The 576,716-nt window shown below is 42.1% G+C and overlaps 1 protein-coding gene and 1 pseudogene across 3 annotated transcripts; both read left to right on the forward strand.

Moving 5' to 3' along the window:
- The first annotated feature begins 2,571 nt into the window (after nucleotides 1-2,571).
- Nucleotides 2,572-465,121, forward strand: LOC126191061 (centrosome-associated protein CEP250-like). 3 transcript variants are annotated; one of them, XM_049931777.1, is made up of 19 exons: nucleotides 2,572-2,756; nucleotides 141,231-141,380; nucleotides 260,031-260,127; nucleotides 286,130-286,185; nucleotides 312,419-312,586; nucleotides 319,324-319,491; nucleotides 325,529-326,485; nucleotides 334,982-335,134; nucleotides 337,085-337,273; nucleotides 338,057-338,196; nucleotides 338,290-340,540; nucleotides 358,028-358,285; nucleotides 366,555-366,760; nucleotides 376,785-376,854; nucleotides 378,018-378,395; nucleotides 417,895-418,055; nucleotides 439,149-439,296; nucleotides 450,834-450,983; nucleotides 461,967-465,121. In XM_049931777.1, the coding sequence occupies exons 2-19, from the start codon at nucleotides 141,240-141,242 to the stop codon at nucleotides 462,018-462,020; spliced, it is 5,745 nt and encodes a 1,914-aa protein (XP_049787734.1). In that variant the 5' UTR covers nucleotides 2,572-2,756; nucleotides 141,231-141,239; the 3' UTR covers nucleotides 462,021-465,121. The 3 variants fall into 3 exon arrangements, with proteins under 3 accessions (XP_049787734.1, XP_049787732.1, XP_049787735.1); XM_049931775.1 differs by lacking the exon at nucleotides 286,130-286,185 and adding an exon at nucleotides 287,906-288,039; XM_049931778.1 differs by lacking the exons at nucleotides 286,130-286,185; nucleotides 378,018-378,395; nucleotides 417,895-418,055; ... (1 more) ...; nucleotides 450,834-450,983; nucleotides 461,967-465,121 and adding exons at nucleotides 287,906-288,039; nucleotides 377,669-377,995.
- A 48,891-nt stretch (nucleotides 465,122-514,012) lies between these two features.
- Nucleotides 514,013-514,130, forward strand: LOC126089618 (5S ribosomal RNA; annotated as a pseudogene).
- The last annotated feature ends 62,586 nt before the right edge of the window (nucleotides 514,131-576,716 follow it).

Consider the following 576,716-nt stretch of genomic DNA (forward strand, 5'->3'; position numbering starts at 1 on the left):
TCAATTCAGGGTTATAAATACAACATCAAATAGGGTACTATGAACAGCATAGTGAACACATTATCGTAGCCAAGATAGACACGAAGCCAACGTCCACCACAGTAGTACAAATTAATATGCTTCAAAGAATGTGTGATGAGATAAAAGAAATAATTCTGATAGCTAAGGGCGAGGAAAATTATTTCGTGATGGCGGACTGAATTTCGGTAGTAGAAAAGGACTAGACGGAAAAATAGCAGCAGAATATGGACTGGTGTGGAGGAATTGATGAGGACCCCACTTGGTCGCCCGCATCTCGTGGTCGTGCGGTAGCGTTCTCGCTTCCCACGCCCGGGTTCCCGGATTCGATTCCCGGCGGGGTCAGGGATTTTCTCTGCCTCGTGATGGCTGGTTGTTGTGTGCTGTCCTTAGGTTAGTTAGGTTTAAGTAGTTCTAAGTTCTAGGGGACTGATGACCATAGTGCTCAGAGCCAGCCCCACTTGGTAGGATTTTGAACAGAGCCTAATTAAATGATTGTTAACACTTGGTTTAGGCCTCATGAAAGAAGGTTGTATACGTCGAAGAGACCTGGGGGTACTAGATGACTTCAGAGCGGCAATGTAATCGTGATACAGAGATACTGAAACCAGATCTTAAACTGTAAAACATTTCCAGGTGGAGATGTGGACATTGATAAAGAATTATTCGTTATGAACTGTCAGTTAAAACTTAAGAAATTGCCAACTAGTACGAAATGAAGGTCATGGGATCTAAATAATCCAAAAAACAGAGGTTATTGCGAGTTCTGGATGGGGCATTAGGCAACGTTCCACTGAAACAGGGGAAGAGAATGCATTAGAAAACTAATGGATAACCATGGTTAGTTGGTGGGTTTTGGAGGAGGGGACCAAGCAGCGAGGTCATCGGTCGCGTCAGATTAGAGAAGGATGGGGAAGGAAATCGGCCGTGCCCTTTTAAAGGAACTATCCCGGCATTTGCCTGGAGTGCTTTAGGGAAATAATGGAAAGCCTAAATCAGGATGGTCGGACGCGGGTTTGAACCGTCGTTCTTCCGAATGCGAGTCCAGTGTGCTAACCATTGCGCCACCTCGCTCGGTAATGGCAGCAGAGAATCAAATAGGTAATAAGGAAAGCCTAGTAGTACATAGACGTTATAAGGAAAGCCTAGTAGTACATAGACGTTATTGAACTTAACTAACGAAAGAAGAAATAATAAAAATGCAGCAAATGAAGGAACCGGAAGGCAATACAGTCGTCTAAAAAATGGGATAGGCATTGGCGAAGCAGGAATGGCGAGAACTAGAATCCACAGTTGTAGAAACGCGTGTAAGGGGCAGTCAGATAAAAGCGATACAGATGGAAAAAAATGGACTGTTTATTATTTTAAAAGTAATCGCCGTAATTGTTAAGACATTCCTCCCACTGTGGGACAAAACGGTCAATGCCTTCATGGAAAAATGTTTGCGGTTGTCTACGGAACCGTGATCGTACGCAGGCGGGCACCTCTTCGTCCAAAGCAAAACGACGGCCGCGAATGTCTTTCTTCAGGGCTCCAAAAATATAGAAGTCACGTGGTGAGAGTTCGGGACTTTGTGGAGGATGTATAATGGCTTCCCAGTGAAACTTCTGCAGCAAGGCGTTGGCGCCGACTTCGACCAGCACAGTGGTAACATGCGGCCATACTGGGCCTCCCAATAAGGTGATGTAAGGCCGTCGCACTGGACGAAGACTATGTTGAAGAATAGGGCTTTCTAGCCAAAAGAGTGGGGAATAATATGGTGTATTGGAATCCTTAATAAAATCAACGTGCATTATTTACTGAACGCCCCTCGTACAGTGTCCTCGGAATATGTCAGAGTTTTCATTTCTTCTCCATGAAATTTAAATCCGTTTCGAAATTTGCCTTTCGTTGCTTGTACTGCTTGCTCAGCGTGCAGATCGAATAGCGTGGGGTATAGGTTTCAACACTATCTCATTTCCTTCTGTTATAACTTCAGTCTGCCGGCCGGAGTGGCCGTGCGGTTCTAGGCGCTACAGTCTGGAACCGAGCGACCGCTACGGTCGCAGGTTCGAATCCTGCCTCGGGCATGGATGTGTGTGATGTCCTTAGGTTAGTTTGGTTTAATTAGTTCTAAGTTCTAGGCGACTGATGACCTTAGAAGTTAAGTCGGATAGTGCTCAGAGCCATTTGAACCATTTTTTTTATAACTTCAGTGTGATTAACGTACAAGTTGTGGATAAACCTCCTCCCCCCCCCCTTCCCCCCAGGTATTGCACCACTGTTACATTTAAATTTTCGTAGGATGTATTCCAGTCACCATTGACTGAAAATAGTGTGAAGGGAAGATTACCGGTGTACCTGAATACAAGAGGCAAATGCTGAATTAAAAGAAGCGAGAAGGGGTGTGGAGGTGCGGAGCAGCAGGAGCGCAGTCGCACAGAGGCTGTGAGGTCCCGTGGCGCTTCGGACACCGGATCTGCCCAGATTGCAACAGCGTCCGCGCCGGAAGGCTATGGTCGGCGGGCCTCGTATCTGTCGCCTGCAGTCTGCGGGCGTCGCGCAGCGCAGCGCGAGGCGACGCAGCTCTCTTAAGTGTGATTGCGGGAGCACGGCCGCCTTCTCTTCGGAACGGCGCCTCCGAGTTACGAGAAGAAGTGCCCGCGTTCTCGCTGCTTCGCCCCTCCTGCACCCTGCAAGGCACCCCTCATGAAACACTTCATTGGCAGGTCGAGGAGCGGCGTCACGCAGATGTAAAGGTGAGTGACGCTCATTACCTTTAAGTCGCGTTTATCTGGCTCCCTCTCTCAGCATTCAGTTTTAGATAACTAGAAGCAAGTTTCTCGTCAGACGTATCCGAAGTCATTGTAGCTCCTTCCCCGTTTGTGTAATGTGACGCTACATTCGTGGACCCACACTGTCGACGGTGGAAAGTCGGAAACGACATTGAGTCTCATGGGATACCTGTTCTTCCGTATCTTGCACGTGTTAGGTGGTGGTGGTGGTGGTGGTGGTGGTGGTGGTGGTGGGGTGGGGGTGGGGTGGGGATGGGGGGGCTGTTGGCCTCAATTTTAGCAGCAGTGCGTCGAGGGCTGCTGGAAAACAGAGAAGCTCACGTGGCAGGAAAACGACGCAGGGCGTTCCACTCTTTTTTGGGGCTGGCAGAACAGATGAGACTTTCGCGGGCTAACTAGCTCGTTTTATTGGACATAACATGTATTTCGCAAGCACTGATTATTTTAAACTCAGCCTGCCCTTTCGTTCATAAGCTCCAGAAAGCTGTAGTTAGTGGTGTTCAGACTTAAGCTGTGTTTCTTGACTTCCAGAATGCCTTGATATTACAGCTCCATATGGCTACTCGGATAGAAAATGCGTGTTTATTGACTATCAGAATAGATCTGCATGTGTACTTGAGACTCTCAAGCAACCAGAACCCAGTCAGTCCTTCTTAATGTAGAGACTTGGTCAGGAACGAAACTGGCGTCGGATGTACCACAAGCAAATATGGCAGGAGCGTTACTGTTCAGCTGCGATTTATTTCACCGCCGCAGTGTCGTAGAAGTAAGTTGACTAGTTAATTTTCATGTTCCTCCAATGTCATGTGTACTTGGTAACAGCATCGGCCATATAATCAATGCGCTTACTTCCTCTTGTATTTAAATTACTGCAGATATATGCTTCCAATTTACGTAAGACCAGTTGAAAATTTGATGGGATTGGTTCAAATGGCTCTGAGCACTATGCGACTTAACTTCTGAGGTCATCAGTCGCCTAGAACTTAGAACTAATTAAACCTAACTAACCTAAGGACATCACACACATCCATGCCCGAGGCAGGATTCGAACCTGCGACCGTAGCGGTCGCTCGGCTCCAGACTGTAGCGCCTAGAATCGCAGGGCCACTCCGGCCGGCGATGGGATTCCGAAACCAGGTCTGCAGTTAAAAATTAGTATATTATACGGCTGAAGTGGGTCTACTAATACAGTTATAAGCAGCCACGGCATTGAGAAATCACCAGAGCCATCGTGACTCAGCCTTCCTATTGTTTCCCTAAATTATTTCAGGCGAACTACAGAATGTTTCTCTCTAAAAGGACGCGGGCTAATTTTTACGACATCGTTAGCCAACATTGTCCATAGTGACCACAGCGTTGACGTCATGTTATTCCATAACCTTCGTTCCTCATTTCACGGTGTTAGGTAATAATTTCACATTTGTGATTGCACACAGAAGAACATAAACCTTTTTTTTTACGTTGCCATTGTACCAGGCCTAAAACCTGATAATGTGAGACTATGTCAGTGTCTACTCTCCTCGACACACGGTACAGTCTCTGGATGCGCCCGAGTTTCTCTTATTGCGCTACATATATCATGGTGGATGTAATATGTCCCTCACTCGTACAGGAACGTCGGTTCCCGGTATTATTGGGGCATGACTCTTCGCAGTGTATAGCAACTGTCATTCAACAACATACACCATTTGAATTTTTTTTGGCATTTCTTTAATACTTTCGCGCTATTTTCATTCCTGTAGATGATGTCACGAATCATACATCCAGATATGTGTCAGATCGGATTTTTTTTTTTTTTTTGGGGGGGGGGGGGTATTTATGGGCGCTCAACGGCGCATCGCCTTTACTAAATTGCATTCGTTCCTACTGATATTCGTAATGTAAAACAGGTAAGAGTAAGTCTTACACGACTGCACTTACTTCCTTCCCATCTCACTCATAGTCACCCTCACAACCATACTATCCTATGTTCTGTAACGTGATGTAAGAATTGTCAGATGTTCTAAAACTGGCAATGGGAATTCAAGAAATATAAGAGCAAAGCGAAAATAATTACACTGGGAAAAGTGACTGGCCGATCACTTATGAAAACGTGGATGAGCCAGCCGTCTTGATAACATATTAAAAGCTTCTCCCCAAAATCTTAGAGAAGAAGTTGGACATTTCATAAGATCTTTAAAGGCGTACCACATTCAGCTAGCCAAAATAGAGGTCAAATCTGTCGGTGAATCTGCTGCTTCGCTGTTGTCTGCAGATGAAACACAGTCTACTAAAATGTAGTACACCGTGATCCGTATGTCACAAGCGCCACACATTGGAGGGTCCTCTAGCCGGAGTAGGGAGCCATGCGTCATAGGGGTGTGTCCTTTGTTAAAACGATTAAGAAAGGCATCACCCCCAGTGCGTGGCTGGAAGGAGGTACGCCAGGCCGGGTTGTTGACTTTACAAGATGCAGCTTACTTCCTTATCACTTCCAGCCTTTCTTCGTCCCACCTACGCCTGACTCTGTACCTTAACTGTGATATGATAGTGAGTAGGGGCACGGCACACTGAACTATCTGGTTATCGTAGCATGTCCCCTTGGCACCTACACCCGCCATTTCATTTCACTTCATACCCATGTGTCCTGGCAACCAGCAGAAAGACACCTCCTTTCCCATTCTTCCCAGTCTTTGTAGGTCGAAAAGTGTATACTGCGTAGCCTGTACAACTTGCTGGGCGCAACTGTTCCAGAGAGTTAAGGGCACTCGCGAAGTCGGAACAGACGAGGCATTTAGCTGTCACAGCATATCTCATCTGCTCCAAAGTCCTCAAGTTCGCGTCTAATTCTGCAGCGAAGACCGTGAACTCTTAAAGCAAACGGATCTGAGGACGCGTTCGGGAGAAACAACAGAGCAACCATGGACTTCCCCCGTCTAGACCCATCCGCGGGAACAGCTATACAGTTGTGGTGCTCATTCGAAATGTAAAATATCTGTTTTTAGAAAAGATGCAGGAGTGCAGCCTTTCCTGCACTGCATTAAATCTAAAATTATTCCGGGCCTCTGAAGTAACCAGAGTTGCAGTTGATTCAAACACTGGGTTTGGGTTTGTACTTCCCTCGCTCCAAGTGACTCCAGCACATGCTTCACGCGGATTCCAAAAGGCCCTTTTCCTCGTCGACGATTGGAGGAAAGGTGTTCCACAGATCGACAAGCAACGTTTTGGCACGCTGGTGATTAGGGTGCAACGAGGATCTTAGATGCTTCATGCACCACCAGGAGTTGCTGCCGAATGATGAGTGGCGGCTCCCCAAGCCTCAGCACAGAGACTGTACGTGGAGCTGGTCCTGTAAGCACTCTTCGCTAGACTGATCCCCTCATGGTGTACAGCACCAGTGATCTTCATGGGAAGAAAGTATTGCTAATCCGTACACTGTGCACCCATACTCTAGCCGTGATCGCACGAAAGCCCTATAAAATTTTCCGCTACACAAGACCTGCGGCCAAGACACTTCAAGACGTTAAGTACTTTTTGGTCGTTGCCTTTAGGAGCTTTAGTCGTGGTAACCACGACAGTTTAGAGCCCCAAAAGCCTCACCGCGTCCTTAAAATCTAAAATGGTGTTCCTCATGCGCGAGTCAGGTAAATTAAAAATACGACGAGAACGATTAAAATTAACACACATACACTTATGTGCGGAAATGTAAAACCTGCCCACTCCTCCAACCTCTTCACTGCAAGTTGAAACTGGTGAGTCGCTATTGCAATGTTGGGGGAGGAACAGCAATCTACAAAATCGTCCATAAATAAGGAGCATTGCAAAGGGCTCCTTACAGTCGACGTTACACTGTTAATGGCTATGGAAACCAGAACAACACTGAAAAAACTTCCCTGGGGAACACAATTCTCCTGCTCAAAACTATCTGACAGCCCGTCACCAACTTGGTACTGAAAAAAGCATTGCAACTAGAAGACCCGAATTAATATGGGAAGATGCCACAAAAGACCCATTGTTGGAGTTCTCCGAGAATATTGTGCCTGCAAGTAATGTCGTACGCCTTATTGATGTAAAAAGCTATCCCTATACAATGCTATTTACGGGAAAACCTGTTGGATAGTAGCCTCTAGCAGGGCTTTGTTTCGACAATGGGCGGATATCCCATGAACCCTCATTGAGAGCACATAAGTAGGAGCCTGGTCTCTAACATGAAGACCAGTCGACGGTTGATCACTCACTCCTAGTTGTTTCCTACATAGCTCGTTAACACAATTTGGTCGTGACTGCGCGCAGTATCAGACAGTGTCGAATCCAAATCCAACATGGGGAAAAGGCAGTAGTATGATTCAGAATTGTTGGATCCGAAGTCCAACTCATTCGTCTCCAGGGTTGCACGGTAGTGGTGGAATGCTGGGTCCTGGACGACAGTGGCAGTAGCTGTCGCAAAATGCTGTCTGTTTGAGCCATGCCTGTGAGTGTTCTCTGCGTTTACAGAAATCCCCCTGATGGTTTCCCATGCCTTCGTAGGGAAAGTAGAGCGATGGACAGAGTCCAGGAACGCTTGGCATGACCTTTTATTGCTCTCTACGATTATGTGTCACTACTCGACAGGCTGCCTTCTAAGATGAGTTGAGGATTTCGGGATGGATAAGTCGGCAGCATAGTGGCTCGCTCGTGTGATATGATCCATCTATTCCTGGGCACTGTCTCTGTGTTCAAACAGCTGGCGGAACAGCGTCCAATTAGCTCTGCTAAGCATACACCCGGGCATCTTCCTTTCAAGGATTGCTCCGTCTGGTAGATAAATTCAGAGTTGGGAAGTGCTCACTAGAATGAAGGTCATCGGTAACTTTCCACTGAGCCGAAGCTGCCAAGGTTGGGGAGTAGAAAGAGAGATCGATGGCTGAGGATTACCCAGTAGCAGCGTTGAAATGAGTGGGGTTGCCCACGATGAGGATGCACGTCTCATGAGACATGATGAGGTTCCCTAACATTTGATCACTGGGACAAGCAGAGTGTGAGCTCTATAATACATGATGGGCACTGAAGTCTCCCAGTCGGAGAAGCAGTCAGGGAGTTGCTCTATAAGATATGTGACAGCCTCAGAATCTACCACTTCCTGTGGTGGTAAATAAAGTGCAGAAGATGAAGATGTACATGAAGGTCAACCGCAACTGCTTGCAGGTCAGTAACCAGCGAAAGAGCGGAGGAGTGCTGTGTGTTATTGACAGACACAGCTGCACTTCCCATAGCTGTTCCCCCAGTCAGGTCATCATTGCGGTGGAAGGTATAGCCCCATAGCACAGAAGACTTGTAAACACAAACACAGGAGGCGTCTTGCACAAGGAATTTCAGTTCCTCTACAAGTGCCGAGAACCCTTTGATGTTCCGCTGTCGTCTGGGTATTATTTATTGGAGCGGTTTTTCTTTCACCATGTCTTTCTGGCAGGGTGGGGATCCAGAACATATGGAGACTTAGTCTGAGGGCTAGATGGTTGTTCTAAGCATAGTTCATATACCGATTCGTTAGAACCGTCAGACATAATGAGGTGCACAAGGTCTGATGGTTTACGTCCAGTCTTCTTCCGTGGTTGATGCGTCCCATGTGATTTTGTTTGTGAGAGGAGGCTTTGTGGGAATGACCGCGATAGTGGTAATGGAAACGTTGAGCTATTTACTGGAGTCTGCCTTTTGAGGTGCCGGAAGCACTTCACTGTTGACTTCCATGGTCTTTTCTGAAGTTGGGGCTCTGGAATAACAGCACCTTTACAACTGCAATGACAAACGCAATTAGTAGTGCTGGCACTACCAACCTCAATTTATGTAGAGCCATTGGTTTTCGCAGTAGACTTTTTAAGAGCTGTGCTGGCACTACCAACCTCCATTTATGTAGAGCCATTGGTATTCGCAGTAGACTTTTTAAGAGCTGAAGCGAATGACGTGGCGAACGTGGAAGGCTGCATGCCGATATAGATCTTTTTGGCCTCTCTATGCAGGATACGCCTCTTTGTTTTGAGCTCCCTATATCTTAGTTTCTTCAAGGTAGACGCTGCAGCGTATACTCCAGACAGCGTGATCCCTAGAGCAATTAACACACCTCAGGGGAAATAAACAAATGATGCTTTCTTGGGCGGCTTTACCACAATTGCCACGAGCTTACACGCTAGAGTGGTGTGCTCCAAGCGTTGGCATTTAATACTGCCTCTTGAGATGGGGAGGTAAGGCCCCAAATTAAAGCAAAGGAAACCTGCTTTGATGTGCTCGGTATGTATTGTGATACTGAATATACGAATAAAGGAGTCTGATTTGATCAGTTCGCCATCTAACCGTTTCATTATATTTGTCATTTCAGTGACAGATTCTTGATGCCACTCATCTTTCAGTTCCTCTTTGGGAATCTCTACATGACACACCTCTGCTGTGGTACAAAGTGTTTCCGTTTCGACTGCGAACTCCTCGAGCCATTTAGCTGTCTGGAGTTTCGTTGCTTGCTGGGAAATTTCAACCAACGGTGTCCCTTTTCTAAGTCGTTTGACTGATTTCAAAGTGCCAGCAATAATCTCTAAATCTTTTTTTGAATGCAGATCGGTGTTACTTTCCCAAAGCTACCCTCCATCGTTTTAACTATTTAGCAAGCATACGTGCTATGACTATAAATGAAAGTACTTTGAATAATCCTTGTGTCAGAAAGACAGGCTACACGAGCCCTCTTGTTAGTTGGGCGTTGATATCCACCAGTGGTGGTTGATAGGATAAGTTCGTGGGTTCTATCTCGGTCCCTTGAGCAGCTTAGGGGAACAACGGTCAACCCAGAGCGCTCAGCATGCGCGAGTAAGCATTATACAGGGACAGAACATCTTGCATACTTACAAACTCAATTACAAAAAAACGTAAAGCAGATATGCATTTAATTCTAAGGACAGTATGAAGAACAACGATTAGATTTTATGTTTACATAGTTTTAAAAATATTGGGCAGAGGGCGTCCCTTATTCTCAATACACTCCGCTCATCGATCTCGGAAGTTTCGTTGAGCTCTTCCCAGCGTATCGACGGGAATGTTGGCGACAGCTTGACGAATGTCGTTCATCAGGTATGCGAGAGTCAAGGACGATCGTTGTAAACAAGTGATTTTCGACAGCCCCATAAACAATAGTGAGGGGGGAGGGGCTAAATAAGTGCAGACCGCCCTTAAACGAGATCCGTCCTGGTAAGTGATACCGTAAAACAGCCATTGACCCAAGCGCTGTGTATGCCGTCGCATCGTCCTGCTGAAACCGTACATCTCCCATGTCCATCTCATTGAGTGTTGGCAGGAAAAACTCCTGAAGCATGTTGGCATAACGGCAGTCAGGAGTCCTCGACACTACCCGTTCGTTTTCTTCAAGAACCATGGACCACTTATTCCAACTCGCGATAGTGCACACCAAACAGTTACGCGTTGGGAATGTAGCGGACGATGACGAAGCTGTCTGGTGGTATCATGGCTCCAATAGTTCATGATATGCTTATTTACAGATCCCGAAAGATGGAACTGAGTCTCATCACTGAAGAAAACAAATGGGTTGTGAGGCATGACAAGAAGCGCCTCACATGGAGTATGTCGAGAAACAAAACCGCGTGGATTAAGTTCCTGTACACCAACGACCTTGTCGCGTTGGTAACACCGATTCCCGCCCGATCACCGAAGTTATGCAACTCTCGGTGAATACTTGGATGGGTGAGCATCCCAGGAAATCCGGGTGCCGTTGGCTGACGGACACGCACTTCGCCGAAGTGGCGTCCACTTGAAAGATTTGCATCGCGCTGGTGTGCTACAATGACATTATTATTATTAGTTCCTGTACCACAGCTAATTTGCAGGGATGAAATTTTAGTACATCATGAAGGCTTTGCCTCACAGAACGAACAGACAACGCACCAGTAGGATCATGTTTGCAGATGAAGTGCTGAGTGAATCTCAGATCAGAAAGTCTTATCATGTCAGTGTTTTGTGTTACCTTGCTATTCGTGGAAACCCAGATTCTATTTTTTTCAGATCATCAAAGTTGTTTACCCATGAAACAATCGATTGCCGGCCAGGAACACGACCACGGGGAGTAATATTGAAATGGGTATACAATGTTCGTTACATGGCGGTGACTGAGCAACCGTTAGAAAAGTGTGTCCCGACAGAGAACATTGGCTTTACCTTCGTCCGCTGCGTGGTGCTAACTAAACAAATCGGAATTATGACTTTTCACTCCGCCCTGTCGCTCTAATGTGCCTACCTTATCCTCGGAGCAACCGTCGCTCCAGGGCCTGAAATTCAAATAAGCAAGTTGCTCTGCCCCAACCTGTGTAACTGAAGTGCGGCAGATTCCTCAGAGATTGCGCATATCGACTGTTCCGCCTCAGCAGCCATGCGTCTGACGAGAGCATACCTTGAGGTTGAGGGAGGGGATTTATGTAGAGGTTGTCACCGTCCTCATGATCTGGACGATTTAGCCAAAATCCCCGGTCCCATGAGACACAACGTTCCGCCACCGCATTGCACGGTGTTCACTGAAACATGCCCAGCGCTTACGGTGACAGTGGACTGGCGACGCTAACCAGCCCCCAGCTCAGGAAACCCGGGTTCGCCAAGCCCGTGGCATCCAAACGAAGGCTGAGCTTGCTGAGGTACTCGCCATTTAGAATGAGACAGGGGGGGCTTTATTGAAAATACCACGGACGCGGCGAGCATTACCATCTTCCCCCCGCACCCCTCCCATATATGAATTAATATGATGTAATAGATAGAGGTGTTTTATTGCATGCAGGGCTGTTTTTCGATAGTAACAAGCTTTCAGCGGATGTACAGTGCGACAGTGAGTCGCTCTTCGCTGCCACAACCTCCTTTCACGCTAATACTGTGCGCGACCCGCGTAAATCACAGCGCGCCGCAGTGCTGATTAATTTTCGTTGTTTTGTGGCGCCACTGTTTGCGCATCGCGACAATTTGTCATCTGACGCAACAGGAATGATAAACAAGCCCGCCTGATTTATCCCTCCGTCAGATTGTGATTTTTTTTTTTTTATCCGGGTAGGGCGAGCGACAGAGCACGGCGCTGGAGCTGCCAGCCGCGGCAGATAGGCAAGTGTCACAGCCGCTTAAGGCGGGCACGGCTCCGGAAATCGCGAACTAGCTTCCAGCTGATTGCTGCAAAAACCAGCGACAAGCCCTTTCCGGCTTTTTCTCCTTCTCTAGAGTGTACGAACAGGTATGAGTGACTGTAAGAGGATTGTGCTGTTTACTTAATATTAATTGAAAAACTAGCTGAAACACTTGAACGAATCGGAGTCATGCCATGGTACATCACCTGTGACTCATTGCCTTGAAGTTGTTGGGAATCGAATGGTTACAGCTTTTAACTGTTGCCAGAATTAAGGCCGGCCGGGATGGCGGAGCGGTTCTAGGCGCTACAGTCTGGAACCGCACGATCGCTACGGTCGTAGGTTCAAATCCTGCCTCGGTCATGGATGTGTGTGATGTCCTTAGGTTAGTTAGGTTTAAGTAGTTCTACGTTCTAGGGGACTGATGACCTGAGATGTTAAGTCCCATAGTGCTCAGAGCCATTTGAACCATCTTTTTTGTCCCAAATGTTAAAGTGGATGATGGTGGAGTATGTTTCACAGAGCAGCCTGCTCTATTGGCAAAGGGAGTTCTAAAGTTCATGCAAATGCTTTCCAAACCATATATGTAGGGGTCTTAGATAGTGAAACTTGGCATTTTCACTGGTACGGAAATATACACTGAGGAGCCAAAGAAACTGATTCACCTGCCTAATATCGTGTTGGGTCCCCGCGAGCACGCAGAAGTGCCGCAACGCGAAGTGGCATGGACTGGAATAATTTCTGAAGTAGTGCTGGAGGAAACAGACACCATGAACCCTGCAGGGCTGTCCATAAATTCGTAAGAGTACAAGAGGGTAGAGATCTCTTCCGAACAGCACGTTGCTGTGCTCAATGATGTTCATGTCTGGGGAGTTTGGTGGCCAGAGAAAGTGTTTAAGTTCAGAACAGTGTTCCTGGAGCCACTCTGAAGCAATTCTGGACTTGTGGTATGTTGCACTTTCCTGCTGGAATTACCCATGTCCGTCGGAATGCACAATGGGCATGAATGCATGCAGGTAATCAGACGGGATGCCTACGTACATGTCACCTGTCAAAGTCATATCTAGACGTATCACAGGTCCCATATCACTCCAACTACACCATTACAGAGCGTACACCAGCTTGAGAAGTCGCCTGCTGACATACAGGGTCGATGGATTCATGTGGTTGTTCCATACCTGAACACATGCATCTGCTAGATACAATTAGAAACGAGACTCGTCCGACCAGGCGGCATGTTTCCAGTCATCAACAGTCCAATGTCGGTGCTGACGTGCCCAGGCGAGGCTTAAAGCTTTGTGTCGTGCAGTGATCAAGGGTACACGAGTGGGCCTTCGGCTCCGAGAGCCCATATCGATGATGTTTCGTTGAATGGTTTACACACTGACACTTATTGATGACCCAGCATTTAAATATGCAGCAATTTGCGGAAGAGTTGGACTTCTGTCACGTTTAACGACTCTCTTCAGTCGTCGTTGGTCCCGTTCTTGTTGGATCTTTTTCCGGCTGCAGCGATGTCGGAGATTTGATGTTTTACCGTACTGATACTCGCGGTACACTCCTGAAATGGTCGTACTGTAAAATCCTCACTTCATCGCTACCTCGGAGATGCTGTGTCCCATCGCTCTTGCACCGACTGCAACACCACGTTCAAACCCACTTAAATCTTGATAACCTGCCATTGTATCAGCAGTAACCGATGTAACAACGGCGCCAGCCACTTGCTGTCTTATATAGGCCTTACCGACCGCAGCGCCATATTCTGCTTCTCTTTATTTGAATATGTATGCCTATACCAGTTTCTTTGGCACTTCATTGTATATGCTCCAGAGGAGCATAAAACCAAGGAGCTCTCGTAACTGTTAATAATAAATTTATTTTTTCTGACCTAATGCATTACCCGGTTTCCACTGTTCGTCAGCTTACCACTACACACTCTTCTGTGATTCTTTTGACTGATGTGACGTTCTGTATGATCGGATCTGTGTCCTGTGTGCAGTAATTAGTTGAGATAGCGCCCTAGCGTCACTTTAGCTCTGTTCGGAGTTCCATCCTGATTGATCACATTCCGAAGACAAGATCAGCACACATTACATTTGTTTCATTGTGGTCTCAATGATCACAATACTGCGCATTTGTCCTCAATTCTGCTGTCCTGCATGAACAACAGCCACGGGAGTCTCGGCCTTTACGTTCTAATTTACTCCCAGTCCTCCCATATATCTCAAGTTTTTGCACAAGACGTCCCGTTTTGAAAGCATTCAACTATGGGATACCCTCACTCGTCAAATGCTTTACAAGTTATCCAGTTTTTACAATGTTCTGAAACAATACACCCACTAATTGTATTAATTTCACGGAAATGGAAGGAATCGGTTCAGTGGGGGAGAGGGGGGGGTGAAATCAGTTAAATGCGATTAAATCTATTCAGTGATGAAAAACACTGAATGTAGGAATATTCTGTGACAGCGTTTTTGGACGTAGTTGTATTTACCAGATTTCATACCCATTGATTTTATTCATGTCATTTAACTTAACTTAAACTGATTCACTGGTCATATGTCCTGATGACAGGATAAGCTCCATGAAATTCGTTCCCCAAATTGTACTGTTCCCAAAGCCATGGGAGAACCTTTGGTTTTAATGATGACAATTAACACAGGCCAACGATCGAAAATGTTTTTGCTGAAAATACCTTATTCTTATTTTCTTAGGGTGGGAAATCCAAATATGTTACTTAAAAAACTGCATCACCTACCATTTCTTCACATTTTACTTTTAAATTTATTAAATTAAGCGATTTTTTGAAGAATTTAACAGCTTTTATGTAGTTAAAATAATTTAAATAGGAGGTGTAATGAATGTAGATGACGTTGGTAGGACTGCTGAAAAACATTTTCTGGCTAAAAAAAGTCGATTCTGTTTTTGTGTTAACAGATGGTGTTTTGTTTACTGTCAACCTAACCTCACTTTCCCGTTTCCTGTGCATGTGCTCAGCACAATGCCTAATCGTGGTTGTAAAAACTCTGCTGACAGTGTTTGCTTTATTTGTGGTGAATTTGTGATTAAAAAACACCAAAGAAACATTACAGATTTTGTGAAAAATGTTTATCTATCATCGTTTGGATTTAAACTTGTTGATCACGATAAATCTTGGGCGCTGCTTAAGATAGGTTATGTGTGTGTTGAAGATCTGAGAAAATGGTCCAGTAAGGAGAAAAAAGCCTTTAGATTTGCTGTTCCTATGATATGGGGGGAGCCAAGAAATCATTCCGATTATTGCTACTTTTGTAGTGTTGATATTACTGGTCATAATTCGAAAAACAAGAAGGTAATAAGCTACCCTAACCTTCCGTCCGTTATCCGACCAGTAGGGCATGGTGTAGATTTGCCGGTTCCTGAATTACCAGATGATTTAAATTCTGTTCCAACAGAAATATTTTCTGATGTACAATCTGATTTAGATGAACCGGATGATGATGAATTCCATTGCAATTCAGAAAGTCTAGAGCCGAAATTGTTTACTCCTACCGAGCTTAACGATTTGGTTAGGGATTTGGGCTTAACGAAAACAAAAGCTGAATTGCTTGGCTCTAGATTAAAAGAAAAGAACTTACGGGCAGTTGGAACCAACATATATATATATACATGTATAGAAAGAGAGAGCAGTAATTTACCAAGTTTTTTCAACAAGAAGGTGATTTAGTGTACTGCTCAGACATTCCCGGTTTGATGAATGAGTTTGGTATTGAATACAAAAAGGAAGATTGGAGGCGGTTTATTGATTCATCCAAAACTATAGTTCAATTCTATTATCTTGGCGGTTCGCGCATGCCCGCCCAGACGCGGGAGATTGCTGCGTTGCCAGTTGTACGCGCCAAGAGGAGCAGCGCCGTAGTATAGTTCGCAAACTTACGTTTAGAGGGGAGCGCGCAGTTTATGAAGTAAAGCCACCACGGCCGCATTAACCCTTTCGCTGCTACAGAGACGTGCTCCCCGCATTCCGCGATGTGCGCGATTTTGTCATCATTGCACTGTTCGCCTGTGCAGACACATGGTGTTTCGACTGCTTTGACACACTTTAACATTCGATTTCACAAAAACTATTTGGCCCAAACATTTTTTTTTACACACCATCTTTACTGATACCTTCCCCCCATAAATGACTTAATTTTGTTTCGATGTTCAACGCAGTTATTGTGCAGCATTAGATGTAGTAAACCATTGCACGAAATTTTGAAGAGTTTACAGAGGTAAAAGTCCATAGCGTATACTTTCCGTATGGTCGATTTTAGTTGCCACTAGAAACTTCAAAAAATTACATTTAAACGAATAAAATTCATGAAGTAAGACACTTCAATATTGTTTTTAAAATAAAGAAGGTATTAAGCACTGATCAAGGTTTGAACTCAGAACCTACCGCTTAGCAGCCATACACTTTAACCATTACGCTAACACAGCTCGTCATTCAATGAATCCCCCAGAGGACTTTAAAACATCACGCAAAATACCGACAAACACAGTTGGTATGGCCGGCCGGAGTGGCCGAGCGGTTAAAGGCGCTAAGTCTGGAACCGCACGACCGCTACGGTCGCAGGTTCGAATCCTGCCTCGGGCATGGATGTGTGTGATGTCCTTAGGTTAGTTAGGTTTAAGTAGTTCTAAGTTCTAGGGGACTTATGACCACAGCAGTTGAGTCCCATAGTGCTCAGAGCCATTTGAACAGTTGGTATGATTATGAATTACTCACGTTTCGTCGAAGTACAATAAGAAATAAACAATTACCGTTGATCTTTATTGCGAAAAAGCGGTTAGTGAGAATGATACAAACACCTTTCCTTGCTATCGCCTGAATTAGGGGGCTTATTAATTAATTAATAGAATATGGAGCAATTGCTATAAAGAATGCTTTTTTCCAAACTTTCTATAAAAGAAAGTCTGCTATCAAGACATTGCTTTTGTTCAATTACTTTATTTATGACTGAACGTTTCTAAAAGTGAAGACACTCGTCCGTGCTCTGCACTGCAATCGAGCTCTGGCAACATCGTTCTCTGTTCATTGGCTGACTGTGTTTTGTGACGTCAGATGCGCAGAACGAACCTAAACTCGGCCGCCGTCATAAATGACGCGCACTTTAGTGATGGAAAAACGCTATCAAGGCCGCTGGAACACCAACATGTTGGTCACTTCACCGAAAAGTTCAGTAAGCGACTCATCGTAGAAAAAGCTACACAAGAAGCTTCCAATTAAAAAAAAAGAAAGAAAATACAAATTCCAGCTGACAAGTGAAACCTCTATTAACACATATCATTGTTTTAAGTAGCTTACTGTAAATACAAACCATGCTGTAACAAAACGTTTCATTGATTTCCCCGTTTACCATATAGCGTAGGATTTTTATAGTATATAATAAAAAGCATATTGCTCGAAAACTATGGGTGATACAAAAAACCAAGGTTAGATTTGGATTCAGCTCATAAAATATATAAAAATCAGCTATCAAAGTAAAAACAGTTTGTCAAAAAAAATTTCCCATTGGCCTGTGTACTGGAAGCAAACATCAGTGACAATGACCTGTTGAGTCGGGTCGAATGGTTAAGACGACTGTTTGGAAAAGTGAGAGCTGAGTTCAGTCTCCATTTATCACGACATAATGTAGGTGCTGCCTAATAGCTGTTGCAGCTGGAGTGCCCGCCCTGCTGTCCCGGCCTCGCGCTGCGGGCAGGAGTGGTCAAGTTGCTCGCGCTTACGCAGAACGCGTGCCGTGGGCCTACATGACGGGTAGCCCAGCTGCACCTGCCAACGACCTGACGTGTTCTCCCCAACGACTACGCTCCATGGGGCAGAGTTGGAACAGGCTAAGCGACAATGAATGCAAGGAGTACGGTAAAAGATAAGAATAAAACACGTTTCGAACTGGTGTTTGGGTAAAAACACAAGACAAGAAACAGTAAATACTCTTATACCTACAAGTTAAGAGACCTTCAAGATTCCCAGAGACACTTGAGAGACGGAGATGATATTTCACAAAGTTCCTGATCGCCAGCCTTTGTGCCATTGTCCTGGTAAAAATTTCAAACCTCGATTCTGTTCTTTTCGTGTTTTCGCACGATCTCGATTCCCTTCCATACAATACTCTGTGTTCCTCTAACTGAGGGCTGTGCTTCATGCTAACAGTCTTTCCTTCGCAAGGAATGCTCTCTTTGGCTGCGTGAGACTTTGTCTTGTGCCTCCTTGCTTTGTCCGTTTACCGTTATTTAGTTTTAGGGGCATATGAATTCCTTTACCTCGTCTATTACGACGCCCCAATTCTGATGTTAAGTTCAGTTTATGCTCCACATTAATAATTTTGCCTTTCTTTCGTTTACTGTCAGTACATTTTCCGGACTCAGCAGCCTGTAATTCTTCCTAACTTTCACGGAGGATGTCTGTGTCGTTGGCTGATATCCTTTCATCTTGAATTTAAATCTCACGTTTGATCTTTCTTTTTGTTTATTTTATTGCTTATTCTAAATGCATGTTGAACTGTACCGAACAAAGAATGCATCCTTACCTTAGCCCTTTTTAATTTGAGCACTTCTATCTGCCTTTTGTGTTCTTTTTGTTATACTTCCATAAAAACTTTCGTCCCCTAACACATACATCTTTAGAAGTCAAATACCACTTTTCAGAGATTTACATTTTAAAGTGTTTTAATATAAAGAAACATTTTCATAAAAATTTTCATCCCCTAATTCTAATTCTAAGTCGTCCCCTTACGGGTTGAATTTCCATAAAACACTGAAACAAGTATTTTTTAATTTTATCCGAGAAGTCAAATAACAATTTTCATAGATGTAGCTGTAGAAATAACAGGAATCCGGTGAAACATCGAATCTCCGACATCGCTGCGGCCGGGAAAAGATCCTGCAAGAACGGGACCAACGACGACTGAAGAGAATTGTTCAACGTGACAATGTTGAACCCTTCCGCAAATTGTTGCAGATTTCAATACTGGGCCATCAACAAGTGTGAGCGTGCGAACCATTCAACGAAACGTCATCGATATGGGGTTTTGGAGCCGAAGGCCCATTCGTGTACCCTTGATGAGCGCACGACACGAAACTTTACGCCTCGCCTGGACCCGTCAGCACCTCGACATTGGACTGTTGATGACTGGAAACGTGTTGCCTCGTCGGACGAGTCTCGTTTTAAATTGTATCGAGTGGATGGACGTGTACGGGTACGGAGACAACCTCATGAATCCAACGGACCCTGCTTGTCAGTAGGGAACTTTTCAAGCTGGTGGAGGCTCTGGGCGTGTGCAGTTGGAGTGATATGGGAACCCTGATACGTCTAGATACGAGTCTGACAGGTGACTCGTACGTAAGCATCCAGTCTGATCACCTGCAACCATTCACGTCGATTGTGCATTCCGTCGGACTTGGACAATTCTAGCAGGACAGTGCGCCACCCCACACTTCCATAGTGACTCCACGAACACTCTTCTGAATTTAAACACTTCTGTTGGCCACCAAACTCCACAATACGAACATTATTGAGGATATCCGGGATGCCTTGCAACGCGCTGTTCCGAAGAGATCTTCTCTCCGTCGTACTCTTACGGATTTATGGACAGACCTGCAGAATCCATGGTGTCAGTTGCCTCCACAACTACTTCAGACATTAGTCCAGTCAATGCCATGTCGTGTTGCAGCACTTCCGCTTGCTCGCGGGGGCGCTACACGATATTAGGCGGGTGTACCATTTTCTTTGGCTCTTTAGTGTGTACGCAATCCTTATGCGGCAACACTGAAGTGTTGCTGTCCAGCGCCATCTGTCGGGCAGTTTTTGCACTCATTTTTCGTTTCAGTAAAACGCCATGCCATTTCAGGCATGTGTGTCAGTTTTTACCTCTCTACCTACATTATTCCGTGTATTTGCACATCTTCAAATGGTAACAGACTTCTGAGTCACCCTGTACAACATGAACAGCACGCTACCCTGGCGCACTCCTGAAGTTAATTCTACATCTATCGATGACTCTCCGTCCGAGACAACATGCCATGTCTTCTCTGGTTGGAAATGCTCAATCCAGTTACAAATTTCAGCCGAGACCCCACATCTATTATCTTCTCTATCCATTATAGCCCATATCTGTTTTAAGCGTGTGTCTGGTACTGAGTGAAGTGGTTTTCGGAAGCCAATATATACTGTGCTTACCTGACTGCCTTGCTCCATGGGTTTCAGTATGTCATGTGAGAAAATTGTCGATAATGAGACAGTACATTCATTAATGGAAGTGGTAAACTGCAATACCTTGTTATTTGAGTGGTCCATAACCATCACATTACATCTTCTACAGCAAGAGAATGTTTTTTCATATAATTTTTTTTCCTATATCAGCCAACTGTGGAAACGTCTTGATTTTTCGTAAGTCTTACTTTCACTAACAAGTAGCGCAATAAAGAAGACAGAACGAGATGAATACATTTCCAGTGAGTGACGGACATGTAAAACGCCCGCGGGCCTCTAGGCCTCCGAGGAACAGCACGAGGTGGGGAAAGTGCACAGTGCCGGGAGGTCGGCGGCCCCGACCAGCTGTGTTCGCACCGGCGCATTGATTCGGCGAACAGTGAAGACGCGACCGCGACCGCCGCCCCTGCCCCCTTCTTCCCTCGCACCCCTGCCCCCTTCTTCCTTCGCACCCCTGCCCCCAGCACGCAGCTTCCTCCGGCACAGGCCCCCGCGCCCCGCCCGCAATCGTCGGACAAAAGACGCGAATGGTTCTGTGACACTGGCGCCGTAAGACGGAGGAGGCGAAGTGTATCTGGCCGCCTCCGCGCTCACCACGGACAACAAACATGGCGCTCCCGTACCCCTCCCGCGACCAACTTCCATCCCCTCTTTCCCATTGTCTCTAAGAGGAACTGCAATCTCGGCGCATTTTGAGAACTGGCCGGAGAGAAATGTGTACTTTCAACCTTGAGTACTGGAAGAAAGTTCCGCAATCTCCAAGCGGGGAAGCGCAAAATTCATTTTATCAACTGAAGTTCGCCTTCAGTGAACCTGCGCCATCAATTCATTCTGTTTGAACGCACCACCCTTACCTTACGCGATCAATGAGACAGAGTCTTCATTAAGGGGCGTGGTAACTTGCAACGTGAATTGACCTTGGCCACCAGATTGTGGCTCCTACAAAAAGGGAATGTTTATTCTTTCTTTCTCATAATACTTTCACTAATTCTAGCTGAAGAAAGGATATGGATTTAAAAAGGCAAAGTTAACCATAGACTGTGTACTATCCTACAAGTAACAGAGCTTTAGATTTTAAATGGATCATATTCACAGTTGACTAAGCCATGGTAAAGCCATTGCATTTACATAGATCGTTTTACTGCTAAGACTTATTACTTCCTTTCTCGTTTCACACAGTATGTAACACGTGTTGTTACTTCTTCTGAGGGAGAGAGGTTTATATCTGTCGAAACCTAGGTAAAGGTTTGAATAAACATTTGACGTGCATCTGGTTGGCTGTATGATTCCCATTGTACCCATAAATAGTATATAGCCTAATAACAGTCAAAAAGGCCTGTTCAAAGACCAGAAGGCTATAATAAAAGCAGATAAAACAGATACTGGCGATACTATGATAAATGGACTCCACAGGAGTGACTATTATCACCTACACTTCTCTAATATCACTGTTAAACACATTATCAAAATGCAGTCTACACATACAGCTACGAAGGTATCCAAAGTAGTATTTTAAATATTTCACTTTATGCACAAGAAAGTATCGTCGTCGGATGATCGTGAAGAAATGCAGAACGACTGCGGTACCAGTTCCGTTTTCTGTACAGAATGCAGACTCTGTGCAGACGTGGGTAGCGGTAAGATTATTCCCGCAACGAAGAGAAAAAACTCGATTGTATCTGACTGCAAGAATAGCGATAAACTTCTGGATGCCGTCATGTTATTCATATGTTACGTGTAATAATAAGAAGCTAAAGGAAATGAAACGAACACGCAATACCGATTGTAATTAAGGCGAATGGAAGACACAGAGCGTTCCTGGAAAGTGTGTTGCACCCGTGTGGGAAACCGAGCATGGGATGGCATTCGTGTGCTTAGCGTTCAGGCTCCGTAATCGGTGGATCGTTGGATCGAGTCCCGCTCGTCTGTTTCTTTTAATTTAAGTTTTTTTTCAATACTAGTCATATTGTTTAACATTGTTACGTTTGAAAGGTAATATAATGAGGAGGCACGTGTATTTACACGAACTTTTATTGAATTTCCAACGTTATTTCACTGTTCACTAATTTTTATTATTACAACAAATATTATGCTACTTTTATTTATATAGGCAAGTTAAAAACTTTACCAAGTGCCTTCAACCTTGTTCGTATTTAATTGACAACGAACGGCAAATTACTTCTCTTGAAGATGCTATTAAAATACGTTGTACAAACAGTTTTCAGGACCGTTATTTACGAAAATGTTGCATTACGCATGGTGTGCATCGAAACTGTTGGAAGAAAGAGACATTTTTCAAAAATGGACGAGTTTTGTTTCTCCTTATGCATGCGGGGAAACATGCATTCATTCGATCTAGTCGATGCCATTTCAATTTATGTGCTCTGTGTCTGTGCGGAAAATATGCTGCAACTTGTAATGTCGAAAACACGTCCAACGATTAATCGTACATTCTGGCATATTGTAACTCATCGTATTATTGAATAGAATCATTTACACCTTATTTTATCGGTATTTGACTTGGGCTTTCGTAGCCTGTCCCTCGTCCTTGAAACCTGTGTCTGCAGATTGAAGCGTCCGGGTGCAAAGCAGTTTTCGGTACCCGATACGTTTGTACGTATAAGAGATTTCGGAAATCACGATAGACATACATTGTCACAAAAACTTAATTGGTCGTTTACTTGTCGACGATTATAAATAAAATATTTGTTGTTAAAATTATTCCATTCCATTATGGCAGGGTGTGCAGCAACCAGTTTCGAATTATTTCAAAATAAAAACAGTCTTGGTATCATCAAGCTGTCTATAAAAAACAAGAAACCAAATCAATTAGAAGGAATCAGAGGAAGGGGCAAGTTCCTGTCTTGCGCACTACGCATGTAAAATGCACTATAAGTAATAGAAATTTACGTAGAAATAGTTGGATATGTAACCCATCTGTCATAATGTGATATAAAATGGAAAATGGACGCAGCAGTAACTGGGTATGTAATCCACCTGTAACAAAGACATATAAAATGCCAGGTGGACCTAGTTGAAACAAAACAAGAGAAAACTGCCAGTATACCATCAAGAAGGTACAGGAAGCCGGCGGACAAATTTCAACGACTGTTGCATGTTACCTTAACTCAGTTACAGTTGCGTCCATTTTCCATTTCATATGGCTTTATGACGGATAGGTTACATATCCAACTACTTTTAGTTAAGTTTCTGTTGCTTCATTAGTTCATTTTACATGCGTAGCTGTGCAAGATAGGACCATGCCTATTTCTCTGTATGTTTCTAATTGATTGGTTTCGTGTTTTTTTATAGTTTGATGATGCCCCAAATGGGTGAGACGCGTCACTGATATTAAATAATTTCGCAACCGATATTGCTTTTATTCTGAAATATTTGTTGTGAAAATAAAAATTGGCAACCAACGAAATAACATTGGAAATTCAATAAAAGTTCATGCAACTACCATCTCTTTTCATCATATTAGCTTTCATATGTAACATATACGAAAATGTGTGAGAATTGTGACAAAAAATACACTCCTGGAAATTGAAATAAGAACACCGTGAATTCATTGTCCCAGGAAGGGGAAACTTTATTGACACATTCCTGGGGTCAGATACATCACATGATCACACTGACAGAACCACAGGCACATAGACACAGGCAACAGAGCATGCACAATGTCGGCACTAGTACAGTGTATATCCACCTTTCGCAGCAATGCAGGCTGCTATTCTCCCATGGAGACGATCGTAGAGATGCTGGATGTAGTCCTGTGGAACGGCTTGCCATGCCATTTCCACCTGGCGCCTCAGTTGGACCAGCGTTCGTGCTGGACGTGCAGACCGCGTGAGACGATGCTTCATCCAGTCCCAAACATGCTCAATTGGGGACAGATCCGGAGATCTTGCTGGCCAGGGTAGTTGACTTACACCTTCTAGAGCACGTTGGGTGGCACGGGATACATGCGGACGTACATTGTCCTGTTGTAACAGCAAGTTCCCTTGCCGGTCTAGGAATGGTAGAACGATGGGTTCGATGACGGTTTGGATGTACCGTGCACTATTCAGTGTCCCCTCGACGATCACCAATGGTGTACGGCCAGTGTAGGAGATCGCTCCCCACACCATGATGCCGGGTGTTGGCCCTGTGTGCCTCGGTCGTATGCAGTCCTGATTGTGGCGCTCACCTGCACGGCGCCAAACACGCATACGACCATCATTGGCACCAAGGCAGAAGCGACTCTCATCGCTGAAGACGACACGTCTCCATTCGTCCCTCCATTCACGCCTGTCGCGACACCACTGGAGGCGGGCTGCACGATGTTGGGGCGTGAGCGGAAGACGGCCTAACGGTGTGCGGGACCGTAGCCCAGCTTCATGGAGACGGTTGCGAATGGTCCTCGCCGATACCCCAGGAGCAACAGTGTCCCTAATTTGCTGGGAAGTGGCGGTGCAGTCCCCTACGGCACTGCGTAGGATCCTACGGTCTTGGCGAGCATCCGTGCGTCGCTGCGGTCCGGTCCCAGGTCGACGGGCACGTGCACCTTCCGCCGACCACTGGCGACAACATCGATGTACTGTGGAGACCTCACGCCCCACGTGTTGAGCAATTCGGCGGTACGTCCACCCGGCCTCCCGCATGCCCACTATACGCCCTCGCTCAAAGTCCGTCAACTGCACATATGGTTCACGCCCACGCTGTCGCGGCATGCTACCAGTGTTAAAGACTGCGATGGAGCTCCGTATGCCACGGCAAACTGGCTGACACTGACGGCGGCGGTGCACAAATGCTGCGCAGCTAGCGCCATTCGACGGCCAACACCGCGGTTCCTGGTGTGTCTGCTGTGCCGTGCGTGTGATCATTGCTTGTACAGCCCTCTCGCAGTGTCCGGAGCAAGTATGGTGGGTCTGACACACCGGTGTCAATGTGTTCTTTTTTCCATTTCCAGGAGTGTACAAATTAAAAAGGAAGAGGAGCGGGGCTCGAACCAGAGATCCACCAATTACGGATCTTGAACGCTAAGCACACGACCGCCGCCATCTCGTGCTCAGGGTCGTTACACACCGGTATATCATCGATGTGCAAAACTTATTTTGCGATTTTCTCGAAACCGCCTAAGTAATACGCCTAACTTACTCTTACTTACTCTCCTGATCCCACAAACTGCAGTCGTTCTCGGCCTCATCAAGTAGCTTCTTCCACAGTATTCTATCTCGGCATCTTCTTTGCTTACTCCCAGTACCTGGAGATCCTTGGCAACCTGGTCTCACCATCTCATTTTCGGCCTGCCTTCAGGTCTTCGTCCTTCCGGTTTATTCTCTGAGGCTTCTCTCAGCAAAAATCCCTGCTCTCTTTTACAGACGTGGCCGGCCCATCGTAGCCTTTTTGTCTTGGCTTCGAAACAACGTTTGGTTCATACAATGAAGGCTTTCACGACCGGATGGTACTGTTGTTGATAATTCTTCCGGGTTATATGGTGGAGGAGGTGGAGGAGATTAGTGTTTAACGTCCCGTCGACAACGAAGTCATTAGAGACGGAGCGCAAGCTCGGGTGAGGGAAGGATGGGGAAGGAAATCGGCCGTGCCCTTTCAAAGGAACCATCCCGGCATTTGCCTGAAGCGATTTAGGGAAATCACGGAAAACCTAAATCAGGATGGCCGGAGACGGGATTGAACCGTCGTCCTCCCGAATGCGAGTCCAGTGTGCTAACCACTGCGCCACCTCGCTCGGTATGGCCGTGGTCCATGGAATACTTCTATTCATAACGTTTCGTCCAATACTACGTTGGACATCCTCAGAGGTATGGCTGGTCCTGTTGAGTCCTGCCAATCTTGGTCTTTTTTCAGCCAATGCAAGTTTCAAACGATCCAACAATGCAGCGTAATAAGGTCCAGTTCTAGGTCTGCCTGTTTCCAATCTATGAGGATGAAGGAGCGCCTGATCCCCGGCACGAATCCGCCCTGGCGAGGTCCGGTGAGCCGGCCAGTCTGTGGATGGTTTTTAGGCGGCTTTCCATCTGCCTCGGCGAATGCGGGCTGGTTCCCCTTATACCGTCTCGGCTACACGATGTCGGCGATTTCTGCGTAAACAAGTTCTCCACGTAAGCGTACACCACCATTGCTCCACTACGAAAACTAAGGGTTACACTCAGCTGGTGTGAGACGTTCCCCGGCGGGATCCACCGGGGGCTGAACCGCACAATTACCCTGGAAGAGTGGTTCGGTGTTGGGCGTCGGAGGGGTGAAGTGGACTGCGGTAGTCGTCGTGGGGTTGTGGACCACTGCGGCTGCGGTGGGGACGGAGCCTCTCCGTCGTGTCTAGGTCCCCGGTTAACATGCAATACAATACAGTACATGAGGATTATTCCAAGAGAATTGCGAAAACTAGTGACTATTTCCTTATCAGCTGTCAAAATAGTCTTCTCCTTCTTCGGCTCACTTTCGCCAGCCTTAATCAGTTGTTTTGATCGCCGTTGTGGTTCTGGTGTGATGATGGAGCCAGGTTTCATCAACAGTCACAAATCGGCGGAAAATTTTTGCGGATTGCGCTTAGACATCGAGAGGCATTGTGATGGAATGTCGTGCCGGATGCGCTTTTGGTCGACTGTGGTCAGTCACGGTACCCACCTCGCACACAGCTTCTTCAAAGCCAATTCTCCGTGCTGCATATTAAACTCTTGCTCAATTGAGGCGCCTAAGTCTCACCAATCTCACGAATTTTTTATTTGATGGTCTTGCATTACCATATCATGGACTTTGTCAATGATCTCCTTTGTGGTGATCTCAATTGGACGGCCGGGGCATGCTTCGTCTTCGGTATCTGTCAGACCACGTTTAAATTCATGAATCCAAAAGTAAATGGTTTTCGATGATAGTGCAGAGTCCGCGTGAAATTCATCTAGTTCTGTTTTCATCTGTGTAGTCCAACACTTCAAATGAAAAAGTTTAACAACAGCACGGAATTCTGTTTTCTTAATTTTCAATCGCAGTAGACATATCGACCTATTCAGACGGCCGTTAGCAATGAATTGTACGCTGTACATTGTTGAAATGGTTTATACGATCCTTGAAACGATCAAGTTTACCAACCGTGAAGGCACAACGGAAAAGGTTCCATTCTTTCATGGAAATTTACCGGATTTATCAAAACACCCTCGTATCTTGTGAGCTACAGCCGCGAGGGTTTCTCCTTCGCCGACGCAGAGGGAAGGAATGTTGCGTCTCGTGTGAGAAGACCGTCTGGTGCCCCGGTATCAGTACAAACCGCAACTGCAGCGTGACGATACTGTGGGGGTGGGGTGGAAGGTTCCGGCGCGTGTGGACGCCGGCGTCGCCGCGATAAGGCGCCGCGCCTGATGAATGTGTCCGCACGCGCCGGTAATTACGCCGTGGCGGGGACAGATACGGCAAAGTGAAAACCGCCCGGCCTCCGCCATTAGCGAGCGGCCGTAATGAGCGTACAGCCGGCCCCCACCCCGGCTGCCTTACGTCTTGCGACGCGGGGCTGCTGCTGCTCGAGACACAAAGCTGTCTGCGGGCCGCGACGGCCTCGCTGCTGACTGGGTAGTCGGATGTCGGCTTTGTGAAGGGCGCACTGGTGCATGCTGCGAGGGTAAGGTGAATGGTGTTGACTCAGGCAATGTCTAAATTTCCTGTAAGCGATGCTCCGCAGTTGTTAAAAATTTAAATAAACGATCCAACTAATATATAGACACAAGACAGGATTACCTAGTCATAGAGTTGCACAACTACCGTAGGCTACTGTAGACTATCTTAAGTAAGTGTAGACGACGGTAATTTTCGTAGTAGCTTCGGTCAGTTGAGATTGTAACCGCGTTACCTGTACGTTAGGTGTGTTGCATACCTATTGGGTGTTACCTCATTCACATCGCTTCGTGTGCGTATGCGATCAGTCTCTTACTAAGTCCCCCTAGAAACCAGAAGAAGTGAACTGTTCAGAAACAGTTTTTTTTGTCCCTTCTCTGGTTGTATGATATATTTCATTAACTAGATAATCATGATAATCGATTGGTACGATGTTTTATCATTCCTTTATTGGAAACGCGTGTCGCAAGGTACGAGGGGCCCTGTGGTGCTTAAGTTCCTCTGACCACTTCTCTCCTATGTGGCATTCAGGTGGTCACATCAACAGACGACGCTGATTACTTACTACGTCTGTTTTCATTCATTTGTCTTCTTTCCCTATTTGTTTTATCATTTTTATATTTAGCTTATTCTTATTTATGTCATTACATTTTTGTCTAAAATTCACCACAAGAGTGTATCAGAATTATTGCCACTTAACTATTTCCTTTTTATTACACTTTGGTTCCGTTTTTAATTTATTGCATGTTATTACTGTAACGACCTACATACCTGATAAGGCCACTACAGACTTTACCAACTGGATTCTTCTTTTTATTGCATATCGTACAATAATATGATAGACGAATACTTCTACACCTACAGTAGCGACATCTAACGAGCTCACGGCACTAACATTTTGTGGCTACTGCACAGCAGTTTGTTATGAACAATAGCGCTGTAAACAAGATGACTCTAGTATTTACCATATTTTATACATGTGCGACGGTACTATAGTGACTTTGTATTTATGGCGATGCCGCTATGGCTCCATTATATTAAAACACGCTTTTAAAACATGGTTGCCTCGTCCTATTTAAACTGATCAATTGTCGCATGTATGTCAGTAACACATTTCATTATGATCTATTTTACTGTTTTAAGCTGCAGAAAATCCATTAGTTATACAGGGTGTTTATAAATGAATATCGGGGTTTTAACGCTTTATAATATTTATTACATTAAACTTACAGTTATAAATGATATGTCAAATGAAAGAGCAACTCAAAAAGTTGTGTTTGGCACCAGTGCGGATGCGCAGCGTGCAATGTTTCCACCACAATCCACTAGATTGGTTGAACTTCACTGTACCCAAGCGCTGGATAGGCTGCAAGGGGCCCTGTGGCGCTTGCTTTGCATGGCCTCCACGTTCACCCGACCTAACTCCATGCGGTTTTTTTCCTTTGGGGTTTCATCAAGGATCGTGTGTACGTGCCTCCACTCAGCAGACCTCCCTGAATTAAGAAACCGGATTGAAGCAACTGTTACTACAATCACTGAAGACACACTTAACGTTTGGGAAGAACTCGGCTATAGACTTGACGTGTGCCGTGTGACAAATGGTGCTTATATTGAACATTTATAAGGTTCTTGGTAAAACTGTTTGAGTTGCTCTTTCATTTGATATATCATTTGTAACTGTAACTTTAATATAATAAATATTATAAAGCGTTAAAACCCGATATTCATTTATAAACACCCCGTATTTATATTGTGCCCATGTTTTGTTGCAGATATGAATATGGTCACTGCTGACCGAAACAGGTAGTCTGAGGACATAACAAGTTTGTGCTCACACTTACTCTTACTCTCCTGGCCCCACAACCTGCAGTCGGTTTTTGGCCTAGTCAAGTAGCTTCTTCCACAGTGTTCTGTCTTCTGCATCTTCTTTCCTTGCTCCCAGTACCTGGAGATCCTTGGCCACCTGGTCTCTTCATCACATTTTCGGCCTGCCTAGAGGTCTACGTCCTTCCGGTTTATTCTCTAAGACTTCTCTCAGTAAAGATCCCTGCTCTCTTCTATAGACCTGGCCGGCCCCTCTTAGTGTTCTAGTCTTGGCTTCCGCAACTACATCTGGTCGGTTGTATAGCTCTCTGTTCTTTTTACTTCGCCATTTTCCTCCGTCGTAGATACCTCCAAATATCTTTTGCAGGATTTTATTTTCAAAAACTTTTATCTTTCTCTCCGTGTATTTATATAGTCTCCATATTTCTGCCCCATATAGTAATAATGGTCTGATTATGATTTTATATATTCTTACTTTGGTTCCTCTTGAATTAAAAAAAAAAAAAAGATGACACTAGTTTGTTGAGTGAGTGCGATGCTCTGGATGCAGCTTGATCCTCGCCTCTATTTCTTGCTTCTCATCGTTTTTATTGTTTACTACTACCCCCGTATATTTAAACTCATCTACTTCTTCAAATATGTGGTTATCTACCTGAAGAGTTTCCCGTCTTTGTGTTCAGTAATTTCTTTCTACCCTCACGAAGTTTGTTTTCTGATCATTTACTTCTAATCCAGCTTCATTTGCTTTTTGAAAGAGTCTTTTTGCCAGTATTTTAACGTCATCCGGATATTCAGCCTTTAATGCTACGTCGTCTCCAAAGGCCAGTACATTTATTTTTCTTGCTGTTTTAATTTACTCTTCTGCTTCATTTGCTGCGTCCAGTGCTTCTTGTATTACAGTGTTGAACAAGCGGGCTGATATTCCATGTCCGTGCCTGACTCCTGTATTTACGTCAAACGCCTTGGAATATTCTCCATCAATTTTCACTACTCCTTCCGAGCGTTTCAGTGTCACTTTCACTAGATTTATACACTTCTACGGTATTCTGAATCTCTGCATTTTCTCCCACAACTTATCGCTGTATATTATGTCATTGGCTTTCTTAATGTCAACAAATAGTATTGCCATTGTTTCGTCATATTCCCAATATTTGGATATGGCTTCTTTCAGTCTGGTCAGTAGTTGAACGATTCTTCATAAATCCCGCTTGTTTATCATTCATTATCTCTTTTAAATACGGTTCTAATTTTGTGTGGGGGATCTTGGAGAACGCTTTATAGACGGTGCTAATTAATGAGATGCCTCTGTAGTTCCTGTATCATTGTTTGTTGTCCTTTTTATGAATTGGTATTATTATCGCTTCTGTCCACTTCCCTGGCATTCTTTCTTCATTCCAGAAGATCATAACAAGTTTGTGTATTTGTTTCGCAATTTTTAATCCTCCCTTCTTAAAAAAATTCAGCTGTTATGCCATCTTTCACTGGAGCCTTGTGGTTTTTTTTAGCATTTTGATCGAGTCTGTTGTCTCTTTCATTGTCGGTGGTACCACGAAGCAATCTACACTCTGATAATCATGTTGTTGCTGCATTTCTGCAGTTGAGTCTTAACATTTAAAAGCTCCTCAAAATATACCCTCCAAATTTCCATACCTTCGGATATTTCCAGAACTGTATTGCCACTTTTATCTATAATGCCATTCATCCGTGGTATATATCTTTTTCTAAAAAATCTGACTGATCTGAAAAAATTTCTTGCATTCCCTGCACTTTTATCCTCCCCTGCTCTTTGTGATCACAGACACACAAAAAAAGAAAATTTATTCTATTAATCACCATGAGCCGTGCGCGTCAGATTTCTGTCGCACGCGTCGAATGTCGATAGCTGCGGCCCTGCTTCGCATGTGTTTGGCCATTGCGTAGGAATGAGACCACGGTGCCCCAGAGGTGGCGGACCGGTCGGCTGGCATGCTCCGATCTGAGGCTGTGTGCTGGCCCGTTTGTGGAGGCAGTTCAGTCAGCTGACTGGAGAGGCGCGCCGGTCGCCGCGTGCTTCCCCTGGCTGTGCACAGCTGAGTACAGGCCTCTTGTTCGCTGCAGACAGCCAATGATCTAGAGCTGGGTCGAACTCGTTCATTCCAGTGAACTACTTCATTCATTTCACTCTTTGCCGTGAAGCGTTCAAATGAAATAGTTCATTCGTGAAGTACGGAAGCCTGTTGAAGTTGCCCAGTTCACCGCTCAGCCGCTGCTACGCTCGCTTCGCCTCGCTCGTACAATGAAGCTTCGTCATACTTCATAATTTTACCAACAGATGGCCGAACTATGCAGTAACGTGCACGCAACGTTTTACGCTCTTACAGCGTCTGAGTTAACTTAAATAGAGCATGGTCGAAGGGGACAAAGGAAAGATAAACAGAGAAGCCTGTCACATATAAAGAAGGTATTACATTTAATCTGGCTCGAAATTTTCTCATGAAGCGTCCAAAAAAGTCTTTATCTGCCAAATGAAATATTATTTGTTGTATTCATGAACTGAAAAATAGGGCTACCAACGAAATGCAGTCCAGTTTTATGTTCCTTGTAAAATTTAATCCAAAATAGAATGAGTATGTTTACCACTGTCACAGTCTATATACCTACGTTAAGTAATTATTCACAAGTTTTCCTGTAGATTTTATTTTTGTTGGGAATAATAACCCTCCAGATTCAAAACGTAAACTGTCACCTGTAGTCATCGGTACGATTTCAAGTAAAATCCCTCTTTCAGTGTTATTAACAAACCTTTTATTTTCATGTTGGCTGTGCGTGCTCACACAGCCAGCCCCTTCGTTTATATCTTTAATATTCATTTGTCTGCAAGCGCTGCCAACGGTAGGCTACCCGTAGACGCGAAGTATAAATACACAAATAGTCACGAGTAATGTCAGCACTGCACTTAACAGCTGACGCTGCCTTCCCCTCACCCCTCACCTCACCAACCCCTCGTAAACCTATCTTTCCCCACAAACCCTGCGCGATTCGTCAACAGGCAGCAGAGGGAGGACTGAAGTGAAGGGAGAATGAGTGACGTAGCGCCGATGTAGTGGGAGAGGGAGAGGAGAAGAGAGTGAGTGAACTAGAAAAAAGTGTGGAGTGTGCTATCTGTGAAGAGTTTGAAGTACCAGTTCATTGAAATTGAGTGGTTAGTTCACACTTCACTGAAGTGAAGCGTTCATTTGAGCGACTCATTCACGAGCTCCCCATCACTACAATGATCTGCATTCATCCAGCCCAGCACCTTACGTCCTTGCGGCACTAACCGCAGCACGGGATTATCTTATTTTCTCAAAGCGGTGCAAATGTTAATGGTAAACGTCGATTTTGGTTTTATGTGAAGGCGTTTGCCTATTCCTCAAAGTTTCTTGCTTTCCGGCTTCTTGGTTACGTGTGGCTTGTGCTACCTGGCCATTTAGGTGTGAAGTGTTTTTCTATGTGAATTGAAGGGGGGGGGGGGGGGGGGAAGAAAGGAAAGGAAAGGGAAGGGAAGGGAAAGGATTACTGTTGCCCGAAAGAACAGACACCATGCATTCATATCAGTTCGTCGCCTAGGTGGGCAATGGATCCACCTTCTTCAGTGCGGACGTACAAGCACGCCCTACCTCTTGCGGGAATCTCAGAGTAGCGAGTGTGGAGCAAATGGACGGGAACTGTGGACAAGTGGCGCTCGGTGGGAATGTGGGTCGCCCGTGAGTGAGGTGTGCCGAGATAGTCCGCGCAGATGCGATAAAGACTGTATCCCAGGTGGCGCAGTGGTTAACGTACCTGCCTAGCAAGCCGGAATACCGCGTCCGAATCCCGGCATGGCACACATTTTCATTCGTCACCGCTGATTCCTCGTTATGTCCCGATGCAGCTGACATCAGTAATCCGTTCCCTGTTCTTTCTTTTCTCCCCCCTCCACCTTCAGTTTACATATAATGTATCACAACTGCGGATTCCGCGTGGTATACGCATTGTGAGTCGTGTGGCTGTGCAAAAAATTTAAGTGTCAGGTTAAGCACACCGTATGATTAGCTGTCGTGATACATGTAAGATCAGAAGACGTTTTTTATGTTTATTTGTGTGATGTGTCTACCGGCAGCAACTTGTATTTAATTTCCATGTTTAAATCTCTTGTACAGTGCACCATGCCCGCGATCGCCATCCCTTTTGGTATGTCTGTTGTTTGGCATACAGCAAGTGCTCTTCTTTCTCTTAGTGTGTTGTTCTGTTGTTTGAAGTCCGTCAGTAATACCTTAGTAGGAAAATGTCATTTCATATTTCAAAGCTGCCGCCAAGTTGGTACTAGCGCTGTTTGTGAGTTAAACATGATTAGGTTGTTTTTTCCGTTAATGCGGGTGCTATTTCCTAGTGGGCCCGTCGCCAACTTGGTAATCGCGCGTTTGGGCGTACGACGTACATTTCCCCTTCCTGCTTTGTGTTCAGATTCCTCTGTTCCGTTTAACGCTTCTACAGAGCAGTTGTTACGATCTGTGGCGAGTATGTCAGTCGCTGCTGCTTACTTATCAACATTTTAGAAGTAAACTCTACTTACTCCGTCTTCACCTGTTTTTGAATGAGCTCTTTAAGTTAGGTGATACGCAGACTTAGGTGAATTCGCAAGTGTGTTAATGAAGTTTGTTATGTTGCAGGCAACACTCTGAATCATTATTATGAGTGGATTGCAAAAATTGGAAATTTATAGTAAGAACTAAGGGACCAAACTGCTGAGATTCTACTGGCGGCCGAACCGCACGATAGCCCTGGGTTCGGTGAGGTGCGGCGGTGGGGTGGGGTGGGTAGACTGCTGTGGCCTGTTGTGGGGTTGTCAACCACTGAGGGCTACGGCGGGACGAAGCCTCTCCGTCGCTTCTAGGTCCCCGGTTTAAATAATACACAATGCACGATATTTGCACTTACACACAAGTTGAGATTATGTCGAGGATGTCATTAATTCCAGCCCCAGTACAAAATAAAAGAGCTGTAAAAACTCGTGTTTACGAAAAATAGCTAATTTTTTTGTGTTTCATAATGAAGCAGTAACAAGTTACGCGTACAGTCAACTTTCGTTTGGTTAGAAATACTCATATCGAGATTCATATTTCTAATACATATTTGACAAGAATCGTGAACATATTAGGACATATTACACATCCTTGCGAGAGAAGTTTCCTTTGTGTGGAGTGTGTCCTTTCTTTGTTCTGCAATCAAGTGAGATTCAGTTAGAAGTACCGCAAATTTGGGAAAAAATAAAAAGAGCTAGAGATGCTAGCACCGGCCAGAACTGTCATACTCAGTAACGACTTATCTTTACAATGGTCACTCCGAAGGTAATTTGTCATAAAATAAGCAGAGGGCCTATCCAAATCGATGGCACGATAATGTCGCAGTTTCGATATGTATGTTTCTAAAATGCCACCTTTCGCGTTTATTTATCCCCCGCAAGTTAAGGGGAGTATTTTCGACAAGCTAACTCAATTTCGAAACTAGTTTTCCTCGAGATGTCGCAGAATGTCCCGCTGAAAATGTTGTGTGCGAGAGTATTTTATGTTCGGTTAGCGACTGCATTCTGAATGCGAGTTATTCACCTTTTATGGTGGGATTACGTAAATAAACGACCTCGTAAATTTACCATTCCACCGTTCATTCCTCGGAACATATTGTGTGAATATACGCAATTCTACCGCAACTTTTGCCTGTCGTCGCATATTTCAACCAGGTAAATTCCATCTATTGTGAAAGCCGTTTTCTGAGGAATAGTTTAACGCAAATAGGACACACAAGGCCCAGTGGCCGTGTGTTGGTTATTGAAGGAAATGCATTACGGTAAATGCGGTTTTTTGTACCTAGAGAAAGACATTTTTATTGAAAAATATATCAGTGTGTTTTCTGCACTGTGGAAGAAAATATTATTATCTGTTTACCAACAAAAAAGACGCACAATTCAGAGTTTGCATTTGAATTTCTCTGATATCAAATTACCGGCGAACAGTAAAGAAGTGATGATACGAGACATAGTGCCTCTCGATATTCGCTGAGACTTCGTCATATTGCAGATGATTATCCAACATCAGTGGCAGATGGTAGAAGAGAGAGGCAGGCTTACTTTATACTATTATAAACCTGAGAATGAACGTTCCAAGAGTCAAGATACATTATTGCTCTCACATACACCTTTCCAAATAAACGTGATGGGAAATCGGAGACACCGGGACTAGTATGAAGGCTTAAGGACAAGGCTTACCCGTACCACTCTCGAATGGAATAGAAAAGCGGAAGAGTGAGAGAGGGGGGGGGGGGGGAGCTAGTAGTGATACCCGAATTATCCCCGTAACACACTCTGAGGCTGCTTGTGGAATACTGATGTAGATGTGACAGAAGATTGCAAAGTACTTCAAGAACTTGCACGTTTGAATTTAGCCACCATCCCCTTACTGTTGTCCGCCGCTCGTGGTCTCGTGGTAGCGTTCTCGCTTCCCGAGCACGGGGTCCCGGGTTCGATTCCCGGCGGGGTCAGGGATTTTCACCTGCCTCGAGATGACTGGGTGTTTGTGTTGTCCTCATCATTTCATCATCATCCAGGAAAGTGGCGAAATTGGACTGAGTACAGATTGGGAAATTGTACGGGCGCTGATAACCACGCAGTTGAGCGCCCCACAAACCAAACATCATCATCATCATCCCCTTACTGTTGAAAATGAAGCAGACGCTTACGAACTTCACCAGCTTGAATGAATTTCCGTTGGTGATAAACCGTGGGAAACAAATAATTTTATCTCTGCACAGTATTCCAGTTTATTCACTGTGAAACACTCGCGGCACGACTACAGAACTACTACGCAGATTTAGCTGTCGCTACATCTGCAGGGTGTCCCAGGAGGAATGGTCAGTATTCAGGGATATGAGAGGAACGATCAGTGGAAGCAGAAATCTTTTGCTTCCATATTTTGAGAGGGGTAGTGTCGACCAAAACAAGGAAAAAAGGCTAGTAAACATGCGCTCTAAAATGCGTACCTTAAGAGTATGAACACTTGTTCATCTTTGCTACTGTGAAATACACATCTTCTACTGAACAAATGCACTTAGCTCTCAAGATATGCATTTTAAAACCCATGTTTACTAGACACTTTTGCCGTCGTTTGGTCCATACTTTTTTGGGGGGTCATTAATCTTCTGACTGGTTTGATGCGGCCCGCCACGAATTCCTCTCCTGTGCCAGTCTCTTCCTCTCAGAGTAGCACTTGCATCCTACGCCGTCAATTATTTGCTGGATGTATTCCAGTCTCCCTCTTCCTCTACAGTTTTTGCCCTCTGCAGCTCCCTCTAGATCGAGGTCATTTCCTGGCGTCGTAACAGGTGTCCTATCATCCTGTTCCTTCTCCTTGTCAGGGTTTTCCACATACTCCTTTCCTCTCCGATTCTGCGCAGAACCTCTTCATTCCGTACAGTTATCAGTACACCTAATTTTCAACATTCACCTGTAGCACCACATCTCAAATGCTTCTATTCTTTTCTGTTCAGGTTTCCCCACATCACATGTTTCACTACCATACGATGCTGTTCTCCCGACGTACATTCTCAGAAATTTCTTCCTCAAATTAAGGGGTGTGGTTGATATTAGTAGACTTCTCTTGGCCAGGAATGCTCTTTTTGCCAGTGTTAATCCGCTTATGATGTCCTCCTTGCTCCGTCCATCATTGGTTATTTTGCTACCTAGGTAAAAGAATTCCTTAACTTCATCAACTTTGTGACCATCAATCCTAATGTTAAGTTTCTCGCTGTTCTCATTTCTGCTACTTCTCATTACTTTCGTCTTTCTTCGATTTACTCTTAATCCATATTCTGTACTCAATACATTGTTCATTCCATTCAGCAGATGGTGTAATTCGTCTTCAGTTTGACCGGGATACCAATGTCATCTGTGAACCTAATCATTGATATCCTTTCGCTTTGAATTTTATTTCCGAGCACTTCGTTCTTGGTCGTCCGCTCTTATTATTCCCTCTCTGCTCTTGTACATATTGTATATTACCCGTCTGCCCGTATAGGTTACCTGTACTTATCTCATAATTTCGATCATCTTGCACCATTTTACATTGTCGAAAGCTTTTTCCAGGCTCACAAATCCAAGTAACGTGTCTTGATTTCCCTTTAGTCTTCCTTCCATTATCAACCACAACGTCAGAATTCCCTTTCGGGTGCTTTTGCCTTTTATCAAGCCAAACTGATCGTCAATTAGCACATCCTCAATTTCCTTTTCCATTCTTCTGTATATTATCCTTGTTAGCAACTTGGATCCATGAGCTGTTAAGCTGATTGTGCGTTAATTCTTGCACTTGTCTGCTCTTGCAGTCTTCAGAATTGTGTGAATGATGTTTTTCCGATAGTCAGATGGTATTTCGCCAGACTCATACATTCTATACACCAACGTGAATAGTCGTTTTGTTGCCACTTCCCCCAATGGTTTTAGAAATACTGATGGAATGTTATCTACGCTTTCTGCCTTATATGATCTTAAGTCCTCCAAAGCTCTCTTAAATTCGGATTCTAATACTGGATCCCTATCTCTTCTAAATCGACTCCTGTTTCTTCTTCTATCACATCAGACAAATCTTCCCCCCTCATAGACTCCATACTATTTCTTCCAAAAATATGGAAATCAAAGAGCTTGCAGTAGAAGAGATTTGTTGTACAGTATCGAAGATGAAGAAGTGCTCAAGGTATGCATTTTAGAACCTATGTTCACGAGACTTTGTCATATCCGAGACTCTGTCATATCCGTGAACACTGACCACTTCTCCTGGAACACCCTCTATATGTGCCAACATAAAAAGAAATCAAAATTCCGCTGTCTTTACCGTCTTGTCTGGGCAGACCGGCAACTTGCAGCTCGTCGTCGTACACCTGTTGGACCAGTTGGGCGTAGGTATTGCCGGTACGCCAGTGTGAGAGGTGGGTAGTGGGTCAGTGCCCACGAATCAGCACTCGACTCCGTCTCGGGCCGCACAGTCCGCCTTTTAACCGTGTCGCAGAAGCTTTCGTGTCGTGCGGGTGGACGCGAGTTGGCCGGTGGGACGAGGCGAAGCGAAGCGAGGCGACGGCCTTCGTGCCTCGGTGCCATCCATCACCGGCGCCACGGGTCGCGCCATTATCTGACGCAGAGGGAACGAAAACATCTCGCGGGACGCGGCGGCCAGACGAGAAAGAGGAGACGGCAGCAGGCAGTGCCAGCTGGCTGCATTAGCGCTCGGCAATCCGACTCGCCGCCGGTGTCCGATTTGCGGAGTGCTCCGCCCTCGGTTAGAGGCTGTGTTTCAGGATACCGCGGTGCACCGGCATGCTGAGCGACGCGCGAGGAACTTCGTGGAGGTCAGCGCTGTCGGCTGAGCGGACGACACAAAACGGCCTTCGGCAAAACCGCACCTGATCCAACGGAGAGCAGCGCGCTTCGTTACAGGATCATTTAATAATCGCGAAAGCGTTACGGAGATGATAGATAAACTCCAGTGGAAGACTCTGCAGGAGAGACGCTCAGTAGCTCGGTACGGCCTTTTGTTAATGTTTCGAGAACATACCTTCACCGAAGAGTCAAGCAGTATATTGCTCCCTCCTACGTATATCTCGCGAAGAGACCATGAGGATAAAATCAGAGAGATTAGAGGCCACACAGAAGCATGCCAACAATCCTTCTTTCCACGAACAATACGAGACTGGAATAGAAGGGAGAATCGATAGAGGTACTCAGGGTACCCTCCGCCACACACCGTCAGGTGGCTTGCGGAGTATGGATGTAGATGTAGATGTAGACGATCGAACAGCAGAGCCCATTTGGACTAAATTCGGGTTCGCGAATTAAGACCAGATTATCTTTACGCATAGAACAAGAAAATCATATAGGTCTCTATCAAGAAGTAACGAAGATACGGAGCAGGCTCACATCTAAGAATCTCTAAACGATACACCATTTCACCACTCCATCTACTCTTATGGTACCTGCTGCGCCTCGCTGTTTTCCTTAGGGGCGGAACACAAGCTCGGTTACACAGAGGTGCACTGAAGCAATTTTAAAAAGTAAGTCCCTGTGGGTCTGTTGGCCATCCGGAGTGGCCGAGCGGTTCTAGGCGCTACAGTCTGGAACCGCGTGACCGCTACGGTCGCAGGTTCGAATCCTGTCTCGGGCTTGCATGTGTGTGATGTCCTTAGGTTAGTTAGGTTTAAGTAATTCTAAGTTCTAGGGGACTGATGACCTTAGCAGTTAAATCCCATAGCGCTCAGAGCCGTTTGAACCATTTTTTGGATCTGTTGACTGGGACCCCCCTAGTTGTGATTCAATCACCTTATTCCGAAGTATTTCCTTTGTCGTGGACAATAGCAACTTTCTTTCGTGAGTTTAGTCTTTTTTTGTGTGCGTGTCATTGTCCCGCATCGGCACAAGGCCGCAAGGTTATTAAAGGATTTTGCGTGGTTAGTTTACGAGGTAGCCCAATGCTTTCCTGTAGCCACCCCATTACTTCCTCTCACTTCCGGAATGGAATATGTGCACCAGAACTGTCTGCTTGTAGTGTTATTCATAAATAAATTCATAAATAAAATTTACAACGAGAAATCATTTATTAGAAAAAAATAAAACTACAAGATTCAATGTAAACAACAGGTGCTCCCGTCCATCGTCGTAGCAGTGTTACTTTGCTCTGTAGCTCTGCTCGGTACATATTGGCACAAGTCGGTGATCTTGGTGACTATGGCGTCATATTTCAATTGCTGCCAGATGCTCAGTGAATGTGTGACCAGTACATAGGTGTCCGCAAGGGGGGGGGGGGGGACAAGAGGGAGCATTTTCCCGCCTCCTGGAATCTGGGAACACGCTTTTTTAATTCAGTACAGAATTCTCTCTCTTTCTAACAGTCGTTATCAGCGACTCCACAGAACTGTAGGAAAATATTGCGATCTTAGCAATCACAATATATATAGGAATTTTTTGTTTGCGACTCTGTAAGATGAGAAAATTCGAGGGATTAGAGCTTATACAGAGGCTTACCTACAATCATTCTTCTCACGCGCCATTCGCAAGTGGAATAGGGAAGGCGGGATTAGTTAGTGGTACTACAAGTGGCTACCGCCACAGTCAGGTGGTGTCCGGAAATTATGACGTTTATTGGCGTCCTCAAGGTGGGGGGAGGGTGGCAGGAGAGAGCACTTGACCCCCGCCCCAGAATATAAATACAGAATTTTTGTTCAACAAAGAATTCTCATACACTTCTCAAAGTACGAGTGATTTCCGCGATTCCGCAAAACCTCTCATTTGTCAGTTGTAGCATTATGTGGCTGGTCGCAGCTAGATAATTATCTGGCATCTGTTTAGAGAATGTGACACCAGACATCCGATTGCGGAGCACTGGCGTAATTCGTTTGTAAATCGCTATGTCTTCCATATCAACAAGCACGGCACAGTTCCGCGCATCAAAGGAATGCGGAGAAAAGCCGCTCTTGCGTGTCGTGCCTGCTTCCGTTATCGTCTAGTTGGCTACGAGGCGTTTCCAAACTGTTGTGGAATCAATTTCCCCGTTGCAATCGTATTCAACAATATCTAAACGCAGTGTTTTCTGGAGCATTGTTTTGTTTCGCACAATGCCATGTACGTTACCGTGTGCACGCTGCTGGGCATTAAAATCTGTTCTGTGCTTTATGACTTTCGAGGAAGGTTAGTCAAAGGTTCTTTATAACTGTCTTTTGTTTGTTTGTAACCAGCAGTATTCGCACTTCTGATTATTCGTACTTAAGACTTCGACAGTCAGAATCAATAAACATTATTGGTATATGAATAAAAATATCTTTTGTAAATATTTTTCTGTCGTTTTTCGTAACTCATTGATTATTTTGTTGGGAACATGCCAGATATAAATGTAAAAGGATATAGTTTCAAATCTCAACTTCAAAAAATGTGTCGCATCTGTAATAATAATAATAATAATAATAATAATAATAATAATAATAAACCCCGTGGAGGCCCGGGAAAAGAATAGGCCTCCGGTATGTTCTGCCAGTCGTAAAAGGCGACGAAAAGAACAAACCACTAATAGGGCTAACCCCCCTTTTAGTGTGATTACTTGGTTCAGGACAGAACTAAAGAAGCCTCGGACAAGTGCCGTCATGGTCGGGGACGACGCTTGAACCCTATGCCCGCCCACAATGGTAACGACACTGCTAGCCAACTGGAAAAGGATTTAAATCCGAATAGAGGTGTTTTGCAGGATATGCTTCCTGCAACCACCCTAGAAGGAAAACAAAGACAGAGGATGAGATGGTCAGATGAAGTTAATAGACACCTCATGTTCTGTTATTACCAAGCAACAAACCTAGGAACCAACACAACTGGATACAGATCACAAGTATACACAACATTTATTACCAGATACCCGGAATTAAAATTTTTAACAGAACAACGACTAGCTGATCAGATTCGTGTAATAATCAAAAATAACAGGATACCCCAGTCAGAATTAGAAAACATCAAACAACAAGTACAACAAATACTGGAACAAAATAATGTGCAATCAGAAGAGGAAGAAAACACAGTAATGGACTCAAACATCCCAGAGCAAACAAACAAAGACCAACACGCATCAATTAAACAATCAGAGGAAAACGAAATCTTAAGACAGCCACCAGAACAAGCACAAATAGAACACGAAGAGAGACACGTGTTAGATATAGAAGAGAAATTTCAGCTGACATATATAGAATACAAAGACACAAATACAGACATTAGACCATTCTTGCATAGACCGCCAAATAACCCACAAGTCGAAACAACAATAAAAACTATCAACACAATCATACACAACAAAATAAATGAAAACACAACTATGGAAGAGTTACAACTACTGGTTTATATAGGAGCACTCACTACACTAAATATACACACTAGGCAGAGATCAGAACAAACCAACACACAGAAGAAACGCACAAAACCAGCATGGCAACACAGGTTACAGATCAGAATAGAAAAACTGAGAAAAGATATCGGACAGCTAACACAATTTATAAGAAATGAAATATCAGACAAAAAACGAAAAAGGTTAGGTAAAATCTCACAACAAGAAGCAATAGAGCAATTAGATGAAAAAAAGCAGAAATTGCAAGCATTGGCCAAACGACTTAGAAGATACAAAAAAAGTGAAAATAGAAGGAAACAAAACCAAACATTCAACACAAACCAAAAGAGATTTTACCAAACAATGGATAACACACACATTAAAATAGACAATCCACCAAATATAACAGACATGGAACACTTCTGGAGCAGCATATGGTCAAACCCGGTACAACATAAAAGGCATGCACGGTGGATACAAGCAGAAACAGACACATACAAGATGATACCACAAATGCCTGAAGTGATAATTTTGCAACATGAAGTCACCCGAGCAATTAATTCTACACACAATTGGAAAGCCCCTGGAAATGATAAAATAGCAAATTACTGGCTAAAGAAGTTCACCTCAACACATTCACATCTAACTAAATTATTTAACAGTTACATTGCAGACCCATACACATTCCCTGATACACTTGCACATGGAATAACCTATCTGAAACCTAAAGATCAAGCAGACACAGCAAACCCAGCTAAATATCGCCCCATAACATGCCTACCAACAATATACAAAATATTAACTTCAGTCATCACACAGAAATTAATGACACATACAACACAGAACAAAATTATAAATGAAGAACAAAAAGGCTGCTGCAAAGGAGCACGAGGATGTAAAGAGCAACTGATAATAGATACAGAGGTGACATATCAAGCAAAAACTAAACAAAGGTCCCTACACTATGCATACATTGATTACCAAAAAGCCTTTGATAGTGTACCCCACTCATGGTTACTACAGATATTGGAAATATACAAAGTAGATCCTAAATTGATACAGTTTCTAAACACAGTAATGAAAAACTGGAAAACCACACTTAATATCCAAACAAATTCAGATAACATCACATCACAGCCAATACAGATTAAGCGTGGAATATACCAAGGAGACTCATTAAGTCCTTTCTGGTTCTGTCTTGCTCTGAACCCACTATCCAACATGCTAAATAATACAAATTATGGATACAATATTACTGGAACATACCCACACAAAATCACACATTTGCTATACATGGATGATCTAAAACTACTGGCAGCAACAAATCAACAACTCAACCAATTACTAAAGATAACAGAAGTATTCAGCAATGATATAAATATGGCTTTTGGAACAGACAAATGTAAGAAAAATAGCATAGTCAAGGGCAAACACACTAAACAAGAAGATTACATATTGGATAACCACAGCGACTGCATAGAAGCGATGGGAAAAACAGATGCCTATAAATACCTAGGATACAGACAAAAAATAGGAATAGATAATACAAATATTAAAGAAGAACTAAAAGAAAAATATAGACAAAGACTAACAAAAATACTGAAAACAGAATTGACAGCAAGAAACAAGACAAAAGCTATAAATACTTATGCTATACCAGTATTGACCTACTCATTTGGAGTAGTGAAATGGAGTGACACAGACCTAGAAGCACTCAATACACTTACACGATCACAATGCCACAAATATAGAATACATCACATACATTCAGCAACAGAAAGATTCACATTAAGCAGAAAGGAAGGTGGAAGGGGATTTATAGATATAAAAAACCTACATTATGGACAGGTAGACAATTTAAGAAAATTCTTTCTAGAACGAGCAGAAACTAGCAAAATACACAAAACAATCACTCATATAAATACATCAGCTACACCATTGCAATTTCATAACCACTTCTACAACCCTTTAGATCACATAACATCAACAGATACAAAGAAAGTAAATTGGAAAAAGAAAACACTACACGGCAAGCACCCGTATCATCTAACACAGCCACACATAGATCAAGACGCATCCAACACATGGCTAAGAAACGGCAATATATACAGTGAGACGGAAGGATTCATGATCGCAATACAGGATCAAACAATAAACACCAGATATTACAGCAAGCATATTATTAAAGATCCCAATACCACAACAGATAAATGCAGACTTTGCAAACAACAAACAGAAACAGTAGATCACATCACAAGCGGATGTACAATACTAGCAAATACAGAATACCCCAGAAGACATGACAATGTAGCAAAAATAATACATCAACAACTTGCCATAAAACATAAACTAATAAAACAACACGTTCCCACATACAAGTACACACCACAAAATGTACTGGAGAATGATGAATACAAATTATACTGGAACAGAACCATTATAACAGATAAAACAACACCACATAACAAGCCTGACATCATACTCACCAATAAAAAGAAGAAATTAACACAACTAATTGAAATATCCATACCCAACACAACAAATATACAGAAGAAAACAGGAGAAAAAATTGAAAAATACATCCAACTGGCTGAGGAAGTCAAGGACATGTGGCATCAGGATAAAGTCGACATTATCCCAATTATACTATCAACTACAGGAGTCATACCTCACAATATCCACCAGTACATCAATGCAATACAGCTACATCCAAACATATATATACAGCTACAGAAATCTGTAATTATTGATACATGTTCAATGACCCGAAAGTTCCTAAATGCAATATAACATATACCATACAGTTACAAGGAAGTCGCGCTTGACCGAGGTCCGCGTCACGTTCCATTTTTAACCAGACTTAACAGTCTGAGAAAGTAAAGAAAATAATAATAATAATAATAATAATAATGGCGTGTGACGAGGGCCTCCCGTCGGGTAAACCGCTCGCCTGGTGCAAGTCTTTCGATCGGACGCCACTTCGGCGACTTGCGCGTCGATGGAGATGAAATGATGATGATTAGGAACATAACACCCAGTCCCTCAGCGGAGAAAATATCCGATCCAGCCGGGAGTCGAACCCTGGCCCTTAGGATTGACAGTCTGTCGCGCTCACCACTCAGCTACCGGGGGCGGACGCATCTGTAATAATTTTGATAATACAAAAGGTTTACTATGGAGGTAAGCGTGAGTTAAGCTTACCTTTAAGTATCATAGTAATCTGTTTATAAAAAGTATAAAGACTGAATGTATAACCATCAATCCTCTGGAATATAATAAATTTTTGTGTTACGTTCAAAATTCAGGACTTGCGGCATGACAAGTCTCGAGGCTGATCAAGTAATTTATCTCAAAAATGTCAATTTTAGAGTCATGCCCGACCCCGTCTGGAAAAATTTCTGCGGATGTCTGTGGTCCAGTATTATTACTAAAGCTTTTAGTGATGAATGACGATCAAGATATTCCTAGACCATCGGGGTCAATTCCGACTTCCCATTGAGTTAGGAAAGAAAAAGACATGACGTATGACACGGAGTTAGACGTTTAGTAAAAGCTTTAAATGTCATTTACGTTTTACTCATACAGTTGTATTAAAACGGAACTGATCTAAGTTCATATTCAGTACCTTAAATAAGCAACGCACTTGAACACGAACGCCGCTGTAATACATCACCCACTGTCAAATACACAGGTGCGACAGATTGTAGTTACGTTGCGATGTAATACACGTGTTACTATTTTAAATCTCCGGTGCCCAGTTGTTGCACTCAGTTCAAAAGAATTTCCCTGGGAGGTGCCGGAGCGCCGTTCCGGCCGAAATTAAGCCCTGGTGTGCATTGTGCATGGCAATCAGAATGTAAGAACTGGACAAGTTTGAAGGAAGACCATTTCGAAACAGAAAACTTAGCACACCAGTTAATCTCGCTCCTCTTTCTTTCGGAGTCCCTACTGCATATTCATGTCGCATCGGTTGGCGACCGCCGCCGTCGGCAGGTGGACGGAAATACCCGCAGCTCGCCTTAAACGTTACGCCGCTGCTGTGCGAGTTGACTCTTCTCTGTTTGCGCCTTCCGGCGCACCACGTCGCCAGCTCACTAATAGGGGCAGTAACGCAGCTCGAACGCAATTTCTGTACAGTCGGTTCACAGAAGCTCAAGTCGGTGAAAAAAACATTACCGTGTACCCAACAATTATGATCAGCAGATTGACGAGAGTCAGAAGTGAGGTATTTTTGGGCGGAAAACCCAAACTTCTGCTGGACACAATATACAGGGTGTCGAAAAAAGACTGTCCCAGCTGTAAATTTTAATAGTACCAACTGTAGCTGTTCTAAAGTGTTGGTTCAAGGTCACTTTAAAGAGTAACTGAAACAGTTTTAGGCAGGTACTGCGCAAGTACTTCTTTGTTGTTTTCCCGCTTGGAGCGCCCCATACGCAAAATGGCAGGTTGAACGCTGAAGTCCCTGCCCGTTGGTTTAGACGTAATGGTCAACTCCACGTTCACCTGATCTCACGCCGTGCGATTTTTTGCTGCGGGGCTTTATAGAAGATCGTGTCCACGTTCCGCCACTATCTGATGAGAGTAGAGACAGAGAATTGAAGAGGCAATTACTTCAATTGCTCCGGAGTGAATCGGATTTTAGTTTGGTTCTTTTCCGAATAAGTAAAAGATGCACATATTGAACATTTGTAAAAAAAGCTTGCTTAATTTACCTCATTTTGATGTATGATTTGTTGTAAATAGCCTATAAATTGAAACTGTTATAGAATACCTTTGAATCTGAGACATTCTTGTATGGACACCCTCTCTGTTGACACTTACAGTACTTGGTAGTTCAAATGGTTCAAATGGCTCTGAGCACTATGTGACCTAACTTCTACTTAAACCAGTGGTTCCCAACAGGTGGTCCGCGGACCCCCAGGGGTCCGCGAGCTATGCCAGAGGGGTCCGCAAGATGCTATTAGAATAAAAAATATATTAAATATATTTCGTATTACAGATTTTTTGTTTTGGGCGCTTCCTGCATGAGCAGAGCTTTAGCGAACGTTAACTTCTGCGTCTAGCGTCTACCTAGAGCCAACTGACACTAGCACACTCTAGCGCAAAACTAAAATTAGATAGAGGCAAATAGTTCTGCTCTATGCCGTTAGACTGCGCACGCTGCTTCTTTGCAGCTGACAACTGACAGTCACTTTACACCGAAACTCGCAAAATGGGTCAAATGGTTCTGAGCACTATGGGACTTAACATCTTAGGTCATCAGTCCCCTAGAACTTAGAACTACTTAAACCTAACTAACCTAAGGACATCACACACATCCATGCCCGAGGCAGGATTTGAATCTGAGACCGTAGCAGTCGCACGGTTCCGGACTGAGCGCCTAGAAGAAACTCGCATTTCAGACGACAATCGGCCATTGTTAATTTATTGCCAGTGCTTTCACAGACTATGTTGTTTACATATTCATTATTCTGTATTAAAACGCCGGCCGAAGTGGCCGTGCGGTTAAAGGCGCTGCAGTCTGGAACCGCAAGACCGCTACGGTCGCAGGTTCGAATCCTGCCTCGGGCATGGATGTTTGTGATGTCCTTAGGTTAGTTAGGTTTAACTAGTTCTAAGTTCTAGGGGACTAATGACCTTAGCAGTTGAGTCCCATAGTGCTCAGAGCCATTTTGTATTAAAACAGTAGTGTTTGTAAAATAAATACTAAACACCCAGATTTGGAGGCAGAGATTTTGAGCAATAATCAAACATTTAACAATAACAATGATGGCTACATTGTAAAAGTTCTAAGCTCAATATTTTTTTCAATAATGAATATCTCAATATTTTTTCTAAGTACCAAAAATAGAAAACGTATAAAAAGACTCTTAATTTGGCGTTTATAGGTACTTGATACTGTGGTATGACGAGGCAGGATTTGAATCTGAGACCGTAGCAGTTGCACGGTTCCGTACTGAGCGCCTAGAAGAAACTCGCATTTCAGACGACAATCATGCTCGATGGGGGGTCCTCGAGAAAATTTTGTTGGGAACCCCTGACTTAAACCTAACTAACCTAAGGACATCACATACATCCATGCCCGAGGCAGGATTCGAACCTGCGACCATAGCGGTCTCGCGGTTCCAGACTGTAGCTCCTAGAACCACTCGGTCACCTCTGGCGGCGTACTTGATAGTCATATGTCACTAAGCAGAAGGTGCTGCGTTATCATGCGTCCTTTTCTTAATCGTCATCGCAGTGCAACTGTGGAGAGCAATGAATTGATTAACACGCAGCGGAATGGAATAAACAGTAAGCACACTTGGGCAACGTGTGTGCGCACTACATCATTTTGCGTGGGTCCGTACTGCAGTTGACAAGTATCAAAAGCCACAATAACCACGTTATCCAGAACTTTGATACGGGCCATTCCATTCATCGTGTTTTAATCAGTTAACTGAAACTCCATATTTTCACGTCGATGACGAATAACGGAAGAACATACTTCTAAATGGCAACTGATACTTTAAATATAACTCTGTAAGTTCTGTATGTGTTAAGATATGTTGTTTCCAGCAAATTTTTACCTTGAGAGTTGTTAAGCTTTGAATATCGACAGTTCACAAATTCATATTTTTTTATAGGCAGGTCACTTTGATGGGTTGTACAACAGACATGTCCGCATTTGAAAGCAATTTTCCCTCGATTTTAGTCCTTCGATTTGCGGTACTTTCCTTGTCAGGGCTGAGGAAACGGGAAACATCACAACGTCGACTTTGCGTCTTAAAAGGCAAGTTTGGTATTAAACGTCTTACCATTCTGCAACAGCTTTTAGTTATTAAAAGCCGAATTTTCTGTTTACCTTTGTTTTTTTTATCTTTTTCATATATATTAGGTTATTCTTACAAAATACAGGCACACAAAGTTTGTCTACAACCTGTGTAAAAAGATGACTGACGTTCCAGGGGTCGAATATCACAAAAGAGAGGCAACAACTGCGAAGTGAGTGAGTCGGAGTTGTATCTTGTCTGCCGTTATATTCAGTCGGTACCTTGAGCACCGGATATGGAATCAAAATTCAGGTAGAAGATAAAAATTTTAAGATGCGGGGATACAATGCAATCCTCTTACACGACAGGGAACTTGGAAAATCAGTTAAACAAAATAGATAGTGTCTTAAAAACTGTATGATGAATATCAATAAAAGAAATACGAGGATAAATGAGTGGAGTGGAATTAAATTAAGTGATGCTGAGTGAATTATATTTGGAAATGAAACGCTGAAGATAGCAGAACTGTAACAGTTGTACACGGAAATTTGATGAGACACTTCGTTTCGACGTTATTTTAATGTGATTATGATGATGGCTTAAGCTGAAATTTGTAAAGGTGTGCAGTATAAATAAAATAAAAAAAAGGGATCAGGACGGCAAGTTGCACTACCAATTGACAAGAAATAGGGAATTCATCAGTCATGTATTGACTTCATTCGGAAAGACTTCTTTCTGCTGATAACGACGTCCTCCCGAGTAGTCTCCGCCCGGAGATCCATAAGCAGAAGTAAACTGTATGAACATGGCCAGTGAATTACGTTACTTCGTAACCCTGTGAAGTCGTGGAAGCGATGAAATCTTCAGGTGCATCAAATAACTTAGCAGTGCTATTTAACTCTTCGAGTAGAAAAACATGACAGTTGTTTCTGCCTGAAACCTCCGTTTCATTAATTTCTTTTAGTACCACTGCTTTTCGCATGAAATCACCGATGCTATTGCAAGACACAGACATCTAATGACACACTGAGGTGCTTCTACCAATGTAGTGCCTGTAGCAGTCAGTGACGTCGTTCAAAGCAACAGTCGGCGCGTAGATAGTGCTAAGTGATTGTAGGAGATCTTGACGTGTGTGTGTATGTGTTTTTTTCTGTAGCGAGCATGGTGAGGAGGTAACTGACAACGAAAGTAATTGTAAGGTAAATCTCAGTACTGCTTTTATGAGTGCTTTCGAAACGAAACCGCTATAGCAGTATGTACTTTTGATATAAATGTATTAAATTTTAGAGTGGGGTAGCCGTGTGGTCTTAGGCGTCTTTTCACGGTTCGCGCTGCTCCCCCGTCGGAGGTTCGAGTCCCTCCTCGGGCATGTGTGTGTGTGTGTGTGTGTGTGTGTGTGTGTGTGTGTGTGTGTGTTTTGTCCTTAGTGTAAGTTAGCCTAGGGACCGAAGACCTCAGCAGTTTGGTCCCATTTCCCTGTTATTTAGGACTGCTATTTGTTTTAGGCTCTACCGGTTCATGGAAGTTTCGAGACATGGGACTGTGTCTAGCAAAAATGCGAATCTGCTATAAAATATGTCTCATGAAGTGATAGGTGGTTGAAAACTGTATGTCCCAGAGGTTCCAAAGTGAAACCACCTGCTTAAAACAATTTATTGTTTACTTTTTGCCAATTTCACTTGTATTCGGTACATTGTATGGTAATAAAGGGTAATTTTGTGAATAATTTTAAATTGTATTCCTAAGTGAAACCATCTACATCTACATCTACATCTATACTCCGCGAGCCACCTTACGGTGTGTGGCGGAGGGTACTTATTGTACCACTATCTGATCCCCCCTTCCCTGTTCCATTCACGAATTGTGCGTGGGAAGAACGACTGCTTGTAAGTCTCCGTATTTGCTCTAATTTCTCGGATCTTTTCGTTGTGATCATTACGCGAGATATATGTGGGCGGTAGTAATATGTTGCCCATCTCTTCCCGGAATGTGCTCTCTCGTAATTTCGATAATAAACCTCTCCGTATTGCGTAACGCCTTTCTTGAAGTGTCCGCCGCTGGAGCTTGTTCAGCATCTCCGTAACGCTCTCGCGCTGACTAAATGTCCCCATGACGAATCGCGCTGCTTTTCGCTGGATCATGTCTATCTCTTCTATTAATCCAACCTGGTAAGGGTCCCATACTGATGAGCAATACTCAAGAATCGGACGAACAAGCGTTTTGTAAGCTACTTCTTTCGTCGATGAGTCACATTTTCTTAGAATTCTTCCTATGAATCTCAACCTGGCGCCTGCTTTTCCCACTATTTGTTTTATGTGATCATTCCACTTCAGATCGCTCCGGATAGTAACTCCTAAGTATTTTACGGTCGTTACCGCTTCCAATGATTTACCACCTATGGCATAATCGTACTGGAATGGATTTCTGCCCCTATGTATGCGCATTATATTACATTTATCTACGTTTAGGGAAAGCTGCCAGCTGTCGCACCATGCATTAATCCTCTGCAGGTCTTCCTGGAGTACGTACGAGTCTTCTGATGTTGCTACTTTCTTGTAGACAACCGTGTCATCTGCAAATAGCCTCACGGAGCTACCGATGTTGTCAACTAAGTCATTTATGTATATTGTAAACAATAAAGGTCCTATCACGCTTCCTTGCGGTACTCCCGAAATTACCTCTACATCTGCAGATTTTGAACCGTTAAGAATGACATGTTGTGTTCTTTCTTCTAGGAAATCCTGAATCCAATCACAAACCTGGTCCGATATTCCGTAAGCTCGTATTTTTTTCATTAAACGTAAGTGCGGAACCGTATCAAATGCCTTCCTGAAGTCCAGGAATACGGCATCAATCTGCTCGCCAGTGTCTACGGCACTGTGAATTTCTTGGGCAAATAGGGCGAGCTGAGTTTCACATGATCTCTGTTTGCGGAATCCATGTTGGTTATGATGAAGGAGATTTGTATTATCTAAGAACGTCATAATACGAGAACACAAAACATGTTCCATTATTCTACAACAGATTGACGTAAGCGAAATAGGCCTATAATTATTCGCATCTGATTTATGACCCTTCTTGAAAATGGGAACGACCTGCGCTTTCTTCCAGTCGCTAGGTACTTTACGTTCTTCCAGCGATCTACGATAAATTGCTGATAGAAAGGGGGCAAGTTCTTTAGCATAATCACTGTAGAATCTTAAGGGTATCTCGTCTGGTCCGGATGCTTTTCCGCTACTAAGTGATAGCAGTTGTTTTTCAATTCCGATATCGTTTATTTCAATATTTTCCATTTTGGCGTCCGTGCGACGGCTGAAGTCAGGGACCGTGTTACGATTTTCCGCAGTGAAACAGTTTCGGAACACTGAATTCAGTATTTCTGCCTTTCTTCGGTCGTCCTCTGTTTCGGTGCCATCGTGGTCAACGAGTGACTGAATAGGGGATTTAGATCCGCTTACCGATTTTACATATGACCAAAACTTTTTAGGGTTCTTGTTTAGATTGTTTGCCAATGTTTTATGTTCGAATTCGTTGAATGCTTCTCTCATTGCTCTCTTTACGCTCTTTTTCGCTTCGTTCAGCTTTTCCTTATCAGCTATGATTCGACTACTCTTAAACCTATGATGAAGCTTTCTTTGTTTCCGTAGTACCTTTCGTACATGATTGTTATACCACGGTGGATCTTTCCCCTCGCTTTGGACCTTAGTCGGTACGAACTTATCTAAGGCGTACTGGACGATGTTTCTGAATTTTTTCCATTTTTGTTCCACATCCTCTTCCTCAGAAATGAACGTTTGATGGTGGTCACTCAGATATTCTGCGATTTGTGCCCTATCACTCTTGTTAAGCAAATATCTTTTCCTTCCTTTCTTGGCATTTCTTATTACACTTATAGTCATTGATGCAACCACTGACTTATGATCACTGATACCCTCTTCTACATTCACGGAGTCGAAAAGTTCCGGTCTATTTGTTGCTATGAGGTCTAAAACGTTAGCTTCACGAGTTGGTTCTCTAACTATCTGCTCGAAGTAATTCTCGGACAAGGCAGTCAGGATAATGTCACAAGAGTCTCTGTCCCTGGCTCCAGTTCTGATTGTGTGACTATCCCATTCTATACCTGGTAGATTGAAGTCTCCCCCTATTACAATAGTATGATCACGAAACTTCTTCACGACGTTCTGCAGGTTCTCTCTGAGGCGCTCAACTACTACGGTTGCTGATGCAGGTGGTCTATAGAAGCATCCGACTATCATATCTGACCCACCTTTGATACTTAGCTTAACCCAGATTATTTCACATTCGCATTCGGTAATAACTTCACTGGATATTATTGAATTCTTTACTGCTATAAATACTCCTCCACCATTGGCGTTTATCCTATCCTTGCGGTATATATTCCATTCTGTGTCTAGGATTTCGTTACTGTTCACTTCCGGTTTTAACCAACTTTCCGTTCCTAATACTATATGCGCACTATTTCCTTCAATAAGAGATACTAATTCAGGAACCTTGCCCTGGATACTCCTGCAGTTTACCAATATTACGTTAACTTTTCCTGTTTTTGGTCTCTGAGGACGGACGTTCTTTATCAACGATGATAATGTCCTCTCTGGTAAGCCGTCAGGTATTTTATCGTTTCGCCCAAGGGGGGGTCCCTCTAACCTAAAAAACCCCCGTGTGCACGCCACACGTACTCTGCTACCCTAGTAGCTGCTTCCGGTGTGTAGTGCACGCCTGACCTGTCTAGGGGGGCCCTACAGTTCTCCACCCAACAACGGAGGTCGATGAATTTGCAACCATTATAGTCGCAGAGTCGTCTGAGCCTCTGGTTTAGACCCTCCACACGGCTCCAAACCAGAGGACCGCGATCGACTCTGGGCACTATGCTGCAGATATTAAGCTCCGCTTGCACTCCGCGTGCGATGCTGGTTGTCTTCACCAAATCAGCCAGCCGCCGGAAGGAACCAAGGATGGCCTCAGAACCCAAGCGGCAGGCGTCATTCGTTCCGACATGTGCTACTATCTGCAGCCGGTCACACCCAGTGCGTTCAATAGCTGCCGGAAGGGCCTCCTCCACATTACGGACGAGACCCCCCGGCAAGCACACCGAGTGCACACTGGCATTCTTCCCCGACCTACCCGCTATTTTCCTGAGGGGCTCCATAACCCGCCTAACGTTGGAGCTCCCTATAACTAATAGGCCCGCCCTCTGTGACTGTCGGGACTTTGCCGGAGAATCGGCCACTGGCCCAACAGGCGAGGCATCCTGTGGTGGCTCGGAAACGATGTCATCACCACTAGGAAGCACCCCGTACCTGTTGGAAAGGGGTAAGGCAGCTGCCACGCGGCCAGATCCCACCTTCGCCTTTCGGCCAGGCACGCGAGAGCCCACCACTGTCCGCCATTCACCCTGGAGTGATGGCTGACCGGTAAGATGCTCACTGCCGGAAGACGCAGCGACATCAGGGGTTCCATGTGATTCCAAGGCCACCGAAGTAGGCATAGGTCTCACCACAGTTGCCCCAACGCCACTACGAGCCGACGCCTGCGCCTCGAGCTCGATGAGCCTAACAGACAAAGCCTCCACCTGCCCCCGAAGAGTGGCCAATTCTCCTTGCGTCCGCTCACAACAACCACAGTCCCTACACATGACTGTTTACCCTACCCTATACGGTGACAAATTCCCAAGATAATCTTCTGATGAGCTACTCTGATAATCAAGAAACACTCACTGAAATACGAGACGCGAAAACTACGCTAGGTTTTCCCAGAAAAACTATTTAAAAGCTAAGCGCAGCAAATAAGTACAAAAACGCTTTATACAAACAGTACTCGCTGCTGCTGGTGCTCTCGCTGTCACAAGACAACTGCTGATTCAAGTGACTAGTGGCTAACGGCCGCGAAACAAACAAATGACGGTTTTAGGGCGCTTTCTGTTCTAAACGATCAAGAAAACACTAAGAAATCTAACACGAAAACTACGTAAAGTTTTATCAAGAACTGTTAGTTACTATGCAGAGCAGATAAACACAAATAGAATCCCTTCCTTAGTGGAAGGTCGTAAACAAAATGCAAAATAAACGCTTTATACAAACAGTACTGTGCTGCTGCTGGTGCTCTCGCTGTCACAAGACAACTGCTGATTCAAGTGACTAGTGGCTAACGGCCGCGAAACAAACAAATGACGGTTTTAGGGCGCTTTCTGTTCTAAAAGATCAAGAAAACACTAAGAAATCTAACACGAAAACTACGTAAAGTTTTATCAAGAACTGTTAGTTACTATGCAGAGCAGATAAACACAAATAGAATCCCTTCCTTAGTGGAAGGTCGTAAACAAAATGCAAAATAAACGCTTTATACAAACAGTACTGTGCTGCTGCTGGTGCTCTCGCTCTCGCTGTCACAAGACAACCACCTCCTTGAAACAATTGATTGTTAATTTTTTTCAATTTCTGCTTGCATTCGTTGCTTATTATGATGATAAAGCTCAACTCTATGAAAAATTTTAAAATTAATTTTTTAAATATAGGTATTTTTTGGTTTCAAAGGGTTATTGAAGAGCTGTTACGTGATTAGTACGTTTAAAAAGTACCAGTCAGGGTAAACTCCGCCAAAAGTTGTTGTGGAAGGTCCGAACGCTCTTGCCTATGAATCAGGCGCGACACAGTTTAGTCCCGCATTTTAGTGGAGCGGATCAATAGATATACATGTATCTGCTTCACTGTATACTACTATTTAGAAATAGGAACAAGTTTATGTTAGCTTTCAAGACTCTTTGAATTGATGTAAACGAATGATTGTGAAAGTTTCCAGAATGAGATTTTCACTCTGCAGTGGAGTGTGCGCTGATATGAAACTTCCTGGCAGATTAAAACTGTGTGCCCGACCGAGACTCGAACTCGGGACCTTTGCCTTTCGCGGGCAAGTGCTCTACCATCTGAGCTACCGAAGCACGACTCACGCCCGGTACTCACAGCTTTACTTCTGCCAGTACCTCGTCTCCTACCTTGCCCGCGAAAGGCAAAGGTCCCGAGTTCGAGTCTCGGTCGGGTACACAGTTTTAATCTGCCAGGAAGTTTCGATTGTGAAAGTGTTGTGATTTACTTGTTACTGTGTTCCGTGTACCAGCCGACGATATTACTAACAAAATGCAACTAAATGCACATACAAAATGATTAATAGGCTAGTGCTTATCACAAAATGTACACACTGTAACATATTACCTTCCTGAACAGGCCTCTTTTGCGACGCGTAACTCACTGCCACACACAGCAAAGGAAACTAATCTCACTTCATATTAAATACAATGTAAAAGTAACTGTAAATGCACCTGATGATGGCAGCATGCTGCCGAAACGCGTCGTGCTAATGAAATATTAGTAACAAGTGACTGGTTGTTGGGTGGGTGTGAGTTGTTTTTGACGTTTTCGCATAAGTCCCAAAAAATCACTGGTTTTCAGCGCACTCTGTCGCCGGTTCCGCTGTCAGGAAATCAAATAGGACTAGTGTATTTTGTAGGAAACTGTCTCCAGTTTAATTCTGTGTAGAGTGGTGTCTCGAGATCTAAGCTAAAAACTAAAAAAAGTGGGAAAATTTGACGTTTTTTTGTTTTTTCTTTGTGAGGTCGAGCACCTACAGGGCAGCGAACATGAAATTCGGATTCAGCCTCAAAAAAAAAAAAATATTGATTCCCTGAGAAAAAACTTCCGAAATTTTGTTACTAAAACGGCTGGTTTGAATGCGAATTGACGAGACTAACTACAATGTGGAGTTTATACAGAATGGTCAGAAAGAGTCTGAATAGCTTGTAATGGAGTTGCAGGATAATTTGTGTTGACTTATGGTGCTCCGTTTCCGAGTTACGTAGCGTTGAAGTTAGCCAATCAGGATATTGCGCGTGCAAATTCAAGCGACCCGCCAGAGACCATGTCGCTAAACGGGTGCTTCGTTCGGTTTCCTAAAACTGTAAAAAGAGGGCGATACGAAAATTGCAAATGGAACGCTAGTAAGGATCGAACGCGCACTAAGGGCTCAGCAGTCTCGTGCACCATCATCCACGCTACGAGAACAGCTGACACTAATTGTGTGTGGCAGGCCGATGTAATTCGCGCGCGCAATGGCCTGATCGGCTAATTTTAGTACTAATTAACTCGGAAACGGCGCTACGTATCGAATTTTTTTCTGGACAGTTATTTCTCAACACAAACTGCCCTGCAGCTCCTTTACAAGCTTTTCAGACTGTTACTGCCCACCCAGTATAATTTGTATACTCGCATTACGCCAATGTGCACCACAATCTTTAAGTTGACACTATAGTTACAGTGCTCTGTGTAACAAGATTAAATGCAACGAAATTGTCTGTTTGACACATTAGCATAATAGCAAAGCGCTGGTCTGTTGATGGAAATATTGTGAGGAATACACTTTCAACTTTTTTAAGCTCGCTGTTATTTTTTTCTAAGAAACAATTGTTCCCACAGTAATGCAGTCATAAAATTAATAGCTATTCCTTTGGTTTGTATCATACTTTTATCAGTGTTCTTTTATCACTGTGTCGTATTTTATCTCTACATCTGTGAACGTAAAAAACTGAGAATTTATATAAATAATTATTCCTTGGTTTTTGTTGTTAATCAGTGTGTTAGAATGCGATGAAGATTTATCGCAGCAAAAGGCGTACGGAACTGGAATCTGTGAATCGTTCTGCAGATCTTGTTGGCAACAAAGATTCGTCAAAAAAGTGATGTTTGTCATTCGACTATCCTTGATAAGCACCTACAATGAAATCCAGAAAACAAGACATTATCGACTGACTACAATGCAACAGCATTCCATTCCAGGCGACTGTAGAAAGGGTGAGTTAGTGTATCTTTTGGCTCAGAATAAACCACTTTTACCTTTGTATGTTGTAGATGAATTGGGAAAAAAATTATGTGTTGTGTGGAAAGGAACAACCAAAAATGCGCTCTGGCAGAAGATTGAGAAAGGATGCTACAAACCGAACTTTGTCGTCAGGTTGGCACAATGTTGTAAGACACACGCACGTTATAATTACGAAAGCAAGGGAAAATGAATGTGTCGTGGAAAATAACCTAGAACAACTTATTATCTCGTTCAATTGTGACAGCAGTTCTGATGACTATAATCCGTTTAAAATTACTTGATAGTTGACACTTCACGCGTTGGAGCTGGTTTCCTCGAATCAGGGCGCTGAACGTCACGCCCGAAGAGTTGGCCTTTGCCAAACGGTCACAGTAATTGGTCAGCGTACTTCCAGTTCCTTGTCCGATTTTCTTTCTTGATGTGTTTGGATCCAGAATCCCGGGCCTGCCTTTTTTATTGTGTCTCTCGCCACACATGATAACCATACCAAAAAACAACACACACACACACGCACAAAATGATGCTTACGAAATACACACGTTTCCTGTATAGCACTGACCAAACGCTACTGGACCCTTCCGCACAACATGTGATTCTGCATGACGTGAACAGTTATTATAATCGCAGTGATCGGCTTACATTAGATAAGCTTCGCGACACTGCGTGAAGCCGAGTTTTTGAAGGCTACGATTCAGCGTTGCGACTGGGCACGAGGATCATAAATATAATAACCGTAATGCAACATAGTGGCTTAGGTCAGTGGTTACCGTAGAAACTTGACTTGTAGAGTGCCGTAGGTTCGAGTCTCGTCAAAAGCAGCGTAATTTGTTTTATTTGTAAATCTAATCAAAAGACTTTGATAATTATTTTTATTAAATTAATTGGTTCAAATGTATTTTTATTACTAATTCTTTGCGCATCAGCGTACTGACTTTATTTGCTCTTATTATTGTATCATTCTTTTTTCGTTTAGAATATGTCTCTGTTGGCTATAATCTGTAACGAAGTGCCAACCAGGAATTTTTATTGGTTGGATACTTTCAGATAACCGAAAATTTCCCTTTTGCGCTGAAACGGGAATTTTTCTTTCTAGAGTTTGCTCCTAGAGGATAGCGATCATGAACAAAGCGATCGTGACTAATTCTGCCGCAGATTGTTGACTGACGTTTTCTCGAATACATTGCATACTACGAGGTTGTCGTTAGGTTAGGAAACGAATTTAAATTTAGATCTACAAAACGCTTCGTCTGACGCACAGTTCAGTCACAGGTCATTTGTAATCAGCTGTCGACAGAGCATCTGCCGGCCGCTGTGACCGAGCGGTTCTAGGCGCTTCAGTCCGGAACCGCGCTGCTGCTACGGTCGAAGGTTCGAACCCTGCCTCGGGCATGGATGTGTGTGATGTCCTTAGGTTAGTTAGGTTTAAGTAGTTCTAAGTCTAGGGGACTGATGACCTCAGATGTTAAGTCCCATAGTGCTTAGAGCCATTTGCATTTGCCCAGAGCATCTCGCATTTCCGCCATACCTTGTGGCGACTGCTTCCAACATTGTTGGGCATTGCGCATTAACAGCATTTGTGAAGTGACACGCCGTCTCCGGGCGGTGACCGGCAGGCGATGTGGGTACCCTGTGGATGCGGGTGACAGACACCAACTGTCAAGTAATTTTAATTGGAGTATACACTGAAGATATTTAACGAGATTCAGATGTAACTGGCGTTAATCCGTTAGTGTTTAGTGTCTTACCAAAAATTCTGTTATGTGCACCTCTTATAATTTTCTCCGCATATTTACGATTAGATAATTTGCTACTTTGAGGTGTGTGTGACTGCATGGTCGTCTTATTGCTACTCATCTAAAAGGTGTGACTTGCATCTTAACGCATCGCACTAACCATAGAAGCAGCGGCCCCACCACAGCCCTCCCCACCACCTACTAAGACGTCGCAGCTATATGACTTGTTTTGTTTTTGGTGCGCGTGCAACTATCTGTCGCATGAGGATGTGGCGGCAAACCGGCTCCCTCCCCCCTCCCCCCCACTGCCATCTGTCAATCACAAACTAATTTTAATAGCTACACAAATGCTGCAACGAATCTTAAATAGATCTGCGCCTCTCTTGTGAAAAAACGCGTAATACCGGACTATATTGTAAGCAGGCCCCCCGTGTGATAGGAGTCTCAGAGATTCCATGTTACGTCAGTGGCTGTGCTCCAGCGACGTGTGGCATCAAATCTGCTTTCCTTTGACAAGAGTGTGCGGTAGCTATTGACAACTGGCGGTGCCTGTCGGCACGGACAGCGGTAGATGATACCGTCAGTTAAACCCAAATAAACTTTAAACAGGGAGTCGGGGTCGCCGGCAGCGCGCATGCAAGCGCCATGAGAAGCCCACGTGGCACGTTGTGATTGGCTGCGGCATGCACTAGTAAAGCGGCCGCCGTGTCCGCCGCCTGCGGCGCATCAACTATTGAGCGCGCCCGCTGCTGTCCGGACACCCGAAATAGCCGCGCGCTTCGCAGAACCGATCCTGACGACGAAACCCGTCTGTGCGCACGAAACGTCGGGTGCCCCGCATTAATCCCGGAGTAGCTTCGCCTCAGACTGCATTAGCGCCACACACAGATTCGGCCATAGCCAAGGTTCCGGTGTCTACAGCTACGTGAATATACTCAGAATATCATTGTGCACAAAAGAGGGAAGTTAGCATCAACATTAGCCATTCCCTATCCTGTGCAGTTTGCGTGCGGACGAACAAATGTTAAAATGTTAGGCTGGTGCATAATTTCGTAGCTTTTTTGTTTAGCATGTTTGTATTCCGATTGCTGTGGGTTTATTTATCGATTGTCACTTTTTATTTGTAGTTCACTGTTGCTATTTGAGTTTACATATTGTCATTTGGAGATAGCGAATGGTCTTTGGACGCTAGAAAATGGAGTGCCGAGTGGAAAAATGGGAACATTTCCGACATATTCTTTTGTTTGAGTTCAGTAAAGGGGTGACAGCAGCGGAGGCAGCCAGATATGATGCGAATGATGCCCAGCAAGAAAATCGTTTTCTCGTTTTAACGAGGATCGTTTTAACATTAGTGTGTCTCCAAGTCCAGGAAAACTTTCAGGGTATGATGAAGATCGTTTAAAGGTATCAGTCCACAATGATGCACGTCAGAGTAATCGATATGTGGTGAACAGTGACCATTCCTCCATCGTGGGACGTTGGCATGCAGTGGTGAAGGTTCAAAAATCGGCTGTATGGGTACCGCACGCTCTAAGCCAAAGAAACAAAAATCAGCGGGTGTCCATGTATGCATCTCTGCTTATTCGTCATCAGTCGGCTCGTGAACAAAACCGACCACTGCTATCTGCTATTGCTATATTTACTGGTGGCGAGAAATGATGTTTTTATGGTAACGTGAGGAGGAACAAAAAGGAAATCAGCAGCTCCCCGTACTAAGACCTGCGCGCATCCAGAAAAGATAATGTTAAGCATCTGGTGGAACAGCGACGGTGTGCTGTACTGCGAATTGCTTCCCTGAGGTCTAACCATCACTGCCTACATTTATTGTGAACAACTGATACGTCCTTTAGACGCAATCCAAGAATGATGATCATGAGGTCCCATACTCTGAAGAGCGTAGGGGACGATGCGGGAGACCCGCACCGCCGTACTAGGCAAGGTCCTAGCGGAGGTGATTTGGCATTGCCTTTCTCCGACCGTAATGGGGATGAAGACGACACCCAGTCATCTCGAGGCAGGAAAAATCCCTCACCCCGCCCGGAATCGAACTCGAGACCCCGTACGCAGGAAGCGAGAACACTACCGCAAGACCACGAGCAAGAATAATGACCAGAAAGAATGCGTCAAATGATGCTACTCCACGACAAGGTTCAAATGGCTCTGAGCACTATGGGACTTAACTTCTTAGGTCATCAGTCGCCTAGAACTTAGAACTACTTAAACCTAACTAACCTAAGGACATCACACATATCCATGCCCAAGGCAGGATTCGAACCTGCGACCGTAGCTGTCGCGGGGTTCCAGACTGTAGCGCCTAGAACCGGTCGGCCACCCCGACCGGCCCCACGATAAGACCGCCCGCACTTTACAGGAGTTGGGTTGGGAAGTCATTCTGCATCCGCCTTTCTCATCTGATGTTGCGCCCGCAGATTTTCACCTTTTCCACTCTCTATAGAACGTTATTCAAGGAAGTTCCTTTCCGGATGAGAAAGCGCTCCGAACGTGGCTCGACGAGTTCTTCTGCTCAGAATCATGTGAGTTCTACAGTCGCGAAATTGAAAAGTCACCACAGCATTGGCTGCCTGTTGTAAATATTGATGGAGAATGTATTATTGATAACTAAAATCTCAGTTGTGTGTGTGTGTGTGTGTGTGTGTGTGTGTGTGTGTGTGTGTGTGTGTGTATGTGTGTGTTTATCAAACTACACTACGAAATTATGCAGCAACCGAATAATAGAGCCAAGTTTGAAAAAAGACTAAACATGCCCGATGCAACGAAAAACACTGGAAAAGAAAGCACTGGAAATTCACAATGGCTCAAAATGGCTCTGAGTACTATGGGACTCAACTGCTGAGGTTATTAGTCCCCTAGAACTTAGAACTAGTTAAACCTAACTAACCTAAGGACATCACAAACATCCATGCCCGAGGCAGGATTCGAACCTGCGACCGTAGCGGTCTTGCGGTTCCAGACTGCAGCGCCTTTAATCGCACGGCCACTTCGGCCGGCGAAATTCACAATGAAGTCGTTGAAGTAGTAGGTGAGTTTTCGTGTTCAGGACAACCCCAACGAGTGGACGAAGAACGAAAAGAAGAGTAAAAATTTCCTATATTGTTTTTGATATGCTAAATGCAGTCTTTAAAATGATAATTTAGATTTGTCTAAAACGGGGAAGTTTACAGTCAGTGGGTAGGGGCAGTTTTAACTTATGGCAGTGAGACATTGGCATTTAACGCAAAAGAAAATAAAAAAATCGAGGATGGTCGTGACGCGACAGAAAATAAGGAAACCTCAGCTGGCTTGCGGCTGCTAGTGTGGCGCGTTGCAGACCTGTCGCTTGCCAGAGCACGTGCGGGGTGCCAGCGGCTCAGCGCACGTGGAGCTGTGAAACTCGCTGAGGTTCGCGCGTGACGTCACGAGGCTGTAGCACCAGGGGGACTAGCCGCCAGTTGTACACGTTCCTGCCCAAGGAGAGGAAACTTACAGCTTAGCACAATGCAACGAACTTCAAGAGTTCAGCGAGACGATTCTTCTGGTACATATGAAATGTGTGAAAAAAGTAATGAGACTGATTTTATATCTACCAAAGTATGTATTTTTTTCAGACAACAATATTGTCCTCTTCAAAGTAATTCCATTCGGTAGCCGTACAACGGTGGAGTCGCCGTTCCCAGTCGTGGTAGCAGCGCTGAAAGGATTCAGTTGGTAGAACCTTTAACATGTCAGTCACATTCTTTTAAACGTTTTCCAGAGTATCAAGATGATGTCTTTTAAGAATTTTTTTTTCAATTTCGGGAAAAGATAAACGTCACAAGGACTCAGATCAGGTGAATAGGGGCCTGTTGAGCAACACGAATGCCTTTTGAGGTCAAAAATTCCCTGATGGAAGAGGCCGAATACCATGGGGCATTGTCATAATGCAGCATTCACTCCTTTACAATCTCTGGTCCCACTCGATTCAACCTTTTACTGAGCCTTTCAAGGACGTCTTTGTAAAACAATTGGTTGACAGTTTGTTCTGGAGGAACAAAGTCTTTATGCACGCTACCCCTACTATCCAAAAAGCAAATCAGCATTGTTTAGATCTTTGATTTGCTCATTCGAGCTTTTTTCGGTCGAGGAGATGTCTCAGTGTGCCACTCCTCACTTTGCCATAGGACAGTACTCAAAAATCCAGCATTTATCACTTGCGATCACAGGACTGAATCATTCTAAGTCATTGGAAATCTTCTCTAGACGATAAAAGCACACGTTTCTTCGATTGTCCTTCAGCTTCTTTGTGAAGTTTTTTGGCACAAACCTTTCGCATATGCAAAACTTCGGCCAAAATTTGATGTACCGTGAAAGTATTTCACTGGCCACTCATCATCCTTATTGTCAGCCACCATCATCATTGTTAAATGTCGGTCTGATCTCACAAGAGCACGCGTTCTTTCGACTTTTTCGTCGGGTTTTGAAGTTGATGGGGGGGGGGGGGGGTTCTGCGGAAGGAGAGGCAGAGAACACATCTAAGCGTTTCGTCAACAGTGAATACTGAGCGACGGTGGGAACATTTCCTTGACTAACACGACACACGTCCCATATTCTACTAACGTGCAGGTGATCCAGCAGCAACACACTGGGAAAAAGGCGAATTTCTCAGTAGCGAATCACTGCAGTCTGATGGTTCCCCACACCAAAGCAATCAGTAAACCTTCTTCACTGGCCTGTGACAGTCTGGACTCAAGCTGTATATGCTGTGGCTCCAGGGGTCCCTGGCCGTAGGGACGCAATAGGGTCTACATCGTCTCGCTGACGAGTCTTGATCACTGTAGAAATTAAGGCAAGAGCGTTCCGAAACAACATGGTACGACTGTTCTTGCTACCTGCTGTGTATCACATAAGTGTACAGTCCTAATAATGTACAAAATTATCATGACATAGAATCAAAGTTTTCGACAAGTGATGGTACCTACGATGTTAGTATTTTTCCGTGTGCTTTTTATCCACGAAAATTGTGAGTAGACTTATATTTCTTTAGTTAATCTGATTTACTATTTTACCTGTTGTCTGTAGCTCTTGAAAACAGAACTTCACTTATCTAACACTGATGAGTGTCCGGAGTGAACTTTTTCGCAGAAATATTCATGAGGTGTAACAAATATGAGGCCAGCTCCCGGTAAAGAGCAGTTCCACCTTACCACATTAACTTCGCATAACGAGACTGAAACTACTTTCGGTCATTTATTTAGACCCTAACACATTTAGGATATTCCTTGGCAATGTTTTGCAGTACGTGTCGCTATCTACATTAACAAGTCATTCTAATCTTCTTTTATAAAGCTATCGAATGCCGTTAAAGAAGGTGAACGTATTCACGTATCAGAGTGTAGCATTTGCGATCTGTTAAAAACACCAAGAAATCAGTCCTTAAATAAATGGACACTTCATTTTGAAAAATTAATCACGTAAACCCGCTTTAGTGACCTCGATGTTAATGGGACGAAAATAATGCGTTGGATGAGAATAAAAATGTAGTTGACAGTTATTTGTTTAGAACACAACTGCCGTAGCAACAATTGATCACAGGTTGAGCTTAGTAATGCCTTCTATTCTGAAGCTTCCTGGCAGATTAAAACTGTGTTCCGGACCGAGACTCGAAATCGGGCTTCCTGGCAGATTAAAACTGTGTTCCGGACCGAGACTCGAAATTTGCCTTTAGCGGGCAAACCGCTGAATAGTTCGAGTCTCGGTTCGGCACACAGTTTTAATCTGCCAGGAAGTTTCGTATCAGCGCACACTCCGCTGCAGAGTGAAAATTGCTAGCGTACGTCAGGTGCTGGGGACCACAGTCATATACGGACTTGGCTTTCTGTCGTTAACGTAACTGTTGAAATTTGCATTGTTCCTCTGTGCGGCAAGGCCTTACTGGACAGAGTGTCTGAAACAAGCTGCTGAAGTGCGCGGAAAAATGGTAAAGATTTTGCCACTCGTCCAAACAAACCGACTACCGCACGTTAATGCGGAGCGCCTATAAGTGAAACAGCCTCACCCCCGTCCATCGGTTCCCCCTCTCTTTTTCATGCTCGTCTGTCAGTCCCTTTGTTACTTTGATGGAGGTATAGTCTTTTGGTTTCACGTGAAGAACTTTGTGTAATGTATCTCCCTAGTTCCTTCCCTGGTCTCGTATTCTGTTTCCATTCGAGATAACAGCCAAGTTTTGCATACTGTATTATTCACGTTAGGACTATAACAAAAACAGATTCCTAACTGACATGAAATTACCTTTGTGTGGTTACTTCCTCCGTACAATTTTGTATAATTCTCGTCTCATCATGGCTAGGTGTTCCGTAATGCCAAGTCAGGCACAATTTATTCTCGGTTTTTAGTTGCATGAAATATCAGTCTGAATGGGCAATAGCTTGGGATTTATTTCACAACTTATCGCATGTGCGTGACGTGTAGATAATGCGTTTCTCATGAGGATATGTAGACTCAGAAAATCGACAGTTCGCCTGATCAGTTATGTGGGTTCTCGTTATAACTTAGAGATAAGGTGGTAAATAGACAATTTGGAGTAGATTTGGCAGTCATACAAGTTGGAAAACTTCTTTCCGGAATAATCTATAAGGAGTCATTTCCTTTTTGAAAACGTAGGTTACTTTTATCCCTTTCCTGTTTCTAAGGAAAAAACAGTCCGCGATGTCATAGTCTCTTGTCAGTGACTCGGATACACCACTAAAAATTTCCCCTATAGATATAGCAACAAATATGCTTCCTGTTTTCCGTGAAACGACATAATTTTAAGTAGGATTTACGTAATTGTTAAGTGTAGCATACAGACTAGTGTTTGAGTATATATACACAAAAGCATCCGATAATTGGAGACCGTTCCCGAAACATGTATCATTATTCTGTATTATTCCATTTCTAACTGCAGCTGAAAGTTGCAACTATTTGAAATTGTCATTTTTCTAAGACGAAATTTAAAGCGGATATTTGTTTCATTCACGTATATTACTCGTATTAACATTCATACTTCCAGCCATCATGAGGAAAACTAGTAAACCGTAATGCAGGCTGTGAAATGCAATTTGAATCCACTTTCTCCATTTCCTCGTCTCTTTCTCAGTACTCTTTCTGCGAGACATAAACTCACGAATATCGTATGTTACTCAGTCATAGAGTTATTTAGTATCGGAGCTTGGATCCTGAATGAAAACTTCTCCAGCTGCAGTATGTTTGCAACTTCCTTCCACTACGTTGCAGTATTAGCTTGGTTGCTGCCAGCTTTGTTACGAGAGTAATATCGCTACTGATGAAGGCCGCAGGGACTGCGAAGGCGCATTTCTTCCTAAACAGGCGGATGGTGTGGGGGGGGGGGGGGGAGGAGAGGGGAGAGAGAGAGAGAGAGAGCCCCCTGGGAGAGGATTAGACCGCTAGGCGAAACCAATACCCTGTAAGCAACGTCAGAGGGTCGCCAAATTAGGTCGCCGCCTGCATCCCACCCCCTTCTACCCCCTTCCCCTGCCCCACCAGCCAGCGAGCGCGTGCAGCCAATCGGGGGCCACTGCGATTCCTCTGCTGACGCGAAGCGTCTGTTCCGCCGCGCCGCGCGGCCCCGCTATCAATCAACGGCAACTCGGGGATTAACTGACGCAGTCGGCCGAGCTCCGAGAGCACGGATCACAGTGACGCGTGGTCCAGATAGTGGCAATGCAAAGGAAGTGGTTGTGTTGGCAGCTCTGCAGCGTAAAGGGTGCCGCAGGGAAACTAGAACATTTAAAACTGACGCCAGATGTACTAATATCGACAGTATTAACGAGCATTATAAATGAAATGTACTGTACGTTATATAACTTACTGTACACTGACGGAAAAAAACGCAACACCAAAAGCCGTAGGCTCTATTGACTGTAAGGAAATTCTCATTTATTGCTCAGTCTCGGTTGCATATTACATGTTTCGATCACTCAAGACCATCTTCAGTTGTAAATACACTGACGGAAAAAAATTCCTAACACCAAAGAGTAATTAACGTAGAATAATGAAATTTTGGGAATAAATTTGTCTAGGTAACATATTTAAATGATTAACATAGCAAGATCACAGGTTAATGCAAGCACGAGATAAGCCATTGCAAATGTGCAGTGCTGGTACATCAATGACTGGTGTAACCTCCAGGAACTTGAATGTTAGGATGCAAACGTGCATGCATTATGTTGTACAGGTGCAGGAAATTAGTATATGGGATGGAGTTCCATGCCTGTTCCACATGGTCGGTCAATACAGAGACTATTAATGCTCTATGTGCATGCTGCTGGAGTTGTCGTCCGATGATGTCCCATATGCGCTCGACTGGAGACAGATCACGCGATCGAAAGGCCAAAACAACACGTCGAAACTCCGTAGAGCATGTTGGGTTACAACAGCGGTATTTGGGCGAGCGTAACCCTCTGGAAAACACCCATTGGAATGCTGTTCATGGCAGCAAAGCAGGTCGAAGCAGGTGACGTACAGTGGGTTGTGTGGGGTAACCGCTAGAGTGCTCCTACTATCAAAGAATATCACACCGCAGACTATAATTGCAACTGTAGGTCCAGTGTGTCTGAGCCACAGACACTTTGGTTGCAGGTGCTCACCTGCCCTCCTCCTAACAAATGCACTGCCATCAGCCCTGCAAGGCGGAATCGGCCTTGACCAGAAAACAAAACAGACCTCCACGCCACCTTCTAATGAGGACTGGCCTGACACAAATGAAGTCACAAGCTGAGGATTTGGGTCAGTGGAATGCAGGTTACAGGGCGTCTGGCTCGCAGCTGTCCTCGAAGCAACCGATTTGTAACAGTTCGTTGTGTTGCTTAAATTGCTGCTGCACAATAGTGCGATGCGCCAGAGCCATACACCGAACTCGGTGGCCTTCCCTCTCGGTAGTACCACATCTCTGTCCGAAGTGCAGTCTTCTTCCGATATGACATTCCCGTGAACCCTGCCGCCAGCAGTCATGTACGGTGGCTACTTTGCTGCCAAATCTTTCTCGAATATTGCTGAAGGAACATCAGGCTTCTTGTTGTCCTTTACACGATCTCTTTCAAAATCGGTAAGGTGCTGAAACTAAAGTCTTTGTCCCGTTAAAGGCATTCTTCATTAATATCAGCTCACCGCATCCAATCTCAAGGGTAACAAACTCACGAGCGTTACAGCGCGTATTTAAAGCAAGCTCATTTGCATCCTTATAGTGGCGCTAATGGCATCTTTCTTGTGCGACTGGCGCGAAATTTGAATAGCTATCATCTTTCATACGTAGAAACACGCCTACCAATTTTCGTTTATGTCGCACAGTTCCTTCTTGGTGTTGCTGTTTTTTTGCAGTCAGTGTATAATGTGGTACTTCTGACATAGGGAAAACTCTGACATCATCCGTGCTCTGTCAAAGTAACCATCCCAGGGTATGTCTTAACCAGTTTAACGAAATCACAAAAAAAAAAACATTAATGTTGGGTGGCAGTATGGGTATTTGAACCGGTGTCTTACCAAAATTTCCGTCCGATGTCTTACTACTGCACCAGCTCTCTCTGTAAGAACCTGCAACAGAAACCTAATACAGCAGTATAAAACGAACAATCCGAGCGTACTGTCAACGGTACCTGTGGTCCTTATCAAGCGTATCTTACCGCAAAAAATGTTCAAATGTGTGTGAAATCTTATGGGACTTAACTGCTAAGATCATCAGTCCCTAAGCTTACACACTATTTAACCTAAACTATCCTAAGGACAAACACAGACACCCATGCCCGAGGGAGGACTCGAACCTCCGCCGGGACCAGCCGGCATCTTACCGCAGATGTCACAGAAATTCAGAGGAACGCAGCTAGATTATTTTGTAGCAGGCCGTCGTAGCTCACACAAAAACTGAACAGAGTTGCTTACGGAACGTAAGTGGAAATCATTGGGGAAGAGGCTATTTTGTTCTCGGATATTCTTTTGGCTAAATTAGAGAATCAGTGTTTACGGTAGGCTGAACAGTAATTCTATTGCTCTTGTCGTAAAACTCGCATAAATTAGTGCACTTACGTAGACATGCAGTCATTTTTCCCCGTTTCGTATGCAAATGCTGAAGGAAATGGAGTGAATGAAATTGATGTGAAATACCCTCCATCACGCATGGTACGAGAGGTTGCGAGGTTCATGTATCACAGGTACTCACAGATGATTCAGCTGCCAGTTTATTTCACTTGCAATATGAGTTACATACCGTCGTACACTTCCATACAGCTCATTGTCAAATCTTAGGAAGTATCTGACGTCAGTCAGAAAATGTAGCGATTTCTTGTACGCCCATCGATTCAAGTTTGCGGATGTTAGCAGGCATATTGTTTGAAGCGGCCACCACCGAAAAAGAAATCACTAAGGCTGATATTAGGGGCTCTCGGGGACCATCCGATTTGTTAACATTAATTGTATTACAAACAACAGGATAACTGTTTTGCCGTTTAAAACACCGCTGCTGAAACGCTGACGTTGGTAAATGAAGCTCTACATACACAAAAAGGACCTAGAGTGTGATAATATCTTGCGAGAGAGAAGGTTGAGCAGTCACGTTACAGCTACATATTCTCACGGCGTACTATTTGATCATTAAATTGAGGGGAATTCAGCCGTAACAAGACTTTGTCGTTTACTGATATCTCGATTGTAAACCGTTCAGCCATCTTCGGAGCGAGTCGCAAGGACTAAAAGTAAAGCTTTTCTTTATATTTTAAGTTTCAGTTCACGTAGTTGCTTTTCAGGCACATGTTAAAAATATATAAAGATTTTGATTTATTCATAACTTAATAGATTAAAATAACTGTTTTTAGAGACAGTTTTCTAAAAGAAAAAGTAAAGAACTCAGGTGGTGACGGTTACACATTCAGCACGTTCCTCGAAGTCAGCACTCACTGTCACTAGATTTTGTGGACGGTAAAGAACTCCCGCCCATCAGAAACAGTCTGAAAAACTTTTAAGGGTGTTCCAGGATAGGTTGTACTGAGATATAATTGTCAAGCAAAAAACTCCACACGTTGAGCCTATTCTGCGTTACTTAGCAGTGAGGTTAGCCAATCAGGCCGCTGCACGCGCTAATTCAAGCGGCCCCAGTTACTGTCAAATATTCTCACAGCGTTGATTACAGCGCACGAAACTGCTCAGCCTTTGGCACGGGTTCGATCCTTACCACCGTCCCGTGTCCAGTTTTTTAATCGTTCTCTTTTTCGGTTTTAAAAAACCAAACGAAGAATACGTTTGGCGGCACTGTTATCTGGCGGACCCGTTGCATTTGCATTTCGGTGTTTGTGGCGTCACATCTCCTGTACTATGAGTCGCACAGTGATATAATTTTGCAGGTACATTCTGTGCTATATGCAAACTGCGATGCGAATAGAGACGGTTGTGAAGAGGTAATAAATTAAAACGTCATGTCTGGTGCTAAAGTTTTACTGCACGTGCCGCGAGACTGTATTAAGCCCCTAACTTTTTTCCTTTCCTCATTTTGTGGAGAAGTGTCAGCGAGAAGAAGTTTCGTAAAGGTTGGAAATTATCTGTAAAGTTTGTTGGAGGTCGCGAAGTGCCTTCATTCTCAAATACTGGACGGGTGAAGTCGGGATATTTACGCGCCGTCAGTTACGCTGCTACAAGACAAACACATAACGTTTAAGTATAATACTTGCATTAGTGTGTTAAACTTTGAACGTAAGACCATACTTCTCAATGAGTAGATTATGATAGCATTTTAAGTTCGGTCCATAATAACGCGAAATATTATAACTTATAATCTCTTTGTTCCTGGAATGGCGCCGCGCGGGATTAGCCGAGCGGTCTTAGGCGCTGCAGTCATGGACTGTGCGGCTGGTCCCGGAGGGGGTTCGAGTCCTCCCTCGGGCATCGGTGTGTGTGTGTGTGTGTGTGTGTTTGTCCTTAGGATAATTTAGGTTAAGTAGTGTGTAAGCTTAGGGACTGATGACCTTAGCAGTTAAGTCCCATAAGATTTCACAAACATTTGAACATTTGTTCCTGGAAGCAGTTAAAGAGGCAACCTGCAACTGGTCTTGGATTTCGGGTTCCGGTATAGTCGTTTACAAGGAGAGGTCCCCACGGGTGGGATCAGTTTTTGAAATCATATATGTAGTAATGTTGATTAGCATACCAGGTGTATTACCCTGTATCCCTTCACCCTGATGGGCTCTCTTTTGCGTGAATGTTCTCGAGCTCTAAAATTGGTGGAAATAACCATATGCGCACTGTGGTGTAATGGTTAACACATGCTAGCCTGATGTGTAGCAGGTCGTGGATTTGATTCTTATCAGGTGCTTAAAAAGTTTATCATTTTTAAATATTTGTAGAAATGACTTATTTTTAGTCAGTTAATCGGTTTAGATGTATTTTTTACGCTTCTAATCCTATGTCATTTTAATCATCGTAATGACTTTTTCATTTGCTCTTTTTTCTCTTCCTATATTTTTCTTCTTTTGGAATCTTTTTACATGTGATTTTAATTATTTTTACTTATCTATCATAATATTTAAACATTTGAAAATGCCACTTTATCGGTTAAAAAACAAAACACGAAATTATTTATATTGATTGTTCAACGGTGTCAAAAATCTATTTTTCGTTAAAGACAGGATGTACATTTTTTGGATGGTAATCGTCATGCGAATAATTAATTCTTGTTGGACTATGGACAAAATAGCACAGGTAAATATGCAAACGAAAGAAGGCGTTATGAATAAAACGATATTCAAGCAAAGTCAGCAATGAAAATAATGAATGCAATAACATGGACGAAAATATAGGATGATCAAATGGAAGAACTGAAATCGAAGTTAATACAAAAAAATAATCACGTGAAAGTAAGAGCAAATGAAAAAGTTAATACGGTCATTAAAATTACGTGACAAAGGATTAGAAATAAAAAAATACGTTTAAACCAGTTAACTGAATAAAAATAACAGTGAAAGTCGTGTGAATAAAGAATTAAAAATAAAAAAAAATTATGTACCTTACAAGATTGGAACCGAAGCCCTTTCACCCGTAAGGCTCGTATGCTACACACCGAACCAGAATCGCTGTCTAATTATTGTTAATAATAAGCTCTACAATAGTCACAAAAAATTACGAAGTTTTTTTCGTCGGTATTCGCAAACGAAAGCCCACCAGGGCAAATGACTGCAGGTTGAGGAACTTTGGGCCCTAACTTACGTCACCGTTTAGATTCTTTCAAAAACTCGACCCCATCCATGGGGACCTCTTTTTAGTAATATACGGGGGGAGGGGGGGGGGGGCGTACAGTAAGTAATGCAACACTTTTTTTCTCGGCCAACTTAGGTTGAATAGATAGGGAATTTGTTGTGGGAATGTGGAATATTCGCGCTTCAGCCCCTATAGTATCATGAAGTTCCGAGAGCTGGCGTCGCAATACGTAACGTTCAAATTGGCGTCTGTAACGGAGGTATATACCAAGCATAGAGCTGCCATTGAGTTTCTATTGACGGAAAACCAGAGAATTGCAGATATTCATAGGAGCTTGCAGAACGTCTACGAGACCCGACAGTGAACAAAAGCACCGAAGCAGGGTGAGTCGTTGCGCGAGGCGTGTCATCATCGTAACAAGATCGCACACACCTATTGGATCTCTCGCGTGCCGGCCGGCCGCACGCAGCTGTGACTCCTGCAACGTTGGAACGTGTGGACACTCTCATTCGAGGTGACCGACAGATCACAGTCAGACACCTCGTTCCTCAACTGGACGTCTTTGTTGGTAGTGCTGACACACTCGTCCACCAGTTGGGGTACTCAAAGGTGTGTGTCCTTTGGGTTCAAATGGTTCAAATGGCTCTAAGCACTATGGGACTTAACATCTGAGGTGATCAGTCCCCTAGAACTTGGAACTACTTAAACCAAACTAACCTAAGGACATCACACACATCCGTGCCCGAGGCAGGAGTCGAACCTGCGACCGTAGCAGCAGCGCGGTTCCAGACTGAAGCGCCTAGAACCGCTCGGCCACAGCGGCCGGCTGCCCTATGGGTTCCTCGCCGCTTAACAGAAGCCTGTAAAGAGCAACGAAGTACCGTCTGTGGGGAATTGCTTGAGCGTTACGAAGCTGATCGTGACAATTTTTTTCTCGAAAATAGTCACAGGCTATGAAACAGGTTAAGCTTATCGAATCTGAAACAAAGCGGCAATCCATGGAGTGGCGCAACACCATAACCTCTCCTCCGAAGGAAAAGTCCAAAGCAGTACTCTCAGCCGATAAACTCTCGGCGACGGTCTTCTGGGACTCTGATGTCCCCTCTCATGGTGCGACCATCAGCTCGGATGTGTATTGTGCAACCCCTAAGAAATTAAGGAAACGACATGAGCATGTTCGTCGCTATAAAGTTGCAAACGATCTTCTCTTTCTCCATGACAACACAAGGCCTCACGAAAGTCTGCGCACCCGAGAGGACCTCACGAAACCGGATTGGACTCTTCACCCTCATCCACTCCACAGACCGGATCTCGCACCTTCCGACTTCCATCTGTTTGGCCCAATGAAGGATGCACTCCGCGGGAAGCAGTACTCGGATGATGGGGAGGTTACTGATGCGGCGAGATGTTGGCTCCGACTTCGGGCATAAAGGCCCTCTGTAGAAGGTGGGGTAAGGCCGTCCCATTGAACGTAGATTATGTTGAAAAATAGGGTTTTTTAGCCAAACGAGTGGGGAGTCCTGAATAAAACCAACCTGCTTTCAGAAAGAAAATATGTTGCATTATTTATAGGACGCCGCTCGTAGATGCTACGCGGTGCTAGGTTCGTGTCTCTACTTAAACTACTCATCAATACGAGATGCATTCAAGTTCTAAGGCCTCCGATTTCTTTCTAATTAACTACTCACCCGAAATCGATGAAACTGGCGTTACTTCTCGAAGTAATCGCCCTGCAGACGTACACATATTTCACAACGCTGACGCCATGATTCCATGGCAGCGGCGAAGGCTTCTTTAGGAGTCTGTTTTGACCACTGGAAAATCGCTGAGGCAATAGCAGCACAGCTGGTGAATGTGCGGCCATGGAGAGTGTCTTTCATTGTTGGAAAAAGCCAAAAGTCACTAGGAGCCTGGTCAGGTGAGTAGGGAGCATGAGGAATCACTTCAAAGTTATTATCACGAAGAAACTGTTGCGTAACGTTAGCTCGATGTGCGGGTGCGTTGGCTTGGTGAAACAGCACACGCGCAGCCCTTCCCGGACGTTTTTGTTGCAGTGCAGGAAGGAATTTGTTCTTCAAAACATTTTCGTAGGATGCACCTGTTACCGTAGTGCCCTTTGGAACGCAATGGGTAAGGATTACGCCCTCGCTGTCCCAGAACATGGACACCATCATTTTTTCAGCACTGGCGGTTACCCGAAATTTTTTTGGTGGCGGTGAATCTGTGTGCTTCCATTGAGCTGACTGGCGCTTTGTTTCTGGATTGAAAAATGGCATCCACGTCTCATCCATTGTCACAACCGACGAAAAGAAAGTCCCATTCATGCTGTCGTTGCGCGTCAACATTGCTTGGCAACATGCCACACGGGCAGACATGTGGTCGTCCGTCAGCATTCGTGGCACCCACCTGGATAACACTTTTCGCATTTTCAGGTCGTCATGCAGGATTGTGTGCACAGAACCCACAGAAATGCCAACTCTGGAGGCGATCTGTTCAACAGTCATTCGGCGATCCCCCAAAACAATTCTCTCCACTTTCTCGATCATGTCGTCAAACCGGCTTGTGCGAGCCTGAGGTTGTTTCGTTTTGTTTGTCACATGATGTTCTGCCTTCAGTAAACTGTCGCACCCATGAACGCACTTTCGACACATCCATAACTCCATCACCAAATGTCTCCTTCAATTGTCGATGAATTTCAGTTGGTTTCACACCACGCAAATTCAGAAAACGAATGATTGCACGCTGTTCAAGTAAGGAAAACGTCGCCATTTTAAGTATTTAAAACAGTTCTCATTCTCGCCGCTGGCGGTAAAATTCCATCTGCCGTACGGTACTGCCATCTCTGGGACGTATTGACAATGAACGCGGCCTCATTTTAAAACAATGCGTATGTTTCTATCTCTTTCTAGTCCAGAGAAAAAAAATCGGAGGCCTTAGAACTTGAATGCACCTCGTATATGGGATATAGGCATGTCCTCAGTATGGAACAGAAGCAAGGGGAATTTATAGAGCTAGTGAAGGACTGGTATTGCAGAGGATAAGAATTGGATGCGGAGCGCATAAGGTTCAAAAATTTGGGCAGAGTGACAATGTTACGGAGTAGAAATTAATATATTCATTTACAGATGATTGGTCAAACAACTCTTTGTGGGGGATGAGGATGGTAGATGGATTCATTCCCCGTTTGTGACCTTTTAGTAAGTTGTGGACTTTGTTTCGTAGGTAGTAGCTGGGGATTCAGTTATAACCTATGACAGAGGTTTAGTCTGAATTACTTTAGCGTCTGTTCAAAAAAGGTGCTGGAAATGGGTAGGTGTCAGTAGTAGGTACTAACATTGCGACTAGTCCATCCTAATTATTGTTCAGTTTGTGGAGCTGGAGTGTTTGTAGCCGAACATAGACTGAGAACACTTCTCGAGGGTAGCAGAAAGGCCGACGTCAATTAACTGCAGAATTGTGTAAAATATTTTGTACTCTCGTATGATGACGTCTTTGGGGACCGAACAAATCCTCTGTAGGAAGCGACACGCATTTCGCATGTACATCATGGTGTGAAACCAAGGTTGTTCTATTCGTCCACGATATCCAGAAGTCAGTAGCCCAGGATGGTGACGTGTTTTTTGCCTTTCGGAAAGCCTTCGATACAGTTCCGCACAACCGGCTAACACTCAAAATACGTGATTTCAGAATACTGGAAGACGTGTGGGATTGGATTAAAGACCTGTTAGCAATAAGAACTCGTTACGTCGCTCTTAATGGGAAGATAGGGTGAGAAGAGCGAGAGGCGCACTACCTGCGAAAGGCAAGGGTCAGGGCTCCGGCACCGGGCTTTAACCACTCACACAAGTTCGTAATGAAAACTGTTTAAATAATTACCACTGATCACTGTTCGTTGATCTACATCATCAAGGTGCTTCGAAAAACGGCTACGGTATGTAGCCCGAAAATGGTTGCAAGTAATACAACTTGTCAAGCAACTGTGCGGAGGATTCTGTGCTAAATACAGGCCTTGGAAACGTTTCGAGTTGTAGGCACAGGTACCTGTTGTTTATGAGTAGGATTACTGTGCACAAGTTCACTAAAACCATCACGAGATCTCACTCCATCAGTTTCCAGCCTTCACGTACTACATCAAATCATTCTTCATATTTGAACAGACAATACGTAATCACCACAGGAAATTCAGAGCGGTTAATAATTAATTTTTTAGTTTATTTTTCGAATCTTTTCCAATCGAAGCATGCAGGCGTATGAAGCGAGACTTGTTCATTCTAGATATGCGTAAGGTTATTTATCAGTATGATTCCTCAAGTAACCTTGTGTGAGTGGTTGAAGAAATATTCAAAATACTCATGTAAAAAGTAAAGGAGTGTGCACTTTTCAATACTATCCAGTCTCGAAACTAATTCCACTGTAATACCGAGGGAATGTGGTTTATTTAAATATCTATTTACACATTTTAAACGGCGTTCTGTATCCGTTGAAACGAAAAGTAGAGTGCTTTTGTTAATGTCTCAAGCGAAACGTTTATAAAAAGCTAGATGTGAAATGTGTCATATGGGCCTGTCTTTTAGCCCAGTTCTGAGAAGTAAATGTGGGAAAAATGGAATTGCGCTGCACGAGACTCTTATTTAGTACATTTACTGGTTGTTTTTGCGAAATGTTTTATTCTGGTAACGAATAAGGTTTATGTCACTGTACTCTGTTTGCAGGAACAATCAAGAGTTGTTAAAATAGTTGCCGGCCGCGGTGGTCTAGCGGTTCTAGGCGCTCAGTCCGGAACCGCGCGACTGCTACGGTCTCAGGTTCGAATCCTGCCTCGGGCATGGATGTGTGTGATGTCCTTAGGTTAGTTATGTTTAAGTAGTTCTAAGTTCTAGGGGACTGATGACCACAGATGTTAAGTCCCCTAGTGCTCAGAGCCATTTGAACCATTTTTTTTTTTTAAATAGTAATATGTTTGTTGTCCCTTTAGGACTTCAACAGATAAAAAGCTGCAATCTTACTGTGCTTGTCAGACGCTTCTTGGCAATCTAATGTCGCCCGTTACATGCGACCTGAAACCCTAGCTTTCTGTCTTGTGCTAGCGAAGACGTTAAAGCAAGAAATAAAAAGATCGCTGCACACTGGGCCGCTTCCCTTCTTTTGTGTATTTCCTCCGTTTATCATAGGACGCTGGGGCAGTGTTGGTTTCGCGACCTCACTGTAAGTAGTAAGAAGCCGACACTTGGCGGATGGGCCGCGGAGGTAGTTAGTTGTTGGGTGGACGGGAGAGCTGAGGCCGCTAACCGCATTACGTACGCCGCAGCGCCGCGCCTCGCGAATTGGATTACCGTGCTGGCTGGCTGTTCTGGCGAGACGTGGCCCTGGGTGTGCCGTGCCGCCGCCCCCCTCTCTCCCATCTTCCACGAAATTGAGCACGTGCCGCCGACTGGGAAAGAAAAATAAGGAGGCAGAAACAAAATTCGGCGGCGAGCTGCTGCGACAGCAATACCGCCCTCTCCGGTGCTCTGTCGGCAGCATTTCCTTTTGCCGTCCCGGGACGATACTCTGGTGGTTCGGGTAACAAACGACCAGCACTATGCGAACTAGCAGAAGGAACGCACAAAAAGACAGCGCAAGTCACAAACATTTGCGGTATTACACGCTGCTTTCTTGCGTTTCGCGTGACCATTGTTTTCGGACCCATGCTGATTGGAATTATGTCCGAGGTTCCTTGCAAGAACACCCCCCCCCCCTGCCATTCGTAATTAACGTCCGAAAATGTCTTAGTTTAGCCGGTGAGTCCGTAGGTGGTGGTGTAAGGGGCGTACCGGTCACGCTTTCCCAGCCGAGTTTTGCGATAATTAAGCCAGTCTGTCCTTGAAGTGAGTTAGTGAGCCGCCTCATAGGAATTCTTCCTACCTGTTATGTGGAGATGCTCTCGTAGCTTCATGCCCCCTTGCAGATCCCTAACAGCACCGTCCTATTCTGAAAATGCAATATTACTGTATGTGTTTATGTAATCAATCAGGAAGAATTTTTTTGTGCAAATAATTTTTGAACACGATGTCATTATGGTGAATTTACTTAAGAAACACTGTAAAATGAACTTGTTCACACGGTTTATGGCTAACTATTAACGGTACGAGAGCATGGTCTACCGCGTGACTGGATCGAAAGGCTTTCCGCAGACGACTGCCGACTATGGCGCACAGACTAACTTGAGCGTACGATCAGTATAGGTCGTGTAACATCTTTTGTCTTCAGTTATGGCAAAGTTATTTATTTATTTATTAGTATTAACGTTTCGTGGCATTGTAAAATGGCTGAAAGATAGTATTTATGACCTGTAGACTTGTGTCAAAGTCTTTATTGAAGAGCAACCTGTGGTATAATGAGCTGTTGCATAAAAACTAGTTTTCAATTAAAGCAACTTCGAAACGCACATTTGAAGAAGCCCATTTCTTATCTCAGTTTTTATCTCTTCGTACTCGTAGCCATGTTTTCACTCCCGCTGAGAAGATCGTATGTTTTCATGTCCGGGTGCTCCTCTTCCTGGAGTCGATGTCACTTCGTTCTGGGCTCACAGCTGTTTACAATTATTCTTTATGTTACCTTATTCTTTCTGTCGCTCCGCAAACGATATTGCAACCTTCTCTGATCTGATTGTAATTGCAAATAACATAGATTACAAACCGTCTTTTTCAATTATAATAAAATCTGAATTAGACTATACTCGTTTCGCTTTTTTCAAAGCATCTTCAGTGGTCACTGAAACAAAGCGGTTTTTCTTACGTGGTCGTAAAAATTTCTCGTGTTTTGAATTGCTATTGTCTTTTCGTTTTTATGTTGTTTAGGTCCACTTATATCTCATGTACTTTGCTATGATGTATACAAGATGAAAGTGGACCTACACAATGCGAAAACGTAAATATATTTCGTGTCAGTGCAGTGCAGTGCACAAAAATCGAGCACAAACGTGTAGAAAAACCTTAGGAATGAGGTAGGAGACAAAGAAAATCCATAAGTAATATCAATAATTCAATAGGAATTTAAAGCGAAACTGTCTGCGATCTTGGCAGACAGATTTGCATGAAAAACCGTATTGTTACAGTGACCGCTGAAGATGCTTTAAAATAAGATGAAACGCTAAGACTTATTATAGCCTCAAAAGACTGTGTATGACCTGTATTACTTGTATAACTGCGACTACAGAAAAAGAGACCGAAAAACAAAAAAAGAAAACAACTATAATTGATTTTGGGAAACTAGCGACCTCATCGTTACTACATTTGTCTTCCTTTTTGTTTATTTGGCCTTTGAGTGTGTACTCAATTTAGCCATCGGCAACACATAGTGACAATGTACACATAATTGAATAAACAAATACAGAAATGCATATTTACAAGAATAAAAACCTTAACTGTTACAGTTTTGTACATAATGTATTAAAAATTGAATTGAATTGCATTGGAAAATAATTAAAAGTGTCTTGGCTTACAATTCACACCAATTCTGAAATCTCTTCATCAGCAAGACATATTTATAATTTACGTACACCATTAAAACCTACAGATTGTAATCAGTACTCTTGATGAAGTTAACTATCACTTTATATAGACGAACGTCTTTAGTACACAAAAGAGAAGAAGCTGATTGAGGAAGATGGTAGCCCATACTCAGCAATGTCTTCAAAAAGACCAACCGTTCACGGTCAAATTTGGGGCACATAAATAAGATGTGGTTGATATCAGCTTCCGACTGAGGATCACACTCACACGCTGGTAACTGTAAACGTTGATCCGATGTAGATGTTGTGGGAAAGAGGCATGATTGAAGCGGAGTCCTGTAATGGTAGAAATCGTGGATCGGTCCAGATGTGTCCTCATGAACCACGGCTGTGAAGGAATCCGAGGTTGTAGCACTGCGTGATAACCGCCTTTTGTCTGTTGAGAAACGTTCCACATTTCCTGCCATTGTTGTCTTGCGTGATCCTTGACTTCACGTAAGTAGTCTGTATAAGGAAGGTGCAGATCCAGGACGGTGCCTAAGGTTGCCGCTTGTTTGGCTAATGCATCAACTTCATCATTATAGAGGCTTGGTACTCTGATATTATATTGTATAATTTATTAGAGCACCTATTGTTAAGTAATTCAGTACCAAAATCTCTCATATTGCTTCGTTTTCCTCGTAGCATTTCAGTATGAATTACTCTCGTTTTCTCGTATGAATTACTCTCGCTTTCTCGTGACAGTCTTCAAGTATAAAGACCACCTCCTCTCGCGTGGACACGCCTGGCCCACGAGAAATACGGGTCCCACAACGAACTTGTGACATCATACTATGCGCCTTGTCCTCCATACATCGCGAACGCTCGGCTCCGTGCAGCATGTCAATGAAAAGGTGCCCACTAAAAATATTAACTTCGCAGTGCGTTGTCGAGATATTTAAAAGCGCAGTGAAGAATTATTAGCCGCGCGGTCTGGGGGCCCCTTGTTACGGTCCGCGTGGCTCCCGCCGTCGGAGGTTCGATTCCTTCCTCTGGCATGAATGTGTGTGGTGTCCTTAGTGTAAGTTAGTTTAAGTTAGATTAAGTAGTGCGTAAGCTTAGGGACCGATGACCTCAGCAGTTTGGTCCCATAAGACCTTACCACAAATTTCCAAAAGAAATACTAAGCTGGACTGAAATAGTAACCCTCACCCAGCCGGAGACGGCCGCTGACACTCGCAAGACCTATAGTGTCACGTGCTGGACGTACGCGCCACGGCCTGTATTTCTCGCAGGCCTGGGGGCAGGAGTAGTGACGTTGTTTGTAACGTATGGGGGAGAGTGGGACGGAGGGAGATATTTACCTAGCCCGTAATATGCAAAACCATGGAATAATATTGCATCTGTCTTTCATATTTGGCCAGAAAAGTCGAGGACAGACAACTACGTAATCAACGTAATGCAAGTATCACCAGCGTGCTTGTCTTTGAGTGAGAGATGTGTGGTCAACGTTACGAAAGCGACGGCCAAAACGTCTATAGCGCAGCAGTTGCAGGTTCGTAATGCAGTGCCAGCGTCGCAGCAGAGACGATGCAAAGCTGATCGGATAATCTTATACTCCATCTTAGCACGTCGCCCAGTTATGTTTGCGACAGATCCACATTCAAAGTTTTGAAATCCATTGCAAAATTGTGCCATTTAATAGTGATTTGTGTTTTCGTAGTTTCCCCAATTCATTCCCGGTGAACTATCGAGCTGGTACGTACGACACCATGCCATTTAATCGCTCGTTATTACGATTTATTACATGGGGAAACTCCGTTTGCTTCGTCTTTCTGAAAGGCCTACTCGCGACCATGTTTTATTCCACTGTCTTCCTTTCATCTTTGCGGAGCGTTGGCAGCATTATCTCATTTTGACGCGCTAACGCGTCTCCCTTTCTTCTGACCAAAGAGTACCTTAAAACTATGGCCGTAATTCAGTGCCCATCTGACGGTCTCCTTGCAGATCAAGTATGTTGGCCCACTACCTTAATAGTTCGTGTTTCCGTCAGTCGTATCACTTTTTCGTCTTGCTACTAGATGAAAAAATGCTTGATAAATCTTAGTATTATTAGCTCCGTTTCGGTATTTTATACTTCAGCTTTTTAAGAGTTTCGTGTTTTTGCGTTTTAAATAATTCTGAAAACGTTGTCAGGGGTTGTATGATGTTCTCCCATTAACGGGGAGATCCAGTGGAATAAAAATAAACTAGTAAATTAAAAAGACACAAGTGCTTTAGGAGCTCATTAAGAACATTGGCCAAATATGATAAAATTGGAGGCATACTACTATTTATCGATACATTTTTTCGATATATTGAACAATTTATGGAACGTGAAGTACGCAGTGTCACGCTACGTAGGGCATATGTGCGCTATATACAGAAATTTGAGCGGTACTCTCCTGCGTCCCCAGGGACACATTTGTAGACGCAGCTGTGAATTAGACGTTTAAGAATGCTCGGAGCCGTATACTCGAAGTGATACAATGTTTGGTAACAGTTGATTGTGTAACTGCAAAACTTTTGGAATATCCATGCATCAGAAATCTTCTTCACGTTCGTCCAGTATTGTAATTTGTGTATGGAGGAAAGTGAGCCATGTTTTGTGTATGGGTAGCGTTTCCTAAATTCGTGTTAATATTTTAAGTGAAAGTGTTATTTGTAAAATATCTTAGTTATGTTCGAGCTCTGAATGTATTAGAGGATCCTGCAACAGCTAAACGTTAATAATTCGGGCATATAATTTTGCCCATGTCACTCATCCTAATGTAAGTTTTCCAAAACTGAATCGCAGAATGGTTACTAATAACTGACCATGGCCGCCATCACTTCCTGTTCTAAAGCATTATTACGATTTGTCAAATTCTTGTACCGAACATTTACTACTGTTAACCTCTCCGGACCTAAAATGAGTCATCCCTAGAGAACTCATTACAAGCATCATTTAACACCGTGTAATTCCGTCCCTGGACTTGATAACAGCCTGTATTCGGTTAGGAAGTGAGTCCACAAGGTTGTACAGGCGCGTCGCATTCTTGTTAAGCCACTCGTTGAGAATTTGATTACGTTATTCCACCAAATTGCGGGAGGGCTGATGCCGGCGTTTTACTTGCTGTTCCGTGTCCCACGGATTTTCTACGGGGTTCAAATCAGGTGATTTTGCAGGACGGTCGAAATGTAGTAGGGAGGGGAAGTGCTCGGAAGACCAGTCATATTTTCTTCCAGCCTAACTAACTATGCTGTTGTCGTCTTTATGAGCCTGCGTGAGCTAAGGCCTCTTACGAGTCGACCGACTCCAAATGTTCTCTGCACGTTGATCCCGTCGCAATGTTCTGTCGCTAACAGTTTGGGATGGATATTCATTCACTGCCTGCAGCAATTCCTGTAGGGTTTGGAAGCGATTTTGATGCAAAAGTCGTTAAAGGCGGCTTTGGGCCCTGTCAGTCATTATCTTTTTTCCGACCACAATTCTGACATCAACAAATCCAGCAATTCAAAACACCGGGTGGCCATGGGCAAGGCTTAACACGATTGCGCACTCTTTCACGCTCTTACGTTTACCCACATTTCTGTACAATGTTCGCTTAAAACATAAGTGTCTCACTGAACGCTACTGTCTTATACCCACGTAAAGGCAGTGCACACGCGGTTGAGTACGTGACTAGTTTGCCACATTAATTGCCGCCACCCTAGCTCACCTACGAAATTTGAACTCTTATAGAACGACCTGGTAGCCGGTTCACTGTGCACGGCGAAATTTTACGGCCTTTTAAATAGTGAGGCGCCCTATAGAAGTTCTCGTGAATACAAGTTGCGCTCCAGTCATGATTAATTTCCGTACCAAAGAATACTTGTTAGTTCAAAGTAAAACGATGTGTATAGTTTCTGTCATGAGTTGTGATGTACATCTTATTCCGCCGGTACCTTTATTTATAATCAGTGGAGAATAATGCAGGTCAAGATACTGCAGCATCTGACCTACGATGCAGTTAGTATTTTATCTAAATGTAGTGCTGTGCCACTATGTAGAATGACCAACAAAATCGTGTCGTACAATGAAGTAATGGAAGCCCTATGCTGCTTCTATCAACTTCTTATTGAGTGTGCGCTGAATGATGATATTCTTGTGAAAAATAACCGGAACACAGAGAAAAAATCGTACTACAACTTATATTCTAAAAAAACGCCCAAGTGTGTGGTGCAACGAAGCTCACCATTAAAAAACGTCGAACTAATCCGAGCTCTATCCTGTGGTACTAGTAACATCGGGAAGCAATTGATAGGTAAACAAAAAAAGTACTGCTAACACCTGAATGAGTTTTAAAATGCACGGAGTTTTAAAATGCCCAGATGAAGCAAGAACGTGCAATTGCCTGTATCCAGAAAGCATGATGAGGAATTGGGCATTTACTACGAGGCAGGTTCCTCATGGAGCGATGTTGATTGAAAGGAAATTGCCCACCATTTCTTTTGCAAGACAGAAGATTCACTTTGCCCATGCTGTCACAACCATGGATTAGTCCATGTCAGATAACGCAGCTGACGCGGGTGTAACGCGAAGTAGTAGTATCGTGTGCTCATTCTAAACTCTGGATATTAAAAGTAAGCACTGACATAGGTAAGGGTCAAATTACGGACGTTTTAAAATTCCATTATCGGTAGAGATTCCCATTCGCGCTATCTCTACCTCGGATCTGACGATCTGCTGCTAAACTGCTTCGCTTGTCCAACAAAACTGCATTAAGGTGAGTTATCTAGACTTCGTGTCTTTTTCCGATCGGCCATAAGCAGGCAAAGGTAATTCCTCGTTTGGCGTATCTCTACATTATTCGTTGCTGCATTAAATGTGCTTATACTATATAACAGAATACAATCAGAAATGCTAATTCCTTGTTTTTTTTCTATAGCCAGTTGGTATTTTCAGAAAGCTTTTATTACTTCCCGCTCGCATTGCTGGTACTTTCGAACATTATGAGGGGATTTTCTTGTTTTTCTTGACCCTTTGACTTGCAGCGGCACAGGGCGGCGTGGTTATTAATGAATTCGGCACGTTTAATTTAAGGGGTGGCGGGATGCCCTTCCTGTGTCACCCCGTTAGCCCCGGGACGGGATGTGTGTACCCCCAAACTGCCTGCGTATATTCGTGTGAAAGTGAGCGAGTTGTGTAACTGAGGCTGAGTTGGCCATCAGCCCGGTATTCACCTGGTGCGACGTGGGAAACCGCCTACTGGCTGGTCTGAACATCGACCCTCGTCGCTAACCCCCTGGGCGGATTCGATCCGAGGCCGGCTCACCTCCCCGTCCTGGAAGCGGCGTATTAACATGCATGCGTATCGGCTCGTGTGAATGTTACGAAGTAATAACGTATTAACTTACATTACCATTAACAGTTAATACTCTTTGGTAACTTCCCTTTTTCTGTATAACAAGTGTCAGAGCAAGTCTGTTTTGTGAATTACACGGCTATTAGGGTCTGTCTGTCACTACACTACTATTCTACACGGGAAAGTGTCTTCGGTCAGGGAATGTAGGAGGATACAGGATGAGTTGGACAGAATTTCTGTTTGGTGTGCTGGATTGCAGGTCGCTCTAAATGTGGAAAAATGCAAGTTCATGCAGTTGATGCAGAAAAACAATCCTGTAATGTTCGAATATAGTGTTAGTTGGGTGCCGCGTTATGCAATCACTTTGACAAAATTTCTAGCCGTAACGTTACAAAGTGACATGAAATGAACGAGCTCGAGATCGGTGGTAGGGAAGGTAAATAGCTGACTTCTGTTTATTTGGAGTTTTCCAGGAACGTGTATCTCATCTGTACAGGAGACCGCGAATGGAACACTAGTGCGACCCTTTCTTGAGTTCTGTTCGAGGAGGAGTAGGAGTGTTTGCCCCCCCCCCCCCCCCCCGTGATTGAGATTAAAGGAAGACACGAGACACGAAGCAATTCATAGGCATGATGCTTCATTTGTTATCGGGAGGTTCAATGAACACGTGGGTATTGCAGAGACGCTTTATGGACTCAAATGAGAATTACTGGAGGAAAGATGTTCTTTTTGCGAAACGCTATTGAGAAAATTTAGAGAAGCGGTGTTTTCCGCTTATCGTAGAACGGTTCTGCTATCGTCAATGTACATTTCAGGTACTGCGAAGACAAGGTAAGAGAAATTAGGGCTCGGAGAGCAGGGGAGGCGAAGATTTCGAGTGCTAAAGCTCTCAGTGTTGCTTCACGTTTCCTCCACCACCACGCCACGTTGTCTGAGCACAAAGAGGGGAAAAGGGAAAAACCGCGAGCGCACCGCATTTAAATGGCAGTACAGCCACTCTGCACACTACTTAGTTTTATATTTTTCATTTCACTATAACGTAGGTTCACAAACAAAAAATTTTTCACTATTATTTAATTATACTTGGTATGCTGAAGACAAAATATAATCGTTGTGTGCGACAAAAGTCGGCATACGGACAGACGCAGACAATTTCACAGAGTTTCGCACTCAAGTTGACACCTAATCGTGACTTATTTCATAACCGAAAAATGGTCTTTCACACAAATATGTCGATCGAAATATTGTAGCACTTTTGTAACCTCATTATGGAGACTTGGAAACTCTACCTGAGGAAGGTAATGTAGACAGTTTGGACGCGAAAAGAGTTGTCATTAAAACTGGAGTTACCTTTCAGGTCTATCAGTTACACCTAAAGATGCACAGTTGCGTTTTCAACTGAAACGGTCTCGATAACAGCTCGGGAACAAATGTATGATTGACAGTGTCCTCAGAATCTTTGTAAAACTATCCTTGTAATTCGTTGAAGGCCACGATGAATTCTTGAAACCTCGCATTTTCTTTAATGTCACTGAGCTTATTACACTGGACTGTATTTGTCAGAATGCATCCCTTCTACAGCGTGAACATATTTTTAAATAAGTCCCCGTCAAATCAGAAAGAAGTTACCTTGCAGTGTCGTATTGTGGACAGTGTACAGTCAAGTCCACTTAAAATGTGAAGTCTAAACTCCATTCTGAATTGTCTACTTTTCGTTCTTGCACTCCTTTGTCTTTCGTAAATTCGACAATAGCGAGTTTTAAATCGAAAAATCGTTCCAGGCATACTTACTTTGTAGTAGTACATAAAGTATCCACACTCTTCATTCACTTCCATTGAAACTGTTGCAGCTGACAGTGGAATGATGAGTGCGACTTCAGAATTCTACTATTCGTACCACCAATTTCTTCACATGCCCCAGGCCTGAAAACTTCGCTCAAAGTGATTTTTGATGTATAGAATAATGATTCCTGCTGTAATTGTTTCCTATTTTGTTGTCATTGCAGATATGTAGACCCGTCACTTTCGTGAATTGAGAATCCCTCTCTTCTGTCATTCCCCATTCATTTTAAAGGATTGCCTCTCTTTGTGCAAACAGCCACTGGATTTGTGAACGTCCTCACACCATGAACAAATACGGAAAGTTAAACAGCGCTGAAAGTGCAATTTTGCCGAAATCAGAGAGTTGTGCCGGCCGATAAATGCCGCACCGCCTCGGCCAGCCCGTGGCCCGCACGCACTGCACGCATGAAATTTGGCACGCCGTAGCCGGCGCTGGTGTAGGCGGTCGGTTTTCCCTCCCTCCTTTTGCGAGTGTAACGGGAAAGCGAATGATTAGCAGTGGTACGAGATACCCTCATTTGTACACCACATGGTGACTTGCGGAGTATGTGTGTAGATGTAGCTATCTTCTCACAGAAGCAACAGCAAACGCTATTTTATAGAAGTTATTAGTGATCTTTAATTAGTTTAGTAAAAACTACATGTAATCACATTTTCATGGCGCGAAGTATACAGTCACAATATATGAAAACAATAACACGTCCTTCGCAATATAATGACTGTAATAATAGTGAAGGTGAGATGGTTGAAGTAATAGATCGGATAAGCAAGCGACGCAGTGAATTGGTTAACACAAACAAAACAATGAGAAGTACGTCACGTGTCATAATTGCACCGATAGACATTTGTGACGCGAACCTGCATGTTGCTAAAATCTTCCACTCAATCACTAACCGGTTTGCTGACCATTCCGGTTGTCCTTTTGAGGTCTCTACACTTCGAGAGAAATCCATCTCGGTCAAACTTCAGTATACATATCTAACTTGCCAAGTCCCACTGTGACTTGGAATGCTCATTAAACTGTAGTTCGGCCCATAACCAGCTGTTTACATCTACTTCAAATGGTTCAAATGGCTCTGAGCACTATGGGACTCAACATCTTAGGTCATAAGTCCCCTAGAACTTAGAACTACTTAAACCTAACTAACCTAAGGACATCACACACACCCATGCCCGAGGCAGGATTCGAACCTGCGACCGTAGCAGTCCCGCGGTTCCGGACTGCAGCGCCAGAACCGCTAGACCACCGCGGCCGGCTTTACATCTACTTCTATATTCTGCAAGACACCTTACGGTGTCCCCCGGTCCCCCACCCCCGCTAGCCCACACGTTTTGCCACGTATGGTCTACGGGAAGAACGACTATGGTAAGCCACCACAATGCTCCAGTTTATTTGATTTTCCCGTCATGGTCGTTGCGCAAGACGTATGTGGGAAGAAGTAATACGTCCGCTCTTCATAATGCAACAGTAAATCTATCTGTAAAGTTGAACGCCACTTTTACAGCGTTTTACACTATTTACGTAACTCTCCCACAGCTACTGAATGATCCGTGACAAAATGCACTTCTCTTCTTTGGATATTGCCTACCTTCTTTCTGATAGAAAGATGGCCAAAACTCGAGACTCGCTCGAATGAGCGTGTTGTGAGCACACTTCTATCGTAGATAAATTACTTGTACTTCGGAGGGATGGCAGTTGTCACTGAATAACTGAGACTGAAAAACTCCATTTTTCGTGTTAATTTGTCCGTATTCAAGGGCTACAAGCAGATAAAGACATGTAAAGTAGACACAGACAACATATCAGCTACTTCCGATTTTTATAATAAACAATAAATTCGTTCTTGAGTTATAGATGTTGCATGTTTGTTGCCTGTTCTTCAAAGGAATGAAGCATTGTATTTCGTTCATACCGCACTTGGTAAAATACAGGGTGTATCAAAAAGAATCATCCGATTTAAAAAAAATTGTAACTATTACGTTATTTGATATAAGTGCATGAACAACGTACTGCTGCAATAAGGAAATTCTCCAGTTTCACATCGTTCCCGTTAGGTAGCAGCAGTGTGCGCCCACTTCAGTTCTAGTAAAAATGGTGTCTGCACAACAGAAAACGTTTTGTGTTCTATGTTTTGCGCAGTGTGGGTCAACAAAACTATTCAGCATAACTTTCGTACTACGAGGGTTGTTTTTTAAATAAGGGCCGTTTTTATTTTTTAAAAAAGATACAAATACTTTTGTAAAAAACTTTTATTTTCTGATTCTACACACTTTTACCTATTTTTCCACAGAGTTGCCGTGTTTATTTAAGCACTTGTGATACCGTTCAACTAAGTTTTTAATTCCCTCTTCAAAGAATTCGGCCGCCTGCTCCGACAGCCAAGGGTTCACGGCCGCTTTCACTTCATCGTCGTCATTGAAGCGCTGCCCGCCAAGATGGTGTTTCAGGTACCGGAAAAGGTGAAAATCGCTAGAGGCAAGGTCGGGGCTGTATGGTGCATGGTCCAAAACTTCCCAGCCAAAAGAATCAATCAAATCCCGAGTCTTTTGAGAGGCGTGAGGCCTAGCGTTCTCGTGCAGGAGCAAAACTCCTTTTGTCAGCATGGTCGCGCCTTTTGTTTTGAATTGTTCTGCGGAGCTTCTTTAGAGTTGCACAGTAGGCATCTGAGTTGATTGTCGTTCCTCGTAGCATAAAGTCCACTAGCAAAACACCGCGCCGGTCCCAGAACACAGTTGCCATAATCTTGCGCTTTGACAGCGTCTGTTTGGCTTTGACGTTGACGGGTGAGGTTGTGTGTCGCCATTCCATCTATTGTCGCTTGCTTTCGGGAGTGATATGGGATACCCATGTTTCATCTCCAGTGACATTTTGACTCAACATGTCATTCCCTTCTTCCTCGTAACGAATCAAAAAGTCCAATGAAGTGGCAAATCTCTTCCCTTTGTGGTCCTCTGTGAGGACTCTGGGTACCCACCGAGAACACAGTTTCTTAAAGTTTAGGTTTTCAGACACAATTTTGTACAAACTTGTGGAAATTCCAGAGAAAGAGTGGAAATTGTGAATCTTCTGTCCTCACGAATCTTTGTTTCGACTGCAGCCACCAAATCATCCGTGATCACCGTTCTTCGTCACGGACGTTTTGACGGCCATTTTTAAACTCTCTAACACATTGACGCACTTTACCTTCACTTATTGCATTCAAGCCATAAACTTCTGTTAACTGACGATGAATTTCTGCAGCTGATAGGCTTCTCGCGGTCAAAAAACGTATCACTGACCGTACTCACACGCGGCGGGCGATTCAATAATCGTAAACATTATAAAGTAGCACAGCGATGCGTACACGTCAGCTACAGAGCTGCAACTTGCATCAGTGTGAACGGGAAGGATGCCGGCAAGTGGCGCGGTGGCTTGTTGCGGCGTCCGCGCGAACTACGGGACTATACGCGCGAACGGCCCTTACTTAAAAAACAACCCTCGTAGGTATGGTGTGGAGAAACAGGTTGTTTGTGTGAAGGCAAATCGCCGGGCCGTCCCCAAGTGTCTGACACAGACGTCGCCACATCTGCTATAGTTTTCAAGGAGACAGCAGAAATCCGTTCGCCGTGCAGCTCGACAGCCCAACAAGCCCTCGAAGTCCGCATCGCGTGTGTTTTGTCGACGTTTACACATGAAACCATACAAAATTCGGCTACTGCAAGCTCTTCGTGAGGGTGACAAAACAACAACGTGTGGAGTTCTGTAATTTCGTTCTTGACAAGATGGAGGATGACAGTTTTCTTCCACGCTTAGTGTTTAGTGATGAGCGAACATGCCATTTAAATGGAAAGGTGAGCCGTCATCATGTGAAAATATGGGGTACTGAACAAGCAAATGAAGTTGTACAACATGAGAGGGACTCTCCGAAATTTAATGTGTTTTGTGCAGTTTCACGGGAAAAGGTGTATGGTCCAGTTTTCTTTGTCGAGAACACTGTTACAGGAAGCACCTATCTCGATATGTTTGAGAACTAACTCTGTTTTCCCACAGTTGTAAACTAATTCGAGCGACTTCATTCACCAACAGGATGGGCAACGCCGCCCTGTCATCTAGGAGTACGGGAATTTTTTTACTGAACGATGGATCGGCCACAATGGACCACATGATTCAACCGTACATTACTGGCTTCCGAGGTCACCGAGCCTTATTTCTTGTGGGAGTTTCTATGCCTCCGTTACCAACAACAATGAATGAACTGAGACATCGCATAACAGCACCTGTGGAAGCCATAATTCAAGACATGCTCGCTGCAGTGTGGGAACAATTTGATTACGGCATTGGCATATGCTGTGCATCTCAAGGGGGCCATATTGAACACCTATGAAAAGGTATGAAAAGAACTTTTTGAGTTTCCCGTTCAGCAAAAAACAAAATTCATTGTATATTTTTATTATTTTCAGAAATATAGACGTGCCAAATCGGGTGATTCTTTTTGACACACCTCGTACTTCCAGACTAGGAATGCTGCCATTTTGTAATACAATTGATGTCCGACGACGACAGTGTCAAACTGTATTACACAGCAGCTGGGGTAACTCTCGCACACTGCACGTACGCGCGTACCATGTAACAGGCCAAGCCACATGGTAACAGATACAATATTGTCTCAGAGATGCTGTACCAATTCTTACGCCATATGTTTGTTGCTCCTTTCTGTGGGCATTGTCATTAAAATAGTACTGATCTCTCTTCCCATTTTGTATAACAACGCAATATTCCAGAGCAGTGGAAATTTTACTAATAAAAATTACCCGTTTTTGTAAGGTGTATTGAACAACCAAAGTTATTAGCACTGCTGCTGCGGCTAGTCGATATTCCGTTTTTTACCCGGTCGATGGTTTAAAATAAGAAAAAGCTGTTATAACAGAGACCAAAAGACTACCGAAAAAAGCCGGTTATTCAGAACTAAAATACCGATCGGTTTTTCCATCCCTAGTCCTTAGAAATCTTCCAGTGAATCTCAATCGGGTCCCTGCTTTCCAATCATGCCGTCGTTCTGCTTTAGGTCTCTTACTCTTGAGTATGTTAGGATTTTTACCGTTTCCAGTGATTATTCGACTACTGATCAATCGAACAGTAATGATCCTTTGGTGTATTTAAGGAAATACTTTAGTTTCTTTGTGTTGGTGATCAGCAGCAACAATAGTATAGCTATTCTTACTGCTTTTAGTTCTATGTCACTACAGTTATTCCGAATAACGTTAGATATTTTCAAATATTGTTTCAAATCATTTTTAGCTCGAGCACACTAAAATTATTGTCGTTGTTTAAGTAACTGTGATATAAAAAGTATGCGTAAAACCCTGGTCGGATGAGAGTGTCTGAAGACCCTAATTCTGAGAGGACTACATTAAAAATACGGCTGCCAGTTCCAGCAGCGTGCGTCGAGCATTTGCAGGTCTTCCTGCATTCTGGTACAGTTTTCGGGTGTTGCGTGTTGCGATTTTTCTACATTCAAAGTATCGTCTGCCAACACCATATCGGACATTCCAACGTTATTCACCAGATCATGAACAGACACGGCGCTTAACACTCCCATAAGATACGCCTAGAATTACTTTTGCGTCTGACGTTTTCTTTCACTTGCGTTAAGTTGTCTTGAATTCAGTTGCGAAACTTCTCCGAAGCTTCGTACGATTGTCCTTTTTCCCGTCAGCTGAGGGTGCAGAACTGTAGTGAATGGCTTCTGCGAGGCAAGGAACACGGCATTAGACAATCCGCCGTTATTCCTTCTGCTCTCATGAACGAAACGAGAAAATTTTATGTCTTCATCAAGGTCATAATACGCAAGCATAAAATGATTTATATCATTTTACAACAGATTGACGTCAGATATATTGGCCTATACTTATACGCATTTGTCCGATGACTCCTTTCGAAAAGGGAAATGACCTCCGTTTGTGACGAAGCAAACTACGGTATTTTTACTTCCCCTCTTGTTTTGCCATCTGCCTCCTTAAATTCGTTTTTTTTTCACTTTTAACTAAATACCATTAACATACGTGAGTATAATCTGTATTTTCATGAAAGAGAAAGGTTGACCCTCAGTTTTAAAAAATACAACACTAGATCTAATTTTGTGCTTAGTTTTATGTATGTAATTGATTTTCTAATTTATTTTGACTATTACTTATTAGTATCTTTCATTATAGGGTGAAATCAGTAAGTATTTCGTAACTTAAATTCTGTTGTTGATTTGTAAACAAATATAAATTTGTACTAAATATAAACATTTGGAGGAACAACTAATAGTATTCTTAAAGGAACTATTTGGTTCTATTCGAAAACATGTTAGCAAAGCCAGCCCTTAATTAATTCCAAAGTAATTAACAGTTTTGTCAAAACTATTGTTTGCGTAAATATATATGTTAATTTATGCTTTAAACAAATAATTCGGCTTAACCATTGTAGTAGAAGAAACTATTAAAAAGAACCTATTTTTCTAAGGTCACACGTTTTCTCTGACCGCTTGAAATGCTCCGGTGATTCAGCGATTTATGATACACTGCCTCTAGAAGGACAAAAACATTTTTGGCATCTGCCTATCTGAGTTGGTCGTTGGGACGGGTGGAAGCAAGGGCATAACTCATTCAATAGACTTTACACGATTTATTCCTAGCTTCGGTTTCCCTTGACTCTGTGACCGGACGATCCTGAGCACACGAAACGGCCCAGTCTGTGGTTAACCAACAGATCTCTGCCGCACGACGGCCTCCCAATAGCTTGGATTACGCGAGTAAGCCACCGCTGCCAGTGCGACAGTACTCTCATCTGTGGTTCTCAGTAGGCGGGTTGCTGATGCAGTTTCACTGACGAAAAAGAAATCGCAACACCAAGAAGGAGCGGTGCAACGTGAAAGAAAGTTGGTATGTGTGTTTCTACATCTGAATGACAATGTCTTTTGAACTTTCGCGCCAGTCACATCAGAGTGGCGTTTGTAGCGTCACTGTGAGGATGCAAATCAGATTTGCTTTAAATACTCGCTGTAACGAGTCTAATAGTTAGGTTACTTTTGAGCTTGGACGTGGTGAGTTTGAGTTGATGTTAGTCGAGAATGGTTTTAAAACGACAAGGACGCCATTAGCAATATCTCACTGACTTTGAACGAGATCATGTTATAGGGCTACCAGAAGCTAGATGTTCCTTTTGCGATATTGCTGAAAGACTTGGCAGGAATGTGGCCTCTGTACGTGACTGCCGGCAGCGGTGGTCACGGGAATGTACGGTCGCAAGAAGACGGGGCTCCGGATGGCCTTGTGACACTACCGAGAGGGAAGACCAAGGTGTTCGGCATGTGGCTCTGGCGCACCGTAATACATCTGCATCAGCGGTCTGAGCAGCAGCTGACACCACAGTGACACAACGGACTGTTACAAATCGGCTACTTCAAGAAGAGCCGCGAAACTGACGGCCTGTTGCGTACATTCCACTGGCCTCAAACCACCGCCATTTGCAGCATCAGTGGTGTCAAGCGAGAGCTCATTGGAGGGCAGGGTGGAGGTCTACGGGGTTTCTGGTGAAAGCTGGTTCTGCCTCAGTGCCAATGATGGGCATGTCTTGGTTAGGATGAGACCAGTTGATGGCTTGCAACCAACCTGTCTGCGGCTTAGACGCATTGGACCTACAGCTGGAATTATGTACACTGACTACAAATCTGTACCTCAGTCTGGTTATACTACCTGTTGCGCTGCCGTTCATGAGGAGCCTTCCAAGGGGTGTTTTCCAACAGGTTAACGCTCGCCCAAATACCGCTGTTTTAAGCCAACATGCTCCACCGAGTGTCTACATGTTGTTTTGGCCTTTCGATCGCGTCTCCAGTCTCCAGTCGAGCGCATATGGGACATCATCGGACGACAACTCCAGCGTCATGCACAAAGAACATTAACCGTCAGAGTATTGGCCGACCAAGTGCAACAGGCATGGAACTTCATCCCACATACTGACTTCCTGCACCTGTGCAACACAATGCATGCACGTTTGCACTCAACATCCTGGTGGTTACACCGGTTATTAATGTACCAGCATTGCACATTTGCAATGACTTATCTCGCGATTATATTAACCTGTAATTTTGCCATATTAATCTCTTAAATATGTTACCTAGACAAATGTGAAATCCGCAATATCCTCTCTTCCAGGAGTGCTAGTTCTGCAAGGTCTGCAGGGGAGTTTCTGTGAAGTTTGGACGGTAGGAGACGAGGTATTGGCGGAACTGGAGCTGTGAGGAAGGTTCATGGGTCGCGCTTGGATAACTCAGTTAGTAGAGAACTTGCCCGCGAAAGGCAAAGGTTCCGAGTTCGAGTCACAGTGCGCATACAGTTTTAGTTTGCCAGGAAGTTTCATATCAGCGCACACTCCTCTACAGAGTGAAAATTTCATTCGGGTAGACAAATGCATTCTCGAAATTTCAGTACCCGAAGCTAATTATTCTTCGGGGTTGGGAATTGTTTTCCGTCAGTGTCTTTCAGCTGAAGATGATCCTGAGTGATCTAAACACGTAATCTGTTTAAAAATGTGCAACTGAGGCTGAGCAATAAATGAGAATGTTGTTACATTCAATAGAGCCTATAACTCGATTGAAATCAATTTGTGATTGACAGATTGCAGTGGCGGGGGCAGTGCTGCCGGCACGCTAGACAACGTTATGCATGCACCTCAGAAACAGGCAACACTGAGAGCATGTGGCACTCGAGAGAGAATTACGATTCGGCTGATGGTTGTCCCCTGACGATCACCTCGCTGAAACGTTGATGACAAAGTTATTTTAATTGAATATAGCAAAGGCGTGTGGCGAGCAATGCGTGTTTGGTTTAGTGGTTAACTTTTCTCAGACTAAGTTCGGCTTCATGTAGGTAAACTTTTCGTGAGAGAATAAACAAACCGATGGACTAGATCGGTGGGAGGGCGGCAGAACAGATGGGCGAAGGCAGGTGGGAGGTGAGGAGAGGTGCTTCGGCGGTCGTTAGCCGGCCGCGGCCCGCCGCTGTGCGTGGGCGTGGGCCCGCTTATCGACCACCTGCCACCGACCGCGGCCGCCGCGCCGGCACTTGTCGCGCCCCCAAATGCCTGCCCACCCACCCACTCTCCACCCACCCGCTCCTTCCACTCCGGAGACTCCTGCCGCCTACTGTACCGCCGCGCCCGACGCCTCCCTCTGCGAGACCGACCGAGGCACCGCAGTGGCGACTTGCACTGGGTCCCTGTGCTTGAGCACTGGCTTTCAAATTCGCATCTGGCTATTCGGATCGATAAATAAATAAAGCCGTTCTGGATTATTGGCCGAGAGGCGTCTTACGGATAACTGTAAGTCCATCTTTATACAGGGTAGTTGTGGGACCTCGGCTGTTCAGTATAAAATGTCAGATCATAAACACCTTCATCTGTCTAAATTTCCAATTTTATCTTAATTTTGCGTTACACTAGCCCATTTTCACACACCTTAACCGACGTACACGAACAGTTCTACCTCTTGTACAATCGAAATAGTGGCCAACATATAATTATTGGTATCCATAGACTTTCCAACAGGACGATCCCTTCGTTCATCTATTGTAGCTGACGAACGAAGAGATCGTGTTTGTTAAAAAGTCTGCAGATAACAGGGTCAATTGCAATTTGTGAACAAAGGGATTCCGTTGTTAAAAAGTCTAAAGATACCAGTGTCAGTTGCAATTGATGAACGAAAGGATAGCGTTGTTAAAATGTCGGTGGATACCAGGATCAAACTGCAATGGACGAAGAAAGGGATTGTGTTGTTAAAAAGTCTGCGGACACCAGTGACTGTCTCTAGTCCTTATTTCGATTGTACAAGAGACAGGATGCTTCCTACACTTCGGTGAGGGGGGTTGAAGATGGCGCAGTGTAACGCCGAAACTGGTAGCAAAAATGAAAATGAAATACGAAATATAGACGGATGAAGATGTTTTTAACTTGACATGTTTTTCTTAATGGCAGCTCAAGGACCCAGTTTCTTATCCGTAAAAGGAACACTTGTCTGCGCCTGCAAATACACTCGGCAGGCCGCCGTACAGGGCACGGCGGAGACTACTTCGTGCCAATATTGTTGTTCTCTTGTTCTGTTCCGTTCATGCATTTAGCGAGGGGAAATGGCTATACGGCGTGAACTAGCAGTAATGGCGAATGTTCAGCGATATGACAGGAACCATTATTCGAAGCAAAAAAGTCTAGGAAACATGAGCTCTGAAATACATACCTTATGAACTGCCGGCCGATGTGGCCATGCGGTTCTAGGCGCTTCAGTCCGGAACCGCGCGACCGCTACGGTCGCAGGTTCGAATCCTGCCTCGGGCATGGGTGTGTGTGATGTCCTTAGGTTAGTTAGGTTTAAGTAATTCTAAGTTCTAGGGGACTGATGACCTCAGATGTTAAGTCCCATAGTGCTCAGAGCCATTTGAACCATTTGAACCTTATGAACTGTGTGCACTCATCCGGTGTTTCACAGAATGAACAAGTGCTCATAGCTCTTAAGGTATGCATTTTAGGATTTACGTTTACTAGACTTTTTTGCTTCGAATAATCGCTCCTGTCATATCATTGAACATTCGCCATTTTTCCTGCACCAACACATATATATATATATATATATATATATATATATATATATATATATATATATATAGGGTGTTACAAAAAGGTACGGCCAAACTTTGGAAACATTCCTCACACAAAAAGAAAGAAAATATGTTATGTGAACATGTGTCCAGAAACGCTTACTTTCCATGTTAGAGCTCATTTTATTACTTCTCTTCAAATCACATTAATCATGGAATGGAAACACACAGCAACAGAACGTACCAGCGTGACTTCAAACACTTTGTTACAGGAAATGTTCAAAATGTCCTCCGTTAGCGAGGATACATACATCCACCCTCCGTCGCATGGAATCCCTGATGCGCTGGTGCAGCCCTGGAGAATGGCGTATTGTATCACAGCCGTTCACAATACGAGCACGAAGAGTCTCTACATTTGGTACAGGGGTTGCGTAGACAAGAGCTTTCAAATGCCCCCATAAATGTAAGTCAAGAGGGTTGAGGTCAGGAGAGCGTGGAGGCCATGGAATTGGTCCGCCTCTATCAATCCATCGGTCACCGAATCTGTTGTTGAGAAGCTTACGAACACTTCTACTGAAATGTGCAGGAGCTCCATCGTGCATGAACCACATGTTGTGTCGTACTTGTAAAGGCACATGTTCTAGCAGCACAGGTAGAGTATCCCGTATGAAATCATGATAACGTGCTCCATTGAGCGTAGGTGGAAGAACATGGGGCCCAATCAAGACATCACCAACAATGCCTGCCCAAACGTTCACAGAAAATCTGTGTTGATGACGTGATTGCACAATTGCGTGCCGATTCTCGTCAGCCCACACATGTTGATTGTGAAAATTTCCAATTTGATCACGTTGGAATGAAGCCTCACCCGTAAAGAGAACATTTGCACTGAAATGAGGATTGATACATTGTTGGATGAACCATTCGCAGAAGTGTACCCGTGGAGGCCAATCAGCTGCTGATAGTGCCTGCACGCGCTGTACATGGTACGGAAACAACTGGTTCTCCCGTAGCACTCTCCATACAGTGACGTGGCGATACAAACGTACCGCGCCACGGCTATTGTCCCGTGTTAATCCATACATCAAATGGGCATCTGCCAACTCCGCATTTGTAAACATTGCACTGACTGAAACTTCCTGGCAGATTAAAACTGTGTGCCGGACCGGGACGCGAACTCGGTACCTTTGCCTTCCGCGGGCAAGTGCTCTACCAACTGAGATACCCAAGCACGACTCACGCCCCGTCCTCACAGCTTTACTTCTGCCAGTATCCCGTCTCCTACCTTCCAAACTTTACAGAAGCTCTCCTGCAAACCTTGCAGAACTAGCACTCCTGAAAGAAAGGATATTGCGGAGACATGGCTTAGCCACAGCCTAGGGGATGTTTCCAGAATGAGATTTTCACTCTGCAGCGGAGTGTGAGCTGATATGAAACTTCCTGGCAGATTAAAACTGTGTTCGAGTCTCGGTCCGGCACACAGTTTTAATCTGCCAGGAAGTTTCATATCAGCGCACACTCCGCTGCAGAGTGAAAATCTCATTCATTGCACTGACTGCAAAACCACGTTCGTGATGAACACTAACCTGTTGATGCTACTATCAACCTGCAGCTTCTCTAATCAACTCTAAAGCTGCTAACCTAAGCTGCGCAGCGATTACATCCACATTAATATGTAACAAGCAAATTCTGCAACATCAACCATGCCAACAGCCACGTGGTAATCCGTGCAGCACTTAAAACCGACGAAAATTCAATCAGCCATTACAACAGCTCAAATGAACTCAACAGCTGCCCAGCTGATCTGAGTAGCTCCGCCGGCCGCTGTGGCCGAGCAATTCTAGGCGCTTCAGTCTGGAACCGCTCGACCGCTATGGTCACATGTTCGAATCCTGCCTCGGGCAAGCATGTGTGTGATGTCCTTAGGTTAGTTAGGTTTCAGTAGTTCTAAGTTCTAGGGGACTGATGACCTCAGATGTTAAGTCGCATTGTGCTCAGAGCCATTTGAGTAGCTCCTACAACCACTGGTAAATTTGACCATTAAATTGCTAGAAAGCTAACGAACGCAGTGGCTGCCCAGCTAATGTGTGCAGCATTAAAGCCGCATGGAAGTTTAATCAGCTACTGCAACAACTCAAATGAAATGAATAACTGCCCAACTGATCCTTGCAACACGTAAAACAGCATTAACATTTGAACACAATTCCAAAGCCACGCAAGACCCCTGTCAGAAAACTCCCTTCAAGAAATGGAAAAGCGAGCACAACCAAATCGAAATGGCCCACAGCACAATCCAGTCAAGCCCACTCGGCAACGATTTTCCACCTCCGTGACACCGCCAGAGCTCCACCCGTTTGCTGCCCTACGCTTGAGGGCATTGCCTGCCTACCCTGCGCGCGACAGATGGATCCAGCGAGTCTATCAAACTAAACCTCTAGCCAATCCGAGCCAAAAGGCGAGAGATAGGTTTGCGGTGAGCCGCGCGAACCGTGGTAAGGCGCCTTAGACCATGCCGCGCGGTTACCCCGCACGGATTTTTTTTTTTTTTTTTTCCCCTCTTGATTCCTGTACTTGACATTCCGAAGATGATCGGTACGGCACTGGAAACGGTTCGAACAGACTGTCCCAGTGTTACACCTCTGTGATACCGTTACTTCTTCGACAATCAGTTGCTTTCCTGACAAAGATAGTCGCCGTTAGTGTCGAAGCTCCCCGTTTCATAGAGAATTTACGGGGCATGTGCACAGAGTACAGTTTATATGAGCCAGTCACATACCTGCGAAAATACTTCACACGACCATATCTAGGTTAGTAGCCGCCGGTGTGGCACAGCGTAGAACGCCTTGCGGAACTCTAAAGAAAACGAAAGCTACATGTTCACTTCCATCCAATGCTTGCTTCGTGAAGCTGTATTTAAGCGAGTCTTTAAAGTGTAGGAGACTGCAGTGAATGCATGTGGGGTTTCAGTATTGTCTCTGTGATGATGATGATGACGAGGAGGAGGAGGAGGAGGAGGAGAGTGGCAGGTGGAAAAGGGTGGAGGCCCGTAGTATACTGCTCTCGCATATCTCCAATGGGGGCGCCGAGCTTAACGCTCCCATCCGATAGACGTACTGGCTTAAACAGTACCACATCCTTTATTTTCACGAAACACTTCTTCGGCGTTTGAATTTTACCCACTGTATTGCCACAGAATCTGGTGATCAGAATGTGAACGACGTGGCGCAATGGTAACACACTATACAAGCTGACCGACCTATTTTGATGCCTCATAAGTCTCGTGGAACTTCTTCTAATGCCATCCTCCTGATGAATCTTGTGAACTGTAAACAATTATTAAGCAATTCAGACACAGGAGGGACAAGTTTACTTTTTACTTTCCCAATACTGAACTGTTATTATCGCGTTCACGACGGTCAGCTTTATTTAACACATATAATAACAGAGGTCACCAGCTTACATAGGCTCTAAGTGGCGTGAGCCACAAGATGCCCGCCTGGTTAGCCGTGCGGTCTAACGTACTGCATTCCGGGCGGGAAGGCGTGCCGGTCCCCGGATTAGTGTCGAGGTCCGGTGTGCGGGCCAGTCTGTGGATGGTTTTTGAGGCGGTTTCCCATCTGCCTCGGCGAATGCGGGCTGGTTCTGGCTCCCCTTATTCTGCCTCACTTATACTATGTCGGCGACAGCTGTGCAAACACAATCTCCGCGTACACGTACACCATAACTACTCTACCACGCAAACATTAGCGTTACATTCGTCTGGTGTGAGACGTTACCGGTGAGGGGGGAGGGGGGCGGGGTCCCACTGGGGGCCGAACCGCACAATAACCCTGTGTTCGTTGTGGGGCAGTGGTGGGGTGATTGGACTACTGTAGCCTGTATTGGGGTTGTGGTACCACTGAGGGCTACGGCGGGGACGAAGCCTCTCTGTCGTTTCTAGGTCCCCAGTTCCATACAATGCAATACAAGCCACAAGATATAGTGGCGTATTGTATGAATATCCCGACTGACACAGAAGATTACACCATGACTGCTGATGGAAGATGGAAAAATTAGTGTTTGTACAGGTTGAAAACTCTCCACAGACTGACTGGATATGTGTGCGACGCCCGCACAAAGTGATTTCGTGATGATGTTACAAACGTTCAGGAATGATGGAGAAGCGTATATGTACCAATCTGAGGTAAGAAACCCTGGAACCCTGGTCCGGAAATGAATGAGTCGGAAGTTATAAGCGAAAATCGTTGTGATATCTCTGACTGTGGAATACATGTACGCGTAATGTTGCTGCTAAGGTTACAGGTTAGGCAACTTTCAGAGTTTCTGATGTAGACCCAAACAAAATGCATACCTTAAGAGATATGAGAACTTGTTCAGCAGAAAAGATGTGTTTCACATTAACGAAGATGAACAAGTGCTCGTAACTCTTAAAGTATGCGTTTTGGAGCCTGTGTCTACCGGCCATTTTCTTTTTCTTCTTTTGACAAATACCACATCTTATAGTTACATACCCGACAATCTTAGCAATAATAGTCCGGCAGGTGTATTCCACTGTCAGAGGTATCAAAGCTGTCTTCGATTATAACTTTCGACTCTGTCGTTTCCGGACCAGGGACCCTTCGTAAAATAGACATATTTACACTACTGGCCATTAGAATTGCTACACCACGAACATGACATGCTGCACACGCGAAATTTAACCGACAGGAAGAAGATGCTGTGATATGCAAATGATTAGCTTTTCAGAGCATTTACACAAGGTTGGCGCCGATGGCGACACCTACAACGTGCTGACATGAGGAAAGTTTCCAGCCGATTTCTCATACACAAACAGCAGTTGACCGGCATTGCCTGGTGAAACGTTGTTTGATGCCTCGTGTAAGGAGGGAAAATGCGTACCATCACGTTTCCGACTTTGATAAAGGTCGGATTCTAGCCTATCGCGTTGGTCGAGATCCAATGGCTGTTAGCAGAATATGGAATCGGTGGATTCAGGAGGGTAATACGGAACGCCGTGCTGGATCCCAACGGCCTCGTATCGCTAGCAGTCGAGATGACAGGCATCTTATCCGCATGGCTGTAACGGATCGTGCAGCCACGTCTCGATCCCTGAGTCAACACATGGGGACGTTTGCAAGACAACAACCATGTGCACGAACAGTTCGACGATGTTTGCAGCAGCATGGACTATCAGCTGGAGACCACGGCTTCGGTTACCCTTGACGCTGCATCACAGAAAGGAGCGCCTGCGATGGTGTACTCAACGACCAACCTGGGTGCACGAATGGCAAAACGTCATTTTTTCGGATGAATCCAGGTTCTGTTTACAGCGTCATGATGGTCGCGTCCGTGGTTGGCGACATCGCTGTGAAAGCACATTGGAAGCGTGTATTCGTCATCGCCATATGGGCGTATCACCCGGCGTGATGGTATGGTGTGCCATTGGTTACACGTCTCGGTCACCTCTTGTTCGCATTGACAGCACTTTGAACAGTGGACGTTACATTTCAGATGTGTTACGACCCGTGGCTCTATCCTTCATTCGATCCCTGCGAAACCATACATTTCAGCAGGATAATGCACGACCGCATGTTGCAGGTCCTGTACGGGCCTTTCTTGATACAGAGAATGTTCGAGTGCTGCCCTGGCCAGCACATTCTCCAGATCTCTAACCAATTGAAAACTTCTGGTCAATGGTGGCCGAGCAACTGTCTCGTCACAATACGCCAGTCACTAATCTTGATGAACAGTGGTATCGTGATGAAGCTGCATGGGCAGCTGTACCTGTACACGCCATCCATGCTCTGTTTGACTCAATGCCCAGGCGTATCAAGGCCGTTATTACGGCCAGAGGTGGTTGTTCTGGGTAACTGATTTCTCAGGATCTATGCACCCAAATTGCGTGAAAATGTAATCTCATGTCGGTTCTAGTATAATATATTTGTCCAATAAATACCCGTTTATCATCTGCCTTTCTTCTTGGTGTAGCAATTTTAATGGCCAGTAGTGTACACTTCTTCACATCCATGAAAATTTGTAACATCATCACGGAATCACCCTGTATAAAGGCAGAAAATACAAAAAGGTAAAATACTACAAAGTAATTACACCTTCAATAATAAGATAAATCACAGGAGAAGTAGGAAATACATGTACACAACAGACAATGAAGTAATTTGGTTTTACCTGTAAGCTGTACAGTCTAATAAAAAATCTTCGAAAAAAATGGTCAAATATTTTGTGAAGTGATTTGTCTAAAAGTAAGGAATAAAATACGATTAGAGTAAGCTTTGATACCCCTTTGAATGATGCTCGAAATCATGCACAGCAAATGAGGTGCCGATTAAGAATGTGCTTTGTCTTTCCTGACATTTTAAGAATTCTTTAATAAAAATATTACGACTGAAAGAGTGATGGCATTTTTTTTGCACGTTGAGGCATAGGCGACAAATGAATGTCAAGGCTACACAGCAGCGCACTGTCCGCTCTAGGTAATTTACCAGACAAATACTCTCTGATACTCTTTAAAATTCTGAGATTCTAAGTTAAACATTGAACTTTAAATACTAAATCGGTACCTCATTTGCTGTAGATAATTTCGAGGATCATTCAAAAGGGCATCAGATTTTTGTCTAATTTATTTAATTTCTTATTTCTGGACAAATGATTTCACAAAAGTTTGACAATTTTTTTCTAATTTTTTATTGTTTTCATGTTTTGATGAGAAAGCATGATCTTTTTGATACCTCATTTGGTTTTCTAGCGTCTTCTGAATTCGAACTGCCCTAAATTTTGTACTTAATTCGAAGGAAGTAATTTTGACAGTTAAATATCAGAGGAGTGCAACTGTTTATAGGCGAAACAGCTAGGGCTTGAATTCGAAGAGAGTAATTTTGACAGTTAAATATCAGAGCAGTGCAACTGTTTATGGGCGAAACAGCTAGGGCTTGAAGAGATAAACTTTTTGACATCTCGTTCGCCTTCCTAGTTCTGTTCCTCGAAATGTTCTAAATATAGAACTTGAACCAAAGGAAGCCTTTTGGACAGTTGAGACTCACCAATTCAAATTTTAATGCGGAATAATTGCTGTGCCTTAAAGATATCAACTTTTGACACTTCATTTAAATAGCTAGCAGTAGCTGCTCGTGAAATATTTCAGATTTCTCTCAGATCATTAATTAAGTTTTCGTTATTCCCCTGATCGCTCAAGCAGCACCACCATTTTTTTTTCGAAACTGGATCTCACGCTGGTCTGTTTGGTACACCATTTGTCCGTTTTCTGCACTTTATTTGGCTATGAAAACTAGGAAAAAATTCTTCCTCAGGTCACTAATTAACTTTTTGTTAATAACTCTCATTACTTTCAAGCAGTTAAATACTTTTTATGAAACTAGATCTCACGCACGTCAGTTTGATACCCCTTTTGCCCATTTTGCTCTCTTCAATTGGCTACTAAAATTCGGACGAAAACATATCGTGTAATTTATAGGGAGTCTTATTTTCACTCCGCTAAAAAATAAAAAAAACTGATCAAAAATGGCAAGATTGTAGCTACTAAATTTTATAAGATGGACATTTTATTGTGCATTGGAATTTGCACGGCCCGCCAAGAATTTTCGGGAGAGTTCAATTTTCTAGTATGAATATTGGACAAACTAACATGTTGCTTTAGGAACGTTATACTTTTTATGCAGAAATATTGGGGATACGAAACTACAACACTGAAATTTTGAAGGTATTATATTTTAAGATTCGTATATTGTGGAATACGATAATTTTGTATAGGAATAATCTTTGAAATCCTAAGTTGTCGAAAACAGTAAAATATTTGTTTGAAACAGGAGAATAAGGGCTTTTGAAGAAGGTATGTTCTAACTAAGCCCGCATCTCGTGGTCGTGCGGTAGCGTTCTCGCTTCCCACGCCCGGGTTCCCGGGTTCGATTCCCGGCGGGGTCAGGGATTTTCTCTGCCTCGTGATGGCTGGGTGTTGTGTGCTGTCCTTAGGTTAGTTAGGTTTAAGTAGTTCTAAGTTCTAGGGGACTTATGACCACAGCAGTTGAGTCCCATAGTGGTCAGAGCCATTTGAACCATTTTTTTTTTGTTCTAACTAAAACAAATGATTATTAACGGGATCGAATTTTGAAGTGCAAGTTATTTACATGAGCTGAAAATAAGTATTTCTTTAAGTAAAATGTTTCAGTACAAAGTAATTATACTAGTATGATCAGTAGTCAGAAAAGTGCACAGTGAATAATAAAGCGCCGGCCGGATTGGCCAAGCGATTCTAGGCGCTACAGTCTGGAACCGCGCGACCTCTACGGTCGCAGGTTTGAATCCTGCCTCGGGCATGGATGTGTGTGATGTCCTTAGGTTAGATAGGTTTAAGTAGTTCTAAGTTGTAGGGGACTTATGACCTCAGCAGTTGAGTCCCACTGTGCTCAGAGCCATTTGAACCATTTGAATAATATAGCTTAGTGAAATACAACATGGATAAGAATGTACGAGTAGCAGTTTTATGTATCCATGGTATATGCGTTACGATTGAAAAGAGGTGGAAAAATATGACATTTATGTTAAGAGTGATATCTATCACAGAGAGTGGAGGTATTCCAACTTGCTACGTTCCAACTAGACTCGTATTCAGGAAGGGGGAAAGGATCGGCCGGTCATATCCCCATCCGCCTCCCTCCCCCCCCCCCCTCCCTTCTCTTCCCTTCCTCTCTCTCCCAGACTTGGGTTTGATGTAATTTGTCCAGATCGCCGGGATGGTTCTTTTCAAAGTGCACGGCAGATTTCATTCCGCATCCTTCCCCACTGCGATCTTGTGTTCCACCCACAGTGACTTCGTCATCGCCGGGACGCTGAACCCTTATCTTCCTTCCTTATTTGTGATGATCAGAAATCTTACGCCACCGCCACTGCTCCGTTTACCAGCTAAATAACGACTGTAAAAAAATTGCCTCACCAACATATGAAACGGCTGCCTCCGAGTTAAGCACCGCTACACAACCGTACATCAGTTAGCCCTGCTACGCAGACAGAGATCGGTGGTACCCTTTTGCAAGAGTTTCTCGTGAAACGAGGTGTAGACAAAGTGGCTGTCGGTTCGAATCCTCGTCGGGCCACCCAAACCTAGGTTTCTCGCAACTGTCATAAAATCGCTTAAGGCGAATGTCGTAACGGTTGCTTTGAACAGGATACAGCCAACATCCTTCCCCATACTCGCCCGAATCCGAGCTTCTGTTCCAACTCTGATGACCTCGTCATCGACAGAATGTTAAAACCTATTTTCTTCCCTTTTTTTCTTTTTTATTTAGCTGTAGCAGCTCTCTTCCATGTAACTGGCCGAAAATGCGCATATGCAAACGTAACAACAGACGAACATCGGGTTGAACTTGTGATCTTCTGCTGATGACAACGACAAGGTACGATGCCGAAGCATCTCACTAATCCCGCTATTGGTTACGGCAGACACCCCGAGAACTTCTCAGACAGCTGTTCTACTAGAGAGCCTTAGATGATACGGGGCGGAGGGAGTTTAAAGGCAGCAGTGAATACGTGCGTGTGAATGTGTGCAACCGGAAGCTGTTATCTCGACAGCGGGAGGCAGGAAAAGCGAGTGATACGTGCTGTGCGCAGCTGTCGCGCTCTGAGTCTACATTGTAGCGAAAAGGAAGCCGGCGCAGGACAGAACATAGCAATAAGTTGAAGCACCGCTTACGACAGTTTTCAGAATATTGGCACTACTCTTGTCTGATTCTCAGCTGTCTGTCTCTGCAAATAAATTCCACAAGCCAGACTTAATCATCTGATTTAATTTGACTACTTAATGTTAGCACTGTTCATGTTACAGGGTCAAATTTTTAGACATTGTCCATTGCGCTCACCTGATCTTCGCCATGTAGGACATAATTACAGTGTCATCAGCAAATCTCGAAGTTTTTATTTCTTTTTATTGAACTTTAGTTCTTTTTCCAAATTTTTCATATGCTTCTTTTAATACTTGCTCGATGTATAGATTATATAACATTGGGAATATGTGATAAACCTCTGCCACTGCCCATTCAACTACTGAATCATTATCATGTCCGCGCACTGCAATAACTGCAGTCTGGTTCAAATGGATCTGAGCACTATGGGACTTAACAGCTGAGGCCATCAGTTCCCTAAAACTTAGAACTACTTAAACCTAAATAACCTAAGGACAGTACACACATCCATGCCCAAAGCAGCATTCGGACCTGCGACCGTAGCGGTCGCGCGGCTCCAGACGGAAGCGCCTAGAACCGCTCGGCCACACCGGCCGGCAACTGCAGTCTGGTTTCTGTGCTAGGTGCAGATAAGTTTTCGCTACTGTTGTTTACTCCTCACAGTCATATCTATATAACATCAGGCAAAACAGGGAAACAGTAGAGATTTAATGACGCAGTCGACAACTACAGTAGAAACATTTAATAAAAATGTTGAAATGTGTGTGAAATCTTATGGGACTTAACTGCTAAGGTCATCAGTCCCTAAGCTTACACACTACTTAACCTAAATTATCCTAAGGACAAACACACACGGCCGCGCGGGATTAGCCGAGTGGTCTAGGCGCTACAGTCATGGATTGTGCGGCTGGTCCCGGCGGAGGTTGAAGTCCTCCCTCGGGCATGGGTGTGTGTGTGTTTGTCCTTAGGATAATTTAGGTTAAGTAGTGTGCAAGCTTAGAGACTGATGGCCTTAGCAGTTAAGTCCTATAAGATTTCACACACATTTGAACATTTCAACAAACACACACCCATCTCGAACCTCCGCCGGGACCAGCCGCACTAACCATGACTGCATTGCCTTAGACCGCTCGTCTAATCCCGCGCGGCATCATTTAATAATTTGAATATTCCATCATATGGTATTTATTACTAATTGGTCTTTACAAACCGTGTATGCCTATGCGGAGGAGAGAGTAGGGGACTGAGTGAACTTCGAAGAAGGTGGCTGAGCAAAGGAAAAGATTAACATAAACCTTCAGACTTTCTTATACGTCGTGACCCCCACGATCCTCTTAGAAGTAATGGAAATGAAAGACTTTATGTGGAGGTCAGGGTCGGGGAGAGAAGAGACAGGAGGAGAGATGAACTCTGAGGAAGAATGTTAATGAAAATTCCAGGGGTTTCCCGCTTCGGAACGCTTTGGCGCCTTGGCGGCTGCCGGCTGTATCGGCCCCGCTGCTGCTTCTGGTTCAGGCTGCCGCCCCCAGGCCCAGCGTGTGCCGCGGCCTCACGTCTACATGACTGCTCTCCAGTTCATACTTAAGTACTTGGCAGAGGATTCGTCGAAACACGTTCACACTATTTCTGTACGGTTCCATTCTCGAACAGCGCGCGGGAAAAACGAACACTTAATCTCCACGCGACCTCTGATTCATTTTATTACGGTGATCATTTATCTCTATGGTCGTCACCAAAATATTTGCGCATTCGGTGGAGAGGGTTGGGGATTGAAATTTCGTGCACGTGTCTCACGGCATCGGAAAACGCTTTTGCTTTAATGATTGCCACCTCAGCTAGCGTGTGACAGCCGTGTCACTCTCTCTTATATTTCATGAGAGTACAAAACGAGCTGCCCTTCCCTGAAGATTTTCGATGTTTTCCGTAACTCCTGTATGGTAAGGATAGCAATATTCTAGCAGAGGACGAACAAGCGTAGTGTAGGCAGTCTCGTTAGTGGATTGGTTGCATTTTATGTGTCCTGCCAATAAAACGCAGTCTTTGGTTCACCTTCCTGACAACGTTATGTATGTCATAGTTCCACTTGAAGTTGTTCGTAATTGTTACCCCCAGGTATTCAGTTAAACTGACTGACTTTAGATTTGTTTGATTTGTCACGTAACCGAAATTTAACGGATTCCTTTCAAAACTGATGCGTATCATCTTACACTTTTCATTATTTAGAGTCAGTTGCCTCTTTTCACACCCTACAGATACCTTGTCTAAATCATTTTGCAGTTCGTTTCATCTTCTGATGACTTATCTAGACGGTAAATGGCAGCAAACAATCTAAGAAGGTCGCTCAGATCCTTTCCTAAATAAGGAACAGCAAAAGGCCTATGACACTTGCTTGGGGAACGCCAGATATCACTTCCATTCTACGCAACGCAAGTTGTGTTGCTCAGCGTGCCAGACCTAACCCTATGGGTTAACGACAGTTCCTCAGTTGTTCTGAGTAATTAAAATACACAAAATAGGAACAGTTTAAATACTAATTTAGTTACTTATGATGATGATCATCATCATCATTATCATCATCGTTAGCCTCATCTGTTTCATTTCAGGTAATAAGGTTACGCGTGTCTCGAGATCCACTGCGTTCTTAGTCTACCCAGATTTCTCTCCCTCCCGGCTTATAGTTTAATTTTCAGCCAGAGTCACGTTTTACGCTCAGATTTTATGGCAACAAGAAGAACGAAAATCTTCTCTTGAAAATAAATATTGAAGCCACAAGGAGAGATGCTGCGAAACTCAGCTCGAGGTGTTCGTGCACGAAATCTACAGCGCTATAGACAAAGGTGCCAACCTTGATGCTCCGTTCCTTGACTTCTGGAAAGCATTCGATACAGTTACGCAAAGTCGTTTAGTGAACAAAATACAACTTAACGAGTATTGGAACATTTGTGATTGGTTTCAGGACGTACTTGTAAACAGAACTCGGTATGTCGTTCTTAACAGAAGAAAATGGATAGACGTGAAGGTGATATGCACAGCACTACAATGTGAAACGTCCCCTTATGACAATTATACAGGACTGTGCTTAAACTGACACACAGTATTTTTTAGCGCAACGCAATCTGACTTTCAGAAATCCCTACAAAGGAATGGCCCTGACTAACATTAATCTGTACCTTTCACATATCACTTACCTCACAAAAATCTTCGTTACTCAAGCTACTGCAATATAGCGAGCGCCACTACTGCCAGCTAAATAAAAGATTCAAACTACTGAAGGCACTAACTACTGATAGGCATAGTTAGCAAATGAAAGAATTTAATAGAGAACAAACAATGTATTTACCTTAATAGTCATAATATATATATTAGTTCATGACATCCAGTCTAACAAATGTGCTGTTTCTGATGGACACACGTCCAGATTATCCATTCTCAAAAATCCGCCATCACACTTCCCCACATCCACCACTGCTGGCGGCTCGCCTCACAAAAATCTTCGTTACTCAAGCTACTGAAATATAGCGAGCGCCACTACTGCCAGCTAAATAAAAGATTCAAACTACTGAAGGCACTAACTACTGATAGGCATAGTTAGCAAATGAAAGAATTTAATAGAGAACAAACAATGTATTTACCTTAATAGTCATAATATATATATATATTAGTTCATGACATCCAGTCTAACAAATGTGCTGTTTCTGATGGACACACGTCCAGATTATCCATTCTCAAAAATCCGCCATCACACTTCCCCACATCCACCACTGCTGGCGGCTCCCCTCCAACTGCGCAACGGTACGCGCTGTTCACATCCAGCTGCCGCTGCCCAACACTACAATGGCAGACAACAATGCAAACTAGCCACAGACTGCACACAGCACAGCCAGTGATTTTCATACAGAGCGCTACGTAACGTTGCCAATAAGAAAACATAAACAGCCTACTTACAAATATAATATTATAGGGCCAAACTACAGTGTATATTAATTATATATAGTATAATGGTGGAAACTCCATGAGGCTGTTCACAGACGATAGTGCTGTCTGTAGGAAGGCTACAACGCCAGAATACGTGCAGAGGATGGAGCATTGGAGCAGCGAGTGGCACTGGATCGTGAAACGTACATACACTGAGGTGGCAAAAGTCATGGGGTACCTCCTGACGTCGTATCGGGCGTTCTCTTGCGCGGCATAGTACAGCAAACTCGACGTGGCATGGACTCAACAAGTCATCAGAAGTCCCGTGCAGAAATATTGAGCCATGCTGCCTCTATAGCCGTCCCTTATTGTGAAAGTGTTGCCGGAGCAGGATTTTGTCCACGAGCTGACGACTCGATTATGTCCCGTAAATGTCCGACAGCGTTAATGTTAGGCTATGTAGGGGCCAAGTCATTCGCTCTAATTGTCCAGAATGTTCTTCAAAGCAGTCGCGAACAGTTGTGGCCCGGTGACATGGCGAATTGTCATCCATAAAAATTTCTTCTTCTTTGGAAATATGAAGTCCTTTAATGGCTGCAAATGTTCTCCAAGTAGCCGAACATCGCCATTTCCAGACAATGGGCGGTTCAGTTGGACCAGACGACTCATTCCGTTCCATGTAAACACAGCCCACACCAGTGGCTTGTTGACAACTTGAATCCATGGCTTCGTGGGATCTGCGTCACACTCGAACCCTACCATCAGCTGTTACCAACTGAAATCGCGACTCGAGTGACCAGGCCACTGTTTTTCAGTCGTCTAGGGTCCAAACGATGTGGTCGCGAGCCCAGGAGAGGCGCTGCAGCCGATGTCGTGCTGTTAGCAGAGTCACTCGCGTCCATCGTGTGCTGTCTTAGCCAATTAACACCAAATTTCGCCGCACTGACCAGCTGACATGTTCGTCGTACGTCCCACATTGATTCCCGCCACTACTCTCGATCGTTACGTGAAGGCCGTCGGCCATTGCTTGCCTGAAGTCTGGTATTCTCGGCACGCTCTTGACACTGTGGATTTCGGATTATTGAATTCTCTAACGATTTCCGTAACGGAATGTCACATGCGTCTAGCTCCAACTACCATTCCGGGTTCAGAGTCTGTCAATTCCCGTCGGGCGGCCATAATCGCATCGGGGACCTTTCCACTTGAATCAAATGACGGCTCCAGCAATAGCTTGGGTACTCGATACTGCCGCCATGTGTATATATGCGTATCGCTCTCTCGTGACTTCTGTCACCTCATTATAAGTTTAACGTATTGTTTTTAAACAGGTGAAAAGATACACTACTGTTAAACTGAACTTTTGCGGATACACACAGGAAACAGCAACTACTAAAAAAAGGGCTAAACGCCCTGTGGGATGTACACTACAATTGCCACATAAAACAAGTTGTAGGAAAAGCAGATGCCAGGCTAAAATTCATCGGGAGAATCTTAAGGACATGAAATTCTACCACGAAAGAATTGCTTGCGAAATAGCTGTTCGACCTATTCTTGAGTACTTCAAGTGAGTCTAGGACCTTCACTAAGAACATCCAGTGAAAAGCCGCGTTTTGTCACGGGACCGTTTGGTAGGCGGGGAGATCGTTATGGATAAACTCAGCAAACTCCACTGAAAGACGGTACAACAGATCCGCTGACTATTTAGTTATTTATTTCTCAAGTAAAGACCTGCTGCCTGTTGCTATATAGCAGGTCGTGCATTGCGTGAGTTTTCATGTTATTTCCTACAGATACAGTTTCATTACTAGCACCATTTTTTGAGAATTTTACAAGAGGATAAAATAAAAGATAACAAATGAAAAATATGTAAAAGGTACAAATATAGATATAAAATTTTGTTTAAACTTGTTGCTAACTTAGGTATCTTATTTATTATCATTATCTGATGAGCTTTGGATGTATTTTAAATCAAAATTAAAATTGTATATACCTTATGCGTCTAGGAGACGTTTTCTCTTGAAATTCCGAGAGTGTACGTTCGAAGAAAAATCGAGCAACTTATTCCTTCGTCCATCATACGCCTCGCCATGTTACTTCGACGAGAAAATCTGAGAAATTATAGCTCACACAGAAGTTTAACGATAATAATTCTTTCCACACATCATTCACGAATGGAACAGGAAAGCGATGGAAAGATAATGCTACGAGCAGTATCCTTCGCCACACATGGTCAGATGGCTTACGGAATGTAGATGTGGATGCAGACTTTTCTGTCGTTACTTGTTATGGCAGTGTGCCCTTCCAAATTGTAATTTGTAGTTTTTATGAACAATTAGCCGAATAAGACCTGACAGACATTCCACTTGTGTATGAGTATTAACACTTTACAATTATCATATTACTTTCCAGACGAAGTGGATAATGTTTCACTAGATCTAACTGTGAAATGCAGCTACAATATCCAGCAAAGAGTAACACGTGATTTAGTAATACATTTCATACTTCACCCAATGAGTCATAAGAAACTGAAAGCAAAAGCTGTCACACATTCTAATTCAGATAGTAAAATCACATCTATATGAATACAATATCGTGCAGGAAGTGGTGTAACAAGTCCTGAATTGACTAAAGTGAAAGACTGATCTGATGTTTGATGGGAGCTCATCATGTAATATTCTCTGATTTTGCACCATTTTTCCCTCGCAAATTCCTACTTGTTGCATGATACAAGAGCTGGTTTGTATCACATTACCACAGTCTCAGGGTGGCGTGTCCTGTACGTTAATTATACTCAGAGTCGATGAGAAAATCATGCTACGTCTTAGATATACCGTTAGAACAGACAGTCATTTATAAAATTTCAGACGAATCTGTTTTAGCATTTAGTTTCTTGAGCTACTGTTAATATATTTAACGATGAAAAGCGCACAAGTCACTACTGCTATTTTAGTATTTGTTACTAAAACGTGTCTCACATTATAAATGTCTATTCCATTTCAGATTCTCTGTCGAAATATAAAAGCGACTGGGTAAAATCCTTGACTCCTGTGGTGGTTGTGACGAACTGTGACGACCTCATCTGAAAATAGTGACAGCAGTCTATTATTCAGAGGTTTTTCCGTAATTTTTCTATAAAAAGCAGTTTTTCAGTCATGTGTGGGCTAATCCTGCGGACCATCTGGAGTGCTTTCAGGCCCAGGATCTGGATTAATGAATGCAGTTTTAGAAACTCTGGACCTGAATGACTACTCTGGGCGCTCTTGCATCCTGCTGCTCTGAACGATAACTTCGTCGTGCTGTTTCTCGTCATATTAATTTTTACTAGCTGCAGTGATTCTTCAGGTGTTTCACTCACCACAGTAGAATCCTGACACCGTGGGATTAATTCAGCGCGTTGTTTCACGTACATTAGTAGTATAGGTGATTTAAAATGAAGGAATTAGTTTATTTTGCGTATTTTCATTCGTTAATGAATTACAATTTTTTGCGGTAAACTGAACGTATAGGAATAATATTTTCAAGTGTGGAAGTACATTTTAAGAATGGAATCTGGTGTTTGTTCCAGAACATTCTAGAGAGGCCACCTAAGAAGCAATCAATGTCCATTGTTTTCTCGTAAGTCCAAAGTATGAATTTTGATGTGGTAGTAGCTGTAGGAAACGGTAAGGTGCCGGGCTAACATTGATTCAGTGTTGATTTTAAAACAAATTTATTAACAACAATTTCCTACTCGACAATTGCAAAAGACACATGTTCCCCAACCCCCCCTTTTTTTAAACGGCAACCATTACAGTACCCTTGATTAAATATTAATCCTCATCCAATACTGATGGCAAATAGCAGTGATACAATGATGTCAAATTTAAGTTCAAGACAATTACAACGATATCAGTTAAACTATTTGACATTAAAATTTAAATCTGCAAACCTATCATAAAAATTCATATAGCAAACTCTTAAACAAAATTTATAATGATAAACTGACATTAATTCAAATTTTAAAACAATCTTAGGAAAAAATCGATTTAGCAGCAGAACTTAAAATACACTATAACAATTACATCGGGATTCCTACTGACAAGTTTTACGCACACCAGTTTCACTCGTGGCACTGTTTAAGATTTATTCAAGTCCAGTCAATTTTAAAACAAGATTAGGTTCAGAGCGCCTTCAGATGAAAACCAAATAAGAATATGCAAATCGTTCAATTACAGAAGATGGTTACTTAATTCAACGATTGATCTGCAGCATTATAGTTCATCCCTGGCTATCTTAGTAGGTTTACAGTGCCATAAGATTGCAATCATATTTTATTTGACACTTCGGTCCAGCTTACACTTTTTGGCGACACATTATACACATCGTTAAGTTAACATGATAAAGCCTGAAACAAATCAGTTATCACCGGTCTCACACATACATACTGAAACATCCTCTTAGAACAATTATACATGACTGTGCTTAAACTGACACACAGTATTTTTAGCGCAACGCAATCTGACTTTCAATAATCCCTACAAAATAATGGCCCTGACTAACATTAACCTATACCTTTCACAAATCACTTACCTCACCAAAAATCTTCGTTACTCGAACTACTGCAATACAGCGAGCGCCACTACTACCAGCTAAATAAAAGATTCAAACTACTGAAGGCACTAACTACTGATAGGCATAGTTAGCAAATGAAAGATTTTGATAGAGAACAAACAATGTATTTACCTTAATAGTCATAATATATATAGCAGTTCATGACATACATTCGTATAAATGTACCGTTTCTGCTGGACACACCTCCAGATTATCCATTCTCAAAAATCCGCCACTTCACTTCCCCACATCCACCACTGCTGGCGGCCCGCCTCCAACTGCGCAACGCTACGCGCTGTTAGCATCCAGCTGCCCAACACTACAATAGCCAACAACAATGCAAACCAGCCACAGACTGCACACAGCACAGCCAGAGATTTTCATACAGAGCGCTACGTGGCGTTACCAATATAAAAACCTAAACGGCCTACTTACATAGAAAAATGCAAATTGGCAAAGCAAGCAGCAGTAAATGTAATAACTTATATCTAAACATGACAAAGCTCAAGCAGAAAAAACATTACAGTAAAAATGGCCATGTTTAATACCTATGTCACAACTTAATACTAGAGTGATGCATCACAATAACTTACTCTACCAAAAAAATTACCAAGTAGTTGAAAAGAAAATTATGTATGCAGTTACTGTTATTAATCCCTTCTTATTGTTCTTTCCTTTCCAAGTGCTCCTTTTTTGAAGAATGTGTGTCATAAAATTATTATTTAATAGATCTGTTGACAGAAAGTGTTCACATTAGCAAATGCATTTAATTTTATTTTATAAAACCAATGCTGCAACACAGCTGGAAAACAGATATAAAATGAAATAACCAACTATGTAAAGCAAAGCATAACAATATCATTCAATAGTCATGTGGCATTTCATAAGTAGTAAAAAAGTCTCTCATCTAGAAAGACAGTAGTCATAATCAGGTGTGTAGACATAAACTATTTCTCGTCATTTCATTAGGCATTTCAGTAAATATCATTAAGTATGATATATTTCCAAGTATTTGCGATGCTTTCTACAAAGGAATGCCAGTAGCGAGGTTAATGGTCTCCTTTTTTCTCCACCTGTGCCTCTGAAAGGCATACACTAATGGCTTTTTTTCAGGCGACTGTCGTGCAGCTGGATGCCCATGACACATTACGTGAAGGTGGTCACTTAACTTTCTTACCGAAATATTTACGACAGCAGTTTGCACTCTCAGTGACAGTCTCATATAAAAAATTTCGCAGGTCGAGAATTTGCGTTGCAAATGTGTAGAAACAAAATCCTGTGAATATAACAGTGTCCAAAAAATTTTCTCCGGCATTGTGATACATTCACGCATTTACACACATTTCATAATTCTTAAAGTACGATTCTTGGTTTCCAACATCCTTTTTCACAAGTCAGAGTCCCTAACCACTATTCATTACTCCTTACCTTATTACACATATACATATTCGTCGACACGTCAATCTTGCGACGACACTTCAATATTTCATCATAATAAATACATAGCATAATCAAATTCCTCATATAGCATCAGCTTATTGATCATAAACATACCTCAACAGCATAATATACATCGTCGTCGTAAAAATAACATCATAACACCTCAGTCAAATCTCAAAATCGTCGTAGCTTCCTCCAATAGTATCAAAACCTAAAGAAAATTCTCCGCTCATTTCAATAGTGTCATCTACCTCAAACGTACTTTAAAAATCATGATCCCATACCAAATACATCATTCAGAGCTCTCATAGTATCACAATGGTTCCGAAAAAATATGAACAGTTCACAAAGTACAGACGAAATACAATTTCATAAGTGTGAAGTTATCCATCTGTGTAATTGCGTAAACATGTGTCACTGATGTAGTAAAAAAATGTTTGTTTCTCTGTTAAATAATCAGATAGCTGTGTAAATTATGTGTTAGAGAAATATGGTACCAATGTGTAAAGTTGTATAAGCAAATACCATATTAGCTAGGGCTCCTTGTGCTTGCCAAACACATGGTACACAAAGTAGGCGTGTACCCCCCTGAGGTTTATTGTAATTATACCCTCAGGTGTTACAGATTACAGCAATGGAATGAAATGTATCACAGAAAACCTTTGAATCATTGTACTTCATATATCTTTAAAAATAAATGTTTGAAGTACAAAATTAATCATTCAAATACGTGTACTGTAGCGCTAAATTGTGCGTCTTGTTGTAACATAATCTCTGTCATTACGTAAGGGTAAAAAATGTGCCAAGTGTCGTAATTATCGTCGTCCGTAAGCAAAAGTTCTGTGGAAGTCAATGTACTTACCTCATGATAAACAAAAGTGAAATGCTTTGCGTATAGATATCTTACTTATTACGCTTATTGCCGTGATGAACAAAGTACTGTGCTGTAACGTATTGTTGTGCTATGGAAAAGGCTGTCTCATTGTAGCTATGCCACAAAAGTTACTACTACAACATGTTTTCCTTTCCAGAAGAACTCAGAAAAACTGTGCAGATATAAAACAGATACACTGCAAAAGCAACATTGTAAATTGTCACTCATTAGTAGTGTCGCGATAAAATCGTGTAGCTGTCTCATAAACTAACCACTGTGTCATCTGGTATCTCACAGAAAGTACTTTAAATCCAGAATGTATTTTCAAGTAAACCAAAATGTTGCATTAAAATCTCATTAGTAGTGCCAGTATATGTTCTAAGTATGTAAGCCTGATAGTCGTTACGTAATCGTGCAACTAACAAGCAAGAATGTACAAATAACAACACTGTGTCGTCTGTTCACTATAACAATGCATTCGTAATTTCTGTTGAAATAAGTTCTCTTGGTTCTTGACTGGATATTTAACTTCAAACATTGTTGCATGTTAACAGGTTCTAAGTCTGACAAAGCATACTAGTAATGTAAAGTGAAAAGTTATATGGCAAAGACAAAGTTAAAAAGCAGATTATCTTTCAATAAACAGTTTTACATGTGAAATGTGGTGCAATCTTTTACTCTTCCTAGTACGCAGAGTTTCAGTTTCAACGCAATTATCATGTGGTTACGTCGGTAAGGAACACTGGAATTTTTCTCAAGGTTAGCTTATGTTATTTTTCTCAAGCCCAGCCGGCGCACGTGGCTGCCTGCCGGTGCGAGTTATTGACTGTTTCTTTGTTGGCGTGCGTCGTTATTGGGATTAGGAGACCAACTTCTACAAATTCACCTTGACGAGAAGGCCAGCCCTGTTTGAAGCTCGCCAGTTCTGATGGAATTCAGGTCTGTCGTTTTGTCGGGTAGATTCCATAGTTTCTTTCTTGTCGGGCACGTGGTGGAGAATTTCTACCTGAATCGGAACTGCGCGCTGGACCGTTGCGTCTAAAGTTATTCTGTCTCCCTTGATAATAATTGTTTTGGTTCCCATATTGTCTGTTTCTATGGTTATCTCTGTCATATTCATTACTACGGAAGTGCGATCTTTCTCTGTACCTATTATTCTGCCAACGGTTGTCATAAGGGTGGTGTCTGTTTTGGTCACGATTTGTGTTGTGAGAATAGCCTTGTCGTGTCCAGTTATTATTTCTTTCATCGCGGAATTGCGACGGATGTGACCTGTAATTGTTGTGTTCCTGTTTTTGCGTTTCGCAATTGTCAGTGTCAATTTCTGATTCTTGTAAGAGTCCCTGAAAAGCTTCAATATGGTCTTTGCAACGTCCTGCCAAAATAATATGTCGTAAATGTTCAGGTAATTTGATTAAGCAAATGCGAATGAGTTCTGAGGGGCTGTATGGGTTTGACAGGTACTGATTCTTGTGCAACATGTCTTCAAAATATTTCATAAGACTGGAAAATTCAGATTTTTCGAAATGTTTCATTATTATGATGCTATGTTTTACTCGGTGTTGTGTAGCTTGAGACCAATATGCTGAGAGGAAGGCATGATAAAATTCTCCTTCACTGTGACAATCGTGAATGACCGATCGCATTCTTACAGCTGGTTCATTCTCTAAGTAGGCACACATAAATTTTAATCTGTGCTGCAATGACCAGTTGCGAGGAAAACAATGAGAGAATTGATGAAGCCACGCTTGTGGATGAATGTCGTTGCCAGAATTCTTAAATGTTTTGAATTTGCGTGTAGTAATGAACAGCTTATAGTCAAAATCATCGTGTCGGCGAGTTGCATGTCGGTCATTGTTACGTCGATTCGGCGGTTCCATTTCAAAATTCGGTGCACCTTGCCAATTTCTTTCATAATTTCCGAAGTGTCCTGTGTTATTATTTTGTGGTTGTTCCGTATTTCTATGTCCCTCTTCCCGTACTGGAGTGCGAGTGTCCTCTGAAATATGTAATTCTTGTATTACTTTTGCCAACTGATCTTGTACTTCCCGGATTTCTCTTTTGTACTGTGTATTGATTTGATTCCGATTTTGTTTGAATTTCTTAATTTGTTCATTCTCTTCAGTGTCAGTGAAGGCTACAGGTCGTGTGTCATTCAGATCATCATCTACCTTTGTAGATAAGTTAGTGAACTGATCTGAAAGTTCGGCTACTTTATCCGATAGTGAAATTATTTCCTCTGTGTGTTTTTCTGAACCAAGTTTCAGAGTGTCCAGTTGTGTTGAAATCGTATCTACTGTGTCCTTTTAAGTTTTCCTGAGTTTTTGCAAGTTGCGTAACCGAATCGGTAGATGCAACTGAGTCAATTTTAGCTTGCAAGGTCTCATGATTTTCATGAACAATAGTTTGCAGTTCTTTTATGGCTGCTTCGTGATTCTGTAATGCATTTTCATGCCGCGAAAAAATGGGTTGAAAATGCTCACAAATTTGTGTTTTTACGTCATTACAGACTTTTTGACATTTCGATTCAATGTTATGTAACTCAGTAGTTAAATCTTCACGTGTTTGTTCAAGCGTGGTGTCTAACTTCCGAAGATTTTGTTCCATTGTGTCTAACTTTTGTAGATTTTGTTCCATTGCGTCTAGCTTTTGAAGCTTTTGCTGTGTTTGTCTCTGATTTTGTTCCATCGTGTCTAACTTTTGAAGATTTTGTTCCATTGTGTCTATCTTTTGAAGCTTTTGTCCCATTTGTTGCATTAATTGTAATAACAATGCACTGGTGTCTGAAACATGTTCCTCAGTGCTATTCGGCAATGCATTTGAACCGGCAATATTCGCATTTTGAAAAACAGAAAATGTGTCTTGACTTATTTGAGAAAACGGTGAGGACGCAAATGTGAATCTACAGTATTTGCAAGATTGTGCCCTGTCATTTCGGATTCTTGAGGGGAGCTGTTGCCGACCGATCGATCGATAATGCTTCCCTGTTCACTATTTGTTTCACTGTCTACGCCATTATTTGCAGCCCGCTCCATTTCCCTATGCACAATTACCAAATTACTACTTTGAACATTAGTTAATTCATTACTCGGCGGCGCTAACACACTGCTTTCGTCTTCACTGTCATTTCTCAGTTTACTTTGGAGCCTAGTATTACGTTTTTCACACGCCATTATTGTCACAATATTTCACACAACAACACAGAATAGCACAATTTGAAGAGCAAAAATAAGAGAACACATTAACATAGCACTGAAAATAATATCTCGTTAATTGCAAGCGTAGCTGCGAAATACTTGGTGCAAATCTACATGCATGCCACAACTGTTTTACTGTACAACAATGAAAGACTGCAACTACAAAGGAGATTCTCTCTACAATTACGCGCTAGCAATAAACAATAGCTACACTAATTACACAAACTACAAGAAAAAATCAGACGATTCCAGTGAGGTATCTTCGGCTAAGGGTCGACATATGAAACATCCCCTTAGAAAAATTATACATGACTGTGCTTAAACTGGCACACAATATTTTTAGCGCAACGCAATCTGACTTTCAATAATCCCTACAAAAGAATGGCCCTGTCTAACATTAACCTATACGTTTCACAAATCACTTACTTCACAAAAATCTTGGTTACTCGAACTACTGCAATACAGCGAGCGCCACTACTGTCGGCTAAATATAAGATTCAAACTACGGAAGGCACTAACTACTGCTAGGCATAGTTAGCAAATGAAAGATTTTAATAGAGAACAAACAATGTATTTACCTTAATAGTCATCAAAAGTCATAATATATATAGCAGTTCATGACATCCAGTCTTAAAAATTTCAAAATTCCGCCATTTCTCTCCCCACATCCACCACTGCTGGCGGCTCACCTCCAACTGCGCAACGCTACGCGCTGTTAACATCCAGCTGCCCAACACTACAATAGCCAACAACAATGCAAACCAGCCACAGACTCCACACAGCACAGCCAGTGATTTTCATACAGAGCGCTACGTGGCGTTACCAATATAAAAACCTAAACAGCCTACTTACAATACAACACAAATAGCACCCACAAGGGCAGACCCAATGCCAGCCTTTACAATCCGAACACACACAAAATAAGCAGATCACTAGCTACTGAATTGTAGAACTACTCAGCTTCGCACGGAGTGAACAAGTACTAGTCCATAAATGCAACCAGGGTTGCTGCGACAGTGTAGTGGAAACTATACAGACCTTCCAACTTTAGTTTGACCTGGAATCTCTTTCGGACGACGGATACAGGATACGCATGCGTAGACAGATTCACTGTCAACACACCTACGAACACCAGTAAAATGTGACCAGCGAACAGTTGAATCCAGAAGAGGTGTTTCGTTTCAGACAGACGGACCTCAGCCGCGACGAGGCCGCGCTGTCACTCCAGTACCAGACAAGACGTTTTCCGACACAAACACGGGTCCGTTTCCAGCAACGGCACAGCTCGCCACCACCCTCGTGGCGCTGGTTACCCGAAACCTCTTCGCTGAACCGCACGCGCTGCCTAGCGGACAACATTCGCACAAGTTACTATCTGGCAAAGAGAATCTATACCACCTGCGACTCCAGCAGAGGGGCACAAAGTTGGCAGAATAGAAAACAACTTTCGGCATTGTTCCGCGCAAGTCATAATATGAATCGAATATTAATATGAATCTAATATTAATATTTTAATAAAAGTCTTCGAGTTCTTAACGTTTAGCACTAAAAAATTAGAAACATGGGTACAATTTGATTAAAGAACCAACCAGAGCATATCAATACATATTGTAAATTAAAATCCCTGCCCGCCCTTTTTTGGTGTGTGTGTGTAAAAGCTGATCTCAGGAACTGTTGTAGGAATTCTGACACGGTTTTCACTAGTAGACAGAATGATTCACGGGGAAGGATTGTGTGTGTAACTCATTACAGCTACGCCAGACAAGTCGTCCTGCTGCAGGTACTGAGTGCTGACCGCGCAAGGCCGGTTGGTGTTACTATTTAAATACACTGTGGGTCGTGTTAAGGAGCTTAACACTAAATTGTAGAACGATATGTAGAAAAACGCCTCCTTCTTCTTTGAAGAGTATCACCAAACGCATTCTTAAAATTAATACAAAAGTGCGTTCCAGTAGTATAATCTTTTATGAAGTTCTGTGATTTCATTGTTGAGCATTTAGCGACATATTAAAGCCTTGACTTCTGTACATGACTAATGTAAGCGATGTAATGTCACGATGTGCAGAATTAGAGAAATCCATGATGTTCTCGAAATTGTAGATTTATCACTAGAATATGTTTGTTACGTACCACGGGAAAATTAGGTACCAGCTGGAAATGGAACCCTAGACCTTTATATCCATATATACCCTGTGTGTGTCATCGACCATTAATGGTAACTCACCTGAAACGTCCGGACTAATAGGCCGCGGTCGATGTATAAAACTTTCTCCTAACATTTCCTCTCCGACTGTGGGAGAAATCTTCAGAGGTAAAGTGGCTTTCTTCTAACGTTTCCTCTCCAACTGTGGGTGCCAGTTCGCCACTTTACCTCTGAAGATGTCGCCCGCAGTCGGAGAGGAAACGTTAGGAGAAAGTTTTGTACATAGATCACGGCCTATTAGTCTTGAAGTTGTAAGCGATGTCAGTATAAGCCGTGAAAGGTTACATTGTATGATTAATGATAAATGTTAGAACTTCCATGCCGCGTGGAGTGACCGCATGGTTTGAGGCGCCATGTCACGGTTTGCGCGACCCCTCCCGCCGGAGGTTGGAGTCCTCCCTCGGGATGTGTGTGTGTGTTGTTCTTAGCGTAAGTTAGTTTAAGTAGTGTGTAAGACTAGGGACCGATGGCCTCAGCAGTTTGGTCCCTTAGGTACTCACACACATTTGAACATTTTGAGAAATTTTATGTTTCCTGTAGTTTCCACCAGAGTTTGTAATTTTCTTGGTCAGATCGCGGAGAGTGGTCTCGATTGCTGAAGGCCGCTGACGCCTGTCCGGGCCTCCCGTTTGTACAGGAGCCCCCCCCCCCCCGTCTGGGATTTCCCTGACACCCCGTTTCGACAGCGGCGGCGGGCTGCGACGTGATGCCGTGCCGCGACACGAACCGCCGGGGCGCACAATTTGAGAGCATGTACTTTGTAGGAGGCTCGTAAGTCACTTTAAGGCAAATCAGGTCCCCAGAGCCCTCACTTACATCCACGGTCACGGAAAGGTCACAGTTCACGGCACTGCCGTCGCTGAACTGAGCCCGTAAAGAGGTCTGTGGAACACGAGAGAGACACGCTAGTCCAGACTACTAATGTGAAAACTATACAAGTTGCCTGTGCGCTGACGGAATTCCGGATAATTACAGGTTTATTACAAATGATTGAAGCGATTTCACAGCTCTACAATAACTTTATTATTTGAGATATTTTCACAATGCTTTGCACAAACATACAAAAACTCAAAAAGTTTTTTCAGGCATTCACAAATGTTCGATATGTGCCCCTTTAGTGATTCGGCAGACATCAAGCCGATAATCAAGTTCCTCCCACACTCGGCGCAGCATGTCCCCATCAATGAGTTCGAAAGCATCGTTGATGCGAGCTCGCAGTTCTGGCACGTTTCTTGGTAGAGGAGGTTTAAACACTGAATCTTTCACGTAACCCCACAGAAAGAAATCGCATGGGGTTAAGTCGGGTGAACGTGGAGGCCATGACATGAATTGCTGATCATGATCTCCACCACGACCGATACATCGGTTTTCCAATCTCCTGTTTAAGAAATGCCGAACATCATGATGGAAGTGCGGTGGAGCACCATCCTGTTGACCGTCGGCTGTGGTACGTTTAGCTCCCTGCTTGCTTTATTCGTCGACTTCCGCGGGCTACGCGTTTCCTCGCTCACTGCAGGCCGACCAGTTGATTTCCCCTTACAGAGGCACCCAGAAGCTTTAAACTGCGCATACCATCGCCGAATGGAGTTAGCAGTTGGTGGATCTTTGTTGAACTTCGTCCTGAAGTGTCGTTGCACTGTTATGACTGACTGATGTGAGTGCATTTCAAGCACGAAGGCTGCCAGTCTTGCTTGCGAGATTAAGGTGGAGCTCACTATGTGTAGCGTCGTCGACAGGACCGACCGCGGACATTTGCTTCAAAGCCGAGTGGAAGGTCGGGATCAGAGGCGTGTAAGCTGCAGATTCATCGACTTGCGCCATTTGGTGATGGGGTTTCTGGTTCCGCTTAATAGGTCAGGGATCCACTACACACTGGAAGCGGCTATAGCGGAGGCTGTGTGGAGGATCGCTGAACGGTTTTTTGGTCTATTGGGTCCCGGGAAACTACAGAAAGAAAACTGGCTAATAGGATACAGGGCAAATACAGGAGGAGAGTAGTCCTAGCAGCAATCGGTATTATAGTATTAAATAGTCGTATCTCTCTTGGGAAAGTGCCACAGCTCAAAGCGCTTAATAGTCGTATCTGTCTCGGGAAAGTGCCACAGCTCCAAGGGCTAATAGAAAGCACTGAAGCACAAATCGTTAAAAGTACTGAAAGCTGGATACGGAGATACGTTCAGCCGAAATTTTTAAAAAGAACCTAACTGTTTTCAGAAAGTATAGATGAAACACAGTTGGCGGTGTAGTGTTTATTGCAGTTAGAAGTAGTTAAACGAAGTAAATAGACTACACTTGACAACCGCAATAAATTAATAATTTGTTTCTTTTACCGACATCTTGACTCAGATCATACAGTTGCTGAAGAGTTCAAAGAAAACTTGAGTCTCAATTCAAACAGGTTCCACACTCATTCAATTATGGTTGATGGTGACTTTTATCGAGCCTCGATATGTCGGCAAAAAAAATATATTTAAAGTCGGTGATAGCCATAAAACGTGCGGATTTTCCCGTACGGCCATTTCACGAGTGTGAATATCGGGATTCCAGTAAAACATCAAATCGGCCGGAAAAGATCCTGCAAAAACGGGACCAACGACGACTGAAGAGAATCGTTCAGTGTGACAGAAGTGCAACCGTGTCGCAAATTGCAGCAGATTTCAATGCTGGGCCATCAACAGCTGCCAGTGTGCGAACCATTCAACGAAACAGCATCGATATCGGCTTTCGGAGTCGAAGGCCCGTCGTGTACCCTTGATGACTGCACGACGCAAAGCTTCGCGCCTCGCCTGCGCCCGTCAACACCGGTATTGGACTATTGATGGGAAACATGTTGCCTAATCGAACAACTCTCGTTTCAGATTGTATCAAGCGGATGGACTTGTACGGGTATGAGGACAGTCTCATGAATCCATGGACCCTGCATGTCAGCAGGGGACTGTTCAAGCAGGTAGAGACTCTGTAATGGTGTGGGGCGTGTGCAGTTGGAATGATATGAGACCCCTGATACGTCTAGATACGACCCTGACAGGTGGCACGTACGTAAGCAACCTGTCTGAACACCATTCATGTCCAATGTGCATTCCGACGGACGTGGGCAACTCCAGCAGGGCAATGAGACACCCCACACACCCAGAATTGCTAGAGAGTGGCTCCAGGAACACTCTTCTGGGGTTTAAGGCTCCCGCTGACCACTAAACTCCCCAGATATGAACATTATGGGGCACATCTGGGATGTCTTGCAACGTGCTGTTCAGAAGAGATGCCCACCCATTGTACTCACGGATTTATGGACAGCCCTGCAGGGTTCATGTTATCAGTTCCCTCCAACACTACTTCAGACACTAGTCGAATCCATGCCACGTCGTATTGCGACACTTCTGCGTGCTCGCGGGGGCCCTACACAATTTTAAGTAGGTGTACCAGTTTCTTTGGCTCTTCAGTGTATTTCAGGAGGTAGTAATTCGAATGAAACATTTCCCGTGACATGTGACCAGTTTTTCTTTGTTATATAGGTGCAGATGGTTAGAGATATTAATTTTCATTTAGTGTGTCGGTATTCAAGTTGTTCAAGAGCGTTCAGTCGTGTTTCCATTAAAGTGTATGGTGTTAGTGCAGGGCCTAGCAGTCATACTTCTGCTGAATGTGGGTGAAGTGGAGGACATGTAACAACAACGACTCTGTAATATTGTACATATAAGTAATTCATCCCATCTGATTTTTCGATAAACTTGTGTAATTGATGTTCTGATTTCAATTTTTTTTGTTTCATGCCATTGTGTTAAGAAAACTGTAAACAAGTTTCAATGTGAATATTAATGTTTATGTCAAATGTTAAGTAATATTGTAATAGAACTGAAATGTAACAAATGTTGAAACTGTTGTAAGATGTTTAAAATTGTAACTGTGCGTCTGGTCCATACGTAGGCAATGTGTTAGAATATGTAGAATGCAAAACATCGGGTGAATACCCGGTCTGTCAGGGAGCGGCAAAAGGTTGATGGCAGGCGAGTGAGGGAAAATGCGCGCGGGCACTGCACGGCACAACGGGCACAGTAGTAGTTGGAGTTTGGCATTGGTTTGAGCAACACCTTCTGGAGCGAGGAGGCTCTCCTGGAAGACATAGCTTCACTGAGCGTCGGGTATGCTGTTCCAACGCCCACATAGCATAGCAAAATTCCATAGGCACTAAATGGAAAAGTATTGCGACGCTAAGAAGTATTAAAGTGCCGATACATCAAGAGCCATAGCTGTGGTTGTGTGTGTGCTCTGTGCCTTGCCATCTCGCCGCCCGCCAACCGCCGCATCGATACTAGCAGGTTGAAAAAATGGCTCTGAGCACTATGCGACTTAACATCTGAGGTCATCAGTCGCCTAGAACTTAGAACTAATTAAACCTAACTAACCTAAGGACATCACACACATCCATGCCCGAGGCAGGATTCGAACCTGCGGCCGCAGCGGTCGCTCGGCTCCAGACTGTAGCGCCCAGAACCGCACGGCCACTCCGGACGGCTAGCAGGTTGAAACTTTTAGTACTATATTCGTGTGGATCAGAGAGTGAACTGTGTTTGTTTGGTGCAATAATAACCTAAATTTTACCAGAACTTTCCCATCATTTAATTATCCTCACAACTAACCTAGACAGGGTCCTTTCCAAAGGTTGTGCAATCCGAGTGTCCCGAAATGAAAATTAAAATTTGTGTTAATAATAATAATTATTTGCAGAACTAACTATGTTAGAATGGTGTTTAAAGAAATGTTTTGTTAATGAACCAGTAAATGAATAACGAAGGTCTAACGAAGTTGAAAGATAACTTTAGTATTGATATAGTAATGAAGTTTATTATTTAGAGACAGATGTAAAGGCATTTAAATGAGCAGTAAATAAGATGAAAAGAGTAGTAACTTATATACTGGAAATCTTGAACACATAATAAACTCAGTAATCAATTTTTTAAATGCAGCGATCATAACAGTTTCAGGGTCCCCCCTCATTCATTTAAATTCTGAAGTGTTCTAAATTGGCTTGACCAACAAAAGTTAAAGTCAATATAAAAGTCAAAATTTATCAGTGTTTTATCTTTATCAAAATTGACATTTTGTGTGTGGCACGAAAGTGCAATTTCTAGGGTAACCTATGCCCGATTTTAATCAGATAAATAGACAGTATAAAGTTTTGTAGTATACATTATAGTGTAGTGTTATGTATTCATCCATGTCAGTACAGAACGTGAAACTATCAGTTCAACAGATTTTCTGGTTCTAAAATTCGACAGTATTATGCAGTGTTACAACTTGTTGTTTTGCATGAATATATACAAACTTGTATAGGGAAGAAACTCAGTTAATGCCTAATTAGACTGGCGACCGTATTATTATCTAATTGGTAGCATCTTCTGGGTTGATTTTGATCCATCCTGACGTGTAATTGCATTTCGAACTTACTTGACGGATCATTGTTATTACAGAGTGGATGTAAGTCTGATTTGCCACCACTCAGGTACACGCGGTCGATAACTATACGAAAATCCTTTCTCATAAGGTGAATCCCGCTCACTTACCATAGCACAGGCTTTAACGAGTACTGTGTCGGGGATTACAATGTGCGTGGCAGACGTGCGGCGTGAACGTGAAGTGGATCACGGAGGCATCCTTCGGAAACGTCCGCGCCAAATCTGGCGAGAGCCGCGGAACCCCAGCCTGCTCCTCTAAAATGCAGCGGCGGCGAGCCCGGGCCAGTGGCGGCGAGCGAGGCTGCGAGCGCCCGCATTGAAGTTTTTAATTCCGCGCCGGCTAAATAATTGAGGCCGGCTGGTGGCTGGTGGCCGGTGTGGGCGCGCAGCTGCGGCTCTGCGTGTCCGGGCCGGGGTGCGATCGCGCGCGCCCCACACGCCGAGGCCTGCGCGCCTCCGGAATAAAACATGGCCGCGCCTCCTGGCCTGCGGGCGTCCGCTCGGGCGCTCTTAAGTGCTGCTCCCTCCACACACAGCACCGATATTGCGGCCTTCACGCCTACTGTAAACGCTGCGCCGTCTACACTCTCTGCCCTCTTGAAATATTCACCTAACACATCTGTAGAATACCTCATAGAATATGTCAGCATGTGGTTTACTGACTACGGCACCTCCCACTGTGTCGCAGGTAATAATTGTACACTGCCTGACACAAAGCTGAAGTACCCAGAAGGGGAGGAGGAAATGTACCCTGTATCACTACTTGTCATTTCCTTTTCCTGTTCCACTCGCAAATAGAGCGAGGGAGAAACGACTATCGATATGCCTCCCATTGTATGTTGGCGGCAGTAGAATCGTTCGGCAGTCAGCTTCAGATGGCTGTTCTCTGAATTTTCTCATTAGTGTTTCTCGAAAAGACAGTCGCCTTCTCCCAAGGGATTCCCATTCGAGTTCCCGAAGCATCTCCATAACACTTACGTATTACAAAATTGTTAAGGCTTTCGTGGCCACTTGTTGACAAACTGCCGATTGGCTTCTGTCTCGAGTTCTTCGGCCGACGTTCATCTAGTGATTTTACTGACGTTTCGCCAGCACGAGTGGCTGGCATTGTCAAAGCTTCACCCTCTATTGCCGGTGGTGAACTGGAGCCGAGCTCGCGGCCGCAGACTATATGTACCTGGCGCGCCAACGTCCGAGGGCTTCTCCTTGGTCATTTCCGGTGCGGTTCTCCTCTTGCTACCTGCGACGATCGTTCACTGGAGTAAGGGAAGCCAGGATCCGTTTACCTTAAGGCTTTCCTCTTTCTTGTTGAAACTGTTCGCATGTTTTTGTATTTCTACAGCTTCTCTGAACAAGCGCTTGTGATAGTGCTTCTCTACAGCCAGAACTTCCGTGTTATTCGCACCTACCGTAACAAATCTAGCAGCCCACCTCTGAATTGCTTCGAAGTCTTCCTTCAATCCGACCTGGTACGGATCCCAAATAATCGAGCAGTACTCAAGAATAGGTCGCAACAGGGTCCTATACGCGACCGTCTTTACATATGAACCACTCTTTCCTGAAATTCTCCCAATAAACCGAAGTCGACCATTCGCCTTTCCTACCTCAGTTCTCACATGCTCGTTCCACCTCATAACGCTTTTCTACGTTACGCCCAGATATGTAAACGACTTGACTGTGTCAAGCAGGACAGTAGTAATACTGTATCCGAACATTACAGGTTTGATCTTCTTAGTCATCCGCATTAACTTTCATTTTTCCACATTTAGAGATAGCTGCCATTCACCACACCAACTGGAAATTTTGTCTAAATCGACCTGTATCTTGCTAGTCACTCTACTTCAGCACCTTACCGTACACCACGGCATCATCAGCAAACAACCGCAGATTGCTGACCAACCTTCCGCCAAATCATTTATATGTGTAGAGAACAACAGTTGGTCGCTGTATGATGTTATTTCAGTGATTACAAAATAGAGTCAAATTTACAAAGAACTTGGAAACATAGCCCCACGTGTCAGTATGGCGTTGCACCCCATCTAGCCTGGATGCATATACTGATTCATTTGCGAAGGGTCTCATAAAGCCGTAGTATCCTGTCATGCGGCAAGCAGCGGCGTGGCTGTTGTAACTGGTCCTTGATATTCTGGATACATGCACTGGGACGGAGTAGACGTCTGACTGGTCCCACGTATTTCCTATCGGGAACAGATCTGGGAATCTTACTGGCTACGGGAGTACCTCAACATCACACAGATAGTTCACAGAGAACGTGGCATATGGAGACGAGCATTGTCCTGCTGAAAAACGGTACCACAATACCATCGCATGTGAGGTAACACATTAGGACGAACGGCGTCCGTATCTTACCGTGATGCTCTCTGTGTTCCCTCAGTTACTACCACCGTGTGTCATACCCGATGGCTTCACACACCATTTCGTCAGACTCTCACATACATTGAAAGAATGAGACATCTCCCCAGGTCTCTGTTACACTTGCAGACGATAGTAGCGGATAACGCGATTCATCGCTTAACGCAATGCGACGCAGTTCGTCAGCAATCCGTGCTTCCAAAGCCGGCGAGTTTATGTTGTGTTAACTGCAGCCTACGCGTGGGACGGTAAATCACCTAGTTCGACTGCTTCTAGTCTCCGAACAATGTTGCAGGATGACACGGAATGTTACGGGGAGGCCACAACTTGTCCTCTGGTGGCAGCCGCAGATGTGAAAGGATTTCGGTGCACACTACAGTGATTCTTCCTTGAGGTGATTCGACATGGTCGACCAGAACCTTAACAATTGTGCCTGTCGCCACATTCCCATACACTCGAACGTGGAAAGTGACAGTGTGAAATACGAATGCCTCACAAACCTGGATGTTGCACAATTCGACCAGCTGGCCAAATTGAGATATAGAATGAGCCTCGATCCAAATTTTGTCAGGTGCTGATAACGCTGTCTCAAACGAATACGTGGTACCTCTGTGTCCTTCACAGTGATCATTCAACACCTGACACTGTTCGTGTCCCTTATGTACCGTACTAGGTCTGATAACAACAGTAAACACAAACAACGCTAATGCACTGTCGTGGCCGTTCCACCTGTCGCAGAGAGCTGCAACGATCATCATTTACATATCCGACAATGGTGTGTATGTGTACGAGTTACATTTACGACTGACCGTGTCTTTTGGATGGTTCACTTTTGTCAGGCAATGTATTTAGTTTGTACCCATATAGTTTCATCGTGGGATAACCAGACAAACACTTCGTAATATTCTTGGCAGGTTTGCAGCGGGATGATACAATCATCGTGGCACAATATTTCAATGGTCCAGCTGGCCGTCATCTTCAGGTGAGAAAGCTATTAGCTATATCCCGCCGGAACGGATTTCTATCGTGAACGACGCACGTTTTAAACTCCGCGGAAATCAACAGCGTGTGCGCCAGACGTTAGCGCTGTTGCCAGCTACCGCAAAGTGAAGGCACGGTGCCACAGTGTTGAAAGTTGGCAGGGACGATGAATCACTACCAAGAATATTGTCAATACTTTCTGCTGACTGAGTCAAAGACTTGCGTCTTCTGTGAGGTAAAACAGGATTCCACGCGTTACTTAAAGGGTAGCCCCTGTCTGTGTTGGTGATATTATCGAACAGTCTAACTTTAGTTGTTTCCTTTAAGGCACTGTCCCAATAGTGAGACGCAGGAGCAAAATGTCTGTAAGTTTTCCTTTTTTCAGATGGAGTACCACAGCATGAATTTATTAAAAGATACTTGCTTTTTCCACCTCGACTGTATTAAGATCGAAGCTCAGCCCGGATGTTTATGTATTTATTGCATTCCTTAGTAACCTGTTATCGATAATTAAACACAGGTTGTATTGAATTCTCACAGAAATTATGCAGTATACATTAATTCTGTCCTTCACAATAATACACCTCCCATAATAATAACTACTTTTACTCTTAATAATAATAATAATAATAATGATGATAATAGCCGCGCGCGTTATAACGCCGCTTCTGGGACCCAGGGACGCGCGCCGGACCTGGGTCGAATTCACCCGTGGATTACCGACGAGGACCGCTGTGCTGGCCAGCTTGGGTGTGGTTTTCATATGGTTTTCCACATCCGACAAGGTCAATACGAGGGTGGTACCCACGATCCAGCTCAGTTGCGCGATTCGCAAACGTTTCGAAAACGTTCAAACACTTGCACATAGGATAACACTAGACACAGACAGTTGGGACACACAAATGCTGTCTCTGTGGGGAAGGGGTTCGACAGGAAGGGCATGCGGCCACCTTCTAGCGCTAACATAGCCAAATACAGATTAATATGCCGAATCTATCAAGACACGGGATAAGGCCGTGGAAAAGAAGACGAAGAGACGAAAAAAGAAGCTGCATTATGATCATAGTCAATTGTTTCACACGTTCAGGTGATTCCGGCGCTGTGCCATTCTCAAGTGTTTGCTATTATGCTCTCATGTTCGTGTAAAATAACGAGGGTAGGTGTAAGCACTTGAAAATTACAAGTTGTCGAAATTAGGTGATCGTTTGAAATAAATGTGATTATAAGCCGAAAAATAGAAATGTTTCTTAGCAACTACCTGTGTCTCAGACTACGTCATTCTGTGTTTCTCAGTTAGACAGAACTCCGTCAGCTCAGGTTTCTCTGGTTTTAGTATCTTCTTTGGCGATGGTCCTCAACACATCTGTCCAATATAGTAGGTCACTTGCTTACTGCCGGCCGCGGTGGTCTAGCGGTTCTAGGCGCGCAGTCCGGACCCGCGCGACTGCTACGGTCGCAGGTTCGAATGCTGCCTCGGGCATGGATGTGTGTGATGTCCTTAGGTTAGTTAGGTTTAATTAGTTCTAAGTTCTAGGCGACTGATGACCTCAGAAGTTAAGACGCATAGTGCTCAGATATTAAAAAAAAATTAAATTAAGCATCACCAGCAGTACTTAGAGTAGACAATAAGTGACTAAGCTCTACAAAAAAATGGTTCAAATGGCTCTGAGCACTATGGGACTTAACTTCTGAGGTCATCAGTCCCCTAGAACTTAGAACTACTTAAACCTAACTAAACTAAGGACATCACACACACCCATGCCCGAGGCAGAATTCGAACCTGCGACCGTAGCGGTCGCACGGTTCCGGACTCTAAGCTCTACAATTTGGGAAACCTTGATATTCGCTGCTGCCTATTGGCGCAAAACAGAAACGGTGCACATTAATATTTAGCTGTTATTACACTTTTTTAACCAAAGTCCGTTGAAACAATGCGGAATTTGTTGTGGGACATCACTGAACATCCCTGCAACAGACACTATAATTTCATAAATTTTCGATAGTTGGCGGCGTTATACGTAGTCTGCAAAGTGGCGTCTGTGCCGGAGGTGCGTTCCAAGCAGAGAGCTCTCGTTGAGTTTCTTATGGCGGAAAACCAGAGCATCGCAGTTATTCATAGGCGCTTGTAGAACGTGTACGGAGGCCTAACAGTGAACAAAAATACGGTGAGTCGTTGGGCGAGGCATCTGTCATCATTGCAACAATGTCGCGCGAACCTGTCCGATCTCCCGCGTGCTGGCCGGCAGCACGCAGCTGTGACTCCTGCACTGTTGGAACGTGCGGACACTCTCATTCTAATCGGCGAATCACAATCGTACACCTCGTTCCCCAACTGGACGTCTCTGTTGGTAGTGTTGACTCACTCGTCCATCAGTTGGAGTACTCGAAGGTGGGTTCCTCGCCACATAACAGAAGACCGTCAAGATCTGCGAAGGACCAACAGTCCGGAACTGCTTGCGTGTTACGAGGCTGATTGTGACTTTCTTTTTTCTAGCATCGTCATAAGCGATGAAGCTTCGAACCAGAAGCAAAACGACAATCCATAGAGTGGCGTCACACCAGCTCTCCTCCGAAGTAAACGTTCGAAGCTGCACGCTCAGCCGTTAAAGCCATTCTGGAACTTTGAAGGGGTTATGTCCCCCATCATGGTACAACGATCAACTCGGAAGTGTATTGTGCTATCCTCAGGAAACTGAATAAACGACTTCAGCGTGCTCGTACTCACAAAAATGCAGACGAACTTGCCTTTCTGTATGAGAACGCAAGGTCCCACACAAATCGGAATACCCGAGAGGTGCTCACAAAACTTCATTGGACTGTTCACCCTCGTCCACCCTACAGCCCTGGTCTCGCACCTTCCGACTTCGATCTGTTTTGGCCAATGAAAGATGCACTCCACGGGAAGCAGTCCGTTGATGACGGGAAGTTCTTGATGCAGTAAGACGTTGGCCGCAACGTCGACCAATAGAGTGGTACCACGCGGCCATGCAGGCCCTTCCAGTAAGGCGGCGTAAGGCCGTCGCATTGAACGGAGTTTATGGTGAAAAATAGCATTTTATAACCAAAAAAGTGGGGAATAATATAGTACACTACTGGCCATTAAAATTGCTACACCACGAACATGACGTGCTACAGACGCGAAATTTAACCGACAGGAAGAAGATGCTGTGATATGCAAATGATTAGCTTTTCAGAGCATTCACACAAGATTGGTGCCGGTGGCGACACCTACAACGTGCTGACATGAGGGAAGTTTCCAACCGATTTCTCATACACAAACAGCAATTGACCGGCGTTGCCTGGTGAAACGTTGTTGTCATGCCTCGTGTAAGGAGGAGAAATGCGTACCATCACGTTTCCGACTTTGATAACGGTCGGATTGTAGCCAATCGCGATTGCGGTTTATCGTATCGCGACATTGCTGCTCGCGTTGGTCGAGATTCACTGACTGTTAGCAGAATATGGAATCAGTGGGTTCAGGAAGGTAATACGGAACGCCGTGCTGGAAGCCAACGCCCTCGTATCACTAGCAGTCGAGATGACAGGCATCTTATCCGCATGGCTGTAACGGATCGTGCAGCCACGTCTCGACGCCTGAGTCAACAGATGGGGACGTCTGCAAGACAACAACCATCTGCACCAACAGTTCGACGACGTTTGGAGCAGCATGGACTATCAGCTCGGAGACCATGGCTGTGGTACCCTTGACGTTGCGTCACAGACAGGAGCGCCTGCGATGGAGTACTCAACGACGAACCTGGGTGCACGAATGGCAAAACGTCATTTTTTCGGACGAATCCAGGTTCTGTTTTCAGCATCATGATGGTCGCATCCGTGTTTGGCGACATCTCGGTGAACGCACATTGGAAGCGTGTATTCGTCATCGTCATACTGGCGTATCACCCGGCGTGATGGTATGGGCTGCCATTGGTTACACGTCTCGGTCACCTCTTGTTCGCATTGATGACACTTTGAACAGTGGACGTTACATTCCAGATGTGTTACGACCCGTGGCTCTACCCTTCATTCGATCCCTGCGAAACCCTACATTTCAGCAGGATTATGCACAACCGCATGTTGCAGGTCCTGTAAGGGCCTTTCTGGATAGAGAAAATGTTCGACTGCTGCCCTGGCCAGCACATTCTCCAGATCTCTCACCAACTGAAAACGTCTGGTCAATGGTGGCCGAGCAACTGGCTCGTCACAATACGCCAGTCACTACTCTTGATGAACTGTGGTATCGTGTTGAAGCTGCATGGGCAGCTGTACCTGTACACGCCATCCAAGCTCTGTTTGACTCAATGCCCAGGCGTATCAAGGCCGTTATTACAGCTAGAGGTGGTTGTTCTGGGTACTGATTTGTCAGGATCCATGCACCCAAATTGCATGAAAATGTAATCACATGTCAGTTCTAGTATAATATATTTGTCCAATGATAACCCGTTTATTATCTGCATTTCTTCTTGGTGTAGCAATTTTAATGGCTAGTAGTGTATATTGGAATCCTGAATGAAACCAATCTGCTTTTAGAAAAAAGATTTGTTACAATAATTATTGAACGCCCCTCGTAATTTGTGTTAATCACATTTGTATATAAGAATTAGTGCACCTAATTGTAGAAAGTTGTAGTAACTAAAATTGAAGATTATATACTCTGGCTGAGGTAATGTAACTACAGTACATCACAACTGCTTTTATTGCCGTTTGAGTTATCAGTGATGACAATGGTTAAATTGGCGATAGTTGTCCTTTACAAAATTACTTAATCACTTATTCTTTGAACACCTGACATGTTCCACCACGAGCTAATATCTAAAAACATTGATATACATATTCTATTAATGAACATCGTAGGGTAGTTTCCTCGAGTGTTACTTGTTAATTCTTTTAGTACAAACTGGACATCGCCAACCAGACTTGTTTAATGCATACAGTTACAAATCATTGTGTGGGAAGTATGTCAACGTTGTACTACTCGTAGCTTTCACGCTGCATGTGTAAGGCAGCGGCATCTCCAGGCGGCGGGTGTTCCTTGTGTTTGGCGAGGTTCTGGTTGGAGTGTATCACGCGTGCAGCAGAATGACTCTGATCATCATTGCTTACATTCAGGATCAAAGTCATAGTCTTCAGCACACATCAGAGCTTCACACATCAGACGTGGCAGCCAGGTGTTCCCAGTAGCAGCGTGTCTAAGTCTTGCTTCCCTGGCATTCCGAAAAATTCTCCCTTGATGTGCTCTTACTTTTGATTGCGCAGCCTGGGTTTTCAACCCCATCACTCTAATTATTTGCTAATAACTTTCATTGTTCCTGAGTTACGCCGTTTCATCTTCGCTGTCAAAACGTTCCTTCTGAAAGCATTTGCACAGTTTGCCTAATTTTCCGCTGTCCCTTCCAGGATTTTTAAACCTTCGTGACCTCACAACGTCATAAAGTCGTGGAGTTCGGGGACAGAGTTCTGTCTCAACACTATGGCCGACACCGCTCATCGACAGCAACGTGAGGCTCCTCTCACAACTTCAGTAGCGCTCGGGGAGGCTTGGGTGACTAGGATTCTGTCCAAATAACGGAACATAAGTGGAGCTCTAGGAGGAACATTAGGAATATAAACAACATGAGAAACAAGGTTAAAGTCTTACAACAAAATCACAGAATATGAGAGGAAACGGGAAACTTGTCTGAATAGAGACGGCGACAGCGACGAGTCCCCGCCTGATCAATCTGGTAACGTCAAAGAATTATTTGAGTAACTGTTCACTGGTTAGAAACTGGATTGTCTTGTACCAGAAAGAAAAATTTGAAATTACCTATACTTTAAACTTTCTGACAAATTAAATCTATTATTTACTTATTTATTCCTCATAATTTCAGCCTGTTATTTCGATAGCGAAAATAGGCCATAAGCACATATATTTGTATTTAATACGTTATGTTTTTTACTTCTTGCTACATAAGCCACAAAATACCAGAAAAGAAAGAAAAAGATGAGAAAGGAGTTCAGCACAAAACTACTACCAGTTATCCGACTATAGTACTGCTGTTTGTGTTACTTCTGTTATGACACTTCTCTCATTCGTTCTTTCTGTAGTGTCGCCATCTCCTTGCGGAACTAATAAACCGAACCTGTTGAAGATTGTTATGTGGAAATGGATCTGACCTGCAACTATCCCGGCCAGCAGCAATGCAGATTGTCTGCTGGGTTTCCCACAGTAGTAATAGAGCCTACTGTTCTATCTCAGAATGCATCTCTCTGTAATATCTGACACCAACGTGAAAGGCTGTCTCGACCGTTTCCTTCAACTGTTGCCGACTGAAGTCTCCACCTCTCCGTCTGCAAGGAATGTTGACTGGCATGTTAGATTGGATGGCGTTGTTTCACTGGATGTTTCGCGGAGTCTTCTCTTGCCTTTGCGGGTACGGTATTTCCAAAGAAGTGCCAGACCATCTCGTTTCTCAGTTCCTTAGTCTCGTGTTGTGTGTTTACAAGCCCGGTTGGCTCTTCGTTTGTTCTGGGCGCGGAACGGAGCATAACGCAACGGCGAGAACAATCTTCGTAAGCCTTTCCAGGGCTGGGCGCAGACTACCAACGGGTGGAGTTCCCTGAACGGGCCCTGGTGTTAACTGCGCTCCGGATGCGTGGCCGACTGACGAGAGAGTGTCACTTCGCCGTCATAGTATCATTCTGCAAACGTCAAAGCTGAACCCATTGACCTACGTAATAAATGATCAAATCAAGTAGTGCGCTTCTTGTGCCAAAATAAGTATTATGCAACGTAATTGAACGGGTCACCATTTAAATATGCAGTAATTCAAATTTGATACGTTCTCCATACAAACCAAGAACACCACGTAAACGAACTGGAAATTGCGCTGTGCTTTGATATGACACACTTGTTCAAATGTAAATATTTACTTATACTTTGCTCTTTTAATAGGTGTGCTTGACGGCACCATATCATGTTTCCATTATTATTTAGTTCAATATCTATGTAAGAGTGTTTTGTAAGGTCGGAAAGTGGCCAGTTTGGTGAGGGGCTCATTTCAATACGTTTAGTTTTAGAAAAAAAAAATGTATTGTCGATAATGATCATTTTAACGAAAATTTGTAAGAAATTATGAACATGTCGAACGTGATATGGTTTCCCTAAATGCTAAATAGTCTGCGCTGCTGCGTCTCATAGTCTTTGCCCATGGCCTTTAGCGGGCAGTTACTCGGTTAGTGTAGACAGAATCTGATGGGTCTAGATAGCTTTCGACACGAGTTGCACTTACTTTTTAGACGCTATCCAGCCTCACTGTTTTAGCACTATGAAATTTTACAGGTGATAGAATTGTGAGCAAGCCTTGGAGGCTTTTGACATTTTCACGCTGCTTTCAGGCGTTGTATATTTGCGCTACTGGAAGGATTTAATTTTGGACGAATGTTAGTCTGTATCGTGATGAACTTTAGCTCATGGTGAAGCAGCATAACTGATGTACTTTAATATTACCGAATAGTTGGGACTTGGACTTTGGCTTTGCTTCCAAGGTAGCTGATTTAACTGAGGTATCTGTTAAATGTTAATATTTTCTTTACTTCACGTCTATGGCCACAAATTTTCGTGTCATCAGATTACCGGTTTGGGTCTATAATGACCATCTCCAGATCTGTTCTATTAAAACATATCCTAATACACTGGCATCGTGACCATAGACGTGAAGTAAAGGAAATTCATTCTACTTTCGGGTCACTGTTCAATTCGCGACCATGTTGCAGCTTGGGTTAAATGTTATTCGATATCTTCACTGTTCTTAGCTAAAAGGTTAATTCATTAACTCGATTTGGAAACCAACCCGCATTTAATGACTTTATGTGAAGTTGGAGCTGTTAATAGAGCAGAGTGACGGCGTGGAGGAGCCTCCCGCATGATTCTAGAGCCACACTTTGCTGTGAGGTTCGTTCATTATCCCGGACTCTAATAAATCCTAAAACCAGTTTGACAACAATGACGCAACACGACGTGATAAATTTCTCAATTTGGAGAGAAGGTCGCCTTACAATGCGTAAATTTTAGCCCACAACTTTCTAGGTTATCGTTTTACTCTGTGAATACTCCGCTGAATCTCGGACGGCCGCTGAGTACTCATTCTGACGCAGCTGTTTGTGTCTGGTGTTGCAGAAACAAGCGATGCTGGTTCGCCAACTGGAGGAGGAGCTACGGATGCGAATGCGCAACCCGAGCATCGAGATGCAGCAGCAGATGGAGGTGCTGTACGCCGAGAACGAACACCTGACCCGCGAGATCGCCATCCTCAGGGAGACCATCAAGGTAAGAGCTCCCTGTTCATCCCCACTGCCCTGCCGGCCAGCTGTCTTCATTCTGTAAAATATAATGCCTGACTTAAAACCCATTTCCTTTTAAGTATTTTGACTGTGATAGTTTAACAGTAGAATGGATAGAATATTTTTGGTGTTGGGCATTGGTCAAATGAGAAATGTAGTACCTCTGAAAAAGGAACTGTTATTTGATGCGAACATCTTCAAAAAAAGCAAAATCATTGTACCCTCATGCCATTTGCGAAAGCGATTAAAGAACTACGTCATTATAAAATGGTAGCTAAAGTCTACAATTCTGGGGAGACAAGGGAGGAAATATAGCTGCAGGAGAGGTAATTTCTCAAAAACGTTGGGATTAACAAAACAAAGAGATGACATTGCGGTTTACAACATGTACGGAAGCGTGTGGTAAACAACCACATAGAAATAATAGAACATTATTCATAGCAGCATGCATGCTTTGATTGACCAAAGTTCCATTAATGACACAACTAGCAATCATTGTTACAGCAGCTACCATTCACAATTATGGCATTCAGTCACCATCTACATTCCATTACTATTCGACTTCTCGGCGGTTCTGCAGGTGTGGGTAGCTGAGGCTCTGAAGCTCTTCGTCCTTTTGTTCCCTTCGAGGACTGTTGTTAGAACTAACTCAGGAAGATTACACTAAAATGTAAACTTTCAGTTCTACTGGGCTACTACAAATTCATTCGTTTTCAGAGCTCTACATTTACTAAACTATTATATCTACAAGCATGACTGAGGCATGAACAGAACTGTAAACTCCAGTTTTGCGTTTTGGGTCTTACAAATATTCTATGAGCGCCTTCTGGTCACACGAAACACGTCGCAGCGGTAGTTCCATATCTTGTGTACCAACATCCTGTCAGTAGTCACCAGAGCAGCATTGATGCATTGTCTCAGCTGTTCCACTGTTCTTGGCATTGGGGTTACGTAAAGACAGTCCTTAATGTACCTTCAAACGAAAAAGTCACAAAGCTTTAGCAGGTGACCGGATGGCGAGGGAACCTCATCACCTTCACCACTAACCCTTGCAGAACTTCGTAGTTTAGGTAGTGACGACCACTCATGCTCCAATAAGGGTGTGACCCGTCTTGTTGGAAGACGAAATTCTGGGAATCAGCCGTCAGTTGTGGAAAAAAACCCCAACCGCAATACATCAAGGTAAGAAAAAAATGGTTCAAATGGCTCTGAGCACTATGTGACTTAACAGCTGAGGTCATCAGTACCCTAGAACTTAGAACTACTTAAACCTAACTAACCTAAGAACTTCACACACATCCATGCCCGAGGCAGGATTCGAACCTGCGACCGTAGCGGTCGCGCGGTTCCAAACTGAAGCGCCTAGAACCGCTCGGCCATCACGGCCGGCATCATCAAGGTAAGAGCTACCCGTCACATTCTTCTCACAGAAGAAAAACGGCCCTTACATCTTCGTCTGAGACATGGCACAGAAAACAACCAGTGTCCCTAAATTGTCGATGCCAACGCATATTGCTCCGTTTAGATGACGGTTCTATTCCATAAGTCCTTCTGAATGCACGCTGAAATATTGTAACAGATGAATATCTCGCATATTCGAACGCACAAAAACTCTTTGCTTGTTTTGTCGCCATTTTGCCACGGCACTGCACTCATAACGCCACCAGGTAGGCGCAATACAAACTCAGTGAGTTTATGGTTCTGTTCACGCATCGATTATATTTGAACTTATAAAACTTTGGAAAACAAAGAGCTTAGAAGAAGAATGAATCATTTATAGTAGCCCTGTCTTTTCCACTGAAAATATCGTTATTTTCGTTGTAACACTAATGTTATAGTTATCAGTAGCAGGGCCATGGGGGAATTTGGCCTATTTTATTTACATTTGTGACATCACGTGGGTTGGTCAATGCCCTACCTTATCGGTTACGTCAATCACAACCCAAGAAGCCACATATCATTTCTTAGAAGACTGGTTCCCACTATAACGAAACAGTCTATTACAGCCTAGTATTTAAGTGGCCATTAACAGGAAACAACTAAACACAGTGTAGATGCCACGTCCGAAAGTACCGGAATTTTATGCGCCATATTCAGACGAATTTATAAAAAAATTACATAAAGCGTGAAACCTGCAGTATTTTCACATCTGAAATGCGTTAACTTTGTCATCAGCAAATCACACACACACACTAACCAGCTCTTGTGAGCGTCCACAGTTTGATCTCTGTTCAAACCAAATGGCTCCAAGCACTATGGGACTTAACATCTGAGGTCTTCAGTCCCCTAACGTAGAACTACTTAAACCTAATTAACTTGTGGACATCACACACATCCATACCTGAGGCAGGATTCGAACCTGCGACCGTAGCAGCAGCGCGGTTCCGGACTGAAGCGCCTAGAACCGCTCGGTCACAGCGGCCGCCTTGATCTCTGTACCACACTTTACGTGAAACAGAATGGACCCTCATATTAAATATTTCCATGACTGAATTCTACGAAACACATAGTGCTTGCCAAGTGTTGCAATGTCAATTGTACATCTAAAATACCTGCTGAGTATTCATCAGCAACACAATATTTCTGTCAACGTTAGCCGGCCGTGGCGGTCTAGCGGTTCTAGGCGCGCAGTCTGGAACTGCGCGACTGCTACGGTCGCAGGTTCGAATCCATCCTCGGGCATGGATGTGTGTGATGTCCTTAGGTTAGTTAGGTTTAAGTAGTTCTAAGTTCTAGGGGACTGATGACCACAGATGTTAAGTCCCATAGTGCCCAGAGCCATTTGAACCAGTTTTTGTCAACGTTATTTCCACATATTATCAAAAAATGTTTATGTCAGTTGTTACAGTGGTATTTCCACATCTAAAATATCTGTCGAAATACGTAAAACGTTTTGGCATTTCGATCGTAGGCTTACTTGAGGCTACATTGCTTGTAGTACAAAGATTGAACTATGAGCACGTGACATTTTGACACGTATTTCAATAATGCATTGCCTCCCAAAGAATCATTTTAGAAGGCACTGTTCTACACTAGAAAAATGTAATTGATGATATGGAGTACCTAATATTATTTTTTATTTAGGTTTGACCTAGGCCTACTCGAGGTTGTGTGCAAAACGAAGTTTCGAGGAGGGCTGCGATATTTACCGAATGGAACTATGGTGCCACAGCCTTTATTTCTATAACAAACTACTAAACAGTAACAAAATATAATCGTAATGCTGCAAAATGCAAGATGTAAACGCAGAGTATAGCCAAAGACAAAGGAACTGACCGGCCATTTTTGGAGGGAAGAATGCGTGATGATGATGTCTTAATTGTATTGTATACTTAAACTACATATTTTTGTAATATGCAAGGAGACCTTCAGAATGCATGGTGTACAAATGTAAACATGACCAAAGATAATAGTGGAACAAGGTTACACACACGAGCTGTTTTTTTTATTGACCAATAAAATAATGCAATGTGACTGGCTGTTTCAATTCACGACCAGTTTAATGCTATCATGACGTAATGTATTCCACCAATGAAATGTGACATCATACAGTCAAGGTCAGTGAGCACATGACATCATGATGAAGTCATAGTACAGTGGGTGCAGTTTGTTACATCATGGATGAGGTACTGACCTGCAAATCTGACTTAACGAATCTCACTAAGCGTTTTGCTTGATAGTTACGATAATTCTCAACTTACCGACTAATCACTTTTGCTTGTTGAAATAAGTGACAATTAGCCATAACAAGTCTTAACTTGCTTAGTCGAAGACATAGAGGGCAGTTTATTATAATTTTGTTCGACCGTGATGATGTTTGGGGCAATTTTGTTGTAATATTACGATATGTCGGGATAGTTTCTTACACTGTTCAGCAGAGGTAATTTGGTTCATCTTCATGTAACAAGAGTGATGCATCGAAGAATTTGTTACACGAAAATTGTAACATGAGAGTGAGTAGTTGCAGTTTAGGTGTAAAAGTGGTCTTATTTAGTAGCTGATTGTTTGAAATATTGTTCTAGAGAGGCTTGGCACCATAGATCCGGTCAGTACCTCTTGCAGCATTACTTGTAAGTTCTTTTTGTACATAACGTTCAGTAGGCTTACTTCAAATGTAAATAAAAAGCAATATTAGGCTGTTAATAACATCAAGTATATTTTAAAGTGTAGAATATGATGCACTATCTTTGTGCTACCTAAAATAGTGCTTTCTAGGGTGAAACATGACTGAAAATTTTATAAAAATGACAAGTGATGACAGATTGTTATATGAAGTACCAATAATATAGCTTTGACAAATTTTAGATGTCAAGATACCATTGTAACTCCTCACAAGTATCATCTGCAGTTACAGGCTTGGGCACATTAGTTTTGCTATAGTATCATTTATGCCAAACCCTGTATGTCAACTGTCTCTTTAGCACGTTATCTTTTAGCCACATTTGTTTAGGGGTGAAAGTAGCGTTGGAGCACTTAATCTAAGTGTTCACGATCATGTTTTACGCATTAGTTGTGTGTGTGTGTGTGTGTGTGAAATACATTGTGAATCTGTATAAGGATCGTAGAACAAATTTGAAGTGGAAAATAAATAATGTGAGGGCCTGTTGCGACAGTTGCTTTTGAGCACAGCAATACTGGCGTTTCTGGGAGGACATAGTGATTGGCAGTTTCATTTTAATGGACTATAAAGTACTGAGATGTGACTGGAGGGAAGGGATGGAGAGGGGAGTGGAGTGGGAGACATTACAAAGCACAACTGAGCTAATTCTGCTGTCCTGGATTTTTGAACTTTTTAAATTGTTTGAGACTATTTAATTTCTTTTTTTATTTTTCAACCATCTTCCATTTTTAATTTTCCCCAACACCGTCTTGCATTTATAATTTTCCCATCAGCATCTCTTCGATATTTCTATTTCTCACCGTCCACCATCTTGGACTTTTGAATTTCTTGCTGCCACCAGCGACTGCAGTGTTGACTACCAGCACAAACTTGAACTGTGGACCCGAACATACAGATTAGATCAGATTATTACTTGTTCCACAGATCATGAATACGACACTTCGTAATGATGTGGAACGTGTCAGGTTAATAAAAGGTGTCAATACAAGATATTACATTACACAAAATATTACATGACACTTAATATTTCGTTTTTTGGCTGGGGGGTGGGGAAATTACCCACTTACTATATTCAAAAATTCATCTAATGAGTAGAAGGAGTTGCCATTCAGAAATTCTTTTAATTTCCTTTTAAATGCTATATGGCTATTTGTCAGACTTTTGATGCTATTAGGTAAGTGACCAAAGACTTTTGTAGGAGCATAATTTACGCCCTTCTGAGTCAAAGTTAGATTTAACCTTGAGTAGTGAAGATCATCCTCTCTCCTAGTGTTGTAGCCATGTACACTGCTATTACTTTTGAATTCGTCCGGATTGTTAATAACAAATTTCATAAGTGAATATATATATATATTCCTGGAAATGGAAAAAAGAACACATTGACACCGGTGTGTCAGACCCACCATACTTGCTCCGGACACTGCGAGAGGGCTGTACAAGCAATGATCACACGCACGGCACAGCGGACACACCAGGAACCGCGGTGTTGGCCGTCGAATGGCGCTAGCTGCGCAGCATTTGTGCACCGCCGCCGTCAGTGTCAGCCAGTTTCCCGTGGCATACGGAGCTCCATCGCAGTCTTTAACACTGGTAGCATGCCGCGACAGCGTGGACGTGAACCGTATGTGCAGTTGACGGACTTTGAGCGAGGGCGTATAGTGGGCATGCGGGAGGCCGGGTGGACGTACCGCCGAATTGCTCAACACGTGGGGCGTGAGGTCTCCACAGTACATCGATGCTGTCGCCAGTGGTCGGCGGAAGGTGCACGTGCCCGTCGACCTGGGACCGGACCGCAGCGACGCACGGATGCACGCCAAGACCATAGGATCCTACGCAGTGCCGTAGGGGACCGCACCGCCACTTCCCAGCAAATTAGGGACACTGTTGCTCCTGGGGTATCGGCGAGGACCATTCGCAACCGTCTCCATGAAGCTGGGCTACGGTCCCGCACACCGTTAGGCCGTCTTCCGCTCACGCCCCAACATCGTGCAGCCCGCCTCCAGTGGTGTCGCGACAGGCGTGAATGGAGGGACGAATGGAGACGTGTCGTCTTCAGCGATGAGAGTCGCTTCTGCCTTGGTGCCAATGATGGTCGTATGCGTGTTTGGCGCCGTGCAGGTGAGCGCCACAATCAGGACTGCATACGACCGAGGCACACAGGGCCAACACGCGGCATCATGGTGTGGGGAGCGATCTCCTACACTGGCCGTACACCACTGGTGATCGTCGAGGGGACACTGAATAGTGCACGGTACATCCAAACCGTCATCGAACCCATCGTTCTACCATTCCTAGACCGGCAAGGGAACTTGCTGTTCCAACAGGACAATGCACGTCCGCATGTATCCCGTGCCACCCAACGTGCTCTAGAAGGTGTAAGTCAACTACCCTGGCCAGCAAGATCTCCGGATCTGTCCCCGATTGAGCATGTTTGGGACTGGATGAAGCGTCGTCTCACGCGGTCTGCACGTCCAGCACGAACGCTGGTCCAACTGAGGTGCCAGGTGGAAATGGCATGGCAAGCCGTTCCACAGGACTACATCCAGCATCTCTACGATCGTCTCCATGGGAGAATAGCAGCCTGCATTGCTGCGAAAGGTGGATATACACTGTACTAGTGCCGAAATTGTGCATGCTCTGTTGCCTGTGTCTATGTGCCTGTGGTTCTGTCAGTGTGATCATGTGATGTATCTGACCCCAGGAATGTGTCAATAAAGTTTCCCCTTCCTGGGACAATGAATTCACGGTGTTCTTATTTCAATTTCCAGGAGTATATACAGTGAAGATTCCTAGCTCTTTAAATAAGTGTCTGTAGGATGATCTTGGATGAGCTCCAGCAATTATTCTGATTACACGCTTCTGTGCAATGAACACTCTTTTACTCAGTGATGAGTTATCCCAGAATATGATGCCATACGAAAGCAGAGAATGAAAATAGGCGTGATAAGCTAATTTACTGAGATGTATATCGCCAAAATTTGCAATGACACTAAAAACATAAGTAGCTGAACTCAAACGTTTCAGCAGATCCTCAGTGTGTTTTTTTTTTTTTTTTCAGTTCAAGCCATCATCAGTGCATGCACCTTGAAATTTTGAATATTCTACCTTAGCTACCAATTTCTGATCGAAGTCTATATTTATTAGTGGTGTCATTCCATTTACTGTGTGGAACTGTATATACTGTGCTTTGTCAAAGTTTAATGAGAGCCCATTTGCAGAGAACCACGTTATGATTTTCTGAAAAACATCGTTTACAATTTCATCAGTTAATTCTTGTCTGCTGGGTGTGATAGCTATACTTGTATCATCGGCAACAAGTACCAGCTTTGCATCTTCGTGAATATAGAAGGGCAAGTCATTAATATATATTAAGAACAGCAGAGGACCCAAGACCGAACCTTGCGGCACCCCGTTCTTGATTGTTCCCCAGTTTGAGAAATCACCGGTTTTTTTTGCATATTATGTGAACTGCTTATTTCAACTTTCTGCACTATTCCAGTTAGGTATGATTTAAACCATTTGAGCGCTGTCCCATTTATACCACCGTACTTGCGCTTATCTAGAAGTATTCCATGATTTACACAATCAAAAGCCTTTGAGAGATCACAAAAAATCCCAATGGGTGGCTTCCGGTCACTCAGAGCATGTAACATTTCAGTAGTGAAAGTATATATAGCATTTTCCGTTGAAAAATCTTTCTGAAAACCAAACTGACATTTTGTTAAAACTTTATTTTTACAAAGGTGTGAAGCTTCTGTACAATACATTACTTTTTCAAGAATTTTGGATAAGGCAGGCAGATGAGAGATTTGGCGATAGTTGTTGACATCAGGTGTATCCCCTTTTTGATGCAGTGATTTAACAATGGCATACTTCAGTCTGTATTGGAAAATACCCTGCTTCAGAGATTTATTACGTATGTGGCTAAGAATCCCATTTATCTCTTGGGAAAAAGCTTTCATTATCCTGCTGGAAATGCCATCAATTCCATGTGAGCTTTTATTCTTGAGAGAGTTTATGATCTTCCTAATTTCAGAAGGAGAGGTGGGAGGAATTTCAGTTGCATCAAATTGTGTAGGTTAGGCCTCTTCCATTAACTGCCTTGCTTCTTGTAATGAACATTTAGATCCTATTTTCTCTACAACATTTAAAAAATGATTATTCAAAATGTTTTCGTCTTCCGGCTTGTTTTTTTGTCAAGTTTCCTTTCTCTTTGATGGTAATGCCGTCATCCTGTACTCTTGGTTGCTCTGTCTCCCTTGTAATAACATTCCAAATTGGTTTGATTTTGTTATCAGTGGTATTAATCACAGACATGAGATATATGCTACTACCACCACGTCAAGAAATGAGTTGTACCTTCTTGGATTGCGAAGGGTAAGGGGAGGATGTGGCTTGTCATGTGATGACGACGAGGATGTCGATGATGAACGATGACAATCATGACATCATAGATAAGGGAGTGTGGCTTGTGACTCATGGGCAGGGACTTACCTCCTCACATGACGTTACAGATGTAAACAAAATGGGCCAAACCCCACTATAACGCCACTAATGTTATCTAAATTTAAGTTGCTGTCTTGCAGCGCATGTGGGAATAGCACTTTTTCATTCACGTAGTTTTGTAAGTGTGAGCTATGATGAGAATGTGAGTTCCTAACCGTAGAAGTGCGAGCTCCAAAGGCATAATATCGTCACTATTCACTTCACCTTCACTAATTCCCTGTTTTGCACACGTGGTACCTTGGGATGCCACTGTGACACCTTTCCTTACATTCTACTGGCAGTCTGGGACTTTGTTCGCTAGGCCGTCAGTTGTACATAATTTTTAGGGATCTCTTAAAGCCGTGTAAATATTGGGTGCAAACTGTCTATTCTGGCTAGATATGTTAAATAATGCACGGTGAAAGACAATGTGTTCTGGTGTTCCTTTGCTCCGTCATTCTGCCTGAGTGTGCGTAGCTCCAAGATGACTGGTACGCACGTAAACTGGGGCATTTCGTTGAACATTCCAAGACAATGGCAGACTGCACGATGTAAATTGTCGAATGATTTTCGTAAAGTTGGACCTGTCGGCCTTTTCCTATATTCCCGTGCAAGTGTGTAGCTGAACATGTGCAAGAGACTCTAATGGGGGGATTGCCTATCTGGGATTCCGGCAGCTTGTGCCATGAATATGATGTTTCCTAAGGAAAGGACAGGAACGCATCCAACACACTTATTCGATGGTAGGTTATCCGGAAGATACAATTACACTTTACGCTGCTTGTGGCGTTCTTCTCCAGGTCGTTATGTAGTCGCAGATGCATGTTAAGATAAATTTTACAGGACGCCTTAAATGCAGGAAAAAATCTATTTCTATGACTGTATTGAACAAATACCTTGTGTAAAATACACGCATTAATTACAATAAAGTGCGCTGCTCTTTTGTAGTCGACCCAACTAAACTTCAGTTACTGTTTTAAAATGCATAATCATAAGTAGTTAATAAATCTCAGTTAAATGAATATGAGCATTGTATTTCACTGTATTCGTAGTAGTTAACAGTTGCCTACTTGAGCTACAATGATGAATGAACTGTCATATAATATTAAAAAGAAACGAAAATGTTATTTATGTATGAGTTCCTCTTTCGCAACGTGTCAAGCGTGTTTTATGGCAAGTGTTCTCGTTGCTGCCTTCTGCCCCTGTCGGTTTGCAATGAAATAATATTTTTCAATGAGTGCTAGTAAACAAGGCAGTTCTTTTTATTAATTGAAAACAGTCATCTGTGAAATATGATATATTTCTAATTTCAGAGTTAAAAATCTCTATAATTTTCATTAAAGAATCCTGTGGTGAAAGTGGATGTGGTTTTCTTTTGGTTCACTTTCAGTGAAATTGTTTAGTTGATATCTTGGCAGATACTACAAGCAACATTTAAAAACGAGAGAATTGCGTGTTTTCTGTCAATACCAGATTGATTCTGTTTTCTCAGAATCGTTCCACCAAGATTCTGTAGAACTGTATGTTTCCTAAAATAAAAACTATGCCAAATGCTCCTCAAAATTGGTGATGTTTTTTTATGCAAAGACAGCGATGTAGTCTACTTACACGACATAAAGTAACATTTAAAAAAAATTAAAATACGAAACAGACAGATACACTTTACGCGGGTAACAGGTGCAGGGCGAATGTATCATTAATGGACAAGGGGACATTGTAGAGATGGGTTCACAGAAATAAATAACTCTGAAATCGACGGCAAGGCTTGCAGCGAATGGTGGATGGTGTCTGAAAGCAATTTACGAACTACAGCCTGTCTTGCTCCTGATCACTTCACTACGCCGGAATTTAGATAAGCTGGAATGAATGTAGGCATTAGTGTCATTATTACGAGCCCCGAGGAATCTGCTTTGTGGATTTGGAGTACTAATGAAACTGGGTGAGAGATACACTCAACAGTCGGATGTGCTAAATACGAAATTAAAATTTTTTTGTAGACGAGATTTGAAAAACCACCCAATGTGTTAAACTACCAGAAAGTTTGGACGCAGTCACACTCGTTTTTCTTTCATTTATACAAAAAAATTAAAAGTATTTGCCGATCTTAATTGGGTGCATCCCAAGGACAGATTTAATCATTAAATAGAAAGATTATCTTCTTTCTTGCACAGTGACGTCCTTGATTTGCGTCCTGCGAGATTTTTTTTTTTTTTTTTTAGTGTACCTGTCGAGTGCGCGCCTTGTTCGTTTTGATAGTGGTACAGAGACAGTGAGAGAGAAATGATAGGGCGAAATGAATGGCGGAGTCATAGTCTACTCTGCTCATCTCTCCTTAACTATGCAATGAGATGGCAAAAGTGTTGGGGTACCTCCTGATATCCTTTCGCCCGGAGTAGTGGAGCAACTAAACGAGACAAGGACTCAATAAGTCGTTGGAAGTCCCACGCAGAAATGTTGAGCCATGCTGCCTCTGTAACTGTCCACAATTACGAAAGCGTTGCCGGTGCAGGATTTTTTGTCCCATGAATGTTCGATGGGATTCATGTCGGCCTATTTGGCTGGCTAAATCATTCGCTCGAATTGTCCAGAATGTTACTCGAACCGGTGACATGGTGCATTGTCGTCCACAAATATTCCATCGTTGTTTCGGAACATGAAGTCCATGAAAGGCTGCAAATGATCTCGAAGTAGCCGGACGTAGCCATTTCCAGTCAATGATCGGTTCAATTGGAACAGGGAACCCAGTCGATTTCATGTAAACACAGCCCGCACCATTGGGTCCGTGGCTTCCTGGTGTCTGCGCCACACTCCATCCTTACTATCAGCTCGTACCAACTGAAATCGCGACTCATCTAACGAGGCCACGGGTTTCCAGTCGTGACCTATATGGTCACGAGCCCAGGAGAGGCGCTGCAGATGACGCCGCGCTGTTCGCAAAGGCACTTGCAGCGGTCATCTGCTGCGCAAAGGCACTTGCAGCGGTCATCTGCTGCCATAGCCCATTAACTCCAAATTTCGCCGCACTGTCCTAACGGATACGTTCGTAGTACGTCCCACATTGATTTCTGCGGTCATTTCACGCCGTGTTGCTTGTCTGCTAACACTGACAGTTCTACACAAAGGCCGCCGCTGTCGGTCGTTAAGTGAAGGCCGTCGGCCACAGCATTGTGCCTGATAGGAGGAAATGCCTGAAATTTTGCATTCTCGGCAAACGCTTTACAGTCACGGTCACGGAATATTGAATTCCGAAACGATTTCTGAAACGTAATGCCCCATACACGTCTAGCTCCAACTACCGTTCCACGTTCAGTCTGTTAATTGCCGTCGTGCGGCCATAGTCACCTCGCGATCCTCTTCACATAAATCACCTGAGAACAAATGACCACTCCGCCAGTGCACTGCCCTTTTATACCACCGCCATTTGTATATGTGCATACCGCTACCCCATGACTTTTGTCACCTCACTGTAAGTGCTTCAGCCAGACGGCTCAGCAAGCTCGTGATGGAGGTGGGGAGGGACTACGCTATATAATTTTAGCACGCAGCAGCATGGGAGGCTGCGAGGAGCAGCACGGCGGCCGTCTCTTTCCGGCCAGTTTCGCGCACGTCTCGGTGGCTGTTATATGGGCTGCATAATTTCGCTGGTAAATTTTAAGGAATGGTGGCGCGGCAGAGTGCCACCCGTAGCGGAGAGACGGCTGTCATTTCCGCTTCCCCCCTCGCCGCCTAACCGGTACTTATAGCGCGCAAAGGCGCTTACCGGAGATACAGCGACGAGAGCCAACTTGTGACGTCCGCCTCCCCCGACTGGGGGCCCCGCGCAGCAATATAAAGGGGATTACAAAGAGGGAAAAGGGGGCAGGGGAGGGGAGGCAAATCATTTCTGGCTCCGGTGACGCGGCCAAGGCCGCCGGCGGGCGAGACGGCGAGTCTGAGCCGCGGACAAAAACCGCCCGAGGGAAACAGACCAGCAACAGGCAGGCACGCCAGGGTCACCAGCAGTAGAAAATGCGGATCAGTATAAGACGAGGAAAACAGCAGATCCTCGGTGTTACAACCCCTCAGGGGAATGAAGGTCAGAATTCGTCGGGTTGTAACGTTACAGGCCGCAGGACGGACTGAATCTGAGAGGCCCGATGATGTTTGTTTGGCGGCCAGTTGTCAGGCAGACGGTGACAGGAGGGCAGAGCATCTGGCAAGCCACGAGGCCCACAGCGGTCATCGGAGTTTCCACAGGTAGAAAGAGGGGTGTTTTCTGGCGACGTGGGCAACGTACAAACGAATTCCAGGATTGCGTGGTGCCTGTTCTGTCCGAAAAGTCGGGACAAGTCAAGCTGAGAGATGTTACGCAGTTAAATAAACTGTAGGTGTGTGAAACCGATGCAGACAACGCTTTCCAAGTGTCTCACGTCACGCGCAGAAGAGCTGGGGTGCCTCCACGCAGCAGAGTGGCGCAGGGGAAGCGTCCTGGGTCCATAAGCCAGAGGTCCGTGGATCGAAACCACGCTCTGCTAAAATTATTCCTTTTCTTCAGTGTTTCGAGCCTGGGGTGCGCTGATGCAGAATCCGCAGCCGTGGTACATTAAAAGGGAGCAGATCACTGCTGTCAGTTGCATCGAGACGCGATACGGAATCAGCGGCGATGAGTGAAAATGTGTACCGGACCGAGATTCGAGCCCGGGTTCTGCTGCCTTTTTTTACAGTCGAAAGCTTTACTTCTTTTTTATTGTACATCTTTTCTTTTCATTCGAAAATTATGATTCAATGTTTCTTTATTATAATTTCCACGTGGCAAAACACATAGAATCTAAAAATAAGTAAAAAAAGGGAGATTTGGACCCAAGACTGTTATAATATGAATCTGCAATGCTATTTTTATTTATTTTTATACTGAGTACGGAAGAAATGAATAAACCCAAAGAAATACTTCTTGAACTCGCCACATGCGGCGTCGAAAGTCCACAAGCGCCGCAGCTAACCATTTTTTTTATTTATTTATGAAGGAGCAGAGGCAGTGGCAGGCTGAAGGAGGCAAGATGGGCAGGGGTCGAGTTCTGCGCCCTGGCCACTATGTCTCCCCTCTCCCACTACCGGGGTGCACCGTCACAATGTTCCTTTTAAATATGAATTAAAAATCAACAGTTTCAATAGCGCCATACGCCAAAAATTATATCATGCTCTGGGAACCTTATCGAAGCGGGCGGCCTGTAATAGGCGGTCGTCATTTCAACGGTCATTACCAGGCGTCAACCGTCAGAGTGTCCGGGGCCGCTGCACACCATCAGAGACTATTTCTGTAACCGTATGGGGATCGTGGAAACATCACGTCTGCAAATCAACTTCTTCTCACACCCGGCAGAATCCCAGCTAGGCGGTGGTTCCGTGAACGACGACCCGAAATAGTTAGCATAAAAGTTCCGATATCTGCGTTCTGTTTGTAAGGCCATTAACAACTGCCACAAATCGAGGACTTCCTTTTGGCCGTTGCGGTACATGTAATGTAACGCCATTCCCTTCACCCAGTTGACCGCATTCTTCCGGGTCATCGGGAAATACGCGGCGTCGGGATGAAAGAGGTCCAGGGGCAGAATCGAAGCAAAGGGGAGGCGCAGGATGAAAGTCAGTATCTGGGGAATCAGTTTCTAGGAATCGCGTGCGGGGCCACAGTTCAGTCTGTGTTCGTCCGTGTGTACCGTCGCGCAATGGGGGCGCATGGGATAGTCATGGAGCCTTCGTCGGGCTGGAAATTTCTCGTTAGTGACCACATATCAAGTAGACCGCACAAGAAAGGCACGTGCGTGGCTCACCAAACCCGCGTCCAGTCGACTGTGGGGTATCGTCATACATTTTCGTTAGCCGGATTCTGCGTTGGAAGACATTATAATAAATCGTTGCTGTCGAGTTCTGTATCTCTGGCATAACTCTCAACGTACAGAAGTGTTCCACGAAAAACGCCGTAATATGAGATATCGGGGGCGACAAATATCCAGAAGGTACCGGTGGGCATAACGTGTGTGGGTCCACCTCTGCTATCAGGGTGCCAGTAAGGTTGTCTGTTGGTGAAAGCCAGAGTCGCTGCACTGAGCGAAGATACAGCACCAGTGCCCTGTGCTTCGCTGGCGCATAAACGTGTTACTCTCAGTCTGTTTCTCTTTACAGTTACAGCAAGCTACTTTTTTTATCTTGAACGTCATTAATCCTACGCCTGCACTTACATAATAGTCATAAAATACCTCCACAAAGCTCTCAAAATAAAGTACACTATTTAAGCAGAGCGAAAAAGTGTTGCCTGTATTTTTGTTGGCGGTTGTTATAACTGAATTCTCGAAGAACTGCTTTTGTAAAGGCAAGGTTTCTCTTGCATGAACATTAGCGATTCATTTTATGTGTGGTGCTTTCAAAACTAGCCTTTAATTTTTTACTGTCACTTCCAACAGACTTGGATTGTCTCAGTACGTAGACACTGCTAAGATGTGCAATAGTTAAGTCCAGGAAACTGATGTAATAATTATTAAAAGGCAGTCTTGATCGCATATACAAATTTATTTAAAAATAGTGACCTGTTTCGATCTGTTTTAGATCATCATCAGAACATATTCAACAATAAGAGTAAAGTTAGAGACTTTGAGGAGTGTCCAAAAAGGAATTGCAACTTAAATCTAAACATAACAACGGTAATTAAATGAAAGTATAACGAAAGATGCCAGGCGAAGACTGTGACATGAATCAGTAACCGTATGTATAAGAGATGGATATCAGCTGCTGATCAGCGTAAGGAAAGTACAGGTTGAGTAGAGGAATCTCCGCAGTTGACGGACTTTGAGCGAGGGCGTATAGTGGGCATGCGGGAGGCCGGGTGGACGTACCGCCGAATTGCTCAATACGTGGGGCGTGAGGTCTCCACAGTACATCGATGTTGTCGCCAGTGGTCGGCGGAAGGTGCACGTGCCCGTCGACCTGGGACCGGACCGCAGCGACGCACGGATGCACGCCAAGACCGTAGGATCCTACGCAGTGCCGTAGGGGACCGCACCGCCACTTCCCAGCAAATTAGGGACACTGTTGCTCCTGGGGTATCGGCGAGGACCATTCGCAACCGTCTCCATGAAGCTGGGCTACGGTCCCGCACACCGTTAGGCCGTCTTCCGCTCACGCCCCAACATCGTGCAGCCCGCCTCCAGTGGTGTCGCGACAGGCGTGAATGGAGGGACGAATGGAGACGTGTCGTCTTCAGCGATGAGAGTCGCTTCTGCCTTGGTGCCAATGATGGTCGTATGCGTGTTTGGCGCCGTGCAGGTGAGCGCCACAATCAGGACTGCATACGACCGAGGCACACAGGGCCAACACCCGGCATCATGGTGTGGGGAGCGATCTCCTACACTGGCCGTACACCACTGGTGATCGTCGAGGGGACACTGAATAGTGCACGGTACATCCAAACCGTCATCGAACCCATCGTTCTACCATTCCTAGACCGGCAAGGGAACTTGCTGTTCCAACAGGACAATGCACGTCCGCATATATCCCGTGCCACCCAACGTGCTCTAGAATGTGTAAGTCAACTACCCTGGCCAGCAAGATCTCCGGATCTGTCCCCCATTGAGCATGTTTGGGACTGGATGAAGCGTCGTCTCACGCGGTCTGCACGTCCAGCACGAACGCTGGTCCAACTGAGGCGCCAGGTGGAAATGGCATGGCAAGCCGTTCCACAGGACTACATCCAGCATCTCTACGATCGTCTCCATGGGAGAATAGCAGCCTGCATTGCTGCGAAAGGTGGATATACACTGTACTAGTGCCGACATTGTGCATGCTCTGTTGCCTGTGTCTATGTGCCTGTGGTTCTGTCGGTGTGATCATGTGATGTATCTGACCCCAGGAATGTGTCAATAAAGTTTCCCCTTCCTGGGACAATGAATTCACGGTGTTCTTATTTCAATTTCCAGGAGTGTAAATCAAAAATATTTTTCCTAGAAATTGATCTGTTCATTCAGGAAGACTGAAGGTTTGTTTTTCTCATGTACGAAAATTTCTATTTCTTCTGAGATGTTCAACAGGAGTCCTTTAGGGCCACTCTGAAGAATTTTTACATTATTACCAGTGGATCCTGGAGAATTACTACTCTGGATTATTTGTTGACCAAATAGTGATTTGCTACATACTGTACCAGGTGTACGCCCCTCTGCTCAGTGTACTGGTTATCACAGATGTCACAGGGGGTTCTGTAAACCTAACAATTTAATTGTTGTCGCACTTGGTTCGTCGGTTGTGAAAGCCACAGTCAGGTCAGTTATTTTGTAATAATTTTTTTTTTCGGAAATGTTTGTCATTTTCATATACTTTCGAGAAGTGGTTTCGGTACTGCCGTGTGACGTCCCCCTATCACCTTTGGGTATATCTTCAGTTAATTACTGAAGTTAGATTTATGCTTTGTTTGGACATCATCTAAGTCTTCAGTTTTACTATTATTGCAGAGTATGGTCAGATGATGATCTAAAGCAGATGGAAAGCGGTCACCATTTTTCAATAAATGTGTGTATACGATCAAGAATGCCTTTTAATTTTTATTAAATATTGTTTGCATATCTCTGCTATTTCCAATTATGATTACAAAAATAATAGGAAGAAGAGGTTTCTACTTGTATCTGTTGACTTTGTACTGTTCATTGTTCTTTTTTTGATAAAGACAGTGGCTGAGAGAGGTGGAGAGAGCAACCATAGATGGGTACAGTGTCATTATCTGGTTTCATGTTGCGCTATGCACTAAATCACATTTAATTCTTGTTCGTGGATATTAAAAGTCAGTAAAATGGTTCAACATAGTTTCAATTTGAAACTACTCTGCTGCCTCATCAAATTTTCGGTATTCGTATGGAATGTCAGACAATTATGCAGAGCAGCAACAGTACCGAAGCAACTCTTAGAATTTATGATCTCAAGTGTGCATTAACAAAACCATGATAAAAGTAAGGTGTATAAGAGTATAAAAAACTGTTCACAAATATTACATATATCAACCAAGGAAAATATATGGTCAGATTAACACTGAAGTATATGATATTAAGCATGTCTGTGTGGTTTTCGGAATGCCATTGCTCTTTGAGTATTCTCTCATGTTTGGTTGTTTATGACAGCGTAATATCTGATCTGTTAATGCTGCCTGCACTAGAAGATGAAAATGTGCACTTGAAATTGAGTGAACAGTTGAAACTAGCCAATGGTGTGGAATGAAACACTTCGTTTCGAATAAACTGACTGGGAAAGAACAGATCATTTTAGATGATTAATAACAGCCAAATTTCTTTACCAAACCGACAAAAACGACTTCAATGTCCTGCAAGACGATAAATGTTGTGAACAGCTTGGAATAACATCAAATCACAAAACTGGAATAATAACGAATTATTTTAGTCTGCCGTGATTATCTATATATATTTCAATTCACTTGGTAGTTTCAGGTCACAGAAATCCGTTTTGTTTCCATTGGCGCGAGAGCTGAGCACAAAGTAAGAACAGAAAATACCAAAATAACTAAACGTAAACGTAGGTCACGTGGAGATGACTCCCACTCAAACTCAGAGAGCGATACGCGTGCGCGAATCTTGCAACTTGAGATCTCCAGAAAAAAATTCCTGTTATATTCTGGCTGCTTGCTTCTCACTGTTTAAACAGCTGTCGTGCACACTACAAATAAGCAGAAGCGGGAGAAGGCGCTGCTTAAATACAACTTCAGCTTTGCGCATGCGCGAGAGCCCGCTGGCAGCTGCTTAAACGAACCGTATTTTAAAATGTAGGCTTTTCGGCCAAATCAGCCTCCAGAGTAGAATGAAGGCACTTCCTTTGGCCATTTCCTGTTAACTCTCAGAATACTGTCGTAAGGTGCTGCTACCTGCTGGCACTCTCAGAAGCTTGTTTCCAAAGGGTGTTACGAAACACGAGCCTTCCGGTGGAGAATACTTGCCTTCGGAAACAGTCAGTCGGGCCAAACAACCATCATTTATGCTGCTGGGGGGGGGGGGGGGGGGGGCACTAGATTCAGCTTGTTAACACTTCTCCGTGACGCCAATATGACATGTACATACCCATTTTCTACTTTCGGGGGCGGCTATCGACTTTCGTGTCCGTGTCGTGTCCTGCGAAGTGGGAGAAGCCGTATTTGAGATGTTTTAAAAAATTATGTATGTCCCAAGAAAACAAGCAGCTTCTAAAATTGGGGACATCTCGAAACGCGTCGCCGTTGGTACGATTGGTTATTTCGTGAGGAAGAATTGCTACCACAGTCGCAACGATATTCTCCGTATTTGCAATCTTTTACCATTTCAGAAGAGTGTTTGGTCATAACACGTTTATTTTTCTGGTGTGCAGAACATGTATAATTTTGTGCATATGAGAAGACAAAATTATTTTACGTGTATGGTGCCCAAGTGAATAAAAAGACAGTTACAACGAAGTCAATAAACAGGTGACATCGAGTAAGATGACGGAAGATCTGACTTACTGGTCCGTAGCCAGTAAATCCGTTCCAGTTTTTTAATACTAAAGAGGTACAGAAAATGATTGGGCATTTGCAGAGTGCAGACCATTTCTGAAAAGAACTTAACTCTTTAATCCGTACATTGCTTTCGTACATAGAAATAATTAGGTATTGGAAACAGCAACCAGTACCAGATTGGTAAACTACTATTAAAAAACGTCCCCTAGGAGGTGGCGGTGCTAACTCCCAAGTGAAATCGTGAGTGTGTAGGCTCACCGCGGTGATACCTATCCGTAAACACAAGATGAATGACCGTTCCACGGGAGGCTCACCGCATACTGATTCGATACGACAACGAATGTCGGAAGGCGTCCCCGACGGTCGAAACTGCGCATGCTGTCGTCCTAAGCCGGCCGGTGTGGCCGAGCGGTTCTAGGCGCTTCAGTCTGGAACCGCGCGACTGCTACGGTCGCAGGTTCGAATCCTGCCTCGGACATTGATGTGTGTGATGTCCTTAGGTTAGTTAGGTTTAAGTAGTTCTAAGTTCTAGGGGACTGATGACCTCAGCTGTCAAGTCCCATAGTGCTCAGAGCCATTTGTCATCCTAATGACGTCACGGAGAAGTGTTTCGGAGGTAAATCTAGCGTCTTCTTGATAAAGGGAAGACAGGGCCTATAGCTTGACGTTAGAGACCAGCTCCCGCTCCACAGAAACCGGAAAACCGGCGCTGGCGTTCGCAGTAGCTACCAGTAGTTCCCGACGGGCGTGGCCTGGGAATGATATGTTACGACCCTGCCTGCAGCTGGAATGCAGGTGATAACACGGAAAGGAAGCAAATCCGTGCACGTTTTCATATAGACGACTTTCTTTGGCGTCTCCTATCCAATGGCGACGTAAGTCCCTCATATTATGAATCCCTTCATATTGATGCTGATTTGAAGAGGGGGTAGGGAATGTCACACACCCTCAGGGGTAGCTCCAAGTTTTTGACGGAACCCACGCAACTTTTAAGGAGGCAAGTACTGTCACTGCTGGTAATGAATACCTGCCGTTCTGATACCGAGCGAAACGGAACGAGCACCGCTGGCCTCGTTAAGAATTTGAAAGACAATCGTAATATAATTTAACTTCTCCTTCATAAACGAAACTGCTGTGTGAGATTTATCGCCAGGGTTTTCCAAAGCGAGCGTCAGATGAGAAGAGCATTATTGATACCTCCAAATTGAAACAGGAAGTTAGTGTACAATAGCGCTCTCCACTGACGGCCACAGCCAAACTCTTAATTAGGAGAGACGCGAAAACCGCAAAAAAGAGTAACATGTTGTGGCCTGTCTATTGTCTGATACTCCTTTACTGACTGTGACGGCTCCTCTCTCTCTCCCCTCTCAGGTATTTTTCCTTTAAGTCTCCCTCGAAGATGCCATAAACACCAATGGCGTTAGTTTCCGCGAAGAATGACGAAAACCTCCTGGAGACGTGCCATTCAAACGGACGCAACAACAAAACAAGAGCTCCATATTTTCTGTACACTTATTCGGTAATTCTTCCACAGCTGAAACTGTGTTGTGCAATCTACTATTCCGTCGCAAACAAAATAACGTACTATTAAACAATAAAGTTAACGCATTTATCTCGCTGATTAATGAAGTTGCAAAAACGCATTTGGCTTCATAACATGAGGTGAAAACAGCGTTTGTGGTGGAAAGGTTACGATTCCTCGCTTCTCACACCTTGACATCTTTTCTTCGCGACGTGCGAAGGTTCTGTCGTTAAGTGTATCTGTTTATTTTATATGACTGCGAAGAGCGCGTAGTGGATACGGTGTTGTATAGAGAGGAAGGCACGGCCTTAAAGGGGCGTGACAAGTTTAATGTCTGCCCTCACACACAATACAATAGTCACACCACACTCACACTCGCTACATCATCGGGCTCTTTCCCCTTCCCACTCAAATTAGCGAGGAACATTACTGCCACTTGAGCACTGCATGCAGGGACACATATATTTGCTGATTGTTATAGAGGTGAAAAGTTTTGAAATTAGGTGGACTGATAGAAATGAGGAGGTCCCCGCAGAATCGGCGAGGAGAGGAGCATGTGGAAAAGTTCGACAAGAACAAGGGACAGGATGATAAGACATGTGTTAAGGGATTAGGGAGTAACTTCCGTGGTACTAAAGGGAGCTGTAGAGGGTGAAAACTGTGAGGCAAGGCAGAGACGAATTTATTCAAAAAATAATTGAGGACCTTGCTTGCAAGTGCTGTTGTGACATGAACAGGTCGTTACAGGAGGGAACTTCGTAGCGGGTCGCGTCAAACTGGTCAGAAGACCGATGATTAAAACGATTAAAAAAAGGAATAATATGTCGCTCAGACAGAGAGAGTGCTTGCTAGATAACTGGGTCAGGACGAAAAAACATAGATATTATGGATCTACAGGCGTTCACATATTAGACATGAGTTAATGGATATACAGGACACTTTCATTTCTGCAGAAGCACTAAGTTTGAGCTGAAACTGAACGGAGGGAATTCTGTCACCTGGAAGCTTTGTGTCTGTCCATGAGCTGAGCTCACGTGACTCAAGCAGTAGAAGACTGACCACGAAAGGCAACTGGCCGGGCTGGGATCCCGGTGTGATGTCTTGAATATGAATGGAAAGTAAAACAATTCCCATAGCGTAAAGGTGCTATATAGACTGTTTTTCGCCGTAATAATTGTGGTGGCGATTGACATATTTGTCGTACGATTACCCTACTGAAAAATAATCTGCCGTCAGTTTGCTCTCTTTTGAGAAAGACACGGGACTTGATGCCGCTGAGGACACGTATCAGGACTGTTGCAACTTGTGAGAGACACTGAAAGAACTGTGCCAGTCCGTTCAAAACAAACGGAGAACTGTGCTGTTGCCGTGAGGTGTCTTCCCGCTGCACGACAGCGGCCGAACGCCTGATGCTGCGTCAACTCGACGGTTCATCCAACGGTTCGAATAGGTAGTGATGGATCAACCTGATATAGTTCACACCAGCTGAATCCCACCTTTTTTCCTAGATGAAGGAGTGATTGGGCCTTTCATCTAAAATTAGGAGCTGCAGGCCATTGTTACGCCACAACCTGGTAGACAGGCAGCCGCCTTTTCGCCGAAGACACAGGAAAGCTAAGTTCATGGTTATAACAGCTGTCTTAATCTGCACGGCCATTATGATGAAAATTAGTCATACCTATTTGTAATTTGTATAAATAAAATCTTTCTGACACACTGACCGTAATTTCAGACAGTATAGGAGGTTAAAAAAAGTTATCACATTTTAAAAAGAACTTTTTCAGAGCCAAACGGGCAATATCCTATATCGGTATCAAGTAATCTGTTCATAAATCTTACTGGTACTCACACTTGTTTAAATTTCAGGCGCTGTCTAAGGTTCTAACGGTTCAAATGGCTCTGAGCACAATGGGACTTAACTTCTGAGGTCATCAGTCCCCTAGAACTTAGAACTACTTAAACCTAACTAACCTAAGGACATCACACACATCCATGCCCAAGGCAGGATTCGAACCTGCGACCGTAGTGGTCGCGCGGTTCCAGACTGAAGCGCCTAGAACAGGTCGGCCACTCCGGCCGGCGCTGTCTAAGGCTGATACAAGTATTGTTCTCATATTTGGAAATAATTTTGTTTCAAACCACATTCCCGTTTTATTTTTTAAATGTTTCCTGTTGTTCCTTAGTTGCATCTATATTCCTGGCGGCGTGGTACGTCTTTGACACTAAATGGAAGACTGTTCGTTTTCTGCCATACGTGTTTTGCTTCCTTCTATTTGCGACACGTCTTCAGTGGTCTGCAAGATAAGTTTCTTTTATGTATATACACTGTCCGGTCACATTGATGTGACCACCTATCAAAAGTCTGAATAGCCATCTTTTGCAGCACGCACCGCTGCAGGAAGAGTGCCAACGAGGTTCTGTAGCCTGACGTATTTTCAGGGGTGTGGGGCCGTGCCGACTCCAGTGCCGTGCCGAGCTGCGCTTGGATGCTCGGTTGCGGGTGCATGGCACGGACAGCCCGATCGAGGTAGTCCCACAGATTCTCGACTGGGTTTTAAACGGGGGAGTTTGGTGGCCAGGGGAGTACGGTCACTGAGCCCGGTGCTCTTCGAACGACACACATACACTGCGAGCTGTGTGACACGTTGCACTGTCCTGCTGGTAGATGCCTTCGTGCCTGTTCGAATCCTGCCTCGCGCATGGATGTGTGTGATGTCCTTAGGTTAGTTAGGTTTAAGTAATTCTAAGTTCTAGGGGACTAATGACCTCAGATATTAAGTCCCATAGTGCTCAGAGCCATTTGAACCATTTTGCCTTCGTGCCGAAGAAAAACGAACAGCATGCAGGGGTGGCCATGCTCCCCAAGGATAGATACATACTTGTGTTGATCCGTTACACCTTCCAGAACGAGGAAATGACCCAGGGAATGCTAGACCATAATGCTTCCTTCTCCGGCCTGGGCCCCTCCGACTTTCAGAACTTTCACGCCGAACATACCAACGTCCATACCTCCTATGGAACATAAAACGTGATTCATCTGAAAACGCCATCTGTCGCCACTACGTGGATGTACAGTTTCAGTCCGGAAGTACAAATTCCATCCTTCGTCGCCAGTGAACGGCAGTCTCCATGGGTGCATGGAATCAGGCACCTGCGGCGGAGGCCCATACGCAGCAACGTTCACTGAACTGTCGTCGAGGAGGTACTGCCGGTGGTAGCTTCTTGGTTCATCTAGGCGGCCAGTTACTCAACAGTGGCACGTCTACTCGCCTGTCCGCATCTCCGCAGCCGTCGTCCGACCCTGTCATCTATGGCGTGTTGTGCACCGAAGTTGCCTCGATGCCGGCTTTGGATAGCGCCATTTTGTCATGCACGGTATACTTTAACTATGGCGGCACGCGAACAGTTTACAAACTTTGCCCTTTCGAAAATACAGTGAAATGACAAAAGCATGGGATAGCATATGTACAGGTGGCGGTTGTATCGAATACACAAGGTATGAAGGGGCAGTGAATTGGCGGAGCTGTCGTTTGTACTCACGTGATTCATGTGACAAGGTTACCAGCGTGATTTAGGCCGCACGACGCGAATTAACAGACTTTGAAAGCGGAATGATAGTTGGAAGTAGACACATGGGACATTCCATGTCGGAATCGTAAGGGAATTCAGCATTCTGAGATCCCCAGTGTTAAGACTCTGCCTAGAATACCAAATTCCAGGCTTTACCTCTCACCACGGACAACGCAGTGGCCGGCGTTCTTCACTTATCGACCGAGAGCAGCAGCATTTGCTTACAGTTGTCAGTTGTAACAGACAAGCAACACTACGTGAAATAAGCGCAGAAATCAATGTGGAAGGTACGACGAACGTATCCGTTAGGGCAGTGCGGCAAAACATGGCCTATGACAGCAGACGACCTACGGGAGTACCTTTGCTAACAGCACGACGTCCTCTGCAGCGCCTCTCCTGGGGTCGTGACCATATCGGTTGGACCCTAGACGACTGGGAAACAGTGGCCTGGTTAGATGAGTCCCTATTTCAAGTGGTAAATAGCTGATGGTAGGTTTCGAATGTGAAGCGGGTCCCATGAAGCTATGGACCCTAGTTATCAACAAGCCACTGTGCAAGATATGGCGTGGGCTGTATTTGCATGGAATGGACTGGGTCCTCTAGTTGAACTGAACCGATTACTGGTAGGAAATGACCGTTCTGCCACTCATGGACTCCACGTTCCCAAGCAACGATAGAATTTCTATGGACGACAATGCGCCATGTCAGGGGACACAGTTGTTCGCGATTGGTTCGAAGAACATTCAGGACAGTTCGAGCGAATGATGTGGTCACCCATCGAACATTTACGGGACACAGTGTCTGATCTAACTACACATATGTCGTCCTGGAGTTGTAGTTAGTTATCCTGTTTCCTTGAACACATAACTTTAACTGTATGTTGGTTGCGTGTGTTTACAGTTGTCAATACTACCTACAATGAACACACACAACCAACGCAGAGAGAAAGCGAATTGTTCAAATGGAATGTGTTCGGAAACGCCGAAAATCGGACATGCTGGTGTATGTAGGACTACTAAACACAGCTCCAATGACAATGTAACTTCGTACACGTCCGCTCCGTCAGCAGGTATGATAAATAATTAGGGAGGCGTGAACAGCATCAGATGTTGAGCGCTCACTGTGAAGGATACGGAGATGCAGCGTAATCGTGTGAGACAGCGTTGTCGGCACCTGACTTAGTTTGATTGGTGCCTCATTGTGGGTCTCCAGTTGGCCAGTTACTAGAATCATGCAGTATCAATATTTGTAGGGCATACGGATGTGACAGTGACCCGATACTGGACTGCATGGGAAAGTGAGGGCAGGCATCCTTGTCGTTAAGGCTGCCTTCACTTCTGCGCCTGCCATCGAAGAAGAAGTGATGGATTCCCTGCAACGTTCTGGATCATCCTGCACCGTTGGTCGGAGACTAGCAGCAGGTGGATTAGGGAGTTACAATTCCATGCGTAGGCTGCCGTTAACACAACACAAATAGCTGCGTTTGGAAGCGTGGACTGCTGATGAATGGCGTCGCATTGTGTTTAGCGATGAATCGCGGTTCTGCACTACACCATCGTCGATGAGTATGGTAGCGACCTGGGAAGAGGTCCAAATCTTCCAGTGTTACGGAGAGGCACTGCGGTGTTACTGCTGGTGTCATAGAGTGGGGAACTATCGGGTATGATTTCAGGCCGCAGCTGGTACTGACTGAGAGAACTCTTGTGGGCACAACAGTACGTCACGGACATCCTGTATCCTCATGTCTTAACTGGCATGCTACAGTGACATGAAGCCTTGACAATGCTCGCCCACAGATGGCCCGTGTCTCTATGAAGTGCCTGCGAGATGTTGAGGTATTCCCATGGGCCAGTTCTGTCGCGAAAAGGAAATGTGTAGGACCAGTTCAGACATTGACACTGTTCCTGTGCTACTATCCAGGATATTAAGGACCCGTTACAATTGCTGGAGACTCAGGAGAGGGTACAACGGCCATACGACAGCATCTCCAGGAGCATGTCTCCAGGCCAGAGGGGGTTCAATCTCATAGTGATGAGCAGACTGATAGTGCCAAGTTAGTTGTAAATTTGATTCTATTCTCTTATCACTTAAATAATATGACGTACCCTATCAACCCACGAAGTTTCATTTCGTTTGCTCCTTCCCTTCTTGGTACTTAACTTTTTCTGTCAGACTATGTGTATAACCTACCGGCAACATTTGAGTTTCCGATAAAAACGCTATTGACGATGTTGTCGATAGCTCTCTCTAATGCTTCCCTCCATAATTATAAGGGGCGTTCAAAAAGAAACGAGCCGGAGTCTGGAATGCGCAAACCGCTGATAGAAGGGTAATATCATGGCATGTGTAACGAGGTGTGGTTCCGACCAGAGCGTGGAAATTAGCAGCCTGTCGCTAGAGGCCACGTATGCACGTCACGTGACTATACAAAGCTAGCAGCAGCATGCCAATCGTCCATCGCTGCCAGCCAATCGTCCATCGCTGCCAGTCACATTGCAAACAGTGACATGGAGGCGTCAAAAGACGAGCAAGGAGGTGTTGTTCGTTTTCTGACAGCGGAAGAAGTAGGAGGAGCGGACATTCATCGAAGAATGTCACAAGTGTACGGCGAACACCGCATGTCCCTTGCAAGGGTCAAGGCGTGGCACAAGCGCTTCAGGGAAGGACGGGTGTCATTAGCCGATGATGCACGGTCTGGAGCACCACACTCCATTATCGATGATGTCGTCCAGCTGGTGGATGCATCCATTACCCAGGACCGCCGAGTGACAGTGAAAGCCACAGCCGCCGTGTCGGATTGAGCGTCGGAAGTGTTCATACCATCATGGAGGAACGACTGCAATGCGCAAAGTGTGTGCCCAGTGGGTGACCATCAGTCTTCAACCACGCCAGGAAGCATGTCGAATCGCCCACTGTCTTGCTCATCTGCAGCGCTGTGCTCGGGAAGGGAATGCGTTCCTGGCACGAGTGGTGGCTGGAGATGAGTCATGGCGTCATCACTTCTAACCAGAATCAAAACGACAAAGTGTCCAGTGTAAGTATCCAGGATCACCATCACAAAAAAAAGCCAAGGCCATCCACACGAGTACAGAAAAGGTTATGCTGACGTTCTTCTTTGACCAAGATGGCTCCTTTCTGATTCACTTCCTGCAGCACGGAACAACAGTGAATGCTCAGTGTTACTCGCAACCTTGACCACCCTTCGCCAAACGATCAAATCACAACGACCAGGCAATCTCACCCATGGGGTTATCCTGCTCCACGACAATGCAAAGCCTCATACCGCCAACACAGTCGCAGCACTCCTGAAGACATTCAAATGGGAAGTTCTCGGCCACCCTCCATACAGTCCGGACCTCTCTCCCTGTGGTTACGCCATTTTTGGTCCCCCTTAAAAAGGCTCTGAGGGGCAAATGATTCACCTTGGACGACGACGTCCAGCTGTACGTGCGGCACTGCTTAACATTGCAGCCCCAGGAATTTTATGAGACAGTCATTCACCGCCTTATGTCACAGATGGACAAGTGTCTCAACATCCAGGGTCAATACTTCTACCATACAGGTACTGGTTTCCGTAATTATACTTCCGGCTCGTTTCTTTTTGAACGCCCCTTATACATGTCTCTCTGTCGGCGCTGCTAGTGCGCCATTAGTGCCTCAACAGCTGAGATAAAAGAGAAGTGTTTAGGAAAGGCGAGGATGAGACTGGGGTACTTGTGCAGTCCTGGCGCGTCACATGCCCGCAGTGTGTGTAACATGACAGCACGCGGGCCACCGCCGTTCGTCCGCCAGTAGTGCCTCTGTCTTCAGCCCCTATTGTTGCCGAGCCTGCTGAGGACAGCACGTTACAGGAGCTCTAAATACATGTCGCCTGTTACGCTACTGGCCATTTATTTATCTCCTTCTGATGACCACACTCTCAAATGGTCTGACCCTGGCATCTGTTTCCTTCTGCTTGTATAAGTTGGATTCAAAAAGAAACGCGCCGAAGGCTGTAAAATGAAATTCGCTGATTGGATCGAAAAAAGAGAGAGAATACCTAGAGAGGCAATGCTGCGACTGTAGTGAAGCAAATTGAACAACGCTCCATCACGCTTCATGCCGTCAAAGTAAATGGACGTGTTATAGGATAGTGATAGATAATGTCTCAAATAACTGCGAAATAACATCCAATCGTTAATGATTAGCAGTGACAGCTAGAAGCGAAATGATTCCTGATTATGACGTATGAACGCTTGATATACATTGCCTCTCAGCAATGACTGTTACATACACACACAAATAATCCAGTCCCAGACGATCTATTGCGTGATATTCAGAACAAGAAGACGTCGTCCCGAATATTCAGTTTAGGACCAGTTTTCGTGTGGCTTAATGGTTCCTTTGCTATACATAAGTGCACCCATTACGGGATTATTTCAAAATCACTCAGAAATATGTGTAACCAACAAGTTTCTGAGAACAGAGTTAAGAAAAAAACGTTCTAGAAAAATTTTCTTTTATATCACAATGGCCCTTGGTTAGATCTGTATTTCAGTTTTAAGTAAATGAAACAAACTGTGTCTTACGAGGACCAAATACGGAAATTACGACTCATGGATCAAGTACATTACGATCTAATTCACACAGCCAGTCGACTACACAACTAAGTTGTTGGAGAGTCATATGTTTATGAAATTAATGCTTAAGTTACTGCCTAGCTAAATCACTTTCTTGTCGAACTGGTTTGTCATCTGGCCATTATATACAGGGTGTTTCACAAATGACCGGTATATTTGAAACGGCAATAAAAACTAAACGAGCAGCGATAGAAATACACCGTTTGTTGCAATATGCTTGGGACAACAGTACATTTTCAGGCAGACAAACTTTCGAAATTACAGTAGTTACAATTTTCAACAACAGATGGCGCTGCGGTCTGGGAAACTCTATAGTACGATATTTTCCACATATCCACCATGCGTAGCAATAATATGGCGTAGTCCCTGAATGAAATTACCCGAAACCTTTGACAACGTGTCTGGCGGAATGGCTTCACATGCAGATGAGATGTACTGTTTCAGGTGTTCAATTGTTTCTGAATTCTGGCGGTACACCTGGTCTTTCAAGTGTCTCCACAGAAAGAAGTCACAGGGGTTCATGTCTGGCGAATAGGGAGGCCAATCCACGCCGCCTCCTGTATGTTTCGGATAGCCCAAAGCAATCACATGATCATCGAAAGATTCATTCAGGAAATTAAAGACGTCGGCCGTGCGATGTGACCGGGCACCATCTTGCATAAACCACGAGGTGTTCGCAGTGTCGTCTAAGGCAGTTTGTACCGCCACAAATTCACGATGTCCAGATAGCGTGATGCAGTAATCGTTTCGGATCTGAAAAATGGGCCAATGATTCCTTTGGAAGAAATGGCGGCCCAGACCAGTACTTTTTGAGGATGCAGGGACGATGGGACTGCAACATGGGGCTTTTCGGTTCCCCATATGCGCCAGTTCTGTTTATTGACGAAGCCATCCAGGTAAAAATAAGCTTCGTCAGTAAACCAAATGCTGCCCACATTCATATCGCCGTCATCAATCCTGTGCACTATATCGTTAGCGAATGTCTCTCGTGCAGCAATGGTAGCGGCGCTGAGGGGTTGCCGCGTTTGAATTTTGTATGGATAGAGGTGTAAACTCTGGCGCATGAGACGATACGTGGACGTTGGCGTCATTTGGACCGCAGCTGCAACACGGCGAACGGAAACCCGAGTCTGCTGTTGGATCACCTGCTGCACTAGCTGCGCGTTGCCCTCTGTGGTTGCCGTACGCGGTCGCCCTACCTTTCCAGCACATTCATCCGTCACGTTCCCAGTCCGTTGAAATTTTTCAAACAGATCCTTTATTGTATCGCTTTTCGGTCCTTTGGTTACATTAAACCTCCGTTGAAAACTTCGTCTTGTTGTAACAACACTGTGTTCTAGGCGGTGGAATTCCAACACCAGAAAAATCCTCTGTTCTAAGGAATAAACCATGTTGTCTACAGCACACTTGCACGTTGTGAACAGCACACGCTTACAGCAGAAAGACGATGTACAGAATGGCGCACCCACAGACTGCGTTGTCTTCTATATCTTTCACATCACTTGCAGCGCCATCTGTTGTTGAAAATTGTAACTACTGTAATTTCGAAAGTTTGTCCGCCTGAAAATGTACTGTTGTCCCAAGAATATTGCAACAAACGCTGTATTTCTATCGCTGCTCGTTTAGTTTTTATTGCCGTTTCAAATATACCGGTCATTTTTGAAACACCCTGTAGATGCATACTATGCAAAATGATTACCCATGTACAAACGGATACCAAGACTGTTTCATGGAGTAATCTGCACTTTCAGCTTTGCATACAGAGGTTACTATTATAATGTGGAATTATAATTTAAAACAAATAGCTATCTGGTCATAGGAAATAGCAGATTTTTCTGCCTATAATGCATATGTTCTAATCTGAAAGCATACTTCATTTAAAACTTCCAGAGAGAAATAAAAACAAACGCCTGTTTCAAACGCAAGAAGCTGAATTACTTTATAATACTGATACAGAAAAGACTTAATCCAATACACCTTCCATCCAACTGTTAAGTTTTGGGTCACAACAGATCTTGTGCCCCTGACGTTTTGGAAATGTTACAAAGTATAATGCAAACCTTTGGTAGGATGTTCCTTGATCGCAAAATTCTCTAGATATTACATGGCTTAAGGTATATGCCAGGGAGAATATGGGGGACACACACTTACGTTACACAAGTAAACAAATAATAATGTTCGCAGTATACAGCACAGTGGCAGAACATACCGGGTGATCAAAAAGTCAATATGAATTTGAAAACTGAATAAATCGTGGAATAATGTAGATAGAGAGGTACAAATTGACACCCATGCTTGGAATGACATGGGGTTTTATTAGAACCAAAAAAATACAAACGTTCAAAAAATTTCCGACAGATGGCGCTTCATCTGATCAGAATAGCAATAATTAGCATAACAAATAAGACAAAGCAAAGATTAGTTCTTTACAGGAAATGCTCAATATGTCCACCATCATTCCTCAACAATAGCTGTAGTCGAGGAATAATGTTGTGAACAGCACTGTAAAGCAAGTCCGGAGTTATGGTGAGGCATTGGCGTCGGATGTTGTCTTTCAGCATCCCTAGAGATGTCATTCGATCACGATACACTTGCGACTTCAGGTAACCCCAAAGTCGATAATCTCACGGACTGAGGTCTGGGGACCTGGGAGGCCAAGCATGACGAAAGTGGCGGCTGAGCACACGATCGTCACCAAACGACGCGCGCAAGAGATCTTTCATGCTTCTAGCAATATGGTTTTCTTTTTTTGGTTCTAATAAAACCCCATGTCATTCCAAGCATGTGTGTCAATTTTTACCTCTCTATCTACATTATTCCGTGGTTTATTAAGTTTTCAAATTTATACTGACTTTTTGACCACCCGGTATGTAAAGATATGTACACCAGTCTTCGTGGTTTCTTCGGAATTCAGGGGTTGGACAAAAATATGGAAACGCCGCGAGACATCCACGCTTGAACGTAAACGCAGATGCTAGCCAAACCTGCAGGTTGCGCCGTTGTATTTGACCACGAACGGCGCTCTACGTGCAAGTGTCAGTCGTCTTAGGTGCAGTTGTGAGTGAGTTATGTCGGAGCCGAGTGAATTAGAACGCGGACGAGTTGGTGCTCATGTGGTGCGTGGCTCCGAAACCAAGTGAGCCGAAGTGTTTGGTGTTTCAAAAGACACCAATCCAAGTTTTGTACCGCATGCAGGAAAAGCGGCAAAACATAACCTGCTAAGTCTCGAAAGAATGAAAATGTGCGCTGTGTATCTGATTGTGACAGACGGCCATTGAAGAAGGTAAGAGGGAAAACAAGAGGACGTCAGCTGCAAAAGACACTGCAGAACTGAACGTCGCACTTGCGAATCCTGTCAACGCCAAAACAACACCAAGAAAGTTCCGTAAGCAGGGAATTCAGGGCGAGCTGGAATACCAAAACCATTGATCAGTGACACGAACGCCCTTAGCAACAAAACATGGTGAGCCATGGAACATGGAATTCGGAGCAATGGAAGAATGTAATTTCGTTGGATGAGTCTTGTTGCTCACTGTTTCCAATGTCTGGCCGAGTTCACGTCCCAAGAGTGAAACACGGCTGAGGTTCGGTGACGATTTGGGCACACGCGTACCATGGTATTCCATGAGCTCCACGGTACTTTGCAAGGTCGCATTTCTGCCAAGGGTTACGTGACCATTTTAGCTTATTAACAATGCAAATGAAACGACTTTTCTGGTCTCATACAGATATGATTTTATGTCTGTAGGCTGAACTGGTGAGTGAAAATTTGTAGCAAGTCCGGGACTCGGACACGGGACTCCTGATTACTAGGCAGGTGCGTTAGCCCGTAAGCCACCTTGGCAAAGCGGTTCACACAACAGCACGGATTACCCTGGCGCGCCCTCTTCCTCGATCCTCCATAAAACCATATCTGTACGAGACCAGTAAAGTCCTTGTAACTGTGTCATTTCATTTCCATTGGTGCCTGCTTCTGGTTTTCAGTATGGATCCTGTATTTTCGTTCGATACTGAGGTGCTATTGTCCGCAGCTCGTGGTCGTGCGGTAGCGTTCTCGCTTCCCACGCCCGGGTTCGATTCCCGGCGGGGTCAGGGATTTTCTCTGCCTCGTGATGACTGGGTGTTGTGTGCTGTCCTTAGGTTAGTTAGGTTTAAGTAGTTCTAAGTTCTAGGGAACTGATGACCATAGCTGTTAAGTCCCGTAGTGCTCAGAGCCATTTGAACCATTTGAGGTGCTATTCTGGAGTATGGAGAGGCTTGGAAATTCTGTTCGTGTGTAACGGGGAATTTAAAATAGGCTGGGGCAGCAGTGAGAATCTGGATGGAGAAATGAAGCGTGCGAGGATAGACTGTGCGGTTGTGATGAACTGCTGTGCGAAGGTGGCTTAGTGGCTAACGCACTTGCCTTTTAAGCAGGAAACCCGGGTTCGATTTACGGACTTAGCACAAATTTTCACTCGGCGCTTCAGTGTGTATACATACGATAAATAATATTTGTTCCCCAATGGCGGTGCTGTGTTCCAAGACGTCAGGGTACCTGTTCACACAACCCGCGTCGTCCAGGACTAGATGAATCGTCGAATCTGTCCTGGCCACCACAGTCACCACACCTGAGTCTTTGTCGTCTTCTTTGGGGAGAAGAATGCGTGATCGCTATCCGTGTCCATCATCACAACCTAAATCTGCCATTATTTTGCAGGAAGAATGGTATAAGATTATCTCGAAAACCACACTGGACCTGTATTTATCCATTCCGAGACAACTGGAAGTTGTTTTGAATGTCAGCGGTTTTACTACACCGTGTTAGGAATGATAATGTGTTGCGTTTTTGGTGCTTCGGTATTTTTGTCCACCCCTGTATGTGTGTGCATTTATACCCTGAGCACACGGCAGACATGACTCTAAAAAGAAAATCAGTGATTGTGTACCTTACAACACGATACACCAAGCAGAATTCCTTTCCATCAGACACTCATTTTCTGACGAAGAAGATGGTGTTATTCTTTGAAAACTCCAGCTTTAACTCTTAACTCCGAAAAAAATTTGATATCCTACACCAGCTCTCTCATTTCACAACATATGCAGAATGACCGCACAAAGTATAGTGGCTAAGAGGACGGCGTAGCACCGCACGCATGGAGAGCTGCATAACTCGTCATAGCCTCTCTACGTACTCTCTATCTCTTTGGATCGTAATGTCATTGCCTGCGGAAGAAGGTGCGGTCCCTAGGAGCGCTGATGTCACAGACTCGCTGCTGGAGGCACACTGACGCACACACCCACGTGACGATAGAGCGGGCACGTGCACGCGTTGACCGCCCACTGGACTCATTCGTGCTGAGAACAGTGAAATGGAGGTTTGAAAGGAAGAGAAAAGGGACGTCATGCGTTTCCTGGCAGCGCAGAGAGTGCGGAAACTGGAGATACATCGAAGACTGGCACGAGTCTACCGAGAGCAGTGCATGTCCGTTGCACAGGTCAGGCGTGGCACAAGCTATTCAGAGAAGGACGAATGTCGTTGGCCGATGATGCGCGGTCTTGAATACCACGCCGCTTTACCGATGCCGTTGTCTAGCACGTGGATGCCCTCATTATTCAATTCCAGCCAGTTGTGATGAGAGCCATTCACATAGACTGTCGGATTCAATATAGACATCATTCAGGGCAGTTTAAATTTCCCAAAGTCTGTGCACATTGGGTGTCGTACTTTCATCAACCAGAACAAGAAGTATATCGAATGGGACTCTCTCTTGAACATCTGCAGCGCTATACTAAGGAAGGGCATGAATTTCTGTCACGAGACATGGTGTCATCGCTTCGAACCCGAGTGAAAACGACAAGGTCTCCAGTGGAAGCACGTAGGGTCGTCGCCGACCCAAAAGATTCACGGCCGTACACACAGGTACGGGAAAGATTATATTCACTTTCTTCTTTGACCAAAAGGACCCCCTTCTTATCGACTTCCTGCACCGTGGGTCAACGGTGAATGCGGTGCAGAATCCGCAAACCTTGACCATCCTTCGCAAATCAATCAAAATCTAGACGACAACGGCAACTCCAACGCGGGGTTGCAAAGTTACATATAGCAAAGACAGTCAAGGAGCTCTTGCAGACATTTATATCGGAGGTCTTCAGTCACACTCCATAGAGTCCAGAACAGTCTCCCTGCGATTATGCCGATTTTGGTGAGCTAAAGAAGGCTCTGAGAGGCAAGCAATTCACCTAGGACGAAGACTTCAAGCAGTGCACTCGTTTCCGATTCACAGCGCAGCCCCAGGAATTTACGAGACGGAATGGCCTTTCACCGACTTGAGTCACAGTGGGAGTATGCTTCAACAGTGCTGGGCTTAGTTTTAAAAGAGAGATTGAAGTTTCTCTTTCCAGCCCCCCGTCTCGTCGTTTCTTTATTATTTTTTAATGCTCGTCATACTACTCTTTTCATCTGTGTACATTCTACAGCCTACTTCCTCAATAATCTTTTGAAGATAGCAAACGCAGGGGAATGTGTAGGTCAAGTCTCTGTAGATTTACGAAAGGCGTTCATACTGCGCCAAAATGTCGATGATGTACAAATACGGTCCTATGGACTGTCTTCACAAAAATGTACGTGACTCGAAGACTGTCTGAATAATAGATGCCAGTACTTTACACGCTGTTGCTACCTTACAACAGAAACGCAAGCAGGACCAGTGTGTGTTCTCCAAGGAGGCGTAATTGGACCGTTTATATTCTCAGTACCCAGAGGCGATTTACCAGATAGTATCTGCTCCTACAGGGTGGCCCAGTAGCCTACGGTAAATAGTACATTTTCAGTTGGTCACCCTTCTAAGATATAGATGTGCACGCACCGTTTACGACATCTAATCAGACCCACATGCCATTCAGATCACCATGAAACGTCGGCCAGTGCAGATACCTATCAAGGCGATGAGGAGTTTGTCGTGTGCAGAGCGTTTCGGTTGCCCAAGGTAAAAGCGCTGTTGAAGGCTCGTCATTTCTGTGTTCCAGACAGAAGGACGATATCAAGGTGGAGCGTAAGCGATCCGAATTGACAGTTCAAGCATAGGAAAATATCCGACTTCGTGCGGCTATGCAATTAAACACAAAGCAATCTGCTCATGCATTTCTCGCGTGTCTTTGCAGAGGGCTATGAAACTGGATTTAAAGTTTCATTCTTATGTGCTGCAAGTTGCTAACGTTTACGGCCGGGAGGTAAAGTGAGTTGGCGCAGTTTCTGCACAATATTACTGGACAGACGTGTCTAAGATGACGCATTTTGACAAATCTTGTGATGTCTGCGGTATGCGGCCATGATTAGCAATTTCTTCATGCCACAGCTGCAGGGTCATTGCCGTCTAAAGGGGATATGGTTTCAGGAAGATCGGGCTTCGACCATACGGCCCGTCAGTCAATGACTAGACTGATGTATCATTTTCCGCGTCGTTTACTGTCACGATTCTGTGATATTCGATTATCCCATGGCCAGTAAGATCACACGATCTTTCAGCTCCTAATTTTCTCTGTGGGGTCATCTCAATAGAAAAGTTTTTTCACGGAAACTCCCCAATACTATTGCGCTGAAAGTCGCAATTCTGGAAGAGAGAGAGGCTACTGCTTAAGAAATGATCGAGAATGTAACGAGGAGCTTCCGCGAACGCCTTCAGTAATGCATCGCTAACGATGGAAACCATTTGTGCTGTATATTTTTTTAAGAATATGGTTCAGTGAAACTGCAAACGAATCAGAGTTGCACAGAAGTTTGTGTTATTTAAATTGCGACTAATTTCGGACTTTTGCCAATTATCAAGCCATCCACATACACTGAAGCGGCGTATAAACTAGTGGAGGCATGCGTATTCAAATACAGAGATATGTAAACGGGCAGAATGTGGCACTGCGTTCGGCAACGCCTGTATAAGACAACAAGTTCAAAAAAGGAGCTGAGCACTATGGGAATTAATTTCTGAGGTCATCAGTCCCCTAGAACTTATAACTACGTAAACCTAACTAACCTAACGACATCACACACATCCATGCCCGAGACAGGATTCGAACCTGCGACCGTAACGGTCGCGCAGTTCCAGAGTGTAGCGCCTAGAACCGCTCGGCCACTCCGGCCGGCAGACAACAAGTGTGTGGTGGAGTTGTTAGATCGGTTACTGTTGCTACAATCAAGATTTAAGTGAGTTTGAACGTGATGTTATAGACGACACACGAGCGATTGGACACATCTGCGAGGCAGCGAGTAAGTGGGGATTTTCCCGTACGACCATTTCACGAGTGTACCGTGCATATTAGGGATTCCGGTAAAACATCAAATCCCCGACATCGCTGTGGCTGGCAAAAGATCTTGCAAGAACGGGACCAACGACGACTGACGAAAATCGTTCAACGTGACGGAAGTGCAACCCTTCCGCAAATTGCTGCAGATTTCAATGCTGGGCCATAAACAAGTGTGAGCTTGCGGAACATTCAACGTAACATCATCGATAAGGATTTCGGAGCCGAAGGCCCACTAATGTAGCCCTGCTGAGTGCAGGACGCAGAGCTTTAAGCCTCGCCTGGGCCATTCAACACCGACATTGGACTGTTGATGACCGGAAACATGTAGCCTGGTCGGACGAGTCTCGTTTCAAATTGTATCGAGCTGGTGGATGTGTACGGGTATGGAGACAACCTCATGAATCCATGGACCCTGCATATCAGCAGGGGACTGTTCAAGCTGGTGGAGGCTTTGCGATAGTGTGGGACGTGTGCAGTTAGAGTGACATGGGATCCTGATAGGTCTAGATACGATAGGTGAGACATACGTAAGCATCCTGCCTGGTCACCTGCGTCCTTTCATGTCCATTGTACATTTCGACGGATTTGGACAATTCCAGCTGGACAATGTGACACTCCATGCGTCCAGAATTGTTACAGGGTGGCTCCAGGAACACTCTTCTGAGTTTAAACACTTCAGCTGGCCACCAAAGTCCCCGGACATGAACATTTATGAGCACAACTGGGAAAGCCTTACAACGTGCTGTTCAGAAGATATCTCCACCCCCTTTTACTCTTACGGATTTATGGACAGCCATTCAGGGTTCATGGTGTCAGTTACCTCTAGCATTACTTCAGGCATTAGTCAAGTCGATGCTACTTCGTGATCGCGGCGGCCCTACCGATATTAGGCAGGTATAGCAGTTTCTTTGGCTCTTTAGTGTAATTCCTACCATAACACCAGAATGTGTGTACGCTGGCCGCATTTCTTATATGAATGGCTAAGTGCAAGATACTATTTGCGTACGACATTTCAGTTCTGCGTGCAGCAAAAAATACTTGTGTTTTGCTTTTCAATAACGACAGTGCGTATAGAACAGTTATCTACAAGTTATATTTGGTATAAATATACGCCAAACCTCGAGTTATCTACAAGTTATATTTGGTATAAATATACGCCAAACCTCGTATCAACAAAAATAAGATGTACTGCTTGCCGTTGGTAAATCTGTACACGTGCTCTTAACCGACGACGGGTGGTGGCGCCGTGCCAGTAGTATCGATTACTCTCTCTTACTGCACTTTTGGACGTGGCGAAAAACGGATTGTCCATTTTACTCTGTACACGCCCTAATTTCTCTTATTTTTTTCTCGCGATCCCTACAAAAGCTATACGATGGAGACTGTAGCACAATCTCCCTCGAATAGCGATACTTAAATTTCACGTGCAGGATTTCGCGACAGCGATGTTTTTCCTCCAAAGATATCGATTCAGTGCCCTTGGTGATCTCTGTTACACTTTCGTGGTTACTACGATTCTAGTATAGCATTTCTGAATTCGTTTAATATTTGCATCATTTCACACTTGGTAATACCTCTGATCAGTTCTGTAGAATTGGTTCAACTTGCGTCTGGAAGGCTGTTTCTCTTCCAGATGCACCGTATTTTCTCTAACTCTCCCAACATATGTCATACACCCTTTCGTTCTCTGCGTTTCACGTGCTGGACCCTATTTCATATCGTCTCGTAATATTACCACTGAATATGCGTATGTGGCAGGTTCCGGAATAATTTTGAGGATCGTGTAATCGTATACCTTCAGGTGTTTTTTTGTTTTTGTTGTATTCTCTTGCTTTATCCACTTAAAAAGAACTATCTTTTGGTACACGGAGTAGAAACACTGTCTAAGTCGTTCTCCATTTCCTTGCGATCGTCCAGCGACGGTGTTCGCTAGTGAACAATGAGAGAGTGCATTTGACCCGATAAATGCATGCTTGAACGTAAATGCAGATGCTCGCCAAACCTGCAGGGTGCGCTGTTGTATTTGGCCACGTACGGCACATTTGCCATGCCCTCAATACTTTGCAAGTGTCAGTCGAGGTCAGAAAAATGTTCCATGTTGTGGTGAGTGTCGTCGTGTCGGATCTGACTGAATTCGAACGTGGGCAAATTTTCGGTGCTTGTGTGGTGGATGCTTCCCTAACCCAGGTAGCCGAAGATTTATACCACACACAGCGAAAGCGAAAAAACAATCATCCAGTAAGTTATAACGCAGTCGAAACTGTGTGCTGAGTGGTCATGACAGACTGTTATTGAAGAGGAAAAATAAGAGGATGACCGCTACCGGAGTCACTGCGGGACTGAATGTCGCACTCGCGAACCCTGTCAGCACAACGACTGTGTGGCCATTTTGGCTGAACATGTAAAAAAATGGCTCTGAGCACTATGGGACTTAACTTCTGAGGTCATCAGTCCCCTAGAACTTAGAACTACTTAAACCTAACTAACCTAAAGAGATCACACACATCCATGCCCGAGGCAGGATTCGAACCTGCGACCCTAGCGGTCGTGCAGTTCCAGGCTGTAGCGCCTAGAACCGCTCGGCCATCCCGGCCGGCGGCTGAACATGTCCATCCCATGGTACAATGTTTGTTCCCCAATTGTGATGCTGTGCTCCAAGATGACAGGTCCACTGTTGACGTAACTCGCATCGTCCAGAACTGGTTTCGTTAGCTCGAGGATGAATTGTCGCTGTCCCCTAGGCACAACAGTCACCAAATCTCACCGTTATTCAGCCTTTGTGGTCTACTTTGGAGAGAAAGGTGCGCGATCGCTATCCGCTTCCATAATCCTTATCTGAAGGTGCCTCTGTTTTGCGGGAAGACTGGTGTACGATTCCCTTGACAGCCATACATGACCTTTATTTATCCATTACGAGATGGCTCGTAGCAATTTTGAAACCATTTTGAATGCCAAATGGTTTCCTAGATTATATTAGGAATGGTAGTATGTTGTTGGTTTTAGCCTTTCCATATTTTTGTCCACCTCCTGTATATTGTCTGCATTAGGAGCGTTATTACGCTTTCTTGGGTAACACATTCATTTATAAAGAACACTCGTCGTCCAGTATAATGTACTGCATTTTACCAGCACAGTTTTCTTGGATATAGCCACATTAAGTTACCTGCGGATGTACTCCACATGGTTGGAAATCTAGGAAGAAATTATCTACTTGTTTACCTAAATATGCTGTATCTGGGGTATCATACTTCTATAATCAATCTGTGTTACAAACGAGTTGCCTTTTCGGAAACCAAGATGACAGAGAAGATGAACGTCATAAAACAGGGGCCTAGAATATGCTCTACGATACTGTTTTAGACATACGTTGAGAATATTGATCTTTGTGTTATGTATCCGTCCTTTTCCCGTCCCTAGCCGTCATCACGGCCACAAACAGGTGTCGGGGGTAAAGCGGCTGCCGCCTCGACAAGTAGCTACTGCTGAATCACATGCGCTTCCTGTGCTTGTGTTAATAGTTACGAGCGGCACAAGTTCGCTTTTGATACTGAACTTCTTGTTATTGAAGGAAAACCATACCCCTTTTTGAGCTTGAAGAAATAATGATTTTAACAATAAGATCGAAAATTGTTAATGCCTGGGAGGAGAGGTCTACATCTGTATCTATCTGGAAGCCATCGTACGGTGCAAGGTGGAGCGTACTGTGTGATCCACTCTTTCCTCCCTTTTATGTTCCATTTTCGAACGACGTGCGGGAAGCGGCTGCCTCCGTATGAGCTCGAATTTCTCGGATTCAGTCGTCATGGGCATTTCGCGAAATGTATATTGAGCCTGACTTCGAAAATAAAACTACTGAAAAGAAAAGGGTGTTTTTTTTATTTTATTGTTTATTACTTGTTAGAATATGCTGCAGATTTTGCTCATTTGCCAAGAATTAGCGCCTTCGAATCTAGCAAAGTGATTGACGCCTTTATTTCGTATGCTAGTGGTACAGTGCCTTGCTATCGGGGTACGTCTGTATTTGCCTCGAGTTGTTTACACTGGAAGAATCCAATGCTTCTGTAGATATCGTTGTCATCAGATTTTTTCATACAGTTACAGATCGTTTCTCAGCTGGTTCGTTCGAACTACCAGCTCTTGTCAGAGAGATGTAACCGCTTCCAAGACGATTCAGTCCATAAATAGTCAGACATTCATCGACCGAACGGCACTACTGAATGGCAGCGAATAGATCGGCTGTGTGCAGGTAGCCTAATGTTCAGATGGCCAGAACAGATGTGTCAACTGCATCATACGAGTGTGCCGTATGCGATTCAGTAATGGCTGCTTCGCTGAGCTTTCAGTTGCGAACATCGGAAAACTAACTTCTCAGGACTCTTAGAAACATTGACGGTAACGGCACTGCTTTTGTGACTAGACCAACAAGCATACGGATGTGTATAAGGTTGCACAACGAATCTGATTTTCCACTTCCTTTATCAGTCTCTGTCCTGTGCTGTTATTGCGTGCATTATGACGAGCAAAATTCTGCGCGCTTTGTTCGCCTGCGTATGTTGTAAGTTTTATTCATAACACCGCGCGTACCACTGGGTAGCACTCCGTAGTTCTGTCTTAACAAGTAAACACACGACAGTCAGGCTAAGTGTTGTCAACTTATCAGAGTGAGAGTTGTATAATTTTAGCAACGCTGCCTGCATTTACGTCGGCAGGCAGATCGTCGGCTGTGCTGTGTGGGGGCGAGGACTGCAGAGCTCTGCTTCTGTTGCAGGACGACGCTTTCCGCCCCATAGCGACAGTGCGTTGCGTGCTGCAGGTAGGCCCACAGTCGTGGGACGCCTGGTCTGAGACTTCTCCTCACTGCGTCTGTCTGTGACTTCCAGCACTATATGTGGCGCATGCTGCCTCCAACGTACGCTTACCACCCGTGCACAGTCTTCTCTGTCCGTCTGCGTACAGCACAAACTTTCATTATTGACAGTGACCTCGCGTAACTTTCACATTTTAGATGTTACTGCACCCTACATGTAATTTACCAGCTCTCTCCTCAATGTTTAATGGACGAGAAATGCCTTGTGATATACGATACACGCTACGACTATTCCAAAGACATAGAAGAATCGTCTCCAAACAACGAATGAGCCATATCTGCCGCATTCCATCTGCACGTCGTAAACAACGAATGAGCCATATCTGCCGCATTCCATCTGCACGTCGTGCCAAGGGAAGAGTGTGAAGTATCTGACACCTTCTCCGTCGAAAACAACGCCTAAGTTAAAAATCGCCTCTCCTTTAGCATCGATTGAGCGCTGTATTAGCTGCCTCTGTTTTCTTATACACCTTGGGCTCTACTGTTATCAACGGTCACAGTCTTGTCAGTTGTCGTGCCGGTCAAGTCTCTGGTAAGCTGAAGACAGCTCGTGCCTCTCGTCCATATTTACGTCGCATTCCATACGGTGAATAGAAAAGTTGCCTCATTTCATTCTATTCATAAATATTCATAAAAAATGCAAAACAAAATACCTTGCCATTATTATATTCCGCAGCATATTCATGTAGAAGGGAGTAAAACGTCATTCATTGGTATCTCTTAGAGGTCAGCTAGTTGCAGTTTCAAAAGTACCCTTTCATCTGATTCACAACACCAAATTTTTAATTTCCATTTATTTGTTGACAAAATAAACCACTGCGCAGCTTTACTCCCAACTATTTCAGGCCTTCAGCAATCATGACTTGTTAACGACCTCATAGTGACGGCTGAATGCTCAAGATCCAACAGAACGTATGTTCCGCAAACTTCTTTTGTGGATGTTCGATCCCTCCCATTCCTTCCATTAAAATGCTGTCCGGCATTTGTCAGTGTAATATTCACTTGGTGTACACACTTTGTATATAGTTTTGTATGGTGAAGTCATGTTAATTTTATACTGTAAGGACAATACTCGTTTAATTATTCCCCACAACAACTCTTTACCATACGATGCAAAAGTCTATTTTTATTCATGTCTCTCTGTATTTGACATAATTTTCGTCGGTGAGCGCCTCTGACTAGCCGACATGCTCCCTCCCTATGACACATTTTACAAGCGACTGAAAAATCAGCTAAGTCAATAACATTACGATCAACTAGTTACTGTTGCAAAGAAGTGTCGTAGGTCACGTACCAACATGTGATAGGGTATGAAGCGCAAGTAGCAAGAGCCGAGGAAACGATGGAGTGATTCGAAATGCCTCCATGTTTTTGAGAGAAATTGTGCAATGATTTATGATTACTTTTGTTATCAATATACTGTTTTTAACTTTCCAAAATTAAGTTGAGGTTGTTCTGCTTGGCACCGTTTCGAAGCACCCATTTTCTTCTCCTCGTTTGTTACATGTCATTATTTTACGCTCATTGGATTGTTACATCAATCTAGAATATCAGTATTTTCTTTTAGTTTAGTGTTTTGTTTAAGTTTTTTGCAGAAGTGTTCCTCGTTTTAGACTTTTCTCTCCTTTCTGCCAATGAGTTCCTTCTGATGATAACCACTTGCTCCAGTGGCTCGCATAGACGGTAACTGGCTGTCTCGTCTGTGTGTTGTCCCGTCGTCGTCGAGAGAAGTGAGCTGGATTCACATTCCAGAGAAGCGTTGTTCAAACAGCCACGCAGCCAACCAGATTTAGTTTATCCGCGGTCACCGTAAACCTGAAAACGCGAACAGAGGACGCTGTCGATTTCTCTCCCTACCCTAGCATGAGCTCCGCCTCTAAAGATTTCGCCGTTTACAATATGTCAGATTCTCGTGATCCTTCTTCCTTCCTTCTGTTTTCATTTATGATCAGCTACAGGGCAAATTTGTTATTTCCTGTCGGTAACGTTTTTTTTTAATTTTTGAAGATAAAATCGCTTCAGCTGTAAGTACTTTATTTGCAAGCACAACCGGTTTCGCAGCATTTTAGCTGGATCATCAGGTGCAATAGAATCAAGTCGTGGTCTGATCAGAAAAGAGAATGGCATGTCGCAGCGTTCATAGCCAGCAATTTTTCGCTATGTTGCGGCGTCAATTATAAAACACTTTTTCAGTATATGGGGACCCTTTAGCTCACCAGGTACTGGAACTCCTGTATCACAGGAACAGTATCGTTTCATACTATTTTATAACTGACGTCCGCAACATAGCGGAAAAGTGCCCACTGTGAACGCTGCGTCATCCCATTCTCTGTCCTGATGAGAACATGACTTGATTTTATTGCACCTGATGATATAGCTAAAACGCTGGGAACCGGTCGTGCTTGCAAATAAAGTACTTACAACTGAAGCGGTCTTATCTTCAAAATGATATATCCAGGCTGTGGCTGCCCTGAATACATCTTCTTCATATCAGTAATGTGTTATTTGCGTTTTGGAGTGTGCATGAAATCATTTCGGTTTCATTTTGTCCTGAGTACGTATTAGAGCAAAAGTTTAATTGGCATCTGAAAGGCATTGTGCCTCGTGCAAAGATTCTAATTGATCACGGGTAGTGCAACGTAACGACGCACAGTAGTGGGAAGCTGGAGAAATGAGGTCTCCAGGATACTACAATTTCTGAGTTGAGCTTAGGTTTTTGCTTTTTCTGGTTTAAATAATTTCATTCGTGGCTCTTTTTTTGGGTTACATAATAAAATTTCTCTCAGTCAACAGGCTGCGATTAAACTTTACTTTGCAGTGACTCACGGGCACCGCCGTACGTAAACAAAACTCCCAGGCGAGACGCCTAGTGCAGCTCTTTTAAAAACTTTCGCTCATTATTTTGAAGTTGCCGTCGTAGCGACAGAAAGTTCTCGGCTGCCTTTTCAGAAAACTCTAGATCTGCGAGCTCAGCTCACGTGTCGCTTTGGCCGTGTGAAACACTCTGGAGAGCGGCTGCTTTACAACCGCGACCCACGTGTTACTGAGACCACCGTAATCAGCTCACCACGAAACGAAAACGTTACCGAACATAACAAGGTAGGTAAAACGAAATAGAACAGACCCCATTTGGAAAGTAGTAACATAAGGGAAGCAATGGAAAAACAGATGTTTAGGGAAAAAATTTTAACCAACAGTTTAATCCGGAGATTTGGTACAGCTGTCAAGAATTTGAATAATTGCATATTTGCCATCAGCTGTAATTTTTTCTGTTCTACCGCTTTCGGTTGAGGGGACGATCTTCACAAGAAGACTATATCAACAAAAACAAACGAACAACGTACCTCCAGGATAAAACAAGTAAGTTGCCAGTGTGATCAAGGTAAACATGTGGAAGTATTTACAAAAAAGCTGTACGTTAGATGGATATGCACTTCAATTTTCTGTTCGATAAACTGAAAACGACCAGTCATAAAATGTGAACAGGTAATGATTTCGATAGCAGCACAAAACTGACTTCCTTGTCACTTACCAGAACGATTATTAAGGAAGTAACACAAGGACTGAGCTTTGTTGATACAAGTACCTCAAATAAGTTATGTATATATGAGAAATATAGATACCTTACAATCCAAATACCATCTTCTAGTAATCAGTTTTTCTTGTATTGAAGGATATACATTTTCAACATCAATAAAGTGAAGGCTATGAAGGTCTATCTCTGAAAGAACATAACATTTACATCGTGCGAATATTTTGGGTTCTTTCAGAGATTGAAATAATATACAGTTCTTTTAATCTTACAGATTTATCTTCTTTTAAACATTTCTTACAATCAGCGAGATGGTTAATGTAATTTACTCCTGACATAACTTCATGTCTACGTTTTATTGATGTGGCAATATTATCTTTGTGTATAACACAAATGGATTACTAAGAAGATGGAATTTACAATCTAAAGTATGTAGATTTTGCACATATGCATAAGTTATGTGCTGTTCTCATATCAACAGATGTCAGTTATTTGAGCTGTTTTATATTAGTCAGTTGGGCGTGACATAGTAACAAAGTCTTCACATTAAGATTTCTGTAAACAATTGTACACCAATAAATGTTAACTGAGGTATTTCTATGAACTATGTCATTTGGAAGTGTAGGCGGATATATCCTTGTGTTTTGTATCTATATGAGATAATTATGTGTAAGAAGGCGTCTTTAGTAGATGCTTTTCGTTGTATCGGTTCTTATGGCTACTACATTTCTTCATACTGTTAACAACAAAGACGCAATGTAAATTTTGTATTCTTAGAGTTTCGTAGTCTACATTTTATTGATGTTGATTGCGTACGTCCTTGTATATAACACTACAAGATGATCTTTGCATTGTGAGGTACCTAGGTTTCTCATATATGCGTAACTTCTTTGATATAATTACATCAACAGAGGTCATTCCCCATGCTACTACTTAAATGGTCGTTCTGTTTAACCATAGCGAAGTCAGTTTTGTACTAGTATCGAAATAGTGGCCTTATCATACGTTTACCTTGATCAATTGACAACTTTTTTGTTTTATCCTGTCTGTACATTGTTTTTGTTGGTATAGCTTTCCTGTGAAGATAATAGCTTGACATAGTCTTCCTGTGAAGGTGGTCGCTGGGACCGGAACAAATATAAATTAAAAAATAAATTTGTAAAGCCGATGGTATACATGCAAGTCTTGAAAAAAATTTAAGACTGGAAAGATTCCAAGGCAGGAGCGAAAAGAAAGTTGGCACAAAGTGGCCAGAAAAAAAGAGAAAAAAATACTGTTAAGTATGGAGGAACATTGGAAGAAAAGAACGAAAACAAAAGATTAAGAACTGAAATTGAACGTGGTCCCTAGAAGATCTTAATGCAGAAAGAAGAAGAATAGAGCCAATATGTTTAGTTGATGCGGTGGTTAAACTGTAAGTACATATTCAGGAATGAGGTTCAAATTTCCCTATGGATTTCACTTCAGGCTTCCACGATGCTGCTGATGGTTAACATCCGTAACGTAGCTGATAAGGAAAAGCTGAACGAAGCGAAAAAGAGCGTAAAGAGAGCAATGAGAGAAGCATTCAACGAATTCGAACATAAAACATTGGCAAACAATCTAAACAAGAACCCTAAAAAGTTTTGGTCATATGTAAAATCGGTAAGCGGATCTAAATCCCCTATTCAGTCACTCGTTGACCACGATGGCACCGAAACAGAGGACGACCGAAGAAAGGCAGAAATACTGAATTCAGTGTTCCGAAACTGTTTCACTGCGGAAAATCGTAACACGGTCCCTGACTTCAGCCGTCGCACGGACGCCAAAATGGAAAATATTGAAATAAACGATATCGGAATTGAAAAACAACTGCTATCACTTAGTAGCGGAAAAGCATCCGGACCAGACGAGATACCCTTAAGATTCTACAGTGATTATGCTAAAGAACTTGCCCCCTTTCTATCAGCAATTTATCGTAGATCGCTGGAAGAACGTAAAGTACCTAGCGACTGGAAGAAAGCGCAGGTCGTTCCCATTTTCAAGAAGGGTCATAAATCAGATGCGAATAATTATAGGCCTATTTCGCTTACGTCAATCTGTTGTAGAATAATGGAACATGTTTTGTGTTCTCGTATTATGACGTTCTTAGATAATACAAATCTCCTTCATCATAACCAACATGGATTCCGCAAACAGAGATCATGTGAAACTCAGCTCGCCCTATTTGCCCAAGAAATTCACAGTGCCGTAGACACTGGCGAGCAGATTGATGCCGTATTCCTGGACTTCAGGAAGGCATTTGATACGGTTCCGCACTTACGTTTAGTGAAAAAAATACGAGCTTACGGAATATCGGACCAGGTTTGTGATTGGATTCAGGATTTCCTAGAAGAAAGAACACAACATGTCATTCTTAACGGTTCAAAATCTGCAGATGTAGAGGTAATTTCGGGAGTACCGCAAGGAAGCGTGATAGGACCTTTATTGTTTACAATATACATAAATGACTTAGTTGACAACATCGGTAGCTCCGTGAGGCTATTTGCAGATGACACGGTTGTCTACAAGAAAGTAGCAACATTAGAAGACTCGTACGTACTCCAGGAAGACCTGCAGAGGATTAATGCATGGTGCGACAGCTGGCAGCTTTCCCTAAACGTAGATAAATGTAATATAATGCGCATACATAGGGGCAGAAATCCATTCCAGTACGATTATGCCATAGGTGGTAAATCATTGGAAGCGGTAACGACCGTAAAATACTTAGGAGTTACTATCCGGAGCGATCTGAAGTGGAATGATCACATAAAACAAATAGTGGGAAAAGCAGGCGCCAGGTTGAGATTCATAGGAAGAATTCTAAGAAAATGTGACTCATCGACGAAAGAAGTAGCTTACAAAACGCTTGTTCGTCCGATTCTTGAGTATTGCTCATCAGTATGGGACCCTTACCAGGTTGGATTAATAGAAGAGATAGACATGATCCAGCGAAAAGCAGCGCGATTCGTCATGGGGACATTTAGTCAGCGCGAGAGCGTTACGGAGATGCTGAACAAGCTCCAGTGGCGGACACTTCAAGAAAGGCGTTACGCAATACTGAGAGGTTTATTATCGAAATTACGAGAGAGCACATTCCGGGAAGAGATGGGCAACATATTACTACCGCCCACATATATCTCGCGTAATGATCACAACGAAAAGATCCGAGAAATTAGAGCAAATACGGAGACTTACAAGCAGTCGTTCTTCCCACGCACAATTCGTGAATGGAACAGGGAAGGGGGGATCAGATAGTGGTACAATAAGTACCCTCCGCCACACACCGTAAGGTGGCTCGCGGAGTATAGATGTAGATGTAGATGTAGAATTCAGCCTAGTATGCGCTCCTAACGTGTAGCGCGTTCCAAGTGCCTGAGACATGTCTAGCAAACTGTTTATAGGCATGTCTATCCCTTTACTACACCAAAATTTGCAGCTCTGTAGTTCACTAGTTCGGAAAGGGAGCCGAGGTGCCACATTTTGGCGATGTGGGCGTTTTCAGAGGTGACACACCTCTCTACCTCCCACTTCCGCTGTCCATTCGAGCCTTTCGTTGATTTTAAATTACTTAGTTTTGATTGGAAAATGATGAGTCGAAAAGGTTTTAAATGTATTGGAGATTATAGTGCGGCTGTTTTCTTTTAAAACTATAAAAATTGCATTAAAAACAGTTACTCTCACGTGATGCACAACTTCAAAACTTCATTTAACTAGGATCGCAAAAATAGAAACTGACAAGTTTCAACTCTCCTACGTAGACTACTTGGCTTGAGAATGATTAACTGCTGTTGCTACTATCAGCTAAAGAATCGAATGGAGGCCATATCGCAACTTTGATGACAACGAGGAAAAGAACGGAAGGAACGGTCGCTACTCGCCAGGAGACGCAGCTGAGGCGAAGCTTTGGGTAGTTGCCTTCAGTCTTGTATCTCTCTTCATGACGATTCCTCGTTTCCTTCATGGTGAGGCCTCCAACCAGCTGAATCAAAGCTTCAAAATCGTTAACGGTCTGTCGGATAAAATTTCAGCACCCGTGGAGTCTTTCAGTTTTAATTCCGTTAACGAAGTGTTCTGGAATCTATGTGCTGCGAACACTTGGTGATGTTCACGCGTCCCTTCGTTAAAATTCAGTTCCAGTCATGAACTCATTTCGCGCACATTGAAGTAAATCATGAAGGAAATATTAAAAAAATAGTGTGGACGCTCGACCTAGACGATAGACATTCTTATTGCACTGTCAACAGATAATTTCCAGACGGTATAGATATCGAATGTTTATAGAAAAACCACACAACAGGTCTGGTAGTACTACGTTTTAGGTTCCACTCCCTACTCATCATTCTCTCTATTTTTGTACGGTTGAGCACGCATCCCAAAGAGACTGAAACTCCCATCTACATTACTACTAAAGTAAACACTCCTCTGTATTTGTGAGGATGTTCGCAGAGCCAGCATTAGCCCGTTCACAGCCGACCAGAACCACTGGCCAACATCTACACTCAATTATCATTACCAAGTACTGCGCCTGCACGGTTTCCCGTGACTCCCACGCTATTAGTGTGGGAGGGCAGCGATCTTGCAAGATGATTACAAGACCACGACCTATCTCGTCACCCATGTTTGCTCACCCGTGCGAATGACTTCTCTCTAGTGACTTCGATGTCTGCAGGACGTCTTAAACCAGGTGCCTTCCATCTCTCCGGTAAGTATTTTTACTTCTGTGTATCTTCCCTCCTACAATCGTCACTGTTGCTTAAGTGTTTTCCTTGCTAGAGCGGGACGCCATTGCACAATATTTTTTGTACTGTCTCGTTTGCGAAGTGTGTTAACAGTACAGCACGCTCGGAGCACCACGTTCTCCGTGAGCATCATTACTGCACTGCTGTATAACTGTATTTTTCTTTCGTCACTCACAGTTATTATTCCCTACTTTGTATAACAGTTTTACTTCATGTAGTGAGTGTACAAACTCTTCTATTGTTGCTCCACATTTACAGAATAGACGGAAGTCAACTATAGAGATCTAACATCAAAGAAAACAGAAAAGCTCTTGGGGAACCATCATTTTCTACCATAATTTTCACTGGGGCATTCAGTAAGTTGTAAAACACATTTTTTCTCGGCCAGTTTAGTTTGAAAAAAAAATGCTAAATTAGTTGTGGGACATAGTGAAATATTCCCGCTTCAGCCCCCATTGTTTCAGGAAGTCCCGACAGGTGGCGGCACTATACGTAGCCTTCAAAATGGCGTCTTTAAAGGAGGTGCGTTCCAAGGAGAGAGCTCTCACTGAGTTTCTTTTGGCCGAAAACCAGACCATCGCTGATATTCATAGGCGCTTCCAGAAAGTCTACAGTGGCCGGGCAGTGAACAAAAGCACGGTGAATCGTTGGGCGAGGCGTCTGTCGTAATCGCAAGGTCGCGCAAACCTGTCCGATCTCCCGCGTGCCGGCCGGTCGCACACGGCTGTGACTCCTGCAGTGTTTGAACGTGCGGACACTCTCATTCGAGGTGATCGACGTATCACACTCGAACACCTCGCTGCACAACTGGACGTCCGTGTTGGTACTACCGACACACTAGTCCACCAGTTGGGGTACGCACAAGTGTGTGCATGCCGGGTTCTCGCCGCCTCAAAGAAGACCATAAAGAGCAACGAAGGACCTTCTGTGCGGGATTTCTTGCGCGTTACGAGACCGTTCGTGACATTTTTTTGTCGAATATCGTCACAAAACTTGATTGGACTGTTCTTTCGAATCCATCCTACAGGCCGATCTCGCACTTTCTGACTTCCATCTGTTTGGTCCAATGAAGGTTGCACTCCGCGGGAATCAGTGTGTGGATGATGGCGAGGTTATTGATACAGCGAGACGTTGCTTCGACGTCGACCAGTAGAGTGGTGCCATGCGGGCACACAGGCCCTCCCAACAAGGTGGCGCTACGTCGTCGTATTCTGCGGACGGTCTTGGGGTCAAAAGAGTAGGGATAATATGGTGTCGTGCAATCTTCAATAAAATCAACCTGCTTTCACAAAAAATTGTGTTATATTACTTATTGAACGCCTTCGTAAAAACAGAGTTGTTATATCCCACGAGCTGAGCTATTGCCGTTTAGACATTCGCTGTAGTACGCTGCTTTATTTCTATCCTATTCCGCGCAGTTCTGCCTTGATTTAGATAGTTTGTGGGTGATATTTTGTAACTGGGTGGACCACGTGGCTCGGAATGTGCACTCATATCAGCTTTAGAAATAGATTCTACTTCTGACTTAATCCGTGACTATTTCGAATTATTCAGATTTACGGCAGACTGCCTATTGCCAGTCAGTTAATGATAAACAGACCGAGAGTGTATCCTACCTCACGTTTCACAAGTACAGAAATTATAATTTTCGTTTGCTCTAAGTGCTTTATTAATAATAAATTGCAGCACCTGGCTTAAACGTACCCGTGAATGGACGCGCGCCTGAACTAGCAGTACACCGAAGAACAGGTTGCCACCGAGTGTCTGTTGGCAGGCAGTTTGTCACGCTAATACTTCATCACGTCATCCACTGCTGCCTTGTTCGCAGCTAGTGGTCTAGTGGCTAGCGTTACAACCTCTGGATTCCAGGTCCCGGGGTCCCGGGTTCGATTCCCAGCCTGGTTGGAGATTTTCTCTGCTTGGGGACTGGGTGTTTGTGTTGTCCTCCTCACTTCATCATCATCCTCGTCATTCGTGACTGGCTAGATTGAACTGTGAAAAAGAAATCGGACTGGGAAAAAATTTGGACTTTGTACGGGCGCTGATAACCGCGCAGTGAGCGCCCCACAAACCAAACATCATCATCATCACTGCTGCCATTCGTAGGTTCAAATGTGCTATTCAGAGGACGGAAAAAACTGTCATTTGCTGTTATAATCAGGTCTTACTTTGTCTCAGTCACTACTCGGGATATACTTTGAGCTACAGTGCTACTGGTTCTGCAACACGTTTGGCGCAGAGTTGTCATTTACAATGAATATGGACTAATTACATTTCTTTTGTCTTCTTTTACGGGCAGTAATTTTTCTGGTGGGGAATGATACTTTCACTTGTCGAATTCAATATCCTGGCATTAATTAATAGCTTCGGTTTATAATGGAGGCTCATAAATAACGATTTAAGTGCGGTGACGAGTCATCGAAGTATTACACATGCGTTGACTCTTTTTTGTTGTCTCTGGCAGCTGGAGGTAATAACTCCTGGGATTGCCACGAAATTTTCTGATTGACTGAAACGGAAAGAATTAGATTATAGTTATATCACTAAACTAAAAAACTTTTTAAAAAACTGCCTCCACTGTCACTGTTTCATTGGTCTCTAATATTTATCGGATAAGTGCGCAGAGGAAAAGGTGTAAATATCAACACCCTTTTTAGTTTTTGACACAAAGGTACTTTTCTATCTACACTAACAGCTATAACAAGTTTATTAAATGATAGGAGGCAAAACAGTGATATCAATTATTTGTATTCGAAAACGAAAATTAGCAAAGTGCTTGTAAGATAGCATTAAAATCGGCTGCAAACATGGACCCCACCCAAAAACTCACAAAAATCTTTTAAAATGTTTTAATAAAGCCAGAGAAAACGTTAAAAACGGTAGACTAGTCTACAAAGGCCAGCTTGTTTGTTTCAGCATTTTAAATGAACGTCAGATCAAAAATTATTTACAGAAATCGCAAACTTAGATGGATCCTCCAGCCCCGACGCAACCAAGTGTGTCCATATTTCGCACATGACACATTGAACCTACACATCTGCGCAAGTGTCTTGAAAAAGCTTTTCGTCAGCAATGGTGCAGGTTGCGTCGCTCAGGTCTGTCGTATTCCAGCGTTCAAATCCAGGTCTTTACCGCTGTCCACAAGGAGTGGGTCGCAGGAATCTGATGAAGAATCGAATAGTTTAGTGGATGGAATTTTGTTTTTCTATAGGCCTTTGGTCTTCCCACATCTGACCTATAGCCACCAGTCTCCAGCTCCGGATAAAACTCAACGACCTCTTCTGCACAGTACTGTTGTCGAGCGATTTGTGCAGCTGATCCATCCATTCGTGAAAACGGTGCTTGGAGTTTTGCGTCCCGTGCGGTGTTCTCCGTAATGGTGGGTACGGGAGATAAGCCGAACAGAGAAACTGCATTTAAAGTCCCCTTAGAATATCGTGGTGTTTAAATGAGGGCTCATATTTACACCGACCCCATCTAAGCAAGATGGTGTCTATCACATGTAACTCGAAGATGTGGGTGACTAGACAAGTGTTTCTAAAAGCAGCTTAGGGTTAAACTTTTCGATCTCACTGTGAAATTATTTTAAACTAACCGTAAGGACATGAAAATAATAATAAAAAAAGGTTTTCATATACCAGCCACAGGTGTGCAGTCTAGCACAAACACCAATCTGAACAGCCCGCATCTCGTGGTCGTGCGGTAGCGTTCTCGCTTCCCACGCCCGGGTTCCCTGGTTCGATTCCCGGCGGGGTCAGGGATTTTCTCTGCCTCGTGATGGCTGGGTGTAGTGTGCTGTCCTTAGGTTAGTTAGGTTTAAGTAGTTCTAAGTTCTAGGGGACTGATGACCATCGATGTTAAGTCCCATAGTGCTCAGAGCCATTTGAACCATTTTTGAACCAATCTGAACAATAACCGGCCTTGCATTCACTTTACTTGAAAGAAGTTGCCAACTGCTCACTGGTATATTCTATCAGCAAGTGCACCGTTTACAGTTCTGGCCACCACTCTGCAGCGTCTTCCACCTCCCATATTCCTTTGGGTGGGGAAGGGGGAAGGGGGGGCGTATTTACACCTGTGCCCGTTCTTACACTTTCTCCTGTAATAATTGCCTAAAATGCTCAGATACAAATATTAGAACGTAATACGATGTGGCGGAAGCCAGGACTTTTGAAACAAATGTATGAACGACGACATTTGTATTCGCACAGTTAGAAACTGATACAACAAATCGCTGTGCATCCCATGGTTTGACAGAGTTTTCGCCTCGCTTATCGTTCACTAGTTTGCCAGTTATCCGCCAAAATAATGTGTTTATTTCAAACTTTGCATTACTTTTGTATTTATTTGCGAATATAAGAGAATTCATCTCAGTTTACAGGAACTATTATAGTAAAAAAGACAACGTTGCCAGTTTTTAATAATCAGTAGATATGCGATAAGATTGTCAAGGTTGCATTGGTAATAGTCAAATATCAGGGCAGAAATGACTTTATTGCTCATATGACGCGTTTCGGAATTTATCCATCATCAGATATCTACAAAAAATCAGATACAGAAATATTTTATAAAACATAGTGATTGCTATAGCACTCCACTTTGACTGACATCATCTGGGACAAAGTGCACCACACTTACCCAGGAGCGATTGCTGCACGTATGTACGGCGTTTCAAGTCGTACGTAAAACAAACATTTCGCAGCCTACAGACACAGTTCTGCAGTGCGAGGACCAAGAAGACATTTTTGTCGCTAGGTGGCATTACAAAATGTGTAGCGGTCCGAAGGCGCATCAACAAATGTACATTTATTGTACGGTGTATCTGATGGCTGTGAACCAACTTGTTATAAAAGAAATATTCTATTTATACAGATACTAACTACGGCGTTACAGTGCTAAAAGGTTAGACAAAATATTCGTTTAAATTCGGGAGTATTACGTGACGCCACAGATAGTCAAAAGTTACTATCACAACTGCCTCGGGCATGGATGTGTATGATGTCCTTAGGTTAGTTAGGTTTAAGTAGTTCTAAGTTCTAGGGGACTGATGACCTCAGAAGTTAAGTCCCATAGTGCTCAGACCCATTTGAACCATTTTACTATCACAACAACTGCGCGATATGACAAGGAAAATAAAAATACAATATAAAATAACAGTACCATCATATACCACAAATTTAATTACAGGCAGTAACACAAGGAAAGCGGAATCCAATATTTTAGTTAAAAATTAGGACAACCCGTCTGTCAGACTCAAATCTGGTACCAGGTAGTATTCAATATGCATTACTGCGCTTACATCAAATACACTCCTGGAAATGGAAAAAAGAACACATTGACACCGGTGTGTCAGACCCACCATACTTGCTCCGGACACTGCGAGAGGGCTGTACAAGCAATGATCACACGCACGGCACAGCGGACACACCAGGAACCGCGGTGTTGGCCGTCGAATGGCGCTAGCTGCGCAGCATTTGTGCACCGCCGCCGTCAGTGTCAGCCAGTTTGCCGTCGCATACGGAGCTCCATCGCAGTCTTTAACACTGGTAGCATGCCGCGACAGCGTGCACGTGAACCGTATGTGCAGTTGACGGACTTTGAGCGAGGGCGTATAGTGGGCATGCGGGAGGCCGGGTGGACGTACCGCCGAATTGCTCAACACGTGGGGCGTGAGGTCTCCACAGTACATCGATGTTGTCGCCAGTGGTTGGCGGAAGGTGCACGTGCCCGTCGACCTGGGACCGGACCGCAGCGACGCACGGATGCACGCCAAGACCGTAGGATCCTACGCAGTGCCGTAGGGGACCGCACCGCCACTTCCCAGCAAATTAGGGACACTGTTGCTCCTGGGGTATCGGCGAGGACCATTCGCAACCGTCTCCATGAAGCTGGGCTACGGTCCCGCACACCGTTAGGCCGTCTTCCGCTCACGCCCCAACATCGTGCAGCCCGCCTCCAGTGTTGTCGCGACAGGCGTGAATGGAGGGACGAATGGAGACGTGTCGTCTTCAGCGATGAGAGTCGCTTCTGCCTTGGTGCCAATGATGGTCGTATGCGTGTTTGGCGCCGTGCAGGTGAGCGCCACAATCAGGACTGCATACGACCGAGGCACACAGGGCCAACACCCGGCATCATGGTGTGGGGAGCGATCTCCTACACTGGCCGTACACCACTGGTGATCGTCGAGGGGACACTGAATAGTGCACGGTACATCCAAACCGTCATCGAACCCATCGTTCTACCATTCCTAGACCGGCAAGGGAACTTGCTGTTCCAACAGGACAATGCACGTCCGCATGTATCCCGTGCCACCCAACGTGCTCTAGAAGGTGTAAGTCAACTACCCTGGCCAGCAAGATCTCCGGATCTGTCCCCCATTGAGCATGTTTGGGACTGGATGAAGCGTCGTCTCACGCGGTCTGCACGTCCAGCACGAACGCTGGTCCAACTGAGGCGCCAGGTGGAAATGGCATGGCAAGCCGTTCCACAGGACTACATCCAGCATCTCTACGATCGTCTCCATGGAAGAATAGCAGCCTGCATTGCTGCGAAAGGTGGATATACACTGTACTAGTGCCGACATTGTGCATGCTCTGTTGCCTGTGTCTATGTGCCTGTGGTTCTGTCAGTGTGATCATGTGATGTATCTGACCCCAGGAAAGTGCCAATAAAGTTTCCCCTTCCTGGGACAATGAATTCACGGTGTTCTTATTTCAATTTCCAGGAGTGTAGAATAACTTTTTCTGGTAATGAGACCAACCTGTTTTTTTATGAAACTTAAGAAATATTTTAGTATAACGATACACAATCATGGGATATTACACGTTCATATAAAACTAAGAAATATTGCTTGGTTACATGTAACGTGAAGCGTTAAAATCGTAGTATCCTGTGTCGCTTTACAAAAGCTATAAACTCAAATTTAATGAAATACATAGTGTAATGTATATCTCAAATCAATTTTTGTTCAGCAAAGCTGAAGCAGAGGACGCCTCTGCGTTCCCCAAACTGCCAACGACGCTCGTGTCAAGGAATGAAAAGTTTAAACTTTAAACGCGAACATTTTATGTTAGGCTTTACCGTGATGACTGTTATTGACATTAAATGAAACAAGTTTACTGTTACCAGTCACCGTTTTTTTTATCCCAACGAGATTCATTCACGGATGAAATGAGCCATTACTTGTCACCAGTAATAAATAATTTTAGTTATTGATTTTATTTGCCTGCATTCACAGACCATTTGCAGTGAGTGGAGGAATATTTTCTGGCCGTGAAATACACCTACATCTACCTCTACATCTGTACTCTACAAATCACCGTGACAGAGGGTACGTCCCATTGTACCAGTTATTAGGGTTTCTTTCTATTCCATTCACGTATGGAGTGCAAGAAGAATGATTGTTGGAATGCTTCTGTGCGCGCAGTAATTTTTCTAATCTTATCCTCACGATCCCTTTGCGAGCGAAACGTAATGGTTTGTAGTACATTCCTAGAGTCATCATTTAAAACTGGTTCTTGAAACTTTGTTAATACACTTTTTCGGGATAGTTCATGTCGTTCTTCAAGAGTCTTCCAGTTCAGTTCCTTCAGTATCTCTGTGACACTCTCCCACAGGTCAAACAAAACTGTGGCGATTCGTGCTGCCCTTCTCTGTGTACGTTCAATATCCCTAGTCCTATTTGGTACGGGTCCCACACACTTAAGCAATTATTCTATAACCAGTCGCACGAGTGATTTGTAAGCAGTCTCTGTTGTAGACTGATCGCATTTTCGCAGTATTCTAGCAATAAACCGAAGTCTACCACCCGCTTTACCCAGAGCTGAGCCTATGTGGTCATTACACTTCGTATTCCTGTAAAGTGTTACACACAGGTGTTTGTATGAGTTGGCCGATTCCAACACTGAATCATTGATATTATACACTCCTGGAAATTGAAATAAGAACACCGTGAATTCATTGTCCCAGGAAGGGGAAACTTTATTGACACATTCCTGGGGTCAGATACATCACATGATCACACTGACAGAACCACAGGCACATAGACACAGGCAACAGAGCATGCACGATGTCGGCACTAGTACAGTGTATATCCACCTTTCGCAGCAATGCAGGCTGCTATTCTCCCATGGAGACGATCGTAGAGATGCTGGATGTAGTCCTGTGGAACGGCTTGCCATGCCATTTCCACCTGGCGCCTCAGTTGGACCAGCGTTCGTGCTGGACGTGCAGACCGCGTGAGACGACGCTTCATCCAGTCCCAAACATGCTCAATGAGGGACAGATCCTGAGATCTTGCTGGCCAGGGTAGTTGACTTACACCTTCTAGAGCACGTTGGGTGGCACGGGATACATGCGGACGTGCATTACCCTGTTGGAACAGCAAGTTCCCTTGCCGGTCTAGGAATGGTAGAACGATGGGTTCGATGACGGTTTGGATGTACCGTGCACTATTCAGTGTCCCCTCGACGATCACCAGTGGTGTACGGCCAGTGTAGGAGATCGCTCCCCACACCATGATGCCGGGTGTTGGCCCTGTGTGCCTCGATCGTATGCAGTCCTGATTGTGGCGCTCACCTGCACGGCGCCAAACACGCATACGACCATCATTGGCACCAAGGCAGAAGCGACTCTCATCGCTGAAGACGACACGTCTCCATTCGTCCCTCCATTCACGCCTGTCGCGACAACACTGGAGGCGGGCTGCACGATGTTGGGGCGTGAGCGGAAGACGGCCTAACGGTGTGCGGGACCGTAGCTCAGCTTCATGGAGACGGTTGCGAATGGTCCTCGCCGATACCCCAGGAGCAACAGTGTCCCTAATTTGCTGGGAAGTGGCGGTGTGGTCCCCTACGGCACTGCGTAGGATCCTACGGTCTTGGCGTGCATCCGTGCGTCGCTGCGGTCCGGTCCCAGGTCGACGGGCACGTGCACCTTCCGCCGACCACTGGCGACAACATCGATGTACTGTGGAGACCTCACGCCCCACGTGTTGAGCAATTCGGCGGTACGTCCACCCGGCCTCCCGCATGCCCACTATACGCCCTCGCTCAAAGTCCGTCAACTGCACATACGGTTCACGTCCACGCTGTCGCGGCATGCTACCAGTGTTAAAGACTGCGATGGAGCTCCGTATGCGACGGCAAACTGGCTGACACTGACGGCGGCGGTGCACAAATGCTGCGCAGCTAGCGCCATTCGACGGCCAACACCGCGGTTCCTGGTGTGTCCGCTGTGCCGTGCGTGTGATCATTGCTTGTACAGCCCTCTCGCAGTGTCCGGAGCAAGTATGGTGGGTCTGACACACCGGTGTCAATGTGTTCTTTTTTCCATTTCCAGGAGTGTAGTTATAGGAACTACGTTTCTTCGTTTTACAGTTCTGAACATTTACAGCAAGTTGCTAATCTTTCACTACTTTGCAATCTTATCGAGATCTGACCGAATATTTATGCAGCTTCTTTCAGACAGTGCTTCATTATAGATAACTGCATTATCTGCAAAAAAATCTAAGATTACTATTGCTGCAAGATCATTAATGTACAACATGAACGGTGAGGCTCCCAGCATACTTCCCTGGTACATACCTGAAGTTGCCAAAGTACGTTTTCTTGCGCTCCGCGAGGGCAGTTTCGATAAACCAGAGCTGGCAGTATTTTAGTGAACGGCTTTTTGTAAGAATTCCTTAATACCGGGGAAATCCTTCACAATACTGGTTTAATTCGCTACAACTTACAGGAGCGAAAGGCCATTTTCGATTTATGTGCAGTGGCCGAGACCATACCGAACATGAAAAAAAAAAGTAATTCTTGATTTAATAAAACACCCGCAGAAACACGAGAGTAAAGTTTGTTTGAGCCTCGACTATATATTGGTTATCATTGGTAATTTTAAAACTAGTAATGGTCTACATCTACGTGATTACTCTTCTATTCACAATAAAGTGCTTGGCAGAGGGTTCAATGAACCACCTTCAAGCTGTCTCTCTACCGTTCCACTCTCGAACGACGCGCGGAAAAATGAGCACTTAAATTTTACTGTGCGAGCCCTGATTTCTCTTATTTATCGTGATGATCATTTCCCCCTATGTAGATGGGTGCCAACAGACTGTTTTCGCAATCGGAGGAGACAACTGGTGATTGAAATTTCATGACAAGGTCCCGTCACAACGAAAAACGCCTTTGTTTTAATTATTGCCACTCAAATTCACGTATCATGTCTGTGGCACTATCTCCCCTACTTCGCGATAATACAAAACGAGCTGCCCTTATTTGTACTTTTTCGATGTCATTCGTCAGTCCCATCTGATGCGGATCGCACACCGCACAGCAATACTCCAGGACAGGGCGGACAGGCGGGGTGTAAGCAGTCACTTTAGTAGACCTGTTGCATGTTCCAAGTGTTCTGCCAATGAATCGCAGTCTTTGGTGGGCTCTACCCACAACGTTATCTATGTGATCGTTCGAATTTAGGTTATTTGTAATTTTAGTCCCTAAGTATTTAGCCTAAGTATTTAGTTTAATTAACAGCCTTCATATTTGTGTGACTAAGCGCGTAATCGAAATATATCGGATTTCTTTTAGTACTGATGAGAACAGCTTTACACTTTTCGTTATTCAGGGTCAATTGCCACATTTCGCACCATACAGATATCTTATCTAAATCATTTTGCAAGTCGTTTTGGTCATCTGATGTCTTTACAAGACGGTAAATGACAGTATCATTTGCAATCAATCTAAGACGGCTACTGAGATTGTCTCCCATGTCGTTAATATAAATCAGGAACAATAGAGGGCCTATAACACTTCCTTTGGGAAGTGTAAAGTTTAATTCAGTGTCAAAATTTGTTGGGATTATCGGCTGCTATCTGGTCTCATTCTCGGTTAGCGGTCTGAGTAAGGCCAGCAGCTGCTGCTCTAGCAGGTGACCGCTTTCGTGACGTATCTCATATAGACGCATGTGTGGGTCATAACTGAGAAGCAGTTTACTTGCAAATATTACTGCACGAAAATGTCCGGGCAAGACAGGGCGTGCAGCAAGCAGTCTGTAACTTGTTGGCTGTTCGTGACGTGCCGCTCGGGGGAAGTGCGGCGCAGCTTAACTGCTGCACTACCAGCACGGCGACAGTTCTTGGGAACGTGTCTCGTGTCAGGGGGCCATTTGCTGCGCGACGTACGGCAGCCACGGGAAGCCACGTGCTGCTAGGAACTAGGACGACAACCAGCTACTGAACAGAGGAACTACCTGCCAACTAAAAGGACTCCACATGTTACTGCAAAGCGCGCACAAAATAGACAGAACGAATCGGGAGGTTGTATACCACATGGCACCTAAGATAGACTGTTTAACCCTTCTCTCGCCATTTCCTGATGGTCAGTTCTATCGAAGCAAGTTATTAAAGGAAATCAGCGAAACGCTAAACATCTTCTGTATCTGTTGCGACTAGAAGGTTTACCAGTGCTCCGTCTAGCCCAGTTAATGCATTATGTGCGGCAGCAGGTGATTATTCCGTGTCATTCCTGTTTCAAGGCGCGCATACCGTGTTCCACCTGGAGTGCGTGATGTACGAGAAAGGCGAATTACCTTCGGAGATGAAGCAGGATATAGCGATACCAATACTATAGAAAGTTGTGTGTGATCGGTGTGAGTATTGCCAAACCATTGCTTTAATAATTGAAGGTTGCGAAGTATTAACAGGACTCATCTACAAATGAATGAAAAAAAAAAGAACTTGTAGACACCATCCTGTGGCAGGATCGACTTGGATTTCGAGGAAATGTAGGAACATGCGAGGCAGTGCTGATCCTACGATTTAAGAGACAGATTGTAGAAAGACAAAAATTCATTTATAGAATTTGTAAATTTAGAAAAAGCTTTTGACAGTGTTGAGCGGAATTTACTTTTTGCAGCTGTGAAGGTAACAGGGATAAAATACGAGTCCATTAAAGCGAAATCCACAACTTGTGTAAGAACAAGACTGCAGTTGTACGAGTCGAAGGATTGAAGCCTATCTCTTAAATTTGTGTACTGAGTGAGCACTAAACGGCACTAATGAGACATTTACAATAGGGATTAAAGTTCAGGGAGAGGAGATGGGAGAGATGATACTGCTAGAATTGTTTGACAGAGCACTGAAAGATGTAAGTCACAAAAAGTCCTACGGGGTAGACCATATTCTCTCAGAATTATTGACGCCCTTGCGAGAGCCAGACATGGCAAACGTATTCTGTCTGGTGTTTAAGATATACATGATATTCACGTATGAGCTGCAAAAATGTAACAGTACATAGAGGATGCTGCACTGAACAATTTGAGGTCGGGAACCTGGGGTCGGCGAAGCCAGCTTAAGGAGATATGGAAGTAGACTATCCACTGCTTTGTCTAGCGTTACTGTTTTCCAGCTTATTTACAACTAACATGCGTACAAGTGCTGTTTATTTACATGTAAATTCTGTATTTACTGCAAGGAAACAAGGTGGACGAGCCTGATTACTAGGAAGTCATGATGCAAGTTTTGTTTACTTTACTCGTCCATAAAGTGCTCTGTTCTATTTACATTGTCCCATGACAGTGTAAGGTGTCAGGCAAGTCCAACACCTTCCATGAAAACCCTGACATGATAAGCAAATCCAGTAGTATGTCACATAGCTCCGAATAAATCGTGACATTAAATTAACCAAAGTAATACGAGTAACGAGTGAGCAAATGGAATACCACAGACTAACACAAGAATGCCTAAATGCATGTCATACCTTCCCACCATGAGACAGACGCAGTTCCGAGGGGAGAAACGAGAACAGAAACCGAGAGCAGAACCATGTTAAGCTGGAAGGCCCTACGATAAGGGACGGACACCCACGTCGCCAGCTAACCGCTAGGACCACCCCCCAGCCCATGTTAAAAGCTAGAGCCCTCCAGAAGAACAGTATAGATCTTACGATAACACTAAAAGTAACCAGCTGCAAGTTTTAGCGTGAGACTTTTTGGTGTCTCTATTACGTTGCAAACTTTAAAAACATTGCCCCACCACGAAAAGTATAACGTTTCTCATTGGATGGACAGAATTTTTGTAGGCGAAGCTTAAGGTTAACATTGAGACCCTGATTGGTCAGATGAAAACACAGCCAGATAGTTTTTCTTTTAAACCAACTTCGGTAAATTGTAGTAAGGAGAAGTTAGGAGAGAGTTGCTTCCGAGACGGCGAGGTGAGCGGAACTGTGCTGCCCGCCGCCCCTTGACGAACACCGACAAGGTAATGAACACACGCGATGCCGCATAACAGCGCATAAAGCTTCACTCAGAACTGCAGAAGTCTCATCTGTTACACCCCCTTTTTGCGTAATACTAGTGTCGATCGTCAATTAAAGCTCATGGTGTTCACATTTGCCACTTGAAGTAAAAATCTGAAACGCGATGATTTTTCTGTTATATAGTTATTGAGAAGCCACATCAGCCACTGTAAGTTACGACAAGTTAGATAAGTAATTAAAGATAATTGAGGGTCACTGTAGACCATTTTGATAGTTTTCTCTCTTGTGAAACTTAATTTAAACCTAGATTATAGATGTGATGTGGCATAGGTCATCCTTCGATCCATTGTAGAACTTGGAAACCCATTCAGGGAATATTCGTTCACATTTTTGTTGAACGCAGTTGGTTTTTACCATCCTGTATTAAAACATTTCCTTTTATGAATAGTGCAATTTATAAACAATGTTTTGTGAGTAGAATAAAATTTCCAATGGTAAACTTAACTGCTTTTTCGACGTTATTTTACCAGCTAATTAAAAATAGGAAAGCCTTGAACCCCTTCCACTAAATTTAGTTAGTATCAAGATTCTTTTACAGGGAGTGCAGTGGAGCTGACGCTGAAATCATTAAGTATTTGGTTATATCATCGCTAGTCTCACTGAACTCTTCTGAACTCTACATGTCATGTGTGGTCTGACGTCTCCTTACCAGCAACAGGTCCCAGGTTCAAACTAGTCAGTTCCCTAAAAAACACGCTCAGAGCGTCGTTGCGCGAAAGTGGTAGGGAGAGACGATATAGAACAACAGAAACCACGCAGAATGTTAGAACAGAAAGTGCTATGAATTAACGACGGATCCATTCATTATTTAGTTCTGTTTAGAGACTTACAGTAAAATACAATGGAGCAGTACCGATACAGTTTCGCAGAACTCATTGACATACACCTTGTGTATGCCGAAGTATGTTGCAGTGCTCTCACTGCTTAAAGACTGTACAGGGAACAATTTCCTGACAGGCATCATCCGTCAAGATGAATGTTTGTTTCTCTCGATCGACGAATGCAGGGGGCGGCCGATATGACCGAGCTGTTCTAGGCGCTTGAGTCTGGAACGGCGCGACCGCTACGGTCGCAGGTTCGAATCCTGCCTCGGGCATGGATGTGTGTGATGTCCTTAGGTTAGTTAGGTTTAAGTAGTTCTAAGTTCTAGGTGACCGATGACCTCAGATGTTAAGTCCCATACAGCTCAGAGCCACTTGAGCCATTTGACGAATGCGGGAGACTGGTTCCTCGGAAAGAAGACACAAGGGACTTGACAACACGAGGACCACTCGCACATCCGATTTTACAGGGGAGGTGCTGGAACATGTTGCAGCGGACCCCACTACAAGTACTCCTCGCATTCCATGTGAAATGGACGCTGCTCATACTAGCGTGTGGCGCGTACTTCACGAACAACCATTACCCCCATACCACACGCAACGGATCCGTGCAACTCTTGTGACTGATTTTGCAGCAAGGGTCGCATTGTGTCAGTGGTTGCTCCAACAATGGACTGATAGACCAAATTTCCTCTAGAGAGTGCTGTCTACTGACGAGGTCTCATTCGATTGTGATGGTATTTCGAATAGCAGGAATAGCCATGTGTGGGACGAGGAAAAACCTCACGCTGCAGTAGAGTCACACATCAAGTAATTTTTGCTGTGAATATCTGGGCCGGCATTGTAGGCCTCAGTGCTGTATTTCCTGGTTGTTGGATTGAAAGGGGAGGCCCTTCAGCTGACCGGAATCCCCTTGATTATTTCCTATGGGGATATCTAAAATCACTTGTGTATGAGACCCCAGTGGATACGGAGATGGAATTAGTTGCCAGAATTGTAACTGCCTGTGATGTGACTCGAAACACACCAAGGATATTTGTGAGGATGCGTCAGAATCTTGTTCGTCGATGCCATGTTTGCAAGGTTGATGGCTGTCAGTTGCAGCAGATTTGTAAGATACAGTACAAGTGGTACATTCATTGTGTCAGTGATGATATTTGCAGTTAATTGTAACTAACGTAAATAAAAAAAGTACACAGTAATGTGATTTTATTCCTATTATCTCCTCAGGCTGGCTTCTCCGACCCCAGGTTCCCTACCTCAAACTGTTCGGTAGAGCATACTTTTATGTCCTGTTAAGTTTTTGCACGCTCCACCCTGTATGAGACAGACGAACTATCCTTATGTAAGAATGTAGTAATTTCAATTCCAAAGAAGGCAGGTGTTGACAGGTGTGAATACTACCGTTCCATTAGTTTGATAAGTAATCGTTTGCAAAATATTTATACGAATTATTTACAGGAGAATGGAACTTCTGATAGGAGTCGACGGGGAACATGAATTTGACTTCCTAAGAATTGTAAAAAAACACGTAAGGCAATAGTTGACTCTACGTCTTATCTTAGGAGACACGTTTAAGAAAGGCATTTGTAGATTAGAGAAAGCTTTTGACAATGTTGACTGGGCTGCACTCTTTGAAATTTTGTGTGCGTAAATAAAGGGAGCGAAAAATTACCTACTACTTGTACATGAAATAGACTGTATATGTAAGTATCGAAGGATATGAAAGTGAAATTGTAATTAAGAAGGAAGTGAGACCGGATAGTCGCCTACTCTCAATGTTATTCAGTCTTTGCAGTGAACTAGCTGTAAAGAAAAACAAGGACAAATTTTGAGAAGAAATTAGTTAAGTTAGAAGAAATGAAAACTTAAATATTGTCGGTGACTTTATGTTGCTGTCGGAGGGGATGCAGGAGTTGGAAGAGCAGCTGAATAAAATTGATAGTGTGCTGAAGTATTTTGCTGTAGTTTTGCCTTGCACGAAAGTGAAACGTGGTCGGTAAGGAGTTCAGACATGAAGAGAGTAGAAGCTTTTCAAATGTAGCGCTGTAGAATAATACTGAAGATTAGCTAGGTAAATCGAATAAGAACTGAGGAGGTACTGAATATAGTTAAGAAAAACAGAAAGTTACTGCACAGCTGGATTAAGATAAGACATTCTATAATTTTTACGATACACACAAGACACGAAATACAGTATTTATACTGTCTGACCAGCAGATGCTTTTCCACGCAGTGTGGTATCATACTAACTGTAACTGTAAACCACATACAGCGTTCACCTTGTTTGACACACATGTGCTAAAACGTATCGTGTTTTGCATGACTTATTATAATAAAAGGTCAGGAAACGATGTATTGGTGCTCAAAAGCTCTACCGTGCCCCTTTAAGAGCAAAGGAATAGAAATATGATTATAAACCTCTCCAAATGTTTTACCCAACGACCATCTCTTTGCATCACCACTTACCGAATAAAAATAAAATCTTTGTTTAAGATCAATTTGGTACAGGCCAACAAGTTAAAATTATACACAGACTTTGATAATGTGTCTCTTACATGCATGGGGGTAAAAAAAGGAGTTGTCATTACGTCACAAACCTGAAGCTGACATCCGCCACCTTGCGTACCCAAAAACATCAGATGCACCGCGTTTATACCTTCATGGTTCACCGTGGTGATACTTCCCCATAATGTCACTCTGACGGCTAGGTTCGACCGTTGGGATACCTATCGTCTGTGGTCGCATCCCAAACAGCATTTGGTGTTTTGACTGTGTGGGGACGTAGCTGTTTCATCAAAAATGCCAGTTTGCGTCCTTCACCGGTGTACTGCTCTGTCCGAGCGTAATCTAATGTTATAAAGGAATCATTCAGGCAAAATTGTCTTTTGTGTGGTGTCACCGCCAGACACCACACTTGCTAGGTGGTAGCTTTAAATCGGCCGCGGTCCATTAGTACATGTCGGACCCGCGTGTCGCCACTGTCAGTAATTGCAGACCGAGCGCCACCACACGGCAGGTCTAGAGAGACGTACTAGGACTCGTCCCAGTTGTACGGCCGACTTTGCTAGCGACTACACTGACGAAGCCTTTCTCTCATTTGCCGAGAGACAGTTAGAATAGCCTTCAGCTAAGTCCACGGCTACGACCTAGCAAGGCGCCATTAACCAATTGCTATAGAGAGTCTCACTTGTATCATCCAGAATGGTGTATACAAATGATGGATTAAAGTTAAGTATTCCAGCAGCTACGTATTTTTCTTTATAGCATTCATTACGTATCCTGTTTCAGACCTAGCGCCACCTGCGTGAATTAAACGCGTGCATTTCGGCCTCCTATTGCAACACAGTGTTGGCTCTTCTGCCAACACTACATTTTGTATACATGAATTATGGTCCACAGTTTATTTCTATTCTTTCCTGTATTTTTCATTCCCTTTCAAACCGTTGCCGTGCGGGGTAGCCGTGCGGTCTGAGGCGCCTTGCCGCGGTTCGCGCGGCTCTCCCCGTCGGAGGTTCGAGTCCTCCCGTGGGCATGGGTGTGTGTGCTGTTCATAGCGTAAGTTAGTTTAAATTAGATTAAGTGGTGTGTAAAAGCCTAGAGACCGATGACCTTAGCAGTTTGGTCCAATAGAACTTACCACAAATTTCCAAATTTTTCAAACCGCAAACTCTCCGACATTCAATCCACACTGCATCAGCGGTCTCGTCCCCCGCACAACACATGGCTACGCGGCCGCGCTGATTGTTGGTGCAGCGTCTCATGCCCTAAATTTTGATCGTTCACGCTTCCTCCGTCTTTAAAACTGATCCTGGCTAGAACGCCGGAGATAGCGATCATGTATTTGTGTGTGTTTGCTTTACTCCCTTTCTGAAGAAGGCTTTGGCCGAAAATTTATGTGAACACTGTTTTCGTCGTGCCAGCCTGATGCTTGTCTAGTGAATACCTGTCTATCAGCTTCACAGTATAGTTATTCCATAAAGAGGTTTGTTGTAAACAATCCACTGCACTTCAACAGGAACGATGTACATAATTAAACGCCAGAAGGAAAAAATGACTTCCATTACGCCACGTTGTCTGTAGCGCAAACAGGGCTTCACAATGCTGCAACCAAAAGCTTTTATCACATACCCAGTAATATAAAATACCTGACACAAGCAAAGTAAAATCTGAAACTAAATGAAAACGTTTCTATTTGACAACCCCTATTTCGCAGAAGACTATCTGTCATTGCAATGTGGAAGTGGTGATGGGTAGGAATTACTAACACCTGTCTGTCGAAAATTAAAAAAACATAAGATCTAATGAATGATCAGCATGGAAGCTTATTTACAAAAAAAAATTTGTTAATGTAAAATTGTAAAATGACTCGTTACACGCCATTACGATTTATCTTGCAAATGATACATAGAACATGAAACTGACTATTAATATATCACAGTGCGTGGTACAGGATTATGTACTCTGAAAACCGTAATTCAAAAGTAAAATGAAGCAGATGATCGAAGTAGACGTACATTCCAATTTTGATATGTTTCGTTATTCCTCAAACACAGAGTTACTGGCGAGAAATGTTCCGGTAAAAGAAATAAATAGGCTACTGTAGGAAAGGTAGGCCTGTATTTTACACAGTTAGGCACTCATTACTAAAAAAAATTACCTAAGTACAAGCTAAAGCAAGACGTCCATATTACGGGATCTAAGCGTCTGACACCGTTCCCTCTATCGCATTTATAGTGTTACACAATGTTGAAACAAGTTTTAAAAATTATATCTTTTTTTTTTAGCCTGTAAATTGCTGTTATTGGTCACACACTGAATGTTACATCATAGGTAAGATTTAAATGTGAGATGTGTAAACTATAGTGCGACTGATGCACTAACAAGCTAACAACACAAGAACTCTATTCTGCATGGAGGAATACCTCTACACAGTTCTGTTTCCTTGACATTTCTACAATCGTTAACTCTGCTGACATGCACAAGATACGATAGCATGCCTTTACTCGTTCCTCACTGCACACATTTATGGGCTAATAAAAAACTTAGGCAAGTTTTTGCAACATTAGAGTGTTGTGAATTCTGAGTGCTGAAAATTTAACGAACATGAAGCAGTACCAGTAAGCAGTCAAGCATTGGCTTCGGAGTTCCTGCTTCATTTGCTATCGATACAACTGCAATAAAAATGAAATTAAATGGATTACGAAAGCATACTCTTCACATCACATCCCTGTCTTCTTGGTTGTTCGAAATATATCAACAAAAAATAAGTTACATTAACGAGGCCAAATGTGTCTTATTACTAGAGCAAATCCGCAATCAAGAACATAAGACGTTAGAAATTGCCTCCTGACAGTGTGTTATTCATGTAAGCACTGTAATTTATAGTATTTAAAACAGATGTTGCGTGCACACGAGAGAAATAATGAACAAGAAGCAACCATAAACAGCAGTCAGTTAAAGTTTTGGGTCATTCAAGATGGCGGCAGGCCCCGCCTTCTCTGGCTTCGAAACAACGTACAGCCTAAGTCCACAGCGACGTCTTCCTTCTTTTCTTTTTTACCTTCATGGTTATAAGCGTATGCAGCGTATTTGTTAACATATCTCCTTTCTGTAATCAAAGATCACTGTTCGATTCTAGGTAAGATATAAAATTTTAACTCGTCGCAGATTTTGGAATTTTTTCTTGTTCACATAATATTTATTGAATGATACTGTAACTAAGAGGAAACGAAACACTTTTGGAGATATATTTTCAACGTGATGAACACCTTTGAATCGACTGGCACATTGTCAGTGTTCTCCGGACATTTCTCTGCCCGTCTTTGTGAATTGATGATGAAGCTGACGTAGCTGTTTCCTCCTGTGATGGCTTCTGAGCGCCCATCAAAGACGCTGGAAACTGCATCATCCGTGTTCGGGTTCACGTCTCGAGCTACGGCGGCTGCTAAGTCCCGCTCTCTCCTCATCTTCACGCTCCAGCCCGCGCTCACATTGAATTTATCGACGCCTGCTGTTGGAAAAATCGTCTTTATCTCCAGTGTCATCTTTCTAACAGCTGCCATAGCAAATGGGGAAACCCTCATTACGATTCTCCCTCGCATGCTGTACAATCCGCTGCTCTTATTCATGAAGCCTTCCCTCCTATGATTCGATGAAAGTTCTGTACATAGAAATGGCGTTCACTATTGAATTCTTCATCTCACGCCGTCTATGACAGTTCACTATTGTGACCCAAATATTCTTTCTGCTGCCCAGTTCCAGTTCATTTATGGCGTCATACCGTCTGGCAGAAACAGTTCTAAATCGCGTACTCGTAGATACATGTAATTCAACGAAGTTCGGTTGTGATTTGTAGGCCGGCCGGAGTGGCCGAGCGGTTCTAGGCTCTACAGTCTGGAACCGAGTGACCGCTACGGTCGCAGGTTCGAATCCTGCCTCGGGCATGGATGTGTGTGATGTCCTTAGGTTAGTTAGGTTTAAGTAGTTCTAAGTTCTAGGGGACTGATGACCTCAGATGTTAAGTCCCATAGTGCTCAGAGCCATTTGAACCATTTTTTGTGATTTGCATCCCTTGTAAATCACTGTAAGTCTTACCACCTTTAACAAATTTCGTCATGGAAGCAAGCAGCATGCTACATTTACTTCTAAGAAGGTAATCCATAGAAACTTCAAACAGCAATAAGAAAAAGTGATGAAAAATGAAACTAAATATAGAATCGAAGCAAATGTGACCAGTTATTCTTATGTTCAGTGTGAACCTTTAATTACAGATCCTACATCTGTGAATGTAGGTGACTCCTCATTTATCCAATGACGAATCTGGGGTAAGTACAGTGGGTAGAATAATCTCAGCAGTTTTATTTACTTTGTTTCCTGCATTTAGGACTGTGTGCTTTTTGATGAAACGGCACTTGCAAACCATTCCTCTGCAGGGCTCTGGCTGTGACTGTCGGTAGAACGCCTTCAGCGTCAGAGCGGAATGACAGGTGTGGCTTGTTTCAATGCGTTTGCTCGCTTATCCCTGATGCAAACATCCGCTTCAAACGTACGTGTGGCCCTGGGAACGTTTCCGTTGGCAGCCATTCCCCGGCTGCTGAGCGTGGGCGAAGTTTTCGCCCCCGCACTTTGCGATGAAGCAGAGCAGCGAGCGCCTCCTCCCACGGGCGGGCTTTGATTCTGCAGACGGCAGTCCGCCTGTCTGGCACCGCCCCCGCACCACCCACGGCGCATCCGCGAAACTCCCAGCGGGCAGCGGCTGTTGGTGCGACGCTGTGGCTTCAAGCGCTTGTCTACATTTCAGTGAACCTAGCGCAACTTTCATGTCGGTAAATTTCTTTTGCACACTGTTATACCCTGAAGCTAAATACACTGAAAGGGTAGTTCACACTGCGACGAGAGCCGCTAGCGAGAATGTACGCTATCGGATCAGAAGTATCCGGACACCTCTGTGTAATGCGGAACTGACCAGTAGATGTCGCGAGAGGCCGACCTTCGGGTATAAAAGGAGGCGGCCAGTATTGTGTTCTCACTAGAGAAGCAGTTAACAGCAGAATGGGTCGGTCAGTGGCCTCGAACGTGGGCCAGTCATTGGATGTCATCTGAGTAAGAAATCCATCAGGGACATTCCAAAGCTTCTGGAGCTGCCAAACTCGACTGTTAGCGATGTGATTCTGAAGTGGAAACGCGAAGATTACCTGAAGGCCAGGCAGACCTCATAACCTGAGGACAGCGACCGTCGAGCTTTGCGGAGGGTGGTTGTAAAATTAGCGGAAGCAGTCACTCCTGAGTTCCAAAGTGCTACCAGAAGTTCAGCTAGAGTAATGACGGAGCGTAACGAGTTAAAAGGAATAGGGTGCAATGGTCCAGCAAACACTGATAGGACACGCATTTCTGTAGTCAGCATAAGCGACGCTTGAGGGGATGTAAAGAGTGATGCCGCTGGCAGTCGATGACTGGGAACGAGTGATCTGGAGTGATGAATCTAGTCAGTCTGGAACCGCGCGACCATTACGGTCGCAGCTTCGAATCCTGCCTCGGGCATGGATGTGTGTGATGTCCTTAGGTTAGTTAGGTTTAAGTAGTTCTAAGTTCTAGGGGACTGATGACCTCAGATATTAAGTCCCATAGTGCTCAGAGCCATTTGAACCATTTGATGAATCTTGCTGTGCCCTGTTGCAGACCGATGGGAAGGTCTGAGTTTGGTGAATAGCTAGGGAGTGTTGCCTACCATCCCATGTGTAGTGCCAGCAGTGAAGTTCGGAAGAGTTGACTCACGGTATGGGGGTGTTTTGCGTGGTTAGGTTTTAGCCCCTTATTGCGATTACGAAAACGGTAAATGCGAAATGATGTGGTCACATTTTGTAGCATTGTGCGCTGCGTATAGTAGAGGAACGGTTCGGAGACAATGATGACTTGCGTCACAATGACAGTGCACCCTGTCATAACTCAGCATCTACACTGCAGCGCCAAAGAAACTGGCATCGGGATGCGTATTCAAATACGGGGATGTGTTTAGAGGCAGAATACGGCGCTGCGGTCGGCAACGCCTATATGAGACAACACGTGTCTGACGCAGTTGTTGGATCGGTTACTGTTGCTGCTATTGCAGGTTATTAAGGTGTAAGTGAGTTTTAACGTTGCCCTGTAGTCGGCACACGAGCGTTCGGACACAGCATCTCCGAGGTAGCGATGAAGTGGAAATTTTCCTGTACGACCATTTTACGAGTGTACCCTGAATATAAGGAATTTGGTAAAACATCAAATCTCCGACGTCGCTGCGGCCGGAAAAAGATCCTGCAAGAACGGGACCATCGACGACTGAAGAGAATCGTTCAACGTGACACAAGTGCAACTCTTCCGCAAATTGCTGCAGATATAAATGCGGGGCATCAACAAGTGTCAGCGTGCGAACCATCGACGAAACATCATCGATATGGGCTTTCGGAGCTGAAGATCCCTTCGTGTACCCTTGATGAATGCACGACGCAAAACGTAACGCCTCGCCTGGGACCGTCAACACCGACATCTGACTGTTGATGACTGGAAACATGCCGCCTGGTATCGAATGGTTCAAATGGCTCTGAGCACTATGGGACTTAACATCTGAGGTCATCAGTCCCCTAGAACTTAGAACTACTTAAACCTAACTAACCTAAGGACATCACACACATCCCTGCCCGAGGCAAGATTCGAATCTGCGACCGTAGCAGTCCCGCGGTTCCGGACTGAGCGTCTAGAACAGCTAGACCAGCCTGGTATCGAGCGGATGTATACAGACGTCCCCCAAAACATATGTTTTTTATATTAGATGCATTGTGCTGCCACCTACTGCCAGGTACCCCATATCAGCGACCTCAGTAGTCATTAGACATCGTGAGAGAGCAGAATGGGTTGCTCCGCAGAACTCACGGACTTCGAACGTGGTCAGGTGATTGGGTGTCACTTGTGTCACACGTCTGTATGCGAGATTTCCACACTTCTAAACATCCCTAGGTCCACTGTTTCCAATGTGATAGTGAAGTGGAAACCTGAAGGGACTCGTACAGCACAAAAGCGTAAAGGTATGGAGACAACCTCATGAATCCATGGACCCTACATGTCAGCAGAGGACTGTTCAAGTCGATGGAAGCTCTGTAATGGTGTGGGACGTGTGCAGCTGGAGTGATATGGGACACCTGATATGTCTAGATACGACTCTGACAGGTGGCACGTACGTAAGCAACCTATCTCGTCACCTGCATCCATTCATGTCCATTGTCCATTCCGACGGACTTAGGCATTTCCAGCAGGACAATGCGACACGTCCAGGACTGCCACAGAGTGTCTCCAGGAGCACTCTTCTGAATTTAAACACTTCCGCCGGCCACCAAACTCCCCAGACATGAGCATTATTGGGTATATTTGGGATGCCTTGCAACGTGCTGTTCAGAAGAGATCTCCACTCCATTGTGCTGTTACGGATTTATGGACAGCCCTGCACGATTCATGGTGTCAGTTCCCTCCAGCAGTACTTTAGACATTAGTCGAGTCCATGCCACGTCGTGTTGCGGCACTCCTGCGTGCTCACGGGGGCCCTACACTATATTAGGCAGGATTCCAGTTTCTTTGCCTGCCCGGTGTGGCAGAGCGGTTCTAGGCGTTTCAGTCCGGAACCGCGCGACCGTTACGGTCGCAGGTTCGAATCCTGCCTCGGGCAGTGATGTGTGTGATGTCCTTAGGTTAGTTAGGTTTAAGTAGTTCTAAGTTCTAGGGGAGTGGTGATCTCAGATGTTAAGTCCCATAGTGCTTAGAGCCATTTGAACCATTTTTTGAACCATTTAAAAAAGCAAATGTGGTGCCGATATCCCTGTAACTAATGTAGCTATTAAAAGAGGCTACACGTTATTTATTCATTTGGGCGGAAGGAGATTTATGGTATCTTCAACGGTTCGGGAAATGTTGTAAAAAAAACTATCTATATAAAATTTTAAAGTATCGTGTGGCGCAAATGTCACAAGTGCAACGTTTCCCCGCCAGGAGTCCTTAAAGAGTTCGACGCTGGACTTCCAGAGGCCAGCGTCCACAGTTGTTTTGACTGCTTCGTACCCCACACGTTGACATTGCAATCTGATTTGCAAACAGTCACGTCTTACTGGTAAGAGTGGTAAGTTTTCATTACTGGCAGCAATGTCCACGTGCGTGAATAAACAATTAAATTATTATTTTTAATGTTATGTTGTATTTACCTGGAGTTAGCTGACATGCATTTTTTTATGCGAAGGCACGATGCAAAAGGCGAGTAGTAAGGAGCGTTTATGCAGAAAGATTTCCAGTATGGTTACCAGATCATGTCCCATTTCAAAGACTACACGGCCGTCTTCGTGAAACAGGAGAACTTTGACCAGACCAAGTAGTCTACGAACTGTTCAGTTTGAGGAAGCTGTGTAGCAGTGAAATGAGGATAACCCCAGCACCCTCACACGATCCACAGCCAAGGCACTAAATACATTGATAAGCCAAAACAGTATGACCACTGGTCACCGCGACGTTGAGTGCCGCATGATGGCGTTGCGGGTACGTGGCGCGGTAACAAGTAAATGTAAGCGGAGCGGACACGGACGGGAGATTACTCTAGCGAAGATATGGGCTGCAAATGGGGAAATCATTTGACATAAGCGGCACTTACAAAGGGAAGATCTTTATTATGCGTATCCTGCGAACGAGTATCTCGAATACGGCGAAGCTGGTCGAATGTTCACGTGCTACTGTCGTGAGCATCTGTGAAAAGAGGTAGACGGTTAGTGAAACTACCGCTAGGCGCTAAATGCTTGGACGTCCACGGATCTACACAGAACGTGGGGTTTGGCAGCCTTTCTGCTCTGTAAAGTAGGGCAGTTGGTGATCTGTGACATCTCCGCGAAAGAGCACAATGCTGGTGCACGCACAAGTGTTTCGGAGAACACCGTTTATCGTACATTGTTGTTGAACATGGAGCTCCGCATCTAACGGGCACGGGACCATCGGGATTCGACCGTCGATCAATGGAAACGTATCGGCTCTTCCGGTGAATTACATTTTTGCTACACTATGTCGATGGTCGTCTCCACAAGCGCCGTCATCGAGGTAAACGGCACTTCGAAACGTGCAGCGCCATGGAATCAGGCTGGTGGAGGCAGTATTATGGTATGGGAGACATTCTCCTACGCTTGCATGGGACCAGTTATAGTAATGTAAGACACGTAGACAGCTGCGAACCGCCTGTACCCTTTCATGCTAGACGTCTTCCCCGACGGCGATGTTATCTTTCAGCAGTATAATTGTCGTTGTCTCGGAGCTAAAACCGTACTACAGTGGTTTCAGGAGCATTATCGCGAATTCATGTTGATGTCTCGGCGACCAGATTCGCCTAATGTGAATCCTATGGAACCCATCTGAGTCGCAATTGGGCGCCGTCACTGCGTACACAAATGAGCGGCACGTTCAAAATGGTTCAAATGGCTCTGAGCACTATGGGACTTAACATCTGCCGGCCGGGGTGGCCGTGCGCTTCGAGGCGCATACAGTCTGGAACCGCGTGACCGCTACGGTCGCAGGTTCGAATCCTGCCTCAAACATGGATGTGTGTGATGTCCTTAGGTTAGTTAGGTTTAAGTAGTTCTAAGTTCTAGGGGACTGATGACCTTAGAAGTTAAGTCCCATAGTGCTCAGAGCCATTTGAACCATTTTGAACTTAACATCTGAGGTCATAAGTCCCCTAGAACTTAGAACAACTTAAACCTAACTAACCTAAGGAAATCACTCACATCCATTCCCGAGGCAGGATCGAACATGCGACCGGAGCGGTCGCGCGGTTCCAGACTGAAGCGCCTAGAACCGCTCGGCCACACCGGAGCGGCACGTTATTTACGCGAATTACATGACTTCTGCATAGACATCTACTGCGACATACACGTACAAACCTATTAGAAAACTGTCGTATCCCTGATACACAGCATCAGTGATATATTTCCTTCCAAGACGAACAATCAACCGATTAAGCAGGTAGTCATAATATTTTGGCTGATCAGCGTACCGGTTCTTCCAGTGTTATTGTGTGGAACGTCCTGCATGTGCATCCATTCAAATGTCAGAAGGCTCAACTGACGACTTTCCCCAGCTGGTGAAATTCTGCCAGTGGTGTCTGTACCAAATTGTAAACATCCCTGATTTCCAAAGATGTGTTTTGTTTACTGACGATGTTACCTTCATTACGGAAGGAATATTCATCAGCCAAAACAACCATTTCTGGGAGTTGAAAAATCGAGAGGTAACTCGTGCTTTCCACCATCAAAATTGTAAATGAGCGGACTTCTTCACAACTGTCTGATTGGGCCTTATCTTCTGCGTGACGCACATAGTGGAGGAAACTACCGTGTCATTCTCTGTGATGTACCACCAGAAATACTGGAGAATATTCCACTAGCAAACAGCACACAGTAAACTTGTTGTTTCATTTAATTACACTTCAGAAGACTTGGTTGTTCGTTTGACTGCAGCTGCAGTCACCTAATTCTTTCGAGCGTGTTAGACAATCATTAGGACTCAGATGTCGGTTGTGCTTTAAAATAAACAGAAGATATTTTCAGCAATACATCTGAAACAATATTCATTACACGGTAGTTTGAAAAACTGTATTTGAACATCACTGCCGTCAAGACCTTCGTGGACTCCTGAAGGAAAAATGATGTAGCAATTTCACCACATAAACATTGTGTTTCTTTCCATGTCCTCTAAACACTCAAAAGTTTTGTATCTGTAGCTTGTTTACACCATAATAGTGCTTAATGGATGGTTGGTTGGTTGTTTGTGGGAAGAGAGCAAACAGCGAGGTTATCGGTCTCGTAGGATTGGGGATGGATGGGGAAGGAAGTCGGCCGTGCCCTTTCAAAGGAACCATCCCGGCATTTGCCTGGAGCGATTTAGGGAAATCACGGAAAACTTAAATCAGGATGGCCGGACGCGGGATTGAACCGTCGTCCTTCCGAATGCGAGTCCTGTGTGCTAACCACTGGGCCACCTCGCTCCGTGATGGTTGGTATACCGAGTATGACGACCAGGGTGGAGTAGTAGATGTCCTACTGGGTTAATGTCTGGGGTATTTTGGAGTCAGGGAAATACTTTGCGGTGCTGAACATGCCCTTATACCAGTGTAGTAGGGCTAATGATATTTTTTTTTGAGTTTAGTCCAAATAATGCTCTCTCCAAATAGCGCAACTTCAATGGGTTGAAAAGTTTGATAGGTCAGAGCGGGCCGCTAACCACAGTATGTTCTTTCGTCACTGATGTTGATCGTGGGTGTCCAACCCTTCAGCTTAACAAGGCCACACTGCAGGGAGACGATTTATTTGGGACCGCTCATAATATGCTTAACACTGCTAAGAATAACTGCTGAGGAAAAAGAAAACGGAATTTTGTGCTTTTCTTTACCGGTCATGGGATAGTTGCTCATCTCTTGGGCCGCACTGATAATCAACTTTGGGCTGCATGCGGCAGTACACAAATATCCGTGCTGCTTTCTGCAGACAACAATGTACTCTTCGCCTTTCAGTTACCCACATGTACAGAGCCTCAGTGTCGCGTCCTGACTTGTTGAGGTTCTCTTTGCACCACTTCAGTACGGTACTCAGTCTCTTCAGTGTATTGGTTATAGTGTGGGGTATCTCACAGCCAGCAGCAAGCTACCCCCTGGCATTCTCGAACGTTAGCTGTACCTGACGGGGCCTAGGTGGTGATGGGAAAGGCTCCTCAATGATACCTTTTTGGTCCTGAGCGTAGGATCCGTGGGTCATAGCCGAACAAGAAATGCATAGTCCTCTTTCCTCTCGACTTCTGTTCCTGTTCTTCATCTCCCGTCTGTGGTCTTACGCTCTTAAGTGAGTGCGTCAGGCTACTTGGAACTCGTCGAAGACATGTTATTACAGTGTTCTCCACCTAATTCAGTGCAGTGGTAATGTGTCTGACACGAGGGAAATTAGTTTAGAACGTTGCTGCAAGGCTACTGTGGAGAAACACGGAGTACATTCTGAAGCGCAGTAGCGAGCTTCTGCGCGATGGATTGCGCAGAAATTTTGCGTTTCGTCTCCAAACTCCGAGTTGTGAAGACAAGCTTTGCTGAGCCGGCCGGCCAGGTGGGCGCTGCAGGTGTGCGTCCCCGGCCGCATCGGCGCCTAATTAGACGCCACGCCACGCCACGGAGCTCCGGCCCGGACGACCGCCGAGCGCCCTCGCAGACAATGAGTTTAAGGCGCCGCCGGCTCCTCTGTTTGTTATTTTAATTACGAGTGCGGCGCGGCGCGCGCGTGCTCTAGCACGTCCGACCCTAATGACGCAGCCTCGACGCCCCCAGCGTCGCCGAACAAAGGAGGCTGCCCGCGGCTACTGCGGCCTCGCTCCAGATCTTACGTTGCCAGCTGGAAGTAGTACGTCACAGCTTGGGGCGTTTACGCCACCCGGCACTGATTTCATACATTCAGCTGACTCCGAAAATCCAGGGGCCACCAGCAGAAATTACTACTCCTATCGATGATTTCTCATGCAGCAGAGGTTCTGCTAAGCGTGATAAATAGAAGACTTCACAGATACCTGGATAAAATGATTTGCAGAGAACAGTATGGATTTAGAAGAGGGAAGGTACAACAGATACACTATGTTCATTGACTTGGGGAAACCCTTTGATAGAGTGCAGTGAAGTAAATCAGTGGACATTCTAAGGAAGAATGTACTAGGCTGCAGGAATAAAAGGCTGGAAATAATATATACCCACAGCAGAAAATACGAGTACGGATTGGGAATGAGATAACAGAGGAAAGCATAATTGGGAGGGGAGTGACGCAAGACTTCTGCCTCTCCCAAGCAGTGTTTCATATGCACACGACAAATCAAAAAGGACTTTGCAACTTCATAATATTATACAAATTTACTGAGATAATTTACGGAAACGGTAAATGCGACATTTTGTAGCAAACAACGTCAAGTTTCACATAAAAATGTCAAGTGTCATTTTGGTTCGATGTGACTACCATTTGCGATGCGGCAAACATCCCACCGGTAATCAGTTTTTCCCCACATTCGTTGCATCAAATTGGGCATAACTTGTGCAACGGCACTGTAGATTCAGGTTTTCAAGTCGGCTAAGTTGTTTGGTAGGTGAGGAACATACACACCGTCTTTAGTGAAAACCCAGAGAAAGAAATCCAGTGGTGTCGAGTCTGGAGAACTAGCACGCTGCGCACCAGTGAAAGTAGCCATTTTAACTGTGTACTACACTGGCGCTCCTGGTGGTGGAATGCATTAGGTGAGTCAAACTTTAGTTTGTTTGCTACAAAATGAGACATCTACTGATTCTGTAAGTTATCTCAATAATTTTCTATATCATTCTAAAGTTGTAAAGTCTTTTTTACTCATCCTTCATTTGTACCATATTATTCAGAAATACCTGAAACGAAAAAGAGGTGTGTGGTGATTGTTGTAGGCAGATGGATTCTATTCGATTTGCGGATGAGATGGTATTATTGGCAGTGAGCGAAAGAACTATGAATGGAATGTTAAAAGAACTAAATCAGGCCTATGAGGAATCCGGGATCAGAACTGATAATAAAAAGACAAAATGTATTGCGATAAGTGCAAAAAAAAGTAAGAATAACTATAAAGTTAACACAGGAAGATATAGAGCAAATTAGTGCTTTCAAATATCTGGAAAGCACAATTACAGAAGACATGGGATACAATGAGGTGGTGAAAACGCGTGTAACAATGTCCAAGGAGGTATTTAACAAGGAAGGTACATTTCTATGTGGGTGCATAGACAGGGACCTGAGAAAGAGACTGGCGAAGTCCATTGTATGGAGTGTGGGGTTATACGGAGCTGAGACATGGACACTGAAGAAAGAGGAATAGAAACATTAGAGATGTGGATTTGGAAGAGGATGGAAGAAATAAAATGGGTAAACAGAGTGAGAAATGAAGTGTTGAGAAGAGTGCGACAAGAGGGAGGCATTTTAAAGGTAGTCAGGAGGAAGAAACACAGTTGGCTTGGACACTGGATGAGAAGAGATTGTTTACTGATGGATACTACAGAAGGAACGGTGAATGCAGGAAGAAGGAGAACAGGACACAGAAGATAGCAGATGGTGGATAGTACAAGGATAGGAAACATTTATGAGAAAACGAAGAAGGTAGCAAATGAAAAGACTGCATGGGGAGCTACATGTGAAGACCTTCCCTAGCGCAGAACACTGATGGTGGTGGCGGTGGCGGTGGTGGTGATGATAATCGGTGAAAGACTGCATTTATTTTTGAACGTGGTTCCCGTTTACGTATTACTCTTCGTCCTATATTTTCGCAATGGGAAGTCGATTTTCTTATCTTTAGCGATGATTTGTATGCAGGATGTCGCAAATCTTGAGGTTCGATGACAGCTACATTTGCATTTACATGTGTTCTTCGAAGGCCATCGCACAGCGTGTACTGGAAGTATCACTAACGTTTACCCGTTTCTCCGGTGCGCGGGAAGAGTGATTGTCGATAAACTTCTGTATGAACGCTAAGTTCTCTGATTTTTTCCGTCGTGGTCATTTCACGAGACGTATGTGGGACGAAGTAACAGGTTGCCCAACTCTTCTTCGAACACACTCTCTCGGAACTTCAGTAGTAATATTCTCCGCGATACCCAACGCTTCTGCCATGGAGGTTGTTGACATATCCGCAACGCTCTCGAGCTTACTAAACGAATCCATGGCGAATCTTTTTTGTTCTATCTGTCTCTCTCTCTCTCTTTTCTATTAATCCTACTTCATAAGGGTCCCAGACTGATAAAAGGATCCGATGAGTAGGTGTTTTATGCGCCTCTTCTTTAGTGAATGACTGAATTACATTTTCCTACGATTATCTCACTGAATCTCAGTCTGGCATCTATTTTTCCTACAATTCATTGTACATGGTCGTTCCACAAAGGTCGGACCATTACTCCTAGGCATTTTACGGTTTCCAGTGATTTTTCGCCAATACCGTAATCGAACAGTAATGGAGCTCTTCGTATGTTACACTTGTTTACGTCCATGGTTAACTTCCAGTCCCTGCACCAGTCATCGAACATACGCAAGTCTTCCTGCATTTCGCTACTGTCTTCTGGCTTTCCCACCATCTTGTAGACAACAGCATCACTCACAAACAGCCTCATGTTGTTTCCGACATTATCCACTAGATAATCTGTATTAACTGTAAATGGTCTGACATTATCTTCTAGATCATTTATATACAGAGTTTTCATTTTAACTTAAGACATTGAAATAGCTCGAAAACTACACAGCGGATTAAAAAAAGTTATTTCCAATTTGTTTATCTCGGCGGGGGACTTCCAACCGTAAGAGACTCGACGCACCACCCCACCCGTGCGTGGGTGGTGGGGGCAACTTTGAAACCTCCAATCCCCGTTTGTTATTACGGTAACGATTCCGCGGCAAAATCTACTCACTTTTTGTCTAAAGCATTTTCTTCGTTTCCCCACAGATGGTGCTGCAATCGGAGGAATAGATATGGATACACAATCGTAATTGCGACATGCTACGCAGTGGTCCTGAAATATCCAGCTGCACGCGGGACGCCACCTCCATGCTGCGAGTGTAGGTCAGGCCAGTATTTCATAACTTATAATTGGAAACCCCTTTCGCAATATTGTATTCCTCCGGTGAATCGAACAGGGGACTAATCGACGCGCCGCTGTGGCCGTGGCTCGAGGCGGACGCTACTCTAATTTTCCAATTAGAGTGAGTCTTCAAACATAGTACCGTCCAACTTCAATACACTTAGTTATCCGCTTTTCAAATGACCGTACGTGGAACAGAAGCTGGTACACCTTACCTTTTAAATATCCCTACAGAAAGAAATCCGGCGACCCAGCAGGTCAATTAATAGGATCACATTAATAGGACCGCCTCTGCCGGTCCACCGAGTAGTGTAAATACGGTCCAACACCGCCCGTGCTTCAATTGCCTAGTGCGCTGGGCAACCGTCAGGATGAAACCACATACGTTGTCGAACGTCCGAGGCGACATCCTGCAGTAGTACCGGTGGTTCCTGTTCCAAAAACTTTCGACATTTGCGTCCATTCAACGTGCCGTAGATAAAATCGGTCCAATGAGTTTGTTCCCCATGATGACGCACTATACGTTCACCGACTAGGACTTTGATGGTCAACTTGCCGTAACCACTGGGGATTGTCTACACTCCAGTATGTTATGCTGGTGAACGCTACCGTAATTTGCGAATGTAGACTCATCGAAAGATACTACCTCGGCAAAGAACATGGGATCAGAATGAGATTTTTTACTCTGCAGTGGAGTGTGCGCGGATATGAATCTTCCTGGCAGATTAAAACTGTGTGCCGGACCGAGTCTCGAACTCGAGACTTATGCCTTTCGCGGGCAAGTGCTGCACCAACTGAGCTACCCAAGCACGATTCACGCCCCTTCCTCACAGCTTTAATTCCTCTAGTACCTCGTCTCCTACCTTCCAAACTTCGCAGAAGCTCTCCTGCATACCTTGCAGAACTAGCACCCCTGGAAAAAGGGATATTCCGGAGACATGGCTTAGCCACAGCCTGCGGGATGTTTTCAGAATGAGATTTTCACTCTGCAGCGGAAAGGCAAAGGTTCCGAGTTCGAGTCTCGGTCCGGCACGCAGTTTTAATCTGCCAGGAAGTTTCAACGTCGTATCGTTTGCATTTGTTGATGTGCCCATTCACAAAATACCACTCGGTTATGGATATCGGCGACATGAAGTTCTTGATGCAGTGACACGTGTTATGGATGGTAATTATCAAGATGTAGTACTGTGACGATACTACCGGAATTGCGATGTAATTGCCGGGCGCTTATCCGTGGGTTGTGGTGCACTGCCGCTAGCACAGCTGTTACATTAGCTTCTACTGTAACACGTCTGCTTCGTTTCCTTTTACCGGCCTGTACGCTGCCATCAGACATACAACCGTGTAAACGAAAGAACGAGAGCGATATTTCTCCGGAAAACACTCGTCATATAAGCAAATCAGCAACCTCAACATTTTTCTTACACTTTCCGTAAATCAGGAACATTTCAGTTTTTTCTTCTGTGCTTGCGGCATTCCTCGTCCATTTGCACGTCTGCTCTCAAAATGATAGGGAAATATGCAGGCAATAAATGCTGCCAAGTGCTGTAATGTTTAGACCTGCACGATAGGTGAGCTCTGGTCGTAGTGTATTACTTGTTATGGTACGTCGTACTTCGCTACTCGACCACGGTGGCGCAGCGAGTACTCCCCTGTTCGATATGTTGGAGGAATACAACGTTGTGAATGGGGTTTCCAATTAGATGTTATGAAATACTGACCTGTCCTACCTTCGCAGCACGGAGATGGCGTCCCTCGTGCCGTTGGATATTCAAGGGCCATTGAGTAGCATGTCGTAAATTACGATTGAGTACCCATTTCTATTCCTCCGATTACAGCGCCGTCTGTGGCGGAACGAAGGAAATGCTTCTGATAAAACGTGTGTAGACTTTGCCGTAGAATCGTAATCTGCAATAAAAAGCAGGGGTTCCCATTGAAGATTTCAAAATTCCCTCCCCCCTTCCCCCCTCCCTGCCGTCCACGCACAGGCTGGGATGGGGATCGAGTGTGCAATCGTTGCATGTCCCCCTCCGAAACAAACAGGTTGGAATTACAACTTTTTTTGATCCGATATCTAGTTTTCGAGATGTTTCAATGTCTTCAGTTAAAATAAACACCTTGTAAATATAATGTAAACAGCAATGGCCCTATAATGCTACCTTGTAGTAGTCGAGAAATTTCGTGTCAGGTTCACTCCGTTACGAATAAAAGTTGAGCTATATCTCTGGGAAGGTCCTGAATCCTGTTACAGATCTGGCCCGATACTCTGTAAGCACGTACTTTGTTCGACAGTTCGAAGACATATCCCCAATGTCTTCCTGAAGTCAAGGCGTCTGGGCGCCTTTGTCTCGCGCGCTCTGGTCGAACAGAACCACGAAGATTGTCGATGATTCGAAAACGAGTATTTCGTGATAAGGAACCAGTGGTCGCAAATGAATATTTCAGGCGTTGGGTTGTTTTGGGGGAAGAGACCAAACAGCGAGGTCATCGGTCTCATCAGATTAGGGAAGGATGGGGAAGGAAGTCGGCCGTGCCCTTTCAAAGGAACCATCTCGGCATTTGTCTGGAGCGATTTAGGGAAATCACGGAAAACCTAAATCAGGATGGCTGGACGGGGGGTTGAACCGTCGTCCTCCCGAATGCGAGTCCACTGCGCCACCTCGCTCGGTAATATTTCAGGCGTTACAAGGTATTGAATGAGCAGTGCATGCGAATCACGTGTTTGTAAACTGCTTGCGTTGCACAGCGCACAACAGCCTGCCACAACGACATTTGCGGTACTGCCTTCAAGACAACACACAATCGTTTGTGATATGTTCACGACGGACTTTACCACAGTTTACACTTCACGACTGGTATGGTTGTCGAAGCTGGACCATTACTCGTTGCAAATACTTAGAGACATGCTTTTAACGCGTGATGCAGCGAGTCATAGAGACCGAAAACTCGGGCGAATATAGACAGGAACGTTTCGCTGCTTAGAGGAAGGTACCACCATGGATAGAGGCGTACGAGCCTCTGAGCACTATGGGACTTGACATCTGAGGTCGTCAGTCCCCTACAACTTAGAACTACTTAAACCTAAGTAACCTTGTGACTACACAGCCGGCCGGGGTGGCCAAGCGGTTCTAGGCGCTACAGCCTGGAACCGCGCTATCGCTACGGTCGCAGGTTCGAATCCTGCCTTGGGCATGGATGTGTGTGGTGTCCTTAGGTTAGTTAGGTTTAAGTAGTTCTAAGTTCTAGGGGACTGATGACCTCAGAAGTTAAGTCCCATAGTGCTCAGAGCCATTTGAACATCACACACATCCATGCCCGAGGCAGGATTCAAACCTGCGACCGCAGCGGTCGCGCGGTTCCAGACTGAGGCTCCTAGAACCTCTCGGCCACAACGGCCGGCAAGAAGCGTACGCTGAACTGCCTCGTTCAAGGTACATATAATTTGCCACATCTTGCCTGTGAAATGCACACTTCGAAGAATAGAATGTGCAGGCTACTGTTGGAGCAATAATGACGTCACTATCGTAAACAACGTGTGCAACAATAGCGTCCTATGGTTCTGAAACGTAGAGGTCAGTTATATCATTGGATTATTCAGCGGTGTAGTCTCAGTGCCGGATATACTACAGCTTGTGTTGTATACGAAGCAGGACTCTTTCGACCAAGACGGTGTGTCCTATTGTCGCAATAATTACAAGTGATGAAAACCCTTACGCCATGACGGTTTCATACTGCCAGTAACGATTGTCCATCAACTTTTGCATTTAAAGTGTACTGGCTTTACTAATAGGCCCTTAGTTGCTGGCGTCCCGTTTGAATGGTGCGCGTTACCTAATGTGTTCATTTGAGGCTTGTTGCCATAATAGTAGTGTGTGAGAGGAAGTGCATCAACATGTAGGTGCAACATCCCACTTCTATATTAATATCTTCGAACACCTGGACAGATACTCTCATCGCCGAATCGGAAGGGGAAATCTGTGTCTCAAGGCATTTAGCTTGGCGGCCGTTACTGTGAACACTATTTGTTTAACATGTTAATGTAACGTATAATTGATTATGGAGATTAGGAAACTAAATATTCATTACCTACCGCTGCACTAATTCATCTAAACTGGCTGCCACACTTCTCGTATCCCAGGCGGCCTAAATGAAAAGAGATTGGCCCAGCTTGCGGGCGAGATAGACCGTCGGTGTCTCATATTAATATTCTACCCAATATCGGCCCGTAGGAAGGCATGGACTATGGCTGTGCTTGTAGGGAGCCACTGATTCCAATGGATAATGGGGAAAGGTGATACGAATTGCAACACTAATAAACACAAGACTTAGAAAATAAAACAACGCCAGTGACCTAGCAGTTGTAGTGTCAGAATTGCATGGTGAAGCTAAACGTTGCGGTTTCTTTTAGTAGCGCCGAGCGCCAATAACATCAGCATTTTCCCTTACACGTGTCCGCCCATCGCAAATACCAATCCTGTCATTTAGATTTTTGTTCATCATTTTCAGCAGCTGTTTTTGAAGAATGCCCGTGTGAAGATGTTGCACACTAGTTGCGTTATAAGTAATTTTTTATTCCATTCACACCTCCTAGTGCAATCGGACCTCTTTTTTTGTGCCACAAATGCACACAGTCAAAGTGAAAGATAGGGCGTGATGAAAGCTCAAAAAGTAGTAAGAGTCTTCACACAGTGAAAGTAAAATTATGTTTTTCTACATTTTCAAATATTTATTGAAAATTGTGAAAAAATATAATATAAAATAAAAATATCGGCACTCGATATAGTAATTTTGGTATCGATATATCAGGGAATAGATATAGGCTATATATATCGAAATATTTTGGAAAAATATCAATACATCGATATTTTATCAACCGCCATAGCCCGAGGCAACATACCGTTAAACTCTGCCACAGCATGCCGCAGCGAGACGGCGGCTAGCGGACTTTCCAATAAGAAGTTGCAGAATGTCCCGGAGCGGCGGTGCTCAGGAGTTTTGTTAGCTGGACGGCACCTCGCACTAGTGTGACTATGGCTGAAAAAAATAGTTCTGGTGCCAACTTGCTAGATGGTCAGGCGGTTAGCTGTCATCTGCTGGGCTTCCTTTTTTGCTCCAAAGGTGTCCTAACCTGGCACAGCCTCTGCCATTGGAATGACGGGGTTTTCTATATTAGTGCGTGACTCAAGAACAAGGAGGCTCTAAGTTTAAACTTGAAATTTTTCAACGGCTGCCGCCATTCTGAACAGTTTATAAATTGTTCTCGAAATGACAGCAGCCGAAATCTGTTGACGGATTTCGGTTCCTCTGTACCTGTTGTTCTTGTTGTTGTTGTGGTCTTCAGTCCAAAGACTGGTTTGATGCAGCTCTCCATGCTACTCTATCCTGTGCAAGCTTCTTCATCTCCCAGTACCTACTGCAACATACGTCCTTCTGAATCTGCTTAGTGTATTCCTCTCTTGGTCTTCCTCTACGATTTTTATCCTCCACGTTGCCCTCCAATACTAAATTGGTGATCCCTTGATGCCTCAGAATATGTCCTACCAACAGATCCCTTCTTCTGGACAAGTTGTGCCACAAACTCCTCTTCTCCTCAGTTCTATTCAGTACCTCCTCATTAGTTACGTGATCTACCGATCTAATCTTCAGCATTCTTCTGTAGCACCGCATTTCGAAACCTTCTATTCTCTTCTTGTCTAAACTATTTATCGTCCATATTTCACTTCCATACATTGCTCTGCATCTACGGAATCATTATTATTCGGTTTACTTCGTTTCTGTAATTATATAGCTGCTTTTTCGCGGCCAGATCTTTGATAAAATTGATACGCAAATTATGGATAGAGCGGCGGTTTGTTCCTCGTCAGAAAGTTCCGAAACTGTCACCAGATTTTAGGTTCATGACTTATTTATCGACTCATCCTTTTTTTCCAGCCTTTCGCGGCCAGTGACGCGTGCGGCGTTCTTTGGAGGGTTCGTAACGCGATGTGTTGCAGTCCTAATTACTTATCTCGAAGTATTCAGTTTAGGAGCCTCCGTTATCTGCATAATTTTGATCATAAAGGCTTGGAACTCTGTAAAAATACGAAGTTGCAACGTGGTTCGGAGTTCATGTGCCTTTTTCTTATAACAGACTGGGAAAATTCAAAACTTGGTAACACAGAGGATATTCCATCTCCAATAGGTTAAATCCTGGTAAAGCGTCAAACCTACTTCGCGAGACGGTGTACGAGTACTATTGTAATGAGAGCTTTCGTCATTTATTTTTCCATCCAGTTGACCCAGAAGACTTGGGTTGTATTCCCCAATTATTGTTTTACACTTTGCGGGGTAATTAATGAGAGCAATCGGATTGTATCTGACAAGGGAACCTCCCCATCGCACCCCCCTCAGATTTAGTTATCAGTTGGCACAGTGGATAGGCCTTGAAAAACTGAACACAGATCAATCGAGAAAACAGGAAGAACTTGTGTGGAACTATGAAAAAAATAAGCAAAATAGACAAACTGAGTAGTCCATGCTCAAGATAGGCAACATATAGCGTGCTCTGAGCTAAGGAGCGTCGTGGTCCCGTGGATAGCGTGAGTATCTGAGGAACGAGATGTCCTGGGTTCAAGTCTTCCTTCGAGTGAAAAGTTTAATTTTTTATTTTCAGTTTATGTGACAAACTCTTATGTTTTCATCACTTTTTTGGAGTGATTATCACATCCACAAGAAAACCGAAATCGGGCAAGGTAGAAAAATCTTTTTACCCATTCGCCAAGTGTAAAAGTTAGGTGGGTCGACAACATATTCCTGTCATGTGACGCACATGCCGTCATCAGTGTCGTATAGAATATATCAGACGTGTTTTCCTGTGGAGGAATCGGTTGACTTATGACCTTGCGATCAAATGTTTTCGGTTCCCATTGGAGAGGCACGTTCTTTCGCCTACTAATCGCACGGTTTCGCGGTGCGGTCGCAAAACACACACTTAACTTATTACAGTGAACAGAGACGTCAATGAACGAACGGACAGATCATAAATTTGCGAAAATAAAGTAAACTTTTTACTCGAGGGAAGACTTGAACCTAGGACCTCTCGTTCCGCACCTGCTCACGCTTACCACGGGACCACGTCGCTCCTGAGCTCACATTATCCTTGATGTTGCCTATCGTGCACATGGACTATCAGTTTGTATATTTTGTTTATTTTTTTCATAGTTCCACACAACTTCTTCCTGTTTTCTCGATTGATCTGTTTTCAGTTTTTCAAGGCCTATCCACTGTGCCAACTTATAACTAAATCTGAGGGGGGTGTGATGGGGAGGTTCCCTTGTGAGTAAACACTGGACTTTCCTTTCAGCAGATGAAATTTACTGTTCCGTATTTGGTACAGGACTGCCGGTTTCCTACCTTTCTTTGCTATTTCGACTCTGAAGCGTAGTGGTGAACGCAGGTCTCACCCTCAGCGACAAATCTAAATACAAAATCAGGTTATTTTTTAAAAAATTCGATTATTCATTGTCTTCACATAAACCTTCGAACAGGTCTGGAGAGATGTAACATTCATCTTGCAAAAAACTTTCTTAAGGGCTTCGCGTGAAACGCATTGTATTCTTTCTTCTGGCATGCCTATGGCGTCAAATGCTCCACACAACTTTAATCTTCAGTGTTGTAATGTGCAAATTCTCGAGGGTCCCGTATGTGTTTTCAGTTTTGGCAAGTCTTTCGCGTGCATCATCTTCAAGAGAAGTACGGTCACGTTTGATTTCATCAGTCCATTTCGTAACTACAGAAAATGAAGGACTTTGTTAACATTCAGTAGCTCTGGATGACTTTCAGTAGCCCGTAAACTGTTTGAAACAGATTTTAGGACAGCGTGCATTCCGGTCACTCATCTATACGAAACAAACAGACACAGACACACACACACACACACACACACACACACACACACACACACACGGACACACGCAACATGTATCCTTTGAAAATCCCTATAAACAAAACAAAACTGCTCCGAATATCAATTTGACATTTCAATTATGTTATTGCCCAACATGTCAGAACACAGTAAGAATGAAATGCAATTGGTATAGCCGTGCGGGATTAGCCGAGCGGTCTCGGCGCTGCAGTCATGGACTGCGCGGCTGGTCCCCGCGGAGGTTCGAGTCCTTACTTGGGCATGGGTGTGTGTGTTTGTCCTTAGGATAACTTAGGTTAAGTAGTGTGTAAGCTTAGGGACTGATGACCTTAGCAGTTAAGTTCCATAAGATTTCACACACATTTGAACATGAACAATTGGTATAAAAGCCACTCCTGCGCCAGATGTAACACTTTTCGCCTCGCTCTGATGTCTGTAAATACATTTATACAGTATCTACATCCATACTCTGTAAACCATTGTGAAGTGCATGGCAAAGACTACGTCCCATTGTACTAGTCATTGGGGCTCCATCATGTTCCATTCACGAATGGAGCGTAGAAAGAATGAGTAAATAAATGTTTAGGTGTGAGGTGTAGTTAGTCCGGTCTTTTCCTCGCGACCCCGCGGCGAGCGATACGTAGGGTTTGTGCTACATTCATGGATTCATCACTTAAGTCTGATTCTTGAAAATTCCTCGGGATAGTTTGCGTCTGTCTTCAAGCGAGTGCCAGTTCAGTTTCTTATGCGTTTCCGTGAGACTTTGCCTTGGACGAAACGAACCTCTGACCATTCGTTCAGCCCTTTTTTGTAAGAGTTAAACATGCCCTGTTGGTCCTACTTGGTACCGGTGCTACACACTTGAGCAATATTCTACGATGGGTGGCACGTGTGTTTTGTAAACAATCTCCTTTCCAGAGTGATAGCGCCTTCCAAATATTCTACCGATGACCCGATGTCTGCCGTCTGCTTTGCCTACGACTGAGCCTAAGTATTCGTTCGATTACATATCCCTACAAACTGTTACACTCAGACTAATTCCAGTTGTGACTCGTTGATATTGTGGTCATTGGATACTTCGTTTTTGCACTTTGTCAAGTGAACCAGTTTAAATTTTTGATCATTTAAAGCAGATTGCTAGTCTTTATACCACGTTTGAAAAGTTATCATGATCTGACAGGATAATGCAGCCTAATTCTTATAGTATTGCAGGATAAATAACGGCATCATCTACAATATCTTCTGGGTTTAGTATTGTCTGCAAGGTCATTAATATACAATGTGAACAGCAGGGGTCCCAACACGCTACCCTGGATCACACCCGAAATTACTTCCACATCTGTCGATGGTTCTCAGTCTACAATAACACGCTGCGTCCTTCCTACCAAGAAATCCACAATCTGGTCAAAAATATCGCTTGATATCCCATACGCCCATACTTTAGATAATAAACGTAGGTGTGCTTTCTTGCAATCAACAAATAGAGCTTCTACTTGTCTGTCTTGAACCGTAGTTTCCACTGTACCAAGTGAGAAAAGCCTGGGTTGTGTTTCACAAGGCTGACTGTGTACGGAATACATTTTGGTTGGCTAGAGGTCCTTCTGTTCACAATACCTCATTATATTTGAACTGAGAATATGTTGAACAAATGGCTCTGAGCACTATGGGATTTAACATCTATGGTCATCAGTCCCCTAGAACTTAGAACTACTTAAACCTAACTAACCGAAGGACATCACACAACACCCAGTCATCACGAGACAGAGAAAATCCCTGACCCCGCCGGGAATCGAACTCGGGAACCCGGGCGCGGGAAGCGAGAACGCTACCGCACGACCACGAGCTGCGGACTGAGAATATGTTCTCAGATTGTAATAAGTATAACTGTCTCGGATATTGGACGATAGTTTTGTGTATCATTTCTGCCACATTTCTTGTAGAAGGGACTGACTTGTTTTTTTTTTTTTTCCAACTACTGGGCGTGGTTTTTATTCGTGAGATCTGCGGTATATTTTTGTTAAAAGAGGGACTAGCTCACCCACAATTTTGGCTTAGAATCTGATAGGGAATCCTGTCGGGTTCCGGAGCATTGTTTAGTTTTAACGATTTAAGCTGTTTCACAGCACTACTGCCATTAGTATCCGTCGCGCGAGAATTAAACTGGAGCAATAGTCCTGGATTTTCCTTCGTAAAAGAACATTTGCTGCGCGTTTGGGGTCCATTGCGGAATAAGCTTCCTGGTAGTACTTCTCCACCAGCAGTGATCTACGGGACTTTTGTTATTTCCACGGTAGTCTCGCAGTGGCAAACGCAAAGTTGTTTCCAATGAGTGTGCACTTTGCACCTCGAACTGTGCCTAAGGCTTGGCGCGAGACAGTATCGAATTGAGCGTAGTTTTGTAAAAAGTGTTATTATTCTTAGTTTCAGAATAATTAATGGAATTATCTAACCTAATATGGAGCCGAAATTTCGCTAATAACACCAAATCCTTTAATGTTTCCGCTGCGAAGTGGTGACATATACAGAGTGTTCGAGAAGGAAAATTAGAATGAAACGGTAATTTGAAGCAAAAAAATTTACATTGAGGATAGGTCTACTTCGAATATTTATTGAGATAAATAGTGGTAAGTACTTACTACCCTATCGCGCGAGTTCGTTCCGTAATTTATTTTTATGTCAGTACATTTTCAACAGCTCTCTATTTAATGTTCGTCATAGACGCATTATGGAGACGTGCAGATGGTTGTTGGCTGCTAGTTGGAGAATTACGCCGAATGATGTTAGTAATGTATTATTCTTCCCGCACAGTTTGTTAGCGTCCAGGATCGGATGAACATACTTTTTTGATGCCTAGCCCTTTCGTGAAGTGAGTTATCCTCTCTCTCTCTCTCTCTCTCTCTCTCTCTGTGTGTGTGTGTGTGTGTGTGTGTGTGGGTGGGTGGGTGGGTGGGGGGGGGGGCGGCGGCAGCTGCAACACACCACAGACTAATGCGGATTCACGAGCACGGTTTTATGGCAGCAAAAAACATTGTGAGGGAAAATTTTCGGTACAAAGAGGATAGATTTGAAGCATAAAAACGACGCTCCACTAACGACAAAAACCACAGAAAAAACAACAGTCAAATGCATATTCGACGACGCGTATCATGAGACGAAAAATATTCATAGGACTTAAAACAAAAGAGATACATGTTTGTACCTGTTACTGTCCTTCAAAGTAGTCACCAGCGTTGTGTAGAACCCGTTGCCAGCGATGTGGAAGTCGTAGTATACCGTTAGCAGAGCCTGTTCTGTTGATGGTGCGAATGGAGTGGTGTACTGCCTGTCGAATCTCTGGAACAGTTCTGAAGCGAATGCCACGAAGTGGTTACTTCCTCTTCGGGATAAAATCAAAGTCACAAGGACTTAAGGCCGGGGAGTATGGTGGATGGTACAGTACTTCCCAGTCCCATCGACCGAACAGAGCAGCCACAGCTTGCGCTGTATGCGCCTACCCATCATTTTGCACGACAGTGCGCGGGGGTTGTGAATAAATGGTTCAAATGACTCTGAGCACTATGGGACATCAGTCCCCTAGAATTTAGAACTACTTAAACCTAACTAACCTAAGGACATCACACAACACCCAGTCATCACGAGGCAGAGAAAATCCCTGACCCCGCCGGGAATCGAACCCGGGAACCCGGGCGTGGGAAGCGAGAACGCTACCGCACGACCACGAGCTGCGGACTGTGAATAAATAGTTGCCACTATTTAAGCTCCATCCCTCGTATTATGCCTAAGTGACTCAGCGTGACACCACAGATTCAAAGGCTTGGTTTTCAGACCTCAATAGTCTACAATTTTTTCTGTCACTTATCCCTTCGTTCACATCTGATAATGAGTTTTGTATCTGAGAAATTCCGAGATGCAGCATGGTTCGGAGTTCACGTTATACCGTAGGGCTCCTTATAACTATCTGAGTAAGTCAATTCTTACGTCTGAGGAAAGGAAGGGCATACCGCCGTCAATGCGATACTGCCTAGTAAAGCGCTGTGGTGTCCGAGCAAAACCTTAGTTTGAGGAGAGCCTTACCTTGTTTTATTCTAACACTGCTGTTTACGCGGCTTTGCCAGTTTACACTCCATGCGACGACAGTGTTCCGCTACTCTGCAGCTCACTCCAGTCAGTGAGACACGACGCGCTGAGAACACCTGCACCCGGCGTACCAGGTGTGCGCTATTCATGTGAAATGCATGCACTCACCTAGCTACGCTTTACTGGGAGCCGCATTGACTAAGATTGGAAATAAGTCTTGCAGCAGGGCCGGTAAAACTGCACTGGATACAAAGCTAGTGATACGAGAAATAGATGGAGGCATGCGACGGGACTTGTCATACACGTCCATATTTAGCAGCCTCGTTGCGGATGCTCTACGCACAACGCGAGGTAATCAGAAGCACAGGTGAGGTGCGAAGGACTGAATACCAGACAGGTACGGTCACAATCTGAGGTACCGTCGACAGCAAAGCCAGATTCAAGATGAAGACGTCTCAGTTTACTGTACTATTCTTACGTTCCACCGATGGCGGAGGTGGAGTCGAGAGTGGTCTGCAATACAGGCACCGGACAATACAAAACTTTAATACGTATGACAGCCAAAAACATGTTTTCTTTGCTCGTCACCCGCACTTCACCAAAGTAACAATGATTACCATACACGTTATTTCTGAGAGTTGAGAACAGTGGTTATAATTTGCAGTTGGCAGCCCTAGAATTGGGGATGGCAGTTACGGAGAACCACACCATTTCGCGCAGCACCGCGTCTTCTTAATTAAACTTCTTTCTCGTCATCGTTTATCCTAATTGTGGCACAGTCCGCTAGTAACTGGAAATTAGCCACCATAATTTTAGGAATTATGTTTATTTTAATGTTGTGTCGCTCTTACAGTCCTCAGCTGCCCTAAAGAAGGAAAGTCGAGTGCGCCATTTGCTAGAGAATTTCGACTGTGTTGTGTGTGTGTGTTCCTTTTGGGACGGAAATGGAGAACCAGCGCGACCTTTGCCAAAGAGAGAGCGGAAGACCGCCCATAGCCTCGCATTTGGCTGGAGAGTGTCGCTGGAGAATTCGGTGTTCCGATTCGTGTTGGGCGTGGGCAACCTGCTTGCTTCGCAGTCCCGACCACTCCAGACTCCGGCTTCTCCCGAAACATGCGACTCTAAAAGTGAATTACGCGCTGTGGAGGGGTAAGGATCGGCGCCGAAGTTGAAACCGACAGGAGAACCGTTACGTCCACGTACTGGAAGACGCTCAATTTTCAACCCTCTCCACCTCCGTAACTAACTCCAGGTGACAGAAACTGGGTAAACTCAATGAAATACTCCTTTCCACACCTTATGCTACCATCACTCCATACTCACCAGTAATATCAGCACGTCAGCTGTGAACTTCCAGCCTTAATGCCATATACATCTAAAAAGTAATGTGCACTTCACGATTGTAGTTTTCTAAAAATAATAATATACAGGTGAAACAGAACTCTATCGAGAAACTGTGGACCAAAACAAGGAAAAAATGTCGAATAAATATGCATTCTAAAATGCATACCGTAAGAGTTATGGACGCTTACTGGTCTTCGCTACTGTGAGACACATTTCTTCTACTGGAACCCTTTTTGCTTTCTATATTGTAAGACGTGTTAGTAAGGACTAAAACAAGAAAAATATGTCCAATAAACATCGACTCTAAAGTACGGACCTTAACAGCTATGCGCACATACTCATCTTCGCTACTGTGAAACATGTTTCTTCTACTGAACAAGTGCTCTTGGCTGTTAAGATACGCATTTTGGAGTCGATGGTTACTGGACATTTTTTCTTATTTTCGTCCATACTAGCTCTCCCAAAATATGGAAACAACTAGCTTACAGTAGAAGAGACGCCTTTCACAATACCGAAGATAAACAAGTGCTTCTAGCTCTTAAGGTACGCACTTTAGAACCGATGTTTATTTGACATCTTTTTCTTGTTTTAGTCCTTACTATCACGTTTTAAAATATAGAAAGCAACAAGGGTCTCAGCAGAAGAAATGTGTCTCACAGTAGCGAAGAACATTAAGTGTCCATAACTCTTACGGTATGTATTTTAGAATCCATGTTTATTCGACATTTTTCCTTGTTTTGGTCCATACTAACACCTCTTGAAAGTCTGTCGGCTCACCCTACCAATAAATCATGCACAAATGAGTCACACACTCAGTCCCATTAACCTACCCCATCCACTGAAAACGAGGAAATAATTGCCAGGTGCATCCCTGCAACCCATTCAGAATGACCAGCAGCAACTATGAAAAACTCAAACTTGTTGTTAACCGTTATAATTAAGATTATCATCGTCGCTTTCTTCTCAGTATTACTGTCTGATATCGCCAGTACTTCCTTGGAGATTCAGCTAGTTGCAGCGACCTCAAACTTTTTCTCATTATGAAACTTCACTCACTTTTAATTTGCTTACAATTCTTTAATCTCTTGTGGGTTATGATTTACTTAATTCACCCGTCTGCCGTAGTATTTGAAACTCTCGCGATTCTATCAGTTAATCATTCTAAACCTTTTCTCTCATCCTGGATTCTGCCATCTACCAGGTCTGCGACTCTGCTGAGTAGCTCCCATGGGATGTGATGTATGGATGACGGTTATCGCTGAAAAAATCCGTTTTCGATTATATTCGTCTTTTCCAACGCCACTTTAACTCGAGTGTTGAAACCGCTCAAGGTATCTGGCTTCTGAAACAACCTATTTTCGGCTTTTTATTCCTGTTATTTCCTGTAATAAACGTAGGAATGGAACAAAGGTTAGAAAATTTTGATTCCCTCAGTGTGAAGGCACATAGAATCAAAATGCTAAATTAAATAGGCAAATAAAAGAAAACTTAGTCTGTCCACCGTTCATTGCTTTTCTCGAAAAGTGATTAGTGGTCGAATACCACAAAATATCACTAGTATTCTCCTATAGAATCCAATTTTTTGAAACTTTGCTCAAAAATCAAGTTGCAATCGAGGATCACAACACTGTTCGAGCATTAGGAATAGTCAGTGCTAAAGGGTGAAAACTGAGGCTGAAGAACTATATTTTTCGTGTTAATTTGTCCATTTTCTAGGGCTGCAAGCAGATAAAGGCATTTTACGAAGTTTCAGTTCTTATTTTAAACTATAAATGAATGGTTAAGTCATAAGTTTTCTCCTTATATCATGTCGCAAGTTTGTTGTCGCTCTTCCCGTTCTTTCTTTTAAAGAAATTGAGCATTGTACGCCATTGGTAGTGCACTTGGTAAAATACTTCCAAACCAGGCTTGATGACATTCTATAATACAACTAATATCCGACGACGACAGCTTGAAACTGCTGTAGGTACACGCGTACTATCCAATAGGCCACGCCACGTGGTAAAAGGTGCATTATAGTCTCAACAATGCTGTACCAACTCTATGCCACGTGTTTATTGCTCGTATCTATCGACATTATTATCAATATAGCACTTATCGTTTTTCTCATTTTCAGTAATTACGCAGTATTTCAAAGCCATGGAAATTTCACGAATAAAACGTACTCATTTTAAAAAAGATTTTTTTAAAAAGAAATAAAATTTATCACTGCTGTTATGACTAATGGATATTTCAGTTTTTTACGCGTTTATTAATAAAAAATTAAAAAAAACAATTTTCATAACCGAGACCAAACAAATGCCGTAAAATACTGGCAACTCGGAACTAAAATACCGGTATCGATTTTAACGTTTCGGTTTTCCACATCCATAACATGAAGGCAATCGCTTCGCCAAAAGTGCCTCTTCTAACGCCGCATGAAATCTTTGTATGCTTCATCTGACTTGCAGAAGTTGCTTAATCGATCACACAAGCCTCTAAATCTGTTGCCATGTCAGACGTATAACGAAAAAATAAAGGAAATATTCGGATTTAGCGCTCCCCAACGACGCGACTTTGTCATTTGAGACGGAGCAAAGGATGAGAAAGGAAATAGCCCATCTCCTTTTCAAATGATCCGCCCAGTCATTTTCCATTAACGATTTAGGGAAGCCAACGAATACCGACATCCCGAACCCCGGACGGTGATTCGAACCGCCGGCTTCCTGAATGTCAGTGGCTCAACCACTGCCTCACCTCGTTCGGTAGATTAGTTACTGGGCCAGCTGTTTCATACCGATGAGAACAGCCCTACGTAACTGCAAAAGAACACAGACAGTCTTGTTAATAAATACAAAGGAAGATCGGAGTTTAACGTCTCGTCTACAGCGAAGTCTACAGAGATGGACCTTGAGCTCGGATTGGACAGGAATGGAGAAGGAAATAGACCGTGTTCTATTCACAGGAACCTCACAGCAGTCGCCTTAATCGATTTCGGGAAATCGTGGAAAACGGAAACTTCAATGGCTGGATGGGAATTCGAATCCATCTGTCGTCCCAGATGATATTCCAGTGTTTTAACGACCTCGCTCAGCAACTGTTTACAGAAGGTGTTAAGAACTGATACGCAAAATTACGGATCAAAATCCATAACGTCAGTTTGCTGCAGCATGTTAGACAACAATCTAACCTTGATCATTAAGACGTTACTGGAGGAAAAATAGCTTCATTAAAGGATCAGTAAGGATAATGGAAAAAAGGCTGTATGAAACACAATTTGACTGACAGAGCCCAGTAAGTTACACTGTATGCCGAATGTTGAAAAAAATTGAAATCAACATAGATGTGCGTTATAGGATCACTAATACTATCAATTTTAAACAATCTATCAGGTAAGATCACTTGTCTACACAAAGCATCGTCTGTGGATGACTTATGGGAATGCAGAACTACTTAGGCAGTATTTTTATTTGGTGTATTCAATGAAAACTCTCTTAAAAAGTGGGTAGATTCAACATAACACAACGATGAGAAAGAATCCGATAGCATCTGCTTACAAGATTAGAGATAAACTTCTAAAACCCATGAGATGTTTTCACTGGTTAGGTAGAGATAATACTATGAAACAAGACGTACACGTAAAGTCACTGTTGGAGTAGGCGAATGGGAAAAAGCCCCGTGCTGCCAATTCTAGAGATCCATTCCAGCCTCTTAGTGCTTATTGGCAGGAATGAGAACAAACATCGAACGAAATGTGAGAAGTGCTTCTGTGATCGTACTGGCTCGGTGTGTCCCATGCGGCAGTCTAATAAAAAAGTTCGTGAACTAAAGTGGGAATCTTTGGAACAAAGGCGCCCCTTTACTCGCGAAATAGCTTTGTATAAATTTAAATAATCAGTATACAGAGCAGGTTACCCAAAAATATTTATTACTGCGACGGGTGTCTCGCACAGGCGTCATTAGAATGGTATAAAAGAAATTAGGGCTGAAACCGAGACATACGCGCAGTCAGTTGTTGTGAGACGAATAGGGAACAGGATGTAAGTACGAAGTACCATCCGTTGATCCACTGTGGAATGTACAGTGGCTTTATTGGTTGCATACAACCTGCGAGGCCTTCAAAAACCACGCGCCAGATTGTCAAATTCTCTCGCCCGCTACACACAAACGATAAGTCCTACAGAAAAAATGTACCGGACGGTTTTTTGTAGGAAGAATAATGCACTTAAATTTTCTACTGGAATACGTTTTCGATAGAGGCCATAGTTTTCGAATTATTAGAGAAAAACGTCCAAAAATGACCTTCAAATGCGTTTTTCTTGAAAAACTCGAAAATCGTGGTCTCCAGCGAAAACGTATTCCACTACATAATTTAAATGCATTACTCTTCCTACAAGAGAAAGTCCTGTTCATTTTTTCTGTTGGACTAACAGTTTGGGTGTAGTGAGCGAGCGAATATACCTCGTCTGTGGTTTTTGAAGGTTTTGCGAGTTGCATAAAACCAGTAGGTGGGGACAGCTGAATCACCCTGGACCGTAACAAGGAAAAAAAAACGTCGACTAGACATCTGCTCTAAAATGCATACCTTAATAGATATGGGCACTCGTTCATTACAATAGCTGTGTTTCAAAGTAGCGAAGATGAGCAAGTGCTCATAGCTCTTAAAGTATGCATTTTAGAGCACATGTTTACTGGACTTTTTTTTTAAATTATCAAACAGGCATCTTCAGTCTGGTGCGTCGGTAGGGTGACTACCTCAGTGCTCACGGCGACTTTATCTGATTGGCATATCAAATCTGGGCTGTGCGGCCTTCGAACGGATACTTTTCAATGGCCCCCTATTTGTATGTTCTACTAAGTGTTTGATGCTGAAGCACTGTGGAAGTGAAGTGTTTGTTCAGATATGAATTCAAATACACAAGTCAATTTATCGTGAAAAAGTAAACTCTGTCCACAGGCCCTGGTGGCCTCATCGGTATCGATCGACCGCCGTATAATCCTTCGCCAACGGCATTATTGGATGCTGTGTTTAGGGGCGTGGGGTCAGCACACCGCTTTCGCCAGTTTTCGTGACTTGGAGCCTCTACTACTCGGTCAAATTGCTTCTCATTTGGCATTACAACGATTAGTAGATAAGCGCACACCGTTCTAGTCCTCTCACCAAGGAAAAATCCTGGCAGTACCAGGAATCGAACCAACCCCCCCCCTCCCCCCGCAATAGCAGCCAGCCGCGCTGAGCACTCAGATTCGGAGGCGGGTCACTTCAGAGTAATCTCTGTGAATAACAGTATGGGGACTGCCTATGCCTGTCGACCTAATCGTGTAGGATTGTGACTATGTACGTGAGCAGTACCAAAACCACCCTTTCGGATCTCCCAGCTAACGATACCACAGGACCATCTATTTTCTGTTAGTTTTCAACATATTTTGGCAGCGTTAGTGGAATCTGCGATTGGAAATTTCAAGAGTTAATATGTTAATCAACATAGTCAAACGTGTAATTCTGACTGTTTCTTTAATGCCGTACATGATGGGCCTACGCTTTCCATTATCGCCCAATTTAGTTGGCTATTACAACGGGCTGTGATTATCTCGTTATTCATTTACCGCGTAATTGACTCACCAGCGTGCAACATCGACGCGATTGAGTGTTTCCTGTCTGTTGGCGTTACAATATGTCCAAAGAATTTCTGGCTGGTGTAGGAATGGCTTTTCTCTAATCTGAATCTAATTTATTACAAAGACATTATTGCAGGGTAGCCTTAATTTTGCACAAAACAGAGAGACAAGTAAGAAAGATTGAGATTTAACCTCTCGTTGGCGACAACATGATTAGAGATGAAGCTCCAGATTAGCTGGACAAAGCTGTAGTAAATATACCAACGCCTCCCCGTAGAAACCCATACGAGTATCGACCTCGAATGATTTAGCGAAACTACGGAAAACTTAAATCTAGATAGCCGCAACGGGATTTGAACTCCACCCACTCCAGTGCGGAAGCAATAGCTTTGTATCAGCATCAGCATAAAACGTACATCATTATTTAAATTTGATATTGGCGGTCTTTATGACGTCTTCTCCTAGTAATAAAAGCGTGGTAACAGAAATAATTGTTCGTGTAGGCATATAATGCGTCAAAATATGTTCGTAGTCGCTACTCTCAGGTAGACTGCATTAAACGTCGAGCACGTCATCGACTTTACACTGTAACGAACATGCGAAGGTATGCATGCGTGCACACACTAGACCGTTGTATTTTTGTCCGGGACGCAATGACACAGAAACAAATTAAAAATAGCTGCAATCGCTTTACTCAAAACCACGAAAGAAAGAGACTGCTTACACTATGCTTGTCCGCCCTCTGCTAGACTATTACTGGGCAGTGCGGGATGTGCATTAGACGGGACTGATGGAGGACATCGAAAAAGTTCAAAGAAGGGCAGCTCGTTTTGTACTATCGCTAAGTAGGGGAGAGTGTGCTACGGATACGATACACGAATTGGGATCGTTGTTGTTAAAACAAAGGCGTTTTTCACTGCGGCCGAACACTCTCATCAAATTTCAATCACTAACGTTCTCCTCAGAGAGTGAACATATTTTCTTGGCGCCCACCTACATAGGGAGAAATGATATCATAATAAAATGAGAGAAATCAGAGATCGCACGGGAAGACCTAAATGTTCGTTTCTCCCGCGCTGTGTTCGAGACTCTTATGGTAGAGCCGTACTTAAATGTAGTTCGATGAACACACTGCCAGGCACTTAACTGTGAATTGCAGAGTAATCTGTGATCGGAGGTGTAGATGTAGATGTAGGTTTTCGAGAGGTATTCTTGGTTCGTTAAGCAAACACTGGAACTGATAATCATCTTCTACACATTTATTTTTCAACGTCATTCTGCCCTAGCTCTACCACAGGGGTCTCTAAACTACGGCCCGCGGGCCGAAACCGGCCCGCGAGGGCTGGCAAACCGGCCCGCGTTAGCTGGCCGGACATCCCCGGTATCCGGCCCGCCAAATATTTGAGGTGGTACCTACACTGCCAACAATTGAGTTTCGAGGCCTATCGCGACCAATACGCTACTCGCTACAAGACTACATAACTAAACTTATCGTTGCGCCGCCGGCCTGTGTGGCCGAGCGGTTCTAGGCGCTCCAATCTGGAACCGCGCGACCGCTACGGTCGCATGTTCGAATCCTGCTTCGAGCATGGATGTGTGTGATGTCCGTAGGTTAGTTAGGTTTAAGTAGTTCTAGGTTGTAGGGGACTGATGACCTCAGATGTCAAGTCCCATAGTGCTCATAGCCATTTATTGTTGCGCCGCTTGAAATAACAATGCGTTGACATACTCTACCTCTGTTACGTCTTGCAGTATTAGTGTTGCTAACAATGATTTTGAGATTTCGTTAACTTTGCAGGACGCTTTCGTGAAGAATGTGCAGTGACATACTTTTTTGTCGGTGAAATTCGCCAGAATAAAATACGGCAGAATTTAGGTCAGGTTCGTCCACAATCAAAATTATGTAATTAAATAAAAATCGTAGTTCGTTTCAGTGCTAGCTATTCCCACAACCTTAGACTTTTGCGATTTTATCTTTCCTTTGGCCTTACATTACGGTGATCATGGAGTGCCAGGGTGCTTTAATCCCATTAGGTAAATCTTGGCCCTTATGACTTCGTGGAGGAATCAATGTGGCCCGTAGACTAAAAAGTTTGGAGACCTCTGCTCTAGAGCTTCGTATCTGGCTGATCGGAACCAGGCTCTAGAGTGGGCCGCATCTCAACAGCCCACGCCATCTTAGGCAGAAAATTAAAAAGAAATTAAATTGAAAGGCGAAAACAGAGTACACCTCTTGGATTTTCCAGCATAAACTTAGCCGTTTTTCTTTACCTCATCTGCCTAAGAAATCCTTGCAAAAATTTGGTTCGACTGAGCGAGATGGCGCAACAGTTAAAGACACAGGCTAGCACTCAGGAGGAGCGGGCCAAATTCCGGTCCAGTCGTTCAGTCTTACGTTTCCCGTAGCTACACCCAGTGACTTGATGTGAGTGTGGGCATGTCTACGGAAGGACCACGGCAGGTTTCTTTCCCCATCCTTGTCCATTCCGAGCCTGAACTCCTTCCCTTATGTCCTCATTAAATTCTAATTTCCTATCGATTTTCAGGGGTTTATTGTACTGCCTTCCAACATGTAGCTCTGTACCTCGTCAGTTCGGTAGACACTTCGGGGGGAGCATAACCCGGCCAGATTGTGAGGAAAGCGAACTCACCGCAGGAAAATAAATTGCTGGAAACGTGTGATTCATCCTAATGTTGGTTCTAACGTAAGGTGGTCCAAAACCTGTAAAAATTTAAGCTGACTATTGGGCAAAAGATATAAAAGTCTGAATTCGTTTTGCAGCAATCTGCGTGCTACATGTGACTTCGCACTGTGATGGAGTCACTGTCACTGTGCTAAATCACAGTAAGACCCGGTTTTTACAGTTTCTAACACACAATTCAACTAAAACTGATATTTTGATTACATAAAATGGGCATTTGATTAGTGAGACTCAACACTCAAAATTCCTAGGTACTCAGCTAGACGGTATACTGTCATGAAATATCCTATTTCAGGATCTTATTCAAAAACGGAATGCTGCTATATTTACCATTAGAACACCATCTGCAACAAGTGATCATTCAACACGAAAATCAGTCAACAATGCATATTTTCATTCACTAATGACATACCACATTATATCCTGCGGCATCTCTTCCCATTCACAAAGGGTATTCCTGGCTCAGAAATGCGTAGTTCGGGTAATACGTGCAGTAAGTTTTTCTCGATCTCAGTTCAGAAGTCTGGGAATTCTGACGTTGGCCTCTCAATATATAATTCCTTTAATGTCCCAAGAATTAGCAGATCCACTCAGTCAATACTGGGTGGAAGTCCGATCTTTCTTTTGGATCGCACCTCCTTGACTCTTGTTCAGAAAGGCGTGCAATATTCTGCTGCATCCATTTTCAGTAAGCTACAACTATAATTTTAAAAAATCGTAGCAGTAATACACGCACTTTTAAGCCTAAACTGAAGAATTTCCTCATGGCTCACTCCTTCTATTCTGTTGGGGAGTTCCTCGGGAAAAAAAGCCATTTCCATTGTTATATTGTTGATGATAGTATATACTCAGCAGCTTGCCGTTGCTTAGGATTCGTGTAAATTTGATTTCATCTGTTATTAGCTTTCATGACTTTAATTTCATGTACTGTCTCGTTCCATGACCATGGAGATTTGCTCCGTGATTTGGCCCTACGGCATTAGACTCGCAAAATATAAAAAAATTAGAAATAAAATAAAAAAAACTAAAAAATAAATCACACCATAGAAATTTAACCCAACAGCTATTGCATGCCCAGAACAAGAGAATACAGTACACTATTGATGAAGGGCGCTACAAACATCTGTATACTCTTGACCAAAGTGTGCCAAGCTACCACACACGTATTCCCAGGAAACATTTTCTGAACGAAAAGGGTACATCTCAGTACACCGTCCATTTCTCTTCAGACTCGTGAGGCATCTGAAGAAATTACGGGTAGGAGACATGCTGTGGAGTACCGTATTAGTCAGTGAGAACACCGTTTAGTTAAAAACTGAAATCATCTGATAACAACGGCTAATGATAAGTTCTCGAAGAGCTAAGAGCCAGGATGTCGTTGGATAGTCTCTATATACGATAACTCTGCCCTTTACTTTTACTACTTTCATACTTCACCTCTTCTCTTTTTCTGGTCTCTTGTATTAATGTTGCAACGTTTGCCTCATGTAGCTGTAGGCATTGGGCTGTCTTTTAAGCGGTATGCCTGCAAGCCTACTGCATTCAGTGACCAGGACCCCTGTGCCGTCATCATCGCTTATGACCGAGCGACAGTTGCGAGTGTCTGCTCTAAAAGAAAAACAGTTAAAAGGGTGGTAGTAGTAAGTGGTAAAATGGCCCACTGGATAGGCTGCCAAAACATGAACACAGATCAAGCATGAAAACAGAAAGAAGGTGTACTGAACTATGGAAAAAAGAAGAAAAATAGGAACAGTGAACCGTCCAAATTTAATATTTGTAATGGAAATGCCGTGTGGCCAGGCCCTCCCGTCGGGTAGACCGTTCGCCTGGTGCAAGTCTTTCGATTTGACGCCACTTCGGCGACTTGCGTGTCGATGGGGATGAAATGATAATGATAAGAACAACACAACGTTCAGTCCCTGAGCGGAGAAAACCTCCGACCCAGCCTGGAATGCGCTGACCACTCAGCTACCAGGAGCGGACGTATTTGTAATATCGAGCGGCGTTAAATAGTCGTCGTGAGATGGTTGTGTGGTCACGGCGTTCCTGGTTCGAATCTCGCCACTCCAATTTTTTTTCTTTACAAAATTACGAGCTTTTCGTCCGGTCATTGACGTGTCTGTTCACTGCATTCAAATTTGTGTCAGTTTGCAACAGCGACGTGTAGCGAAGTGACCTCCAAAAGTACATAGCTCCAATTTTTGTACACAGTTACCACATGTTATGCCTCTTTCGTTCCCTTTTGGAAGTTTTGACTCTTCAATTCCCTCTTTGTTGCATATTTCACACTCTTTTATTTATTGTTTCTATTTCTGTGAGGCCGGCCGGGGTGGCCGAGTGGTTCTAGGCGCTACAGTCTGGAACCGCGCGACCGCTACGGTTGCAGGTTCGAATCCTGCCTGGTGCATGGATGTGTGTGATGTCCTTAGGTTAGTTAGGTTTAAGTAGTTCTAAGTTCTAGGGGACTGATGACCTCAGAAGTTAAGTTCCATAGTGCTCAGAGCCATTATTTCTGCGAGAGGTCTATGCGGCTTCTCGCCTGCTCTCACTATTCATCACAGAAAATGACTCTTGTTGTAAGAATAAATTGCCGTAGCAAGTAAATGTGGCGAATAGTGAGAACAGGCGAGATGCCGCATAGACCTCTCACAGAAACGAAAACAGCAAATAAACGGGTGTGAAATATGTTACAACGAAGAAATTCAAGAGTCAGGACTTCCAAAACGGAACGCAAGATGCATAACATGTAGTACCTGCGTAGAACAAATAGGAGGTACATATGTCTGGAGAACACACCGTTACATGTCACTGTTGGAAACTGACACATACAAAAATTTGAATACAGCGAACAGACACGGCAACGACTGGACGGCGGAAAGTTCGTAATTTATATATTGGACCGGGCGGATCTCCCGCGTTGCAATCCACCACCGTCACCACACAACCATGACACGACACCATTAACGAGACTCGATTTTACACATATTTTCTTCTTTTTCCCACAGTTCAGTACACTTTCTTCCTGTTTTCATGCTTGATGTGTGTTCAGTTTTTGACGAACTATCCAATGGGCCAACTTGGCCAACTTACCAGTAAATCTGAGAGGGATGCGATGGGATGTTTCCCTTTTTGGTGATAAGTTATTTGTGTTTATTACGAATAGAAATTTACGAATATTAAGATTTTTAGTAGGCCATTCTAATACACATCCACAAGATGAGTGCGCGGATATGTCATAAATGTAGGATCCTGAGAATACTGTCACATATGCCTAAATTACTTTTAATTATTGGTGCAGTTCCCTATCTGAAGCACTCACAGCTTTCGGCGTTTACTTCCTTGGAGACATGTGGGGTTTGTCATATGAGCGCAGCGCTCTGAGCCTTTCATGCTTTCCCTGTTTCAAAGTGTTCAAATCATTACCTTTTCGAAGCAGTTAGTACCGGAGAATTTAAACACAGGACAGAGAAAGTTTTTATTGTCATCTCGCAAACGCGGTGTATAATAATCTTACTGGTTACTAAGTGTTAATGTCGTTTCGTATTTTGGTACTTCAGCTGAAGGGACCTGTTTCAGAATGTGTACGTAAGTCGGTTAGCACTGCATTTAGAATGAATCGAAAACGTAGTTCGATTCAAAGAAATCGAAAATAAAGTAATGAAAAATTATGCCATAGTTTTTTGTCTGGTCACCGAGAATTTTAAAATTAAATGCCAGCAGTCAAGATTTATACAAAGAAGTCACGAAAACTGAGTCGGGAGTCTGTTTAAGAATCTATTTGCAGCCAGCTTGTTTGGCCATCATCGTTCAGCCTGTTATACTACATCGATCACAAAATGGAACCCATTTGTTCAGTTTCGAAATAAAGACATGCCTCTCAATTTTATGAAACCACTCGTTGGAACCACTGAAGCATATCTCTTTTCGTGTCGCGATTTTGTTACTGACAAGTTATTAACAGTGTTTCGCCATGAATCCCTGTAAATTGAGATGGCCCGATGCCCAATTCATAGCCATGCTGCCTTGTTCGCAAATATTTACGAATAAAATGCCCGCAACTGTAAGTAATAAAACAAAATGAAATCTTGGTCTGTATTGTAAACATCAATCGTTCCAGAGCCGTGTTATGCCGTGTAAATCGAGCGTGTGAACGTACGTTGTTCCACGCACTGTATTCTACATCTTGATTTACACTGCTGGAAAAATTAAACACTCAGTGAGAGTTTTCTATTTCCTTCAAAATTAACTGTAGGAAAAATACGTATGGAGTACACGGAATGATTACATTTACAGAAACACAACTCAAACGGTTCTGAGGTACCAGGAATAGACCCATAGTAGTACGCAGTGTAGCCTACACAGGCGGCAGTGCAGACACCGACTCTGGCATGGAGTCGATCGTAAAGGTGACGAATGCTGCTTCCACACTGCCCGATCTGTTCGCGTGGGTCTGAAAAAGTTTTGTGTGGAGGTGTCGCACGATTCACTCGTCGTCTCACCACATCCCGCAAGTGCTCGACTGCAAACAAGCCAGGGAAACTGCTGTACGTATTGCAGACCACGTTAAGTTTGTAGGGCAAAGTGCGAGCGAGCATTTTTTTGTTCAGAAATCATATTAGAATGTTGTTTGTCTGTGAGAAGACCATGTTACGTGTCGTGTAAGAAGCATTCGACAATAGCAGGATCGTGGCGTAACAAGAATGCGTCACATCCTTTCACGATATTGCTGCTCACCTTAGCCAGGATTCCACGACTGTCAAGTGAATATGGAATCCAAGAGTTCAGGAGGACAACACTCAACGTCATGAAAGATCTCAAAGGTCCCACGATTCTAGCGCCCGGGAGGACAGACGTATAGTGCTTCTGACCATACAGGATCGTACAGCCACGTCACGTACTTTGAGTCAGGAAACTGACTTGTTTGCAGAATGAGAAGTATCCACACGGGAGTGTGATGTGTGTGGGGCAACTCTGAATGTCAAGAAGGCGACGATTGCTGCAGCTTCCCCTGACACGCCAACAGAGATGTCTCCCGTCACTGATGCTCCCAACGACACAGCAGTGGCACCACAGCGTCTTTTCACACGAGTCCCAGGTCTGCTTACAGTAGCACGATAGACGTATCCGTGTGTGGAGGCTCCCAGGACAACAAACGTTGTCAGTTTAGCACCACTGCCTACAGCGAGCATTGACAGCGATGCAGACACGCTGTATCTCGCTGGATCTAGTTATGATAACTGCGTTGGGTCTGCAGGAAGTAAGACTGGTGTGTCAAATGGGCTACGCCTCTGTCTCAGAGCTAGTACAGTTGGGCGGACAGTCTCTCTAGTTCCAGTCTGCATACTGTTCCTAGTTTATCTTCATACTGCTGCAACCAAAACGACCTTGCTTAGTTACTCGACGGCCGTGGCTTCACTCATAGTTTACGTTCAGAAGACTATTCCTCTGTCTATGGTTTATGCTTATGCATCAGACGTGGACAGAAAAGTTAGATCAAATTTGTCATCGTCAATAGGGTTCAGCACCTGATGTGACTGTATAGGGGTGTCAATGGGTACGGAACATGATCACCTGTGGTTTGCACAGCCGGTGCTTTTGACAGCATTTCTGACGTGTTAAGGGTAGTGGCTGGGCTCTAGCTTCGAGGCCTCAGTGACGTTACCTTTGCTAAAGATAGCGCAAGACTGAAAGTGCCCAAGCCGTCCTAACCAACCACAAAAAGGGAATAGTCGGCTATTTCCATGACCAGCACGTTTTCAAGATCTTCCAACCTATGAAAAGTTCAGATCATAGGTTGCCAAGAGACTGGAACACCACTACTCACCAGCCAGTCCAACTGATAGGGCTGAAGCAGTATGAAATGACACACCCGTATCTGTCATCCAAGCCCGGCCAACTCAGTACCTAGCCTCACTGCAGCCAGTTACTCTAGAGGCAGCAGCTCTGTGCACAAATTTCGCACTTTAAATATCCTCAAATTATCTACAAAACTTAATCGTTTGCTCTTTGTACTATACTGCATATGCACAATAAGTAAAATTTTGTTACTTTTTCCTCCTAAAATGTAAACTTTTACTGCCGGAAATGTCAAAATTAATTAGATGTTCCGGGCTATTACGCCGAGGTCAAATGGACTTCACATTTAAGCCCAACGTTTCGTCGCCATCTGCGGAGGACATTGTCAAGGAGGTTCGGAGCTTTTCGAGTGTCTGATTAACATCCTCGCTCGCTCAAACGATGCTTGCAAACCATTGGAAACATCGAGAATTTACAGGTTTCCTTGTAGTTGTGGTGAGGTGTACGTGGGTACTGCATAAAGAACTCTCAAAAGACGACTAGAGAGCATAACGGCAATTGTAGAAGGGCGGAGACTGATGGATCAGCTGTTGCGGAACATGGTTTCCTGCCAGGAGACAACCACATTCATTTTGATAGGTCTGCAGTACTGGAAGCCACAAGCGGATACTGTGAAAAGCTATACAGAGAGACCATACAGATTGTAAAGCAGCCAGGAATTTAAATATGAAGGAGGAAGCGTGAAAGTGAATGATATTTAGAACCCGGTGCTGAAGATGTGTACCACTCTTCCACCGTGGGGTAACAGCAACAGCGGACGACGGTAGTCGACTACGGCCAATTGCGCTCGGGTATTCAAAGCTTGTGACGTCAGGCCATCGCGCGGGAGCATGTCTAAACGGAATTTTCCTGCAGTCAGTAGCGAGCCAGGGTGTGAATCGGACACTCGAAGAAGCTACAGCCTTTCTTGAAAATTTCCTCCGCGGATGGGAAGGAAATGTTGTGTGTAAATGTGAAATCCATTCGACCGCGACATAATAACCAGAAACAATTTATTAATGGTATCCTTTGTGGTTTCAGTTCCAGTGACCAACAGCGTACAATAGCATAATCCACGAACAGCTTTAAGGATCTTCCCAAATTCTCCTCTGTATCATTTATATATGTGATGGTGCTACAACACTTCCTTGACGTAGGCCCAAAGATACTTTTGCGTCGAAGATTTGTTTCTGTTCGGATCTACAGGGTGTTTCAAAAATGATCGGTATATTTGAAACGGCAATAAAAACTAAACGAGCAGCGATAGAAATACACCGTTTGTTGCAATATGCTTGGGACAACAGTACATTTTCAGGCAGACAAACTTTCGAAATTACAGTAGTTACAATTTTCAACAACAGATGGCGCTGCGGTCTGGGAAACTCTATAGTACGATATTTTCCACATATCCACTATGCGTAGCAATAATATGGCGTAGTCTCTGAATGAAATTACCCGAAACCTTTGACAACGTGTCTGGCGGAATGGCTTCACATGCAGATGAGATGTACTGCTTCAGCTGTTCAATTGTTTCTGGATTCTGGCGGTACACCTGGTCTTTCAAGTGTCCCCACAGAAAGAAGTCACAGGGGTTCATGTCTGGCGAATAGGGAGGCCAATCCACGCCGCCTCCTGTATGTTTCGGATAGCCCAAAGCAATCACACGATCATCGAAATATTCATTCAGGAAATTAAAGACGTCGGCCGTGCAATGTGGCCGGGTACCATCTTGCATAAACCACGAGGTGTTCGCAGTGTCGTCTAAGGTAGTTTGTACCGCCACAAATTCACGAAGAATGTCCAGATAGCGTGATGCAGTAATCGTTTCGGATCTGAAAAATGGGCCAATGATTCCTTTGGAAGAAATGGCGGCCCAGACCAGTACTTTTTGAGGATGCAGGGACGATGGGTCTGCAACATGGGGCTATTCGGTTCCCATATGCGCCAGTTCTGTTTATTGACGAAGCCGTCCAGGTAAAAATAAGCTTCGTCAGTAAACCAAATGCTGCCCACATGCATATCGCCGTCATCAATCCTGTGCACTATATCGTTAGCGAATGTCTCTCGTGCAGCAATGGTAGCGGCGCTGAGGGGTTGCCGCGTTTGAATTTTGTATGGATAGAGGTGTAAACTCTGGCGCATGAGACGATACGTGGACGTTGGCGTCATTTGGACCGCAGCTGCAACACGGCGAACGGAAACCCGAGGCCGCTGTTGGATCACCTGCTGCACTAGCTGCGCGTTGCCCTCTGTGGTTGCCGTACGCGATCGCCCTACCTTTCCAGCACGTTCATCCGTCACGTTCCCAGTCCGTTGAAATTTTTCAAACAGATCCTTTATTGTATCGCTTTTCGGTCCTTTGGTTACATTAAACCTTCATTGAAAACTTCGTCTTGTTGCAACAACACTGTGTTCTAGGCGGTGGAATTCCAACACCAGAAAAATCCTCTGTTCTAAGGAATAAACCATGTTGTCTACAGCACACTTGCACGTTGTGAACAGCACAAGCTTACAGCAGAAAGACGACGTACAGAATGGCGCACCCACAGACTGCGTTGTCTTCTATATCTTTCACATCACTTGCAGCGCCATCTGTTGTTGAAAATTGTAACTACTGTAATTTCGAAAGTTTGTCCGCCTGAAAATGTACTGTTGTCCCAAGCATATTGCAACAAACGGTGTATTTCTATCGCTGCTCGTTTAGTTTTTATTGCCGTTTCAAATATACCGGTCATTTTTGAAGCACCCTGTACATGCTGTGCTATGATTGCTAGGAACTCTTGAAGACGATCATAAAAGTGGTCTGAGATCCCATACACTAGTATTCTCTTCATTTGGTGATAGTGCGGAACTGTACCGAACGCGTTCTGGAGGACATGGACCATGACATTTACCTGAGCGCCGGTATATACGTAAACAGTACTGTGTATAAATATGTAAAAGGACTTGATAAAGTCTGATTATAGGATTTTCCAACAATCACGGAAAATAGTAGCACCCCTTAAATATGTGGTAGTACCCGTACAGAGCGATTTAAGGGTGCTACGACTATAAAAAACTAACTTTAGGAAAAGCATACGCCAAACTGGGATTAGTTAGAAGAATCTTCAGGAAGTGTACTCCTCCCACGAAGGGAATGTTTTTTTTTTTTTTTTTTTTTTTTTTTTTTTTTTTTTTTTTTTTTTTAAAAAACCTCACCGATATTTGAGTATTGGTCAACAGTTTGCGTCTCTTACCAAATAGGGCTGACAAAGGAAATGGAGGAAAGCCAGAGTGGAACAGTGCGTCTCGTCACAGGCTCGTTTATAATAGCGAAAACATCGCAGGATGTTCGTACAGTTCCAGTGTTAGACACGACAAGAGAGGCATTGTGGATCACAATGTTTCTTGATGTTAAAATTCCGAAAGCGCACGTTCCTAGGAAAGTCGACCAATACATTGCTTCCTCCTGCATATATTTCACAGTAAGACCGGGTGAAGTCAAAATCAGCAATTCGAGTTTACATTTCGGATTACCAGCAATCTTAGCAAATGCAGGCAGGTATCACCAGTAGGCGACACAATGACGGTTGTAATTCGGCACCGATAAATTGCTATAGGTCACGTATTATTCCATGTATTCATTACTTATGCTCATCAGACGCGAGCATCCTCAGATATTCATTGCCCTGTTGGCATCATGATGGAGGTTTGAAGGACCACCTGGCGACGTGATCAACACAAAATGCTGTGAGATGGATCCAGCCAAGCTTCTGGGGGTTCAGCACTGAGGTAAACATCTATCAACACGGCACCTAAGCTGCTGGTCCAGGTATTTCGGTGACTGTATCGCAGAAGTGCGGGTTGTTTCCTGGAAGTTTAGCTGAAAGTGGCTGCTGCTGTTCCTCCTTGACCCCATTTAAACACTACTGCAAAACCATCAATTTCATCATACTGGTTTACGCCAGTGCCTGAAAGCTGTTTCTTATCTACAAAGACTCTTATAATTATAGTTTCCCCGAGACATTTAAGTCTCATCTTTATCTACGATAAGGCTGGAAGCTGAAGAAATGAATTAAAATTTGTGCCACGGCCGGGGCTCGAAACCGGGTTCGAACCCCGGCCGTGGCACAAATTTTAATTCATTTCTTCAGATTCCAGCATTATTGCATACAAAGACTCTGTTTTAACGGACATTGTCATCTTGGTGAAGGCATGTAACTTATCAAGCCAATTAGTTATTTTGTTGTAAAAATCGGGGCAAATGCCTCTTTACTCTAGGAATATCATTACTATATTATCATTTCTGTCACCTCCAGATCACACAAAATTAAGAATCAGTTTTTAGTATTTAACAACTGTTAAGGTATTCTGATTAATTATTGCCTTTAATCGCGTCTTCTACTTAATTCTAAGTAGTCTTTGATTTTACACTCGGTATTACCAACCTTGAACCACGTGTTTCGAATCCCGACTATATTTTTTTTTTTTTTCAGCGTGTGGAGAGTAGAGGGTGGGGAGATAGTGTCCTATAGTTTACATATGACGCTCATAATGGTGTTTTGTTCATCTGATAGGCACGTTAAGCTTAGAGGCCTCTTTCAATCCACAATCAGATTTGTACATACAAACTTGGCATTTTACTGTCGGATGCAACGAATCTAATGGCAAACCACGTCCAATGTCACTATGACAAGAAAACACTGCATGCCTACATAGCTTCACGCTGAAGATCACCATTTAGTGTGAAATTGACTGATTTTGATCGCTGCTGGCTCTCTTTTATTTGACTCACCTGCGGACTGCCTCACAAGTACAGTTGCAGAAGCATTTTTATTTTGTGGACAACTCCGTCGTTATTACCTGAAACATTCTTCCGGTGTAACTGTCTCATGAAATAAGCAGAGTATAATCGCTGTTTCGATGTCATATCTCCTGACGCGGATAAGTTGTATCAGCGTAAGGTTAATATGCGTCCAAGTAAATACTAAGAGAGTATGAATGTTTTGTGCTAACACAGATGCCTTGCTTTGTGTTTCTTGACAATTTTACCTCTGAATCTAGTAGAGGCATCAGTAGGCACATCAGTGAAGGATATGTCTTAGGCGGTACTGGCAGTTCTCTGTGTCACCTGTATTTCTGATGTAGGCCTTCAAAATAAAGGATTCTGATATGAAGTTTATGGGCACAAGTTTCAGACTCAGTTCTCCTATCTCTTCAGTAGTGTGAAATTAGTTCCAAAACTCTGAAATTTATTTTTATTTGAAATTTAACAGAATTTTTAAAAAATAACGTAAACTTTTTTTTTGTATCATGAAGATCTGTCACTTGTTACAGAGATTGTGTCGTAAACGTATTTGAAGTAGTAATAATAGGTTCACTATTTTTCTCGTGAATGTATAACTTTCCCTGCAAAGAAAATTATTATGTTCGACATGTGTACGTCGAACCTGTTATCCTTACTGGTATTTGATCCTCAACTGAACATCGTTTCCTGCTGTTGAGATTGTTTGACGTACTATATATTCAAGTGATTCTGACAGCCGATAATATTTGCACTAGCATTTAACGCAGACTGTAATATGTTTTCTCATGTAAGTGTTGTAAAACAATCACGTTATATGATTGTGACCTATAACAGGAAGTAAATCTGCCCGAATATAGAAAGAACTAAAACTCATTTCGTCAATAACGAAGCGTCAAAGTACCTTTGCCTATGAGTGCTTCTTTTACATACACTGCAGTTCCTTCGAAAATTCGAGTGTGCTATTTGGGACACAATTCAATCAGCGTCAATCTACTTCGCTTGCTTTAAAATTCCACTGTGCGATACGTGCTCTTTGCTTTTCACTTCCCATATTCAGTCATCCATTTGTGATAGATGCATTCGATCAGTAATCACGTCAGTGTAATGCAATCATCAGGTTAGTGGACTCCAGTCTAACAGTTGGTTTGTAGGCCGACATGATACAATAATATTTACTGCTGTGAAATTATTTTTAGGTAAATGTCGGTTCTCATTGGTGTTTGCTTTCGTTTTCTCATCTCGCTAGAGATGGGCTTAATGACCGATACTGGTTCCACAAGACTTCAAATAAATATTAATATTACGCAGCCTCAATCGACATTGTTAAACACCGTACAGGAAATAGAATCTGATAGAAACGTCGAAGCAGAGTAGGGGGACGTACAGTCGAACTGAATTTTACATATACCCGAAGGTCAGAACTACGAGCGTAAAACGGCACCAGCGACAAGCGCGTGGGTGTGTATTCATTTAACCCGACATTCCAAAATCTAATTCCTTAAAATACCTCCCCCCCCCCCCTCCCCTCCGTCGTGGTGAATTGTTCTCGTTGTACCCTCTCCAGGTTCATGGTTGATGCTACATATTAGTCATTTATGATCATAATCATCATCAACAACATCATCACCATGCGGCGTATCACGAGATTAAGCGATATGAAAGTTGAATTGTCACTCCTAAGAATAGATTACGCGCCGAAGTCTATATCCCGTATCCTGACTTAGCGCGGCAACGGACCAAGGAAAATCTAGGCTCCCCTGTTCAGCTGATGTTTCGTGGTGCACGTATTGATTCTGCTTCAACTAACGTTGCTGCTGAAGTTGGACAAGTGTGATTGACTATTGCTATTGTTCGTGCTGATTCAGCTGTCCGTTCTTTGGCAACGCGTGTGGAGAATTTTCCTCCTCTTGATGTTATCGCATACAGGACTTTTGGTTGGTTGATATGGAGAAGAGGACCAAACAGCGAGGTCATCGGTCCTATCGGGTTAGGGAAGGATGGGGAAGGAAGTCGGCCGTGGCCTTTCAAAGGAGCCATCCCGGCATTTGCCCGAAGCGACTGAGGGAAATCACGGAAAACCTAAACCAGGATGGCCGAATGCGGGTTTGAAACGTCGTCCTCTCGAATGCGATTCCAGTGTGCTAGCCACTGCGCCACCTCGCTCGGCACACGGGACTTTTATGGTAAACCAGTCGTATGCCGCTGCGAGAAGTGATGGGTCTACTAATTTTTTTATTAACAAACATGTGTGTGTATGGACCCGATGTGTGTGTAAGCTGTCGGAAGATGATTCTGTATCAGTGTTTATTAGAGATCGGTGGTACTGATATGAAATTCAGCTCTGTCGGTGACATGAACGGGTATAGTGTTATTTAATCTGTAGCGTCCGCAATAAACAGCCCAAGGAACCCTAAATTTTTCCTCAGGCCGCTGCCGCACTAAGTTTCTGACTCCGGCGGGTAATGTATTCTTATCGGCGACGACTTCAACTTCCACTTCCATCGCTTAATCACGTGATACGTCTTATGATAATGATGATTATAAATGAATGATCTGTAGCGTCAGCCGTGAATCGGGCAAGGGTACAACGAGAACCATTCACTTCAGGGGCGCAATAGTTCAGGGGGCTAAGAGTACTTTTTAGGTTGGGGGTGGGTTAGTGGGCCCCATAGTAAGGCAGCCGACATGTGATACTGTAAGGTGCAATGTTTATGATAATGAACACTAAAAGCCAAATATTTTAATTTGTACTACGTAATGAGAGCATGGACATTCACCGGAGTGGCCGAGCGGTTCTAGGCGCTACAGTCTGGAGCCGCGCGACCGCTACGGTCGCAGGTTCGAATCCTGCCTCGGCCATGGATGTGTGTGATGTCCTTAGGCTAGTTAGGTTTAAGTAGTTCTAAGTTCTAGGGGACTGATGACCTCAGAAGTTAAGTCCCATAGTGCTCAGAGCCATTTGAACCATAGACATTCATTTTAACAGGTACAGGTAATCCAAAGAAGGGTACGTTTAGAATTAGTCATATAAATCTGAAATATTTTTATCATTATTGTTGTATATCGATTTGAATCACAGAATGATCATCTTCAGAACAAGACTAAGTCCTGTGGACTCTTACCTGGTAGTTCCCATGTTTTTCACGATAAACACCTACGATTGAAGTTGTATTTTGTTCCTGACTGTATGAGTCCATAGGACTTAGTCTAGCACTGAAGATGATCACTCTCTGATTGAAATCGATGTGCAATAATAATAATAAAAAAGCTGTTTTAAATTTATACGACTAATGCTGGAGTTTCCTTTCCTTGTAATTCTTGTATGGTCCCGGTGCACAAACTTCCTAATGGAATCTGGTCTCAAGATACAGATAAATAACGAACTATAAGCTAAGTCTCCGACGAAGAAGAAAACATTTTAAATTATAAACACTTGTTTTCTCAAATAACATTTTTACTATAAATTCTCGAAATTGCTTCCTCCACCTTCAGTACAAAGTTGACGAAGAAGTATTTGGGTCACTCTATCGAAAATTTCTGGTGTGTTACGAATGAAAGTCTCGGTCTCAAAAATTATTGCGACCAGTTTTTCGCAGCCGTTGACTACCGCGCAATCGTCGTAGTTATACAATTCATTTCCGGCCTTTGTTATATGGAAATTTTGCCCCATACCACGTCCCCTGCCATGCTCTGGCCCCACTTTCAGTTTTCTTTCCAACACTCTATATAGAGAACGTCCTTCATTTAATAAATTCAAGTTGTTGGCGCTGGTGTAGCAGCAGTGAACAGACTGACTCTTGGTAGACGGCCGTATGACGTGTTGCTAATCTGGCGGGTCTGGTGTTCACAGGAGCTGGAGCTGCGGATAGAGACGCAGAAGCAGACGCTGCAGGCCCGCGACGAGAGCATCAAGAAGCTGCTGGAGATGCTGCAGAACAAGGGCGTCGGTAAGTCAGCCGCACGGCGCCGGCCGCCGCCGCTGCCTCCCGTCCCTCGCGGCCGGGGCGTGTCTAAAACGTGCTGAAGCCGAGTACCTTCCCGCCGGGGTTGCTACACTACGGGCTATGACCACAAGTACAACGGCAGTTTAAATGAAACTGCTGCAAGTCGGTTTTATACTTGAAGTCAAACCCGTTAATATTGACACAATACAGGAAGAGAAGCGTAGGCCTAAAGCACTGGATGGATTAGCCCTATTGCCATCTATTACTTAAACACTTGCCCGTTATAGAAGAAACATGATGAAGGGTTCCGAAAACGCCTTGGTAGTAGGCTGCGAATGTCTGTGTCAGTATTGCTGACAGATAAACAGGTAAATTGTTCGGCTGCTTCCAGAGAAGGGAAAGCTCGTGAAAACTGCGCACGTCGAGCCTGAGATGACTGTTGGTTCATGCGTCGCTTGACAGTGAAGCATCACTACAACCTCCACCATCATCTTCATTTTATTATACAGGCTGCTCTGACACAGTCTGAAAAGCTTGCAAGGGTTTTGCAGGGTAGGCTGTTCTGAGAAATAATTGTTAAGACCAAATTCGTTATGACGCGCCGTTTTCGATTTAATTAGCACTGAAGTTAGCCAAACTGGCCGTTGCACGCGCAAATTCAAGCGGCCCACCAGACACACTAGGTGTCAGATGTTCTCGTAGCATAGATATTAGCGCCGAGACTGCTCAGCCTTTGGCTCGGGTTCGATCCTTACTGCCGTCCCATACCCAGTTTCTGTATCGCTCTCTCGTTCAGTTTTAGGAAAACAAACGAAGAACATGTCTAGCGAAACCGTCAATGGCGGGCCACTTGGACCTGTGCCCTCAACAGCGTGATTGGTTAACTTCAATACTAATTAACTCGGAAACGGCGCACCGTATCGAATTTTTTTCTTGACAATTTATTTCTCAACACAAACCACCCTGCAACACTCTTACAAGTGTTCCAGACTCTTTCTGGCCGCCCTGTATAATAAGATAGTGTACAACGAACACTTCGAAATGAAAATAGTAGAAATGAGCAGTGAAGCCACAGAACCAGTGTTTGAGTGTTAGTATTTGCGGCAGCCGAAGGAAAACGCTGAATGGACAGCAAAAGCAATAAACGTTAGAATGAAAATGGCCGCGAGTGCTGTTAGTAAGCTACTATGGTTTTCAAAATTTAGCTCTTGATGTGTCTGAAACAAAAAGTATATCATCAGTTTGTACTACCGATTTTGACTTGTGGCAGTGAGACATGGACGTTTAAAGCGAAAACCGTTCAAAATTAAGCTTGCGCAACGAGCAGTAGAGAGATGCAAGTTGGGAATTAACAAGGAGAAACGGGGTAACGAAATGGGATGCACCACGTAATTGTGACTGTACTGAATATGGAATGGCGAAAGTGGGACATGTAGCCGCCGGATAGGTGGTAAATGGACTAAGAAAATTTTTTCTGGATTCCTAGAGACAAGAAATAACCCTAAATGGGAGTTGGATAGGTCATATAAAAAAATCATGCTGGAGAAACATGGATGCATGTAGCTGAAAACCATAATGCTTGGAGAAGTGTGGATAAATGCTTTGTTCGGCAGTGATTGTGAAAAGGCTGCTAATGATGATGGTGGTGGTGGTGGTGGTGGTGGTGGTGGTGGTGGTCGTGGTGATCCGCCTTATGGGATGCAACATTTCACTGCAGGGTTATGTCGCGAATTAATATTCAAACTCGCTTATTCTTAGTTACATATTCAGAAAATATGACCAGTTGCCGTGAGTTTAATGAGGTAATCAATCAGTAAAAAATACAGCACACAAAATTAAAAGCAACTCCGCCACTGGGACCAGAGGACAACGGCATCCCGACCGGCCGCCGTGTCATCCTATGTCACGCATTCGGATGCGGTATGGGGTGGCATGCGTCAGCATCCCGATTTCCGGCCGTTGGTCAGCCTTGGAATCGCGACGTCTCGTTCAAGTAGCGCCTCAGTTGGCTTCACTTGGCCGTGTGCATTCCAGTCCTTCCATCAAGAAAAATCCCTGACAATACCGCAAAACCAGAGTCACAGGCATGCCAGTCAGACATGCTGTTCGTTGAATTAAAAACGGTGTCGGCTTTACTACACAAGCTACAGCTTTCGTTGGCAAGTAGACGACACATAATACGCCCAATTAAAGATTACTCTCGAGCTGTTCTTCTTCTGTAATACAAAGCCGCAACAAGAGGAATGATCTCGTTTGACAGCGGCTGCGTGCATCAACTTCCATGCTAAATTTTACAAGTGACAAGACGGCTCCGGAAAGCAATTATAATGTTATAATAAATTAGCTAACAGGATATACATTAATGTTACTATCACAGGAACTATAGTAAATTTCAGTAGAGATGCTATTAAAGGTCCCTGCATAATCGGCTTCATTACGTTTTATTCATTACCTTTGCGCGACCGCAAATAAAATCTCCATAGTCTTCTATATTCATGGAAAAAGCATTGTTAGTGTATTGTTCATTATAAGTGTCTTACTTTCAGACCCTCTGCTTCCGTTGCAGGAGCCCACAAGTCACTTGGCGACACACTACTTGGTAGTCTCGAATGTTTAAGGTATTTCACTATGTAGTTAGAATTTTACGTACTCCCTCCATTCGTGTGTCTAAAAGACCAATCTGAAGGATTATCCTGGAGCCATCTAAGAGACTGTGTTAAACTGGACATTCCAGAAAGATCTTCAAACAGTTTTTAAGCAGATACTAGACTCTCTCATCCGGACAGAGAAAACCGGATTCGTCGGGTGGATCTTCTTTGGATGTTAATTGGATGCAGGAAAAGTTGTATAGAGGTTCACAGAATTTCCGCAAAATTAATTTGAGAGAATACATTACAGTATAATTGCAAACAAATTCATTTTACTCGAGAGCTTTTTTATACAAGCTTATTCATACCGGTTAGTTATAATTAAAGTGCAGCAACTTAACGAAGGTCCGGAGTTGGCTGTAATTGTCATATGACAGCGAAACGTGGTAGATATGCTAATGCCGTAATGCGGAACCGATTTACGCCGGGAAAAAAAAAATTAGTTCTAGTTTTGTCATCCCGGTGCAGATCTGGCGCTGAACACTGTTTGTATTACGGTATGAATCCGCGATTTCATTTGACAAGTCATAACGTGAGTGAACAGCATGGCTATTGAGAAGAGAAACTGTGGGCTGTTTGTGAAACTGTTTTATATGAATGACAGCAATGATAGTGCTGCATTGAAAGAGTATTGCCGACTAAAAGGTCTGAGGGGAGGCCCGTTATCATTAAATTGTTTAAAGGAGATGGTAATGAAATTAGGAAACGCGGATGAACTTGGTGCGGCACGTGGAAGACGAAGGCTTCCTATTCCCGTGGAAGTTACTGACGAGCTTGCCCCTGGTAGTGGTAGTGCTCGTCCAATGCCACGAGAATTATCCGCCACGTGGTCAACAGTACGGAAAGTTCTGTGATCTGTTTTGTGGCTTATTTTACGCTGGTATCCGTACGATGACCAACTGGTGCAGGAACGCAGCAACGTTCTGAATTCGCTCTTTGGTTTCTGGCACGGTCCATGATGTGGCCGGGCAATTCTCTATGGAGTGACAGGGCACATTTTAGACTACAGCGTGCGGTGAATACATAGAACTGCCGGATTTGGGGTAGTGTTACACCGCGTGTTGTGCACGAAGAGCCATGGCACCTGCCGTGTGTGACTGTGTGGATTCACAAGCACCCTTATTCTCGGACTGTCCTCCTTTGAACAGAATACACCCAGAGAGCCTGCCAGGTGTACCGTGACTTTTGCACGTTGTCGAGATCTCTTGTACGGCATATGATTCCTGTTATGAAAGAGCGCAACTGTGTGAGAATTATTGTTTTCATGCAAGATGGGGCAACACCTCATGTCGCTCGCCGTATGAAGATCTGCTTAATGCAACCTTAAACGAACGTGTCATCTCCAGACGTTCACCAGCATCATGGCCTACAAGGTCACCTGATCTGAATTCATGTGGTTTTTGGCTCTGGAGGTGTCTAAAAGAATACGTTTACCAGGGACTCGTTCGGTCTCTACCTGAGCTGAAGGCCAGTATATAGGAACATGTTGCTGTGATTTCAGCGGAACTGCTGCGAGCACTGTTAATCACGTCGTTTTCTGGCTGCAGCGTCTCGTGGACGTCTTCCATGTTCAAATTGAACAAAATGTGTAACCAGCAGTTAATGATAAAGTCAACATTATGCTTATCTCACTTGTTTGACCTTTTCAGAATACTATCCGTTCCTAATGCGCTACATATGGAAACATTTCAATACATCTCTCTTATACTATCCATTCCTAATGCCCTACATACGGAAACATTTCTATACATCTCTCTTGCGTTCACAGTGCCAGAATTGCACCTGGTGGCCAAAATTGGAATTAATTTTTTAAGCGTAAGTCGTTTCCGCATTAGCGCATTAGCATATATACCAAGTTTCGCTGCCATACGATAATTTCAGCTCACACTGGACCTCTGTGGGTAGCTGCATTTTAATTATAACAACCCAGTAATTGTGGAGTAAAAAGTCCATGAAAAATAGGTACAATTGTTCTTCAATTAAGTCTTTCTCCAGGTTAGAGAGATACAAATAATTTACTTACTGCAGGCCTTGATTTTCTTACACTTCTATCTTCTCATAGCATATCCCATGTTTACATCTCACAGCCCATTGGTGACTGACCCACGGGATCAAATTTAGAGCCTAATATGTGGAGGGTGATACAGAATATGTAAATCTGCCACTGTCACCACAATTGATCTTATTATGAAGTTAAGCCCAGAGGGTTTTAGCGACGAACTTGAGTTTTAAACAAAACTGGTAAAGAAGTATCAAATATAGCTTTATAACTTTGTAAACTGTGGAAGGAAACGGTTATTACACAGCTGCATAACAGAAGTCTTCTGAAGTCTTGACCTTGACTCTATACTCATCCTACATTTTTCCATAGTATTTGTGAAAAATTATTTCGTATTTCGCCCATTCTGTATTGCTAATTAAGGTTGTAAAAGATCTTGGGAATTAATTCATTCAGATCAAAATTCCTTGCAGAATTTGTAAATTAAACCAGGATAGATACAATTTCACGGATGCAGCACTTGTACCGTCTTTGTCTGATGCGTACACAGTCTTTATTATGAGGCCCACTGCACTCATCGATCGTGCTATCGGTTCACAACTACCCTTCAGTTTGAAGTATCTCTGAATATCTGCTGCACTCGGAAGCTTACATACACAGGCTGTAACGAAAATACACCGACAAACATGGATTTTAGGGGGAGTCTTGAGGAAAAATGGAGGGTAGGAAACCACCTCTGGAAATGTGATCTGGCGACGCTACAGAGCGTCCACGTTGCAGGGGAAAACTCGCGCCGCTAGGACAGCGAGCGTGGGTTGTGTGTGACGCTGACACACTGGCTGCCACTGGGCTTGTTGGCACTACAGTGTTGTAGCGACAAGCGTTCGCTCGTCGGACGCCGCTTAACGTTTCGAATACTGCACGTCCACTGCGAGGAGTTCGGCCTGCGGTACATCAGCGTTGCAGCCGAAGGATGGCCTGATGGCAGGCGACTTCCGCTGCAACTTGGACGCCCTTTAGCGTCGCTGCGTGACATTTCCGGGAAAGGGGTTCCTCACATCCATTGTTCCTCAAGATATCCTCTACAGCCCCTCCAAGTTTGTTGGTATGCAGGGTGAGTCAAAAAAGGACTTTACAACTTTCGAATGATAACAGAAATTTATTGAGGTAACTTACAGAATTAGTAGATGTGTCATTTTGTAGCAAACGACCTCAAGTTTCATATAAAAGTATCAAGTGCCATTTTGGTTCGATGTGACTACCATTTGTAATTGCAGCAGACATCCTACTAGTAATCAATTCTTCTTCCACTCATTGCAGCAAATCGAGCGTAACTTGTGCAGTGGGAGCGTAGGGTCAATTTTTCAGGTCGGCTAAATGGTTTGGTAGGGGAGGAACATACAGCGATTGGCCCTTCACGGCCAATTCACGGACATGGGAAGCAATTATCGAGGAAACACCGAACTTCTGTGAGGAAATTGTGTGGTGCATCATCTTGCCAAACAGTCTTTTGTGGAATGCCGGTCCCGCGAGGCGCATATCGCATTGATTTTTTGTGGACTGTGGGCAAAGTTCTCCCTAAGCTTGTTGTATATAATCATCAACACGCGGTCGACCTGGTGATTTATCATGTCGCAGTGAACAACCCGTGTCAATAAAGTTCTTCTGCCAAGAGTAAATTGTAAACCCACTTGGAGATTCTTTAGCGTATTCGGTGCGAAATTCACGCCGATCAGTTGTTGCAGAGTTTTTTTTTTCACGAAACCAAAACATGCAGAGAGCACACTCTGCTCCACTGAAAGTAGCCATTTTAACTGTGCACTACGCTTTCGCTCCTGGTGGCAGAATTATGTACTGACGCACTACGTGAATCAAACTTGAGGTTGTTTGCTACAAAATGACAGACGTACCGATTCTGTAAGTTAGTAAATTTCTATATAATTCCAAAGTTGTAAAGTCCTTTTTGACTCACTATGTACTTTTGTTACACCCTGTATAATCTGTTCAGCACACTCGAATGCCCAACCTCCACTCTTCTACCTATTTCCCACAGGTCACCCCCTGTAAGAGTTTTCTCTAGATTTCTTTCTCTATCTATTCTAATATCTCTCTCTTTATTTGTATTTTAATTACTCGTATCTCATTATCTCTATTATCGATAAGATAATAATTATTAACATATTATTTCACATTTAATTATGCACTGGGACGTAAGTTGCATCTAATTCTTTCCCTCTGACCGTCCATATCTCTTCTTTTCATACACATTTAACTTACATTTGGGGGTGTACGATTTGTGGTAATGGGTCTCCATAGATATGAGACCTTGACTTTTCCATATCAACCCTTCTCACCCCATCATTTATTTGGCAACTTTAATTCAGATTTGTTTTATATTACCACGTTTTATAGGCTCCAGTTACCTTATTTCTATTTCAAATTTGTCCACATTTTACCTACATTCGCTGCTGTGCTCTCACATAAATTTTCAGAAACTTTTTCCACTGTTGAAAAGTAGCCAATTTCTTAGAAGGAAAGCATCTTCTGTCTTCACTTTTCATGTCATTTTTGCTCTGCTCATCTTATGTACTCTACCATACAGGATAGCATAATCTTCCCACTGTATACCGTCAAGTTACAGAGTTCTTGTTCCTGCTACTCTTCTATACTTTGTGTGCTTCTCTTTTCTTCTTAACCCATAGTGTAATGTCCAATATGCAGATTCTCGAAGCTATCCTTATTTTCAATTGTAAAGGCACTGCCGCCTCCAAGCTCCCAGCTGGTGCCTGCCCCCCCCCCCCCCCCCCCCGCCTTTCCCATCCTTGTGTACTAACTGAAGAAGGAAAAAACTACACGAACCACAATTGAGGATAAACTCGTTCTACTCTATTGGACTCTTTCCAGTCTTGGCTACTTGTTCCACGGCTGATACTGTCAGCATAGTCTTCTATCAAACTTACGCACACTATTAAAAACACCTGTTAATTAATGGAACAAATTGCACAAAAAGTTTCCAGTATCGGTCAATTCCCTAGTTTGATGTACCCTGTCAAGTACGGCTGCCCGGTGCCTGCTTCTAGGATCTATGCTTGTATGACGACGTGCGTTATACGCTGGATCAGGAGTCAGTCCAGTCGACGATCTGTTACTGAAACTTTGGAGACAAAGCGGAAGATGCGCATCTGCATCTTGATACAGTTGTCTGGAGTTTTACCATCCCACACACCCAAAAACGTAAAGCGCTTGAGGCATTCCGAAGCTGTTAAACGTGACCTCTTTTGTACAGCAAATGTTTGCAAAGTTCCTGTGAAATGGCACAATAAAGCCAATTTTCATCAGTATTAACTGTTTTGGTTTTGTGGTAAAGTAAATATATTAAAAATGCCTCTTGAAAATCATGATCAGTACTTTAGCTGGTCTCAGTTTCACAAATACATTTCGGTAACGCTGCTGACAGATGTAAGCATTTTTTAAATTTTCTTTTCTCAGTTGTTTACTTAACAGTGGGTAGAGATTTTGCCATTTCGTTTTTTTTCCTTGCAACACAGGACTTATTGGTGTCATATGCTGCTGCATTTTTTTAATTGAAATGTTACATTGGAGAGTAGATGGACTAAAAATCACAAGTTCCTGTTCAAAGAAACTTCAAGAGTGAATTGGACGTTGTTTAGTTTTTTTCTCTCATTATGTACTTAGTGCAGGGAAAAAAAACTATCATCTCGTTTAGACTGGACACCATGCCGTCTCGTTGTTACCCTGATAGTTGTATTCGTCGTGTATCAGCTGGACTATTTAAAATATGACTTTGACAGTTATTCGCCAAGGATTTGGGCTGCATGCGCAGCGCCTGTGTCTTGGACTGCAGCTGCTCGCTGCCTCTGTCCTCGGCAGGGGGATAAATGGGGGGGGGGGGGTCAGAAATGTGGAAACACAAAAAACACAACACATTACCATGCCTAATATGGCGCAGGAAGACCATTGGCATTCGAAACAGCTTCCAGTCGTCGGAACGGATAAATAAGAGTCCTCTATGGCTTTCAAGGGGATCTTATATCGTTCTTTCTGCAAAATAGTGGTAAGTTCAGGCAACGATAATGGAGGTATATAACGGTCACACACCCTTATCTCCAGCGTAGACCTCAAAGATTCACTGATATTGAGATCTGATGACTTTAGTGGCCAGAGGAGACGCGACAATTCACCTTCGTGCTCACAAAACGAGTCCCGGGCGATGTTTTGTCGTCTTTGAACACAACACCATCACTCAACACCACCATTGGGGAACATACATTGTACCACAGGATTAACCTGATTGTCCAAAATGGTCACATAATCCTTGGCAGCAATGAGACCTCTCAGAGTGACCGTGGTGCCTGTGGAACACCGCCATACAAATATGGCTGCCCAAGTCATAACCGAAACCTCGCCGTGCTTCACTGTTGGGACTTGAATTCGGTCAGCAGTTGAAAAGAGTGTGAAACAAGACTCATCCGACCAAATAACTTTCTCCATTGCTCCGTAGTCCAGGTTTTATGGTTTCAGCACCACGTTTTCCTGTTATGGGCGTCACCGGTACATGGTTTTGGAATTCCAGCTCGCTCTACAGATCCAAATTTTTGGAGCTCCCTTTGTGTTATTTTGGTGCTGACAGGATTCGTGGGTGTGACATTCAGTTATGCATTGACTTTTGCAGCTGTCGTCCTTTTATTTTTCGTCACAATCCTCTCCAGTAACCGTCAGTCACGATCACTCAACACATAGCTTCGTCGGCGTTGTGGCTTAGCAGATGATGTTTTTCCGCCTTCCCTATATGCGATATAAATCTTCAATACACTGCCTCTTGAAGCAACAAACACTTCAGTTACCTTGCTTAAGGAAACACTCCCCACACGAGCACCACCAATTTGCTCACGCCTGTATTTACTTAGCTGCAATACAATGCTCTCGCATCTACACAGATCTCTGTTCTGACCACGACTTACAACTTACGACTTATCAAATAAAACAGCGCCACCTGCAGGCTTGGATAGCATCTGGATTTATATTCAAGCATATTTTTCTCACAGTGTTTCCACATTTTTGTCGAAGACCTATATGTAAATTATGGGCATGCATATCTCACAATCTCACTAAAACAGAAAAAAACGCTAACTGGATTACAAATGAAATTTTGCTGTATAATTCGTACAGCCAGGATGCTTTGGGGCAAGTTTAATGAACTGCTGCGCCGCCGATAAGAGAAAGTAAAGCATATGGGCCTAGCAACAAAACAAATACTATTGTCTCTTCACTTGCTTTCTGTTCTTTCGTTAATCTGACCGCTTACATACCCAGATTTCTCATGCGTGTGGGTTTCTTTTGGTTCGCTATTTCATTGTAAGGGTGCGCCTGAATTATGCTACAGAAATTTGAAGACAAACTTCTGTACAGGGCCCGTCAACAAATGAAACGGCGCTATACCCCGACTCTGAGGCACACAGATCGAAATGATTATTCGATCACATTGATGTAGGTTTTTCGCAGTTTTCTTTTCGGCTCAGGGAAAGGCAGCATACTTGTGAGTGTCCGCTCTGGTGTCTTCCTCGTTTTCTCTAAATTTCACAATCGAAAAACAGTTGCTCATCATTGTGGAAAAGATTTTTTCTCCTTTACGTTGCAGTTCTTAAATAAGCCATATAACCGCTTCATCACGGTTTAAAGCTTTCTGGTATTGTTTATATATCGCCAAAGGACGCTACCATCTGTAATCACTCTACCAACAATATATTGTTTTTGTGGAATGTTATCAGTCACCTCACGAGTGGAAATTCTCTTCCGATACTTCCTGATAGTGTTTTTAGAACAGAAGTTTATGTTCTAGGTAACATGAAATTCAAATTTTCTCAATCCATTGTGGAATGGACGAAAATTTCGTCCAAAAATTAGAGCATGAATAGAGAACATACGCATCATTGAACTGGGATGCGTTCCGAATTTTCATGTTATTTCCTTGGATAAATTTTGCCAGCAGCATAAAAGCCAACGAGTGTTGCAGAAATACTTTCATATACCAAACTCAATATCTGAATCAAAGAGTCTCGTAACTACTGAGATATGGCACGCTCTGTAACCTGTGCTTGTAAATACACACTTATATTCGTTCTGAATGTGCAGCTACTTGCCATCTCAGATTAAAACGAACTTTCACTCCCTATACAATATGAGTCCCATTGCATTACATAAGTGCCTCATATTCTTACGTCTTTTATGCATTTATACAGTACATCAGCAATACAGAAAATTCTCATCTGTCAGTACGATTGGAAATTTGTGGTAGGTTCCTATGGGGCCAAACTGCTGAGGCCATCGATCCCTAGGCTTACACACTACTTAATTTAACTTAAAGTAAATTACGCTAAGGACAACACCCGCACACATGCCCAAGGGAGGATTCGAACCACCGATGGGGTGAGCCGCGCGGACTGTGGCAACTCACCCTAGACCGCGCGGCTATCCCGCGCGGCTCAGTACGATTGTTTTATAGTCCTCGTGTCAGAAGTACATACACAAACCAAGAACAGTACAAGAAAGAACAAGAACAATACAACACAATTAATATATAAAGATAAAATTATCTACAAACAAATACCAAAAGGAATATAAGTATGTTCATTAAAATTAAATGGTTAATACTGGGCAACAGAAAATGCACTAGCTGGAGCTGTGTCCAGATCTTCTTCAGCAGTGCAGGTCACTGGGCACAAACTGCATTATGTCAGGGTCTGTAAGTTGCTCAGCACTGCTGTCACACAAAATCTACCCCATTATATAGCCCCTTTTGTGCAAGACGGGTCTTCATCAAGTGAGACCTCGGGCAGATGAGCAAGTGATTTCTTCTCTTCCGTCCAGCCTGGGAGCAACCATCTTATAAAACACTGGCTCGTGGAATAACACTCCTATAATCTTGTTTATGTAGAAGGCCATACTAACACCTATGGTGATTTCAGAAAACTTCTCGCTGACCTGAATCTTGGCAGTCTTACCTAGTATCCAAAGAGGAATACGAGTTGCAGCTGTCTTGTCTTTCCAGCCTCCAGACTGCTACTTATCGTTCAGAGCTTCCTTCGTGGGTTCCTTCGTCCAGCTGTACCTATACAAAAGACCGACACGTGCCCACAAGCTAACTCGGACCCACAGGCTGATTCATGTCCACGAGCTGACTTGTATTACATGCAGTTCATATGTGTGCACTAACCCTAAGGAAGTGTCGGACGTGTTTCAGTCATCTCTATAATCATTTTCTTTCCTCTTCGCCTCATAAGTTGACATATTTACAGCATTTTAGTGTGCTAATATGCTCTGCTAATGATAGTCTCGAGTTATTTATCAGAATTGTTTTCTACACGTTCTTACTAACACATTTGACTTATTAGGGGGTTGAAGGCCCGGTTGTCCTCATGCTATGCCCTCTTTTCAATTTCTGGAGTCACTCATGCCACCTTAGGCGACAGATGGTGCCGCACAGCTACAGTCTGTTGTTGCGAGAAACGCCGTTAGGCTGTGCTAATGGAGCTCTGCTTTCAAACTCTTGATAGAGCTTTGCACGTTGTATTAAACCGTGCATAAATAAAATAAATGCATGTACTGAGTGCCAGTGCCCGTGCATTTGAAGCTGATATTTCTGCAAGACAGTAAGATTCTCCACAGGTTTGTGTCGAAGACAGCCTGTGAGGATGTGGCGTATTCCACTTGTGCTGCACCCAGAATTCTAGAGAGTTAGAGTTGATAATATATTTGGCAAGCATGTTCTCCCTAGGAGTAATAGGGCTAATGGAAAAAATTATTACTTTGGTTGCACTCCATAAGTTCAGTCTTCCGAACCACATTGTTTCATGCACCTACTTGCTGTTTGTTTGACACAATTTTTTTTATTAAACCGATCCGTGTTGACCCATAGTTGTTTGGCAGCTGGACAGGATGTCTTATCAGGTGATGTTCAGGCTCTTTGTGACATCGTTGTTATTCTAATGGAATGCACACATGTGTATCCTTGAATGGTTTGGCTTAAGCTAGTTGTTCTTGTAGTAGTTTTTTTACGAAGTGTAGGGCTTTTGACAGCTTTTGTCAATGAATTCGAAATTGCTTCTCCACCTGCTCTTTTGACCGTGGATGTCTACAAATAATCTTCTGTTGCCAAGAATGTTACTGATAGCATGAGTGAAATTAAAATCTTTGATGATATTGCACATATTTCTGAGTAGGAGATAAGGGTTAATGACATCGTATGCAGCTGTGAGTTCTGTTAACACTGTTTTCCTAATTGCTAACTTTTCACACCTCTCTTCTCTTTATGATGAGTCGATTTTATATCTGGAATGATCTGTGAACGGAGCTTGTGAGGTTAGAAGTGTAACAGACCTCATCAGCCTCTGTGGTATCAATTCTTACATTTTGTTAGTTCCAGCTAATAGCTCAAGCAGGTATGATTCCATAAAATTTCATACCGTTATTATTAAATATAAAAGTAAGTGTGTTCTCCAGTATCCTAGCCCACCTCACAACATAATACTAGCCCAAGCCGTCAAGCCTTTCCATCTTATGACACTCTCCTTTGGCCCTCTTGTCGACTCACTGTTTCGATTTCATCTTAATACAAAGTAGATTAACGTAAAATGTGTTTAGGCTAGCCTCATGTTAGTATAAAAGTAAATTCCACAATTTGTCAGTAGTAAATCAGAAATCAGTCACTGTTCTAGACAAATAGTATTCTGTGTTGAGTTTAGTAATTTTTCGCAAAATGCTTCAGCTCGATTTTCTCAGAAAGACACACACGTCTTTTCCCTATAATTGTTGGATGAAAAAGCGCCAATGTAATCCTTGAGAATAAAGTTCAAAGCTTTAAATGTGAAATATGACGTACTTAAAGAGGGACATAAAGATATCATGCCAAAATTGTATGAAAATTGTCGATCAGTAAGCCCTTCTGCAAGGGAAATCTCTCACATTTTGTTGATAATGATGATATTGCGGAGGTCAGGGGTGGTGACCTCAGTTGTGGCGGGGTACTCTGGAATAGTGACTCGATGCGTGACAGTCGGCCGATAAATCGTCACAAAAACAGCATCTTTAAAAAAAAAATCATTTACTGTTTATTAACTACAACGTTTGTGACAATACTCAGAGAAGTCAGTTCCCTCCGGACGTTACACGGCGAACGAGGAGGTAGAGCCATCAGCAGGCGACATGACAGCTGCAGCAGCATTGTGAAGCTGACAGGTGATGAGAGCAGCAATTATTCAAGGACGCTGACTGTGGCAGCGGACGGCGGCTCGCGGTACAGACTAGATACTGCAGGGCAGCACAGGACGGGGCGTGCAGAGGCGAGCAGAATCACGCTGTGAACCCAACATGGATGAGGTGGCTAATGGCAGCAGCAGTGCCTGCCCACCCGAGCAGAGGCAGGCATCAAGGAGTTTGCCCACATGGGTATGGAGGCTGAATGTCCCCAGGCTCTGGCAGCTGCTGAGGGAGGCCCACAGGTGGTCATCAGTTGGAGGACTCCAAGTGCACAGCACTGAGCTAAGCGCGAGCAGCAGGGTGACAGCTAGCAGTGCGCGAGGTCAGAGATGGAGAGTGGTTGACCCTTGTTGACCTTTAAACTTGCGCAGATTGTCGTAGATCAGTCTCCCCCCCCCCCCCCCCTCCAGAGCTGATAGCTGGTAGACTGCCATACCTATGACTATAAACAAGGAGTATTTACATGGTCTTGGCCCATCTTTGTTTCTCTAAAGCATCGGTTTCAATCACATAAGCACTAAAAGTCTCATGGCTCGCACGTGATGCAATAAGGTCAGCTATGAAACAGCAGTTCTGCTTTTCCTTTGCATTAACAATGTCACTACTCTGGTCTCTCTGCAATTATAGGATATCTGATAACTGCCCAGCACCTCCCGACCGTACTTGCCATATCAGCGAGTATCCCCTGATGCAGCTTCATATGTTGTTGTTGTTGTGGTCCTCAGTCCTCAGACTGGTTTGATGCAGCTCTCCATGCTACTCTATCCTGTGCAAGCTTCTTCATCTCCCAGTACCTACTGCAGCCTACGTCCTTCTGAATCTGCTTAGTGTATTCATCTCTTGGTCTCCCTCTACGATTTTTATCCTTCACGCTGCCCTCCAATACTAAATTGGTGATCCCTTGATGCCTCAGAACATGTCCTACCAACCGATCCCTTCTTCTAGTCAAGTTGTGCCACAAACTCCTCTTCTCCCCAATTCTATTCAATACCTCCTCATTAGTTATGTGATCTACCCATCTAATCTTCAGCATTCTTCTGTAGCATCACATTTTGAAAGCTTCTATTCTCTTCTAGTCCAAACTATTTATCGTCCATGTTTCACTTCCATACATGGCTACACTCCACACAAATACTTACAGAAACGTCTTCCCGACACTTAAATCAATACTCGATGTTAACAAATTTCTCTTCAGAAACGCCTTCCTTGCCATTGCCAGTCTACATTTTATATCCTCTCTACTTCGACCATCATCAGCTATTTTGCTCCCCAAATAGCAAAACTCCTTTACTACTTTAAGTGTCTCATTTCCTAATCTAATTCCCTCAGCATCACCCGACTTAATTCGACTACATTCCATTATCCTCGTTTTGCTTTTGTTGATGTTCATCTTATACCCTCCTTTCAAGACACTGTCCATTCCGTTCAGCTGCTCTTCCAAGTCAGCTTCATCTACATCTACATCTACATCTATACTCCACGAGCCACCTTACGGTGTGTGGCGGAGGGTACTTATTGTACCACTATCTGATCCCCCCTTCCCTGTTCCATTCACGAATTGTGCGTGGGAAGAACGACTGCTTGTAAGTCTCCGTATTTGCTCTAATTTCTCGGATCTTTTCGTTGTGATCATTACGCGAGATATATGTGGGCGGTAGTAATATGTTGCCCATCTCTTCCCGGAATGTGCTCTCTCGTAATTTCGATAATAAACCTCTCCGTATTGCGTAACGCCTTTCTTGAAGTGTCCGCCACTGGAGCTTGTTCAGCATCTCCGCAACGCTCTCGCGCTGACTAAATGTCCCCATGACGAATCGCGCTGCTTTTCGCTGGATCATGTCTATCTCTTCTATTAATCCAACCTGGTAAGGGTCCCATACTGATGAGCAATACTCAAGAATCGGACGAACAAGCGTTTTGTAAGCTACTTCTTTCGTCGATGAGTCACATTTTCTTAGAATTCTTCCTATGAATCTCAACCTGGCGCCTGCTTTTCCCACTATTTGTTTTATGTGATCATTCCACTTCAGATCGCTCCGGATAGTGACTCCTAAGTATTTTACGGTCGTTACCGCTTCCAATGATTTACCACCTATGGCATAATCGTACTGGAATGGATTTCTGCCCCTATGTATGCGCATTATATTACATTTATCTACGTTTAGGGAAAGCTGCCAGCTGTCGCACCATGCATTAATCCTCTGCAGGTCTTCCTGGAGTACGTACGAGTCTTCTGATGTTGCTACTTTCTTGTAGACAACCGTGTCATCTGCAAATAGCCTCACGGAGCTACCGATGTTGTCAACTAAGTTATTTATGTATATTGTAAACAATAAAGGTCCTATCACGCTTCCTTGCGGTACTCCCGAAATTACCTCTACATCTGCAGATTTTGAACCGTTAAGAATGACATGTTGTGTTCTTTCTTCTAGGAAATCCTGAATCCAATCACAAACCTGGTCCGATATTCCGTAAGCTCGTAATTTTTTCACTAAACGTAAGTGCGGAACCGTATCAAATGCCTTCCTGAAGTCCAGGAATACGGCATCAATCTGCTCGCCAGTGTCTACGGCACTGTGAATTTCTTGGGCAAATAGGGCGAGCTGAGTTTCACATGATCTCTGTTTGCGGAATCCATGTTGGTTATGATGAAGGAGATTTGTATTGTCTAAGAACGTCATAATACGAGAACACAAAACATGTTCCATTATTCTACAACAGATTGACGTAAGCGAAATAGGCCTATAATTATTCGCATCTGATTTATGACCCTTCTTGAAAATGGGAACGACCTGCGCTTTCTTCCAGTCGCTAGGTACTTTACGTTCTTCCAGCGATCTACGATAAATTGCTGATAGAAAGGGGGCAAGTTCTTTAGCATAATCACTGTAGAATCTTAAGGGTATCTCGTCTGGTCCGGATGCTTTTCCGCTACTAAGTGATAGCAGTTGTTTTTCAATTCCGATATCGTTTATTTCAATATTTTCCATTTTGGCGTCCGTGCGACGGCTGAAGTCAGGGACCGTGTTACGATTTTCCGCAGTGAAACAGTTTCGGAACACTGAATTCAGTATTTCTGCCTTTCTTCGGTCGTCCTCTGTTTCCGTGCCATCGTGGTCAACGAGTGACTGAATAGGGGATTTAGATCCGCTTACCGATTTTACATATGACCAAAACTTTTTAGGGTTCTTGTTTAGATTGTTTGCCAATGTTTTATGTTCGAATTCGTTGAATGCTTCTCTCATTGCTCTCTTTACGCTCTTTTTCGCTTCGTTCAGCTTTTCCTTATCAGCTATGATTCGACTACTCTTAAACCTATGATGAAGCTTTCTTTGTTTCCGTAGTACCTTTTGTACATGATTGTTATACCACGGTGGATCTTTCCCCTCGCTTTGGACCTTAGTCGGTACGAACTTATCTAAGGCGTACTGGACGATGTTTCTGAATTTTTTCCATTTTTGTTCCACATCCTCTTCCTCAGAAATGAACGTTTGATGGTGGTCACTCAGATATTCTGCGATTTGTGCCCTATCACTCTTGTTAAGCAAATATATTTTCCTTCCTTTCTTGGCATTTCTTATTACACTTGTAGTCATTGATGCAACCACTGACTTATGATCACTGGTACCCTCTTCTACATTCACGGAGTCGAAAAGTTCCGGTCATTTGTTGCTATGAGGTCTAAAACGTTAGCTTCACGAGTTGGTTCTCTAACTATCTGCTCGAAGTAATTCTCGGACAAGGCAGTCAGGATAATGTCACAAGAGTCTCTGTCCCTGGCTCCAGTTCTGATTGTGTGACTATCCCATTCTATACCTGGTAGATTGAAGTCTCCCCCTATTACAATAGTATGATCACGAAACTTCTTCACGACGTTCTGCAGGTTCTCTCTGAGGCGCTCAACTACTACGGTTGCTGATGCAGGTGGTCTATAGAAGCATCCGACTATCATATCTGACCCACCTTTGATATTTAGCTTAACCCAGATTATTTCACATTCGCGTTCGCTAATAACTTCACTGGATATTATTGAATTCTTTACTGCTATAAATACTCCTCCACCATTGGCGTTTATCCTATCCTTGTGGTATATATTCCATTCTGTGTCTAGGATTTCGTTACTGTTCACTTCCGGTTTTAACCAACTTTCCGTTCCTAATACTATATGCGCACTATTTCCTTCAATAAGAGATACCAATTCAGGAACCTTGCCCTGGATACTCCTGCAGTTTACCAATATTACGTTAACTTTTCCTGTTTTTGGTCTCTGAGGACGGACGTTCTTTATCAACGATGATAATGTCCTCTCTGGTAAGCCGTCAGGTATTTTATCGTTTCGCCCAAGGGGGGGGTCCCTCTAACTTAAAAAAACCCCCGTGTGCACGCCACACGTACTCTGCTACCCTAGTAGCTGCTTCCGGTGTGTAGTGCACGCCTGACCTGTCTAGGGGGGCCCTACAGTTCTCCACCCAATAACGGAGGTCGATGAATTTGCAACCATTATAGTCGCAGAGTCGTCTGAGCCTCTGGTTTAGACCCTCCACACGGCTCCAAACCAGAGGACCGCGATCGACTCTGGGCACTATGCTGTAGATATTAAGCTCAGCTTGCACTCCGCGTGCGATGCTGGTTGTCTTCACCAAATCAGCCAGCCGCCGGAAGGAACCAAGGATGGCCTCAGAACCCAAGCGGCAGGCGTCATTCGTTCCGACATGTGCTACTATCTGCAGCCGGTCACACCCAGTGCGTTCAATAGCTGCCGGAAGGGCCTCCTCCACATTACGGACGAGACCCCCCGGCAAGCACACCGAGTGCACACTGGCATTCTTCCCCGACCTACCCGCTATTTTCCTGAGGGGCTCCATAACCCGCCTAACGTTGGAGCTCCCTATAACTAATAGGCCCGCCCTCTGTGACTGTCGGGACCTTGCCGGAGAATCGGCCACTGGCCCAACAGGCGAGGCATCCTGTGGTGGCTCGGAAACGATGTCATCACCACTAGGAAGCACCCCGTACCTGTTGGAAAGGGGTAAGGCAGCTGCCACGCGGCCAGATCCCACCTTCGCCTTTCGGCCAGGCACGCGCGAGCCCACCACTGTCCGCCATTCACCCTGGAGTGATGGCTGACCGGTAAGATGCTCACTGCCGGAAGACGCAGCGACATCAGGGGTTCCATGTGATTCCAAGGCCACCGAAGTAGGCATAGGTCTCACCACAGTTGCCCCAACGCCACTACGAGCCAACGCCTGCGCCTCGAGCTCGATGAGCCTAACAGACAAAGCCTCCACCTGCCCCCGAAGAGTGGCCAATTCTCCTTGCGTCCGCTCACAACAACCACAGTCCCTACACATGGCTATGTTTACCCTACCCTATACGGTGACAAATTTCCAAGATAATCTTCTGATGAGCTACTCTGATAATCAAGAAACACTCACTGAAATACGAGACGCGAAAACTACGCTAGGTTTTCCCAGAAAAACTATTTAAAAGCTAAGCGCAGCAAATAAGTACAAAAACGCTTTATACAAACAGTACTCGCTGCTGCTGGTGCTCTCGCTCTGGCTGTCACAAGACAACTGCTGATTCAAGTGACTAGTGGCTAACGGCCGCGAAACAAACAAAAGACGGTTTTAGGGCGCTTTCTGTTCTAAACGATCAAGAAAACACTAAGAAATCTAACACGAAAACTACGTAAAGTTTTATCAGGAACTGTTAGTTACTATGCAAAGCAGATAAACACAAATAGAATCCCTTCCTTAGTGGAAGGTCGTAAACAAAATGCAAAATAAACGCTTTATACAAACAGTACTCGCTGCTGCTGGTGCTCTCGCTCTGGCTGTCACAAGACAACTCATAAGGCCAGCTCAATCTGACGCACTTCCACGGCCTCTTTCATTAGCCGTGGGCGTCTCAATTATACTCAGCTGTGGCCAGTAAATTATTTGCGGTGCAACACGCCTTCCTCCTTCAACAGATCCAGACCTCTGGATCCAGCTTATGGAAAGTCTGCAGTTGACAATTATACACTCCTAGACAAAAAAAGATGCACTGTGAAGGAACAGTTTCAGAAAAATCGTATGATTTATTGAAGAGAGAAAGCTTGATTTATTCAAGAGAAAAAGCTTTACAACTGATCAAGTCAATAATATATTGGTCCAACTCTGAACCTTATGCAATCAGTTATTGTTATGGGACACAACACAAACGAAGACTAGTTTGTATATTCCGTTTATTGGTAGAATACAACACCAGACAGCACAATGTACAATCATGGAACTGCTCAGAAGCGATACAAGGTCAGTAGTTTAACAATGTCCAAATCTTGAGGGCTGCATGTTCAGCAATAGTTTTCAGCACGGCATTGACTGAATCCAGGAGGCCCACGTCGGCATAAATATAGATAAGTGTAGATGTACTGATGTTGGTGACGCTAGTTTTCAGTCGGCGCACTCAGCCGGTGTTGCTGACTCGCGTTGGAGGCCGACAGTGGCGCCTCTGGTGTCGATCCTTGCATCTGCAGCTAGTGAGTGACCTTAGCTCAGTGCATCGAGTGCCGTGTGATGTGTCGGCGCAGTGTGCGGATCTGCAGCGAGGGGGACGGCAAAAGACAGTGGTAATTGTGGGTTTACCACAGTTATTCACCTTGGCGTTGATTGACAGAGATGTCGACTGTCTTCCTGAAGGCATCGTGCCAAATTATGTCTGATTTGCGCATTAGATCCAAGCGTTCTCATGTGGGGAGGGATCAGTCGACCTTCCTGGCCAAGGTATGATGTGGCAAGCACGAGGACAAGAAGTAGAAACTCTTGCCGCAAGTGGGCGGGCATTATTTTGCTTAAATGTAAGCCGAGAATACCTATCTTGGAGGGCAACAAAATGTGGCGTAGAATATTGTTGAAGTACTGCTGTGCTGTAAGGGCGCTGAGGATGGTCACCAAAGCCGCTCTCTTATGAAAGGAAATGGCACTCCAAACCATCACTCCTGGTTATTGGGCCATATGGCGGGTGACAGCCAGGTTGGTAGTGCACCACTGTCCGAGGCTTCTCCACCACGTCTTCGCTGGTCATTAGGGTTCAGTTCGAACCCTGACTGTCACCCGCCATACGTCCTGACGACCAGAGGTGGTGGTGTGGCATTCTATTTCTTTTCATAGCTGGGACCCTTTGGTTGTCATGTGCGGCACTTTTACAGCACAGTGCTGTGTCGACGATATTATATGAGCCGTTTTGTTGCTCTTCATGGCAAGCCATCCTGGGCTGACATTTCAGCAAGATAGTGCCCCCTTGCACAAAAGTCAATATCAAACTGAATAACTTCTTTGCAAAAAAATGGCTCTGAGCACTATGGGACTTAACATCTATGGTCATCAGTCCCCTAGAACTTAGAACTACTTAAACCTTACTAACCTAAGGACATCACACACATCCATGCCCGAGGCAGGATTCAAACCTGCGACCGTAGCAGTCGGACTGAGCGCCTAGAACCACTTCTTTGCATAAGGTCCAGAGGTGGACCAACACGTTATTGACTTGCTCAGTTTGTGAAGCTCTTACTCTTGAATAAATTGTTCAGTATTTCTGAAACTGTAATCATTTGTTTGTTTGTATACATATAACATATCTACCGATTTCCGTCCCGATTTTTTAAAGAGTGTATAAAGTACTGTCATTTTCCTAGTTTGCTCTTTTACACTAGTTAAGTTTAAACCGCAGTATTTATTGGCTGTTTCTTAAACATTGTTCTGCATCATGCTTTACAAACTAGTATAATTAATGTACCAAATTATCTTTCCCTCTCTAATTCCTCAGCAATCAGTCAACACTTTCGCTCAATTCTTTTTCGTGTAGTATTTTCCTTGTTTATCAGGCTGCTTCTTACCTAATTCTGACTTAACTAATCATGGCTTGGCACAGGTAACCCAATCTACTTCTCCCATTTCCACATAACATCACCCTATTGGATCGTCATTTAATAGAATTATGAAATAAAATTACCAAAACTACTCCTTCTCTGACGATTCCTTTAACACATCGTTTCACAGAAAACGATTCCTTCATTTGCTTCTCGTGTTTCACTTTTTCTTCTCGTCTGTCAGGTAGTTTCTTTAGTCACTGTTTTGACACATCATTTGGAACATTGCCTTGTAAACAAAAGTTATCCTTGCATTCCCTCAGAAAACACATACTTAAAACTGTGCTCATACTGACACTACATTCAGCACTGCCACTCGCGATACACTGGTCTGTAGTTCCAATTCTTCCCTGTGCTTTAACACTAATTACAGACCGACCTACCTCTTCTAGTACAATGCTTCCTTACGCATTTTCTTACCAAAACCAAGTTCTTTTTATGGCGTGCATTGAATTTCAACAATTTCGTACGTAGTTTAGACGATTCTGCTCTCATGCTCGGCGGACCTCGTGTCCCTGTATCACATGCAGTCGGCTTCCTCGGCTGCAACAATGCCTCCCAGAGTTTGACGGTGCGCTATCGAAGAACAGTTACACGACGTTTTTTCTCACCATTAGTACCTATAACATTGCGAGTATCATCAAATTTACAAACCTCCTGATTCAGGTACACATTCCTAAAAGGATTCGGCCTTGTTGGCCCTATCACTAACCTTGCAAGTTCAGAAATCTTACTCTTCCTCCCTCCCGCCCCCTTCTGAGGGGGCGGCACCATCACAGGTGGCGACGAATCAGCGTCCTTCGGCAATAAATGTGTCTGTACTACATTATTATCGACAACATTCGCAACCTACTTAACGTCATCAATAGGTCCCTGTGCATCCTTCGCAGTATCTACAACAAATTACCGTTAGCAGTAACACCCTGCTCGACACAAAAATCAATGGCACGTGTTCGTCCCTCTACATCTGGCCCAGGCTCCACGGCCTTTAAACAGCACCCATTATCACTCAGTGGCGTAGATAGTACGGCACCAAAGTCAATGTCACCCTTGTTGGTATCCACAAATTAATTTACTTCAGTACAGCACGCACTTACTTCGTCTGGCACTACACCTGATTAACACTTTACATTTTCGCAAGATATTGGAGTTAATAATTCTACATTACTCTCCTTAACTTCTGCAATATTGGTACTTTGCGCACGAAGTTAACTCATACTGCTAACTTCTTTCTCCTTATGTAGTGCTTCCTACTTCTTTCGTAATCTCTCATGCTCCATTAAAATCCCAATATTCTTTATTGCTGGCGTTATCAGCTCACCAAGCGTCAGATTCCAGTCGCATTTTCTCCACTTCTTTCGAGTAACTGTGCTACTCCAATCTTGTTTCCTTCCATTCTCAACTTGTACTTTCTCTGCTATATCTGACTGGTCTGATTACACAGCCTTTAATTGCTTAGATAATTATATTCCCATTGTATGCTTTCAATCGAGGTACTTGGGCTGGTCCGGGGTAGTCCCCTGTGCTAACGACATGGTTGACCTTCCATCAGTTACACAAATAACAACAAACTATAAGCGGGCAGTATAGAACAATGATGAGGACACTAAAATAGACTACTAACACAGCATTTCTTATCGTAAATTTATCTTCTGCCTGACTGGATACTCCTATGACCTTACATACTTAACACAATGAGCCTTATCCCCAGTTCAGAACCAAATAAAATGCCCATTCCAATCGGCACAAACTAATACTTTTTTACAATTCCCAGAAGACTGAGTTCACTTTCCTCAGACTGCACATCTAATTACAATTAAACACCTGGCGAAAACCCACTGGCTGTCCATGACCATTGCAGTCAAACAAAAACACAAAACAAACATTGCACTCACCATACTAAGTGTTGATGATGCTCATCTGTAGTAGTATATCTCCTCCAGGGATGGTGGCCAGTGAGGTTCCTGTGTCATCAAAATGTAGAGGTGACAGACCCTTCTGACGCTACTCATTGAGACTGCAGACGTGGTCCTGGACCTAGATGCAGTCGTCAGTCACTTCTGGTACCACTTATTTGGGTCGGTGGCTGCTGAAACTGGGTTTGTAGAGGTAGGATTTCAGTGGTCCACCACCCTGGGCGGGTATCAGTTGAGCAGTGCGTGGATCGTCCAAAAAAATTATCATAAAAACGTCGTTGTTAAAACATTCCATTACATTTAATCAAATATAGTAGTCATGATGATGGAGAAGTCAGCTTCCCCTGGACATAAGCTGTACATGGCCTGCAAGGAGGCGCAGCCATCAGCTGATGACCTGACAGCCTTCAGTGTCATGTTGCTAGCAGGTGACGGTGAGAGTAAGGATGCTGATGGCAGCAGCAGGTAATAACTCGTAACGCACACTAGAGACTGCCTGGCAGAATCATGCCATGGTTGGGATGGCTCATGGCAGCAGCAGTGTCCGCAGTGATACCTGAGTAGAGCCAGGAAGCAAAGAGTTTCCACACACACACACACACACACACACACACACACACACACACACACACACACACAATGGTGACTGAACGGCTGCACAACCCCGAGTTTGAACAGTGGACCTCCAGGGGTAGGAGGTGCGGCTGTGGTAGGCACACAGGTGCCCACTAGTTGGAAGCCACTAAGCACACATCATTCGACTCAGGACGAGGAACAGCGCCACAGTTAGCAGCAGCAAAGTCTGCAGCTGCAGACTGGTTGATCTGTGTCTACTCATAAACTTACAGACTGTCGTATGTCCCCCCTCAGAGCTGGTAGACTACCATACCTCTGACTATAAATAAGGAATATTTATATGGGCTTGGACCACCCTTGTTTTGCTAAAGCATCTATGTCTCTCAAAGTCACCATAACAGGACCATACCTTAGACATGAGCAATCAGTTCACCTACAGCACAGTAGTTTTGCTTTTCTGCTGCATCAGTGATGTCATGAATCTGGTACCTCTGCTGTGCCGGGCTGCGTCGTAATTGCTGGGCAACTACTGAAAGTACCTGCAAAGGTAGCCCAAAATGTAACATCGCCTGGCTGCCCCAAACACCCATTTCTACTACCTCTTGCATTGACAGTGGAAGATGTCTCAGTTTTACTCAGCCATGCCTAGTAAATTATTTGTGGTGCAACAATATCAGTTTGTATTAAATAACAGTATTTCCTGATGGTATACTTACAAGTAATCAATCAAACTATTTTCAGACATTTATGTCATAATTATTCTGATCATACAATTTTTGTTATTTAATGAAGTCCATGTACATCTATGATAATCATATCTAACTTAGCAGGCAACTGATACATTTATTATAGAATGTGTTTATATTTTTGTGACTATTGGTACTGAAAGCTTAAATAATTCAATTTTGTCATTCAGTTGAAGATATTTTCAGACACTGCCAACTTTTCTGTGTAATTGAACATGATTTCATTGTTTCCATTTGTTTCTTTTGTACTAATAGAGAGCTGGCAATACTTCAGCTAATATTTGTGTATGCAGTACTTAGGAACATTAAGAAAGTACCTTTCACTGACATATAAGTTTTTCATTGTTATTTTATGTAAATTTAGTCCATCCTGCAGAAGAGAGATTTACCTTATTTGCTATAATGCCATTTGAAATCTAGTGCCAAATGCATATCATTATATTTCACAAAGTTAAAAACATTTATCAAATACTGACTGAGTTTCAATTAAAATTTAAGGCTTGAGGAAATTTTTTAGTACTGTATATAATTACCTGTCTACATTCCATAAAAATTCTGTTTCTAAGAAGTTCTAGCTGTAATTCCATTCTTACACTGCCAAGCATTTGAAATTCTTTTTCAACATTCTCAATGTTTATTTATCTATAATATTACTGAGTTTCATTAGTTTGCAGCATGTTTGCATGGTAGAACTTATTCATCTTTCCTTGTCAGGTCCAGCTTATATTTATTTTAAAAGCCTTTCTAAACAAGAAAAACTGGTAGTAGAAGAACAGCAACTGTGATGAAATTGTACTATTTAATACTGACGAAAATATTGTTAGGTTTAAAATTGTCCAACCCCTCTCTTCCTTTATTGTCTGGTTATAGATGTGATGGAGTTGGCACTTGTGTCATTTTGTATGTTTTCAACAAAAGAAATTCTGTTTTAGGGAAAGAGGAAGAGAGGCAAATGTTTCAACAAATGCAAGCAATGGCACAGAAACAGGTGGATAACATTTTGTGGCGTAATATACAGTACATTGTTTATTAGTTTTCACCCTGAGTTTTAGTTCTTTTATTTTCAGATGTTAATGAGCACTTGCACATCATAATAGTATTTTAAGTTTCATTTCATTTTATTTTATAGCTGTTATATAAATTTAATGTGGTAATAATTTTTTGTTTACTGCATATTCTAATGTGTTCAGTGGCAGAGACATCCAACAGTAGCATTTCATACCCAAATTTTACATCTTGTCAGGAAGGTGATTGGATTTTGGTAACAGTAGACATCAGGAAGTTAAAACTTAATTTTATTTTAGTTTTGTGAGCTATGACACTCCACACTGTAACTACAGTGATAAATTTTAGTGGAAACACATAAAACATATCCACTTAAAGAAAATGTGAAGATAAGAAAATATGATAAGCTTATAGGACAGAATTTTCTTAAGCCCCTGTAGAGAGGAATTATTGTAACTCTATTTAGAGTAACAATAATTGATATGTATATAAACACAGTAATTAAAAAATACATATGACAGTAAGATATTAGAAACATAACTACATCAAATACAGATTAGTATATTTATACCACTGATGTCTTTTCTAAGAGACAGAATATTACTTTATTATTGTATATTTCTTTCTTTTACGTCATGTTCCAAGAATTCTATGAAATTATTAGGCAAAACACGAAATTTTTGTTTATGCTGCTTACTTTCAACATCTTCACACATCATTTTCTTGCATAGATAATTTTTTGTAAAGTTAATTTATAGAATTTACTGATTCTTTTAAGTTGCCTTTTATATTTATTTGCTGATTTTTGAATTTTATGGACATCAGACAACTTTGCATAATCCTAGATTATTTCTACTCAGACGTTATGCTATAGCATTGTGTTGTTAAATTGGCAAGTTATCGTAGTGTTTTTCATTAGTTTCACCTTCTTTGACAGGATATTTTATGGAATCTTGAAAGATAGAGGTTGAAAAAAATGAGTTTAAGAATTTATGGTTACAATATCCAGTTATTCATATGCAATGGGTGAAGTCAGTATTTGCTGATTTCATTGCTAGGTGTTAATAAAACAAATAATTTTCCCTTCATAATATATGTATCTCAGACAAGTATTCTGATTGCTTGTATGTCACATGAATGTTAATTGTAACATTGAACCTTGTTTAATATATGCTGTAGCAATTGTTTTTATTTTTGGTATTAAGGCTTCTTTCGAACATGAAATGTTTTTTCATGTTCTGTTAAGCAGATTCATTTCAGCTGTGTTTCGTGCAGTATAGAAGAAACAAAACTGCATGGGTTAGAGCAAGATTGTTAGGCTTCATTGGGAGGGTACCAGACGTCACATTTCCGTAGGTATATCCTCGGCATTCCCCTGGCGGGACTGGGGAAAGGTGCGAAAGCCTGCAGTCAGGACAACTTTCTGCATCGGCAATCGTATTCGGGCCTGCCGAATACAGAGCAGGATCCGCTTCGGCACTCTGCTCAACCGGAAGGTACTGCCAGCAAACAATGGGGTACTACTGGTTGGATGTCTGTGCCCTGCGACCTCACTGTCCATAGCAACCACGCTTGTGTAGAAGAGCCCTGCACCCAACTTCAGCGCTGTTGCTCACTGTCATCTCTTTTATTTTTCTGTCCCTGCTGCCCGCCACTGCATACACCTGATTTGTGTTGTTTACGTTGCTTTGAATGTTTTGTAGGTGGTAAAATGCTAGATGGAGACAGGGAGTCATTTGAATCCCTCCAGGCCAGGCTGATAGAGAGTGAGGATAAAATTCGGCACTATGAGAATCTTGTGAGGAATCGAGACCAGGAACTCAGTAAGACTAAGAGAGTGAGTACGTCGATAATGTTGGAAAAATTTGTTGTAACAGTTCTTTGAACTGACACAGATCCTGGTCAGGATGTTGTAACCTGCCAGCACGGGTGTCAGAAGTGCAATGTTTACTAACCCTAATGGACGTGACTGGCTGCCTGTGAATGTTTTGCAAGTCTGTTGGCCCGATCTGTTACTGTATGTAAAACGTTTCACAACTGATGGCAATTTCTTCTCTTAACACTGCTTCTGTGTTTGAATTGTGTCTTTTAGTTGACTGGCATATTACCCCTCTATGCCAGACTAGTTCATTGTGTTGCATAGATAAAGAATTATCCACATTTAATGAATTATTTATGCTTTATGCTGCCATTAACTTCGAAAATACGCTAAAGTAATGTACATTCCCATTGCTCCTTCCCTATTGCTTTGTCTTGTGGGGCATGAAAATTAATGTGTGTGGTATTTCTACTGCCAGCAGGATTCATCATTCATAAGCCAGCTCTGTCCTTTCGTTCAACAGTTTTCAGTGAGGCCCTGTTTATACCTCTATTAATTATTATTTAATTCAATTAACATGCAAAATGTTCGTGTTGCAAAGGGTTAGTTAAACAAAAGTACTACTGAAATCTGTTTTTTTTTTCATTTCGGCCTGTCGTTTCCTGCTCTTGATACCTTGAATTCAAGCATAAATTGTTGGTGATCACAAATAAATCCAGCACGCATGCAGAAGGAAGAGGCAGCTCCTTAAATGTTTGGTATGTGTAATAAAAAGATGAAATTTTTCGAAAACTATATATTTCTGATCAAGAGTAAGTGTTCTCAAACTGCAACTAAAAAGCTGGCCAAATTTTAGCAGTAGCAGTAGTTAGAAGAAAATCACATTTTGTTGTTTATGTGCACCATCCTCTCTAGAACTTCTACTGTAAATGACTAAAAAAGCTTGAAGTGTTTACTCTGCACTAATTTTGTACATAAAGCTGGATTTTTTATTGTTATGTTACAATAATTTCCAAAAAATAGATTTTCCTTCTTTCAGTTAAGAGTAAAATTTACTGTATCTAAAAATGATTCATATGAAAGTACTAACTGAAAATACAGAAACTAGAGAGTTATTGACTGGTTGCTGATTATGTTTTACATATGATAAGAAAAACTGAAACAGCATAAGTATTGTTATCTAAACAGTCATACAGTAAATAGAGTCTGACACTGTGATTCTTACAATTTATTACAAAATTCAGATAACTAAATGAAATATCATGTAACACATTACAGAAAAACCAGATGTAGAAATACTCTTTGTAGGTAACGTCGAGTGATATTAAATTCATATTTTTTTAGGCAGTGAAACTTTCATGGGCGTATTGAATAATATTTCATTATTGACTTACATCTTAAAATCTTAGTAAGTTTGCAATACTTCAGAAATCCATTATCTTTACAACTTGTTCTAATTTGCAGGATCCTAACATCATAAATAATTGAATTAGCTTGTTTGTGACTTTTTCAAATAGTTTAAAAGTTACTGCTATATGGTTTCTATAGCTCAGTATTACCTAAAAATACATTGTACGAGAATAAATGTACAAAATGGAACTTCTTAACAGGTATAAATACTTTCACGTAATGGAATTTCTGATATGGATGGCAGTGGAAATTTTTACAAAAGTCTGTCATGGAACATACCGATGGTCACAGCCTTAAGACTATTTGTCCTTTCGAATAACTACAATAGCTGCACCATATTACAAATGCAAGTGCACTTTTAATTTCTGGGGATATGAGAAACAAGTAGTGAACTGAAGAACATGGTGTAAAAATACAATCCTGTTGAGAAAGGATGAGTTACGCACTTCAAAGAGACACAGTATCTCATTTTACTATTGAAATTGATAGCAAGGGAAAATTTACTTTTCAGTACTATAATCAAGTATTAAGGTTAAGTAGTATGGACTCCAGATTGATTTATTAAAGGAAAAAGTACAGAATGAAAAATCATCTTCAGTTACTTAAAAATTACCGAGCTCAAGGTGGCGCAGTGGTTAGCACAATGGACTCGCATTAGGGAGGACGACGGTTCAATCCTGCGTCCGGCCATCCTGATTATAGTTTTCTGTGATTTCCCTAAATCGCTCCAGGCAGTTCCGGCATGGTTCCTTTGAAAGGGCACGGCTGACTTCCTTCCCTAATCTGATGAGACCGATGACCTTGCTGTCTGGTCTACTCCCCCAAACAACTCAGCCCTCCCTCCAACTTAAAAATTTTAGTGCATTTATCAATTGCTTCTGCATTTCATCATCATCATCATCATCATTTATTGCCTTATCGGGCCTTTAAGGCCTACAGCAAGAAGAACAAAAGGAAAAGTAAAGACAAAAGACTTACAAAAGTACTCTATACAGTAGTAAAAGTTACATATGTACATTACAGCTTAAAGAAGAAACGAAAAAATAAACAGGGCATTCAATCAAAGGTTTAAAAGGCAAGAGGGATACATTACAAAAAAAAAAAAAAAAAAAAAAAAAAAAAAAAAAAAAAAAAACACACACGCAGTGTCTGTCAATTACACGAGAGGAGGGAGCTGTTGCAGATGGCAGTCCATCTCATCCGGTCGTTGGCGTCCTCCTCCACGGCTGCTGGTTCCACTTCTTTCAGGATCGTTGTTATCCTATCCTTCCATCGAGTTCTTGGGCGTCCTCTAGGGCGTTTTCCTGTGGGTTGAGAGTGGAGGACTCTGTTTGGAAGGGATCCGTCTGCCCGTAGCATTTAATCTATTTATTAAATTTGAACTTATTACATAGGTCTTTGCAATAATATCCACATTAAACTACACAGCTGAATAGTGTTAATTGTCAGTTGTTTTATAAAATGCTGTAAAATAATTAATACATTGTTATGTTTTACTAAGCTACAAAATTACCATCTTAGAGTCTTGTGATAACAGGTCTGTTATTGTTTTCACAAGAAAAATAATTTTTGAAGTTATTATCAGCTATATAATTTCATTAAAAATAGTCAATGAAAAAACATGTAATTAAAGCAACAGCTTCTAATGGATGTGTTTAAGATGCTGAGATATTACAAGGATTTCTTTGAAATATGCAACTGAAACAAAACCAATAGCTATACAGAAGCAATTATTAACATAATTTGCATATAGTTTGAAAGACTAAACCATAAAATTAGTCATTTTATGGAACTCTCTTTCTGGATAATCACTGACACAAAGGTTTTACTTTATAACTTTCACAATTAAAAAGCATATCACATGTAACTGAATTAAAATAACTTTGTTATTGATAATTGGCATTGACAGGGTTCATAGTTGTCAACTTGTGTATGGCATATGACATACTTAGTATTCATCAGATACGTGGACTATAAATGAAAAGAAAATTTGCATTCAGATTTGTTGCTGATATCTTTATTGTAGCGTAATTACTGGTTTACAGCTAAACAAGGGCCACATTATAAGTGGTGACCTACAAGCTGTAAAGATTATAAACCAACGAAGAATAACCCAACAGCAGATGCACGGCACTCAAATCAGAATTATGAAATTGCCAGCACATTATTTACAACAGCAGTTATTGACTGTTCATCACGAAAAAACTGTCACACTGCGTATAACAAGACAAAATGCCTTCAGAGACGTATGAGAATATGTATCTAAGGCACTTCTAAACAAAATGAGAAGAAAACTGTTAATGCGCTGTTAACTGTCACTGTAAACATAAGAGGAAATCTGCAAGGAATGGTAAGGAAGCTTTGGGCACAGCATGACTCAGCTCACCTCCCATAATAGAAAATCTTACTCCCGACTAGGCAGCTTTAAAACAAGTTTATTTGTAATGTTTGTATGCAACAATAAACTGCACTGCACATGACATATGAAATAAGTTTTCATTATATACTGGCAGCTCTTGAAATTATATGCTGTTTGTTTTTTAATTTCGAAGCATCATCATAACTATGACTAATAACGAAAAAATTAGCAGTTCATTGTCTAGCTTTGTTTATTGCAAAGAATGTAGTTTTCTTTCGAACGGTTTGTTAACGTCATTTAAAAGCAACTGCACAGCGAAGAAAACTCACAAATCTAAAAACAGCGGTTTATAATCGCGTAGCAAAAATACAGCATGCACTTGAAGAACTATTTTGAAACATCTGTTTCAGTTACAGACAAATATTTTTACAGAGGCACTGCATACGACGCACACTCGATCAATAAGCTGCTCTCCACTTCCATTCCATTGTATTCCACAAAGCCATAAGCCCCTATGTGCGTAGTGGAGACATTGTATTGTGCAGAGATTTGCCCGTGTGTTCGGAGCCTTAAGGCATAACGCAAAAAAGCCTGAGAAAGGTACGACAAACAAGCGAAGCACATGTGGAGCCCAAGAAATAGATATAATGGATATCCTCTGCCACATAATTTGCTAAAATATCAATTACGAAGTTATTTTAATCAAAATTTAGTGAATATGGAAATTGGCAAGCTATATTCTTCTTTGGCTTGAAAATAACAATTTGCAGTAATTTAAAAGAAAATTTCTTGTTCATATTGTTACACGTCCATCTAATTATGAATTGTGTGTTAACTCTTTACTTGATGCGAAAGTATGAAGAAATTTTTGACGCAGTTTCAACAGAAATATAATTTGATTTCAAGCATAGAAAATGAAACGAAAATTGGCTAAAGGTATTAAGATGTGGAATGAGTGGGTAAGCTAAAATCATATCTCGGGAACATAAATTATTCAAGTTTCTTGAAACGAATCAAGTTATGTGTAATTTAATTAAAGGGACAACTGATTTGCTATTCTGTTTCTCTCTCTCTCTCTGTCCATCTGTCTCTTTCACTTATTAGTCTTTATTTTCTGTTCATAATGTAAAGGATGTCATACTGCAAACGAAAAGTGGAAACTACAGAACAAAATGTGTGCCGGGATGAAATGTTTAGCTGTTCCACAAGGAACTTTCTATTGAGGATGGTGCAAGCTAAAAATGTTGACAAAATTCTGAGTGCAGCCTTCTTTTAATGAATGATGTATATTTTGCTTGCTAATTCAGGAATTAAAGGCCACGAATGAGACACTTAGAGCCCTTCAGATCCAGTTAGAGAAAGCTTACAGTCAAAATTCCAGCGGTCCCTCTAACAGTACCCTGACTGCCATTCTGGAAACGAAGGACGCTCGAATTGCGACCTTGGAGAAGGAGGTGTGCCTCCTCGAGAAAGAGCTGGATAGGCTGCGCGAGGCGGGGGCGGGGGCGGGGGTGGTGGCTCGACTCTCCCCCCTCCCCCCCGCAATGTCCGAGCACGACAAGTCAGAGTTTAGCATTAAGCGGCAAGTAAGTCAGCACAGGGACGCCCACCACTACTCTGTACAGCATCTCTGACTACATATCTTTTCTTTTCTTTTGCATTGGAATTTGTCTTTGTTTTGAAATTATTACGGCCATGGCATCTTATGATTTTCTTTTCCTTTTTAGATGTATGTCAGGAAAATTAAACACAGACGGCTGATATATTTTGGGAACGGCTACAGCATCGTGTAGTGTTGTCTGGTGGTCTGGTGTTGTGTTTTACTTTTTATTTCCTCCCTCCTCCACGATGAACAGCGGAACGGAATCGGCCGAAACAAATTTGACACCTCTTTTTCTTATAAATACTAATTAATAAGAAAGTCAAGTTCCGCGTCGGCTCCATTTAAGAGGACGACGCTTTTCAATATGTGCGGGAAGTGCGTGTTAAGTAAACGACAGACCGTTTTTTAGCTGGTCTGATGTTGCCAACATATATGTCGAATTTGTTTGTGTGCTCGTCTTTGTTCATCAGTGACAAACTTCCTGATCTGTGTTTCACTTTCTGCTCTCGCCAAACTGTTGGTGACGGCCTCACAGCTTCTAGTGACTTTTTGGAGAGACAAAAACTAACATTTTACCACCTTCATTATGCTGTCCTATATTTCTGTCTGAGTTTTCCGTTTCTCCAGTACAGCATGGCCTGCCAGGATATGACGCATGCGTTCGTTACCCCGTCACGTAGACTAGGTAGCCTGTAGTATAGAGTAAGTCTTGTTTGTGATTTGAACTAATACTGGCTTTTACAGGAAAACACGGCTTTGCCCTCACTGTCGGAATGCCTTGGTGTATTTGTTACTGTCGTTGTGAGAATATGTATTTCCAGGAATGAACTTTACAGCAGTTACTAAACGGATTCACTCAGCATGACTTTGACAAGCTCGTGTTCAAGTCTACACTTAATTTCTGCAATCAAAGACAAGTAAATGAAGGAAAGTAACGAATGGGGTAATTCCACTTCTGTGATGTGCATGCCAAGCTCTTGTGCTGCCGCCTACTTCGAATTTATAAATGCTACGTAGGCCAGTGAGTTTGCATTTTTGAAAAACTAATCCTTTTTTGCGCTTACTTGAGCAATGTTCCCTCTACAGTGTCTTTTTTTACAGCGCTTTTGGTAAACTAATAGGAATTAGTGCAGTATTGTAAATGTCTGCATCACGCATCATTCTAACCATTTTCTCATATCTTCATGCCTATGCTTATGTATGCAAATCTAGTTTTAACAAATAGAATCCTTATGGGTGTTGCTTCTGGAGAAACGACTTTTCATACAGTGGTGTCAGAAGGAAACTATTTTCATTGTAAAGTGGTAATGAAATTAGAAAAAAAGATTGTACACATAGTAGTTACTAAAAATTTTAAATTAAGGCATATGAGTTAAGTATAAAGTGTATTTTCTACTCATTAATGATTTAACCTAATGCTGCTTAAAGGAGAATTTGTTCATAGATTTGTCACAGTCCAGCGCTATTAGTAAATTATGTAGCTCATCAATTTTTCAAGTGACTTATTTTTACTCAGATTTTCCATTCTAATCTAGGTTTCAGATTGATATTTTCGTTGTCTGCGTTTGGGGAAATAGACAATATTCATAAATTCGAAATCAACTAAATGCATAACTTACTGGGCACTTTTCTGTAAATTACTTGAACGCCTCCATTACGACAGTTTTTATTTACTTATACCAGCGTGGAGTATCCGTTAACAAATAAATTACAGATAAATATTTTGCCGTAAATGAAAATCTAGCACCCCTCTTTAACCTACCAGTTTTCTTTGTATTCACTGAAACGCACATTTGCAGCCGTTTTGAGCACTAATATCAAGTTCTCATGATTAATATAGTTATTATTACGTATGCAAAAGAGAATTGCGGATGCTATAGTTGTGAGAGCCCGGACGAGAAAAACGTGCAGAGAGTTTTAGAAGGGTTGATACAATGCTAAGGGGTAAATACGAAACAGGAATTAACACAAAAAATGTGATAGGGTGGTTCCAGGAATCAAAAAGTAAGTATTAAAATTAAAGGGAATAAAATAAAATAAAATAAACGAGACCGTACAAATACGTAGGTGGTAAGATAACTGAAGATGGAAGGAACAGAGAACGCATAAAACGATGAATAAGAGAATCAAAAACAATGTTTATTAAAAAAAAGGATATGTGGTTTGCTCAAACAGTACAAATATCGAAGTGATGGGAAACCTGATAAAAAGCTGCACTTGGAGCAAAGCATTTAGGTAGCACTTTGTATGAATTACTAGATCAACACGAAATGCAAAAACAGATTATCGCCAACTGTGCACCTTTGAATAATTAACTGTTGTACTACGCATGTTTTATATTCAAATGCGGCGCGTTTTCAAGTGAGAGTCCATCGCGTTTAAAAAGACTCTCAGTCAGCGTCGTCTGTGACGTATGTGATGTACTTTTCGTGACCAGTCAATTGTTGTTTGCTTCCTGTTACAATAGGGTCGAATAAAGGCGAAAATAAAGAATGCTTCCAGCTGCAAAATCCCAGCAGCAAATGGATCGCAAAGGAGAATTGCCGAAATTTATTGTCAGCTGCGTGAAACGTATTGACAATGATGTCATCAGATAGAATACCGACACTTGTACGGTGCTATAGAACACGAAACTGTTTAAAAGTGCCGTCAACTATGCCTACTTACTACAAAGACTAGGCGTGTGTTGTTTTGGACCCTATAACAGAGAGAAAAACCAAGTGTTTTGTATTGTCTTTATGCTAAGAATCATAAGATTTCATCTCCGCCTCGAAAGTGGCCTTATTTCAATTCAGTTAAATGGAAAAATTTCAAAGAGACCCAGTCTCAAAGGATTATCGAGACAACTTTGTTCGGCTATCAAAAGCGTGTATGTCCAATTAATTTATAGAAGTTGTAGGCACCACCGCCTTGCAAATTCGTTGTGCAACTCTTTCGAAATTATAACGTGAAGTTAAAGAACTGACGACGGAAGAAGAATACGTCAATCCCAATGTAAAAATTTTAGTCATCTACTTTTGCGTGCCCGCCATAACTGCTGGTATTCTAGAATCAGCGATTTGAATAAACATTAGCGCAAGATTATTTGAACTCCTAACAGGCCACTTAAGAAATATAGTTTCACGGTTTCAGAAATATTAGATTGGACTTGAAGGATGGTAGAAAAATCACTTGAGAATGTTTATCATTCTGCTTTCATAACCATCCTTCTCTGTTTCTCTGGAAAACGCGTCACTACATCTTATTATTTCTGTTACCGAAGGCAACTAACTGTATGGTATTTGTTCTCTTTTATTTTTTATTTTATTTTATTTTATTTTTTGTTAGCAAATTTCATTCACTACATTTTTCCTTCCTAGGCGTAAATAAAGCCTAATGTGAAGTACTGGTTATAAGGCTTCGGTGCAGATTTGTGATCATGAAAACTTTTGGTAGACATGTAGTTGTTTCTTTTTACGTACGTTTGATGTACACACCGTACAGCTACCGCTATGTTACGTAAATGGCACAACTGTTGATTAGAAAATGGTAAATAATAGCACAATACCGTGATTTGTTCGGAAGTGAAAATTCTACTTTATTTTCTCGTTACACGATCGTTTTCGTAGGTAATAAAAAATGCGTGTATGGGACACTATTGTCTGACAGATAGTCTTGGTTGGTATGAAATCTCTCCAAGGGAACTGGTAATCAACTGTCTGTGCGGATTACAACATCTTAACACGTCCATAATGCTTCTGTAACTAGTGTATATTTTCATGCATGGCTAATGGTGCTACGAGCGGTGTCTCATCATCATCAGTCTCTTGCAAAAAATGACTTGCTAAGTCAAGTCGCACAAACAATTTGTAGAGAGTCAGACAGTATCCTGTGGAGGTATCTGAGGAAGTTTGCTCGATGGAGAGACGCTCTTCTTATTTACGTTATATATCGCGTGTCGCATGCTCAGTCTGTAATCGTAGATCGCCTGGAAGAACAAGTTACCCATTTTGATACTAGCGAACTTTGTGCGTCTGTGTTTTTTCCCATACTTTTTTCCAAGAATTATTTGCCCTCGTTTTGAGTATAGAAATGTGACCATTTATACTGTGATCGGGATTAAGCAAATGCAGGAATTGCTTGGTACACCGGTATTCAGAGACAGTTCGTGAAAGTTCCACATCACTGTAGCTCAATCATCACCTGAATTTGTTTCTAGATAACGTATGGTATCTGATGTATAGAATTCTGGAAAATAGAAAAAAATCGAAAAAATAAATATTTACAGTTTTCTGAAGCACTCATGAATACGGATAAAACATATCTACTTCTTTGGACGAGGTACTTATTCTTTACTGTTATTGCTGTAAGTGGATTATTAAGAAATCTGAGTAAGGGAATCAGTGTTGCAAGTTACCTATCTACTATGCATACTTTTGCCGCAGTTGATGGAACGTCTCTGAGTAACATTGTCGTTTTAAACGCTCCTTTCCTATAGTCATATTCGTTTCAATTATCGACATAGCTGCTTCTTTTTAGTAGCCCCTATCAATTTATATTGCGCCGTTTCTATTTAACATTCAGTTCAACGTGGACGGAACAATTTCCTGTTTATTCCCTTGCGTTCGTGGTTATCATGTCGTGGTCGTTTTGTGTCATTTTACACAGCGAAGTAAATTGAAATATTGTTATGAGATAGAACGCATTGCCAAGTTAATGAAAAAATAGCATCGACTGAGACCAAATTACGGACGTTGGTGTGTGCAGTTTGCGGCGAACCCGCTTCTCTCTCGATGTAGATACCATTCTTCCGACTAGAAATTCTTTTCACTGCTTTTTCCACCACGGCTAAGCAGAGATATCTTGACTTTAATACAGCCGCGAAAATACATCGTTGCAGGGGGCACCAATTTATCTTCGTAATCGCGTCAGAAGTTAATTCTATGCTCGTAATCGTGTAGCCATGATAACTGGAAACCGTTGTTCTACTGTTTAACAATCATTTGATTAACTGTTCTGACAAGCATGAAGTGCTTTGTACCCAGTCTGTATTTTATTCTATATAATAACACCTGTAATTGTAACTAGAGCGAGATTAATATCGCCGAATTACTTTCCGTATTGTTGTATGTTATCTTACGCTCCACTATGCAAGAGATGAAAAGTGTGCTTTCATACAAAGCTTCGAATATAAAATCGTTTGGCGGAAGTGTTTCTCGTGAAACTGTGTTAAACTAAAGCCAAACAGAGGGATTAGAAATATTTTGAAATCAGTTCTTAAGAAAATTTTCGTTTACTTGTCCAAAGAGAAACAAAGCAACATAACGTTTTCAACCGTTTCTTTCTTTCCTTTTCACTTTTTTTATTTATATGACAAAGTACCAATAGTTGATGTTAAAATTATGCTATGTGGAAGAATAAGGTTTTAAAAATACTTATTCCTTTTCCTCAGAACATACACCTTTTGGTTTGTTTCTAAACATTATACCAGACTGTCATCTGCTTAAAACTTTTTCTCAGTTTTCGTTGATTTTTATTTGTTATTGAAGTGTCATTCGTTCTGCTGCCGTTTACTGCGTTATGTAAGTAGTATTTGTGTTGCAAGTAAGTAACATAGGTTTGGCATTCTAATGCAGTGTATAGTTTTACCCCTACGCTAAATCGTATGGACCGTAATTAGGCTTGAGTGGTTCACGAAAAATAAGGAATTTCGTGGAAGATACATATGATGCATGATGGGTGTCATTCGATTAGCACGGAAGCCTCACAGAAATACTCGAAAAATATTCACGCAGAAGCACTGAAAGAAAGGCTACACAAATCAAATTAGAGCCGAGTTTTGAAATTCCAGGAATCTCCCCCCATGAACCATGGACCCTCCCCCCATGAACCATGGACCTTGCCGTTGGTGGGGAGGCTTGCGTGCCTCAACGATACAGATAGCCGTACCGTAGGTGCAACCACAACGGAGGGGTATCTGTTGAGAGGCCAGACAAACGTGTGGTTCCTGAAGAGGGGCAGCAGCCTTTTCAGTAGTTGCAGGGGCAACAGTCTGGATGATTGACCGATCTGGCCTTGTAACACTAACCAAAACGGCCTTGCTGTGCTGGTACTGCGAACGGCGGAAAGCGAGGGGAAACTACAGCCGTAATTTTTCCCGAGGGCATGCAGCTTTACTGTATGATTAAATGATGATGGCGTCCTCTTGGGTAAAATATTCCGGAGGTAAAATAGTCCCCCATTCGGATCTCCGGGCGGGGACTACTCAAGAGGACGTCGTTATCAGGAGAAAGAAAACTGGCATTCTACGGATCGAAGCGTGGAATGTCAGATCCCTTAATCGGGCAGGTAGGTTAGAAAATTAAAAAAGGGAAATGGGTAGGTTAAAGTTAGATATAGTGGGGATTAGTGAAGTTCGGTGGCAGGAGGAACAAGACTTCTGGTCGGGTGAATACAGGGTTATAAATACAAAATCAAATAGGCGTAATGCAGGAGTAGGTTTAATAATGAATAAAAAAATAGGAGTGCGGGTAAGCTACTACAAACAGCATAGTGAACGCATTATAGTGGCCAAGATAGACACGAAGCCCATGCCTACTACAGTAGTACAAGTTTATATGCCAACTAGCTCTGCAGATGACGAAGAAATTGAAGAAATGTATGATGAGATAAAAGAAATTATCCAGGCAGTGAAGGGAGACGAAAATTTAATAGTCATGGGTGACTGGAATTCGACAGTAGGAAAAGGGAGAGAAGGAAACATAGTAGGTGAATATGGCTTGGGGCTAAGAAATGAAAGAGGAAACCGTCTGGTAGAATTTTGCACAGAGCATAACACTTGGTTCAAGAATCATAAAAGAAGGTTCTATACATGGAAGAATCCTGGAGACACTAAAAGGTATCAGATAGATTATATAATGGTAAAACAGAGATTTAGGAACCAGGTTTTAAATTGTAGGACATTTCCAGGGGCAGATGTTGACTCTGACCACACTCTATTGGTTATGAACTGTAGATTAAAACTGAAGAAATTGCAAAAAGGTGGGAATTTAAGGAGATGGGACCTGGATAAACTGACTAAACCAGAGGTTGTACGGAGTTTCAGGGACAGCATAAGGGAACAATTGACAGGAATGGGGGGAAGAAATACAGTAGAAGAAGAATGGGTAGCTCTGAGGGATGAAGTAGTGAAGGCAGCAGAGGATCAAGTAGGTATAAAGACGAGGGCTAGTAGAAATCCTTGGGTAACAGAAGAAATATTGAATTTAATTGATGAACGGAGAAAATATAAAAATGCAGTAAATGAAGCAGGCAAAAAGGAATACAAACGTCTCAAAAATAAGATGGACAGGAAGTGCAAAATGGCTAAGCAGGCATGGCTAGAGGACTAATGTAAGGATGTAGAGGCTTATCTTATTAGGGGTAAGATAGATACAGCCTACAGGAAAATTAAAGAGACCTTTGGAGAAAAGAGAACCATTTGTATGAATATCAAGAGCTCAGATGGAAACCATGTTCTAAGCAAAGAATGGAAAGCAGAAAGGTGGAAGGAGTATGTAGAGGGTCTATACAAGGGCGATGTATTTGAGGACAATATTATGGAAATGGGAGAGGATGTAGATGAAGATGAAATGGGAGATATGATACTGCATAAAGAGTTTGACAGAGCACTGAGAGACCTGAGTCGAAACAAGGCCCCAGGAGTAGACAACGTTCCATTAAAACTACTGACAGCCTTGGAAGAGCCAATCCTGACAAAACTCTACCATCTGGTGAGCAAGATGTATGAGACAGGCGAAATACCCTCAGACTTCAAGAAGAATATAATAATTCCAATCCCAAAGAAAGCAGGTGTTGACAGATGTGAAAATTACCGAACTATCAGTTAATAAGCCACAGCTGCAAAATACCCCCGCGAATTATTTACAGACGAATGGAAAAACTGGTAGAAGCCGACCTCGGGGAAAATCAGTTTGGATTCCGTAGAAATGTTGGAACACGTGAGGCAATACTGACCTTACGACTTATCTTAGAAGAAAGATTACGGAAAGGCAAACCTACGTTTCTAGCATTTGTAGACATAGAGAAAGCTTTTGACAATGTTGACTGGAATACTCTCTTTCAAATTCTAAAGGTGGCAGGGGTAAAATACAGGGAGCGAAAGGCTATTTACAATTTGTACAGAAACCAGATGGCAGTTATAAGAGTCGAGGGGCATGAAAGGGAAGCAGTGGTTGGGAAGGGAGTGAGACAGGGTTGTAGCCTCTCTCCGATGTTATTCAATCTGTATATTGAGCAAGCAGTAAAGGAAACAAAAGAAAAATTCGGAGTAGGTATTAAAATCCATGGAGGAGAAATAAAAACTTTCAGGTTCGCCGATGACATTGTAATTCTGTCAGAGACAGCAAAGGACATGGAAGTGCAGTCGAACGGAATGGACAGTGTCTTGAAAGGAGGATATAAGATGAACATCAACAAAAGTAAAACGAGGATAATGGAATGTAGTCGAATTAAGTCGGGTGATGCTGCGGGAATTAGATTAGGAAATGAGACACTTAAAGTAGTAAAGGAGTTTTGCTATTTGGGGAGCAAAATAACTGATGATGGTCGAAGTGGGGAGGATATAAAATGTAGACTGGCAATGGCAAGGAAAGCGTTCTGAAGAAGAGAAATTTGTTAACATCGAGTATAGATTTAAGTGTCAGGAAGTCATTTCTGAAAGTATTTGTATGGGGTGTAGCCATGTATGGAAGTGAAACATGGACGATAAATTGTTTGGACAAGAAGAGAATAGAAGCTTTCGAAATGTGGTGCTACAGAAGAATGCTGAAGATTAGATGGGTAGATCACATAACTAATGAGTAGGTGTTGAATAGGATTGGGGAGAAGAGAAGTTTGTGGCACAACTTGACTAGAAGAAGGGATCGGTTGGTAGGACATGTCCTGAGGCATCAAGGTATCACAAATTTAGCATTGGACGGCAGCGTGGAGGGTAAAAATCGTAGAGGGAGACCAAGAGATGAATACACTAAACAGATTCAGAAGGATGTAGGTTGCAGTAGGTACTGGGAGATGAAGGAGCTTGCACAGGATAGATTAGCATGGAGAGCTGCATCAAACCAGTCTCAGGACTGAAGACCACAACAACACCAACAACAGGAATCTAGTTTCGGGTCAGGATTAATTTTTTCCGCTCAATATCCTAAGAGACAAATACACTCCTGGAAATGGAAAAAAGAACACATTGACACCGGTGTGTCAGACCCACCATACTTGCTCCGGACACTGCGAGAGGGCTGTACAAGCAATGATCACACGCACGGCACAGCGGACACACCAGGAACCGCGGTGTTGGCCGTCGAATGGCGCTAGCTGCGCAGCATTTGTGCACCGCCGCCGTCAGTGTCAGCCAGTTTGCCGTGGCATACGGAGCTCCGTCGCAGTCTTTAACACTGGTAGCATGCCGCGACAGCGTGGACGTGAACCGTATGTGCAGTTGACGGACTTTGAGCGAGGGCGTATAGTGTGCATGCGGGAGGCCGGGTGGACGTACCGCCGATTTGCTCAACACGTGGGGCGTGAGGTCTCCACAGTACATCGATGTTGTCGCCAGTGGTCGGCGGAAGGTGCAAGTGCCCGTCGACCTGGGACCGGACCGCAGCGCCGCACGGATGTACGCCAAGACCGTAGGATCCTACGCAGTGCCGTAGGGGACCGCACCGCCACTTCCCAGCAAATTAGGGACACTGTTGCTCCTGGGGTATCGGCGAGGACCATTCGCAACCGTCTCCATGAAGCTGGGCTACGGTCCCGCACACCGTTAGGCCGTCTTCCGCTCACGCCCCAACATCGTGCAGCCCGCCTCCAGTGGTGTCGCGACAGGCGTGAATGGAGGGACGAATGGAGACGTGTCGTCTTCAGCGATGAGAGTCGCTTCTGCCTTGGTGCCAATGATGGTCGTATGCGTGTTTGGCGCCGTGCAGGTGAGCGCCACAATCAGGACTGCATACGACCGAGGCACACAGGGCCAACACCCGGCATCATGGTGTGGGGAGCGATCTCCTACACTGGCCGTACACCACTGGTGATCGTCGAGGGGACACTGAATAGTGCACGGTACATCCAAACCGTCATCGAACCCATCGTTCTACCATTCCTAGACCGTCAAGGGAACTTGCTGTTCCAACAGGACAATGTACGACCGCATGTATCCCGTGCCACCCAACGTGCTCTAGAAGGTGTAAGTCAACTACCCTGGCCAGCAAGATCTCCGGATCTGTCCCCCATTGAGCATGTTTGGGACTGGATGAAGCGTCGTCTCACGCGGTCTGCACGTCCAGCACGAACGCTGGTCCAACTGAGGCGGCAGATGGAAATGGCTTGGCAAGCCGTTCCACAGGACTACATCCAGCATCTCTACGATCGTCTTCATGGGAGAATAGCAGACTGCATTGCTGCGAAAGGTGGATATACATTGTACTAGTGCCGACATTGTGCATGCTCTGTTGCCTGTGTCTATGTGCCTGTGGTTCTGTCAGTGTGATCATGTGATGTATCTGACCCCAGGAATGTGTCAATAAAGTTTCCCCTTCCTGGGACAATGAATTCACGGTGTTCTTATTTCAATTTCCAGGAGTGTAGTATCTGTACACGGTACCCTGCGCCGCGTACGGGATGTAAATGTATTTTATACTCCCCGCACCTTAGAATACTCACACGTGTTCAGTGAATATTGTGAAGTTAAATTTTTATGAATGAGACATTGGAAGAACCCAACATTTTCATTTATCTCCAAAGTAGGTACATATATTAATAAAATGAAAAGGAACGGCTCGGATTATTTATAGACTATTTGCCGTGGTTTATTAGTGCGCATCTGTTTCACGACCTTGAACTGTATCCTTACGGCACGGCAAGCTTGATTGAAATCGTTCATTTGTGAAGTGGAGGAGTAGTTTGCTAGGGACGTGTCCCTGGGATCCACCGAAAGATCTATCGCAGCCTTATGATAAATAACGGGTTGAAATATTTTTAGGGCTGGAAGAAACGAATGCAGGCTTTAAATAATTCCAGTACTTTGAAGGCTACCATCACTAACTTAACGTGTTCGACAAATACAAAAATCCGCTACGTCAGTCTCTTTCCTTTTTTGAGTCAAACTTCATATGCAATATTTACCAGCTAGGTGCTCAACCACTGGATTTCTATGAAACCTGTGACACCGTAAATATAGAGGTCAGTGTCGAGAGGCAGCCGCGCACTAACACACCACAACATAATAGTTTCTTAATATTTTGACCAGTCGCTTCCTTATCAAGCCTCATTCAAAACAACTTAGTGAACGGATGCATTGTACAAAAAGGCTTGCTGTCATGAGGATGAGACGAGACTTGAGAATATAGCTGTTGCAGTACGCGGGTTTTCTCAACTATGCAAAAAGGAATTGTTCCAATTACTAATTACTTTCACATTGTAAGTTTGGTGGTGCTGAGCGAAATAAGTATTGGCCAAACACTAATCAAGACGATTGCGGAGATTTATTTGACAAAACGACAGAAGGTTATGCACTGAATCTTCATGAACAAAATGCAAACACGACGGACAGGGTGACACAGAATAAAGGGGATATTTGAAATTAGTAGTGGCAGCTGTGGGCAGGTGGCAGCACTGCGGGTTCGTGACAGCGAGTAAACAGTCCGCCATTTCAGTAATCATGGCCCAGTGGAACGGACAACAGCGTGCGTTAACCATAAAAATGTTTTATTAAAGCAATGATAGTTTGGTAGCGGCGCAGAGGGAGTTTCGACTTTTTTATAATTTAGGACGCCGTGGCGCCGTTCCGGCGAAACACGCGATAAGTTCGATTAATAACTCTGAAGAGACTGGATCTGCCCTCATTCTCCAGCGAACATTGATGTTGTACGCAAGTCTGTCTTAAGGAGCCCACGGCATTCAATTCGTAAGCAAGCAGCAGTGGTTGGAATGTCCCGGGTGTTAGCAGAATTCGTCATCTTGATTTAAAATTTAATCCGTACAAAAACTACAGATGGTGCTACAATTGAAGGACAACGATTACCGGTTACGATTAGGATTCTGTCAACAAATGATAACAAAAATTACGATGAACTTCTAAACAAGTTATGAATTTCAGATGAGGCACATTTTCATGTTACAGGTTATGTGAATAAACAGAACTACCGTTACTGGGCAAACACAAATCCTAATGACGTTCGTGAGCGACCTTTACACACTAATAGAGCGACCATATTTTTCGCAAATGATCAGGGAAACACAATAACTGTCAATGCCGATCGTTACGTGGAGATGTTACGAACTTCCGTTACACCTGCATTGAACAACCTCCCAGTCGTTCAGAAGCCTGGTTTCAACAGGACGCATCGACATCACACACTGCACGGCAATCAATGGCTTATGTGCGAGAATTGTTTGGCAGCCGTGTGATCTCGCGATTTGGTAACATTCCCTGGCCCCCTAGTTCGCCAGATTTATCCGTTTGTGATTTTTTTCTTGTGGGGCTACCTCATGAGCAAGTCCACACGACTCGACCAAGAACCCTGGATGAGTTAAAACAGAGAATTCGGGATGCAATTCACAGTATCCCAGCTGAGATGTTGCAGCAGTCAATGAGAAATCTCAACAGCAGATTTCACGAATGTATTCCAACAGTAGGACGCCATCTAAAGGACGTAATTTTTAAAAAAATGGTAAATGCCATCCACGTTTCGTAAATGGCAAAGTTGTAAGGTTTCAATTACTATGAATGCAATGTCTTTCCTTCACCGTTTCTAGTTTTATTGGATTGTGGAATTTTTAGCGTTTTTCTGTGTCACCCTGCATGAGGCTAGTCCGAAGTTGATAAACATGTCCAGAATCAGGCAGAAAAGGATGACACGCAACGCGTAGCAAATCTTCATTCTAAATTGCATTCCGCTGAGTACGCGCTCATCTATACAAAATTGATCAGATATCTTAATTCAGTCGGATACGTCTCCAACGTTTGGTGGTAGCGATATTACGTTAATGGAGAATGAAAATTGAAACAGTCACATGGGAACCGATACAAGGCCGCATTAACCGACAATCCGCCGCCCTCAGCCCATCCACGATGTCTTTCAGCGACTTTATTTTGCATTCCTTCTTACTTCGGGGTGTTAACCAAATGTCGCGTTAACAATGAACTTGCACACTTCAGCAGACCCGTGTCATAACTTTACGTAAAAAATTGTAAATTGTATTAGCTGTGAGTATTTACTACCGAGTAGCTAGTTATGCGCAGAACTTGTTATCACTTGACATACACTTGAACTGACTATATTTATAACTTCGTGTAAAAAATTCTAAATTGCCTTTGTTACGACTATTCACTACCTAATACAGTGAAGCACCAAAGAAACTGGTATAAGCATGCGTATTCAAATGCAGAGATACTGCATTTAAACAGGCAGAATAGGGCGCTTCGGTGGGTTCAAATGGTTCAAATGGCTCTGAGCACTATGGGACTTAACATCTGAGGTCATCAGTCCCCTGGAACTTAGAACTACTTAAACCTAACTAACCTAAGGACGGCACACACATCCATGCCCGAGGCAGGATTCGAACCTGTGACCGTAGCAGTCGCGCGGTTCCGGACTGAGGCGCCTAGAACCACTCGGCCACCGCGGCCGGCGCTTCGGTGGGCAACTACTATATAAGACAAGTGTCTGGTGCAGTTGTCAGATCGGTTACTGCTGCTACAACGGCAGGTTATCAAGATTTAAACGAGTTTGAACGTGGTGTTATAGTCGGCGCTCGAGCTATGGGACACAGCATCTCCGGGGTAGCGATGAAGTGGAGATTTTTCCGTACGAACATTTCACGAGTGTACCGTCAATATCAGGAATCCGGTAAAACATCAAATCTCCGATATTGCTGCGGCCGGGAAAAATCCAACAAGAACGAGACAAACGACGACTGATAGGAACCATTCAACATAACAGAAGTGTAACCCTTCCGCAAATTGCTGTAGTGTCAGTGTGCGAACCATTCAACGAAACATCATCGATATGGGCTTTCGGAGCCAAAGACCCACACGTACACCCTTGATGACTACGTGACACAAAGCTTTACGCCTCGCCTGCGCCCATCAACACCGACGTGGACTGTTGATGACTGTAAACATGTTCAAAAAATGGTTCAAATGGCTCTGAGCACTATGGGACTTAACTGTTGTGGTCATGAGTCCAGTAGAACTTAGAACTACTTAAACCTAACTAACCTAAGGACAGCACACACATCCATGCCCGAGGCAGGATTCGAACCTGCGACCGTAGCGGTCGTGCGGTTCCAGACTGTAGCGCCTAGAACCGCTCGTCCACTCTGGCCGGCCTGGAAACATGTTGCCTGGTCGGACGAGTCTTGTTTCATATCGTATCGAGTGGATGGATGTGTACGGGTATGGAGACAACCTCACGCATCCATGGACCCTGCATGTCATAAGGGGACTGTTGAAGCTGGTGAAGGCTCTGTAATGATGTGGGGCGTGTGCAGTTGGAGTGATATAGGACCCCTGATACGTCTAGATACGATTCTGACAGGTGACACGTACGTAAGCATCCTGTCTGATCACCTGCATCCATTCATGTCCATTGTGCATTGCGACGGACTTGGACAATTGCAGCAGGACGATGAGACACCCCACACGTCCAGAATTGCTACAGAGTGGCTCCACGAACACTCTTCTGAGTTAAAACACTTCGGCTGGCCATTATACTCCCCAGACATGAACATTATCGAGCAAATCTGGGATGCCTTGCAACATGTTGTTCAGGAGAGATCTCCACTTCCTCTTACGGATTTATAGACAGCCCTGCAGGATTCATGGTGTCAGATCCCTCCAGCACTGCTTCAGACATTAGTCGAGTCTATGCCACGTCGTGTTGCGGCGCTTGTGTGTACTCGCTGAGACCCTACACGATATTAGGCAGGTGTTCCAGTTTCTTTGGCTCTTCAGTGTATAAAAGACGATCAAAACAATTTCCGTTTCAGGGCGTTGCTGTTGCGTATATGCAACGTAGCGCGACTCCGCTACTGGTGTGTGATCACGGAAATGTAGACAAGGGATTAGTGTGGCACTTGTGTCTTTCCAAATGCGTGCGGTAAATGCGGAAACGTGAACTATGGCGACGTTATTGCCAAATGCGTCAAAATATGACCAACGTGCTGTTATTCTGTTCTTGGCTGTCGAAGGGCAAACACAGGTAGACATCCATCGGAGAATGAACAATGTGTATTGGGCAACACGTCTGTCGAAACCCACGGTTCTGGATTGGTGCATCAACGGGTGCTGCTACTTCAGGCGTCCCCACACCTCGAATGTCGTAACGCAGAAATTACGCCAATTCAAGTGGGAGATACTCGAACTCCTGCTCTATAGTCCTAATCTCTCCCCATGCGATTATGACACCTTCGGTCCCGTAAAAATTGCCCTGAAGGACTACTATTCCTGTTGATGAGGATGTGCAGTAGGCAGATTTCTTCACACAGCAGGACACCGTGTTTTATCAAACAAGTATCTTCAACCGGTAAGTCTATAGGATGATTTCATCAGTGCTCACGGCGATTTGGCCTGGTTAGCATACCAATTCTGGACTATAAAGTCTCCGAGCGAAAGCTTTTTGATCGCCCCTTATAGTTACATGCAGGACCTTGTCGTAACGCATCAGAAACGCTTAATGTTAAGAGGTCGCAAAATGTTGCAGCGCACAAGGAAGCGATTTCTGAAATTACGAGAAAAATTATAAAATATTTTTCTTAAATTTTAAACGCTTAGTTACCGCTTATGATGGAAATCCCACCTCTTGTTCAGGACTTACCGACAGTGAGAAATTTGTTTAGTACGCTCTCGGTTTCAATAATTACACAGAATCTCGGAATTGTACCTGACCTCTAGTTTACTGTTATGAGCTGAATCTTTTAACGTTGGATTTGAACAGATGACAGAAAATTAGTGTGGGTCAAAGCCATAACTGTCATATCTTTCTTGTTTGCAAGGAAACAGGTACAGCAGTTCTCAGTCTGAAAGTCTGAAGGGTGGTTTCGAAACCACAGCGGTTTACTAGACAACGTGCGGGGTATGCCCTCCTCTCTCTCCGGTCTTAGAACTGACTGACCTAGCCAGTTATGGTGAGACCAACAGTTTAACGCCAACTCCGAACAGCTGTGCAACTTGGCATTTTTCACCTCGATTGACACTTAGCCACTGAGCCTACCCATGAAGCGTACTTGGAAGGTACGAACAGAGGAAGATGTGTCGATTTGACCACTTTGCAACCCTGTGTGAAATTTCTTAGTCGGTGCTGTGTAAGTGACGGGCATTCTTCCTGTTTTAAAATCGAGAATTTAGATCGGACATTCATTTCACCAATTTTGAACTCTCTGCCATATTTGTATTTATTTGCCATTGTTTCCTGTCATTAGCGACAACACGGAACTACGCAATACACACACTCATTGTAGTCAACGAGACAAACGCACATGCCGCACAAGCAATCTTAGGAAGCCTTATACCCGGTCGTGAACCACAGTACAAAATAAATAAATCACATATTGATTATACATTTACTTGTTTAAACGCATTTTCTTCTCTCTTTCATTTTTAAAATCACGACATCGATAAATATACATTTACACTATTTATTTCAACAGCTGTAGAGAGCACACACAGTAACGACACAACGACACACCTTAGTCCCACACGCTTGCTCGTGCTGGGAATCGAACCCATATGTCCACGTTACGGTGCAGTGGCACTAACATGAGAGGACGGAACCCGGTGTGTTGTGGACTGCACAAGAGTTAAAACATGAGCTGCACCGCGCACCATAGACCAGCGCATGCTTATTGTGCGCATTTGTTCCGTGAAACGGCACCAGAATGCGTGTCAGAGACAACATGAAATTAATTACGCCCCCTTATAGAGCCCAAACTCGAATTGAAGGAAATACTGTCCTCCATGTCAGTAGTAACTTCGATGATATCCGAAGTCATTTAGAACACCCACAAGAAACTGTTCCACCGCTTACACGTGCCGACTTAGAGTAAAGAGAGGAGAAATTCATGGTCCTTGCTACAACGTGACGCAAGAAATCACAGTTGGGGTTGTAACATGTACTGCGAAAGGGTCTAACTTGTCATGACTGGTAATTAAGTGAAAGTGAACGGGCATGGTTGATTCACGATCGAGAGGTTGATAACTGGTTAGCACATTGTCGGTCCGATGTTTTTCAACAAAGCAGGGACCTCCGAAGCGGAACTGCATATTTTAAATTCATTCGTCAACAAGATGGGCAATACTGTTCCTGTGAGATAAGACTATCCATCTTCAACATCACACGCGATCCATCCATCACCTACACAGGCACAACATTTCACTGTTCACACACGCTTGTTCGGTGCCTCCGGGACATAGACTGCTGTATTCCCTACTTAGGAGAAGCGCGTTGAACTATTCATTTGTGTCTGGGTATGCTCAGACAATTTTTAGTGTCGGCCATAAAATTGTCAGGCTCTGGAGAAAAAATAAAGAAAGGAAAGAATTACGGTTTAACGTTCCGTCGACAGAGGCTGAGCACAGATCAGATTCGGCAATCATTCGCGTGTTTCTGTTCTTTTGAAAGAAACATCCCGATTTTCACTTTAAGTGACTTAGAGAAATCGCGAAACTCCCTAACCTGGATGGGTTTTTGAACCCTGTTCTCCTGGATTCGAATTCAGTCCTTCACCATTACTCCTTTAACGCACTCAACAATCATGTTAGATATTGTTGAAAATAATCCCTTTGCACTTCAATTCTCCCTGCAGGAGTCACTGTGCTTTATGGGGTTTGCTTCCCTCCCCACTGGCACTTCAAAATGGTTCAAATGGCTCTGAGCACTATGGGACTTAACATCTGAGGTCATCAGTCACCTAGAACTTAGAACTACTTAAACCTACCTAACCTAAAGACATCATACACATCCATGCCCGAGGCAGGATTCGAGCCTGCGACTGTAGCGGTCGCGCGGTTCCAGACTGAAGCGCCTAGAACCGCTCGGCCACTCAGGCAGGCCCTGGCACTTCCAAAACCTGTAAGTTAAAGCGCACACATAGTTTAAGCATTGGCCCCAGCGATGCTAAATTAAATGAAACAATTCTTCATGCAAGACTATTTTCATTTGCGAAAAATTATCTACGGTGGGTCAGTTTCGACTCTGTTGTCATTTTGAAGTGAACCGTCATTATCATGAGTGTACGATCTAGCACACTGTTGACATAGTTCGTTGAAATTATAATGTATGGAACCACCCACATACACCAGAGTTCATATATAAAACGAGACAAAATGAAAGTAACTACAAGAACAACATTGACATTGAACGAGCGAATCAGAAAAACCCAATTTCTAGGCATGTCATGACCTCACAGTAGGGTTTTGCACTAACTGGTATAAGTGTATTGATGTATGAAAGCAGTATTAGTGTTAATTGTACTATTTTTTTAATTTTTTTCTTCTGACACCACTGTAATATGTACTACAAAATTATTGTATTCATCATTACTTTTTTTTTTTTTGCTGCTGCTATGTTAGAGGGAGCATTGTTCCAGCATCAGACCCAGGGGCATAATTTTTTTAATTTTCTAATAGTGTCCAGTATCTTTGCAAAAAAAAATAACTTTTGAGTGACGACTAGAAAAAAAATTAGAATTGCAAAAATTTCAAATTTCTGATTCATTATTAAAGAAAACAAAAATCTAAGTAAATTGTTACTAAATTTGAATTTGGCTATTTAGAAGCTTTAAATTCCATTCTGGAGCAAATAATTTCATAGTTTACTTGCCAGAATTAGAACCAGATTGAGCTACTATGGGTCTTAACTTGCCGACCCTTCAAAATTGAGTGATCTATAAGTGAGGGAAGTAATTGTCCCCCTGGTGAGTGTGTCTGAGTGTGCATGCATGTAGCTTCCGACTGCGCCGTTCTGATGTCTGCTTGTTGTGTGGCTCGCTAGCTGGACGAGTTCCGCGCGGAGATCCAGCGGCGCGACCAGGAGATCCTGGCCATGAGCGCCAAGATGAAGACGCTCGAGGAGCAGCACCAGGACTACCAGAGGCACATAGCCGTCCTCAAGGAGTCGCTCTGCGCCAAGGAGGAGCACTACAACATGCTGCAGGCGGATGTGAGTACCAGTCGTTTCCCATGGCCTTACGAGAGTGATTTCCACCAAACACTCAATTTACCTTTACAGTCATTTTATGCAGCATTTTAAATATATACAGGGTGCAGAGAAAAACTAATAACGGGGTCAGAACAGGACAGGAGACGTAGGATTGAGCTAGATTTGTCGCATAATCATAGATCCGAGTAAGGGCATAAAATAGCAGCAAATCCTGTCTTCATCGGTTTACTCCTTTAAAGCCGTACTTATGATGTGTGCCCATCTCTCACACATGTTTGTATTATGAGGAAGTCTCACCGACTGAGATTTATGTAGGGATGTCGTAGGTTAGTCTTAGCCTCCATCCGTATAGTTTGTCCCTCAGAATTTCGCTGCAGAGGATAGCATGTGTACGCACGTTTTTCATTATGAGGGGCCATCATTAAGTTGTTGTTGTTGTGGTCTTCAGTCCTGAGATTACTTGGATGCAGCTCTCCATGCTACTCTATCCTGTGCAAGCTTATTCATCTCCCAGTACTTACTGCAACCTACATCCTTCTGAATCTGCTTAGTGTATTCATCTCTTGGTCTCCCTCTACGATTTTTACCCTCCAAGCTGCCCTCCAGTGCTAAATTTGTGATCCCTTGATGCCTCAGAACATGTCCTACCAACCGATCCCTTCTTCTAGTCAAGTTGTGCCACAAACTCATCTTCTCCCCAATTCTATTCAATACCTCCTCATTAGTTATGTGATCTACCCATCTAATCTTCAGCATTCTTCTGTAGCACCACATTTTGAAAGCTTCTATTCTCTTCTTGTCCAAACTATTTGTCGTCCATGTTTTACTTCCATACATGGCTACACTCCATACAAATACTTTCAGAAACGACTTCCTGAGACTTAAATCTATACCCTATGTTAACAAATTTCTCTTCTTCAGAAACGCTTTCCTTGCCATTGCCAGTCTACATTTTATATCCTCTCTACTTCGACCATCATCAGTTATTTTGCTCCCCAAATAGCAAAACTCCTTTACTACTTTAAATGTCTGATTTCCTAATCTAATTCCCTCAGCATCACCCGATTTAATTTGACTACATTCCATTATCCTCGTTTTGCTTTTGTTGACGTTCATCTTATATCCTCCTTTCAAGACACTATCCATTCCGTTCAACTGCTCTTCCAATCCTTTGCTGTTTCTGACAGAATTACAATGTCATCGGCGAACCTCAAAGTTTTTATTTCTTCTCCATGGACTTTTAATACCTACTACGAATTTTTCTTTTGTTTCCTTTACTGCTTGCTCAATATACAGATTGACTAACATCGGGGAGAGGCTACATCCCTGTCTCACTCCCTTCCCAACCACTGCTTCCCTTTCCTGCCCCTCGACTCTTGTGACTGCCATCTGGTTTCTGTACAAATTGTAAATAGCCTTTCACTCGCTGTATTTTACCCCTGCCACCTTTAGAATTTGAAAGAGAGTATTCCAGTCAACATTGTCAAAAGCTTTCTCTAAGTCTACAAATGCTAGAAACATACGTTTGCCTTTCCGTAATCTTTCTTCTGAGGTAAGTCGTAAAGTCAGTATTGCCTCTCGTGTTCCAATATTTCTACGGAATGCAACACATTTTATTCTGAAAGCGTGTTGGTTGTATCGGGGATTGTGCAGTACGCCATATTATTCCCCACTCTTTTGGCTACAAAACCCTATTTTTCAACATACTTCTTGGGAGGGCCTGTGTGCCACTGGCTGGTCGACGTCAGAGCCAACGTCCTGCTGCATCAGCAGCCTCCCCATCACACATGCACTGCTGCACGTAGTGTGTATCCTTCATTGAACCAAACAGGTGGAAGTCGAAAGGTGTGAGATCCGTGCTGTGGCATGTACGAGGAAGAACAGTTCTGCGAAGTTTTGTGAACTCCTCTCGGGTTAGCAGACTTGTGTGGGGCCTTGCGTTGTCTTGGAGAACGAGAAGTGGGACGACCACACCAAACTCGTTTCTTTAATTTACTGAAGGTAGCACAATACACTTCAGAGTTGATCGTTGCGCCATGAGGGAAGACGTCAGACAGAATAGCCCCTTCAGAGTCCCAGAAGACTGTCGCCATGATTTTACCAACTGAGGGTGACACTTCGAACTTTTTCTTCGAAGGAGAATGCTCAGCTAAAAGAGCTACCGTTCGTTACCATCAATACAATCCTTATAGGTGACATTACGAAAGTGATACCTATTTCCAGTCCTGTAAGACTCATGAGTGGAACTCTACCACCGGCCGACATAAAGGGCGATTCAGCTGCCGCTACTCCTGGGTTTTATGCAACTCACAGTGCCTGCAAATACCACATGCAAGATTTTCATATTCTCTCGCTCACTGCTGCAAACTATTGGTCGTACAGGAAAATGAACAGGACCTTTTTGTAGGAAATTTAATGCAGTTAAATTTTTTTACTGGGATGCGTTTTTGCTAGAGGCCATAGTTTTAGAATTATTTAAGAAAAACGTACAAAAATGAACTTTCAAACGCCTTTTTTTTGTTGAATAGCTCGAAAACTGTGGCCTCTAGCGAAAACATATCCCGCTAGAAAATGTAACTACATTAAAATTCCTACAAAAAGACATTGTTCGTTTTTCCTGTACGACTAATAGTTTTCACATAAAGAGCGAGAGAATATGAAAATCTTTGTGTTGTCTACCCTGCTGTCTGTCTACTTCCTAAAATACAATCGTTCTCTTTTCCAAGCGTTTGGTTGGATTCTCTACTAGTCTGAGGTTTGAGCTCTGTGTGAAGTATCTGCGCAAGATGATGGTGATCAGCCAGTCATGGCTACTATACAGTAGCTGCCATGTCCAGTGGCAGCTGGATGAGGTCTGTGTCAACTGGTCTTCAACTGGTGTAATATTAGGGGAAAAGCATCTTCACCTTATCATCTAGGGCAACAAGCTTACAGGGCTGCATATAGGTGACACAGTTCAAAAACTAACACACTTGTTGAAAACATACAGATACTTCACACAGAGCTCAAACCTCAGACTAGTAGAGAATCCAACCAAACGCTTGGAAAAGAGAGCGATTGTATTTTAGGAAGTAGACAGACAGCAGGGTAGACAACACTGGAGTGAGAGTTACGGTGCAAATCCACGAAGTATCCCTAAGGGGACTGCTAATAACCCAAATGGAACATTAGACAAAAACTAACATGTGAAAATTAGCTTCCTAATTAAGTGCTCCTCCATACAGACAAGGCCTCTATCCACCTTAGTGTAGAATCTGCGGCAACAGTATGGATGGTTCACATAAGTAATGGAGGAAAATAATACGCAACGGGGAAATCAGTTGTACGCGAGGCTCAATCAACATCAAGTAATACCGACAACGTATCGTGAAATGTAACTGATAGCAAAAATTTGGTCCAACAGACTACAGCGCAATAACATAATTGAATAATTTATACCATTATTTGACATTCTTGTATTTACAACCCCACCCTTGCACAAGTTACTGACAGGCAGATGACGGAAATTACCAGACCTACTGATCACAGAACGTTGATACTGAACCTGAATGTCCTCCGGCGCCGATTTTACGATGGCACGGTCAAAAGTTCTAAGACTGTATGTCTTTGGTCAAAAACATACATACCTCTAAGGCTCCTGTTTAGATTAATGCACATTGTCCAAAGTACTTCCAGAAAATGAATAAAGGCTCCCCGTAGACTTTTTCATTCATTTCCGTCTTCAGATATATGCATCCATGTTGCTACTCCATTTTTTTTTATTGCCATCTCCCCGCTTTCGATTAGATCGCCGGCTGGCTCTTTTCCTACCCCTTGAAATGCAGAAAAGACTTTCCTTCGCCCTTCTACCCTCCAGTCGTCCGGCAATATATCTCATCCATCATCATTTCATTTTCATTAGAGCTACAATTACGTTTTCCCCTCCAGTCCGTTCCATAGTTCTTTGTGCCTTGTCGGCTTTCATCTAGTAATTCCCAACACCCGTCCGTCACTTATTCACCGAGCAGACATCGGATTTTGAATGGTTTTCACATTAAATTCATCATCACAGCAATAAGCCAAAATTGGTGACACACACTAACAGAATGCTTCCCTTTTGAGACATACAAGAAGTTTGTACTAATGCATGTTCTCATGGCGACATGAGTGAATACAATCTCCTCAGGTTTACAGCGGCATCATACATTCGCGGTTTTACTCACATCGGACACTTTTCGTAAAAAAAAAAAAAAAAAAAAAAAAAAAAAAAAAAAAAAAAAAAAAACTATGTAGACCTTCAAAAATACTTTTACGTTCTTCTACTTTTCCTGAAATAGGATACTACTCCTAAAGGCCTCAAAATAATTATATACGGCTGCTATAAGCTCTTCATCCGACTCAAAATGTTTTTCAGGCGTTAATTCCTTTGGATATTTGAAATAAGAGACATACCAAACCTGGTAAATAGGGTGCATGTTAAAAAAAAAGTACTGTAACTCCCTTAGTTTCCCCCTTGCCAAAGCAGCTTCGCGGACAGATGCACTCCCCCAAAAAAGATGTTTTTTTTTATATTTCTTCACCAATCTCGTCTCGCGTATTTTTTCGTGCAGTATCCAAAAGGCTTGTGTGGTATTCCTCCATAATTATTTTAGCTTTTGCTAGGTAATCAAGGTTTGCTCACAAAACAGTGAATTCAACCTATGATACAATTGTAATAAACTTCGCCTTTTTTTTAGATGCTTTGTCAAACTATCTAAAAACATTGTCGAGAAATTTGTTTTTGTACTTACTTTTGGTCAGCATTCAACAAGTGACACACCTATCTTGCACAGTTTTCTCATTGTTACTTACTGCATCTATCTTTCGCAGTTTTCTCATTGTTACTTACTCAGGTGAAATGTATCGTATTTTTCTTCTGATATGCCTTTGGTGTCAGATATTTTATACACATTTAATCTCTGATCGCCAAGTATCGTAATATGCACTTTCTTGTTATTTTCATCTGTTGCTCTTTGATAACAAGAATTCTCGTAAAAACAAACAGGAAAACAAAAAATTGAAGGACGTCTCCTGTGTAATACCTTCCAGCCACCGGCAATTGTTCTGTATAAAGCAGATATAGATACTTTCGCAAGTGATGTTTTGTAGACAAGCTACAATCACAGAATTGTAGTATTCCGTGCACAAATTGCAATTGTTTGGCAACTTCGTGATGTAAAATCAGCGATTCATCCGACTGTGCCATGTGGTGCACCGAAAGCGTCGTTTCATTATTGCACTGTATAAGGCGCGATTGGTGCTATAGGTGATGGCAGACATAGGGCTGTGTTATCGGTTCTAACACCATTAACTGAGGCTATTGAATCTCCATCACTCATCTTCTCGTAGTTGACATGTAGCTAGATGAAACAGATTCTAGACGTACACTCAGTATTGATAATTTAATAAAAGAATCGTGTTATGATTCGGGAACCTTAGTTGCAGCATTTCGTAACGGCTGTTCAGCCTACTGGTGATGCGCGTTTTCTGGGAGTTCACATAATTTATCAGGAGAGGGGAAAAAACCTTGTGTATGTACCGGGTGATCAGAAAGTCAGTATACATTTGAAAACTGAATAAATCACGGAATAATGTAGGTAGAGAGGTACAAATTGACACACATGCTTGGAATGACAAGGGGTTTTATTAGAACCATAAAAATACAAAAGTTCAAAAAATGTCCGACAGATGGCGCTTCATCTGATCAGAATAGCAATAATTAGCATAACGAAGTAAGACGAAGTAAAGATGATGTTCTTTACAGGAAATGCTCAATATGTTCACCATCATTCCTCAACAATAGCTGTAGTCGAGGAATAACGTTGTGAACAGCACTGTAAAGCATGTCCGGAGTTATGGTGAGGCATTGGTGTCTGATGTTGTCTTTCAGCATCCCTACATATGTCGGTCGATCACGATATACTTGCGACTTCAGGTAACCCCAAAGCCAATAATCGCACGGACTGAGGTCTGGGGATCTGGGAGGCCAAGCATGACGAAAGTGGCGGCTGAGCACACGATCATCACCAAACGACGCGCGCAATAGATCTTTCACGCGTCTGGCAATATGGGGTGGAGCGCCATCCTGCAAAAACATCGTACGTTCCAGCAGGTGTTTTAGCAGCCAGTCTGGGGATGATGCGATTCTGTAACATATCGGCGTACCTCTCACCCGTCACGGTAGCACTGACGTTTAGCTGTACAGCGCCATCTGTCGGACATTTTGTGATTTTTTTTTTGTTCTAATAAAACCCCATGTCGTTCCAAGCATGTGTGTCAATTTTTATCTCTCTATGTACATTACTCCGTGGTTTATTAAGTTTTCAAATTTATACTGACTTTTTGATTACCCGGTACATCTGTACTCTGCACGCCACAGTCTAGTCAGTGTGAGGATAGTTTCAGGTAACCAGTGACAGCGAGATATTACAGTATGCTTGTACCTTTGCATCTGTGCAAACAAACATGTTATAAAATTTTTCTGTCTTGACTTTGCTCGTAGAGATTAGCCTTAAATGGCCGTGAACAAAGCGATCGTGATTTTAGACTGGCTCATCCGTCTTTATGTGCTATGGGTCGCGCCATAATTCATCACTACCATTACATGGCCCTACGTCTTGAGCTCGTTATTTTGTAACTGTGTATCGTGTTACTTTATTCACATAATAGTTTTTGACGATTGAAATAATTTCGTTGATTGCGCCAAATGTTTGATTTAGGTTGAAGAACTCCGACAACGGTTAGAGGAGAAGAACCGGCATATAGAGAAGAAGACACAACAGGCGCAGCAGGCGATACAAGAAAGAAACCGTCTGAACAATGAACTTAGCGAGTTGAGGGACCACATGGACATCAAGGATCGCAAGATCAACGTCCTGCAAAGAAAGGTAAGTCATTTCACCGAATGCCGTAACTTCCAGTTCTCAAAAACTAAACTCCATTTGATTAACTTTTACATGAAACGCTTGATTTTGAGTATTGAGTTACATCACCATTTACACAGACCGCAAGGCAAGAAAGGAATACCTGCAGCATCGCAATTATTAACACAAAATTAAAATAGTGCTGAATAGATAAATGAATCTTTGGCCATGGCCTCCTGTCACAATTCGACGCACTATTCCAACAAGCTTTGGTTTTCTCATTCAAGTACACCTGTGTCATATTTGGGTGCCAAATGTATTATCAAATCAGACCACGAAATTTCGTTTGCCTTTCAATATTTTGTTGATAAAATTGTCTAGTATGATTCGAACGCAATGTATTCAGCAGCATACCCGAAGCACCCAGTAGAACTTACATGCCCGTTTTACCATCAACAAATTGCAGATGTTCATAATATACGTTATTAAACAAATTCCTCAGGTTTTTCCTGTAACTATTTTAAAAAGAGTAGGCCTATCTACGTTCATGCCTAAAATCGTAGACCTAAGGGCAGAACCACATGGCCACTCTTTGCTGACTGCTGTTGCCAATATCTTCTAAGGGATCGATAGTGTAATATCTCTATGTGCACTGTATTCTAGAAGACATAGGAAGTTTACCAACCCAAGCATCTCAAGTTGCGCAAATGAAAAGAACTACAAAAAATTTCAGAGCTGTGAATATGTCGTTCATAATGGCCCTAACATCCTGGTTCGCCAGGTCTTATAGGAGCCTAGAAGCACTGGTAATAACCGCCTTGGTGGTCTTGCCTTGTGTGAACCTGTACTGAATGCAGCCCATGCCAGTTTCGTCCCTAACAATATGAAACCTCTTTTTAGTCCTTTTCCCAGAACATTTCACACACATGTACCTTCTCTCTTATTCAGTCGTTAACTCTGCAGATTTCCGTGTTTTGAAATTCTCCCAGTGCAAGGCTGTTATTAACCAGCATGATTAGTGATGAGATGGTAGCAAGTCCTAAATGCTTTAATATCGCGGCAAGCATGCGATCTGGACATTATACTTGTTGGTCTTCACTGTGCTGAGGACTTTCAAGCCCTGTTGATCGTCTAATGGATTAACAACCCAAAGTTCTCATACCCCTGCAGCGCTCTTGACCTTCTGCAGTATGTGGTCCATGGTCTATTTTATGGTTGATCCTGACAAGGTGCTCCTGTTTATTGTTTCTTGATGTCAATAATTTCATACTGCAAATGTATTTGAGCTCATTAATAGGCAAATGAAATGGAAGACATGCGCGGTAAAACGGGCTAACCCTCAAATGTAAAAGCTTAGAAGTTAGTGTTACCATCTGTTGCTCGGTATGGGAACTATCAAAATTGACATTGGCCCGTCCCTGGGTGATATTTAGGGATGACACCAATGTCAATTTTGATATTTCCCGTACCCAGCAACAAATGACAACACTCATCTCTAAGTTTTTACCTTTGAGGGTTAGCCCATTTTTCCGCGCATGTCTTTACTGGCCGCAATGCATGCTTGTGTTAATCTCCATGTTTCTGCTGAACCAGCCTCACATGGTATAATACATGACATTGATCTATTTGGGAACTACAACGTATAATCTAAGCAAGGTGTTCGTGATGTACAAAGTCTTCTTCTCAGTATTTTTCTTTCAAAGGACTATACACTTGGGTCAAAATTCCCAGTTTGTCCTTCTGAATATTTTTTTGTGAGTGAAGTTCTGAAGTTTTATACATTCCATAGATTTTTAATTCATCAGTTTTCATTGTATTATTACCTAGTAAAGTAAAGCAGAAAAAGGTTACTTCCATTATAGTATTTTCTTCACTTCCATAAAAATTTTCTGTGGTAACATTTTGTTGAGTTTGACAGACTCGCATTTATCAGGAATCATGTGGATATCAATACTGTTATTGTGTCAAGTTTTATTTCAGCTATAATTGATCTTTAACGCAGCTGACTGAAACGTAAATTTCAAACGTTAAGCCCATCTCACACAGAGTAAAATAACGACTATGAGGTTAAGTGCTCGCTCATGCAACAGTTCCGAAGCAGACTTCATTGATTGCCAGGTGGCTCCCTTGCAGGAAGCTCTGCATGTTTCTCGTGATAGCCCTAGTGCTATTCTCCTGAATAACATTCTGCATGTCTCAGTCAGGGGTCCTGTTTGCAACCTGACCTCACAACGTGCAAGGCTGGCCTCTCAGAGAACACTGGCTGACGTGTAACAAAACAGACTGTCACACGTCCAACAGCTGCTCTGCAATATTTCACAAACGATTTTAAAGGAACTGTTAGGTAAAAAATTTGATTCACATATCTCAGCTTCATTCATCAGCTGCATGATGGACTGTCTATCATTTCATTTATGGTAATAGCTGTTGTTGCATTTCGAAATTAAGTAAAGAGCTGAATGAAATACCAGTAGTTTGCAATGAAAAATATGGGTCACTGTGAGTTCGCATTTGGCGCTTATTATATCATACATTGCCGTATATGAAATGCGGCTAACATGCTGAATTATTCTTCAAACTTCAGAGGAAATCTGTATGTGTCTCCACTTACACATGCCAGCAATGAAGCCAAAATGAGATATTTACCTCATAAATGGTTTGAGATACCGAAACAAGAGTTTGCCACATGATAACACACAAAGAGGAGGGTATTTTGTCATGTGGTTAAGGTGCTAAACATCCTTATCTACTGCCTTATGCAAATATTTTCGATTTTTTCAGTGGAATGTTGTAGCTTTTTTAGGCCATCGATAGCAGGCGAAATGAGAATTGCTATATGTTATGCAACAGCATAAGTGAAACATTACACGTTTATTTTTTGTACTGAGAATGCGCTTTTTCATAAACTAATGACCTATCTTGCCCCAGTTGCTAATATAATTACGCACTGTTTCGTGTTTCTGTCACAATTTCAACTGCATTAGAATGTTAGTGATTTGAATCATTGTAAACCCTGCTGTGTTTTGGCAAACGAAGCAAATTTTAGCATGGCAACAAGAGAAGTTAGGTTTTACTCAAAACTCGTCATTGATTACATTTCTCTGAAGAAAACAAAGAAGAGTAAGAAGTCTACGGAACATAAATTGCTACTTCTTATGAAACTTCAGCGGAATCCTATACTTCTGTGAATTTTTAATAACGAATGACTGGAACTGAAATTTGTGAAAGGGTTTTACTTCTACAGTATATCTCAGTGATCTGATAAATATGTATATCTCAGTGATCTAATAAATATGGAGACAGTTCAGATAACGTAGTACATGTCCTTTTAGTTCCTATTCCTAAACAGATTGAAGGACTGTACTGTTTAATCTCAAATATCTTTTAGTTTTTCAGTGATATTGATCATCTGTTTACGACTTGATGGGTAGTTGACAGGATTCTGCAAATTTAATTATTTCCATGTTTCCAGATCATTTGGATGTAGAAATAAAGTCCTTAGTAAGTTTCAGTCCCAGTTGTCTACTGGGCTATAGGAGAAGTAGCAATTTATTTTCCTCTTTTTTCTGAGAAACATCATCAGTGACAAGTTTTGGATAATATTTAACTTCTCTTGTTGCTATGTTTAAATTTACTTTTTTTTTGCCAAACACAGCAGAGCTTACAACATTAATCTCACTAACATTCTAAAGCAGTTGAAAGTGTGATAGAATCTTAAAACAATGTAATATTAAACTACCAACTGAGGACGACACAGGTCAATGTTTTATGAGAAAGCCTGTTCTTGGTATAAAAATAAAAATGTAATTTCTTCACTTACGTTATTGCAAAACCCACACCAATTTTCGTTCCCAAGCTATACATGCCCTAAAAAATACATTACTCTGTTGAAAAATATTGTAGTTACTTGCATATCATGGCAGATAAGTCAGTTTTGGTTACCAACCACATGTCAGAACAGTTTCCTCTTTACATGCTATCATTAGCAAAATCTCCTTTTGATATCTTCTCAAACCCTTATGAGAAACACTGGGAAATTATGAATATTTTATTCTCACTTTACTGTTGACAAGCGTGAGTGGATCTGATAGCTCTGAACACAATCAATTTTCTCGAGACTGGAGATAAATTTTGGTTTTCTCCAAAGTTTAAAGAATAATTCAATATGTTATTTACATTTTTTACACAGCGATGTATGATCTAACATGCACCAAACGCAGACTCATAGTAATCCCTATTTTTCATTGCAAACTATTCGAATTTCATGCAGTAGTTTATTTAATTTCGAAATATCACAAGAACTATTAGTATTAAGGAAATGATAGGCAGTTCATAATGAGGAAGACGGATGAAGCTATGAGATTTGAGGAAATCATTTTTTTTAACCAAATGCTTATAAAGCCGTTTGAGAAAGACTGCAGAGAGCCATCTGGCTCACACTTCCATTGACACAGTCTAGTGAGCTTGCTACCAGTCACATTGAGTATCATACTGTGTGAGAGGTTTGGTATGCAAGCTAGCATTCTCCCTCCATGCTAGCCATCAGCCAAGCATGCAACTTAGCAAAATTACAGGGAATCTTGCTCTGTGTGAGATTGACTTTACAGTTACAACGGGATAGACTGATCTACGTGTAGTTTCGGTCATGGGGCTATTTCCTTGCTTAGAATAATATTTTGTCTTTAAGCCCCATATAAATTATCACAAGTCTGAAAAGATGTTGTATTTTATTGCTCTTGGAAACATACTTGCTTTGATATATCATACTTGGTGTGTAATGTCTTTAATATAGTTTCACATGCATTTATTGTATGGGTAAGTATTACACAAAACAATTAACATTATTCCCCTGTAGAATATTCCTGTGTTTATTTCCATCTATTTGAGGCAGCCTCATATCACAGTACCTTATTTTTTTGTTGTATATATGTAATTGATGTCTGTAGAAACACCACTGTTGCTTCCTGCGTGAGAGCTGTGTTTTATTTATTTGCTATGTCTTGAATGAAGCTAGTGTCATCGTATTATAATTTTTTACATGCTGTATGACCAGATCTCGCATTCTCTTGTTTGATTATGCTTGAGCTTGCTTGCGGTCGTACATTTCGAGTGATCTGGTATGCATAATTATATTTTTTTCTATGCTTTGTTTTGTCTCAGAGAAAAGAGCACCCAGTCTTTCTTTAGAAACACAATTTATTATTTGCGGTGAGAAGCTGATGCGTATTTTTTGAGCACTATGTTTTTATTTGTTCTGAATTAATTTAATGGAAAATTTTGCCTGTATTTATCTCCTGTTTGATTATGCTTGAGCTTGCTTGTGGTCGTATATTTCGAGTGATCTGGTATACATAATTAAATTTTTTTCTATGCTTTGTTAGGTCTCAGAGAAAAAAGCACACCGTCTTTCTTTAGAAACACAATTTATTATTTGCAGAGAGAAGCCAATGCGTATTTTTTTGGGCACTATGTTTTTATTTGATCTGAACTAATTTAATGGAAAATTTTGCCTGTATTTATCTCCTGTATTCCATAGTGTGTCATGCAAGGAAGACATTATTTGTTTATTTATTTTGTGAAACACCAGTCTGTTTTCTGTTGCCTCAATCGATGCTGTTGTTCTGTATATCTTCGCTTTTGTGAGCCCAGAACACATTAAATATATTATTTTAAGTTTTACACGTGTTTTATTGTTTATAGTTTCTCAGTTTTAGTTAATAGACGAGTAGAAATATATCTATAGTATTTGCACATTTTATTGTGTTTAGTACCCTTAGCATATGCAATATATGCATATTTGTAATTAGTATAGAAAATTTTTTGTTGTTGTATACAAACGCTTTTGTTTGTTGAATTTCTGTTCGCACGCATGTCATCTGTATTTGTAACGAGCACGGAAATAAAAGATACATTGCCTATACGAGAGCCGCATCGCTTTATTTGACCGCACCCGAACGACCCGATTTGACCGTTCCCAGTCGCTTCCCTTGCCCGCGCCCTAAACCGGCGGCGGTAACTTTTCGCGAGAGACGGCACGCGGGTGTGGGCCCGCTAATTGCAGATCGAGAACCTGGAGGACCTGCTGAAGGAGAAGGACAACCAGGTGGACATGGCGCGCGCGCGCCTCACGGCGATGCAGGCGCACCACTGCTCTTCTGAGGGCGCGCTGTCCAGTCTGGAGGAGGCCATCGGCGACAAGGAGAAGCAGATGCAGCAGCTGCGCGAGCAGCGGGACCGCGCCGAGCAGGAGAAGGCCGAGGAGCGCGAGCTGCACGAGCGCGAGCTGGCCGAGTACAAGATGAAGCTGCACGCGCTCGAGAGCGAGGTGGAGAAGCTGGGCGCGCGGCTGGAGCGCGCGCAGGCCGAGAAGGACCGGCTGGAGGCTAAGCTGGAGAGCTCGCAGTCCGAGCTGGGCAAGTCGAAGGCGGAGCTGGACAAAGCGGCGAGCGAGGCGGGCCGCAGCGGCGCCGACTGGGAGGCGGCCAAGCAGCGGCTGGCGCGCCTCGAGCTGGAGAACGAGCGCCTGCGCCACGACCTGGAGCGCTCGCAGGCCACGTTCGGCCGCAGCACGCTCACCACCTCGCAGGAGCTGGACCGCGTGCAGGAGAAGGCGGAGAAGGCGGCGGCGGAGCTGCGGCGCGCGCAGGCCGAGCTGCGCGTCACGCAGGCCGACAACGAGCGCGCGCGCGCCGAGGCGGCCGCGCTGCAGGAGAAGGTGGAGAAGTCGCAGGGCGAGGTGTACCGGCTCAAGGCGCGCCTCGAGAACGCGCAGGCCGAGCGCGAGAGCCTGCGCGACGAGTACGAGCGCGCGCAGCAGGCGGCCGCGCGCCTGCACGCCGAGCGCGACAAGTCGTCCGCCGAGCTGGAGAAGGCGCGCGAGGAGCTGGAGCGCTCGCAGGCCACGCTGGGCAAGGCGCAGCTGCAGCAGGACAAGCTGCAGAACGCGCTCGACAAGGTGCAGACCGACCTGGACAAGTTGCAGGAGCGCTTCGACAAGTCCCAGGCCGAGGTGCGCCGGGTGAGTACCACTACTCCGTTGCGGGGCTGAGCACAGCACGTGCACCCTTCCCTGCCTCACCTCACTTTACCTGTCCTCTAATCCTCATAATGGAGGACCGTGCAACAAAACTACACTCGTAAGCCGTTCGAAATGTGGTGTTTAAGCAGGAGAGCTTCTGTAAAGTTTGGAAGGTAGGAGACGAGATACTGGCAGAAGTAAAGCTGTGAGTACCGGGCGTGAGCCGTGCTTCGGTAGCTCAGTTGGTAGAGCACTTGCCTGCGAAAGGCAAAGTTACCGAGTTCGAGTCTCGGTCGGGCACACAGTTTTAATCCGCCAGGAAGTTTCATATCAGCGCACACTCCGTTGCAAAGTGAAAATCTCATTCTGGAAATATCACCTAGGCTGTGGCTAAGCTGTGTCTCCGCAATATCCTTTCTTTCAGGAGTGCTAGTTCTGCAAGGTTCGCAGGAGAGCTTCTGTAAAGTTTGGAAGGTAGGAAACGAGATACTGGCAGAAGTAAAGCTGTGAGGACCGGGCGTGAGTCGTGCTTCGGTAGCTCAGATGGTAGAGCACTTGCCTGCGAAATGCAAAGGTCCCGACTTCGAGTCTCGGTCGGGCACACAGATTTAATATGCCAGGAAGTTTCATGTGGTGTTTAATTTTTTGTTTTCCCATTGTATGATGATTTTGAACTACTGTGAAATATTCTGATTAACGGGCAATCTCAGGCAGTCATCAAGGGTGTGAGTATTGCAACGAATCAGTTTCATAAAATACCACCATAAGTGGATGGCACTGCATGACAGAATGTTAGGAAAGTTCTCAAAACCGTTCCAAAATCATTTTAAAAAGTTGGCCAAGAGCGAGTAGGACTTGCACAAGTACAATAAGGATTCTGTACAAACTTAATTAGGAATATCTGTATTGACAGTACATCCATTTTGACAACTGAGCTTCTCGACAATTTGTCTCTGTTATCGACATTATTGTTGTTGTTGTGGTCTTCAGTCCAGAGACTGGTTTGAAGCAGCTCTCCATGCTACTCCACCCTGTGCAAGCTTCTTTATCTCCCAGTACCTACTGCAACCTACATCCTTCTGAATCTGTTTAGTGTATTCATCTCCTGGTCTCCCTCTACGATTTTTACCCTCCACGGCATTAATACTCACAAATTATCACTTCCGTGGATTCCGAGACTTTTGACAATGTTTTACTTTCACATTTGAAGACGGATGACAAATGACAAAAAGAGATATTTTTTCGTGTGATATGATTAAAAATTAACAATTATCTGATTTTTCCATTACTTCTGCTGTGAAACTTTTTTTTCATATTTTACAATTAGATGTTAAGAGGAAGTATCCCGTGGGTTTTTATTAGTGAGTTTGAAAAATATCAAACTTTTGACGTAAATGATTGTATCTTCAGATAGCATTGACCTAGAAGATTCACTTTATTACGTAGCCAGTATGTCATAGAAACGCGCCGTTTTTGCCACAGCCCGGTAATTCCGTAGGTGTTATTTAGATTATCAGGCTCAGATCATTTAACTGGAATCCAAGCCCTCCAAAAATAGAGATACCTGAGTAATTCAACTTGATACATGTACTCATTCCTGAGAAAAAGGGTTTTGAACTGACAGACAGACAGAGACACAGACAGGTGGACAACTAAGTGATCCTGTAAAGGTTCCGAGTGATCCTGTAAAGGTTCCGTTTTTACCGACTGAATTATTGGTCGATAAAAATGAACCTAACGATCAGGTGCAGAGGAACACACAATGTTTACAGCGCACTGGGTCATCCTCTGATGACAGCGTCATTGGGTATAGTATGGAGCCGTATGCCTCTTCCAGCTATTGTCAGGTTTCCAAATCTTGGAACTGCTTCTTCTCAGTCAAGTATATTCTCAACTGACCTCAAAAAGTTCACTGAACTTCATTCAGTCCTCCCTGCCGGAAAACGAATTTAAGTTCTTCAGCTGGCAGTCAGACTTCTGACAACTCAGGTACAGAAGCAGCCAAACAATTATTTGTATTAAAAGTAGGGAAGATAATACACATTACGCAGAAATCGAGAGAATTATAAATGCACCACATCAGATTTTACAATGGAGGTGGAGGAAATCAGCCACAGCTTTGTTAAAAGAACTGTCAGATACTCTCGTGATCATTTCACTCACTAGGAGCAACTACAGAAAAGTAAATCAAGATGGCCATGCAGAGATTTGAACCTTACTCCTAAAATATATGAGTCTGACCGCAGTGTCTGTAATTACTGAGCGAACACATTTTTAAAAACTTTTTTTTAAAAATTATAGTGTCATGGGACATTATCCTGGCCAGCTACTATTTTCTGAGTTAGTTCTTTATTCATCCATACATTGCCTGTGCAATAATACAGTACTGTCAGCTGAATACGACAAGAATACAGTAAAGTGAACTTACAAATAGAATTAAATACACCGAAGCAGAATGGATGGAATCAGTGGAAGTGAAGTAAGTCAGATGCAGTGACATAAAATAACATTAGTGAAATCCTCTCAGGACTGGTGAATAATTATTTCGTAACATGTGCAATTTTGTATGAGACGGGATTTGAAACCAGATTTCCTGCTTGCAGGTTTGGATTTGAACAATGACCTGGTGCAATTTTTCTTACTGTACAACAAATTCAAAAGTTAATTCATTCATATAGACAGACATTTCGTTTACCAACAAAATACCTTTTCAGTGCTGCAGTAGAACGAATATTTCTATACCTAGATCACAAAATTGACACTCCAACAAATTTGTTGTATAGGTGTTTAATAAGGTTTTGTATGTTTTGTACAAAGCTCTTTTTTTATATCCGCATTTCTTAAACAATTTCGCCTATGCTGTTAATATTACACACTGGAGGAGTACGGATCATATGCAGATCTGATCATTCAGATTAAGATTTTCTGTGGTTTCCCTAAATCAATTATTGTGATTGCCAGGATTGTCCCCCTGAAAAGAACAGAACCGATTTTCTTACTCATCCTTATAATATCTTAGATTGCGCTCTGTCACAATTGACTTTGTTGGCAATGGGACGGTAAACCCTAATCGCGAAAACCCTAATATTTCGTCGTTACACTATTCGCTCATCCGTAACCATAGACCCACTGTACACATTTCATGTGCAACATACGCATGACTGAGATCGGAATCACAGGTAATACAAGGATACTGTTCTTACCAGAATAACCATAACTGGAGCACTGACATCGAGCTATGAAGCTGTTGGTTGCTGATAGGTCTCCATAGGTATATGCAGCCATACACTGCTTCCTAGAATTGTTGAAGGATGCATAGTGGAAGATTCACACATCAGAACTGATGATCAAGATCTTTCCGCATATATTTAGAAGAATACACGGATATATGACTGCAAGGGATTGGGTCTGAAGTCTTCGTTGCCCTCTTCCACCCATATGCAGGCAATTGTCGCCATGTTGGCAAGGAGTTTGATTTGCAAGAATAGATTTTTTAATAAAAATGGCCAATAGTACATTCCACTCATATTAATGGTCGTATAAAATGCCTATAAATTATTGCTCCTACAAATGCTCCTATAAAATTCCTAAACCAATAATTATATCTGCACTGTCTTATATTTTTCCAGTAAATACTGCAGAATCTTTCTTGACGTTTCATACCAAGCGCTGACACCACATATTGACTTCGGCTCGTCCTGTGACATAGTAAATATAACTTCAAGGAGAAGGCCTCATATGCAGTCGAGCCGCAGTACCATCAGCTAGATTCAAGTCTTTTCGAACCAAACACGCTTGTTAGCATGGGAGCATACACCATCCATCTGCTCAGAAGCATATTATGTTACACAGTTATTTACTGACCACATACGAATCTATTTACAATCTAGTTTATTTGTTCGCCACAGACACCAGCGTCACTTGGGTATTCACTGTCCACGGCGGTTATTTGTGGTGTCATTAGTCTACTCCCGACTTTCGTTCAGCCACAGAAGCACGTGTTCGCATTAACCACTTACTTTACCCATGACTGCAACGAGAAAAATACTCAAGACTCCCTGTCAGTAAAAATCTCTTCTTCACCAGCTCACAACGCAAAGCATGCGGCACCCTTAGTATACCTCACGATAATAATCTGACTCAGAAGATTTTGTGATACATTTTCCCTCCAAAAACACTTCTACATTCACATATCCGCGCTAACATTCGTACAGCCTTTCAGAACACCCTTTGCCAAAGAGTACTTTAAGGTTTTATATTGTACTTTGAATAATTTCCTCAGAGTTCCTGGAAGCATTGTCTCTTCAGTTTGAATTTTCGCCGCTTTAACAGTTTGAAATAGCGAAGTGCAAGGTCACAGGATTAGAGTAGATGTTCTAGGGCAGCAACATTGTTTGACAGATATGTTGGGATGTGGTCTCGCAGAAAAATCCGACTGTTTTCCGTTTATTTTCATAGATATTTCCTTCTGATAGCTTCTCGTGCGCGACGAAAGATGTACACATGAAGTTCGTTAATCACAGCTTATTCTTCTAGTATGACTTTATTGTGAGAGGCATCTCCTTTTCTCCAAGTGTAGTATATACTTCCTTGACGTTCTTTTCTTCTATTCACGAGTCTCACGTTTTACATTGGGCTGCAAATGAAATATCGTGTTCCGTCAATAGTCTGGACAATTATCAAAAAATCTGCCATTACGTTGAGAATGGTTGCCATTGACATTCGAGCTTCCTTCTGTTGAAAGGACAGTTTTCTCGGAAGAACGTCAAAACAATTCACATATGTTGAAAACACCGTACTGAAACCTGTGAAACGTCCTTTATGAATGACCGACTTCAGATAGAGTGATCTCAGGATACAGAGGAATGCGCCAGATGTTTCCATCAAAATATGCGGATGGCCACACCAGGACGCCTTCGACTCATAGTGCTAATCGAACACTACGAAATTTTTTCATTTCCGTGCTTCCTCAGTCTTTTTTTTCTAATAGAGACAATAGACTCAATCAAAATACTGAAAAACAAAGTTCCAGGAAGAGATGGCATAACAGCTGAATTATTTCAGAAGGGAGGAATAAAAATTGCAAAACAAATACACTAACTTATTACGAACATCTGGAATGAAGAAATAATGCCAGAGGATTGGACAGAAGCGATAATAATACTAATAAAAAGGGCGACAAACAACAAAGCTGAAACTACAGAGGCATCTCATTAATTAGCACCGTCTGTTAAGTGTTCTCCAAGATCCTCTAGAAAAAATTAGAACCATATTTAAAAGAGATAATAAATGGGTAACAAGCGGGATTTACGAGGAATCGTTCAACTACTGATCAGATATTCATACTGAAAGAAGCCATATCTAAATATTGGGAGTATAACAAAAGAATGGCAATGCTGTTTGTTGATTTTAAGAAAGCCTATGACAGTATACCCAGAGATAAGTTGTGGGAGAAAATGCAGAGATTCGGAATACCGAAGAAGATTATAAATCTTGTGAAAGCGACATTGAAAGGTTCGAAAGGGGTAGTGAAAATGGATGGAGAATATTCCAAGGCGTTTGACATAAAACACGAGACAGGCACGCAGATGGAATATCACCCCGCTTGTTCAACATTGTACTAGAGGAAGCGCAGGACGCATCAAGTGAAGCAGAAGAGGGAATTAAAACAGGAACAAAAATAAATGTACTGGCCTTTGCAGATGATGTAGCACTAGGCGTTGAAAATCCGGATGATCTTAAAATACTGGCGAAAGGACTCTTTCAAAAAGCAAAGGAAGATGGATTAGAAGTAAATGATGAGACAACAAAATTTATGAGAGTAGAAAAAAATTGCAGATCGAAAAGACGGAAAACTCTGCAGATCGATAACCACTTGTTTGAAGAAGTACATGAGTTTAAATATCTGGGCGTAGTAGTAAACAATAAAAACGATGAGAAGCAAGAAACAGAGGCAAGGATCAAAGCTGCTTCCCGAGCGTCATACTCACTCAACAAACTACTGTCATCTAAAATTTTCTCAAGAGGAACCAAAGTAAGACTATATAAAACCATAATCAGACCAATATGGGGCAGAAATATAGAGAACAGAGACAAAGATAAAAGTTTTTGAAAATAAAATCCTGCGAAAGATATTTGGACCAACCTGTGAGGGAGGGGAATGGCGAAGAAGAAGGGCAGAAATATAGAGAACAGAGACAAAGATAAAAGTTTTTGAAAATAAAATCCTGCGAAAGATATTTGGACCAACCTGTGAGGGAGGGGAATGGCGAAGAAGAAAGAAGAGAGAGCTATACAATGAACCAGATATAGTTGCAGAAGCCAAGACAAAAAGACTAAGGTGGGCCGGCCACGTCTATAGAAGAGAGCAAGGATCTTTACTGAGAGAAGTCGCAGAGAATAAACGGGAAGGACGAAGACCTCAAGGCAGGCTGAAAATGAGATGGAGAGACCAGATTGCCAAAGATCTCCATGTACTGGGAGCAAGGAAAGAAGATGCCGAAACAGAATACTGAGGAAGAAGCTACTTGACGAGGCCAAAAACCTACTTCGACATGTGGGGCCAGGAGAGTAAGAGTAAGGTGTGTGGAGTCTCCGACTGTGATTTCAGTAGCACTGTATTCGTTTGTTCGCATGCCACTTTTTAACTGATATTTCGCTTTCGATGTTGCACAAAGTACCGACTACGGCCCCATTTACGTGACTGATGGTAACTGTGCTTCAAAGTCTGTGACTTACGCTCCTTTCCTGCTAGTGGTGCTAATCCGAGAAATATTATATTCATGTCGACAATAGTTCAGCCGACATTTGCTCATTGCTTCACATTTTTTTCCCTCCACGACATACACGAAAAACTACCTATACCATTGCTCCATTTGACTAACGTACATTTCCCGAAATGCCAGTGTCACTAACTGCCTGGACAACCTAGTGAGGACAATTGGATAGCTACCTGAAGGTGAGCAGCGGCTCTCGCATGAAAAGCCGATATTAACTGTCGATGTCATTATTTAACGACTGCAACGTCGGTGTGCTAACTATATGACACTCCACACTGCCGTCCAACGACAAAAAATTCGGGCTATAAACCGACGACGTGTTGGCATCGCTGTGTCTTATTTTTTTTTTTTTAAATAGCTGTGTTTTCGATGAAAAAGTGTGCCTACAGTTCCCTCGTAACACTGAGTGAAGGTACATATTGCATGACCATTAACACACATTATTCTATGGTCAAAATACTCTCTTGCTGTGCATCTACGTTTTCAAAATTGAAGCACTTTAGAACAAATTTGGCTATCGCTCATTTGATGTTAAAAATTCTCACGTGTAGTAAGGGCTACCCATTTTCATAATGGTAATGATTCTCCCATTATTACAGGGACTGTCCGTGAGTGTTTTCATGGTTTCCATCGATTGTTTATGGTCTGGCTCCTGTTTAAACAATCTGTACTTCTCAGAAGAATTCTTCATTCTAATTGGATCACTGTCATTGTGTAGCGTTTTCAAAGCAAGTAATTTGTCCGTTTTCAAAGCAAGTAATTTGTCCTACAGCTTCCAGCTGTAAGGAATAGCCCAGTTTCATGCAGCGTTCTTATACGTTTTATAGTACAATAGTTAGAAAATGGTTCTGCATAAAGCAACCGTACTTTTAACTCAGTAAAAAAAAGCTACACGTGTTGTAGAGCGAGTGGTGCAGGGATTAAGGAAGTGGAATCATATCAATTATTAATAGGACTCAAATCCCCACCAGCCATCTAGATTAAGGTTTTCCGCAGTTTCCCTCAACCTATTGCAGTGAATGCCGGAATCGTTCCCATAAAAAGGTCAAGGACTATTTTCTGCTCTATCCGTGTCGAATTTGAGCTCGAAGTCCAGTTCTAATGAACTCGCCGTCATTCTTTAATTTTCCTTTCTTTTTTGCTACGTGTTTGATCCAAACACTGGAATTTTTGCAGAAGTTCTGTACGACATAAGACCTCGATCATTTGGAACATATAACTTACCATCAGCCAATCAATACGCGTATGTTGTGCAAGAATGATGAACATCTGATATTCAGACAGGGGGATTAAATAATGAAGTACATGTTGCGACGCAACCTGACAACACCATTTGTGTGTGTGTGTTAAAAATATGGGCTACCTTTTCACGCCCACGTTGCTTTATATTGCAGCGTCTGTTGGGAGGCGCTGTATAGGCCCGTTCCACATCGTGCAGAATATACTTGCATCGTGCTACGTATAGAAGATTGTTAGGATTTTCGGAGGAATATTTTGGTTAGTCTTGCAACAAGTATGACGTTTTTTGACCATTGTAGATAAGCTCCACTCACCAGTCACCCGAATGGAACAATAGTAAACTGATCCTATACCTCCTAAAGTTACCAAGTTATCAATATCCCTCATACATTGAAGACGTGCTGTGATCAGTCTGGATAAATATTCATAAATGATTATAACGAGTTATAGAGTGCTAATAGTGACATTTATTTTGCAGCTCCAGATGGAAAAGGAAAAGCAGAACTACGATTTTGAAAACGTACAGTCGCAGCTCGATAAGGCACTAGGCCAAGCGACAAGACTGCAGAAGGAGCGAGAGGCGGTCCAGCTGGAGGTCGACCGGTTAAGGGACAAGTATGAGAAAGCTCAGGTACACTACCTCCGTTAAATTTACTAGCTTTTTACCCGCGGCTTCGCTCGCATGTATGTCACATACATTGCAAACATCTCCCCCTCCACTCTCTATCTCCTCCTCCCCCGTCTCTGTCCATATCCTCCTACGCCCTTTCGCTGTCCATCTCCTCCTTTCACCACATCTTTGTCCCTCTCCCCCTCATCCTCTTCAATCTCTCTGGCCATCACGTCACCCCGCTTCTCTCTGTCCATCCCATGCCCTCCCCTCTCTCTGTCCATCTTCTCCTCCCCTCGTCTTTTTCCACCTCCTCTTCCACCATCTCCGTCCATCCCTTCCTCCCTCCCTCTCTCCACCTCATCAACCCCATCCATCTGTCCATCTCCTCTTCTCTCCTCCCTCTGTCCAACTTATTCTCCAGCCACCCTCTGTCCATCTTCATCTCCCTTCCTCTCTCTGTCCAGCTCCTGCTCCCCTTTTCTGCCCATATCCTCTTACCTTCTCTCTGTCCATCTCATCCTACCCCCTCTCTGTATCTCCTCCTTCCCCCATATGTCTACCTTCTCCTTGCCACCCCCTCTCTCTGTCCATCTCCTCCTCACCATTCTCTCTGACCATCTCTTCCTCCCCCCTCCCTTCCATCTCGTCCTCCTCCCTGCTCTGTCCATCTCCTTCCCCCTCTTGTCCATCTATTTCTACCCCATCTCTTTGTTCATCTACTCCTACCTCCATCTCCCACATCACTCTGTTTTCATCCACACATCCATCTTAACCCCAGGCAAAAAGTGGAGGACATGCGGAACAGACATACATACACTCGTACGTACATGAATTTGTTAACAAATACAGGTAATAACAACTTGGCAGTTGTGAGTACGAGTTCACTGTCTGTTCAGGATTTGCAGCATAACCTGGTAGTTTTTCATACGATTAAGGTAGATATGAAAGGGATGCCCTTACAATGAAAATAATCTCGAGGCACTCGTGGCAGATTTAAACAGTGTAAATCTGTACCTTGACCGGACTGGGTTTTTATAACTCTGTCAACGAAGCACGACCCGTAGAGTCGTTCGCATTTTTTAATTCGCCCCAGATACAGCCATTTCACAGAAGAAGTCGCAGTGGGAAAAATTATGACTTTCCTTGATGCACCTTTGATTGCACAAATATGTAGCCCGTGTAAAAATCCACTGAAATACATATTCAGAAACGGCTAAGTAAGGAGAGTGCCAGTGAGCCAATAGCTCGGTGCCAGAAATGTAAAGAAAGTGGGCAAAAGAGAGCAGGTACATCAGTGCCTTTAATTTGGAAAAACCAAGCTCTTTTCCTGGTGTTATCAGGGCCGTAACTCACGCCAGCGTCTTAGATTTTCGTGTAACGAAACCGTTCGCCCCGAAATCAATTGGAGATCACGGCTGCCCCCCGACGGGACGTATCCATCCCTTCCCCAACACTCAGGGAAAACGTTCTTAGCAGTTTCGCGTGTCCCGTTTGACACGCTCGGCTAATACCGGCTACGAATATGGTCTGCACCGATAGCGAATAAGCCAAACCAGTTGACTATATTCGGGACCTCCTAGTTATTTCCGTTATCGGGGGATGAGGGGGGCAGGGGCTTGAGGATGGCCCACATAACGTTTCATGTGTTGCTCCTGTGACCGCATCACCTGTATAACAGTAGTATCTATGATCCCCAGCGACCTCTCGGGTCGTCACACTGAATGAGATGAAGCTTTGAGCTGGTTAAGACTGACAACTCACTACGTGAGAAATATGGAGGCTCGTATTTCGACAGTTCACAAGCTGGTCCAGAAGGTAATAGATCTTTCGTGAGATAGCGATTTCTTTGATAGAGCTGGACCGACAGAGACTCATGTGTAATTCACCACTGCCAGTTGGTCTTTATGCTAGTCATCATCTCTCATCTTACTGTAAAATACTGTTCCAATGAAATCAATTTCTGTCCAGATGTTGATGGCAAGACTCCAGAAGGAGAAAGACGGGGCCATTGAAGAATGTGAAAAGCTCCAAGAAAGGGTTGAGATCCAACAGGGCCAAATATCCAAGGCGCAAAGGGAACGTGAAAATATGCAGACAGAGCTGGATATGATCAAGGAAAGATGGGACAAAGCGCAACAGTTGCATCAGAAAATTCAGGTACCGCCAGTTTAATGTATTGTATCATCCTGTATTTCAATTGGTTGAATTTTCTCCATTGTGTGCCAAGTTGTTCATAAGGTGAAGTCTATGGGTTTTAGGATGACGACTTAGGTGTTATTTCTCTGAATTTTCACTGCTGGTAAGGTTATTTTACCTTGGCGGAAGCTCGCTCAAGACAAGTTAGCGGCCGCAAATATCCTTGTACAATAGTCTTTTACTTGTTAGTAAAGAGGTCTATTCTGTTTCGCATTTCGTTATTGAGTTGAAGGACTGTGGAAGAACGCGTATCCGGTTTAGATACAAACGTTTTCTCTTTCTGTTAAGCAGTTACTATGCCTTCAAATCTTTTCATTTAGCAATGTTACTAGGATTTAAAAGTATTGCAGCAGCGGCAATAAAAATAAATAAAACTGAGAATAAGCGGAATGCTGATTTTTCTGTTGCGGTGTCTCTCTGCGAGGAAGTCTGAAGCGGTGAAGGATTCATTTTTGACAACTATAAATGGAAGATATAGTTTCCAGGCCGTGACCAGCACTGGAAGATAATAGATACGCGAGGAAGTTACTCAGTAGCAATGGTGGAAGGTCGGACAGTAACGTAGTGATCACTGGCGTGGGAAAGTTAGAATTTGTCGTGCAGTCAGCCTAGAGTTTTTAATGCTGCATTTTTTTAAAAAATTCAGATACTATTTCGGCCACTATATTTTAACTGAATATTAAAGCAAACACGAGTAACATTAAGTAATAGTGAATAACAAGAATATGCTCCTCTTTTTTTCAGATGGAACGAGACGACGCGTTAACGGAAATTGAAATATTGAAAGATAAGTTGGACAAGTCGCAGACAGTGTCACAGAAAGCGATGGAGGAAAGAGACAACGCGAACAAAGAGTTCGAACGTATGCTCGAAAAATACGATAGGTATCTCACATTCGATTTGGTAGTACTACTGTCAAGTTAAGTCTGAACTTTTGCTTATCTGTTTATTTTACTGATGACCAATATGTTATACAGGTCGCAGGGCGAAGTGTACCGAATGCAGAACAAACTGGAGGCAGCAGAGGCAGAGAAGGACCGACTCGAGATGGAGGTGGAGAAGGCTCAGCTGTTGGCTACCAAGTCGCGCGAAGATCAGCGCAAAACACAAGACGAGCTGCAGCGGGTCCAAGAGATGTACGACCGAGCTGCGCTCCAGCTGGGCCGCACTAAGGAGAATGAGGAGAAATTCAAAGAGGAGATAGACCGCATGGCTGTCGACCTCGACATGGTGCGCGAGCGATACGAAAAGACGCAGATCGAGATGCGGCGTCTGCAGAGCGATCGCGAGAAGTACCAGGGGGACAGTGAGCGCCTCAGTTTCGAACTGGAGCGCGCGCACACGCAGTGCGCAAAGGCACAGGCTGCAAATGAAAAGAGCCAGGAGGAAATGGCCCGCCTGCAGGTGGAGCTAGAGAAGATGTACGACAAGCACGACAAGGCCCAGGCCGAGCTGCGAAAGTCTCAGTCGGAGCTGGAGCGCTACCGTACCGAGGCAGAGCAGCTGCGCGAGGAAGCGGAGCGGTACGCTGCCAGGATGGGCAAGTACCAGGACACGCAGGAGAGGACCAAGGAGGAGCAGGATCGCCTCAAGGTCGAAATAGAGCGGCTGCGGGATAGGCTCGAGAAGACGAACAGTGAGTTGGAGCGAGCGCGAAAGGCAGAGCAGGAGGCAGTCCGTCTGCGAATGGAGCTGGAGCGTGCGGAAGGTGTAAGAGGTAAATACCAATTCGAACAGGAGAAGTGGGCTGCAGAAACCGGTAGGCTGCAGGCAGAGTGCGAGAAGTTGCGCGAGCGGCTGGACACGAGCCAACTGGAGATGCAGAGGGCGCTGGTGGCCAACGAGAAGCAGGAGGAGCGCCTACACGAGCTCCAACTCGAGCTGGAGCTCGGCAAGGCCGAGTCGATGAAAATGACGGCGACCCAGGAAAAACAGCAGGGCGAGATAGAGCGGTTGCACATCGAGTGCGAGAAAGTGCGCGATCGACACGAGACTCTCCAGATGCGCTCCGAAGCACTGGAGAAGGAGAACGAGCGGCTGCGCTCCGAATTGGCGCAGAAGGAGCGCCAGTTGGCGGTGGGCGACAAGAGCCGCACCGAGGTGGAGAGGGCGGGCGCCGCCGAGGTGGACAAGCTCCGCGAGCGGCTGGAGCAGGCGCAGGCCGACCTGTCCAGGGCGCAGCAGCTGCGCGAACACTCCGACGCCGAGGCGCAGCGCCTGGCGCGGGAGCTCGAGAAGTCGCAGCTGCACCTCGGCAAGTACCAGGAGAACAACGAGGCTGCGCGGATAGAGTTTGAGCGAATGGCGACGGAGCTCAGTCGTCTGCACGAAAAGCTCGAGAGGGCGCAGGCGGACGCGCAGCGGGCGTCGGACGAGCGTGCTCAGCTGCAGGCGGAGAGGGACGCACTGCAGGCGGACCTGCTCCGTGCGAGAAAGGCCGCCGATCAGATGCAGGAGGCGCAGCAGCGCACTCGGCAGGATGCCGACAGACGTTTGCAGGAGGATGCCTCCAAGATGCAGCAGGAGCTCGCACAAGCTGCGAGGGAGAAGGAGAGGTTGAATTCCGCACTGGAGAAGCGCGAGAAGCAGTCAGAAAGGTTAGAGAAACAGATGGCGAAAATGGAGTCCGAGGTGAAACAGCTCACGCTCGAGAGAGACCAGTTAGTGGTGCAACTGGAGAAGTCGCAGGACATGCTGATGAACTTCCAGCAGGAGCTGCAACAGTCCGAGTCGGAGCTCAGTCGACTGAAGACCGAGCACCGCAAGGTGGCGCAAGATGCCGAATCGCTGGAAGGGAGAGACCGGCAGGTCCAGGAGCTTCAGCAACAACTGCAGAACTTGCAGAGGGAAAGGGACCGAGAGCGGCAGAGGGCGGAGCGGGCGGACCGCCGCCTGCAGGAGCTGGGCTCGCAGGCAGAGTCGGACTCTGGTCAGTGGCGCCGTGCCGTGGAGGCCGAACGGGACAGGGCCGACAGGGCGGAGAGGACTGTGGCCGAACTGCAGAAAAGGGTGCAGGCTGTAGAGAGGCAGATGAATGCCCAACAGCAACAGATGGCCCAAATGCAACAACAGCAGCAACAACAGGTGCCACCGGCTGCTGCCGAGGAACTGAACAGACTGCGTAAAGAGCTCGAAAAGTCGCAGGCGGAACTGAAGAATGCGTCTGTTGAGCGAGAACGATTCCAGGCACAGTTGGAGATGCTAGTTCAGGAGCTGGAGAAGAACCAGGTTAGTTGGAGGATTGCCCAAAATGTGACAGGTTTATTTTCTGCATCACTGTACATATTTATATCACATTATTTCTTTCGACTGTGTGCCTGACGTATTTCGAGGACTTTTTGTGAGCTTGCTTATTTTGTGTCCTTATTTGAGTTTGATATGAACAAAATAATTGACTTGCCACCATTACTGAATTAAGAACCCTGTCATAATGAATAAACTTTCTCTTAAAAAGTTACCAGTACTTCTTTTATGAGTAGATATTACACAGCTACTAAGACAGTGCATTTTTGTGCCCATTTCTTGTTTTGAAAGTCATCTTTCTGTTGTGTGGCATATTCGTTATGACAGGGTATACAGCAATTTAATTTTATTTACTGAGCTTCTTAATTTTCTTTATTGAAAGTCAACTGGCACACTATGAAAGCTGAGTGTTAGAATTCGGCATGCTACTACACTGTACCTGTATTCTTTGGGCATATCCTCCAACCCACACTTGTTCATTTTTGTTATGACTTATGAGCATATTCCTGTAACTATTTTTATTCAAATCCTGCACTTGTTTAATGATTGTCAGGTATGTAGCATTATGAATGTATTATCTGTTTCAGAAAAATTTTTGTTTTGTATTATTGATGCAGTGAAGTCTGAAGCTCCTGTCCATGTATCTTTCAGTTTATTTTCCAAACAAAACTACCTCAAGGTAGCTTTTCTTTACTGGGTGGAGCATGTTTTCAAATAACTGTACATATTTTTAAAAATCTGCGTATGTTGTACATAGATGAGATTTACAGCTTTAAGTGTGACAGGCATTACTCTGATGATAATGCTATGTTTGTGATATGCTGTTAGAGGATTATGTTTCTTTTAATTTCAGATTCATATGCTGCTTTTCAGTGTCTCTTATGATTTTTCAGACATAGCACTTAGCTTTGTATTGGAAAATGCCATTGTAATGGATGTCTGCTTCTCAGTTTTTATTGTGTGTTGTATATAGGTCATGCCTTCATTTGGAACCTAATTTAACCTTTGTACATTTTTGGAATGCATTACTATTGATGTACATTCGTTTTTGTACTGTATATCATTTTCATGTTTATGTTCCATGTTAGTTATGTGTGTCAGAAGCCAGAATGTGTATAGCTGGAATTTACTCCTTTGTAGTTCTTGCATCTCACTTACTGTAAGTTGTAATGATCTAAATTTTTTTTCTTTTGTGACAAAGGAAGAGTGTTTAATTGATGTTCATTTAAACAGCAACAACAAGAACAGAGGCTATAGAAATTAAATGCAGATGGTGTCACATCCAAGAATTTTAAAAGTGACAAGACTCTTTGTGATGGGCATAAAAAGTAGTAAGCCAAAAGTAAAAAGGTTAAGCAAAATGTGGAAGAGGAGTAGGAAAGCTTCCAAGTGACTTTTCCTTCCTTACATCATCTGTATATCTTCTGTTCATCTTCTTCTTACTCTTAACACTTATTTATCCCATTAAAGGGATGGCCAGGATATGAAATCTGTTTTCTGCTTTTGTTTCTGTTGATCATGAGCCAATCTTCAGTTCTTGGAAAAGCATTAATACACAGTCTTCTTTTGTCAAAGACAGCATATATTGATTTTTCTGATTTTGTATCTAGATTTTAAAAATTACTTTATATAATTTAAAATATACATATTTTCTATTTATTTTAATATTAGTTTAAAATTTCTGTAAATACTTGTTAAAAAAATTACTTTGCACTGATTAATTCTAATAGGAGGTAGTGTTTGAAGTATGTAATGGCTCATAATTGTTATATATTTATTACATATGTGGGTTACATGGTGCAGCTGGATTGTTAGGGTGTTGAATAAGATGCAGGGAAATCAGAGCAGAATATGATGCTCAGCTTCCACAAGCACTGTATATACTGTTTTTAAGCAGCAACTCCAGAGATGCGTATGTGGTACACGTGCACACAGGTGCGATAAAAATTGGACTTATCACAACTAATCTTCTTATTACTAAGACATATTTCAGCATGTTAGTGCCATCTTCATTGGGTCATGTTTTAGTCAGGTCTTAGTATCAAGAATATTAGGTTTTGTAGTACTTTCTTTAAGTGATCAAACAGTTTGTCATAGATTTGGTAGTTGGTCTTGTCCTCATATCCATGCTACTCCCTTGCAGTTAGGAGCACAGAAATAGGATACATATTATTTTAGTGAAGAGCACACACAACGCCTAAATAGGGACCAAATACACAGCAGGAATACACTGTGTTTTAAAAGTTCATGTTTTAATTTGTCAGAGCTGTTCATTAAAATAACATGTATCATATCATGTTTCTATCCCTTTATTTGGAAGGTAGTAACACGTCTATATTTTGACTCGCCGATCATTCAAAGTGCCGCCGCGCAATTACGCGCGTCCTCTACGTGCGGCGCTGTCTGCCAGCCATGCAGCAGCTGCGCCACCTAAGCGGCCAGCCGAGCAGCGGCCGCTAGACTGGGACTCAGTGCTCATTCGAATGCTAACGAGTACACATATCTTACTTGTCAACTTACTCAGTGACATATGTGTTGTTGTGTCGTTCCGAAATATATGTGTTAAACTTGAAGTTCTAACAATTGGCGACGAGGATGGGATTTTTCCTTTTCACCGTTGACTCACAGGGTTCCATGGCTACTGTCGAGAAACTATTGCAAAATCTCCTTGAACAGCAAACGCTTCTAACAGCGGTGATTCGCGATTTCGTCGCGGCGTCAAATGCGGGGCGTTTCTCGTCGTTGGCTCTACCTCCTTTTCCTCCTTACGACGAGACGGCGGAAGACTGGTCTGATTATGAAAAAGGTCTTCGACAGCACTTCTTGGCATTTCATGTCAGGACGAACAACCATGTAAGTCTCTGTTCCTTAACTGGGTTTCACCTCAAATGTATCGGTTGTTGTCGCAATTGGCTCCTTTGAAGGATCCTGAGTCTTTGTCCTTTGCTGAAATGTGCTCACTTCTGTCTGTCTATTTTCAAAAGCAAACGCATATGGTAGCCTCTCGTGTTGCCTTTTATCGTTGTCAAAAACAACCAAATCAATCCTATCGCGCTTGGGCTGCTGAACTTCACGGAGGAGGAGGAGGATATTAGTGTTTAACGTCCCGTCGACAACGAGGTCATTAGAGACGGAGCGCAAGCTCGGGTGAGGGAAGGATGGGGAAGGAAATCGGCCGTGCCCTTTCAAAGGAACCATCTCGGCATTTGCCGCAAGCGATTTAGGGAAATCACGGAAAACCTAAATCAGGATGGCCGGAGACGGGATTGAACCGTCGTCCCCCCCCCCCCCCCCCCCCGAACTTCACGGCCTCAGTCGAAAGTGTCAATTTGTTACTGACGTTCACAAAGAATCCTATGCCGATTCCATGGTACGGGATGCTATTATCCGGTCGGCGCCCGACAAAGAAGTTCGGCAACGTGCCCTTCAGTTGGCGAATCCGACTCTAGATGAAGTTCTCTCCATTGCGCAGTCTTTTGAAATTTCTCGCTCCGCTGGGGCGCAAATAGAGGCGTGGGGTGATGTCGGGGAAATACAACCTCTGTGCGTTGTTGAGGACGCGTGCGGCGCGTCCCCGCCGGCCGGCGTGGCCGCAGTGCGCTCCCACGCGCAGCCTCGGCCTAGCCGTAAACAACCCGCTAAGAAACTGCAGCAAAACCCCCGGCAACTTCCTTCATGTCCGCGGTGTTTTACGAAACATTCACGCGAGGATTGTCCCAAACGTTGGGCTGTGTGTCACAATTGCAAAAAGAACGGTCATGTGTCTTCCGTTTGCAAATCCGACCGCATACATGTTCATGAACATGACGCTGATTCTGATTCTGTGTTGTCTGTCAATTGCACTTCTTCCCTTTCAGGGAAGTTATTCCTCACTGTCCAAATCCTTGGTCAAGATGTTCGCATGCAGGTGGATACCGGTTCTGCTGCCACTATAATTAATTCTCAGACGTATCTTCAGCTGGGTTCTCCACTCCTGTCCCCTGTCACTCGGCAATTACGGACGTACAATAAACAGAAGATTTCTCTCTTGGGACAGTTTAATGCTGAGGTATCTTACAAATTCGTCGTTCGCACTGTTCCCATATTTGTGGTCGACCAGAGCAACGCAGAAAATCTTTTTGGTTTCGATGCCTTTCGCGTTTTCGGGTTCTCCATAGATGACTCTGTCAATATTGTCTCTGATGCTATTCCTTTTGCTCAACTGGATGATCGGCGAGTCACAACACTTTTCCCCCCTTTGAAATTGTTGCACTAGTCTTGATGGAGGTGTCCTGGAGATGGCTGACGTCCATAGGCGTTGTTTGACTCGCCGTAGAGTCTCGAGGAGGAGGCTTCCCGTACGGACGGAAGTGTCCCCGATGATAACGGGTCGAGATGACAGGAGACGTAGGGATCGAATCTACTGGGGCCCCATGCACCAATCTGCCCGTTGCGGCAAGTCCAGTTGATATGACAGGAAAAATGGGCGATGTGTCAGCGTCCGTTGGAGGAGGAGGCGAGTAGATTTGCTCTGACAGAGGATGGTCCTCCGGTTCCTGCATGGGCACGTCTCCTGGTGTCGTCCGTTCTTGTGCTGGCATCGCGATGACGGTGAGAGGGCTGCGTTGTGAGTATTGAGAGATGCCAATATCCCGAGCGTCAGGTAGAGCCAAAGGTGGTGTGGCGGCATTCGGAACAGGCGTTGCTGGCACCCGAGGCCGAAGCTGGTCCGAATGACGCACTGCAACACCCGTGTCCGTCTGGATTTCATACAGGCGTCTGCCACGGTGTCTTAAGATGCGGCCCGGGCTCCATTTTGGCCGCCTGCCATATCCCCGTACCCAGACGATGTCGTCGGCGGTGAACCGGCCAAGTGAAGGCACCCGCGGCCGTGAGGTGGGACGCCGCAGAAGATGAAGTAGCGTGCGGGGCTGTCGGCCATGTAAGAGCTCAGCCGGGCTGTGGTCGCCCATGGGGGTGAAACGGTAAGACGCCAGAAACTGGAGAAGCGCATCATCAGCAGCAGAAGAAGTCAGAAGTTTCCGCATCTGAGCCTTAAATGTGCGGACCAGTCGTTCAGCCTCACCGTTGGATTGTGGATGGAACGGCGGGGCCGTGACATGCGTAACGCCGTGACGAACACAAAAATCCGCAAATTCGGAAGAGGCAAATTGGGGACCATTATCAGTAACAAGAGTAGAGGGGAGGCCTTCCAAAGAAAAAATGCGGGTGAGAGCACTGGTGGTTGCCGCGGTGGTAGGTGACGTGCAACGGACAATGAAAGGAAAGTTAGAGTAGGAGTCAATTACGAGGAGCCAATAAGTACCTAAAAAGGGTCCCGCAAAGTCAGCATGGATGCGCTCCCAGGGCTTCTCAGGCGAAGGCCACGGTGACAAAGATGACTTTGGGGCAGCGGCCTGTGACGCACAAGGGCCGCAGGCAGCGACCATGTGTGCTATTTCAGAGTCGATGCCAGGCCAGTACACATGACGGCGCGCCAGAGATTTTGTGCGAGACACACCCCAGTGCCCTTGGTGAAGGAGGCGCAAGACCGAAGCACGCAAAGACGCAGGTATCACAACACGCGGCGAAGCATTGTCAGTGGAGAGGAGGATAACACCATCACATCTACATCTACATCTATACTCCGCAAGCCACCTGACGGTGTGTGGCGGAGGGTACCTTCAGTACCTCTATCGGTTCTCCCTTCTATTCCAGTCTCGTATTGTTCGTGGAAAGAAGGATTGTCGGTATGCCTCTGTGTGGGCTCTAATCTCTCTGATTTTATCCTCATGGTCTCTTCGCGAGATATACGTAGGAGGGAGCAATATACTGCTTGACTCTTCGGTGAAGGTATGTTCTCGAAACTTTGACAAAAGCCCGTACCGAGCTACTGAGCGTCTCTCCTGCAGAGTCTTCCACTGGAGTTTATCTATCATCTCCGTAACGCTTTCGCGATTACTAAATGATCCTGTAACGAAGCGCGCTGCTCTCCGTTGGATCTTCTCTATGTCTTGTATCAACCCTATCTGGTACGGATCCCACACTGCTGAGCAGTATTCAAGCAGTGGGCGAACAAGCGTACTGTAACCTACTTCCTTTGTTTTCGGATTGCATTTCCTTAGGATTCTTCCAATGAATCTCAGTCTGGCATCTGCTTTACCGACAATCAACATTATATGATCATTCCATTTTAAATCACTCCTAATGCGTACTCCCAGATAATTTATGGTATTAACTGCTTCCAGTTGCTGACCTGCTATTTTGTAGCTAAATGATAAAGGATCTATCTTTCTGTGTATCCGCAGCACATTACACTTGTCTACATTGAGATTCAGTTGCCATTCCCTGCACCATGCGTCAATTCGCTGCAGATCCTCCTGCATTTCAGTACAACTTTCCATTGTTACAACCTCTCGATACATCACAGCATCATCTGCAAAAAGCCTCAGTGAACTTCCGATGTCATCCACCAGGTCATTTATGTATATTGTGAACAGCAACGGTCCTATGACACTCCCCTGCGGCACACCTGAAATTACTCTTACTTCGGAAGACTTCTCTCCATTGAGAATAACATGCTGCGTCCTGTTATCTAGGAACTCCTCAATCCAATCACACAATTGGTCTGATAGTCCATATGCTCTTACTTTGTTCAATAAACGACTGTGGGGAACTGTATCGAACGCCTTGAGGAAGTCACTAGCAGTGAGGCGGTAGCGCAAAGGGTAGTAGTTCCGCAACGGATCAGAAGTCTTAGCGGACGGGCGATCTGGCCAACCTTCCTGAATACTGCGTAAAACCCGGGAGAGGGTAGGGTCAGAATCCGTAGCAGCCGCCAGCCTGTCCCCAGTGATGGGGAACCCGTCCACAACCCGCTGCTCGGCAACATCCAGGTGGAAACACAAAAGTTCGTCCCTATCGAATGCCAGATCAGGACCCAAGGGAAGGCGAGACAGAGCATCAGCATTCGCATGTTGAGCCGTTGGCCGGAAATGAATCTCATAATTGAAACGGGACAAGTAAAGAGCCCAACGCTGGAGGCGGTGTGCAGCCTTGTCGGGAAATGACGTTGATGGATGAAACAAGGAAACAAGTGGTTTGTGATCCGTAACAAGATGAAATTTTGAGCCATAGAGAAAAACACCAAACTTATGAAGAGCATAAATGATGGCCAAAGCTTCTTTCTCAATTTGAGAATACTTTTGTTGGGCATCCGTGAGCGTGTTGGAGGCATAAGCAATGGGTTGTTCTGAACCGTCAGGAAAACGGTGCGCAAGGACTGCACCGACCCCGTATTGAGAGGCGTCTGTGGCAAGAACAAGATGTTGCCCAGGTCGATAAGTAGCCAGGCACGGGGCCTGTTTCAGCATAGTCTTCAACTTCTGGAAAGCCGCTTCACATGACGCGGACCAGTGAAAAGGCACGTTTTTATGCAACAGGCGATGCAACGGCTGAGCCACCGAAGCCGCAGACGGTAAAACTTGTGATAGTATGCTATTTTCCCCAAGAAGGCCTGCAGTTCCTTAACAGGTGTAGGCCGAGGAAGGGCATCGATCGCAGCGACAGTTTGTTGAAGCGGACGAATACCATCCCGAGAGAGTTGAAACCCCAAGTACGTGATAGATGCCTGAAAAAAATTGTGATTTCTGAAGATTACACTTAAGACCGGCAGTCTGTAAGACATTAAAAAGTGTGCGGAGATTTTGAAGATGTTCTTCAGTGGTGGAGCCAGTGACAACAATGTCGTCCATGTAATTGATACGCCCAGGGACAGGGAGCAATAATTGTTCCAAGAATCGCTGAAAGAGAGCAGGGGCGCTAGCAACCCCGAATGGCAAGCGTTGGTATTGATAGAGACCGAAAGGCGTGTTAAGGACCAGAAACTGCCGGGAAGCAGCGTCGAGAGGAAGCTGATGATAAGCTTCTGACAGGTCAATTTTAGAAAAATTCTGGTCTCCAGCAAGTTTAATGAACAGTTCTTCAGGACGGGGCATAGGGTAAGTGTCGATGAGGAATTGAGCATTTACAGTGGCTTTGAAATCGCCACAGAGACGAATATCACCATTTGGCTTAGCAACTACAACGACAGGAGAGGACCACTCACTGGAAGTGACAGGAAGCAAGACCCCTGAAGCAGTGAGACGATCCAACTCCCGTTTTACCCGTCACGAAGGGCCACAGGAATGGGCCGAGCCCGAAAAAACTTCGGCCGAGCAGTGGGTTTGAGCGTGATATGAGCTTCAAAGTCGTTTGCGCGGCCTAACCCAGGAGAAAAAAGGGACGAAAATGTCGTCGACAAGGAATCCAGTTGAGCATAAGGAATAGCATCAGAGACAATATTGACAGAGTCATCTATGGAGAACCCGAAAACGCGAAAGGCATCGAAACCAAAAAGATTTTCTGCGATGCTCTGGTCGACCACAAATATGGGAACAGTGCGAACGACGGATTTGTAAGATACCTCAGCATTAAACTGTCCCAAGAGAGAAATCTTCTGTTTATTGTACGTCCGTAATTGCCGAGTGACAGGGGACAGGAGTGGAGAACCCAGCTGAAGACACGTCTGAGAATTAATTATAGTGGCAGCAGAACCGGTATCCACTTGCATGCGAACATCTCGACCAAGGATTTGGACAGTGAGGAATAACTTCCCTGAAAGGGAAGAAGTGCAATTGACACACAACACAGAATCAGAATCAGCGTCATGTTCATGAACATGTATGCGGTCGGATTTGCAAACGGAAGACACATGACCGTTCTTTTTGCAATTGTGACACACAGCCCAACGTTGGGAACAATCCTTGCGTGAATGTTTCGTAAAACACCGCGGACATGAAGGAAGTTGCCGGGGGTTTTGCTGCAGTTTCTTAGCGGGTTGTTTACGGCTAGGCCGAGGCTGCGCGTGGGAGCGCACTGCGGCCACGTCGGCCGGCGGGGACGCGCCGCACGCGTCCTCAACAGCGCACAGAGGTTGTATTTCCCCGACATCACCCCACGCCTCTATTTGCGCCCCAGCGGCACGAGAAATTTCAAAAGACTGCGCAATGGAGAGGACTTCATCTAGAGTCGGGTTCGCCAACTGAAGGGCACGTTGCCGAACTTCTTTGTCGGGCGCCGACCGGATAATAGCATCCCGTACCATGGAATCGGCATAGGATTCTTTGTGAACGTCAGTGACAAATTGACACTTTCGACTGAGGCCGTGAAGTTCAGCAGTCCAAGCGCGATAGGATTGATTTGGTTGTTTTTGACAACGATAAAAGACAACACGAGAGGCTACCACATGCGTTTGCTTTTGAAAATAGACAGACAGAAGTGAGCACATTTCAGCAAAGGACAAAGACGCAGGATCCTTCAAAGGAGCCAATTACGACAACAACCGATACATTTGAGGCGAAATCCAGGAAAGGAACAGAGACTTACATGGTTGTTCGTCCGTGACATGAAATGCCAAGAAGTGCTGTCGAAGACGTTTTTCATAATCAGACCAGTCTTCCGGCGCCTCGTCGTAAGGAGGAAAAGGAGGTACAGCCAACGACGAGAAACGCCCCGCATTTGACGCCGCGACGAAATCGCGAATCGCCGCTGTAGAAGCGTTTGCTGTTCAAGGAGATTTTGCAATAGTTGCTCGACAGTAGCCATGGAACCCTGTGAGTCAATGGTGAAAAGGAAAAATCCCATCCTCGTCGTCAATTGTTAGAACTTCAAGTTTAACAAGGAGGGTAGCAGAGTCAAAGCAGAAATGCTGAAGGCAATTTTAAATGTTTGTTTACAAAGAAAATTGACCCTTGGATAGAAACCTGTGTCCAATAGTTGAAAGAGAGGAATGGTCACACCCATCCATAAGTAGGGTAACATAAGTGATTAGGAAGTAGGCTTATTTGCAGTGAGACAAGTATACACACAAACAGTGCAACATTGTCTGGAGCACCAAACACAGTCAGCAAGGGGACCATTGTTGCAGGTATCCTTCATTCAGCAGCAGAAAGAAATACACTGACAGTGATGCATCTAACTACAACACTGGACACAGCGGTGCCATCGAGTTATGTTTTCGGATGATTCATGATTGTGCATACTGCATCACAATGAATGTATTCATGTATAGACTCTTCATAAAGAATGAAGAATGACTGTTGCCATATTGCATTTGTCACTGTCTTTTGGGCCCAGTGCCTGGCATGACTGTAAGGGTTGTCATTGGGTACACAATGCCTCTGGTTTTACATAGCCAGTGCTTCAGACATCAATCATTACATTTATGGCAGGTAAGGCCAGTAATGTGCCCTATCTTTGAGGTCTCCATGATGTTATCTTTTGACAAGATAATGCAAGACTGCATGTTGCCAGTGCTGTCTTGACATACATGGATACAGAGGGTGTTTGACTGTTGCCCTCGCCATCAGACACTCTGAAACTCATACCCACTGGAAACATCTGGTCATGGGTTGCTTAGACACTGGCATGCCATGACTCTCATACCACTAAAATTGATGAACTGTGGCACAGAGTTTAAGCAATATGAATGAAGTAATGTACTCATATCAGTCATCCGAACTGGTTTGACTCAGTGCCCAACAGGCTATGAGTCATTGTTGCTACCAGAGGTGGCAGGTCTGTGTACTAAATTTTGCACCCTCTTTTCACTCAAATCAGCTATAAATTTAATTTTCCTGCTGTACTACGTATGCATAGCAAATAAAATTTTGTAAGTTGCTATCCTTTGTGTTTTGCAGCTTTAATGAAGAGTTTTTAGCAAACAGAACACAGCATGTTGTTATCAATGGAGAGACGTCTACAGACGTTAAAGTAACCTCTGGCGTGCCACATGGGAGTGTTATGGGACCATTGCTTTTCACAATATATATAAATGACCTAGTAGATAGTGTCAGAAGTTCCATGCGGCTTTTCGCAGATGATGCTGTAGTATACAGAGAAGTTGCAGCAGTAGAAAATTGTAGCGAAATGCTGGAAGATCTGCAGCGGATAGGCACTTGGTGCAGGGAGTGGCAACTGACCCTTAACATAGACAAATGTAATGTATTGCGAATACATAGAAAGAAAGATCCTTTATTGTATGATTATATGATAGCGGAACAAACACTTGTAGCAGTTACTTCTGTAAAATATCTGGGAGTATGCATGCAGAACGATTTGAAGTGGAATGATCATATAAAATTAATTGTTGGTAAGGCGGGTACTAGGTTGAGATTCATTGGGAGAGTCCTTAGAAAATGTAGTCCATCAACAAAGGAGTTGGCTTGCAAAACACTCGTTCGACCTATACTTGAGTATTGCTCATCAGTGTGGGATCTGTACCAGATCGGGTTGACGGAGGAGATAGAGAAGATCCAAAGAAGAGCGGTGTGTTTCGTCACAGGGTTATTTGGTAACCGTGATAGCGTTACAGAGATGTTTAGCAAACTCAAGTGGCAGACTCTGCAAGAGAGGCGCTCTGTACCGCGATGTAGCTTGCTCGCCAGGTTTCGAGAGGGTGCGTTTCTGGATGAGGTATCGAATATATTGCTTCCCCCTACTTATACTAATTAGAGAGATTCGAGCACGCATGGAGGCTTTCAGACTGTCGTTCTTCCCGCGAACCATACGCGACTGGAACAGAAAAGGGAGGTAATGACAGTGGCACGTAAGGTGCCCTCCGCCACACACCATTGGGTGGCTTGCGGAGTGTAAATGTAGATGTAATGGCCATCAGAGTATTAAAAACAAGCCTTTAAAACACACACATCACCTCTTTTCTGGTTGAGATGATAATTTGAGAGCTTATACAATATCAGATATGTGTAGAGCTATGAATCTTGGTGAACTGCATGGCCCCATCATCTTATTTCTTGTATGAGAGGCACTGAGAAGGCATATTAAATAGCTTTCTGGGGTTTTGAATGAACTGAATGCAAAAGTCAATCTGAGGTGAGGCGATGGAGGAAATCACAAAACTGTTATTTGCCACAGCTCCAAAAGTCAACACATGAACATGCATCAAAATATGCTGATAATTTCATTCATTTCAACAACACATTAGTTCCAGCTAAATTTAGCTTTCATTTATGCAAAAAAGTTATTGCAAGTTTTATGTAGTTTTTGATGAGAAGCTGACATTTATTTTCAGTGTTTTACAACCAATGCAAGCATAAACATCATGGAATAATAAACTATAGACTTGACAAGCTATCATCCAGCTGGTTTCAAATTCTGTGTCCTGGTAGATGTTCCTCCTTTTTACACAAGATATAGCACTATCTTCTCACAAACAAAACAACATTCAACTGTGATTTTGGAATGAGAAACCCAATTCATAATGTTTCCTCACATACAGAATGTAGGTGATGTTACTCCTGCTTATTTTGTGTGGTTACAATGAAGTGCTAGTCATTTGCATATCGAAGCATATACACTAAGGTGACAAAAGTCGTGGGACAGCAATATGCACATACACATTTGGCAGTAGTATCATGTGCACTACTTATAAAAGGTCTGTGCATTGGCAGTGCCATCATTTGTATGCAAGTGAGTCATGTGAAAAAGTTTCCAGTGTGATTAAGGTCACATGATGGGCATTAACAAACTTTGATTGTGGAGTGGTAGTTTGAATTAGATGCATGGGACATTCTGGTTTGGAAATCATTGGGGAATTCAATATTCTGAGACCCACAGTGACAAGAGTGTGCTGAGAATACAAAATCTCTGGCACTATCTCTCACCACGGAGAATGCAGTGGTCAATGGCCTTCAGTTAATGACTGAGAACAGCAGCATTCACATAGAGTTGTCAGTGCTAACAGACAAGCAACACTTCATGAAATAACTAAAAAAATCAACATTGGATGTACGATAAACATGTCTGTTAGGACAATGCAGTGAAATTCTACATTAATGGCCCATGGCAGCAGATGACCTACGCGAGTGCCTTTGCTGACAACAGATATAGCCTGCAGTGCTTCTCCTGGTTCAAAAATGGTTCAAATGGCTCTGAGCACTATGGGACTTAACTTCTGAGGTCATCAGTCCCCTAGAACTTAGAACTACTTAAACCTAACTAACCTAAGGACACCACACATATCCATGCCCGAGGCAGGATTCGAACCTGCGACCGTAGCGGTCATGCAGTTCCAGACTGTAGTGCCTAGAACCGCTTGGCCACTCTGGCCGGCACTTCTCATGGGCTAATGAACGTATCGGCTGGACCCTAGACAACTGGAATACCATGGCCTGGTCAGATGAGTCCCGATTTCAGTTGGTAAGAGCTGATGGTAGGACCTGAGTGTGGCATGGACTCCACGAATCTAAGTTGTCAACAAAACACTGTGCAAGCTGGTGGTGGCTCCATAATGGTGTGGTCTGTGTTTACATAGAATGGACTGGCTCCTGGTTATGTTTGGCTATTTTGAGTCCGTTTGCAGCCATTCTTGGATTTAATGTTCCAAAACAATGATGGAATTTTTGTGGATGACAATGCGGCATATCACTGGGCCATGGTTGTTCGCGACTGGTTTGAAGAACGTTTTGGACAATTCAAGCAAATGATTGGGCCACACAGATTACCCGACATTAATCCCATTTGTGGAACATAATCGAGAGGTCAGTTCGTGCACAAAATCCTGCACTGCCAACATCTTCACAATTATGATTAATACTCGGCAGAAATCAAACCTGCATTTGGATCAGACTTCCTTAACTCTTGTGCTGAAAGGTGTGCAGTGTACTGCTGCATCCATTTTCAATAAGCCACCACTTGAATTCAAAAATCTTAGCAGTAATCCACGTGCTTTCAAATCAAAACTGAAGAGTTTCCTCGTGGGTCACTCCTTCTATTCTGTTAAGGAGTTCCTTGAAAAATTAAGCTGATTCTTATTGTATTGTTGACTGCATTCACTTAAACTTACGGACTGACTTTTTTTAAGTTCATAAACATTTGTTTTATCTCTTATTACTTTTATGTTGTAATTTAATGTACTGACATGTTCCATGACATTGGAGATTTTCTCCTTACTTTGTTCCCACAGAACTTGACGTGTAAATAAATAAAAATAAAAATGGCAGCTATAGAGACAGCGTAGCTTAATAATTCTGCAGGGGCTTCCAATGACTTGTTGAGTCCATGATGCCATGTCAAACTGTTGCACTACGCCAGGCAAAAGGAGTGTCTGATGTGATATTAGGAGGTATCCCATGTTTTTTGTCACCTCAGTATAGTACACTTCATCCAAATACAATATTTTAATGAAATTGGACAGATAAAAAATCTACTTACCAAGTGGCAGCAGAACACACACTTAAAGGTTATAATTGGGTAAGCTTCTGAAACCAGTGGCTACTTTTTCACGCAGAAGGTTTGAAGGGGAAGGAGGAGGGGCGAAGGAAACAAAAAATAGTTTGAAGCAATAGAGTCAGATTCTCTAGAAGCAAAGGAACTGATCAAGTTCATGAAATGCTTGCACAATCAGTAGCAATTAAAGGAAAGAAGGAAGATTTAGCTTTCAAATCCTGGGATAATGAGGTCATTGGAACAGTAATTTTTATATTTTCATCAATGACCCTAATGTAAGGTATTTTTTGGAATGAGTTTCAGTAAACTGTTTACTGCTACCTGACTCTGCTCTATTCAGAAGTTGTTGAACACACACACACACACACACACACACACACACACACACACAGTCCATCACTTAACAGGTGTGTCAGTATAACCTCCATCACCAGCAGCATCAGAATAAATCTGCTAATGGAAGCTAATATCTAAATTATCTCTCTAGTCTTTGATGACACTGGCTACCTTCTCCATTAAAATATTTGGTAACTTAAGGCAAAAACAAGGGTCTAAAAACCCTAAAAAATAGCCTGTAACTTATAGCTCATTTAATGACCATAGAGGCCTGATCAAATGAAGCATGAGTCTTATCTTGAGTTGACACAGTGAGATGTAACAAAAAGCAGTCAGATATGCTCCCTCACATATGATTCCATAAATTCATAAATATTGCTATGGAAGAAAACCTTCATACAAGCAGAAAGAGTGGAAACACTATTTGCTACATGTTTCAATACTACCACAATATAAACTTACCCTATTCTTCATACAGCAGTTGTAAATGGGCTGAAAAACTGAAGTTGTGGATTGATAAGAGGATACTGATTCAGCCTCTACATCTGTGCCTTTATCTCACATTCCATCCCTTCATCTTTATAGGACATTAAATTGATCAATAATCAAGAGTTCTATCTTCCACAAATATTTCTTGTCAGACACTCAAAATTTGCACTAAAAGTTTATCTTATTTAAATGAGTTTTATGTTCTCGATCCACTGGAATAATACCTGGGAACTGTTACTGGACTCATGATTAAATGCTAATCAGTTATCTCCTTTTTTGCCCCATCATATGGAAAGAATCTGTGTCTAGTTGGCACAGGACTATCTTCTCTTTATGCAATGATATCTATGATGAAATTATGCTGAATGTTTTCATTTTTGTTTTGTTTGCTGCTTATGCCTTATTGAAATATTGATGTTTTAATTAATGTAGAACTGCTACAAATATCGTTGAAAACCATGTGCTGTACATTTACTTTTAATAGATGCTCCATATAGCCAAATGCAATACATTTGCCTTCTGCATGTGATTTGGATAAAAACTAACCAATTGTTAGGGAGGAAGCTGATCAAACCATGTATTTTAAATGAACAACACACAATATCCCTCTTCATGACTTACGTACTACCCCCTCCTTTCTCAAATTCTCTTATCTTGTCTCATTGTCAGTAATCTGTGTACTATCTTTGTTGTATCTCATTTTTTGGTGTCTCCTGTTCTTATGGTGGTGCCCTTAGCTTGTTATGCTCTTTCTAAGTAATTTTTTTCCTGTAAGCACTAACATTTATCTATTTTTTACTCACATCATGAGGTTTACAGTTGCCACTTCATACTGAGACTCATTGCCCTGTTCCAATGACCTCATTTTCTCAGGATTTGAAAGCTAAATCTTCCTTCTTTCTTTTACTTGCTACTGATTTTGCAAGCATTTCATGAACTTGATCAGTTCCTTTGCTTCTAGAGAATCTGACTCTATTGCTTCAAATTATTTTTTATTTCCTTGGACAGACATTAGTAGCTGAGTAAGACACAGACTGCTCATTTTCTGTCATTTCCATCAAGTACACCATTTTTTGGCAACTGTGCAATTTTATGTAGCCCATGGGTCTGCATCTTGATAATCCTCAGATGATATTTGTTTAAATTCCCTAGTAATGACTTTAATTTTCAATTTGAGGCGTTTTTCCACCCTGCTGCATTTAATTCATAGGATGGAGTGTACAGTAATATGAAGAATGCTATTCTGTGGAGTTGCTTCTCTTTTGTTAATGTGTAGCTTAACTCATTCCAAACCCTTGAAGGTTTTCCTCCTTGATGGACTCTACAGTGCTTGATGAATGAATGTATGAAAAGGGCTTAGTGTTTTTAATATATCAGTATGTACACTGTTAGCATCCTTAAAATATATAACTGAGACATCATTAAACATTCAAGTATTGTAATTTCCAATGAGATCAAAAGAATTATAATGAGCTGCCTTACTTGAGAAATTACTGTTGTGCTGAACAATTGTTTGTGGATACATATCTTATTGAAAGGCTATGAAAGATCACCTTTCATGACACAGTGCAGGTTTTAAGCAGTTGGGGACACAAACAAGAATCCACACACAGAAATCAGTTTACAACTTGAATCCATCCTTAAAGCATATCTATAAACACAATTACATTGTCTCAGCACTGTTGGGCCACTGCACTGGGACAATGTTGCTTTGTAATGTGTGTTCCCTGAAGAAACATGTGAGTTCATAAACTGAGCTACTATGTTCAAGTTCTTGTTTATTTGAATATCCAGTACTCAATATCTCTACCATATGCTGACTGATTATCTTTCCTCATTCATATCCCAACAAGTGTTATATTCATGGAAAAAATATGTCTCAATTGATGTAATGATATAGTGATGCAACTGTATCATTGAAAATAATCAGTAAAACTTTTCACAGCAGAACTGAATTTTTAGAATTTCTAATTGCAGTTGTCACATTACACAAATAATGTAAATAATAAGTGCACAAAGGTGTGTGTGTATGTGTGTGCACATGTTTGCTCATGCTTGCTCGCATATGTGTTGATACTACTATTTAAAAAGTGCTGTGTTGTGCAGTATCATTCCTGTGGTCCATAGTTCTAAATTGCTTCCTGTTGTAACTGATTTTCAGTTGTCATAATACTGCTTCTGATTAGGTTAAGTATTTTTTCCTTGTTGGTTTTCTTTTAATAAGGCATAAACCATGAGTTATATTGTAAACTACAATACAGCCTCCAACTAATGACCAGCACTTGCTCCACTCTTAGGATAAGATATTTTTAAACATAAAAATGAAAACTGAAGATTGGATGTATTTTTATACTGCAGCAGTATGTGCCACTTTCGTTTCAGCTGGATCTTCAAGAAGCGAACAAGAAACTAGCGAATGGCGCAGCGAGAGCTGGAGAAGAAGCTACCGCCCTTAGAATGCAATTAGAAGAGCAGAAGAAACAACTAGAAGAGCAGAGGAGACAATTAGAGGAGCACAAGAGAGGCTTAGATAGTAAAAGTAGGCAATTAGAAGAAAAAGAAAAATCTATAGCAGATGCAGATCAGAAACTGAAGAAAAGGAAAGAAAAACTTGATCAGCTGGAGGCACAGCTTCAGAAGGTATGTTACTTCCACAATTCTACTGATTTGTCTCATTCTGGCATATATATATCTTGCCAATGGCTCCTTCATGTAACCATATACACTGGAATATTTTTCCTTCTGTTATTTTATGCTTTCACCCATGTCAGTTTTCACTCTAAATTATGACTCTGCCAGTATATATAAATGCATGTGGGTATGAGTGCATGCATGTGCACAAATGTGCGTGCATACACACACACACACACACACACACACACACACACACACACACACACACACACACCATATGTATCATAATTAATAGCAAAAACTGACACACGTGAAAGTGAAAGTATACAATAATACAAAGCATATCCAGAAAGTAATTACTATTTCTAAAAAAACTCAGTTTTTCCAATTCAAATTTTTTCAAGAAAGGGCATAAATTATTTTCCTAACTAATTGCCACCATAGGACCAACATTTGTCATAGCAGGAAACAAACTTTTCTATGCCATCTTCACAGAAAGATGCTGCCAGTGAAGACAGCTGCTGCAGAACACCGCTTTTCACACTGACTTCACTGTCAAAGCACCTTCCTCCACTATCATGCTTCAAGTTCAAGAATAAGTGGTAGTCAGAAGGTGCAAGATCATGGCTGTGTGGCAGGTTATCGAACTGCTCCCAACCAAATTGTTGAATACGGTTTTGAGTGATACCATAAAAATGGGGATGTTCACTGTCATGAAACAACACAACCTTGACTGAATTATTTAATTGGATAGATAAAAAATCTACTCACCAAGTGGTGGCGGAACACACACATAAAGGACTGTTGTAATTGGCAAGCTTTTGGAGACAGTGGCTCCTTCTTCAGGCAGAAGAGTTGAAGGGGAAGGAAGAAGGGTGAAGGGAAAGGACTGGAGAGGTCTAGGGAAAAGGGTAGATTTTGGGAAAGTCACTCATAACCGCAGGTCGGGGAGACTTATTGTACAGGATGAGAAGGAAAGACTGATTGTTGGGAACTGCATTGGACAAAACGTCAAAACTTGAGAACTTAAAGGTGGAAGACAGAGTAATATACAGACAGAGATTATTGCTTAAACATCAAGCATGAGTTAATAAGAGAGAAAAGCTAAGTGCATTGTACATAACGGAAGTGGGAGGGGGGGTGGTGAAAAATAGACGGGAAAGACAAGACACATTTCATTGCCTTTCCCGTATATTTTCACCAACCTCCTCCCCCCCCTCCCCCCTCCCCCTGACCATACCCCCCCCACCCCACCCCTCCCATGAACCATGGACGTTGCCGTTGGTGGGGAGGCTTGCGTGCCTCAGCGATACAGATTACCGTACCGTAGGTGCAACCACAATGGAGGGGTATCTGTTGAGAGGCCAGACAAACATGTGGTTCCTGAAGAGGGGCAGCAGCCTTTTCAGTAGTTGCAGGGGTAACAGTCTGGATGACTGACTGATATGACCTTGTAACACTAACCAAAATGGCCTTGCTGTGCTGGTACTGCAAATGGCTGAAAGCAAGGGGAAACTCCAGCCGTAATTTTTCCCGAGGGCATGCAGCTTTACTGTATGGTTAAATGGTGATGGTGTCCTCTTGGGTAAAATATTCCAGAGGTAAAATAGTCCCCCATTTGGATATCCGGGCGGGGACTACTCAGGAGGACGTTGTTATCAAGAGAAAGAAAACTGGCATTCTATGGGTCGGAGCGTGAAATGTCAGATCCCTTAATTGGGCAGGCAGGTTAGAAAATTGAAAAAGGGAAATGGATAGGTTAAAGATAGATATAGTGGGAATTAGTGAAGTTTGGTGGCAGGAGGAACAAGACTTCTGGTCAGGTGATTACAGGGTTGTAAATACAAGATCAGATAGGGGTAATGCAGGAGTAGGTTTAATAATGAATAAAAAAATAGGAGTGTGGGTAAGCTACTACAAATAGCATAGTGAATGCATTATTGTGGCCAAGATAGATACGAAGCCCACGTCTACTACAGTAGTACAAGTTTATATGCCAACTAGCTCTGCAGATGATGCAGAAATTGATGAAATGTATGATGAAATAAAAGAAATTATTCAGATAGTGAAGGGAGACAAAAATTTAATAGTCATGGGTGATTGGAATTCGGTAGTAGGAAAAGGGAGAGAAGGAAACGTAGTAGGTGAATATGGATTGGGGCTAAGAAATGAAAGAGGAAGCCGCCTGGTAGAATTTTGCACAGAGCACAACTTAATCATAGCTAACACTTGGTTCAAGAATCATAAAAGAAGGTTGTATACATGGAAGAAGCCTGGAGATACTAGAAGGTATCAGACATATTATATAATGGTAAGACAGAGATTTAGGAACCAGGTTTTAAATTGTAAGACATTTCCAGAGGCAGATGTGGACTCTGACCACAATCTATTGGTTATGTACTGTAGATTAAAACTGAAGAAACTGCAAAAAGGTGGGAATTTAAGGAGATGGGACCTGGAAAAACTGAATAAACCAGAGGTTGTACAAAGTTTCAGGGAGAGTATAAGGGAACAATTGACAGGAATTGGGGAAAGAAATACAGTAGAAGAAGAATGGGTAGCTCTGAGGGATGAAGTAGTGAAGGCAGCAGAGGATCAAATAGGTAAAAAGATGAGAGCTACTAGAAATCCTTGGGTGACAGAAGAAATATTGATTTTAACTGATGAAAGGAGAAAATATAAAAATGCAGTAAATGAAGCAGGCAAAAAGGAATACAAACTTCTAAAAAATGAGATCAACAGGAAGTGCAAAATGGCTAAGCAGGAATGGCTAGAGGACAAATGTAAGGATGTAGAAGCTTATCTCACTAGGGGCAAGATAGATTCTGCCTACAGGAAAATTAAAGAGACGTTTGGAGAAAAGAGAGCCACTTGTATGAATATCAAGAGCTCAGATGGAAACCAAGTTCTAAGCAAAGAATGGAAAGCAGAAAGGTGGAAGGAGTATGTAGAGGGTCTATACAAGGGCAATGTACTTGAGGACAATTTTATGGAAATGGGAGAGGATGTAGATGAAGACAAAATGGGAGATAAGATACTGCGTGAAGAGTTTGACAGAGCACTGAAAGACCTGAGTCGAAACAAGGCCCCGGGAGTAGACAACATTCCATTAAAACTACTGACAGCCTTGGGAGAGCCAGTCCTGACAAAACTCTACCATCTGGTGAGCAAGATGTATGAGACAGGCGAAATACTCTCAGACTTCAAGAAGAATATAATAATTCCAATCCCAAAGAAAGCAGGTGATGACAGATGTGAAAATTACCAAACTATCAGTTTAATAAGTCACAGCTGCAAAATACTAACGCGAATTCCTTACAGACGAATGGAAAAACTAGTAGAAGCCGACCTTGGGGAAGATCAGTTTGGATTCCGTAGAAATATTGGAACACGTGAGGCAATACTGACCCTACGACTTATCTTAGAAGCTAGATTAAAGAAAGGCAAACCTATGTTCCTAGCATTTGTAGATTTAGAGAAAGCTTTTGACAATGTTGACTGGAATACTCTCTTTCAAATTCTGAAAGTAGTGGGGTAAAATACAGGGAGCAAAAGGCTATCTACAATTTGTACAGAAACCAGATGGCAGTTATAAGAGTCGAGGGACATGAAAGGGAAGCAGTGGTTGGGAAGGGAGTGAGACAGTGTTGTAGCCTCTCCCCAATGTTATTCAATCTGTATACTGAGCAATCAGTGAAGGAAACAAAAGAAAAATTCGGAGTAGGTATTAAAATCCATGGAGAAGAAATAAAGACTTTGAGGTTTGCCGATGACATTGTAATTCTGTCAGAGACAGCAAAGGACTTGGAAGAGCAGTTGAACGGAATGGATAGTGTCTTGAAGGGAGGGTATAAGATGAACATCAACAAAAGCAAAACGAGGATAATGGAATGTAGTCGAATTAAGTCGGGTGATGTTGAGGGTATTAGATTAGGAAATGAGACACTTAAAGTAGTAAAGGAGTTTTGCTATTTGGGGAGCAAAATAACTGATGATGGTCGAAGTAGAGAGGATATAAAATGTAGACTGGCAATGCCGAGGAAAGCGTTTCTGAAGAAGAGAAATTTGTTAACATCGAGTATAGATTTAAGTGTCAGGAAGTTATTTCTGAAAGTATTTGTATGGAGTGTAGCCATGTATGGAAGTGAAACATGGACAATAAATAGTTTGGACAAGAAGAGAATAGAAGCTTTCAAAATGTGGTGCTGCAGAAGAATGGTGAAGATTAGATGGGTAGATCACATAACTAATGAGGAGGTATTGAATAGGATTGGGGAGAAGAGAAGTTTGTGGCACAACTTGACTAGAAGAAGGGATCGGTTGATAGGACATGTTCTGAGGCATCAAGGGATCACCAATTTAGTATTGGAGGGCAGCGTGGAGGGTAGAAATCGTAGAAGGAGACCAAGAGATGAATACACTAAGCAGATTCAGAAGGATGCAGGTTGCAGTAGGTACTGGGAGATGAAGAAGCTTGCACAGGATAGAGTAGCATGGAGAGCTGCATCAAACCAGTCTCAGGACTGAAGACCACAACAACAACAACAAAAAAAACCCTCCCCCACCTCTGTTACGTACAGTGCACTTAGGTTTTCACTCTTAATAACTCACGCATGATGTTTAAGCAGCAATCTCTGTTTACATATTACCCTCTCTTCCACCTTTAAGCTCTCAGGTCTTCACATGTTCAATGCAGTCCCCAACAATCAGTCTTTCCTTTTCAGCCCGTACGATAAGTCTCCCCTGACCTGTGGTCCTGCGTGACTGTCCCAAAATCTACCTCTTTCCCTAGACCTCTCCAGTCCTTTTCCTTCACCTTTCTTTCTTCCCCTTCAGCCCTTCTGACTGAAGAAGCAGCCACTAGCACCGAAAGCTTGCCAATTACAACCATCTTTTATGTGTGAGTTTTGCCGCCGCTTGGTGAGTAGATTTTTTTATCTATCCAGTTAAATAATTTTGTCAATAATTGATTGTTTTTGTTGTTATACATTCTTGACTCAGCATTTCATGCCTTCTGTTTTGAATTTATGTTGGAGTTTTATGAATGTATCACAGTACCATACCATATTTATGGTCTCACCTCAGTGAAGGAACTCAACAAGCAAAATTCCATGTCTCTCCCAGAACACAGTGTGTGCGATTTTTTTGCTGACAATGTTGTTCCAAATTTTTGTTTTTTTGTGGTTATTTGAGTGCTTCCACACCACTGATGTTTGTTTTTATTCTAGAGTGACATGATAAACTCACACCACTCAGATTTCTGTTTAAGAAATCATCTCCCCTGTCACTGTATTGCGTAAGAAATGGCAAAGTACTGCCAGGTCACTATATTTTGTGGAAATCCGTAAGCATTTTTGGAATCCAACGGGAACACGGTTTGTGAAAATTTAAGGGATTTGTGACAATCAAATGCAAATCAGTTTTTGCAATTTGTGGAAACTCATCACAAAGCATTCTTATTGTGAGCCATCTTTTCAGGAATTTTCTCATTCACTTTCTGAGCTAAACCAGCTGTTGATGAACAAAATAAAACATCAGATGAACATGGTACTAGTCAGGGAAGGGATTTGAGATATGTGTCACAGGCTAGATGTGCTGGCATGAGAGTTATACACCTTCACCTGTACAGGGCAGTCTCCATAGCAGGTAAAGATTGAGGCTGGGAAGACAGTGCCCAATGGTCCCTAGCAGAGTGCACCAGGAAGAATGTCTCATTGTGCCAGTCTGAGTTTGACCACATGAGTAAGAAAGCACAGCACATGGAGGATACTTGCACTGTGATTAACCTTAGTGGTAAGCAGTTTGATTACACTACTTTGAAGGTACTGAGCTGTGGTCTCAACTTTACAACTACTCCCAGGAATGTGCCTATTTCAAGTTTAATTGGTTCAGTGGACCCTGTAGCCAATGCACTTCCACCAAATGCAGCACAAAAAATCTGTCGGGAGCACTGCAGGGCAGTCACCAAGACAGAACCTCCAAAATAAATCATTTCCAGTAACAAGAGTCTGGAACAGAAGCTCTGGGAAGACAACAACATTGTGGTTTTGTCAGCAGACAAAGGGAAGTCCACAATCATTATGCAGCAGACTGAGAATTATGAGGAAGTTTGTCAACTTCTGGAAGGCACAGCATACCTACTTTTGGAATATGACCCTATGGACAGAGTGGACAAAAAGGCTGGGGCTTTCTTGAAGGCAACAGGTACGCATGACAAGGTCATCAAACAGCTATGATCTAATGCATCAGTTCCACATAGTCTCTATGGACTGCCAGAAGAACACAAAGAGGGTATGCCACTACACCCACTGTCTGCAACATTGGCACATAAATGTACTGAGCAGCTAAGTATTTGAAGAAACTGCTGTGTATTCACCACTTCCACAACTCAGAGGACTTTTTGCAATGTCACGAGCAGCAACATATCCAAAGAACTGGTCAGTTTTGATGTGGTCTTCATGTTTACTAAGATATCACTGAAAGTCTCATTAGAACTGATTGAGAGAAATTTGACATTGTTCTGATGGACGTGTTCAGACATGTACTGATTTCAACATTTTTTCTATGTGGGGGTGAAGATTGTGAGTAGACAGTAGGAATGGCTGTGTAACAGCCCCCTGTCTCCACTGGTTGTCAATATACTCAAGAAGAAATTTGAGGAGGAAGCATTAGAGACAGCTAGATACAAACTCACGTGCTTCTTCAGATATGTTGATGATACCTTTGTGATCTGGCCTCATGTCTGGGAGGGGATCAGTGAGTTTCTGGAACTCTCAACTCACATGGTCCAAATATGAAGTTCACCATAGAACAGATGCTATTTTCATGGGTGTATTTGTTAAAAGGAGAACACATGGCTTGTGTCACCACAATGTGTGTTGTAAAACAATACACACTGGTTTAGACCTGTAAGCTAGCACCTGTCATCACCCAGCTCAGGAGAATGGAGTTCTAAACTCATTGGTCCACAGACCAAGTTAGTGTGACATCAGAAATACAGAATCTACTCTGTCTTTTGCAAAAGTGGTTACAGAAGGCCTTTCAACCAGACACTCTGCCACAATATAGGAAAAAAGAAGATGAAGCAAAGATTGTGGTTTACCTACCTTATGAGGAACTTATTTCTGGCAAGATTGGCAGGATTCTCAAGAAGCATAACATAAAGTGCATGTTCTGTCCACCTTCCAAAATAAGAAGACTATTTGGAAATGTGAAAGATGACTTTAGTATATGAAAATCAGGAATTTATAATATACCTTGCCAATGTGGCATGCTGTACACTGGCCAAACAACTAGGGCATTGGGCATCAGATGCCATGAACATCAGAGGCACACACCACTGAGACAGGCAACTAAATCAATCATTGTTGAGCACTGTCTGGAACTTAATCATACTACAAACTATGAAAAATGAAATTTCTGGTGCAGTAATGATTAATAATGGCTGTTATTGAGGTAAAATAGTCTGCAGCTCATGGTCTTGTGGTTAGCATAGCTGCCTCTAGATCAGGTGTTCCTGGGTTGGATTCCTGGGTGGGTCAGTGGTTTTCTTCACTCAGTGACTGGGTGTTTGTGTTCTCCTCATCATTTCGTCTCATCTTCATTGATGCACAAATCACCAAAGTGGTGTCAAATAGCAAGACTTGCACCAGGTAGCCAAACAGCCCCATAAGGGATCTCTTATCCAGTAATGCCATTTGGTTATATCATTTCATTTCTGAGCTACCCTAAACCTAATTCTAAAAGAACCTGGAATGACAATAACAGACATGGGGTTTCTTGGCTTGGCTTTGTTATGTTGGATGTCATGTTTTTACAACTGTCCTTTTTTGCAAGCTCATTTCTTCAATATTTATTGGAATTAAAGATGTTTTAACTGGCCTGACAATCAGTGTGTCTTTACCTATAGAATATGATGTCAGTCAAATTGTGATTAAAATAAAAGCTGTAGCTGCATTTGAGATAAAATTAATTAGAATATTCTCAAAAATGGTACAGTCACTCAGTTATTAAACCTGTGAATCATTCACTCTCCCTCCACACAAACACAAAAACAGACACAGACACAGACACAGACACAGACACACACACACACACACACACACACACAAACCATATAGAGTATACTAGTCTTTTATTATTTTGTTTATCTTCTTGTGTACATATGTGAAAGTTCCTCCTGTTACAAATACACATGCTGTTTTAGGAAGCTAATCATTAGTTTATCTTACAAAATAAGGCTTTTATAATGTAATAACAAATACTTGTATTCTAGGGTGCAGGAGCAAGGGGTGGAAATGCAGAAATACAGAAAAGAATGCTAGAACTAGAACAACAGGTTGAAACTCATCAAAAGGAGCTGGAGAAATCCAAAGAAGATGCACAGCGTTCGCAAGTAGAAATGGAAAGACTTCTACAGCTTGTCCAAATGAGTCAAGAAGAACAAAATGCCAAAGAAAAGACAATTCGTGATCTTCAAGAGTAAGTGATTTATGAAGGAAGTTAAGTGTTCAACCAATGTAATTCATTATCTGACTACAGTTAAAATCACTGAGGCCTAAAAAACAACAAACTAAAATGTCAGGCATAGCCAGCGAAAGTCTAGATACTGGGTGGTGTGCTCAACCATGACATACAATTTGCCTCTTAGGGGTGAGAGAGATTGGCAGCTTGCAACAAAAGTAATTTATTCTGATGCTACTCAAAAGGAAACTTACAAACTGGAACAGGCAGTTAACATATTCATTACATAACATAGGGATGTCAGTTTTCTTCCATCCTCCGATATGGTGGCCCAAATGTCATAATGGAAAATCCAAAACAGAATGTGAAGTGTAAAAGTAAATAACTACTGATCATTTTGAGGAAGCACTCAACCTATGACATGTATGTAACGAAAGGCAGAAAATTAGAAACATAAGGAGATAACTTTGTGTGTGTGTGTGTGTGTGTGTGTGTGTGTGAGAGAGAGAGAGAGAGAGAGAGAGAGAGAGAGAAAGAAAGTTGTACTTATGGAAATATGTGTTTTCTTCTTCTGATGAACAACATAATTCAAAGTGGTGCATCTGTAGCATTTTTTTTATTGTGTCTGTGACTTAATGCCTTCCCTATATTGCTAATATAACCAGTTATAATACATATTTAATAGAATTAATGTGTGTGTTAGGAAAACAGTGCACAAACTATCACAAGTGGGATATGGAAGGTGGAATTTTGAAGTTCTGAACAATTTTTTTTGGGGATCAAGGGCTGACTGAAACTTGAATTAGAAACCTCTGGGGTGCCAACACTGTAGGAAAAGACAGATCGCTGCTTACTGTAAAGAAGCCACTTCAAGTTGCAGACACATACAATTAAAAGACACTCCCATATAGCTTTCAGCCACAGCTTTTGTCATTAAAAAAGACGTACATGCACCATTCACACACACACACACACACACACACACACACACACACACACACACACACACACACAGGCAAGCATACCTCACACACACATGACCACCAACTCCAGCATATTAGGCCAGAATGCAACATTGTGTGGGATGCAAGCAGCAGTCTGGAGGAGGAGGGGAAGGGATAGTAGTGTGCAGGTGGAGAGAGAGAGAGAGAGAGAGAGAGAGAGAGAGAGAGAGAGAGAGAGAGACACTGTCTGGCAGAGTGTGCAGGCACTAGACTGCCAACAGGCACAGTGTCAGGAGGTTTTGGGACAGGTAGATGGGGAAAAATGGAACAAAAAATGAGAGGAGTGGGGCAAGATGGGTGGATGCATTGGCAAAGGGCTGCAAATAAACAGGGTGGGAGATGAAAATGGTGAGGAGATGATAGGACAGAGGGGTGGAAACTGTTGGCTGGAGGGTGTGGGGTGGTATATTATCATAGGTTGAGGCTGGGCTGACTATGAAAGTGGAAAATGTGTTATTGTAAGGATGCCTCCCATTTGTACTGTTCAGATAAGCTGGTGATAGAGGGAAGGATCTGTATGGCTTGGAAAGTGAAGCAGCTGTTGAAATCATGTGTGTTATGTTCAGCTGCATGCTGTGCCACAGGGTGCTCTACTTTGGTCTCGGCCACAGTTTGGCAGTGACCTTTCATCTTGGCCAACAGGTGGTTGATAGTCATTCCAATATAAAAAGACGTGCAGTGATTGCAGCAGAGCTAATAAATTACATGGCTGCTTTCACATGTGGCTGGCCCCTGATGGGGTGGGGTAAACCTGTCACAGGAGTGGAATAGGAAGTTGATTAGACAGGCTTTGCACCTGGATCTTCCACAGGATATGATCTTTGTTGCAAGAGATTGGGAGTGGCATAGGGATGGACTAGGCTGTTGTGAAGGTTGGGTGGGCAATAGAACACCACTTTAGGAAGATTGGGAAGTATCTCTGGTAGGATGGCCCTCATTTCAGGGCATGATGATAGATAATTAATTTTAATGAACTATGATGATCAATTTTGATTATCTATCATTGTGCCCTGAAATGAGGGACGTCCTACCCAAGACACTTCCCACACCTGCTATAGAGGTGTTCCATCGCCCACCCAACCTCCACAACATCCTAATCCATCCCTATGCAACTCCTAGTCCCAACTATTTCCACAAGGATCGTATCCTTGTGGAAGACCCAGGTGCAAAACTGCCTTATCCACCTACCTAGCACTTCCTACTCCAGTCCTCTCACAGGTTTATCCTATCCCATTAGGGACTGGGCCACCTATGAAAGGAGCCATGTCATTTACCAGCTCTGCCGCAATCATTGCACAGTTTTTTATATTGGTACGAGTACTAACCAGCTGTCCACCAGGATGAACAGCCACCACCAAAGTGTTGCCAAGAACAAAGTAGACCACCCTGTGACACAACATGCAGCTGAACATAACACACTTGATTTCAATGGCTGCTTCACTATCTGAGCCACCTGGATCCTTCCCTACACCACAATTTTTTCTGAACTGTGCAGATGGGAGTTATCCATACAACACATTTTCTGCTCCTGTAATTATCCTGGCCTCAACCAATGGTAACATACTGTCCCCACACCCTCCATCCAACAGTTTCCACCCTCTCTGTCTTATCATCTCCTTCCCAATCTCATCTCCCATCCTGTTTACTTTCAGCCATCTGCCAATGGATCTGCCCGTCTTTTCCCATTCCTCTCCTCTTTTGCTCCTTTTTTTCCTCACCTGTCTGCTCCACAACCTCCTGACACTGTGCCTGTTGGCAGTTTAGTTGCTGCATGCTCCATGAGGCAGCATTCATCTCTCTCCCCACCTGCACACTACTATCCCTTCTCCTTCCCCACCCCCTCCAGATTGCTGCTTGCATACCATGTAATGTTGCATTCCGGCCCGATATACTGGAGTTGGCAGCCATGTGCACGAGGTGTGTGTGTGTGTGTGTGTGTGTGTGTGTGTGTGTGTGTTCAACAGGTTCAAATGGCTCTAAGCACTATGGGACTTAACATCTGAGGTCATCAGTCCCCTAGGCTTAAAACTACTTAAACCTAACTAACCTAAGGACATCACACACATCCATGCCCGAGGCAGGATTTGAACCTGCAACCGTAGCAGCAGCATGGTTCCAGCTGAAGTGCCTAGAACCGCTCGGACACAGCAGCCAGGTGTGTGTGGGGGGGGGGGGGGAGGGGGGGGAGGGGGGAGGGTCTCTTATACTGACAAAGGCTGTGGCTGAAAGCTATATGTGAGTGTCTTTTAACTGTGCATGTCTGCAACTTGACATGGCTTCATTATGGTAAGCAGCAGTCTTGTCTTTTCCTGCATTGTTGATATTTCTTACCTGAAGTTTCAGTTGTTTAAGAGCTCTGAGATATTTAGCTAGTCATGAAGCATATACTGGAAAGACAGATTAAACATCATACGAGGGGGAGTGTTTATTGAGATCGAAGTTGAGTGCGACAGTGAAGTTATGTGGTCATGTATAACAGACCAAGGTGGAAACAAATAATTGTTGGATGTTTTTACTGGCCACCTGATTGCACTATGACAGTTCTAGAGTCATTCCAAGGAAGTCTGGTCAATAGTGCATAAATACTTAGACCATGCAGTAGTAGTTGAAGTGACTTTAACCTACCACATATGAATGGGATGTCATTGGATTCATTGGGGGGGGGGGGGAGGGGGGGGGGTTGTATAGACAGACAGTCATGCAAAGTACTTTTGAACATGTTTTCTGAAAACAGTTTTGAGCAGGCAGTTTGGCAGCCCACCTGCAATGGAAATATCTTAGACCTTGTAGCTACAAACACGCCGGACCTTATTGACAGCATTAGTATGTCATACCTTACCAAAAGACCTGGCTGAGAACTTGAGAAAATTCTTGTCTTATGTAAAACCACTAAGCAGGTCTAAGGCCTTCATCCACTCACTCACTGATCAGTCAGGTTTGGCAGTTGAAAATAGCAAAACAAAAGTCAAAGTTTAAATTTCTGCATTTAAGAAATTGTTCACACAGGAGTCATACAGAGATAATGTAATTTGAGCATTGAACAGACTCCTGTACGGACTACATAGTAATCAGTATCCCTGACAGAGAGAAATAACTGAAAGAGCTGAAAACAAACATGTCATCAGGTCTGGATGGAACCCAATTCAGTTTTACAGAGACTACTGTATGGCAATGGCCCATACTTAGCTTGAATTACTGTGAATCTTTCATCCAGCACAAAGTCTTAAGCAACTGAAAAAAAAGTGCAGGTGACTTCTGTATATAAGAAAGGTAAGAGAATGGACCCACAAAATTACAGACCAACATCCCTAACATTGGCTTGCTGCAGAATCCTTGAACACATTGTCAGTTAGAATATAATAAATTTTCTGGAGACCTAGAAGCTTATGTCCATGAATCATCATAGTGTTAGAAAGTGCTGCTCATGTGAATCTCAGCTTGCCCTTTTCTCACATGGTATGCTGTGACCTATGAATGAAGGGCAACAGGCAGATGCCACATTTCCAGAAAGCATTTAAGACAGTGTCCCAATGCAGACAGTTAATGAAAGTATAAGTATATGGAATATTGCCCCTGATGGTGAGTGTTCATCAGAGACAAAGGTATTTTCAGGAGTGCCCCAGGCAAGTGTGATAGGACTATTATTATTTTCTATATATTGAGTTGGTGCTTAAGCTCATAGCATTTTTCGAAAAGTTTAATAAACGTGGAAAATGCAAATAACAGAGAGTTTAGGCATCAATAATATATTATCCTTCATAATTACAAAAGTCTGTGAGTGCTGGAGTAACATTTCAGTTTCGCGACTGTAGAGGTCACTTGGTTTTGAGGTGAAGAACATGTCAAGCCATGCAGGAGTGCATTTTCATTGGGAAAGCAAGTTTCTTGAAGGTTGTTTGACAGAGAGCAGAAAAGATGAGAATCTGAAGGTGGAAGATTAGGTGAATAAGATGAGTGTGGAATGACTTCCCAACACATCTCCTGTGTAGTGTTTTTTGTCAGTCTAGCAGAATGCGGGTGGGCATTGTCGTGTAGTAGCATCACTTCAGGCAATCTTCCTGATCACTGTTCTTGGACTGCATCTGCAAGATGTCTCAGTTGTTGACAATAAATGTCAGCAGTGATGGTTACATCTTGGGGAAACAATTCTTATGACACCGCACTGTTGCTGTTTCACCAGATGCATAACATTATCTTTTGTAGATGTGCAAAGGTCTTTGTACAGGGATCTGCTGCTTTGTTTGGGCTCAGCCAGTCCTTTCTTTTCCTTATATTAATACAAAGACACCATTTCTCATCATGAGCGATGGTATAAGATAGGAACGGTTAGTGTTGTTCACGAGCCAGTTTATGACGAGCAAGCATAGATGCACAATGCTGATTTTTGTGATTTTGGCTTAAAACATGTGACAGCCATTTTGAACCTTCCCCACAGCATGCAAATATCACATACTGGTAGAGTGATAACAGTTCATCATAGTTGCCAGTTCTCAAGCACACTGACATGGATCATTGTGGATCACAAAATGTAAGTTTATGTGGATGGGTAGGGGAAAAAAACCATAATGTTTGGATACAGCATTAGTAGTGTCCTGCTTAACACAGTCACTTCGTTTAAATATCTGGGTATCATGTTGCAAAGTGACATGGAATGAGCATATGAGGATTGTGGTACGGAAGGTGGATGGTCAACTTCAATTTATTGGGAGAATTTTGGGAAAGTGTGGTTCATCTGTAAAGTAGACTGCATATAAGATGCTAGTGCAACCTATTCTTGAGTACTGTTTGAGTGTTCAGGATCCATACCAGGCTGGGTTAAAGGAAGACATTGAAACAGTTCAAAGGCCACTGCCAGATCTGTTACCAGTAGGTTCGAAAAACATGCAAGTGTTATAGAGATGCTTTAGGAACTCAAATGGAATTGCTGGAGGGAAGCCAACATTCTTTTTGAGGAACACTATGGAGAAAAATGAGAGAACTAGCATTTGAAACTGACTGCATAACAATTCTAATGCCACCAACATAAATTACATGTAAGTACCATGAAGATAAGATACTTGAAATTAGGGTTTATATGGAGGCATATAGACAGTAGTTTTACCCTCACTCTGTTTGCGAGTGGAACAGGAAAGGAAATGAGTAGTAGTGGTACAAGGTACCTTCCATCACACACCTTACGGTGGCTTTCGGAGTATGTTTGTAGATGTACAATGGGCGATGCTATGTGCCACAATCTTCACAGTGCCTTGCACAGTATGAGTGCAGATGTATAATTTCTGTCTGTTGAAGTGAGGTATTCATGTGTGGTGGTACAAGGAAGCAACTGATAGCATTTGTCCCAACAGTCTATAAAGGGAGGGAAATTAAGAGGCAATGCTTGAAGACAGGATGTGCAGACAGTGACATGTGATAGTAATAGGCAGTATTGATCAATTACCTTTCCCATGGACAGTGATTAAAAGATGACAATTCATGGGTTTTGTGACAGATGTAGTTCACAAAAAGGAAAGTGGTTGCATTGTCAGAGTTGTTAGTCAAGAAAAGAACCAGAATCATAAATGTTAGTAATGAATTCTAAATACCCAACAAAGTACAGACCACTGCAAGTTACAAACATTGAGAATCCTGATTGGCATTAAAGAATTTAGGAGTAAAGGTGACAACTCCTGGAGTAGCAGAGGTGTTGAGTCATTGACAGGCACATAAATAAGGGTGAAAGCTGTACTGTATACATTATATATAGTGTGCAGTACGGCTGGGCACACCCTTGTGCAGTGAATGAACCACCAGCCAATCAGAAGGGAAATGGTAATTGATGATCAGTTGTGGAATAGTGTCTGGAGATCCCTGGAAGGGGGGGGGGGGGGGGGCACAGCATGCTTTGCCAAGAGCGAGGACCAGAGGGAGCAAAAGTGTGTTCTGCTAGCATCCTTGTAGCCAGCATGTGATACCTTCCCTGTAAGTCTCATTGATCATTCAGCTGCTGCATGAGGAAACTTTGTCTATCAGCATTCTTAACCAGAACAAACTGCTTTTATGCTGAGGGGTGTTTGGAACTGGCATGTAGGCCATGAGATGTAGTAAGTGTTAGAATAGAAGAACGTAGTATGGACATACAATGTGAATGACATATGACAGGTGGCCAAAGATCACCTTGTGTACCGCCTTCATGGAAAAAGGAGAAGAAAAGAGGAAGACCAAAGGTTGCTTGGTTAGATGGGGTAAAGGAGGCCGTGAGAAAAAGAGAAACGGGAGAAGACAGGGAAGGTATAACTGATGGCAACAGATGTATGGGATGCAGTGACAGCTGTAGGAATCTGAGAGAGAGAGAAGAGAGAGAGAGAGAGAGAGAGGAGAGAGAGAGAGAGAGAGAGAGAGAGAGATTTAGCTGGACTTTGTGCTTTTTCCCTGAAAATTTATATTACCACCCACACTTCTCACACATTTCGCACACACTGGTTCTTGTTATTTTCTTTATGCTAGCAGGTAAAGTTCACTGAGAAATCTGCTGGATAGTACACTTTTGGCAGCTTAACTGTATCTAGAGTTCACTTTGTGGATCTTTCTACAGTTTTATGGTAGTTAAGACTTCTGGTAAGACTCAGTCCTCATTTACCAACTTTTATTTGTGTATTGTCTTTCCCATTATATTTTATGAACCAGGATCACCTGATTCCTCATCCATTTAACCTGAGTTTGCTTGTAGAAGGATTTTATTCAAATCTCAGTGAGTCCATTGGATTCACACTTTAAGAATATGTACTGCCCTTTAAGTCTTATATTGACCTCTTACAATACATATCAATTTTATGTTGATATGCCTGCCTTGCAGTCATTTTCATTAATTACCATGTAATTATTGTTAGGTAAGTTATTAATTGTGGCTCATGTGAATCATGGTCAAAGAGGGTATTCACTACTGAATAAACATTCATGTCACTGTTTAAGTGTTCACCTACAAAAATATTGTGTACTAGTGTACTGCTTCCCTATGCAATTATGGCATGAAAATTAACAACAAAACCTATAAGTATTAAGTGATATTTCCAAATTGTTTCTCTTATTTGAATCTTTCAGAAAATGAATATTAACATTTCCACTGTTTCTCATTTACTGTCTTTTGTTTGCTAGCTGGCATAATACATATTCAAGTTTTTCTAAGAATATCTTAAAGTTTTCCATTGTGGATCTATGTATTATTACTGTAACATTTATAAATGACCTTTCTGGGCAACAGTTCACAAATGCAGGCTTCCAATCTTGATCTAAGCAGAAATAATTATGAACTTGATGTTATTTTTAGCTTACATGACAGCTCCTCCTTTATCTGTATTTTTCCTACTGAAATCGGTTGCTGATTTTTAGTCATTTATGGTTAGCATATGGATTCCTTTATGTACAGGCTGCTCAGGCAGATATAATATATCAACTTCCTTTTTACATCACATAAATGGATAAAAAGTGCATTAACTTTGTTTTTTACTCCTCTAACATTCTGATGCATCATGGTAAGACTGAAACTTCCTGGCAAATTAAAACTGTGTGCCAGACTGGGATTCAATCACAGGACCTTTGCTCTTTCCAAGCAAGTGCTCTACTGCCTGAGCTGTTCAAGCATGGCTCATGATCCATTCTCACAGCTTTACTTCTGTCAGTACCTCATCTTCTACCTTCCAAACTTCACAGAAGCTCTCCTGCAAAACTTGCAACATGAGCACTTCTGGAAGAAAGAATACTGTAGTTTCCAGAATGAGATTTTCACTCGGTAGTAGATGTAAAACTTCATGGCAGATTCAAACTGTGTGCTAGACCCAAACCCGGGATTTTTGCCTTTTGTGGGTAATTGCTCTACTGCCTGAACTACCCAGGCAATGCTCACAACTATCTTCACAGCTTTACATTTGCCACTACTTCATCACATCTACTAACTTGGAAGCAACACTCCTGTGAAACTTGCAAGACTAGCAATTCTGGAAGAAAGGATACTGTGGAGACCTGGCTTGGTCGCACCCTAGAGGATGTTTCCAGGAGACTGCACTGATATGAAACTTTCTGGGTGATTAAAACTGCGTGCTGGACTGAGACTCAAACTTGAGACCTTTGCTTTCCATTGACAAGTGTTCTACCACTTGAGCTACCCAAGCACAGCTCATGAACCATCCTCACAGCTTTACTTCTGCCAGTAACTCATTTCCTACCTTCTGGCTGTGGCTAAGCCATGTCTCTGCAATATCCTTTCTTCAAAGAGTGCTAGGCTTGCAAATTTCTGTGAAGTTTGGAAGATAGGAGGTGAGGTACTGGTGGGAGTAAAGCAGTAATGAGAGGTCATGATCTGTGCTTGGGAAGCTCAGACGGTAGAGCATTTGGCAGAAAAAGGCAAAGGTTCAGTCTCAGTCCGGCACACAGTTTTACTCTGCCAGGTAGTGCCAGTAGTGCACACTTCACTGCAGAGTAAAAATTCCATTCTGGCATGATAAGATTATTCAAACAAGTTTCTTTTGTGTGGGATACTTGATTTACCTGGACCTCTTTTAAAGCAGTGTGCCTGGAAAAAAGAAATTAAACTTACCAAAAAAGGTCTTACTTCCCACACCAGTAATAATAGAAATTATACCTATTGGTAGTGACACTTCCCCCCCCCCCCCCTCACCCTGCCCCCTCCCCAATATATTTTCAGCTAGCAGTTCAGCTAATCTATTTTTCTCCGTCAGAAGAAAGATAAGGTGCATGTTAGCAGTCAGAAGTAACATAATATTATAATTTGTAATAACTGTTTCCATTGCTTCAACATTTTTGTTTCTTGATTCAAGGGCATAAGAATTTTTTTCATCCTTTGTTCAATTGAATAATTTTTTGCAGTCCTTGTGTACTGTTTCCTCTATTTTTAGAAGTCCTTAAATCAGAGACTTTGTTCCATTTGTGGTTCTTAGCCTTGGTTAGTTCTTATATTACGATAAAATAAATTGATTGTGTGCTATCACATGTGCAGGACTGCAGAAGAATGACAATATTGAACTTGAATCTTTTTTTTTTTTCAGGGCACTGAAGAATGCCCAAGCAAAACTGAGAAGCCAACAAGCCAGTGCACAAATGGAAAGGAGAGAAGAGGTATACAATGTAGCGCTTTGCCTTCTTGTATTCATGTGTTCAGAGACTTTGCTATTATAACTTACCAATCCCTTTTAGTTCATGACTTGATCTAGTTAGGTACATTATTTCCTTTTTTATAACTATTATATCAGGACTTTCCTTAATTTGACATATTCTTCTAAATATTGGAGTGAATCAATTCTGAAATTAATTTTTTTCGGTGATTTTGTGTAAAGGATCAGAAACATGTTAATATAATGAATGAGAAAAATTGAAAATTTAAAAATATACTGGTACTGTGTGCTGTTGTGATATTATGTGAATCACTTTATTATGGTGCATGTGACAACTGATATTTATAAAATATAATTTGTTCTTCTTCCATTCTTTGCATTTTATACAGTAATTGGATCAATAACAGTTCTTCTTTCCTACACTAATGTATTTTAAATAATTTATTACATGTGGATGTTTCCTAACATATCTTCTGTACAACATATTGTCATATATCAATTGAAATATTAATTTCTATGATGATAAAAGCAATTTGAAAAAGTGATTAGTATGCATGTTCTTAAATATGAGAATTTAACTAATGTTAACTTTACAATATATGCATGTATCTTCTGTATCAGACATTCATGTATGATAATCTCTGTAGATCTTTACTAATATTGTTTTTTTTAACAATCCAGCAAATATTTTAACACTTACTAATACAGATTTTATTTTTTCTCTCTCTCTCTCTCTACCACACTGTCCACACCATTCTTTACATTCCAATTAAAATGCTTCTATTTTCATCTCTTTATTTCTTTTTGATTTGAAATAGCCTGGCCCTGCTGGTTTCTTGAAGAGCTTTTTTTAGTTTTCCTCTCCTGCTTTATCCTGTATCTTGTTTGAGTCTTTTTGTAGAGTTTTTAACATGTTTTAATGTGAGAATTCATTTTTGCAATGGTAGCTGGTGTTGGGTAATCAGAAGCATTTCTGCTTTAGATTCTGTCTTTTTCTGTATTGTCTTCATCTATTTCAACACATCTTCTTGGTCCTTGCAACAGTATCAGAATTGTATTAATTGACAGTATGATTTGTTTTGTTTCCCCTCCTATTTGTGTATCTTTTGTTTTGTTCCTGCAATTCATATTTGAGTTTCAATCCCTACACTGGAACACAAAATATAGGTGGAAATGCAGGACAAGGCTGTGGAAACCATTCTGAACATCAGCAGCAAAAATGCTTTGGAAGTTATGGAAGATGCTAAAGAAGAAAAGAGTGATGGTTTTGATGATCGAGTGAGTGAAATTCAAGAACTTAAGGAAGAACTCAAGAAACGTGGGCAAAAGGTGTCTGAACTGGAGAAAGAAATTGGTACCCTGGAAACTGCTCTTCAGGAGAATGCAAACATAGCTGAGCTTGAGGAACTGGTTGTGGTGGTTCGACAGAAAGATGACAGAATTGAGGAGCTGGAGGAGGCACTTCGTGAAAGTGTTAGAATAACTGCAGAAAGGGAGAAGGTGTTACATCAGGAATCAACACGTCGGAAACAGATCATGGAAAAGGTAAGAAACTGTACCCAATCATACAAAATAACACTTTCATGATCATAAATTATTATCCTCACTTAGATTTCAGTATTACTTATTTTTAGATGTGTAGCCCACGTAAATGAATGTTGTGTACTGTGAAAAGCCCCTTAGCACCCAATGTTATAGCTATTCTTGAAAAAATTAACATAGAAATTATAAATATTCATCTTATCCCCCAAGTAATAAATAAATGACAAAAAGAGGAACACTTCATCAGACTGAATCTCAATGCTTAAAGGTACTACAGTTTTACATGTGATTAATTGTATGTTCAGGGTGTCTGAAAACAAACAAATAAAACACAGTATGAACTATATTGAGATTTATATAGCTGGAAAGCGAAACAAAAATTAGTTGATAGCACTGTTACAGTGTGCATGTATGAATACAAGAATAATGAGGAATGTAAATGTTTACTACAGGAAAAGGTAAAGTGAGAGAAGGTTTTCCATTGATAGAACATAACATGCATATTTTGGACGATCAGAATGAAGTCTATAAAGCATATTCAATTTATTTCTTGCAGTCATCATGGTAGGGTACTCAGTACTCATAAGAGTATTGTAGGACCAGCAATGTTGACAGACAGGAAGTGCTAAATCACAACAGAGAAGAATATCACTCTTGCAGTTCACCAGAATGATATACACTAAATGCAACACCATTTTGAGGAATTTAAAAACCACCAGTCTTGCAGCAGAAAGACAACTGAATATGCAAAAACATGCAATTTGAATACAAGCAAATTAGCGTCAAGATGAATGTTTAGTACTGTGTAGTTAACTCTTATACCACAGAAACGTTCTTCATTTAGCCCATTGTGGTCTGTATTGCTTACCTAGATAGACTACAACATTATGTCATTTCATAATATTACGATTCTTTCTGCAGGAGATTTATTACGGAAAAAATATACCACTCTCATGTGCAACATGGCATTCACATTGACAGATCATGGAAGTGATGCTGAATGTACCACTTCCTCCCTACATAAATGCCATTGCAATGAATTTAATAACATCAGTGACACTAACTCTTCATTTTTGTGATTTCATTCCTGTACACCCTGCACTGCCATACACTAGCTGCATTATCTGGTATGTGATCACCTCGGAGAAATGCAAGTTTAAATGCAAAATAAGACACTGTGAATAAAGGCATCAGTGACATGGTGTGCCCTCCTGTTGGGCAAATTCCATAGCTCTTTGAGAGTGGTTGATAAACACAGACATGAACTGCCTACATACAGCACACTAAACATGTTCTATAAGGTTTAATACCCAGAAAAGAGAAAGTGATAAGGACTTCAGGTGTCAAAGTTAATCAACCACCATTGTTTGTCTGGCATGTGGGATTTTAGCTGCATTTACACTTGGTGCCCTCTGTTGAGAATGATGTAGGTGGTTGGAGAAAGGATGTCTGTATTGTACTAGAACCTATTTTTTTGGTTCTGATCTATCTGTGTTTCACAACAGCACTTTCTATACTGTCTCCACATATGATATTCCATACCATCTTTTCTGGCTACTTATGTCTTTGCTGGCCCTCTAGTTGCACATGTGCAGTTTTGAGATGGTAAACTTGTCTGTGATGTAGGAGAAGACAAATCAAATTAAATGATTTTTTAATACTTTTAACAGAATACAATACAATTCAAATGCCGAAAAAAGATGTTTTTTTCCCATGTGTTCTTGCATGCATCATTATTGTATTTGTGATTATTATGGGATGAGAAATTTGGGAGAGAAAAATGAAGTTTATTCTCTTTTAGAGTTCAGGATTTCATTTGCAGCACTAGGCAACAAATGTCAAGAAACTGGTCCACCTCCAGGTCTTGATCTAAGCAGACTTAGAAAAATTCATCTGTGAAAAATGTCACTCCTGACAAGTATGTACTCATATCAGTAAGATCCGGGATGGAAAGTGTGCCACCAAGAAATGTCTTGATGATTTTCAGATTGTGAAGTAGATTTTTTGTGCCTGGGTGTATAAAAACATATCAAAATAAGCAAATTATGTATAACAATAGCCTGTACAATACCTTTGAATGAATGATGACCCTGTACAAACAATATTTTGTAAACAAATTATTTATAATACAGTTGTAAAAACAGTTTTTTGATTCAACAAACCACATTAGAACTTATCACAAGGCATTTCATTCAAATTTATTACATTCATTGTTACAAAGTTATGATTTTTAAAAAGATACATGCTAAAAGCATTAGGACATACTCCAGCCCCATTCTTGGCTTTTGAAATCAGTTGTGATTCTATTTAGTTAGTTAAGTGAGCAGACTAATATGAAACTATATAAAATCTTGTCAGTATGAAAATCAGAATTGTGTCTCGCTTGAACTGACAATCATTTGTTGATAATAATCCTGAAAACATAAAAAAGGGGCTAGAGGTGTGGATCTGTGGGGAGTGGAATGTGCTGGTGGTCTACTGAAAGCCAAAAGAAACTTTAGCAACAGTAGCCCAACAAATAAAAATAACAGTCAAACTGTGCCCTACCAAGTATTTGGTCATCATACTTCAAATTAATATTTCGTAAACATACTTTTAAAAAAGTTTCTTAAAATAAGTAATTAATCTTGAGTCCTTTTAACAGTTTTTCACAGATACAAATATGAAGCCTTCCTCTATCAGTGTAGAGGTATTACTGTTTCTTCATCATGTCCATTAACATCTTGTGTGCTTGAATTTTCTAAAACGTATTAGAAAGTTCTAACCTTTTAAAATCACAAAGAATTTTAAACTTACAGATTATAATTTGAGCACAATCAGTCAAATAAAATAGGTTTCATTGAAAACAAACACTAGTTACTGCTTGACAGTTGTTCCACAGTGAACCAATTTACAAATATATACATCAAATAATTGCTTAGTTACCCGTCCCTGTGATTCATCACTTCTCAGAACCACTCATGCCACCTACATCTGTCCTTAACATCAACAAGGTACCTCTAGAAATTCACTGCAATATACAAGTGAGTTTGCGGTACCGCCAAGTATCATCAGATTGAAGGTTGAGTAAATGAATGTACAAGTCTCAAATCTTTTCCGAAAACCCTTAGATCAATGGCAGTCTCAGTATCCCACCACTGTTCTAACAGAAACACATTTTTCACACAGTTCTGCTGCACTTTTCACTGTGACAACTTTCTTTAGGGAGACTTAAACCTGGAACTACCTGCTTGAATGGTCACAATGCCTCAATAGTTCCAAGGCTGGCATACCATATATCTGTCCAATGTAGTCAACAACCATTTCATGGTCTGTATGCCTTCTCAACACACCATGAAACCATTGTCAGCATCCTTACAGAGTTCAAACACTGTCATGTCTCCTCCATCTCACCTGCAGGCCCACTTCACACTCCTTTCTCAATGTGTGTGCAGTGGTACTTGCCGTCACTGACCAGAGACACTCTCCGCACAATACTGACTGACCTCTCTCCTTGCTCATGCCTCAATCCACTGATTATATCCCACAGTCCACAGTGAATATCTTTTGGAGAATGTTGTTGGAGATTGGAGATGCTTCAGATACGAGTAACATGGTTTATTCTTCCCCCCCTTAAACTTCCTCCCCCTTCTTCTGGGGTTGATTCAGACTTCATCTATGGTGCATTACAGTTCAGAGCAGAGGTGTCCAGACAATGCTGAGTAGCCTTTTTTTCCTTTTCTTTAAACTACATAATAAGATCATATAAATGCAAACATAACACGCATACAAATACACAAAAAATTTGAGAAACTACACAGGTTGCACCATAAAGTTTACTTCATAGCACACTGTAGAGCTTTGTTGAGATGGCATCATGTACCAAGAGAGAGACTGGGGAATACAAGTCTAATGACTTACAGATGGACCTACAAATCTGAGCAACATTTTACTTGTTACACTATAAGCCTCCTGACTTGCTGCACAAAAATTTCTGATATAATCCTTATCCCCAGTTTTAACCCTCATGGGCTGTCTTATTAGGTTGACCTCTCAGCCTCTCTGTGATGTGCAGCTGTTGGTCTTCTGTGTGCAGCTGTTGTACCTCACCTATTTTCTTTAATAGTCGTAGGATCACTTTTCTCATGTAGTTAATCATCAATCACCCACAGGTTACACAAGGAAGAATTAATCGTATATGCCAGCATGAACTTGAGTGTGGAAGTTTGATGACTTTTAAGATTAGTGATTTTGAAAACATAACATAGCCATGGAACTGACTGATACCTTCATGTTTGATCCTGAGTATAATACATAATCAATGGCTGCTTTGAGATTATATCTAACTCTTTCCACAAAAGAGGGCTATGGTAAATAGGGAGTGGTGGTTACATGGATAATGGTTTGACTACTAAAACATATCATTTAAATTGTATGGAATGAAGGAGCATTATCACTCTCTAGAATTGTTTCTTAAGGCCATTATACTAGTGTCTGCCATCATGCATCAAGTAGGAACTAGCCACACAAATGTTGAAACCCGATCTACCACCACGAATAGGTATCTACTAGCTTTCCAAGATCGCCAAGGGAGGTGGTGCAGTGGTTAGCACACTGGACTTGCGTTCGGGTGGATGACGGTTCAAACCCGTGTCCGGCCATCCTGATTTAGGTTTTCCGTGATTTCCCTAAATTGCTTCAGGCTAATGCCAGGATGGTTCCTTTGAAAGGGCATGGCCAACTTCCTTCCCCATCCCTCCCTAATCTGATGGGACCAATGATCTCGCCGGCCGCGGTGGTCTAGCGGTTCTAGGCACTCAGTCCGGAACCGCTCGACTGCTACGGTCGCAGGTTCGAATCCTGCCTCGGGCATGGATGTGTGTGATGTCCTTAGGTTAGTTAGGTTTAAGTAGTTCTAAGTTCTAGGGGACTGATGACCACAGATGTTAAGTCCCATAGTGCTCAGAGCCATTTGAACCATTTTGAACCAATGATCTCGCTGTTTGGTCCCCTCTGCCAAATCAACCAACCAACCAACCTTCCAAGATCATCGTAAAAGGCCCAGAATATGCACCCCTGTGGCCTGCCATTACTTGCTTTACTGATTTTACAAACTTGGCATTGTCCCAATAACTTTCATATATCCATATATCCATACCCTAATTGGTGACAAGCATACCACATACAGAGGAATTCTTCCAGCTGTATGTGGGTCTTCCAGAACCCATCTCAGCACCTGATTGTCAGTTTCAAGTGTACAACTTTTGTGCTCCAGATAGAAGTGGAACTTCTCTACTGCAAATAAGACCAATAAAGCTTTCAATTTGTACACTGAATAATAGGCTTCTATTTCAGACAATGCCCTAGAGGCATGTTCTGTTGTTACATGTTCCCCATTTTCTTCTTGCAAAAGAACAGCAGCCACTCTGGTCATAGACACATCAGTCTGACAGATAAACGGTTTCTCGAAATCCAGACCTACCAACACTTGAGTGTTCATAAGTGCCTTCTTCAGCCCTTCAAAGACAGCTTGTTTTGGATCCATCCAATGAAATTTCTGGCCTTTTCTTCACAGTTCTCTGACAGGTACTGCTAACTGGCTAAAGTTAGGAACAAATTCTCTAAAAATGTTATCATCCGTATAAGCCTAGCAACACCTTTAGCAGTTTCAGGTGAAGGAAACATAGAAATGGAGTGCGTTTTTACCTGATCAATCTGCACTCTCTTCCCTGAGATGGTACAACCTAAGAATAAAGCCAGGGAGTGTGCTAAACTAAACTTTGATGATTTCATTGTAAGGTATGCTTCTCTTAAATGCTGAAGCATCTGATCTCTGTGATCCATGTGTTCTTCTAAAGAAGCACTATAAATAATTATATCATCTAAGTAATTATATAAAAATTTAAATTTTAAGTCCCCAAATACAAAATAAAATAATTGGGAGAGCACAGGAGCGCCTGCTACCAACCAAAATGGAACCCTTTGGAATTCAAAAAGATTCCATTCAGTCCACATGCAGTGACTGCCTTCGACTCTTCAGTCAGAGAAATCTGATAGTATACCTGGTTTAAGTCAAAAATAGTAAAATACTTAGCCCCCTTTAACCAGGCAAAACAGTTATGCAAATCAGGAAGCAGCACTGACTATAAATTAACCTTCTTATTTAGATGCCTGTAGTCCACCAGCTGTCCAACCTCCCCTCCCCCTGCCCCCTTCCTCCCAGGTTTACAGAACCAAAAACGTGGCTGAAACATAAGTTGATTTAGAGGTTTCAATAACCCCTTGTTGCAATGACAAACGTACAATCTTTTTCAGTGCTTTGTTTTTGGGGGCAACAATATATTTGGCATTTGTTACCCAGGTCCTGATTCATAAGCTTTATTTGATATTTAACCTGGTTGTTCATACCTAACCTTTGAGTCTGTACATTGCTATATACTTCTAGTAAGTTACCACACACTTCCAGTTTCTATGGTGGCAGTTTCCCTACATCAACCTGCTCGAGTAACAAATTCTGGGCTGCTTGTGCCTTATGGATACGTTAATTAGCAATATGGCCACAAAGCGAATTCGTCTTTCCCAGGTAGAACTTAGATGAAAACTTCCTTGCCACCCCATCACAAAGTAACCCTGCCCCCCTTTTGCAACAAGTCATAGTCTAGTATCAATTCATTTCAGCAACCAACAGAGATTTCTATAAAGGCATCTGTATACCAATCTTCACTACAATCTCTGTGATTATCTTCAGTCCTGAATTTCCTGCTGCCTCACTTCTCACTTTAATCTAACATAACCTTGGAAGCTTACAAACCCCAATATTTGCCTTATACCTTTGGACTTCCATTATGGAGACATAACTTCCTGAATCATTCAGTGCACAGACTGAGTCTTTATTTACATGAGCGCAAACAAGTGGCAACTTATTATTTTTCCAACAACTTATTATTTTTACCAGTGATTATTTTACTGCACTGATTGACAGCAAGCTCTTGTGATCCTTACTCTGCTCCCTAGTTATTTTTCTTGTCTACCCCCTTCAATTTATCCCAACAATTATGCATCACTTGCTATTCCTTATGGCATCTACACAATGCCTTAGCCAACATACCGATATCATGTACGTAATTAGGCAAAGTCTCATCTTCACTATGAATCCATGAATAAATGAATGTGAAGGTCATTCATTAGCCTTTTGGGAACATATTCCTTACTAATTATTTCTTGTAATTTTTTAAAAGGACCCTTTTGTTGAATAATCTGATGAAATGTATCGCAGAATATTCCCTTACCTAATGGATACAATATTTTTAAAACATAACTACCACCCACATTATATACCTTACTCAATTCCACCATTTTCACAAGAGACCTTAATGTCTTTTCGATTGTGGAAGTGGTTCTTTCAACATAATACCTATCTTTTGTGTGTGCCTGCTTAGCTGAGTGGTAATGCGTTTCCCTACCATGCAGTGGGCCTGGGTTAAATTCATGGCCGGGTTGGAGACTTCCCTGCTCTTAGACTGGATGTTGTGCTGTCATCATCATTTCATCACCGCCATTGCAAGTTGCCCAATGTGGCATCACCTGAAATAAGACTTGCACCCAATGGTTGAACTTCCCCAGATGAAGCCTCCTGGCCATCAATGCTACACAATCATTTCATCTCATTTTTACCTATCTTTTGTGACACTGGTACAAATAAATTTGGAAGTTTAGTGAACTGATATGATGTAGAACAATCCAACAGAGTAGTCCCTTATTTTTGGGACTGCAAATTGATTTCATCTGCTTCACTAGTACCTTCTAAAACCTTAAAAACTTAGACGTGGTGTTCACCTTCTAAAACCTTAAAAACTTAGACGTGGTGATCATCAGTCACATTCAATAAATTCTGAATTTTACTTTTCTGTTCTGAGTCTCAATTAACTGCCTGCAAGTCTCTGATGTGATTCCAGCAATCTTTTGGCCTGTCTATGAGATGGTTCACAAGATATGAAAAAGGCCAACTTACTTTCAGTCTTATCCAAGGCAGCTACCACAGTGGAGATGGCTGCACTCACCACACCTATCCACTTCGTCGTGATGTTTACTGTACGGTCAGCTGCATCCCATAGCTGCTGCATCAGATCTTCAACATTTCCTTGTGGATCCTCACTTTCAATTTGAAGTTCATACATTGTATTTTTCTTTTTCTCATCATTAAGCACAGGGATCTCTTGGCACACCATGTTGCTAAAACAAAACTACACAACAATTTAAACAAAATTAATATTTCATAAACAAACCTTTGAAAAAAGCTTATAAAAATAAGTAATTAGTTTCAAGACCCTTTATCAGTTTTCACAGATACAAGTATGAAGCCTTCCTTTACCAGTATACAGGTATTACTGTTTATTCATAATGTCCATCAACACCTTGTGTACTCAATTTTTTCCAAAAAATATAAGAAAATTTTAACCTTTTAAAATTACAAAAAAATGTTAAACTTACAGATAATAATTTGAGGAGACTTAGTCAAATATGACAGGTTTCATTAAAAACAAATACTTGTTATTGCTGTACAATTGTTCCACAGTGAACCAGTTTATAAGAACATATGACAAATAATTACTTACAGTTACCCATCCGTTTGACCAGTCATTTCTCAAAAGTTCTCATGCCGCCTATATCTGGCCTCAACATCAAGAAGGTACCTCTCACATTTCACCACAAGAAAACTTTTTTCAAGAGCCTTTAGATCAATGACATTCTCAGTATCCCATCACACTTCTTCATAAACATGTTTGTAACACAGTTCTACCATACTTTTCAGGATGACCACTTCCTTTAGTGAGACATAAACCCAAAACTCCCTGCTCAAATGGTCACAATGCCTCAAAAGTTCCAAGGTTGACATACCATATATCTGTCCAATGTAGTTGATAACCACGTCCAGTCTTCTTTGTCCACAGTGGCAACCCTCAGTCCACATGCCTTCCCTGGCACACCACAGACCTGTTGTCAGCACACATACAGAGTACAAACACAGTCCCATCTCACCTGCCTTGCCTGCAGGACCACTCCACAATCCGTCTCTGCTTGCACAGTGGTGTTTGCCACCACTGACCAGAGGCCACTCTCCAAGTAATACGGACTGACCCTTCTCCTTATTTGCATTTCATTTCAGTGTTTACATTCCACACACCACAATGAATGTCTTTTGGAGCACATTGCTGAAAGCACCTCATATATGATAATGGAATAATCGACCATATAATATGGTTCACATAATTTTCCTAGTGAAAACTCTTTTGAAAAAAAATCTTTATTTGCTGTGACTTTACTGGCATGTCTTTCTTTCACATTAAAGTTTCTGTCTCAACCACATTGCCTCTTGTCATTAACATAAAAAATAAAATCTCTAGTGACAATGCAGCATGTTAAAGTTTCAGGGATGTTGAACATGTCAAAGTTTATGTCATTAAAAGACAAGTAAATCATTGAAACTGTGTGTGCATTATATTAAAAATAACTATTACTATACTCCTTATTGCTGTTCATGCTTGTCTTGGCTAAATATGATCAAATAAATTAGAAAGGAACATGTTACTTTCAGAAAAGCTGCTGCCACTTCAGTTATACTTGTATTGTTTTAAAGATACAAACAGAACTAACATGTGATCATTTATTAGAAGACAGTAGACTGCTTACACTACAACTGTTCACTACATTTTCTTGCAAATGCTCAATTGCAAAGCAATGAGTGAGCAGTCATGTTCATATGCAATACAGTGTTTTCCCAGTTTATTTTTAACTTGTAGAATTCTCAGGATTTCAGCTGGGTCACATTGTGCATTCCCTACGATACTCCATTAAACAGATTTGTAGCCACCTTCAGGTGGTTCTTGGTGGCTGCTTCTCTATTTGGGCCAACGTCCTATGTATGTTGGTCATTACCCACTCCATTACTCTGCTCCTGTAGCAACCTGTGCATCAGCTGCAGTGGTTAATGTTAGTGTTGTTAGTGATGGTGGTGGTGGTGGTGGTGGTGGCTTGTAGCTGTGAACAGCAACCTTCAGTGTCTATGCTGACACTGCTGGGTGCAGACCTCACTGGGTGGGGACAATTTGCTTTTTCTTGGCTGAGTACAGAATACCATACCTCACTATCTTTGTTGATTAGACTGTTTTGGCATCTAATTTCAATTTTAATTATGCATTCCCAGAAGGAGTAAGATTTCCTATCATCTTGGTTTTGTTGTAATATATATTATCACCAATTATTCTGTGGTCAGCAATGGCTGATTTTGAGGTCTGGAGTAATTCAGTTTATTGAGTATGTTCAAAGTACCTCTCTTTACTATATGTGCAGTTTCCCCAATGTATGCCTCGGTGCAGTGGCAGGGGATTTGTTAGGTCCCTCGTTTACAATGCCCTAGGTAATCCTTTACTAAACCTAGTATTATTGAGATCCTAGGGGATGGGCAAAATACACATTTGACAGTCATTCCAAAGTCTGCTGACTTAGAAGTGTGACTTATCTGATTATTGCTGTTCCTGTTGCTTTGGAATGTTGTCTCCAAGTGTGTCAACTCAGGTGGAAGGCTGTCTTGTTGAAACGCCATAATGCTGTGAGTTGTGATTGTTGGACACATGTAGATACAGATCAGTTTGTGTAGGCTTCTTGTACACACAGTGTCACAATGTACCATCTGGTTTCCGTCTCACCAGGACATTAAGAAATGTGAGGGCGTCATCCCATTCCATCTCCGTGCTAAACAGTATGTTGGTGTGAAGTGAATTGAGGTGATGGTAAAATTCCTCTAAGCTGTCAAGTCCACATGGGAAAATTATGAATGTTTCATTCACATAACAGCAGAAACAGGTTGGTTCTTGTTGGACTTGTTCCAATGTCTTCTCTTTTAAATCTTCCATAAATAAATTCACCACAACTGGCAACAGAGGCACCCCATGGTGATAATGTCCTTCTGTTCAAAATAATATCCATCAAACATGAAGAAGTTGAAGCGATCGTGCACTCGGAAAACCTCATGAGGTTGGTCTCAAATTTCTTATTTATCAGTTCAATGGAAAATCCGGGATTGAATGTAATAATATTGTGAAAAGGAAAGTTGCTACTCACCATTTAGTGGAGATACTGAGTCGCAGATAGGGACACCAAAAAGACTGTCACTAATTAGCTTTCAGCCAGATCCTATTGGCCTTACTGACCAAAAGCTGATTTGTGACAGCCTTTTCATTATGCCCATCTGCGACTCAGCATCTCCGCTATATGGTGAGTAGCAGCTTTCCTTTTCACAATTGCTATTTATCAGTTCTAGACTTACTAGTGGCCAACTCCTTAAACAAAAAAAAATTGTGACATGTTCCACATCCACGAGGATCTCCTCAACACGGATCTATGGAACGAAAAACTTATCTAATCTAATCTCTAATCTGGATTCCTTTAGTGGTACCCTAGTGAAGAGGGTCACTTGTCAGAATTCACCAGCAGAACACCATCATTGGGCAAAGTCTTGCAGATGTTGTAAAAACTGAATGGAGTTATAGGTATGATGTTATCATTTCCCCACAGATGGGCCCAGGAGAGCAGTCAGATGTTTGGCCAAGCCAAATGTAGCTGCGCCTATATTGCTGACTATTGCCAGCAGCAAGATGCCCTCTTATTGACTTTTATCAGTCTGTACAATCAAGGTGGAGCAGTACCATGGCAGCCCATATAGCAGTGGTGCAACAGCACCAGATCTGCACTACCAAAGAGAAACATTTCAAAGACAGGAAGAGTGGCCAGGTGACAAGGTTTGGTCATCCTTCCTTCTGACAAAGGGAACACTGTGGCGTTGCTTCTGTGCCCACAGTACAAACAGAAAATTTATAGACTTCTTGATGACACAGCATATAGGAAAAATAGAAAAAAAGAACCATCAAATTTATTCACAGTACCTTTGGTGCAAAAACTGTCAAGAAAATTCAACCATAAGGTGCTACACCACCACAACTGTCTGAGCTGCCAAAAGTCCATAAGGAGGCATTTCACTACAGCCCATTGTAAGCAATATAGGAGCAGCAATGTATGGATAGGCAAAACACCTGAATGCTCCCATGAGTCCATCTGTGAGGAAGTGCCAACATCACATCCAGAATTCCATTCATTTTGTAGAACATCTGTAAGAATTTGAGACCAACCTTATGAGAATCATCAAGTTTGTGCTCACCCCTACTCACATACTCTTCAATGGAAATTGTTATGAACAGATGAATGATGTCAGCATGGGATGTCCTCTGCCACTGGTGGAGATAAATTTGTTCGTGGAAGATTTCAAGAAGATGTTGTTGGACCAAGTCCAACAAAAACCAAATGGTTTCTACCATTATGTGGATGACATGTTCATCAATGGCCACATGGATGGGAGAGCTTCTTGAACTTCTCCATCATCTGAATTTACATCACCCCAACATCCAGTTTGCCATGGAACTGGAACAGGATTGCATCCCCTCATTTCTTGATGTCCTGGTGAAATGGAAACCATATGGTAAGGTATGACTCAGTGTGCACAGAAAACTTACATGCACTGATGTGCATCTACTCACCGTCGGTAGTTACCACAACTCCAAATGCGAAGGCATTTTACACACACTTGTGTTCACAGGGTGCTATCCATCTGCAACCAAGACAGCCTACCAACTGAGATCAAGCACCTGGAGGCAACATTCTGAGGAAATTGTTACAACAGCAAACAGACAAGTGACCGAGTTTAGACAACAGCCAGAAAAAGAGGAGCACAAATTGCTAGTGTGCATCTTGTTCATCAGCAACACAGTTAGAAAAGCAATCAAAATTTGGGAATGATACAATGTTAATTGTGTAGTATGCCTGTCCCCTAAGACCTTGAAGCTACAAAGTTCACTAAAGGATTAGGTAGGTCTACTGTAAACCAGAGGTCTACTAAATCCCCTGTATACATTGGGGAAACTGTGTGCATTCTGGAAGAGAGGTGCTGTGAACATAGACACTATGTTGTTGAATTTCACCAGACCACCAAATCAGCCATGGCTGACTACTTTATAAAAACTGGTCAGACTATAGACTACAACAAAATCAATATACTTAGGCAGTCTTCCTCCTTCTGGGATTGCATTATTAAATAAGCCAGTGAAATGAGTGTCCAAGAATATCTAGTTTACAAAGATAGTGACCTACAAATGAGTTGGGTATGGGGCCCTGCACTGGGCCAAGAAAGAGCAAAAGTGCTTCCATACAGTGAAGTCCACATCTGATGGCAATGGTGCAGAGACTGGGGGCCACTGTTCACAGCAGGGTGTTGCCACCCCCATCACTGCCACCACCCACCGTGGCAGCTGCATGGACCACTGCAGGAGTAGAGTGATGGAGGGAGCAATGGCCATCATATATAGGACACTTACCCAAACAGACCCGGAAATGACAATGAGTCAGTTTGCTGAAATACTGTGGAAAATTTATGACATAACCTGGGTGGATACCTGAGAATCACACAAATCATGCTCATTTTCATGAGGCTGCCACTGAAACATAGCTTTATTATGACATACTTATGAATTATGCAAACAAATTGAGTGTTTCTAAAGCAAATTGATTTAAGAAAAATATAAAACTAAATGGAGACAAATGGCTGGCCAGAGTTGACCTTCATGAAGTGAACTTTAAAGAACTGCCAATAAACAGATACAGAAGTACAGAATAATATTCTAGCTTTTAGAACAGTTAGTTCAGTTAAAAAGGGAGATGGACTTTGAAATAGCAGAAATGACTATCAGCTCACTTACACACCAGGATAAGAGACTTGCCTTTTGAGATGACATGGAAAATAAAGATGGAGAGGGAGATACAAGCACTGTCAGATTCAGTCCAGAGGCAGGGTGAGAAGTAAAGACAGGTTAAGGGGAAAAAAATGAGAAGTAGAATGAATAACACAATTAAGAAATAGGAGGAAAGTGGAGGAGGAGACATGGGAAACCAAAGAGAAAGACAGAAATGAAAATAAAAGTAATAAAAAAGTTAAATGAGTACATAAAACAAAAAGAGGGTACATTAATGGAGGTTAAGTCAAGGAGGGTGATGGAATACAAGGATACGGTCTTATCTCCAGAGTTCAGGGAAACTAGTAGTAACTGGAAGGATTCAAATAAACTGTCTGCTGTAACAGGTAATTAGCTAACTTGAATGAGGCATACAACATGCTCAGAAACTGCCTGTTTCCACAGCAGACAATTCTTCTGTATTCATTTATGCACTCAGCCAGTATAGTTGTAGACATTTCTGTACACACTCTAAGGGGAAAAAGGGAAAAAATGACCTATCTCAGGAATTATCTGAGTGGAATGGAAATCAGCAGATGTGGTGTACAAATACAGACAAACAAATGATTACAATTTCAGAAAAATTGGATGATTTCTTCAAGAGCAAGATCTTCAGAAATTGAGCAAGTCAGTAATGCATTGGTTCACCTTTGGCCCTTATGCAAGCATTTATTCAGCTTGGCATTGATTGACAGAGTTGTTGGATGTCCTCCTGAGACTGTTAAAATCCAGAACTTGTTGGAGGGCCCTGCTCATAATGCTCCAAATGTTTTCAGTAGGGGAGAGATCTGGTGACCTTGCAGGCCAAACTGGATTTGGCAAGCATTTGTGAGCTGGTGCTATATTGCTGAAAGTTAAGACCAGGATGGCTTGCCTTGAAGGGCAACCATACAGGTGTAGAATATTGTCAATATAGTGCTCTGTGTGGATGACAACCAAAGGGGTTCTGCTAGACCATCACTCCTGGTTGTTGGGCTGTATGGTTAGTGATAGTCTTTAGGTCTCAGTTCAAAGCAAGAATCATCACTGAAGACAATTCTACTCCAGGCAATAAGATTCTGGGCCGAAGCTTATCTGGAGATGCCCCAGGTAGTGGTGGGATACCAATCCAACTGTTGCTTGCCATATGATCCGACAACCAGGAGTGATGGTCTGGGGTGCCATTTCTTTTCGTAACAGGACCTGGTTAGTTCTCATCCTCTACACCCTTACAGCACAGCGGTATGTTAACAATATTCTATGCCCCATTTTGTTGCCCTTCATGGCAACCCATCTTGGGCTTATATTTCAGCAAGATTATGCCCACCTGCACACAACAAGAGTTTCAACTACTTGAGTTCATGCTTGCCAAACCCTACCTCAGCCAGCAAGGTCATGGATCTCTCCCCAGTTGAGAATGTTTGGAGCATTATGGGCGGGGCCCTCCAACCATTTTAAGATTTTGATGATCTAATGGTTTATATATGGTGACAGTACATAAAGCACAGACACACATGGAAATAACCACAAAGAAAACACTCAGTTGTTAAATAACCCAAAGTTGGCAAACAGTATTTCAATAGCACTGATAGTGGAAGCCTAATGAAAAATACAAATAATCAAGGGTGAGGATACCCTATCCACATTCCTCCAGAACCTCAACAGATCCTCACCCATTTGTTTCACCTGGTCCGACTCAACCCAACAAGCCATCTTCCTAGATGTTGACCTCCACTTCAAAGATGGCTACATCAGTACCTCTGTCCATATCAAACCTACTAATCACCAGCAATACCTCCACTTTGACAGTTGCGACCCATTCCATACCAAAAAGTCCCTTCCATACAGCCTAACCACCCATGGTCATCGCATCTGCAGTGAACATCAGTCCCTCCTGAAATATACTGAGGATCTTACTGAGGCCTTTACAGACCATAATTATCCTCCCAACCTTGTATAAAAACAAATCTCCTGTGCCTTATCTTTCCAGTCACTCACAACCTCCCGGAGTCTCACCATTGGGCCACAGAGGAATATTCCCATTGTAACTCAGTACCACCCAGGACTGAGCAACTGAATTACATTCTCCACCAAGGTTTCGATTACCTCTCGTCATGCTTTGAGATGAGAAATGTCCTGCGCACTACGCACTATTCTTTCCAACCCTCCAACAGTGGTGTTCTGCCATCCACCAAACCTACACAATATACTCATCCCTCCCTACACAACCCCTGCTCCCGACCCCTTACCTCATGGCTCATATCCTTTTAACAAACCTAGATGAAAGACCTGTCCCATACATCCTCCCACCACTACCTACTCCAGTCTGGTCACAAACATCACCTATACCATCAAAGGCAGGGCTACCTGTGAAACCAGTCATGTGATCTACAACTAAGCTGCAACCACTGTACTGCATTCTATGTGGGCATGATAACCAACAAGCTGTCTGTCCACATTAATGTCCACCGACAAACTGTGGCCGAGCAACAACTGGACCACCCAGTTGCTGAACACTCTTCCAAACACGCTATACACGAGTCTCATTGCTGAACTGCTCAGATTTTTTTGTAGAATTTCAGTCAGTAATATGTATTCATGATTGTCTAGTATTTTCAAAGCATCTACATCTACATCTACATCTACATGGATGCTCTGCAAATCACATTTAAGTGCCTGGCAGAGGGTTCATCAAACCACCTTCACAATTCTCTATTATTCCAATCTCGTATAGCGCGCAGAAAGAATGACCTCCTTTATCTTTCCGTATGAGCTCTGATTTCCCTTATTTTATTGTGGTGATCGTTCCACCCTATGTAGGTCGGTGTCAACAAAATATTTTTGCATTCGGAGGAGAAAGTTGGTGATTGGAATTTTGTGAGAAGATTCCGTCGCAATGAAAAATGCATTTCTTTTAATGATTTCCAGCCCAAATCCTGTATCATTTCTGTGACACTCTCTCCATATTTCGTGATAATACAAAATGTGCTGCCTTTCTCTGAACTTTTTCAATGTACTCTGTCAGTTCTACCTGGTAAGGATCCCACACCATGCAGCAGTATTCTAAAAGAGGACGGACAAGCGGAGGCAGTCTCCTTAGTAGATCTGTTCCGTTTTCTAGGTGTCCTGCCAATAAAACGCAGCCTTTGGTTAGCCTTCCCCACAACATTTTCTATGTGTTCTTTCCAATTTAAGTTGTTCATAATTGTAATACCTAGGTATATAGTTGAATTTACGGCTTTTAGATTAGACTGATTTATTGTGTAACCGAAGTTTAACGAGTTCCTTTCAGCACTCATGTGGATGACCTCACACTTTTCAGTATTTAGGGTCAACTGCACTTTTCACGCCATTCAGATATTTTTTTCTAAATCGTTTTGCAGTTTGTTTTGATCTTCTGATGACTTTATTAGTCGATAACCGACAGTGTCATCTTCAAACAAATGAAGATGGCTCCTCATATCGTCTCCCAAATCGTTTATATAGATAAGGAACAGCAAAGGGCCTATAACACTACCTTGGGGAACACCTGAAATCACTTCTGTTTTACTCGATGGCTTTCCATCAGTTACTACGAATGGTGACCTCTCTGACAGGAAATCACAGATCCAGTCACATAACTGAGACGATATTCCATAAGCACGCAATTTTGCTACGAGCTGCTTGTGTGGTAAAGTGTCAAAAGTCTTCTGGAAATCCAGTAATATGGAATCGATCTGAAATCCCTTGTCAATAGCACTCAGCACTTCATGTGAATAAAGAGCTAGTTGTGTTTCACAGGAACAATGTTTTCTAAACCCATGTTGACTGTGTATCAATAGACCATTTCCTTTGAGGTAATTCATAATGTTTGAACACAATATATGTTCTAAAATGCTGCTGCATATCGATGTTAACGATATGGGCTTGTAATTTAGTGGATTACTCCTACTACCTTTCTTGAATATTGGTGTGACCTGTGCAACTGTCCAGTCTTTGGATACAGATCTTTCTTCGAGTGAATGGTTGTATATGATTGTTAAGTATGGAGCTAATGCATCAGCATACTCTGAAAGGAACCTAATTGGTATACAGTCTGGACCAGAAGACTTGCTTTTATTAAGTGATTTGAGTTGCTTCACTACTCCGGGAATATTTACTTCTACGTTACTCATGTTGGCAGCTGTTCTCGATTCGAATTCTGGAATATTTACTTCGTCTTTTTTTGTGAAGGCATTTTGGAAGGCTATGTTTAGTAAATCTGCTTTGGCAGCACTGTCTTCAATAGTATCCCCATTGTTATCGCACAGAGAAGGCATGAATTGTTTCTTGCCACTAACATACTTCACATACGGCCAGAATCTCTTTGGATTTTCTGCCAGGTTTTGAGACAAAGTTTCGTTGTGGAAACTGTTATAGGCGTCTCGCATTGAACAACTGTTATAGGTGTCTCGCATTGAACTGTGCGCTAAGTTTCAAGCTTCTGTAAAGCATGGGAATAAATGGGTGACTAAGATAAATTACATATAGTTTCAAATTTTTGAAAATTATCCTCATGGCAGTTCTCCTTCATTAAACCACATTTCAGATGTCACAGATTGACACAGGAGCTGTATTTACATGTTTTGTTTGACTCTGGTGTCAGCTGTGCATTATTAAAAACTTTCACCACAAAATTGTCAACAAAAATTATTTGACAAACTGCCTATTTGCTTCTGTCTCAGGTTCTTCGGCCGACGTTCATCTAATGATTTTTCTGACGTTTCGCCAGCATGAGTGGCTGGCATTGTCAACGCTTCACCCTCCATTGCCGGTGGTGAACTGGAGGCGAGCTCGCGGCCGCAGACTATATGTACCTGGCGCGCCAACGTCCGAGGGCTTCTCCGCGGTCATTTCCGGAGCGGTTCTCCCCTTGCTACCTGCGACGGTCGTTCGCTGCAGTACGGGAAGCCAGGATCCGTTTACCTTAAGGCTTTCCTCTTTCTTGTTGAAACACGCGAACAATTTCAACAAGAAAGAGGAAAGCCTTAAGGTAAACGGATCCTGGCTTCCCGTACTGCAGCGAACGACCATCGCAGGTAGCAAGAGGAGAACCGCACCGGAAATGACCGTGGAGAAGCCCTCGGATGTTGGCGCGCCAGGTACATATAGTCTGCGGCCACGAGCTCGCCTCCAGTTCACCACAGGCAATGGAGGGTGAAGCTTTGACAATGCCAGCCACTCGTGCTGGCGAAACTTCAGAAAAATCATTAGATGAACGTCGGCCGAAGAACCCGAGACAGAAGCAAATAGGCAGTTTGTCAACAAGTGGCCACGAAAGCCTTAACAATTTTGTAAAAATTATTTGTTTTACATTCACAGATGTACTCAAATGGAAAAGGTGAGGGGAGGAGGGAGGAAGTGCTATCTGTCTCCTTGATTCTGAGGTGTAAAATTTTTATCCACTGCAAAAGTCTAATGCATTTCTAGAAATAAATTAACTATGAGTCTACTATACTGCAAGCTTAGCATTGTCAAGTGTGACAGGAAGTGCTGTATCCTGGCTTTTTTTTCAGTTGCTATAACAAAAGTAAACAGTTTCTTTGGTATGGTGGCAATTTCTAAACTTCTGCAATTTATGACACAAAATAATCATAAATTGAAACAGACTCTGAAGAATACAGGCTTGCTACACTATAGTTGTGTTCATTTATGGACACAACTTCATCATTTCAAAATAGAAAACACGATTTTCTGCATGAGAAGAGAAAAAAAAATTGAATTTCAAGGTCCAAAAGATATCTTTTTCCAGAATTTGGTACATAATCAGTTAGCATGATTGCACAATAAAGTGTCAAGCTGGGGAGCGAGGACAATCTTGGTTCAGTCTTATGCTGCTAAGAGATGGTTATACAAGACAGAGTAGATGAAGTTCTGGGGGTTTCCCAAATGTGGTGTGCTCATCCCAGTTGAATTTATTATCAAGCTGTAATCCCAAGAATTTAACACTGTCCACTTCTTCTATCTGCATGTCATCATATGTTAGACATATACTCGTGGGACACCCCTTACAAGTTTAATGTCCACAAATATTTTATTAGCTGATCTTTCTAAGACTACACTTGATTTGCTATTTATTGCAATGTTTGTATTATTGGCAAACAAAACGAACTTGGCATCTGGTAATGTTACTGATGAAAGGTTATTGATATACACAAGAAAAAGTAAGGGCCCTAAAATGGAACCTTGTGGGACCCCACATGTAATTAGTTCCCAGTTGGATGATGCCTGATAGCTTGATACATGTCTCTTTCCTAATAACACCTTTTGTTTCCTGCCAGAGATATAAGATTTGAACCATTTTGCAGCATTTCCTGTTACCCTATAATATTCTAATTTACTTATTAAAAGGATATTGTGATTTACGCAGTCAAATGCCTTTGACAGATCACAAAATATACCAGTTGCCTGCAATTTTTTGATAATGAATTAAGCACATTTTCACTGTAAGCATAGATAGCCTTCTCAATATCAGAATCCTTTAGAAATCCAAACTGTGACTTTGACAGTATGTTATTTGAGACAACATGCAATGACATCCTTACTCAAAACCATCAAACAATAGTAGTTAAGATGACAACACAAGAATATGAAAACCAAGGACCTTCAGCAGAAAGGACAGGGCTTGCAAGCAGAAATGTGGACAGTGAAAGAAACAAGAAGAGAGGACATACAAAGTTTCCAAGAAATAAAGATGCAAAAACAAAAAGTTTCTGTGTGAAGGCCATAAAAATGTGTCTGTCATATGGTTAGAATATTTAATATTTATTTTGATAAAGAACATATTGCTCATTTTAGAATGAGACATAAAATGATGTAGAAAATGTTGAAACTTGAGGAACTAATAGATATACAAGGTGGTCCATTGATCGTGACCGGGCCAAATATCTCACGAAATAAGCGACAAACAAAAAAAAAACTACAAAGAACGAAACTTGTCTAGCTTGAAGGGTGAAACCAGATGGTGCTATGGTTGGCCTGCTTGATGGCACTGCCATAGGTCAAAGGGATATCAACTGGTTTTTTAAAAAATAGGAACACCCATTTTTTATTACATATTCATGTAGTACGTAAAGAAATATGAATGTTTTAGTTGGACCACTTTTTTTGCTTTGTGATAGATGGCGCTGTAATAGTCACAAACATAGGGCTCACAATTTTAGACAAACAGTTGGTAACAGGTAGGTTTTTTAAATTAAAATACAGAACGTAGGTATGTTTGAACATTTTATTTCAGTTGTTCTAAAGCGATGAATGTACCTTTGTGAACTTATCATTTCTGATAACACATGCTGTTACAGTGAGTAGTTTGCCTTCCGTAATGTTCGCACATGCATTGACAATGCGCTGACGCATGTTGTCAGGCATTGTCGGTGGATCACGATAGCAAATATCCGTCAACTTTCCCCATAGAAAGAAATCCGGGGACGTCAGATCTGGTGAATGTGTGGGCCATGGTATGGTGCTTCGACGAACAATCCACCTGTCATGAAATATGCTATTCAATACCGCTTCAACTGCAAGTGAGCTATATGCTGGACAAGGACATCGCCATTCTGTCATGCAGTGAAACATCTTGTAGTAACATTGGTAGGACATTACATAGGAAATCAGCATACATTGCACCATTTAGATTGCCATCGATAAAATGGGGGCTGATTATCCTTCCTCCCATAATGCTGCACCATACATTAACTCGCCAAGGTCACTGATGTTCCACTTGTCGCAGCCATCGTGGATTTTCTGTTGCCCAATAGTGCATATTATGCCGGTTTACACTACCACTGTTGGTGAATGACACTTCGTCGCTAAATAGAACGCGTGCACAAAATCTGTCATCGTCCCGTAATTTCTCTTGTGCACAGTGGCAGAAGTGTACATGATGTTCAAAGTCATCACCATGCAGTTCCTGGTGCATAGAAATATGGTACAGGTGCAGTTGATGTTGATGTAGCATTCTCAACACCGACGTTTTTTAGATTCCCGATTCTCGTGCACTTTGTCTGCTACTGATGTGCAGATTAGCCGTGGCAGCAGCTAAAACACCTACTTGGGCATCATCATTTGTTGCAGGTCATGGTTGGCAATTCACATGTGGCTGAACACTTCTTGTTTCCTTAAATAACGTAACTATCAGGCGAATGGTCCGGACACTTGGATGATGTCGTCCAGGATACCGAGCAGCATACATAGCACATGCCCATTGGGCATTTTGATCACAATAGCCATACATCAACACGATATCGACCTTTTCCACAATTGGTAAACGGTCCATTTTAACATGGGTAATGTATCACGAAGCAAATACCATCTGCACTGCTGGAATGTTACGTGATACCACTTACTTATACATTTGTGACTATTACAGCGCCATCTATCACAAAGCGAAAAAAGTGGTCCAACTAAAACATTCATATTTATTTCTGTACTACACAAATATGTAATAAAAATGGGGGTTCCTAGTTTAAAAAAATGCAGTTGATATCTGTTTGACCTATGGCAGTGCCATCTAGCGGGCCAACCATGGCGCCATCTGGTTTCCCCCTTCAAGCTAGACGAGTTTCGTTCTTCCTAGTTTTTTTGTTTGATACTTATTTCGTGAGATATTTGGCCCAGTCGCTATTAATGAACCACCCTGTATATCTGTTGTATTGTCCCAAGGCTAAATGATGAGGATGAGGTGGCACTCAAACACAAAAGAGCAATGAGGCAAACAAAACTTAGTAAGCAACAGTTTGATATTACTTAACTCTATTAGATGAAGCATCCAGATACACAACAGACCACAATAAAAGCAGAGTGTTCCGTAAAGCAACTCCAATCCAATCCATTCAGAGGGGAGGAGGACATTAGTGGTTAATGTCCTATCGACAGTGAGGTCATTAGAGATGGTGGTCCGTTCATGTGGAAGTCACAAAAGACCAAGTAATGATGACTGACAAGCAGGCCACATTAACAGCAAATGAGCAACCCCAAGACTGAACCCAGACTGCCACCGAGGTGACCGGTCCACGCCTATTCAACCCTTCTGCGGGGTGTTGCAGTCCCTGCCTGCAGAGGCTCTCCCTGTTGGAGGATGCAGATTGGCAGCACCTCACATGGCTTAGGCTGCCAATCTCTGCTAGTGATCTGGCTGTTGGTGGAGTCAATTGCAAAAGACTCCACATGTGAAGAAAGAAATATTACTATGTCTTATTAGTATGTGTAATGTTAATTCTTAAATTAACATTGCCAAAGAGTATAAAATGTGTAAAACTGTGGATGAGTTTAAGATTTCAGTACAATAATATTACAACATAGATTTCTTGCACTAGAACATTATTTGGACTCTTAAGCCTTGGAGCGTTTCCAACATCCTGTCCCACTATTAACATTATAGCACAGTGTGCCAGTTTATAAGGGTAACATAATATGCTTTCCGTTTGTGTATCAAAGTAATCACCTTTCAAAAATATGTTAAACATATCACTTAACAGCCTTCTGAGATGCAACAAGTTTTGTGTACTTCCTGTCAAACTTAGTTCTCACAGCATGACACATCTTAAAAACTCACTATATCAGTTTTACAAAAAAAGGGTGTTTTAGAGTATTACCATCTTTTGGATAAACTTTGGTGTATGCCTATGTTTATATTGTTTGTTAACAAAGCTTGTTTACAAATTGTTTGCTAATGCACTTTCACATCAAATGGCCTAGGTCCCTATGCGAGACATTCAGACAACCAGAATACTACCAAAATCTGACAACGTTTTGCTTGTACCATGGTTATTGATAATTTAGCTCACTGGCATATTTCCATTTAACACCAACGGTCACACTGATGACATAGAAGCTTGTTCAACAAAAGGTTTTAAAATTTTAAAACCTAATTACAGGAAAAGTTTTGGGAGAGCAGTGGAAGAATACAGTATTACTACAAAACAGATTAGCAAAAACTAACAACAGTCATGTATGTATAGCAATCAACGAGTATATATATATTTTTTAAATACACCTAAAGTATGCCAGCCAGATTGCTTAAGAAAAATCTGTACGGTTTTTTTAATTAGGAAATTCATTTTATTCATTAGTGCTTCCATGAAGGCATGTTCATTTGTTAAGAACACCAATGTACAGCCAAAACTGAACTGCTAAATGGAGAGTGTTACTATTTATGCAAACATCAAATATTCCAGAATATAGAAACATTACAAACCTAAGATTTTTTGAGAACCTTCCAGAAATGATAAATACTAGATACCAAGTGACTGCTTGTCATCAGATTTGAAATGACAACCTGCAGCACAACTGTTAGTGACACTAACCACTATGCCACATTCCGTACACCAGACCTTGTGACATTCCTCCCTCTCATGGAACAGTGACTTACTGTTTCAGAAGTTTTTGTTAGAGCTGACTACCACTCCCCAGATCTAAATCTTCTCTGTGGTCCTCTGTATGGCAGCACTGGCAGATGTTAGAACATCTTCTTCACTATGATGAGCATCAAAATTAGCTCCTCCCATTGAATCTTCACAATCATGGAGTGGATCTTCAGTTTCCTTGAACCTCCCTCCACTGATCTGTGCCTCAGGGCTATAGAAGGGCTTCATATGGAGGAAATTGATGATGCCTTTGTGTTTTTGCCTTCTTGTTAAAGGGTCATAATCCTTGACTTCACATGTTACCTCCAACAAGCAATGCCCCCCCCCCCCCCCCAAAAAAAAAAAAAAAAAAACAACAAAAAAACACTTGCGGAACTTTTGTGATAGTCCCACTTTCTGCACAGGCATAAATATCCATACCAAGTATCCCATGCTGTACCTCAGTGGCCAGTGCTTGGCATTATATCGCTCTCAGTCTCAGTGTCCAGAGTCCATGAGTAAGCCAGCCGACTTGCTTCTTCACTCCTGGTCATGAGGTGTTTCCCCTTAGTCATTTATAGTATCATCTAGCTGAAACGGAAACAGTATACCCATTGATTTAAAACTTTCCTAGTGTACATATTGTTCCACAAAATTCCAGGCAAACTGCTGAATGTTTGTAACTTCCTGCCACAATATTTCGGTGCAGAGTCTTGTGGCCATCTTCAGGTGATACTGGCAAAAATGCACTGAGCTCTGGTACTTAAGTCCATGCTGGCACATGCATGGTGGATTCACTTAGTGTCACAAGTGTGCTACTTGAGTGTATTCGATTCTGCTATGCATCACACCCTCCGTGGTGAAAACTCGCTGCATTGATATCAATTCAATTTTCTTCCTGCGTTTCCATCACAGAACTACGCTGGCTCTGAAGGTCACAAAAGTTTTTCAACAATTGGATTCCATGCTGAATTAAATTGAAGTCTACTGCTGGTTTAATAAGAGACTCACTGTCAGACAGTCTTATTTCCATGGATTCATTGATAACAGAACTCCAAAAGTTAGATGTATGGGCCACAATTCTGGTCTCACTGTAATTCATTACGTGACCAGTGGAAATACAGTGTTCAGTGATCGCAGACTTACAAGGCTGAAGGAGGTGAGTATGCCACTGATGTTCTACAATGCTATCCTGCACAGTACACATCGTTTGCCCTATATAAGATTTGCTGCATTCACACGAAATCCTGTAAACACCAGCTGTGTGCAACTCTAGGTCACCTTTGACAGATCCCAACAGTGATGAATTTTTTGCAGGAGGCTGAAAGATTGCTTTCACTTTATATTTCCTTAGTATTCTGCCTATTTGCACCAAGATATTACCAATATATGGTAAATAGGCAGTCTTTTTAAAGGCCTCTTCCTCTTCTTTGCTCTGTCACTTACAGGTCTGCAGCACTCTCTCCCCTTGCTGGAACGGATACTCATTCTTCAGAACCACAGTCTGCAGGTGCTCCAGTTCCATTTGCAAACTATCAGTGTGAGAGATGAAGTGGCCTTGGTGAATCAAGGTCTTCAAAACACCCATTATTTGTACAGATAGTGGCAACTAGCAGCTTGCAAGTAAAGGTCTGTGTGAGTGAACTTCCTATATACTGAATGACCAAGTGTGCCATCGCTCTTACATTGCACCAAGATGTGGCTACTGAACACTCTGATATTTTTATTAAGTTGCAGAGACAAGGTTATTATTCCAAAATTTGCAAAAATTGTATATTTTATTAATAGCGCCACTGCAAATAACATCAAACATAAAGCAAATATGGCATTAGTGAGAGAAAGGATTCACTTCAGTCGGCGTGAACTGGATTCCATATCAAAGGACATTTATTATCTTCATTTAAAATTGGCAGCAAGACTGTCTACATTGTCTTCGGACTGGGTGCAATGTGTGACATGGGCCAAAGCAAACTAGAGCCATGACGAGGCTGCAATGAGGCAAATGGCCAAGTTTGACTGACTTTCAAAACAGATGCTGCAGGAAGTTCCTACTTGACGATCCATTATTAACTTAATGGGGGAAACCTATAGATGACACGACTACATCTGTGTTAGCAAGAGGTCTCAATTTTGCTCCTACACCTGTTTCACCATCAAAGAAGCTGTGCGCCATCTTGCTACAGATGAAGCTGAGGAAGTAAACTGGGAGTCTTGTCATATGTTGACAAGATCTACATTGTGGAAGAGCAACACCTCACCTATGGAGAGGGCAGCTCTCTGGAACTTGCGAGCAGACCTGATACAGTGGTACTTAACTCAGACAAAGGTAATGCTACTATTTTAATGCTACGGGAGGACTATATTAATAAGATCAATGTTTTATGTAGTGACTCAACATATCGCAAAATCGATGAGGATCCTACTGTCCGAGTGGTATGGAAAACAGCAGAACTTCTGACTAACAGTTCCTTACCAAAGAAGGTAATTAAGAAACTGAAACCAAATAGTTCAGTCCCGCCTAGGCTTTATGGATTGCCGAAGATCCACAAGGATAATGTGCCATTACGTCCAACTGTGAGTAATATTGGAGCAGCCACCTACGACTTAGCAAAGTACTTGGCATCTTTGTTCAAACCAATGGTAGGAAAGTGTCCACATCACATAAAGAATACTAGTGATTTCATCAGCAGACTTAAGTTACTGCAGCTGCAAAGTTGTGACTTGTTGGTCAATTTTGATGTGGTTTCACTTCTTACAAATGTACCTCTTGTGGACTCATTACATCTCATTGGCAATAGGTTTGGAGCTGACATTACTGCGCTGTTTGATCACAGCTTCTACTCTACATATTTTTATTTAATAACGAGTTTTATGAGCAATCAGATGGTGTTGCCATGGGGAGTTGTTTATCTCCCCTGGTGGCCAGTCTTTTTATGGGAGACTTTGAGGAGCAAGTACTCACCTCAGCCACTTTTAAACCAAAAGTATTTGGGCAATATGTTGACAACACCTTCATAGTTTGGTCTCATGGTTTGGATCGTCTGCGAGAGTTCCTACAACATCTGAACTCTGTATACAAAAACATAAAATTTACTGTGGAGTTGGAGAAGGAGGGTTGCCTGCCGTTTTTAAAAGTCTTGGTGTGACATAAGAGCGATGGCACACTTGGTCATTCAGTATATAGAAAGTCCACTCACACAGACTTTTACTTGCAAGCCGCTACTTGCCACCATCTGGCACAAATGACAGGTGTTTTGAAGACCTTGATTCACCGAGTCCATTTCATCTCTGACACTGATAGTTTGCAAATGGATCTGGAGCACCTGCAGACTGTGTTTCTGAATAATTGGTATTCATTCCAGCAAGTGGAGAGAGCACTGCAGACCTGTAAGCGACAGAGCAAAGAAGAGGAAGAGGCCTTTGAAACGACTGCCTATTTACCATATATTGGTAATATCTCAGCACAAATAGGCAGAATACAAACAAAATATAAAGTGAAAGTAATATTTCAGCCTCCTGCAAAAATTTCATCACTGATGGGATCTGTCAAAGACGACCTAGAGTTTTGCAACGTAGGTGTTTACACGATTCTGTGCGAATGTGGCATACTGCATACTGTGCAGGATAGCATTGTAGAACATCAGCGGCATACTCGCTTCCTTTAGTCTTGTAAGTCTGCCATCACTGTACACTGTATTTCCACTAGTCATGTAATGAATTACAGTGAGACAAAAATTGTGGCCCATACAGCTAACTTTTGGAGTTGTGTTATTAATGAATCCATGGGAATAAGACTGTCTGACAGTGAGTGTCTTATTAATCAAGACGATGGATTTCAATTGAGTTTGGCATGGAATCCAATCATTGAGAAGCTTTGTGACCTCTGTAGCCGGTGTAGTTCTGTGATGGAACCGTGGGAAGACAATCAAATTGATATCGATGTGGTGAGTTTTCACCACGGAGGGCATGTGGTGCAGCAGAATCGAATATGTTCAAGTAGCGCACATGCAACACCAAGTGAATCCTCCATGCATGTGCTGGCAGAGCCTTAAATACCAGAGCTCAGTGTATTTTCGCCAGTATCACCTGAAGATGGCCAGAAGACTTTTCGTCGAAATATTGTGGCAGGCAGTTACAAATATCCGTCACTTCGCCCGAAATTTTGTGGAACAGTATACCCATTGCTGCTTCAGCCTCATAATCTTGGAGCAGAAAGAATGATGTGAAGTCTGTAGTCTCTTGCTTCACTGGATTTTTTGTCCTACTCTGTCTGTTCGACCTAAAAGTACATGAATAGCTAATCTGCTAATGTCTTATTAAAGTGTTCTGTGAAGTCATTTGCCTGTGGGTGGTAAGCAATTGTCTTCCAGTAGCTGATGTTGCCACATGAAATTACCTCTGATACTAGTCTCAAGAGCAAAACTTTTCCACAATCACAGATCATAACATAGATGCTCTGTTTTCTATAAGGAACTTTGAAATTTCCGGAGATTCAGCGGTCAGCACAGCTATGGCGACAGCATAGTGAATGAGGTAGTCAGTGCAGCCTATTACTCACTGATTCCTATGCATCAACTTTGGAACCCCCCCCCCCCCCCCCCCCCCCAAGAGGTGGATTCAAATTTGCTTGAATGATGCTGCTGCAGGCGGGTTTCGTACCAGATGCTCTGGAGGTAATTGTAGCATTGCTTCCGTCATTAGCATTCCTTATTGCAGCTCACATAGTGTCTTATAGTATCTTACAGAACAACTGCATCTGATTCTTTGTAGAGTCTTCACAAATTTCACGTGACCAACTGGTGTGCATCATAAAAATGCTTCAGGATAAATGGCGTGGATGAAATGGGGCAACGAGCAACCATTTCTGCTTCATTTGACCATAATTCCTTTTATACAATGTTCCCTTTATTAATTAGAATTCTCCTTTTCTCAGTTCCTCCTGCTCTAAGACAACTACTATTTTCAGTAGTCCTGGGTCTTACCTCTGTTCAGAAACGATGTCATTTAACACAACAACGACTGAGATTTCATCCACACTGCTGTATTCTGCCAAATGATTCCTTGATAGGCAGTTGGCATTCTTAACTTTGCATCTGCTTTTATATAGCACTGTGACATTATATGCCTGAAACCTCAGTGCCCATCTTGCCAGTTGACCTGATAGATCTTTCAGTCAGTCTAGTCATCCAGCTTAGAGAATGGTCATCTTTTGCAATGGTGAAAGGTTTGCCAAATAAATAAGGCAAAATTGTTTGATCACTGAGACAACTACAAGGCATTCTTTCTCAGTTGTAGAGTCATTCCTCTTCGACTTGTGAGTACTCTGGAAGAATAAGCTATTAGCTTCCCAGCAACTTCCTGAATTGGCACTAGAGCTGCACCTATCCCATAATATAAGGATTGATGTGAAGTTCTGCCTTGGCACTCTCACCATGCAATGACAGGTCTAGAGATGATGTTAGCACTTCCTTAAGGACAAGAAAAGATTCCAGAAAAGTCTGGTCTCTCCCTGCAGTTGTTCTTTCAAGGGATATGCCTTGTTAAAGGAGTACTTTATGAACTGCCAGTAATATGAGCCCATTCCCAGAAAACTTCTCACATTATTTATACACTGAGGAATTGGAAAATCTGTGAATGTTATTATTTTCTCTGGTTCAGGACAGACTTCATCACCATTTCTCCAGTCTTAACACACTTCAACACGATTGTCAGGTGGCTTATATGTTCTTCAAACATCACCCAGATAGCAAAGACATGTTGTCCAGTTAAGGTGGCAAAACAGGTTGTCCATCATCTGTTCAAAGGTGGCTGGAGTGCTGCACCATACAAGTGCATAACTCTGAACTCACGGAGACCCAGAGGAGTTATGGAGCCACTTTCTTTGTCAATCTGTCTCATCAATCTTCATTTGCTGGTAGCATCTCTACATGTCTTTAGTAAGGCTGTAGCAAGATCAGAGAGAAAAAGTGTTGAGACCAAAGGATTGAAAGAATGTGTACTGCCTTGCTGATCTCTTGTCTTTACTGATTTCATGTTTCCTACATGTAATTTTATGTCACACAAAAGAGAAAGTTGTTAGCTAATAGGCTATAAAGAGCGCAAATTTTCTGAAGAGTTCTTACTCTTCTGGTCACAAATAATCTGACCCAGTATTAATTATGAGGTTCTTTTAAAGGGAGGGTAGGATGTCAAACCAGCTGACTGGGAGCGGTAGAGAAAAATAGGAGTGGAGCCCCTCCACACTCATACAGGCCTGATGACCAACACAAAAGGTCTACTGCCATCTCTGCATATTGGTTAGTTTTCACTAAGTGAGATCTCGCAGGATGTGAGTACTGCGATGTTTGTGTATGTCTGGTTGTGATTGACTATTAATATGTGCTCATCTGGAGATAGATTTGGTCTAATATTGAACGAAGGGTACCAGTTTGAAGGGCAGAGGAAAAAAAGTGCCAAGGAAAGAGCTGAGGGAAAAAAAAACTTCTGTCATTTGGGTCAGGTTGTAAGAGCAGTAGCAATTTTCTTGTTTCCTGTGACAGGTCATGCAAGGGTAGATTTTGTAAGTAGTGGTTGTCATGCAGGTGGATACCTTTGACGTTGTGGAGTGATGTTACTCAACGGCTGCATCTGGGTACCAGTGTTAGCTTCTCGATCAGCATCAACATACCTGTAACAGTTGAGTTCATCAACAGTTAGTGTGTGATAGGTAATATATTGGATTCACAGTGTAGGGTAGTGTTAGTGGTTTGTTTGAGCATTAGTATGTGAGCTTGTTGGCTTCTCTGCTGTGGCATCTTGGTCGGCTGTGATAGCAGCTGGCATATCCAGTCAGTGTTGCTGATGTGCAAGGGCTTGCTGATATTGTCACTTGTGACTGTATGTTAGTTCACCATAGGTCTCTATACCCTAGCTTGCAGTGTCTTTGGTTGCTTATTCTTCCATCTGTGGTGGTGATCATAGTTTCCCAGAGTAAGGATGAAAGGATTGTTTGAGTGTCTCAAGTACCTGTATAGTCATGTGGCAGTTTTTTTAATACTTCATTTAGTGTTTCAAGGCAGTATTCATTGTGAAGATCCATGGTGCAGGTGTAGGGTGAAGAACTGCTAATGATGTAAAGCACTTTGTCCTGTATGATTTGTAGGCAATGCAGGTGTGTAGGAGGTGCATATTCACAGACAGAAGCTGTGTACATCATCAGAGATCTAATCAGTGTCATGAATATGAATGTTGACACCCTCCTATTTAGTGTACTTTCCCTTTGAGCATTGGGTAGAGTTGTTTGAGCCTCACATGTGCTCTGTTGGTAATGTATTCTATGTGGTTCCCCCATGTAAGTTTCCGGTACAGCCAGACATTGAGATACCTGACTTTCTCTCGGAAACATACTGGGCATGTATGTAGTGTTACCTGTCTACAGTGTTGATATTTGTACAGTAGCTTCAGTCTGTATGTGAACAGAACTGCTTTGCACTTGTCAACATTTACTTTAATATGCCATCGTTCCAACCAAGGCTCGGCAGTCCTGAGTGCCATCTGTAATCATGACTTTATGTTTGATGGTTTCCAGTCTTGCCCAAGGATGGCTGTGCCATCCACATAGTTAGCGAACATCTTGTTTTGTGTTGCCAGAAAGTATTAATGTAGAGATTGAAAAAGATGGGCTTCAGAGTGCTTCCCTGGGGTACTCCAACTTGGATACCACATTGTGTCAATTGTTTGCCTGGCACGTCATTGTTGAAACATCTGTTCATGAGATGTGAATGTCTGAGATGTACAAGTCCATTGGGAAACCAGTATCACTTAGTTTGCATGTAAGGCTGTTGTGTCAGAGATGGTCAAAAGCTTTTTCAGTGTCCAGGAACGCGGCCCCTGTGACTTTGTTCATGTTGTAGCCATGTCTTATATGTTCAACTATGCAGAGGAGTTGTTGTGTTGTTGTGAGGTCATTCCTAAAGCTGAATTGCTCTGGTCTTAGGATGTCATTGGTGATGCAGTGCCTAATGATGTCTTTTAGTAATGCCTTCTCAACAATCATGCTGAGCGAAGCACAGAAGACTGATGGGTCAATAATTTTATGGGAGGGAGTGGTCTTTCCCTGGCTTCCTGAACATCATGACTGGCCACCTCCCAAAAGTCAGAGAAGTGTTGGTGTTTTAGGATGGCATTCATTATGTGTGCTAGGTATTTTATGGCTCTGTCTATGAACTCCTGGAGGGCATGGTTTTGAATGCCACTGGGACTAGGGGCTTTCCTAGCGTTGGTGTGCTTGATAGCCCAAGTAATTTCATTTGTGTTAGAATGTCTTATTTCACTGCATGTGGGCTGGGCTACAAGTTGTGTAACCTCCTGGTCTGTTTCAAGTGTGAATACTGGGTCTGAAGGGGCCAGGTTTGGTGTGAAGGATGCTGCAAGTGTTGTGGCCATAATCTCTGCCTTCTCCTTTGCAGAATATGCATGGGCATCTGATCCTTGTAGAGTAGGAATGTAATGTTTCTCCCTGGTGAAGTGTCTGGCTGGCTTCCACAAGCCAGGACATGTGGTATCTAGCCCTGCAAGTTTCTGCACCTATTGCAGGAGAGGCACCACAGGGCATTTTAATTTCCACTGTTCTTAATATAGTTGTGATGGTTTCCACTACAAAATATACATGTTTGAATTTCATAGAGTGAAGTACAATGACATGTGGTAGAAGAATACTGTGCAAAGAGATGTGGTACTGCACTTTTGGACATTTAAAATCAAATGACATGTCTTACATTTCCTTGAACATATATGTTTTATACGTCAAACTCTTTTTAGAAAGATATGCACTACAGAATGAACATATTTTTGCATTTTTAAAAAAATTTTTTACATCCTGAGTGCAATGGCTCTGATACCTGCCGTGTCCATACATGGACCATCCCTCATGCACCCTTACAGAGCCCTGACCTTGTGCTGATCATTACATGTACTCCCAGGGTCAGTGCCTTGACATTAGAGAGAGTGACACTGAGTTCTCATATGGAGCCTCTGACACAGTTCTGTTGCTTGCTGACAAGAACAATACTAGTTTTATCAGACAAACAAAATTATATTGAAAACATTCAGAGATTATTAGATGGCCAGGGTTACCTCAGGCTCAGTTCTTATCTGAGAAAAAGGGTGGAAATAATAAAGGGATTTACTTCTCATTCGGCAGACTCCCCACCAAACCTACTCCCCTACCCCCTTACAAAAAATATAGCTTACTTAAAATCCATCATCATCCTATTTTTAACAACATACACATCGCACAGCTCAACTCTTTCTACAAATTTGAGACCTCTAGTATGTCACTATGAATATAGTATCATAAACTTGTAAAATTTTTAGTGCCATTAGCAAGTGTCATTTCATGATGATTCCAATATTTTAGTAAGTTTAAATGTGGCCTCTCTTTTTACCTATCTTCTGTTGATTGAGGCATTGTGACTAACTGAACTTAAGTTCATTGTCACAAACTAACCTATTTAAACATGCACAGCCTAACAAAATAGTGAAGCAGCCGGAAGGGGAGGAGGAAATGAAATGAAACTTAATGTATTGAAAGTGTTTGTGATGTTACTCCAGTAGTTACAAAAATGAGGTAAATTTACAAAGAAAATGGCATTATGAGTGCATTTATAGTATGATGTTTCACCTGCTCTGGTCTGGATGTATGCACTGATGTGATTAGGAAGGGTGTCCTCAAGCTGTTGTATCCTCTCCTGAGGAAAGTTGACCCACAACTGTTGTAACTGGTCCTTGATATCTTGGATACAGGCAATGGGATGTAGTTGACATCCGATCTGGACCTACACATTCTGTCAAGGTGAGATCTGGGCATCTTGCTGGCCACAGAAGTACCTCAACATAACCTAGTGACATGTGACTTCATAGAGATGTGTCAAGTGTGGACAAGCATTATTCTGTTGAAAAACAGCATCGTGATGCAGTCACATGGGAGGTAACATTTGACGATGTGAGATATCTGTGATGTAATGTTGTGCCATCTGAGTTCCCTCAATAACGACTAGCCATGACCTGGATTCATATCCAATGGATCCCCACAACATGATGCTAGGGGTAATACTGCTGTGCCTCTTCAAACCGTTGGAAGAATGGGACTTTTCCACAGGTCACAGTGATAATCACTAACAATGGACATCAGTGGTAGTGCATCTCTGAACACAATGCAACATCATTCAGCAGCAGTCCATGCTTCCTGGTCACATTGCCACTCAAAATGCAGCTTCTCTCTCTCTTTTTTTTTTTTTTTTTTTTTTTTTTTTTCTCGTGGTGTTAATGGCAGCATACGCACTGGATGCTAATTCCCTAGTCTGGCAACCAATTATATGGAGTGATACAGAATGTTTCAGGGACTCCATTATTTGTTCTCAGATGTCAGGTATAGATATAAAGGGGTTATGATGTGCTTTGTCACAATAAGGCAATGTTCCCTTGTGAAGATCAGACATGGTCCACCAGAATCATGACGACAAATATGTCTGCCATCATACTCGCATGCGGTCCAACATCAGACCACTGTCAGATCTGAATGCCCAAAAAATCTGGATATTGCCTGAGTCTGTCAGCTGGACAAATGGAGATCCACAATGAGGCCGCTTTCAAACTCTGTCAGATGCTGATAATACTGACTCATACAAGTACATGGCATCTCTGTGTCCTTCATAGTGATCACTTAACATCTGATGCTATTCACACTCCTTATATACACTGATCAGCTAGAACACTATCACTACTGACCTACTATCAATATAAACCCTTTCAGGCAATAGCAGCATCACCTGGCGAGGAATGACTGCTAGTCAGACACACGTACAGTGAATGTAGTATCAGTGAGTAAGCTGTTGTTGTGTCGGATGGGGAAGGCACACATTGTATCTGAGTCTGACCGATGGCAGATTGTGATGGCCCAGAGGCTTGGCACGAGCATTTCAGAAACTGCGTGACTTGTCAGATGTTCGAGGAGTGCTGTGATGAATGTCTTCAACATGCAGTGAAACTGAAGTGAAGCCACGTCCCGACGTCATGGGTTTGGGCGACCAAACCTCATTATGGACATCGGACATCATAGGCTGGGCAGACTGGTAAAATGGGACAGGTGGTGTACTATGGTGGAACTAACATCAGACTTTAATGCTGGGCAGAGTACAAGTGCATCTGAACACACAATGCACTGAACACATAACGATGGACCTCCACAGCTGACAGCCCATGCATGTGCCATTGTTAATACCATGACATCAGAGAGTATGACTGAAATTCGCATGTGACCATTGGCACTGGATGTTGGCACAGTGGCAGAACATTGTATGGTGTGGGACAGAACAGCTTCTTGACACCTGTAATGTGGGTACTGTGGGATGGAGACGAGCTAGTGGTGGCTACATTATGCTCTGGGAAATATTCACATGGTCATCCATGGGTCCAGTGGAGCTCATGCAAGGCAATGGCTAGGAAGTATAATACACTGGTTGCAGACCACATACACCGCTTCATGATGATCATGTTTCCTGATTTTTCAACAAGATAATGGGCCATGTCACAAGGCCAGGAGTGTGATGGAACTTGCCAGATCTGAACCCAATCAAACAAATCTCAGGTGTGATTGAATGTAGCGTCAAGCCCATTGCTCCCCTCCCTGGAATTTATGGGAATTAAGTGACTTGTGTGTGTAGATGTGTGCCAACTCCCTCCAGCACCTTACCAAGGCCTCACTGATTCCACGCCATGATATGTTGCCACTGCTACCCATGCCAAAGGGGAACGAACATACTGGCTATTAGGTACCTGGTCAGAATGTTATGGCTGATCAGTGTATCTACCAGGCCTAGCAATAACACAAAAATGACCCACACATGCTCTCTAGTGGTTTTCTGCCTGTCACAGAGAATTGCAACTCTTAATAATTTACATACCTGCCAATAATGTGTACATATATGAAGTTACATTGACATCTGATAATGTCTTCTGGATGCTTCACTTTTTTTGTATGTCAACCACAATATCTTTCTTATTTAATGACCAAGTCATTGAATAGGCAGATGGTGTGGCAGTAGAGAGTCCATTATGCTCGATAATCTTTTTTTTTTTTTTTTTAATGTTGTAGAACAAGCTCCCAAATCTATGAAATTCAAATGTTCTGTCTTCTTTAGGTGGACAATTCATTGTTTATTTGATTTTATGCCAGTGGTAACTTAAAGGTTATTTTCCAACATCTCAGCTGCACATGCCAAAACATTTCGAGGTAAGAAATAATGGCTACCCACATTTCCTCAGTTGTTGTTGAGGTGAAATGGTGATATGCCAGGCATGCTGTTTGTAAGAAGCCGGTTCATAGAGCTTTGTACCTCCATGTAGACAGTTGTCACCATCCAGCTCATTGTAAAGGAATACTTCATACCTTGGCACACAGGCCTCAGGCCATCTCAGATCCTGATAATCTGCCATCTGAATTAGTTTAACTCAGGTAAACAGGATGGTTTCAATAAGCAATAAATCAATTGCACTTTGTGCTAATGACTAGCTGTAACTTTTTAGGGTCAGGAGACAGGAGGACACAGCCAAACTGATAGATTCTTTACTCTATGCAGAACTATTCCAAACAAAATTTGCCTGTTTTGAGAAAATATAATAGGAAGTGTGTTTCTATATTCCAAGAAGATGTTATTTTTTGGTTTGCAATAGATTATTTACATCCATTTAAGGCAAATGTCTATCAGATCTCTTACAGTCACAGCTTATAATACAAATCTACATACATATTCTGCTCGACCATCATATAGCACATGGTCCGAGTCTTCTCTGTTCCACTCACAAATAGTGCAAGGAGAAAAAACACTTCTTCCTGTATAAGTCCTGATTTCCCTTATCTTGCCTTCATGGCTCTTGTGTGAGGTGTACATTGGTAAAAGTAAGATCATTCTGTAGTCTGTTGCAGATGCCAGTTCTCTAAAAGTTTTTAAATGTATTTCATGAAAATATTGTCATTTTCCCACCAGGGATAGCAACTTGAGTTCCTTGTGCACTACTGTAATATGTGTTGATTGAATGTACTGGTAACGAACTTACTGGCACTCCCCTGGATTGTTTCAATGTCTTCCTTTAATGTGGTCTGAGGAGATCCCACACACTTGAGCGGTACTGAAGAATGGCTTGTATAAGTGTTCTGTATGCAGTCTCTTTTGTAGATGAGCTACACTTTCTTAGAATTCTTACAATAAACAGAAGTTGACCATTCACCTCCCCTATAACCAACCTTACATGATCAGTACATTTTATGTCATTTGGCAATTTATGCCTAGATATTTCATTTTTGTGACAGCATCAGACAGCTTATCACTAATGCTGTATTCAAACATTACAGATTTGATTACTCAGGTTTTCCCAGCATGACTTATTAATAGTATGTTTCTGGGTGTTCTGAGAAGTTGTTTCCATTTCCTGCATGGTATTTTGGTGACTAACCCAAATGTCTTGTTCAGGTGCTGCAAGCTTTGCTGTTGTGGTTGGAGTCCAGGCAGTGAGTGCACATAACAACAAAACTTGCAGTACCTGAGGCAGGTGACTGTGTTGGTCATCAAAATATTATGCAGAAAATGGAAACAACTTGGCAGAAAACCCAGAAGCACACTATTAACCACAGAATTGTTTTTTCTTCTTGTCTGCAGTAACTTATAGTTTCTCCTATTTAGAGCCATCACAAACAACGACTGAACATAACTGTCATGCACATTAACAACAGCCAGGCAAAAGTGTGATTGCTTAACACTGTCTGGACTTTGACTTTCATTGGAGTAAACCAATTAAATCATTTTGCTCTCAACTTCTAACTATTGGAGCAATTTTCAAGGGGTTTCTAAAGAGATAAGTTAGCCCATGACCTTATAAATAGGAATCAAAGGTTTTGTTCAAATCCTATGTGGGATTCCACTTTCTTCTTGGTGAGATAACAAATGGATTGAGTGATCAGTGCTTTACCACTGTACTCTAGTGTTTACTGTCAGTAACATCTTGGCAGTATTTATCTCTGGTTAGCAGGTACTTCTACTGCCCAACATGTGTAGCTTTCTGCCTCCATGTACTCTTAAAATGTATGTGCAGGCATAAACCTGCCCATTTTGGGTTCATACAAGCAAGCTGTATTGCATTTTGTGCAATATTTATGAGAATGCTTGTTGAAATATTGGTGATGTTTGATGATTTTCGCCAGCCACATTTTTTGCGAACTATTTGAATTGTCAGTATGCTGCTGGGATAAGCTTAAGAATTCATAAACCCCTTTATTGGTGTACCCAAAATATAATTCACATGGATTCTCCATAGAGAATAACATTCTTTATTTCCTGTTGTAGGTTTTTGATTCAGTGCATTTTTTCAGTCATTTAGTTTAACATATTACTGCGGATTATGAATCTTGGCAAAACATATGAGGAATGAATGACATCACTTTACTGTGTTTTGTTCACTTGCAACTTTGATGCTAGTACCATCAGAAGGGCAGCTTCAAAGAAGAATACTAAGTTATTTTAAACTAAAGCTATCCTTAAAATACTCATTTCTTTTTCTTGTTTATTCTTGTATTTTAGTTACCTTTTATTTATCTGTCTGCTTTTATACTGATTTTATCTACTGTCAAATATTTGTGCTAATGTTTATTATGAATTATTCAGATATTTTAGAGAGATTTCAAACAGATCCTCAATTATGTTGATATTCAATTCTATTGTGGATTATATGGACACAAGTATTATTTTGCCTATCTCTACGAGAGAAATTAGCAGTGACAAGGTTGAATTCTTTTCATTAATGATAGCTTATACTTTGTTCATTGCTGCAGGTTTTTGTGCAATGCTTTTTACTCCTGTTGTTCATATCACTCCAAATACCCAGAGAATTATTAACTGAATCAGTTTTGTTTTGATCATATTTGTTTCTTATTAGTCATCTAAAAATATCTAGTCTGTTCATGAAAAAGTGGAAAATCCAGGATGGAATGTAACAATATTATGAAAAAGATAGTTGCTACTCACCATATAATGAGATGGTGAGTTGCAGATAGGTACAACAAAAAGACTGCCAGAGACTGTGGCCATGTGTATGTGTGTTGTGTTTGCATGAGTGTGTATATGTTGTCTATTTTCAACAAAGACTTTGTTGGCCAAAAGTTCACATTCTGACAATTTTTTTGTTGTGCCTATCTGCAACTCAACATCTCCACTATATGGTGAGTAGCAACTATCACTTTCATAATATTGTTATAATCTGTTCATGACATACATATAAATGTATAAATATATATTGTATATTTATTTTATGTAGGTGGGTAAATTGGAGCAGCGATTACTGTCTCTTCAGACAGCACATGCATTACGCTGCAGCTCTTGCCGTCCATTAGTTAGTCGCTTGCAGGAATTGGAGCAACGACTAGGGTCACTTACAGCTGAAAGGCGGCAGCATCTGCAGGATTTGTCACGCATGAAGTTAGTATCTCTCCAATATTTTAAAGCACACTAAGTTAATTATGCACTTCTTATTTGTCTCATGTTACCCATCCTATGAATTCAGTTAATCTTTCGTGTACAGTAAATGTACAAGAAGATATTAGAACTTTTAATAATGGAAAATATAACTCCCATACAGCAAATAAACAATTCTAATTGCATAAAATTAAAACTATACAATTTATTTTGAAGCTTTTTTCAGCAGCTGGAAACTGAGTTAAGTGATTGGCACTCATTTTGAATTTATGTTTTAGAAATGCATTGGTTGTTTCTGCACAGAATTCTTCCCTAAACCCAATATATAATAAAAATGAGGAGAGGCAACCACAAATTACAGCTGATTGATGCAGAGGGGCATACACACATAACAGTGCACAGACATTATTAGTTTTACATCTACCACTTGTCTCTGGTATGTGTGTACACTCCCCTACACCCAGATACACATACACCCAGCTGCATCAACCTGAAGCTGCAGCACCACAGATGGTAACCAAGGCTCACAAGAATGCGGGGAAAGATATGGGATTTTATGACGGTAGAATGTATTGGCAAGCAGGGTTTGATGAGGTAATGGAAGGCAGGAGAGGTGGAAACAGGGGTTCTCTGTAGCAGTAGCAAAATGAAGATCAAGAACGGTAACAGTTACTAAACTGAGAGTGGGGTTGATGCAGGGGGTGGGGTGGGAGGATGGGGGGGGGGGGGGGGGAGTGGCAGAGGTGTAAGGCATAGGGGTATGGCAGGGAGAGGGGTGAGAAGAATACGAAGCTTAGAAAGAGAAGAGTGACACTGAAAGAAGAGTAAAAAGTTGGTGTAATAAGAGAGTGGAAAAGAAGATAGAGGAGGTTTAGGCTAAATGGGATTGCAAGTATTGAGCATATGTCTCAAACACATTTAACTACTGAGGGCTTGGTGACCTGTTCATGCCCTTATATAGATGCTACTGATATCAGATGTTACTGGTGTAATGCTGTGTGCACATGGTAGACATGGCTGTGTGGTAGGTGACCAGGCAGCCGTCGCAGCAACCTCATGCAGTTGCTGGTACACCATTTGAATGTCGGCACACAGTATTTTTGTCATAATAGCTCAAATTACATCAGCTGTGGATGGTAGGTACAGGAACCAGAGGTTTATTACAAAATGGTTCAAATGGCTCTGAGCACTATGGGACTTAACATCTGAGGTCATCAGTCCCCTAGAACTTAGAAATACTTAAACCTAACTAACCTAAGGACATCACACACATCCATGCCCGAGGCAGGATTTGAACCTGCGATCCCTAGCGGCAGCGCGGTTCCAGATTGAAGCACCTAGAACCGCTCGGCCACTTCGGCCGGCCGGTTTATTACACTTCTGCTTCCATAACGTAGGGGGAGAGGTGAGGGGGATGGCAGAGATCAGGCATCACTGTTCATGATGCTGTGGCTGAAGAGATGTCCAGCATGGACAGCAGTGAAGACAGACTGGAGAGGAGAGGCCGTGGTGACAGAGACTCAGCTTCCATAACTGCTCATGGGGGTGCCTGCTCAGCACAGTGGAAGACACTGACATTGGTCCCAGGAAGCAAATCCACTGTCAGTGCTGATAAATCCCTGACCACAGGAGTAGGCAGGAATGGTCAGACCTGCTTGACCTCCAGAATGGTGAGGGTAGACAAAGAATGAGGTATCAAGCCCATGGCCTGAGGGGGGAGCACTGCGTACATCCTGGGATGTAACTGGTTGCAGTGGTGTGCCATGAGTCAATCTCAGGGGCAAACCATAAAGACACGGCAACCACACTGGCTGTGGATAATGGTCAGAATCCAGTGAGGACACTGACCAAATAACTTGGCCAAGACTGGTGTAAACAATGACAAAACCACTGCTGCTGCTGGACACCTGCCTGGGAGCAAGATATGGAAAAGTGTTTATGGCTGACAGCAAAGCAAGAGCTCAGCAGGACTCTCAACCCCGGCTGGTGTCATGCTATAAGAGCTTAAGAAAATGTGAGAGCCTCTTTGGCTAGGAAATCTTTTACATTCTTGCACATCTGTGTTTTAAAATTTTGGACAAGGCGTTCTGCCTCACCTTTCAACTGCAGATGGAAGAGAGGTGCCATGATATGATGAATGCCATTGGTGTACAAAAGTCAATGAAGATTGTGCCATAAACTTAGCAAGGTCCATTACACTAAACCAGGACACGAGACAAGCTTTCTGTGAAAAATATCTTTGACAGAGCCTTGACAACAGCATCTGCTGTCACAGATAGACAATGAATGACATATGGAAAATGAGAAAAAGTATCAGTCGCCAAGTATCAGCAAGTGTTTAAAAAAGGACCAGCAGTATCAATGTGGACTCTTCCCCAAGGCTGTGTAGGGGCTGGCCATGGTGGAAAAACAGTGTGTAGTGCCACCTGCTGATCACAACACTTGTGGCAGACCCTGACAAGATATTCCACCTCCTGATCGATGCCTGGCCAAAACACATTGCAACACACCAATAGTTTTGAGTGAGGGATCCCCCAGTGACCCTGATGTAATAAGTGGAGGCACTCCAGTCACAGAACTTCTGGAACCATGAAGCAGGGGGGAAACCCTTCCACTGACAGGAGAATAACACCATCCAATATGGAGAGGTGATGACTTAACGCATAAAAATTCTGAAGCAGGTCCAATGCCCGGTCTGGTTGATGGCTGGGCCCCCCATGTTGTATCACGTGTACAACCTGCTGGAGCACTGAATCCACCACCACCATGCAGGCAATACAGGAACTGATGATGGGGAGCCATCCACTATGTGCCTTGGCTCTGTATCCAATTGAGAACAAAGTATTTTCTCCTGGTCAAATGAGGAGTCAGAGCTCATGGGGAGCTGGGACACAACCTGTTGTGACATAGGATGAAAGCAGATCTCATAATTGTACTGGGACAAGAACAGAGCCCAATGGTGAAAACAATGAGTGGCTTTGACTGGTAAATATGTCAATGGGCTAAACAAGGAAACCAACGGCTTATGGTTGATAATTAAATGAAACTTTGCACCACACAAGACACATTGACAATAGAAAGAGCTTCTTTTTTCACCTGAGAATACTGTTGATGAGCCAAGTTAAGTGTTCTTGATGCAAAGGCAACAGGCTGTTTCAGTGCCATCTGAATGGCAATTGACCAGAATGCCCTCACCCCATACTGGGATGTGTTTGTGGCCATGACCAGATGCTTGCTGGGTACAAATTTTGCAAGAAATGGTGCAGAGTGAAGACTATTTTTGAGTTGTATAAAAGCTTGCTCACAGGCTGCAGACCAAACAAAATGACCACTTTTCTAAAGCAACAGAAGCAAGCGGTGGACAATAGTAGCTGCTCTGGGAATAAATTTGTGATGGTATGCCACTTTGCTAAGGAATGCCTGGAATTCTCATAAAATAGATAGATGGGGCAAAGCTGTACAAGTGGTAACATGTTTTGAGGAGTGCATGCCCTGCCAGGAAATTTCTTGACCCAAATAAGCAATAGAAGCCTGGCAAAAGTAAAAGTTAGTGAGATTACATTTGAGGCCTGCATCCTGTAGAACAGTAAAAAAAAGAATTAGGCTGTGTAGGTGATGCTCTGTGGTAGTACCTATCTTGATGTTATCATAGTTAATAGAATGAATGACAACCATTGTAACGTGTTCTAAAAATGTTGAAAGATGGCAGACCCACTAGTGACCCCAAGCATTAGTCATTGATACTTTGCTGAAAGGTGTCCACAAACAACTGTTTGTATGCCTCATCCAATTGAATCTGAAGGTAGGCTTCCTCCAAGTTGGTTTTCGAAAGGGATTGACCCCCATCCAACTTTATGAGCAACTTCTCTATGTGAGGCAGGGATAAGTATCTATGACTACCTGAGCATTAATAGTGACCCTGAAGACACCACAGAGCCGAATCTGACCAGCAGCTTCTCTACAATCACTAAGGATGTAATCCATTCACTTGAGGAAATCAATGTAATTACTCTCAGAGACCCTTTCTTCAAGGTGCGCTAGTTCTGCAAGGCCTGTGTGAAAGCTTCTGTGAAGTCTGGAAAGTAGGAAATGAGATACTGGCAGAGTTAAAGCTGTGAGGACAGGTTGTGAGTCAGGGGTACAAAGGAAGTAATGTTAACTGTTTCTGAGTGTTTGTCCATGTTGGCCTGGTTGCCATGTATGTACTGTAGCGACCTCCTCATCCCATAGTGCACTAGGCTCCATGCACCAGAGCTACATGCTATTGACAATGGTAACATCAGTCTAGTCTCTAATTGGTGGCCTGCAGTGCAGGAGACCTCAACCAACTGGGGAATATTCAAAACCTCTTCTCATGTAGGGTCCTCAAACTGATGTATACACTGACCCACATCCTTATTTGGGGTAAACAAATGGTATTGTCTCTGACCATGGAATCTACGTAAGACTCCTGAGACTAAGTCGTCATGAACCTGTGAGCATGGCTCCCCAATCTCGATACAATTGCTGCAGCTGCTTGGAAGAATTCAACACGTGCAGTGATCACATGCGTATGCTTATGGTCATAGGAGCACAGCAAACTACACTTATTATCAAAAGAAAGTGATGGTGGTTCTTTCAGAACAGCTAATTGGCACAGTAGATGATACATATAAGGGTTATCCATAATGAGGATAGAGTCTTACTGATCTCCTTGTTGACCCCCCGGAATCCCATGATATGTTGGTGAAGCTGCTTCTCATAAGCACACCAGTCTTCCACAGATTCATGTTAGGCAGGAGAACAGTGGTGGGTGAACAACTGATGACTGAGCCTGGTCAGCGTAGCCAACAACCATTCCATCATGGCTGTATGCACCTGCTTGTTATGAAAGTAACCAGAGCAAAGCCTCCATGGCAAAGCCAAATGGCAGGAAAAACCACAGAGTCTGAAAGACATGAAAATTTGACCCATGTTGTCACCACGTGTGTTCTACCTAGGAACACAAGGGAACATAGTTGTAAAAGAGATACATGTTAGTGGGTCACAGAGTGACATCAATGAGAATACAATGAAAGTATTTCACACCTCTTGAACACATTTAACAACTGAGGGTCCAGAGGCCCATGCATGCACTTGCTAAAGCACTGTCCATGTCAGGTGTCACAGGTGTAATCCTGCATGTGCACGACAAACTTGGTAATGGTGATCAGTGACTGGGCTGCCCCTGGTGGCTGCCTCAGGTAGGTGTGGGTGTGCCATTTGAATGTCAGTGGGCCCTATTGGCTCTGCTTATGCCCGCTGTGGGTGGTAGTAACCAACAGATTACTACAGACAGTTCTAACTGGCTAGGTACAGATGAGATGGTGTGGAGGCAAGGGAAATGGGGATGGGGGCCCAAATAAAATGGATGTTGAAAGCACTTTGAAATCTATGATGTTATTCTCAACATGTTCAGCATGCGCGTGGTCAAACTTGCTGGTAGTCACAGTAATTTACTAGATTACCTGTAGATGGTGTAAACACAATAGTAACAAGCAGTAGGAAGATAGCCTATTGTTACTATCGTGAGTAGGTCAAGTTTATAAAAACTGCTTCAATTCCATTAACTGTAGTTCCTTTGGGTAGACTATGTAGAATTTTCACTGCATTTTGTATATGTTCTACCTTTTGTGTAAAATGGTTATCTTGGGAGAACACAACATTTATATAGACGCAAAAGTGTACCCGGATAAAATTTTTAATGAACATGATGAATGAATACTACCTTGTCATGTTATTTATAAGAGACAGCAGTTAGAATGCTTGAAGAGCACAGGTTGGCGGGCAGCAATCTACTGAGGTGGCTGCTCCTTCACAATATATGAGATGAGTCACTCAGCATTCAGTACAGAAATGCTTTCCCTTTAAAAAAAAAATCTGGGATTTTCAGTTTCCTATCCAATGCCTACTGGAAAACTGTTTCAGTCTTTTGCACCAGAATATAAAACTCTATTCTGAACACTAGAGGGCAGTGTACAGTCTACATGGAAATTATGTTTACTTCAAGTATTGTAGTTGGTGAATTTCACAGTTTGTCTTAAATTAATTTTTGTTACTAACTATAAATACCATTTGCGAGTATACAGATTGGCATGAAACTGTAAGTATCTCTAGGTCCCTGAATGAGATTCCACAATTTTCTTCAGTTATCTATTTTACACAATATTTTTACTGAATTCTTCTTGAGAATAATTACTTTTTTTTACCTTAACTGCATTGCTCAGAAGAATTCAGTGAAAGTGAAGCTATTCAGATTGTGTTAGCAACCCTGTCTGCAGTTCAATGCAAAGAGAGATTTCTAAGTGCAAAACTGGCTGAACTGTACTTTTTCATTAACATAAACACATGCCTTACTTTAGTATCCATCTTGATGCCTGTGAACTTCACACATGGAGCTTCATCCAGCATGTACCCCTCGATGTCTACTTTTGATACATATAAATCATTTTGATTTATTTTTTTTTTGGAACAGCATGACATGAATCTTTGTCAGGTTAAGAGTTCTGCTGTTTGCATCAGTATACCGGCATAATCATCAAATTTCACAGTTTTAAAGAGTCCTCCATTGTTTCAAGTAAATCATTTACATATGCCAAGAACAGGAAAGGACCATGTACTGAACCTTGCAGAAGACCATATTTAATATTTCTTCACACCAAATTTAGTCTTATTCCTGTTTCATCATTAGTTAATGTGACCCTTTGTTTACTGTCATTAAATTATGATTCCACATGTGCAAGGGGAATGCCTGTAATACCACACCATTTTAGTTTCTCTTGTAGAATTTGTGGTCTACACACTTGAAGGGCTTGGAAAGAGGACAGAAAATGCCAAAAATTTCTATCAGAACTGAGTTTATGTAATCACATATTGCGTTCTCAGTAGAGAAGCTTTAATGGAAACCAAACTAAGTTTTTATCAGAATGTTATTCTCAGAGATGTGGTTTACTACTCCATTGCAAGCTACTTTCTTAAAAATTTCTGAGTGCACAAGAAGGAGGAAGATGGGTCTGTAATAACTAGATTACTTGCTTATCTGTGCTTTTATAAAGGGGTGTTGTCTTCTCCAGATTCTCTATCACCACTTTGATCTTAGAGTCACTATTTTTGGTAATGTGCACGATTTTGTTCCATAAAATTTTAGGTTAACTGCTGGATGTCTGTACCTTGCTCCCATAATATTCTGGAGGCAGAGTCTTCTGGCCATCTTCAGGCGTATACTGGCAAGAATACACAGGAGTTCTTCATATTTTCCAATTTGCTGATCTCATTAGTGAGGAGTCCTGCTTGTTTGGAAATTGCCTCCCTCACTTCATCTGCATTACCCTCTATCTTTCTCATTGGTGTGGTCTCATTACTGCAATCACGGTTACAAAGAATGTCTGTATATCTAAGTGCCCTTGCCTTCTAGTACTCATCTATATGGGTTCCTGTTCTACCTTTTTTCCATTTCTTTTGTAAGTTTTCTTACATGGTCACAAAACTGGCAAACAGTGACCTTTCACTTCCAACATTTAGTCCACTGAATACAAACCTGTTCCACTAGTTCCGACATTTTTTTAGTTTCCTGAATTAGTCCCTTCTGTTTCCATTTCTGCTCTCAGCTCATATCCATTAAAATTTTGTTCATTACCAGCCTCAACTTGCCCTCCATGGTCTTTAGTGTTGCAATGGCCAGCTCCACCACCCACTGCAGTGGGTGGTGGAGCTGAGTTGTTAGCATTAGGAAGCAAGTAATACCCCACCTGGTTGGAGTGTCAGTGGACAGTGAGTAGAGGCCGGGTAGCTGTCTGACCTACCAACATGAAAACACATTCATTTATTACTCAATAAACCATAGCAGTTGTGATAATGCTCATAGAAGTCAACATCCCCAGGACCTAAGTTGTACGCAGCCTGCAGGTTTTATGCCTCTGCTCAGTTGCAGCACATGGTTATCATCCCGTTGCCTTGGAGCCAATACCTGCCATATGGGCAGGTAACCCTTGACATAAATATGTCTGGCTGGCTCTGATAGACCCACTTCCATGGCATCTTGCATTAGCTGTGTCAGTGATTTTACTGAGCCATGCCAAAGCAATATGGTGCTGCACTGCTGTTTTCAGCTTGTTGTATGGGTTTTCACTCCCTAACATTGTACTCCGAGTTGTTCCCAACACTTTGGGATGGCTCGCCTACTTTAATTCTTCACTTGTTGTCAACAGACTGGCTGAAAAAATAGGGATGGAAATGCAACTACTGTCTACTGTAAATGATGTAGCCAACAGATGCACAGTTGCATTTCACTGTGTTACTTTCACTGTTCACAACCCCCCCAATAATACACAGTTATACAGGGTGTTACAAAAAGGTATGGCCAAACTTTCAGGAAACATTCCTCACACACAAAGAAAGAAAATATGTTATGTGGACATGTGTCCGAAAACGTTTACTTTCCATGTTAGAGCTCATTTTATTACTTCTATTCAAATCACATTAATCACAGAATGGAAACACACAGCAACAGAACGTACCAGCGTGACTTCAAACACTTTGTTACAGGAAATGTTCAAAATGTCCTCCGTTAGCGAGGATACCAACAGTAAAGAGTATAGCTTATGTGTGAACCACAACAGTTATTTATCTATGCAGAAAAAAATGACTTACAAGTAATCAGTGAACATCACATCAAAAACAAACAGAAATGAAAGTCAAGAGGGTTGAGGTCAGGAGAGCGTGGAGGCCATGGAATTGGTCTGCCTCTACCAATCCATCGGTCACCGAATCTGTTGTTGAGAAACGTACGAACACTTTGACTGAAATGTGCAGGAGCTCCATCGTGCATGAACCACATGTTGTGTCATACTTGTAAAGGCACATGTTTTAGCAGCAAAGGTAGAGTATCCCATATGAAATCATGATAACGTGCTCCATTGAGTGTAGGTGGAAGATCATGGGGCCCAATCAAGACATCACCAACAATGCCTGCCTAAATGTTCACAGAAAATCTGTGTTGATGATGTGATTGCACAATTGCGTGCGGATTCTCATCAGCCCACACATGTTGATTGTGAAAATTTACAATTTGATCACGTTGGAATGAAATAAAATGAGCTCTAACATGGAAATTAAGTGTTTCCGGACACATGTCCACATAACATCTTTTCTTTATTTGTGTGTGAGGAATGTTTCCTGAAAGTTTGGCCGTACCTTTTTGTAACATCCTGTATATGGCCAGTGCACTATTGTTTAACTTTTGATAAACCTCCTTAATAGGTTGCAGGCAAACATCTACATACTACTACAATAGTTTGCTGTTGAACATCTATGAGCAGTAAAAACCTAACCACAAAGTTCACAGTTCTTGAAGAATAGAAAGGTACATATGGAGCAGACACTATTATTGTTTTAACACAGGGCCTAATTGTGTAACACTTATTTCACAGTTAGGTTGGAGCATTGTTGTTATGCTAACCAACACAGGTTTCTCATCTGAAACTTGGCCATGGAATGACTGTCTCAGGACCAAAAATTGGGCCTTCATATATCCTCACAATAATAGGTGCTGAAACTACACATTGTTCAAAGTTAAGTTTACAGACATTACATTTAAAACTTAACTCTTTAAATTAAATGAATATATTGAAAAATTCTTTCTTTTTAACAGTTTCTACTACTACAAGGTTTAGGCCGAATTATTAGATTGAATCATGAAATTAACAAATATAATTATGCAAACAATACTTTTGATAAAACTGAAAAGTACTTGGAAATTAATTGAGGACTGGCTTTGTTACCATGTTTTCGAATAGAGCCAAATAAATACTTAAAGAATCTTCCAAATGTTTATAATTAGTACAGAATTTATATTTGTTTATAAGTCAACGATAGAATTTAAGTTACAAAACAATTACTGATTTCACCCTATAACAAAAGATCTCTCTCTCTCTCTCTCTCTCTCTCTCTCTCTCTATTCGTTTAGTCAGTTCCAACTAAATGAATTAGAAAATCTATTACATACATAAAACTAAGCACAAAATTAGATCTGGTGTTATACTCTTTAAAACTGAGGGCCAACCTTTCTCTTTTATGAAAATGCAGATTATAATCATGTATGTTAATGGTAATTAGTCAGAAGTGATAAAATGAATTTTAAGGAGACAGATGACAAGACAAGAGGGGAAGTAAAAATATCCCAGCCTGCTTCATCACAACTTGTGTAGCTAAAAATTTCCAGCTCTAACAAACAATGCCCACAGCAGCAAGGCCACATGCCTAAAATAAAATAATAATGAGAAAAAAGCTATGCCAGTTGTGTTTTTTGAAACTCTGACACATTTTTCTGCATGGGAACATAATTTTTTCTGTTTGTTTCTGATGTGATGTTCACTGATTACTTGTAAGTCATTTTTTTCTGCATAGATAAATAACTGTTGTAGTTCACACATAAGCTACACTCTTTATTGTTGGTTTGTATGGTTCAAAATTTTAAAGTTCTGTTCTGTACTTTTCGAATTTGAAAACTGCATCTTGTCACGCTGGCCATCAGTTGTAAGTTTTCCTCATTTTTTTGAAATGTTACAGCTCATTTAATTTAAAGGCAATCAGATTTTTTGACAGGCAACAACTTACAAATACATCGTGCACAGCAAAGAATGAAACCATGTGCATACTGCTTGTAATTTGTCTTTAACTTCCCCACAAAATTAATAAGCAAGATCATACCTGATGCCAACTGGAAAACTGTTACAGTCCTTTGCACCAGGATATAAAACTCTACTCTGAACTCTAGGTAGCAGTGTACAGTCTACATGGAAATTATTTTTACTTCAAGTTCATCGTAAACTCACTCTTACTGCTAACTATAAAAACCATTAGAGAAAATATAGATTGGCATGAAACTGGATCCTCTGCAATAAGAAACAATGTCTGTTGAGTTAGTTTATTAGACATGCCGAGATAGGGTTGTGCATTAGCACACCACTTCCATGATTTGGGGAGATCACCAGTCCAGATTGATTCCCCCTGGCAAGTTAACAACAAGAGCCACCTTGGATGTGGTTCTTATGCAGTTTCCCAAATCTGACTAGGTGAACACTGTGCTGGTATGCACATTCAACCTCAGTTACCTGATCCACAAACATTTCAAAAATATTCTCACATTTTCACGTGGATAAAACTAAACACAGACTGGGGAGGAAGGTGTGGAGGCAGGAAGGATATCAAGTCACCCTCTATCATTAGCACTGCCAAATCCAGATTGATGTGCCAAAAATATAAAGATACAGGATAAGGCCAGGAAAAAGTTTATTAATCTTCAAACAACAGAATAAACCTAACTATGCCATGCTCATTCATGCTGATGTAATTCACAAATCCAAATCTACAGGGTAATTATAAATGAATATTGGGGTTTTAACACTTTATAATATTTATTATATTAAACATACAGTTATAAATGATATGTCAAATGAAAGAGCAACTCAAATAGTTTTACCAAGAACCTTATAAATGTTCAATGTGAGCACCATTTGTCACATGGCACACGTCAAGTCTATAGCTGAGTTCTTCCCAAACGTTGATAAGTGTGTCTTCAGTAACTGTAGCAAAAGCTGCTTCAATCCAGTTCCTTAATTCAGGGTGGTCTGGTGGTAGTGGAGGCACATACACACGATCCTTGATGAAGCCCCAAAGGAAAAAATCGCATGGCATTACGTCGGGTGAAGGCGGAGGCCATGCAAAGCAAGCCCTGTCATGGGGCCCCTTGCGGCCTATTCAGCGCTTGGGTACAGTGAAGTTCAACCAATCTAGCGGATTGTGGTGGAAACATTGCACGCTGCGCATGTGTACTGGTGCCAAACACAACTGTTTGAGTTGCTCTTTCACTTGACATATCATTTATAACTGTAAGTTTAATGTAATAAATATTATAAAGCATTAAAACCCTGATATTCAGTTATAAACACCCTGTATTTATTCCAGAGAAGCCACCATTTGTTAGTGCTAGCCATATATAAATCTTATTAAAAATGTGGTAAAGTCACCCATAAATTGTTCCACATGTCAGTGACCATTCTAACCAAGGATTTTCCAATTTATATTATGTAATTAACCTTCAATACAAAGTAATATACCTCTTGATATAACTGCTTAATTACTTCCCACCTCAAATTCCATGTGTCCACTTCCCACAACTCTGTGTCCACTTCCCATGACACTGTGTCCAGATGTTAACTCAGACAATCTCATCTCACCCCACTGCAAAACCACTATTCTCTTTACTACAAGCACTGTCAGGGTGTCATGACAGTGCTCCAGCCACCGGAAAATTCAAGTAACAACAACAAAAAATACGGTAAGGTAAGGCTCACTTCTTTGCACTTGCCAACAAAAGAGTTCAAGTGTCATATTTTAAGACATGCAATCTCCTACTGGAAATAATCACATTTAGAACATGTTATTTGACAATGTCTTGATGCTTTTCTATAGCATAACAGTATCAATGAAAATATGAAGAATCTCCTTCCAAACTAAATATTATTGTGTATTAATGAAAGCCTGGTACCATATGTCTTTGGCAATAATTGTAGCTGCCATCTGACTTATTTGGAGATGTTCTTCATCCTCTGAGGAAGATTTCTGTTGGCACCAGATAGCAGTTTTGTAGCCTGTGGTTTTGAAGGATATGACTTGAACTATTTAGAATTATGGATGTCAATACATCATACCTATACTTTATAAGACACTAGAGAGAGCATTTATATCTGGATGAACACATCTTAAGTCTTGTCCATCAGTTTGTACAAGACAGTTAGTAATCATCAACATCAAAAGGAAAAACATATCAACATGGCTGACATGGACAGTTAGTCAAGTCTCCTCTCTGTAGTTAACCATAAAATTAACATTATAAGGAAAAGATAGATCGCACTTACTATAAAGATGACATGTTAAGTTGCAGACTGGCACAATGAAAAGACACTTACGCATTAGCTTCTGGCCAAAGCCTTCATCAGAAAAGGAAGCTCACACACATTCATTCAAACAAGCAAGCACATCTCATGCACTTACGACTGCCATCCCTGGCAGCTTAGATGGGAATACAACTGTTATGTGCACTTTACTCTTGACCATAGCTTGGCACTGGCTGTGGAGCCTGGAGGATAGCTGATTGGTAGTCATACCAATAGAAAAAGAGGTGCAATGATTGCAGCAGAAATGGTACTTCACATGGCTGCATTCACAGGTGGCCTAGTCTCTAATGGGGTAGGATAACCATGTGACAGGATTAGAATAGGAAGTGCTGGGTGACTGGGCAGGTCATGCATCTTGGCCTTACACAGGTATGTGATCCCAAGGCCAAGGGGTTGGGATTGGGAGTGGCATAGGGATGGAATAGGATGTTGAGGTTGGGTGGGCAACGAAACACCACTTTAGCAGGGCTGGGAAGGATCTTGGATAGGATGTCTCTCATTTCAGGGCATGATGAAAGGTAATCAAATTCCTGGCAGAGAATGTGATTCAGCTGTTCCAGTGCGCAGGGTGTATACAACCCGGGACAACCGGGAGATTCAGGAAAAACCCGGGAATTTTTCCATCCGGGAGAAAACCGGAAAAACCTGGGAATTGTTTAGAATTCCAGGAATTTTTCATTGTTTTAGTTTTCAGTTAAATTTTTGTGATTTTGACTGGTAAGAACCAATACTCTAACAAAGGATATTATTGTATCCTGCTACTGCAGAATGATACTGCAGCAACCAAACATGAACGGGAGGGGGGGGGGGGGGGGGGAAATGCGCCGTATACAACAACAAAACAGTGCTCATACAAGCTTCTGCCAACAGTAAAGTGTGTCAAAGGCTTTAGGAACAATATGCAATGCTTTATAACAACAAATTGCAAATTGCCTCCGATGAGCGTGAAGTGACAACTGTTGAAATCAGATTCGTTTGAGCAGTTGCGGTTGGGCTCTTGCGCATGTGCAGTTGTCGCGTATGAGTAGTACCTTCTCCCGCTTCTGGCTACGGAAGTGTGGCTGGGCTCCACTACTTAATATTGCCCCAGTTCGGAAATATCGTAGATCTGGGGCTGATGCACAGAGCAGTCCGAGTTGTGGTGGGGAGGTGGGTCGTCTCCACGTGACCTGTGTTTACGTTCAGTGATTTTGTTGTTTCCTCATCTTTTATTGCTCTCACGTTAAATGATAACAAAACGGATTTTTGTGGCTGGTAGCTATCAAATGAATTAAAATACGTTCACATAATTACGGTAGGCTAAAATATGTTAATAGTTTCAGATTTTATTTCCACCTTTGACAGTCAAGCATTAATCACCTTACAGAACAATGAAGTTATTTTTGCTGGTTTGCTAAAGAGATTCGGCTTTTATAAATCCTTTCTACGGAGGCAGTCAATTCATCTGAAACAAAGTGTTTAATTTCACGCTATTGGCTGGTTTCAACTGTTTGCTGCATTTCAAGTGCACGTATGGCATTATGCTATAATAAAGAACCAAACATGAGTACTGGTACTCCAAGAAAGTTTACATACGGATGTGCATTTTAAGCCGAATTATACACTTTAGTATGGTTCGCGAAATCCCTATGCTTTTGAAGTATCCTTTGATGTCTTGTTTCTTTTATGACATAATGTAAGATCTTTTAATGTTTTACATGTACGAACATAAGGGCTTCCTCCGTCATCGTAGCTGCGCAAGCACGGTGACGCCAGTTATCTGGTGCTTTCTTGCAACTGCTGAAATGAACCTATTTCTAACAGGTCGCGGGAAAATATTGCGAATGGTGGTTTGAAAAGCATTACATTCAAAGCAGATTTCCTTTTACACAAGATGAATTATGTGCGAGATGTACAATAAATTTCGTAAATCACAAAGCGTTTGACTCTCATTTAAAAATCAACTCCTTGAGGATGACCATTTAGAAGTATTTCGAGCCCAGAAGATATTTGCGTCATTATTAAAAATTTTACTGGCACATTTGAGTGTGGTACCTTAAAGTGCAAAACACGCAAAAAAGATCAACATTATATGTGGAAACTTAGCTTCTCTTCCAACTTATTAATCTTCATGACCAATATTATATGTGAATGCTATGTATATTTATTTAAGCCATTAACTTTTCTTACTTGTGTATTCGCGCTACTTTAGAGTGATCTTGCTATTGACTGACTACATCACGTGTCCTATTGCTGTCATCGGCTGGCGAGATCACGTGAATGAGCTATGACGCTTACAAAAGCGCATCGCAATCTCAGTTTCAATGCTTCAGAAAGTGACATGCGATATTTGATGGAATTCAAATTTATACCTTCGTAATATGAAAATGTGCAGCGTACATGTTGCTGCACATCAAAGGTCTTTCAAAACGTGTTTTTCCCCCTGAGTTTCGTTTTCTAAAATGACGGTAAATCCAATTCGGTATATAAAACCATAAACATTCAAAGGATTGATGACTTTTACAGTGTTGAGGAAGAGTATACTGTCACTTAACATGGAAAAAGTGTATTTTCATCCAGGAGAAAGTGTATTTTTAATGGGGAAATCTGGGAAAAATCTGGGAATTTTTTCTCCTTGTCCACGCACACACCCTGAGTGTGGGATGGTATTGGATGATGAGGGGTGCACTCTTTTGTAGCTGGTTCTTGGGGGTTGTGGGAGGATTGGGAGTATGAGGGTAAATGGCATAGGACACCTGTTTGCAGACTAGACTATGTTGGGGAGCTGGGGGCGGGGGAGGGGTAGTGCCTGTCTGTGGAGGCTTTAGGGAGACCCTCAGCATACTGGGAGGAAGTGCTTGTCACTGCAGGTACCCTATACCTGGCTGACCAGGCTGTAGGGGAGAGAGTTTTTGGTGTGCAAGGGATGACATCAGTTGAAATGCAGGAACTTTTGGTGGTTGGTGGGTTTAATATGCACAGAGATGTGGATAGAGTCATCAGAGAGGAGAAGGTCAACATCCAGGAAGATGGCACACTGGGTTGAGGAGGACCAGGTGAAGCAGATGGGAAGAAAGGTGTTATGGTTGTGAAGGTAGGGTGTCATGGCCTGAGTCTGAACATGAAGATACATCAGTGAACTGAAACCAGACCAGGAATTTGGCATTTTGGGAGGTTAGGAAGATCTCCTCTTTCAGAGGAGAAATAGTTGTAAGTTAGGATAGAGCTAGTAAGGTGTATAAGGAATGAGGTAGTGGATCTGGAGTGTGAAGGATCTGGGAAAGGTAGTGTTAAGTAGCAGTAAAACTATGGACATGAGGGATGTTGGTGAATAGGGAGGTGGTGTCAACAGTGACACAATTGGTCGATTGGTTGATTGGTTGAATGTGTTGGTCAATGAGGGCCAAAATTCTTTCAGTGGAGGCACAATAACCAGCCTCAATGGTGTGCCCAAGTTTGTTGGGTTTGTGGATTTTGGAAGCACATACAGTGAGGGTGTGCAGGGTGTCATAGGGCTGAGGAGGGAAATGGATAAAAGGGAGAGGTTTTGGGAAGGACCTAAGTCTTCAAGCAGGGATTGGAGGTTGTATCGGACTTCTGGGACAGGTTCACTTTGGCAGTGTTTATAGGTGGGGGAGTCAGATGATTGGCAGAGGCCTTCCACTAGGCAGTCGCTGCGATTCATTACAACAGTGTTGGAACATTTGTCTGCAGTGAGGATGATTAGGTCAGGATTTGTTTTGAGGCTGTGTTTGGCTGTCTCTTCTTCTGCTGAAAGGTTGGTGTTCTGAGGAAGGTACCTGGGCAAGGATGGTGAGGCAAAGTGGGAGGTCAGGGATTCCTGCTAGGTGACCAGGGGGAGAGGATCACAGTTGGATGTTGCTATGAACTGAGAGAGGCAGGGTTCAGCATTAGGTTGGGTTGGCTTTGGTTGGTAGGATTAGTGGAAAAGAAGTGTTCACACTGCAGTGTTTGGAAGAAGGAGAGTAGGTCATTGACAAGTTAAATATGGTTAAATTTTGGTTTAGGGCTAAAGGTGAGGCCTTTGGATGGACTGAAATTTCTGTGGAGCTGAGGCTTTTGGTGAAAGTTTAACAACAGTGCTAGAGAATGTTTCAGCTCTGGATTTGGAGAAATGTTTATAGGGAGTTTTGGGGGATGTAGCAAGCTGAAAAGGTCAGCTAGGCAGGGTCTGAGTGGTATGAGGGATTGACAAGGAGGGACACTATGAATAAGATAGGGGTTGGATAGTGGTGCCCAAGGGTGGCAGAAGGATATCAGCAGGTTGGGTAACTTATGGAGGTGGTGCCCAGAATGCTCTGGAGAGCAAGGGATTCAATTTCAGAGATGTGGTGTGTTAGCAGGGATTGCACAGTAACAGTATCCTGTGAAGGGAACAGAGCTGGTTCTGGGATACCTGTCCATGGTGATGTGTTTCTGAAGTACCTGGTTTGTGAGTATCAGGGACTGGCAGAGTCTGGAAAGGTGAAGGTCATTCTGAAAAGAAGGATGGGATCTAGAGACAGGTTTCTTGTGGTTAGGCCATTGGGGAGGAGGATTCCATGGTTTATGCAGCATTTAAGAAAAAGGATGTTGGGCAGTGTTTTAGCCAGGGAAAGGGATACTCTCCTGAACTGGTGCAGAAAGATGAAGCAGGGGTCCATTGTGGCAGGGATGGCATAGGGGAAATGGGAATAACATAGAAATGGGAAAATGAAAGTGTTAGATGGTTGTGTGGATAGCTGGATAAAATAAAAGATGCTTAAAAATACATAATGACATACAGAAACATGAACAAATATTTAAAAATACTCACAAATGGGTGAAACCACTTAAAAATACACACAAATATGTTAAAAATGACCAGAAATGTGGGAGAAAAATGCATGAATGAGGTATAGGAGCATGCATGTGTTGGTATAAGGGAAGAGAGGGGCAGGGAGATCAGTTAGATCCAGGATCACAAGTTCATGTGGCATGGATAGGTGTGGAAAATAAAACACTAAAATACATGAGGTTGAGGGAGAATGTGGGATCAATAGGAATAAATATAATTATCACTTGGAAGAATTTGGGACATCAGATGTTGCATCAACAAATCACGCCGGCATGTAGCCATGTGTTGTAGACAGACAAGACCATTGATAATACAGTGTGGCACAGAAGTGTATGTGGTTTGGAAGACTGAGAATAAATACAGGAAATAAGAGAAAGAATGGACACGGTGAAGAGTAACGCTATAGAGGAGAGTAACAAAGGAAAACATCAAAGTGTTGTGGGATGAAAGAAAAGCTTTTAGCCCAGAATCTAACAACAGAATCTCCAGGTTGGAACATCAACAATATAAGGAAAAGATAGATTGCTACTTACCATAAAGATGACATGTTAATTTGCAAAGAGGCAGAATGAAAAGACATTTGCACATTGGCTTTTGGCTAAAGTCTTCATCAGGAAAGGGTGTGTGCGAGTGTGCATCCTCACACACACACAAACACACACACACACACACACACACACACACACACACACACACACACACACACACATTTGCAGAAGCAAGCACACCTAACACACACACATGTCTGACATCTGTGGCAGCTTGGACTGGTATGCAATTGCCACACAGAACAGAAGCAGTAGTCTGGAGGGGATGGGGAAGGGGGAGGGGCAGGGGAAGGGATAGCATGGTATTACTTTCCTTAGTGTCCATTCATTCCCTTCTTTCCTGGGTTTATTCATTGCTTTCCAAGCCACATACACTTCCGAGCCACTCTGTATCAATGATCTTGTCTGTCCACAACACGCACCTGCATAATCATGCAGATTGTTGATGCAGCATCTGATGCCCCAAATTCTTCCCACTGATTATTTTATTTATTCCCATTGATCCCATATCCTCTCTCATCCTCACAAAGTTCAGGATTTTATTTTTCCACACTTACCCATGCCATATGAACTTTTAATCCTGGACCTAACCAATCCCCCTCCCCCCTCTTTTCCCATATCCCAACTCAAGCATGTTCCTGTAACTCATCTATTCCTTTTACCCCATGTTTCTGTACATTTTTAACATATTTTTGTATGGTTTCACACATTTGTGCATATTTTTATGTATCTGTGCATTTTTATGTGTGTTATTACATATTTGTTATGTGACTTGTCTCTTATCCAGCTCCCCTCACAACCATCTAACACCATGATCTTCCCATTTTCACTTCATTCCCATTTCTCCTACATCATACCTGCCTCAGTTGACCACTGCTCCATCTTTCTGCACCAATTCACAAAAGTATTCCTTTCCCTGGCTAAACCCCAGTCCTACACCCTGTTTCTTAAATGCTGCCTAAACCATGGAATCCACCCCAACAGCCTAACCATAAAACTGCTTTTCTCTGGATCCCATCACTTCTTTCAAAATGACCTTAAACTTTTCAGATTCCACCAGTCTCTGGCCCTCACAAACCTGGTACTGCAGAAACACATCTCCATGACACAGGCATCCCAGTTCCACCTCTGCTCTCTCCACAAGATACTGCTGCTGTGCAATTTCCCCAATATATCACATCTCCGAAATCAAATCCCTTACTCTCCAGCACCTGGAAGAGCATTCCAGACACTGCCTTCATAAGTTACCCAACCTGCAGACATCCTACTGCCATCTTGGGGCACTGCTATCCAGCTTTCCTCCTTCTCAACTTCTCATAGCGCTCAGACCCTGCCTAGCTGACCTTTTCAGCTTGCCACATCCTTCAAAACTCCCTCCCAATACTCCACCAAATCCAGAGCTTAATCATTTCCCTAACACTGTTGTTAAACTTTCCACCAAAAGCCTCAGCTCCAGAGAAGTTTCGGTCCTATCCGAAGGCCTCATCTTTAGCCGTATGCCACACAGGGTAGCCGTGTGATATAATGTACCTTGTCATGGTTCACGCAACTCCCCCCAACAGAGGTTCGAATCATCCCTCTGGCATGAGTGTGTGTGTTGCCCTTAGTGTAAGTTAGTTTAAGTTACATTAAGTAGTGTGTAAGCTTAGGGACCGATGACCTCAGCAGTTTGGTCCCATAGGAACTTACCACAAATTTCCAAAAAAAATTTAGCTGTGCACCCAAATTTATAAGTGGTACACCACCCTCTTCCCCACTCAGATCTTGGGTGTGCTCTTTTCTCACATTGTTACGGATTACATCCTGTAGCCCTTTGTTTTGACCTGGAAGTGTTGAAAACGGTGATTCTGAATTTTGTTAGTGGAGGCGTCTTTCTCCAATATCTTTGCTTACTCTATCTACAGTGCAAGCATTACTTATAGAACATTATGCATATTAGTATGAAAATGGAAAATCCTGTTTAAACAGTCATACGAGGAAAGACAACTACTTAGTGCAGATCATAGTTTATCAGACTGACACATCAATAGTGACAGCTTGTCAGGTTGCCATGATCATTTTTTATTTTTATTTATTTATGTTTGCTTTTGCTACACTAATATTGTGTTTTAATGTGATTTTAGCTTTATAGATTGAAAGGAGCTACAAATGAATCACTGATAAAAAATCTGCTCATTGAGTGGCAGCAGAACAAACACATAAAAGAGGGTTCTAATTAGGTAAGCTTTTGGAGCCAGTGGCTCTTTCTGCAGTCAGAAGGGTTGAAAGGAACAGGGGCAATAGAAAGGGACTAGAGAGGTCTAGGAAAAAGGTTAAATTTTGGGAAAGTCTCCCAGAATCACATGTCAGGGGAGACTTACTGCACAGGATGAGAACGAAAGACTGATTGTTGGGGACAGTCCCCAGCAATCAGTCTTTCCTTCTCATCCCATGCAGTAAGTCTTTCCTGACCCACAGTTCTGGGTGACTTTTCTGCAGAAGGAGCCACTGGCTCCGAAAGCTTGCCTAATTACAACTGTCTTTAATGCGTGTGTTCTGCTGCCACTTAATGAGTAGATTTTTTATCTATTCAATTAAATTATTTGGTCAAAAATTGATTGTTCTCATTGTTAAATGAATCACTGAGTTAGAAAACTTCTGAAGTGTAACCTGTAACTGCATTTTTGACTACATAATAACTCATATACTGAAAAATAAATGTTGTCCTCGCAATTCTGTGGCATTTATTGTAGTATCGGGCACTGTTTTCACATAACAGGCAAGAAGCTCTTGAAGCAGCACTCAGTGAAAAGGATGCACATTTAGCCTTACTGGAAGTGTCAGGCATCAGAACAGCAAGACAAGCAGAAGAGGCAGAGCAATTACGTGCTGATCGAAAAAGGCTTATGGAAAAACTCCGAGAAGAGGTAAGTCAAAGTCATTTCTGTATCACTAGCTACATGATATAGTAGTATTATGAAATGAATTTAATGCACTGAAATGACATGAATGGATAAATGGGGATAAAATCAATGAAGATTCCATAACATGGAATGATCAGTGCAAACGCTGCTGAACTGGCAGTGTAACGAATATGTCTTGAAAACCAAAAATTTTTGTGTGGCTGGGAACTGATCCCAAATTTCTTGCTTTTTGCATGCAGTTGCCTTTATCACTAGGCTCTCTGTGGATGTCTTCGGGCTTAACTTAAACTTTCAGCCATAACTTGATATTTTCACCTGTGATTACTGAATACTATTACCAGAAGCTCTTATGGGAATAGAGTCAGGGAGGTCTGTGGCGTACTCTACCATAAGGGATATATATACAGTGTGAATCACCTAAAGCTTGCACTGCAAATATTGTGGAAATGGAAAGTGCTATTGATGTGTGGTTTCCACAGGATGGATTGGTGGTCAGAGGCTTGTATCGAGAAGAATTTGACAGAGAACTGAAAGACCTAAAATGAAACAAGGCCCGTAGAGTAGACAACATCCTGTCAGCATTGTTAATATTCTTGGGAGAGCCAGCCATGACAGCACTATTCCACCTGGTGTGCAATACCTGTGGGGCAGGCAAAATACCACCAGACTTCAAACAGAATGCTGTAATTCCAGTTTAAAAGAAGGCATGTGATGAAACGTGTGTCTGTTATCAAACCTTGAGTTTTAATAACACATGGTCACAAAATACTGACATGAATTACTTATAGAAGAATGAAAACTGTGGGAAGCTGATCTCAGAGAAGATCAGTTTGGGTTACGGAAATAAAGTAAGAACATGCAAGGAAGTACTGACACTTTGACTTGTCATCAAAGACAGACTGAAGAAAGGCAAACCCATGACTATAGCTTTTGTAGATTTAAAGAATGCTTTTGATATTGTTTACTGGAATATGCACTTTAAAATTGTGTAGACAACTGGGATAAAATAAGGGAGCGAAAGCTTATTTACAGCATTTACAAAACCAGACTGCAGTTATAAGAGTTGAAGGACATGCAAGGGAAGCAGTGGTCAAGAAGGGCATGAGACAAGGTTGTTGCCTATCCCCAATGTCACTCAATCTGTACAATGAGCAAGCAGTAAGAGAAATTGAGAATGATAAAATATATTCTATTCCACTTATGTTTTTAAGAACAGTTGATTGCTTATTACATTAGAACCTACTGGCATGAATTTAAGTGAATGATTAAAATAGAAAAAGAAATAAAAGTACACATTTTACGATAATAGCACATATAATTAAATAAATTTACATTTTTCAAATTAAAATATAAAATTTCTCCTGAGAGTACATATCTTTATCCTAATGATATTGACAAATTTACGTTTTATCATTATAATTTGAATTAAAATTCAGAATGCTGTGTTCATGACATAAGTATCACATTTTCTCTTTTACAACTGTGGTTTTAGCTAAGTGGTTTTTTCTACTCTTATGTTAAAAGGTGCCTTATAACTCTATGAATTCATTTATTTTATAAAAAGCTTGTCTATGAGGAATTTTTTAAATTTCCTTTTGAATATATGTACATTATTAATTTGCTTTTTTATATTGATCAGCAGCTTATTGTATACATTTATACCTGATTCAGCAACACCTGTGTGTACTCTCGTCAGAGTAGTAGAGCCTTAGTGGAAATTTTTCATCTGTCTTGTGCTGTAGTTGTGAATGTCACAATTATTCCAAAATTATTCCTTGTTATTGACTGGAAACATAATCAGTGAGTATCAGTAAATATACCAAGAGACCTGAAGAGATCCCTGCAGGACATCATGTTAGAGGACCCACGTATTGGTCTCACTACTCATTTCTGAAGTTTGAAGACTTTTTCGACTCTAGCAGTGTTTCCCCAGAATATTATACTGCATGAGAGTATAGAATGGAAATACACAAAATATGACAGTAGCATTATTTCTCATTAAAAAATGAGAAATGGCTCTCAGTGCAAAACTCTTTGAGCTAAGTTTAGATCACCTATATAAGACAACAAGTGTCTGGCGCAGTTGTTAGATCAGTAACTGCTACTTCAATGGCAGGTTATCGAGATTTAAGTGTGTTTGAATGTGGTGTGATAATCAGAGCATGAGCAATGGGACACAGCATCTCTGAGGTAGTGATGAAGTGGGGATTTTCCCCTATGATCATTTCATGGGTGTACCGTGAATATTAGGAATCGGGTAAAACATCAAATCTCTGACATCGCTGCGGCCGGAAAAATATCCTGCAAGAATGGGACCAATGATGAATGACAAGAATTGTCCAACATGACAGAAGTGCAACCCTTCTGCAGATTGCTGCAGATTTCAATGCTGGGCCATCAACAAGTGTCAGTGTGTGAACCATCAATGAAACATCAACAACAAATAATAATAAATTTTTTTTTTTTTTTTCAGCACTTTTCATTCCGAACCCTTGGGGGGGTGGGGGGGAGGGGCAGACTACTGCCCATGATTGCTCAGCACTTCTTAACAATTTATTTCTTTATTACAATTTGTTTAAAAATAGTGCTCTTGATTCATTTTGAACAGCTTAACATTAATTTAATCTTCATTGTTAATGTAATGAGAGTACAATTATAGATATGGAATATTTTGAAATAATAAATCATCATAGGTGTGATGTTAATAAGGAAAATAGCAAATAAAATCAACATAAAGAACGTAGAACAACATAAATATGAAGGGCTTATTTCAATAGTGGTACAAGTCCATTACCTCCACTTTTCTGACTATAATGCTTCTGAAATTAATGAGCCAAACAAACAGAAAGAAAGGTTCATCTCTAGCAAGAAGCCATATGCTTGAATATTTCTGGTATCTCAACGGCAGATTTTTCAGTGCTCATTTAACTTTAGGACACTGTATCTCAATATGAACAAAAATGGACTTGTACCACTATTGAAATAAGCCCTTCATATAATAAGTGATGAGTTGCTGTTTTTGTGGTCTTCACCCCAGAGACTGGTTTGATGCAGTCTCCCTGCTACTCTATCCTGTGCGAGCTTCTTCGACTCCAAGTAACTTCTGCACCCTACATCCTTCTGAATCTGCTTAATGTATTCATCTCTTGGTCTCCCTCTATGATTTTTACCCTCCATGCTGCCCTCCAATAATAAGTTGGTGACACCCTGATGCCTCGGAACATGGCCTACTAACCGATCCCTTCTTGTAGACAAGTTGTGCCACAAATTCCTCTTCTCCCCAATTCTATTCAGTACCTCCTCATTAGTTACATGATACACCCATATAAGCTTCACCATTCTTCTGTAGCACCACATTTTGAAAGCTTCTATTCTCTTCTCATCTAAACTATTTATCGTCCATGTTACACTTCCATACATGGCTACACTCCATACAAATACTTTGAGAAAAGACTTCCTGATACTTAAATCTATATTCGATGTTAACAAACTCCTCTTCTTCAGAAACGCTTTCCTTGCATTGCCAGTCTACATTTTATATCCTTCCTACTTTGATCATCATCATTTATTTTGCTCCCCAAATAGCAAAACTCATCTACTACTTTAAGTGTCTCATTTCCTAACCTAATTCCCTCAGCATCACCTGATGTAGTTAGACTACATTCCATTATCCTCGATTTGCTTTTGTTGATGTTCCTCTTATATACTCCTTTCAAGACACTGTCCATTCCATTCAAATACTGTTCAAGATCCTTTGCTGTTTCTAACAGAATTACAATGTCATCGGCAAACCTCACAGTTTTTTATTTCTTCTTCATGGATTTTACTTCCTACTCCAAACTTTTCTTTTGTTTCCTTCACTGCTTGCTCATTGTATAGATTGAATAACATTGGGGACAGGCTACAACCCTGTCTCACTCCATTCCCAATGACTGATTCACTTTCAGAATTTGAAAAAGAGTATTCCAGACAACATTGTCAAAAGCTTTCTCTAAGTCTACAAATGCTACAAATGTAGGTTTGCCATTCCTTAATCTATCTTCTAAGATAAATCATAGTCTCATTATTGCCTCATGTGCTCCAACATTTCTATGGAATCCAAACTGATGTTCCCCAAGGTCGGCTTCTACCAGTTTTTCCATTCGGCTGTAAAGAATTTGTGTCAGTATTTTGTAGCCGTGACTTATTAAACTGATAGTTTAGTAATTTCCACATGTATAAACACCTGCTTTCTTTGGGATTGAAATCATTATATTCTTTTTGAAGTCTGAGGGTATTTTGCCTGTCTCATACATCTTGCTCACCAAATGGTAGAGTTTTGTCAGGACTGGCTCTCCCAAGGCTACCAGTAGTTCCAATGGAATGTTGTCTACTCCCGGGGTCTTGTTTTGACTTAGGTCCTCCAGTGCTCCTTCAAATTCTTCATGCAGTATCATATAACCTATTTCATCTTCACCTACATCCTCTTCTATTTCCATAATACTGCCCTCAAGTACATTGCCCTTGTATAGACCCTTTATATACTTCTTCCACCTTTCTGCTTTCCCTTCTTTGCTTAGAACTGGTTTTCCATCTGAGCTCTTGATATCCACAGAAGTGGTTCTCTTTTCTCCAAAGGTTTCTTTAATTTTCCTGTTGACAGTATCTATCTTACCCCTAGTGATGCCTCTACATCCTTACATTTGCCCTCTAGCCATCCATGCTTAGCCATTTTGCACTTCCTCTCAATCTCATTTTTGAGATGTTTGTATTCCTTTTTGCCTGCTTCATTTACTGCATTTTTATATTTTCTCCTTTCATCAATTAAATTCAATATCTCTTCTGTTACCCAAGGATTTCTACTAGCCCTCATTTTCTTTACCTACTTGATCCCTATTTCATCTCTCAAAGCTACCCATTCTTCTTCTACTGCATTTCTTTCCCCTGTTCTTGTCAATTGTTTCCTCATGGTCTCTCTGAAACTCTCTACAACCTCTGGTTCTTTCAGTTTATCCAGCTCCCATATCCTTAAATTTCCACCTTTTTGCAGTTTCTTCAGCTTTAATCTACAGTTCATAACCAATAGATTGTGGTCAGAGTCCACATCTGCCCCTGTAAATGTCTTACAATTTAAAACCTGGTTCATAAATCTCTGTCTTACCATTATATAATCTATCTGAAACCTTCCACTGTCTCCAGGCCTCTTCCACGTATACAACCTTCTTTCATGATTCTTAAACCAAGTGTTAGCTATGATTAAGTTATACTCTTTGCAAAATTCTACCAGCGACTTCCTCTTCCATTCCTTACCCCCATTCCAAATTCACCTACTATTTTTCCTTCTCTTCCTTTTTCTACTATCGAATTCCAGACCCCCATGACTATTAAATTTTCGTCTTTGTTCACTATCTGAATAACTTCTTTTATCTCATCATACATTTCTTCAATCTCTTCATCATCTGCTGAGCTAGTTGGCATATAAACTTGTACTACTGTGGAAGGCATGGGGTTTGTGTCTATCTTGGCTACGTTAATGTGTTCACTATGAACCTATTTTTTAATTCATTATTAAATCTACCCCTGCGTTATCCCATATTTGATTTTGCATTTATAACACAGTCCTCCTGAGTAGTCCCCACCCAGAGATCCGATTGGGGACTATTTTACCTCTGGAATATTTTTCTCAAGAGGATGCCATCATCATTTAATCATACAGTAAAGCTGCATGCCCTCGGGAAAAATTATGGCTGTAGTTTCCCCTTGCTTTCAGCTGTTCACAGTAACAGCACAGCAAGGCTATTTTGGTTAATGATACAAGGCCAGATCAGTAGGTCATCCAGACTGCTGCCCCTGCAACTACTGAAAATACTGCTGCCCCTCTTCTGGATCCACACATTTGTCTGGCCTCTTAACAGATACCCCTTTGTTGTGGTTGCACCTATGGAACGGCTATCTGTATCACTGAGGTACACAAGCCTCCCCACCAACGGCAACGTCCTTGGTTCATGAGGGGAAAATGATGAGTAGGTAGCAAAATTGTTGTTGTAACCATAAGTATTGGATGAGTTAAAAACAGTTAAAAAAGTTTTTATGGAAACATGGGAGGAAACCAAAAGAGGTATGAGGCATAATTAAAACCAATTAAAATAATCAGAAATGAGTGATGAGTGACATAGGTGATTAGATGTGCCCAAGGCTTGAGGAGGAAGAATTCTAGGTCTTCCATGTTTGGTCATTTTGTTAGCATGTGTCATTTGTAATTCACACTTAATTTCATTGTTCGATTTGTACTGGTTTTACATTCACTAAATCATAAAGTGTGTTGCTTGGTGTCATTTGGAGCCATTTTCTTTCTGTCTGATACAGTTGCTTAACCACTGCATTTGATATTCCTCCTAGGGGGATGCTGGCATATTATAGAACAGGTCTGATGAAGGTCTTGTGTGAATTGTTGTTTCAACACTAGGCAGTGAAAGTGTCCTTGTATGTGTTATAATAGTCCTTGTCATTTCCTTGTCTTGTCTAGAAGGTAGTTTAGATACATGCTCTAGTTCATGTTTGTCAAGGAACATGCTGATAGTCCTGGTAATGCTGGCAAGCCTCAGTGATGAGTCCCAGAATGTCAGTTGTATGACTGCATCATTTTGCTGTCTTTTCTTGGTTATATGTCTGTGTCAGGAGAGTATTATACACGTTTTTGTTGGGTTTGGCCTGATTCTCCATTTGTGCACCCAGCCTTCCAGTCATCTTAGGTATATCTCCATCTTTCTCTTTGTTATGGTCATTCTTAGAGAGGTGCACCAGTATGTGGTATCATCTGCATATAGCACAACTGTCTTATCTGGGGCTATTGTGGGGATGGGGACGGGTGGTGGATGCCTACCGTGTACAGTACGTACAGTAGCAGTGACAGGATGCCACATCGGGGGACGCCTGCCCCACAGGTGAATAAATGCGATACCAAGGTCGAAAAATGGATCATGGAGCCCATTTTTGTTGTACTCTCCAGTTGGCACCGCTTACAGAGTATGCCATCGTGCTACAGTTGATTGAAAGCGCATTCGATATCTAGGAAAATTGCAAATATGCACTTCCCAATGTTATAGCCATAAGTGACTCCATTGGGTAGCTTGAATAGAGGGTCATTGGTGGAATTCCTGCTATGGTAGCCTTAGGAAGTCTTTAGTCTCTACATATGTCCTTAATAAGTCTGTTATTATTCTTTCCAAGGTTTTCCCTAACATGTCTCGAAGAGAAATTGGCCTGTAAGATCACGAATCAGTTCATGGCATGTCAGGCTTATTGTAATGGTTCTGCCCATCTTCCAGCTGATTGGGAGGATCTTGGTGTCAAGGCAGTAGTTAAACTGTAAGGAGAGGATGGGAATAAGGGCAGGGAGGGGTGCTTCCTCACATGGCTTCATCTTATGTCATTTTGTCTGGGGGCAGAGTTTCATCCTGTTAGAATTTCATCTATTATTTCATCACCAGTTATTGGTTTGGTGAAGGAATGGTTGTTTTCTGTGTCTGCTCTAAGTGTTGTGAGTACTTGTGGCAGCTGAAGATTTGTAGTCTGTCTAAACACCTTGTAGAAGTTGTTATTCTCTAGAGATGAGAAAACTTCCTGCTGCAAGACCTCTTTAAAAATGTCTGCCTGTTGCTGTTTCTCCTTTGTCAGCTCAATGTTCATTATTAGTGTATTGGTGGTGGTCTGTTTTTATCCTGTCAGTGTTTTAAACTGATTCCAGAACTTGCCTCTGTATGTGTATTTGAGTTGAGAGTAAGTTTTGTCACATTCTCATTGTTGGACGGTTGAGATGATACATTTTATGTGATTGTCCAGTCTGTCCTGTGTTTGTCTCAGGTGAGGATTGCTGGATCATCTTATCTGTCTCTCTAGTTGTCTTTTATGTCATATCAAGTACACCTTGTGACAGTCGATTACACTGAAAATTTTTGCCCTCTGCAGTTCGGAAGCAAAATCTTGAATATTTGGGATGGGATAATTATCTAAAATTGTTCTGGTGCTAAGCACCTGATAGTCACTGCAGAGGTGGAAATTGTCATCTTTCATAGGCACCAAATGAATGGATGACGACCAACTACTAGAAGAAGGGCGAATAGTCTTACTCTCTGTAAGTTCCTGAATAACTGCATTGATGTGTTTAAGTTTTTCCCGGTTTAAATGCTTAGCCTTTGCACACACCAGTGGACCTTCCATGGTATCAATTCTATGGACAGTACTGTTGTTGATTGCATACACCGACAGGGAGGATGGACCCGCACCTGATGAAGTAATGTAATGCACACACTTGTATGTCCCAGGCTGGCAGATTAGCAGCAGTGGCAGTGATCCACTGGTAGTCCTTGTCGTGTATCTCAGTGGGGTACTTGGTGGTGCTGCAAACACAGTTTCTGTCCGGAAGTAGAAAAGTCACGCGACATCAGCAGCGCGTGCAAGGAGGCGGAGTGGGGGCTGGGGGTGTGGCCATGTGTGACTCTTGGTGACTTGCTTATGAGCGTCAGTGAGCTTGGCTTGCATGGCAGCGATGTGTAAGCGGGGGGCTTCATTGCTGTCCTGAAGCTCATTGTTGTGTGATTTAAGAGAGAGAACTGCAACGGTGCCTTCAGCTAGGTCACACAATAGAGTGGCGGATGAGAGGGGAAGAAATAACGTGACCGGTGGTATGGTCTACCGAGTTAAAGTTAAAGATTAGTGTACCTCATTGTAGGTTAGGTGAAAGAGCATGGCTGAGAGAAAATCTGCCCCGAGCACGGGTTCATCCACATCGGTAATAATGAAAGTCCATTGTAAGTGAGTATTAATATCCTGCAGTTGAAGGTTTAAATTAGTTTTGCCTTGGGATTGGACAAGGAATTATTGGCAGCTCAAAGTGGGGGGGGGGGGGGGGGGGGCAGGCAGGTTGATGCTCAAATTTAATACCTGCGGACAAAGGTATGACACTGACCTCAGCCCCGTGTTGACTAGAAACAAAAGACAAGACACTGTGCCTTTCATGTACAAGTGCCCTGGAGCGTGACATGAAGAAGTATTAAGAGACAGGCATCTGTGCGATGCAACATGGCCCATAGCTCCTGAGTGGGGTCGCAGTATTAGTTTGGGAACATGCATGGGGAATGATATTTCTTAGCTGCGTTGCCAAAGCGGGAATGGAAATAACACTGAGCAGAATGGTGCTTAGCATCGTGCGTCAAGCCGCCTGAGGCTGAAGTGTAAGTGGTGTGGTTCATGTTTGTAGACTCCTTCGATGGCAGTGCTGCAGTAGAGCTGGTAGGAGAGGAGTTACTGTAGTGGTTGCCAGGCAGCATTGGGTCCATGCGCATGCGTGAAGCAAGTCGTGCACACTCTTTACCGAAAGATGGAAACTGCAGCACAGGTGTGCCATCTCCTGAGGCCTGAAGCCCCCCCCCCCCTCCCCCCGAGGGGGTATGTGGGGGTGGCAAGATGTTGTAAACCTGGTCTGCGATCTTCAGCTTAGCATCCAGTGGAGCCAAAGTTAGATGGAGAAGGTGAATTTGAACTTCACGATGAAGTTTGAGCAAGCAGATGGTCTGAAGTGTAGTGTCCGGCATATGATGTGCGTCAGTCGTTGCACGGAGATGACACCAGAGATGCGATGGGGTTGCGGAACCTAGCGACTCGTGACTGATGATGAGGTGGATAGCTTCCTCTGTAGATCTGGTTAAGCGCTCGAGGATGGTGTGTCAGGCGAATGCATATTTGTCCGTAGCAGGAGGAGAAGCCACAATATCGCAGATGAGGTCCGGTTCATCATGGAGGTGACATAGTAAGCAAAGGGATTTAGAGTTGTCGTCAGCAATGCCATGTAGCTGCAGGACGTTATCGACCAAGGCAAGCCATGTGTGTGAGTGTTCCTTGTGAAGGGGTGGTAGTTTAGGCCAACAGATGGGAAAGTCTTAGGGTAATGGTTTGTCAGAAACTGTTGCTCTTTGTCTGTAGTTCAGCAGCGTAACTGGCTCAGGAGCAGTAGCGGTGTACCCGATCATGACTCTGTCAGTAGCACGCGGCACGGTAGGCGCAGCTGGCTCAACCATGGTTGAGAAATCAATGAGTCAGGCATTCAACAGAGTAATGTCAACAGGTGTAGAATGGACCAGCGAGGAAAAGTCGACCATCGTCTAGAAAACGACAGAGTGCATTGAAATTGTTAAAACCGCATATCGTTTGTGGAACACACGTGGCAGATGAGGCATCAGAAACACTCGTAAAGCAGATGCTGGTAGTGTGGTGGGGGAGGGGGGGGGGAGGGTATGGGGGCTGGTGCAAAATCCGGAGATCCAGGATAAATATGAACTTTTCTGTCGTGAATGTCCGGCTCAATTTGTATCACCACTGACCCGGCTGGAAAGTTCACCCTGGCACTTGGGAAATTTGTAAATATAGTCATTGGTGTTTGAGCACATTGTGTCGGCCATTGTTGAGCACTCAGAACATATGAAAAGTCCACATTCAACGTAAAATATTCACATCTGAAGTTTTGTGCATGAAAAATGTTCTGTTGGTATGGGACACTGCCACACAATGGCTCATTCATCTAGGATAATGAAAAGTTATTGTTTATACCTGATGCCATCACACATGGCTGTGGGAATGTATAAGCACTGTCCTGTTGAGTACAGCTAGCCGGTGTATTTGTAAACTACATCGAACTATTCTGAACACAAAGTGGATGATAGGAAAATGATGCCGGAGCATCCATTGGAAAACCTAGTTGGCTCATGTGTGGTGCAGTAAGTGGCAAGTGATCCATTGTGTACTGCACAATGGAATGAGAGTTCATTGTAGCACTCGTGAATAAATTTGGGGTCACCAATATGGGTTTAGTGTTGTAGGATTGCCAGATCTAATGATGTACACTATTCCACATGTAATAAGCACTAGTTTATTGGTCCAAAGCTCATATAAAGAGATATACACATCTTGTTGATTCTCCATACACATGTGTGTACCATTCTGTGTGTGACCACAGGCTGCTCACAAAGAGCTTGAAAAACAAAGATGTTGATACACGACTTGGTCGATAGCTGCCACAAACATAGAAACTCAGAATATCAACATGCAAAACAAAAAAAAAACACTATGAACTTATGCACTAACCCAGTAGCTCACACTGCCTGTAGAAGCAGTTTGTAAACATTTTGTCAATCTATTAACTTCTGTCCTTCATTTGTTCATCATTCCTGGAGGTTCTACTTTAGGTTGGAATGTATTGTACATGATTGTTGATCGTATGTGAAGAAAAGTTCCTTCTTAAAAGTTCAAAATTGTTTCATGTTTTGTGTAATATTGTTGATCCCGTTCATGTTAATGATTCTTTATTCACAGCTACTTCATTCAGAGATAATATGATTTTAGCATTCACATTTGATTACCATAATTTCAGTTTTATCACACAAACAGTTTATCCCTTTTGTCCAGTCTTGCTTTTTGTTCATCCCCCACATTTCTAAGCAGTAAACATATTGTTTAGTTCTGTTCGCATGGTGAATAACTATTCTTGTATTGCTTGTCTTATATAGAATGAACAGAGTGTTCGGCTGCTGCAAGAGTATTCCCTGCCAGATGTAGAGCAGTTCACATCATCTGTAACAAATCTGATTGAAGCAGAAGATAAAGAGAAGGAAACCACCTCCAGTAATCAAAATGGTCATTCACATCATGAGGAAGAGGTAATTATGCTAATCTAATTTATGAGGATGAAACAAACAATAAATCTGTTGGTTCTATGATTTCAATGTTAATTGTTACTATTTTCTTTTCTGTATGTTGCTTTTGTGTCATTTCAGTCTTGTTATAATTTATTTATATACATTGTTTCAGATTTATTGTTAAGCTCTTAAGCAATATAATATAATATAATCAGATACAAAGGCCATCAGTCACCTCACCATGTCCAAATGGCCTCATTTCATGAAGCTCTTATGTGAATATGTATATTAACTATGTATGAGAATGTGTGCTCTCATTGCAAAGTTCACTGATTAAATATTCCCATGTTGTCAGCTGAGTAACAGCATAGCCTTGATGCAAAGCTTTGAAAATTTTATATTCACCATTTTAAGAGAAGAATGATATGTAGGAAATTTGTTGAAATATTGTTTCAAGATGAGGCTATCACTCTGAAGATAAACCAAGAAAATTGCATCAATATTATCTGTAGTTTGTGATAGCATGGTGCAAGGTTTCAGTTTCAGTTATACTCACATCAGGCTTTAAATGAATATTTTCAGTTCAACTTTATAATCCAATATTTACTATATATATATTTTAGTCACTTTTTCCTTGTATAGTGTTGCTATGTTCTTTTATTAATGTATACGTCTAATTTTTCCACACAATATCTTTCCCTGGAGATTTCATGTTATTTTCTTCATTGATACTTGCACATTTCATGTTTTGATAAACAGCTCCTACTTTCCTAAGTATCTTGTAAGATCTGTTTATTTAATCTGATTTTGTGTTTCTCTTCCACATAATTTTCTTGATGGGCCTTGGCATTCTCGACAGCCTTCCTCCATTCATCTCTGTTTTCTCTTGCATCCTCATATCTTGTCTTTGTAATGTGAGCCAGCACATTATCCAGCCATGATCTCTTGGTCAGTCATTCCTTCTAGTGGAATACAATCAAAAAACAAAAAAGCTAAATCCTGTCTGAAAAGGCCTCAGAAGGCCCAACAGTACTGTCTGACCACTATGTCATTCTTGGCTAACTGGCATCACTGGATGTCAATACTGAGAGACAGGGGTTCAGCACACCTCTCTTGCCTTCGTGTCATCAGTTTTCGTGACATGGAGTCACTTCCACTTGTTCAAGTAGCTCCTAAAGTGTTATACTTAGGCTGAGTGCATTCCTGGTAGGTTAACAGCAGATGGCAACCCAGGTGATCATCTAAGTGCCAACCACATCTGACAGTGCTTAACTTCGGTGATCAGATTGTCACCACCATAGTATTGCCATTGCTGGAAAACAATCTGTCTTTCATTATTTGTTTGGGCATCCAGTCATCTGTCGTCCTCTCCATATGCCTTAACCATCATATTCTTTCAGATTTAATAAGTTTCACTATATCCTTCCCTTATGTATATTCTTCTGTTTGATGGCTACATCTTACATTCCATCTGTCTGCCTCTCTCAGTGGTCCATAAATTTTTCGCAAGAATTTTCTTTCAAATGTCCTTAGATCGTTCATATCTGCATCTGTCATCATCCACATTACTGAGACATATGTAACAACTGGTCATACCAGGTAGTAGTACGCTCTTGTAATTAGAGAATCCTTAAATACCTGCAAGTTTGAATAATAACAGGCTCTGTTTCTCGCTTGTACCCTTTCTCTAATACAGAGTGTCATATTATTATCACTAATTGAGAGGACACCAGGATATTAGGAGCAACTGACAGCCCTAAAACATTTATTACAGGCCTTCAGGTCATGTTGTGTTCTTCTAGCATTGCCATGTATTTCGTCTTGTTTTTGCAGTAAGTCCAATTTTTGCTCCATCGGAATCCAATATTTCATTAATTTACATCTCTTACCACAGTTGTAATATCATCTGCATATGCACATATTTGACTGGATTTCATCATTATTGTTCCTCTCTTGTCTGTTTTGTGTATTAAACTATGCAGTGCTAAATTAAACAGGACTGTAGGAGACACCATCATGATGCTTCATTCCATTTGTAAATCATTTTGTTATTCACGTTTTCTTTTGCCTTTGCGTCTTTCATTGGTATTCAGGTAATCTTCTCAGCTTCTTACAGATGCCTAATTCTTTTAGTGCTTTATGTATAGCTGACAGGTTAACACTATCAAAAGCTTTTCTAAAATTAACAAATAGAAAGTGGAGATAAATTTCACGTACATACAATTTGTCCATTATATATCTAATAATAAACAACTGATCAGAAGTACCTCTATCAGACTGGAAGCTATATTTATCTTTCTCCTGTATTCAATTTCACAAGCTAAGTTTTCTTCTTTCTTGCATATAGGGCATATTATTCAAGTTTTCCAGTCCTCAGGCATGCTTTTATTTATTAGTGCATGTATTTCACATATTATAGGTTGACTGCCAAATTTTATAAGTTGTGAAAAGATAGTTGCTACTCACCACATAGCAGAGATGCTTGAGTCGCAGATAGCACAACAAAAGCTTATTTTGTGACAGTCTTAGCAGAGATGCTGAGTTGCAGATAGCACAACAAAAGCTTATTTTGTGACAGTCTTTTTGTTGAGCATGTCTGCGACTCAGCATCTCTGCTATGTGATGAGTAGCAACATCCTTTTCACAATACTGTTACATTCCATCCTGGATTATCCATTGTTTGAAATTTTATAAGTTCTGACTCTATACCATCTTCACCAGGTCCATCTCTTGCATTGTTAACCTTTTTGCTTCTTCCCTTTCCTCTCCTCTTACCTCTACATTCTCCTACTGTTCTTGTGGATCTTTTGATACTTGATCTCTGAGGTAGTATTTAGCATATCTTCAAAATATTCTGCCCATCTCTGCAATATTTTTTATTTCTCTCTGATTGTCCCATCATTTCTATTTTTACATGCCATTTGTGTTGATGGAAAATTTTTCCTCATCTTTCCTACTGCATAAAAGAATTTTCTTGTTTCACTTTGTTGCTTTAGCTCTTTTTTCTTTCTTTTTCTTTTTTTGCATATCTTATGAGCATTAGACCCTAATTTTTTATAAACCTACATATTTTGTCTTCATGTACGAATCTTACCAAATTATCAGTTTGATGAGTCATGGTTGCTAGATATGAGAGGTGTTCAATAAGTAAGACAACATATTTTTTCTCAGCTGATTTCAATTTAAAAAATGTGAAATTTGGTATAATGGCATCACAATGAAAGGAGATCATGTTGAAAAATAGGGGTTTGAAGCCATGAGTGGGGAATGATATGGTATATTGGAATTTAGAATTCTGAATAAAATGAACATACTTAAAAAAAATTAAAAAAGGTGTTGCTTTACTTATTGAATGCCCCTTGTACTAACACATATTATTTACAGAAGAATGGAAAAACTGGTAGAAGCCAACCTTGGGTAAGATCTGTTTGGATTCCAGAGGAATGTATGAACACACAAGGTAGTACTGCCCTATGACTTACCTTAAGGAAATGAAAGGCAAAGCTACCTTTATAGCTTTTGTAGATTTGGAGAAAGCTTTTGATGTTGTTGATTGGGCTACATTGTTTTTAACTCTGAAAATATCAGGGGTGAAAGCCAGGGGTTGAAAGATTATTTACAAATTGTACAGAAACTAGACAGCAGTTATAAGAGTTGAGGGGCATGAAAGGGAAACAGTGGTTGATATTTATTTACTTGTGTTCCATTGATCCAGTACACAATAGAATTATGTGGATACAGAATGAGTCATAATTATACATGGGACTGTACTTAAAGATACTAATAGATACAAACTGTAATATGTGTATAGGAACAAAATATGCTAATAATTACAAGCTTAGGCATTCCCAATAATAAACACAGGTATAAAACAATCAAATAATAAATTACAATTATCCATACTACATGTTACAGGTTTGATAGAATTAAAGTACATCACTAGCCAAAGCAAAAATTTCTGTTCTAACATACATTATTGTGTTCCATTACGAAGTGGTAATAGCAAATATTACAAGTACAATGTGTCACATCTAAGTTATGCATTAAAGAATTCATTAAGAGAGTGAAAAAGAATTTTCCAGAAGCTAATCCTTTAATTTTCTTCTAAACTGTGGCATTACACTGGAGGGAAGCAGGGCAGTGTTGTAGCATATCTCTGATGCTATTCAATCTGTACATTGAGCAGCAGTGGAAAGAAAAGAAAAATATGGAGAAATAAATAAAGTTCAGAGAGAAGGAATAAAAACTTTGAGGTTTGCTGATGGCGTTGTAATTCTGCCAGAGACAGTAAAGGACCTGGAGGAGCATCTGAATGGAATGATGAGTGTCTTGAAAGGAGGACATGAGATGAACATTATTAAGCAAAACAAGGGTAATGGAATGTAGTCAGATTAAAACAGGTGATGTTGAGGGAATAAGGCAACATAAATTTCCTGGACATTAGCTTAAAGATAGAAGACAGTAACCATAAATTTAAAATTTACTGAAAAGAGTCCTTCACTGACACTTTCATCCCAGCTTCCTCCCAACATCCAACACCTAAAAACAAGCAGCATTCCATCACATGATCCACCGTCTTTTTTCTGTCGCTATGTCCCAAGAAGACTTTGACCAGGAACTTAATACAATAAAAACAGTAGCCATAAATAATGAATTTGACCCCAACACCAATTATAAAATTTTAGCTAAAAAGATGAAGAAGCAAGCCAGGTCCCTACTGTCCCTAATGAAAAACACAGACAAACAGGAAAAGAAATGGTGCAGATTACTTTTGATATGGAAAATATCACATAGCATAAGTAACCTCTTGAAGGCGAAGGGTTTCTCTGTGTTTTTCTATGTCCCTCAGACAATAGGTAGTTTTTTGTTCAATGCAAAAGACAAACATCCAGCTATCACAAAAAGTGGGGTTTATAAAATCACATGCCATGAGTGTCAGTCTTGTTACATTGGGCAGATGGGGAGGGCAATCTGTAAAGGCTTAAGGAACACCACAGAATCTGGAGGATGAGGAAGCCTGGTTCAGCCTTTGCAGAACATTGCCTGGACAATAATCATAAATACACAATAGATGTACAAGTCCTACACACAGAGGAAAGGGGGGCCAAATTTGACCAATTTTAAATTTTAGAAATTAAAAAAACAGGTGGGTATATCCCCACACCTATTATTAAATGAGCAAACCCAGTTCAGTTATTCATCTCTTTTACGTGAGATCACAACCCCAGGATAGAAGCAAAACTTTGGGCCCCAGTCCATTGTAGTTCAAAATATCTCGGCTGATGCATAACTTTAGTACGGTCACTGTAGTATAATTTGTGAATGTGTAATTGTTGTAATTGTACATTAAACTGTGGATCAATACCTTAAAAAGTTGAGATTATCTTTGCCTTGTCATCATGTTTATGTGTGCATTCTCACCTTTCGGAATCAGTACTGTACTTGAAAACAGGCTTATAACTCGAAACCTAGGTTGTGCAATAACATTAATAATAAATTGTGAAACAAGGCTAAAAATAGCGTTTGTTTAGTTAATTTATATGTTTTATCAAGAACTGACAGATGATTCAATTAAAATGATAGATTTAAGCATTAGAAAGTCTTTTCTGAAGGTACTTGTCTGGAATGTAGCCATGGAAGGAAGTGAGACATGGGTGACAAACAGTTAAAACAAGAAAAGAACAGAAGCTTTTGAAATGTGGAGCTACAGAAAATTCTGAAGATTAGATGTGTGAAGTGCATAACCAATGAGGAGATACTGAACAGAATTGGGGAGAAAAGAAATTTGTGGCAGAACTTGGCTAAAAGAAGCAACTGGTTGATAGGACACTATCTGAGAGATCAAGGGATCACTAATTAAGTACTGGAGGGGAGTGTGAGGGGTAAAAGTTTTAGAGGGAAACCAATGGACGAGTACATTAAGCAGCTTAAAAAGGAAGTAAGTTGCAGTAATTTTCAGAGATGAAGTGGCTAGCACAGGACAGAGTAACATGGAGAGTTGCATCAAACTGGTCTTCAGACAGAAAACCTCAACAACATTTCTTCTTGTTTTCCTCTGTAGCATTCCCAGTCTTGCTACATTTTTATGTTGTATTGTTAGTCTACATTTGTCATTAAATCACTCGTTTCCTTCCTTTCTTCCTAACCCAACTGTTGCTCTGTATCCTCTTCCATCTACCTAGATATTCCATTGATTCCTCACTGTCTGTTAGGACACCTTTAATGTTTATTTAAGACAATATTATGAAAAAGATAGACTGCCGTTCACCACATAGTGGAGATGTTGAGTCGCAGATAGGCACAACAGAAAGACTGATAACAGGTAAGCTTTTGGTCAAAAGCCCTTCTTCTGAATTAGACAAGATACACGTACATACATGCAAATGCAACTTACACACACACATGACCACTATCTCTGGCTACCGAGTCCAGACTGCCAGTCTGGCCTTGGGACACAGAGATAGTGTGTGTGTTGTGTTTGCATGAAAGTGTGTATATTGTCCAATTCAATGAAATCCTTTTGGCCAAACACACAATTGCTTAGTGTTCTTTTTTTGCACCTGTCTGTAACCCAATATCTCCACAATATGGTGAGCAGCAGTCTGTGCTTTTCATTATGTTGTCATTATTCCACCCTGGATTTTCTATCATTTAATTTTTATTGGGTATATTTTTTCAGTTTGGGAATCATCCAGTTTTTCTAGATTCAAATTTGCTTTTCTTTCCGTTACAGTTTTATGTATTACATTTAACTTATTTCTCACTATGGCTTTTACAACGTATTGGTCTGAATCACAGTTTGGATCCCTACAGCCCCATACCTAGATGACTGTCAAGGCATATCATGGTTTATCATGGTTTTACTAACACATGGTCCATTTGGTTAACTACTTCGCTTACACTTGATTTCCATGTTTTGAGGAGTATTTTTTTGTGTAGAAAACAGGTATTCTTGATGAGTAAATTATTTCTAGCAGTGAACTGACATAACATGGCTTCTTTCTCATTACTTTCTTCATGTAAAGTGTATCTCTCTGATGTTCTTCCTCATTCATTTTGCCCAACATGTGCATTAAAGTCTCTCAAAACTAGCTACAGGTCATAGTTTTGTACTTTACTATATGCACTTTTAAGGTCTTCATAAAACTATTTTTTTTATTCCTTCTTCTGCTTCCCTTTGTTGGTGTATATGTAGTTATTATCATTATATTCCTGAATTTCCCTTTTATTCACAGTCTGCAGAGTGTTTTGTTTATAAGTTCAAATTCCAAAAGACTTTTCCTAATCTCTCTTGTTATTATAAATCCTGTCCCATATAGACCTGTTCTTCTTTATGGTCCACAATAGAGCAGAGTTAGTTAGTTAGATGGTTTCATGTTCCATTGATCAATTGCATGGTATGGAAGCCGTTTTGATGTGGAATGTGTCAAGTGCACAAGAAATGCACATGTGATACTTGATTTTTTATTCATCTATGGTATAGAAGGAGTTGTCAAGGAGATATGATTTCAGTTTATTTTTTAAGCTATTACTGCTGTCTGTCAGACATTTTATTTCATCTGGTAATTTGTCAATAATTTTTATAGCAGTATATTTTACCCCTTTCTATGCCAAAGATAGGTTGAGTAAAGGATAGTGTAAGTTTTTTTTCTGGTATTATAATCATGAGTGTCACTGTTGTTTTTAAACTGGCCCATGTTGTTAAGAACAAATTTCATTTGTGAGTAAATGCACTGTGAGGCTGTTTTAAGAATTCCCAGTCTTTTAAAAATATGCCTACAAGATATGCAACTATGAACCCCACACATTATTCTAACCACTTTCTTTTGAGCAGTGAATACTTTTTGTCTAAGTATTGAGTACCCCAAAATATTATTCCATATGACATCGGAGAGTGAAAGTATGCAAAGTATATTAGCTTACTAATACACTCCTGGAAACTGAAATAAGAACACCGTGAATTCATTGTCCCAGGAAGGGGAAACTTTATTGACACATTCCTGGGGTCAGATACATCACATGATCACACTGACAGAACCACAGGCACATAGACACAGGCAACAGAGCATGCACAATGTCGGCACTAGTACAGTGTATATCCACCTTTCGCAGCAATGCAGGCTGCTATTCTCCCATGGAGACGATCGTAGAGATGCTGGATGTAGTCCTGTGGAACGGCTTGCCATGCCATTTCCACCTGGCGCCTCAGTTGGACCAGCGTTCATGGTGGACGTGCAGACCGCGTGAGACGACGCTTCATCCAGTCCCAAACATGCTCAATGGGGGACAGATCCGGAGATCTTGCTGGCCAGGGTAGTTGACTTACACCTTCTAGAGCACGTTGGGTGGCACGGGATACATGCGGATGTGCATTGTCCTGTTGGAACAGCAAGTTCCCTTGCCGGTCTAGGAATGGTAGAACGATGGGTTCGATGACGGTTTGGATGTACCGTGCACTATTCAGTGTCCCCTCGACGATCACCAGTGGTGTACGGCCAGTGTAGGAGATCGCTCCCCACACCATGATGCCGGGTGTTGGCCCTGTGTGCCTCGGTCGTATGCAGTCCTGATTGTGGCGCTAAACTGCACGGTGCCAAACACGCATACAACCATCATTGGCACCAAGGCAGAAGCGACTCTCATCGCTGAAGATGACACGTCTCCATTCGTCCCTCCATTCACGCCTGTCGCGACACCACTGGAGGCGGGCTGCACGATGTTGGGGCGTGAGCAGAAGACGGCCTAACGGTGTGCGGGACCGTAGCCCAGCTTCATGGAGACGGTTGCGAATGGTCCTCGCCGATACCCCAGGAGCAACAGTGTCCCTAATTTGCTGGGAAGTGGCGGTGCGGTCCCCTACGGCACTGCGTAGGATCCTACGGTCTTGGCGTGCATCCGTGCGTCGCTGCGGTCCGGTCCCAGGTCGACGGGCACGTGATCCTTCCGCCGACCACTGGCGACAACATCGATGTACTGTGGAGACCTCACGCCCCACGTGTTGAGCAATTCGGCGGTACGTCCACCCGGCCTCCCGTATGCCCACTATACGCCCTCGCTCAAAGTCCGTCAACTGCACATACGGTTCACGTCCACGCTGTCGTGGCATGCTACCAGTGTTAAAGACTGCGATGGAGCTCCGTATGCCACGGCAAACTGGATAACACTGACGGCGGCGGTGCACAAATGCTGCGCAGCTAGCGCCATTCGACGGCCAACACCGCGGTTCCTGGTGTGTCCGCTGTGCCGTGCGTGTGATCATTGCTTGTACAGCCCTCTCGTAGTGTCCGGAGCAAGTATGGTGGGTCTGACACACCGGTGTCAATATGTTCTTTTTTCCATTTCCAGGAGTGTATTTATATCCTCAAAATTGGCAATTATTCTGATTGCAAAAGTTGCTGAACCTAGTCGCTTTAGAAGATCCAAAATATTAAGTTTCAAATTAAGAATATGGAGGAATATCTATCTGCCCTTGCTCTTGCCATCTCATTTCTTGTAGTGCTACAATATTGTACGTAAATTTCATGACCTCTTCCAGCCTTTCTTTCATTTTACCAGGTTTCAAGGTTATTCAAATATTCTAAATTACTATTGGCCAATCTTTCATCTTTTTCCTTTGCTGAAGTCATGTTCTGTATGTCTCTCCATTATTCGAGGCCCTTGTGGTTGTTCCATAACATGACCACATCCTGGTGGACATGGGTTTTTTAGCATTTACTCCCATAGGAAAGTTGGCTTCTCTATGCCTTTTGAGTTCTCCCTGCCCTATGGTGTGGGACGCACTTCATCTGACTTCTCTGTCAAGCCCTACTGGGCTTGAGAGGCCCTGCTGGTATCTGAGCTACTGCCAGCATAGCCCTCATCTTCTCTGAAGCATACAAACTGCCCTGCATGGCAGTGAAGGTGTCTTCAGTAAAGTGCTGTCCCATGGTAGGGAACAGCATCAATGATTGTGTCAGTCATCCATGCTCTTGACAGCACTATTCTCGTGACAGTGCCATCTTGACTCACCTTTTGTCACAGACATACTTTGAAACTATCTCAAAGAAGTTTGCAGTTTCCCTGAAATGGAAATTACATTACAATCCTCTACATCAGTAGTTTATTGCTGCTTATGATGAAGATGGCAATGCAAGCTTTTGAAAGTTCAAATGTCTATGGGTAGACAAATGTATATTGTAACTTTGCTGTCAAAGTTGTGTTGTTCAGAGTGCACTGTAGAACACATACAAAGAATTACACAAGTTATTGAAAATGTGTGTTCCTGAATAATGTGTACTCTTGCACAAAAACGTGTGCATTATTCAGGAATACACATTATCAGTAACTTGCCAGCAGTCATAAAAAGCTTAAAAACCAATGAAATTCAGTTTAAGAGAAGCCTAAATGATTTATTGGTGGCCAACTCCTACTCCATTAGTGAATTTCTCACTAGAATCACCTGAATTTGTTTGTATGTGTGTGTGTGTGTGTGTGTGTGTGTAAAGTACGATCTAACTTCTGTACCATTTTGTACCATTTCAGTGCCGTAATGTGTTCATTGTAAGTAAGTATTGTAGTAGTTCCATTGTATGTTTATTACCTTATAAATTAAAAAAAAAGTTTTAATTTTATATTCACTTCAGGCCTGTGGAAGGTACATTAACTTATTTTTTTTAGTTGTAAATATTTGTCATGCATTATTGTTTTTCTGACATGTTCTACATCCTGGAGGACCTCCTCTCTATGGATCAAATGGAATGAAAGTAAAACTAATCTAATCTAAACTCTCTCCTCTCTCTTAAAAATGCAGTGGCTGTCTTTTCTCTTGCTTCTCTTGCCATTGTTTACATTTCAGCCAAGGTTTTCCATTTCCACACTGAAAGCTTAGAGATATTATTTGGATAGATATACCTTGCAATACTGAGAAACTTTAATTTCCAATTTGTAATGATTATGTTTACATTAAATTTACAGCCAGAAAAACATGTCATTGTTATATTATACAATTTTTTTCTCCTTTTATAGATTGATCAAGACAGTTTGGAACCCTTGAGCCCAGATTCTACCTTAGGTATGTGAAATGTTTTTGGTTATCATCGTTCTTCACAAGCAAAGAAGAAGTAGTTTCAAAAAGGTGCTGTGCGTCCCTTATACCTGAAAATTTCCATATGCAGGATGTCTGTGCATATCTTCTGAAACAATTTTGTGTCCAAATCAAGATATGAACATGAAGATTTCGTAATAAAATGTGCTGCACTTATTTTGCACAATAAGTTCCTCCCTGTCTATAAATGCACTGCCATTAATGGCCCACAAACTATGGGAGTCTAGCCTTCAGCTGACAGGTTGAATTAAGTGCATCACAGTTGTTGAAATGGTGATATTCACTCTAAAGACATTGCTAGCACATGGTATGTGTGTATTTTACAACCGCGTATTTAGTTAACTGGTGCCGTAACATTTTGATACAAACATGTGAGTGAAGTGTGTGTGAAATGACAACTAACTACTTTGCAAAACGACTATTTGTGCTGTGAGTGAGAAAATGACGTGTGAAGAAAAAATGAGTTTCTGACATCTCCTGCTTATTATAGCAATAATACATGCATGCCACTTAAATGCAGAAAGCAGTGTCTACAATATTTTTTAGCCTTGTTACTGTACTGTGAAAAAGGAAAGGAAATGTGAAATGTGGGGAGGTGTTGACAATAAATAAAGCAACTCACTGAACCATGTCTTCCTATGGTGGAGAGTGCTTTAAGAAAGCACAAGCTGGGTAGTGATTTGGAAGAATAAAAACACAAGAGAAAGTCATATTAATGTGTTTTTTTTAATGACTTTCACTTCAAAATGCCTTCTTTGCTCGGGTAGACTATTTTCATTTCTTTTTCAAAATAACAATGTGTGTGATCTGTTTTGATTTTCAACATTTATGTAGATTTCATAGTAGTTCTGTATTTCAGTAGAACTGTTACACAATGTTAGATATCATTCAATGAAATAAAACAGGAAATTTTCTAGTGCATGAGATTTTGTGAATTAAGTCATTGCTCTCTCAGTTTTTTTAATATCTGAGTGAAATTAATTTTAGAAGGAATGTCAAATTGCACAATTTTATTACTAAATATTTCCAACATATTGTGTGCTGTAGCCACATTGATTAAATGTATAGTGACAGATAATAGATATAATTTTTCCAACAGAACAAAAAGTGTTCAAAAATATTTTTTGTTGATAATAGTTGACTGTATAAAAATTGAATATGCAGTGGCATGATTACTGTTGTAGAATAAATACTGGCCATATTTGATTGCATTTTCCCATATGATAAGGCCGATGCCAATATTATTTATAAACACCAAAGTATTTGTGAAATAAAGAAATTTCGTTAGCGTCACTACACAACAAATGTCACTATGGGAACACTGCAGTCATTTATGGATTGAATAAAAGTCATTCTTTGTACATATTACTATATGACGTTGACTGACTTTAAAGAAAATCTGTTGTATGTAATGTGGCACTATTTCTTGTAAGTGAAGGTGCATAAGGTATAAAAATGTTAGTGGTCAAGGAAAGAATGAACTGTGTTCGTGCTTTGATCAGCAGAGAAATGTACGGAAATGTTGTTAACAAGATATTCCAGTACTTGCTGAAACTAATCAAAAGCTGCCTATAACATTTAGAGGAATATGCTTTTGGCAAGTAAAGTATGGATTATTTCTTTAGAGAATTAAATACATCCGTCTGGGTGGATTCCCAGAGTTTAAGCAACTCTATCAGTACTGAACTCCAAAATGCAAAAATTTATTTCATTGCAACCTATTCTCTTCCTGTATAGTGCTTTTTGAACATTTGAAGTATGTACTTCTCTAACCTTCCATGTAGCCATGTGAGTTTCAAGGTCATGTAAAAGATAACTAAGAGGTTTGAACATGTATTTATATAAATTTAAAAACTCTGATAAAAACAAGGGAATATCTTTTAAAATATGTGAAAAGCTTAAATTTTGGGAGTCTTGACATTCAGTGGTATTAAATATTCATAGATGGTAAAATTCATTTTAATCTATAGAAGAAACACTTTAATGTCACAGCCATGCAGAATACTACTTGTTCGTACAGGCTATCCTGACATGTAACTAAAGAATACATCACAAAACAGTCAAAATTAAGCTTTGGTCCCTAGATAAACATTAATTTGTATCTCTATAGCTGACCATCCATTTGTAACATATTCATATATGCTCGATGCAAAAGAATTGTTGTTGGCTTGTTTGGAAATCAGTAGGAGTTGGAGTGGCAAGATTGTCAAAGCTATACTGCCATTACCTGTGCCATTATATAAATATAACTATATTCATATGTACTACACTACTTATTTGATGGTTGTACCAGTATTAATGTTGTAGGATGATGGAGCTGCCAAGGTTGTGGAGTGTATATTCAGGAAATGGTTTGTGTGAAAATATCTTTTAATTCCATATGACCTTGTGTTGTATATGAAATGTGTGTTCAAGGACAATTGCTTAAACAGGTAAATATGTGATACTGTAATGAATGAGATTCTTTAGATTTGATTTCAAAAATTTAACAGCTTCATTGCTGTTTTTAATCATATCTTCCATTTGTTACATTCTGTTTCATTTTAAGAAAACTGTTTCTCTGTCGCCAGCCTTTTAAGGAAATATTGTTACAAAATTTTAATTACTGTTTCAGTAAACTGATGATAATATCTGAGGAATAAGTTGCAATTTTTTAATGTTCCAAAGACTGCACTATTCCATGTGTAGTAGTATCTAGAGCCTAATGGCTAATTGTATTTGATTTTCAATATTATAACAGTATAATATTTTTTTGTAAAGAATTAATATGCAACAAACTCATTTCAGGAAATAGTTTTCTACAAATGATTTCATCTTCCATGTAATCTTACAATATTTTAAAGTTGTAAAGCACAAATCCGAGTGGGTTTACAAATGAAGTCCATGGTTGAATGTCATTTTCAGTTGTGTAAATACAAATTGACGCTTTAATGTGGAAAATGTAAAATGTATGTGTATGTAGAGTTTAAATTAATTTCTGTGGCTGTTAAAAGCTCACAACACCAAATATCAATAAGAATAATAATGTAAATGGTGTGTAAAAGGAACATCAGATGTAAAGTTGTTCAGTAGCTTCTATGATTTCTTTTTTGATGCATTTCATCCTGTCCATTGTCTAAATCTTCTATAAGTTTTCTTTCAAGTAAACCATAGTACAAATTTAAAATCATTGTTGGTTATCATAAACAGTGACAGGTGACAGAGTTGAAATTAAACATTTCAACTCTCTGTGCACACTCTTCTAACATCTCAGCATTCTAAGAAAATGGTAGGTGTAACATACAGCATACCTAAAACAGCAGGCCAGCTTTTAAAAAAGGACTGTTTTTTTAGTTATGCTATGATTAGAAAGATCCATGTACATAATTTCCAACAGATGTGAACATTGTTTATCTCTTTAAATGAATAACTTCAAGTGATTTAATAGTTTCTGTCTCTAGCACAGCAAGCAGTTGCTAGATGGTTGTACAGCACTACATCCATTGTGTGAGAAAATTAACTACAAATGGTCAAAAATCTGAATACTTCATCTATTTCAAGGTCTCCTGCTCTCATTTTGTAGGTATGGTGTGTAATTTAAGTTCTCTTACTTTTATTTTTGGAATAGTGAGAATAAAGAAAGTTATTCAGTAAAGGTACGGAAATCATAACATACATAATAGATATTGCAGCATATTTCAGAGCATTCAAAGCCTTTAGAAACAAGATATCATGAAATTAAAAACAAATTTACATTGACATAATATTAGTCAAGGACTTTGTTTCGTAAAAATAAAGGAGAAACTTTTACCTTACTCTTGCAGATGGTAAATGGAACTGTTTACCATTTGAAGATACATTTACATTACTGGTTAAAAATATGACAACAGCATAGCAGGCTGTTTTACGTGTTATCATCAGAATTTTCTGCCAGCCATGCATTTGATAAGCAATTGATTTAAAAAGAAGAGGGACATTCTTATACTAAAAAAAAGAGTTTAATATCAAGAGGATTCTTAGCAACTGTTTATCAGTGTAAACAATGCTTAAAACTTTTCCAGAGCTCAGAATATGTCAGAGACCTTTCTGAAATTTTTGTTACTATTTTTTTCAAGATTGTTTTATGAGCATGCTACATGATAGTGATGTATCCATGCACATGTGTTGACACTATTCCAATAAACAATGAATACTGTAAAATTTATTTGCGTTAAACAGCCAGTAGTTGTATAACTTAAAAATAACTCATGAAGCTTAATCACTTCCAGAAGACAAATATTTAGGCTGAGTATTTATTCCAATTCCATAATTCTTTTACTCACTCATTGGCATTTCTTAAACTATTACAGAATCCTACAATGGCAGTCATGAGTGAAAGCTGTCACCCGCAACAGCTTTATCAAATGGGTTCAGTAACCTAAAATTGCACTGATTGTCAGTAGGTTTACTGAAGTATCTAATAAATGGCATCAGATTCTTTTTACATAGCAGGCTTCTGAATCTTGTTTACTCTATAGTTTCCTGTGTGTTCATCTAGGTCAGGGAGTATTACCTAAGCAAGCTTTGTCACACTTTGTACAAATTTGATTCCCATTGTAACCTATGGTTGTAAATACATTTCACCTTAACATTCCCCCGAAGTTTTAAATAACAACTAAGTTACTGTATTAGCATCCTAAGATAGAATTTATTGTTTCTGTCTCCCTCAAAGTTCTTATGAACAAGCGACTGAAATTGTAGTACATCACAGAATGTAAGTAAAACATGTGAATCAGTTTGTGTATTTGGAGCCCATATAATGCACAGTAAGTTGAAATCAGTAATAAAATACTACAATTACAAAAACGAGAGTGACATGATAATTCTTTATGAAGACTTTTATTTAAACTGAATCCTTTTTGTTTGTATTAGTACTTCAGTTATCATTTCTGTGTATCTCCACTATTTGCATTCAAAATCTGTGTGACTGAAGCTTTTTCTGAAAAGTAGTATTATAAACTGAAGAGTTTTTCCACTAGTTTTCAAGCACATTGCTGGATTTAAATATATTTCTTTAGTATCTGGATGAACACTAACAGGCTGTGGCATGAGTTACAGTGAAAAAATTCTCTTCCGTAAATGCACATTGTCAACTAATTCCAGATTACATCTTAGGATTCAGCATGTTAATGCCTGCTAATATGCAGTACAATGTGCTTCTTACTCAATTCAAAATTATTCATGCATCTTCTCACTGTGTTCCTCAAAAATGAAAATGGTGCTGGGAGACTTCCAGTGGGTCTAAAATGACAACTATCACCAATACACAAAATGTTATGGATGTTTTTGTTATTTACCTGTTTTTTACTTTGGAGTCCCTATCGTGCAGAGCAAGTTGAAACGAGTAATAAAACATTACAATTATGAGAACCAGTCTGACATAGTAATTCATTTTGGAGATTTCTATTGCACTGGACAAATTTTTATGTGGATCAGCACTTCAAGAGTGATAAGTGAGGAAACTAATCTCTGTGTTTGTATCTCTGTGCAGTTTGGATATAAAATATCTTTTCAGTAAGAGTCCAACTGTAAATGAACAGATACTGAAGATCATGTACAAATTTGCAGGATAGATGTCATATTGTAGTTCAAACTGCTTCCACAGAATACATCATTTAAGAATTGGTCCTCCAATCTGGACAAGTATTTTCTCCTTGTTTGACAGCATGCAACTTCAATGTTCTTATTATTTAATACTTTTTTCTACTTAACCCTGTTGCTCAGATATTTTAGTTCATGAACATCAGCCAGTAGCTTGCTTCCATAGGTATTATATTGCTTTCCTTGAACTGTATGGTTTTATCATGTTCTGCCCTTGTCTAAAGATAAAAAAAAAGTGGCAGGGTAAACATATAAAATTATTTGATGAACCTCAGCTAACTCAGCCAATGCCTTTCAGAAACAAAGTGCATCAATGGAAAAAGAAATAAAATGGCACTTTGCACTCCTCTTGGTAGTGACTTCTACACAGCAGTTTGGGGGTGTTCTTAATTGGTATATGATCATTTAGTCTTTAAATGCCAAAGGTATCTCTTCTCTCAGTACTTAAGCACCTACTTTTTGTGTTGGTACAGATAATTCACTAAAATGTTTTGCTGAGTTACTTGCTCTTTACAGTTTGTAACAGTAAGAGATTTGAGTTCCGTACAAACTTACCAAAAGAGAATTTGAAGTTCCCACGAATAAAGCATTCATTCTTGTCCATAAGTGCTTGGTTGTGTTCAGTGCATCTGCAACTCAACTCTGTGTCTCCTTCTGAACTGAATACCTTGTGGTCACTTATATATAATGAATTTTTTCACTTCTGCCAAAACTGCTACAACCAGAAGGAATGAGTATGACTCTTCTTATGGAGGCATCATACTTTGTTAAAAAGTTAGACTTTTCATCTGAGAGGGGGTCTGGGCACCACAAAAGCAAAGGTCAAGGCCTGTTAAGTGGAAATTGCCTTTGTTGCTGCATTGGGTGTTGACTCAGATGAGATGTTATTAAAAACTCTGTTATTTCAGTGAAGGATGTTGACTGTCAGAAGAAGAGCACTGTGCAAGGCCTTCATCAGCTGACAAAACTGCCTGAAAATGACAAGCATGTTCATTATTGAAATATTACTGAGTATTTTATTTGACACCATGTCTGAAAGTCTCAGCAATATTTATTACATTTGCAAAGCATGAAACAGCGCAATATGAAAGCATTCCAGTCCTATTTACTGCTGAATTCTTTCTAAAAGCATTATCCTTTTGCTGGTATCAGTTACAGGAACCATATTGTTCATAGCTTTTGGATTCTCAGACAGTACTGCACTGATGAAGTATGGAAGTAGGCCTACTACACTAATGATATGATGACTGTGAGTCACAAATTTAAAATAAATAAGAACAAGAATTTTGCAGTCCTTTATATTCAGTTTTTCCAATATCCTTTGTTCAGTAAGCCTGTTGTAACCTCCGTAAAACTTGGTGTACCTTAATTATTCCAAACTGGGGAACATCCTATGTGACTACAGCATTACATGTTGGAAAATATCTCTGGCAATGTGATGATACACACCGTATGATGTTTCCAACATTTTGTGTATGAGGACTTGCATTGTTAAAAAGATGTCTGCCTCCAGTGTTTATAGGATTTAAATGTAGAGCTCAGCCAGCTATCACTTATACATGGCACTCTAGAAGTTGAGATATGTAAGAATAGCATCTGTTGGCAGGCAGTATAAGAATAATACTGAGTGAAAGGTTAGGGCTGAGTCTGGTGGCACCCACTGCAGTCTGCTTTGGTTGTGAAACATGATCAGGGAATCACTGCTCCCAAAAGGTGCCTTTTGCTAATTAGAAAAGTGTCACATACAGATACACAATTTGTCTTGCATATGCTTCTTTCAAGAATCACACTAAGCTGATGTACAAAAATTCCCATCCACTCTTCTTGAAAGTACATGATAGATTTCGTTGAAATTCTTTCAACCATTTCCAACTAATATTTTCTGTTTTTTTTTTTTTTTTTTTTCGTGTTTCATTGGTGTTTTCCTATAAGTTCTTTGTATAATTGTTTTTAACTCCATATTATGTTCTCTATTCTTATTACATGTTCATGTTGATTACTCTTAACGAATATCAGGAAAGTTATTTCAGTGGCAGCTTCTTTGCCATTTGTTGCTTGTCTGATTTCATATTACCTTGTCTTCTTAATTCAAGTTATAACCGAACTTGTTTATGTGTGAATTTTGCTTGTGTCACTGTCCATAAGAGCACTTATGTAGAATTTTTAAGTAAGTATGTTTAAAATAATAAGTTTTATGGTGCCATAGGAATTGACACGTGTAAAGAAATTTGGTTATACTTGCTGTGTTTCACTGTTTGTTTGTTGCTCTCTGACAGTATCCTTGTAAATGATACCAGGAAGATATTGTATTGCAATTCTGTTGCAGCAGTTTACTGGACTGTGTTCCATCTATAATATTCATAATTGTTTTTTATTTTTCAGTTTTAGACCAAGTTTCATGTTCCACATATTTGGATTGTCCCTTAGCACATATTAAAGTTACTTCATAGCACAGACCACCTACATGAACTTTAGCAGACAAAAGGCCTTTTCTAGAAATTGCATTGTTTAACTGATCACAGTGATAGGTAGTGTATACAGCACTTTATAGCATGATATCTTTCTTATTTCAAATTACTCTTGAATGATTATTTGTGTATGAAGACACTTTAATAGTTGTGGTAAGGTATGTTTATTTTGACAACCAAGAATATCAGCTGATTCAGAAACTGCAAGCCCCCACAAATCTTATTTCTGGTGGATTCTAACAATTTTTTTCAGTAAAAGAAAATATTATTGAAAAAATTCCAAACACTTCACTTTTAGAATTTTTGTAACAGACATGAATTCCTTTTGAAGATGGAATACTAAACTAATCTTTGGTATGCCACTTCACAAAACATTTTCTTTTTATACTCCCATGGTTGCATTTCCACTGATGTCAGCTGCAAGGCCATTGCTAAAATGATTATAATAACGCTTGTAACTGAATGTCAGAAACATACATTTAACTTATCTGAAAGTTAACATTTGTAACTGAAATTGTATCTGGTACTGAAATAATAATTTAATTTGGATTATTATGTCCGTGAATGGTTGTGTACAACTTGTCTACAAAGCATGCTTGCTGTACTATCATTACACTAAAAACTATAGTGTGCACAAAGGAAAAAGTATTGCTGTCACTGTTTCTTCTCCTCACCTGGGAATATATTTAATTTTGAACTAAAATTTAATGTGTAATGTATTGCTGTCACTGTTTTTTTTTTTCTCATCTAAGAATATTTTTTAGTGTAAGCAGTGCACTGCACCTGCAGCTATAATTTTGTTAAAGTTCTTATCATGAAGAAAATGAATTTCCCCTCTCCTATTTTTGCATGTTTCAGAGTTTCCTTAAAACAGTTTGAACTTGTGATTAATGCTAAATTGGTGAAGTTTTATTTATTTGGACAATTTATTTCCTTACTTACATGGTGTAACATTAGTCACTTTTACACAAGTGTTCCTGTCACGTATAATTTTGTTAAAACTGTTACATATCTCTCTGTTCCTTGTTTATGGAGAAAACAAGGAAAGTGATGTTTAAGACCAGTTAAGCAGTTAGGTGTAATTTATTGCTGTGAAGTGATTTGAAGAATTTGCTAATAATATCTTGTTATTAATGCAAAGTAACTAATTATGTGATAATTTATCTTACTATATTCTTATATCTGTTGAAAAAGGATCAAATTATAGTTTGGCTTGAGAGTGATGTTCTGTGCTAGAAAGAGTTTACCAACAAAGGTATAGACCAGGACCATATACTCTTATCCTTATGGAGCTGTATAAATTGTTACCTAATGTAAAAATGTGTTCCAAAGAAAGGAAAATGAGAAATTCTAATCTCACCTTTTCTTTATTTAAGTCCCTTACCTAACTGATGTCTGAGATAATGTGTGAAAAGAGTGAAAAAATGTAACTATAACCTTACAGTACAACAAGCACTTCAAAATATGTTGCAAGTCACGTTATAATACTCAGCTCAGAAGACATAGTACAAGTACAAATAAATGTAGTAGAACATTAATTATAAAATTGCAACACTACAACTAGGAAATAAAGTGTCACCTTGAGTAAATATACTGCTACACTAGATACAGATTACACAGAAATGAGAAAGCATGACAGCTTTAAGTGTGTAGTTATCAGACAACACAAAGCATTTATGACTACTTGCTCTACCTGTTCTTCCAGTAGTCTTTCATTCTCTTCCTTTCTTTGGTCCACTTTGGTCTTTGTGTGCTGTCTCCTCTGATATTATTCCCACTTGTGTATTTTGTGTCTGTAGATGCTTTTGTCTGTGATGTCTGCTGACTCTACCTGTGCTTTTTCCTGATCAATTTTGTCTTGTGCTATACAAGGTGTAGTGGTTTTGAGCCTCTGCATGTATCTGAGTATTCTCTTGGTGAGTGTGGTCTGTGGGTGTCTGCTGATGTGGCCGTAAAATTTTAGTATATTTTTTTCTGATGTCTGCTGCGAGGTTGGACAACTTCTCTGTGGTGTCTCTGGAGTGAAGCCTCTATCCTTCACCTGTGATTTTTGGTCTAACAATTTTCCTGATAATTTTTCTTTCCTCCATGAGGATCTTCTCTAGGTCGCCCTTGGTGTGTAGCGTCAGTGTCTCGCAGGTGTATGGCACCTCAGGCTTGATTAAAGTATTGTAGTGACTAATTTTGATGGAGGTGGACAGACGTTTTTTGATGTGATACCCTGTGTTTTGTATAACACTCTCTTCATCTTCAGTAACCTAGTGATCTGTGTGATCCTGTCAGTTCAAGTACTTCACCTAGGTATTTAAAATGTGTTACTCTGTTGATTTTGCCATATTTTGTGTTTAAATTCAGTACGTTGAATTTCATGCAGAAGAACTGTTTTTTGGAAGTAGACCTGTAACCCTACTTTTTCTGTGGACTCTTTCAGTACTTCTACCTGTCTGATTGCTGTGGTTTCGTCGTCTGCAAGTAGTGCCAGGTCATTTGCAAAGGCTTAACAGCCAACTTCCAGTTCATCCTTGGGTCGTTCTGGTCACTCTGGTTTCAAGTATCCTTGTAATTTCAGCTCATTCACCCATTCCTTAATGGCTTTGTCCAACACTAGGTTGAAGAGGAGTGGTGAGAGACCATGCTTCTTTCACTCCAGATTCTGCGATCTTCTTTGTGTCAAATTTTGGTAAAGGGGTTTCCTTATTGAAACTTCTCTTTGGGGTGCATCTGACTTTGACACATGTGAGGTAATAATTCGAGTTGATGTTGGCCCCCTTGCACACCTGCATATTGTGGACTCTTTTTGTACTGGGTGTGAGATTGCCACATGGTCAATGTGGAACTCAGCGCCAGGTTTTTTTTTTTTTCTTTCTGCGGCCTTTTTTGAGGGATGTCAACATGAGCTTGATGTTGCTCTGTTGGCAGAGTTCTATGAGTCATGTGGCATTCTTTAGTAAATTTATGCACTGGATAATTTCTGTCTGTTTTCCTTGATGCATGCCTGTCCTGATCTCAAAGGGTTCAGAGAGTTCCCCCCATAAATTTCACTTTTGATGTCATGTTTGTCAGTGTCTGTTTGATCATTCACAGTGTCTTGTTGTCCAAACCTTGTTCGTATAGGATGTTGAATAATGACTGGCAGTCAATGGAGTCATACGCTTTCTTAAAGTCAACGAAAGTGGAAACGAGTGTTATATTTCTGAGGGCTCTGATTTTCAGTGTAGTCTTCAGATTGAAGATTTGCTCTGCACAGGAGCCCGTCTGGTACTCCCCAATCTTGTGTTCCAGCTGGTACTGTGTCTTCTTGAGAGGGCATGCTGAAAGGATCTTGTATGTGACTTGTAGTAGGGAATCGCCCCTGTAATTGTTTACGTATGTGCGGTCGCCTTTGTTATGTAATGGATGAATCAGTGCACATTTCCAGTCATCTGGCAGCTTTTGTGATGTCCTCGTGTCTGTGATAATCTGTGTGAGTTCTCTAAGTGAATTTGGTCTGAAGTTTTTCCGTAGTTCGACCACTATACTTTCTTCACCAGATGTTCTGTTGTTTTTGAGTTTGAGGATGCGTCTGTGGACCACCACTTGTGTTGGGGGTAGTGAGTCTGTGTGCTTCTCTGTCGGTTCTTCCTCTGGGAATATCTCTGTGGGTTCTGGGCAATCCAGAAGTTCTGAGAAATACTGTGCCAGCACCTTCCAGTTATGCTTATTTGTCAGTGCCAATTTTCCATCACTTTTCCTGAAGCAGAGGTCCAGTGGTGTGTATCCTCAGATTTGCCCTGCAAGCATCCTGTAGGAATCCCTTGTGTTGCAGTTACAGAAGTTGTCTTCTATGGAGCCCAACTTTTCTTCATGAATTTTCTCTTGGCTTGTCTGATAATTTTTGTGGTTGTTTTTCATGTTTTGTTGAAAGCCTGTAAATTTTCGGAGGATCTTTTTCTATTATATTTCTAGTATGCAAATTTCCTAGTGATGAGTGCATTCTCACAATTGGTGTCCCACCAAGGCTGTTTGATGTTCTTCTTCAGAGAAATGAGGGCTTGTGCTTTTTCTGCAATTTTTCGGTGGAAATTTACATGTTATTTTTCCCAAGCTTCTTTCACTCCAGTTTCTGTGATCTTCTTTGTGTCAAATTTTGGTAAAGGGGTTTTCTTATTGAAACTTCTCTTTGGGGTGAATCTGACTTTGACACATGTGAGGTAATAATTCGAGTTGATGTTGGCCCCCTTGCACACCTGCATATTGTGGATCTCTTTTTGTACTGGGTATGAGATTGGCACATGGTCAATGTGGAATTCAGCGCCAGGGTTTTTTTTTGCGGCCTTTTTTGAGGGATGTCAACATGAGCTTGAGGTTGCTCTGTTGGCAGAGTTCTATGAGTCATGTGGCATTCTTTAGTAAATTTATGCACTGGATAATTTCTGTCTGCTTTCCTGTGTTATTTTTCTCTGTCGATCTGTGCAATAAAGTCACCCAGGAGGAGTTTGACATCATCTCTGGGGACTTTGGACATCACTTTCTTGGGGGTCGACCTGAATTTTTTGGTGGCCTATGGGTCTTTCTTGTTACTCTGGTTATTGGGGGCGTGTGTGTTGAAAAGTGTGTACTTGTCGATAGTGCACTGAACCCACATAGTCATCAGTCAGTTGCGTACTTGTGTAGCTTCTTTTATGGATTTGGCTATGCTCTTGTGAACCATGAAGGCCATCGCTAGTAGTTGAGCAATGCACCTGTTAGTTTTGCTTTTGAAGATGCTGTATTTGCTGTAGTCCTTGGTGTCTTCATCTGTGATGCGAGTCTCCTGGAGCACAAGGATTAGAATGTTCTGTCTATCGAGGTCTGTCACTAGGTTGTGCAGCTTTACAGGCTGTATGAGAGTGTTAATGTTAAGATTCCCTAAGTATGTTGTTGTCTTGAGTGGGAGGTTGCCAGAGGACTCTGATTTTCTCTGTATTCACAGAAGCCTGGATCCCCCATAATCTGAATGCCTTGCTGCTGTCTCTTGGAGGATGAATTGATTACCACCTGGGGTGTTGCTATTATTACTTCCATGAGCCACAGTTGCTTGTAAGCAATGGTGTCCAGTAGTTGCCCACTAGGCTTGTTAGAACCAGGGATTGTCACAGCCGCAGCTCTTGGTGAAGAGATGCTGACCATACTGCCGCTTGCTCCATGTCAGAGGCAGCATAGATTTTGGTTGTCATTTTGGTCTGCAGATGATATTTTATTTCCCACCTACCCTGCGTATCTGCCAGGCATTCCCCTATCCATCACTGGGGCCACACCAGTGTCCCTAACAGTACATGTAACAATGCAAAAAATGAGATACCAGAGCACAATATGGACAAGTACACTTTCTTTATGATAAAAGTATCATCAATTGCACAAGTATCACAGCAATATCTCTTTAGCAATTGGCTTCAGATGCTCCACTTTAAGAGAATTAATATGCTTTACACACCCTGTCAGTATACTAGGTAGAAAAGGCCTGGGGGGGCAGATCTTATATTGAGGATACAACATGAAAATTACATAGCTTGCAGAGAGAGAGAGAGAGAGAGAGAGAGAGAGAGAGAGAGAGAGAGAGAGAGAGAGAGGGAAATGGTGACACAACAAATAAGACACTTGACTCTTATTTAGATGGAGCATCTTGTTACAAATAACCCTCTGCGTTGTGTGTTCTAACCCACAGATTAGAAACTATACATGCTCACTCACCATTTTCCTTCAATAATATAGGTCAAAATGCATGCCTACTGTACATTTCAGGAGGTATCAACCTTTCAATCATGAAAATATTATTTGTGAATAACATATTGGTTACTGTATTCCTACATGCATGTTATGTAAATTAACACAGTCAGATAAATTAAGATGTAACTCATTAGCAAACAAAATCATATCCAAAATTGCCTCTACATTGGAAATGCTGGAACCATTCACATCACAAAACATCTTTTTATTTCTCACATGATTTCTACCACTGCATGACAGCTGTGTTCTATTACACTATTTAGCAACAAATTGTTTCCAGTTGATATGTTTATTATTCATTCTGTAACTGACATATTTAGTAGTTAAAGTCGATTTCCAATTATTTCACCTCAGGTGTTCAGCTTCTGTTTGCTTCAGTTTTTCACATAAGAATTCACAAGATTGAGACAGTTGTTAATTTTGTGAGAATGACAACTTGGATGAAGTTTAACATTAAAATAATTGTGAATATGAATTTTAAATATTTACTTTCCTTCTGTGATAGGATGTTTGCTGTCCGCATAAGCAAAAAACCTACTTTTGCACCATCTGTATGTTAAAGTGTGACTGAAAATGAAAGAGGTTTTTCACTGAAGCATACAGCAAATGTTCAAAGACAGCAGAAGACAGATGTCATAAATTTGTATTCACAATTATTTTTCCCTTAAATTTCATCCGTCACTGCTGTCACAAAAGTAATAGCTGTCTCATATTGTTTATTGCTGGAAAGAATACTAAAGGAGGAATACAGTGAAAAAGCTGAATTGAAGTATTTCAAAACTGAGAATAACTCCTAAGCGCTTTGGACATAGTAGGAACAATAAACATACTGTGACCAGGTACTGAATGTTGGATGAAATATCCTAATCTTGTGTTACAGTCATGATACACTACAGAGGAAACCTGTCAGTGAATAAAGTTAAATCTGTTTTGATCTGTGTTTGGAACCACTATCAACTATCAGTTTAAAACTGAGCTCCAGAGATAATGACTGCTTATGTATTTTGTGTAAACAAACAAACAATGGAAAAGCCAGGATGGAATGTAACACTATTATGAGACAGAAAGTTGCTACTCACCATATAGTGGAGATGCTGAGTTGCAGATGGGTACAACAAAAAGACTTTCACTTCACCAACAATACTCTCTCTCTCTCTCTCTCTCTCTCTCTCTCTCTCTCTCGCACACACACACACACACACACACACACACACACACACACACACACACACACACACACAATGCAGTCTCAGGCAACTGAAACCACATTGCCAGTGTGTGGGCAGTGTGGTTCCAGTTGCCTGAGACTGCAGTCAAGTGTGTGAGTTGCATTTGCATGAATGTGTGAGTGTGCGTTTGTGTGTCTGTTACTGACGAAGGCCAGTGGCCAAAAGCTTTAATTGAGAAAGTCTTTTTGTGGTGCCTATCCACAACTCAGCATCTCTGCTATGTGGCGAGGAGCAACGTCTCATAATATTGTGTAAACAAACCTAAAACTGCATGTCTCTCAGGTGTGCCATTGCATCACATTTTGTACATTCCATAATATTTCCTCAAGGTAACTGTTCAATATCATCAGCAGCAAGCAAGGAACCTGATATCATCAGTGGCAAGCAAGCAACTCAATAGCAAATGCACTACTTTCAAATGCAGACTCCATCAGTACTGTCACAATGTGGACATTGAGAGTTGCTGCTTGACACCAGTAACAAATGGCCACCTCTTGATGATTCTGAGCAGTTGCCTTGAAGAGCCATTGTGGGATACACAAAACATGATGTGGCAGCAGACATGAGAGCCATATAGTGAATATATCCATCAGGAAAACCTGAAGAGGGAAACATAAGAATACTCGGACAAACCACTAGGGTGTAAAGGAAAACATTTAAAATAAGTGCAGTAAGGCTGCCACTGGGCCATCACACTGTCTGCTCACAAAAGTCAGCAAAACCTAAGACAAGGCACTTATTACCCAAAGGCTTACTACATCTCTGTATTTTGATGCAGGAAACAGAACTGAACATAAAGTGAACAAATAACACAAAAGTGGATAGTTACAAACTAGGTAAGGCTTGTGCTTTGATATATAGGTATTACATGGTATGTCAATGAAAATGATGAAGGTTACTTATAGCAAAATTTACCCTCGTTTTTTTAATAAATATATATCATACTCTCTCTCTCTCTCTCTCTCTCTCTCTCTCTCTCTCTCTCTCTCTCTCTCACACACACACACACACACACACACACACACACACGCACACACTATCTCTCTGTAAAGGTGGTCAAAAGTACTAAATACTTACAGACCATGTGGAATGCACCTGTTGTAATGTCATGTACTTCATGAATGATAGTTGCCTATTGGAATAAAAATTTGTTAAGACTGTTATACAGATTATGATTTACTAAATCACTAAGTGAAATGAAAACAATTTAATAGACTTTTGGCACCAAACATTGTTTTCCATCATCACTAACTCTGTGATAGAAGGAAACTGATCCACATAGTGGACTACGCAATCATAGTTTGCTGCAGAAAGGAGTTAAGTACATATTGATGTACATATTCATGAGAATCTTCGACAGTTTGGCAAGAAACATGGTCACAAAACACCTCCACAATTACTCACATATGGAATTCATTACATCATTTGTTACATACTGTAGAATGTACCGAGAAGCAGAATACTCAGGAATGTGGAATGCAGAACAAGTCAACATGCACTTTAACAAAAGAGAAGTGGCTGTTATAAAGTAATTACATGTTCTGTATTAATGATTAACTATTACCCACCTTCCCCCATGAACCACAGATGTTAGTGAGATGGTTTGATTTGTGTACCTCAATGATATGGGTAGCTGTACGGTGGGTGCAACTGCAATGGAGGGATGGGTGAGTAATCCGTCATTCCTAAAATGGGACAGCAGCCTTTTCAGTAGTTGCAGGGCACAGTCTGGATTATTGACTGATCTGTGAACAGCTGGAAGTAAGGGAAAACTACAGCTGTTATATTTCCCAATGACATGCAGTTTTTCTGTGTGGCTTAACAATGATGGCATCCTCTTGGGAAAAACATTCTGGAGGTAAAATAGTCACCCATTTGGATCTCTGGGTGTGGACTACTCAGAAGGGTAATGTGTTCAGGTAAAACAAAACTGTCATTCTATGGGTTGGAGCAAAAGAAGTTACATCCATTAACCAGGCTGGAGAACTGAAGGGAAATGGATAGGTTGATAATGACATTAAATGATCATTAGCTGTAAACAATAATCTTTATTTAGAATGTGACCGTACCTTTTCGTTTACAAAAAGTCATATAAACTCTGTTCCTAACTACAAAAGTTACATATTTTACTTCACTTTGCACAACATCATTTTTAGTGGGCTCATCTCCAGCTATCTCCAATCCTAAATAAAATGGATTGACACCTTGAAACAATTTGTTCTTACATTTACATTGATTCTCCAAATCAGTCCATGACTTTACTTTAGTTATATCCGCACTCGTCTCAGGCTTTGAATATGTAACAAAATGCAAATAAATATGCTTCTGTAATTATTAATAAGATTGTAACATATGTGTATAGGATTAATGTAAGAGTAGAAAGACTAACACTTGATGACAGAGCGAATAAGAAAATATTTGAGGATCAAGGTGCATTGGAGAAAGTAAGGCTTGCTTGTAGTAATAAGTTTGGTCCGTTTAGTTTAAGGCCTCAACGTTCTTCAGGCGTTCCGTGGCGCAAGTACAGTAGAAGGAATTGTTTTAAATTTGTTACTTATTCGAAGCCTGAGACGAGTGCGGATATAACTAAAGTAAAGTCATGGACTGATTTGGAGAATCAATGTAAATGTAAGAACAAATTGTTTCAAGGTGTCAATCCATTTTATTTAGGATTGGAGATAGCTGGAGATGAGCCTGCTAAAAATGATGATGTGCAAAGTGAAGTAAAATATGTAACTTTTGTAGTTAGGAACAGAGTTTATATGACTTTTTGTAAACGAAAAGGTACGGTCACATTCTAAATAAAGATTATTGTTTACAGCTAATGTCTGCGTTGGAATTTTTTTATGGAAACTGGGACCATATCAGAAACTATCCCGATGACCTGCGCCTGGCCTTCCTCGTTCCTACAACACAGCAACGAATCGACGATTTAGCTTTAACATTTTATGGAAACAAGATTAATTATTCAGCTGCTGTAATTGTTTTAGAAGAATTGTGGTACTACAAGCCGAATTTGCAACAACTAATCACACAATTCAGGGATGCATACAGAGAGTTCGTTTTTATGCCAAATGGTATAAGGTGTGCTCATCGTTATTACGACTTTAACTTTTGTAACTTTTGTAGTTAGGAACAGAGTTTATATGACTTTTTGTAAACGAAAAGGTACGGTCACATTCTAAATAAAGATTATTGTTTACAGCTAATGTCTGCGTTGGAATTTTTTTATGGAAACTGGGACCATATCAGAAACTATCCCGATGACCTGCGCCTGGCCTTCCTCGTTCCTACTACACTACAGTGGGAATTAGTGAAATGCAATGGCAGGAAGAACAGGATTTCAAGTCAGATCAGTACAGGGTAATAAATAGAGAAACATGTAAGAGTATTGAAGGAGTGGGTCTAATAATGAATAAGAAAATAGGAATGCAAGGAAGCTATTGTGAACAGCACAGAGAATGGCATTATCATAGCCAAGATACACAAAGCCAACACCCACTATGGTAGTACAACTTTGTATTCCCACTAGCTCTGCAGATGATGAAGATATTGAAAGAATGTATGATGAGATAGAAGAAATTATTGAGATACTTTAAGGGAGACTAAAATTTAATTATAATGGGCGAAAAATTGTCAGTAGGACAAGGAAGGAAAAAAGTAGTCGTAGGAGAATGTGAACCATGAGAAAGGACTGAGAGGAAGTCATCTGTTAGAAATTTCCAGAGCACATAATTTAATCATTGCTAAAATTTGTCTTAACAATCATAAATGAAGGATGCATATGTGAATTGAGACCTATGGCACTGGAAGGTTTCAGATTGATTGTAGAATTGTAAGGAAAAGATTTCAAAATCCAATTTTAAACTGTAAGGTGTTTTCAGAGGTGATTCTAATTTTAATTATTGGTTATGAACTGAAGAAATTGCAAAAAGGTGAGAATTTAGAGATATGGGATATGGGCAACTGAACGAACCAAAGGTTGTTGAGAGTTTCAGGCAGAGCATTAGGCAATATTGTACTGAAAAAAAAGAAAGGAATGCAATAGAAGATGGATGGGTAGCTTTCAGGGACGAAATAGTGAAGGCAGCAAAGGATCTCATAGACAAAAAGACAGTGCCTCATGTTGGATACTTGAATCAGTTCTCACTATTTGTTGGACACATATTTATTTTAGTAGAAGGATATATTTACTGAAAGTAATGTTTCTTGGTAGGTACAATCTTTTCCATAATTTTGGGTGACACCAGGATTCCGCGACAAAAAAATTCAAGTTCTTTTGATGTTAGTCACTCATCCTACCAGTTTTCAAGATAATTAAAATGGTGTTATTCACAAAAGCCATGCTGCATGGACTGAAACAAATCATAATCAGAAGGGGTAATGTCTGCTGAATATGGCAGGTGGGGTAAGACATACCACTAAAGTCCCTTCAAGGTTTCCTTCATTCGGTTTGCAACAAGTGATTTAGCATTGTCATGATACAGAATGACTTCGTCATGTCTCTGAGCATATTCCAGGTATTTGTCTATAGATGCTTGGTTCAAAATGAGTAACTGTGCTTCATGGCATTCAACTTTCATTACCTGACCTGGTTGCAGTGGCTCATGGTACACCACACTGACTAGAATGCATTTCGTCACTCATCTTCACATTATTGTCTTTGAATCATTGAAACCAGTCTCTGCATGTTGTTTCTGACAGAGCATTTTTTCCAAATGCTTCCATTAGCAAATAATGGTTTTCCACAGCAGATTTCTTGAGGTTAAAGGAAAAGAATACTACCTGCTGTAAATGCTGTTTGGTAGGTATAAAACCCAACATGTTCAAGGCACTAAAAAAGGTATCTTCTTTTCACTCCACTCAAAATCACACACATTGGAAAACCTATTGTTTCTACTGTTAAATAGATCTCATGTCATTGCCTGCTGCACTGTGCTAATACAACTACTGCCCACTCTTCATCAACAGTGAGAATTAATTCTAGCTCCCAATAGAAATTCTTAGATAACACAGGAGATACAATGACACTGACAGTAAATGCAAACTGACTAAGCAGGAATGGTTGGAAGACAAAGGAAGGCTGTAGAAACATGCATGACTAGGGGAAAGATAGATGCCACTTCAGAAGAGCTTTGGAGATAAAAGAAGAAGCTATATGAATATCAAGAGCTCAGATGGCAAAACAGAAATAAGCAAACAAGGAAGAGTTAAAAGGTGGATGGAATATATGGAGGGTCTGCTTGTATGTAGGAAAGACAAGCTAGTGCACACTATTACAGGAAGAAAAGAGGAAGTAGTTAAGGATGAGATAGGAAGTATGATACATAAAGATGAATTTGCAGAACACTGAAGTTCAAACAAGACTGCTGGAGTAGACAACATTTTGTCAGAGTTTTTGAAATATCCATGACAGTCAGGAATGGCAAAACTATACCACCTGGTGTGCAAGATATATGAGATAGGGGAAGTATCCTCATGCTCCAGAAAGTAATAATTCAAATTCCAGACAAGGCTGACAGGTGTGAATACTACCAAACCATTAGTTTAATAAATCATAGATGCAGGATATTGACCTAGATTATTTATAGAAGAATAAAAAAAACTGGTAGAAGCTGATTTCAGGGAATACTGTGTTGGATTCTACATCTACTTCAACATCTATACTCTGCAAACTGCTATGAAGTGCATGACAGAGGGTACTTCCCATTGTACCAATTATTAAGTTTTCTTCCCATTCCATTCATGTATGGAGCATGGGAAGAACAGCTGTCTGAATGCCTTTGTGTGTGCTGTAATTATTCAGATTTTATCCTCACAATCCCTATGTGAGCAATATGTAGAGGGTTGTAGCATATTTCTAGAGTTATCATTTAAAGCTGGTTCTTGAAACTTCGTTAGTAGACTTTCTCAGGATAATTTATGTCTATCTTCAAGACTCTGCAAGTTTAGTTTCTTCAGTGCTTCTGTGACACTTTCCAATGTATCAGACAAACTTGTGACCATTCATGCTGCCCTTCTCCGTATACGTTCAATATTCCCTGTTAGTCCAATTTGGTACAGGTCCCACACATTTGACCAATTTTCTAGAACCAGTTGCACAAGTGATTTGTAAGCAGTCTCCTTTGTAGACTCATTGTACTTCCCTAGCATTCTACCAATAAACTGTAGTCTACTACCTGTTTTACCCATGACTGAGCCTATGTGATCACTCCATTTCAAATCTCTACAAAGTGTTACATGCCGGTATTTGTATGAGTTGGCTTTGATATTATTGTCATGGGGTACTACATTTTTTTCATAGAGTGAAGTGTAAAATTTTACATTTTTGAACATGTAAAGTGATTTACAAATCTTTGCATCACTTTGAAATCTTATCAAGATCTGATTGAATAGTTATGCAACTTCTTTTAGACATTACTTCTTTATAGATCATGGCATCATCTAAAAGACTGAGGTTACAATTAATGTTGTCCACAAAGTCACTATTATACAACATGAACAGCAAGGGTCCCAACACACTTCCCTGGAACACATCTAAAGTTACTTCTACCTCTAACAATGCCTCTCCATCCAAAATAACATGCTGCATCCTCCCTACCAAAATACCCTAAATCTTGCCACAAATCAATTGAGAACCCATATGATCATATTTTTGACAATAAGCATAGGTGTGGCATTGAGCCAAATGCTTTTCAGAAATCAAGAAGTACTGCATGTACCTGAATATCTTGATCTACAGGTTTCAGTATGTCATATGAGAAAAGTACAAGTTGGGTTTCACATGACTGATATTTTCAGAATACATGCTGGTTAGCATGGTGGAGGTCATTCTGTTTGAGATACTTCATTATGTTTGAGCTCAGAAAATATTCTAAGATTCTATGACAAATCGAAGTCAAAGATATTGGACGGTAGTTTTGTGGATTGCTTCTACTACCATTCTTGCAGACAGCACTGGCACTGGCACTGTATTTTGTTTGAGAGATCTATGATAGAGTATAGTTAGAAAAGTGGCTGACTCAGCAGCAAATTCAATAGTGTCCTGGACCTTTGTTCAATTTTAACGATTTCAGCTGTTTCTCAACAGTACTGACACTAATACTTATTTCACTCACCTTTTCAGTAGTATGAAGATTAAATGGGGGCAGTTCTCCTAGGTTTTCATTTGTAAATGAATATTTGAAAATGGAGTCAAGCATTTTGGAATTTGCTTTGCTACCCTCAATTGCAGCTCTTGTCTCATTAGCTACGGATTGGAACTAACTTTGGTGCCACTAACAGCCTTTACATATGGCCAGAATTTCTTTGGGTTTTGTGAAACATAATTTGACAATATTCAGCTACAGTAGTCACTGAAGGCTTCACGCTTTTCTCTCTTAACTGTTAAACACGTTTCATTCAGCATCGCTCTATCTGTAGCTCTCTGCTTTGTTTTACGTGTATTATGTAATAATTTCTGTTTCTTTAGAATTTTCTTTACAGTGACTGTATACCATGGAGAGTCCCATCCATTATCAACTGTTCACTTGGTATGTTTCTAACCAGTGCATTGTCAATTATTCTTTTAAAGTTGAGCCATGGTTCCTCTACGTGCTCCAGCCCTGTGCTGAAAGTTTCAAGTTCCTCATTTAGATACGACTCCACTAACTTTTTATCTAATTTACGGAATATACATATATTTTTTCTTGTTTTAGTTATCCTTTGTATTTGGTATCATTGTTACCACAACTGCATCATGGTCACTGATACCAGTTTCGATATGGATATCCTCAAAGAAGTCAGGTCTATTTGTTGTCCTTAGATGCAATACATTTATATCTTGAGTTGGGTTCCAAACTATCTGTTCTAGGTAATTTTCAGAGAAGGCATTTAGTAATGTTTCAAAGGATGTCTTATCATGTCCACTACTAACAAAACTGTAATTTTCCCAACTGATGGTTGGATGATTAAAGTCTCCACTGATGATTACAGTATGACTAGGTAACTTACATATAAGTGACCTGAGGTTTTCTCTAAAGTTGTCAGTTACATCAGGAGATGAGTCTGGTGGGTGACAGAGGGATCCAATTACCATTTTATGGCCACTCCTGATACTGAGTCTTGCCCAAACAATCTCACATACAGCTTCAGTTTCTATCTTTGTGGATATGAGTTTCTTGTCTACTGTGACAAATATGTCATCACCTTTTCCCATTTGCCTTTCCTTTTGATATACACTTAAATTTTCCCCAAAGAATCTCATTGCTAACAATTTCAGGTTTCAACCAGTTTTCAGTATGTAGCATTATGTGAGCTTCATTGCTTTTCATGAGTGCTTCAATCTCTGGCACTTTGTTGCAGATACCTCAGCAGTTGACCATTAGGATTTTAATACTCTCACTTGTGAGAGGTATTTCTTTCAATCTCACACTGATACTTCCACATTTCCCACAACTATCATTAGGTGGACTGGATACAGAGTCACCTAATCTACAAAACCCTTGTATGCACCTCACGCACAGTCAGCTACCTGAGTAGCAGCCTCTGATGTGTAGTGCACACCTGAACCATTTAGGGGGACCCTACAGTTCTCAACCCTATGGCGCAAGTCTAGGAAGTAGCAGCGTAGCGGTCACAGAACCTTCAAAGTTTCTGGTTCACTTCTTCTGTTTGATTCAGAACCAAAGGGCAACAATCAGTTCTGGGGACAATGCTGCAGACTGTGAGCTTTGTTGAAACTCCATGCACAAGGCTTGTTTTCTCAACCTTCTCTGCCAGTCACTGGAATGACCTGAGTATGACCTCGGAGTCCATTCGGTAGGCATCATATGTTCCAATGTGTGCCACAATCTGCAGTTGGTTCCACCCTGTTCCTCCAGGGCTGCTGGAGTAGCCTCTTCAACATGTTGAATGAGCCCCCAGACATACACACTGAGTGTGCCTAGTGTCCTTTCCGTTCCCTTGCTGCAATGTCCCTAAGGGTTACCATTATTTGCTACATATTTGAACTGCCCTGCCCTTTTGTGTTTTCCTCCTCTTGACACCAGACAAACAGGTTTCTCCAAAACAGGTGAAGTGAATCCCACTGGCTCAGTTTCAGTTTCAGTGGAAGTCAGCTCCTCCAACTCAGTTAAGTGGCTCAGTACAACACCCTGAGTCGTCCCTGGTCCCCATCCACCCTGTACAGGATGCCTATCACTTAAACGCCACTCACAGTCAAGTGGAAGAATAATGACAGATTCCTGTACTTTCTGCAGTGGAGACAGCATCCACAGAAGTGGAGAGAACTTGCAGTATCTTTGGTACTGTACCACAGACACATGACTCAAGGGAGCTCTTCCAGCACAACAACTCACAGCAGCTGCCAATTGTTTGCCAGTAGTAAGGGTAATTTCCAGCTGCTTATGAATGTCAACTAATTGATTTCATGTTCAAGAACAATATTCACAGTGGGGCTGTGTTTTAACTGGTGCTATATATTACAGGACAGTGAACAAATAACTTTAGATTAACCCTGCTGATTATCTTGTAATCTGTTGAGCTAAGAAGTTCCTAATTCCATAAAAAGATTGAAGCAAATATACAAACTGGATTTCTAATAAGGCAATAGAACAGTTGTTAGTTTCCTAAAACTTTTTGAGGTTAATTGTAGTTGTTAGCCATCTTGAAAACAGAGTTAATTTGCAATAAATGTATATAATACACATATCAAAAAAAGTTTTGCATCACCCAGGTTCCCAGAACTCCTGAAGATAGACATTGCCTGTGGGCATTGTATCACAGACACAGTCCCTTTGACTGTTCAGAGATGTCACTAAACCCACCCTAAGATGTAAACAACCATGCATGAGCAGCGCCTATTAGACGGAGGGGGGCCGACAGCCGATCAGTTCCAGTCTTTCCACCAGGAAGGAGGTACATGGCTCGTGTTGTCTGTAGTTCAACCATGCCTAGATGATTTAGTTTTAGTTATGTCATGTTCTGTAGATCATTTTCCTGATTATTTTATCGATATGGTGTGGAACAAGTCAGATTACAAGATATATATACAAACATGAATAGTGCTAATATTAATATTTCTGAAATTTTTAGTACTACACATGCAACTACATTTAGAGGTATAATTTTTTTTTTTACCATTTCTGAAACAGAAACTCATCCTTGGAGTAGAAGGAGTTGTCCAAAAGAAATGATTTTGAGCTAGATTTAAAACTTGATCTGCTACCTGCCAGACACTTTATATTTGCAATTGATCAAAGATTTTTGTTGCTGAATAATGTACTCATTTTTGAGCAACTGACAGCTTCAATAGTGGATAGGAAAGGTCATTTTTCCCTCTAGTGTTGTACGCATGAACATCACTGTTCTTCACGAATTGAGATGAATTATTTATAATGAATTTTATTAGCGAATATATGTACTCTGACGGTGCAGTTAAAATACCTAACTCCTTGAAAAGATGCCCACATGACATCCTTGGGTGAACACCACTAATTATTCTCACTGCTCTCTTTTGTGCAATCAATACTTAATGTCTAAGTGGTGAGTTACCCCAGAAAACTATTCCATAAGACATTATTGAGTGGCAATATGCAAAGTACGTTAGGAGGCTGATCTATTTATTACCAAGACTAGCGATTATATGAAGAGTGAAAGAAGCTGAACTTAGTTGTTTGAGAATCTCTTCCAGCTCAAGTTGTCATCAATGTCAACACCCAAAAATTTGGAGAAATCTACCCTGTTAACTGAGCCCTGTTCATATGCTACATCAATTGTCAGTATGTCTCTATTCGGTGTACAGAACTGGATATAGTGAGTTTTTTCAAAATTAAGAGAGAGTCCATTTTCTGAGAATCACTTAATAATTCTTTGAAAGACATCCTTAACAATATCTTTAGCTGCTTTTTCTGAAATGGGATTTATTATAACATTGGTGTCATCTGCAAAAAGTACTAGTTCTGCTTGCTGAACGTTAAGTGGGAGGTCATTCACATTAATAAGGAACAGCAGAGGACCTAGAATTGAACCCTGTCAGACTCACTTTGTGATAACTCCCAATTAACTATAATTTACCACCCTCCCAACACTATTTGTGATATTCAGCACAACTTTTTGCTTTCTGTGTGCATAGCCTTCAATTTAGGTTAGAAAACTTGAAAAGAGAAATGGATAGGTTAAAGTTAGATATAGTGGGAATGAGTGAAGTTCGGTGGCAGGAGGAACAAGACTTTTGGTCAGGTAATTACAGGGTTATAAATACAAAATCAAGTAGGGGTAATGCAGGAGTAGGTTTAATAATGAATAAAAAAATAGGAGTGCGGGTTAGCTACTACAAACAGCATAGTGAACGCATTATTGTGGCCAAGATAGACACAAAGCCCATGCCTACTACAGTAGTACAAGTTTATATGCCAACTACCTCTGCAGATGATGAAGAAATAGATGAAATGTATGACGAGATAAAAGAAATTATTCAGGTAGTGAAGGGAGACGAAAATTTAATAGTCATGGGTGACTGGAATTCGTCAGTAGGAAAAGGGAGAGAAGGAAACATAGTAGGTGAATATGGATTGGGGGGAAGGAATGAAAGAGGAAGCCGCCTTGTAGAATTTTGCACAGAGCATAACTTAATCATAGCCAACACTTGGTTCAAGAACCATAAAAGAAGGTTGTATACCTGGAAGAATCCTGGAGATACTAAAAGGTATCAGATAGATTATATAATGGTAAGACAGAGATTTAGGAACCAGGTTTTAAATTGTAAGACATTTCCTGGGGCAGATGTGGATTCTGACCACAATCTATTGGTTATGAACTGCAGATTGAAACTGAAGAAACTGCAAAAAGGTGGGAATTTAAGGAGATGGGACCTGGATAAACTGAAAGAACCAGAGGTTGTAGAGAGTTTCAGGGAGAGCATAAGGGAACAATTGACAGGAATGGGGGAAAGAAATACAGTAGAAGAAGAATGGGTAGCTCTGAGGAATGAAGTAGTGAAGGCAGCAGAGGATCAAGTAGGTAAAAAGACGAGGGCTAATAGAAATCCTTGGGTAACAGAAGAAATATTGAATTTAATTGATGAAAGGAGAAAATATAAAAATGCAGTAAATGAAGCAGGCAAAAAGGAATACAAACGTCTCAAAAATGATATCGACAGGAAGTGCAAAATGGCTAAGCAGGGATGGCTAGAGGACAAATGTAAGGATGTAGAGGCTTGTCTCACTAGGGGTAAGATAGATACTGCCTACAGGAAAATTAAAGAGACCTTTGGAGAGAAGAGAACCACTTGTATGAATATCAAGAGCTCAGATGGCAACCCAGTTCTAAGCAAAGAAGGGAAGGCAGAAAGGTGGAAGGAGTATATAGAGGGTTTATACAAGGGCGATGTACTTGAGGACAATATTATGGAAATGGAAGAGGATGTAGATGAAGACGAAATGGGAGATAAGATACTGCGTGAAGAGTTTGACAGAGCACTGAAAGACCTGAGTCGAAACAAGGCCCCGGGAATAGACAACATTCCATTTGAACTACTGATGGCCTCGGGAGAGCCAGTCATGAAAAAACTCTACCATCTGGTGAGCACGATGTATGAGACAGGCGAAATACCCTCAGACTTCAAGAAGAATATAATAATTCCAATCCCAAAGAAAGCAGGTGTTGACAGATGTGAAAATTACCGAACTATCAGTTTAATAAGTCACAGCTGCAAAATTCTAACGCGAATTCTTTACAGACGAATTGAAAAACTGGTAGAAGCCGACCTCGGGGAAGATCAGTTTGGGTTCCGTAGAAATGTTGGAACACGTGAGGCAATACTGACCTTACGACTTATATTAGAAGAAAGATTAAGAAAAGGCAAACCTACGTTTCTAGCATTTGTAGACTTAGAGAAAGCTTTTGACAATGTTAACTGGAATACTCTCTTTCAAATTCTGAAGGTGGCAGGGGTAAAATACAGGGAGCGAAAGGCCATTTACAGTTTGTACAGAAACCAGATGGCTGTTATAAGAGTCGAGGGACATGAAAGGGAAGCAGTGGTTGGGAAAGGAGTAAGACAGGGTTGTAGCCTCTCCCCGATGTTATTCAATCTGTATATAGAGCAAGCAGTAAAGGAAACAAAAGAAAAATTCGGAGTAGGTATTAAAATTCATGGAGAAGAAATAAAAACTTTGAGGTTCGCCGATGACATTGTAATTCTGTCAGAGACAGCAAAGGACTTGGAAGAGCAGTTGAACGGAATGGACAGTGTCTTGAAAGGAGGATATAAGATGAACATCAACAAAAGCAAAACGAGGATAATGGAATGTAGTCAAATTAAGTCGGGTGATGCTGAGGGAATTAGATTAGGAAATGAGACACTTAAAGTAGTAAAGGAGTTTTGCTATTTAGGGAGTAAAATAACCGATGATGGTCGAAGTAGAGAGGATATAAAATGTAGACTGGCAATGGCAAGGAAAGCGTTTCTCAAGAAGAGGAATTTTTTAACATCAAGTATAGATTTAAGTGTCAGGAAGTCGTTCCTGAAAGTATTTGTATGGAGTGTAGCCATGTATGGAAGTGAAACATGGACGATAACTAGTTTGGACAAGAAGAGAATAGAAGCTTTCGAAATGTGGTGCTACAGAAGAATGCTGAAGATAAGGTGGGTAGATCACGTAACTAATGAGGAGGTATTGAATAGGATTGGGGAGAAGAGAAGTTTGTGGCACAACTTGACTAGAAGAAGGGATCGTTTGGTAGGACATGTTTTGAGGCATCAAGGGATCACAAATTTAGCATTGGAGGGCAGTGTGGAGGGTAAAAATCGTAGAGGGAGACCAAGAGATGAATACACTAAGCAGATTCAGAAGAATGTAGGTTGCAGTAGATACTGGGAGATGAAGAAGCTTGCACAGGATAGAGTAGCATGGAGAGCTGCATCAAACCAGTCTCAGGACTGAAGACCACAACAACAACAACAACAGCCTTCAATTCCATAAAACCTGAGTTTTTCTAAGAGTGTGACATGATCCACACAGTCAAATGCCTTGGAGACACAAAAAATACCAAATGGCGATAATTTGTTATTTAGGGCTTGTATTATTTCATGGGTAAATGTGTAGATAGCATTCTCAGTCGAGTAACCCTTCCAGAATCCGAACTGTGACATGCTGAGTAAATTATTTTCTCTTAAACGTGAGACTACTCTTGAATACATAACTTTTTCGAATATTTTAGAAAATGAAGTCAGAAATGAGATTGGTCTATAATTATTTAAGTCACTCTTGTCCCCTTTCTTATGAAGAGGCTTGACAGTTGTGCATTTCAATCTGTCTGGAAAAATTGCCTGTGCCAGCGAAGCATTACGTATATCGCTAAGGACTCCACTTATTAAATTAGAACAACACTTCAAAATTCTGTTAGAGACTCTATCAACACCACATGAGATCTTGTTTTTTAGTATATTTATAATTCCCTTAATTTCAGTGCGGGATGTTGGTGCTATTTCTAAAGGCCTAAAGTCCTGGGAAATGACATTTTTAACATATTTTTTGCTTCTTCAACTGAGCCCTTTAACCCTATTTTTGCTGCTACATTCAGAAAGTGATTGTAAAAAATGCTTGCAACTTGTGAATTCTCACTCACAACATCATCATTTAGTTTTATTGCTATGGTATGCTGTGCACTGTCAGGCTGCCCCATCTCCCGTTTGACAATATCCCATCTTATTATCAGCATTATTAATTTCTGTCAGAACACATAAGCTTCTTGACTTCTTAATGACTTTCATTAAAATATTACAGTATCTTTTGTAGTAAGCAAGTAACGTCAAATCTGGCCTGTCCATATATTTCCCTCTACCACTTACACGAGATCTTAATTCCATTAGTAATCCATCACTTACTTGACTTTGTAATGGCTTTTTTGGATAACGTTTCAGGAAAGCAACTTTCAAATATTGAGACAAATTTGCGGTGGAATAAATTGAATTTGACATCAGCATCATTTTCTGTGTGTACTTCATCCCATTGTAGCTCTTCTAGGCTGCACTTAAAGCTCTGTATCCTGTTCGCATTAATAAGCCTCCCTGCCTTGTATGAAACTGCCTGAATCCTGTAAGGTGCTATATGTGTTATTTGCATTAACTTTGCATCATGATCAGATAGCCTATTAACAACTGGGTACACATTAATTGTTTCTACCTGAACACTGTCTATGAAAATGTTATCGATAAGTGACCTACTATCCTGCTATCCTGCTGCAAACGAGTTGGAAAACTTACAACAGATACTAGATTGAAACATTTTTCCTATCCGTATCTTTTAAGAAATCTACATTAAAATTACCACAAACCACTAACTGCTTCTTTTTGTCTGACAGGTAGCTCAATAATGCCTCAAGATTTTTCATGAATAGTTGAAAGTTACCTAGAGGGGATCTGTAGATTGTTACAATTACTATAGAAGTATATTGTAGTAGCAACTCACAAGCACATGATTCAAGGATATGTTCTACACAAAAACTATTTGTTTCAATGTTTCTGACTTTGTGTCCAGTTTTTATATGAGTAGCACCTCCTCCTTTTCCATGCTGACTCTACATGAATAAGATACTAATCTGTAATCCCTTAAATTTAACTTCATCGCTGCGGTTACATGGTGTTCAGAGAGACACAAAACATCTATACCTTCAGAATTTACGCCATTTTATAGGCATACAAGAAGCTCATCTATCTTATTTTTCAGTCCTCTAATGTTCTGATGAAACACACAAATTTTATTTTTTGGATACTGCAACAGACATTACGGCACTGTTCTGTTTTAATCTCTTTCAATACTCTCTGTCTGTAACCTGACTCTAACCTAAAAATGTGTCCCTCTGACTCCAGTAATCACAGGTATTTTGTGTTGTGTGCTTGTGGACACCCTTACATTTTCTGCAAGAAGATCAACTACTCTATCCTTCCCCCTCCCATACAGGTGCAGGCCATGACTAGTGTAAACCCATCTCCCAATTGCATCAACAGGCACAGCACAGATATGAGATTTAGTTGCTGCCAACAGTACTCTCCCCCCCCCCCCCCCCCCCCCCAAATCACTCTGTTAAGACGGTTGACAGCCGTATTAACCCAGGGCTGGTCAAGGCGCTACCACAGTTCAATTGCATCCGCATTGTTACTTTGTGCCAGGAAGGGCTCTCAACAAGGGAAGTGTCCACGATGTTGTTCGGACATGTAGGAGATACAGAGAGAGACAAGAACTGTCGATTACATGCCTTACTCAGGCCACCCAAGGGATGCAGTGGAAGACTGCTACCTACGGATTATGGCTTGGAATAACCCTGACAGCAATGCCACCATGTTGAATAATGCTTTTTGTGCAGCCACAGGACGTCATGTGATGACTCAAACTGTGCGCAATAGGCTGCATGATGTGCAACATGATGTGCAACTTCACTCTCGACATCCATGGTGACGTCCATGTTTGCAACGACAACACCATGCAATGCGGTACAGGTGGGCCCAACAACATGCCGAATGGACCGCTCAGGATTGGCATCATGTTCTCTTCACCAATGAATATGCCTTCAACCGGACAATCGTCAGAGATGTGTTTGGAGGCTGTGGTGTCACCACCAGACACCACACTTGCTAGGTGGTAGCCTTTAAATCGGCCGCAGTCCATTAGTATTCGTCGGACCCGCGTGTCGCCACTATCAGTGATTGCAGACCGAGCGCCTCCACACGGCAGGTCTAGTCTAGAGAGACTCCCTAGCACTTACCCCAGTTGTACAGCTGACTTTGCTAGTGATGGTTCACTGTCTACAGACGCTCTCAATTGCACAGACAACAGTTTAGCATAGCCTTCAGCTACGTCATTTGCTACGACCTAGCAAGGCGCCATATTCAGTTACTATAAGTACTATCTTAAAGAAAGTCTTCTGAACAGATAATATTGTGACTCATGTACCATCAAGAGCGATGTTCATCATTAATGGATTAAAGTTAAGTATCAAACTAATTACATCAGCTTTCTGAATTCTCATTCCTTGTCATGTTCCGGACCTCACGTCAGTATAGTTCTTCCCTCCTCACGCCAGCTTGCGTGAGCTAAAACACGTGCATTTTGGCATCCACTCATAACACGGTGTTGGCTCTTCTGCTAACACAAAAGAGGCAACATGGTCAGGCTGAACGCCTTAGACATACTGTCCAGAGAGTGCAGCAAGGTGGAGGTTCCCTGCAGTTTTGGGGTGGCATTATGTGGGGCCGACATATGCTGCTGATGGTCATGGAAGGCACCGTAACAGCTGTACGATATGTGAATACCACCCTCCGAACGATAGTACAACCATATCGGCAGCATATTGGCAAGGCATTCGTCTTCAGGGATGACAATTTGCACCCCCATCGTGCACACCTTGTAAATGACTTCCATCAGGATAACAACATTGCTCAACTAGAGTGGCCAGTATGTTCTCCAGACATGAACCCTATTGAACATTCCTGGGATAGAATGAAAGGGCTGTTTATGGATGAGGTGACCCATCAACCACTCTGAGGCATCTACACCAAATTGGCATTGAGGAGTGGGAAAATCTGGGCCAACAGTGCCTTGATGAACTTGTGGATAGTATGCCATGATGAATACAGGTATGCATCAATGCAAGAGGATGTGCTACTGGGTATTAGAGGTACGGTTTGTGTACAGCAATCTGGACCACCACCTCTGAAGGTCTTGCTGTGTGGTGGTACAATATGCAATGTGTGGTTTTCATGAGCAATAAAAAGCATGGAAATTATGTTTATGTTGATCTCTATTCCAATTTTCTGTAGAGGTTCCAGAACTCACGGAACCGAGGTGGTACAAAACTTTTTTTTATATGTGTACATAGGGGTACATACATAAATTGAAATTAAGGGGTGAGCTATTCTTTGGCACTAACCGTGAGCCACAAATGCTGATCTGCTATGAAATAAGTTACATATCCAAAACACTCATACTGGTAAATGATAAAAATATAGTTTTATAAGTGACCAAAAATTCTGAAAAATATCTATTTCTCATATAATTATACAATAAAATTAGAGAACAATTGTTTTGAAGAATGATAGGCCTACTGTTCTAAAAAATTTCAAGAGAACACAAATAAATGTAAGCCTGAATTGACAACAGTAAGAGTTTATCGAGGCACTCGCGTATGTTCGGAATTTCAAAGTATATCACAATAGAAATGGGTATTGATACAGTCAATGAAAGATTATACAGAAGTGCCATGAACAATAAAATATGCAAATCTAGAATTTAAAATTTCCACATGAATCTTGTAATGTACGTGCAAATAAGTTGACACTCAATGCGATGGCTGATGGAAGCAACTGTAAGTGAGAAATTTCTATACGGTCACTCCCATCAATCGCCATGCTGAGTGTCAGCTCAGTTTCCACGTGTAGTACACATGCTCCCACACAAAGGAAAATTCCAAAGTTGGCTTTTATACATAAATAAATGCACAAATAGCACAGATTTTTTGCTTAGCTGTTTCTGTGTGAACTTCTATACTGGCGTGCCATTGAAGAACATTGCAGTGTGAGTTCATCTCAATCAAAATCACTACAATGTGCAGCACTAACAAAGCACGTCTTCTGCCTATTGCAGCTAGCAAGGCTATCTGTAGGATCATGTGAGGTAATATTAGCTGTCTGTCATAAAAAGAGAAACAGTAGTTTAAGGAGATTTTATTGTAGATTTCTTAAAAGATATGGAAAGGAAGAATGTACTAGAATTATTATTTGAGTGTTTCAATCTAATTTCAATACTCAATTTTCCAATTCAGGCACAACAAAATAATAGGACACTGATTGATAAAATTTTTATAGAGAGTGCTGAGGCTGAAACAATTAATCGGTACCTAATTGCCAATGGACTATCTGATCATGAAGCGCAACTGATGGAAATAAACAGAGTGGCACCTTACAACCCTGAGGCAGGTTCATACAAAGCAGTGAGTTGTTAATGAGAACAAGATACAATATTTTAAGAGTAAGCCAGCAGAGATGGTGTGGGATGAGGTATATGTAGAAAGAGGTGGCAATATTAAATTCAATTTTCTCCATAGTAAATTTGTGTCAATATTTGAAAGTTGCTGTTCCCAAAAAATTACACAGAAGATTCATTACAGAAATAATTAAAATCTCACATAAGAGAAAGAAGGAAATTTATGTAAAGGAAAGAGTAAATCAAGATCTGACATTACTTGCACACTACAAAACATATTAAGGAAAGCCATTTAAGTGTCCAGAAGTATGCATGTCCTCACAGGCACAAATAATACAGATAATAAGATTACAACTCTATGGGACATTGACAAATGGTAGATAGTTCTATTCATAGAAGACACTTCTAACTTAGTTGAAAATAAGGATTTGAAAAAATTCCCAAATCTGTCATCAGTACCCTCAGCGCTGTAGAAACTTGGTTTCAGCTAAATGGATTGAATCTAAACATATCTAAGACTCACTCGTTGCAATTCAAAACTAAAGAGTCAAAATGTGAGCAGATTAAGATTGTTCACAGCATCCAAGATATATAAGAAGCTGACTCAGTCAAATTCTCAGGTTTAAATTTAGATAAAAATTTGAGCTGGCAGGCACACACTGAGTACTTAACAAACAAATTGAGCAGTTTTGCATTTGCAGTGCAAATTTTATCAACTGACATGGACACATGAAAAGTAGTATGCACAAAATACATTGAATCCATTATTAGATATGGTATTTCTTTTGGGATAACTCAGCAAGCATAGTGTGGGTACTAAAAATACAGAAAAAAAACATTCAAAATATGTGCACTGTAAATCATGAAGAACAATGTCATCCATTATTTATAAAACTTAAATTATTAACTCTTCCAACCCTATCGATTATTATCTTTTTGTACGCCAGACATGAATTATTTTTACGAAACCATTTTGTTCATTCACATGAGAGACAACACAAAGAAAATTTTATGCTCCCCATCAATCACCTCAAACTGAATGTGCAGGGCTCAATACATATGAATGAAAATTTATAATAAATTAAAAGGGAAAAAGTTAAGGCAGATGAATTTAGGTCTACTTAGAAAACAGCCATATGAGACATGCAACACAAACTGGAAATTTGAGCTGGATACAATGTGTTACATATCCCAAGAAAAACCATTATACTGCTATTATTTTTAGAGCTATTATTTAATCAGTGTAAAAATCATTGTAACCATATTATAAATTTTTGACATGTCTTCCATACAAAAACCAGATGGACTGAAAATCTATGTTATGAGATGAATAAACCACAGTTCCATGATGTATGATGATCACTTTCTAAACATGGCAGCAAATATAGGATTAAATGGTTCTGTTGCAGAAGTAAGATAATATATTAAAAATGTCATTCCACAAAACATGAAGCAACCAAAAGTAAGCACCAGAATCCTTTACTGAAATTAATACTATTATGAAAATTCTAGAAAACAAAAGCTCATGTGGGGTTGGTGGAATTTCAAATAAAGTTCTGAAAAGTTGCTCAAACTTGATAAATAATGTCTTTAGTGATATATGCAATGCATCACTGACACAGAGAGTTTTTCCAGACGGGTTAAAATATACAGTTGTTAAACCACTTCATAAACATCTGATCATTATATTAATTTTGCAATTAATATCTTATATATCATGCATTATACACCTAAGTGCCAAAGAAACTGGTATAGGCATGCGTATCCAAATACACAGATACATAAACAGGCAGAATACAGCACTGCAGTTGGCAATACTTTTATAAGACAACAAGTGTCTGGCGCAGTTGTTAGATTGATTCTTCCTGCTACAATGGCAGGTTATCAAGATTTAAGTGTGTTTGAAAGTGGTGTTATGGTTGGCACATGAACAATGGGACACAGCATCTTCTACATAGTGATGAAGTGGGGATTTTCCCGTATGACCTTTTCATGAGTGTACTGTGAATATCAGGAATCTGGTAAATCATCAAATCTCTGACATCACTGAAGCTAGAAAAAGATCTTGCAATAACAGGACCAATGACAACTGAAGATAATTATTCAGTGTGATAGAAGTGCAGCCCTTCAGCAAATTGCTACAGATTTCAGTGCTGGGCCATCAACAGGTGTCAGCATGTGGCCATTCTCTGAAACATCATCGATGTGGGCTTTCGGAGCCAAAGGCCCACTTGTGTACCCTTGATGACTGCATGACACAAAACTTTATGCCTCACCTGGGCCTGTCTACACCGACATTGGACTGGTGATGACTGAAAACATGTTTCCTGGTCAGACGAGTCTCATTTCAAATTGTATCAAGCGGATGGGCATGTACGGGTATGGAAACAACCTCATGAACCCATATGAACCCATGGACCCTGCATGTCAGCAGAGGACTGTTTGAGGTGGTGGAGGCTCTTTAATGGTGTGGAGCATGTGCAGTTGGAGTGATATAGGACCCCTGATACGTCTAGATATGACTCTGACAGGTGACACATACATAAGCATCCTGTCTGATCACCTGCATTCATTCATGTCCATTGTGAATTCCAACGGAATTGGGCAATTTCAGGAAGACACTGCGACACCCAACACACAGAATTGCTACAGAGTGGCTCCAGGTACACTCTTCTGAATTTAAACACTTCTGCTGGCCACCAGACTCCCCAGACATGAACATTATTGAGTATTTCTGGGATGCTGGGCAATGTGCTGTTCAGAAGAGATCTCCAACCCCTTGTATTTGTGGACAGCCTGTAATGAAGCAAGCTGGGATCCCTTTACTTCCTCTCTTGTTTTGCCATCTGCTTCTTTAAATTCATTTTATTTTCATTTTTGCCTAATTACCATTGACATGCAAGTGTATAATCTGCATATCCATAAAAGAGAAAGTTTGGCCCTCAGTGTTGAAGAATATAGCACTAGGTCTAATTTTGTACTTCTTTTTGTTTACGTAATTAATTTCTTAATTTCTTTTGATCATTCCTAGGTAATATCTTTGTTATAAGGTGAAATCAGCAATTGTTTCATGACTTAGGTTCTATTGTTGTCTTATGAACAAATATAAATTGTGTACTAATTATAAACATTTGGAAGAAGAACTACTAGGATTCTTAAAGTATTTATTTGGCTCTATTCAAAAACATGTTAGTAAAGCCAGCCCTAAATTAATTGCAAAATAATTACCAGATTTGTCAAAAGTACACTACCAGCCATTAAAACTGCTACACCACAGATGCGAAATTTAACTGACAGGAAGAAGATGCTGTGATATGCAAACAATTAGCTTTTCAGAGCATTCACACAAGGTTGGCACCAGTGGTGACACCTACAACGTGCTGACATGAGGAAAGTTTCCAACCGATTTCTCATACACAAACAGCAGTTGACCAGTGTTGCCTGGTGAAATGTTGTTGCGATGTCTCGTGTAAGGAGGAGAAATGCGTACCATCCCGTTTCTGACTTTGATAAAGGTCAGATAGTAGCCTGTCGTGATTGCGGTTTATCATATCGTGACATTACTGTTCGAGTTGGTCGAGATCCAATGACTGTTAGCAGAATATGGAATTGGTGGGTTCAGGAGGGTAATATGGAATGCCGCGCTGGATCCCAATGGCCTCGTATCACTAGCAGTCGAGATGACAGGCATCTTATCCGCATGGCTGCAACAGATTGTGTAGCCATGTCTCTATCCCTGAGCCAACAGATGGGGACGTTTGCAACACAACAACCATTTGCAGGAACAGTTCAACGATGTTTGCAGCAGTATGGACTATCAGCTCGGAGACCATGGTTGCGGTTACCCTTGACGCTGCATCACAGACAGGAGTGCCTGCAATGGTGTACTCAACGACGAACCTGGGTGCACAAATGGCAAAACGTCATTTTTTTTTATGAATCCAGGTTCTGTTTACAGCATCGTGATGGTCGCATCTGTGTTTGGCTACATCACAGTGAACGCACATTGGAAGTGTGTATTCATCATCACCATACTGGCGTATCACCCGGCATGATGGTATGGGGTGCCATTGGTTACACGTCTCAGTCACCTCTTGTTCACACTGACAGCACTTTGAACAGTGGACGTTACATTTCAGATGTGTTACAACCTGTGGCTCTACCCTTCATTCAATCCCTGCGAAACCCTACATTTCAGAAGGATAAATCACGACCGCATGTTGTAGGTCCTGTACGGGCCTTTCTGGATACAGAAAATGTTCGACTGCTGCCCTGGCCAGCACATTCTCCAGATCTCTCACCAACTGAAAATGTCTGGTCAGTGGTGGCCAAGCAACTGGCTCTTCACAACACCCCAGTCAATACTCTTGATGAACTGTGGTATCATGTTGAAGCTGCATGGGCAGTTGTACCTGTACACGCCATCCAAGCTCTGTTTGACTCAATGCCCAGGCGTATCAAGGCCTTTATTACGGCCAGAGGTGGTTGTTCTGGGTACTGATTTCTCAGTATCTATGCACCCAAACTGCGTGAAAATGTAATCACATGTCAGTTCTAGTAGGGTTCAGGGATGGATGTTCTCCACCAATTTACAAAACGATACTTTAAATTGTTTTCATTTGTGAAAACATAATGAAATATTTTTTAATATGATAAGTTTACTTCTATATATGAAATAAAAACACCATTAACTATTGAAAGTGACATATTAAATGATAGGATATTTTTGTTTTACAATGTAGCCAAGGGGCGAACTTCCCTCCCAGGGAGGGAATTTCACCTGAAATCAAATTTTGTTTACTTTAAATTCTGCTGTTTACAAAAGACACTTGAAAATTCTACAGAACAAACAAATACAATTTTAGATAATTTTTGTGACATTTCCGTGCATGTTAATCTGTATCAGAGTCCAAGTCATTACAAATAGTACACAAGCTACACTTCTTCACAGACTGGTTGTCACAGTCTCAGTGAAACCAGTTCTGGCAACTTACACACTGGTACCACTCCACTTGCTTTGCTCTTGGATCATAGTAATCTTCTCCACAGTCTTTGCAGGTAGAAGATGTGGCACATTTACGTTTCTTGGGACTGGGTGTTACTCCACTGCACTCAGGCTGCAGCTCTTTGTTTTTGCTGTATCTACTTTTTCTTCGAACAGGTTCCGACGTACTTACTTGTTCATTCCTACTGCTATCTGTGTTCATCGTGGAATTATTTCTGTCTTCGTTGGAAGAAAAGAGCTTCCGAATGATGAAAACTGCCGAGGAATTCATCGAATTTGTTACCCTTTTCCTCTGGATATTAGGAGTTGACATCCGGTCATGAAAAGAAACGTTGTCAATGTCTTTGCTCTCCAGGTCATTTTGAAATGTGCTTGCAGAACTCTGTTTGAGAGGAACTGGATTATCTGAGACAGTGCTTGGTGCAAAATCTTGCTTTGGTGTGGCATCCAGATTAAAAGGGTGAATCCCGGCTGCCTTGAAACTGGATATAGCTTTGCTTGGGACTGCCGTCTTCAACCAAGTCTCTGTAAATATTGTAGGAAAATAGATCTTCGACACAGGGCGTCCAGGGTATTGCCATCTAAAGTTGTCTACAGCTTTGTTCCAATAAACTCTGAGCACTCGGAATAAACTTTTTTCCAGGGGTTGCAGCTCATGAGAGAAGTGAGCAGGCAGACAGAGAATTTCGACATTGGATCTTTTCGCTATATTCAAGACCACTTCGTCCAAATGGCTTTTGTGTCCATCCAGAATGAGCAGTGCATTCCCTGGCAGTAGGTGGCGCTTAAAATGTTCCATGAATCTGCAGAATGAATCGACAGTGATGTACCATTTAGGTGTCATTTCAAATATCGAGCCTGGTGGCAACCCATCACCCCAAATATCCTTCCTGTTCTTTCCCTTGTATAGAATCATGGGGGGGGGGGGGGATGAAATTTGTTCCGGTGGCATTGACACAAGCCAAGGCTGTTACAGTTTCTCCCTTTTCCCCGTGTGTTGCCACGTGAACATGCTTTGAACCTTTCAAAGCTAGAATTTTCTCCTGTGGATTAAGAGTGAGTTGCAATCCTGTTTCATCCACATTGTAGATCAGCTGTGGGATAGATGAAAGATTCATGGCATCATAAACTTTTCCCAGAAGATTATAAAACTGGGATACTCTTTTAGCGTTAGAATGCATCAATCTTCCGTAACTCAAACTTTCTCCTTTTCTGAAAACTATTTCAGGGTGGTGTGCACGAAATCCTTGAAATTAAAATTTCCCTGCACGGTCATTTCTAAACATACTTGGGATATTTCTCTTGGCACAATATTCAAATACCATCATGTGTAGTTTTTCTTTTGTAATCCCAAATCCCACAGACTGGAGTCTGATGATGCAGGTAACAAGTTCATTTTCTTGATCCACTGAAAGAGTTGGTGGCCTGCCGAACATCTTCCTTGGTGATCTGTTACCAGCACGTTTGACGTGGACTTCAGGAGTTTTCTTCAGAATCCCACACAATTTAGCGGCAGCATACACAGATTGTCCGTTGCGAACAGCTGTAACAACACTTTTTTAATCCTCTTCTTTCTATTTACCACACAGACCCTTCGATTGCCTCACCATATTGCCGGCAAAGTCAATAGAGAATGCCAGTTTAGCTAATTTTAAACAGGGTAACAGAATATGAAATGTGCATCAACTTCTAATTTCCCCCAAAATTATTGTCAACATTAAAATTGATGAATATTAATAAACATTAATTAAGTGGTCAATTAAAGGAAAAATTCTCAAAATATTACGTAAGATAGCTCTTCTACAGCACACTGAAAGACCTGGGTTGAAACAAGGCCCCGGGAGTAGACAACATTCCATTAGAACTACTGACAGCCTTGGGAGAGCCAGTCCTGACAAAACTCTACCATCTGGTGAGCAAGATGTATGAGACAGGCGAAATACCCTCAGACTTCAAAAAGAATATAATAATTCCAATCCCAAACAAAGCAGGTCTTGACAGATGTGAAAATTACCAAACTATCAGTTTAATAAGTCACAGCTGCAAAATACTAACGTGAATTCTTTGCAGGTGAATGGGAAAACTGGTAGAAGCCGACCTCAGGGAAGATCAGTTTGGATTCCGTAGAAATATTGGAACACGTGAGGCAATACTGACCCTACGGCTTATCTTAAAAGCTAGATTAAGGAAAGGCAAACCTACATTTCTAGCATTTGTAGACTTAGAGAAAGCTTTTGACAATGTTGACTGGGATACTCTCTTTCAAATTCGGAAGGTCTAAGGGGTAAAATAGAGGAAGCGAAAGGCTATTTACAATTTGTACAGAAACCAGATGGCAGTTATAAGAGTCGAGGGACATGAAAGGGAAGCAGTGGTTGGGAAGGGAGTGAGACAGGGTTGTGGCCTCTCCCCAATGTTATTCAATCTGTATATTGAGCAATCACTGAAGCAAACAAAAGAAAAATTTGGAGTAGGTATTAAAATCCATGGAGAAGAAAAAAAAAACTTTGAGGTTCGCCAATGAAATTGTAATTCTGTCAGAGACAGCAAAGGACTTAGAAGAGCAGTTGAATGGAATGGATAGTGTCTTGAAAGGAGGATATAAGATGAACATCAACAAAAGCAAAATGAGGATAATGGAATGTAGTCATATTAAGTCGGGTGATGCTGAGGGTATTAGATTAGGAAATGAGACACTTAAAGTAGTAAAGGAGTTTTGCTATTTGGGGAGCAAAATAACTGATGACGGTCGAAGTAGAGAGGATATAAAATGTAGACTGGCAATGGCAAGGAAAGCATTTCTGATGAAGAGAAATTTGTTAACAACGAGTATAGTTTTAAGTGTCAGGAAGTCATTTCTGAAAGTATTTGTATGGAGTGTAGCCATGTATGGAAGTGAAACATGGACGATAAATAGTTTGGACAAGAAGAGAACAGAAGCTTTCGAAATGTGGTGCTACATAAGAATGCTGAAGATTAGATGAGTATATCACATAACTAATGAGGAGGTATTGAATAGAATTGGGGAGAAGAGGAGTTTGTGGCACAACTTGACAAGAAGAAGGGACCGGTTGGTAGGACATGTTCTGAGGCATGAACGGATCACAAATTTAGCATTGGAGGGCAGTGTGGAGGGTAAAAATCGTAGAGGGAGACCAAGAGATGAATACACTAAACATATACAGAAGGATGTAGGTTGCAGTAGGTACTGGGAGATGAAGAAGCTTGCACAGGATAGAGTAGCATGGAGAGCTGCATCAAACCAGTCTCAGGACTGAAGACCACCACCACCACCACCACCACCACCACCACAACAACAACAACAACAACAACAACACACAACAACAACAACAACAACAACAACAGCTCTTCTACAATAATCTCTTTTATTGCTCATGAGTCTAGTCTAATAAATGTTGATGTATGGCTTCAGATGAGAACAGGAGGGAAATTCGCCACACTAATGGCAAAATTCCCTCCAGAAGCACACTTTATTATACAATAATATATCACAGCATTGTTAAGTAATTTAAAATTAATTCTTTGTCATTTCACTTGCAGCCCATATTTATACACTTTTGCAGTCAAAATAATAATTTATTTATATAATAGAAGGAAACATTCCACGTGGGAAAAAATATATCTAAAAACAAAGATGATTTGACTTACCAAACGAAAGCTATCGACGTGCCAGCGCTTTTGTTTGGTAAGTCAAATCATCTTTGTTTTTAGATATAATAATTTATTTATACTTACAGTAGCAAAAATGGATCTCAAATGGTAGAGATGGAAAAAATGCCCCATGTCTCAGTGTCAGTCTTCTCACAAAATGTGTTCCACTACTGATTGTAAGGACAATATGCAATTTTCTGTGCTACCACCAGATGGCTACATAGGATGGGCATCCTTTGAATCAGTTTTTCTCATGATCGCCAACAGATGGCAGTGAGTGCTAACAGATCTGTTGCAATAGAAAGGCAAATGCGGTGAACTTCCCTCCCTGGTGAACATCCCTCCCTCTACCCTATAATATATTTCTCCAATGAATACTCGTTTATCATCTGCATTTCTTCTTGGTGTAGCAATTTTAATGGCCAGTAGTGTATTATTTGTGTATCTGTATCTATTAATTTCATCATTTAAACAAATAATTTGGCCTAACCTTTGTGGTAGAAGAAACTGTTAAAAGGAAGGAATTTTTCAATGTCTTCAGTTAATTGAATGCGTTATGCTTTAATTGTAATTTGTGTAACTTAAACATTGAACAATTTATAGTTTCAGTATACCTATTGTTGTGAGGACATATACAGGACCAATTTTTGGTCCTGAGACAGTTGCCGCGTGGGATTAGCCGTGCGGTCTAGGGCGCTGCAGTCACGGACTGTGTGGCTGATGCCGGCAGAGGTTCGAGTCCTTCATCGGGCATGGGTGTGTGTGTTTGTCCTTAGGATAATTTAGGTTAAGTAGTGTGTAAGCTTAGGGACTGATGACCTTAGCTTAGCAGTTAAGTCCCATAAGATTTCACACACATTTGAACATCCTGAGACAGTCAGTCCACGGCCAATTTTCAGACAGAAATGATTTATTGGTTAAGTTAACAACAATGCATTGACTTAACAGTGGAGTAAGTGTTAAAAGACTTAATGACAATGTCTGTTCAATTTATTTGAGAATAGTGTCACACATAACATATTATTCTGCAAGAACTGTGAACTGTGTGGTTAGGCTTTTCTGCTTGTAGATGTTCAACAGCAAACTACTGTAGCAGTATGCTGATGCTTGGCTGCAACCTATTAATGAGGATTACCAACATTTACCAACAGTGAACTGGCCATATAACTGTGTAATATTGTGAGCAAGTGAAAGTAAAGAATTGTGAAAAGGAATTGGGAAACTGTCGACTACATCATTTACAGTAGTCAGTATTGAACTTCCACCCCTCATTTTTCAGCTAGTGTAACAATGCAGTATGTCAACACCGAGAGCTATCAATGAAGAAATAAAGCAGGCAAACATCACAAGCCCTGCGGGATTCATGGTGTCAATTCCCACCAGCCCTTCTTCAGAAATTAGTTGAGTTCATGCCACATCACGGTGCTGCATTTCTGCATGCTCACAGAAGCCCTGTACGATATTAGACAGGTGTACCAGTTTCTTTCGCTCTTCAGTGTCTTTCTTCTACAATAGACATAACATATTTTAATGGCAAGCTTTCATACTTTTCAGTGCCATATTTATGTATGACACATAGACCCACTTTATAATAAGATTTGACAGAAGGATGTGTTCTGTCATGGTTAAAATTGTTCTACACTGCACTCACGTTTCTCATTTAAACCAGTATATGATCAGGGTAATCCTTTTGGCATGATGTCATATTTTTGTGCTGAAAGCATATTGTTTAGATCTTGTATTCATGGATAATACTGTTCTTCCAAAGATTTATGATTTTATGTACCAATACCTATGATCTTTTTGTAATCATGGATTATGCAACATAGACCTACAATCTATGCTGTTCATGTCTAACCACCAGTCGAGCAGTAACTTCCGTAGTATATTTTCAGATCACATCTAACCACAGTACTGGTGTTCATTTTGTGGCTGAATTGTTTTATGGCTCGAAAATGTGTTTGCTACCTGTCTGTCACACCTGTAATTGATTTTGTACTAATCTATATTCCAGGACACCCAGTGCAATAGGTCTTGACAATAACTTCACTTAACAAAGTCCAGTTATACCCAACATGTTAGTAGTATTACTTCAATAATGTTTTGTCTGATGTTGCAATTGCACATTGGTACTAAATTTTGGTCCTTTTCACTTCATATGCATTTTGACAAATTTCTTTTTTTCTTCGGTGTTGTGTTTGATAATGGCTTAAGACCAAAATCATGATAGTAATATAAAATAAACAAGTTGTACAGTCAGCTGGCAGAAATAGCATTCAAACACAATACATTTAGTCCTGTACAAAAGTAAAATCATACCAATAACTATGTAGCACTGAGCATGAGTCAGTAAAAAGGGTCCAATGTTCCAAATTTCTGGGTGTAGACATTTAGGAAAACTTGAACTGGAAGAAGCATATTACAGAGTTTCTCAAACAGTTAAGTTCAGCTACTTTCACTCTTCATACAATTACCAGTCTTGGATGAAATGTGTTAACCTCCTGACATATTTTGCATAGTTCCATTCAGTAATATAATATGGAATAATTTTCTGGGGTAACTCTTTACTCTGAAAGAAATTGATTGCACAAAAGTGAGCACTAAGAATACTATGTGCTGTTTACTCACAGATGTCATGTAGGTACCTCTTCAAGGAACTAAGCATTTTAAAGCTGTCAGTGGCTCAGTAAAGACTTGATATGCAGCAACAAAAATTTTGACCATCTACCCAATAACATAAAATACGTGACAGGCAGCAAAGCAAGTTTTAACTGTGATTTAAAATCATTTCTCCTGGACAACTCCTTCTATTACACTGACAAATTTCTACTTAAGAACTGAGCTACCAAAATAAATAAATAAGAAAGAAACACTAATAATGTATACATATACTGTCAGCTAACTCTTTCTACATCACTTCCATAAAAGAACTGTATTAAACATGTAACTAACTATGGGGGCTATCCACAAAGTACATTACGTTTTCGTTTGTGTCCGTTGGGGGCGGGGCTAGCACGGCTATCTTGGTGTCATGGCATTCCGCCACTCAGTCAGCATCCTGCCGTGCTAATGAGAGATTCGTGCTGTACTCTGTTGAGTTACTGTGACAGTTTGAAATGTCAGTGTTAATTGAAAATGCCGCGAAGTGTGAAGTGCGTGCTGTAATAAGGTTTCTGACTGCAAAAAACTGTACACCGATAGAAATCTATCGGTAGCTTTGTGAAGTGTATGGGGACAACATAATCACTGAAGGTGGAGTGTGTCAATGGGTCATAAAATTTAAAAATGGCCAAACTAATGTTCACGATGAAGAGCGAAGTGGAAGACCCAGCATAGTGACTGCCGAACTTGATGAAAAAGTCGATGCCGCGGTCCGTGAAAACCGTAATTTCACAATAACGGAACTCCCTATGAGTTTTCTACAAATTTCACGAAGTTTGTTGCACAAAATCATTACCGAAAAGCTTGGTTACCACAAGTTTTGTGCAAGATGGATACCAAAAATCTTGACAGAGATTCACAAAAATCAGTGAATGGCTGCAGCGTTAACGTTTTTGGACACTTATGAGAAAGATGGCGACTCATTACTTGATCGCATCGTTACTGGTGACGAAACATGGGTTAAGCATGTGAACTGCAAGACAAAATTGCAGTCAATGCAGTGGGGGACACAAATTCCCCCCAAAAACCCAAGAAATGCATGCAGACAATCTTGGCAAGGAAGGTGATAGCGACTGTCTTTTGGGACAGAAAAGGTGTGATTTTTGTGGATTTCCTGGAAAGAGGCACTACAATAAACTCTCAAAGGTATTGCCAAACTCTGCACAACCTCAGAAGAGCAATACAAAACAAGCGCAGGGAAAGTTGGGCTCAAAGATCTTGCTGATTCACGACAATGCCCGGGCCCACACAGAAAATGCCACTCGTGGAGTTCTCGAATCTTTTAAGTGGGAGTTGTTTCCTCATCCGCCGTACAGTCCCAACCTGACACCGAGTGACTTCCACTTATTCCCAGCAATGAAGAAGTGGTTGGCTATGCAGCGTTTTGATGACAATGCACAGCTTCAAGAAGAGGTAACCACATGGTTGAAGGCGCAGGCGGCCGAATTTTACGACGAAGGAATTTCCAAGCTCGTCCATCACTATGATAAGTGCCTTAATTTAAATGGCAACTATGTAGAAAAGAAGTATTTAAGTGTGGCTTTCATCTGTATATAATAAAAAAATTTCCAATACTTTATTTATTTTTAATTCCAAAACGTAATGTACTTTGTGGATAGCCCTCGTAATTGACGGATCCTACTTCTTATCTTAGAAGATATGTAGATTGAAGAATGGCAAACCTGCAATTGTAGATTTAAAGAAACCTTTTGACAATGCTAACAGGGCTACGCACTTGGATATTTTGAAGATAGCAGCACTGAAATACAGGGAAGGAAAGGCTATTTACAACTCGTACAGAAACAAAAGAGCAGTTATGAGAGTCGAAGGACATGAAAACAAGGCAGTAACTCAGAAAGGAGTTTATGGGGTTGTTGCCTATCCCCCATGTTATTCAATCTGTACATTCAGCAAGGTAGAAAAGAAACCAAGGAGAAGTGTGGAAAGAGAATTAAAGTACATGGAGGAGGACTAAAAACTTTTGAGGTTCGCTAATGGCACTTTAAATCTGTCAGAGATAGCAAAGGACTTGGAAGAGCAGTTGAATGAAATAGATAGTGCCTTGAAAAGAGATTATATCATGAACATCAATAACAGCAAGATATGATATACTAAAAGTAGTAGATGAGTGTTTGCTATTTGGGCAGCAGACTAGCTCATGATGGCCAAAGTAGAGAAAGTATAATATGCAGACTCACAATAGCAGGAATAGTACTTCTGAAAAAGAGGAGTTTGTTAATATCTAACATGAGAGGCGTTCAATGAGTAATGAAACAAAATTTTTTCTCAGTCAGTTCCAGTTGAAAAATGTGGAATTTGTTGTGGGACATCATGGAATATTCCCACTTCAGCCTTGTAGTTCCATGACATGCCAATAGGTGGTGGTGCTGAATGTAGCCTTCAAAAAGGTGTGTAACAGAGGTGGGTTTCAAGCAGATAATTTTCACTGAATGTCACAAGCTGTGACATTGTCACAAATTGAACAGTGACCTGAACATAAAATAAATTTCTTTCACTTCATGTCTATGTGTAACGGTTTGCCTGCTTTATTTCTTTGTTTGTTGTCCTCGGTGTTGATGTAGTGGCTGAAAAAAGTAGGGGTGGACGTGCAGTACTGTCTACTGTTAATGATGTAGCTGACAGTTGCATAGTTGCTTTTCACAGTCTTTTACTTTCACTTTTCACAACCCCCCATATATACATCATGAACAGTTTACTGTTGTACATCAACGAGCAGTAAAAGCATAACCACACAGTTCACAGTTTTTCAAATAAATTGAAGGTTCACTGTCATTGCTTTAACATGCGGCCTATTGGTGTAACACTTGTTTCACTGTTAAGCTGATGTATTGTTGTCATTCTAACCAACACAGGTTCCTCGTCTGAAACTCGGTCATGGACTGACTGTCTTGTGCTAAAAAATAGAGCCCTTATATATCATCACAATAATAGGTACTGAAACTTCAAATTGTTCGATGTTTAATTTACAGAAATTACAATTGAAACTTAACTCATTCGATTAACTGAATACATAAAAACAATTGGCTTTTTTTAACAGTTTCTTCTACTACAAGGGTTAAGCCAAACTATTTGTTTAAATCATGAAATTAATAAACATATATAAAAGAACAAAGATGCTGTCACTTACCAAATGAGAAAGCACTGGTATGTTGATAGACACAATAAAAAACACACACACAAATATTCAAGCTTTCGCAACCCAAGGTTGCTTCATCAGGAAAGAGGGAAGAAGAGGGAAAGATGAAAGGATGTGGGTTTTAGGGGAGAGGGTAAGGAGTCATTCCAATCCTGGGAGTGGAAAGACTTACCTTAGGGGGAAAAAAGGACAGGTATACACACACACACACACACACACACATGTATCCATCTGCACATATACAGACATATGTAAATAGGGGGGGAAAAGGACAGGTATACACTCACACACACACACATATCCATCCGCACATATACAGACACAGGTAGACATATGTAAATATGTCTTTCTGCTCCCGGGAGTGGAATGACTCCTTACCCCCTTCCTTAAAACCCACATCCTTTCATCTTTCCCTCTCCTTCCCTCTTTCCTGATGAAGCAATCTTGGGTTGCGAAAGCTTGAATATTTGTGTGTGTGTTTGTGTGTTTGTGTGTTTTTTATTGTGTCTATCAACATACCAGCGCTTTCTCGTTTGGTAAGTTACAGCATCTTTGTTTTTTATATATATTTTTCCCACATGGAATGGTTCCCCTTATTATATTCATATAATTAATAAATAAAGTTACACAAACAATAATTTTGACAAAATTGTTAATTACTTTGAAATTAATTAAGATCTGACTTTGCTAACATGTTTTTGAATAGAGCCAAATAGATACTTTAAGAATAGAATTACTTGTTCCTCCAAATGTTTATAACTATTACAGAATTTATATTTGTTTGTAAGTCAAAAATAGAATTTAAGTTACAAAACAAATACTGATTTTGCCCTGTAATAAAAGATACTAACTAGGAATAGCCAAAATAAATTAGAAAATCAATTATATACGTAAAACTAAGCCTAAAATTAGATCTGGTGTTATATTCTTTAAAACTGAGGGCCAACCTTTCTCTTTTATGGAAATGCAGATAAGATTCACATATGTTAATGGTAATTAGTTAAAATTGAAAAAAAATGAACTTTAAGGAGGCAGATGGAAAAACAAGAGGGGAAGTAAAAATATCCCAGTATGCTTCATTGCATACGGTCACAAATTTTTTGTCATCAGACTACTGGTTTTGGCTTATATAGGCCATATTCAGATATGTTGTATAAAAACATGTCCTAATATACTGGAGCCACAGCTTCATCATCAAAAGCTGAACACAAAATCATGGCCAGCATTGTCAAATGTGTATAGATAATGGTGTATACAAGACTCATACGAGAGTTCAAATTTTGCTTCGAACAGTAGTGCCGCTGACAAGATGGCTCTTGTGTATACCATTACTGTAACTACTGCAGTGTTGGAATATGCAAACACATTCATTTGAGGTGATCAACAGATCACAATCAAACACTTCACTGCTCAGCTGGATGTCTCTGTTGGTGATGCTGACACACTCATCCACCAGTCGGGGTATTCAAAGGTGTGAGTTCGCTGAGTTTCTAGCCACTCTACAGCCTGGATCTCATATCTTCCAACTTTCATCTCCACAGCAAGCAGTACATGGATGATGGGGAAGTTATTGATGTGGCAAGATGATGTTGACAGTAGAGTGGGCATACAGATCTTCCCAGTAAGGTGGCGTACAGCCATCACATTAAATGGAGATTATGTAGAAAAATAGGGTTTTGTAACCAGAAGAGTGGGGAATAATATGGTGTATTGGTGTTGTGGGGTGGTGGGGTGGTGGGTGGAAAATTATTTCTCTATTGTTTGTATTGTTACCGTCATTCTCAACACAGACTCTCTAACTACAATGTTGGCAACCAGAAAGTGATTAGCAAAAACGTGATGCCCGCAATTAAAGTTCACTGTGCCCACTCTTATGGAGAAATAAAGTTATTGATCATTGAAGTTCGTTACTCTGAGGATTTAGGATGATGTCTGGGATTCATAGAAAATGCAGTTTACTCTAACAATTTTCACTATATTCTGAAAACGATAAAGCGTAAAGTTTCAAATAAATATTTAACCAAGCAATGCTATCAGCTGTTGTACTATCAGAGCTGTTCAGAGTCTATTGCATGGATCTTATTATCAGCTAGATAACGAAACTGTTCAATAATCGTTATCGATGTAAATGTTCAAAGTGAATGCTCGCCAAAATTTGATGTTAATACTCACCAAATGCCATGCTAGTAATGATAGCAGATCTGTCCTGTGGTGATACGTGAAAATACGACATACACAAACTGAGAATAAATCACTGGAGTTGTTCTGCAATTAACACTTCATCCCAATGCGAACTCATTGTTACGTGCATACCGAGTTACGTAATACGGCATCCAAGGCTGTTCCTTGCAACTGCACAGACACGACGTAGCTTCTGACACAGAGTGTGCACTGATATGAATCTAGAAGAGAACTGGGGCCTGACTCTAGCTCGCAGCGCTCTTATTTATATAGCCGCAGTGCGGATCACCGAAGGCGCAGCCGACAAAATTTGCCGTCCTAACGAGCCGCTCGGGCTAGTAAAGCACCACTAAATAATTAATTGCTTCATTCGCAGAAGGCCTATGAAGCTCTCAATTTAATTGTGCTATCAGCACACAGGTAAGTATCTGTAATAAAATTCTGATGTGGCTAAGCTAAATACTTTGGGTGAGAGAATTATTTTAGTTGCACTGCACGCAACAGATGAGCTCTGAACTTGCCCTTTGGAGAGACGCTACAGCTATAGTTTAATAGCTACCTTTTGGAAACTTCTCACATCTTTGTTATTATAGCATATCTCCATTCTACCTAAACTTAAACATCCTAGCTTTATCTAATCACTTACTTAATCTATCTTGCTTCCATACTCTTACGACACAAAAACAGAAAATCATGAATTTCACCCCAAATATTACTTTGGGAGATCCAGCACGCTGTTTCCATTAAATTACAATGAAACAGAAATCCAAATATAAATTTTGAAGTTTCTAACTCCTTCCTGTTGCGCCGATGATTTTTATGTAAAATGTCCAAATTTCGAAACTGTTGAAGTTACTAAACTGAAACTTGGCACATTATTATTTTAGCATCACTCCTGACATGCTATTATCTTTTCAGATCATTTACTTTACTTTTAAGATATTGGGCAACATTCGTGACATCATAGCTAGTTATAGCAGACTATGCTGGCACACAACGGAAAGCATATGAATTCTATATGGCGTGTAGGCTGCTTCCCTACAGAGTCCTGAATAAAACTAACTTGCTTACAGGAAATAATGTGTTGCATTATTTATTGAATGTAAATTTAAATGTTAGGAAAATTTTTCTGAAGGTATTTGTCTGGAGTGTAACCTCATATGGAAATGAAATATGAACAATAAGTGGTTTGGACAAGAAGAGAATAGAAGATTTTGAAATGTGGTGCTATAAAAGAGTGCTGAGGTGAGGAGGTACTTAGTCTAACTGCCAACAGCCTTGCTGCAGTGGTAACACCAGTTCCCGTCGGATCACCGAAGTTAAGCACTGTCGGGCTGGGGTAGCACTTGGATGGGTGACCATCCAGTATGCCGAGCGCTATTGGCAAGCTGGTTGCACTCAGCTCCTGTGAGGCAAACTGAGGAGCTACTTAATTGAGAAGCAGCAGCTCCGGTCTCAGAAACTGTCATACGGCTGGGAGAGCGGTGTGCTGACCACACAGCCCTCCATATCCGCATCCAGTGACGCCTATGACCTGAGGGTGACACAGTGGCCAGTCAGTACTGTTGGGCCTTCATGGCCAGTTCAGGAGGAGTTTAGTTTTTTTTTAACTTAATCTAATTGGGGAAAAGCAATATTTTGGCACAGCCCGTCTAAAAGAAGGAATTAATTGATAGGATACTTATTGAGATATCAAGCAATGTCAGTTTGGTAACTGAAGGAAGAGGAAAGGTGTTTTGGAGGATAGGAGGGGGGAGGGGGCCTGTAAAAATTATAAATGGGTACCTACATAAATATAGCAAGCAGGTTCAAATGGATGTAAGTTTCAGTTTTTATTCAGGGGTGATGAGTCTTTCACAGGATAGACCTGTGTGGAGAGCTGCATCAAACTGGTCTTTGGACTGAGGAGCACAACAACACCAAACTAGTCTTTACTATGTGTCATTACACTGACAGTAACAGACATGGTAAAACTTCTACAAAGTTTAAAAAGCTACTGCCTCCTTAGTGTTACCAAAAGCTGTCATTCATCTGATTGATATCTGCCAACTGCAATGACAATTAACAAAGAATAGCATTTATCTAAATGTTGTAAAGATTTGTAGGCTTATTTACAATGAACATTTTTACAGACACCCAGCCAACAGAAATCTTCAGTTCTTGACTATATATAATAAGGACTATTGTGGGAGGCACGATTAAAAACAGTTTTCAATGTTGTCTTGAATGCATATTTCCCCTTTAAATCCTACTAGACTAGATGGAAATTACTGCTGCATGTAATGTAGCTGTTGTAAAAATCAAAGTTCATCTGAAATCTTTTTCTTGTTAAGTTGTGTATCATTAAAGAGTAAATGTCCTGGAAAATGTTTGTGAGAACATTAAGATCTCTTAAGACACCTCTGCATGATGCAGTGGGCAGTTACTTAATGCAAGAGTCTTAATGCTTCTTTTTTCATTATTTGAGCTGCATTTCCAAGAAAGAACAAACAATGAAAGTATGAAAAACAAGAAAACGTCACTGCCTTCAAGGCAACATGATAAAATACATTTTAACTCATTATGCACTTGGATTTAGAGAAATTTTGGAAACATAGTGTTTCATTTGTTTTATAATTCTTAATATGGATTTCTAGTAACAGCAGGTAATTTTTATTTGCTTTGAAACAGCATGATCTAAATCTTTGTGAGCTCAGCAATTAAAATGTTTGTTGTGAAGCAGCTGCAGCCATATTCAGCTATCATCTCACATTGCCAAGTTTGTGACCTCGATTATTATGCTCACTCTATCAGCAAATATCCATTTTTGAACAGTCTGTGGGGATGCTGATCCACAACAAGAATCATGTTGGGGTCACCACTTGTGGGTAACACTTATCCATAATAAGAGCAGTATGTACTTGTTATTGATGAAATATTGAAATTTATTACTGCTCATTTGCATATACATAAAACAGAAGACAATACAGAGAATCAATCACATGGAAGCACCACAAAAGATGGGAAGAAAGAGAGTGATTGTCTTTATTTATCAACATTAATTCAATCACCACAGTCACCACGCAGCCTTCTCTCCCCCCTCCCCTCCCCTCCCCCCTCCCCCCTTCACCACAGCCATGTGAAGGCTCTGGTGCCATACAGGATCCAAAAAAGGTGGCATAAGCTGTGGTGTTTAAGCTTTATTTTACTACCCTGGAAAGTCACAGGGGTGTGGGAGAAGTTTTAGTGTGACACTGTGTACTGTGTGCAACAACCAGAATACATGTGGATCACTTAGTTTTGGTCTGAGGCACTTGTGTAGACAATATCAACTGAGTTGGGAGAAAATAACTGTGCAGTTGAGATTGGGCAGCCTTAGATTCCTGAGATTTCACACCAACTTCTTCTTTTCTTTTCTTCTTCTTTTCTTAGAGAAGATGAATGACATTGTGGTTGCGAAGATCAAATGGTCATCATGCCATCTAATCCAGAAATGGCAATGACATCACTCTGTTGCAGTTTGCCACACGACAATGTGCAATGGAAGGTGTGTGAGCTGCTTGCTTTACCAAGGTGCCAGGTAACTGCCTCAAAGCCTATGCGAATCTGGGCTTGGCACAAGGAAAAGTCCGACATCAACTTGGAGAAAGTTTCACTGCAATGGTTTCCAGAGGCCTAGATTCATAACTCTCACTTGTTTACCCAATGTAGAAGTTCTGGAGATATTAGCAGCTTAATGCCAAGATTTGACTAAGGACTAATTGACCTGATTTGCTGGCAGTACACTGACTTCCAATCCAGAGTCAATGACATGTGTGCAAAACACAAATATCTGTGATACATAAGTGATGTGGTAGCCCAAAATTTCTTGGAATGTTGTGTACTGCAGCGTTTCACAAATGTTTACATTGCTGATGTTGGTTGTGAAGAGGAGAACCACTGACAGATATGACAGCAGCCATTTATTGGTCATATTTATTGGTGAAAGCACTGCAAAGCTGCAAAGAAATGCAAACATCAGTTTAGTAGTTGTAGAAGGTTAGGCACTTACTGTTGGAGTAGAGGTAGGTTGTCATGGTGACCATCACAATAGTTCTACTGTCACCTCTGTGTGTGTTAGAGCTTAATTGAGGAGTCCACGGCATCTTGTCTGAATGTCTGGGTAGGATTACCCATTTATACAGACCCATTGGGAGATATAGTTGGTCGAAAGTGAATGAAGGGTAGTGGTTTTGAAGGGAAGAGGGAAAAAAGTGACAAGTCAATTGCCAAAGGAAAAAAAACTCTGCGATAGTTGGGTCAGATAGTAAGGGCAGTAGCGGCCTCTTGCTGTCTGTGACAGATGATGCAAGGGTTGGACTGTGTAGTGGTTGGGTATCATGCATTGGTACTGTAAGTCATAGCTCTGGTTGTTGTTGTTGTTGTTGTTGTTGTGGTCTTCAGTCCTGAGACTGGTTTGATGCAGCTCTCCATGCAACTCTATCCTGTGCAAGCTTCTTCATCTCAAAGTACTTACTGCAACCTACATCCTTCTGAATCTGCTTAGCGTATTCATCTCTTGGTCTCCCTCTACAATTTTTACGCTCCACGCTGCCCTCCAATACTAAATTTGTGATCCCCTGATGCCTTAGAACATGCCCTACCAACCGGTCCCTTCTTCTTGTCAAGTTATGCCACAAACTCCTCCCCAATGCTATTCAATATCTCCTCGTTAGTTATGCGATCTACCCATCTAATCTTCAGCATTCTTCTGTAGCACCACATTTTGAAAGCTTTTATTCTGTTCTTGTCCAAACTATTTATCGTCAATGTTTCACTTCCATACACGGCTACACGCCATACAAATACTTTCAGAAATGACTTCCTGACACTTAAAACTATACTAGTTGTTAACAAATTTCTCTTCTTCAGAAACACTTTACTTGCCATTGCCAGTCTACATTTTATCTCCTCTCTACTTCGACCATCATCAGTTATTTTGCTCCCCAAATAGCAAAACTCCTTTACTACTTTAAGTGTCTCATTTCCTAATATAATTCCCTCAGCATCACCCAACTTAATCTGACTACATTCCATTATCCTCATTTTGCTTTTGTTGATCTTCATCTTATATCCTCCTTTCAAGACACTGTCCATTCCATTCAACTGCTCTTCCAAGTCCTTTGCTGTCTCTGACAGAATTACAATGTCATTGGCGAACCTCGAAGTTTTTTTTCTTCTCCATGGATTTTAATACCTACTTCGAATTTTTCTTTTGTTTGCTTCACTGATCGCTCAATATACAGATTGAATAACATCAGGGAGAGGCTACAACCCTGTCTCACTCCCTTCCCAACCACTGCTTCCCTTTCATGTCCCTCGACTCTTATAACTGCCATCTGGTTTCTGTACAAATTGTAAATAGCCTTTTGCTTCCTCCCCGAGGTCGGCTTCTACCAGTTTTTCCATTTGTCTGTAAAGAATTTGCGTTAGTATTTTGCAGCTGTGTCTTATTAAACTGATAGTTCAGTAATTTCCACATCTGTCAAGACCTGCTTTCTTAGGGATTGGAATTATTATATTCTTCTTTAAGTCTGAGGGTATTTCGCCTGTCTCATTCATCTTGCTCATCAGATGGTAGAGTTTTGTCAGGACTGGCTCTCCCAAGGCTGTCAGTAGTTCTAATGGAATGTTGTCTAGTCCCGGGGCCTTGTTTCGACTCAGGTCTTTCAGTGCTCTGTCAAACTCTTCACGCAGTATTGTATCTCCCACTTCATCTTCATCTACATCCTGTTCCATTTCCATAATTTTGTCCTCCTCAAGTACACTGCCCTTGTATAGACCCTCTATATACTCCTTCCACCTTTCTGCTTTCCCTTCTTTGCTTAGAACTGGATTTCCATCTGAGCTCTTGATATTCATACAAGTGGCTCTCTTTTCTCCAAAGGTCTCTTTAATTTTCCTGTAGGCAGTACCTATCTTGCCCCTAGTGAGATAAGCCTCTATATCCTTACATTTGTCCTCTAGCCATCCCTGCTTAGCCATTTTGCACTTCCTGTCAATCCTAATTTTTAGACGTTTGTATTCCTTTATGCCTGCTTCATTTACTGCGTTTTTATATTTTCTCCTTTCATCAATTAAATTCAATATTTCTTCTGTTACCCAAGGATTTCTCCTAGCCCTCGTCTTCTTACCTACTTGATCCTCTGCTGCCTTCACTACCTCATCCCTCAGAGCTACCCATTCTTTTTCTGCTGTATTTCTTTCCCCAATTCCTGTCAATTGTTCCCTTATGCTCTCCCTGAAACTCTGTACAACCTCTGGTTTAGTCAGTTTATCCAGGTCCCATCTCCTTAAATTCCCACATTTTTGCAGTTTCTTCAGTTTTAATCTACAATTCATAACCAATAGATTGTGGTCAGAGTCCACATCTGCCTCCGGAAATGTCTTACAATTTAAAACTTGGTTCCTAAATCTCTGTCTTACCATTATATAATCTATCTGATACCTTCTAGTATCTCCAGGATTCTTCCATGTATACAACCTTCTTTTATGATCCTTGAACCAAGTGTTAGCTATGATTAAGTTACGCTCTGTGCAAAATTCAACCAGACGGCTTCCTCTTTCATTTCTTACCCCCAATCCATAATCACCTACTATGTTTCCTTCTCTCCCTTTTCCTACTCTCAAATTCCAGTCACCCATGACTATTAAATTTTCGTGTCCCTTCACTACGTGAATAATTTCTTTTATCTTATCATACATTTCATCAATTTCTTCATCATCTGCAGAGCTAGTTGGCATATAAACTTGTACTACTGTAGTAGGCATGGGCTTTGTGTCTATCTTGGCCACAATAATGCATTCACTATGCTGTTTTTAGTAGCTTACCTGCACTCCTATTTTTTTATTCATTATTAAACCTACTCCTGTATTACCCCTATTTGATTTTGTATTTATAACCCTGTATTCACCTGACCAAAAGTCTTGTTCCTCCTGCCACCGAACTTCACTAATTCCCACTTTATCTAACTTTAACCTATCCATTTCCCTTTTTGAATTTTCTAACCTACCTGCCCGATTAAGGAATCTGACATTCCATGCTCCGATCCGTAGAACGCCAGTTTTCTTTCTCCTGATAATGACGTCCTCTTGAGTAGTCCCAGCCCGGAGATCCGAATGGGCAACTATTTTACCTCCGGAATATTTTACCCAAGAGGACGCCGTCATCATTTAACCATACAGTAAAGCTGCATGCCCTTGGGAAAAATTATGGCTGTAGTTTCCCCTTGCTTTCAGCCGTTCGCAGTACCAGCACAGCAAGGCCGTTTTTGTTAGTGTTACAAGGCCAGGAATAGTCATCATCCAGACTGTTGCCCCTGCAACTACTGAAAAGGCTGCTGCCCCTCTTCAGGAACCACACATTTGTCTGGCCTCTCAACAGATACCCCCCCCCCCCCCCATTGTGGTTGCACCTACGGTACAGCCATCTGTGTCGCTGAGGCACACAAGCCTCCCCACCAACGGCAAGGTCCATGGTTCATGGGGGGGGGGGGGGGGGGGAGTCATAGCTAGGTTTGTCATATAATGACTCAGTCCTGTCAAGAAGGGGGGTGGGGTGTCACCACTACTGCTGGGCACTGACGAAGTCTTTTGGACCAGCTCCTGTGGCTGCTCCTGTAGCATAACAGTGGCATCATATGTTAGCCAGTTCAATGGTCCTTAAAAAAAATTGATAGGGGTGGTTTGCATTGGGAGTTGGTTTGTGTATTGTGTTGGACTTTCCTGCAATTGCCCGTTCTTTTGGTTAGGGCTCAGCTAACAATGCTAGTCAGTGGCTGTTATGTAAGGGCTCACCTTTTGTGTCCTTTGTGTGACTGCACAAATACCATAGATGATTAGCCTGTAAGGAGCAGTGTCTTTGGGTGTTTCTGTTTCTATGGTTGTGATGTAGTTTGCCATGTGTAGGGTGTGAAGGTTGATCGAATGATTAGATTTTTCTGTATAGTCATGTGGAGTGATTTTTGAATACATCCAAGAGTGTCTCCAGGCAGTATTTGTTGTGAAGATCTACTGTACGAGTATATCTGGGAGTGTTGCCTATGATGTCTAGCAGGGGATATTGAACATATATAGAGAAGGGCAGTACAAATGGTCACAGGTTTGTTTCATCTGTAGGAGAGTGACACAGAGATACTGAAGGAACTGAACTGGAAACTATCCCAAAATGGAAATGAGCGTTTGGCGTCATTTGCCGAGAGGCCCCTTGCGGGGCAGGTCCAACCTCCTGGGTGCAGGTCTTATTACATTCAATGCCACATTGGGCAACCTGCATGCCAGATGGGGATGAAAAGACAATATCACACAGCGTGAAGCAATACTTGTGGCCTTCCTGCAGCAATGGATACTGAGGAGGGTGGAGCAGTGTTCGATGGTGGCGGCTGTGAAACAATGGTGATGGTCCATCTCGTTGGTGCGAGTGATACGAGGTGAGAAACAGTTGCAAGGCTTCATCCCTGGTCTGTGCAGAGTGAAGTTTGACCATCTGCTGCTTGAATGTTCTGACAAAACATTCCACTTTGCCATTTGACTGTGGATGGAATGGTGGACTAGTTAGATGCTGTATGCCATTGCATTCACAGAATGTTTCAAATTCATTTGACATGACCTGAGGGCCGTTGTCTGACACTATTAGTTCAGGTAAACCTTCTAGGCAAAAAATCAGTGATAACACCTGAATTGTGTTATGTGATGCCGTCAAGTTCATTGGCACAGCGAAAGGAAACTTGCTATATGAGACAACCACAATTAACCAACGGGTGTTCCAAAAACGACCTGCAAAGTCAATGTGCACACGTTGCCATGGGGATTGCGACTCACGCCAAGAAGAGAACTTTTGTGGTGGAGCAGACTGAGTTTCTGCACATGTGTGACACTGTGACGTCATCTGTTCTACTTGGGCATCCATACCCTGCCATGTACAGTGTTGACGCACTAACTGTTTCACATGAACAATCCCCCAGTCTCCTTGGTGAAGTAACAGCGATACCTCTTTTTGCAAAGCTGTAGGGATCAACACACAGGACTGTCCACTGTTATTTTCTACAAGAATTACACCTATCTGTACAGAAAGGCTATGCTGACGTGCAACGTATCAGCGCACTACAGAGTTCTTTATGCTATGCAAGGAACAAGGCTAAGATGTGAGAATGTACTGGAGCAAAATGTCCAAATCTGAATCAGCTTCCGTGGCCTGTGTGATTTTCTTATAGTTCAGCAGAAAAGACTGAAGCAGTTCAGAATTCTGAGCATCTGTGTGCCAGCAAGATGCAGCAGAAGTGTGAAAGCTGTATCAGGGTCAATCGGAAGACGGGAAAGTGCATCCACATTACCATGTCGAGCTGTCGAACGATACAGAATCTCTTACTGGCATTGAGACAGCAAAAAAGCCCATCTTTGCAATTTTTTGACAGTTTGTACAGGAACCGGTGTCACTGGATGAAACAAGGGCTGCAAATGCTTGTATTCTGTTACTAAATAAAATTCTGTGCCATACAAATAGTGGTGGAATTTGGTGACATCATACACAATAGCCAAAGCCTCTTTTTCAATTTGAGAATTTTTACACTGAGCTTTGGACAACACTTTTGATGCAAAAGCAAGAGGCCTGTCTTTATCACCAATTCTGTGCAAAAGCACTGCACTGATTCTGTAAGAGGAAGCATCAACTTACAATACCACTGGTTTGTCCAGGTCAAAGTGAACTATGCATCGATCACTGAGCAATGCATCTTTAAGTTTTTGAAAAGCTTCTTGGCACTCATCTGTCCAAACAAAGGGGACATTCTTGCAAGGCAAGCGATGCAGTGGAGCTGTGATTTCTGCAGCATTTGGTATAAACTGAATATAATAGTTCATGTTCCCTAGAACTGACTGCAATTATGTGATATTGCAAGGAACATGCAAGTCTCTTATGGCTAACAAAAGTGACTAAAGAGGATGTACATCTTGACTGTTTATAACATGACCAAGATACTGCAACTTAGGTTAAAAAGAAAAAAAATCACACTTTTCCAGTCCACACTTTAGCCGTGCATCAGAAAACACACGAAACAGAGCACGCAAATTGCAATATGTTCTTCAGGTGTATGATCTGCTACAACAATATCGTCCAAATAGTTTGAACAGTTTGGTACTTGCGCAGTCAGCTGTTCCAAATACTGTTGGAAGGAAAATGGAGGGTGCAGAAGCACAGTCAAAAGGCAAATGCAAATATTTAAACAAGCCCAAATGAGTATTTACTACACACACTTTGAGATTATTCATCGAGCGGTATTTGAAGATACACATTGCGCAAATCAATTTTAGAAAAGTAGTGTCCAGCACTTAATTTGTCCATAAGATCCTCTGGGTGTGGCAATGGATAAGTATCAATAACTGTTTGTGTGTTGACTGTAGACTTGAGTCAACACAGAAGCGAATGCGACCTGAAGGTTTGAGTAGCAAAACCAGTGGATTTGCACATTTACTAGCTGATATGGGCACAATAACTCCATTATCTTGCAATTCTCTAAGTTCAGCTGTGATTTTGTCCCATAATGCAATGGGAACAGTTCTGGCCTGGCAAAATTTTTGCTGAGCATTGTCTTTCAGTGTAATATGTGCAATAAAATTATTAGCTTTGCCTAAACCATCAGAAAAGAATTCTGGGAATTCTTTTAGCAAGCTAGCTACACTGTCTCTTGCATTGAATGCAGACACTGACAACACATTGTCCTGAGTGTTAAAGCCACCAAATCAAAAGAATCAAGTCCAAATACACTCCTGGAAATGGAAAAAAAGAACACATTGACACCGGTGTGTCAGACCCACCATACTTGCTCCAGACACTGCGAGAGGGCTGTACAAGCAATGATCACATGCACGGCACAGCGGACACACCAGGAACCGCGGTGTTGGCCGTCGAATGGCCCTAGCTGCGCAGCATTTGTGCACCGCCGCCGTCAGTGTCAGCCAGTTTGCCGTGGCATACGGAGCTCCGTCGCAGTCTTTAACACTGGTAGCATGCCGCGACAGTGTGGACGTGAACCGTATGTGCAGTTGACGGACTTTGAGCGAGGGCGTATAGTGGGCATGCGGGAGGCCGGGTGGACGTACCGCCGAATTGCTCAACACGTGGGGTGTGAGGTCTCCACAGTACATCGATGTTGTTGCCAGTGGTCGGCGGAAGGTGCACGTGCCCGTCGACCTGGGACCGGACCGCAGCGACGCACGGATGCACGCCAAAACCATAGGATCCTACGCAGTGCCGTAGGGGACCGCACCGCCACTTCCCAGCAAATTAGGGACACTGCTGCTTCTGGGGTATCGGCGAGGACCATTCGCAACCGTCTCCATGAAGCTGGGCTACGGTCCCGCACACCGTTAGGCCGTCTTCCGCTCACGCCCCAACATCGTGCAGCCCGCCTCCAGTGGTGTCACGACAGGCATGAATGGAGGGACGAATGGAGACGTGTCGTCTTCAGCGATGAGAGTCGCTTCTGCCTTGGTGCCAATGATGGTCGTATGCGTGTTTGGCACCATGCAGGTGAGCGCCACAATCAGGACTGCATACGACCGAGGCACACAGGGCCAACACCCGGCATCATTGTGTGGGGAGCGATCTCCTACACTCGCCGTACACCACTGGTGATCGTCGAGGGGACACTGAATAGTGCACGGTACATCCAAACCGTCATCGAACCCATCGTTCTACCATTCCTAGACCGGCAAGGGAACTTGCTGTTCCAACAGGACAATGCACGTCCGCATGTATCCTGTGCCACCCAACGTGCTCTAGAAGGTGTAAGTCAACTACCCTGGCCAGCAAGATCTCCGGATCTGTCCCCCATTGAGCATGTTTGGGACTGGATGAAGCGTCATCTCACGCGGTCTGCGCGTCCAGCACGAACGCTGGTCCAACTGAGGTGCCAGGTGGAAATGGCATGGCAAGCCGTTCCACAGGACTACATCCAGCATCTCTACGATCGTCTCCATGGGAGAATAGCAGCCTGCATTGCTGCAAAACATGGATATACACTGTACTAGTGCCGACATTGTGCATGCTCTGTTGCCTGTTTCTATGTGCCTGTGGTTCTGTCAGTGTGATCATGTGATGTATCTGACCCCAGGAATGTGTCAATAAAGTTTCCCCTTCCTGGGACAATGAATTCACGGTGTTCTTATTTCAATTTCCAGGAGTGTATATTCTCACACTCGCTTGATTGTAGCACTGTTAAAGTCACTGTTTGTATATGCGAGTGTGATACACGGCATGCAAAGTACATGTTCCGAGAACTGGAATGTCTTGTCCATTATAAGCCATCAGTTGTGTGCTAATTTTAGACAGGTGTGGGGAGCCTAACAGTTCGCATGTGTGATGATTTAGCACTGTGATAGTGGTATTTGAAATTTCCCACAGTTCTCACAAATAAGGAATGGACAACAAGTTTGTTTGAGTGATGTATCACTGACAAAACTGCACGTTTGCTAGCTGCAGGCTTGGAATATACTGCATTAATGACATGGACCTTGTGTCTAGATTTCTGTGAATGGGCCAAAATGTTACGTGTGTTCCATTGCAGACACACGGATTGTACATGTCCTTTCCTACTGCAAGCATTAACACTGGACTTGGCAGGAGAGGCAGTCTTGGTGTACGTGCCGTGAATAACACCTAGGGCAAGACTTAATTCTGTTTGCCTGTGTTGCCACTTGTTCAGTGAACTGCTTTCATGGTGTGCAACATTGTTTAATTTGCATGTCTAGTGCATGACGCTGGTGTGATCACTATTAAGGGACTCAACCTGACAAATAGCCGACTGCTCAAATGTATGCGCCTACAAGGCACTGGAATCATACTGATCTAATATTTGCAATACCTGCTAAAATGAAGGATTGAACTGTTTCAAAATTTGTTCTCTGATTTTGACATCAGGTACATTGTACACAATGACATCACACAATGTAATATCTGAATATAACATTGCAAATCAGTTACCCACTCACAATATGTTTGTTCTTACAGTTCTTTGCAATCAAAGAATTGATACCTAGCTGCTGCCACATTCACTTGTTGATCATAATAGTTTGTTAGTGAGTCTCACTGCATCACTTGGAGTGGCATTACGAAAGAGTTTTTGAATTAATCTGAACATTGCACTTCCTAATGTGAATAATAGATAGGAAAGTTTCACAATACCTGGGACGTTGTGAGCTACCATATGCACATTGAACTGGTTCAGCCACTCGAGCCATTCCTTGTTTTGTTCACTAAACTCTTGAAAAGTAGTAGTAGGCAGTGCTTGTTCTGTCGGGCATGCAGTGATGGCAAAGAGCTGCTGCATGGTATTGAACAGGGTAGAAATCTGGTTCATCTGAAATTGAAACAACTGCATTAGCTGTGCGGCATCCAATGCTTGTGGCTGCAGCACCTAATGACAAGAAACTGTTAAAGCAAAGTGAGCACTCCTGTGAAGTAAGAAAGAAGAAGAAGAAGAAGAAGAAGAAGAAGAAGAAGAAGAAGACAAAGAAAATTCAAAAAAAATAACATTAGTACTTTTATTTCTATAAAACAATTGACAATACTTAACTTTGGAGATTTACAAGTAGTTATCACAAACGAGGGGTGACTTGCAATATAATTTAGTGTTGCTGATATGTGAACTGTTCAGGCAAGTTGTCACACATCACTGATAATCAGTGTCCACAATGCTGATATGAGTAGCCAAGGCTAGCAGGAGCAGTGCTTATATTCCCTTCTTCCAGGTGCCGCTCTTGGTGCAGCACGGTCCAATTCCGCACACCATTGGCCGGCATTTCCGCACTGCCTCCTCTGCTCTTGCATTCTATATCTTTGTCCTGGCACTTGTGGTTATGCCAGAACAGTTTACTGGATCTTGCATGTGTGCAGGCAAAACCAGTTCATCTCTTGACCATTAAGTCATCATTATATACTACTTACAAACCCAGAAATGCATCAAGGACAACCAGGAACAGCCGGCTAAAAACCATAGGGTCAACAGAGTCTTCCAGTCTAAAGGATAAGTTGAGACAGATTTGAGGACAGCATACACACCATAGGGACATACATCATTGCTCATGGACAGGAGGCGACAGTGCGGAAATGTGAAATTCAGAGTAGAGGCACTATATGTGAACTGCGATTGGAGCTCCAGCCCTGGACCTCTGTTATTGGAGGTGGAACGCCCAACATGAAAAGAATACAATAGTTCAAATGCTCAGCAGAGCAGTGAATATGTATCTCATAACTGAGCAGCAGTTGTTGGCACCTAATCTGTTGTGGAGAGACCCTATCCACCATGAGTAAGCTGTTCACAGAGCTAGTCCATAAAGCATTTGTAGCAAGTTGGATCACACAGTGCATCTGCAGTGCTGATGGCAATGCCAGATTCCCATATCAAGATGGGACAGGATCACAGATTTGCAAAGCCGCAGCAGTGTAGAGCAGTTTGTGCCCCAGGTGGTTTACTTAGGTAGTGAGGAGTGTTACTTTGTGACAAGCAATTTCACTTAAGACGGGAAAGCCACATCAACTGAGCATGAAAGACCAGTCCCAAAAGGTGATAACACTCCCAAGAAATTGATCATTGTGGTAGGGTTGTAGTTGTGGATGGATAGTACAATGGCAACAGAAGTGCATGATGTGTGTCTTGGTGGCCGAAAACCAAAACCATGCATGAGAGCCCAGGACTGTGAGTTTCAAGAAAAAGAGACAGACTCATTACAGAGCCCTGTGGGACCCCATTCTCTTGTATATGACAGGTAGTGTGCGAGCACCAACTTGAACCCAGAATGTACAATGTGATAAGAAGTTCCAGACAAATATCAGGAGTGGACCCCAGAGACCCCCACTCATGTAGGGTAACAAGGATGTGCTGACACCATGTGGTGTCATAATCCTTTTGTAAGTTGAAGAAGACTGTGATAACATGTTGTCAACTCCAGGCAGATCAAACTGCCAGCAGTAAAATGGTCCTAGCGAAAATTGCCCTGTGATGGAGCTAAAAGGTCCTGAGGCTCAAGGTACCAACACAGACATCGACTCACCGTATGTTCGAGCAACTTGCAGAGAACATTAGTGAGACCAAACAGGCAAAAGCTGTCCATCTCAAAGACATGTTTACTCAGTTTCAGTACCAGTATGATCATGCTTTCTCGGCACTGAGATGGGAACTCATCATCAGTCCAGATACAGTTGAAACGGGCTGGTATGTGATGTCAGTTATCCACTGATATGTGTTTGAGCATTTGACTATGGACATGGTCTGGCCCTGGAGCAATGTCAGGGCAAAAGGCTAGGACAATGAGGAATTCCCATTCACTGAAAAGAGCATTATTTGGCTCCAGGTGGTGCTTAGTGAAAAGTAACTGAATTTGCTCCACCTATTGTTTGAGGACAAGAAGTCCAGACTGATAATTCTCAGATACAGAGGTCTGAGCATAATGCACAGCAAAATTTTTGGTAACAGCATCTGGGTCAGCACAGACAACACCATTCAAGGAGATGCTTGGTACACCTGTGAGGGTCTCGTGTCCATAGAGGTGTAGAATCTTCATCCAAACCTGAGGAGGATGGGTATGCAATCCAATGGTAGTAACATACTGTTCCCTGCTTTCTTGTTTTGTCATTTTATTAGGTGGCAGACCTGAGCATGGGTGGACATCCAAGTGAGTGATGCTGAGGGAGGGACAGGACAATCAGGAAGTGATCACTCTCACACAGATCATCATGGACTCTCCAATGGATGGAGGAGAGAGGACCAGGACATCTGCAGACATCCTCACGCGAACAGCCACATCCTTCAAAGGTGCAGACAGATTCCAGAACATAATGCAAATTCCAAAACATTCAGAGTGTGCATGATTCTTAAAATATCCTTGATAGCCAGGGAGGTGTTGTTGTTGTTGTTGTGGTCTTCAGTACTGAGACTGGTTTGATGCAGCTCTCCATGCTAATCTATCCTGTGCAAGCTCCTTCATCTACATCCTTCTGAATCTGCTTAGTGTATTCATCTCTTGGTCTCCCTCTACGATTTTTACCCTCCACACTGCCCTCTAATACTAAATTGGTGATCCCTTGATGTCTCAGAACATGTCCTACCAACCGATCCCTTCTTCTAGTCAAGTTGTGCCACAAACTTCTCTTCTCCCCAATCCTATTCAATATCTCCTCATTAGTTACGTGATCTACCCACCTAATCTTCAGCATTCTTATGTAGCACCACATTTCAAAAGCTTCTATTCTCTTCTTGTCCAAACTATTTATTGTCCATGTTTCACTTCCATACTTGGCTACACTCCATACAAATACTTTCAGAAACGATTTCCTGACACTTAAATCTATACTCGATGTTAACAAATTTCTCTTCTTCAGAAACGCTTTCCTTGCCATTGCCAGTCTACATTTTATATCCTCTCTACTTCGACCATCATCAGTTATTTTGCTCCCCAAATAGCAAAACTCCTTTACTACTTTAAGTGTCTCATTTCCTAATCTAATTACCTCAGCATCACCCGACTTAATTCGACTACATTCCATATTTGCTTTTGTTGATGTTTATCTTATACCCTCCTTTCAAGACACTGTCCATTCCGTTCAACTGCTCTTCCAAGTCCTTTACTGTCTCTGACAGAATTACAACGTCATCAGCGAACCTCAACGTTTTTATTTATTCTCCATGGGTTTTAATACCTACTCCAAACTTTTCATTTGTTTCCTTTATTGCTTGCTCAATATACAGATTGAATAACATCGAGGAGAGGCTACAACCCTGTCTCACTCCCTTCCCAACCACTGCTTCCCTTTCATGTCCCTCGACTCTTATAACTGCCATCTGGTTTCTGTACAAATTGTAAATAGCCTCTCTATTTTACCCTTGCGGCCTTCAGAATTTGAAAGAGAGTATTCCAGTCAACATTGTCAAAAGCTTCTTTAAGTCTACAAATGCTAGAAATGTAAGTTTGCCTTTCCTTAATCTTCCTTCTAAGATAAGTCGTAGGGTCAGTATTGCCTCACGTGTTCCAACATTTCTACGGAATCCAAACTGATCTTCCCTAGGGTAGGTAGGAGGTCTGCAATGGCTGGAACCCAGTTTCATGGAGGCAATGCAGGAAGCAGAGGAAACACATAAGAGACATTAAAGCTCAGCCAGGTGATGGAAACCACCACTACAGTTTCACTGGAGAATCAGGCTATAAGTATCCTGTGGGGGCATGGATGAACCAAGGAAACAGGTCAGTTGTAGTGTAGTAATGACTAGGCATCAGCAAACTAAGATTCAGAGAAGCTTCCTTCACAGGAAGTTAATAACAGTTGTAGTGTTAATTGGTGTGATATTTTTCAAACTTGACTTGAACAGTTCAAAAGTTATCACTTTTTCATATTTATCTGTATCACTTTTTGATATTTATCTGTATCATTTTTCATATTTATCTGCATACTTCTACTGAAAAAATGAAACCTTTCAAAGTTAAGTACAAACATCTAATTGGTGCACAATAAAGAAAGAAGAATTTAGAATTAGAAAAAGAAACAAACAAAAGTAGTGAAAATAAGTAATTGTTTTTCTCCTTCTAGTGGTAGTGTTAACTCAGCAATTACAAAAGTTTGCAGTGTCACAAGTGAGTGCAATTCTGCAGTGAAAAATGAGTCAGGCTACAGCTCTCGACTGACATACATCTACAGAGAGGCAAGTTAACTGTTTATCTTTTTTTGTGTTTTCCTTGTAGTATATTTAATAAATTTTGTGCATGTTTTTCTGTTTAAGAGGTTCAATCTCGTGGATTTGTAGGGTGAATTCACTCAGTCTGTAGCCTAATGAATAGGAAGCTACATACTCATTAACACATCAGTGTCCACTGATCACACATCAGGAAGATAGCAGATTGCATATCTAGTATTCTGTCTGTTTTTATAGTTTACTACTACAGTTAGTCTTGCTAGGATGGTGAGGATGTGTGCATGCTGTGTGCAGATGCAGAAGGAGCTGGCTGCAGTTTGCAAACAGCTGAATGTGCTTTTGCCTATGGTCAGTCACATTCAGGCTGCTGCCTCAGGGTGTAGCAATGGCGGACAATCTGACTCATCACTTGAGACACCTCAGGTGTCAATTGTTTTGCCCATAGACTCTGCTTCTGAGGTACTTCCTAGTGTACCCAATGTGGTGGGTCCTCCCTCACCGCAGTATGAGTGGCGGGCGGTAATGCGTTCGTGTCGCTTGAGGTGGAGAGCCAGTGTGGAGACTGGCTGCCTGGCCTTGCCCAATGATCCTGTCAGTGGACTGGTGGCCACTCATTCAACAGGGTCTGAGCAGGAACACTAGGGGATGAGGTTTACTAGTTATCAGGAGCTCCAGGAGATCCTTGAGAAGGATGTAAAAGGAAAAAGAAGCTATGACAATTAACTTCCTTAATTCAAAGGTGAACTATGATACTCAAGAGGAGTAAAATGAAAATAATTTTATTGTATACATGTACTGTTCTTTAGACCTCATTACCAATAGCTTGTTGTAGATGATTAGCAGTTTCTTATGTTTTCATAAATAAAATAATTAAAAATCCTGCATTTTGAATCGGAACTGCAACATGTTGTCTTTTTCCCTCTCAGTTACAAACTCCTCTTCATTATCACCATCATCATGGAAATCCAGTGCAGTATCTCCAAAATCTTCAACCTGTAGATATTTTAAAATGTTATGCAGGGCAAAGCAGCAATGTGACCAAAACAATGCTCTGTCATGATTCTCTTTTTATAAAAGCCGGTTGAATGATTTATGACTCTCCCTGTTGGATTGGGTTGGGGACATCAACTAGGGCTCTAGGCCATAGCCCTCATCACCCAAAAGAACAGTGTTCTTAAATTCAATTAGCACTTCTTTGACGCCTGAATTTCTCTGTATTTGAATGTCATGTACTGATCCGAGCGAGCTAGCTAGCTGCAATGTTAGTAAGCTGTTCCTTCACATTGCGCGTAGCCTGAGCACCTATACTAGCGTAATCCTTTCCATTCATATATTCGTCATCGAACTGCACAGGTTTCAGAATTTACAAGTGTACAGGCAATTACACCACAGCACTTGGAAATTTACACTTTTCTAACCATTTTTTTTTGCCACTGTCACATCATGTGGTGGTGATGGATATTTGATTCAGAAGTCAACTCTTTCCGTTATATTGTTAGAAACTCTACTCACTGCAGTTTAGTGAATTCCAATTTTTGTTGCTAAGATGGACCTGAATCCTAAATCAGATGCGTACCACAGGAAAGTCTTCATCCTCAGTTCTGATGATAGAGCTCCACCACTTTTTCCCCCTTGTCTGGCAGAAAATTATTTGCAATATGGTTAACATTTTCTTCATTGAAATGATATAGAGTTTTACAGTGCTCTCTAAGTGGACATTGATGTGATCCATAGTTTTTTTCACAGTGTACACATGTTGCTAATTGAGCTATATCTGCACCCTGCAGATGTGAGTCTACTAATGACCAGCCTCCACATTTTAGAAGCTACTGCTTCCAGAAAGAAGTCAGAGCTACTATTTATTCATACAATTTACCTAACGCTGAAGCCAGAGCTCAAGGCAAAGGAAGACTTTTCTCTGTTTTGTCACTACAACCTACAGCTCTTGCTTCATATTTTTTTACATAAGTTCCAAAGCTTAAGCTTTGATATTCAAAGGAGAAGCATTTGCTTCACTTTTGTCATGTGGCCCATCACTTTAAACAAAGTGTATGAATGCATTTGGCTATGACTGGGGAGCACAGAACATCAATGTTTACTGTAAATACCAGTTGAAAGTAGTCACAGAAATTAATGGATCAGTGGACATTTATTGTATTAAAGGAAACATAATTTTTTTTCTAAACATTCATTCAGATTTGGATTCATTTAAAAGCGATGGTTACATTGTATTTAAATGTGGTGGACTGGAGCTTGTGCACCTAAATTTTGAGAAGTCCAAGAAGAAATTAACAATACCAAAAGACTGTAGTGAATTGCAAATGATCAACGATTTGTTCGGGGACTATCTGTTGATGGTGGAAACAAGTAAACGTATCGTACTGCATATAAATAGGGGAAGAGACCCACCACTTTTCCATAACACTATTGGTGATAAATCACTGGCAGCAGTGAGAACTATAAAATACCTAGGACCAACCTAAGGTGAACTTATTTGACTGTATTTTCAGTATTGTTCATCAGCCTGGGATACTTACCAGGCACAATACAGAAGAAAGCAGCATGCGCATGAGTGTTTAGTCAGTGCAAAAACTTTACAGAGATGCTAAACAACAAACTCCAATGACAACTGCTACAAGAGCGGCATTGCTTATCACGGAGGGTTACTGTTGAACTTTTGAGTGTGTGCATTCTGGGCAACATATTACTTCTTCCCACACATCCTGTGAAATAACCACAATGAGAAAATCTGAGAAATTAAAGCAAATCTGGAGGTTCACTGACAATCATTCTTTGGGTTCAGCCTAGCTATCCCAAGTGCATTCCTGTGCACATGTACTTTACATATAATAATCTCATGGTTCTGTGTAATATTGTCAAGTGATGCAGACCTCGAAATACTAAATCCACCTTTCGTAATATGAATATATACTTATATCGCAGATCACTGTTCATGGTGGAGGTTATTTGATAGAGATTTTAGCATTTTTGTGTCCTATACACATACTGAGCAACAGAGTAGTGACTGTCTGCATGCACTCTAATCTCTCTTTATCTTATTCCCATAGCCTCAGTGCAAGATATATAATGGTATCAGTTGAATTACGGTGCAGTCTATCTTGAGCACATGACCCCTGAAATTACCAAAAAAAAAATGGTTCAAATGGCTCTGAGCACTATGCGACTTAACTTCTGAGGTCATCAGCCGCCTAGAACTTAGAACTAATTAAACCTAACTAACCTAAGGACATCACACACATCCATGCCCGAGGCAGGATTCGAACCTGCAACCGTAGCGGTCACGCGGTTCCCGACTGAAGCGCCTTTAACCACACGGCCACACCGGCCGGCCTGAAATTACCCTATGGAGTTTTGTGAGAACTAGTTCCTCTTTCTTCCATGGAATCCCTTTTACTGCAGCGATAAGGAACCAGCCTGGCAATAGCATATACGTATTGTTGAACACTTCTCAGGTGTCTAACAGACAAATCGTCATAAATCCTGCATGCTCAAGTAATGTCTTTGTTTGTAAAATAACGTTTTCCTGCCACCAGTACCAATATTCTTATTTTAAATATGACATATGATTCAACTGCATGATACATTCCATATTAATGTCCAGATGTGTCTAGATACTTTTCGTCCAATAGCATATGTAGAAGGTAGATGATTTTATGAGCAAGAAATAGGGGGCAAGATCGTGCACATGCACTGCTTGAATAAGTTTTGCAATTAGAAATGATTTTGTTAAGCATTGTACAATGTGTCTGAAGTATCAGCATTTATTTAGACCAGTGGTCATCAAACTTTTTCGCTGAAAAGCCAATACTGACAATATTTTAACTTACATTTAATGCACTGAGATGGCCACAAAATGATTGAAATCTGGATATGCAATAAACCTTATTTGGGATTTATTGCTGCACCCTTTACTAACTTACTCAAGATAAATTTGTACGCTGTGAGCCACCAAAAAACTATAGCTATAGAAAAGGAAGTTGGATGCTGGCCCCCAGGTAGGCCTAATGACTGTTAAAGTTAGCAGCATTTGAAATACCTCGTATCGACTGTTCTCTGTTTCAGATTGTTGCCATCATCAGTGACCCTAAAGTTGTGACACTGTAATTACATGATTAAATTTGCATTAATTTCATTATTTCTACATTAAATGGTCACTGAGTTACACTATACAGAGCAAATATTGTACAAATATAAAGAGTAGATATTTTAAATCAGAAAGAGCACGTACTGTACTGGCAGATTAACATTTGTATTACAACAACATATACTTTTATTTATTTATTTATTTATTTGTCCATATAAATCTCTTTTTAAGTACATATATTGTACACAGGATATTGGACAGAAAACATTTTTTGGCTATTGGATTCTCAAATATCAAACATAAATTTTATAAATTTTTATGACAAATGGGATCTATACAGTTAATAATTACAAATTTTGAAATACTGTATATTTATAACTTATTTCTACAAATAATGATATTGGACAGAAAACATTTTTTGGCTATTGGAATTTCAAATATCAAACATAAATTTTATAAATTTTTATGACAAATTGGATCTGTACAGTTAATAATTACAAATTTTTGAAATACTGTATATTTATGCCAATCATTAAAATTCTAATAATATTTATATGATACATCACTAAGGCAAAGACACAAATCATTAGTGAACTTTCTGAAGGAACTCATGGAGGCTGCAGAAGCAGTGATGAGTCAAATATGCCTTAGCAGTTGACTTGAAGTTTGTCATTTATTGATTTAAGTTGTGAGGGAAGTTTACTATAAATAACTTTCCCGCAATACAGGGTTCCTTTTTATTCAGGGTGGTGTTGGTGGCCTCTAAATGAAAGTTTCCTTTTTGCCTGGTGTTATAGGAGTGGATATTTTCGTTCTTCTGGAAGAGAGTTGGATTTTTCATTGAATTTTTTTCATAAATACGGTTGTCTCATACACATATATACATGGAAGTGGGAGGATTTCTAGCTTTTTACAGAGTGGACTAAAGGTTTTTTTCCATTTTACACCTTCCATTATTCTTACAACTCTTTTTTTGTAGCCTAAAGAGCTTTTGGCTAAGAGAAGAGTTACCCCAGAAAACAATTCCATGTTTCAGTTGTGAGTATATAAAGGCATAATACACAGTAACTGTGCCTATATTTAAACATATCGTGAGGCATGATCACAAATGATTACTAATTGTTTTGAATGTCATTTTTCTTCTGCTCAGTGCTTTGTATTACAATAGCCTTAATTTAATTTCATATTCCTTGCCACAAATGTGGGATTTGAATATGATTGTCTCTATAGCACACATTCAGGAATCCATGTAACTTTCCTGTCAAAATTTATACCAAAGAGGCTAATCGATGTGAGCTGTGCACACCCGTGAGTTGTCAGAAGGGTCTACTGGAAGGCAAACAATAAAATATTCCCTCTCTCACATCACTACCACAGCAATGACTGCAGTAAGTACTGCTCTTGCCCTTGAGGTGGGCAGCCAACTTTAAGCTCAAGGCTGCATTCACTAAATTTAAGCATGTCTTAAAATACTACTGTTTCTGAGTATTTTTGTTTATTACCCAGAAGGAAAAGTACACTCTTTGGAAGCTCTCAAAGTTACTCGAGCTTTTTCGATTCAGCTGTTAGTTACTAGATGCATATGATCATAAAATAGGCTGAGATCCAGGCTGCACGTGGCCTGCGGGCCACAGTTTGATGACCTCTGGTTTAGATGCTCCCTAGTGCTATGTTGGAGGGCCTGGAGAGATGCCTCTTATCTGCTCCTGGGTGGAGTAGGATGAGAAATTTGTTTAAGCATGTGTGGCACTGGATGCTCTCGTAGCCTCACACAGTGCTGTTGATTGTGCTATTAAAATCATTCCACACTTCATCTCCCATTCACCAATGTCCTCTTGGCTCCTCTCCATCTAGTGTGCCCTGTTTCACTCCAGCAGCCTTTCCAGCACAATAAGGTGCAGCTACGGGCGGAGTGGCGGCAAACCCGGATGGGCATAGGAAGCCTTTCCCACTGCTCATGAGCTTTGTAACGTGTATGGAAAGACCTCCTACATTTTGTTTGTTTATACTATACATGTCACTATTGTCCTGTCCTATCCCAGTGGTGGTGGTGACAGCACAAGTGAGCTGGCAACTAGGTGGGGGAAACAGATAAACTGTAGAAGCATGGGATATCAGTATAATTTGGTGATGTCTTGTTTTTTTTTATGTGCTTACATGTCCGGAAAAACATTCCTACTTCTATGTTTTCATCTGAATCACAAACTGTTGAAACTAAATATCTCAAAATTTTCAATTTTCGTTTTTTCACTGAATAGTACATACAAGAGTATAGCCTATCGTTTGGTGTTGAAATGAAACACGTCACGCTTCTACAAATGGTAGAAAAGGTGGTGAACTTTACACTGTTTGTTGTTGAAACCAAATGTCACTGACTTGTTTTGTTTCAACAGATGCTGCTCGTTCACGCGCAGAATCTGTTTTCTTCCACATTGTTGATAAAATTATCCACTTCCTTTGTTGTGGCACTAGCAGTCATATTAATGTTCACTGTAGACATGAGCAAAATGAAACACTTAACTGTTTCGAAACAAATGAGACAGTACAATATAATGTTTCGAAACAGTGAAACAGTTTGTGTTTCGTAATTGTATAGGCCTACACATTATATCATATTGAGTGTCTACTGTATAAATATTGTCATATAAACACAAATGAGGTGCAAGAGCGCCAATCATATCGCAGAAAGTATGAAAATTTCACTTAGGCGTCTTGGCAGTGTCGTATTTCCTGCATCAAGTGTGCTGCTTTCGTGTCAAGTGACTTTCATATTTTTCAATTGGCTGAGGTCAGAGTTTGTGTGTTTGACACAACAGATTTTGCCAAACTCATTACCCTGAATTCTAGTGCCTAATTTTGATAGGTTTTATGAGAGATGATCTGTATGTGCTCTTGAAAATACTTATCATGGGATATAATGTATTGAGATAGCATTCTGGGAAGCGAGGCCCTGAATTTACATTTATGAGTGTGCCACTCACACTTTTCTTACTCACAGTTAGATTTTCCATTGTTTTTGGTATGTTTCCTTGAAGTATAAAACTCAGACTAAAATTTAAAGCAATTCATACAGTGCAATGCCTTTGTGATACCTATATCATGGCAGACACCACTTACAATTCTTGTTAAGGAAGTTTGTTCGATGTACAGGTATATGGAGTTCCCTCAAGTACTCACAGCAAGCAGATATATTGTCATTTTATTACAAAATTCCCCAGGAAATCAGTGATAAAATTAAGTTGCTATTGAAATGCAATTTTTATCACAGTATCTGAAAGCCAAAGCTAACAGTATCAAAGTACAGTACCATTATTGATTTGCCTGAGAATTATCTACGATACACAAGTATTAAGATGATTGTGTAATAACCAAACATAATAGCACATTTACAACACACAAACATAAACATACATAGATCAGATAATTATTCACGAACACATAAATAAACACACTCAAAAATTTAAACTCACTGAATGGTGAGCAAAAACGTGTCTTTTCGTGCAACAAATCTGGGAGAAATGTTCTTGTAAGGTAGCTACATGTAAGATTTGGTGGACTAAACAAAATACTGTCAAATAAAAATTCAGTGCACATTGGCCAGAGAAGAACAAAATCATATTAAATTTTACTGTTTCATTTCTGAGTTGATCTACTGTACCTATTCTAAGTTGCAGTTTAGAAATATCATTTTTGATACTTTTCATCTTGAAAGACGGGGTCTTCTGACAGTTATTGTTTGCCCCTGCTTTGAAAATATGCGCTCACATGGAACAGAGGTGGCCATAACTCAAAAGACGTCGTTTCATTATTTCAAATGGCGTAGGCAACAACATATGATTTTCTTTCCACCATAACAATGGTTCTTGTGATCTGTGTATCAGTGGCATGTATCAAGCTCGACTATAGTTGCAGCACGTGTATGTTATGAGAGATGTGTAATTTGACTGAATGTTTTTCGCGCTTTTATTATTTTGAATGCGAATAGTGTGCGTCATTTTATTGTTTTTTGGTGTTTATAAAGCAAATATTACGCCATTTCGGAATAGGGCAATCAATTAGAAACGGAGCTTTATTTTCGGAAACCTTAAGCTTCGTGCCGTGTCAAAAAGATTTCGACGCACTTGAATGTGTTTCATGAAGTGAGATGTGTTAAAAGAAAATAAATAATTCCTTGAGGTATATGTTTATGTGCTGCTCCATGACTCTGCTGTCAATATCTTTATTCTTTGATTTTGTGTAACTTCTGTGTTTTTTCAGTAAATGTGTTTTTTTTCATATCCAGGGTGTAATTATAAAGTTACGGTAATAAAATGTTTTCTTGCCTTTAAAATAATATTTTTCATCAGGTAATGGGCCCAGTACACGTAAAGAAAGATGATTGCTAGCGGCGATTATAAGGTCAGCATTGATAAGCTTGAAGGACCTGAGGACTGGGCCAAATGGAAATGGCATATTTCTATGGTGCTGCGTTCATATTGACCAGAAGATATTAACGGTCCGCGTGAACGTGTAGAGTTGCCGCAAGATGCGACAAGTGCACAGAAAGAAGCGTATGTGGAATGGCACAAGGACGACGCAAAGGCAGCAAGTCTTATAGTACGTGCACTAAGTAAACCTGTTGCAGAACTCGTCTTAACGTGCAAGAATGCTAAAGAAATCTGGGACAAATTACGCGCCCGATTTGAACGTAGCAGTACTCAGCGTTTGAATATGTTGATTGAAACATTTTTCTGTGTTAAACGTGATTAAACGGAAGATATTAGTGCACATGTGGCCAAACTGCAAAAGTTATTTGTGGATCCGAACGATGAATTAGCAAAACATGAAGAAAATACGCTGTCTGAAAGAATCTTAAATGGTCTAATTTTGTCTACACTGGGAAAAGACTACGACAATTTTAAGGATCTCTGGGATACGATACCGACAGAAGAGCAAAGCTTGAATTTATTAACTGAAAAACTCTGTACTATTGAACTGCGTGAACAAGACATTAATGGAAGTGCAGCTTTCGTCATTTCTAAAACAAGAAAACGGCAAACAAGTAATCAGCAAGTAAAGATGACGAAGTCACAATTAAAACAGAAGTTTCTGTGTAATATATGCAACCAATTAGGTCACTGGACAGCAGAGCGTCCACAGAACACTCGTGACAGCAATAAAAGAAAAGAGAAGAAGCGCGAAAGTGAACACGCTGTGTTTACTTCATAAGCTATGTGTGTGTGTACCAGTAATCACAGAGTCCCAAATAAATGGTATTGCGACAGTGGCGTTACAAATCATATCACTCCCAACGAACAGTATTTTGTTTCATATAGTGAATTTGATGCTCCTCAAGTAATTTCATTGGGAAAACAAGATGTCAAAATGTGTGTGTACGGTCAAGGAACAGTTTACATCCAAATTCGACGAAACAATAAATGGTACAATGCTAGAATGGACAATGGTTTGTACGTCCCTGATGCAAGTGCTAATCTGTTCTCTGTGAGAGCCATTGCCTGCAGAGGCTACAGTACTAATTTTAGTTATAATAATGTCTGTGTTCGAAAACAAGTCAGTGGCAATATTGTAATGACAGGTTATGTGAAAAATGGACTTTATGTGTTGAACATGCGTGTTGTTAGAAATGCAAAATTGAATCATCTGAACTTGATGACTTCATCCGAAACATTGCAGGTATACCATGAAAGGTTTGGTCATCAAAATAAACAACACGTGAAGAATATTTTGAAAGGAATGAACATTAATGTGGAAGATGCCAAGAGTGAATTTTGTGACGGCTGTGCGGTTGGAAAGCTGCATAGGCTGCCATTCAAAACATGAACAATACGCTCTACCAGTACTGGTGAATTAACCCACACGGATGTCAATAGACCAATGAGCCGAAACCTTTTGGAGGTAAGCATTATTATGTATGTTTAAAAGACGATTTTAGTAAATTTCGTCGAATTTTCTTTTTAAGACACAAAAGTGAAGTGTGTACTGTGCTTAAGCAGTTTTTAAATGAAGCACGAACTAATGGACATGTTGTCAAACAATTTAGGTGTGATGGTGGCAAAGAATTTAACAGTTAGAATGTCAGTGAACTGCTTGCAGAGAGGGGAATAGAGCTTCTGATTCCTCTTCCTTACACTCCTGAACAAAATGGTGTGGCTGAACGGTAAAATAGAACCATTGTTGAAGCTGCCCGCTCAATGCTAAATCCGAGTAAATTACCTAAAGGGTTGTGGGCAGAGGCATGTAACACAGCAGTCCACCTAATAAATCGTACTGGAAAATCTTCAGTTGAAAATAAAACCCCTTATGAACTATGGTTCAGTCGACCAGTAGGACGACTTGATCATCTCAGAATTTTTGGCACAGGCTGCTATGTTCGCATTAATAAACAATTCCGTTCCAAGTTCGATGATAAGGCATTTTTTGGACGACTTGTTGAATATGTTAATGACAAGGATGGGTTTAGAGTTTGGATTCCATCTAAAAGAAAAGTGGTGTTAAGTCACGATGTCAAATTTAAGCCAGAAATTGTTTGTGATTTACATAGTGATCATGTTGAATTTGAAGTCCCTCAGGAAGAATTTAATGATCCGAATTCACCTAAAGATGGCCAATGTAAATCTCCTAGGCTGTACACTTCTGGAGGAAGTCAAACTCAAGAAAAAATTGGTACTCTCGATTCTAGAGAAAGTCAAGAGTCGAATGAATCTGATGAAAATAAAGAATTAACAGAATTTCTAAAAGCAGAAGCTGCTGAATGTTCTAATGAAGAGAAACAGAAGAATAAAAGACAACGAAGAAAACCAACCTGGATGGAAAGCGGTAAATTTTGTATGGCAACAAAAGTTGATGCACTTGAATACAAAGATCCAAACTGTTTTTCAGAAATATTGCAGTCAAATGAGAAGGAAGAATGGATACAAGCTGTCAATGAAGAACTTCAAAGAAAAACAATACCTGGGTGTTGGTTGACCGTCCGAAGAATGCCAAAGTATTGCAAAACCGCTGGGTTCTACGGCGAAAGGTCTCAATCAATTGAGGTACTCGCTTTAAAGCCAGATTGGTTGCAAAAGGCTGTATTCAGAAAGCTGGAATTGATTATGACGACGCCTTTAGTCCTGTGGCACGTTATGACACCATACGAACTCTGTTGGCTGTAGCTGCTTCAAAGAAAATGCTGCTAGAACAATTCGATGTAAAGACAGCTTGTTTGAATGGAATACTTGAAGATGAATTATATATGGAACAACCAGAAGGTTTCGAAGATGGTACAAGTCGAGCGTGTTTCTTAAAAAAGAGTCCTTGTGGGTTGAAGCAAGCACCACTTTGCTGGAACAAACGTTTTGTTGAGTTCATGAATAAAGCTGGTTTTTTAAACAGTGATGCAGATCCATGCCTATTTTATCGCAGACCAAATGTAAATAGCCTTTATGTGCCAATCTACGTTGATGATGGCCTGATTGTCGGCAGTAACAAGAAAGAAATTGCTGTTTTTATGGATGTTTTACAACATGAATTCGAAATAACTACTGGCAGTCTTGACAATTTTCTTGGTATAAAAATAAATCAATATGAAGATGGAGCAATAATGATAACTCAAGAGAAATACACAGAATAAATTCTGCAAAGATTTCGAATGGCAGAATGCAATACGGTCTCAACTCCTATTGGACGTGAGGACAATAATCAAAATGAAGAAGTTTCGTCATCTGTACCCTACCGTGAAGCAATTGGTTGTCTCATGTACCTTTCAACAGTAACTCGTCCAGACATCACTTTTGCAGTCAATAAAGCTGCTCGAGCTATGGAGAAACCAACCAATGAAGACTGAAATAGAGTAAAGCGCCGGCCGGGGTGGCCGTGCGGTTCTAGGCGCTACAGTCTGGAGCCGCGCGACCGCTACGGTCGCAGGTTCGAATCCTGCCTCGGGCATGGATGTGTGTGATGTCCTTAGGTTAGTTAGGTTTAATTAGTTCTAAGTTCTAGGCGACTGATGACCTCAGAAGTTAAGTTGCATAGTGCTCAGAGCCATTTTTAGCCGTAGTAAAGCGCATTTTCCGGTATTTGAAAGGGACCTTAAATTTTGGAATTGTATATAATAAAAAAGAAGAGGTAAAGATTTACGCTGATGTAGATTTCGCAGGTGATAACCGGACAAGGCGCTCAACAACCGGAATTCTTGCAAAGTACTGAGGTGGTGCAGTGTCATAGACAAGTCAGTTGCAGAAAGTAGTGGCCACATCCACAACCGAGGCGGAAATAATTGCAGCTAGTGAAGGAGCGAAATAGTTAGTTTGGTTACGTCGTCTGTTATCAGAATTAGTGGAAATGTCGGGGCAACCTCCAGTTCTTTACATTGACAATGCTAGTGCATTGCAGTTAGCAAAAAAATCCAGAATATCATCGACGTTCTAAACGTATAGAGGTCCGACACTTCTACATTCGTGAAAAATATCTGAATGGTGAGATTTTCTTGGAACACATTGATGGACACAACTAGTTGGCAGATATTTTGACGAAACCCCTTGAACGAGTTCGATTTAATTTTCTATGTTCAGAAATTGGCATGCAAGAGACGAAGCAATAATTTCATGATTTTTTTCTTTTGGAGGAAGTGTTAAAAGAAAAGAAAAAATTCCTTGCGGTCTATGTTTATGTGCTGCTCCATGACTCTGCTGTCAATATCTCTATTCTTGCTTTTGTGTAACTTCTATGTTTTTTCAGTAAATGTGTTTTTTTCGTATCCAGGGTGTAATTATAAAGTTAATAAAATGTTTTCTTGACTTTGAAATAATATTTTTCATCAAGATGTTAAATGTGTTTCAGTATCTGTACCGTGCCCGAATCTCGTCCGAGACAGAGCGGAATGAAAAGTCACTGTTTCGATACAATTAGTCCGTTCCCAGCATAAGTGGACTGAAACAGCGTTATTTTGAAACAGCGATACAGTTTCTGTGTCTGGCAAGAGATCGAGTCTGGTCTCGGTATCCGAGACAGCACTGTTTCGGAACAGTGAAACATAGCCGTTTCGAAACACTGAAACAGTTCCACGTATCGAAACATAGAAACAGTGGCCAAGTCTAGTTCACTGAGCGGCAGTTGGTTGTATTACTATGGCTCCAAAAAGGAAGAGCAGTAGTGCAGATTATAATAGTAAGAAGGTGGAGACAGTTCGTGCCAAAGGACTGCCTAATCGAAATAACAGAGGAGATTATGTTCCAGGGAAAGCAGTTAGAGAATCTTGCATTTAAATACCAATCTTTCTTGGAACAACTGTAGGAAACCCTGTAGATGTAGCCTAAATAATATCAATATTACGGTACCAGCAAGACCAATCTCATGTTATTAATTTCCTTTCAGCTGCAGAATGAAATTAACGTAATTCAACGCAATAATATTTTGGCAAAATTTCTTGATCTTCCTACCCAACATGCCCAGGACTTACATCTGCAGCACCTTACTGAAGCAAAGGAAGTAAAGCAGAGGCATCCTCGGAAGTCCGTCACAGAATGTTGCGAAAACTGTAGGGATGCAACGTTTCTTTACCAAATAATGCTCGGAAGTGAAAGAAAACTGATTTGCAATAAAGCTTATCTGAATACACATGCAGTGTCGAATTCGCGCGTGTTTCGAATCTGTAAATTGCTGCTCAAGGGAATCACACCTGTTGATAAACGCGGGAAAGACCCGAACACCAAGAAGATACCAGACAATATCCTTGCACTCATTCACGAGCATATGAAGTCTTTCCCCACAAAAGCCTCACACTATTCACAAAAAGCAGTAACATATTTAAACTGTGAACTAAAAGTGCAGATAATGTACAGTATATTCGACGACAAATATGCAGATTGTAAAGTAAAGTATGATGTTTATCATAATTATTGTTATTTGTTGTGGTCTTCAGTCCAGACACGGGTTTGATGCAGCTCTCCACACTACTCTATTCTGTGCAAGCTTCTTCATCTTCCAGTACCTACTGCAACCTACATCCTTCTGAATATGTTTAGCATATCCATCTCTTGGTCTCCCTCTGCGATTTTTACCCTCCACGCTGCCCTACAATACTAAACTGGTGATCCCTTGATGCCTCAGAATATGCCCTACCTAGTCATGTTGTGTCACAAATTTCTCTTCTCTCCAATTCTATTCAGTACCTCCTCATTAGTTACGTGATCTACCCATCTAATCTTCAGCATTCTTCTGTAGCACCACATTTCGAAAGCTTCTATTCTCTTCTTGTCTAAACTATTTATCGTCCACGTTTCACTTCCATTCAAGGCTACACTCCATACAAATACTTTCAGAAACAACTTCCTGACACTTAAATCTATATTATATATTATATATAATTACTATCGGGACAGTTTTAATTATTCCTTTGGCAGGAATGTCTGTTGTAAATGTGAAGAGCTTGAAATCAAACTGAAAAGCCCTCATTTAAATCAAAGAACCAAGCTAGTCACAAGAGCGGAGTTAAATGTTTATAAGCGTCGTAGTTCTAAATTTTACAACTGACTTTGGGATGCCAAGAGAGGAGCCCAATCTATGGATACTGTGGGAGCCATCGATTTTTTTAAATGCAAAACTAGCCGCTTCCACATATACCGATCCAACAGATCTGCGCCAGCTGTGGGTGTACTGTTTCAGCATACACGATTGAAAAACTGAACACCACATTCTGTACCATGAAAGCTTAGGAAAGAATTGGTCGAACGAAGTAGCATCTTTCTTTTCTGATTACATAAAAAACGATCTCAATAAAAATGTGACTGATCTTGTAAGGTAACAGGGGATAATATGGAACTCTTTCAAGTAGTTTAAAATTTAAAGCACGGCAGCAGAGATAATATGCTGGGCAAAAATAGACCGGAAAATATTTGTTTGTGTTTTGATGGACATTGTAGTTCCGTTGGATAGTGTTTTGGTTTTCTTTTAATTGCAACGAATTATATAAGTGTGGTGATAATTTGTAAAATTATATAATGTATTTAGATTTAAGTAATTAAATATTATAAAATACTGTAAACGAATTGTGGCCATGTTTAGCAATTATTTTGACTACTGTGGTGTCATGTGACCCGACTCAGGACTGTGGATGTGAGCGGGAAAATCGAGGTCTTTTGTGGTTGGCCGTTGTGGTGGCGAGTTGGGAGCGGCAAAGTGCCGCGAGTGCAAGCATGGACGCCAGGGTATGCGATGGAACAAAGTGAAATTGTGTGGGTGTGAGACAAACAGTGTACGAATTGCACCGATTATTATTTGTGAACTTAAAAATGCATGGCCACAACGTTATAAAGTGTTTCTTTTGAATAAATAAGTTTCAATCTGAACGTGTATAGTTCAATTCACTGCTCTTCAAAAGCCAGCCAATATCGGACTCAATAATAGGGGCGATAATGCAACCGTTTACTACCAAACCCCTTTACAGATGAGCCACGTGACAAAATAGGTAGTAAACGAGCCTGAGTTCAGTTGCAATTGGGGGCTCGTCCGGGATAGGACTTTCTTCCATATTCCATAGTATTTCGGAATCGAATGTCCGTCTGATGTTAGGCTTTTGAACAGTCAGTGTGGGGGCTCTGAGCTAAATCGGTGCATTAGCAGTACCGGAGTGTTTGTGCTGGACAAGATACGCGCTGCCGCGCGGTTACGCCGATATAAGGCCACCACGATTGTGAAGCAGTCAGTTATATAGTCTGATGAGTCGACCACGTGTTTGCCGCGGGTAAAACAGTCGTCCGTGCCGCGATACGTGCTGCCGCGAGAAGAAACCGTCGTCCGTGCCACGTCCATGTGTTGCTACGGGTAAAGCTGTCGAAGATGTATCCACGTGCTGCCGACGATCAACGCCGTCGTCCGTGCCACCGACCAACACGACTACATGCTGCCAGGGGCCTACGCAACGTGTTCTCGCTCCTGATTGAGTTTGCTGTGTGTCCACGCCGCCGATTAAGATTCATTGCATAGCTGTGCTGCGGAGCTCACTGCAGACGTCGCGTCACACGAGGATTTAAAAGATAAGTACAGCCAGCAGCTACATTGCAAAATTGTGTCCTTTTCATTAACCATGGCCGATGAGACGCGTGAATCTCAAAGTGAAGGCGAATCAGTGGATGTTAGGAGTACCTGTAGTAGCCCTAGCATGCCAAAAGAAATAGGCTGGATACCAGGAAGTGACCTCAGCACATTTTTTGTAAAACTTACTAGTAAATTAGGAGAAATAGACTCGAAAATAGGGAATATAAAAACTGCAATAGTTGGAGAAATGGATTCGAAAATAGGGGATATGGAATTAAGGCTTAGTGATAAAATAAAGACAGTGAGTGAAAAATTTGATCAGCTAGATCTCAAATTCACTCAAATTACAGATAAAGTTGAAAACACAGTTAAAATTGTTGAGAGAATTATTGAGAGAGTTGATGAGGTTGAAAGAGGCCTAGTAGCCAAGGTGGACACTGTGCAAAGTAATCTTGTGGGGCAGATTCAGTTACAGGAACAGAAATGCACATTATTTCAAAGACAAACAGAGGCAGACATTGAATCCATTAAGATAGGAGTGCTGGATTGTCATAAGGGAATTACTGACAATAAGAAGGAATTAGAAGGGGAAATAAATGTCTTGAGGGAAACAGTTAATACTGTGGCAGCAGGGAATGGAAATTTATTGTTGGGATATCCTCTGGGGCATGGATTTCAGTCAAAACCTTTTAATGGGGAGAATAAATACCATGCAGTTGACTTTCTAGCTGCGTGTAAGGATAACTTTGTGACAGGGATGAGTGAGCAGGCAAAAATTAAATATGTTAAGAGGCAGTTGGAAGGGGGAGCTCAAACATGGGCAAACCAAAATGGTGATAAATATTGTGATTTTAAAACTTTCGAAAACCTGTTCTTGAACAAATACTGGGGCCAAGCAAAACAATTAAGATTGCAAAACGATTTTTTGAATGGATCCAGTTACAAGAGTGGAAAGGAAAGTATGAGAGAGTTCTGTGTTAGAGAACTGAATAAATTAAATCATCTGGATAGGCCACTGGGCGTATTAACAGAAATATCTACACTAAAGAGAAGATTACCAAAGCATTTGCAATGGGATTTGATTCACAGTGCAACAGATTCAGTGGAAGGATTTCTTAATTTTGTGGATAATATGGACAGGGCATTGTGTTACAGACCTAAATACATGGAACATAGGGAGAGTGGAAGGTATCATGAAAGGGGATACAGTATTAATTATGAATACAGTAATAACCATAACAGGTGGAGAGAAGATAGAAGTGATCAGAATAATCAGGATAGAGATTGGAGAAGCAAGCCACAAAGGTATAACAGAAATTTTGGAGGGAGAAGAGACAATTTTGATCAGATGAGGAGTGATAGAGAAGGTATGAGAGTAGGAATGCCAGATGCAAATGGACAGGGTAGGCAATCAAAAAACTAATTGATGCCTCACTTAAGGTCCGCAGGGGGGCTGGTAATTATGTGAACAGGGCCAGACAAGGACATGATGGGATGAGTAATAAAGTCAGCAAGGAAAATAGGGAAATTGGGATATGTCATATGGATGCTGTCTTAGGAAATGAAAATCTATGGAGGGGTTTTAACAATTATAGAAATACAGATAAAAGGTATAAGAGGAAAAAAGGGAACAAGGCTAATATCAGCAATGAACAGTGGGAGTTTTACATTGATGACATGTTTAAAAGGGAAGAGAAATTACAAGCAGAGGAGGACAATATTGGTTTGTGTGCAGCAAAATTCATTGAAAGATCAGAGACAGAGGTAGTTTCATCAAAAGGGGGAACAGAAGTGGATATGGAATTAAGGGGCAATGTTCACAGTAATAATGGGTGTGATGAATGGGTAGAGATGTCTATTGGAAATAGTATGGAGAATTGTGGAAAAGGTGAGGCGAGGGTTATTCAGTGTGATGTAAAGGCTAATATGAGTGGTGTATTTAACAATGTGGAAAATGCTGGTAAATCACCTACTGATAAGGTTACTGTGCTTCTGGGTGCAGGTGTTAACTGTGGTAGTGATAATGACTTCAGTGTGGATATGGAAATGTGTAATGATATGGAGAATGTTGCTGTAGGTTGCCCAGAAGATAAAATTGAAACCTATGTTTTCTTAACTGATGATGCAAGCCTCAAAGATGTTAATTGTGGATGGTTAGGAAAGGAGGAGGCTGATTATGATTTGAGTGATTGGGTGTCCTATGCAAAATTACATAAAGCTTTGATGCCTGAAGAATGGGGTAAAATAAAATTTAAAATTGCCAGAAAATTGGAAGAATTAAGTGAAGAAGTGAATGTTGAGTTTGCTATTAAGGATCTGTTTGAAGGGGATACTGATGTATGTTTTGGAGAAAGACCTAAAGATATTTGCATTATGCAAGAGGAAAGCAGGAGTGAAGTAGAAAGAGATTTATTACAGGAATCAGGGCTGAGCAGAGTAGAAATAGAGGTGATACAGCCAATAATTGATATCAGTGTGGGAGGAGTTGCAGATATAGCATTATTAGACTCTGGTTCAAGTTTATCTGCAATCTCTGAATCTTTCTGGCAGCAAATTAAAGGTTTAGGATTAATAGAATTACCAGTTACAGGAGTCAAAATTAAGACAGCAACTGGGTCATGTAGCAAGCCCATCAGCAGGGAAATATTACTGGAATTTAATAGTAATGAGTATTGTTTTGATATTAGTTGCTTTGTGGTGAAGGGTTTGGCATTGAATGTAATTTTGGGTATGGACTTCTTGTACAAGTATGACTGTAGCATTTTTGTAAAGGACAGAATGGTAGAATTTGATGCTGGTGGAAATAGATGAAAAATAAAATTTAAAGGGGAATTAAAAGGAGGTGAGACTATTACTCATTTACAAAGGATAGAAGAGGTAGGTGATGAGATCTGCACTGAACAGCAGATACATGACAAAGTGAATGAAATGGGACATTTAAATGAGGAACAAAAGGTGCAGCTTACAGGTTTGTTGTGTAAGCATAAGCATGTGTTCTCTGACAGACCTGGAAAAGTCGTAGATTTCAGTTATGTTTTGAGGGTATTGCCACATGAAGTGATAAGGGCCAAACCTTATCCTATAGCAATAGCTAATAGAGAGGCTGTAAGGGCAAGGATACAGATGATGTTGAAGTGGGGCATACTGGAAATGGGGAGGAGTGAGTATTGTAATCCAATAGTAGTGGTGAAAAAGAGGGATGGTTCTATAAGAATAGTACTGGATGCAAGAAAGCTAAATAAAATAATAGTCAAAGAAAATGATCAGCCAGAGAACATGAATGAGCTGTTGCAAAAATTTTATAATGTTAAAATTCTGTCAAGTGTTGATTTGACTTCAGGGTTCTGGCAGGTCCAATTGGCTGAAGAGAGCAGAAAGTACACTGCTTTCTCATTTGAGGGCAGGACTTATATGTTTACAGTTGTGCCATTTGGTTTATCAATATCTGTAGCAGTTTTTGTAAGGGCTTTAAGTCATGTGTTGGGTGATGAACTAATGAGAAAATTGACCGTGTATGTAGATGACATTTTGATTACGAGTAGCAATTGGCAAGAGCACTGTCAGCTGTTGGAGGATGTATTCAAGGCTATATCTAAAGGGGGGATGACCCTTAAGTTAAGTAAGTGTGAATTTTTTCAAGCAACATTACTATTTCTCGGTCATCAGTTAACTCCTGATGGCATTCTGCCCAATAAAGAGAAAATCAAGGCTATTGTTGACTGCAAGGTGCCAACGAACAGGAAACAATTGAAATCATTTATAGGACTATGTTCATTCTATAGGAAGTACATAAGTGATTATAGCCTGAATTCACCTAACTTATGTAGACTATTAAAGAAAAGTGTAACCTGGTGCTGAACATCTGACTGTGACTGGGAATTTAAAGCCATCAAGAATAGCTTAAAAAACAGCAAAATTTTGTTCTATCCAGATTTGTCTTTGCCTTTCTGTATTGGGGCAGACAGCTCAGATTATGGGATAGGGGCAGTGCTATTTCAGGAGAGGGTAGTAGATGGGAAGACCGAGCACAGGGCAATCACTTTTGCAAGCAGAATGCTATCCAAACATGAATTGATGTATGGTATCTCAGAGAAGGAACTTTTAGCCATAGTTTTTGGATTTCAGAAGTTCAGGATATATGTGGAAGGTAGGAAAGTGATTGTTTACACAGACCATAAGGCTCTGAGCTATTTGCAAGAATGTAAGCTGTTAAATAATAGACTCATGAGATGGGCCATGTTTTTGCAGCAGTTTAACTATGGGATAAGATATATTAAGGGCACAGACAACAATGTGGCTGATGCCTTATCAAGATTACCTTTCATTGGAGAAGAACATGAAGCGAATGGAGACGAGAAAGAACTACAGATATTGTATATGAAAGGAGTGGGTGGAGAGAAGGAAATCAGATCCATCTGTAAGGACATGAGGAGACTTCAGAATGGGGACCAAACCTTGAAGTTTATCAAAACAAACTTTGGAAGTAAAGAACATGAAAAAATAGCTAAATATTATAGAATTTATAAAGGTATTTTATTTAGACGAAGAAATTTGGACAAAGAGGAGTGGAAGGTATGTTTTCCAGATGAGCATGTGGAAAAATTAATAAATTACATCCACCTTAGCCATGGTAATTATGGCTCAAAAATGTTTGGAAATACTGCAGGACTATGTTAGTTTTAACAACATGGCCAGGAGAGTAAAGAGACAGTTGGCTTCTTGTGACAGATGTCAAAAAGTGAAGTATAATACTATTGCAGTACAAGGAGAGATGCAGAATATTGTTCCTAAAAGAAATGGTGAACTGCTGGCTATTGATTTATTTGGGAGGCTGCCAACAGGTCGAGGGCGTGTAAAGTATGTTCTTTTAGCTGTTGATGTATTCTCAAAGTTTGTAAGGCTGTATCCACTGAAAAAGGCCACTAGCCAGAATATAATTAACAAGCTAGAGAAAGATTACTTTGTGAATGTTATAAAACCAGAGAATGTTCTGTCTGATAATGGAGCACAATTTGTATTTAGTGTGTGGGGGAAGTTTATGCAAAGATCTGGGATTAAGCATATAAGGATTTCAGTGTATCACCCTGCGGGAAACCCTGCTGAGAGGTATATGAGGGAGCTGGGTAGGCTATGTAGGACATATTGCAGTAAAAAGCATAGTACTTGGGCAGAATATATAACTGTTTGAGGATCTTATGAACACAGTGAAGAGTTGTGCAACAGGATTCTCACCCTATAAGCTCATGAAAGATATCAAGCCTGACAATCTAATAGCAGAACACACAGATTTTCCTCCATCTCAAGACTTGACAAGTCAAGAGAAGATGCAGGTGGCCAGACAGCAAATGTTAAAGAAAGGACATGAGAGACAGGGGAGGCATGGAGAAAGGTATAAGACAACAAAGTTCAAGGAGGGAGATAAGGTGCTGGTTAGGAACAAGAAAAAATCCAGTGACACTGATGGCGAAATCAAAAAGTTATTTGAATTATACCATGGACCCTTTGAGATAACGGGTTGTCCACACCCTAATGCATATAGGTTGGTATATCCAGTGTCCAAAAAGCCATTTGGACTGAGAAATGTAACGGAGTCGAAAAAATATGTGGTAAAAGAATAAAGGTTAAGGAAGTGAGATTCCCATGTACACTATTGTCGAGTTAAAAAAATTATTGGGGGCTATGTATACGTGTATTTATAACTGGAGTATTATTTGTGTTACTGTGTATGTTGCGATGCCATTGTTGGTGGTCAACAAACTTCATTATACTGTATATATTTGCAATAAGGGAATCTGTTGTCCAATGGATTTGCACAACTGGTGTGGGTGTGATAGAAGCCTTGTTGAAAGTCATACGGGAACTGAAACCTACTGTACATATAGTCTATTTCTGTATAAATATGTGGAGAATATAGGAGGGAGGAAATCTGCAAATAGTTTGTAAAAAAAAAAAAAAGATTTGATTAAAATTCCTAATGTATCTGTGGCACCTGGAGTTGATACTGGTGCGTGGGGGTAGAAGTGTCGGAGGTCCTGATCTGGGAACATTTGAAGGGTGAAATAGAATATATTTAACTATGCCATGTTTGTGTTTGATTTATGTGCATGTTTGTCATTTGTACAAACCTCAATAAGAACTGATCAGTGAAAACAGGATGTTCCAGGGACGATTTGGATAGCCTGATTCCTGGGAAATGTGGGTCTGCATGTCTAGGCAAGATTTATGAGGATTTGATTAAATTTTGATAGGATGGCTTGGCTAATGAGAGGAAGCACAGTGCTGTTGGCTGGCAAGTTTGGAAAGACTGTATTCCAATGCATAAACCTGTGAACAAAAGGATCTGGTTACAACAATTTCGTGCAACTTACAGAAACAACTGTGTAAAAAGTGGAAGTGTTAATGTGCAGTGGTGGGCAACCTACATATAGACTAACATGGGCATTTATTTTGCCTGCCCAGTCACTCAATAGGATACTATCTAATTGTATATTTGAGTTGGATACATTGTTGGATTATGTATGTATGTTTCCTAAGGACAGTACATACACTGATTAACTCACCACTATAACACTGTTCTACGTGTTTTGGTGCCATTATAGTTATAATTAAAATGTTTAATGTATAAAGTAATATGGGTTCACTCCATTTGGTGCTACTTCATGTTGCCGTTACTAAGGTAATGTCTCCATGAAGTGGGGGTATGTAAGGTAACAGGGGATAATATGGAACTCTTTCAAGTAGTTTAAAATTTAAAGCACGGCAGCAGAGATAATATGCTGGGCAAAAATAGACCGGAAAATATTTGTTTGTGTTTTGATGGACGTTGTAGTTCCGTTGGATAGTGTTTTGGTTTTCTTTTAATTGCAACGAATTATATAAGTGTGGTGATAATTTGTAAAATTATATAATGTATTTAGTTTTAAGTATTTAAATATTATAAAATACTGTAAACGAATTGTGGCCATGTTTAGCAATTATTTTGACTACTGTGGTGTCATGTGACCCGACTCAGGACTGTGGATGTGAGCGGGAAAATCGAGGTCTTTTGTGGTTGGCCGTTGTGGTGGCGAGTTGGGAGCGGCAAAGTGCCGCGAGTGCAAGCATGGACGCCAGGGTATGCAATGGAACAAAGTGAAATTGTGTGGGTGTGAGACAAACAGTGTACGAATTGCACCGATTATTATTTGTGAACTTAAAAATGCATGGCCACAACGTTAAAGTGTTTCTTTTGAATAAATAAGTTTCAATCTGAACGTGTATAGTTCAATTCACTGCTCTTCAAAAGCCAGCCAATATCGGACTCAATAATAGGGGCGATAATGCAACCGTTTACTACCAAACCCCTTTACAGATGAGCCACGTGACAAAATAGGTAGTAAACGAGCCTGAGTTCAGTTGCAATCTTTTGTTTTCTGATGACAGTATTGGCCAGAACAAAAATCACACCATTATACGTATGTGTATGGGCGTGGTTCAAGAAGAAATATTCAAGAGCATAATACACAAATTTCATTCCTCCCGTGTGACCGCGACTTCGGACAACGTAAGAGGAAAATAAAAACTCATGATTACATTTACAACCCTTATGAATACATGAAACTGATAGTAAGCAGTAAAAGGAATGTGCCAGTAAAATTACTTAATGGAGAGGAAATACTAGATTTCGACAACTGGTGGCAAAATATTTTAGAAAAAGTGTTGTTTCCTGTAAGACAGTGACACAACAAGACAATAAGAAAAAAATCTTCTTCACTCCGAGTTTCTTCAAAGAAATACAATACGTTGAGACAGAAGAGGTGGTTGGCCTTCCGCGTATCGATGAATTAGTAAGACAGACTTTTCACTCAAGAAAAAGACATGAGCCCATCATTCCAAATTAATGGATAGCATTTCATTGGCCTACCCAACACACCATGTACCTATTTCCAGAATGAAGATGGAAGATGTGAAGAAAGTCATTGCAGCAAAGAGATCATTCTATGAAGAAGTGCTTTCTTGACCTATGATTGACTAAAATTATAGCTAATGTACAGTTAATCATTGTTGCTGTTAAAATGATTCAGTTTGTTCTATTTTGTCAGACCATGCTAATGTATTATGAAGTGTTCATATAATTAAATCCTAAAGCAAAAAATATGTTTGTAAATTGTTGAAACCAAATAGGTCAAAAAACTTTGAAATCATGAAATATCGAAATGATGTACTTTAAGTTAATTATTTCTCTCTCAATAAAAGTGGAATGAAGTCACTTTCAATTCTGAAAAATTTCAGTAATGTAGCAATAACACATATGGCAGTATTCAGTTTTTTGTTTCATCTGAAAAGTGTAAAAAAATGACTTGTTTCAACAACTGACGATTCAATTTCCTCCTGCTTTTACATGTAAACAGTATTGTTGTGGTATCAGATGTATCCAAGGCATCCATATTCGACCGTGAAGTCATAGAGTGTCATGAATATTTCTAATTAAGATAAGGGTGATGTAAATATAGAAGCAACTATCTTTTGATTGGAGCAGGCATAAATTACAGTAAAAAAAGATAAGGGTGGCATAAATATAGGGGCAGCTTAATTTCGACAGGAGGGCATAAATTATAGTAATTAAAAGAAGGTGACAGAAATATAGAGACAGCCATGTTTTGTTTGTTGCAACCATTTTGAGTTATTAAGTATAGTAATTAAGATAAGTTGACATAAATGTAGAGGCAATCATGCTTTGATAGTGGGCCATAAATTATAGCCATTTAGATAATAAATTGGATCTAAATATACACAGGAAATCTGGCAAGCATGCAGGCTGCATCAACTCCCTCAGCCAATAGGATAATTCCTGTTTGAATTTTCCACCATCCTCCATTGACCTAGAAGGGTTGAGAAAAGGTGACCTTGACCTTGGAGGAGATCTGGCAATAATGCAGGCTGCACCACGACATGTTTTCCTATTCTACTAATAATCCAAAAGATATTAAACACTTCAATTTTTTGGTGATTGTCTTTATTCATCAATTAATTGTCTCACCACAAGTACTTGTACAGATTAAGAACAAAAGTCTACCAATACCAAATGTGCTCTATTTATGTAGTGCATCTTTTCAACATGAAGGTAAGATGACTCTAATCATACAAGAGGGAAACCTTCAAAACCAGAGAGACTATGAGAAGATTAAAAAGTTTTGTGAAATACATTAATACTGCTAACATTAAAAATATTCGCCAGAGCTACAGTAACTCTTTTATTTTGTGTCATACAGCCATAGTGTCTTTTGCATTGAGTCACAACTTGCGTAGTCCATGGGTTGGGAGCAGTGATTACCGTACTATACATGAATTAGAATAACATACTGACTGACAGCTAGCTATTTATGAACAGATACCGCAGTAACAACAATTAGAAAACTTGCTATGTCTCTTCTTGTTTTATTCACAATCATTGTGCTGTAGGAGGATCCAGTCATACCTCAATAATCATCAACAAATTACCGAAAAAAGACAGTAAGATACAAAAAAAATTCCTTATAAATAAATGCTGACGCAAGTAAAAATGACTTATCAGATAAGTGTCTATTGCTTTTTTCATGTAATCCACCTTATGTGGACATCGTCATAATCTCCTGGAATCCTGTCCTCAATAGCCTCGAGGTATCTAGTCCATTACTTCAGAAGAAACATTCCTGGATAGACCTGTCTTCCAAAATTGGGTCCTGAGACATCAAACGATCATGTCTGCAATCCAGCGCACCTGCTCACATCACCGTCCTTATCCAGTTGAAGCTACCATTTAAAATTAATTGGCAGTTATGGCTAATCAGTTTTTATGCCATTGTTTTAAAAACAATAATAAATTAGTAACCAAGCCGTTTGTGCTTTGATGTTACAAGTTGAATAATGAAAAGAACTAAGTGCAGTGTACAACTATTACTTGTGATAATTGAGTAACAGATGTGGCTCTTGAAGTTGTAAAAACTATTAAAACAACTCAACATAAAGAAGAACCCTTTTATCTATATGTATTTGAAGGACGCGTTAGTCTGATAACGCAAAAAGTGCAAGACTTTCTTTCTGCCCACAGATAAACACCTATTTGAAATTTCGGTCTATTTAAGATAGTAATTATTAATTACTTCTAGGCGTTCGGAATTAGTGAAACACTTTTGAGTCTGATTTCATCAAGTACATCTACACCTACATCTACATCCATACTCCGCAAGCCACCTGACGGTGTGTGGCGGAGGGCACCGTGAATACCTCTATCGGTTCTCCCTTCTATTCCAGTCTCGTATTGTTCGTGGAAAGAAAGATTGTCGGTATGCCTCTGTGTGGGCTCTAATCTCTCTGATTTTATCCTCATGGTCTCTTCGCGAGATATACGTAGGAGGTTGCAATATACTGCTTGACTCCTCGGTGAATGTATGTTCTCGAAACTTCAACAAAAGCCCGTGCAGAGCTACTGAGAGTCTCTCTTGCAGAGTCTTCCACTGGAGTTTATCTATCATTTCCGTAACGCTTTCGCTTACTAAATGATCCTGTAACGAAGCGCGCTGCTCTCCGTTGGATCTTCTCTATCTCTTCTATTAACCCTATTTGGTACGGATCCCACACTGATGAGCAATATTCAAGCAGTGGGCGAACAAGCGTACTGTAACCTGCTTCCTTTGTGTGGGGAACTGTATCAAACGCCTTGCGAAAGTCAAGAAATACGGCATTTACCTGTGAACCCGTGTCTACAGCCCTCTGAGTCTCGTGGACGAATAGCACGAGCTGGGTTTCACACGATCATCTTTTTCGAAACCCATGCTGATTCCTACAGAGTAGATTTCTAGTCTCCAGAAAAGTCATTATACTCGAACATAATACATGCTCCAAAATTCTACAACTGATCGACGTTAGAGATATAGCTCTATAGTTCTGCACATCTGTTCGACGTCCCTTCTTGAAAACGGGGATGACCTGTGCCCTTTTCCAATCTTATGGAACGCTACGCTCTTCTAGGGTCTTCTAGGGACCTACGGTACACCGCTGCAAGAAGGGGGGCAAGTTCCTTCGCGTACTCTGTGTAAAATCGAACTGGTATCCCATCAGGTCCAGCGGCCTTTCCTCTTTGGAGCGATTTTAATTGTTTTTCTATCCCTCTGTTATCTATTTCGATATCTACGATTTTGTCATCTGTGCGACAATCTAGAGAAGGAACTACAGTGCAGTCTTCCTCTGTGAAACAGCTTTGGAAAAAAGACATTTAGTATTTCGGCCTCTGTTTCAGTACCATTTTGGTCACAGAGTGTCTGGACATTTTGTTTTGATCCACCTACCGCTTTGACATTAGACCAAAATTTCTTAGGATTTTCTGCCAAGTCAATACATAGAACTTTACTTTCAAATTCATTGAACGCCTCTCTCATAGCCCTCCTCACACTACATTTCGCTTCGCTTAATTTTTGTTTGTCTACAAGGCTTTGGCTGTGTTTATGTTTGCTGTGAAGTTCCCTCTGCTTCCGTAGCAGTTTTGTAACTCGGTTGTTGTACCACGGTGGCTCTTTTCCATCTCTTACGATCTTACTTGGCACATACTCATCTAATGCATATTGTACGATGGTTTGGAACTTTGACACACTGATCCTCAACACTATCTGTACTTGAGACAAAACTTTTGTGTTGTGCCGTCAAGTACTCTGAAATCTGCTTTTTGTCACTTTTGCTGAACAGAAACATCTTTCTACTTTTTTAATATTTCTATGTACGGCTGAAATCATCGATACAGTAACCGCTTTATGATCGCCGATTCCCTGTTCCGCGTTAACTGTTTCAAATAGTTCGAGTCTGTTTGTCACCAGAAGGTCTAATATGTTATCGCCACGAGTCGGTTCTCTGTTTAACTGCTCAAGGTGGTTTTCAGATAATGCACTTAAGAAAACTTCACTGGATTCTTTGTCCCTACCACCCGTTATAAACGTTTGAGTCTCTACAGTCTATATGTGGTAAATTAAAATCTCCACCCAGAACTATAACATGGTGGGGAAATCTACTCGAAATATTTTCCAAATTTTCCTTCAGGTGCTCTTCCACAACAGCTGCTGAGCCAGGGGGCCTATAGAGACATCCAATTACCATGTCTGAGCCTGTTTTAACCGTGACCTTCACCCATATTATTTCACATTTCGGATCTCCGTCAATTTCCTTCGATACTATTGCACTTTTTATCGCTATAAACACGTCTCCCCCTTCACTGTCCAGCATGTTTCTGCGGTATACATTCCAATCTGAGTTTAGAATTTCATTACTGTTTACATCTGGTTTCAGCCAACTTTCCGTTCCTAGTACTATGTGGGCATTGTGACCGTTTGTTAATGAGAGCAGTTCTGGGACCTTTCTATAGAAGCTCCTGCAGTTTACTATTGCCACAGTAATATTTTTATTCCCTGTTGCGTTTTGCCTACTACTACCTTGTCGCGTCTCAGGAGGCGTCTTGTCGGGCCTAGAGAGAGAATTCTCTAACCTAAAAAACCCACATGTGCACTCTACACATACTCCGCTACCCTTTTTTTGTAGCCACTTCCTGCACGCCTGACCTATTCAGGGGGACCCTTCATTTCTCCGTCCGATAGCATAGGTCGAGAAATTTGCACCCCAGATCTCCGCAGAATCGTCTGAGCCTCTGGTTTAAGCCTTCCACTCGGCTCCAAACCAGAGAACCGCAATCGGTTCTGGGAACGATACTACAAATAGATAGCTCAGATTCCACCCCGCGAGCGAGGTAAATATGAACATTTCCTTGCCCCAATCGAAGGGCGCTGTGTAACGACAGATTAGCAATTTTCACCCTGTTTCCTTGTTTTAATAAAACTATTTTAAATTTTGAATATGGCTGTGCTTCGGCAACTGTGCATGCAAAGGCTCCAATGGTTTGCAAGTAATAGCCAAACAGTTGCAAAATACAGGTTTATTAAACCTTGAGTACGATTTCGACAGTTTAAATCCGACTTCTTCAGACGATATTGTACATAGAATCACTTTATTTACAGCCAATGTGGGAGTCGTTGACTCTTGTCTAGTGCATGTCATCCACTTAATCTAGGGCTGCCATCCGTTCCAATATATCGGGACCTTCTTGTCCCGACATACTGATAAGGTCCAGTTTTGTCCAGATTTTGCAGGATACCGTTACAAGCTTGGCTCAAGAACTGCAGTAACGCCTTATGATAGCAAAACACGTAAATGAAGCCCCAGTTAGTTTTATTTATGTCAACAAGTTTACGCTGACAAGGTCGTCTCGCAGATGGCGTTGAACGTTACGTCTGTGTCGACGTTGCGTGCAACTTCTAGAGCTTGGGAGGAACTACCAGACTTCTCCAGTAGTACGGGGCTGGAACTGTTCAAGTACCGCCACGCGGAAGAATCGGGCAATTTCCATTTGAATAGTGATCTGATAAGACGATTCTTTCTAAACTTAGTATGAACAACGAGTGCAAGTTAGTAATATTTGAAGTGTTTACTGCAGATATGTAAGGCGTGAAGTTTATAAGGACGTGTACTTTGATGACAAGTGTTACTGTCGACTGTTTACAGTCTAATAAACTTCTCTTATCATAGCTTACGAAAATGCCTAAGAGTGGAATGTGAAAGTGCCACTTTTCGGATGATTACACAAACGAGGGATCTTTTGTCAAAAAAGGAAAGTACGGATTAGCAAGCGATTTGTAACTGCTTCATCTAAGTAGCTCACGGAGATAAGGCAGATGTGGGTAATCACATTTACACGAAGAATCATACCAACAGGTTCGTGGTAGAATCGACATAATAACCTGCTTCTACTTTCGTGATTGAAGAAGATAACCAGGAAGAATTGCTCGTCGCTGCTGCAGAAAGTTGTCAAGCACTATCAAACCTTCAGTTCTCTTGACTGTACCGTAAAACTGAATGGCGCAATGTATCCTGGCTCCAAAGACGCATTAAAGCAGTCTACAGCCAGGACCAAAGCTACAGCGATTATTAAAAATATTCTCGTACCACACACCATGTCAGAATGGACCAAACAATTGCAAGAAGTTTCATTTTACAGCATGGGCACCGACACGTCGAACCACAAGGCTGAAAAGACGTTTCCTTCAGTTGATCAATACTTTACTGAAACTGACGGAATCCAACAGCTGTTAGATCCACTGAATAACGTAACATCGTAGACATCTGCGAATTTTAGCCTAGACACTTTAGAACTGCAAATTCCATTAGTTAAATGAATCGCTATTTGTGGAGACAATAGAAACTTCGCATCGACGCGTCCAGCGGAATATGTTTCACCAAATTAGAGAAGAACAAGGAACAAATGTAGAAGGAATTGCATGCCCCGCCCACATTCTCCACGATACTATATGAAACGCTGCTGGAATCTTAACTACCGTCATTGCAATAATCGTCATGAAAATATTCAATTTTATTCAATTAATTAGGACAGAGAAGGTTAAAGAGTTCTGCTTATACGTTGATGTCAATGATCAGACACTTCTATCTCATTCAAAACAAGTTGCCCGCAGTTGAGAGAATTCTAGTTCTGGCGCCATGACAGGAGACATATAGTAATTTCAGTTTTTGTCAGTAGTCCGATCAGTGAAATTTGAAATTTGTGGTCAAACTTGGCTTTGTGTGAAAAAAAAGGTGGAAGAGAATGAAGTCTCGATAACTGAAATAAATATATTAATCGACACTCAAAGCTGTCTGAATGAAAGGAAGACTGCTAACTTTATTGACATACAAACCAAGATGAATTTGGACAAACTAAAAAATGAGAACCCTAACCAAGAAATAGTTTATTTGATTTCGAAATTTTAGGAGGGGACAAGGGCTTTCTATACCACAGCATTTCATTTCTTAGAGAAATGGGCTACTTCTTTTAATAAGCATCAAGTATTTGATTGGATGACGCTACCTGAAACCCTTTATTGGGTGACGATTGAAAACACTATTATGTTGTTGTTGTTGTGGTCTTCAGTCCTGAGACTGGTTTGATGCAGCTCTCCATGCTACTCTATCCTGTGCAAGCTTCATCATCTCCCAGTACCTACTGCAACCTACATCCTTCTGAATCTGCCTGGTGTATTCATCTCTTGGTCTCCCTCTACGATTTTTACCCTCCACGCTGCCCTCCAATACTAAATAGGTGATCCCTTGATGCCTCAGAACATGTCCTACCAACCGATCCCTTCTTCTAATCAAGCTGTGCCACAATCTTCTCTTCTCCCCAGTCCTATTCAGCACCTCCTCATTAGTTATGTGATCTACCCATCAAGTCTTCAGCATTCTTCTGTAGCACCACATTTCGAAAGCTTCTATTCTCTTCTTGTCCAAACTATTTATTGTCCATGTTTCACTTCCATACATGGCTACACTCCATACAAATACTTTCAGAAACGACTTCCTGACACTTAAATCTATGCTCGATGTTAACAAATTTCTCTTCTTCAGAAACGCTTTCCTTGCCATTGCCAGTCTACATTTTACATCCTCTCTACTTCGACCATCATCAGTTATTTTGCTCCCTAAATAGCGAAACTCCTTTACTACTTTAAGTGTCTCATTTCCTAATCTAATTCCCTCAGCATCACCCGACTTAATTCGACTACATTCCATAATCCTCGTTTTGCTTTTGTTGATGTTCATCTTATATCCTCCTTTCAAGACACTATCGATATATCTGGCTAAAAATGGTGTGAAGATTTCGGGCGGCAATTGTTTTCAGGAATATATGTATCTGAAGAGCTTTTTAGAAACTAAGCCTGACTAGGAAGACTTTAAGTCTAAACACACCGTGGAAGAAAGGTAGATTTACTTGCTTAACGACACCGAAAATCCTGAATGCAAATGCCAACTGCTAAAACTATGCGAGTATTTGTTTTCTATTCCTGCACACAACTCCACTGTGGAAAAGGGTATTTTCGCTGATGTCGGCCCAGTGGACTGATGAAAGAAATCGATTGCTGTCAGGGGCAGTGGAGTCAATCTACCAGTGACAGTTTAACTACAGGCTAACATACATGGAGTTTTACAAACATGTAAAAGAGAAAAAAAGTCTTGTTGTAAAAGGCGATATCCTCCGAAAACACCAAATACTTCTGCCGCAACTGGTTCCATGTAATTGTGTTCTAAATAAAAAGTAATTACATTAAATAAATTTTTTACTTGATTTGTACAGCTCCATCTCAGAGTAGCCTGACGAGGTCCCAACTAGATATGGCTACCCTGACCTAATCACCATTTAAAATATACATTGTATATAAAGTAGTAGCCGTCTACTGTAGGGTTTGTCTTAATTTTTTTTAAAATATTGCATATGTGACGAAGGTACAACAACATACAGTATTCCCCTTGAAAGGTTTGCATAAAACTGGCATTTAAATGTCGCCGCAAATCACTAACTCTGAACGTGACATATTTACGCTCTATAGGATCCGACGCCACGTTTTATACTTGTCAGTTTTATACAAATCTTTCAAATGGTATTCTATATGTTGTTGAATACAGCCTTAAATACGAGATACTTTAAAAGTTTTAAGATTAAGTTCCTTCAGTAGACGGATACTACTTTTATGTAATGTATTTTAAATGGTGATTAAGTGGATATTATGTACTACACAGAGTCAACGACTCCAACATTGGCTATAAGTAATGTGATTCTACGGACAATATCTTAGGTAATGCGATTCTACGCGCAATATCCTCTGAAGAAGACGATTTTAAAACCGTCGAAACCATGACCAGGGTTTGATCAATCTGTGTTTTGCAACTGGTTGGCTGTTATTTTAAGTCCACTGAAAACTACGTTATTTTGGAGCAGTCTGACTTTAAATGTATTATTTGTGATGAACAAAAACACTTGTATTGTAGCATGCAGTTATAATGCGTAAAATCTGGAGTAATCACTTCAGGAAATGTTGTAAAACAGTATCCGTCTTTTGTCTGACATACTTCAACCGTTACTTCACTCTTCACCTTTCTACATCTACATCTACATGGATACTCTGCAAATGACATTTAAGTGCCTGGCAGAGGGTTCATCGAACCACCTTCACAATTCTCTATTATTCCAATCTCGTATAGCGCGGAAGGAATGAACACCTATATCTTTCCGTACGAGCTCTGATTTCCCTTATTTTATCATGGTGATCGTTCCGCCCTATGTAGGTCGGTGTCAACAAAGTATTTTCGCATTCGGAGGAGAAAGTTGGTGATTGGAATTTCGTGAGAAGATTCCGTCGCAACGAAAACGCCTTTCTTTTAATGATTTCCAGCCCAAATCCTGTATAATTTCTGTGACACTCTCTCTCATATTTCGCGATAATACAAAACGTGCTGCCTTTCTTTGAACTTTTTCGATGTACTCCGTCAGTCCTACCTGGTAAGGATCCCACACCGCGCAGCAGTATTCTAAAAGAGGACGGACAAGGCAGTCTCCTTAGTAGGTCTGTTACATTTTCTGTGTCCTGCCAATAAAACGCAACCTCTGGTTAGCCTTCCCCACAACATTTTCTATGTGTTCTTTCCAATTTAAGTTGTTCGTAATTGTAATACCTAGGTATTTAGTTGAATTTACGGCTTTTAGATTAGACTGATTTATCGTGTAACCGAAGTTTAACGAGTTTCTTTTCGCACTCATGTGGATGACCTCACACTTTTCGTCATTTAGGATCAATTGCCAGTTTTCGCACCATTCAGATATTTTTTCTAAATGGTTTTGCAGTTTGTTTTGATCTTTTGATGACTTTATTAGTCGATACACGACAGCGTCTTCTGCAAAGAACAGAAGACGGCTGCTCGGATTGTCTTCCAAATCGTTTATATAGATAAGGAACAGTAAAGGGCCTATAACACTACCTTGGGGAACGCCTGAAATCACTTCTGTTTTACTCGATGACTTTGCGTCAATTACTACGAACTGTGACCTCTCTGACAGGAAATCGCAAATCCTGTCACATAACTGAGACGATATTCCACAAGCACGCAATTTTACTACGAGCCGCTTGTGTGGTACCGTGTCAAAAGCCTTCCGGAAATCCAGGAATACGGAATTGATCTGAAATCCTTTGTCAATAGCACTCAGCACTTCATGTGAATAAAGAGCTAGTTGTGTTTCACAGGAACGATGTTTTCTAAACCCATGTTGACTGTGTGTCAATAGACCGTTTCCTTCGAGGTAATTCATAATGTTCGAACACAATATATGTTCTAAAATCCTGCTGCATATCGACGTTAACGATATGGACCTAGAATTTAGTGGATTACTCCTACTACCTTTCTTGAATATTAGTGTGACCTGTGCAACTTTCCAGTCTTTGGGTACGGATCTTTCGTCGAGCGAACGGTTGTATATGGTTGTTAAGTATGGAGCTAATGCATCAGCATACTCCGAAAGGAACCTAATTGGTACACAGTCTGGACCAGAAGACTTGCTTTTATTAAGTGATTTAAGTTGCTTCACTACTCCGAGGATACGTCTACGTTACTCATGTTGGCAGCTGTTCTCGATTCGAATTCTGGAATATCTACTTCATCTTCTTTTGTGAAGGCATTTCGGAAGGCTGTGTTTAGTAAATCTGCTTTGGCAGCACTGTCTTCGATAGTATCTCCATTGTTATCGCGCAGAGAAGGCATTGCTTATTTCTTGCCGCTAACATACTTCTCATACGACCAGAACCTCTTTGGATTTTCTGTCAGGTTTCGGAACAAAGTTTCGTTGTGGAAACTGTTATAGGCGTCTCGCATTAGAACTTCACGCTAAGTTTCGAGCTTCTGTAAAGGATCGCCAATCTTGAGGACTTTGCGTCTGTTTAAATTTGGCATGTTTGTTTCGTTGTTTCTGCAACAGTGTTTTAATCTGTTTTGTGTACCAAGGAGGATCAGCTCCGTTGTTTGTTAGTTTATTTGGTATAAACCTCTCAATTGCTGCTGATACTATTTCTCTGAATTGTAAGCCACATCTGGTCTACACTTATACTATTAATTTGTAATGAGTGGAGATTGTCTCTCAGAAAGGCGTCAAAATTTTTATCTTCTTTTTTGAATAGGTATATTTTTCGAGGATTTGGGGATTACAATATTCAATCTCGCTACGACAACTCGGTGTTCACTAATCCCTATATCGGTTTTGATGCTGGTTATTAACTCAGGATTGTTTGTTGCTAAGAGGTGAAGTGTGTTTTCAAATGGCTCTGAGCACTATGGGACTTAACTTCTGAGGTCATCAGTCCCCTAGAACTTAGAACTACTTAAATCTAACTAACCTAAGGACATCACACACATCCGTGCCCGAGGGAGGATTCGAACCTGCGACCGTAGCGGTCGCGCGGATCCAGGCTGGCTGTGTTTTCACAACCGTTTACTATTCGCGTGGGCTCATCAACTAACTGCCAGAAATAATTTTCAGAGAATGCGTTTAGCACAATTTCGGATGATATTTTATGCGTACCTCCGGAAGTAAACATGTATTTTCGCCAACATATCGAGAGTAAATTAAAGTCACTACCAACCATTATCGTATGAGTCGGGTATGTGTTTGAAATCAAACTCAAGTTTTCTTTGAACCCTCTCAGCAACTGTATCATCTGAACTGGGAAGTCGGTAAAAGGATCCAATTATTATTTTGTTCCGGTTGCCCTACTAACTTACAGGAAGTATCTACTTCAATATCGCGACAAGTTAAACTACTTCTAACAGCAACAAACACGCCACCGCCAACCATGTTTAGCCTATCTGTTCGGAACACCGTTAGGTTCTTCGCAAAAATTTCGTCTGAGTTTATATCCGGCTTTAGCCAGCTTTCAGTGCCTATAACGATTTGAGCATCAGTGCTTCTTATTAGCGCTTGGAGCTCTGGTACTTTCCCAACACAGCTACGACAATTTCCTCCTGGTAGCCGGATCTGTTAAGACGCATGTATCAACGTAAGTTTCTTTAACTGAGAATAAGATTCACTTTTGCTTTAATCCTTCTGTCATGTTATTTTATTTTGTAGAACTAATACCTTTGGTATGTTATTGAAAGGTTTTATATGGAAAATGCGGCTGAGTCTGAGTGTATGAAGGCGAATAACCGGCTCGCACGATGTCTGCTTAGCCACCATTATGCCTATCTCAAAAATGGTTCAAATGGCTCTAAGCACTATGGGACTTAACATCTGAGGTCATCAGTCCCCTAGACTTAGAACTACTTAAACCTGACTAACCTAAGGACATCATACACATCCATGCCCGAGGCAGGATTCGAACCTGCGACCGTAGCAGCAGCGCGTTTGCGGACTGGAGCGCCTAGAACCGCTCGACCGCAGTGGCCGGCTATGGCTATCTCATTGAGATCGCTACGAACTGTAGTAATTATTCAGAACCTGCCTGCTTTTTTATTTACGAAGTCCGATTTCTAGTGCGAACAATATTATCGCACTTGAGAGATTCTAAGCTGACACGGTCGCGAAAATAAGAAACAAAGGCACTTATTCCTGCAACTTAAAATATTTTTTGCAAAATTAACGTTTCTATTCGTCTTCAATGCAACTCTCAAGTTATAGAGTTAAACTACACTTATGACATTGTTAGCAGCGACGCCATCACAAAACTTGACTTGATTTTGATTTGATTTGATTTTAACAGGAGAGCTAAAACAGCTTAGGTCTGTCCCGCCACTGCCCGCACCGAAACTAGGTTTATTGTGCAGTATCGCTCCCTGTTGATCTAGTAAAGCCAACCAGTGCCCTTAAATAGTGCAAGGAGTCCCTCTACCAGTTTTTTGTTAGACACAATTGCTTCAGGTTTAGTTGTCCCGAAGATTCTGTATCTTTTACTCTCCAATGCCATGCATTCAAAGATTAGGTGTGATGCAGTTTCTTCACCCTCATCACAGATCCTACATTTAGGGTCCTCTTCCATTATACCCATTGTGTGTAGGTGTTTTTTGAAGTTCCCACGGCCGATCATCAGTCCAGTCATGAGTTTGATCTCTTTCCTGTTCAATCCCAGGATTACAGAGCTTCTATTAAAACATGGCTTGGGCATCATTACCTTACCATGTTTTTGTTTATGGATCTTGGTCCAATATCCTACGTGCTGTTTCCTAAGCCAGTTCCGTAGTTCTAATTTGATCGTAGCCTTGGTGATTGTCAAGACAGGTTCCGGTCCAATAAATGGAGTTGTTGCCACCATCCTAGCCAATCTATCGGCTTGTTCATTGCCACAGATCCCTGAGTGGCCAGGGACCCACACTAGGTACAACCTATTGCTTCCCCCTAGCTCCACCAGAGCCCTGTGGCAATCTGGAACAATCTTAGATCTTGTTGCAGGAGATGCAATGATTTCAGGGCTGTCTGTCTGTCTGAATAGATGTGGATACTACGGTCATTGTAGCACCTACTCATATTCTCCTCCACACATGCCCTGATTGCAGTAATTTAGGCTTGGAATACAGAGGCCAGTTTCCCTAGAGAGATGCTGCTCTCCAGTCTTGGCTGAACCCCGTACAACCCTGCCCCAACGCCTTGATCTGTTTTCGACCCATCGGTGAACCAAACGATGTCCACCGTACGGTGTCGAACTGTTTTCTCCAACTGCTCCCAACTTCCAATTATTATATTGTAAGGCTTGTCGAAGCAGTGAGGAGTTATTATATAGTCAGCGGGCATTTCCCCAGCCATACCTATATTTAACTCACTCACTATGTTAGTGTGTGATTCTGGATATCCAAATGAGACCCAGTTTTGGCCAGTTTTAAGTCTGTATTCCCCAGCTGCTGCCTCCACCTTAACCCAAAGGTGAAGTGGAGCCATGTCCAACATGGCTTCATCACAAAGCTTAATTGTGACCAGTGAGATTTGCCTTCCTGACGAAGGCACGAAAACTGAAAAAATGGCTTTACTTCATTATTGAAACAAAATCTTCCCTTTTCTCACAGCCTGAGCAAACCATTCATGAAATGTGAACTGATTGCTAGAGTCAGCGCAGGATACGTTGGCTAGTGCGCAGCGACCAGTTTTCGTCTTAAGTGGTGGGCGAGCTCATTCGTTCGTTCGGAAGTGAAGGCCAACATGTCCAGTCCTTTCGGTCCGTCAGAGATACGCTGCAATGACAGAATCGAGGCGCACGCTCTCCAACCTTTCTCAAACATGTTTGCAGAAAGTATGTGGTGGAAAAAAAATCGTTTTTGCATTACTTATAACTTTATACGTCAGCTTCATAACGATGTGCCCATCATTTCGTTAACGGTCATACTTATTGTGATAATTGCATGGAAGTAAGACACTGCGCGAAATTCGAAAAAGTTTGCAATGAAAAATAGAGGTCGCTATGATTTTGCGTTTGGTGTATATTACGTAACACTTTGCCGTGTATGAAATTTAGCTGACGTATTGAATTTTTCTTTAGACTTGGGTGGAGGTCTGTGTCTGTCACCATTCTTGAGAAGACTAATTTGATGTATCACACATTTGCGATCGCGCGTGGCAGTGATAAAGGCAGAGTGAAATATCCACAACACTTCCCGTATTTCATATATGGTTTTAGATATCAAAAATAGATTTTTGCAAGTGATAGCATGACGGGCGTTGTCATATGGTTAGTATACAAAACTTCATTATCTACTGAGCTATTTCACTAACTACAATCTTTTTCAGTGAAAGAGTGTAATTTTTACGGGCAATCAATATCTAGTGAAACGACAAATGATATGGTTTTTGGAACAAGATGAGAGAAGACATTATACGTTTCTTTTTGTACCGAGGGTGTGCTGTTTCATAAGCTACTGACCTTAATTTTCCTCAGTTCCTCACTTAATAGACTTAATAAACCACTATTTCAGAATTCTCTCGCAATCGCGTCTGCATGACATGTTAATGGGGCTACACTGAGTGAACTCCCGTTTGTTTTGGCAAAAGAAGTAAATTTTAACGTGGCAGCAAGAGAAATGTGAGCCGGCTGGTGTGGCCGAGCGGTTCTAGGCGCTTCAGTCTGGAGACGCGCGACCGCTACGGTCGCAGGTTCGAATCCTGCCTCGGGCATGGATGTGTGTGTGATGTCGTTAGGTATAAGTAGTTGTAAGTTCTAGGGGACTGATGACCTCAGATGTTAAGTCCCATAGTGCTCAGAGCCATTTGAACCATTTTTTTAGAGAAATGTGGAAGCTTTACTTAAAATTCGCCACTCATGATGCTTCTCTGAGTGTTACAAATGGTTAACAAGGCAGCTGAAAATAAATCGCTGCTATTGTTGCATTTTCAGCGGAATTCTTTTTAGATACTAACAAAACCAGAGGTGACAGTAGATCTTTTTGAATGGTCGCCATGCGAGTGTGAGCTTGGAGGGGCTCCTCTTAATGTTTACAGAAAATGTGAACGTAGGCTTCATCTTAGAATGGCACTTCCCCTCCAGCGCTCAGCTTTCCCCGTAACACTGCCGCTCGACTGCGCCTCTACCGGCCAGGCATTCTGTGTGGCTGTGCCACTGTTTTTCACATCCTTTTCATTGTGAGTTAAGTCCGCATTCTCTTTACAAGATTAGATTAGATTAGATTTACTTTCATTCCAATTGATCCGTAGTGAGGAGGTCCTCCAGGATGTGGAACATGTCAGAAAAACAACAATACATGACAAATATTTACAACTAAAACAAATAAGCTAATGTACCATTCCACAGGTCCCAAGTGGAGTGATCGTCATTTTTTAATGAACACTAAGAGTCATTTTACAAATACTAATGCACTGAATTTAAAATAAAAGTTTTTTTATTTATTTATAAGGTAATACAACTACTGTAATACTTATTTACAATGAACACATTACTGCACTGAAACGGTGCAGAAGTTAGATTATACTAAAACACACACACACACACACACACACACACACACACACACACACAAATTTTCAATGAACACATTACTGCACTGAAATTGTGCAGAAGTTATGTTGTATTTATATACAAATCAGTTGGTTTTACTAAGAAATTCATCAATGGAGTAGAAGGAGTTGGCCACCAATAAATCCTTTAGGCTTCTCTTAAACTGAATTTCATTGGTTGTTAAGCTTTTTATGGCTGCTGGCAAGTTATTGAAAATGTGTGTTCCTGAATAATGCACACCTTTTTGTACAAGACTAAGTGACTTTAAATCCTTGTGAAGATTATTCTTATTTCTAGTATTGATTCCATGAATTGAGCTGTTGGTTTGAAAAAGTGATATATTTTTAATGACAAATTTCATTAAGGAATAAATATATTGGGAAGCAGTAGTTAGTATCCCTAGTTCCCTAAACAGGCTTCTGCAGGATGTTCTTGAGTTCACACCACATATAACTCTCACTGCACGTTTTTGTGCCCGGAAAACTTTAGCTTGGCTTGATGAATTACCCCCAAAAAAATCCCATATGGCATTATGGAATGAAAGTAAGCATAGTATTCCAGCTTTTTCATTTTTATATCCCCTATGTCTGACAAAATTTGCATTGCAAACAGAGATTTGTTAAGACGCTTCAGCAGTTCTGTGGTGTGCTCCTCCCAGTTGAATTTATTATCAAGCTGTAATCCCAAGAATTTAACACTGTCCACTTCTTCTATCTTCTTGTCATCATATGTTAGACATATACTCTTGGGACACCCCTTACAAGTTCTGAACTGCATGTAGTGTGTTTTTTCAAAGTTTAGTGACAAAGAATTGGTTAGGAACCAGTGATTAATGTCCACAAATATTTTATTGGCTGATTTTCTAAGACTACACTTGATATGCTATTTATTGCAATGTTTGTATCATCGGCAAACAAAACAAACTTGGCAAACTTGGCATTCTGAATAAAGTATTTAAACAAACAGTGACAGCTTACTGGACACTGGACACGCGGCGCCGAACAACACAGAACGGCGCAGAGGAGTAAAGAAGTGCACAGAATGGGGCAGAGTGTTCGTAGGTGCGCAACCATGTTCCAGTGTGTATGCGCGACCGTTAGTAAAAATGGGAAATGAGAAACTCAGTCGAAACAGCTGTGCACACGAACGAACCCTTTCCTTTGATGCATCGACACTATGCGGAATGGTTCGCCATTGCTCAGAGTGGCGCGGTTTGACATTCTCACCGGCCGCGCCGCGCTGCGCAGAACCTCGTGTCCTGGTTTTGCGCGGCACGGAGCAGCGCCTGCTGCCTCTTCATGCAGGCGTGGAATCTGCAAATAAGCATTTTTACAGTTCGTCAGCTGAATACAGAAGCAACTGATAAATTATGAGTAAAGTCCTGAATGTTCAGAACTGGATAACTGTCTGTGAGAGCGTGCACATTAAGAGTCTGATATTCGCTGCACAATGTTTTTTTTTTTAGATGTGAGATGAATGGGTGAAGCCCAAGGACTGTGAGACTAGCGATACCAGCTTACAACAACTCATCTACGGCCAACTTGGCCGAGCGGAGTTTATCTGGAGCGAATTTACATGTCCTACGTCAGTTCTTTTGTGGATAGCACCGTAATCACACTTTGTCTGAACTGTGTGTGTGTGTATGTGAATCTATCGGCGTGGGGGAAAAATAAGCAGTAGGTGCACAGGCACCCGAAAAATTATTCACTGTATTGATCAGTGCCAGTATAAATGTTTCACGCTGCTCGGTGGTTTGCGTCTGTCTGTTGCCAGTTGCCCCACGCCTGCTGACTGGTTGGTGGTGATAATGTTGGAATGCCAGAGAGCTGATGGCGATGAAAAACAGCCATGGAAACATGTCTCTTTAGCCAAGATTTACGATGGGGTTCTGAGTACCGTAATAAGTAAATCGTGCACCACTCCGAGTTGGAAGGTGGATAAAAATTATTCTGGCGGTGGTAGCTCAAACTGGCACTCACTTCGTTTTCAGTGCCGACAAAAAAATGTTAGTTGCGATTATGATCCAGGACACAGAGTCTAGCGTGCTCGCATTGGGATGGTATGCAACTTGATTGGTTCACGGTTTGAGTCGGCAGGCAACTTGTATTAATGGAACGATGTGGAGCTGTCCAGTTGTGTGCTTTGTTGCCGAAAAGCACATGAAACCAGCGAAGGCGTGGCCACGTCTTTTTGTTGGCCACGTAGTGTTGTTGACAGCTGGTTGCCTGTGCGTTTCGACTGGCGGTCGTTGCCCCGGCAGGTGCGAGTGACGTCATTCTTGACGGCCCCATGCACCCTCAATTCGGCTGCTTACAGCCGTCCGCCGCCTATTATGGCATGGCCCCTGACTAACGTGCAGCTGGTCACTGTTGTCTAATGAATTAATGCGTTATCGATATTGTAGCACAGCTAGAATTCTGTCTGTCGGAATTAATATCCTTTCTAATGACTCATGTGAGATCATTGCTATTTGCAACTGCGGAGGTAATTTTACTATCCTCAGTGTCCAAAATAACTTGGCACAGCTGCTGTTCTGGTATACTGGTGAGGCGCTGGAGGAGCGATGTCTTCGCCATGTCTTGTTTGTTGACGGCTGGGGCGGCAAAACAACGTAACTGATGATGTCGGTGTGCTCGCCTATGTGGCTCAATGAGGTGACGAACTTGGAGCTGACGGAAACGCCATGGTCATAGAGAACACATTCGGTGATAACAAATTAGATAGCCAGTTGTTCTGGCCAGAAGGGTCGTAGCTTGCATTGTGAGCTGGGTTGAACAAGACTGTAGCCAAAATCCTGGTGGCACCACATCTGGTCAGAGAACGACAGTGGATAAGTCCATGTGGGACGGCTGCAACGCGGAACGAATTCCGACGGAAGTGTTCGTGCGTGGCCGAACTGGATGGGTTCCACATGTCGATGCGAGCGGGTTTGAAGGAAGTTTACACGACGCGGTAGGTGTGACATAATCGAGCAACATACCAGTGTGTCTGTCTGTGACAGTTTGCTGGACAAGGACATTATTCGGATACTCAGCATCATTTCAAGACCATCGTGAGCGCACAGGAAAATGTCACTTTCACGTTTTACAAAAGGTGGAGGTTGTTCCTGTTGATTTGAAGCACTAAACTAAACTCTATTTAAGTCGCTGTCTTGTACTCATCCTTCTCTGCCTTTCAGTTGTGAGGTGGTTTCATTGTTTTATCAGAATGGGACAGAAATGGATAGATGTGCTGTACAGATACAGACAAAGAAATGATTTAAATTGAGTGTTTTATACAAAAGAAAGAGGTCCACACATTAATAAAGTCAAAAACGCGTAGTTACAGTTCTTTCCTTTATGAAAGCAATTATTTCGCTTGGTATGGATTGATAAAGTTGTTGGATGCCCTTCTGAGGGATAGTATGCCAAATTATGTCCAATTGGAGCGTTAGATCATCAAAATCCAGAGATCATTGGAGGGCCCTGCCCTTTGCTCCGAATGTTCTCAGTCGGAGAAGGTAGGCTTTGGCAAACATGAAAACAAGCAGTGGAGACCCTCGCCATGTGTGGGTTGGCATTTACTAAAATTTAAGCGCAGATGGCCTGCCTTGAAGCGCAACAAAACGGGGTGTAGAATGTTGCCGACACATCGCTGTGCTGTAAGAGTGTCGTGGATGATAATCAATGGGGTTCTGCTATGAAAAGAAATGGCACCTCTAGTGTTATAGATTTTGCTATCCACACACATTTAATCAAATGTAACAGTATTTACGACAGTGTCTGGCAATGTTTGCCGACAAGATAAAGAACGCAACCTATAACACTACACTGCGTAATCACGGCAGTTCTGCTTTGCCGCTTTTGGTACGACTTGGAAAGAGAGAGAAATTAATGAATGATCGCCGATGCGTCGGTTCTCAGTTGTGTTCAGGAGACGTAAGGTTTGATTACGCGAAGGTGGTTTCGTGACTGACCTTTGACCCGGATTGTCTTCACGCAATCAGAATATTCGATGAAAATACCTAAGGAACCTATTTGAATAATAAAAAAATGGAAATGAATGCAAAACAATGAAATTTTGTAAAAAGTTATCAGATTTGATATTGAACACATTTTTGGTGAGTTTAAAGAAAAGAATAAGCAGACATTTTGTGTAACACGAAGCATCAATATATTCTCAAAGAACAAAGGCGTTAAACTAATAGAAATTAACAAATATACAATGAATACAAAACTTACATTTTTATGTTCCTCTCATACACGGAGCAGTGCAGCAATCGCTGCTTTTGTCTGTCCGAGATGTCTTAAAAATTAAATGTTGTGGCGTGTGCAAAAGTACTTTTTATCAAAATGATTCAAATGGCTCTGATCACTGTGGGACTTAACATCTGAGGTCATCAGTCCCCTAGAACTTAGAACTACTTAAACCTAACTAACCTAAGGACATCACACACATCCATTCCCGAGGCAGGATTCGAACCTCAGACAGTAGCAGTCGCGCGGTTCCGGACTGAAGCGCCTAGAACCGCTCGGCCACCGTGGCCGGCTACTTTTTATCGTCACACGGTTTACTGAAGCGTATTTCTCGGTGATTTACATTTTTTTACACTAAATAAAATATAACTTGTAGCGGTGCTACACAACACGTCTTAACAAGTCGGCGACCAAACGTAAAAAAGGTAATGATGTCTCTAGAACATTTCTTAACAAATGATGGATTGTTCTTTCAAATGTTTCGCAGCTTATTGCTATCGAGCGCTGTGTCATTTATTTAAATATCTGCGCCCATTGGGTCCTAGTGTTTATTTGAAATATTTTAATGCTGGACGTACGTCTTGGTGTAGGCGCACATTATAAAATATTTTGTCTCTTTACACACGCGCTGTGATGCTTAATATCTTTACGAACTACAGCCCGATGGCTGTTCCTTTCTTTTATGACAAATATCTCACTTGCAAAGTAACTGAAATCCAATAATATTACAGTGCTTCCCTAGTGAGGAGCGGTGACTTGGCGAGGATCATCGCGACTCACGAGTAGTCGTAATATTATTGCTTTCGTAAACAAGTTAGGATTATTCGTTGAAATTCTTTACAATAAATCTCAGATATGACATTAAACAAAGTAGTTGACATAAGGAATAAAAGGTAAATATATTCGTACACATGAAATCAATTCTGACTTATTCACAAAGTAATTACATGACGATTGTCTTGTACTCTTTCTAATGTATTATACTAAGGTAACAAATGTTCATTTCTCAGTAACAGACAGTGAAATTAGGACAACGATACACATACATAGGTACATTATACATGGCGTAACAAATATTAAAAATAATAAAGAAAAAAATTATTTGACTTCACAGGAAGTCTTGGTGCATTGTGCACTCTTGGAAAAATATATCACAGATAACTGACATTCTTGTTCTACAGTGACATTTACAGGAATATTTTTGTCGTGGTTTCGACGAAGACTTCATGCGGTAAAAAAAAAAAAAAAAAAAAAAAAACCACTAAACTTGGGTAGATATGCTTGCACTGGGAGTGGCAGAATTTCGGGTAAAAATTGATATCACTGTACAGTGGGGACGTGGTGGTCCGTTGGGAATACATCGTGGATCAGGAAATGGAAGACTGGTTCTGCAACGTGTTGAGCTGTTTGGTGGCGGTCTCTATTTCACTTGACATATGTTCGAGCTTCCATTCATGTTCCCGCACATGAAAAATACAGAGAAAATCTTTTTTAGAATGTGCTTACTTACTAATAACTTAGTCTAAAAGGAAATTGGATTAGGTAAGGATAACAATTTTTTAATTTTTTTATGTACATAAAGTCTCATTTTTTTATGAGCGCTTAGCTTCCGTATTGGTTCAACTTTCTTGTTTTATTTTTTGTTGGCACGTTTCGTCATTACTTGGGCCTGTCTATAAAATCGGTAGCAATTGTCAAAGTCGAGCTTAAGATTTTTCTGATTAGTGTCTTTATAATTTCAAAAGGTATATGAATGCTTAACTCATTCTTAACTCATTGTTTTATCATGGTTGATTTTGATATATTTTAAACACATTAGGCGCCCGTGCTCGTTGTGCAAAGGAATGTGGATTGTTGAGCTTGCAGTGTACGCAGTGTTAGGTCCGTTTTGTCATAGTCACGTGATAATAACTTGACGGTTCTACAACGCTGACTGCAGTATACTGCGAGAAGCAGAGCGTTTGGTTACTACTAGCCGTGCTCTAAGTTTTACACACTTTCCTCGACTCGGAAATACGGGAGCAGCCACACACGGCAACTTCCGCATCTTTGTCGAA

Source organism: Schistocerca cancellata, chromosome 6 (genome assembly GCF_023864275.1).
Source record: "Schistocerca cancellata isolate TAMUIC-IGC-003103 chromosome 6, iqSchCanc2.1, whole genome shotgun sequence".
Classification (NCBI taxonomy): domain Eukaryota; kingdom Metazoa; phylum Arthropoda; class Insecta; order Orthoptera; family Acrididae; genus Schistocerca; species Schistocerca cancellata.

Coding starts and splice junctions, on each gene's coding strand:
- LOC126191061 (XM_049931775.1), top strand. CDS start 141,240: ATGCTGGTTCGCCAACTGGAGGAGGAGCTACGGATGCGAATGCGCAAC. Junction 319,492..325,528: donor TCAACGTCCTGCAAAGAAAG/GTAAGTCATTTC, acceptor CGCTAATTGCAG/ATCGAGAACCTGGAGGACCT. Junction 338,197..338,289: donor ATGCTCGAAAAATACGATAG/GTATCTCACATT, acceptor TATGTTATACAG/GTCGCAGGGCGAAGTGTACC.